The following is a 550639-nucleotide window of genomic DNA, read 5'->3' as shown; positions in this document are numbered from 1 at the left end:
TGTGTGTGTGGAGGGGGTGTGTGATATGGACAGACCTCCATTTTGGGAAGATTAATTTCATAGCTGAGTGGAGGATGGACTGGAGAATTTAGGCTCCAACTGATTGCTGGACATGGATTCCCAATGGCACTTTAAACTTAACATGTTCCAAAAGGAATTCATTATTTTCCACATTAAACCTGTCCATCCTCTCCATGTCTCTAATGCTATTGGTCACATTTTATTCTACCCATTGGTCAAACTTGAAGACTTGATGTCTTTGACTCTTTCCTCACCTTCATTCCATCTGCAAAGTCATAGAAATGGAAAAATGTAGGTAATGTTTAGGAGATAGAGATTAGATTAGTTTGGTTGGAGCACAGTGGCTATAAATAAAATGAGCTTGAAGAGGAGGGTGGTGTCAGATTGTTAGGCTTCGAAAACCTAGAAAAGAAGTCTGAAGTTAACTTGGTAAGAAAGATTTTAAGAAGAGGAAAGACAAGGCTGTTTTGAAGGACAAATCTGTTTCTAAAAAAGATCATTCTGGTAGTCACATGAAATAGGATTGTAGCGGCAAGAGACTGGAGGTAGGAAGACTCCTTAGAAATGGCAATGGGAGTAGAAAGAAGGGGACATATACAGAAGATGTTGCAGAGGTGGAATAGAGCAGAATGGTGTCAGCTTAGATTTGAGAGGTAAGGAAGGCTGAAACATAATGCCAAGGTTTCAATCATGAGAAACTGGGAAAGATGAATGAGGACTGAAAAAACCCCATTAAATTTGGCAGTTAGGAGGTATCACAGTGGATAGAGTGCTAGACTTGGAGTTAGGAAGATCTGATTTCAAATGCTGCCTTAGATAGTAATAGTAATAGCTAGTAAAAGATACCTAGGAATAGCTGTGTGACTCCAGGCAAATCACTTAACCTCTCTTAGCCTTAATTTCCTCATCTGTAAAATGAGGATAATAATAGTAATTACTTCCCAGGGTTTTTGTGAGGATAAAATGAGATTGCATGTATAAAGTGCTTTGTAAACCTTAAAATGCTATATAAGTGCGAACTATATCAGCAATAATAAAAATAGCTCATATTTATGTAGCAATGACTCTGGACTCACTCCCCAGATCAAGACTGGCTATATATTCCAGAACTTCAGAGATTTAGATTTATTGTGAGGGGCAGGGAGGGAATCTTTCTTTAATGATGTCACTTTAAGACCATATTCAGTTACTTTCCTTCTTTACTGTTAACCACCAATGTTTAGTATCCCAGTTCCATTTAATCAATTAACATTAATTAGATTTTTACAAAGAGAGAATTACTTTGCAGATATAGCAAGAATAGAAGGTACAAACATTTCTCCTCAATACCCAGTATAGGATCACACTCTCCCCAGTCCCACCTCAGTCCCTTGCAAGAGTGGACTCGGACTTGATGTATTTCCTACATAACATTCACTCCACCAAGTTCATTTTCATATGAGGCATGCCTGAGTCTGCATACCTTCTACTTCTGGGCTGGGTCAAGCACTTCGTTCTTTTTTTTTTTTTTTTTTGAGCACTTCATTCTTTATCATCCTTAGGCTTCCAGCAAATCCCAGTTGTGGACTCCAGCCACAGACTTCCAGTGGTTCACTCTCCCAACCTTTTGAAACTCACAAGGTCATAGCCATCCTCAATCTTCTTCACTTAAAACACAAAAGAATGAAAGATAGGGGTCTCTACTCACAGGCCAAGGATGAGGAGGGATCCTTCCTTACATCATTGCCTCTCTCACCTAAGTAATAGAGAAACCTGAAAGACAGAGCTAAGGAAAGTTTCAATTTTCCTAGTCAGTGCCTTTGAATTCATTCTAGTTCTGGCCATCTAGACAATCAAGAGTACAAAAATTCTTTTAATAAGGTAGTTAGCATTCTGAAAACAATTACAGAATGTCTCCACATGATCCAAATCAGAAAACAAAACACTTAACCCTTTCATACATGGGATTGCATCAATTCAGCATGCTGTATCTGAAAGCCCACCCACAGTTATATTTATATAGCATTTTGAGATAGAGACTTTCTGTAACAATGGCACTGAGCGGAGCAGTGAAATGATTATTCTTGTTCTTAGAAGTGTTATTGATGCCTTTTAGTTTGTATAATGTAGTTTCCCAGTACAACCCTCTCACGTAAAACTGTTCACTGAAAAGAAGGCAAAATAGTTAAATAAAAACAACTATCACAGTAGCCACATAGATAATAGGTGCAAAGTTCTTTACTTTTTCCCCACGTCTTTGCCAAAGGAAGGAAATTGTATTTCATCAGCTGTTCTTGGACAAAATTGGCTAATACATTTAATCAGAGTCAAGTTATCTTTAAGTGTGATTTTCATTTACATTATTTTAATAATTGTGTATTGTCTTCTTTCTATTTTCCATTCTTTGCTTTAATCCACATGAGATTTCCATTTTTTTAATGAATTTCTTATGTGTTTTAAACATTCCACTAACCATATAATGCAGTTTTAAAAGTCATTCCACAATTAATGAGCATCTTAATTGATTTCAGTTTTTGCTACATCAACAAAAATTTTTACTGTGAATATTTTGATATGTATGCTGTCTGTCTGTCTGTCCAGTAGTGGGATCACATTGTCAAGAAATATGAATATTTTAGTGACTTTTCTTCCACAGTCAAAATTGTTTGCCAAAAGGACCTGAAATGAAATAGAGGAATTCCGAGAATTTTTTGATTACAGATAACAGCTGAGTAGTAACTTTGAAATACAAACACAGGAATCAAGAAAAATATAGAATAGTAAACATATTGAAGCCATTAGAAAGGACCAAGTAAGGGTAATGTGTTTACTTACACCCCTACTACCTTTTTACTTTTACCATACTCCCCTACTTGTACAATGGTCTCCTTGTTCTTTTTCAAATCTCTCTGCTTTGAGGATTTTTTTTCTTTATAAGTCTTTAAAAATTATTTACTCTTTATTTCCCCCCAAATTACATGTAAAAACCATTTTAGACATTTGTTTTTAAAACTTTGAGTTCCTTCTTTCTCTTCCTCTCTGCCCAATCCCCTTGAGAAGGCAAGCAATTCAATATAGGTTTATATGTATAGTCATACAAAACATTTCCATATTAGTTTGGCAGTTTTCATCATAGGCCCTTCAGAGTTGTCTTGGATCACTGTATTGCTAAGAATAACTAGGTCATTCACAATTGATCATCTTACAATATTGTTGTTACTTCATACACAGTACATTTCACTTTGCATCAGCTCATGCAAGTCTTTCTTGGTTTTTCTGGAAGCATCCTGCTCATCATTTCTTACAGTACAATAGTATTCCATCCCAATCACATAACACAATTTGTTCAGGCATTCCCCAGTTGTGGGCATCCCCTCATTTTCCAATTCCCTGTCACCAGATAAGAGCTGCTATAAATATTTCCATACATATAAGCCTTTTTCCCTTTTGTTTTTTTTAAAATCTCTTTTTTGTATACAGACTTAGCAGTGTCACAGTTCTATAGCCCTTTGGGCAGAGTTCCAAAATGGTCTAAAAATTAGTTGAATCAGTTCACAACTCAACCAACAATGCATTAACATCTAATTTTTCTGATATCCCTTCATACATTTCTACTTTTCTGTCAGATTAAACAATCTAATAAGTATGAGATAGTACCTCAGAATTGTTTCTATTTTCATTCCTCCACTCATTTGTGATTTAGAGCACCTTCTCATGTGGATATAACTATCTTTGATCACTTCATTTGAAAACTGTTCATATTTCTTGATCACTTATCAATTGGGGAATAGCTTTTATTTTTATAAATTTGATTCAGTGCTATATATGTTTGAGAATTGAGGTCTGTATCAGAGAAACTTGCTTCAAAAAATTTTTTTCACAATTGATTGCTAAATGTATTTCCCTCCATCCTATTCCCCTCCCCATTTATTCTTTTCTCTCTCCTTTCAATCTGTCCTTCCTAAAAGTGTTTTGCTTCTGACTATCCCCCCATCTGCCCTCCCAACTATCACCCTCATTTCCCTTATCTCTTCCTCCTACTTCCTTGAGAGTAAGATAGATCTCTATACCCAATTGATTGTGCATGTTATTCCATCTTTGAGGCAATTCTGATGAGAGTAGGGTTCATTCACTCCCCCTCCCACCTCTCCCATCTTCTCCTCCACTGTAAAAGTTTTTCCTTGCCTCTTTTATGTGAAATAATTTACCCCATTCTCTCCCTTCCTTTCCCTTTCTCCCAATGCATTCATCTTTCTCACCTATTAATTTTATTTTTATGATATCATCCCTTCTTATTCAACTCACACCTGTGCCCTCTGTCTAAATATACTCCTAACTGCCCTAATAATGAGAACATTCTTATGAGCTACAAGTAACATCTTCCCATGTAGGAATGTAAACAATTTAAACTTATTAAGTCCCTTATGATTTTCCTTTCCTGCTTACCTTTTTATGCTTCACTTGAGTCTTGTATTTGAAAATCAAATTTTCTATTCAGCTCTGATCTTTTCATCAAGAATGCTTGAAAGTGCTCTATCTCATTGAATTCTATTTTCCTCTAAAGAATTATACTCAGTTTTTCTGGGCAGGTGATTCTTGGTTGTAATCTTAACTCCTTTGCCCTCTGGAATATCTTATTCCAAGCCCTTCAATCCTTTAATGGGGAAGCTGCTAAACCTTGTGTTGTTCTGACTGTGACTCCACAATACCTGAATTGTTTCTTTCTGGCTGCTTGCAATATTCTCTTCTTAATCTGGGAGTTCTGGAATTTGGTGATACTATTCCTGGAAACTTTCATTTTGGGGTCTCTTTCAGGAGGTGACTAGTAGATTCTTTCAATTTCTATTTTATTCTCTGGTTCTAGAACATCAGGGCAGTTTTCCTTGATACTTTCTTGAAAGATGATGTCTAGGCTCTTTTTGACCATGACTTTCAGATAGTTCAAAAATTTTAAAATTATCTCTCCTCAGTTTTTCAGGTTAGTTGTTTTTCCAATGAGATATTTCACATTGTCTTCTGTTTATTCATTCTTTTGTTTTCATTTTAATGTTTCTTGATTTCTTATAAAGTCATTAATTGCCTTTTGATCAATTCTCCTTTCTCTTATCTTCTTCCTCTCCTTTTCTCCTGTGGGGTAAGATATATTTTTATACCCAAATGAATTTGCATATTATTCTCTTTTTGAGTCAAATCTGATGAGAATAAGGTTCAAGGGCTCCCCCCACCTTTCCCTCCACTGTAAAAGCTCTTTGGGCCTCTTTTATACAAGATGATTTACCCCAATCTCCCTCTCCTTTTCCACTTCTTCCAGTGCATTCCTCTTTCTCACCACAAATTTTATTTTTTAGATATCATCCCATCATATTCAATTCCCACCCATGCTCTCTATCTACATATATTTCTAACTACTCTAATGATGAGAAAGTTCTTAGAAGTTACAAGTATCTTCCCATGAAGTAATGTAAACAGTTTAACCTAATTGAATCCCTTATGATTTCTCTTTCCTGTTTACCTTTTTATGTTTTTCTTGTGTCTTGTATTTGAAAGTCAGATTTTCTATTCAGCTCTGGTCTTTTCATCAGGAAAGGGAAAAGGACTTATTTCCACTAAAATATTTAAAGCAGCTCTTTTTGTGGTGGTAAAGAACTGGAAATCAAGGGGATGACCATTAATTGAGGAATGGCTGAGCAAATCATGGTCTATGATTGTGATGGAATACTTTTGTGCTATAAGAAATGACAAGCAATATAGTTTCAGAATAAAAATCTGAGAAGATTTATATGAACTCATTCAAAGTGAAGTGAGCAGAGCAAGGAGAGCATTGCACAATAACAGCAATAGATCAAGACTATGATCCAAGACAATTCCAAAGACTCACGATGAAAACTGTTATCCACCTTTAGAGAGAGAACTGATACAGATTGAAGCATACTTTTGAAATTTTCTTTATTTCTCTTGTTTTTTTTTTTTAGGGTGTGTTTCCTTTTGCAACAGGGCTAATATGAAAATATGCTTTACATGACATTATATGCTTAATCAATATCAAATTGTTTGTCTTCTTAAGTAGTGGAGGAACAGGAGGAAGAGAGAGAATTTGGAATTAAAAATTGTTTTAAATGAATGTTAATTTTTTTACATGCAATCAGTAAGTATTTCATGAAATACAAAATATGTTTTAAAAAAGAAATGTCAGCTATAGCAATAAGACAAGTAATAGGATGGATGAATATAGGCATGTGTTATTTGTTTTTTGTTTTCAAAGGGGACAAATGTTATCATGGGATGATGTCTTGACTTGTTCATGAATTGGATTATAATGAGGCAGAATAGCACAAAGTTGTCAGTTTCACTTTGTCTTCCAGAGTCATCAAAATCTAGTGGCAGGGCAAAAATCAAGATAACTGAGGATGGCCTGGGATGTAGTGAAGGGCCTTGGCTTCTTTGATGCCTGAACAAGCTCTAAGCTCTCCATAGCACCTGATTCAGACTCCTTCATGGTTGTTGGAACAAATTATTCTCATATGCCCAGGAGAGAGTCTTCACATGCTTGGGGTAGACCATGACTCAGTGATTGGTTTGAGGCCTGGTCAGTCACCTTCAACATGATTTAGCCTGTCTGTCAAGAAAGTTTTACCAGGGCGGCAGAGCCAAGATGGTGGAGTAACAGCAAAGATTGTCTAGAGCCCTCCCACCTAGCCCAGCCAAATACCTGTAAAAAATGGCTCTAAACAAATTCTGGAGCTTCAGAACCCACAGAATGGCACAGTGAAGCAAATCTCCAGCCCAAGACAGCCTGGAAGGTTGCAGGGAAGTGTCTATCATTCCACGCTTGGAGCAGAGTGCAGTTCAACATGGACTGTGCCTGCACAGACAGGACCTGAACAGGCCTTGGGGGGACTGAATCTCTCACATCTGTGGTGGTTTCCAGACTTCATGACCCCAAAATTTTGAGGATAAATTGGAAAGTCAGTGGGAAAAGCCTGCAGGACCAGTGCAGGAGAGTGGAGTGGTTTGGCCCCAGCCCCAGGGTGACTGAGGGGGGAAGGGGAGAAAAGGGAACCCATGTAGCCACAGCAGCAGCAGGGGCAGCTGCAGCCACTGTTTCTGGAGCTCTAGGTCCACAGATTGTGGGGGGATCGAGCAACTGACAGTACACCTCCATCCCCACTAGAAGTAGAGAACTACCTTGACAAAGAATTCAAAAGTCAAGTAAATGGCTGGGGAAATGAGCAAAAACTGGAAAAAGAATCAGACTATAGAATCTTACTTTGGTGCCAAGGAAGACCAAAGCATGCAAACAGATGAAAACAAAGTCAAAGTTCCTTCATCCAAAGCCTCCAAGAAAAATATGAATTGGTCTCAGTTCATGGAAGAGCTCAAAAAGGATTTTGAAAATCAAGTAAGAGAAGTAGAGGAAAAATTGGGAAGAGAAATGAGAGTGATACAAGAAAGTTTTATTAGTATGGCCACTGCACATGCTACAGCTTCTTGGAGCCACAAGTGAGAGTTGGGTGAAGCATGTGGACACCAAAGGTGGCTGAACATCCCTAAAAAAGGCTCAACAAGCTCTAACACCAGAAGTGCTAGTCCTCCTGAGTACCTCCCATACCCCCCATTCTCTTAAGGATATTATAAAGATGAAAAAAAGACATAAAAATCTTTAGATATTAATATCCTCTTCATCTCATTTTTTGGAGTTCTAAATAATAAAAAATGGTCATAGATTATCAATATAGTCCTAGATTCTTAAACCTTAAGCACACTATAATATAAAATGGAGAATGGGGTCAGCCTAGAAGAATGAAATAGAGCAACTGTAGGTTGCTTTTAATGATCTGAAATAGCATGTTGATGAGGGCGGTTTGCATATATTATAGCTTTAGAGATATTCAGAGATATTGTGGATAGAAAGCTGGACTTGGAATCTGGAAAATCTGAGTTTAAATGCAGCCTCAGACACTTCAGTGAGATCCTGGGGATAACCTAATCTACTTCACAGAGTTGTGAGGGCCAAATGAGTTTACATATGTAAAGTGATTTTCAAACACAAAAGTAATTTTTAAATGCTAGTTATCATCATCATCATCATCATCATCATCATCATCATCATCATCATCATCATTCTCCAGATCTTCCCATCACCAATGCCACTAGTAACAATTCCATTTATGCATTTGATTTCCTTTGCATCTGATGCTTTCTTGTATGTCCATCACTCAATCTGTAGCAACCCTGAGTTTCCTAATGAATGATCCCCATTGACTAACCTGAGCAGTCAATCAATGACATAGCCAGTTTGATGAATGGATTCTTTAAGTTGACTGGTTTAGTTAGTAACATAACATGATATACGTTGATTTGACCAATGGTTCTGGTGGCATTGTGAAAACACAGTAAGAGTTCTTACACTTCCCTTATGAGTTCAAAAACTCTGAGTAAGTTTCTGATTTGTTTTCTCTGGTATTGCCAAAGATGATGCTGGCCATCACTGATGGAATCCTAGTAAAGCTGCCCCCAACCCCAATATTCTAGCTTCCTTATAGGCCCCACTGACCAGCAACCCTACCTAGTCATTTCCCCCACCCTCACTCAGTATCTTAACTCCTTCATATATGCCTCACTAGAACAATGAACCCATATTTCTCACAAAAACAGTAGGTGCATCCATGTGATGGGACACCAGCCACTGCCTCTAGCTACCCACTGCCCCCAGACCCATTTCTCATATTTCCCACAGAAACATCAGGCTTGTCCATGTACACAACGACAACCACAACCATCTAGTCTCAGACGGAACCACAATACTCACCCAATCAGAAAGCAGTACCACCAGGATGCCCAAGCAGGATGGTGACCCCAAAACAATGGGATGGACTTCCTTTAAGTAGGCACTTGTGCAGTAATAGCAAAAGCTGTCCTTTAGGTGAGCTTATGATGTAGAGATACTTATTATAATATCATTATCATACATAATACCCTTCAATGGGATTTCCTGTGTGCATGGTGGGTAATCGCATGCATAGTTCCACTGTTCCTGGGACCACTCCCCTATTAATCCCTTAACAAACCCCTCCTGCCTTTTTATATTCACAATTTCTGTTATGTAAATACATCTTTCCCTTAAAAAATTTATCTTGCTTTCTGTGAAGTTGCTGGTTCCTCTTGAAACTTAGCCCACTTCATGAGAGGTGTCAATCTCAATAAATGTCTATACTCGGATTAGAGGCGGTCTGACTGAATTTTTTAAGATGGTTCTGCCACAACATATCATGAAATCACAACATCACCTTTCTGCTAGGTTGCTACCAGTACTCTGATGACAGCTGCGAAGGCCTCCACCTTGAGTCTGGCCATGACTGTTATATGTTAATCCACTTCAGTGTCCATGAAGACAGCGCTAATGAATAGAAAGATGATGTATGAAGCCTCATATCAGCAAGGGGCTGATGGGAAGGGTAGTTTTTTCCAACAGGAAGGGAGAATTAAAGAATCATGGAAGGCAGTTGCTGTGTGGGAAGAGGGAAAGCCCAGGAAGTTTTGGTTTCTGTGTTGAGAAGAGAGGTCCTGGGCAGGAAATGACCATGAACTGAATATAATCATTAGCAATTAGAGCCTTCTGTAGAAACTGGTATGATTTTATCAGTCGAAATGACATCAAGGAAGAGGTATTACTGCCTGCTTTGCTGCTGTGCCTTAACAGCCTTTCCACATAACTTGCAGCTAAAACCTCACATATTTTTCCTTTATTAGAATATGAAACACCTTGAGAACAAGGAGCTCCATTACTTTTCTATTTGTAGCCTCAGTGCTTAGTGCAGTGTTTTTTACATAGTAAGAACTTAATAAATGCTTGTTTTATTCATTCATTCATTTGTTAGATTTGCTGTTTTTTTGAACGTATCTTCTTGCAGCACTCATGGTGAAGTTATCCTGTTCCCATTTCCTTTCTATCTTTCTACACCTTGAGGTTTGTATTTTTTATTAAAAAAATGGTCTGTATTTTTATTATGAGGGTTGTCTCCAGATAAAGATTTTTGATGCATCCTTGGTGTTTGCTATAAAGGAGTGGAACACAGAAGGGAATGAAGGTAGAAAAGGAGACCGATTCACTTGTGCTTAACTTCAAGCCCATATGGGATCAGAGAGAAAGGTGTTACAAAGATGTAACACTTTAGCTTCTAGGAATATGCACATAAGCCTTGGAAAACAATAACAAGAACAATAAAAGAAAATAGAGATGATGGTACATTTAAAAATGGAAAAATATTAGGGATAGTAATGTCTCAGTTTAGGTCATTTCTTAAATTTCTGGTCTTATTCCGAATGAAATTCATGTAGCAAGAAGACACATGTATGTTTTCACTGCTAAGTCTTCTAGAAACAGGTCCTTGGAGGCTAGCTTTAACCTGAAGAAGGTAAAGAGATGACCCATCATTCAGAGGAAAGAATTACAGCAAAGTACACATTTGTGAGGAGGGATATAGGACTCCAGATGGTGTCTCCTTTCCAGGAGAGGAAGACAACCTTGCTTTTTCTAGGAAAAAAAAAGATTTACAAATGTAAACTAAGAGCATAGGAGTCTAAGAGTCTAAGAGTCCTGCCTGGAGACACCAAGTCTTCATTTTTCTTTACTTGAAGAATTGTTTACTTTCTGGAAGTATTCCAGCTTGTAACTCAGAGGAATGTGGCTAGTTGTATGTGAACAGGAAAATGGATGGTGGAGGCAGGAAGGGGGGGAGAGGAAGCAGCAGAGAAGATAGATAACCACAGGAAAGAACAGTCTCATGGAAGCTGAAGGTAGAAAGAACTTTGAGAAAGAAGATAGATGGTTGACTTTGCCAAATATAGCAACTATTCCAGGAAGAAGGGAAACTGAGAAAGATCATTGGATTGAGTCAAGAGTGTTTCATTCATGTGGAATACTGAGTGTGGAAAGTAAAATCTGAGGGGTTAGGGAGGGGATTTGCTTGATGATGTATGAGATTTATTTTTGAAGTGAATATTGCGCATTAAAATTTTTTTAAAAAAATTCTAGACATACTCTTAGGTTATACTAAGAGAGAACGTGAAACTGGATTTGAAAATCTTTGCTCTACATTGGTTTCCAAATGTAAACATTAATAACAAAGGAAGTAATACTATTTTGAAAACTTTTGCCTTTCAGGATCAATTGTATTTGAAATTACATTTTAATTTGAGTGAAGGAATCACTATGAAATTTTTTTTGTTTTTTCATGAAACAAGATTCTGGATTACTCTCTTAACCTACGTGTGTACTAATAGGTTAGGTACTCAAAGAGCAATTAATTAGAATTTCCTCTCAGGGTTCTATGAGGTACACTTGAGAAGGTAGTATTTTTCTGATGCTATTGGCTCATATCGTCATTTCAGTGTATGCTCTCCAAAATCAATCACCTTCAAAATCAAATCTCTTCAAAATTATCTAACCAGTCCTAGTTAGAATCTCTCCTACATTATTGATCAACCCAATGATTCATGACCTAATATCATTTAACCAATTAATCCAATAGTCAACATACTACAACCCAAGGAAAAAAATTCAACCTTCCATCTATTTTTGTATGACCTGCAAGCTATGAATGGTTTTTACATTTTAAAATGATTTAAACATTTTTATTTTAAAATGATATAAAACCATTCATAGCTTGTGGGCTACACAAAAGTGGACAGTAGACCAGATTTGTCCCATTGGTTACAGTTAACCTCTGAATTAACCCAGGATATTGAAACGGTATAGCAGGACCCAAAATACAAACCATTTCCCCAAACTGGGGTACTCTTTCCTTTATGTTTCTTCATTGTCTAGGGAGAATGGGCTCAAACTTTAAGCAGTTGCTGAAAAGCTATTTTTCCTCCCAAGTTTGCTTGCATATGTGGCATGACCCCTAGGTGAGTCAATTTTTTTGCTACAGGTCATGATGCCTTAGCTAACTTCCAGATGGGTCAAGCGGGTCACTGGAGCTTTACAAGGATTAACAGCCAGCAAAATCTGGTGAGGATTCCAGTTCATTTACCTCTGACAACTCACTTTCTCAACTTTTTGAAGTTCACAAAGTCATAGCCATCTCCAATATTTCTTCACCAAAGAGCAGAAAGGGATGTACACAGTAGAGACAAAAAAATGGCTGGGCTGTGTGCTCATGCCAAGTGAGAGCATTAGGAATTAAGGATTAGTTTTCTCTGCTGTTAGCTCATTGGGTTTTCATTTCATTAGAGTAGTTGGTGTCCTCTGCTGAGGAAATAGCTGAAATGACTTTTTGAAGTGCATAATTCCTACTTTGAGGAGATTTGAGAAGATCACATGAGGTTTGGAGAAAAATAACTAGTCCTGCATTTTGTTGGTCATGTGGAAATATCCTCCTAAATAGTCTCCCCATCTCATTGGTCTTCCCACACCAAGTTATTCTCCACTCAACTGCCAAAATGATTTTGCTAGTGTCTATAATATATAGATATATGTGTGTGTATATACACACACACACACACACACACACACACACACACACACATATATATATATATATATATATAATGGCTATTGGTGATTGAGGCCCTAGGATCACCTGGGATCGAGGTCCACTTCCCATCTCCCAGTGACCCGTATCAGTTTATTCTCCTGGGAGAGGAAGGAGGGAAGGAGAGAAGGAAAAAGGTTGAGCTGTCCCTGTGCCAATTTTGGGTTATGTGACTGACAATCAAGTCAAAGGTAAACAATGAAGGAAAAACATCTCTTCCAGTCTATCAGGAGAAGAGAGAGAAATATTCTACAAATGGAGATATCCTTCTGGGAGTTTTTTGTATGAACACCCAGAATTGGCTCAAAGACCAATCAAAAGGCCCTTCTTTGACATACATTAGGCATATAGAAGACAATTCTGGAATACCTGAGAATGCTCTGAAGTAGAGGGTTCATTTCATGCTATCATGAGCTTCCAAAAGCAGGCTCCCTCCCAGCTTCTGTGTGGAAATTTTATCTGGTAAAGTACACTCAAATGCTCCAAAGACCTGGACCCTCACTGACCATACTGCTGTTATATCTAGTTTAGGCCCATTAAATTTGTTTGTTCATCCTTCATTTTGAAGAAGAGGTAATGTCTTGACTTGTTCATGAATTGGATTAAAGTGAGGCAGACAAAATTGTCAGCCTCACTGTCTTTTCTAGAGTCATTGAAGTCTAATAACAAGCCAAAAGTCAGTACAACTGGTGATGGCCCAGGATATAGTGGATGACCTTGCTGTCTTTGATATCTGACAAAACTCTAAGCACTCTACAGCTCCTGATTCAGCTGCCTTCTTGGCTGTTGGAACAAATTTTTCTTATTTGCCCATTCCATGGTGGAAAGTCTTCACATGCTTCACCCTCCTAACTCACTGATAGATTTGAGGCTTGTCAATTGCCCTCAACAGGGTTTAGCCTGTCTGCTGAGATTCTTTTTTTTTTTTTTTACTAGGGTGTGATTGCTGAGCATACTATAACTTCTCGCAGTCAGAGGTGAGAGTTAGGTGACAGGTGGACACCAAAGTGGAGGAGCAGCCCTGAAAAGGGCTTGGCAAACTCTCATACCAGAAGTACTAATCCTCCCTTATTTCCTCATATATCCTACTAAATTTGTTTACAATATGTGCAGCACCTAGTATAGTTCTTAGCACATAGTAAGCAATTTATAAATCCTTATGGTATACATGTGGTGTACTCATGCATATATGCGTGCATGAATATATATATGTTTCAAGCCATTCAAGAGGAGTTAGAGAGTTAGAGGTAGTTAGAGGCAGTTGTAGAGGAAAACGCCTATACCCGTATCAGAGGGCATTAAGGCAGTGTGATTTTCTCTCCTTTTCCTCAATCATGCCAATCATAACTATTGAACCAAAAGCTGATACTCAATCTAGTAAGAAGCAGAGCCACACTCTCCAGGCAAATAAAGATAGAGAGAGAGATAATATTCAAGGAAGAAACTAGTTTCAAAGAGCATGACCCCTCATAGAAGAGGAGAACCATCTATGGTCTTGTTAAAAACAGACTCTTGGAGCTCAACTGAATAGCCTACCAAGCAGAGACAGTATCTAAGAGAAGCTACATGAGGATTCTATGGAGAGCAAAAGAATTTTTAGGCACTACAGCACCAGTAGTCATGAGAAAACTTAGAATTGTGTTTCTTTGCCACATATCAATCTTACATGTGTGCCTCAATTCTTACCTCTCACTCATGCTGTGTTTGCTTGAAGAAGCACAGGTTCCAGTGAGTTTCTTATTCCCTGGAGTCAGGAAAGGGTGCAGGCAACTTGAATTCCACCTGCCTCTCACTTCCTTCCCTTTTGCTTCCTCCTTTCCCCTCTTTTCTCTTTCCCTATCCATCCTCAAGGATCTGTGTGTGCATACATGGAGATGTGTGAAGGAAGGGAAAAAAGTTAGTCCAACTCATTGGATGCATTTGGAAAAAGTGAACAATGTATAATAACTGGGGAACTCTAGGAAGGGAATTTTGATGCTTTGCCATATTTATTTATCAGTGATATTACTTTATTGTTATGGGAAGGGAAAATACCAGCATAACTATGTAATACTAATAGGAGAAGATATTTCTGGGTGGTAATTCTCTCTGAGAACATTCTAGCTGCTACAGCCTTGGTCTTTGTGGAAATACATGTAATCTCAGAACACTCAGAGGAGAAGATACTTGTGGCAGGAGATGCTTCCTTGTTCTCTCTGTCTCTGTCTCTCTCTGAAAATGCATCTAGTCCTAGGACACTGAGAAGACAAGATACTTGTACCATGATCCACAGTATTTTATAACTTCCAGTTGCCTCCAGCTTGATTTCTGTAAATGCTAATCTTGTTTGAGAAAACAGCTCTCTCATCTTGGTCATGTTCTGTGAGAAATAAAGGTAAACTGAGGCATACAAAAAAGTACAGGGCCCAACTTTATGGGTTCTTACTAAATTGCATTGTTGATTACTAAATTACTGGTTGATTGTTATTTGGAAACATACTGGTAGGGGCTCAAGAGCTATTTAGCATTAGGAGTGCAAACCTACAACATTACCCCTTCATGTAGCAGCCACTGTCTAGGAACTAAATTTGTAAATACAAGTACAAGTTAGCGCAATATTCTAGAAGAATTTTCTGAGAAAATAAAGGCCATTTTCTATGAACTTCCTCTTCTTTCCCAATCTATATCTCAAAATTTGTATCTCTTCTCTCCTCTGCATTTCTTCTTTTCATTCTCAGTCTCAACATCTACATACATTCAAGTAAACAGAAATGGAAAAGATTATAGTCAGTTTTAAAAATACAGTCCAAAATACTAGAATTCCTAGAAATATCTAAAAAATAACAGTGACTTCTTCTCCTAGGTTACACTGAATATGATTTGTTTATATATTGTATATACCTATATAAGTACATTTTGTCTTCCCCATTAAGATGTATGCTCCTTGAAGACAGGAACTGTTTCTCTTGTCTTTGTATCTACAGCCTTTAGCAGAATGTGTTTTTGTGCACATAATAATCATTTCATGTTTGATTGATGGAGGGATGGCCTCAGTCCAGAAGAGCAAAGCGGTTCCTCTGAATACTCTCATTATATTGAATTGGTCTTCTCTCATTCCACGGATATTAGACTGGTCTCCTCAACTAGAATGTAAATTTTTGGAAGACAGAGTTTTCCTTGGTATGCATTTGATATACAATTCTGGACAAATAGCAACTTCTCTATAGTTGATTGATTGAAAAGGGAAGGAAAGTAGAAATTATAGTCCATGTCTGAGGGAGACATTCGATTGTGGCACCTCTTTTCTTCTTTCTCCTTAGATTATCAGTCATGTTTGACCTATAGTTCTGATTTGGCTTATGCATTATGAGCAAAAAATATGGAGCTGATGACTAAGGCATTCTCATGTTGGTAATTACAAAGTAATTCACACAATTCAGTTGAAAACTGTGTCTCATAGTTGGATATTTCCTTCCTCCTTCACAGAGAGCTGGGAGACTTTCCTGATTGGCAAGTGGCCTTGTGACACGAATTGCCTACCTATTACAACCCTGAATGGACTTGGGTTTATGCCCTACATCTATCTCTAACTTGGATAAACAAGGCACATCTCTTGGCTCCCTGAAGAGGGACTCCTGTTGAAATAAAAGTAAAAAATACTAGAACTAAGATCAACTCAATAGTATATAGATAATTCATAGGACATGGCTTGGATTCAGCCAATCCACATATACTTCCTATGCAAAGTCACTCCAGTTCATCCAGTGACTTTCAAAGACTTTTCACACCTAATTGAAAGTTTTTGATTGAGTGAAACTTGTTCTTACCAGGTTAAGGTATCAGGGCTTAGCACCTTATCAGTACTTTAAGTCAGATGGGGTAATTTATCTACTGACTTAATGTCTTTCACCATTATAAGTAGATGGCTCATGTCCCACTAGACTGTCAACTCTTTGAGTAATAGGCAGACTATCATTTTTTCTTCATTTCCATATGTCCAGAACATAGCACAGTTCCTTGCATATAATAACTATTTAGTAAATGTTGACTGAATTGAAGTACAGGCATGGATGGATAGATGACATTGAGCTATCATTTGTGTGATGTACCTTCAGGATGTTTCCTGTATATAGGTGCCTTGTGGTACCTTCTTATTCTCTGGAATTTTTCAAATATCATTAAGATGGTGTAACAGTGACCTTCTGTTTGATAAATTCAAAGAGCTCAGGTATTGTGATAAGAACATGTTATTCAACAAGATTTGTTGGAAAAACCAGAAAGCAGAGGGGGTAGAGCCTAGATTGCAGAGTAGTAGCATGTACTTTCTAGAGTTCTTCCCTCAAGACCAGCCAAATACCTGTAAAAAATGACTCTAAACAATTCTGGAGCTGCAGAACCCACAGAATGAGAGTGAAGCAAACCTCAGAGCCAAAGACAGCCTGAAAGGTCAATGGAAAGCATCTCTGCTCTGGAAACAGAAGAAAGTCTAGCATGGGCAGCACACATGATACCTGAGCAGGCCTGGGGGGACTCAGTCTGTGGCACCTGTGGAAGTTTCCAGACTTTACAGCTCCAAAAATGCCAACGACAAATTAGAAGGTCAGTGGAAAAGACCTGTAGGACCTGTGTGAGAGAGTACAGTAGTCCAGCCCCAACCTAGGGTAGACATTGGAAAAGGTGGAGGGGCCTGTGTCTGATGCAGCAGCAGAGGCAGCAGTAGATGCTATTTCTGGAGCACTAAACCCACAGATTGTAAGGGATCAAACAACTGACAGTACAACCCCCCCATACCCACTATAAGCAGAGAATTATCTTGACAAAGAGCTCAAAAGTCAAGTAAATGGCTGGGGAAATGAGAAAAAACTGGAAAAAAGAATCAGACTATAGAATCTTACTTTGGTGACAAGGAAGACCAAAATATACAAATAGAAGAAGACAATAAAGTCAAAGCTCCTGAATCCAAAGCCTCCAAGAAAAATATGAATTGGTCTTAGGTCATGGAAGAGTTCAGAAAGGATTTGGAAAATTAGGTAAGAGAAGTAGAGGAAAAATTGGGAAGAGAAATGAGAGTGACACAAGAAAATCATGAAAAATGAGTCAACTGCTTGGTAAAGGAGACCCCCCCAAAATGCTGAAGAAAATAACACTAAAAATAGACTAACACACATGGCAAAAGAGATCCAAAAAACCAGTGAGGAGAAGAATGCCTTAAAAAGCAGAATTGACCAGATGGAGAAGGAGGCTCAAAAGCTCACTTAAGAAAATAATTCCTTGAAGATTAGAATGGAGCAGATAGAAACTAATGATTTTTTGAAAAAACAAGAAATTATAAAACAAAACCAAAGGAACGAAAAAAATAGCAGACAATGTGAAATATCTCATTAGAAAACAATTGACTTGGAAAATAGATCCAGGAGAGACAATTTAAGATTTATAGGACTACCTGAAAACCATAATCAAGAAAAGAGCCTAGACATCATCTTTCAAGAAATTATCAAGGAAATCTGCCCTGATATTCTAGAACCAGAGAGTAAAATAAATATTGAAAGAATCTACTGATTGCCTCCTAAAAGAGATCTGAACAGAAAAACTCCTAGGAATATTGTAGCCAAATTCCAGAGCTCCCAGGTCAAGAAGAAAATATTGCAAACAGCCAGAAAGAAACAATTTAAGTACTGTGGAAATGCAATCAGGATAACACAAGATCTAGCAGCTTCTACATTAAGGGATCAAACAGCTTGGAATATGATATTCCAGAAGTCAAAGGAACTAAGATTAAAACCAAGAATCACCTACCGAGCAAAACTGAGTATAATGCTTCAGGAGAAAAAAAGGTCATTCAGTGAAATAGAGGACTTTCAAGCATTTTTGATGAAAAGACCAGAGTGAACAGAAAATTTTACTTTCAAACACAAGAATCAAGAGAAGCATGAAAAGGTAAACAGGAAAGAAAAATTATAAAGGACTTTCTAAAGTTGAACTGTTTACATTCCGACATGCAGAAATAATACTTATAACTCTTGAGACTTTTCTCAGTACTAGGGTAGTCGGAGTTTCTCTACATATACCCAGAGGATACAGGGTGAGTTGAATAAGAAGGGATGATACCTAAAAAATAAAATTAAGGGGTGAGAGAGAAATATATTGGGAAGAGAAAGGGAAAAGTAGAATGGGACAAATTATCTCTCACATAAAAGAGGCAAGAAAAAGCTTTTTCAATGGAAGGGAAGAGAGGGGAGGTGAGAAGGAAAAAGTGAGCCTTACTCTCATCATATTTGGCTTAAGGAGGGAATAACATGCACACTCAATTTGGTATGAAAATCTATCTTACTCTACAGGAAAGTAGGGGAGAAGGGGATAAGTGAGGGGTGGGGGGGATGATAGAAGGGAGGGCAAATGGGAGGAGGGTATAATTAGAAGCAAATACTTTTGAGATGAGATAGGGCCAAAAGAAAATAGAATAAATGGGGAGCAGGATAGGAGGGATGGAACTATAGTTAGTCTTTCACAACATGACTTTTATGGAAGTCTTTTGCATAACTACTCGTGTATAACCTATATTGAATTGCCTGCATGCTCAATGGGGATGAGTGGGGAGGAAGGGAGTGAAGCTGGAACTAAAAGTTTTAAAAATGAATGTTAAAAATTGTTTCTACATGCAACTGGAAAATAAGATACACAGCCAATGATGGAGTATAGAAATCTATCTTGCCCTCCAAGAAAATAGAGGAGATGGGGATAAGAGAGGGGTATGATAAAAGGGAGGTTCAGATTGGGGGAAGGGGCAATCAGAACGCACACTCTTTTGGGGTGGGCAGAGGGAAGAGATGGGGAGAAAATTTGGAATTCAAAATCTTGTGGAAATGAATGTTGAATAAAAATAAATAAATAAGAACCATTACCTAGTTGATAAATGGTCAAAGAATATGAATAGATACTTTACAGAAGAAGAAATCAAATAACCATATGAAAAATGCTTTAAATCACTAGTAATTAGAGGAATGTAAGTTAAAACAACTCAGGTTCTACCTTATGTTCTTCAGATTGACAAAGGTGACAAAAAAAATGAAAAATGCTAGAGGAACTGTGGAAAATAATTATATCAATGAACTATTGGAAGATCAATAAATTGATCCAGCCATTGTGGGAAGCAATTTGCCCCCAAAATTATTAAACTGGACCCAGAAATACCACTACTAGCTCTGTATTCCAAAGAGATCAAAGAAAGAGGAAAAAGACCCATGTGTACAAAAATATTTATAGTAGCTCCTTTTCAATAGCAAAAAATGGAAATTGAGGGGATACCCACTAACTGGGGAATAGCTGAACCACTTGTGGTATGTGAATGTGATGGAATACTATTTTGCTGCAAAAAATGATGAGGGGGATAAGTCTGAGAAGATGTCTATGAAATGATGAAAGTGAAGTGAACAAAACCAAGAGAACAATTTCTACAGTGACAGCAGTATTGTAAAGATAATCAGTTCTGAAAGACTTGGTTTCTCCAACCAACATAATGAAGAACCACAACGCCAGAAGACTCAGGATGAAATTTGCTATCCCCTGACAGTGGCAACGGAGTTGGAATGCAGAAGAAAACATTTTTTTTGGACATGATCAATGTGGGAATTTTTCTTTTGCTTGACTATGCATATTGGTAAATGAGTTTTGCTTTTCTTGCATTCTCAGTAGGGGAGGGAGGAGAGGAGAAAGAAAGAAGGCAAATCTTTGTAAAAATAAAAATTGAATTAAAAAAAGAAAATGTTAAAACATTTTTTTCAGTACCTTGGGATATAGTTTATACAGGTTTGGTTACATAAGTTCATTAAGGGCTCCTAGGTACTCTCTTAAAATCTCCTCCCTTGAGTTTAAACTATTTTTTTCTGTCTTTCCCAGTCCAAAGATATTCCTCTTTACAGAGAAAACTGTAGCAAAGTTAAGAGTTAAGTAGTTCTATCTCCTTTCGATGTTGTGTCTAACACTGGCCTCTTAAGCAGTGATTGTATACCTTCTTTGATCTTCCTGTTGCTACTTTCCATTACTTCCATCTCAGATACTGGAAACCTGTGACCTTGGCCAAGTTATTTCTCTCTCTCTCTCAATCTCTGTCTCTGTCTCTCTGTAAAATGAGGCATTGAATTACATAATCACTAAAGTCCCTTCAGCTTTAATTCTCTTGATCTCATAAATTGATTTCATTTTTTTCATTTGAGAACATTAAAATGGGTGATGGAAAGAAATTATAACTTTTCTAGAGGGTTTGAGGTAGAAGGAAGGGTTTTTAGTGGTAACCTTTTTGCTGAGGGCAAAAAGCTAGCGCCCCCAGGGCTTTGATTGGCTCAACAAATAGACCCAGGTATAGAAGCAAACACTGGGATAGACTCGAATTCCTGGTGCATAAAAAACCTCCCATAGGAGACTCCCTGCCTGAGGTGGGGGGATGTGCCATGGTGCCATTGGTACCCTAGAAGCAAATAAGTCTCCATATAAAAACCTTTAGGCTGAGACAGCTCAATTAATTCCAGACCCACTCACAGAAGGGCTGACCCCTAATGTTGTTGTGAAAATTCATCAGGGGCTGTAAGGCTTTGGAATCTCTTGAACACTTCTCATTTTCTCTTTTGCCTGTCTGAGGAAGTTGCTGAGAGCACAACTCTTGAAAAATTTTCTGTGCCTTTTAAGGAGGGGGAGGGGTTGCATAAGAAAACTGGAGCTGAAAAAACTTTGGAGATATACTAGATCTTTCCAGAAGGGTTCAGATTTAGATGGGATCAGGAGAAAGGCTCTAAGTAGAGACCAAAATGAGAAAGATTTGTGCAAAGAATTCGTGGCTGTATAAATAATAAAGACAGAGGGAGGCGTGGATGAAGTGTGCCTCAGAGTCTTCAGAGAATTGTGCTGGGCCTTGGGAAAATTTAGAGACTGATGCTCCCAGGAATGAGCAGTGTGGTGTCTGAGAGGACAGCAGAAGGGCTTTTGCCATATTCCTCTGCCTCACCAATGGATGCCTTCACATTCCAGGAAGCCAAGAAGCTCCATTCCCACATGAAGCTCTATTTACCTGTCTTTGCTCGCTGCTTTCTCTTACTGATACTACAGTTTTCAGTCAAACCGGTAAGAAAATTAAATTTTTTTTTTAAAAGACAAACAAACAAGAACTACAAAAGTTATGGCAAACCTGAGTTCTAATCCTATCTTTGCCACTTCTTTTATGAATTTGAATAAATAACTTTACTTCTCCGGCCTTAGTTTCCTCATCTTTTAAATGAAGGGTTTGGATTAGATGGATCTCTAAGGTCCCTTCCAATTTAAAATCTATCATTCTATGAAGAACCGATGTGCCCTGATTCCCTGGCAAAGAGATATTATACTCCATCACATTGCTTCACAAAATTAAAGAATGAATTTTGTTCTGGATCTCAGAATGAAAGAAATCATTTGAAATTATGCTTACTGCACTATAAATACTCCTATTTTTTTCTTGAAAAAAACCCACTGAAGTGGCATCTCCTTTCTCAAGCATTGTTCCCAGCATTAAAAACCTGGAAAGGCAGAAATCTTGAAGAAAGAGGGATCATAGATCTTAGAGCTGGAGGGGACCTTGGAGGCCATTTAATCCAAATCCCTCATTTTAAAGATGAGGAGACTGAGACTAGGAGCAGTTAAGTGATTTGCCTTAGGTCCCACAAATATGAGTCACGGAGATGGAATTTGACCCCAGGTGCTCTTACTCCATGAGCCCTTTCTTCTCTCATTCCACTAATTTGTGGTGTGACCTCATTTGGGCATCAATAATCTCATCTCTAACATAACGAAGCTGGATTAGATGATTTCTATGGACCCTTCTATCTCTACCATTCTGCAATCCACCTGCAATTTATGGTCTTGGAGAGTTGCCTGAGGCATGGAGAGGTTAAAGGGCTAGCCTGACTATAGTCACAGAGCTAGCAAAGTGTCAGAGGTGGGACTGGAACCCAGGTCTTTCTGACTCCAAGTACATTCTATTGTTTTCTAATATACTCAGGGTTGGAATCATATACAAAATGCTGCAATTTTTATTTGGGGCTTTAGCATATTAATTTGTCTTGAACAGTTTCTACTTTCCAGGGCTTCCTTTGAACACTAATTTGGGGCTGGGCATAGATAACACTATCTATAAATTGGCAACTATTACAGGGCACCTGAGACTTTGGCATTCTAGGTGACTTCCTCTCTCCCACTTCTGGAATGCTGGCTCCAGACTATCTCTCCCTGTTCCCTCCACTTCCCACGGCTGTAGGTGTCTCTCCTGGGGAAATGTGTCTACCAGGGTGGATTACACACTTTATGTCACCAGGGCTAGAGACCTTTTCCATGAAAGATGAACAGAATTATCATGGCATCAGCTAAAGATTAGTAGGGGATCTTAGAATTAGGGTCAAAAGTGGCATTTCCACCTCGCCTCAAACCATTAATAAATTCTTTGAGGCTAGGTACTGTGTCTCACAACTCTCCCAGTCTTCCTAGCACCAAGCACAGTGTGGTCCACACAGTAAGTTCTTACTAAATGTTTGTCAGTACTATGAAATAATCTATCCTATGCTCCTTCTTGGCCGGCTAGTCACAACTGAGGGAGCTCCATCTCAGAGTCAGGGTCTCAAGACATTTTCTACACTTATAATTTGAACTCTGGAGTGGATTTAGCTTCTCTCCACTTGGGCTGTGGTTCACACTTCTCCCTACCCTCCCATCACTATATAGTTCAGCCCTATATCTCCCTAAGTGCCCATCTTTTTCATACATCTTTTTCTACCAGGACTTCTGGAATCTGCTACTATGTATAACAATCCTCTGACATCTCTTCCATCTCTTGATATCCACTGAAACCTAGATGAAAACATCCCATGCCAAAGATGTTCGCTCCTTTTTTCCTACCCCTTAAGATACAGGGTCAAGATGAGTAGTTGGCATATTTCTTGCTCCTCAGTGCCACTTTTGGACCCTCTTCTGCCCCCATCACTCAGCAATCACATTTCTTGCCTTATGCTCAAGCCCTTGTAATTATCATCTATGTACTTTGAGGGCCTTCTCCCTCCTAGTTCTTCACCTTTCTTAGTTCTCAAGACCTCTGGCTCCAAACTACATCAAATGTCCATAGGAGTGGTCATATGGTACCATCTCTTCTCAGTTTACTCTAAGTGTAATAATTCCTAAATATAATTCTATCCCAGTTTTTACCGTAACTTAACCTCAGAAACATTATCATTCTATAAATTTGGAGATAATAAGTTTTGATCATGTCAGACACAGATAGAATCTTTATCTGTTGGATTATAATACTTGAAATGGGGAACAACAAGCCTCCATACTCCTGGTAGCTGTTATCTTCCCCTACTGAGCAGGTCATCTGCTGATGAAGATTAATTTTTAAAAATCATTTTAGGTGGGTTAATAACAATTAAAAACCCTAATCAAAAAAGTGCAAAAAGAGGAGCAAAATCTAATGAATTAACAAACGGCAAACAATGCAAAGTAAATGCTTGTGTTCTGATCCCAATTCTGCCACATTTGGACCTATTTTCCTTTCTTCTTTTTTCCATTTTATTTTTTCCCTTCTATTTATTCATAAAGAAAGAGTGGCATAATAAATAGAGTACTGGACTTAGAGTTATGGTTTAAATCCTTCCACTGACACTTATCAACTGTGTGACCTTGGGATACAACCCCCATGTGCTGATCTTCTCTATGACATCATAGAAGAGTTTCAACCTGTGTTTTTTGGTGGAGGGAGTTCCTACACTGGGAAGTCCATACACTCATTCAATCACAGATAATAATAGATAACATTTATACATACTTTTGAGTATATTAGGTGATGTAATGGATAGTGTTCCAGGCCTGCAGTCAGGAAGACTCATCTTCCTAAGACCAGATGTTATCATCTGGTCTTAGACGCTTACTAGCTGTCTGACCCTGGGGAAATCACCTTACCTTGTTTTCCTCAATTTCCTCATCTGTAAAATGATCTGGAGAAGAGAATGGCAAACTATTCCAGCATTTTGTCCAAGAAAATCCCAAATGGGGTCACAAAGAGTCCAACAACTGAAATGATTGCAGTTCCTGACTTCAGGTTCAATGCTCTATCCTCTATACTGTCTACCTGCCACTAACCTTGTCCCTTTTCCTCAGCATATAAATATAATGGCAACTGTAGGGAGTAGTTGTAGAGTAGAAGGATGAAAAACAAATCAACTACAATTTAATTTTGTATAATTATACAACACAACCTTGCTTTCAGGGTTCAAGACCATAAATTCCCAAGCTTCCCAGAGTCTTAGCATGAAGATGCTGGCCACACAATAGGATCCTCTGAGCTGATTAGACCTAGACTCCTAAAGGAAGAAAAGATCTCCTCTTCAAAGGGTTGTAACACTTGACTGGAATCCAGGACATCTCAATTCTGAACCTAGCAAGTCATTTTATCTCTCCAGACCTCAGTTGCTTCATATATAAAATGAGTTTTGACTAGATGATCTCTAAGCCCCTTTTCGGTTGACATTCTATGAGTCCAAGTTGGGGAAAGCCTGGCCTGGCTTTTCTCTTTCTTGGGATGCCATGTGGGAAACAACCCAATAGACTAACTTAGTTCAGCCAATGAGTGAGAAGGAAAGGAAACAGGTACATTTCAACTTCCAGTTCTATGGCTAAAAGAACACCAGAAAACCTTTGCATATATGATGCCAAGATCAGTAAATTCAATCAAGTTAGTGAGGGGAAGAGATAGGAAAAAAAAGGAAAGAATCACAACCATCATCTTGTTTGAATGAAAATTAACAATCAACAAACTTGTATTAAGTGCTTACTATGTACCAGGTACTAGGAATAATAATACAAAAAAATCATTATTCTTAAGAAGTAAATTATCCCTAAACATTTCTTATTAAGTGAATTTTCTAAAGACTTCCTGCCTTAAAAGTCCCCACACTTATTTATATTCCACACCAGGCAAGGATCTATAAGCAAAATTAATCATAGGAGTCTATGAAGACTTCCAGAATAAACATTCTAGGAAAAATAAAAACATTTTGTACCCAAGAGAATGCTCACTAACATGGTTGGAAAAACAGGGAATGAAGCCTAAAAGGAATGATATTAGATCCAGGTTATTTGTCTACCTCTCCCTCCACCCCCCCCCCAAAACCTGCTCAATGTAGTTTACTGTAACATCATGAAATCATAAAAAAGAACCTCCAATACCAGAATGACTACCTTGTGGTGAGTATTTTTCCAGTATGTAGTCAAACCACAGCCCTCCCTCACTTAAATCCAATTCCCTTGCAAGTCATGACATCACCTTCCTAATGTCGTTCTTTAAGAACGAAGGATAAACACCGCCAACAGCCACTAAATGTATTGCTTATGCAGGACTCCAGTCAAACATTCAAACAAAACTAGAGATTCGCTGAGTGCATACAAGAAAAGGCAAGCAGGTTTAAGTGACTTGCCCAGGATCACACAGCTGGTAAATTTCCGAGGTCATATTTGAGTTTAGGAAGCTAAATCTTCCTGACTCCAGGGCTGATACTCAGTTCACCGTTCCATCTAGCTACCCTAAAAATCAATGTGTCAGACCTAGGATCTGAACATAGGCCTTCGAAAGGAGAACAACACACTCTGCCAGGGAAGGAGCAATGTTGAATCTGGTGCCTTAGATCACAAATTCAGGCACAAACATTTTCTATCTGTCTGACGATGGTCAAATCATTTAACCTCTGCCTAATTCTGTTTCTGTATCTGTAAAATGCAGATAGTAAAGGGTTATTGTGAAGATACGGTGAGATATATTTTATAAAGCACTTTGCAAGCTTTTAAGTACAATGTCAATGTTAACTGTTATTGCTAGTGGAATGGTGTTGATTTATCAGACCTACCTAAGGACTGATTATAAGGCAAGTGTCATCAAAGACTGGTCTTCAGGAACTGATTAGCTATGTGACCTTGGACAAATCATTTCCCTCTTCTCATCTGTAGAATGACAGCATTGGACTGAATGCACCCTAAAATCCTTGTCAATTCTACCATTCTCTGAATGTAAGGGACCTGACTCATTACTGATCAGGGACCACTTAGACAGCTTATTAATTGGAGTTTTCAAGTTTTCTTTAGTTTGTATGAAAAACTGCAACTAAGCACTCACAGAATATTTGCTACTTTAAACACTTGCGCCATTGTTCTGCCATATTTTATGCTGAGATAGTATTTAGAGCTATGAAAGTCTTAAAAATAGAAACACCAATTATGTTTTTATAATTACTATCATTATTGTCATTGTTTAATATGTAATGAGTACTTTGTACCCTGGAAGGTGCTAGCTATGTGCTAGCCTGAGTAACAAGGAGATGGCAAGGAGTCTCTCTTGGATCGCTTCCTATATTTTATATCTGGATATATTTTATATTCTGGATAATAAATTTATAAGAGGCAGGTTAATCAAGGGAGTCTTGATCTATTTGCTGAGTCTCTCCAATCATTTTGAGAATATAGGGTATAAATCTTTGGAGGCATCTGAGGGAATGCTCTATTGTTCATGAAAAATAAGCCGATAGAACAACTTATTCTCTTTTGGGCTTCCTCCCAGTTTTCACTTCAGAAGGCAATTAAGGTAATTCAGTGCATGGAGCACTCTACTTGGAGTCAGGAAGACAAGATCAAATCCAGGCTCAGAGACTTCCTAGTTGTGTACCCCTGGGCTTAATCACTTCCTAACTCAGTTTCTTCATCTGTAAAATGGGAATAACAATTGCACCTACCTCCCAGGTTTGTTACAAAGATAAATTGAATATTTGTAAAGTGTTTTGTAAAGCTTAAAGCATTGTTGCTTACTGTTATTAGGAGACAACCCATCATTCAGCACAGTAGGCATGGTCCTGGGTAGTAATGGTGGTCGTGGTAGAGGGGGGAGGTAATTCCTGAACATAACATAGAGTTCAGAGGCTAGACTTTGTAGAGAGAAAAGGGGACTTCTTGATTGAAGGTTCTCCTCTGAGACAGAAGAGAATGGCTGACATAGTTCCTAAGGGAGGAGGGAGGGAGAGAGGGAGACAAAGAGAGAGAGAGTGAGAGAGAGAGAGAGAGAGAGAGAGAGAGAGAGAGAGAGAGAGAGAGAGAGAGAGAGAGAGACAGAGACAGAGACAGAGACAGAGACAGAGAGACAGACAGACAGAGAGAGAGAGAGAGAGAGAGAGAGAGAGAGAGAGAGAGAGAGAGAAGAGTTGGTGAATTTTTAGAAGAGTGCAGGTCTGATGGGAAGGAATTACTTGTTCAGAAGTTCCAAAGTGTGTCTACTTCTGTGGGAAATCCAAACCACAGGGTAATAAACATTACAAGTTCAGGAGCGACTGTGTAGCAACATCCTATGAGAAGGATAGGGATTTGACAGAATCTCAAAATGTTGCCTCATTGATAACTTCAAACTCAGTATTCTTCTAAGGGAAACTGATGGGCTATTTGAGTGCTTTAGATGTTTCTCTGTTTATAGGTTCCTATGAGTCCTTTATGCCTTCTTTATTTTTTGTGGGGTGAAATAAAAGCAGCATACCTATATATATTGAAGCCTTGAGAAGACTGTATAGGATCTGGGATATTGTTGCCCACAATGGAGGAAACTTGACTCAAGTGAAAACTGTATTTAAAGATTTTACTGGACTAACTCCAAGAAGGGACGGTGGATCAAAGAGAGACAATGGCCTTCATGGGGTCAGTCCACAGGAACAGACCTGATCAATGTGAGTTCAAGGTCTTGGTGCTCAAGGATTGAAGCAATAGGTTACAAATGGAAAGAAATACAAGAGTAAAAGTCAAGAGAACTCGGGAAAGGTCTGGATACCAACAGAGTGGCTGTAGGTGGGAAGGAGTGAGCACATGCTTGGTGCATGCAGTACTGCAAGAAGCAAGAACATTTTGGGGACAGCATGGCTAGGGACCCTAACTGTGGCTTGGGGGAGAGAAGTTCCTGAGGTTGAGCCACTGGAAAGAATTCAGAAAATAACGGTAAGGAGGACCTGTGACCTAGGACATTACCTATAACTTAGAATTTAAATTGATTACAATTATAATAATTACAATAATATACTATTAAAAATAAAATAAAAGTTAGTAAGCAAAGGAAAAAGAACATGACCATAGATAGCTACTTTGGTATAGAAGAAAATCTGGTTTCATATTCTGAGGATGATAGTGAGGCAAAAAAAAAACCACTTCTACCTCAAAGCGTAACATCAAATGGTCACAAGCCCAAAAAAGTGTTCTTGGAAAAACTTAAGACTTAGAACATCAGACATCAATTTAAAAATGGGAAAAAAAAAAAGCAATACAAGATAATTATGAAAGAAAGTTAACCAGTTGAAAAAGAGGTACAAAATCTTAAGGAAGAAAATAACTCCTTGAAAACTAGAATTGGGCAAGAGGAATCGAATGACATTATAAGATTCTAAGAAATAATAAAACTAGAAAAAATAGAAGAGAATATGAAACATATCATTAGAAAAACAACTGGTCCAGAAAACAGAACAAAGAATGACAGTATATGAATTGTCAGACTACCTGAAACTTATGATAAAAAAAAAGAATCTGGATACAATACTGCAAGAAATTATTAAGAAACATTGCCCTGACATTCTAGAACAAGAGAGTAAAGTAGAAATAGTAAAACAAAATCCATCCTTCACCACTTGAAAGAGGCCCCAGGAAGAAAAATTACAGACATGTTATAGCCAGGTTTCAAAACTCTCAGATTAAGGGGAAAATATTTCAAGCAACTTTAGGTCTTGGAATATTATATTTTGAAGAACAAAAAAGCTGGGGTTGCATCCAGAGTCTAGGAATTCAAATCTGGTCTCAGATATTGCATGTCTCAACTTCTCTCACTCATCTTGTCTGTGCCTCAGTTTCTTCATCTATAAAATAAGGATAAAAATCACACCTACCTCCCAGGGTTATAAGGATAAAGAGGGGTAACCTATGTAAAGTGATTCATAAGAATTAAATCACTATATAAATTCTGGATATTGTTATTAACCAAGTGAATGGACTTGGGCTACATCACATTTTTAATGTCTTTAGACTTTAGCTCTATAAATGTAAAATAGGTAAATAATTCCTTCCATATATAAGGGTTGTTTGGAGGATATTGTAGGGGATGTTAAAGCTCTCTAAAAGCATAAGTACATTGCAGTTACAAAGTGCTATTCAACAGTCTTCTGCAGCAACAACCCTCTACTAGTTAATAAAGGTTGGGTAAATTTTATATGGAAAACATGTCATGAGTTTCTTGAGGACAAAACATTTGTCTCATATTCTAGTCCACTAGAATCTAGTGGAAAGAAGTCAGGAGATTTGAATTTAAATCTTGGTTTTACCATTGTGTGACCTGGGACAAGTCACTTCACTCCTTGGGACCTCTGTTTTCTTATTGAAAAAAAAAAAAGATGACGGGATTGGACTTGATGACTTCTAAGATCCCTTCCAGTTCTAACATCCTGTGTTTCTAATTATTCTCAGAATAATATCTTGCACATGGTAGGTGATATAATTTTTTAAAGAATTCTTGGGAAAGTGTCTAAGACATTTATGGGAGAACCAAGTTCTTCAAAGTCCAATTCACATTTAATATCTGTAGGATTCCCCAGAGAAAGTCCAATTTATTTTCAATCAATCAACAACTTTTTATGATGCACCTGTTTTGATTAAGCACTTTTATTAAGCATACGTTTCAGACACTGTGCTGGGTTCTATAGACAATAATATGCAATTGAATCAACTGTTTTCAGTGAATTTGACTTCCATTGAGGGAGTATAAAGCTCATGAATAAGTAAATAACTACTGAATATTTACAAAATAAACACAGTGGTTTGGATGGGGGTAGAACTAATGACTGGATGAATCGGGAAAGGTTTCTTGAAGGAGATGGCACTTGAATGAAGTCTTGAAGGGACCTGGGGTTCCAAGATATAGGGATGACAAGGAAGAGAACTCCAGGCACAGGGAACAGCCTCCTGTCATGCAAAGATGTGAAAGTGGGAGATGGGTATGTCATGTGTGACCAAGAGCAAGTGAGCCAGTTTGTCTGGAGTTTTATCACCCTGAAAAATTTTATCACCCTAGATGGTGAAGATCTTTTGATAACAAATAGAGGCATTTGTACATTATTTTAAAGGAAAGGGGAGCCACTAAAGATTTTTAAACAAATGATCAACATGATCAGACTTGCACTTTGGGAATATACTTGACAGCTGAATGGAGGATGGTTTGGAAAGGGGAGTGATGAGATACAAGTAAGTCAACTAACATACTGTGAAATAGTGCAGGCAAGAAGATGAGAGACTCAACCAAAGTGAAAAGAGAGAAAGATGTAAGAGATATTGTGGAGAGAGAATCAATAAGACTTGGCAATTGATTAGATCTGCGGGTGAATGAGAATAAAGAATCATGGATTATTCCTAGATTGTGAACCTGGGAGACAGGAAGGGTGGTGACGTTCTTGATAGAAATGGGGGAGTGAGAAGGCAAGGCAAGTTTAGAGGGAAAGATAATGAGTTCTGTTTTGGACAAGCTGATTTTGAGATACCCATGGGACATTCAGGTGGAGATATCTAGCAGGCAGTATGACTCTTAGATGATAAAATAGTCATAACTAGTCTCTACCTTTTTTTTTTCAGTGACACAAATTATTTTTTGGGCTCCCTTTAGGTTACAGGATCTCTCCTAGAGGAGACAACTCAGAAGTGGTTTCAATACAAAGAAAAGTGTCTCTTCGAGCTACAAAAGCGACCCTCTGGTAAGCAAACTCATTCTTTAATTGTGCACTTTGCCTGACTGCCATGACAACTTGAGATCCCAACTACACTCCTTGTTAGGAAGTTTTAAAAGCCAAGAGGTTCCAGAACCCTTATACAGGTCTAAACTACCCTCATATCATTTTAACATATACCTCAATAATTTGATTGCATTCAAAGACCTACTCTGCTCAACTAATGACATATCCCAGATCTTTTGGCTATACCTGAATGATAAAAAAGAGAAAGAGAAAATCCAGAATTTTTCCTATGCTGAGAACTGACAACTTTTCTTATACCATCCTCCTCACAGTTCACCTTTGTTTTAAGAAGGGAAACAAGGACCAGAGGTTGACTGCATTCTTTTTTTGGCATCTCCTCATGGCCTGTGGGAGCTTAAGAAAGGCAGCAGCTTCCAGATTAAGTGAGATAATTTATACAAAGAGTTTGCAAGCACTATATAAATTTAAATTATTATTCTTATTATCAGTTCTCCCATTTTCACTGAAGTATTGATAGTAACACTTGTTTCTTTCTAAAAGAATTACGGAAACATTTTCTCTTTGTATCACCTTCTTTTCTGAATATATCCCTTGCTGCTCCACTACCCAGTGAGGCATTCCTTGTTTAGCATTGTCTACTGTGCTGTCTCAGAGATCTGGTTCTACCTCTATTGTCATCCTTGATCTTGCTTGGAGCTACTTCTCTCTGTCTCTGTCTCTGTCTCTCTGTCTCTCTGTCTCCCTCTGTCTCTCTCTGTCTCTGTCTGTCTGTCTGTCTGTCTGTCTCTCTCTCTGGGTTTATTTTCTCCCCTTTTAACTTTTCCGTTTTCTGACTTCAGGTTTGGGGGTTCTCCAGAGGGAAGGTGACTGGGATAACTCACTCCTCGCAGGGTTCTAGGGCCACTGCACTCAGGCTTCCTGTTGAGTAGTTCCATTGAAACTGTAGCCCATGAACCTCTGTAGGTATATTTCACATAAACATATTAGCCAGGATGACTCTGTTGACTGTTAATCAAGTCATTTACCAAACAAAATGCAAAGCAAAAATAAGTGATATAACATTCTAACCATAACACTGGGGTGCCATCAATGCATTCAGTGCCCATGGAAAACAGTGGGGCCAAATGAAAAGATTGGGGTAACGAGGAGAATGTGTAGGGAACACATATTTCTAGACCAACTCACAACTCAGGAACTTCAGAGAGCTCTAGCCTGACTTTCACATATATTTGAGGTTTTGGCTCTGCAGGGCAGAAAGTGACATCCTTACATTCATGCAACTCAGAAATATATTCTTAGTACCCTTTTACTCTGCCTGATTCACAAATGGATTCTCACCTTGAAAAATATCACTCCCATTTATAATGAGTAACGAAAATCTCATCTCCACTGAGTGAAATATAATTAGACAAAATACATTTGTCCAGTAATCATAAAATGGTATTGCAGTTGAACATTTCCCAGTTATTAATTCTAAAATTCTCTAGTTTTTCATACATAAATGAGCAACTAGAACAAAAACCCTGAGGCAGGTTAAGCGCATTGTAAGAATGATTAAAAAAAAGACAAAGGAAAAGAAGTAGTTTTGCAAAACTCAGTCCCCAAACACATCAACCTCAATCTGCACATAGCTCAACATTCCATACCCCTAGTATCTAGCTCTGGAATGCATTCAGGTGCATTTTCTTCACTCCTTTCTGAGGCCATCTTTAATCATTAAAACTTCATAGTATATAGCTTTTCTCTCTTTATTTACATGACTGTAATCATTGTGATTATTGTTTTCCTGGTCTTATTTACTTCTCTCTGAATTAGTTTGTAAGATCATAGAATCACAGAGTTGGAGCTGGAAAGGACCATTAGCTCATCAGATAGGACTTCCTAACTACTATAATTATTTTGGTTCAGTCGTGTCTAACTCTGTGTGATCCCATGGACTGTCCATGGGATTTTCTTGGCAAAGATACTGAAGTAGTTTGCATTTCCTTTTCCAATGTGTCCCCATTTTACAGATGAGGAACTGAGGCAAGTAAGGGTTAAGTGACTTGCCTGGGGTCACACAGCTAGTAAGTGTCTGAGGCTGCATTTGAACTCAGATTTTCCTGACTCCAGCTCTGGTGCTCTATTTACTGGGCCACCTTGATACCCTTATTATACAAGCAGGTAGACTGAGATCCAGAGAGATTAAGGGATTTGTCCGAGGTCACAAAGGAACCAAGTAATGGAGGCAAGATTTCAACTAAAACCATTGTTCTTTCTACTCTACCACACTACCTCATAGAAGTCTTCCCATGTTTATCTGAATTTTTGATAATTTGTAATTTCTTATGGAACAATAAAATTCCATTCCATTCCTGTATAACACAATTTATTTAGCTATTCCTCGAACAATGAGCATCTACTTTGTTTCTAATTTTTGCCACTGCAAAAAGTATCACTCTGAATATTTTCACCCTGGGTTCTTCAAGACCATGATGGGTGAGTTACAAGGTCACTGGAGAGACTTTGAATACAGGTCAGGTGGCATATACAGTCATCCAATGGCCAGGCTGTATGTAGAAAGGCTCATTATCAGCAGCTCAGACACCAGTAGCAACGTATGAAACCATATGCTAAGTAGCTCTGGGATTTTGATATGAATTGTGGAAGGCCTAGGCAGTATAGATTTTGTGATATATTCAAATAAGTACCACAACCACAACCTTCCAGAAGTGGAGTCATGTCGGGGGGGGGGAGGGATTAGGGAATGCCTTCTGCTCATGAACCATGAATCTTAAATACTGAAAAGAGCACAGGATCTGGAGTCAGAGGACCTAAGTTTGAATCTCATCTCTGTTACTTTCTGGAAATGTGACCAGAAATGAGAGGCAAATCACTTTCTTTCTCTGGGTCTCTATTTCCTCATATATAAAATGAGGGGTTAGACAACATGTTCTCTAAACCCCATCACCCACTAATGGACTTCTCAGTCTCAACATTTTAGGTAAAAAAATAAAAGGACCTCCTCCCACAAAGACCCCTGCTTTATGGGCCGGCTTACCTAAATCTGCTCTGTTGTAGCCAATATAGATTCACATGGGCATGAGCTGGTGATCCAAGGCCAGACTTCAGTGCCATTCATAAGGGGCTGATTCAGAACTGAGGACTAGAACCCTGGTCATGCATTCAATATTTCTTACTAGTAGATTGACTTTGAGAGCACGGAGTCAATAATACTGTGAGAAAGTGTTCGACCCAGAAGTTGTTTTGATCGTGGAGGCCAAGTGTCTACTATGCGGACATACAGTCTGTGGGAAAGAAGTACTCCCTCTGTTGGATTCCCTGGAGGTTTTTCATGGCACATACAGTGTAATAGAGCTAATGTTAACGTGACATAGTGGAGAGAGTACAGCATCTGGAAGCAGAGGGCCAAGGTTCAAATTCCAGCACTGCTGCTTACCACTTCTGTATGCTTGGACAAATCACTTTTCTAGCTGGTGTCAGGTTTTTCATCTGTAAAATGTGAGGTTGGATTAGATAATTCTTAGGACCTCTTATAGCGATAAAATCCTTTATGATCATAACTTTCATACCCTTTCTACCTTTTCATTCTTCTTACGTTTTTCTCCTTTCCACATACTCTGTGATCCAGTGACACTGTTCACTTTGAAGACACCAGTGCCCCAACTTTGAACATTTTCACTGCTGTCCCCCATGCGTGGAATAATCTCCCTCCTCATTTCTGCCTCATGGTCTTCTTTACTTCCTTCAAGCCTCAGCAAAAATCCCATCTTTGGCAAGAAGACTTTCCCAGTCTTCCTCAGTGCCTTTCCTCTAAGACAGTCCTCATTTTATCTTATATATGCCTTTTTTATACATAATTGTTTGATGTTGTCTCCCCAATTAAACTGTGAGTTCTTTGAGAGCAGGGACTGCTTTTTCTTTGCTTGCTTATTTTTTTATTTTGCCTTGTAATCTCAACACTTTGTACAGTTCCTGGAACTGAGACATGCTAGTTGAGTGGATGACTGATCTCAGGTCTAACTTCTCAGCATATGGCACTTTTATGAACTATGTAGCTCAATCTCCTTTGCTTGATTTTGGGGGACTTTATATTGCTATCACCTTACCCTTTCAGAATTACTTCAATATTATTCACAATTATGTTCTGTGAGCTCCTGCCAAATAAGACTACTCTTTTCCCTCTATGTATGTTTCATAACCCTATTAGATATTACATTGAAAACCTCCTCTCACTCTAGTTACTATGAACTATGTTATCAACATATCAGGCACTTAATCTGTTGAATTAAATTGAATCTAGCAGACTAGGAGAGACCTTGTGTTTTTATGCAGACCAAAGCCTCTGTCTACAGATGCAAAGAGAAGTAATAAAATGATGTCCCAATCCCCTTACTAGAAAAATATATGTATCATCATCCTTAATCCCTTAATCATTTTGTAAGTAAAGAACTTGCCAAATATCACTCAAGGACTTTATTCAGGATGTTTCACAGCATGACAATTTTTCAAGGAGGTTAAAAGTTGATTGTTTTCTGGTTAACTTACTAGGTATAGAAACATGCCCCAATTTATTTAGCCATATATACAGATCTATTTAAATGAGGGAATTGCTGGATTTCTACTTCATTGTTTATTATATCCACACTGGTTCATTATCTATACTTATCAGTTGTAACTGTAATTAGAGAGATAAAGCAATTGAGCAGGCATAAAAAGGAGGACAGGAAATCAGTAGTTCTTGCCAATGTGACAAATAAGGGGACCAATCTTTCTCCCACTCTGAGGTTGGTGGTGAGTAGTCATTAAAAGCAGAGAAAGCTGAGACTTTGGAGGGTGCTTTTTTATGAACTGGTCCACTAAACGACTGCTTGAAGATCTGGTTATCCTCTGAAGGAGGAAGAGAAAACCAGATAAGACCTCTTTGGAGAACAGTTCATCTGTTCAAATATGGTGTTCTGGGGGACTTTCCCTACATGTCTTTCTGCATGTCCTCAGGAAGTCTTGATGTCCTGCTTAGAGAGGGTGGTAAAAGATTGGAACACCAAAGGTTCTGTATCACAAGCTAGACCTTCCCTATTCTCTGGTATGTCTTGGGGCACTTTCTCACTCTAACAACCTTCCAAATAGTTGGAATATCTCTGCTTGTACATACCAGGCTGACTTGGCCAGGACAGGAAGGACTTTGCTGTCCAACTACTAGAATGAAAATTTCTCATCTTTTATAAATCTCAAAATACTATATAACATGTCATAATTGTTATCCTCTATCTTTTAATCTTCCTCAGTGACTACCCACCCAGAAAATGCTTGATAATGGTTCTTTAGGCTCAGCTAGGTGGGACAGTGGATAGAGCACTGGCCCTGGAGTTATGAGGACCTGAGTTCAAGTCTAGACTCAACACTTGACACTTACGATCTGTGTGACCCTGGGCAAATCACTGAATCCCGATTGCTTTGTGAAAAAAAAAAGAAAGAAAAATAAAGTTAGTTTAATGAGTTCATTTGAGTCTCTCCTTTTTTTTTTTTCTTTTTATAGGTGTGTATTGTAATGGGACATTTGACAGGTATGCATGCTGGCCTCATTCACCTCCAGGAAATGTCTCCATTCCCTGTCCTTCATACTTACCTTGGTGGAAAAAAGGTATCATGCTACGTTTTACTTATTTTCTAAAACCCATCGAAGGGACTGGTGCATCTGATGCGCTTATAATAAAATTAGAATGAGTTTCTAAAAATATTCTGGAAAGTTTTGAAGATAATTCAAGTTAAATTTAGGAAGAAAGTCAGACTATTGTGTTACCACATTGATTTAACTGTGGTATTTAGAAGAATGTTAGTGGTGGTTTTAGAGACAGCCTGTTTAAAGCGGGGTGCTCAAAAGGCTGTATGCCTACTTGTGTCAGAGAGTGAAATACCTTTTCTGAAGTCATTCTCAAGTGAATGCTAGTTAGAATCACTTCCTAAGAAACTACTGAAATCCCTCCAGATATGTAGAGATATTATAGAAACCCCAAGACACCCTTAACACAACTTTATTGAATCAAGAGAGTCTGATGGTTCCAGACCTTTCATAGTCCTAAACACCCATGGCCTCCCAGAAAGAAAAAAAAAGGAGAAAAATATAATCTCTGAAAAAGGCCAACCCTATCTATTCCAGTGTCAGTTTCTATATTAGTTATTCCCTTTGACTATACTTTCACGTACCTATCCAGTAATCCAAAATGCAAATGACATAGGATTGCTTTAAGAGAACTCATATAGAAAAAATCCAAACATAGAAACCAGATAAATTGTAGTGACAGAACTTTCTAGCTGAAAGGATCTTAGAGTTCAGTCTAATCTAATCACTTCATTTTCTAAATGAAGAAATGGAAGTCCTGCCTATTATATTTTTAAATGTAGTACTTGGGGACAATCCCTCAATCCCTAGCTTGGGTCCTCACAAAAAGACTACCCCAAATTAGAGGCATTCTGTGGATTCACATTTGTTTACATCCATAGTTCACTAATTCCCACCCATGTGTTTGCTTTTAATAGTCAGACAGAGAACTTGATTAGTCTAGAGAAAAGTAAAAATAATAACCAATAATAGCTAGCATTTATATAGCATTTAATATGCTCTGGGCACTGTGCCAAGTACTTTACAAATACTATTTCATTTGATTCTCACAACAACTCTGACAGATAAGTGTTATTACTATTATTCCTGTTTTATAGATGAAGACATAGAGGCAAACAGAGGGCAGGTGACTTGCTCAGGGTCACAGAGTTAGTAAGTGTCTAAGGTTAGATTTGAACTCAGATCTTGAATATTTAATGAAAAAAATTTAAGAAAAATAGTGATAAGTATCTGCTAAAAAAAATCTGGCATGTGCTATTTTGTTCACAAACATGCCTATTGGTATAAAGAGCAGAATACGTATAGGAAATACATATGGTGGGGCACATATATAGGGAACATATGTGGCAAGGTACATGTGTGGGGAGAAGATATGTAGAGAACAGGTGTGATCATGGTGTACAAATAGAGGGTCACACATGTAAGGAACATGCATGGAGAGTCTTATACTTAAGGACTATGTGTGGCTAGGGTGGACCTCTAGAGGGGCTGCTCATGCCTCCTACACTACAGAGTCATTGCTATATTCTGGTGGTGTCAATGTGTTGCTTCAGCTGGATCAGTTCCCCACTTGTCTTCACTAGGAGTGTTGTGTCTGCCGGATTCTGCTCTGCTGGACACCACTGGTTACATGGTTGCAAAGTTTCTCTATGCTTCCACCTTCTGGCTATAGCTGAAATCCTTGGTTATTGTGCTATTTCTTCCTCATGAGAGGAATTTTGAAATTTTTTCACTTCAGGTCTCTGAAACACCACCTATCCACTCTCCCCTCTTTTCTTTTAAATTACTTTAAGGAAAGGAATAGCCTTTGCCTTAGTAATAAGGTCAGCAAAATCATACTTAGGGGCAGATACATTTTCATGTTTTGTTTTGTTTTCTTTTTAAGAATGTGTTGTCTCTTCCTTCCCTGAGTCTTAACTAGAAAAGTTTTTACCACCAACAGGAGGGTCTTTTCTATAAGGAACCATGTTCCTTAGAACACATAACAAATTGATTGAATAATTGTGTATATGATGACTAAAAAGAGAGAGAAGTGAAAAATGAAAGGAGAAATTTTTCTAATCTATTCAACAAACATTTATTCAACACCTGTGGTGTACCAGACACTATACTAAGAAATAAAAAGTAAACAAATAATTCTTTCCTCAAAAGAATTCATTCTATAGGGGATAGGGGAGAGATACAAGTTGTACATAAATGAAAAAAAAAGTATGAAGTAAATCAAGAAAGGAGAGAACACCAACAACTTGTGGGGTCAAGTAAGCCTTCATGGAGGAGATGGTACCCAAGCTAGGCATTGAGGAAAGACAAAAATGTGGAAAGGAGGCTACGAGCAGGAAGATGACTTATACAAATGCATGAAAGATGGAGATAAGACACTTCTGAAACCAAGATTTCCAGTCCTATTTCATATTGGACTCTATCATAAGAACCAGGTTCTAGGCCAACCATGTTGAGAGTTACCTATACTCAGATCATGGCACCTTATTTCCTGCCTGCCTGTGTTCCTATGTCATTTGCCTCTTCTCTCAGTATCAGTTTCTCCATTTCTGAAGGAAGAAAGCAAATATTTATTAAATACCATCTGTATACCAGGCACAAGTGCTTTGCAAATATCTCATTTGATTTCACAACAATCTGGAAGGTAGATGCTGTTACAATCCTCATTTTACAGTTTGAGAAACTAAGGAAGAGAGCAAAGGACTTGCCCAGGTTCACATAGCAAGTATTTGGGTCCAAATTTGAATTTAGAGCTTCCTGATTCTAGGTCCCACGTTTTATCTACTGAGCCACCCAGATGCCCCTAAAATAGGGATAATAATATTTGTAATACTTTCCTTACAGTATTATGATGAGGTCAGATCTGAAAGCTCTGAATGAGAAAAGCCTAAACTTGCTACTCAGATTTTTGTTGTTGTTGTTCAGTTGTGTCCAACTCTTTGTGACCCCATTTTGGGTTTTCTCAGCAAAGATACTGGAGTACTTTGCCATTTCTTTCTTCAGCTCATTTTATAGATGGGGAAACTGAGGCAAAGAGTTAAGTGACTTGCCCAGGATTACAGGGCTAGTCTTCCTGAATTAAGGGTCTTACACTCTATCTATTGTGCTACCTTGCTTCTCATTATATGGTTACAAGTTATTATTAGTGTAGCCCCTTACCAGTAAGGGAGCTCATATGATATATAGCTTTTCTCAGAAGGAGGCACTGAAGAATCATGGGTGGTATAAGCCACAGAAGACATGGAAGCCACAGGAGATGGAGAAGGCCAAGAACTTTTGAGTTCCATGGACAAAATAAGGGATAAGTGGGGGATTTATGGTGGAAACATGCCAATGCTGACAGCTAGCTTATAAGGAAAAGGTACTGCTACCTCAAACTGAATAGATATTAGCCAATTAGAGCCTTGTGAAAACATTATCCTGCTTAAGGAATGACCTGTCTGGACAGAATTTGCTGCCTCACTGATGTTGGGTGAATTTACCCTCTCTCCTCTTTCTCGTCTGCCAGTAAACTGGCATTGCTCATCCTTAAATTTTTTAATTTTTTTGTCTATACTTCTATGATGAGTTTTCCCTCCAGATAAACTTTTTCATTGTATCCTGAGCAAGTGTTTGCTATAAATGAATAAACCATGTAGTGGGGAAAGACAAAAGACAATTTCTGGACAAATAACCCTAAACTTAAATGCAAAGCTATATTATATCTCTCTCCAAAAAGTGTGACTTCATTAGTCCAAATGTCTTTCTCACCCAGAAGGGCAAACACAGAAAAGCTTAGTGGGTCTTGGTTTTTGCTACTGAATTTAGAAGCTTTGGAAAATATCTGTGTAAGTGTATGCACACATATATGCATGCATAAATATGTATACATACATTATGTATAAACTGTGTATATATATTTATATAAACACGTGCCATTTAAAGATCAAAAGTAAACTGCAAATACTTTAATGAGTCACTGAAAGGGCAATGAGAACCATTCTTTCCTGAGATTTTCCACAACTCTGTTGGGCAATGGTGGTGGGGATTGAAAGCTTTGAAGCAAACATGAAGCAGTATGCATTGATTTTTTTTTTCTAAAACTGTTTACTTTCAGAAAGCTCAGGAAGAGTATACAGACGTTGCTTGCCTGGGGGAACTTGGCAGACTCTGGAGAACTCTACAGATATTTGGCGGTATGACACAGAATGTTCTGAGAAGTACAGCTTCAAACAACATGTGAGCTCTGTTGATCTTAGTGGTAACAGCTCCATCTCTTTACTGCTCTCCTGAATTATTAATAAAACTAGGTTATGTCTATCCCATAGGCTCTATGCATGCACATGAATGTAGGCTAGCCTTAGTGTTATAATGATCCATAAAAAAGAGTCCACATGAAAATTTGGAGAAGTATAGGGTTTCTGTCATCACAACCAATGTGCAATTCACTAAACATATTCTAACGCGGAAAGAAGAAATCAAAGTTTTCATAGAACAGTAAACTCTTTGTTATCTATCATTCATCTAGCAGAACTTTCGATTAATTTTACTGGGAATTACAGAAAAAGCAACATTGTGCTACTTTCCTTTTTGAAAAAGGTCTTTAATAGTAATGCCTTGACATCCTAATAGAAGAGAGTATAAAGTATAAGTAGTTGTGTGTGTGTGTGTGTGTGTGTGTGTGTGTGTGTGTGTGTGTGTGTGTGACTTAAAGTTCCTGGACATAATGTTCTAAACGTGTGTAAGCCTTGTTTCAAAAGCCTCTCTATAGAAGCTATAGAACTGTTACTACCTTTTTTTTAAGGAGGGAAACTAGGAGTTACAACTACCAATCTATGAAGTTCTTCTCCTTATGTAGTTAAGAGTATTCAAGTTTATTTTGGATCTGTGAGGAGTTTGTAGAGAAAACAGAGAGAAAAAAAGATGAAGAAAAACTTCTTACTAAATCTGTCGTAAATATTATTTTATGAAGAAACATTGCAAAATGATTTTTATGAGGAGAGTATTATGAGTTATTGCTTGCATAAAGCTGAAGAGATTTTTTTCCCTATCATGGAAGGAGAAAAGCTGGAGGAGATAAAGACAAAGATAAAAAAGATGGAATAATTGTCTTTCTTTACGAAAACTATTGTAGCCTTCCTCTGAATAGGATTAAGTGAATTCTAATGAATAGGATTTATTTGTTAGAATGAGTGAACTAGTATGGGATTGTATTCTCAGAGGTGAACTTATCTACTTTTAGGCATAGTTTGAAATTACTCAGGACTATGATTTTCTCCTTGATAAAATTCTCAATAATTCTCTGTGTTTTAGTATGGATTTTATTATATTATTCTTTATTATATTATATTATTTTATTATATATTGTCTATTTAGTAACTAATATATTTAATTATGTGAAACTAAGAAATTGAATATAAAAAGAAATATGAATAACTTTTCTTGAGAAAGTTAAATAATATTTGATAAACATGGATGGGGACACTGAGTCTAATTGATTCATTGAAAGATATGTTGAAATTATATTCATGAGGAAATATATGAAAATAATCCTGGATTTCCTTAGAGATCTGGATGGCAAAATTAAATATAGGAACAAGTTCCATAGCAGGCTGAAGAGTAACCTATAAATGAGTCTGGAAAAGCCTAGACCAAATGTGAATCTGCTACATGACAGTGGTAGAGCTGTTCCTCTACCGCATCTGACATGTAAAAAACAAATGAATTTGACTAGGTGATCTCTACAGTTTCCTTCTGGCTTTAATATTCTCCATGAGTTAGTAAAACAAGTTGGCAGACATTACACTTTTAAAGCCAGGAATTAAAAAATACTTAGCCTTCATCCTCTCCTCTCCCCCTTCCATGTTGCTTTCTGACTTTACATCAGAATTAAAGTAGTTTTTTTTAAAACAACAACAACCCCTCTGACATTTGCTAAGTAGAAGACTGAAATTTTTCAAAGAACAATCTATCAAAGACTATAGACTGTGGTTCTGAGTTTGTACCTGCAAATTCCTTGAAACTCTTGAAATATAATTATTTGAGTCCCAAAACTAAGATTCTTTTTAAAGCTTTCTTACTAGCTCCTCATCTATTTGGAGATGTAACTTTTTCTATAAATCCATTTTTCCCTTCCTTAAAAACTCGGCTAAAGAGAGCAAAGTAAAATAGCGAATGAATACGTTCACCTCTTTCTTTGCAACTGTTAGATGGTATCAGCCCTAAGCAGGGAATCTAGCTGTTCATTGTTCTGATTTGTTTTGCTATGAGTTATCTTTGGTTACAGAGTTTATTCCCCCTATCCCCCAAATTTCTACCTCTCTTTTACCATCTTTGGGTATGTTCCCTTCCATCTTTATTTTTGCATGCCCTTAAAAAAATTCGAGCTTTTATTTCAATGTTTTTCTTATTTAGTTATTCAAAATTTTCTTCTCAGAATTTCATTGCTTACCTTCTTCCTTTCATTCCATTTCTTTACCTATGGAATCATAGGTATCTTTTCCAAATATATTGAAGTCAGCTTCCCATAATTTGGAATTATGCTAAGAAATTGACTAAAATATCCATACCTTTTGCCCTAGAGATCCCACTGGTAAACATTTACCCCAAAGTCCATCAAATCGGGAATGATTGAACAAATTGTAGTACTTCACAGGAGCGTAATAGTAATAATGTAATTATTTACATGTAAAAAATAATGACTATAATGAACATATAAACACATGAAGAGACATAGGAACTGATGCAAAGTAAAATAAGCAGAACCTGGGGAGATACATACGAATATTATGAAGTTGTAATAGCCAAGCTTTGCCCCAAAGAAGAGATATAAGAATGTATCCCCCCCCCCCACCATTTAGCAGAAATGGGGAACTATGTGTGCAATACTTCATATAATATTAAAATTAGTTAGCATATTGGTTAGTTTTGTTGAATTCTTTGCCCCTTTTTTGTTCTTGTTCTTCTTCTTTTTTTTTTTTTTTTACAAATGTTGGCTTTTTGGAAGGGGAAAAGTAAGGAAGAGAGAAATATTGGAAAATGTGGGAATAAAATAAAGTAGGAATAAAAGATATCAATTACTTTTTAAAAGAATGAAATTAGCTTTCTGAAAGTCTAGATAAATGACTGATGATATGTATGGCTCTTTTTCTTTAATATTATATATTCCAAGGTTATGTGCTTATATTCTCCCAAAAGTCTTGTTATTTCCACTTCATCAATCAGACTATTCTTTGTTGGTCCCAGTTGTCTATAGTAAGAGTTCCCCTGACTGCTTCTTCCCAAAAGATGGAGATGAAATTATTATAAAGGCAAATCAAGAATTTATCATGTGCTCTTAGCAAATTCTGGATCATTGAAATGTCTTTACAGTATTAGTAGCTTTTCAATCAGATTTGATACTATGAAAACATAATTTCTATCACCTGTCTGCCTGAGCAGACTGAAGTGTACTGATATAATAATATCACTTTTTTCCCCTTTTCATTTTTATGTAAATACTCTCACCTATTCTCAGGTTCAATATAAAGCTATTTATTATTAATATATATGTATACTAACTATTACACTTTTATTGTTGGTTTTGAACAAAATTTATAATTTGATTTTCATACTTTAGTAGTGAATTAATTATATGGTAAAAATCAGTAGAAGTAGCTTGTAACAGATGTGAGTCTTAGGAAGTCTTAGGAAGCTATCACATCTAAAACTTTTCAAAGAAAATAACAAACCTGCTGCTATGTCTTGTTTGGTGTACCCTCAGCTACCACTGTCCTTGTTGGAAGGGAATCATCATTCACTATTGCAGATCTCTTCCTTTTAGGAGCCCTTTCATAAGTCTTCTACCCTTTAGTATACATGAATCTTCTTTAGTATTTGGGAAAACACTCCAGAGTGTCCAGAGTGAATGGAAACAGCTTGAGATCTAGTGCACATTTCCAATGATACATAAAGTCTTCTTTTACACTATTGTGTCATGTTCTTCCATCTATGGCTATTGTGTTTCCTCCTCCCAAGGAGTTTGACCATGGACAAGTATGACTGGAATCCCTTGGACTCTTCCTTTTTAAATCTAGACCTATGCCTTTGGGCAGGGGAGATTCGGGGAGGAAGATACACAGACTTCAAATGAGTCCAGAATTCCATTCATCACTTAACATTGATCTACATCGTCTTTATCTCCATATACAGGATGAGCACCACACATTGCTTTCAACTTTGCAGATAATGTATACCCTGGGATATTCCCTCTCACTCATTTCCCTCTTCTTGGCTCTCATAATTCTCCTGTGTCTAAGGTGAGTAAGATCTTTTTTTCTATAAGCTTTTTAGGAGTATAACTAAATTACATATGTTTCTCTCCTTTTATTATCTCATTATTTGGAGTTGTCTGGTTGACCAGAGAGAAAAATCTCTAGAAAGGAATGAGTCTATTGCAAAATTCACAGTAGACTTTGGGATTCAAGTCAACTAGTGTTTATTAAGTGCTAACTATATGCCAGGCACTGTGCTAAATGTTGGGGATGCAAATAGAAGCAAAAAGAAACACAGTCCCTTCATGGAAAGAGATTTCATACCAATTGGAGAAGACAACACATAAAAGGAAATGTAAAAGCAGCAAAGGTAGGGTATGTGTGTGGGGAGAGGGATGGAGAGATGGAGGTAGGCTTTGTGTGGAGGCGTGGGGGATGGAGAGTCAGTACCAACGTAGGGACATATTGAAGGAAGACATCTGGAGAGTCAGAAATAGAGTCTGGAGAACAAGGAAAGAACAAACATAGTTGACTTGGGCCCTTCTTTAAAATGGAGATTCTGGGATGAACTGACCAATTAGAGAAAAGAGCTGCAGAGGCAGAAGAATTTCCAGGTTAAAAGATCTTTTAGGGTGATAATGCTGCTGAGGCATGGTGAAGAAAGGAGTACAGAGAGGAATGAAAGAGTGGGGATTGGTCAAGGAATTCTTTGTTTAGATCATTCAGCACTCTTAATAATAAACAGCAAACCCAGAGAGTCAGGAATAACTCTCCAAATTACCTGGATGGGACCCTTGTTTAGTGTCAACTAGTAATGACATGAAGCATGGTCCAGTAGAAAGACCATCGGACTGAAAATCAAAGGGCATTTTCTAGAAGATAAGGTTTTCTTCCTTGCCTCACTCACTAGTTGTGTGACCTTGGGCAAATCATTTCCCTTTCTAGGTCTCCATTTTCTCCTCTATAAAATGAAGATGCTGGACTAGATGGTTTCTAAGGATCTTTCTAGCTTTAAATACTATGATCTTGTAATATAATATACCATCCAGCTTTTTGTATCTATAAAGTTAAATATGTTACACAATTATTGGAAGCAATGCATTCTAGAGTCAACTTGACTCGCACTGGACTTGGATCTCTCCAGAAAAGAGAGACTCTGTGGGCAACCTACCTCAGGGTGATTCTTTTGCCTTTTGTAACTCTAGATCAATTTCCATGCTGCCTTTCAATCCCTGATATTGACCAGGATCTAATTGGGCCTAAAATCTCATTGGGAGGAAGAGGAAAAAAGATGAAAAAACTACTTGATAACTTTATTATGTATTTAAAAGAAATACCAAGTTTTACATAATATTTTTATAGCTTCATGTGCTGTCATCTTTTTTTCTATTCTACTATGTTATGGAAATGTTTGTTTTATTTCTGAAGTTCAGAATAAAATAAATAAAAGAAAAAAGAAAGTCTTCCTGGGGGAACTTGCTCTGAATATTGCTTGGTCTGTACAGTCACCTCTTCTTTCTTCCTATCACAAACTTCCCAGGAGGTAACCAGAATGTCCAAGCCCTAATAATGGGATCTACAACTAACTATCACTGAAGTGATTCCCTCTACAATCTTTTGGTTCACACAGGTGTTTTACAACCACCTCAGGCCAGAACTGCAACCTTTAGGTTCTTCCGTAGGACACTAGAGCAGGTTCTTCTTCATAATAATAGAAATTTTTATGCCATGTAAGAGTTTGGAGTGTTCTGTCTACCACCAAACCATTGGTCCTACCAGTCTTCCTCAGTGGCTTACCAAAACATATAGATGCAAATCACGGGAAAATAGCCCTTCCTCAAGGTAAGGTTTTTAGCCAAACCTTTTTAAAACAAAATATTTTGCATATACTTATATATTTGTATGATGCATACATATATGTATATTATTATACACTATATATGCATATATATTATACATTTACACATCATTTCTCTAATAGAATATAAGTTCCTTGAGCTCAGGGACTCTTTCTTTGTATTTCTAGCTCTTAAAACAATGTACAACATATGGTAAGTGTTTAATATATCCTTGTTGATTGAATGCTTAGGAGATTCAATGTCATATGAGAATATATCTCTTGGAGTAATTGAGTTATTATTGTATCCTTGGGGACCATTTGTGTTTCTTTTCTCTCCATTAGAAGAGTTCACTGCACTCGTAACTATATCCACATGAATTTATTTGGTTCTTTCATGCTTCGAGCTCTGGCTATATTGGTGAAGGACGTCATAATACATAATTCCTACTCAAAAAGACCAGATGATGAAAATGGATGGATGTCCTACCTGTCAGAGGTAATTCACATCATTACCATCCTCAGAAACAGACATTTATTAATTACCTATTTTATGCAAGTCACTCAACTAGGCTCTATGAAGGATACAAAGTACCCCATCATCAAGAAATTTGCTGTCTAACATGTATGCAAAAAGATTTATGATGAAGTACTGAACATATAATATAGATGATTCCTCAGAGGAAGCAACAGCCATGGAAAGTTCTAGGGGCAGCTAGGTAATGCAGTGAATAGAACACATGTCCTGGCCTCAGGAGGCTCTGAGTTCAAATCTGGCCTCAGACACTTGACACTTACCCTGCGCAAGTCACGTAACCCCAATTGCCTTGCCTTCCCCCATCTTAAAAAAAAAAAAAAAGAAATTCATAGAGTAGAATGAACTTTCAGTATTATCATATGATTTTATGGATGTGGAAATTGAGTCTTTTAGAGTTTAAGTGACTTTGCCCCGAATTATCCAATCAGTAAACTGCAGAGTCAGTATCGAAATTGCAGATCTTCTGACTCCAAGTTGAATTGCTTTGTTCCTCCTCACCCTACCCACCCTCCCCCTGATTATGACATGACTACTAGACTAAAGAAGGTTGTAATTGTCTGGGAAGACCCCATGGAGGGTATGGAATTTGAGCAAGATCTTGAATAGTGAGTCAGATGTAGGTAGGCATAATACTATGTAGGAGGAGGGAAAAGGTTTTCTAGATAGAAGAAGGAGAGTCAGCCAGATCTTAGAGCATGGGATGTTCATGACATTTCTAAGTTATCATTTGACTAGGGTAATGTGAGATAAGGTTCAAGATGTAGGTTAGGGCCACATTACAAAGTGCTTGGTTGGTCAAGTTTCATAAAATAAAAGTCAATGATTATTTATGAAATAATGCTCTTCTGCTCCAAAGAATCAGCCCTTCTTCTCCCCCACCCCCATTGCTCATGGGACAAAGTCCTGACCATAAAAGCACTGATTTGAGAGAAGCTATTATTTTTCTATTATATTAATAAGCAACTATTAAATTAAGATTAAGATTTTTTTTTTTCCTTTCCGTTTCCTCATTCAGGGACTAGCCCCTGTAGGTCATTCAGTCAAGTCTCTGAAAGACAAAGCTGATAGATGAGATTGGCCTAATCTTTGGGTACATGTTTCAAGATCTTGGATAGGACCCCACCCAAATAGTGTGGTCTATAGTGTAAACTGGATCTAATCTAGGTGAATTTCAGCCCCAAAGTACCATCTATGCCTTTGCCCTCCTGCATTGGAGTCTAGGGTAACCCGACTCATGAAGGAGAAAACAATGATTGTGGTCTGGATAGAGATGTATTCCTTTGTCTAGATTGCTGGAGGCAGCTGAGTCTCATGATTAAGCCATGTTCTCAGCAGAAGGAGCTGAAGACTTTTACCCCACAATGTGTCTATACCCTCATTAATTGTTGAATAATCAGGGTTGATTTTTTACCTGTCAGGAGCATCTGCTTTTCCAAAGGTATTTAAGCATTCAATGATATTCATATTGGTTCTTTGGTTGTTGAGAGAGACTAATGATTATCACTTTATTGATTATTAGTTAATCTAATTAATAAATTGACTATTAATTACCTAGAAATTGTTTCTCAAGGTTTTTCATTCGTCACAGATTCTTTTGGACAAAGGATCAAGGTGGATAAATTTCGTCTCACACACACACACACACACACACACACACACACACTAATTTTTCTTATTTTTGTTTTTTTCTGACTAGGGCACCAGTCCAGAGAGGTTGAGTGCCTTGCCCAAGGTCACATCACTAGTAGGTAACAGATGTGGTGTTGAAACCTTGGTTGTTTATCTTCATGTCAGGTGACTGCGTTGCTGTAGCTTTCCCTGGCACTGAGATAAAAATCAGCATCTTTCTCCCTTCCTCTTTCAGTCTTCATCCACTTGTCAAGCTGCACAAGTTCTTCTTCACTACTTTGTTGGAGCCAATTACTCGTGGCTTTTAGTTGAAGGCATTTATCTTCACACACTGCTGGGACCTTTGGTACTGTCACAGAAACGCCTTTTGCCCAGATATATTTTGGTAGGCTGGGGTAAGTAAACCATGTGTTCAGATTTCTGCTACCGAGGCAGTGTCTATTTATTTAGGATACAGGGAGAGAAAATACCACAGACAAGAATGAAATTGGTTTAAAAAATCTGAATACCCAATATTAATTAAGTGATCATTAATGAAAGGTTCAGAAATTAACTTTTTCTTCTAAAAAGACATCAGGACTTTTTGTAAAATGACTCTAGTATTAGCCTGATCAAAAGGATGTTGGCTATTAAGCAAAGTCAATATCTCCCTGCATTTTCCCCTTATTTTGAAGGGGTAAGAGAGCATCAATCTCCCTCTACTTTGCTTAAATGATAAGTTGTAACATACTTGTTGTGTGACTAAGAACAATTTTTTCATGGTCTCCCAAAGAGTCAAAGAATATTAGGGCAAGAAAGTGGCCATAGAGGTTATCTAGCCCAACTTCACACTTTTATCCACATCATCCTCTATAGGAAGTTATCCAGCCTTTGCTGAAAGATATCCAGAGACAAGTGGCTTATTAGATCATGAGCCATCCTATGACATTGCTGGACAACTCTAATTGTCCAAAGGTGGGGGAGGGGAAGGATCTTGCAGGCCCTATGCGTTTCTCATGTTCTTAGCTAGTGTTGTTGGTCCTGGCTGGCTGAAATGGGAGGCAATAGATTTGATCTTAATTCTCCTAAAATACTACCTGTGTTTTCTCCCTAGCATTTCCTGTTTTGTATGTGGTTCCTTGGTGTATTACTCGAGTAAAGCTGGAGAACACAGGGTATGTATGTAGCTAATAAGTAAATTGCACAATTGAGTGCTGGTAATTGAATCACTTACCATCCTTCTTTATATGTCAAAAATTGCCTCACTGCTTGCTCCTCATCTACTTATGCTAGAGAGGCAAGTCTGCTGTATGTAAACCTAGGCCTCAGTCCTACCTGTACTCTAATACCATTTTTAAAATATATACTTAATATTTTATTTTTCCTTTAAAACAATTTTTAACATTCATTTTTTAAAACCTTGAGCTCATCTCAAAGGGCTTTGTTTAAAGTACATACCCTTTGACCTAGAAAAACTGCTTCTAGGTCTGTATCCCAAAGAGATCATAAAAAAGGGAAAAGGACCTACGTGTACAAAAATATACACAGCAGCTCTTTTTGTGGTGGCCAAGAATTGGAAGTTGAAGGGATGCCCATCAATTGGGAAATGGCTGAAAAAGTTGTGGGATATGAATACAATGGAATACTTTTGTTCTATAAGAAACGATGAGAAGGTAAACTTCAGAAAAACCTGGAAAGACTTACATGAACTGATGCTGAGTGAAATGAGCAGAAATCAGGAGAACTTTATACACAGTAACAGCAACGTTGTGCAGTGACAAACTTTGAAAGAATTAGTTCTTCTCATCAATACAGGGATCTAAGATGAGTCCAAAAGACTCATGCTGGAAAATGCTACCCATATCCAGAGAAAGAACTATGGAGTCTGAATGTAGATTGAAGCAAACTATTTTCTCTTTTTTTTTTCTTTCTTGTGATTTTTAATATGATTGTATATGTATAGCCTATAACAGATTGCACACCATCTTGGGGAAGGGGAAGTGGAGGGAGGAAGAGAAAATTTAGAAGTCAAAATCTTATAGAAGTGAATGTTGAAAACTAAAAACAAACAAATTTTTTTTAAAATTGAAAAAAATCAGTAAAAACAGTGACAACAAACAAACTTGAGTTGCAAATTCTCTCCCTACCCTCCTCCTCTCTGAATGAGAAGGCAAGCAATTAGATATAGGCTATAAATATGTTAAACATTTCCATATTAGTCATGTTGTGAAAGAAAACACATACCAACAAAACAAAAACAACCCAAGAAAAATAAAGAAAGCAAAAAAATCCAATATGCCTAGATCTGCGCTCTATCAGTATGGATAGCAGTTTTAATCATAAGTCTTTTGGAATTGTCTTGGATCATTGCATTACTAAGATTAAGCCATTCACAGCTGATCATCATATAATATTACTATTATTGTGTACAAACTTCTCCTGGTTCTGCTCATTTCATTTTGCATCAGTTCATGGGAATCTTTCTAGTCTTTTTCTGAGAGCATCCTGCTTGACATTGCTTGTCAAGAATTAAAGCATTCAATCACAATCATATACCACAATTTGTATAGCTATTCCTCAAATGATAAGCATCCCCTCAATTTCCAGTTCCTTGCTAATACAAAAAGAACTGCTATAAATATTTTTGTATATATAGGCCCTTTTCCTGTTTGTTTTTTATCTCTTTGGGATATAGACCTGGGTCAAAGTGCTAGCTCAAAGGGTATACATGGTTTTATAACCTTTTGGGCATGGTTCCAAATTGCACTTCACAATGGTTGAATTAATTCACAGCTCCACCAATAGTGTATTAGTGTCTCAATTTCCCCACATCTCCTCTAATATCTGTCATTTCCCTTTTCTGTCATATTAACCAATCTAAAAGTTGTGTAGTGGTATCTCAGAGTTGTTTTAATTTACATTCCTCTAATCAGTAGTGATTTAGAGCATTTTTTCATTTGACTATAAATAAGTTAGATTACTTTGTCTGAAGACTGTTCATATCCTTTGACCATTTATCAACTGGGGGATAACTCTTATTTTATAAATATGATTCAGTTCGCTATATATTTGAAAAATGAGGTCTTTATCAGAAAAAAATTATTGTAAATTTTATTTCACAGTTATGGTTACTAACTGTATTTCCCTTCATCCTATTTTCCCTCTTTTTAACCTGCTGTCTCTTTCCATTCACCCAGTCTCTCCTCAAAAATGTTTTGCTTCTTGCTACTGTCCGCTCTGCCATCAGCTCCCTCATCCCCATTTCTTATCCTCTGTCAATCCTACTTTCCTATAGGGTAATATAGATTTCTATACCAATCTGAGTGTATATGTTATTCCCTCTCTGTGACAGTTCTGATGAGAGTAAGGTTCAAGTGCTCCCATTCACCTCCCCCATTTTCCACTCTACTATAAAAGCTCTTTCATGCCTCTTTTATATGGGATAATTTATCCCATTCTAACTCCTTTCCCCTTCTCTCAGGTCATTCCTTTTTCTTGCCCCTTAATTTTATTTTTTAGGTATCATCATATTCAATTCACACTTGAGTCTTTTGTCTGTATACTCCTTCTACCTTCCCTAATAATGAGAAAGTTCTTAGGAGTTACAAGTATCATTTTCCCATGTCGGGAGGTAAACAGTTTAATCTTTTAAAATTTCTTATGATTTCTCTTTCCTGTTTGTCTTTTTAAAACGTTTCTTCTGAATCTTATATTTGCAAGTCAAATTTTCTATTCAGCTTTGGCCTTTTCATTAGGAATGCTTGAAAGTCTTCTATTTCATTGAAGAACCATATATACTTTGAAGGATTACATTCAGTTTTTCTGAGTAGGTGATTCTTGATTGTAATCCTAGTTCCTTTGCTCTCTGGAACACTATATTCCAAGGTCTCTGATACTTTAACGTAAAAGCTGCTAAATCTTATGTTATCCTGACTATGACTCCACGATATTTGAATTGTTTCTTTCTGACTCCTTGCAATATATTCCCCTTGACCTGGGAGCTATAGAATTTGGCTATACTATTCCTGAGTATTTTCCTTTGGGGAAGTTATATCTGTTATAACTCCTTTGGGAGTTACATCTATTAAAGTTGGTCATTGCACAATGTTACTGTTACTGTGTATAATATCTTCATGGTTCTGCTCATTCCACTTACCATCAGTTTACATAAGTCCAGGTTTTTCTGAAGTCCATCTGCTCATCATTTCTTATGAAACAATAGTATTCCATTCTATTCATATACCACAACTTGTTCAGTTATTTCCCAATTGATGGGCATTCCTTCATCTTCCAATTCTTGGCCACCATAAAAAGAGCTACTATAAATATTTTTATATATGTGGATCCTTTTCTCTTTTTAATGATTTCTTCAAGACACAGACATAGAAATGGTATTGCTGGGTCAAAGAGTATGCACAGTTTTATATACCTTTGAGCATAGTTCCAAATTGCTCTCTAGAATGGTTGGATCAGTTCACAACTCCGCCAACAATGCATTAGTGCTCCAATTTTCCCACATTTTCTCCAACATTTCTCATTTTCCTTTTTTGTCATGTTAGCCAATCTGATAGGTGTGATGTGGTACCTTAGAGTTGTTTTGATTTGCATCTCTCTAATCAGTCTTGATTTAGAGCATTTTTTCATATGACTATATATAACTTTAATTTCTTCAACTGAAAATTACATGTTCACGTCTTTTGACCATTTATCAATTGGGGAATGACTTGTATTCTTATAAATTTGACTCAGTCCTCTGTATATTTTAGGAATGAGGCTTTTATCAGAGATACTGATTGTTTCCCAGTTTTCTACTTCCCTTCCAATCTTGGTTTCATTGACTTTGCTTGTACAAAAATTTTAAGTTAATTTAATTAAAAATTATTCATTTTATATTTCATAATGTTCTCTATCTCTTGTTTGTTCATAAATTCTTCCATTCTTCATATATCTGACAGATAAACTATTCCTTGTTTTCCTAATTATGGTGTGCTCATTTTGACTTTATCTTTGTATATGGTGTAAGATGCTGGACTATGCCTAGTTTTTCCAATACTATTTTCCAGTTTTCCCAGTTTTTTGTCCTGATCCCAGGAGTCTTTGAGTTTATCAAACAGTAGATTACTATAGTCATTGACTACTGTGTCTTGTATACCTAATGTATTCCACTGATCCACTACTTTATTTCTTAGCCAGTACCAAGTAATTTTGATGATTGCTGCTTTGTAATACAATTTAAGATCTGGTACTGCTAGGCCACCTTCCCTAGCATTTGTTTTCATCATTTCCCTTGATATTTTGGACTTTTTGTTCTTCTAGGTCAATTTTATTATTATTTTTTCTAGCTCTACAAAGTAATTTTTTGGTAGTTTGGTATGGCACTGAATAAGTAAATTAATTTAGGCATATATGTCACTTTTGTTATATTAGCTTGGCCTACCCATGATCAACTAATATTTTCCCAGTTATTTAGATCTGACTTATTTTGTGTGAAAAGTGTTTTTTAATTGTGTTCATGTAGTTCCTGGGTTTGTTGGGGCAGGTAGATTCCTAAATATTTTATACTGTCTACAGCTACTTTAAATGGAATTTCTCTTTCTATCTTCTGCTTTGGGGCTTTGTTAGTAATATGTAGAAATGTTGATTTATATGGGGTTTATTTTATAACCTTCAACTCTCAATTCTAATTATTAAGGAATTCTTTTATTCACTGAACTTTTGTGACTCCTTTGCTCTATGGCCAATTCCACTTTTTAAGTTCTTTTCTTCAGTGAATTGTGTATCTTTTGCCATTTGGCCAATTCTGCTTTTAAGAGTTCTCTTCAGTGGTTTTTTGTACCTCTTTTGTCCTTTGATCTATTCTGCTTTATAAGATGTTATTTTCTTCAGTACTTTTTGTGCCTCCTTTGCCACACTGTTGACTCCTTTTTTTATGATTTTCTTGCATCAGCCTCATTTCTTTTCCCATTTTTTTTACTCTGTCTCTCATGTTTGATTTTTCAAATCTTCTTTGAGTTCTTTCGGGGATTCATTTTATGCCTGAGACCAATTCAGCTTTTTTTTTTTGAAGCTTTGGGTGCAGCAGTTTTTATTCTGTTGTCTTTTTCTGAGTTTGTGCTTTGTTCTTTTCTGTCATCATAATAACTTTCCATGCTTAGGTTCTCTTTTGTTATTTTTTTTTCACTTTTCCAGACTATTTCTTGATTTTTAACTCAGTGTTAAAATTGGGCTCTGCTCTTGGGGGTGAGGGGCACTGTCTGAAGCTTTAGGTCTTTTGTTCAGTTAGTTCTGGGAGTCTGTAAGCTTTTAGTTCTTCCAAGGTGATATGATCTAAGGAGAAGTGTATTGACTACAGTCCTCGCTTGTGCTCTCATGTGTGAGTGACTATAAGCACTCTTTTCTGCCATGTGACCAGGTTCTCCATTCCCACAAGCCACAAGCTCTGGTGTGTTAGTGCTCTCCTCATTCTGGGACTTCTGCCCAGATATATGTATGGGCAATGCAACAGACTCCTGCACCTGTTATCTCCTCCTGACCAGTTGTCTAATCCCCTTACAGTCTATGACTTAACAATTCCAGAAGCTGTTGCTGCCACAGCTGTTGCTTCCACAGCTGATTCAGTCACCCCCACTTAGTTGCACCATCTAAATGAGGGCATTTAAGTACCCTGATAACAGCAAGAAGAGTGAGGGAAGACAAGTGGTAGCTTCTATTTTGGTAGAACTTCCCCATTTCCTTCCAAAAATTGGCATAAACCAATGGTTTCTTGACCTTTTTGGTCTCAGGACCAAAGGAGTAGATAGAATGCTAGACCTGGACTCACAATGACCTGAGTTCAAATTCAGTCTCAGATACTTACTAGCTATGTGATTCTGGTCAAATCAATTGACTTCTGTTTGCCTTAGTTTTCTCAACTATAAAATAAGGATGATAACAGCACCTGTTTCTTGGGGGTTTTGTGAGGATCACATGAGATAATATTTGTAAAATGTTTAGCACAGTGCCCAGCACATGCAGACACTTAATAAATGCTTCTTTCCTTCTTTCCTTCCTTCCTATTGATATGTAACATATTAGAAATTAAAATATTGATAATATTATAAAAATAGTCTTGACCTTGCATATCCTCCAAAAAGATCTCAGGGACCCCAAGAGGTCCCTGGACTACACTTTGGGAACTGTTGGAACATACCATAAAAAGAACAACAGAAGTGCAAGGTTTTTTATTTTGTTTATTCCTCTTTTTATTTAGGAAAAAATAGGCTTAGCTTAGTTCTTTGCCAGGATGGAGATGTTAAATCATAACTTCCTTAACAATGGCTTTCAGTTTTGCTTTTTCTTCTTCATTCCCATGGTCACTGCTCTTGTCCCAGTCCTCATAACCGCACACCCACACTGCTACAAAAACTTAGAAATGGTCTTCTTATCTCCAGGTTCTTTATCTCCTAATCTACCATATTCCTTGCTGCAGATTCCTCATTGCCTACACTATATCATCTAAAATTCTCTGTCTGACTTTAAAGGTCCTTTAAAATCTGACCCTGCACTATTTACTTTAGACTTCATCTTCTGCCTCTTCTTTACTGTCTTATGAACATATACTGTTTACTGCCTCAGATCATAATTTTCCTTCACATAGAATGACTTCTCTTATTCAAAGCTTCATAGGTTCATAGATTTGAGTTCATAGACATGGGTTTTATACTTTGCAGATGAGAAAACTGATGTTCAGAGAGGTTAAACTACTTGCCTAAAGTCACACAGTTTACCAAAATGTCAAGGCAAAGTCAAAAGCTCTATCTGATATCCAGAGAAGTATCATAGCTTAGTGGATGGAGTGCTAGACTTGGGGTTAGGAATACCTGGATACTAATCCCACCTTTAACACTCATGATCTGAACTACCATGGGCAAGTCACTCCCCTTCTCAGCCAAAGTTTTTTCGTCTGTAATAATACCTGTTATGATTCTGTAAACTGCCCTGCTTTAGTCCTATTCATTTCTTCCTTCCTGCTACTACTTTTCCACCTCTTCCTCAGTGACTGAGATAAATTCAGTATCATCTTTGCCACTGGAATCAACACAAGCTTAATTACTCTATGGCTTCCCTCAGAACCCCTGTGCTTCTTAACTATAGGTTGAAGTTCCTTTCCCTTCTCCCTGTTACTATCCATGTCAGCCTCTATTCTACTCTTCCTTTCTATTTTATTCTTTGGGCCCCCTGCTCTAATTTTTGCAAGCTTCTCATTATTTTCACCTGTGCCTTCCCTCCAGAAATGAATTTGTAAGTATTTTGTATTTACTTACATGTGTATATTTTCCCCCAAATAAAAAGTAAATTGCTTAAGAGGAAGAACTGTTTCAAATTTGTCTTTGTATCCCTAGCACTCAGTATAGGGGGTGCTTGTTGCATTGAATCATTCTCTCTTTCTCCTATTGTAAGCTCCTTAGGAGCAGTAACTATGACTTTTAAAATTTTTCTATCCCCAGTACCTAGAACAGTGGCTGTGAATAGTAGGCAGTTAATAAATGCTTACAGAATTGAATTGAAATCACTTTACTGAGTTGAACACAGCATCATAATTCTCATCATTACAATCCTCATTACCTTAAAAGACCTCCATATCCCATCTTTATTCCCACTTTTACCACTTTGGTCAGTCTACGAGGGTACCTTACTTGATTCTAGAGTCAATTTCACCCCCACATAGTCAGTACTTTACACTGGACAGCTCCTAGACTACCATCCCTGTCCCATCTCCTCCACACATAGCTAATCTTTGCCTCTATTAGGAAAATGCAGGAGTCTTCCTCAAAATTAGACAGTGTCTTTCCCCAACATTTTATGTTTTGCTTTATACAGTTGACTGTGGGAAACAGTAGACCCTGCAATGAGATATCTAGGGGACATGGAATTTTTTTGTTTTGATATCTTAGTAATTTCTAAGCCTACCCTTTTGTGTGCTATTTCTTCATAGGTGCTGGGGGACAAACAAAAATATGAAAATCTGGTGGATCATCAGAGGACCAATATTACTTTCAATTACAGTAAGGACATATTCTCTTCTCTGTTCAGTAACTTTATTCTCTTAATAATCTTAATCATAAGAATGTTCAGTGCCTCTTGAGGGACTGAGCATGGAGAGAATCTGGTTGGAATCTGGTGGACATGATGAAATAAGGTAGGATGTGATTTCTATTATCCCTCAAGAAAAAATGACAAAGAAGGAAGAAATTATGGGAACAGGGTTAAACTCCTTTAAAGTCTGGAGAGGTAATTCAAAGTCACTTTCTTTTCAGTAATTTTTTTTTGTTTTAGCAAAACAAAATACTTTAGCAAGCAATTGACTTGTTTTTCATGATTTTCTTGCATCACTCTAATTTCTCTTCCCAATTTTTACTCTATTTCTCTTACTTAATTTTCAAAATACTTTTTGAGCTCTTTGGTGGCCTGAGACCAATTCATGTTTTTCTTGGAGGCTTTGGATGTAGGAGCTTTGACTTTGTTTTCTGCTGTTCATATACTTTGGTCTTTCTTGTCACCAAAGTAAGGTTCTTTAGTCTGAGTTTTTCTTCTGGTTTTTGCTCATTTTCCTAGCCATTTACTTGACTTTTGATCTCTTTTTCAAGGTAGTTCTCTGCTTCCAGTGAGGGTGGGAGGTCTACTGTCAGCCACTTGATCCCCCCACAATCTATGGGCTGCCTAGAGTTTTGGAAACAGTCACTGCTGCTGCTGCTGCTGCCCATACCCCTGCTGCTTCTGCCACAGGCTCCTCTGGCAGCCTCCTCCAGCCCCTCTGCAACCCTAGGGCTGGGGTCTGACCACTCTACTCTCTCACAGAGATCCCACAGGTTTTTTCCACTGATCTTCTATTATCTCCTTGGTGTTTTGGGGTTGTGAAGTCTGGACACTGCCACAGGTGCCCAAGATTCAGTCCCCCCAAGGCCTGGTCAGGTCCTATCTGTGCATGGGCCACACTGGACTATGCTGTGCTCCCAGTATGGCTCAAAATCACTTTCTGACAAATCCTTTGAACAAAGGAGAAAGTTAGTAAAGGGGTAGGAGTATTAGAAAGTCCAATATATAAAAGGTAGAGCCTACTTGTGTGTAGGAGAATTTTCTTTTCATTGCTGCTTGCTCTGAAGCAGGTCTACGTATAGACTTTAGGGATTCCATGAATTAGGAAAAAATAATATCTTTATTTTCACTAACTTTTGATTTCTTCCATAAAGCTGTGCATTTTGTTTTTTTGCATTTAAAAGCATCATTGTGAGAAGGGGTCCATGGGTTTCACCAGACTTCAAAAGGGTCTATGACACAAAAAAGGTCAAGAAACTCTGCTAAAGGTTGCATAGCATTTAAGTTTTAATTGTCTCACCTAAATTTTTTTTGAGAAATTCATTTTTATGAAAGTAACAGTACCATATTTCAATGGAAGCCAAAAAGTCAAGGAAACACTATTGAGGAACCTAGTTTATGGAAACATAGTTTTGAAATAGAAATTTTATAGAATGGTGGTGTTGATGTGTATTTGGAGGTAGTGTTGGAAAGTGGGGTAGCAGCGTGGCATGAAAATGGCCAGGAAATGACATCATGGTTCTGTGTCTGAGTGAATTCTCATAAATCAGAAGCCCAGGGTCCAATAAAATGGATCATAGGACTCTAAGAATCATTTAATTTTTAGATAGTCTATAAACAACAACTTAACTATTGGCACTCTAAATGTGATATCCTTGTCCAAAGACCAAGTTGAATTCTTTCTGGAGAAACTAAATAATACCAATGATGTCATTCTCACAACAAGTAAAATAAGAAGTAAGGAAGTTGAAAATAAATGGAACAATGTCTCATAAGATCTTTTTGGAGAAGCAACTAAAGGAATTAGTGTCTGGGTTTCTAGCCATTGAAAGAATTGAGGCTGGGGGATTGCTTGACCTAGTCTCAAAAAACAAAGAAAAAGAACTGGTGGAGCCATTGAGTCTAAAGCATCATTTTATGATACAATTTGTCATCTAGCATTGAGGTTGTCGTGCGAAAGAAACACAAAAACATCACCATGAAGATAACTCTAGCTCATGTTCCATTACCTGTGGCAGGGAATGAGGAAGTAAAGAAATTCTGTGAATGATATGATAAAGCTCTCCAAATTAAATTATATGAACATGTTCATTAGTAAGTAATTATTTCAATGCAAAGGTTGGCATTGGGAAGGATGATTATAAACTTATTGAGAAATATCTCAGGTCCAAGAAACAACAGATGCCCAAAGTCTCATGCTCATGCTTATGCATACATTCTTAGAGAAAAACATAGGACTTGAAGTCATGAGGAACACAGTGTTAAAGATAGGATTCGACTCCCAATTCTTGGCATTAGCTGGGTGACTTCCATTTAGCCTTGTAAAATGGGAGTAATAATACCTGTAATACTTGCCACACAGCATTGCGAGTATCAAATGAATTAGTATGTAGAAAGTGTTTTGCAGATCTTGAAGTACTCTATAAATGTCAGGTGTTACTTAAGAAGTAGACCCAAAGGTGTCAAGCACCAACATCACAAAAACAAAGTATATCTAGAAATAGATACACATTTCTTCTGAGGGAGGGGATCAAACCAGAGATCATACTGGTACAGGGAAATCTTTCTGGTGAGTAAACTGTCTACCAATGCAGATCTATATCTATACTAGCCCAGTCAAATTAAAGAGCTTTCCTTTAGAGTCTTAAAGGGTCTCCTGGGACACTGAGAGGTTAAATGATTTGCTCAGGGTCACACAAGAAGTACAGACAATTCTATATTTAAGTAAGCAAATTTGACTTTATCTAAAGAATTCTAAAAGAAATCCACATTCCAAAAAAACCCACTTTATTTTAACTTTGCAGCACAGTACTGTGTGCTCTCCATTCCTTTCCTTCAGCATCTTGGCTTCCCCCCATCCCTCCACCCCCTAAAACCCTAAAAAACTTCCTTCAAGTGAAAGCTGAAGAACTCTGAATGGAGAGACTACCATTGTAGCTGCTGGATTGGGGGCAGCTTGGCACTTCCAGTACCCAGAGACAAGACCTTTCCCCTGCCTCATCTTGGTTTCTATCCTTCCCCCTATTGTATTTCCTCCCAGTTCTGACAAGACCCTCATATATTCCTCTTTCTGGTCTTCCTTCTCTGCCTAGGTCTCCTACATATCCTTGAATCCTGTACCCCTTCTCTCCATAGGCACAAAGCTCCCTTCCTGCTTCCCCCCTTCCCAATGTCCTTGGGCAAATTTGCATTAAGTAAAAAGTGCTTTATGAAAAGATCTATGGAATGACTTATATAAAGCAAAACTCTCTTTGCATGTCAGAACTGGGACTCGAACACTTATCTTTGAGACTACCTTACTATCCATTATACCATATTGACCAGCACTTGGATGTAACTCTAAGAATAGAACAATACCTCCTTTTAGACTTCAGCAAATTTGTAGCATTCATGGGAAAATTACAAAGATGAGATATAAGGGCCCATCTCACTCAGGCTGTATTTTCACCTTTTCAGATGTGAGGAAAACATTCTGCACTTTATAAAAGATTTAAAACTTTGAGTAGGCTCATTTTCACCTTGTGAGGTTTTGAGGAGCTCATTTATGAAAAGGCTAGCAAAATATGAGCTGCCAACACCTGCACCTAAGCCACTTGTTTGCTAAGACTTATTGGAAAATTGGAAATTAAAACCAAGCCAAACCTGGGAAATTGACTGGAGAACCCTGAATACTAGAGCTATTGGGTTATTGTGCGTGAAATGGCCACTGCCAAAGTTGCTCAAATTGGGATATTCTTGGTGTGGACCTTCCATATTACAGTGCTTGTTACCTTTCAACACAGTATATATGTTGATGCCTAGTCACTATCTGGCTAGCTCCCTTCCCTTTGAAATGTCTATTCCTATTCACCACGTTAACTCTCCATTTACCCCAAACCAGCCTCTTAAAATGACACATTGTATTATTACATGACATTACATTAATACATGACATGTATTAATACACATGTATTAAATGCAACAATTTACTTAGCAATAGGACAAAAGAAATACTAATAATAGGTATTCATAAGCTAAATACAGAAATAAAAAATAAGCTACAATCTAAACAGACCTGGGTTATATCCTCCCACCAATGCTGTCAGCATCTGGGAGAGAGTGGGCACATACAAAAATCTAGCACAGAAGCATATGAATGAAAGAAAGCTATGTGCATGGGGTAACATAACTCTGTACTACAGGCCTAGATGTTATGGGTTAATTCATGAACACATGAATAAATGAAAGTACTGTTCCTCTTCTATTCTTTACTGCTCTCAATTTAGGCAAATCTCCTTTCTTCTCAAATGGAAAAAGCATGAACAATTCCTTCAATTCAGAAAGGTATTGGAAAATTGCTTAGTTGAATAGCAATTCTTTAAGCCATATAACTATGAAGTTCATCAAGTTGACTCTAGTCCAGACAGATGAGCTTAGAACTCTTTTCACTCACAAGGATTCTTTATTGTCCAATTAGATCTCAATATTTCTTTTTTACACAGCAATGCAGTTGTGAAATCTGCCTTTCTCTTTTCTACTTTTCCCTCTTAGACCAGAGGCATTTGGCAGAGACTTTACCTCACACTAGAGGTCATGCTGAAGGCAAATAGCTATAACTTAACCACTCTTCCAATGAACTCCAGACTCTTCGGTCAAACAGGAATTCCTTAGCTGATGTCTTCCTTCAACTGGCTGCTCTAATTCTCATCACAGAGCTATGACAAAGCTGATTTTCTATTTTCTGCTGACTTATTATTATTCTGCTGACTTATCCTCTGCCCGTTATTTTGACCACTCCAAACACACTCGACCATTTTACCTTTCCTTTCTTTATCGTTTTTTTGGACAGTTTTTTTTCAAATAGATTCCAATGGCTTAAATCTAAGCATCCTGGTACTGAGCAACTCATTTTTCACTTGTAAGGTTAAAAACGGACCAAATCCACAAATACTTATTTAATCATCCTACAGTTTTCAACCACTTGTAATTTTTCATTTTGTGATGTTTTTCATCAACAATTATATGCAAATTAACTCAAGGACCACAAGGCCCTGTCTCTTTTTCACTATTTCTTTCTATTTTACTCTTTTCACAAATTTCACAATTTTTTCATATTTACATTTTGTCTGTTTTCATAAATAATTTTTTCCTTTCCCCTTTAAACTATTACACTTTTCACGTACAAAAGAGATATCGCCCTACATCCTTTACAAGGTGATCAAAACCTCTATGTTGACACTGTACTTCATTTTACACTATAAACTGCTCATGTCCCAACTGAAAATTATGTTGTTGTTGTTGTTTTTTAAAACAGAATTTTAGAAACTAAACTACAGTTCTTTCCCCACTTACTTGAGGCGCAAAACTATTCACTTAGGAAAGAGGCAATACCTTATGCCATTTTACAGTTTCTTTATTCAAAAAAATGTTCTTTTACCTCTCAGTCCCAAACTACTCCATGTGAAAGACTCAAACCATAAAGAGCAGAGCCTTGCACCTGGCATGTCCCACCTGTAGAAATAAAGATTTTGTAAGTGTACTAAATGATGGCCAAACATGCTAAAGTTAGGGTACCCAATCATATGAGAGTTGAAAAAAAAGAAAGGCTAGGATGATCTTGTGCACTGCCCATCTTTAACCTTGGTGGTGGCCAGTCTCAGTGTTTAGATCCTTAGAGAGCACATCTAGAAAGGTTTCTGCCAGACCCAGGCTAAGGGTTTCTGTTCCTTCTGAAAAAAGTACAGGTGCAGGATGAATCCCTACTGCTTATTTCCTCTTAGGTTATCCTTATAAGAAATCCAAAACAATGTGAATGGTTGTACACACACATACACATACTTGTTAACTCATTTCATTCATGTCTAACTCTTCATGACCCTATTTGGGGTATTCTTGGCAAAGGTACTAGAGTAGTTTGCCATTTTCTCTACCAGTTCACTTTACAGGTGAGGGAAGTAAGGCAAACAGGGTTAAGTGACTTGTAAGTAAGTGTCTGAGGACAGATTTGAACTCAGAAGATGAGTCTTCCTGACTCCAGGCTCAGTGCTCTATCCACTGCACCCTTTAGCTGTCCCTGTATATGTATATGTATATGTACATGTATATGTACATGTACATGTATACATACACATACACACATATATACATATGTGTGTATGTGTGCATATGTATAAATGTGTGTACAGAGAGAGAAATAACAACACTTAGCATTTATATAGCACCTTAATATAAAAATATTATCTCATTTTATCCTCACAACAACCCTGGGAGATTGATTTTCTTGTCATTCCCATTTTACTGGAGAAGATAGAGGTTAAAGGTTACACAGTTGATAAATGTCTGAGGTCAAATTTAAACTCATGTCTTTTTGACTGATGATCAAACAATTTATCTACTGCCCCTCTAGGAGACAGATAGAAACAAAGAGACAGAGACAAAGAGAAATAGAGGCACAGAAAAAATGGGGAGAGAGCCTCAACACCACTTTCTTGGATGCCTCCTAAATGGTCTCTCAGCTTCAACAGACTCAGGAGTGGGAAGTTGTTTTGCCTTTCTTAAGAGAAGGCCTAAGAGGAAATGAGCTTATTATATTAAAGCAGTTATATCTCAGTTTAAGCATCTGTCTTAGAGCATGAGCTTGGAGTATCTTATCTATATTTCTGTGTGGCACTGTCTCTGGGCTGATCCCCCAGTTGGTATTCACACTGGTAGTTTGGATTCCCAGACAGTGGCTACTAACTTGGGTTCTATAAGCAATTCTGTAGATCTACACTAATAACATTATGGATCATTCCTGTCCCTCCACCCTTCACCCACTTACGAGTTCCTATTAACAGTGATTCCAGTAGACATAACTGGGACAAAGTAATGGCATTTGCTAAGATTGTATAATGGAGTTAGACACCATTAACATCTGCTGTAGATAATAATCTCACATTTAAAGTATAACGTTTAAGTTACTGGTGATAGGGTCTGGAATATATTAGTGGTAGAGAGTTTCAGGAAAATGATAGTTGTCTTCCTCAAATTTTCAGTTTCTTTAAATGGAGTCTTTCCTTGAAACAAAATGCAAAAGAAATGACCTCTCAGGGACTCTTCTAATATTTTAATTCAATAGCATTTAGAACAGGATTATGTGCTTTAGTTAGAAGCAGTGTGGTACAGTGGATAGAGAGATGCTTTTAGAGACAAGAAGACCTGGTTTAATTTCTTACCTCTGGCATATACTGGCTATGTGACCCTAGGGAGGTCAAGCTAACTTCTCACCAGGCAACTCTCTTTTAAAAAAAAAGTAGTTTTTTTAATAGTATATTCCCAATTATATGTAAAGACCATTTTAAACATTCGTATTTTAAAACTTTTGAATTAAAATTGTTCTCACTCACTCACTCATTTTCCCCCTCCCTGAGGTAATAAGCAATTTGATATAGGTTATGTAAGTGCAATCTTGTGAAATATATTTGTATATTAGTCATGTTGTGAAAGAAGAAACAGACCAACTCCCTCCAAAAAAAAAAAGAAGTGAAAAATAGTATGCTTCTATCTGCATTCAGAGTCCATCATTTTTTTCCTCTGAATATAGATAGCATTTTTCATCATGAAGCTGGGCTACTCTCTTAAATTGCAAAATAGCTGTCAATTTGCATTGATAGAGGATGTTCCTTACCTGGAACTTATTATACAGATGACATCACAGGTCTGGGAAAGAGGAGAGGAGGAGAGAGAGGGGAAGAGGGAAAGGAAGAGGGAGAGGAATAAAGGAAGGAAGGAAGGAAGGAAAGAAGGAAGGAAGGAAGGAAGGAAAAAGCCAAAGAAAACAGTATTTAAATGCTTATCACCTGATCAGCTGAGGTCTAAATCTGCCTTGGGTTTTCGATTTGACAGGTATTTCTTAAAAATCTATTATGTCCCAGACACAGTGTGAGACACTGGGGATAAAAGTATGAAAAGATACAGGCTCCATCCTTAAAAGAATTACAGACTAATTGAGAAGATACTACACATGTAATTGTGAAACATGGGAAAATTACAGTAAACACCATGGACAGATCCCCAGAGGAAATATCAAAAGAAATGGTAAAGAGAGAATTCTTCAAACCAGGAGGATCAGGGAGTCTTCATCAGAGAGAGGACTCCTGAAAAGGAGTAGATCTAGAAGAAAGAGAAATACTTTAAGGGAGAGATGTGTAGGTGACCTCCACAGTGTCCTGATTTAGAAGTCTGAGAGGAAGTGATTGAGCAGAATTGCTCCCAGGGATCTGTATACATTACTTACTCAATCATATCGGTTCCTTTTGTAGATCAATTTCTTCATCTTCCTGAAAATTCTCAGGTTGCTCATATCTAAACTAAAAGCTCATCAAATGTGCTTCAGTGATTATACATACAGGTAAGTGAACAAAGGGGACTGCTGGAATAAGTAAGCATCTATATTCCTAAATTGACAGGCATAGTATATTGAGTTTAAACCAACATAGAATCCAGTGTCATCTAGTACAGGATACTTTGGGGAAGGAATAATAATAATTAATATTTATATATCACTTTAAACTGCAAAACCCTCTACATATATTGTCTCATTTCATCCTTACAATAACCCAATTAGATAAGTTTTAAGGGCATTATCCTTATGAGAGTTATCAAAGTGGATAGAATACTTGGCTTGGAGTCAGGAAGAGCTGAATTCAAATCTAACCTCAGATAGCTGTGTGACCCAGGGCAAATCACTAAACTTCTATCTGCCTCAGTTTTCTCAACTGTAAATGAGAATGATAATAGTAACACCTACTTTACAGGGTTGTAAGGATCAAATGAGAGAGAAACAATATACATGGCTGCAATAATGTAAATTCAAAGAACACCAAAATGAAGGCAAATGCTATATAATTGTGCAGACCAATTGACCCTGGAAAAGAGTTAAGGAATCCGCTCCCTCCTTTTCTTGAAGAGATAGAAAATTATAGGTGTGGAATGTTGCCACACTGTCAGAAGAAGAAGCTATACCAGTTGCTTAACACTTCTCTTTGATACAAGGAAAGACCTGCTAAGTTGGGATGGAGTGTGACTGATGCAAGTATATCTGGAAATGACCGAAATATAAAAGCAAAAAAACAATTAATAAAACTTCTAAAAGCCAAGTAACAGAGGTGAAGTCAAGACAGTGGAGAAAAGGCAGTGACTCACTTGAGCTCTCCCAGAACCCCTTTGAACACCTTTAAACAATGCCATGAAACAATTACTGAAGCAGAAGCCCCCACAAAAGGAAAGGGTGAAATAATTTTCCAGCTAGAGACAACTTAGAAGGTTAGCAGGAAAAGTCTGTTGCACCTGGGTGAGAGTGGAGCACAGGCTGCATCAATGTAGACCAGGCCTCCGTAAGCCAGGAGCAGACCTTGGGAGCCACTGAATCAGCAAGAGCAGCAGCAATGTCTGCTTTCAGAACTCTCAGCCCACAGATAGTAAGCGGGGTTGTACAACTGATCAGAAGCAGGGTGTCTTTACTGGCACTGAGGCAGGACTCTGTTGCTTTCTCATATTGAGATCTGTGTCACAGTCTTGGGTGGCAATCCCAGGGTGACGAGGATCACTAGCACACCAGAGCTTAAAGCCACAGTGAGTTCTAGGACAGAAAAGAGTGCTTGTGGTCACAGACCAGAGCATAGGCCAGGAGAATAGTAAACATACTTCTTGAATCATACCACCTTGGAAAAACTGAACTGAAGAATTGAAAACTTAGAGGTCCCTAGAAGTATTTCTGAAAACAGTTGCACAAAAACCCTGAAGTTTGGAACAATGCATCCTCTGCCCTGGAAGTCCCACTTAAACAGAGAGTTAAAGGTCAAGAAATAGAGTGGAAAAATGAACAAATGACAGAAAAAAAATTCTGACCAAAGAAAGTTACTATGTGACAAGGAGGATCAAAACTCACACCCATAAGAAGATAATAGTCAAATCTCCAACATCCAAAGCATCTGAGAAAAATACAAATTTGTCTCAGTTCATGGAAGAGCTCAAAAAGAATTTTGAAAATCAAGTAAGAGAGGAAGAGGAAAAATTGGGAAGAGAAGTGAGAATAGTGCAAGAAAATCATGAAAAAAGTCAACAGCTTGGTAAGGGAGACACACACAAACACAAATACTGAAGAACATAGCACCTTAAAAAACACTATGCCAAATGGTAGAACAGTTTCAAAAAGTCAATGAGGAGAAGAATGCCTTGAAAAGTAGAACTGACCAAATGAAAAAGGAGCCACAAAAAGTCACTAAAGAAAAAATAATCCTTAAAAAGTAGAATTGGGAAGGGTGGAGCCAAGATAGCAGAGTAATAGCATGGATTTTCTAGCACTCTCCTCCCAAACCCAGCCAAACCTGTAGAAAATGACTCTAAACAAAATCTGGAGCTGGAGAACCCATAGAATTACAGAGTAAAGCAAATCTCCATCCCAGGGCAACCTGGAAGGTTGCCAGGAGGTGTCTATCTCACCACACTGGAAGCAGAGTACACTCCAGTGGGGCCATGCTAGCACAGACAGGACCTGAGTAGTGTTCAGGGGACTGAATCTTGGGCACTTTTGGCAGTTTCCAGACTTCACGACTCCAAGACACTGAGGATAAATTGTAAGGTCAGTGGAAAAAACCTGAGGGACCTGTGTTGAGATAGTAGAGTGGTCAGGTCCCAGCACCAGGGTAGTGGGGGGGGGGGGGGCGTGGAAGAGTTTGAGGAGAACCTGGCAGCAGCCATAACAGAGACAGAGGCTGTGGCTGATTCCGGAGTTTTAGGCTCACAGATTGGGGGGAGGTGGGGATTGAACTGCTGGCAATAGACCCCCCATCCCCACTGGAAGCAAAGAACTACCTTGCCAAAGAACTCAAAAGTCAAGTAAATAACTGGGAAAATGAGCAAAATCCAGAAAAAGAATCAGACTCCAGAATCTTATTTTGGTGATAAGGAAGACCAAAATATACAAATAGGAGACAACAAAGTCTCCTACATCCAAAGCCTCCAAGAAAAATGTTAATTGCTCTTAGGCCATGAAAGAGCCCAAAAAGGATTTTGAAAATCAGGTAAGAGAAGTGGAGCAAAAATTGGGAAGAGAAAATGAAAGTAATACAAGAAAATCATGAAAAATGAGTCAAATGCTTGCTAAAGGAGACCCAAAAAATGCTGAAGAAGATAATATTTTAAAAAATAGACTAACTGAAATGGCAAAGAAATCCAAAAAGCCAATGAGGTGAAGAATGTCCTAAAAACCAGAACTGGTCAGATAGAAAAGGAGGTGCAAAAGCTCACTGAAGAGAATAATTCCTTAAAGATTAGAATGGAGTAGATGGAAGCTAATGACTTTATGAAAGATCAAAAAAAAATTTTAAAAAAGACAAAGGAATGAAAAAATAGCAGACAGTGTGAAATATCTCATTGGAAAAACAACTAACCTGGAAAATAGTAAAGGAGAGACAATTTAAAAAATATTGGACTACCTGAAGACCATGATCAAGAAAAGAACCTAGACACCATCTTTCAAGAAATTGTGAAGGAAAACTGCCCTGATATTTTAGAACCAGAGGGTAAAATAGATATTGAAAGAATCCACCATTCACTTGCTGAAAGAGATCCCAAAAGGAAAACTCCTAGGAATATTGTAGCCAAATTCCAGAGTTCCCAGGTCAAGGAGAAAATATTGCAAGCAGCCAGAAAGAAATAATTTGAGTATTGTGGAAATACAATCAGGATAACACAAGATCTGGCAGTTTCTACATTAAGGGATCAAAGGGCTTGGAATATGATATTTCAGAAGTCAAAGGAGCTAGGGTTAAAACCAAGAATCACCTACCCAGAAAAACTGAGTATTTTTTCCTTCAGGGGAAAAAAATGGTCCTTCAATGACACAGGGGACTTTCAAGCATTCTTGATGAAAAGACCAGAGCTGAATAGAAAATTTGACTTTCAAACACAAGAATCAAGAGAAGCGTGAAAAGGTAAACAAGAAAGAGAAATCATAAGGGACTTACCAAAGCTGAACTGTGTACATTCCTGCATGGAAAGATCATATTTGTAACTCTTGAGATTTTTCTCAGTACTACGGTAGTTGGAGGGATTATATACATATAGACAGAGGGCACAGGATAAATTGATGAGAGAGGAATGTATCAGGAGAATGAGAAAGGGAGAAATAGAATGGCAAGAATTATCTCACATGAAAGAGGAAAGAAAAAGCTTTTTCAGTGGAGGGGAGGAGGGGTGAGGTGAGAGGGAAAGAATGAACCTCATTGCATTTGACTTAAGGAAGGAATAATATGCACATTCAATTTGGTATGAAAAATCTATCTTACACTACAGAAAAGTATGTGGGAAGGGGATAAGTGGGGGGTATGGAAGATGATACAAGGGAGGGCAAATAGGAGGAGGGAGTAATTAGAAATAAACACTTTTGAGGAGGGATAGGATCGAAAGAGAGAATAGAATAAATGGGGGTAGGATGGAGGGAAATTTAGTCTTTTACAACATGACTGTTATGGAAGTGTTTTGCATAACTATACATATATAACCTATATTGAATTGTTTTGCCTTCTCGGTGGGGAGGGGTTGGAAGGGAGGAAGGGAGAAAAGTTGGAACTCAAAGATTTAAAAATGAATGATAAAATTGTTTTTACCTGAAACTGGGGAATAAGATATACAGGTAATGGGGTAATAGAAATCTACCTTGCCCTACAAGAAAATAGAGGGGATGGGGATAAGAGAAGGAAGAGGTATGATAGAAGGGAGGGCAAACTGGGGAAGGGGTAATCAGAATATATGCTTTCTTGGAGTGGGAAGAGGGGAGAGATGGGGAGAAAATTTTTAACTCAAAATCTTGTGGAAGTGAATGTTGAAAACTAAAAATAAATAATTTTTTTATGATGGAAAAAAAGGAGAATTGGCCAAATGGAAAAGGAGGTACAAAAACTCACTGAAGAAAATAATTCCTTAAAAATTATAATTAAGCAAGTAGAGTCTAATGACTTTGTGAGAAATCAAGAAACAGTAAAATGAAACCAAAAGAATGAAAAAGTAGAAGACAACATGAAAAATCCCATTGGGAAAATAGCCGACCTGGAAAGTATATTGAGAAGAAAAATTTAAAAATTATTAAACTACATGAAAGCCATGATAAAAAAAAAAGCACCTGGAGATCATTTTTCAAGCTATCAAGGAAAGCTGCCTTGATATTCTAGAACCAAAGAGTAAAATAGAAATTGAAAGAATTCACCAATCACTTCCTGAAAGAAATCCCAAAATGTAAACTCCCAGGAATAGTATGAACAAATTCCAGAGCTCCTAGGTCAAGGAGGGAATATTGCAAGCAGCCAGAAAGAAACAATTCAAGCATTGTGGAGTCACAGTCAGGATAACACAAGATTTAACAGCTTCTACATTAAAGGATCAGACGGCTTGGATGATATTCTGGAGGGCAAAGGAATTAGGCTTACAACTAAGAATTACCTATCCAGCAAACCTGAGTATAATCTTTCAGGGGAAAAAATGGACATTCAATAGAGGACTTTCAAGCATTCTTGATGAAAAGACCAGAACTGAATAGAAAAGTTGACTTTCAAATACAAGACTCGAAAGAAGCATGAAAAGGTTTCTCCCAAAGAGGATCTGGAATCACGTGTCCTCTCTTGAAGCAGGAATCCAAAAGAAGACTGTCTCAATTCTCCCAGGCTCTCACATCCACTCTGCCATTGATGTAAGCATGAAGGGTCTTGTCTACTAGTAAAGAGGCTTAGGCAAATGATCCAGGCTTGAATCCAGAGTTCATATTGAAACTTTTCTAAGACAAAACAGCACTCTGCCTAGCTTCCTTCTATCATTTGGCACCTTTTCTAAATATTTTCTAAATATTTTCTAAATATCTATATGTGCCATAGAGAGTAAAGTTCTTTGTCTCCAAAGAGAACAGAGTAAACAGTAGGAAAAAAATACTTTATTTAAGCTAAGATCTTGTAATGTGCACCAACTGTTCTTTAGAGTGAGAAGAGATAAGAAACTGATTCAGACTGTGAAGTATTTAAAAATTCAGCACAACTGAAAGTCTTTAAGTAAATGTTAGATAATCTCATTAGATACATTGTAGAGGGCATGGATTCTTTATTGTTGATCTCTTCTGGCTTTAGACCTATGTTCATAAGATGACATCTGGGATCCCTTCAACTGTGAGATTTTATGATTCTGTACTTTTCTAAAATAAGCTATTCCTAGATATTCAGTAGGAGAACTAGTCCTGAGCCATTCCAATTATATGCATACACTTTATGGAAGGTAGGAAGATGCCAAGTTATGAAGTGCTTTAAATAGCAAATGGAAACTTTCCAATTGATCCTAGAGATAATAGAGAACCTTTGGATGTTTATTGAGTAGGGGGTGATATTGTCATATCTAAGCTTTACATAAATCACATTGGCAGCCAGATAGAGAATGTATTGAATTGGGAGAGACTTGATGAAGAGAGACTAATTAGAAAATCATTTCAATAATTCAAGAAAGACATTAAGAGGCCTAAATTAGTATGGTAGCTTTGTGAGTAGGGAGAAGAGGACTTATATGGGGGATGCTATGATTACGTCCTTCTATATTACCTGAGGCCAGGAAATATCTTTTTCCAAATTGTTCCCAAATGCATAGATGTGGATTGGGAGGAGCTATGGTTTTGTCAGATAATTCTGCTTATATGTGCTACCAAGGAGCAGTAGATACTAAATTAAAGGGAGTTTGAAAAGAAATGTCCCTCCAGTCTTTCAAAAGATGTTTCATATCTGTCACAGATATCATATTTTGAAATGTTTAATTATAAATTGAATTTTGAGATGTTTCACAGTTATAATTTGTGAAAAATATTTCTCACCATATGAACTTCTAAAATGTTTTCTTAGAGGAAATATTCACAACTTTCTTTTTCATTTCAAGTTACCTTTTGAATACTAAATTCACTTTACTTTGTGAAAGTTAAAAGAAAATCATATATCTTCATTGCAAAGCTTCCAAACACTCCTATGATTCCAGAAGCACCATTTGCTAAAAACAAAAACAAAACAAAACAAAAAAACGTGATATGAAATGGTTGGAAGATCAAATCTTACAATGTAAATTCAATGTATGTCTAATAAATGGTTCACCTATATTTTACCATATAAAGGGATAAAAAGCCAAGTAATAGATGAGGACTGCTTGGGGAAGTTCCTGAGCTGGGTAGCATGCTGACAATTAAGACTCAGGGCACAGTGCTGCTTTGAAGCTCTTGTAACCCCCTCCTACTTCTTCTTCCCACTAGGGGTAGTGGACAAAATTGGAGAAAGAAATATAGCTAAGAGAGGGTATAGTATAGCAGCAACTGGTTTGGACAGTTAGAATATGGAAATCGATCAGTATGCCTCCAATTTACTGGTCTGCCATTTCTGAATATTACTATACTTAGCAGTTACTCTGTTTACAATTTTTAGGTTGGCAAGATCAACACTGGTCCTTATTCCTTTGCTGGGTGTCCACGAGATAGTCTTCTCCTTTGTCACTGATGATCAAGTTACAGGTTCTTCAAAACACATAAGACTCTTCATTCAGTTAACAATGAGTTCCTTTCATGTAAGTAGGTTTATGAATTGAAACAGCTGAACTTTGAGAAAATAAAAGTGATCTTTATTTAAACAGAGGTATCTAGTTGGTATGGTAGGTAGAATGCTAGGCCTGCAGTCAAGAAGACCTGAGTTTAAATCCAACCTCAGTGACCCTGGACAGGTCACTTAACTTCTGTCTACCCCAGTTTCCTCACCTGTAAAATGAGGATAATAACAGCACCTACTTCCCAGGGTTGTCATGAGGATAAAATGAGCACCTAGCACAGTAAATACTATATAAATGCTTATTCCCAACCCCACCCCTTTTCTCCCCATCAAACTTAATCTGGAAAATCCAAAATTTCTTTGAATGAAAAGAACTATCTCCAATATCATAATCTGACAACTCTCCAAGCTATTTGCTGCTACCAAACTCTCTCTCTCTCTCTCTCTCTCTCTCTCTCTGTCTGTCTCTGTCTCTGTCTCTGTCTCTGTCTTTCTCTCCCTCTCCCTCTCCCTCTCCCTCTCCCTCTCCCTCTCCCTCTCCCTCTCCCTCCCTCCCTCCCTCCCTCCCTCCCTCCCTCTCTCTCTCTCTCTCTCTCTCTCTCTCTCTCTCTCTCTCTCTCTCTCTCTCTCTCTCTCTCTCTCTCTGTTGTACCCCCTTTCTAAGGTATTAGTTTCATCCTTCAATCCATTTCAGTTCACATTGGGTACAGACATATACATGTCCTAATGTCTTTGAAGTGAAAATACACCCCAGTCATATTCACAGAATGTCAGTCCTAGAAGGGTAATTAGAGGTCAGCTAATTCTTTTTTGTTGTTATTTTATAGATTGAGCAAAGTAAGACCTAGGGAGGGGCAGTGACTTCCCTAAGTTACAAAGCTAATTACTGACAAAGATAGCCCAAGTTTCCTGATCCCCCAGGATCCCCCACTCATTCTACTGTGCAACAATACCTCACTACATCTAGTGCTCTTGCCAGGCTTTCTTCTCTCAAAGAAATTTAGTGTAGCCTTGCTGATGTAAATCCTCGTCTCTCAATCTATTTTGTTATATGTCTATCTTGATAAAGGGTCCCGACATTCTCTGATTTGCGGGAGAAGTTCTGATCTCTTTGTGTGTATGCTGGAGAAGTTTCTGGGTGTCCATGTACAGTAGGATACTTCACCATTGAATGGAATATTTCAAACTTCTCTGCTACGCAGGGAACAGGGTCCCAAGTTATTTCTATAGATTACCTGTAGGAAGCACTGGAAGATAAGTCTGGAGAGATAGGGTTGTCCCAGATTAAGGCTTCATCAATTTGTTCATCATTCTTCTCTTCAGTTTTTAACCATTAAATCTCTTGATTCTGGCAATGATTAGATTTTAGATTATATCCATCCATTCCTACTTACCATTTGACATCAGAAACTCCACTGTCCATGAGTAAGCCTATTCAGTCCATTGTTATTTCTCTGTTCTGTAGAATCATATTAGAGTTTTTAATTATTTGTATGAGTTTGTGTGAGTCCTCATCATATTCTCCTTTTATAAAGTGCTTAGTTTTTACATGATATACACTGTATCAAATGAACATTACTCAAAACTCTGGGCTATTTATGACTTAAAACAGGAGACAGAACATGGGATAGGGATATCTGGGACTGACATCTGTAGTTTTTAGGTAAGGCAGAGTAAAAGCAATAGCTAGAAATAGGAAGTTAGATGGGATGGAGACAAGGCCTCAATTCAAGGATACTGTCAAGGTAAAACCCAAGAAGTACGAAACTAAGTAACTAGCTTCAATCAGTACAACTAGCTCTAGGTTCTAGACACCAGACTATGACCAGAGCCAGGAGACACTAAACTACCTAACCTGGTATCCAACAGGGTCAAAAATGGCCTAGCAGACAAGTTGAGAGAGATTAGTCATACGAATCAGTACATTGAACATTCAGGGATAGTGTTCCCTGAACAGCTATGTAAGGCCTGAAGCTCTGCTGGAGTTCAAGTAGTACTGACCTTTTGCTGAATTGAAAATTACTTTCAGCAAAAATAAATAATTCAATATTGATTGATTTTCATTATGAAAACACATGAAATATATTTAAATCATTTGAGTGATTTCTAAGGCTAATTCAAATTTTCTGTTAGCTTTCCATCAATCCCCATTAAAGGTACAGTTTGTGTTCATTCAAATAAAAACACGAAAACTGATGGTGTTCTTGCTTTAGGGATTTGCGGCCTCTTGGCTGCTGAGGACATGTCTAGTCATCTGAACCTGAGCTCTTTGTCAGTCAGAAGCATTTCCTAATATTAATGTTATACTTTCTTCTTTTCTTATACATACTCACAATTCATTCAAACCATTTGATTTGTCTTGTGTATTGTGTATTATCTCGTTCTCTTCACTCCTTGTTGTTGTGTTTGTCTCTCCTTCTGGGAGAGAACCAGTGACATCAGAAGGGTGATGTCTTGACTTGAGAATGAATTGGACTTAAAGGCAAAAGCGATCATTTATTCCTTTTTGTATTCAATTCAACAGACATTTTTTGAGTCCTTACTTCATGCAATATGGTAAGGGGAGTACAAGGGAGAATAAAATATATTATTTACCCTTGAAGAATTTATAATCTAATAAGACTTTTTCTTATTCATCTTTTTTTTGTACATAGCAGGTACACTACAAATGTCTGTCAAATTAAATTTGTTCATTTGAATTTTACATACCACAAATACGTCCATAGACACATACAGTGATGGGCTAACACACTCTGCTCCTTTCCTGGGTTATAACTTTTAATGGGAGAACAAATGTGGGGCTTGTAACCTATAAAGTTCACACACAAATTGTTAGGGCAGAAAAAAATCTTATAGGTATATAAAGACTAGCCTTTGGATCCCTGACTGACTTTGAACTCATCTCGGTTCCCCTCAGCCCTGCACAACAGATGCAGTTGTTGTTTAATCATTTAGCTGTGTAGGACTCTGTGACCCAGGATGGGGTTTTCTTGGCTGTACTGATTTGCCATTTCCTTCTCCAGTGGATTAGGCAAATAGAAGTTAAGTGACTTATGCAGGGTCATAAAGCACATGAGTGTCTGAGGTCAGATTTGAACTTAGATCTTCCTGATTCTAGACCCAGTTCTCTATCCACTAAACTACCTCGCTGTACAATAGATGCTAAAGGGCATATAAAATTTCCCTTTACTATTTTGGTGACTGTTCTATTTTTTTCCCTGTTTTTCACTATCTTTCCTAAAATGTGGAGCTCAGAACTGAAAAGAATACTCTCATTGTGGTCTGGCTAGTGTGGAATCTGGTGGGAATATCATTGCTCTTACTCTAGACACTGACACTGCAACCTGAGATGGCTCCATTTTTCTTCTTGGGCTGCTATATTGCACCATTAATTCCTACTGTGATACTGATGTACAAAAGCCCCTCTATATCTTTTTCTTTTGTGAAGTTATGTTTCCTGTTTGCTATCAGATGACAAGTAGGGAAGATTCTCTGATCAGCTGACCTCAGTTTCCCTATCACTTCTTTTCCTGATACTTTTATGGTTCTACATGATGCCTGGAACCAGACACCTGCTGTCTCACAGTACATAGAAGGTCCACGCCATCTAGTATTCTTTTAAATATGTTCTCTCATCTCTTTACTCTTACTCAGTGACTTGCTAAGTAACCTGGACTTTGGAAACTCTCCCTCCATATTCTGAACCTAGAAGTCTGGCCCCTGGAATTCTAAATAGCAGCTTTCCATCATGTTTTCCCTTACCTCAGGCCCCGCAGCACTTGTACAATCCTGGGTGACAAACTTAGCTTTTCTAGTCCTCAGTTTCCTCTCCAGGAAAATGAAAGGATGATCTAAATCATCTCTAACATTACTTTTATCTCCAAAATCCTTTGAGTCAGTGTATTGGGGCAATGGATTAATATAGATATTTCCTAACTTTATAGTGTTTCTTCATGCCCTTAAAGTAGTAAACAATGAACTCTGCATATGGTTACTGGTATTTAGAGAAAGCCTAGAGAAAGCAGCCGAGTGCTTCAGGACGCAAGGGTTAAGGCAAATCAGTTCCACTGCCAGGTGAATTAATATGTGTGGGCTTGTAACGGACAGATCCAAGGTCACTGTATCTTCCCCTGAACTCCATGCTTCCCCCTCCTGTTGACAAAGTTTCCTGACCGCAACATACTCTTAGGTCAGTATTCTTGGACACGACAGAAACTACGTCATTAAAGTTGATAGGAATGTCTAAATGTACAAATAAAGCTAAAATTATTAATGTTTGTGCCCAAAGTACAGAATGTGCCCCTAGCCCTGGCTGCTCCTTAAACACACCTATTCAATGAATGGATGTTAGCTTACCCTAAGTGAGTACCTGCATAGACCTTGGCTTAAAGGAACCAAGTGCATCCTGGGTCATCTCCAGTCATTCTGATGAATATCTGGTCATTGGATTCAGATGGCTTTGGAGGAGAAGTGAGGCTGGTGACCTTACACAGCCTTTCCTCACTCAAAACAAAGTCAAGTGCAAGTCATGTCATCATTTCTCTGATGGCATGGTCTTCTTCAGCAACATAGGACAAACACAAGTTCAGTTGAGAAGTAAAAATCAGGTGTTAGAATGGGGAGAATAGAACACAGTCATCTGAACAGCATCTTATTTTAACTAAAAACTAAATTGAGTTGTTTCTGTGTGTTAAAGGATTGCATGTCTTGTCAGCACCTTCTAAATTTCAGCACTTGGAGGAAAAGCCACACTCTCCTTGTTTTAGTTATGGTTCTGGGACCAGCTAATACAAGTTGGGCTATTTCAGATGCATGGACCAATATTTTTCAAAGTGTGCTCCATGGACCCCTAAATCTGAGACCTTTTTAGGAGTTCCTAAAGTCAAAACTATTTTCATTGTAATACCAAGGTGCTATTTGTCTATTAAAATACTCTTCCCTTTTCCATAGCTGTGTGAAACTGGATTTTCTTCACATGCATTAGCTAAAACAACATACTGCAACAGATTAAATGCAGAAACAGCCATCTTCTATTGAGCCAAACTTTAAAGAGATTTGCAAAAAAATCCAATTTTTTGTTTTGGAAAATATAGATATTTTCATAAAATATATTTATGCTACCATGAATAGGTTTGTTAGTACTATTTAAATGAGTTAATAAATATTTTAAACATTCATCCATTTTAATTTTCAACGTGGCAAATAAAGAAAGCACTTAAAAGCTCTTTGGAATCCTCAACAATTTTTCAGAGTGTAAAGAGATCTTGAATCTAAAAAGTTAGAGAATCACTAGAATATATAGAGTCTGGTTTTGCCCAGCTTAGGAGTGAGTCTTACTGAGATCTCTCAGTTCTAGATGCCCCTGTGTGGTCTACCAAGTCCACCATATTCCCATTCCAAGGCTCATCATCCTGGTTGATGATGAACCAGGAGCCTTTCTTTTCTCTTTGTCAGCTCCTTGGACTTCAATTTCCTCATTTGTCATTTGAGGAGATCTTAGGAACACAGCTCTAGAGCTGGAAGACATCCTAGAAAACACCTGGTGGAACCCTCTGATTTTGGAAATGGGAACACTGAGAAATTAAGTGGTGGCAGAGGAAGGAGTCATATCTAGGTCTTCTAGGTGTCCTTTCTATCATGCCACTAGGATGATTTTTTCTTTCTTTTTTTTTTCTTTTACTCTGAACTTAAGAAATAAAACATTTCCATAACATGATAGAATAGAAAAAAAGATGATTTACATGAAATTGCAGATCTATTATGTACAACTTACTATTCCTTTGAAATACATAATAGTTATCATGTAACTTTCCCTTTTTTTCTTTTCTCTTCCCCCTTTCCCCTATGCCCTAGAGATGGCTACCATTAGCCATCAGACACAAATATGTGTGTATATGTGTGTGTATATGTGTATATGTATGTTCTCTCTATATATGTACACTATATATTTATGTAATCTCTATATTCTCTAGCTCTGCTTTTAACCTTTGGTCCCTAAATTCCACTGAACTAAAATTATGTCTTAGAGGAAGAGACAACTTTTCTGTGCCTCTCCCTGGCTTAGGAAGTCTGAGTCCCTACCCAGCCTCTGCTGCCAAAGCAGATTAAGATCTAACTTGGCTCTCCCTCTTTTTTCCCCCACAGGGACTTCTTGTGGCCTTCCTCTACTGTTTTGCTAATGAAGAGGTAAGAATTTCTCCCAGCCTCCTAATCTACAAGGTACCATATTCCTTATTATTCACATTATTCCCGTATATGTAAGAGAAAGCCACAACTAGAGTTTTATCCACAGGTTAAGCTTTTCTTTAGTGGGGAAAGAGGACACTGGACATATCATGTGATGAACAAATGGTTGGAGTGGTAGACATTTTAGATGAGGGGAAAGCACTGGACTGGGATTTAGCATGCCTGGATGTCTATTGCTGACATGCTTTATGCTTTTGATCAAATTCACTCCATACCTGCCAGCACTTCAGTTTTCTTGAGTGTAGAAAGGATGTTGTTAGGAAAGACATCATTAGAAAGAATAAAATATCATGGGTGCTACTAGAAGAAAGGCGCTATTGAAAGATAAATTTCCTGTTCACTCCTGTTTCTTCCCCTTACAATCCACATTGGGGGAAACTGTGAAGAAAGTAACCATATATCCTCCCATTGTGTTTGAGGGCCAAAGAACCCCACATATTTCTGTGCTGCCCTTGCAAAAGTCACTGAAATTATGATACTCATGGAAAGGGACTACAACTGGGACTTGGATCAGAGTTACCAGAAAGAAAGAACTGGACTAAGCGAGAATTACAATTTCTTTTACAGTTATTACAATCTCTATCCCCAACCATGCTACTCTAAAGAATTATTTTTACTTATATTATTTAGAGTTAATGTTTGATAAATTACCGTTGTATTATTAGTAGGATCATAGATTTAGAACTGAAAAGCAATCATCCAGTATAACCCCCTTTATTTTACCAATGAAGATAATGAGCCTCAAAGAAGTTCAACGATTAGCCCAAGTCAGGTCACAGGGGAGGAGTCAAACCCTGGTCCAGTGACTCTTTCTTCAGAGCTCTTTCCACCATGCACATGGCTTTCTATATGTCTGAGTAATAACGTTGAGGACGAAGGTTGCAGGAATAAGAATAAACTTTCCTTTCTTTTCCTATTGGTCCTGGTTCATATGGAAATGGAAAAACTTATACCAATTCACTTTTTGATGGGGTTTTAACTGTCTTTGGGGAAAATGCATCCCTGTAAGTTAATGATAAAGAGTGTCATTTGGAAATAAGAGAAGACAAATTGGATGAAGAAATAACATTCTGCTATAAACTTGGAATATGAAAAAGAGACTTTTTTTAAAAGAGCAGATTCAAAAGCCCAATTCTCCCCATGTACCTATAGGATTCTACCATGCTCCTGGTAGATCCCTAAGCAAAGGTTAACAAACTTAGTTTCATGTCTTCAGAAAGTCACATTATTTCTTATTCACCTAATTAGTTTGCTTTCTGCTGGAATGGCATTCTTGTCATAGATTTCATGTTCACATTTCATAATTTGAATAGTGTAAAAATGCAAACAGAATTAAAGTGCTTGTGTCTTTACACTATTCAAATATTGGAATCTAGTAATAGATTAATAACATGCCCATGACTATCATATTCTTCCTATCTTATATTTCCAAAAAGGCTACATGCCCCTCAATTCTGGGCTTTTGGAGCTTACCTCCTGACCCTAAATAAATAATTTTCCTATGTTGAATTTCAATTTCCTCATTTGTAAAATGAGGGATAATGAATTAAATTATTTCTCTAATATTTTTGAGCTCTAAATCCTATGATTCTCTGATTCTATGGAGCCTATATTATGGCATCATGGCCCTCAATAAGACTGGTGTCAAACACCCAAATCAATCATTCAGTGAGCATTTATTAAGTACATATTATGTGCTAGGCACTGTGCCAAACACTGGAGTACATGAGATTGAGCTCTCTTGTTATTTCTATAAGCCTAGGTATATCTCAGATAGTCAGAGGTGTTTTGACAGGCCTCCCTTAAAACTAGCTATCCAATTTTTCCCTTTCTTCTTCCCTTTCCAACCGAGGAAACTCAAACAGGCAAGGACAGCATTTCTCAAAAAGCTAAAAACAAAGAACAAACCAATATAATAATGCAAAAACTCATCATCAAATTTCTCCAAAGGCATCCCCCTTTCTTCCAACCTTCCACCAAGTTCAGGTATTCTCTACAGAGGCAAATTCTGTTTTTCTTCATGCTTGATTCTAGCTGACAGACTGATGGTATGCCCTTTTCTTAGAAATGTTTTTTCAGGAGCAGCCAGGTGGTACAGTGAATAGAGCAGTGTTCCTGGAGTCAGGAGCATCTAAATTCAAACTCTCCCTCAGACATTTACCAGCTGTGTGACCCTGGTCAATCACTTAACTCCAATTGTCTCCCCATCCCTGGCCCCAATTATGTTTTTCAAATCTACTTTGCCAACCTCTGCCTCCTCTGGGAAGCCTTCTCTGATCCCCAAGCCAGAAAGGACCTTTCTGTTCTCTGAGCTGCCTTAGCACCTTTCTAAACATATTTTACCTGATACTATAATTATTTATTTTCAAGTCTTGTTGGCCTTGTAGTTGTAAGAGAGTCTTTGAATCTCTAGCTGGGTAGCGTGCCTTGCATATAACACATGCTTAATGAGTATTTTTTAATTGAAGTTTCCTTGATTATCTTTATAGATGCATTTCCCCAAATTGTAAGGAAGCTTTATATTCGAATTAATTATTCTTGATAAGTAGGTGCTAGAGAATCAGTATGGGATAGGATTCTGGGAGACTGGGGTTCAGGCCCTGCCTCTTCTGACACGTATTAGATGTATGGTTCTTTGCAAACCATTTAGCTTTTCACTGCTCGAGGGAGATTTCTAAGACTACAGGTTCAGGTAGAGTTGCTAATCTGCACCAGTTGGAAGAAGTTCCATACTAGGAATTTCCTGAACCCATGGAATCATAACTCCAGACCAAACTAAATGCTAAGGTTACTGTCTAAACTAGAAGAACCACTTCTGGGCTCACAGGGGCTGGAGTACTATTTTCACCTGTGGTTTGGACCAGATTCAGGCCTCAAATAAAATAGGACCAGGTTCCCTGTTCATATATTTTTGTTAAACTCAACTCTAGCACCCCATAGATGCTTTTGTAGCTTTGGTTATGACTCACATCCAAGGTTTTCCCAAAAGAGGAGAGCAAAAAAGTGCTCTTTTAATATGGATAAGGTATTTTATTCCTACACATAAAAGAACATAAAAAGAGAAAGACTCATAAATCAAATGTTAAAGACTAACAATTATACGTTTGACAAAAACAAACATAAAATAGGATTCAGTTATGTAACTTATTGAACTTAACTCTTAATGTCTTCTGGGAGACTGATACTCAAACCCAATGAGAACATAAAGCAGTTAGTAGGACTGCTAATTAGGTCTTTTCTATTTTACCTGCACTGTCCAAACAATTCCATGTATACATATACATGCACATACATATATACATACACACAGATGGATAGATAGATGATAAATAGATAGATAGATAGATAGATAGATAGATAGATAGATAGATAGATAGATAGATAGATAGATAGAGATGGATAGATAACCAGTCTGGTAGCCATGATCTTCAAGAGCTCTAGAACAGTTGCTGTGGAGGTCTTCTATGAGGCCATTCAGCTGTGATTCACTGTGACCTTCAGATATCACAAAGTCACTTCTAAGCCTAGATATGTCCATTTCAGGATTTTCATTCATCTACAGTCAGGAAATGTCAAATACAAAGATGGGAAAGATAGAGACCAGGTACAAGCTCAAGTAATTGAGTCATCTTTTCCTACTAGCTACCACATAGCTGAGGTTACCATAATTGCTGGGGTTGCACCAACTTGCTGGAAATTTCAGTTACATGATGTCATCTGGAGTGCTGAAGCAAGAGAGCCCAAGCTAGAAGGTGTCTCTTTTAAATGACCCAACACCTTTCCTTCCTGTTTTTGTCATGGAGTATAGGGACTTCAGGGGTTGGTGATATCATACTTTAGTTTGGTATGCAAATTTTTTATTATGCTAGGCCACCACATGCCCATGAATCTCATAGCTCTCATGGGGTTGACAGGAGAATAAGGAAGGACAATTCTGAGCCTGCTCCATGTGGTGGCACCTATAGGCAAATTTAACCTACCTATACTTTACACTTGGCATCCAAGGAACATTATTTATTAGGGAGTGAGGGATAGATACTAATGCCTATAGCAGATAGATAAATACTTGTGTGGAAGATACTCAAAGAGGACTTGAAGTACCCCCTTCCAACATACAAATCTTTATTGTATCAAAAATGTTAGAGTTGGAAAGATCCAATACTCCATCCTTCTATAGAGAAGAAATTGAATCTCAGTTTGGGAAAATGACTTGCCCACAGTCACAGAAGTCTTATTAAACTTTTACTGAAATTGGGGCCAAGTTAATTTAGAGCAAAATGGAACCCAAATAGTATGAACCTACAGATAGAACTAGGAAAGAATTTAGAGCCTTCCTTTGTTCAAACATCTCATTTTTTCAGAAGAAGAAACAGAAACCCAGAATTAGCATCAGAGTAGAGCCTAGAAAATAAGTTTTAAACTTCCAGTACTACACTTTCAGCTAGGTTGCTGAAATTTGGATTTTTGAGGTATGGCCAAGGATCACCTTGTGGCACCAGTCCTTCCAGAGCCCTGGACATCTCAAGACGTGGGACAAATATTGGATATTTCTGACTCTTTGAATCCCTTGCTTTCCTCAAAGCTAAGCTCAAGGGATCAACTCCTACAAAAGACATTTCCTTATCCCTTTGTTGCAAATGCCACCCTTCGGTACTTTGTATTTATTTATATGTGTACATGTTGTTTCCCCTCAAAAGAATGACAGTTCCTTGATGTCAGGGACTGTTACATTTTAGTTTCTATATCCCCTGCATCTAGTACATTTTAAGCACATAATAACTGATGATCTAGATGGATGGATCCATGCATTAGTGACTTTCCAGGGTTGTTGTAAAGGGGGATTCTTGTTTAGAAACAGGATCTACTTGATGGCTTCAGAGATCCCTTTTGATGCTAAGATTTTTGTAATCCTCCTTATTTTTCAGAATCAAGTCTGGTAATAGTGCTTCCCCTGATCATTTTCTCCACATTTTTGAAGGATGAAGTTATTATTGAGGCAAGACTTTAGTAGCTGCTCCTCTTTTTAGGAGAGAGAGAGAGAGAGAGAGAGAGAGAGAGAGAGAGAGAGAGAGAGAGAGAGAGAGAGAGAGAGAGAGAGAGAGATCCAGCAGATTTCTGTATAAGTCCTCCATTAATATTACATCATGCATCCATGCCAATCTTGTATTCCCCTTGCCCATTAGCTCATTATTTATTTTTCTTTTTGTTTGTATTATACTCCCATCAGTCAACCAATTATCGAGCTTACTATGTGCCAAATACTGTCCTAAGTGCTAGTGATACAAAGAAAAAACAAAAAAGCCAATGCCTGCCCTCAAGGAACTTATGTTCTAATGGGGTAGATGGAATGTATATCAATAGATATATACAGGATACATGTAGTATAGATATAAATTGATCTTAGAAGGGAAAGCACTAGCTGCTAATATATGGATTGGAAAAGGTCTGCTAAAGGTGAAATTTGAGCTAAATCTTGAAGGAAACTAGTGGATCCCAAGGCTCTGTCCTAGTCCCTTTTACTTTTTCTGTCTGTATTATCTCCCTTGGTGATCTCAACAGGATTCTGAGAAACAGCATGAGGAAGGAGAACTCCCCAGGCATGTGGAACACAATCAATGCAAAGACACAGTCAGAAGGTAGAACATTGTGAGCAAGTGGGTAAGGTCAATATGACTGGACTAGAGTATGTAAAGGGGAAGGACATGAAAGATCAAAAAGATAAGAAAGGTCCAGGTTGTAAACAACTTAAAATTCCAAACAAAATAGTTTATACTTTATGTTAGAGGTATATCTGATGGCTTAAGGAAGCTGTGGCTTTGTAGAACAGTGAGATGATGGTCAGACCTACGCTGTAGGAAAATCACTTTAGCAGTTGTGTGGAGTATGGATCAACATGAGGAGATTTTTGAGACAGAGACAACTGGGAGGTTATTGCAATAAACTAGGTGAAAGGTGATGGGGGCTTAGGTTTGTGTTTGTATGAGACGTGGAAATAGAAACAACGAGATTTGGCAACTGACTGAAAATGTGGGGAAAGTAGAGGTAAGAAATTGAGGATAACATTGATGTTATGAAACTAGGCAAATGGAAGGATATTAATGCCCTCAGGTGGTTCTGGTAAGGTTTTGTGTGTGTTTGTCTGTGTGTAGTTCTATTTTGTACATGTTTAGTTTGAGATGCATATAGAACATCCAATTTGAAATGGCCAATAGGTGGATGATAACGTGATCCTGAAGCTTAGGAAATCTATAGATCTAGGTTGTTATTGTTTAGTTGTTTTTCAATCATGTCTGACTCTTCATGACCCCGTTTGGGGTTTTCTTGGCAAGGATGCTGGAGTAGTTTTCCATTTCCTTCTCCAGTTCATTTTACAGATAAGAAAACTAAGGCAAAAAAGGTTAAGTGACTTGCTCAGGGTCACACAGCTAGTAGTCATCTGAGTTGAGATTTGAACTCAGGAAAATGAGCCTTTCTGACTCCAAGCCCAACACTATATCCACTGTACCACCCAGCTGTCCCACTCTATTTTCCCAGAAATGATAAGTGAATTCATGGAGAGAATGAGACACCAAGTGAGAGAATATTGAGAGAAGAGAAGAGAGAGACTGGAATGGAGCTTTAGGTTTATGCCAATACTTAATGGGCATGACAGCACAGAAGACTGAGAGGGAGCAATATTATGTCTCTATCTACCTCCACTGATCTTTATTTAAAAGCTTTCTGACATGTTTCATCCCTTTAGTTTCTGAATTTACACACACACATACACACACAAACACACACATATACACATATATGTATAATGCTTCCCCACCCACTTTTTACAACGCTATTCTTTTTGAATAGGGGTACTTCCAAAGTCATATTCCAGTCATGTGAACCAATCTACCAAGTCTCAGTTAACAGTTATTAAATCAAATTTGTCTATTTGTGTTAGCTACCCTAATTTACTGTGGTTGTTACTCAGACTTTGGTGTATTTATGTACATGTTGATACCATGAGTTTATTAATGCTTTCTTTTCTAAGATTTTCACTCTTATGAAGTTCTGGGCATTGGTATTACTATTGTCTTTCCTGCCCTACAAGCTACTCCCTGTATTATCTACGTTGATAGATATTCTTGACAGTTTAATGCTTCCCTCATCTTTCCTTCTCAAACATTTGCAAGAATCTAAGCAAATACATTTTAAATTTTAGACTGAAATTCTAAAACTTAAATCCACAAAAGAGAAAAAGAAGCATATTATAAGCTAACATATTGAAACTTAAATACAAAATAAGAAAAGAAAAAAAGTGTTGTCATGTGCACAGCAGAAGGTAAAAGAGGTTTCAAAATATATGATGATATATTGCCATTTCAAGAAAGCCTGCATAATCAAATCTGTGTTGTGTTGAGAGTTGTTCATCTTTTCTTTGCTTCTTTGTAAGTTTTCTTTTGTTCTTTGCTTTGAACTTTTTACTTTGTTCTTTCCCCGACCCCCTTAGCTCTGCCCCTCCCCCCCCCCCAGCTAGGCTATAATTTAACTTAGATATATTTATATATGGATGTGCGCACACACACACATACACATATAGACATATGCAAATTCTACTAACAAATTCTACTCCTGATCTTGGTTCTTATGTTTGTACATATCTCTTATTTCCTATCCTTCCTGACTCCTCTACTTTACTTCTACCTGTGTCTTTGCCCTTTTCTTTTTTAGCCTACCCCCCCCCCAAGGATCTCTCCCTTATCTTCCCACTTCCATAAATCTAAACACCCTTCTATGTCCCCCTTTGCCCCATTCCCTCACCCTTCCTCCTAGAGATTGCTTCCTTATCCTCTCCTCCCTCTCTATCCCCTTAGTGTTTTACTTCTTTCTGAATTTAGAAGATTTTTATATTCTTTTAAATATGTATGTATTGTTCCCTCTTGAACCCATTCCCAATGAAAGTGGGTTTCCATAACTAATAGTCCTTCTTCCCATGTAATTACTCTGTGTTAATTCTTCCTTTCAGATTTCATTTGTATAAGACAATTACTCTTTTTAACTGTTCCTTAATGGTTTTGCTTCTTAAAGTCATATCATATTCAGGTCTACCCCAATCTTTCTTACAAACTATCCAGTTACTAATAAGAATCTTACACACACGTTTTACATTTTTCATACATAAAAGGTAAACACAGTCTGTCCTCATTGAGTCCTTTGTAATTAGTCTTTGGTATGTACCTTATATTTCTCTTGGCTCTTGTATGTCAGATTTTCTATTAAATTCAGATTTGTTTGTTTTTTCTTTAAAAAAGTCTTGACAATTCATTAAATATCCATTTTTTTCGTTCAGGATTATGCTTTAGCTTTGCTGGGTATGATATCTTCAGCCAGAAGCCCAGTTCTTTTGCTCTTCTATATAAATAGTGATCCAAGACCAACAGTCTTTTAGTGTCTCTGCTGCTAGGTCTTGTGTGATTCTAATTGCGGTACTGTCATATGTAAATTGTTTTTTTTTTTCTTGTTGCTCATAATATTTTATCCTTGAGCTGGGGGTTTCAGAATTTGACTATAATATTCCTGTGAGTTTTCCTTATAGAATCTTTTTCAGGTGATGATCAGTGGATTTTTTCTATTTCTACTTTCCCCTCTTGTTCTAATGCTTCAGGACAATTTGCTTTTTCTTGTTATTATATCAAGACTCTTTTTTTTTATTGTAGCTTTCAAGTAGCCCAATTGTTCTTATGTTTTGTCTTCTTGATCCGTTCTCCAGATCCGTTGTTTTTCTTATGAGAGGTTTCACATTCTCATCTATTTTTTCATTCTTTATATTTTATTTTATTATTTCTCAGTCTCTCATAACTTCACTGACTTCTCCTTGCCCAATTTGGATTTTCAAGTTCTTTTCTTCCTTAAGGTTCTGGATCTCCTTTTCTAATTGATTGATTTTCTTTTCATAATCTTGTTTTTCTTGGATTGTTTCTTTTTTAAATTTTTTTCCTCAATCTCTCTCATTTGATTTTTAAATTCTTTTTAAAGTTCTATGAATTCTTTTTTTATTATTATTTTTTAATGTTTAACAATCACTGCCATACAACTGAGATTTTATCCCCCCCATACCTACCCCCCACTACCCCCCTCCCTCCCCACGACTGCATACAATTCTGTATAGGTTCTACATATACTTTCCTATTGAGTATATTTTCACTATAGTCATGCTATGTAGTCAGACTAAAATAAATGAAAGAAATCATATAACAAATCAAAACATGATACACAAACACATACACATACACAGACATGATCTGCTACATTTTGTGAATGACTTCCATATTTCTTTCTCTGAGTGTGGAAGGCATTTTGCCTTGAGAACCACCTTTGGGATTTTTTTTTTTATAAGAAGTTTTTGCGTTATTACAAAATTCCAAGTCTACCAGAAAAAACTCTCGCACACTGTGGTCGTTGCTGTGCACAAAGTTCTCCTGGTTCTGCTCCTTTCACTCAGCATCAGGTCATATAAGTCCTTCCAGGCCTCTCTGAAGTCTTCTTGTTCATCATTTCTTATGGCACAATAGTACTCCATTACATTCATATACCATAATTTATTCAGCCATTCCCCAATTGATGGACATCCCCTTGACTTTCAGTTTTTGGCAACTACATAGAGTGCTGCTATAAATATTTTTGTACATGTGGGACCCTTTCCCATTTTTATGATCTCTTGGGGATATAGTCCTAGTAGCGATATTGCTGGGTCAAAGGGTATGCACATTTTTGTAGCAAGTTCTATGAATTCTTTTGAGGCAGGTGACCATTTGACATTACTCTTTGGGGTTGGAGAGGTTTCTTTGCTTCAGTATCTTCTGAAGGTGAATCTCAGTCTTCTCTATTCCCATTGTAACTCTCTATGGTTGGATTCTTTCTGTGTGCATAAGGTATTGTTACTTCTGCAAAACATCATAATCTTTAGGAATTGTTATAAATTCCTTTTAGGAGTATAATTTTTCTCCATGTTAATGAACACAAAGGGATATTGGTGACTAAATCTGGTAAATCTCATGAGGTTTTCCATTATATTCTGGATATATGCCGTAGGAAATTGGCAGATCTTTCTATTGTTAATATCAGATTAACAAATATCTCCATCAGTAGCCCACACCAAAGAGTCATCAACTCCTACTACTACTCATTTCATCTTTCTCTCATCCTTGTTAGATAATCTTCCTTTTGATTATATCCATGAATTCACATTATTAGTTCTTGGTGGACAAGTAACTGCTTTCTCCTCAGAAATCTAGCTCGCCACTCCTCCATTCCCTGTCACCAGAACCAGACATGCATTATGTATTTCTAATTCTTCAGTGGTTCTTCTGCCCTTTCTTCTCTGCATCACATACTTCTACTTTCTGATTCCTACATTCTACCTACCTTCTTCAGCTTTCCAGTCTCTTGGCACAAGTTAGGATGGTCCTTGGCCTTTTCACATCCTTTTACTAAAAAAACCCAAAAAACAAAAAACCTTTGATACTTTTCTTAGGATATTTTTAAAAAGAACACTTAATTCTTCCTGATAACCTTGAAAGTGGGAAGGCATTCCTCAAATCATTCTCATTTTTACAGAGGAGGAAAGAGTCCCCAAAAGTGAATGTACTTGCTGAGGCCACATACCTAGGGACAGAGGAAAGATTTGAACACAGTTACTTAATCCCAAACCCTGTGCTTTATTATTCTACAGTTACTTCCCACTCTTTTATTTGCCAACACACACCCATTATGAAACCTTTCTGAAATCTTTCCAAGAAGCTCTTTCAGGAAACCTTCCCTAGGCATGTAAGTGACAAAGAAACGCTTCCTTCCTCCTATACAATTTCTACATTCTGAGTTAGTTTGTTTTTTCCAGTAGTAAGGTTTCACTCATGTTATTTTGTTTATTCCCTTTTGTACGTATTAGCACATATGAGATGACTACATGTGTAATCTGTGTGTGGGACAGAGCTCTTATCTATTGGAGACTAACTAGTTCAGATAGGAATCATATCCTAAAAAATGGCACTAACAATCTTCCAATCAACTGAGATGTGTGGCTCAAGAGTTAAGTACTTTTAACCTAGGAGAAGTTTAGAACTATGGAAGCTTACTAATATCTTTCATTTCTTTATTTATTCATCCATTCATGCTTTCACCAACAAATGTTTATTAAGCTCCCACTGTGTGTAGAATATAATGCATCATACAGTGTGTGTGTGTGTGTGTGTGTGTGTGTGTGTGTGTGTGTGTGCAGGGTGAAGGCTAAGCATTAAAGATAATTTCAGATCACTTAGATAACTATAATACACACTATTCCATATTAAGTAATTTGGAGTTACACAAGCAAGTGCTATGTGGAGACTGAGAGGAAAAAGGTCATTATTAACTAGGGGAATCTGGAAAAGTGTCATTAAAGGAGTGATATTTGAATTGGCTTTAATAGTTGAAAAGAAATTCAACTGCTAAAAAAGGAGAGGGAGGCTATTCCAGGCATAAGGAGCCTCATGAATGAAGGCATGGAGGTGAGAAAATGTAGGATCTTATCAGGAGTCAGAAAAAATCCAGTTTGGCAGGAACACAGCATTTTTCTATGACCATACCACTCTGTACATGCCCAATCTCATCTGATTTCAGAAGCTAAGCAGGGTTGTGACCAGTTAGTCTTTGGAGGAGAGGATGACCTGGGAATTACTAAGTACTATAATCAAGCATCTAGGTGGTGCAATAGATAGAATGGTGGGCCCAAAGCCAAGAAGACTCATCTTCCTGAGTTCAAATCTGGCCTCAGATACTTACTAGCTTTATGACTCTAGGCAAGTCACTTAACCCTGTTTGCTTCAGTTTCTTCATCTGTAAAGTGATCTGGAAAAGTAAATAGCAAATCACTCCACTATCTTTGCCAAAAAAACTCAAATGGGGTCATAAAGAGTCAGATATGACTGAAATGATACAACATTGGAAGCCCTCGAAAGAATTTTGAGCATAGTTACAGCATCAAAAATTTATGAAGTATCTCTCATTTGTCATTTTATTTCTTCTATGCAACAATTCTATAAGGTAGCCAAAGTCTAAATTATTATCCCTGTTTTATGGATTTTAACACTAAGGCTTAGAGAAAAGAAGTAAATGCCTTGACCAAGACACTTTAGTAAGGGGAGGGCCAGAACTCAAATCTCGGTACTGATTCCAGTTTTCAGCAGTATCATGCTGCCTACCTGACCAGTCTTGCTAGATAGGAGGCACACAGTGCCTACATAAAAACTGTGACCAATAGTTGTTAAATGGGAACAATAACTGAAACCATCACCATGCCTTTATCCCGTTTCTCTCCCCAACAGGTAAAAGCTGAACTGCGGAAGCACTGGATTCGTTTCCTGCTTGCCCATCACATCAGTTGTGTAAGCTGTATTTTAGAGAGAAACTTCAAGTACTTTGGGAAACATTCCAAGAGTAAGACGAGCCAGCACTTTGGGTGGAATCAGGGACCAGGAGAATACAGGCCTGACAGGCGTGGGCAGCTTCCACATTTGTCTGGAAGGGACCAAGGGACTTTCAACTCTCAGCCACACCGAGGTAAAGTGGCTCTTGTCAGGAGCAGCCTGTCTGAGAGCAGTGAGGGTGACTTCACCATCATTGACACCACAGAAGAAATTCTGGAGGAGAGTGAAATTTAGAGACCTTTGCAGAAGAGAGGTTTGAAGGAGATCTCTTCCTCATCCATTCTCCCTTCCCTCACTTTCCTAAGGTTTGAGACTGAACTTCTAAGACAGGAAAAAGGAAGATGGAAAAGAAGAAACTAGGGCTGCCAAATATAGTACAGTATTACTGTCCCTCATAATCATAATTAATGCTTTGTATTTATGCATTTATCTTCAAAAAGTCCCCATGTATTTTACAGACATAGTTTTGCTCATATCCACATAACCCCGGCATTTTCTATCCGTATAGGACTACATCCTGATTGCATACTCTTTAGACATGAACAGTGGAAAATGAGCCATGGCCTGGAATTCAAGGTTGATGTGTCAATAAGAAAAGAAAACTTTGAATATGAAAATATGAATATGTAATATGGATACAAAGAATTTTCTTGTTAATTGTACCCCCTTTGTTTATTCCTACAAGTAGCAACCTGGTTACTTAAAGAAGGAGAAGGAAAGACATGAGAAGAGAGAGAAGGGAAAGATGGGGTGGATGGGAAGGAGGATGAAGAGAGAGAGAGAGAGAGAGAGAGAGAGAGAGAGAGAATTTCCTGCCATTTTTTCTTCTTCAGTCTCCAGCTTATGATTCACAAACTCTGTCTGCACCTCCAACTCTCCAGATTTCACAACTGATCCTTTTAGATCCCAAATTCCACTTGGCTGCCAACTTTTCTAGGGAAGAAAACACATTCATCTTCCATGAGAAACTAACAAGAAATCAGTAAAAGAGAAGTCATGAACAGAGGCTCTTAACTTTTTTTGTTTCATGGACCCTTTTGGCAGTTTAATGAAGCCTATGGACTCCTGAGAATAACAGTTTTAAGCACATAAAATAAACCACATAGTATTAAAAGGGGGAACCAATTATATGGACATATTATCTATTTATCTATCAATCAATCTATCTATCTATATTTTAAAGTTCACAGACTTTAGGCTAGTGACGCATGATATATTCTAAAAGATCCAAATGTTCATTTTGTTTTGGCCCTTCCATTAAATTATCAAACAACATTGCTTTGGGTTTCTCACTTACAAAGTCTCTTCAAAAAATCAATATTGTGGACATGGAGTCAATAGGTCTGAGTTCAAATTCCACCTTGACTAGGCAGCCCAACCAGCAGACATATATGCCTTAGCTCATCCATTCCAGACATTTGGACAGTTGTGAATCCAGTTTGCTATTTTTTTCATAATTCAGAATATATGTTACAGGGATGTGAAGAGCAAAAAACATTTTTGCGAAATTATCTCCCCCTGCTCACAATTTTTGGCTTTTTCCCTGGATTAAAATCTTGGTTCCTCTCATTTCTTGGAATTGCATATCTGAATAGTAGGAGAAGATTCATTAGGATGTTTCATTAGGAAACATTAGGATGTTTCTCAAGTATGGCTACAAAATAATTAGGTTAAAGCTTGAACCACAACCTGTATATCTGTGTGAAGCTCACTTTTTAAAAGTCATAGTGAAATTATTCTAATGATAATTGCCATTGCTCAAAATATTACTAGAATTACTCTTTGGGAATTTTAGTCGGTTTTTGATTCCTTCTCCACTCCCATCTCTACCAAACATGGTCTTATTATTCTTTACTCATGCCTTGTATTGGACTAACACTGATTTACCCAACTTATCACTCACCCTGTTCAACAGACTTAGGCATCAAGTGATTTTTTGACAATTTTCAAAAATCACATCCACACTCAAAGGATAAAAATATGTCACTCCTGAAGAAATTAAAAGAAATGCATGTCAGGTTTTGAAAGTAGCTCCAAATGAGTAGTGGCAATCAGGTTGGGATACATACACTGTTTTAAGGTGACTACTTTGAAGGAGATGAAGGTTATTTGGATGTAGAAGTTCTGGTCTTGAGTCTACTGTTAATTGTGTGGCCTTGATTAAATAATTTCAGTGGACCTCAGTTTACTTTTCTAAAAGGAGGTAAAGAGGATGTTCTACAGAGCACTGGGACCCCTAAGGGGTTTTTAGAAGAAATAAACTGAAATGGCAGATAAACAGAATGCAAAAGCTGCTTTGTTACTATACATAATCTTCTGTAATGTGTTCATTCAGCTTAAGGAGAGAACCAGTGGAACTGAAAAATTACCTTCTTCTTGGTCTCAAATTAATCACTCAACATACCCCTAATTTGTGATATGCCAGTAATTGACTTGCACTTGATTTTATCTATTCTTTGTTAGGATATATTGACAATCAAGGAAGACGAGGGAAAAAAGGCCAATTGACTTTAGAATTTTGAGACTGTTGGTAACTATAGAGAGAATTGTTTGAACAGGGCAGAGACATTAGAAGCCTGATTAATTAAGAGTTAAGGAGTGAGAGGGTGGTGAGAAGTGGAGGCAAGGAGAACAGACAATTCTTCCTAGAAACTTGAGAGTGAAAGGGAGGAGAGATTACATTATGATAGCTTGAGGAGATGACAGACCAGTATGAAGACTTATAAAGATGGGAAAAACTTAGGAATTCTTATAGGCAGCAGGGGAGGTGTCAGAAAGTGAAAATATTCAAGTGGAAAAGGTGAAGGAGAATGATCAAAGAAGCAAGTTCCTGGTGAGAACTTGCAACATATCAAGAGAGGTAAAGATAGGTGAAAGTGTAAAGCAAGGATTCTTAACCATTTTTTTTGTTTCATGTAACCTTAGTAATCTGTCGAAACTTATGATTCCCTTCCCAGAATAATGTTTTTAAATGCATAAAACAAAATACAAAGAACTACAAAGGAAATCAAAGGTTTGTGAAACTGATCATGTATTTTGCCCATCAAAGTTCATAGACCCCATATCCATGGATTCCTGATGTGGAGTCCAAGTTAAGAACCATTGATACAAAGACATTTTGAAGGATAATGGTATGATAAATCTAAATTTAAGATGGATGGTCTTGATTTTCATAGGATCATAGATTTAGGACTAGAAGAGAGTTTAAAGACCACCTAATCTAATCTCTTTATTTTATTAATGAGGAAATTGAGGCAACAAAAGGTTAAATTCCTTGCCCAAAATTATACAAGTGATAGAGGGTCATAATGGAGTCTTTATTTTCTCAGTATCAGAAGTTGGAGTTGTATAGATGGATTTGAGAAAGAAGAGATGGTTTAGAACAGCTCTTGTGGGTATTATGAGAAAAAGTCAGTTGAGAAAGTATAAAAGGATTGCTGTGCAAAAAGAAAGGACTATTAATGATTAGATAGCATGACTTTTTAGTAGATATTAAGCATAGAAACAGTGATGAATTTTGATGGGAGTGATTCAAGACTTGGTAGGGTGGGAACAGTGGTAGGAGATAAAAACAAAAACACAGGAGTAGAGAACAATGAATAATTGAAATAAGAAAATAGGAAAGTGAGGCCAGAGCAAAAGTCCTGGATTTGCAGAACAGAGTAGGACTGGAGGTGAAAGTGAAGATGAATAAGTTTAGGAAGAATGGGGTAAAGTGAGAGATGGGAGGAGAGGAGATGGGGATTTTTTTAAAAAGTTAACATAGATGGTGGTGATATCCGAGATAGTTAGCCCTAGGATAGATTGAAGTTATCAATCCTTGGGTGTGAGGAGGCTGATGAACTGTGAGGTTAATGCTCAAGGGAACCTCATGATATATTTTGAATTCATTTTTTACATTTTATTTTTATCCTGAACTTAATAAATACAATATAAAACCATACATTTCCACATACATTATAGAACAAATGGAGGGGATTGCACATGCACATAAAGCTTACTTTTTAAATAAATAAATTCAGCCTGTAACTTTTAAGGCTGTACTACTTTTCTGTGATTCCTTCTTTTCCTTTTTCTGTTCTGCTCTCTTTTTGGAGAGAAAGAGGAACATTTCTCCATTTCACCTACCTCCTCCTCACTGAAAATTTTTTAAAAGATTAACCAAACTCTTGTAAAAAAATATATATAGTCAAGTCATTGAGACTCTGAAGATCATTAACCCAATTCTCATTTCCATTGGCAAAATCTCCACTTCAGCATTCTAATGATAACACCAAGGGGTTAATTTCCCTTTTCAGTGTCCCCAATCTCATCAACAATAATTATCTAACATCACTGATAACCGATTAACATCAACTTATTTTTTAGAAATAGGTTTTTTATTAATGTATTTTGTATCACTGTACTTTTCCACACTATAACTCCCCCTTCCTCCCAGAGAACTATCCCACATTACAGATAGTACTTTTTTAGTGAGAAAAAAAAAGGAAAAAGAAGAGAGCCTTTATTGTCAGTCTTATTCTGACAAGGAGACTCAGGGTTTTTAAGCTTTTGGGGGGGTTTCTTTGTTTAGTAGGTTGGATCAGCTACTCAATTTCTTATACCCTGACATAGCTATACTTATACTCCATAGGCCAACAAAGAGTTTGTTAGTTCTTGTGTGTTCCATATGCATGGAGAACATTTTATTTGTTAATAAACTTGGTTTTTAAACACAAGAAAAAAGTAAGAATTTTCTGCCGAGTTTCTTAAAAGTTAATTCCAAGGAGGAAGAAGATGATGAGGACCATATTTCTGAAAATTTTGATGCAAAACAAGATTTGTTAAAAAGAAAGTTAGTTTCATCTCCCTGAGCTTATAGTAATATGGAAGTGAGAAGTTCAGGAATACAAAGGAAGTGGTAGGGAAGGGATTTGGAATACATGAACATTTGTTCATCTCCCAAATCAGCATCCTGTTTACATAGGGATAACCAGAACCTGCATTGGGTCTAAGTGTGATGAATGAAAAGTCTGAGACATAATTTCTGGGTAATTAATAATCAATTTATTCATTATGACTAGCAAATAATGAAAAAATGAGGTCACTCATAAACCAAAGATGTATCTTGGGAGCCATTGAATATTTTAATACCCTTGGAGCAGTGGGTGTTCCCAACAGTCAGAAATCAACTCTAACTGGTTAGCAATTAATGAGAGAATGGCTATTATAACCAGAGGTGGACTTATTCTAATGAGAGGCTGGAGGACGAAGTGACTCATCTCCACACTCAGATCATTCTGCCTCCAGCAATCTGTACAAAAGGATCTATCCTCCACCTAGACCACTTACATGATAGTGGAAGAACAATGGGCTGGAATTCACCTATATAAGATGGGCTTTACCCTTCATTCAGAACTAAGCTTTCATATATGGTGGGATCCTGTCCAATATTAAGGAGAATATTAGTGCAATTTCATCATTAACCCTGTCCTTTAGAGGTTACTTTGATTTAGTCTTTAAATGAGGAAACCCAGTTATCCTGATCTATATCTTGCTACTGGTTCCAGATGACTCCAGAGGAGAGAGTAACTGTGACTTTACACAGACCTGCTTCACTTAAATCTAATTCACTTACAAGACATCCTCTTCCAGAATGAAAGGCAAACAACAAATGAAATAGGAAGGGAGAGAAAACTGGATCCCCCCAATACTAATTCCTTTTTAATAATCATTTCTCTCATAAGCCAGAAGAAGGTAGATAATGCCTCTCAAGTGAAGACAGAGGAGTCACAAAATTTGTTCATAAGATTTTGGGATCATATGTACCATTACCAAGTTGAAAAATAACAGTCAGAGTGCTTGGAAGAGATTCAAGTGCTGCACCCTGAATGCCTTCTAGACTCAGGATTTGACTTTCCCTTGATTTGTGCATATGTAGAAGTAGCAGCAATGGTGGTATTGCAAACAGAAACAAGTAGCACATAAAGTGAAGATATTATAAGACTACTCTTATATTTATATGAGAGTACAAGAGGAAAGCAATGTGGTGTCATGGAAGAGAACTATGAACCAGGAGTGCAGAGACTTGGATCCCTCAGGGGTATACAGGTAACCATATAACAAATGACTCTCTAGGGGAAAAAAATATATTCATAGCACTGCTTTAATCTGCACTATTAACATTTCCCCCATTATTTTCTTAATTCTACACCATCAACAACAACAGAAAAAGTTAAGCTATGATTAAAAGCATTTGCTGATCTCCAAGGTGTAAATGCTCACACTGAAACATTTAAGAACTGACTCCTATGAGTTAGTTTGAGTTGGTTCTAATACAACCCTGCTAGTAACTTTAGGAAAATCACTTCCCTTCTCTGGCTGAGCCTATATTTCTACTTATATAAAATAAGGAAGTTGGATGAGATGGTTTTGAAGATCCCTCCTAGCTATCATCCCCTGAATTCCATGAAACCTGTAATTATTTTCACATAGTTTGGCTTTATAGATAGAAGTCAAATTCAAGAATGTTGAGACTAGGGAAATGGGAATAATTTAGTACAATGAGAGTGAAAGGGAAGCTAGCTAGCATGGATGGTCTCAGGAATTGAAGTTGGGGGTGGGAAGGGTTCTGTCCAGAGGGTTTATATCACTTAATGGTATTGTAGTAGTGCATTGATGAAGAATGAGAGGATAGTGTTGTAGTGAATAAAGTTCTGAGTTAGAGTAAGGAAGATCTGGGTTCAAATTCTGCCTCAGATTCAGTTATGTGAGTGGACAAGTCACTTATTCTCTCAGGGTCTCAGCTTTCTCATTTGCCAATTGAGCAAGCTGGGCTCCATAACTGTAGTGCCAATGTGATATTCACAACACCTATGACTGCTATGAATATGCCCACACAGTTCTGAATCACAAAATACAACCGACTCTCCACATGAAACATTTATTCAGATAGCAAAAAGCCAAATCCCAACATCACAAAGACAAATCCATCATAGTAAAAAAGAAATCTATACACAATAACAATGCAGAGGGCAACACTGTCCCCAAGCCTTCTCTCTGTTTGGCTTCCCTCAAACCACCTCCCTTTAACAGACCACAAACCAGCTCCCTTAAACAAAATCATAGACGCACTCACTCACACTAGCCAGCTGCCTGCTTTTCTCTCCACCGCAATTCTGACTGCTCTGACCAATTTCCTCTCAGCTCTGCTCCAGCTTTGCCTCTTCCTGTTCTGCCTGTTCAGCAAGCTCTTTCCAGTACAAGTGACTTAGGCTTCCATCTGATTTAAGCAGGTCACATGGGCCTATTAATGGATGGGAAAGATCTTCAAATTAAGCAAAAAATTATATTAACAATAAGCAAAAATGCATTATCAATACAATAACCTCTAAGATTTTTTCTAGCTTTAACTCTGTGATCCTATGGTCCTAGAAAGAGGTTGCATTCCAGTGACCAACTTTGTTTTGAGAAATTTTGTAATTAAAGGTAGAAATAGCATAGAATGACCTAATAAAGGACTGGCACTCCTCAGTAAAGGGAATTTCTTCTTTCCCTTTCTTCTCCCATTGAGGCCTCTCTGTCTCTTTATATCGGGGTGGAAATGCGAGGATGGGGTATGAAGGAGGATTTCTGTCTCTCCTGGGTTACCCCAGGGGTGAGCTAGAGCCCAGGCAACACCTCTATCACTCTCAAGTGGCCAGGCGTGTGAACCTAGAATATGGATCTTCCTTCAGCCTAGGCTTACTCCTAATCTACCCATGAAAGAAAGGCTAGTACCTGAAATAGCATTCCTTAGCTGCCACTCTCACTGATCACTCAGTGACTAGATTAGAACTCACCAAAGCCTATGTCTAGGCTAATGTTGTCATTAAAGGATGCTTTATTCTGGGAGGACTGCTGCACACAGGTGTCATTGTGCAGTTCTGAAATGGTAGGCAGTATTAGCCCCCAGCATCCCTGCTACATCATATGTATCCCCAAAACCTGCTGTGTTATTAAATAGTCTTTAACACTCTTCATGGCTCACAGTGAAGTTTATACCATCTAGTTTTCAGTCTCCAGTGTTGCCTCTTTAGAATCCAAGTTAGTTCATAGTAGGCAACATAGTGGAGTGGAAAGAGGTCTGGGTTGGGAATTGAGGGATCTGAATTTTAGGGTCATATGATTTAAAAATGGAAAGAACCTTAGAAATCCAATCGCCTTCCTTTGGTAGGTGAGAAAGTTGAGTCTCAGAGAGGAAAGGTAACTGACTGAGATCACATAAGATAGTAGATAGGAAAGGTGGGATTCAAATCTAGGTCACCTGGCAAATATAGATCCTATTTTAGGTTCTAGTCCCACCTCTATTGTCAACTGGCTATATGCCTTTGGATAACTCACATCCTTCTCTAATTCTCAGGGTTTGTTTTTTTTTTTTTTATCTTTTTACAATGAGAGAATTGAACAAGATAATTCTTATACTTCTTCCAACCCTGTTTATGATCTATGGTTTGAATCATATACTTTAGGTAAAATTGTGTGACAAAGGAAATTATTTTTTCCCAGTCCTTCTTATCCTACCCCTTTGATGTTAAACTCCAGACCATCCATTGTATAGCCCATTCTCTCAGGGCTCTGTCCTGTCAGATTGGGTTAATTAGTTCATTAATCTCTACCAATAGTGTGGAGAGATTTGGAGACTGGTGACCTGGGGTAGGGTTCCTGCCCTGCTATTTGCTGACCGTGTAACCTTTGTTGGGGAGTCACTTCATTTCTGAGAATAAGTTTCCTTACCTATAAAATAAGAGTAAAAGTACTTGCATCACTTGCCGCCCAGGCTTGTTGTGAGGATAGTACTTCAGAAACTATGCACCTGTCTTGATGTAAAGGGCCATGTTGAAGTCAGATATTTTTATGGTTTTTTGTTTCGGTTCCTGACTGACTAGCATAGAATCACCTACAAACAGAAAACTCTTTGGAATGATGTTAGTGGTGATGACAGCTCATTGCAAACAAGAGACTCATCAGAATGCCTACAGTTAAAGAAGAGAATGGTGCACGAATGGCAAGGACCTCTCCTGAGTCAGACATAATGGAGTAAAGAGAATGCTGGGCTTGAAGATCTTGGTCCTAACCCTGAACCTTGCTTGTCATTAGATGAGAGTTAAAAGGTAGATCCCTTCACCAGAGAATCATTAAATTTCAGGGTCAGAAGCAACCTCAGCCTCTAGTCCACCCTGTGGTTGAATAAGACACCCCCTCTTTGCAAATGACTCCTCAAAGGAGTCATTTAGTTTCTCCTTGAAGCTCTCCAGTAGGAGTATCCCAGTGCTTTCCAGGTAGCCCAGTCCACTTTTGGAAAGTCGTAATTATTAGGATGGTCACCTAGGTGGCACAGTGGATAAGGCATTGAGCTTGGAATCAAACCTAGCCTCAGACACTTAGCTGTGTGACCTTGGGCAAGTCACTTAACCCTGTTTGCCTCAGTTTCTTCATCTAGAAAATGAGCTGGAGAAGGAAATGGAAAACCACTCCAGTATCCTTGCCAAGAAAACTCCGAATGGGGTCACAAAAGAGTTGGACATGACTGAAAAATGACTAAACAAAATAAATGATTAAAATGTTTTTTTTTTTTGAACCAAAATCTCCTCCAAGTACTGCTTTCTGGGGATGATTAGAACAAGTCTAATCCCTCTTCACCACAGTTCTTGAAATGTTCAAAGACCCGTAGGCAGCTGGTTGGTGCGGTGGTTGGAACAATGGACTGAAGAGTTAGGAAAATATATTCAAATAAGCCTCAAACACTTCCTAGCTCTGTGACCCTGGGCAAATCACCTAACCTCTATCTACTTCACTTTCCTCATCTGTAAAATGGGGGTGATAGTTGCCCCTAATTCCTAGGGTTTTGTGAGAATGAGATATTTGTTAAGTGCTTCATAGACCTTAAGGCACTATACAAATACTAGCAATAATGATAATTTACAATTACTATGATTATGTCACCACTAAGTCTCCTCTCCTTCAGTCTCCTGACTCCTTATATGGTATGAATGTCTGTTCCTTCACCATCCTGAATCTCTTCCACTGAGTGTTTTCCAGCTTATCAACATAATTTTAAAAATGTGTCCCCTCAATACTTTAGGCCTTATTCCCTCACCTGCAAAATAAAAATGACTAGATTTACAAGTATTTCTTAAATTAACTTTGAAAAATTCATTTTTTCATTTATTTATTTTTAGTTTTCAACATTCCCTTCCATAAGATTTTGACTTCTAAATTTTCTCCCCCTCCCTGCCTTCTCCCCTCCCCAAGACAGAATGCAATCTGATTATAAATATTTTCTAAATGAGCCCCCAGCAATGCATAGTCAAAAGAACACTGGATTTGGAGTTAAAAGACTTGGGTTGGCATTTTGGTTGTTACCTGCTATCTCGTACAAATATCTAGGCCTCAACTTTCTGATCTGTAAAGAAAAGGGGATTAGACTAGATAATCTTTAAAGTTTGTGTCAAGGTCTAAAGTCTTAATGAGCCAGACTCTTTCTCTAAGGAATGAAGTTGCAATGTACGAAGACTCTAATATGTATGTGGTGTGGGGTGGTAAGGAAGACCAGGCAATACCAGCCCTTGGCATTAGTGATAATGAAGTTGGAATAGCACAACTTCTTTTTATGAATCCCATTTGTCTCAGAAGCCCGTGTCCCAAACTCTGAAGCTCTTGGCCACTTTAAGTCTCATGGCAAGAAATATTTTCTATTTCCAAGTCACCGTCAGACTTTGCCCAGCTGGGTTCCCATCATCTCTCACATTTATTGGAACATGCTGACACTGTATACCCAAAGGAGATTATAGGAGGGTGACCTTCATACCTCTTTGAGCTCTATGTCCTAATACTGGGATTATCACTGACAAGCCTAAGGGCAGAGGCGGGGTTGGGGCAGGAAAGGCTGATACCACAGGAGAGGAGTTTGCTATTTACTAAAGATGCCTGATTCAGCAAGCAAGATGTGGTGCTGTTTGGTCCAGGTGAGGTACCTTCACCTCTGAAGCTGATGGTCCAAAAGGGAGGATGAAGATACAGGGAGACTTTCTCTGAATTTTTTTGAGGGGGATTGTGGAACAGCGGTAGCGATGGGCAGGGTCAGAGAGTGGGGAGCAGCTGGAGAATTGGCATCAGAGCTTTTTATCCTTTAGCTTCTCCTTCACTTTTTGTGGCTCATACTGGATCATTCGAAGGATTTCCTTATTAGCCAGTGTGCCTTCAATAAATTCTTTTTCTGTAAGTTTATCTGTGGGAAAAAGAAGCAACACAGTGAGTCTTGACTGCCTGGGGCCTTAACTCTGGATCTTCTCTTGAATGGATAATAATAGCTCACACTGATATGTGAGTTATAGTTAGGGGTATATGGTTACAGTGCATTTTATAGATATTATCTCATTTGATATTCAAAGAAAATTGATGAATAAGCAGGGCAGGTCCCTGATTTATAGAAGAGAAAACTGAGACTTAGAGAAATGAATTGAACAGGGCAGACAGTCCTGGGAATACATCTTCCGTGTTATCTGCCTACGGTTGTCATTCTCACTGACTTTTCAAACTCTTGACCTTTCCTGACTAACCCTACAGGACACGCTTACTGCTCCTGACTCTGGCTGATTTTTCATTTATTCATTCCATGTTTTTTGAACAACTTTTGTGTACAAAGACCTCTGCTATCAAACGATATGAAGGTGGTCTCTGTACTCTGAGATCTTAGAACCTAGTGTTGGAGCGGGGCAGCTAGGTCTCCTGACTGCAAGTCCTGTGTTTTTCTCACTATGTTGTACTTCCCCCCCTGATAAGGGGGAAAAAGAAATAAGTATTTATATTGAGCCTCTTATGTGCCAGGTACTGTGTCAAGCATTTTACAAAGATTATTTCACTTGATCCTCACAACAATTTTGTGAGGCAGGTAATTTTATTATCCCCATTTTAGTTGAAGAAACTAAGGCAAACAAAGGTTAAGTGATTTGCCCAAGGAGGCAGCTTACATGGTTCAGTGAATAGACAACTGGACTTGGAGTCAGGAAGACCTGAGTTCAAATCTGCACTCACACACTAGCTTTGTAACACTGGACAAGTCACTTAACCTCTGTTTGCCTAGGAGGCAACTCAGTGGATAGAACGCTGGGCCTGGAGTCAGGAAGATCTGAGCTTAAATCTGGCCTGAGACACTAACTGTATAACCCTGGGCAAGTCACTCTGTTTGCCATAATCCACTGGTGGAAGAAATGGCAAATCATTTGAGTATCTCTGCCAAGAAAACCCTATATGGAGTCACGAAGAGTTGGACACAACTGACTGAACACAACTTCCTGACTCTAGGCCCAACACTCTATCCACTGCACCATGTAGCTAGCCAATAACAACCGATAAAAGGTGTTATTGGACACAAGATATCAGACAATACTTGGAAAGAACAATCAGATTCAATTACTGGTTCCTCTCTCATCAACTAAGACTTGAGAAATAGGAAAACTCACTCAAAATATCAAACTTAGAAATGTCAAAAATGTCAACTTGGAAAAAAGTGTCCAATGGAGTGCCCAGTGGATCTATGCTTGGCCTTGTGCTGTCTGTTTTTTAAAATGAGACATCTAAAGTATAAGGTTTCAAGTTTTAAAGTTTAAAGGCATAGAAGGTATGTTTATCAAATTTACAGGTGACACAAAGTTAAGAAAAATAGCTAATCCAGCATTTAGCCATTTGGCAAAGTGTCTAAGAGAGAGGATCCTTAATAAATATTTTTCACTGACCGGATTGCAGAATTAATATACAAAAAAAAAAAAAGATCTTGACAGGTTGGAGCGTAGGAATGATTCAAAGAAAGAAGAAATTTAATAGGAGTAAATGTGGGTTCCAAAATTGTCTTTACAGGGACAAGATAGGCAGGGAGAGATATGTGATTAAGAGAGCACTTTGTGTGAAAAAAATATGAAGCTTTAGTGAACAGTAAGCTTGATATGAGCCAACTGTGTGGTGATGACCAAAATGTAAATCCAATCTTGGGCTGCAATAAGTTAGGCATTGCTTTTCATAATGAAATAAGAGGAATAAGGAGGTGATAATTCTGCTGTGATCAGAGCTCATCTGAAGGGTTGTGTTCAGTTCTGGGAACCACAGGAATACATTAGTAAGTTAAGGAATGTCCAGAGGAGGGCAAATGAGATGTTGAAAGGAGTCTGTGCCATTTGATGATCTGTTAAATGAACTAGAGATACTTTGTCTGCAGAAATATTTGAAAGGCTATTATGTGGAGAAAGTATTACATTTCTTTTGTTTGGCCCCAGATAACTGAACCAGGAAACCATGGGGGGAGTTGCAAAGAGTCCAATTTAGGCTCAATGTCAGGAAAAACTTCCTAACAATTAACACTATGCAAAAATGGAATGGACGACCCTTAGGAGGCAATGGATTCCTCCTAATGGAGGTTTTCAAGCAGGAACAGGATGACAATTGGCCCCATATGTTTTAACAGGGATTCATTTTTTTTTAAATGGATTGGACTTGGTTGCTGCTAAGATCTCCTCCAACTCTAAAATTATGTGATTTCAGGATTAGTTCATTTGATAAGGAGACCTTTTCACCCTTCTACACTATACAACAAGTCCTTATTTTTGAATATGTCTGCCATCATGCATTCATTTCCAGAGAAGAGCTTCTGCCAGTCTTTTTCAGGAAGTAGGGAAGTCAGTCCTATAGAGTTTCTGCCTTGTCATGTCAATCCTGCCCTGTGCTTTGACTTTACCAACAAGTTATCAGTGTCATATTAATTCTCTCCAAATATATTCTATTAACCAGGAGGATTTTCATCTGTCCGGTTGGGCTACAAGCATGCTGGGTGATTTTAGCCCAGGATTATGCTGGAGCCAAGTCATACTGGCTCAAGATTATCAAATCGGAAATCTGCAAATGCTACAAATCAGGGCTTGTGCTCGGCTAAAAACTAGTGCTTGCCCCAGCTATTAACTCATGACTTGATTTATTGTTTTGCTCATTATCTAGATTTAAGAAGGTGATGAAGAAAATGTTCATAATATTGATTAAACTTAAAAGTGTTCCATGTACACATTTTAAATGGAGAGCTGATTGTTAAGTATTTACAACCATATCACTAACAACCTCTCCTGGGTTAGGATGAGCTGGTTATGATTTTTGGAAAAGAAGATGGAATAAATAGATTCAAGTCCCAGTTATGCTGTTAAATAGCTATTTGACCTTGGGCAAATCACTTAAATTCTCTGGACTTCAGTTTTCTTAATTGTAAAATGAGGACCAGAGATTTAAAAATGAAACTTTCAGCAAATATCACGATGTGAAAGGTTCCAGTCAAGCCCTGCTCTACTAAGAAACATCTATTAACTGTGAAGAGGAATGCCAAGTGATTTAGAGCTGAATGGGAATTTAGAGGTCATCTAGCCCTACCTCCTCATCTTATAGTGAGTAAACTGAGACCCAGGGAAGTTAAAGGATTGGCCTAAAGAGTGAGGATTAAACCTAGGTCCTCTGAATCCACATTTTCCATTGAACCATGTAGCAGGAATCCATAATATAATTTCTAACACCCTAACTCTAATATCCTAATTATTTCTAAGTCTACAGGTGATAAAATTTCCATCTATCCAATAACATCTGTCTTTTGGGTCTATCACAGTGACTGAAGTTCCTACTATTGGAGTCTTTTCTTTGGGTCACAGCATGAACTCCAGAAGACCCTTTATACTGTATTTATTTTATCTGGGAGGAAAAATACATTAATCCATCTATCACATTGCAGATTGTATCCTTTTGCTACAGTGACTTCACAGTAGCTGGGATTTATTTTTCAGATTAGTCCTAACAAAAAGGAAAGATGAGTATATTTTGATAAGAGAAGGATGTCCTAAGTTGTTTGGAATCTGAGACACTGTTCAGGGCTGAAGTGCCATACTGGCAATCTTGGGGACCATGAATTAATCTGAATGCACTGAGCACATGGAGATGATGTCAAAATAAATAGAACAAAAGAGAAATGAAAAGGAGATATGGTAATTATGATAGACACTATGATGATGGAAGCAGCAGGAGTAAAGATAGTGGTGGTAATGATGCTTATAGCGTGGTGATGGTGGTTACAGAGATGGTAGTGGTGAGTTGTAGTAATGATTGTGAAGGATGATGATGGATTTAGTGGTGACAATGATGGTTGTGGTGGTAGTGGTAGCTGTGATGGTAGTGGTGGATTGCTGGGGTTGTAATGATGGTGGAGTAGCAATGGTGAAGTTGGTGGTAATGGTGGTGATACCGACAATGGTGATGTGCCTTTACAGTTTGTTAGAGGATCATGGTTAGGATGTCTCAATGTGTTTTACTTTTCTCCTTCAGAATGTAAGTTTAAAAAGTAGAGTAGGTTGGGAGAAGTAGGTTGACCAACTCTAATAGCTTCTCTAAATAGCATCTCAGCACAACAAAACCTCATTTATTTATACTCCACTTATCTGAAATTAATGACAATTAATCCTTGTGCTAGGCTGAAAACTAATCCTTGCCCCAGCTATGAAAAAAGTTAAAGATTAACAAAAGAAGCAAACAAATAGACAAATTGAAACTTCCTCAACAAATTTAAGAGAATGTCAGACCAATCCATACTCATTTCTATGTGAGTAAGCGATAAGTGATTATCTAATCCAAAAGGTAGACTTCAGACCTGACAACATTTTTGTTAGTTGATTTGAAAGTGATAAATCTGAATTACTTAAAAAGATTCTATTAATACATAGATATTAATTTAAACTGACTCTCCTTTCAGTCATCTCAAGTTACTGAGGTTATATGTTATGTTGAAAAATGTGCCCAAAATGTAAATGAAGAATCCAACCATGGAATATATGCCTCTATGGCCATAGCATTTTCAGATTACATTATTTCTATTCATAGTTCTAGAAATACCATGATGAGGATGTCTAAGTCTCCTTCCTTCCCACAGCATTGTATACAAGCCGCTTCCATAAGAACAGCCAGCTTTTTATCTCCTATGGAATCCTGTTGTGATTGCATAGAGATAACTATGGCTGAGAAAAATGAAAAGCTAGTAGAAAAACTATTTTCACCATCATCTTTCTTTCCAAAGAAGGACCAGATCTTGTCAGTTCTTTTTTCAGGGGTGTTTTCATCTTCTGGAAGATGTTTCAGGTCATCAGGATGGATCATTTTGAAAATGGCCTGTACAAAATGACACAGGGAAGCAGAACCAGGAGTTAGAGTCACACATTCAACAAGCTGGTATAAATTGGGCGAGACTAATCATTAGTCACAGCTTTTCTCATGAAGAACCAGAGCTGGCCTCACAGGGTTCATGGCAAAAAAAAAAATGGTTTCAAAAGTGATTTTATGGAAATTGAAGACCACCATGCTTCAAGCCCAATCTGGGTTCTAGTCCTGGCTCAGTCAATAACTTCCTCTGTGGTGTAAGACAAGTCACTTTAACTCTCTGGCCTCAGTTTCCCCCTCTGTAAAATAAGAGGATTGGCTTAGATAATTCCCAATGTCCCTCTTAGCTCGGATATGGTATGGCTTTCTAAGTGGTACCTTTGGCAGGGAGGCCCTCAAATTAAAAGAAAGCAAGACAACTTTTCAAATGGAGAACTAGATTAATTCCCTAGAAACTCTCAATACAATTTCACCCAATTAAGTGGAAATTTCATTAGGTTCCAGTCATAACACAAATAAGAAATAAGCGCATAGGCTGGATGTGGGCATTTAGGTGAACTGGAGGTTTTCTATCTGCTTCATTGCATCTGACTTTATGCTCAAGTTGTCCACAGTGTCATAGCACTTAGATCTGAAAAGTAGTCTAGATATTTTTTTGGTTGTGTTTGACTCTTTGTGACCCTGTATGAGGTCTTCTTGGGACAGATATTGGAATGGTTTGTCATTTCCTTCTCCAGTGGATTAAGGCAAACAGAGATTAAGTGACTTGCCCAGGGTCACAGAGCTAGTGAGGCTGAATTTGAACTCAAGTCTCCCTGATTCCAGGCCCAGCACCACATACACTGAGCCATCTAACTGCCTCCAGAGAGTTTTATGATCTCTCATTTTATAGAGGAAAACAATAAGATTCAGAGACGTTGAATAATTTGTCTAGGGTCACACACATATTAAGGAGTAGGGTAGGGATTTGAACTTAGGTCTTCTGGCTCTAAACCAAAAGTTCTTGCTATTGTACTACACTGCCACAGATGTCTGGGGACATCAATTCATACAGTGTGGGGATTAAGGTTGGGAGGAAGAGGAATATCTAGCTTGAACACAGTATTTCCCTATTCTTCACCTCTTAATCCTTTGACAAAGTGTAACACTGAGTACAGTGTGGTTGCAATGTGTAATCTCTCTGGGCATTATTCTCTTTCTCTATAAAATGTGAGGGTGAAGCTAATTGTCTTTTTCATTCAGTTGTCATTCATATTTTCTATGTTTCTATGAACTCCAGAAGAATTCCAGAATGTCTTTATCCAACCAGGTAAATTTGGACTGGAATGGTTTGCACCAGGGAAAATTTGGACCTGGAATGTGTTTTTCAGGGAAGCAATGTGTCACAATGAGTCATTTAAGGCTGCTTTAACTTTTAAACCTATTCCTGGGGCAGGCTAGAGGCCTGTATATGCCCCTCCTGGATACAATTATATGAAACCAAATGTGTCCCACTTCTCTTTTGGCCCTTGGTAGCTACTGGTTAACCTTCCTGGCTTGGAGAAAAGGATAGGATACCAGCACTATTCTAGTGCTTCCTTTGCTCCCCACCCTCCGTCCCAGCCTGCCAATGAATTTAGCAATACTAACTCTATGTCTAGAGAAATTGTGAAAGTGATAAATCCTCTCCTGAACTCAAAAAAGTGAAAGAATTTGACTTGTCTTCCCCTAGGTCCAATAAGTATCCTAGTATTTCCTGTGTGGGAAATAAAGAACAATCAGAATGGCTTTGATTGGACAACTGAGGAGAAAAGGGACAGAGCGAAATACAAAGGCACAAGTCTTGGTGCCTTTAATACCCAGGTCCTCTATATCCTTCTCTATTTGACTTGAAGAGGTAGGGATCCTGCAAAATGAAATGAGCAGAGATTCTCCAAGAGAAGAGATTTGAATTTTGGATAACTTCCCAGTTTTCCTCTGGTCCCAACTCCATCTTAAAATCATAGAACTATAGCATGATAGATAGTGGGAGCAGAGGGATCTTTATTTCCACAGCAGGAAACTGAGGCCCAGATTGGGGATGCAAGTTGCATTCCGAAAGTTACATAATGAGTTAGTGTCAGAGGTAAGACCAGAACAAAGGTATTCCAATATCTAGTTCTGGCCAACGCTCTTGCTAGTGTATTATTAGTAATTTCTATTATCCTATAACTTAAAATGTTACTCCACACTTTCTACCCACCATCGTAGCCCTTCCTTATCTCCTTCCACCTCCTTTCTTCCCTTGCCCTAGGGAGCACCCATATCCCCTCAAAGAAACTTCTAACCCTAATAAGACTAACCCCCCACAGGCATCTCTAGAGGATGCTGCTGCTATCTGGCTAAATAATCAACACAGACTACCTTTGGTCCCTTTCTCACAGTCAATATGAAAATGTGACCCTCTCTATGCTTCCTCAAGGATGATACAAATCCATCACAGCCATTGCAGCCTATAGTGATCCATTCATGAGAATGCTCAGGAAGAGCATTCTGTGTGCATGGTAAAAAGAATTTTGCAAATGAATATCCAATTGAAAAATGTATATAGACTTTGTCTACGGAAATATTTATGCTTATTGATGATTTTCTAGCTCATGCTTTAAAAAATGTAAAGAAATGTATAGAGAAGCGTGTGCAGTCTTAAAACAAAGAATTAGCACATATGTAACCTACATCAGATTGCTTGCCTTCTTGGAGAAGGGGGAGGAGGGAGAAGGAAAGAAAAATTTGGAACTCAAAATCTTATGAAAAATGAATGCTGAAAAACTGTCTTTATATGTAATTGGAAAAAATTAAACACTATTTACTTAAAAAAAATAATCAGTCCTTGCCCTCTCCCTCAAATCCACATTTCCCTTCATAATAAGAATAGGATTAGAATGCAAAAATCTTTGTAAAAGGCCAGTCACTAGGGGGAAAGAGAGGGGAGGGGAGATCCTAGGAGCAGAGGTTTAGACCTAAAAGGGACCTCAAAGGCCATCTAGTTCAGCCCTCTTATTTTATAGAAGAGGAAACTAAGGAAGAAAAGATTAAAAGACAAAGTGCAAAACTTCAAAGAAGCTAAAAAATGGGAAATACAAATGCTACAGAAGTCTACAAACACTATTGATATAAATGACTATCTTTGATGTCTACCTACGACATCAGAGCTGAAAGGAACTTCCGAAAGTCATCAGTTCAACTCTTCTCCAATCCTCACTTCCCTACAATTGACTGGAGCAAAGTCACACTGCTGGTTTTTAAGTAGGAGAGCTGAGACTAGAATCTGAGCTGCCTGTCTTAGTGTTTGCTGTTTTATACATTTCAGACATGGTATCTATGTAAATATCATTGTGTGTTATATAATTTGAGTTTGTAATATTTGCAATTTTGAAGAAAAAATATCCAAATGCTAGAAAATTCTTCTATTGCATCAGGAATATTTTCTCAAAAACCATAGGAAAAATACCTACAGTATGATTGTGTTTAATACATTAGAAAAGCCACTCTTTCTGTGTTCTGCATGCTATGTGAATAGAGGTCAATGAGAAAGTTTATCTCCTGGCATTACTTTTCCCTCGAAAATACTAAATATGAAAGTATATTTGGCAAAATTATCTATGGTAGCAAGGATTGGGAAGCTAGGTAGCACAGTGGATAGAGTGCCAGGCCTGAGGTAAGGAAGATTCATCTTCCTGAGTTCAAATCTGGCCTCAGACACTTAATTAGCTATGGAACCCTGGGCAAGCCTCACTTTTCTCATCTGTAAAACAAGCTGAAGAAGGAAATGACCAACCACTCCCATATGTTTGCCAAGAAAACCCCCAAAATGGGATCACTAAGATTGTTGGACATGACTGAAACAACTGAGCAACAGCAGCTTGGGGTGCTGGAAGAAGGCTTAATTTTCTCTTCTTTGATTTTACCCTTCATCCTCAGGAGTATTTCAAACCCTCTGGTATCCTAGATTAACATTCATGACTTCCTTTAATATATCTAATTCAAAATAGTTCTGAGGCCAAATTAGTTTGGGAAACAAGCATAAAGAATAACATTTAAATCAATTCATGATGATCATAGAGAAAAAGCATATATCTATGAAACAAACCCACCCAGACCTTGCCTAAGCTATCCCTGATCAAGGACATGGTTGCAATGAGAAAACACTGGCCTGGAAATCAGGAAATTCAGTTCTTAGTTCCTGCTCTGCAACTAACTGGCTCCAGCCAAGTCCCTTTTCCTCTCTAACCTTATTCCTCCTCTGTAAAAGGAGGGACTGGATGACCTCTAAGGTCCCTTCCAGCTCTGGCTCCATAAGGTAAAAGTTCTGTGATTCTAGGTCATTGACTCCACTGGGTCCCAGCCAACCAATGATGGGAGTGAGGATAAACTATACCATGACGATCTCAAGTACTTCATTTTTGCTGATGGTACCATTGCCATCTATGTCGTAGAGGGAAAACGCCCACTCCAGTTTCTGTTGGGTTTTGCCAGCTGTGGTCATGTGGAGCGCAATGATATATTCCTTAAAGTCCAACGTCCCATCGTTGTTTGCATCGAAGCTGCGGAACACATGCTGGGCATAGGCCTTCGGGTCTGCATCTGGGAAAAATTTGGAGTAGATGCTCTCAAACTCCTGTCTGGTTATCTTGCCACTGGGGCACTCCTTCAGGAAGGACTGGTACCAGGCACATAGTTCCTCCTCTTTGTATTTGGTATTTAGCTGCAGCTCCTCCAAGATATCTTTGGATAGGGAGCCACTTCTGCTGTTTCCCATGGGTGAGGGTGATTGGGTACCAGACAAGTAGTAAATGCTAAGTGGCAGCTAGCCTCCTCTCTCTGAACTGAGGCTGACTCGACACAAGGTTCAGGGTTTTCAAATTAAGACAAAGCCTGTGGTGGATTAGAAGGATTTGTGGTCATTACTAATCTTTTAGCCACTTCTCTACCCCATGTACTAATAGGAAGTACTGAACTCTTCTGGCTTAGAAATGATGTCCTCTGAGCCCTCTCCCTCCTATCATGATCTTAGGAGCTCAGAATATCAAGATTAATTCTTATTTTAAGAAAAGAAAAAGAGCTTTTAGCGAAGCTTTGCCAAATGAGTTTCCTTTGTTGGTCAATATCTAGAAAACATGCATCCCTTTTCCATTTACCATTTGATATTCTGGTGGCATCTCCATATTATCCTTGAGGGTCCATGAGGGCATGAAGTGTATCTCACCTAACCTTTATATTTCTTTCAAGGACTCTCATAGTCCCCTGCTCATATCATTTCATTTCACTTGCTTGTTCCTTTTCTAGACTCTTCAAGACCCAATATACACTTACCTCTGATTCTTTTATATCCATAAACTCCCTCTACAAATTCATCATTAATGGAGCAAATAAATTTCCCACACATGCTATGCTCCATGGCCATTCTTAAAATCAGGTATGATCAGAGCTGGAGGTCACTTGGTCCAATCCACTTCATTTTATTTTTAGGAAATTGAGGGCCAAAGAGGTGAAGAGACTTTTCCAAGATCACACTTAGAAAGGCAAAGTCAGAACTAGGACCCAGATTCTCCTGCCCCACAGTGGGCAGAAGTAGAGAGTTAATTTGGGGCTCTACAGTGGGTCTTCTGGCAGCACCTTCCACATACACATCCTTGCTGAATGCTGCTCAAAATTCTTCTTAAAAAGTTCTTCATCTTTGATGAAATATGTAATGCCTCTAAAAGAGGTTTTACAGTGAAATGAAAATATGTGATATTAGTCACTTTTTAGCCAGCAGAGGGATAGGGTCAGAGATGAGGCAAGAAAGGATATAGAATGAGAATTCAAAATACCTCTGGTGTGAGAAAAGAAGAAAATAGGGCAAAGTACAGGCTGGGGTCCCTCAAGGGTTACAATTTTGTCTAGATTGTTTTTTTGAGAGTGGATCTCTTTATGCTGTCCACGTTGGAAGTAGAGTGGTCACTCATGGCTGACTCCAGTGCTGATCCCCTCTAAAGCTTTAACCTGCTTCATTCCTGGCCAGTTCTTCCCCTTCCTTCCAGGCAACCTGATGGCTGCCTCACTTGTGGAGGCTCACCATGTTGGAATCAGCCTTAGTGATGAGACTCTATCAGCTAGCTTGAGCTATATTCCAGCTCAGAGCTCCGAAGGTTAAGTGATCCACCAGTTTTAACCTCCCTAGTTGCAGGTATTTTAATGGTTTGTCCTACTATGCCCAGTAACAGTCTTATTGATCAATCTTATCAGTCAATAAATCAATAAATTATCAAACATCTACTATGTGCTGGGATTGTAAAGACAAAAAATAAAACGGTAAATAATGGCTGCCCACAGAAGGATTCTATGGGAAGAAACAATATGTGCACATATAAATACAGCCATATGTTTAGATATACCCACTGGGGATGTGAGAATCTGACTTTATATGGAAGATTTTCATTTCATATCCCTGCTTTAGATAACCAGGCTTTCTTTGCTTTTATGAGGACTGATTTCCATTTTGACTGCCAGAAAAATTTAGCTCCACACTAAAAGTCACTGTGAAGTCACTTTTGAAACTATCTAGCTGGTGTCTGCTGTGTTAAGTTCCTCCAGAGTAGTGGTGATTTACCGTTTTATAGTCTTAGCAATTTCATGCATCAGGCCCCCTAAAATGAAAAAAGTGTTGAAGTGACTCACCTAAATCTTCCGCCCTGTTCTTGTTCTTCCACACATTGCATGATATTACCATTCTTGGTGAGTGATATCATTTGCACTGTTGTTTTTCTTTGGTGGTGGTGGTGGTAGTGTCTTCACTATTCTATTAAGACTTTTTTTAAAGATTCAATTACATAGACATTGATTATAAATGGATATTGAATGAGCTAATTTGGAGGCTCAGGAAAAATTGTTCCATTGAAGTGAGTGGTAATTACCTTTTCTTAAAAGTTTCCTCTCTAGTGTTTTTCAAGAGTTAATTAATTTTCTAAAGGGGTGGGGGAAGCTGTATATAAAAACCAGATATATACATGCAAAATACAAGGTGTTTTTTTGTGGGCGGTGAAAGCACTAGCATTTGGGGAGATGAGGAAAAGTCTTCTGCAATAAGTGAAGTTTAAGCTAAACTTTGAAGAAAACCAGGAATTCTAAAAAAAAAATCAGAGGTCAGTAGGGAGTGCATTAAAGTCAGGGGAGAAAGCCTGTGCAAAGTCAGGGACTGGAGAAATTGAGTGCCCTATGGAGAACAGCAAGAAGGCCATTAGGCTGAATCCAAGAGGGTGTGAGGCAGAGTAATGTGTAAGGATGGAAAGATAGGTTGTGAAAATCTTTAAGTGTCAAACAGAGGAATTTGAACTAAATCCTAGAAGTAATAGGGAACCACCAGTTTATCAAGCAGGGGAATGACACAGAGGATTAGACCCGTGCTTTCGAACATCATTTTGGTAGATATGTGGAGAATAGATTGTAGAGGAGACTGAAAATATCTTAACTTGTAAGAACAGGGAGCACAAAGTCTAACATCTTTTCCATTTTCTGTTAAAGGTAAAACTCAACACTTGTAGAAATTCTGTGACAATACAAAATCTATTCATCAGGGACTGAAGGAGGAGGGAGATGCCTGTTCATTGACAATTTGGCAGGCGTGTGTGAGTCACAGGGATAATGGACTATTTATTCGGAATTTTGCCTCTATGCTAATATGGGGAAGATTATTTTCCACGGGACTTGCAATCTTAATCATTATCTTACCAAAGTCCTGTGGACCTGGATCAAATAGTTAATTGCCCCCAGGTTTGTGTAACCACAGCCCAAAGCCACTATTTGCTTCCAGTTCCATTAAAGGCTCAGGCCCTTTGCAGCAGTGTCAGAAGCTGATTCACTGAGCTGAGTTGGGAGCTCTGTGCAGACAGATGGGGTAGATGATCCCAAGGCTTCAGCTAGTACCTTTATAGGCACCATATGACTTTGTATGTCTGAATCTTAGGGCCCAAGAAGCTCTTTGTGATTCTCTAAATCATTACAATGGAGAAAGGGAAGGCTCTGTTGGTGTGTGCTTGGCAGACCAATATAGGGTCTATTACCTTGACTTGTACATTTATCAAGACCCCAATAAAAACAATCAATTACTTTGTAGCCAAGTATCAAGGGGTAATAATGACCCCAAGCCATTCCCTAGGGAATTCCACTATCTCCAGGAGAGCAATCCTTGTAGAGATCCTACCAGACATCTGTCTCCACAGGTGCTGTAGCCTTACCTCTTCAGCAGCCACAGTTACTAAAGAGTCAAAAATGATTTTTTTTACTCCAAAATCTTTGGTATTATTAAATTATCCAACATCAGAAATAAATACGGTTTCATCAAAAGAGATAATACTAAAGAAAGTACATTGCCACCTGTTTGGTGGCTGCATCCTGAAGACCACTTGACCTTTCCATTAATCTTGCAGCTATACTTTCCCTATATATGTGTTGTGTCCTCTTATTAGCACAGAGTCTTGCACATAGTAGGTATTCAATTAATTTTGATTGTTGTTAATTTATCGAACTTCTTACTGGGATAAATCACCATCTGGTGGCAACTATACTCATAGGATTGGATCATTGGAAGGGACTTCAGAGGTCATCTAGTCTATCTAACCTTTAACTAAAAAATAATTCTGCCTCTTGAAAACTTCCAGTTGTCCCCAGGACCACAACTTTGCCCTGGGGAGAAGTAGGGAAAAGGGGCACAGGATTACAGAATTTAAAGCAAAACTTGGCCCAACCTTGATATTTTTTTCTTAGTATTTTTTAGTATTTTTCTTAGTATTTTTTTATATTTTCTTAGTATTTTTCTTAGTATTTTTTCCTTGGTATTTTATTTTTTCCCCAATCATATGTCAAAACAATTTTTAGCATTCATTTTTACAAGAGTTTGAGTTCCAAATTTTTCTCCTTGTCTCCATTCCTCTCTTCCTAAAATGGTAGGCAATTTGATATAGGTTATACATTTGCTATCATGTAAAACATTTTCATATTAGTCACAGCTGTAAAATATATATGCTTCAATCTGCATTCAGAGTCCATCAGTTCTTTATCTGGATGTGGATAGCATTTTCCTTCATGTATACTTTATAAGTACAAAAGATTGGATCATTGTGCTGCTGAGAAGAGCTGAGTCATATATACTTGTTGCCCACACAAGGATTTTGGGCAGCCTGCAAAAAATATAGAGGATGTAAGTATAGCTCAGGTCGTCCTCAGATCCCAAGGCTGTTCTCAGACAGAGCTAATAGGGTTCACTGGCCTTTTAAGAAGAAGCAATTAAGCCTAGAGTGTGGCTCACAGACCAGTCTGGTGCTGGAACAGCAGGGACAGGACTCAGAACAGGCTTCAGGGTGCCACTGGGAGTAGTTCCCAGATTGCTGAACCCAGAAACACCACAGACAGCTTCAAAGGTCAGTACAAGGGCTCTTTCACCCAGGAGAGAGGAGCAGGGTCTGGACCTCTGCCAGCAGGCACTGCAGTGGCAGCTGTCATTTTTGGCACCTTCCGCCTAGAGCCCCTGGGAAAATTGAGTCACTGATCTGATTTTCAGCCTTGAGCTACACTCCAGGGTGAGGAGGAGAACTGGTGGTGGAGCTGGAGGTGGTTGTGGTAAGGGAATTCCAATTGCAGATTCTGGGCAGAAAAGTTTTTGGTTGCTCCCATACCAGTGTGCAGGCCAGGAGAGGAATAAACTCCTCTCCCTTGACTGTGCCACCTTGGAGGAACTGGGAACTCACAGATACCCAGAATATATTCTCCTCTTGACAAAGGACTCAAAAGTCAAGTAACTAACTGGGAAAATGCCCAAAAAGGGAGAAAAAATAAGACTATAGAAAGTTACTTTCTTGCTGAACAGGTATTTTCTCCCATCCTTTCGGATGAGGTAGAGCAAAGCATAATATCAGAGGAAGTTTGAAGGCTTCTGCGTCCAAACCCTCCAAAATAAATACACAATGGTCTCAGGCCATGGAAGAGGTCAAAAAAGGATTTTGAAAATCAAGTAAGAGAGGTGGAGGAAAAACTGGAAAGAGAAATGAGAGTGATGCAAGAAAATCATGAAAAGCAGGTCAACAGTTTGCTAAAGGAGACCCAAAAAATGCTGAAGAAAATAACACCTTTAGAAATAGGCTAACTCAACTGGCAAAAGAGATCCAAAAAGCCAATGAGGAGAAGAATACTTTAAAAAGCAGAATTAGCCAAGTGGAAAAGGAGGTTCAAAACTCACTGAAGAAAATAGTTCTTTAAAAATTAAAATGCAGCAGATGGAAGCTAATGATTTTATGAGAAACCATGAAATTACAAAACAAAAACAAAAGAATGAAAAAAATAGAAAATAATGTGAAATAAGAAGTAATTAAGAGGCCTAATACCTTTGAGCAGGCATGATAAATATATGTATACATAAAAACATATATACATAAACACACACACATCCGTATTTATTTATTTTTTGGTGGGGCAATCAGGGTTGCTTGGAGTCACACAGCTTGTGTCAAGTATCTGAGGCCAAATTTGAATTCAGGTCCTCCTGTATGATTATCCTTCGTTGCCAAAGAAGACCATGCCATCAGAGAAATAATGACATGACTTGCACTTGACTTTGTTTTGAGTGAGGGAGGGCTGTGCAGGTCACCAGCCTCACTTCTCCTCCAGAGTTGTCTGAATCCAGTGTCCAGATATTCATCAGGATGAAAGGAGATGACTCAGGATGAGGCAATTGGAGTTGTGACTTGCCCACACACAGCTAGTGAGTGTCAAGTGTCTGAGGTAAGATTTGAACTCAGGTGCTCCTGACTCCTGCACTGGTGCTCTATCCACTGTGCCATCTAGTTGCCCCTAGGTCCTATTGACTCCAAGGCTGGTGCTCTGTCAACTGTGCCACACAATGTTGCTGATACTATGTACTGTATACAATGTTTTCCTCATTCTGCTTGTTTCATTTTGCATTAGCTGGTACAATCTTTCCAGGTTTTTCTGAAATCTGCCTGTTCATCATTTCTTATTGTACAATAGTATTCTACTACATTCATATACCACAGTTTGTTCAGCCATTCCCCAATTGATGGGAATCCCTTCAATTCCCAATTCAATATTTTGACACTATAAAAAGGGCTGCTATAAATATTTTGCTCCTGTAGGTTTTTTTCCCTTTTTTTATGATTTCTTTGGGATACAGACCTAGTGTTGGTATCATCAGATCAAAGAGAATGCATAGTTTGGTTGCCCTTTGGGCATAGTTCCAAATTGTTCTCCAGAATGGTTGTATCAGTTCACAACTCTACCGACAGTGCATGTGTCCCAATTTTCCCACATCCTCTCCAACATTTATCATTTTCCTTTTTTGTCATACTAGTCATTCTGGTAGGTGTGAGATGACACCTCAAAGTTGTTTTAATTTGCATTTCTCCAATCAAAAGTGATTTAGAGCACTTCTTCATATGCCTGTAGATAGCCTTGATTTTTTTCATCTGAAAACTGACTGTTCATACCCTTTGACCATTTATCAGTTGGGGAATGGCTTATATTCTTATAAACTTGATTCAGTTCTCTATATATTTGAGAAATGAGGCCTTTATCACTTGCTATTAAGATTGTTTCCTTTCTCAGCTTTCTAGTTTCATTCTAATCTTGGTTACATTGGTTTTGTTTGTGCAAAAGCTTTTTAATTTAATATAATCACAATGATCCATTTTACATTTTGTAAAGCTCTCTTTATCTTGTTTGGTCATGAACCTGTAATTCACTCAACTTCTCTTTTAAGATTCTGGATGCTATACCACTTGGTATATGTTTAGTATTGATATTACTTCATTGTCTACGGTGCCTTTTAGCAAGATGTACTTTCCTCCTTATCGCTTTTGGGTAAGTGTATTTTTGCTTTTGCTTTGTCTGAGACCAGGATTGCTATCCGTTTTTTTCAATACAGCTGATTGCATAATAGATTCTGCTCCAGCCCCTCACCTTTATTCTGTGTGTCTCTCTGTTTCAAGTATATTTCTTGTAAACAACATACTGTAGGATTCTGGTTTTTGATCCACTCTTCTATCTGCTTCTGTTTTATGGGGGAGTTCATCCCATTCACACTCACAGCTATAATTACTAACTGTATATTTCCTTCCATCCTATTTTTATTCCTGTTTTTCTTCTGCTTTCATTCTTTTCCTCCTTGATAGTGTTTTGATTATGTCTATGTCCTCTCCCATCTGCCCTCTCTTCTGCTAGTTCTCACACCACCCTTTATTTAACCTCCTCCCTTCTTACTTTCCTGTTGGGTAAGATGGATTTCTATATTCAACTGATTGTGTATATTATTCCCTCTTTGAGTCAATATTGATTAGAGTAAGGTTCATATGATACCCAATGCCCATCCCACCTATCCCTCCCTCTAGTGTAATAGTTTTTTTGTGCCTCCTCATGTAAAATAATTTACCCCATTCTACCTCTCTTCCTGTTGTACCCAGTGTTCTCCTCTTTCTCACCCCTTAATTTTATTTATGCCATTCCCTCAAATTCACCTTATACTTGTACCTTTTCTCTATGTATATTCCTTCCAGCTGTGCTATTAGTGGTGTAATTTTTAAGAATTACAAGTATATTCTTCCTATGTAGGGATGTAAACAGTTCAGGTCCATTGAATCTTTTATGTTTTTTTCCCTTTTTTACTTTTATAGGCTTCTCCTGGGTCATGATATTGAAGATCAAATGTTTTATTCAAAATCTGGTCTTCTCCTTATAAAAGACTGAAATCCTTCTGTTTCATTGAATGACTCTTGAAGTATGCTTAATTTTGCGGTGATTCTGGGTTGTATTCCTAGCTCCTTTGCTGCTCAAATATCATATTCCATGACCTCCAATACTTTAATGTTGCAGCTGCAAAGTCCTGTGTAATCTTGATGGCAGCTCCCCAATCTTATTTTAAGAATTCTATGATATTAGAACTCTAGAGACCAAATGAGCAAAAGAGATCAAAGTAGTATTCCACTGAGCGTAATGTTCTTTCCAGCAAGAACACAGTTGTCCTGAAACTCAACTAATTTCCCCTTGCTCTGATCAGGAGTTCAGAGAGGAGGTGACTGAGAAAACAAAAGACTTCATAGTATGGTGGGAAGAACACGGTATTTAAGCATTGGAAGAGCTCAATTAAAAGTCTGGTTCTGCTGTTTACTGGTGTATGATCTTGAACAAACCAGAAAAGCATTATGGTATGGTGGAAAGAAGGCTGAATTTGAAGTCAGAGGGTCTAAATTCAAATCCTAGTTTCTCCATTTACAGAATCTTCCAATTTCAGAGTTGGAAGGAATCTCAATACCCACCTAGTCTAAAGCATATAAATTATTTACCTGTATGACTTTGGGCATGTTATTTAAAACTCTCTGGACCTCAGGGACCTCCTCAAAATGAAGGGGTTGAACTAGATCATTTCTAAGGTTCCTTCTAATTCTAGTATTTGTTGATTCTTGGACTCTGTCTCGGACTGTGAGAATTTCTTTAATTTTTTTGAGATTCTCTCTTTTAGCCATCAGCCCCAGGGAAAGAAAAGTCTGAGTCTTTTCTCTAACCTTTGGGCTAGTATCCCAGAACGATTCAGGGAGGTTGCAGGGCTGGTCTCTCTTCCTGTTGTGGGCACTCCCATTTCCAGATTTCTGTCATTTTCTCCCTCATCCCAGACCTTTTCTTGTCTGACTGGTGGCAACAAGTCAAAAGATCTGTGCTAAATCAGTAGAAGGCACTCACCTTGGATTCTAGGCTAATGCTAAGGATGAAGAATGAAGCCAAGACATTGGAAGATGAAATCAAGGTCAAGGTAAAAGCAGAAGGAAAGATGTGGAGGGGTTGGGAAGGACCAGAGCATAGTCAGTAACCAGGGCTTCCTGACCATTCAGCCTCACCACAGGAAAGAGGGAAAGGACCAGAGTGAAGGCTTGTAGGACTGGAATCTGTAGTGATACGTGGCCCAGTCAGAATTTGTTGGGTTCTAATCTTCTGCTGTGATTGATATATGTTCAGAGGGAACTGAGCTATAGTAGGAGTACATATACAGACAGCTGTGTTGATGCTGCTGGGTCATGACCTAGAAGTTTATTTGAAAACCTGAATAAACATCTTCTATGCAAGGGAAAGTTTATGTTTCTTATGCAAACAAGTTGTTGAAAATGATGTATTATGAACGTGTTTGTTAAGTCTGTGCTTGGACCATAAACTCTCCTCAAAACCCCAAGATCATTTCAACTTCTGAGATAACTCTGCCCAGGAAATAACCACTTGAGTCGCCTTCTGGCCCCCATGCAGTAAAAATCCAGATCTCCCTGGTGTGGTCTAGCTGCAGCACACATCTGCCTTCAGCTCCGGTTATTAGTCAGACACCCCCTTAGATCTGAATGGCCTACTTTACCCCTTTCTTTCTCCATTTCTACCCAGGCGTGTACGTAGATCAGGAGACAAGGCAAAGAACCAAGTACTAAGGCTCCGCAGGCAAAGGACATGAGAAATCTGGAGACTGGCACAGGAGGCCTCTGGAAGAGCCTTCTCTGCCAGGCAGAGTCCCTTGTGTATTATTACTACTTATTATTGGATCAGTAGTTTCATTGACATAAAGAATTCCCTGTGAGGAACCCCCTCGACTAATGCAGATGGGTTGCTGCTGTGAAATTCATAGGTTTAAAAAATTGCCTGGGGCACTAAAGGGTTAAGTGACTTGCCCAGGGTCATACCACCAGTTTGCAGAATTCAAGTTCTGGCATTCCTGACCCTGAGACCTGCTCTTATTCATTGTACCACATTGCTTTGTTATAACTTGCACATAGTAGTAGGCACTTAACAAACTGAATGAATTGAAGAGGCTAGAAGAGTAGAATAGGAGATAAAGAGGGCAGGAGACTTAAAGGAGAGAGTTGAGGAAGGAAGCTAGTAGAAAAGAGTGGCCCACATGGGAGATGAGAGAGAACTGAAGTTCCTATGGAGGGGACTCAGACTACAAGAGATCAGGATTGGATGACCCCTTGTATTGGTGGAACCTGGCATTTAGCTCGGCTGCCCTTCAAATCCCTTGGTGAGATGTATTGGAGCGAAATGACTGCCAAGTTGGGGAGACAAGAGAAAGAGCCCTAGAAAAAAACAACCCCACAACTGGGATATGTGTCTCTGTACAGTTTATTTTACATGGAATGACTCTAAGCATCTGAAGTGTACACACCGACTTGCAGAAAAATATAAAGAGAGTTTAAGTTCATGAAAATGCTTTATAATAATACAGAACAATTATATATAACAAATTCAGAATTAAAACCCTTTAAACATTTAATTCTTCAGCCTTAATACACACTAATGGCATTATGGGAAGAAAAACGGGTTACAGGTTCCAAAGAGATCAGAGTTGCAACAGTATTACTTATAAATTATATTACATCAATTATATTTACCAATCTATGAAGCCAAAGAGGATGGAAAGATATAGAATGTGAAGTAAACACATTCATACCAGAATGAGTAATGCTGGCAGGAGACACAGCTTTTTAACTTTAAAAACGTATAAAGTATTTAGCAAAAGTTACAGAAAACAGACCAAACAAGCAAGTTTATTTTGTTAGAAAATTCCACTTTGATACTGGAAGGCAGTATGCTCATGTCTCCGAGATGACTGCCTCCCCATCCAGCATTGATCCTGAGGGAAGGTATAGAATCACTGGAAAAAAGGAAAGAGTTGCACCCAGGTAACACTGCCTCCTGCCAGCAGCTGTAAATGCTCACTTTACTCACTTCCCTTCCCTCATTTCAGTTCCTTGCTCCCCACTAGTGTCCGCAGCAGAATTTCCCCTCAGGATCCTAAAGGAGGGGAGTGATGGTGGTGATGATGAGTTGGAGGGAAAGAGAATTCTAAGGAAGGGCCCAAAGGTCACCAATCTGCACTCATTTAACAGACAAAACCACTAGCGTTAGATGAAGGATTCTTGGCATCAACAGATATCAGATACTGGGGGGGGGGGGGTCCTATTGTAAGATAAAACTAAATTAAACTATGTAAGGATGTAAGACTTCTGGACAAGGCTCAGATGGTTCCCTCCAAATGCTCCAGTGTGCTGGATTAGGTGAAACTACTTGCCCCAATATAATATAGCAAACTATCAGAAGAGATCAACCAAAATTCAAGATCCACAGACCTCTAGGGTAGGCCATCTTCCACCAAGGCATGCTTAAGTGTCTCACTCCTCAATCGTCAACCAATTTAGAAGCACTCATACATCCCTGAATTCCTCATTTCACAGTCTTAGTAATGACAGAAGGATCCCTTGAACTGAAAGTGTCTAGGGGAATAACTCAACACCCTTTATTACATGACAGGTAAGTAAGAGAAAGACTTTAGGCTACCCTGACTATCCCTCCAAGAAATAGCTTTTGAAAGAAACTCCTGAAAAGTCAGACTGTTTTAAGTTCCAAAACCTAAAGAAGAATGCTTTGGTTCCATTATCTGAATTATTTGTCCTTTAATACATATTCTACATACACACTACAGATGTGTATATAGAGGGAGGACACAGTGAACCTAGGAGAAATTAAACCAGAGGGCAACCTTGTGGAAAAGGCCCCCAAATTCCAATCCAAGACCCACTTGACTCCCCTGCCCTGTACACTGTTCTTCCTGATTCTGAGTATACCTAACATCCTGTGGGGAGGTTCCAGGCTATCTTCCAGAGATCACTTTTTATGAAGGCCTGAAAGTATGATACAGATGAACATGGAGTAGAGGACAGAATATCTGTAAGGGGATAGGTTTATGCCAATCATTTTGAGTACTGTACAGGCAATGATAGCTATTGAAAAATCCTGAAGCACAGAGAATTATCTATGTGAATTATGGATGGAGGGGTGTGTGGCTGAGTGCAAATGACTATAAGCCACCTGGTTTCTCCACCTCTTCAGAGATTTAGGTCTGGAGACCGTAACTTTTCCTGCACATCACAGAAGGCTTATAGGAGACACAGGGGGTAAAGACCTAAGCTAGGTCCATGGGGTGGGTCCTGCTAAAGTGTTTACTCTATCCTGATAGCACTAAGGGCTCATTATTCAAATCCTAAGAAGAAATGGATTTCCTTTCCTAAGACTTATCTGGAAACTTTATGAAGACTGTGTCAGGTCCAAGATAAGGTGATGGATCCCAGGCATGATCTGGTCAGGTGTAAAGTAATTTATACAAAACTGGAAATAGAGTAATAAGGAGAAAGTCTGATGGGGTTCAAATCTCTTTTATATAGCTGAGGACACTAGGGCTCACAGAGATGAAGTGACTTACTCAAAGTCACTCAGCTGTTTTAAAGGAGTGGTTGGATTGGAATCCAGGTCTTCTGATTTCAATCCAATGCTTTTCCTGCTAACCATGCTACCTTTGGTGTTCACTAAATGTCCTTCAGTGATAGCTATGTGATATAAATATAGAGACCCAAGCATTATAGCATAGGTAGAAACACATGAAGTACCTGAAATACATGAAAAAAACAACTGCTTTTGGGTAAATCAGTGTTTTAGGAATTTTTGATTTCCTTTTATTACTTGAGACTAAGAGGCATTCTTCCTACAAATTTTGGTTAACTAAAAGTCTATTCTAATATTAACCCATGTGATGTAAACCTTTCCTGTAGGATGAGATAATTTCCTTAGAGTTTTAAGTATTCCATAGATAAGTCTGAGGCAGAATCTCAACTGTCTCTTACTCCCAGCAACATATAAATCCTCCTCGTCCTCAATTAGCCTATTTGCGAATCCTCTAAATGTAGTTAATGTGTAACCTGATTCAATTTACCTCTTCTTTGATGAAGTTTGTTTTCTACCAGGATGTGTAAGTTTGTTCAATTTTTAATGAGATTGAAGGAATTATGGGATTAGGGATCTATCTTCACTTTAACTTCTATGGACTAAGAGGAACATAACGAGACTACAATATGTACAATAATTATTTCTCTGTCAATGTGAAATACTTGTGCCTGCTCAATAAGAAGCCTTGTCAGAATCCTCATGATTGTTCAGATTTTCTCTGAGGCCTGAACCTATGTTCAAGAATAATGACAAAATCTAGGGTTTTGCCTCTACAATTTCTGCACTGTGGTAAATAGATATTTTGCACCAATTACTCACCACAAGAGGAGATATTTCTCCCTTAACACTAGAGATGGAAGTTCAAGAATAAAATGTAGCTCATGGGTACTGCTGTATATGACAATGAAGCATATTTACATCCAGAATAGATAGACTAGAAATATCTGTAAAAATGAGCAGAAAATAGAGGACCAGAAGCCACTTTCCAATGCAAATCATCCCTTTAAGAAACTAAATAGGACATTTTCCTTCCTTGAGGCAGAAATATGGAAGAGGAATGACTGACAACAGGTGTAGTGATTTTAGCTCTCTTAAATGATGATTATAGCAAGTTAAAATAACTCTTAAAGCACTTAATTGTGCAAATTAATTAACTAGAATCCTATTTACATTATTAAAGACTATCCACTCGTTGGAGAAAAAACTCTCTCATTCCTTACTGCTCAAAGAGGCCAGGGGAAAATGCAAATATTTGAATTTCACAGCTTAGATTTCCAAGTTCCAGTAAACTCAGGCTCAGCCAATACTTTCACTTGCTGACACCACTAATTGGGCATTTGATCTTAATTTTAAAAAGCAATTATTTTTCAAAATATAAGTGTGAACAAAATAAATTCACAAATTTAGTAATTGTTCATTATTCAATCAATGTTTTATTTTTTAGCCCTAACAAGGCAGTGGTTACTTGTGACAAGGGCCCAATAGGTAAAACTAAGGGGATAAAGCATCAGTCAGTTATTAATAAAGTCTTGCATTCACCCTTCTCTCCCCATTTAATTACACTGTCAATTTATATTGGGATATTGAAATCCTGATTATGAGTAATTAGGAAAAGATAGTTATAGAGATATTTTTGTCATCAGTGGAGGTAGGGCTAGTCTGCTTCCAAAGGGGGAAAAATCAGTTGCTATGGCAACAGGACAATCCTCATTGAATGTCAGTAGCTTTGTTGGGGATTTATTGTCATTTTTTAAAAACATGAAATATATCAAATAGCTCCAGTGGTATGGATGGCAATCCATTCATACCTGTTCATCCTGTGACTCTTATACTCAATCAAACCAAAAAAAATTTAATAGTTAACAAACAATAAGATCTCTAATTCCAAGAAATCTATCTTGCCCATCCTGACTGAAGATATCCTTCTGTGAACCATAATTCACGGCTTTGAAGTAGACACTAATACTTCGATGATGAATTGGAGGCTTAGTGAATGAAGCTGTTTTTTGGGGGGAATGGCTGTTTTATTAGTCTGCAGAACGGTTGAGCTTAACTGCCAAGATCTAAATCCACATGATTTCGCTATCACAAGCTCTTGTGGCTTTCTTTTAGGAAGCAGAGCAGAGCCTGCTCTGTAACAGTACACAAATGACCTGCGAGTACCTTGCCAATAGGAAGTGGGAAGGAAGAAAAGGTTTACTAATTCCATACTGAGAGAAAGAAAAAATTTAGGTTCCCTAAAGGCTAGAATGAAAGAGACTGAAATAGATCTGGAATAACTGGGTTAATAACAGTATTACTCAAGTTCAGCACTTGAAAAATGTTAACATGTATTTACTCAGTCAAGGATGACTCTTCATCCACTCAGCCCCCTTCAACCCCACTCCTCCAGTCTACTCACCTCTTATTTTGTAAAAGAAGAAACCAAGAGAAAAAAAGGTTTCTACCAAGAAACTATAATCGTATGAGTAGTAGCTGCGTATCACTGGATAGTCTTGATGTAATCACCCATCCTCCCTCATTTATTAGAACGTCAGATCATTGCGACTTCGTTGATATTGCGAGCTTCCTAAAATTGACTTCTTCCCTAGGATCTTAATCAGAATAAAAAAGGTGATGGCCTTCTTGTTAAGTTTAGGGACTCAGTCATCTTTCAGAAAACCCCAAAAGAAAACCAACCAACCAAACAGCAACAAAGACAGAAGGAGGAGTGAGATACCCCATGTGTATGTGAGCTGTGCAGGAGGATTCATAGGACACTGAATGAAATGCTACGGCATCCAGAAACAAACTACCAGCAAAATCTTATATTCCTGCCCTTGTATGGGGTGGGTGGATACCATTTAAGTACTACTTACACATAAGCAGAGGAGAGAAAATATAGGCAATCCTTAGATTGCCCTACATCTGCTGCTAAATGTGATTCTTAATTTCTTTAGGCTTCTGAAGAGCATCATTATAGAGAAGAAGAATTGTACACTTACTGCCTGGGTAAGCCACTTAAACTCCCAGGGCCCCAGTTTTTTTATCTGTGAAATGAGGGGGCTGAACTACATAGCTTCCAAAGTTCTTCCAAGCTCCCGATCTTTAATCCTATAGCAGAATAGACTAGATATTACTAAATTTTCTTCCAGCTCAAAGAATCTATGAAATCCAACATATGAGCATTAAGATTTAATGGGTGCATTCCCACCCTTAAATCATAGCACTCATGCAGACATGATTTAAAGGGATTCTGGGGGGCTAATTTTCAGGGCTCCGGGCGTGGGAGAGATGTACAACAAAAAATGAGGGAGGCGGCTTCTAAGGTACTGAAAGTAGCAATGGTGAAAACATTCCAATCAATCCCTGACCTTTTGGATTTGGTTTTCTTGGGAACTAGATCGCAGAACTGAAAGTCAAAAATTAGTAACAACTGAAAAGAGAAAAAAACCAAGTTTGTATAGTGCCAATTAAAGTGTAAGGGATAAGAAGAAGCAGCTAAACAGAAGGAAAGTGTTAGAACAGTTGGAATTATCACCAGGTAATCATAATGGGAGAGTCATGTGCTTCCTCTGTTAAAGAATTTGGAAGGGTCTGGGCAAATTCCACAGGTGAGAAACAAAGAGAGATTTTCCCCATAGACAGAGATCTGGGCTGGAAAACCATAACGAGTACCTGGTAAGATGGCATAGGATGGCAAATGTGACCCAAGGGCATTGAATAGGGTAGGGAGCCAAATAAAGGATCTGTATTAGCACATCCTAAACCCAACATCCTGGACCTCAATGCCTAAAAATGCTCAATCACTTTGATGTAAGGAGATTCCCAATACTAGATTGAGAACAGGAAGCATAAATGATGGTGTGAGGGGGAAGGATGCAGGTAATCCACAGCCTGCCCCTTAGATCTGCTCCCAAATTACTGGAATGAGTAGAATGAGATACTGAAAGCTAAGGCCTTCCAAAAAACTTCATATGGTGAGACTGGGTAATCAAAAAAAAAACAAAACTAAACTAAATTGGCTTGGACTGTTGACTTGATTTTCCTGGAAACAGAAGTATGAGGACATAGGTCCAAAGAATCCGAAAGCACTGTCCGTGCAGAAAGAAAACAGAAACATTTGTGGCAAATGGGAAGGAAAAAGGGGAACACTCAAAACTGGGGCCAGTTTGCTTAATGAGGTAGTTCCACCATTATCACTCTAGGTTTTAAAAGAAGGGCAGGGTCTTTTTGGTGATAAAAGAAACAGGTGCTCTTCTCCAGGATTCCCTCTTAGGCCCCAGTGGATGATGCTATGCTGAAATGTTACAGAAGATGCCAATGGGAAGGGCTCCCAGTACCGGAAAGGTCACAAACAAAGGACTTGGATAAATATAGAAGGGATGCTCTAACTATAGGGGTACTTCCCTTCACCCCAGCCCACTTCATTTTGGTGTTCATTTTGGAAAAGAGGTTGACAACCTCCCTGAGTCATTAGACTCCATGAAGATGAGGAACCCTTACGCTTGCTGAGGAATGGGCCCTGGTGACCCCTCAAGAATCACAAGCATGTTATACAGATGGGTCTTTAAGTATGTCACATGAGTATAAACAGAGTACTGCTATGTTCCAGAAAGTGAGGTCTTCAGTTTGCTCTCAGAACAGCACAGGATGGGGAGTTGGGCGCTTTAGTGATGGCAATAAAGGCAGGAGTGTATGTGTCTGCTTCTGAGTCTGGGGTTGGGAACGGAGACACTCCAACTACCTGGCCAAACAGGACAATGGGTGGGATGGCAGCACAAATCCTTCCTGGCATGACAATGGGCCCCAAAGAAAGAGCCTCTTCTCTTGATGGGATCCCAAAACCCCAACAATAAACCCATTCAAGGAAGACTCATTCACTCTAGATTTCCATATCCACAGGTCGGATATCTCCAGTTTTGTGTTCTTTCACCCACAGCTCCCTATCTTTAGCAGGATCCACTTTCCTCAGGAGTTGATCCACAGGTTCTACTGTCTAAAGAAGACAAAGAAGAAAGGATAGTCAGGTGTCAGGTATGAGGAGAAGAGTCTAGGGATCTAGGGAGCCAGGTGTAGTAAAAAGAGCACTGGGCCTGGAGTAGGGAAAGCAGGGCTCAAATCTAAGTTCTAGTGTATTTTAGCTGTGTGACTGAACAAACCACTTCCCTTCTCTGAATCAGTTTCATCACTTATAAAATAGGAATTACACCTACATTTGTTGCTGTGAAGTCATTTTCAGTCATGCTGGACTCTTCATGACTCCACTTAGGGTTTTCTTGGCAAAGATACTGGAGCAGTGTGCCATTTCCTTCTCTACCTCATTTTACAGATGAGGAAATGGAGGCAAAAAGGGTAAAGTTACTCACCTAGGGTCACACAGCTAGCAAGTGTCTAAGGCCAGATTTGAACTCAGAAAGACTCATCTTCCAGACTCCAGGTCCAGCACTCATCCATTATGTCACTTGGTTGCCCCTCAATACCTACACTGCCTACCTCATAAGAGTATTTGGGGGAAAATGCTTTGTAAAACTTTAGGTGTTACAGACATGCAAATTATTATTAAAATTCACTGAACCAGCTCTACCTCAAAACTGTTGCTCCCTAATAAAATGTTCTAAACTTCAAAGGAAATACTATTTTAAGGAATGGAAAGAAACACTGGAAAAATAGTCAGAAGGACTTCTCTGCACCAGTCCTGACTATCTTAGTGACCTTCAGCAAGCCACTTTTCCTCCCTAGGTTTCAGTTTCTTCCCTGAAATGAGGGCATTGGATTAGGTTCCTTCCACCTCTAACTTTCTGTGATTATATGAATATATGAATGCAGATGCCAAGATTTTAGGAAATGATATCAAAAAAATAAGGTCATGTTTGTCTTCCCTTTAGGCAGTAAGCCATGTTATATACTTCACCACAGTTCCCTACTTCACTGCCTCCTGCAAAGCCATATGCTTTTGGTGTTATAGGGTGTAGTTGGGCCCACCAATGTTAAATGATTCCTTCACCCTAAAATGTCTCTGGATGAAAGTGGTTATTAATTTCTTCTTAGATACTGAACCAAAAACTAACAACTTCTGTCCATCAGCTGTAGCTATCCAGCTATTAGTACGTTGATCATCTAATCTGTCCATGTCCAAAGTCCACCAATATCCTAATCTTTTGGTGGTTCAATTTTTCCAGTCTTCCAATCCCACTGAAAACCATATAAATATTAAATAAATTTTGGGGGACTTGATTGTCCTTGCAGAGTTGGGTGAATTGTCTTTGCAGCCTAGCTATGGAATTAAAATTTTCTTCTGACCAGTTCCATTAGACTGTAAGCTCCTTGAGAGCAGGGATTTTTTTTTTTTGCCTTTTGTTATACCCCCTGGCACATATTAGGCATCTAAAAAATGGTAGGTAACTGACTTATTAGCACAGTACTGTATCGAGTCTGGAGTTTGAGTTTCTAAAGTGATATCCAACAGGCTTGATGCTGGTCAGAAAGAAGCTCTCAGTCCTTTCAGGTGACAGACCACACAAAAAAAATCACTTTTTTCTAGGCTTGTTTTCTCATCTCTAAAATGAATATGACAATATTTGTATTATATGTCTCACTGGGCTGTGAGAAAAATGCTTTCTATTTTGTAAACCATTATAGAAGTGGAAGTGATTTCCAAATTCCCTATTATATAAGCAGAGAATGACTTCTGACAAAATTGAGTTGATTCTGCTTTTCACTAGATCATGGTCTTCCTTTGGGCCCTCAGTGCACTGATCCTGCTCCCAATCCTTGCTGTTACATGCTCCTATTTGCTAGGTCATAGAAATCCAAAGGTTAGGAACTCACACTTTGGTTGAACATGTCTGTCTCATGCCGCAGCTGTGTATATTGGCAAAGATGTTGCCGAATCATCTCTACCCGTTCCACCTCCAGTCTTTCAAGTTCCTGCAGGGAAAGAAAATCTCTGGTGTCTCTCAGCATTTTTCTCTGTATCTTAAAGTCATTTCAATAGAGTCTGGTCTCAGTATTAGTCCCAGAACACTAAATATTAGGAATTATTTACCAAATTCTTGAACCTAACCAGATTCTCCTGAGCTCTTGGATTCAAGAATTTTTGATAGATTATCATCTTTTTGGCCTGTTCTGATGCTACATGGCTGAGAAGGAAATTAAGTCCCCAGTCTCCTAATCCATCAACCCTGTTCTAGCCTTACTTTTCTTTCTTCACAGTCTTAACCCTAGAGTTGATCATTTCATTATTCTTTACTTCCTTGTCCCTTTGGGTCACTCACACTTGCCAATCTGCAATTCTGGATTTCTTCTGTCACCTGCATTTTCCACTTGGACAACCAAGTTATTGATTGCCACTGGAGAAAGTCACAACACTACATGGCCTCGATCTACCACAAATTCATGTTATCTAATCTCATGGCAAAATTGCATTCCTCCTTGATTGACTGTCCAGGAGCTTACTGCACCAGTCGTACTGATTCTCTTTCTTCCCAATCTCTCAGTAGCTATTGCTGCTTTTTCCTCCTGCTACTAAGGAAACATGCTGAGGTCCCTTCCATCCTTAAAAATCCTTTACTTGACTATCACCTCAAGTTGTTGTATAAGTTCTCTTTCCTTTTACTGCCAAACTCATAGAAAAAATCTTCTACATTTGCTGTTTCTACATCCTCAACACGTTTCTTGAATTTTCACAATCTGGCTTTAGCCCTACCATTCCATTAAAACTGCTGTCTCCAAAATGATCTACCACTGGTCTCTTAACTCATCAGTAAACTGTCTTTTTTTAGTTTCATTCTTTTTGCCTTTTGATAGGGCTAACCACCCATCTTTCTGGATACTTTCCACTTCTTTGGCTTCCATCATACTGCTCTTTTCCTCTTCTGATCCTTCATAGGCTTATTAGTGTGGATGTTTCTTTCTGTCTCTCTCTCTCTGTCTATTTTTCTCTCTGTCTGTCTGTCTCTCTCCTTCCTGGGAGATTTCATAAACTTCCATAAGCAATTCTCATATCCTTCCCATTACTCTCCACTTATTATCACTACCTCACTTAGAGCTCTCATCATAATATTATTCTCTACTTAGTATAATAAGCGAATTGGTTTCCCTGCTTCCATTCTCTTCCATCCTCTCTAATCCACCTTCCACACTGCTATGAAAGTAATCTTCCTAAAGCACTGGGCTGATCATGCTAAAAAACCTTCATGACTCTCCAGTACAAACATAGAGCCTGGCATTTCAGATCCTGCACAATCTGGCTTTCGTAACATTCCCTTTCTATGTTCCAGTCAAAACTTTCCTATTGGATAGTCTCTTAACTTTATCTTCCCCTCCAAGTATTTACACAAACCTATACCTGGTCTCCTCTACCTTCCAGAATCCTTTTAAGGCAGAGAAGCATATGCTTAGGAACTGGAAGGTTATCTCAGTGGTCACCTCTCTAAGACCCTCATTTTTCAGATGAGGAAATTAGACTCAGAAAGGACTTGCCCAATGTAGTAAATGGAAGATTCGAACCCAAGTAAATGGAAGATTTGAACCCAAATCCTCTGACATTATAGTCTTCAAGGTTAACTAAAATGCCAATTCCTCCATGATGTCCTCCCTATTGCTTCAGTAACTTATGCTTTCTCCCTCTTCAATTTCCCTTGCACAATACTTAATTTGTGTACATCGCACATATTCCCAGAAAAACGTAAACAGGATAGGCTCTGTTTCATTTTTGTCTCTGCCCAGTATGATGCCTTACACACAAGAGGTAGTTAAACATATTTTTCAAAATGAACTTAATTGAAGCAGGACTCAAAAGCTACAGTTTGTATTAGAGAATGGTTGGATTGTGAGAGATCCCTGGGGAAGCCTGACTTGAGGGTAGCTCCTTGTTTTGGGAATGTAGGGGGGTTGTATGATCAGAATTCATGCTGCTCAGTGCACAACTAGGGCATTACCAAAGTGATTAACTGAAGGGGTGGGGAAAGGGAGGTGGGGGGGAACTAATTAGGAGATTAACTGGGGAAAACTAGGCCATTATCCCAGGTGGAGGCCTCTAATCTCCTCTGGCTGGCTGACACTTTGAGAGGAAAGGACAGCTGGGTTAATAATGGGCAATTTTTACAAGGTGTGACTATGAGAGCTCAGCACCATAAAACATGTCCTTTCAAAGTGATGACATTAAATCCACTCCACTGTGCCCACACTTGGAAAGTAGATAGCTAAGTGCTAGCCTCTGGCCAGAAAGAAATCAGTAAAACATGGGGATAATGGGTAGGGGGAACTGTACCCCCAGGATGGTCAAAACTGCTCTAAATAGTATGAGTCCTTTTTAGCAGGGAGGGGTTATGGTGTTTCATATTATACAGCTGTTAAGGTTGGAAATTCTCTGAGGGAACAACTGTTTCTATACTTGCTTTCTTGTTCCTAAAAGACCCCTTTCCATCCTTGGAGTTAAGGTCTACCAGATCCGTCCCTTTATCTCTACTGGGCACCACAAGAATATGGCACATAGATGTACTCTCCCTACTTGGGTCTAGGGGCAGTCACTTTCCCCATTAAATAAGTTCTGCATTATGCCAAGACCCAGAACTGCCATGAGGCAGCCTGGGTCTTACTCCTCTGAGTACAGAAGGGAAGTGTTGTGTAGTTTAGCCAGTCACTAAGGAAAAGAGGAAGTGGGGAAAGAATCCTTAAAAAGAAAAAAAATATTATAAGTTTTAAAGACATGTATAATCATGTTATCAGGTGGTTTTATTTAGCTATTTTAGAGGAATCTACTTCACTAGGAGAGAGGTTGTTTGGGTATTTGAGGAAAATCACCTATTGTGTCAGAACAAAAATCTCTCAATAAATAAAAAATAAGGACTTAGTGGAAAAAAACCAACACTGGGTTTAAAGTCAGAAGATCCAAGTTCTATTGCTGGCTCTGTTTCTCATAACTTGTGACCTTGGACAAGTCTCTGAGCCTCAATTTCTCATCTGAAAAAAGTAAGGCCCCCTTTCAGTTTTAAATCTTATGCTCATTTGGTACTAAAAGATTCACAGATTTGCAAAATTTATCTTAGGTTGATGGCTCAATTAGGTGATTCTATGGGAAAATGAAAAACGACCTTACATGTAGGTCTACTGCTTGGATTCTATGATAACAGATGAAGTTCTAGTTGGCAGGAGTCAGGCCTCCTGGCCCTCCTCCATCCCCCTTACTATTCTGCTAAGAACCCCCCTGACCTCAAATGGGATGGAGCCTGTAGCACAGGCAGTACATTCCACCCATCCCTTGAAGGCAGTTTGAAGGGTAGTCATAGATTCATACCAAGGTGGTTGTTACCATCTCTTCAAACCATTTAGACTGGGCCTGATTATAGAGATCCACACAGCGCATCAGATCATCTCCTGAAAATACAGAAGGAACTAAGTTATTTTCCCTCCATGGCCCTAAACACACTTATTTCCCCTACCTTCATGGCAATCTTTTCTCTTCTATCCATAGTCATATAGATGGGGGGGGGGGGGTGCGGCTCAGGGTGCTGACAGGGAACTGTTGAGGTCAGTGATAGATGTTGGTGCATAGCAATAAATATTAAGGATAAATTTACTATAACTTAACATAAATCCCTCATTAAATGAACTTCTTCAACAATCCCCAAGGCCTACCAATCTTGATCAGTTGTTCAATAATTAGTCCTTAGCCCATTTAGGTAAATTGCTCCTTGGCTCATTTGGGTAAAATACCATGTTAATGTGACTAAAGTGACAATCTCAGACTAGCTTTGCTGTGTTCCCTCATCACAGGCTATTCCACTTATCACAAAGGGGACTGGGTGGAAGAGTATGCCTAGACCAATTTCCATTACCAGGAAACTCAAGGAGTAGATTTCTTAAGGGTGGGTTACTTTAAATCCTATTTATAATACGGTAGAAAGAAAACTGAATCTAGAGATCTGGATTTGATCCTTGGCTCTGTTATTGATTACCTGTGTGACTATATATAAGTCATTCAATATATCTAAGCTTCACTTTCCTCATTTGCATATTGAGAATGTTCCCACTTCAAAATCCAGTGATCCTAAAAATATAATATTGTGATTCCTGAAGTTTCTAGGACATGTGTGGTACTATGGAATGGTGCCCTGAAGGACATAGAGCTAGACCCTATTGGAAAAAAGGGAGAATGAAATTTATTGAAGACTCAGATCTCCTCAGTTCTACTCATTTTGACAACTCATTAAAGCAAATATCATTAATTGGCAACTGGTGGCACATCACTGTAGCTGCCCAGGGCTAGTGAACAGAAATTTTAGAGAGGGCCTTGAGGATCAATTAGTCCAACTCTCTCATTTTGCAGATCATAGATTTAGACCTCTGAAAAACGTCTTGGAGATCATCTAGTTCAGAAAATTGGGCCAGAGTGGTTGTGACTTGCCCAAAGATAGAACAAAATAAGGGGCAAAATTGGGATTTGAACACAGATCTTGACTCAGTCCATAGGTGCTTGTTGGCTGCAGTGGTTTCTTTTGTCTCCATTATGGCAACTGCTTTAAACTCCCATAAAAAATGGTAGTCTATCTCTGCCAATGTCTGTTTCATTTCATTCATTTGTTTGATTTTATTTTGGGGGGTGGGAAGAACCATCAATAAGTCAAGCTGATGCTACTGGGTCAAACTGGCTGTTTTCTTTGCAATTTTATCCTTTCTACTAATTTGGCATTGGTTTTGATTTTTGTGCTAACACTAATGGTGTAACTGCACTTAGATAATTCTAAAACTACTTTCACAAGTGGTGATAGTTTCCTTTTATTTTCACATGGTCATTTTAATTTTAGGAAGGTGAGATCCAGAGAGAGTACTTGCACAAGGTTACACACATTAGGATGGTTAGAAAGTGTTAGGATGGAAATCAGGGTCCTCTGACAAGGAATTCACTGCTCTTCTCATCACATCACATTTCTTTATCTTGTAATTGGTGGCATTTTATCCATTTTATCCCAGTCTTTAATATTACTGAATTTGGGAGTCATAAAACAACAGTTCCATCACACTTTTTATAAACCAACCTTTCCAAAAAGTCAGTCTGGTCCTCCATCCTCATGTCTTTCGAAAGGACCGAAGGGATTCTGTACTTCTGGGAATTAGCTAACTTTCCTCACTGGGGGGCAGTAGAGACTTCATTTGAAGTACTAGAGAAAATCAGGTCGGGGTAAAGGCTGCTTTTCACAGATGCGTCTGGTCTCAGGAATTGTAATATAAAGCCAAACCAATACTTGCTTAATTCAAGGCATCTAACTTGAGCCTTAGGATACACATATTCACATTTCTTCAAATTTACACTATTTGAAGTGATAATTATGTAAAATATGGTAATTGATTCCACCCCAAAGGAAATACGCAGTGTGAATTCAAAGAGGTGACCACATTATTCACACTAATGTGAATCTAGCTGGAGTTAGGTCTGGGAGGTGGCCCCTTCAGTCTGGCTGCGAATATCTCCCGATGGGGAGGATAGTGGAGGGAGGAAATCTCCCTGGGTCCTATTCCCTAATCCAGATGGCAAATTTGCAAAAATCCAATCTTGTCAAGGAAATGAGGAGGTGTCTGTCCAAGATTCTCCTTTTCTTGGCTGCCTACATTCTTGCCGGCAGCTTTCCTCATCAGAGAACTCCCCAACTCCCTTTTACACTAGCAACACCAATCTGAAGTTTGATCTATAGAGACAACCTTATTCTGAAGCATCAGGTATCCTTAGAATAGTACTGCAGAACGGAGACAAGAGGGTGAGGTGTTCTGGGAGGTAAGTATTAAGTTTCCTTTGGTCTCTCCATTTTATCCCCTTCCTGCTCCTATTCTCTCATTCCAGTCCTCTCATTTCAGGGACTTAATCCATTTACCCATCAAAGCTGATCAGAATCTCCAAAACATGTAGAGAAGAGTAGGGAAAAATACAACTTTTTACCCAAATGAAGATATGATTCTTAACACATAGCAAGCCTTGGGAACTCACCAGCCTGTGTAGACTTCCGCCTGGCCTTCTTAATGTCCTCTTCAGTTTTGTTGCTAAGTTTGATTTCTAACTGCTGGGTTTTCATCTCCAGGTCTTTCTGCCTCTCTGTAAGGGCCTTCCGTGCCTTAGACCAAACAAAACAGAAAGGGAAAGCTGAAGGAAGACCTTAAAAGCTCACATAGTCCAGCCCTCTTTTCAGGCAGGTAAGTTGTATTCCCCATTTTACAGATGAAGCAACAGGGCAGCAGAGAAGTTAGGTGATATTCCCAAGATTACATAGCTACACAGAGCAACTAACAGAGAGACACCAGGTCCAGATGTCCAGTTTAAATTCTCTTTCCATTTCACCATTCTACGAAGTCTACTGGACACACCTAACATTCCCTTCTGCTTGGACCTGCATGCCAAGAATAATATAATAGAGTAGTAGGTGGTTGGCAGAATTAGGGATCATGTGTTCAGAAATAAATGTTACTCTAGATTCTAATTCCAAATCTGTCACTGACTTGCTTCTTGGCCTTTCCCATCTACTCCATAACTCAGTGTGATAATGATGGTAATAATAATAGCTGATATTTAGATAGTGCTTACTGTATGCCAGGCACTATGCTAAGCTCTATACAATTATCTCATTTGATCCTCACAACAACCCTGGGACTTAGGTGCTATTCTCAGCTCCATTTTACAGATGAGGAAACTGAGTCAAGTGACTTGCCCTGAGTCATATAAGGTGAGATTTAAACTGAGGTCTTTTTAACTCCAGGACTAGTGTTCTCCCCAGGGTGCCATCTAATTGCCCCTCAGAAAACAAATTATTCAGAAAAAAATTCCTTGTTTGCTGGGAAAATTGGAAAGCAGTCTGGCAGAAATTAGACTTTTACTTATATCTTATGCCCCATTCCACAATAAATTCAAAATAGATATATAACCTTAATATTAAAGATCACACCATTAAAAAATAGAAGATATGAAGATGGTATCTTCTCTCCTGGTGTTAGTGTTCTCACTTATAAAATGACGGGGCTGGACTAAGTGAGTGCTGATATCCCTTCTAGTTCTGATATTTTATGGTTGCATGATTCCTTCCATTGTATAACTCAGGAAGTCCATTCTAAGTGGGGGCACAAGTCTGGGATGCAACTGAAGCCTCTTCCAGGACCACCCTCCCTTTACTATTTTGCCTTTACTTGTTATGTTGGCTATTGCTGCTTGCCCAACTTTTCGCTCTGTTGCCAAGTTACCTTCTATCACCCCTAACATCATCAAATCTACCTTCTTCAATCACCACAACTTTCAGGGGAAAAAGGTGTGTTTATAGGAAAAATTATCTGAGTCTATCTTTCCCAACTATGTCCAAAAGAACAAGTCCATTTCCACTGCTAGGAAAACAATTTAAAGCATATGCCTTACTAATGGGAGAAGGACAAGGGAAGCAAGAGCTAGAAGGGATAGCATAATCCTATACTGGATTTTGGGTCAGAGGACCTGAGTTTAATTCTCTCACTGCAATTGCTTACAATCTGTAAGATCCTGGACAAGTCAATTTAACATGCCAAGTGTTCAATAAATATTGTTGAATGAGAATAGGAGATGCTTGGGAGAGAATTGATCTAGCCTACTACTATTGGTTATGGATTGGGGTATATCAAGAATCACCGCACTTCACCATCATTGTGGGACTCTGGGAGCCTTGTCTGCATGACTTCAACACAGGCAGTTATTCTTAGGTTTCTCTATCCACCATTTATAATGTTTGCCAGGCAGGTGATCCTCCCCCTGCTCTGGGACAGCCTACCTTCTCCACTGAAGCATATCGGCTAGCCAGCTGTTTCCGCAGATCAGCAATATGATGGTCACACTTCTTCATGTCTTTCTTGAAATTTTCACGGAAATTCATCAGGGGTTTTTCTACTTCACTGTGGAGCTGGTAGGAGGAAAACAGTGAGAAGGGGAGAGGTTCAGTGCTCCAGGGTAACAGCCATTAACACTGATTAGGAGAAACCATAAAGAGAAATTGTCCTAGGCTCTAGTTCCAGTGTGATGTAGTAAAAAGAGTACTGGACTTGAAGTCTGGAGACCTAAGTTTGAATCCTAGCATTCAACACTTACTGGCAATGACCTTAGAGACTAAAAGCAAGATTCTTACCTAGTCTGAGCCTCAGTTTGCTCATCTGTAAAATGGGGATAATATTTATAAACCTATATTACAAAGGTAGATGTCAGGAATGTACACTAGGCGTCTTACCCATTCATTCTCAAGGGTTTTAACTTGAATTGGAATGGGAAGAGAAAAAGCTGTTCAGGTAAGTATACCAAATTAGATACCATGGAGAGCAACTGTAATATAGGAAGAGTGCCCAGAAATTCATGAGAGAGAAAATCCAAGGAAGGAGACAAGAATAAAACCCATGACATCATATGCCAGTATGAATCATCCTCCACTCAACTGCCTGAAATTCTCCATGCTTTATTTTTTGCTCTCTTTCAAGAGATACATAAAAAACAGAAAACATGGTCTTGGAGCAGATCAAAGCTATAGGAAGAAGGTTCTAAGATTCACAGTCAGAGAACTGAGCCCAGTTAACATCATTTGGGCAAGCATTTAATTAAAAGCTTGAAATAAAAGCTCCCTGAAGCAGGGAGCACATCCAGCTTTGGAATCCTGAAGAAAAAAGGGAACTGGGGTCCCACTTTGGGGAAGAGAAGAGCTAAACTGGTGGTAGTAGGGGTTGTTAGGGTGAGTTAATGGAGGGAGTGGTGGGAGAGAAGACATGATATTTGTCTTTGATGATTTAAAGAGTTGTTAGGTTCTTCTTGGCCTCAGAGAGAGAACTAGGAACAATGGGTAGAAAATATGAGAGGTCAATTTTAGCTCTAGATAAGGAAATACTTTCTAATAATTGGAGTGGTCTGAGCATGGAATGCATTGCTTTAAGGAATAATGACTTCCTCTCCAAAGGACTTAAACCAGATTACAATTCATGGAGGATGTTGTAGAGGAAGGTTAGCTCAAGTATAAAGAACCAAGCCTGAATTGGAGAGTCAAACAGTTTCTAATTCTAAGGAAAGTCCAGTGTGAGTTTAAAAGTGTTTTCTACTTAGCCCTAAGAAGGAAAACCAGAATTATGATAAACAATGATTAATAGCAATTGAAGTTTGGGGCAAGAAAGTACTTCAACCATATCAAATTGTTTGTATGTCCTATGTTTTATTTTGACTATTAGCAACACAAAAGTAGTGAGAACTAACTAGTAATTTATACTTTCCTATTAATATAAATTATCTCTTAATAGAAAAAATTCATATACTGGATCATGAGCTAAACATTGTGAGGTGTTTGCATTTTCTTAAAACCTTTTTCTGTATGATATTTTGACTTTAGTTTAAAAAAGAAACGTAGTGACTAGGGCTAACTAATGATAGTTTTTCCTTTTAAAAAAAAGTTATATTTTTAGAGAGGGGCAACTAGGTGGTACAATAGGTAGAGTACCAGTGCAGGAGTCAGGAGGACCTGGGTTCAAATCTCACCTGAGACACTTGACACTCACTAGCTGTGTGACCTTGGGCAAGTCACTCAACCTCAACTGCCTCATCCTGGGTCATCTCCAGTCACCCTGATGAATATCTGATCATTGGATTCAGATGGCTCTGGAGGAGAAGTGAGGCTGGTGACCTGCACAGCCCTTCCTCACTCAAAACAAAGTCAAGTGCAAGTCATGTCATCATTTCGCTGATGGCATGGTCTTCTTTGGCAAAAGAAAGATGAACACACACACACACACACATATTTTTAGGGAAAAAAATATAACTGACTGGATCATGCACTCTTTCTATTTATCATAATTATCCACACTTTTGGTTGGCCTATTTTCAGGGTCCAATATTAAGAGGCACAATCCAGGAGGAATCAATCAACTTCTAGAGCAGAAGACTTTAACTTTTGCCTATGGACTCCTCTGAATAATTTTTTATAAATCTGTAATGGAAGGAAATGCTAGATTTCAGTTGTCAAATAGTGAAAATAAAGATGCTTTTTTTTCTTTCCAAGTTCAGGGACATCTTGAAATCTTTCCAAGGATCTTAGGTTAAGAACCCCTATTCTATAGGACCGTTTTTCATAAAGTCACAGTAACATAGCATATTAGAGCTGGCAGAGGAAATTTTGTCAGCATCTTCCATTTGCCCTTTACATTCTACATTTTTTTCATAACTTGCTGTATCTCCCCTTTTAGACTGAAACCTCCTTTCAGGTGATGGATTATGTCATTTTCTCTTTTACCTCTGACTCCCTGGCACAGGGTCTGGCATATAGTAAGTGCTTAATCCAGTTCAATTCATTAAATATTTGTGAAATTGACACCAGAAGAACGTAACTCTCCAATGCTGAACCCTTTTTATCTGACAGGTATGTGATACAGCAAAGAGTCTCCAGTCATAGAGTTTTACTTACTGGAACGAGTTTCCCATTTAAAATAAAAACCCTACAGGGAAGGTTGATATAGGACAGATTTAAAGATAGGAGACCTTAAAATCATCGAATCCAATGCCCTCATTTTAGAGATAAGGAGACTGAAGCCCAGGGAGGTGATTTGCTCAACATCACACAGGTGGTAAATTTCAGGGACACCATTTGAACTCAGGTTCTCTGGTAACATAGTTCTTTCCATTGTACCACAGCTGCTTCCCTTATAGGCTGAGACTATAAATCATTCACATATCACTGCTAATTATTTTCATCTCAGATATATTTCCCTCCTAACACCTACCTGAGCTTAGTCTGAAAGAGAGTCTAGGCCAGGGATGAGGAATTTGCAGCCTCCTGGTCACATGTGGCCTTCTAAGTCCTTGGGTGCAGCCTTTTGACTGAGTTCAAGTTTGATAGAACAAAGCTTTTCATTAAGGGGATTCATTCTGTGAAGCCAAAGGGCCACACTTGAGGACTTAGAGGGCCACTTGTGACCTCAAGGTAGCAGATTCCTCTCCCCTGGTCTAGGCACTTTAACCGAGGACTAAAAAGGAGAAGAATTTTGTAGCAGTGGGTAATATAGGCCACAGAAAGTTCCCTAAGTGGTGGAAGTGGATCAAGGGAGCATTGAACAGTCAGAAGGCAGCATGAGTGAACCAGGCATCTGAGGAATTGGGTCTAGAAATCCTAAATGACAGAATAAACTCCATGCGAGATATGCAGAAAGGTGCCACAGACAAACTTGATAGTATAATATGATAGTATCATACACTTCTCGTAGAATCTAAACCTGAAAGAGACCTTAGAAACAATTTAGTGGCTCAGAGGTAAGTATCAGAGCCTATACTCAAACCTAGGTCTCCTTGATTCTAAGTTCAGAGCTCTTTCTTACAGCTTCACCAGGTGAAAATTTTCTCTTGGGGAAAATGCCATCTGAGGTACAGCTAATGCCTGATCTATCCTGTGAAAAAGTGGGAACTACAAAACATCCCTTTAATTATCAAGGAGATGCTACACCTTAGTCCTTTTGGGATATACCTAGGGAAGGGAGAGGAACCCTTTGTTACCCCACTGAGATGTATGTATCTGACATGATGGGATGTGGAAAGGAAGGTCACCTTGGAAGAAAACTTGAGATGGACTTCAGCCTCATCAGCCAGACTTTTCTTTACCTGGGCCCAGGCTTCTCCTAGGGAACTGTAAAAACAAACAAAGAAACAAATAGCAGGGTTGGGCCTGGAAGAAAATTGCAATATTCTCATGTCCCCCATAGGGACAAGGCTAATCTCAGAGATGCAGAAATAGAAGGCTTGGAAAGCCATGACTCAGAAGCCACGTAAACTATAGTACAGGAAATATACATACACTAGAGGGCACAGAAAATGTCCAAAGTTTCACTGGGGCTGAAGGAGAAGAACAGGGAGGTGGTCAAATAGACAGACAAATAAGGAAGTACTTGGGAACTCAATCAGCACAGAGTGGACGCAATAAAGGAAAATGGTAGAACAAGGAAAGGACCTTGACCAGTTTTTATCCTCAGGTATTTTACAATCTTTTTGCTCTGGAGGGAACTAATTCAGGGTAATCCTAGAATGGGATGCTTTAGAGTCGATTTACAAGAAACCCCATTTCTTTATTTTATAGTTAAACTTGGTTGATTGCTTTTTGCTTTTGTTTTGGAAGGAGAGAATGCTGTTCCTTTCTTTTATTTTACATACTAGATTCACTTCTAAGTGACTTTTTGGCCATTTTAACAAATCAGACTTACCCTCAAAGACTGAATACCTGGAACCGCTAATGATTTAAAAGATCATGCTGCCAAAGCTGGTAATTGGGGAAAATCACCAAATAGGAATTCTAGAAACTACAGCATGGTTGGATTAAATGTTGGATTAAATGGATTAAATCACTCCTGAAGTGACTACTTTCAGCGGAACAATAACAACAATAAGCTTTTATACAGGGCAAAGTGCAAATATTATTTTATTCTATTCTCATGACAACCCTGGAAAGTAAGTACTATTATTATCCCCATTTTCAAGATCAGGAAACTGAGGCTGAGAGAGGTTAAGTAATTTGGACAGGGTCACACAGCCAGTAAGTGTCTAACGTTGGATTTGAACTTATCTTCCTAACTCAAGGTTCAATATCATCTAGCTGCCTAAATTAGATTCATTTGAAGGAGTTAAAAAAATTCTGTTTGTCATATTACTTTGAAGTTACATCTCAACAGTAGAAGGAGGAGGATCAGGTGAGTCTAATCCCTAGTTCTGAGCACTCAAGTACCACATAAAATATTTGACAAGGACATATGGTATAAATTATTCTAAAAGGGGACTGGCCGAGAACAGCCCTTATGGATGTGACATAACTGTTAAGTGCATTTCAGAGTATACGTAGCCATGACTTCATCTGGTCTACTAAGCACACGAAGAAGAAAGATGGACTTTTTACTGGCTGTTGAGTGGTAGCACACAAAAAGACTCCTTGAGGCAACTTAGTGCTTTTTCACTTCTCTGGTAGTAGGCAAGAAGGAAAAGCTGCCTAGGAACCCTCATCAGATAGGAGAAGGGCCACAGGCTCTCTTACCAACAGATGAGTTGTCCTTCAAAGAAGTCTTTTGTAGTATCTCCTACCTCCACTCAGCTCTTCACCACATGGTTCCATCTCTTTACCACATGGTTAAAGAGCAGGAAAAAAGTCATACCTACACATACTCTGAAACGCACATGGAGACTCCATCATCCATAAGGGGTAGGCTTGGCCAGTGCCCTGTTACACAGTTATGCTAAGCTTCTCCTGGATCCTTCATTATCTCTAAGAATTTGAATTCAGTCAAAGGGCCATACTTGAGAACTTAGCAGGCTATATGTGACCTCAAGGCTGCAGGTTCCCCACCCCTGGTCCAGGCACTTTAACAAAAGGACTAGAAAGGAGGAGAATTTTGTAGCAGAGGGTAATACAGACCACAGAAAGGTCCTAAAGTGATGGAGGTGGATCAAGGGAGCACTGAACAGCCAGAAGGCAGCATGAGGGAACCAGGCTCCTGAGGAGTTGGGTCTAGAAATCCTAAATGACAAAATAAACTCTGTTCCTGTTTGTCCCATCTGAGACATGCAGAAGGGTGCCGCAGGCAAACTTGATGGTATAATATGATAGTATCATACACTTTTCATAGACTCTAAACCTGAAAGAGACCTTAGAAACAATTTAGTGAGCTCAACGGTAAGTATCAGAGCCTATTCAAACCCAGGTTTGTTCATTTTCAATTTCAAAGAGGACCAATCGCATTTTAGGGTGATGTCCTGACTTGCACATGAACTGTATTTAAGTGAGGTGGAATTGCAAAAAGTCATCAGCCTCACTTTCTCTTCCAGAGTCACTGAAGTCCACTGGGAAGGCAAAATTCAGGACAACTGGAGATGGCCCAGGATACAGTAGATGAGCTTGGCATCAAAGATGTCAAGCTCTAGGTTCTCCACAGCACCACTGGCACAAATTGTTCTCATTTCCCCATTCTGCCTGAGGGGAAGTCTTCATGTGCTTGAGGTAGACATCCCCTTAACTCAGTGACAAGTTTGAGGCCTGTCAGTTACCCTAAACCTGGCTTAACTCATCTGCTGAGATGGTTTTTACCAGCACATATTATAGCTTCTTTGAGCCACAGGTGACAGGTGGACACCAAAGGCAGGTAAGCATCCCTGAAAAAGGCTCAGTAAGCCATCACACCAGAAGTGCTATTCCTCTCTGAACACCCCATACACCATTTACTAAATAGGATGTTTGTCTATTGTTAGAATATATGTCTAGTGGCCATAACTTGTATTTGAAAAACTAGCTTTTGGTAGTTACTCAATGGGAATGAATTATGTTGAAAAAGTTCCTTGATATTTTACTTACTACTTCTGTGTTTTCTATTTTGCGTCACCATTTATAAACAATGAATTTCATTGACATGAAATCCTTACTGCCTTGCTCCATGCTTCCTAAACCTCTTACCTTAAACCAAATCCATAAATCTATACTAAACATTAAGTTGGTTTAATTCATATCTGTCATAAGAACAGAGTTAGAGGAAATCTCAGAGGCCATCTATTCTAACCTATACCCAATTTAGAATCACCTTTACAAGATCCCCACCCAATGGTCATCCAGTCATTGTTCTGAAGGCTACTGGTGAAGGAGAAACACACGACATTCCCAGGAAGACCATTTTACTTTTGCATAGCTCTCCTTGTGAGGAAGTTGTTTTTTTCTCACATAATCAAATTTGCCTTGAAACTTTTATACATTGCTATTAGTTCTACTTCCTGTGGTCAAGTAGAATAAATCCAATCCCTCTTCTACAAGAGACAGCTTTTGTGTTCCCTTCTCTCTCTTCTTGAAACATCTCTAATTCTTTCAATGAGACTCAACTTTATAGGCCATTCATTTTCCAGGTTACTTTAATTTGTAAACTAACGAATGACTTACTAAGGCAGCCTCCAACCCAGAGCAGACTGCTATGAATATTTTAGTACACAAATATTAAATTATAAAATAGTAAAATAATAGTATTTTAGTTCCTTTACCTCTTTAATTTAGTTGTTTATTTATATCTTTTTTGGGCATATACCTCTAGTGACATCACTAGGTGAAACAATATAGTTAGTTTACTGACTTTTTAAGGTATAGTTCCAAATTGCTTTCCAGGATGGCTGGATTATATAATAGTTTTACTAACAACACATTAGTGTGTCTGTCCTTCTGTAGCTCCTCCTATAATTTTCATATTCCTTTCTTTAAAAAAAAATCATCTCGGTCAATTGATAAGTGGACCTCAAGCATTTTACTTTGCATTTTTCTTATTCTTAGTTATATGAAGTATTCCTGTGGTTGTTGATAGTTTAGATTTCTTCCTATAAAAACTCTCTGTCTCTATCCTTCAAACATTTATTTATTGAGTAATGACTTATTTGAATCAGTTCCCTATATAGCTTGGATATCAGAACTTAATCTGAGAAACTGCTACAAAGATTTTTCCTCTAGCTAACCACTGCCCTTCTAATTTTAACTGTGTTGATTTTATTTGAGCAAATTTTAAAATTTCCAAACTTATTCATTTTCTGTTCTGTGATCCTCTTTATCTTTTCTTTAGTCAAGAACTAATCCCTTATCCATAATTGTGAAAAGCATCTCCTTTCTTTTTCCTCTAACTTGTTTATGATTTGAATTTTTATGTCTAAGTCCTATATCCATTTGGAGCTCACTTTCATAAATGGTGTAAGGAGTTGGTCTAAACTCAGTTTCTCCAGGTTGCTTTCCAGTTTGTCAACAGTTTTGTTTTTTTTTTTTTCTGAATAGTGAGTCCCTTACCCCTGTAGCCGAAGTGTTGAGATTATCAAACATTACATTACTATGTTCTCCTGCTTCTGTACTTTGGGCTCCTAATTTACCCAACTGTTCAATTTTAAAATTTCTTAATCGTTATCAAATTGTTTTTTTATGACTGCTGCTTTGTAGCGTAGTAGTTTGACATCTGTTACTGCTAAGCCCTCCTCTTTCTTACTTTCTTTTATTATTTCCCTTTAGAATTTTGTTTTTGTTCCTTCATATGAATTGCTAATATTTTTTCTAGCTCCCTAAAAATCATCCTTTGGTATTTTGACTGACATGATGCTGAAAAAATAAATTAATACAAGTATTGGTACTTTTATGATGCTGACATATCCCAACCATGAGCAATTACAATCTACCCAATTATTGAAATCTGTCTGTTTCTATAAAGTGTTATGTCGTTGTATTCATATAGTTGTTGTGTGGACTGTCAAATATTTAGTGAATTATGTAGTAATTTTGGATGGAATTTCCCTATCTCTTCTTGGTGGGTTTTACTGGAAATATACAGAAAGGCAGATGATTGATGAAGGGTTATTTTATAACCTGCTACTTTACTGGCTATTGCTTCAATTAATTTTTAGTCAATTCTGTCAGATTCTTTAATTGACCATCATGTCATCGGAAAAACCTCCTCTTTGACTATGATTTTTTAAATACTAATTCTGATCTTAGCTCTGAGAAGTTTATTGCCTGACCATATACGGACATCTGAACCAGGAACAGCTTCTACATTAATAATAAGCATTTTCCTATAAGTTAAAATACAATTTATTTCATTCTTTATGAGGCTTTTGACCTACAAGTCTTTGGTCTATCTTGTATCTTCTTTCTAAATTATGTTTTCCTGTATAATTGATCCCAACCTTACTTTGGGGAACATCATTTAAAAAAATAACTTTGGTTATGTAAAAGTTTTTAAAGTTTTCTATATGAGAAAACCCAATACAGTTAGAATAAGAAGGAAAGGTATGGTCTGAGGGTAAAAAAAACCTTTGCAATAAACATCTCTGATCATAAATCTGATACCTATGATTTATAGGGTATTTAAGGAAGTCTGAGAGATTAAGAAATATTCCCCAATTGGTAAACAAAGGCTATGAACAATTTTCAAAAGAAGAAATACAAACTATTAACAATGATAACTAAATCACTTAATCTCTCTGCAACTGTTTCCTCATCCATTAGAGATCTTCAAAGAATCTTATCAGCATAGATCTTTGATATTATCATCTGAAGAAAAGAGATAATAACCATAGAAATGCAAATTAAACTAAATGTATGTAAACCAGATTGTCAAAAATTTTGGGAAAATTCAGAGTTGCTAAAGTTATTAGAAAATTCCACTGCTGGTAGAATTATGGTTTGATTCAAATGTTTTGGGAAACAATTTGGAACAATGCAAGAAAAATCACAAAATTATTTGTACCTTTTGACCCAACAATTCCATTATTGGGGAAGTTACTGACAGAAAGAACAGACCTATCTGTACAAAAATTATTAGTAGAAGAGTGCTGGACCTAGGGTTTGAATCCATAAACTTATTAGCTGTGTGATCCTGGCCAAGTCACCTCACCTCAGTCTCAGTTTCCTCATTTCAAAAATAATAATTATACCATTCATTTTCATGACTGTTGTGAGAAAGCATTTGTAGAGTGGTGAGCAAATCTTAAGCCCTATATAAGTACTAGGTATTATAATTATCATCATCCTCATCATCAGTCATCACCATCGTCAACATTGGCTATCTGCAACATTCCAAAAAAGAGGGGAGGAACATAACAGTTATCCCAAAAAGGCTTGGCCTGGCTGCCTTATGGGGCAGGGAGAGGGCTAACTTAGCTTAACTTAAAGAATCTGGAAGTTGTATTTTTCCCCATCTCAGAAAGAGATTAGAACTAGAGGGCAGAGTTTCTGCATGCCTCCTCCACCCTCCCCCAGCAGGATATTAAAATCTGCTGTGTGTGTGTGTGTGTGTGTGTGTGTGTGTGTGTGTGTGTGTGTGTGTGTGTGTGTGTATGTGGGGGGGAGGTGGGGGTGGTAATTACTAAATTTGATTAGGAATGATGCCACACAGACTCTTTAGTATAAGAAACTAGGGAATGCATGAGGAAAGAATATGCAGAATTTTTTCAATCACTAGAGAGCCATCCAAGCCCATACCAGTAGATTTGCTAGGGACAGCAAATATTAAATTGGGGGGAAGAGTATGAGATAGGAATTCCATAACAATATATCAAAAATTACAGAGCAGCTGGACTTCTTGAATGAACCAATCAGAAATATGAACAAGGCTTAGATATCTCAATCAAAAGCATTTTAACCAGGCATGAAAAAAAAATCCTTAATCAGTATAGAAGGATCAAAAACCACTGGATGAATATAAATGACACCAAACAGAGGGTATGCATTTTCACATTCGATGAGGAGATTTTGTCATACCCTTCCTACCAGGCTGGGATAAAATCAGCAAGATAGTTTGGAATTAGGAATGAAGGGTCTGGTAGCTTATCCCATAGCTACAGCACCCTAACTTCTGCAAAGAATGGAGAGAGATTGATGTATGCTTCTAAAAAATAAATTAGAATATGTATAACTGTCATACCTGCCAACAATGAAGGCCCTAGGATACCATGTAGGAAAAAACTGTGGGTAGAATGAATAATCATATTTCCATTATTTGCATGTCCTGTGAAATCTAATTTACATGGAGATATTAGGTTGCAAAAGCAGCTCAGGTTTCAGCAGTTAGCATCTCTCAAGACGCTACAGCCTTAGGCTTCAGAACGGCTTTTAAGAAAACAAATAGACAGAAGTCAAAATTTCAAATGTCTTCAAAACAACAATGCAACTACACAGCCAGAGTGAAAGCACAGGGAGAGAGAGAGAAAGAGAGAGAGCAGGAGTATGTGTATGTGTGTAGGTCATGGTGGTGCATGCCTATTTGTGGAACGGGATGCTCATGTTGGAAGCATATGTTGTGCTCATTGGCAGAACTGAGAGTACTTGGAAATAGCCCAGTAAGAAGAGGTAGGAGCTAAAAGGCATCTGGGGGATGGTGGCTATAGTATGTGGGTGTGGTTAGGCTAGTCCCATTCCTGGGTTGATTGAGTTGGAACTACGTTTGCCAGTGACCGCAGTGATTCCCCAAACTGTTCAGGCATGAATATCTTCCTGGGCAGTGCTTGCTGAATTGGCAGGTAGGGGCAGAGAAGGGGAGGAATGAGAGTTAATCTCATTTGAGTAACCAGAGGAAAAAAATCACGAACAGCAAGCCTTGAATACTACAATCTGAGCCAACAGGCCTGATGGAAAACCATTTAGAGGATACCGCTTGTTTAAATATTTGGCCTAAGTATTTGGTTCAACTGAAGACACATTTAATTGGAAATTCCTGTTTCCTGAAGGAATTAAACAGAGAGCAATAGAAGGCAGTATTTTCTAACAGTTAAAGCTATCCAGAAATTAAGAGTGCTCCATGAAACAGCGACCTCACTATCCTTGGAAGTATTCAAATAGAATGTTTTGGGGTTTTCTGAAATTGACTTTTAGTGATTTCTTTGGTATAAAAAAATCCACCGCCAATTCAGATGGGGAGCTGTCCTGCAACTTCGTCTTAGAGAGTTGCCTGGGGTACTGAGGCATTAAGAGACTTGCCTAGTGTCACACTTCAGGGTATAGTACTTGAACTCAGGTCTGGTTGACTTTGAGGCCCATTTTCTAGCTATGCATCTCCATCTGATAATTTCTTATCAAACTGAAAATAAGAACATGACAGGCAGCAAGGTGGCACAGCGGATAGAGCATTGGACCTGGAGTCAGGAGGACATATTCAAAAATGGCCTCAGATACAGCTGTGTGACGCTGGGTAAGTCATTAACCCCAATTCCTTCATCAATAGCAACAAAAAAAGAAAAGAAAAATGTGCAAATGCTTTGTTGTCTAGGTTGCTGCAAAAACAATTCCTGCACTGAGTAGGAAGATTGATTAGATGGTTTTTCAAGTTCCAAACCTAAGATTTTATGATCTTTCAGGCAAGGAGCTTATCAGGTTAAGCCTTTGTCCTATAACCACAAGTTTCAGAGCACCCCACTCTGGAACTGGCTATCATGTGGAAGAAGGACTGATAACATAATTAGGAGACATGGATAGAGGTTGCAGAAAGGCAAAAAAACTTCCTCATGCTTAGAGTTGCTCAAACGAGAAATGGGCCACCTTAGGGCCACCTTCTGCTTTCAAGCAGAAGCTAGAGGATAACCTATCAGGGATGATGTATGGTGGATTCTTGGTCAGGTAGTAGGTTGAATCAGAGGGATGCAGAGGTCCCTTAAATCTCGGAGATTCTTTAATTCTTCTATAACTGCCTTCATGTGCTGCTGCACAATCCAAAGGGGTTGAAGTTATTACTACAGCACATGAGATGTTTTTAGGGGGTTGGGGGCCACTGGATATTTCAGGAACAAAATCTGGTATGGTTTTGAGCAAAATACTATGTGATACTGAACAGGGGATATAGAGATACTCTCAAACATGTTTAGCAACCAGTTTTTGCTCACAGAGAGAAGTTTTTATAAGTACTTGGGCTAATGCCCAACTTTTCCAGATGGTAATGCTATGTTATGCTGCCAACCATGCTAACCAAGACGACTCTGCATAAGAAAGTGACTCTGCAGAAGGACCTCTGTCTAAACATCTTGGAGGTGTTGAATATGAAAACTGGAGTCCACAGAAGAACATGATTCATAAGACTCAAGTTAGAAGACCTAGATTTGAAATCTCTCTCTGATCTTTACTAGCAAGATGACTTTGGGCAAATCACTTCCATTCTCTGAGCCTCGGTTTCCTCCTATATAAAATGAGTAGGTGTATCTACATCAGGGGTTCTTAACCATTTGTATATTGTGGACCCCTTTGGTAGTCTGGAGAAGCCTATGGACTCCTCAAAATAATGTTTTTAAATGCATAAAATAAAATACACAAGATTGCAAAGGAAACAAATTATATTGAAATACAGTTATCAAAACATTGAAATAAAATAAAACATATTCACAGAGAACAGGTTAAGAACCCTTGATCTTAAGATCTCAAAGGTTTTTTCTCACTCTGGTGATCTTAATGACAAAGTCAGAGCCCAGAGCCTCCCTAGTTAGCCTGGCAAATAGAAAGTTTCCACAGGGGTCCTGACAAGTCTAATCTATAAAGGAAGCAGAAGCTTATGCTGACATATGGAGATTTCTTCAAGCATATCATATATGTACAAATATCAGGAAGGAAAATTGAAAACCTCCTTCTTAATCTCCCCACCACCATCACCCATCTCCCTCATCTCACCATCACCCACCCCTCCTACCCCCAAACTCACCCTTCTTCCTGAGCTGCCAAGGAATTCTGAGAGAGCTTGGCTAAATTCTTGGCATATTCTTCTTCAATCTTAATTCTGTAAAGACATAAAACCCAATGAATCATCTCTTCAGCATGGAAGTTTGCCCAATGATACTACAGACCAAAAGGATGTGTTGGCTACTGCTTTCCCCTTCCCTCCTGCCCTCATTCTTTACCACATATCTTTTTAACTCTTCTGGAAACTTGGTCTGGAATTTCAGTGAGAGTCTTGTCGCTTTCTCAAAGGTTCAAACAGCCCAGTTTTCACACTTCTTAAGCTTTGGCATTTTTATTTCTATGGAAATATAGTTATCCAGTAGTCTGCATTTGGTTCACTGCAATGTTCCATGAAAGGACAGTTCCTTTGGTGTTGTCTTCCTTCAACGTGGCTCTTTATATACTTAAGAGGTTTACTTGGTTTCTACCTCATTCGGCATAGTTGCATTATCCTGTCTACTGCCAAAAATGATCCCAAGTTGTGCTACGTCCCTGAATGTCAGAAATAGCTATTAATCTCTTCTCTAAAAATATAGATTTAAAACTGGATGGGATGGGATGTTAGAAAACAAACGGTCAACCTTCCTCATCTTAAACTGAGCCCCACAGAGATTAAGTAAATTACTAAAAGTCATACAAATAATAGATGGCAAAACCAGGATCCAAACCCAGGCCCTCTGACTCAAGGACCAGGATGTTTCCCTCTGTACTGCCCTGCTTCTCTATTACCAGTGCTCAGGCCCTGGCCCACTGCTTCCCTGGTCATACCCTTCAGGCTAAAGGGCATGAAATTAACATGGCTACACAGGTCCCTGGGGCAATGGTTACCTCTCTCTAATGAATTCTGACATTTCCTTCTGCATCTGTTTGCCTTTCAGTTGCTTCTGAAGAAGAATCTCAAACCCAGCCACAGTGCCATTGCCTTGGGGATCCTTCTTATCAGCCTGGAAAGGAAAAAAGATGGGGTATGAAGAGCTTTGAGGCTAAGGGAAACCCTGGAGGACCAGAATTTTGTTAGTCGTTAGCATGTGTTTCCGAGCTCTAACAAGGCAAAGATGGATGGGGGTGGGTTGTGCAGGATGGGATGTGAAGGTGAGAGCTCCAGAAAGAAATACCAAAGACATCATGATGACCTGGCAGATGGAACAGTTTGATCTACAGGGGCCTTATTTTCCTTACTTCATAACTTGCTCAGCTCATTTCCTAGGACATAGCAAGAAAATGTGCAATTTGGCTAACCTAACTCATTCCAAGTAGGACCTGTATGATGATCTTTTATTACATGAAAGGTAAGTACAAAGGAATAGGAATGCCTTTTTAAAAAAAATACAAACATAGAAGGACATATGTTCAACAGGTACTGTCCTTTGAAATTTAGAGCCTTCACTGACCAAGTGCATGCTGGCTTCCCTTCAGGCCTTGTCAAAGGGCTATCTCTAGTACCATAGTGCACACCTCGGTATCTTCTCCAGGTCAGACATAGTACCCCTACCTTCTTACCAGGCTTCCTGGGACCTCAGGACACATCATCAATTGCCACAAGGATGAACCTCAAAAGAGAGGTTTAATCACATGCCTCCCACAATGCACCTTTCTCTAACCACACATGCTCTCAATGACCTCTCTTCTCAATAGCTAATGCAAAGCTGATCAACTGGCAGCCAATATATAAACCCTGTTCCCCATCCCCAAATGGCCACTTCCTTACGACAATCCACCTTAAGGCTACTCCAGATCCTAATGCCCCATTCCAAATCTGCCCACTCTTTCCATTGTGCCCTCTGGAAAGCATACTCCGTGAGTCACATACTTCCTTTCATCATTCTCCTAATTAACTGGTCTCAAGAAACAGGAATAATCCACACTCTCCAGTGCCATACTCTCCTTCTACCATCTCTACTAAGCAACTGCTCTTTCTTTGAAGGTTATACCATCCCAATTAATTACTCAATTCAGATCTTGATGGCTGTGATCTATTGACACTTACCTTCCTTCTTCAGTGAATTCAATGCCTGATTCAGTCTTTCATCGTTACCCATCTCCTGCCCTCCTACTAGGGAATTACAAAATACATACCAATACTCTCACAAATTCCTTAACTCTCCAGTTCTTTAGTCTGAGTGCCTCAACCTACTCCACCCTACTTCACCTACACACAGATATCCTCGATCTTGCTGCCACCTACAAATGTTCCATACATACAAACATACAAAACATACAAATGTTTTATTTTCATGAATTCTGAAATTCCTTTGTCTAATCATGATCTTTTATTATTCCAAATCACCCTAGGCGTTATGATCCTTAGCACTGTTCTTCATCTTCATGATGTTCTCAATTCTAAGTCCTCTGTTGTTTCCCATTCTATTATCCCAGCATTGCCTTCACCCCCCTCTCTTCGCTATCCTGACCCCTTAGTGAACCAATTTAACTCTATGATCTTCTACTTTTGAATTCCTCATTCAATCTCAACCATGAATTACTCCTACCATATACCACTTTCAGTCCTCTATATAAGATACTGAGCAGCACTGGAGGAAATTACAAAACCATGTTCCTTGGTCCATTAAAAGTTTGTGTTGTCTAATCTCAAATGAGTCTTTACTGATATAGGACAGATACCTACTCCCTCCTAATAAATTCATTACCCTCTCCACAGTGCCTCTTCTAAACTTTTTCATCTCTCCTCCAGCCTCTCAATAGCACTTTTCTTCCCAACACTCTTAGCTGAACACGTTGCCTCATACTTAATTAGAAAAACAGAGGTCATTCTCTGAGAACTCCCCCCTTCTCCCTTCTTATATTCTCTTTCTTTGCTTTAACATTCCCTGATTTAGGCTTTAGGACTATAGATTTTTTAAAAATTGAGGGGTGCTTTCATTCTCAAAAGTTAAGAATAATTTGCTTAATATAGGTATTAGCTGTTCTTTAAAAGTTTGATAAAATTCAACAAATCTATCAAGATGAGGAATTTGTTTTGGGTATATTCTTTACAGCTAATTCTATTTCCTTTTCGTAATTAAGTAATTTAATATCTAACAAAATATCAAACAGAGATAGCAAGTTATCTCTACTTGATGTTTTGCTGGTTTGAGCATTTTATGTTTTTTTGATAGTAAATCCCTATTTCTTTGTGACCTCTTTTGTTGGCATTATAATTATGCATAGTAGGGCCTGATAATTATTTTTATTTTTTCTAGCTTTATTGTGATTTTACCTTTTTCATTTGTTGAATGAAAAAATTCTTTCTTTTCTTAATCAAGTTGGTTAAAATTTTGTTAAGTCTTTTTAGAGTAATTAGATTTTAGTTTGGTTTGTCATTTCTATAGTCTTTTTGCTTTCCATTTTATTCTTCCTATAAATTTGAAGATTTTCTCTTTTGTACTTACTGAGTTAATTAAAATGTATAATCAACTAATAATTTCTTTTTTTGATATATTTCCAAATATAAAAAAAATTAAGCATTTATTATATGTCAGGCTCTGTGTTTTTAATGTAATATACATTTTAGGGGTAATTTTTTCTCTTAGGACTGTATTAGCTTCATCCCAAAAAAGTCTGACAAGCTATCTCATCATTATCACTGTCTTTCACATAAGTATTTGTTTCTGTGATTTTTTTTGTCTGATTCATTTGTTATTTGGGATTTCATCATCAGGTCTCCATTTAGGTTGGGATCTTTTTTAGTGTTCTCTGAACTGATTACTATCATTATTTTGTTTTGGTTTTTAAAGAATGTAGTTAGTACTTTTGCCTTTTTCCATTTGTCTGCAGGGTCTGTGTAGCCTAATATGCTGTCAGTTTCTTTAAAAGGGCAATGTAGTGGTAAGGAATATTTGCATTCTTAAGGGGTCCCGTTCAGAAGGCAGCTAAATTCTCCAACTTTTTTTCCAATTTTCTATTCTTCCTTTTATTATCTTTGTCAGATTTGTCCAATTTTGAGAGAACATTAAAGTTTCCTACTATTATGTTATAATCTCTTTGTAATTCAGTGTTTTTCTCTCATGAATTTATATGCCATGACATTTGGGGCACATGAGTTTAATATTGATATTGGTTTATTGGCTATTTGGTTCCTTTAAACCTGACACAATTTCCTTGTTTATCTCTGCTTATATTGTAAAATTTAAAAACAAAACAGTCCTTGACCTCAAGGAGCATGTATCTTTTGGGGGAAAGAGGTAGAAAAAAATGTGTACATTAGGAAATTAATATAACACTCCTGCCCAGGCAGGTATGGGTGGTTCCCTGAAGGATATCGCTGGGATGCTGTATGATGTGTTGATATAACTGATGATTGACTGACATCCTGTGACACTGTGTATGATGTACATCAGTAGCCATAGCAGCAACATTTATATAACTTATAATATATGTAATTTATATATAATACATATTATATAATATATATATATGTATATATATATATATAAAAGTTTTGCTGAATACTTTGCAAATGACATATCCTTTTATCCTCACAATATTCTTAGGAGGTAGGTGTTATTATTACCCTTGACTTGCCCTGGGTTACAAATTAAGTGTTTAAATACCCTTCTAAAAGTCCTGCCCTCCCCCCCATCCTGTCCCCTAGGTCTCTTATTTCTTTATAAGTTTAGAAGACTTTTATACCCTTTGAAATATACATGTGTTTCCCTCTTTAACCCAAATATGATGAGAGTAAGCTTCCACCACTACTAGCCCTCCGCCCCAACCTGTTTCTCTATCAGTTCTCCCTTTCATGCTCCATTTGTATGAAATAATTGCTTCTTTTTACCTTCCAATTTTGTTTTTTGGAATCACTCCATCATACTTAACTCTGCCCCAACCTTTTTTTTTTTTTTTAAAACTACACTAGTAACAATGACAGTCTTCAGAAAACTGATAACATTTTCATATATAATAAATAGTTCTATCTAAATCCCTTATAATTAATCTTTAATGTTTTTCTTACATTTATTCTGGATCTTATCTATCAAATTCTCCACTGAGTTCTGGTCTTTTTGTCACAAATGCCTGAAAGTCTTTCAGTTTGTTTAATGTTCATTTTTCCCCTCTTCAGGATTATACTCAACTTTGCTGGGCAAGCTATTCTTGGGCACAACTCCAGCTCCTTTGCTCTTTGAAATGTAATGTTCTAAGACTTTTAGTATAGATGGTGCTAGGTCTTGTAAAATCCTGATCATATCTCTGCAGTATTTAAGTTAGTTTTTTCTTCCTGTTTGCAACATTTTCTCCTTTACCTGAGGATTTTGAAGCTTGGCTATGATATTCCTGTAAGTTTTCCCCCTGAGATCTCTTTCAGGTGGTGAACAACAGATTTTTTTTCTGTTTCTATTTTACCACCTTGTTCTACAACTTCAGGGCAATTTTCCTTAATAATTTCTTATAATATTGTATCAAGATCCTTTTTTAAAAAACATAACTTTCAGAAAGTCCAACAAATCTTAGACAGTCTCTCCTTGATTTGTTCTCCAGATCAATTGTTTTTTTAAATGAGATGTTTCATATTCTATTTTTTCTAGTTTTATTATTTCTTGATGTCTAATGATGTCATTCAATTCCTCTTGTCCAATTCTAGTTTTCAAGGAGTTGTTTTCTTCCTTAAAATTTTAGAACTCTTTTTCCAATTGGTTAACTTTCTTTTCATAATGTTCTTGAACTGCTTTTATTTTTTTTCTTAACTTTTATTCAAACTCTCTTATTTGATTTTTGAAGTCCTTTTAAGTTCTTCCAAGAACTCTTTTGGGCTTGTGAACATTTAAAGTTACTCTTTGGTGGTAGGAGGTTTTTTTTTTAACCTCACTATCTTCCTCTGAATCTGAACCCAACTCTTCTTTCATAGCTATATTTACATAGCTAAACATATACCTGTAATCAGGCCAACCTGCACCTCTGTTGTGCAGTTATACTCTTACCCTAAATAGGAAGTATAAACAAAAACATTTCTTTGATGAGGGCACTAGCATTAGGGAATGGGGAGTATCAAAACAAGACTCCTATAGAAGGAAACACTAGAGCTGAGCTCTGAAGAAAATTTGGGATTCAGTGAAATGGAAGTGAGAAGGCAGTCTTTTAGACTAGCTATCTACTCTCTATATGGTAGCTATCTATTTCCTTTGCTTACTCATTTTAAAAAATTTTTTTTATTTCATTTATAGCAGTTTATTGTCACAATCAGTTTTTAATCCTATGAATACTATGCTAAATCAACAAACAGCAGACTTTGGGGGCAGCTCTTCAGGGAAGCAGAGTAGGTCTCAAGAACTGTCACCTCAGGACATCAGGAATTTTCACCTCACAAACTTTCACCCTTCAAACTTTAATCTAATAAACAGTATGGGGATCAGATAGATGAATGGGGGAAGATTGTGTGAGATAATTGCTTCCTTTTACCTTTTCCTACCTAAGAACATTCCTTATCCTCCCCATCCCAACCCCCACTGTTTCCAGACACCAGGTCTAGCAGTGCTGATTAGACAAGATTCCAGGCTGTAGCTGTGGGTGAGGAGGAGTGAGCACATGCCTGGCGAGTGTGGTATACAGCAAGCAAGAGCCTTTTCAGGACAGCTAGGCTGGGGACCCTAACTGTGGCTTAGAGGAGGAGAGAAGTGCCTGAAGTTGAGCCCCTAAACAAAAAACAAGTGTCTTTGGGCTGATTTAAACTTGGGTCTTCCTAATTCCAGGTCCAATGCTCTACTCACAGTTCCACTTAGCTGTCTCAAATGGGAAAGTGAATCCTGATCTGGGAAGAAATTTCAGAGATAGGAGAGACAAGGTGTGAACTTGGGGTGGGAGATATGAGATCTCACCAGAGCTGCAGACATGCAAGAAAGCAGTCCTTTACTATGTCCCCTGATTCCCAGTGCCTGCCCCAGCAGGCCATTAAAAATAGTCTTCTTGGATGAGATTTTTCTCTCCTTGATTGGGCTAAGCATTCATCTTGCTCCTGAGTTGAAGAATGAATACACCCTTGTTGTACATTCTATCACTTACACTAAAGTGTAAAACTTCAAGACCAGATGGATTTATAAATAAATTCTATCAACATTTAAAGATCAACTAATTCCAACACTAAATAATTTGGAATAATAGGCAAAGAAGAGATCCTACCAAACTTCCTTTATGAAACAAATATGATACTGATACCTAAACCAGGAAGAGTAAAAACAGAGAAAGAAAGTTATAGATTAATTTTGTTAATGAATATGGATGCAAAAATCCTAAATAAAATACTAACTAAAAGATTACAATATATTACAAAGATTATAGATTATGACCAAGTTGGATTTATGCCAGGAATGCAGGGATTCTTTAACATAAGATAACTATGACACAATTAATTACATCAATAATAAAAGTTTTTAAAAATCATGTGATTATATCAATAGATGTAGAAAAACCTTTTGATAAAGTACAATACTCATTTCTATAAAAGACACTTGAAAGTAGAGGTATAAATGGATTTTTCCTTAAAATGATAAAAAGCATTTGTCTTAAAGCATCACTAAGCTTTATTTGTAAAGGGTCCCAGCACCCTCAGGTGTGAAACAGGGATACCTACTGTCACCAATAGTATTGAATATTGTATTGAAAATCCTAGCAGTAGCAATAAGAGAAGAAAAAGAAACAAAAGGAATTCAAAATAGGGAATGAGGTAATAAAACTCTTTTTTGCAGACAATATGATCATGTACTTAAAAAATCCCAAAGATGCAACTAAAAAGTTACTTGAAACAGCAATTTTCCATTTAGGTCCACAAATCAAGTGAATAAGCATTTTAATAAATGTCTACTATTTGTCACATACTGCGCTAAGCACAAATAAAGGTAAAAGATAGTTCCCGATCTCAAGGAACTCACAGTCTTCTTGGAGAGACCACATGAAAGCAACTATGTACAAAGAAATATATAGCATAAATTAGAGCTAATCAACAGAGAAAAGGCTCTAGCATTAAAAGAGATTGGGAAATGCTTCTTGCAGAAGGCAGGATTTTGGCTGAGACTAGGAGGTGAAGATGAGGGAGAAAGTTATAGGCATGGGGGACACCAAGAGAAAATGCCCAGAATAGGGAGACAGAGTATCTAACAGGACCAGCAAGGAGGCCAGAATCACTGGATTACAGAGTATGCAGAGGGGTACCAAGGGAAAAAAGACTGGAAAGGTAGAAAGTAGTCAGGTAAAGTTTTACTACTTGCTTTGATAAATGTTTGCTTGCTATCTGTGATTATCATTTGTGTAACAAGCATTTGGGGGAGGGGATATAAGCTATCTGAGTAAGCTACCTCTTATTCTTCCATCTTGGAGTGGGAGTACCTGCCACCCTGAACCAACAGGGTTATTGACTATTATCCTGAATCCCTAAAAGAGCATTATAACCCTAGACTACGTCTGATGTGTTATCAATAAATGTAATTCTAGTACAATGCTCCTTTTGGAGATAGGAAAGTAGAGGAGAGAGATTCCAACCTTGGCCCTCTTCCCGCTTTGCCCAAAGATGGAAATTACATTAGATATTATATAGCTAAACATATACCTGCAATCAGGCCAACCTGCACCTCTGTTGTGCAGTTATACTCTTACCCTAAATAGGAAGTATAAACAAAAACATTTCTTTGATGAGGGCACTAGCATTAGGGAATGGGGAGTATCAAAACAAGACTCCTATAGAAGGAAACACTAGAGCTGAGCTCTGAAGAAAATTGGGGATTCAGTGAAATGAAGTGAGAAGGCAGCACATTCTAGGCACAGGGCACCGCCTATGCAACAACACACGTGGGAGATAGAATGTCTTATACAGGGAATGGTCAGTCCCAGGTATACTTCATATTCTATCCCAGGCATATTCTTGCCATTGATTCCATAGTTGAACCCCTGGCATCACCAGATCACCAGAAATCAAGCCCTGGGAGACGTGATTTGGAACTTCCATTCTGGGACCTGCTGTCCTGACTGGTAAGTCTGTGAGAACAAACTTACATGACCTACTATTTTTAGCCTGTTCTTATCATTCTTCATGCTTGCTGACTTGATTTCCACTCCCCCACCTTCTACTATCTACCTCGTTCATGCAACTTTGTTTTCCCTCCCGACGAAGATTTCTTCCTCAAGCAATTGTAATGAAATCAATATTGCCACACCTACTAGAAAGGATATATACCAATCATCTTCCCCATGGCTTCTTCAACTCTAGCTCTGACAACAGTAATCAGTACTACTATTCCTATAAAGGATAAGTCAATCAATTACTCAATGACTCCAATGACCATTCCCTCTTACTTTCCACATTCAAAAAACTCTTCCCTGACTACTAGAGTATATTTGTATGGTCTTTCTAAATTAAAATAAAAGCTCTTTGAGGGCAAGAACTATTTTGCATGCTTATATTTATAAACAAAGATGCACTGTCAGTTAATAATTTTTCATTCATTCATTCCCTGGGAGATAGGCTTTGGACAGAGTGAAGTTTGGGTCACTTACCCAGAAGTAATCACAGTAGCTCCATTCAGTGGGCTTCAATAGCTGCTGTTCTGGCATCGTGTCAGGATGTGGGAAAGTCACACAGTTTATCTGAAAAGGAAAAAGAGGCAACAGCTTTGACAGATGGACAGGAAAGTGGAGAAGAGACACAAACAACACTAGAAAGACCTCGGAACACTCTTTACAAAGTCATGTTGACTTCACTCATAAGATTGGCAAAGATGACAAATGGCATACATTGACATAGTGTGGATATAGTCATGAATTTGTCCAACCATTCTGGAAAGTAATGGGAATTTTGCTTAACAAGTAGGTAAAATGTTTATAAATTTGACACAAAGATCATACTAGAAGGTGCCTATCCCACGGAGAATTAAAATAGAAAAATTCCATATTTGCCAAAATACTCAGTTATACTTCTTTGTGGTTGCGAAGAAATAGGAAACAATTGATGACTATTGATTGGAGAATAGTTTGATAAATTTTGGCATATGAATGTAATGAAATAATACTGTGCTATAGGACACAATGAATGTGATGTCTGTGGAGAAGGACGGGAAGAGGGGAAAGGAAGAAAGCATTTATACAGTGACTTCTACATGTTAGGCATTGTGCTACAGACTATACACATCTCATTTGATATAACAACTTCATTAGGAAAGTGCTATTATAATCCCCATTTTACAGTTGAGGAAACTGGGGTAGACAGAGGTTTAGTGATTTGCCCAGGGTCACACAGCTACTAAGTGTCTAAGGCCAAATTGGAATTTAGGTCTTCCTGACCCCAGGCACAGTACCACCTAGCTGCCTTAAAACAATATGATGATTCAGAATGAAGTAATCAAAATCAGGAAAACAAAATAAAAAAGTATGTGTATAGATAGATAATGTATGCATGTCTAAATATATGTGTATGTATATATATGTGTGTATATATACATATATACATATATATGTATATATACACACACACAGAATGGTAATGTAAAAGGAAAGAACATGAGATTGGATACTGTTTATAATAATCAAGCTTGGTTTTGGAAAAGAGTTGAGAAAATGTGCTTCTTTCTCTTTGTAGACTATGCATATGGAATATTTCATAAATTACCAGATGTGATTGAGAGGTTGTTTAAATTTTGCTTGACTGCTTTGTTTTCTGCTTTTACTTTTACTCCCTATTTGATGTGATGGCTAGATAAGAAGGGGTAGAGAGGAATATATATGGAAATGAAAGTGATAAAAAAAAAAAGACTTTTTTGAACTCAATAAATAGAGGATAAACTTGAATCTATCTTCAGGGAAGTAGTGGTGAAATCATAAGCCTCACAATTACCTTATAGTACAGATTTCAGTCAAGGCCCTTTGGCCTTCTTAACTTTCCCAAGATATTTCCTTACATTGACCATTCTCTCCTTTGGAGACAGACAGCCTTGACTTCTCCATCTGGGCTCAGTCAATTACCATGAAAATTACAAATGCCTTCCCTACTCCAGATTACAGCTGATGTTACTTGAAAATCAAAAGTTAAAATCAGTCAACAGTAAAGACAAGCTTTGGGGCCTCAGGGATACAAAGCAATATAGGTCTGAAATGAAGCAAAATTCAGGTTTCTAGATGAGAAAGGACAAAAGTCTAGGCATGGATGACAGGATGTGGGTACACATTAAAGCTGTTATTAACTCAGTCAATAAGTATTTATTAAGTATCTAACTGTGAGAAGCACTTCTACCAGTCTGTAGTCAAAGAAGTAACTTCCTTCTGCCATAACTCAGATCATTTTTGGAAAAAAACCAACAGGTCCATTCCAACTGGTAGTGATTATGTGACATGAAGAACGGGGATAGATATCCTCTTGATATATGGAAGCACCGGGGTTTTACTAAGGATTCTCCCCATCCTCACTGGGAGATGATAGGTGGGCAAACGTTGCACCATAATGTTCACTCCAAAGGAGAAGGGCCTGCAGAGCATTCCAAAGGTGCAGCTGCCTGGATCACTAGCAAAGCCACACTCAAATGTCCTATGTTATTTCTTTTTTCAGAACCCCTCATTAAGTTCTCCAATGTCCCACCTAACTTCTAAGTGAGTTCAAATTGTTCCAAAATGGTCTTCATCTTTCTTTTCTTCTTAGGAGGGATCCTTTCCTTTCTGAGATCTCTGAGAGCACTTTGTGTTTTTCCAAAATCCATATAAACCATCACTTGTGCATTTGTTTTACCATCCCTACTTCAATTCCTTAAGTATTGGAACCTTATCATATTTACACAATACCTTGCATATAATATGGCTAATCAACATTTAAAAAATTTGAATGAATTCTTTCTTAAGAAGTAGTCAGAGCTCTTGGAAGGAAAGAACACACATTTATTAAGCACCTATTATGTGTTAGGCATTTGGGGGGGGGGGGGGGTGAGATTGGGGTTAAGTGACTTGCTCACGGTCACATAGCAAGTAAGTATCTGAGGCTAGATTAGATGTCAGGTCTTCCTGACTCCAGGGCCAGTGTTCTATCCACTGCAGCATCTAGCTGCTCCTGGCATTGTTTTACATATATTATCTAATTTGATGTCACAACAACTCTGGAAGATATTATCCTCATTTTATATTTGAGGAAACTCAGGAACACAGAGATTAAGTCACTTACCAAGGCCTTGAAGAAAGCCAGAGATGCCAGGAGATAAAGATGAAGAGGGAGAGAATTCTAGGCTTAGGCAATAGCTAGTGAAAATGCCTGAAGTCAGAAGATGTTGTGTCTTACTCAAGAAAAATAACGAAGGCCAATGTCGCCAGATGATGGAGTAGATGGAAAAGGGAGTAGGGTGTAAGAATATTGGAAAAGTATATATTTGGGGACAGGCTGTAATGAGGCTTGAATGCCAAACAGAGGACTTTATGTTTGATACTGGCAGTGACTGAACAGTAATAGAAAGTTATTTACATATATCAAAGCTGTATATGGTACCTTTAAAAAAACAAACAAACCTGACTATGTATAGGGGCATAGAATCATCACTAAAAATGTATAAATGCAGAAATAATAAACATTATCAATTACTGATCAAAATGTAATAAAATTATATTAAATAAATGATCCTTAAGAGTAGGATTAAAAAACATTTGAAGATTAAATGACAATTCTAAAGAACTAGTGAGTCAAAGAACAAATTATACAAATGATAAAATATTTCAAAGAAAATGACAGTAAAAAGACAATAAACCAAAATTTATGGGATCTATTTAAAGCAATTTTTAGGGGAAAATGTATTATCTCTAGACACTTTCATCAACAAAAGAAAGCTAGAACAATGAACACGTCACGAGCTCTGACTTTTTGCATATGTAATCTTTAATAGCAGTGGTTATCAGAACTTTCCTTGAAAATTGTGGGATCCAGGGTAACAGAGATCATGGGACCCCTGAGAATGTAATTTGAAGAAGGGACCTGGGGTTGGAGATAGTAGGGCCTAACTAGGTGGGACATATGAAAAAGAGTTCATAGGTTAGGGTAATCACTGTTCCATTGCTCTTAGGGCCAACAGAAACCTCCACTATGGCCTGATGCCACCAGAGGTGAATATCAGTCAACTTTCCAAATATATAGTTCTCCAAATCTGTTGGGCTGGGAGTCAGAAAGGCTCACCTTCCTGAGTTCAAATATGTCTTTAGACACTTACTATCTGTGTGACCCTGGGCAAGTCACTTAATCTCGTTTGCATCAGTTTTCTCATTTATAAAATGAACCAGTGAAGGAAATGGCAAAAATTTCAGTTTCTTTGCCAAGAAAACCCCAAATGGGGTCATGAAGAGTTGGACAGGACTGAAAAACAACTGAACCACATCAATAAATGGATTTAAGATTTGCAAAGTGCTGTATACTCATTATCTCATCTGAGTCTCACAACAACCTTGTGAGGCAGGCGCTATTATTACCCTCACTGTACAGATAAGGAAACTGAGACTTGAAGAGGTGTAAAGGAATCACATTGCTAGCAAGTGTCAGAGGCTAGATTTAAATGGATTTTCCTGACTCCAAGTCCATGCTCATACTCACTATACCACTTAGTTGCCTAGAGAAAGCTAATTTTTTTTATTATTTTTTTAGAGAGAGCTAAATTTGAGAGATTTCTGGCTCCCAAAGACAGTTAATTTTCTCAGTGAACTAAGGAGAATTTGTCATTTTATAATGAGCAGAATTCTCTCATCACCCTGTGGCTATACCTGGGAACTATGCTTTCTAAAAGGACACACACCTCTGTCTTCTGTTCCTCTCTTCATCCTTTTCATTCTTTCTCCAATTATCTCTCCCCTAACCTCAATCTCAGAGAAAAGGAATAATGCTGCCATACCAACCTCACACTACAAAGTATTCTATTAAACTAGTTCAGCCTAGCTCTCGGTAGCAGGTAGGAAGAACAGAGATCTTTAACCATCAGACAAGACTCTATGGTCCCATCCAAGTCACCGTCACTCATCTGTGGGGTAGGAATTGAAAAGAAAACTAAGTCTGGGCTGGAACTTACTAGAGAACCCTCTTTTTTTCTTAAAGGTGGAGTTCCTGCCCAAGGGCAAATTTAGAACAATTCCATGCACAGTCTATAACATTTCAATGAATTTTGAAATGGAAAAGGACATTATATTTATTTTTCATTTAGAATATCTCATTCTTAAACAGGAATTCCCTAACATCCTAATAAATGGTCATTTAATTTCTACTTGAATACCTACAGTGATTAGAAACTAATTCCTGGGATGTTAGTGAATTCCTAATCTATTTTTTGGTAGCACCAATTATTGAGAAGTTCACTGTTATATGAATCTAAAATCTGCTTCCTACAATTTTAAACTACTGATCCTAGTCCTAACCTCTAGGGACAAGGACAAATCTAATTCTTCTTCCAATATGATGTTCCTTCAAATATATAAAGATGGCTATCATAGCTTCTAAATTTTCTCTTCTTTAGGCTTAATATCCTCAGTTTCTTTACCTAGTTAAAGTGTCAGTCAAAAAAATGGCTTTATTGACAGCTAATCAAATAGAAAGAACCAGGGCAAAAGGAGATTCTGAGAAATGTATTGGAACGTTCAGGTGTTCTGACGTCTTACCACGATATGTCTCATCTCTCAAAAAACTTCACTACTCAGAGACTTTGTGTGTTTGTGGGCCTGGTTATAAAAGTAAGCATTAGGAGAGTATTCTCAGAATTGACATATTCAGAGTTGAAACTATCATGATAAAGGACTTTCCCAAGGAATCCTTTATAAAGGGATACCCCCAAAGAAATTAAAATCTTGGCAGAAGAACAGTTAATTGAGAACAGAAACCCTAGCTTGAAGGAAAGGTAAGTCACTGGGTAACTAGGGTGCTTGAGTATCAGGGTTGGGAAGCATAGCCCTGGAAGAGTCAGACGGAAAAGTGTACCTATAGCCAACATATAGCTTTGGACCTTACGGGTGATCAATGAGGCTGAAACGGGGGCATTACATGTCACTACCTGATAAAGTACAAAGTTGGAGCTAACAATATTTCCCGGTTGTTTCTATAGAGAGACTTTCCCCACCATCTACTAAAATTCCTTTTCCGTATTATTCACGTTCGCTTGGGCACTGTCTCTCTTGCAGATGTCATTTTCATGGTAGAACTCCCTATCTCCTTAACAAATGAAGCTTACTATTCCTTGACAAAATCAATTATTTTAAGATCTAAAAGAGACCTTATTGCTTATCTACTATCAAAATTAATTCTGAACACAACATGAAGACTTCCTGTGATGAGGAACCCATTAATTCTTGAGATAACCCATTTACACCTGTACCTCAGACTCCCTTTTTCCCTTTAAGACACAGCTCAAACATCATCTTTTTTTGCATGAAGCCTTTCCTGATTACATCCAACTGCTGGTTTCTTCCCTTAAAAACTACCTTGTATTTAACTTTGTATGCACTGGTATTTATTCCTGCTTTGTTTATTCTCTTGTTGTCGAGTGGTTTTTTGGTCATGTTTGACTCTTTGTGACCCTATTTGGAGTTTTCTTGGCAGAGATACTACAGCAGTTTGCCATTTCCTTCTTTAAAGATGAAGAAATGGAGGCAAACGGCGTTGTGACTTGACCAGGATCACACAGCTAACAAGTGTCTGAGTCTTCCTGACTTTAGGCCTAGCACTCTGTCCATTGTTCTGTCTATGCTGCTTATACTGTATATGCACCTATCTCTCCCACTAGAATAAGCTCCTTGTGGGGGGGACTGTTTCATTCTTTGCACTTGTCTGTCTAACACCCTCGCACAGTGCCAGATACTGAAGCTGATATGTGATAGCACATTGGAGATACTGAATAAATGCTGACTGATATCCCATTCCACTTTTGAAAAGCTTTCATTTCTCTTTTTGTAACATACCCACCCACCCTCCCAGTCCACATGTTCAGGGCAAAATAATTCAAATCTGTCTTCTTCCACATGATAGCCCTTCAAATACTTAAAGAAAGCTACCATGTTCACATGGAATCTTCTCTTCTTACTGTCTTTCATATGACATGGACATTATAAGATCTTCTAAAATACGGATTCAAGGCTCTTCATCATCCTGGTTTTCCTCCTCTGTATGCACTCTAATTTATCAACGTGCAACATCTGCTGTGAAGCCTATAGCTGAGCTCAGTCTTTCAGATGTGGTCTAAGCAGATGAGGGTCATCATCTGGTACCTCATCACTACCTTACTCTTGGAAAATATGCCTCTTTTTAAATTGTGCTGGCTTTTTTTTGGTTGGTATAACCACATTGCTGATGCATAGTAAGCTTATGGTTCATAAAAAAAAAACCCTATTTTTCTCATGGTTTCTTCCATTCATTTTAATTCTTCTATGCAATATGACTAAAGTGAAAATGTGTTTAATAAGAATGTATGTGTAGAGCCCATATGAGATTGCATGCCATCTCGGGGAGGGAGAGGTTGGGAGGGGGAGAAAATTTAAAACTTATGAAAGTGATTATTAAAAACATAAAAAATAAATTAATTTAAAAACATAAAAAATAAAAACCCCAGTCCATTTTTTTAAAGATAAACACCATTCAGACAAATGCTTCCTCTCACTCATCACGTATTGCAAAATCGTTTTTTAAAATTTCAGGTGTGAGAGACTTCACATTTATCCTTATTATATGTGAGATTCAACCTGATGTTTTATGCTGATAAAATCTTTTTTGGAAGAATATCCGTTATCCAGACATAATTATATCTCCCTTGGACTCTTGGCCTTTCTTCATTCTTACCCCTGGAGTCTTGAGCTCTGGTAAGTGAGCTTTCACCTACGTCCTGCCAGAGGAGATACACTAAAAATGAAGAACGATACATTTTTTGGACACAGTCAGTGTGGGAATTTGTTTGACTCAACTATGCTCATTTGTAGCCAACTGATATGATTGAGAGAGTGCAGAACTTGAGTCAGGAAGACATACCAGCATTAAAATCCTGCCCCAGGTGCTTACTAGCTGTGTGACTCTGGGTGAGTCACTTAACCTCTCTAAGCCTCAGTTTCCTAATCTTTAAAAGAGGGATAATATATAAATATCAAATGAAATAAAATAAAGTGCTTTTCAAACCTTAAAATGCTATATAAATGGTATTTAAAAAAGCATCCTTTCTTTTTCACCGTTTTATGTCAGGGTGGGGAGTTGAGGATGAGGAGTGGGAGAAAATAAATACTTGTAAAAATTAGCAAATTATTTCTTTAAAGTGAGCTTTTATTGCTTTGAACAAGGACACTGCACTGCTCTGTGGCCAGTTCCAAGCTACTTGGGTGCTCCTCTGTCTCACATTGTGCCACCTTTGTCCAACACCCGTCACATCTTTGCAACAAGAGCTCCGTTACAGATGTTGTCATCCTCCATTCTAATGCTTGAGGAGCTCACTTTTATTTGCATTGCCATTTCTTACTAGAGTGCATGGCACAGTAGAAGGTCCTTAATAAATGCTCATTCATTCATTCATTCAATTCTGCTTCTAAAAGGACTGTTCTTTATTGTCATCAGAAAAGCTGAAAAATCCTTGCAGAACATTTCCCTGCCCCCAGCCTTGCATTCTGTAACAGATTTCAACACAGTACTGTGCTTCACAGAAAGCTCTCCCACTGCCATCTCCAGTGCTCAGAGGCAGCCAGGAGCCAAGGGAGTTCCCTTTGGTAGTATTTCCCTGAAGAGCAATGACTCTTAAACGAGAAAGGGTTTGCAGAATGGTCATGACCAACTGCAAATCACTGGCAGGTTGCATTACTGACCTAGTTTCAGAGCATGTGAATATAGATTTTTGAGATTGCTGAGGCTTACAATTATGGTTTGATCTGGATTCTGTTCCTGGCAAAAAAACCCATCCTCATTTGGGAAGACAAGATGGAAATAAAGTTATAGAATGGGTGCATGCTGAGAAAGGGAGCGTAGAGGATGCATCAAGGGCCCATAATAGGTAGTTGGGCTTACCAGCTCAAGTGTGCTCCATGGTCACTTGACTCAACTCACTCTGTCTCTTTTCGCTAAAAGGTACAATATTACCAAAGGCCATCATCTCTCCTCAAGAGAAAAATGATTAAAAACATACAGCCATGGTGTGGTAGAAATGGCAGCCCTAGTTCAAGTCTCAACTCTGTTTCTTACTATTCAAGTGAAGTTGAGTGTGTCATTCCCTGGTCCTCAGCTTCTTCATCTGCAAAATTAGGGGATTGGGTTAGATAAAAATTTAAAGTCCCCACTACCTATGAACATACTATAATTTGGCCATTGGAAGGAATGTATTATGTAGTCCCACTTCACCTGAGCTATTTTTTGCAGAGACCAAGAACTATTGAAGACATGAAGTCAGTCATCTGGCAGTGAATGCAATTGGGGACCCTGCACAGACCATCTATCTTTTTAGGGCCAGCTAAAACCAAAGCTTAAAAAGAAAAATCTTCATGGAAACTTTTACTGTCACATAAAAATCTCAAATGAAGAGAAGGTGGCCTTGATTTATAACAATGATGATAAAAAGACAGAAAAGTGGCTCTCATTTGTTATCATTCCTTTAATCATCTGGACACAGGCAGAATTAGTTTGTGCCAAATGTTGTTTGCTTGCGATCCGTGCCAGTCAACCTCATGGACCCATTCTACAAGCACAAAACTTAATGGTGATGCAAAAGGAATGACAGCAGAAATCAAGAGAATTCCTTGGCCACAGATCACCTTTCCTGTTACTCCCCAACTCCTGCTAGGTATAACATGGGCTTTACACAAAGATTCAAGATAGTACATAGTTTGAAACCTCTTTAGGCCTAAGCTAAGTGGCATATAGGGAACTATGAAGCATAAGGTGCATGCAAATTCCACTCTTGGTATTGGCGCCCTACATCTGGTACTCCGCACCACCATTACCCATATACAATGTATAGCTTTTGGTTGGTCAGACTTAGTTACTTGGGCTCTTAATCCTTCGTTCTTCAGGCATTAGGTGGCTAGGTAGCTGCTTGTTCATTTTCCAAAGACAATTGAACAAGGGCTATATATATCTGATGGACAACCAACAGTTGGACATTTAGGACATCCAGATTTGGGGCAGTTTTCCCTTTTTCCCCTTAGTGGGTCTACTACCTTCTGTCCTAGAGAGAGAAATGAAATGCAGTCAAGGACTGGTGATAGAAATTCTAGCGCAACTTTTATCTTGTGTAAAGACAGAAGTGGTGCTTTGTGGCAAAAGGAAGGAAATCAGAGTAACGGTAGGCCACAGAGACAAGAGAATTTCTTGGCTATGTTTCTGGTTTATTTTAGGGCTATTGTTCCTTCCCCCCTCCCTCCAAAAATGGCTGAAGTCTAATGTCATTCAAGGAAGCCATCCCCAGGCTCAAATACATTTGCTATTTCTTCATTGGCCTCAAAAACTGTCTTCGATTAGTGATTATTAAACACTGTTTTAGGCCCTGGAGATAGATACAAACACAAAAATTAAATAATACTTGACCTTAAGCCCTGAAATTCTTATACATACATATGTATGCATGTATACACATACAGACACTAAATACTACATTTACTGGGGAGACGGAGGTATTAACTGGAAGAACCAAGAACATCTTCGGATTCCAAAAGTTTGAAGTAAGGAAAAGAGTACTTCAGGCCTGATGAGGCATGGAGGTAGGACACAGGATATCATACATAGAGAACAGCAAACACGACAGTTTGGTTGGATCATAGAGTGCAAAAGGGGCCGGGGGAGGAGTAATGTATAATCAAGCTGGAAAGATAAATTGGAGACATTGTGAAGGACTCTCAATGCCAAACACAGGAGTGTTTATTTTATACTAGAGGCAAGTAATTGGAGCTCTGTGGGTAGGGGAGTGACACAGCCCATTGTTTTAAGAACATCAACCTGGGGCAGCTAGGTGACACCGTGAATAGAGCACCAGCCCTGAGTTCAAATGCGACCTCAGACACTAGATACTTACTAGCTGTGTGGCCTTGGGCAAGTCACTTAACCCCAATTGCTTTGCCTTCTCCCCTCCCCCCCCCCAAAAAAAGAGTATCATTCTGAGGAGTATAGGCTGGGATCAAATGATCTCTCTCAAAATTCCCCTCTAAACAACTTTAAAATAACTTAAAAGAGGGGGAAAAAACTTTTCTGCACAACTAATCAACACAGTGACCATGTCTAACATACATAAAGGGAAGAAGGGGGATATTCTCAACCCTTCTTGCCTACAGACCTCTTTCCCTTTGCAAATTGTTTGGCAGCCAGAGCTGGAGAGTAAAGGAACATTCCATGGCCTGGGGGCGATCACTCAGAGATAACAAAGGGAGGCAGTCAGTGCCCATCATAGACATTTTCTTTTCACTTTCTTTCTTTCCTTCCTTTCTCTTTTTTCTTTTTCCCTTTCTTCCCCTCTCTTTATTTTCCCAGTCCTTTTCTTCTTAATCTTTATTTCAGGGTAGGGAAAGCACTGGACTGGTAATCAAAAGATATGAGTTTGAGTCCTGTCTCTAACAATTACCATCTACGTGTCCGGTGGTAATTGATTTAACCTCTTCCAGGCTGCTGCTAACCTCAGTTCCACAATATTCTTCAAGGAAATGAGCAAACTAAGACTCACTGGGCCTGCTGATATGCACTTATTTTGAAATGGTCAACAAATGCCAATGGGAAGCAGAATGTAGAAGGAATTCCCTCCTATCAATGAAGGACGTCCTGTGGGATCATTCAGACACTCAGTTCTGTTTTAATGGGTTCTAAGAGATTGATGACAATGCCGTCTTATAGAAAGTTTCTATTTAACCCTCAGAGTCCATTTTTTCATTTCAGAAGAATTAAAAAGACCGCATATTTACAATCACCAAACTCACTCACAATTGGACAGTAACAGAATTCTTTTGCCCACTTTGAAAATTCATTTTCATCTTATCCCCACACTGTAGATAGGAATTAGGAGCTCCCAGAAAGTTGGAGTCCAGGTAAAGAAATTCATTTACTGATTGATTCAGACAGTCTTTAGGAGATCAATTCTTATCTGTTTTCTGTCATTGAGGAATATGCCCATAAAAGATAGTGTCAACTTTGCTGGACAGAAGTTACATAGCCCTACTGTCAGCTTTTCAGTATTTTGCTTCTGGCTCCCAGAAATTTTATTCTCAGGAGAAATTTTCCTGTTTTCCCTGAGGTTATCCTGCACAAAAGCAACTGTGCAGCTCCTGTAATTTAAACATCATTTCACTTAGGCACATGGCACATTCCACCCCCTTCCTTTAATCTTTTCATGCTTTTTGAACAAGTCCTTTTCTGATGCCTACCTTTGAAAATGGCTTCTTTTAAATTACAACCACAATTCAGGTATGGCAAAAACAAAAATGAAATGTTGAAAGGGAAAGATATAGGGGAAAAAAAACAAAACTTTGGCTAAATCTATGTCCTGAAACTTCCCTGTTCTGTGCTACTGCCTGTATCACCATAGAGACCACTCTGCTCACGCCATCGATACTGACCAAGGCAGTTAGTACTTACTGTGAGAGTGCTTTCCTTGCTCTGTTTCTTGCCTGGAGATGGAGACCCTGGGTTCTGGCAAGAAAGGAAAGAAGCATCATCAAAGCTGCTCTCCATATTTGGCATTTTTTGCATCCTGATTTTCAGAGGAGGAACGAATGCCTAAGCCTGGTGCCAAGAAAGCCCACTATATTCCGTTTAACTCCTAAGTCACCATGCCCAGGACAATGGAAAACAGCACCATACAGCTCCCATCTTAGCTCACTGAAGCAGAGATAAAGTGCTACTTATTAAGGCAATTCACTCAAACCAGGTCTCTACCTACTCTTATAATCAGATTGTGATTTGTGGAGTTAACCCTTCAGCTACCCTTAACTACTCTGCTATTGTCTCTGCTACATGATACCAACAGAACCCACTGAGGACTAAAACATCCTTTGTACTGTGAATTTAGTAAATGGCTTCTTATTCTGAAATATCAAGGTATGGGGATCTGGAAAAATACTATGAGTGATATAATTCAGAATTCAGATTTCTTTGCTATCTCTCTCTGAATTCAAGTGAATCACAAGGAATTTTCAGTTAAGCAGTTTTCAGTTCAGCTCATTACTTCTTCCTTAGTTTCTTCCTTTTCCCAGGAAGGAAGCCATAGTCCCAGTCACTTTAAGTCCACACATTTCCTAGATGATTCCCAAGGTCCTTGTATTTTAAAGCTTGGATAACAAAGAATGATCAGACCAAAGTATTATTTTCTGGTAGTACAGGCCATGAAGATAGAAAAAGTTGGAAACTCAGTTCTGGGACCTTTTTTATCCAATCAATGTGTGACTGAATATAATCAGGGTTCCCAGAGTAGGACTTTTAACAACAACTTCTCGCTTTGAACACTCCAACAGTAAGAAGGAGATCAAGCATTGGACAACATCACACATTTGTCTAATGACTTACATTTTCATGCTTTCCTTTTTCTTTTATTGGGTGGGTCAGAGGTGGCAAGGAGAGGATTATGGTATGTTACAGACAAACTATGGGATCAACAAATATTTGATAATGTAAATTGTACTATGTAAAAGTCATGACATACAAAATGCCATGAAAACAAGCAAATATATGTGTGTGTGTGTAAATATTATATATATACCTATATACATACATATAAAACTTTAATGTGTACAAAGTTCTTCTGTATATTATTTCATTTATCCTCATATAAACCCTGGGAGGTAGGCCCTATCATTGTCCCCATTTTACAAATGAGGAAACTGAGGCTGACAGAGGGGAAGGGACTTACCCAAGGTCATACCACTAACAAATTAGACCTTAGAACTTCCTAATTCTCAGTCTAACACTATACTGACTATGACATTTGATTCTGCAAAAGGCAACACTTCCTGCTTTTAAAGAATTTACATTCTATTTGTGGGATACATGTACATAAATAATTACATTTAAGGTAATTTGAAGATAGCTAACAACTAGGTTGAGACAGGCAAGACTGTCCGTATGAGGTGGCACCTGAGTTGAGCCTTGAAGGAAGCATACTTCAGGCATGTGGAACAGCCTACGAAGTAGAACAGAGACAGGAAATGGAACAGAGTTTGGGGAGCAGCTAGCAGGCCAATTTGACTGTAATGTGAAAAAATTGTGGAAAGGTAGATAGTCCATGGGAGATGTGATGAAGCCTTAAACTAGAAGAAGAGTGGCCTTATACAATGCAAAAAAGGGGACAGATTCAAAAAATATGTAAAGGATGAATAAGGCTTGGCAACTGACTGGATATTGTTGGGAAGGTGAAAGAAAGGGAAGAGTCTAGGTTGAGCCAAGACCCTGAAGTTATGAATTTGGTTATGAATTTCTCATCAGAAATTGCAAAATTTGAAAGAGGAACATGTATGGGGAAAAATAACTGAGCTCCATTTTAGGTATGTTGAGTTTGAGCTATTGATCGAACTTCCAAGTAGCATGTCTAGTGTGCCACTGGTGATGTAGGATTAACCTTCAAGAGAAAGGTTAGGGCTGGATACATAAACCATTGGATAGACAAATCATTTGCTTAGAGAAGCAAATGAGATAACTTAGAAAAAGAGTACATAGGAGGAAGAGAAAATGGCCTTGGGGTACACTCATGCTTGTAGGGTAAGAGATGAATGACGATGCAGGGAGGTGGAACATTCGAACAGGTAAGATAGAAGATCTTAGAAGATAAGCATCATAGAAATCTAGGGAGGAAAGAGTATCCAGGAGTAAAGGGGGTATTCAATAATACCACAGTTGCAGAGAAAGTAAGATAAGGCCAGAGAAAAGGTCATTGAGTTTTCCAGTTAACAGACAACAGCTTTATTTGAGTGATGGGAGTCAGAAGGTTGCAAGGGGTTGAGATAGTAATTGGACAGTTACTGCTGAACAAAGTTATTGTGAGGTTTAAATAATTCTGCAAAACATTCTGCAAAATTTCAGATATACACACATATGTATATATTTAAAGAAATGAGTAGGAGGTAAAAAAAAAAAATGAAGGCAACCAATGTTGATGACTCTTTCTAGGAGTTTAGCCATGAAAAGGATAGGAGATATAGGATATGAAAAATAATTTGGAATTGTAGGAATAATGTCACTATGCACAAGGAGTTCAGTGACATTAAGGTAGAATGGAAAAATACACAGTCACTTTTCTGGTGATATGAAAAACCTGGAAACCAAGTGAGTACCTACAGTTAAACAATGGCTAAACAAAATGTGACATAAATTCAACAGGATATTTCAGTGAAAAAGTATTGAATATAAGGAAGTCAGAGAAATGTGAGAATGCTTCTAGGGACCAATTTAGGATAAATTAAGAAGACCCAGGAGAACAATGTGCACAATTCCTACAACCAAATAAAAGAAATCAACATAGACAATTATCCCAACTTAGATCAATTCAATAATCAATGACAGTCTAAAATATCTGAAGACAGTTCATCATGTCTTCTCTTTCTAAGGCTAAACATCTTCAGTTTCTTAAAATATGTCACAATTGAGTTTCCAGACTTTTTGTGACCTTAATCATTGCACACTGAAAGACTTCTAGGTTGCTGATGTTTTTCTTAAAATCTGGAAGTGAATACTATACTCCAAGTAAAAATAAAAACTCACATTTAAATAGAGCTTTAAGGTGTGCAAAGCTCCTTCTTCAAAGGAAGTATTAACACAGATATTATCTCCATTTTAGAGATGAAGAAACTGTGACACAGAGAGGTATAACAGATTCACAAGTAAAAAATTTTGGACTTGGAACTGAAATCCTACTGCTCAGGCTCTGAATCCTTTCTGTTCCACCAGATTAATTTGACTAAAGCAGAATACAATGAAGTCATCACTTCCTGCAATCTAGACAGCAATGTTGGAGGATCTATGGGAGCAGAATATTGCAGGCACTGTTAGAGGGTTGATATAGTAGCTAATTATACTAAATTGCTCTTTTAAAAAAAAAATCAGTGTAAGGTACTGTCCTTTTCAAAAGGAGTAGGCTAGTGTTGAAAAGAGCATGAAAATACTTTGGCAAAAAAAATTATGGATATTATTAAGTGGTTAAGGGTGTAAGATAGTGTTTTTGATAAATGAACATTTTGATGCCTAAAAATAGTATGAAAAGAAATTTGGCTTAAAACGACTGCAAATCTGTACATGATAAAACCTAATTTTCAAATGGGATTTGAGCAATTTTGGATGGAAAATGAACTGTGATGCAAACATAATATCTCAAATCACCTTTTGACGAATGTAGTTATACCTCATTTGTATGTGAACAATTTTTATGGGGCAGAGAAATAATTTTTATTTATTAATTTAATTTTTAATTATTTATATTTATTTTATATTTAAATATATTTTATATTTAAATTATTAATTTAATTAATTTATTAATTAAAAATAGGAAAAATATGAGTATGAAGAAACAGCTTCAAAGACACAAAATGAGATGGAAGATCATGTGAAGAATTTAGAACCACAGGGCATTTGTGATCTCTCAGCTAAACTGTTTTAAGACTTAAGAGAATTAACCTAAAAAATTGAGAAATTATATAATTATTTGGAAATAGAGTTATAATTTTTAAAGGACTATTAATTGTTTAGGAGAAATTTGGTGAACTGCTACCTTTTAAGTGAAAGATGCAGCACTAAATGCCAGGAGCCTCTTCCTTAAGCTGTTGAAAAGTACTAGGTTCCCAAAGTGGGCCATACTGTCCCCGGGGGTGGTGGTGCTGGAATGATCCAGGGTGGGTGGGTAATAGTTCAATAGGGGGGCACTGAAGAAAAATAAGGGTTAACCTAACCTAACCCCAGGGGGGTGATGAGTAATTTTTTTTTTCAAAAAGGGGGCAGTTACCCAAATAAGTTTGGGAACCTCTGGGACTCTAGAGGCTGGTAAAGTGTAGAAATTTAATAATATTTCAGAAGTCTCATCAGGGGGGGTGAAAAAAATACTTTTTTCATCAGACTTGCTTGAAGACACAAACAAAAGGGTCAGTCAGGTAACGGGAATCTTGAGCTATCTAATTCCTGATTGGTTGGAAAGAGGTCACATTGAACCAGAGCTTCAGTTCCAGACAATCCTCTTCAGGAAGTCAGAAAGAGGTGATTAAAAGCACCTATTATTCTTCGTTGTTCCCCTCTGATTTGAGAAGAAAAATAAGAAAGGAGAAAGCAAGGTTTTACAGATTCTACGTAAAGAGAGAAGCTGAGTTTTAACTGGACAGTGCAGAATTTTGGTATGAAAAAGTTTGTTTGACTCAGAGAGTCAATTTGAGATATTTTATTGTAAGTTCTTTTTGCTACAATTTGGACAATATAGCATCCTGGTAAGTGAATACCTGCTGAGGTTGGTCAGTAGTGCCCTTAGAGGGCCAGCTATATGAGCTCTGTGCTACCGCTTAAAGAAAACTAGCGAAATTAACAGTGCAACACTTTCCCAACATCCTTTAAGGGTGATTCTAAGTTGAAAGAGATGGCAAATGCTATGATGAGCTAGGAACAAAAAAAAAAAAAAAAAAAAGAGAAGGGATTCTGCTTAGTGAGGATCAGAAGAGAAGCAGGTGACAGAGAGATGGTTTCATGTGGTGCTGACACTCCTGAATGGACCAATCACATGCAGGTCTATTTTGAACCGCCTTGAACATATATATGAATTATTCCCTGCCAGTTTGATATAAATGTGTTCCTGCTTTCCCTTACAGACACTGAATGAATTGGCTGAGAGAGTGTGACCCAGATCTGTGTAACATATCTTATTAGTCACAAATTTGCTTTAATATACAAGTCATCCTTGCTGCTATAGTATTGTTGTGTTCGTCCTTTGTTGCTGAAGAAGACCATGCCATCAGAAAAACGACGACACGACTTGCATTTGACTTTGTTTTGAGTGAGGGAGGGCTGGGCAAGATCACCAATCTCACTTTCTCCTCCTGAGCCATCTGGACCCAGTGACCAGATATTCATCAGGATGACTGGAGATGACCCAGGATGCACTGGAAGACCTTGGCCCCTTTGGGGCAAGGCCTATTCAGGTACTCACTTAGGGTGAGGTAATGTCCATTCAGTGAATAGGCCTGTTTAAGAAGTAGTCAGGGGATGGCTGCTTCAGCGAGGCAAAGAAAAATAACTAAATCAGGCTGGGAGGGAAACAGCAACAGTTACTATTGAAAATCACTCTTAAGTCAGGAGGGTTCAGAAAACAGCCCTTAAGTGGAGCTTGGGCAGGGGTCTAGTGTGGTACAATCTATAGACTTCAGAGTACAGTAGGTTTAAGGTTTTAGGAAAGGAAAGGAAAGGAAAGGAATATATACTATATATACACATTCTATACTACACTACATAATATATACTTTTCTACATACTATAGAAAAGAAATAATGATTATGTTTAAGATCTAAAAGTGTCATCATTATGAGTAGCTGGATTGAGTAAAAGGAAAAGACAACATTTGGGGCTCAAGAGCTAATGTGGCGAGTCTCAGGATGATATTTTCCCCACAATAAGTTTAACCCTTAGGAGTGAGAGAATGAATATAACTATGCGCTCCTGGTGGTCCTTCTCTGAGAAAGTAGAGCTGCTAGTGTAAGGCTAGATCAGAGTGAGCAAGCCAGTCCAGAGAGTGAGCAGACAGATATCCATACACCTATGTGAGAGATGGGAGGAATTAAAGTGTGGGTGACTACTACATTGTTTTAACGATTATATTAATTACAAAAGATGGACCGCTAAGCAGGGGAGGAATATATTTAGAAATAAAGGTTCAAAAATAAAAGATGCCAATAAATTAAAAAAAAAAACTATTCATATTTGTTTTCAATATGTTCTTCTGTAAGCAGGAATGTGACAAGGGTAGCATCCAATAGTGGGGGCAGCACAGTCTTACGTAGGGCTTCCTAAACTTTGGCAGTCCACACATTATTGCTTATGACCCTAACCTGCACTCTTCCCATCAGACTCCTGTACCCCCACATCTATCTCCTAATCCATTCAAGTCCATCTAAAATGCTTATGGAAAAATTAATTTTCCATCTGTCCTCCATTAAGCAAACTCAGTAATGCCTTGTACCACCTCCTCCCTCGCATTCCTTAGGCTGCATTTCCTGGTCTCAGGCCAATATTGTGGCAGTTCCATCCAGATCATACCCTACATGTTTCTATATATTCTACTTTCTCCCCTCAATCCTGTATGCTCTTAGCCTCTCACTTCTTACTTGATATCTTCTTTACCACACATTCTAAACCTTTGATTACATTTATTAACAAGCCTCCTCCCCTACCCATCTTGAGAGATTTTGAGAGGGGGGGCAGGGCAGGGTTAGCATTGGGAATATTGAATTGGGAGTCAGAAGATGTGGGTTTGAATCTGAGTCTGGCTACTTACTGCCTGCCTAGGTATTGGTAAGTCATATCATCCTCTGAAGCTTCATTTCTTCATCTACAAAATGAAAGGGTTGGACTAGTTAAATGCTAATGTGCCTTCCATGTTTAAATCTATGATCCTGTGATCTTTCTCCTCATCATTTCCTCTTGGGGTCCAGGAGGAGAATGGCTCCGCTATGAAATGGAAAAATGAAAGTCAATTATAAAATTGTAGTCATAAAAAGGGCTTGTGTGGAGAATTAGTCAGACTTTCTGTGGTGGGGGGATGTGGAGAAGAGGGGAGAGGCAACTGGCATTAAATGACTTGCTCAGGATCACATAGCTAGTAAGTGTCTGAGGCCGGATTTAAATTCAGGTTCTCCTGGTGACAGGATCAGTGCTCTATCCACTGTGCCACCTGAGGGCCATCTCAGGGCGTCCTGATCAATATCTTGCCACTGGATGCAGATGGCTCCAGAGGAGAGAATGAGGTTAGTGACTTTGTATAGCCTTGTGTCACTTAAATCCAATTCACTTGCAAATCATGACATCACCTTTCTGGTGTCATGGTCCTCTTTGAGAAAAAAGGACAAACAATAACCTGTGAGTAGTAGTAGCTGCCCCATTGGGTTCCCAACTGCACAGTTCCAATTGGGCAATGCATCCCTTTCCTTCCTTCTTTCCTCATGAGATATCCTCATTCATCTTGAGTTTCCACCCAAAGTTGGTTAACTTTGTCCTCTGAGCAGGACATCACCACTCTAAGATTTATTTAGCAAGTTCTTGAGGTGAGGCTGGCTTTCATTGATTGACCAACAAATGGTCCCTGCCCAAACACCATCTGATCATTCTTTGGCTCTGATGGCTCAGAGTGAATGTAAATAGGAACTGTTTCTGTTTTGGCCAGAAACCCTGAGGGTCTTCCTCTCCCACATTTTTTTTTTTGACTAGATAAAAGACCACTCTTTACCTCATTTCTTACCTAGCCTTAATCACTGAATGGGCCATGGTCTCCTACTACATGCAGGGCCATCTCCAGTCATCTTGACCTATATTTTGCAACTGGACCCAGATGGCTTTGAAGGAGAGAGTGAGGCTGATGACTTCAAACAGCCTGCCTCACTCAAATTCAATTCACTTGCACATCATGACATCACCTTCTTGGTGTAATGGTGCTCTTCAAGAAGGAAGGACAAACAATAGTCAACCTTTGCATAGGCAGCTGTTGTTCAGTCATTTCAGTCATGTCTGACTCCATGATCCCATTTGGGGTTTTCTTGCTGGAAAGGTTTGCCATTTCCTTCATTTTACAGATGAGGAAACTGAGGCAAACAGGGTTAAAGCACTAGCCCAGAACAAGTATCTGAGGCTGCATTTGAACTCAGGTCTTCCTAAATCCAGACTTCATACTCTATCCACTATGCTACCTGATCTCCTATTACTTCTTTTTGCTACAGAACACTTTTTTGGGGTATGTGGGTATGTGTGGAGGTAGGGAGGGGAGTTAGGATCTCCACAGGTTGAGGCTAAAATTCATATTTAAAGTGAAGGAGATTCCCCTCCTCCCAGCTTCTTGAATGTTCAGGTGCATTGTAGTGAGGATTTAGGTATCGGACTAGGTAGCCTTTGGGTCCTCTTCCAGCTTTGTGCTCCTGTGTCTTATGACAGCTCAATATCTATTACCCGACAAATATTGCTGAAGCTTCTCAGTAATTTTTCAGGTCACTGACAGTCTCAAAAGTTATCAGTGCCATTTATCCTTGTCAGCCTGACATTTCAGTAGAAGGGAAGGTTTGATGTCATCTGCAGATTTGCAGATTTTAGTACATGCTCCATTTTTCTGGTCATTTATAAAATTACACTATGATTAATCCCTACGATATTCCATGCTATATTTTGTCTAGAGGAAGTCTCAATAGCCATATAATATTCTACCATCACACCCCTAATTAATGCAATGAACACAATTAGCACCTGGACTCAGGAATCAAGGGGTGGGTTCAAATCTCTGTTCTGTGCTTACTAGCTGTGTGATCAGTTTCCACATGTGTTAAAATAGGCAGTAAAAATGTTGCTATACCCATCTCACAAGTCAAGTGAGATAATATATGCAGAGTGCTTTGTAAACCTTAAAAAGTAACAGAAATGTCAGTTAATATGATCATGCTTATTTTAACTGCTCCAGAACTAAAATGCATAACCACAGGACAGCTACTCTATAGTTACAATAATTTATGACATACTGACAGTTTCACCACAATGGCGGAGTGATGCTAAATTTAATTAGACCTTACTGGATACCTAGCTGACCTAGGCTTAAACAAAATACAGTTTTTCTTGTTTTTTACCCACTATCCAGCCACCTGTATTTGGGTAATTTGTTATGAAACATACCACTTGTCTGATATGTTAACTCCTGTAAGAGGTAAAAATAGATAATCAATGAGGTCCCTTCTTCTGACTTCTGGCTTTCCTGACTTTCTTCAAGTCCCAGATAAAATTCCATCTTTTACATAAACCTTTCCTGATGCCTCTTCATTCTAGTGACTTCTTTCTGTTGATTATCAATTTTATCCTGTATGTGGCATGATTATTTATTTATATGTCATATTAAATATTTGTTAAATATAATATACATGTATATTATATATAATATGTTATATTATATATTTACATGTCATCTGCCCCATTGAATTGGGAGCTCCTTGAGGTCGGGGACTATTTTTTGTCCTTTTTTTGGATATACCTAGTGCTTAGCATGGTGCCTGGTACACAGCAGGCACTTGCAAAATGTTTATTGATTGATTAATAAATACTTACTGACTGTCAAGCATCAAATTCTATGATTCTACAAAGTCCAGACCCATCGCTATGGTGATGCAGTACCAGGTCAAATCATATTCTCCTTCATTTTTGAAAATACTGCTATAAAGAAAAGCATCAGTACCAAACATAATCTTTTAGATCTCTCCTAACTTTAAATTTATGATCCTAATGAAACCAGTCAAGAAGAGGAATCATTCAACAGTGGAAACATGGATAAATTTGGAGTCAGAGGATGTGGGTTTAAAGTCCAATTCTGCTATTTATTATTTGTTTAATCCCAGGTAAGTCACTTAATTCCTCTGGACCTCAATTTACTTATTTAGAAAACAAAGGGGCTGGATTAGATGACTTCTAAATTATCTTACAACTCTACATTTAGGAACCTATAAGAATTGTCTGGAAGGGTAAAACAAATCACAAAAGGTTAGCCTGGGGGCATGTGACAAGCCATTACTTTTCTTGATAGTGATGGTAGGGATTTGGGGGATGATCTGCAACCAATGGAAGACAGAATGATCTCACTAAACCCCTACCTAATCAGTTGGGGCAACTATCTGAATCCACTAGACTCTACCCATATCATTCATAGCTCCTACCACCCAAATCCCAGACTTGAAGCCCACATCCCTTACCTGGAAATCACCAGTGGGTTTTCGGAGACTCATGTGGACAGCCTCTGACTGATGCACTGGGGTCCCTGATGAGTGGTAGCCGTTCACTGTGAGGGACAGAGACATTGGCCTCTAATTGCACAGAATAACAAGAGGGTACATCCTCCCCATATCCCAGTCCCTGGAGAAAGATGCCAGGATCTTTAGAAAATGGTCCGGACTATTGCCTAGGACCTCCACAGTGCTAAGCTCCACCTTCAATTCAAGAGAGAATAGATCCTGGAAGTGGTCCCTCCATCCTAGACCATCCTAGCACACCCAACTAGAGCTCTAAAAGTGGTTTGCTAGTTCCCACTTTAACCTGAGGGAGGGAAAATGGTAGGTGCTTGCTTAAGAATGAGAATAGAGAACACCAGAAGGCTTTGACACTTATGGCTCTACAGGTGACTTGCTCAATGACAGCCAAGAGCCATACTTCTTCAATATCTACTAAATGGTACCTGTAGGGTCAAGGATTCTCCTTGCCCCATCCCCCAACTGTTTCACTCTTTAGGAACAGCTATGCCTTTATGCTCTGAGTTTCCCAGGAAATCTGCTCCAAAACCTCAGTCTATTCCTAAATCTGGTTCTTTCAAACTATAGGCGATACCCTGATGACTTTTATATAACTGGGATTATAGAATCCCAGAGTTGGAAGGAATTCCAGAGGCCTCTTGCAATTAATACGTTCACTGACAAACAGCTATTTAGTCCCTGCTTGAGGACACGAATAAAGGGAAACTCATTACTTACTCCCCAAGCATCTCATCCTACATTTGGACAGTTCAGTTGTTAGGAAGTTTTTTCTCTAACATCAAGAAAACCTGTCTGTTTGCAATTTTTATCCAGTATTTCTTGTCCTGCCCCGTGGAGTCAAGTGGAACAAGTCTAATCTGTCTCACATATGACCACTTTCAAAATTATTTGGGTAGCTATTATGTACCTCCTGCTTTCTCTTCTCCAACTTAAACATCCATACCTCTTTGACCAATCTTCAGTCATGGCAAGGAGCTTTATGATCCAGGCCATGTTCTTTTCCCTGCTCTCCAGCTTATTAATGCCCTTACTAAAAATCTGGCACCAAAAATGAACATAATATTTTTGATGTGATCTGAAAACTATGACTATCACTTCTCTTGTCCTAGAAATTCTCAGTTAACCTCAGATCTTTGTCTAATTGTCTATGTCTCCTCTGTCATATATTTATGAAATGGAGTTTTTTTGAAACCAAATGTATAAGTCTTTGGTGTTGCTGTTCAGTTGTTTTCAGTTGTGTCCAATTCTTTGTGATCCCATTTGAGGTTTTCTTGGCAGAGATACTGGAGTGGTTTGCCACTTCCTCCTCCAGTTCATTTTACAGATGAAGAAACTGAGGCAGAGTTAAGTGACTTGCCCAAGGTCCCCCAGCTAGTAACTTTCTGAGGCCAGATTTGAACTCAGGAAGATGAGTATTCCTGATTCTAGGCCTGGTGTATCCACTGTGCTACCTAGCTGCCCTATGTATTTTATTAGAGATTCATAATTTCCTATATAATTCTATTTTTCTAGAATTTGTAGAAATGTTTGGGTTTTTTGGCTTTTGTTAAGTTCAGAATTTTAAAAGCAAAAAAAGCCCCTCATGTATTCTATTAAATATAATTTAACCCAGTGTTTTTGACAGTAGAGATTTTTTTTTTTTTGGATCATGCTGTACATTGTATTAGCTATTCCTTGCAGCTTTGTGTTATCTATGAACTTGATACGTGTGCTATCTATCCATTTATCCAAGTTGTTGATAAAGATGATAAACAGTAAATAAAAGATGGTGGTGACGTTAAATGTTTAATAAAATGACTCTTGAGGGACAAAATATACACATGAAAACTGAAAATCTGCATTATTAACATTTTCTCAATTCTAGACAATCAAGAAAACTACAAATCAAGCCCTCAGTTGTAATGCTTGCCAATTTCTGAGGAGCAAATGCTCACCCTGAAAATTTCACAATTGGTTCCAGCTTTGGCTGGCTGCAACACAACCCTGGTCATGGGCTGAGCACAGATTTTTGGACTTTCCATGAGAAATCGAGCCTTTGAGGTAGTGATGACTCTTCTTTTGATCCAACAATTCAGCCAATTCTGAATCTAGCCTCTTCCTTGTCAAGATATCCACAAAAATAGGCCTAGACAATTACTTTGCTAAAATCTTGACCACGTCAGTAGCATGCGCCACTTTAGCCCTCCATCTAATCATCTAGCAACCCTTTTAAAAAAGGAAAGGAGCATAGTCTGGTATGAACTATTAATTATTAAGCCATCCTACTCTTTGTGATCACTTTTTCCTTTCCTTTCCTTTTTTCCTTTTCTTTTCCTAGGTACGTACTTCTTGAATGATATCCTTTGAACCAGGTGTTCTTAAGCTATCTTATATTAGGACCTGTCTTAAACATTCTTGTGAAGCCTAGCCTCTTCTCCAAGGAATCTTCCTGACTATTTAGTATGAAATACATGAGATTACAAAGGAAACCAATTATATTGAAATACGGTTATTAAATTTTTTAAAAAGTCTATGGACTTCAGGTTAAAAACCTTCAATCCCTTTAATTCATCTAGGATTTTTCCAGAAATTATGTCTAGTTCATTGGCCTTTAGTTCCCTGCAATCAAGACAGCATTTGCTCTTCTTCCATTTGGCACCTTTCCAACTTCCAATGCTCTTTCAATGGTGACTGAAAATAGTCCAGCCATCAAATTATCCAGTTTCTTTCAGTACATAAAGTTATACCTCATTTGAGCATAGTGACCTAAACTCATTAAGGACAACTAGGTTCTCTTTTACTGGATTCCATTTTTATTATGTCCTTTCCAGTTCAAAGATCTGAGGAGACAGAGATAGATGTAACTTCCTACTCTAAAAGAGTTTACAATCTATTAGGGGACAGGAGTGTTTAAAATACTACTCAGGCAGTACTGTGGAGAATAAGTTGGAACGAGGTTAGAATGGAGGCAGAAATATGGGAGTACTTGAATAAGTATTGCTTGTCATTAACATAGAGAAGGGTTATATATGAGGTAATGAGTTGGAAAGTAAACTGTTAACTTATTTGTTTATTTAGTTACTAACTTTCCCTTAAGTACTTAGTATGCTGCAAATAGTGAAACTGCTGGACTCTGCCCAGGTTAGATAATATACTTAATTTGGATTTGTTCTGGGAGCTACCTTGGGAAAAACATTGGTAAACTAGAAAACACCCAGAAAGGATTATAAGATCATAGATTTAGAGCCAGAAGGCCATTTAGTCCAATTTCTCATTTTCCAGATGAGACCCAGAGGTCATATAATTTGTAAACAGAGCTGGTTCCTCTGACTCCAAACCCCTATCTTTTTCATTGTACAAGCACCCCCTGTACACAGGTTGCCAGGATGATTAAGATTATGTCATAACCAGATCGGTCAAAGGAACTGAGAATGCTTAGCCTACAGAAAAGCTGGCAGAAGGAAAGAAGGTATAATAGAGTTTTTTAATTATATGAAGAGCTGTCATACTGAAGAGGGTTTAAACTTCTCATTTGACCTCAAAGGGCAGAACCAGAAGCAATGAGAAGACATTGCGAAGAAGCATATTCAGGCTTGTTATCAGACAAATTTTCTAACAATTAGAGGGGTATCCAAAAGGGAAATGGGCTGCCTCTCAGGACATAAATAGAACCCTCAATTCAGGTCATCAAGCAAAGTTTGGATGGCCACTTTGCTGGGCATATTTTTGAAGGGATTCTTCTCCAGGTATTACATGGACCAGCTACCTCCAAGTCCTGTCTTTCAAGTCTGAGATTCTGCTGGATGCCAAGTTAACTGTCTTTAGCTCCAGGAGCTAAGCACCTCACTTCCTGAAAAGGAACATTTGATTCCTTAATCTGTTTTCTTATTACACCTCACTGTATGTCTAGTCTCTTGACATCACCCAGATAATTATTATTTTTCATAGCATCACAGGCCATCTGGTACAACTCTCTCATTTTAAAAAGAGGAAACTGTAGCTTAGGGAAGCTATGACTTGTCGAAGGGTTACAGAAGTGGTAAGCAGCAGATGTAGGATTTCAACACAAGTTCTCTGATTCTATCCTGGCTTTATTTAGTAGGTAGTTCCTTGTCTTTTTTTTGGGGGGGGGGGGAGGGAGAATCAGGGTTAAGTGATTTGCCCAGGGTCACACAGCTACTAAGTATATGAGGTCACATTTGACCTCAGATTCTCCTGACTCCAGGGCTAGTGCTCTATTCACTGTGCCACCTAGTTGCCCCTGGTAGTTACAATTGTGTGTGCCTAAGGCTTTGGCCTAATGAAACTTTGGCTTACAGGATGGGTACTCTTTCCAAGGTAACATGCTGTCCCCTATCCATGTAAGAAATGCTACAAAGGGAAAATTTCCTGGTTGACCTTTTGTCACAATGTAATAGCATTCATTGAGTTGGGACTTATTCCTATCTTGCTGTATCAAAATCTAATGGGCATATTCATGGAGATTAGCAGCAAAGATTTTTAGTGCACCATATTAAATCAATTTTCACTGACAAATATCCTACATGAGCATTCTCTGTCCCCTGATGGGGAAATCTGATCCTTCTTTCCAGAGCCATTGGAAAAGGGGGGGAAAATCAGGGCTCATGCAGTAGTTTAAAAAAGCAACTTAACTTAGATTTGGCAGAGGAAGGGTGGTCAGAGAGGAGTGCAAAAAGCTCAATGCATTTACTTCTAAAGATAGGTTGTACAAAGATTTGTTCAATAAATATAGCAATTTTTAAAAAGGCTCTTCCACATTGAGAGAAAAAAAGAAATCCTTACAGCCTCTCATCATCCTGTACATATCAAAGAGATTGCTTCTGTCTCCAGCACTCTCTCTCCTACACAAACACCAAAATCATTTGCTGGAAACTTAAATTTGTATAACTTACTAGCTTTGAAAAAGGGAAGAAAAGAGCAGAAATTTGAAGGAAAGACTTAAGCAATGGAAAATAATGATCAGTATTGGTGTGGCACTCTAAGTTAACAAGGTGTTTTATTCTTTGATCCTCATAACAACTTTGTCAGGTAGGCGCTGTTATTATTTTCCAATATCCCAAGTTAGAGTTGAAAAGGCCCTCAGAGATAATCAAGTCCAGTCCTTGCATTTTGCAGATGAGCAGAGGCACTCTTATCCAGAAGCACTCAACTTAAGTGTCTGAGGCAAGATTTGAACTCAGGTCTTCTTGACTCCAAGTCCATTACTTTAACCAGTATGCCATCTCACAGCCTCTAGGATGTGAGGATTTGTACTTTACAGTTGAGATGCTTTCCTGATAGGAACAGAATTCAAGTAGTTGATTTTAAAGATGAGGTAGAGGTTGTCCAGATAGTCTAAGTCAAGAGGAGAAATCCAGGGCAAAGAAAAGGGCAAAGACAGTGAATGCAAAGTCAGAAATAAGTCATCAAAAGTGAAGAGGGGCAGAAGGGAATTCAAAGAAATAAAAGAAAAGGGCCAGTATCTCCTAGCATCTATATCCCTTGATTTCCTTGTTCTAAGACGCAACTCAAGACCCTGTCATGGATGTTGTTAAAAAACTCTCCAGTCTTGAAATAGGTTGGATAAATTGGTCCCCCTTTTTCCCATGGACTTCCAGCTTCATATAACCCCATTTCCAAGTTCCTATTTTCCTAAAGCAGCCTTGTCTCCTATAACTGGTTAACACTCCTGGGACATGAGGAATACTTCTCACTGTATATCTCTACCCCATCATTTTAACCTTTCTCTAGGCCCTCTTACCTGCCTCTCCTTTCCCAAACTTTAGAAACCTTCTATCTCTGGAATCTTAGTTTTGCCATCATTCCATTCTTCCATCTAAAGTTCACCCAGTAGTAATTAATAGCTGCATTTAAGGGAAGTGGGAAAGAAGATAAAAGCCCTTCTCCATTCTGGAGTGGGGCAGCATTTCATTTTCCAATCTTCTTTAGTCCAAAATTATTCAGAATAATTTTACCGACCTTTTTCTTTTTTTTTTAAAAGTATAGGACTTTTTCTCATTCTCTACAGCATAACTTCTTATTCACTGGCCTCCTCTCCATTTCTACTGGGGCTCTTTAATTTCTCTTCTTAATTTCCTCCATTGTGCACTTAATTCTTTTCCTGAGCATCTAGGCCCATGCCAGGAATTGCTGCCACCCCCAATATCCCCCTCCCACACTAAACTAAACCATCAAAATCGTCTGAGAATGTAAACTTGGGAAATCTGCCTAGCTCTACTTTTCCCTTTTGCAGAGTAAAGTATTAAAGGGAGGACCCCAGGGCAGGATTCAATAAGGTGGCAGGATGTAGGGGAAAGGACACTGCTCTTGGAGTCTGAGGACTTGGGTTTGAAAGCAGGCTCTGATACTTAGTAGCTATACAGTGTTAGGTAAGACTGGACCTATACTTCAAAGAAAGGGGGAAAGGATCTAAATGTGCAAAAATGTTTACAGCAGCTCTTTTTCATGGAAGCCAAAAATGTGGAATGAAGGGGTTATTCTATTGAGGAAGGACTAAAACTGTGATTTATGAATGTAAAGTAAAATTTTTGTGCCATAAGAAATGATGAAATAAATGGACAATTTCAGAAAACTTGGCTGACATTTGTGAAGTAATGCACAAGGAAGCAGGTAGAACTAAGAACAATGTTTATAATAACAACATTTTAGAGAAAAGCAACTTTGAAAAACTCAAAAATTCTGATCAATACAATGACAAACCACATGTCCAAAGGAAAGAAGAGGAAAGTGCGTCCAAATTCTGCCCTAGATACTAGATACAAAAACACCTAACAATAACAAAAAAAAAGCCTGTGCAACCCTGGGCAGGGGATTATTCAACTGTAAAATGGGTACAACAATATACACCTCCCTCACAGGAAAGGATCAAGTTAGTTAATATGTGCCAAGTACTTTGCAAACCTTAAAGTGCTAAATAAATGCTATTATTATCATATAACAGAGATAATTCTACTTATACTGCCCACCTGACAAGTTGTGAGGAAAAGGCTTTGTAATTCTTAATGAACTAGGCAATAACAGTGTGTTACTCTTTCAGCCAGACACAAGTGAATTTGAGAATTTTTACAGAGGAGGAAGAAGTATCCTCATGAATTCCTGATTTGATAAAACTTGGCCATGACCAGAGGTTCCCCACCTTTGTACTATGACCCTGCATGTCCAGCACCATCTGAGCCTGATCTCATTCCTCTTTTCCCTCTCCTAGGTGTATACATCTATTGCAGTTTTAGATTTTTCTACAGCGTATGTCTACCTGGAAGTGGGCCTCAGTCAGTGCCAGGAGATGGAAGTGTTCTTAATATTCATCTGTCAATCAACAGTCAATAATACTTTATTTAACTAGGATTATGTTCTAGGAATTGGGTCTATGAAGCCCTCAAGGATCTCTCATCTACGTAGATAGGTACATTCCAAATGAATATTCATACAGCATATATGCAAAATCTATATACAGAATATGTACAGGGAGGGGGTGGAAAGGAATATGGGAAGCAGGAGAAGGGGTATCTGGTGGCTGTTAGATCAAACCGGGCATTACATCTATGCAGGAGATACTATGTGAAGAGTAAAGAGAAGGGTTTTGCTTCTGCTCCTCTGAGCTGAGTAACAAGCATTCCCTAACAAGGAAAGAGAATCAGTGCAGACAATAATTAGTCTGGTACTATACCTGGGGCTCTTCAGTAAATATAAAATATCTCCTGAAGCTAAAGATGACAGTATATTCTTCACCATCATGCACACACACAAACAACCATCCCATCTCTCCCTTACTCCCTGCCTTTTTCCCCCCTTACCTCATTACAAGAAGAACTGAGAATTGACATAGTACCTATTTATAACACATCTCTATGGTATAGACAAAAACACTCCTACCTGTCCAAGGAGAGTCTGGGCAAAACTGTCTTTAGAGTCTGAGAACAGCGGAGCTCCCTCTTTGTAGTCTCCTCTTGATGCCCAGGGCTTAGAGCTTTCTCCTATGGCCATGCCCTCAGAAATGTAGCCACTTTTTCATCTCCCACAACTCTGTCAGTTACCAATATTTTCCATGGTAACAAAAAAAACTACTTTATTGCAAGCATGAAAATTTATCATAGTACAAACTATATACAAGGAACAAAAAGTACGAAATTAAGCTTCACCCAGCTCAAAGAATAGTTTCACTTCAGAGATCTTTCTGTTCTGGATGCCTCTGTTCAGTTACCCAAGTCCAGCCTGTTCCTGGCTCAAATGTTTCTTCCTTGGCTATCTGAGAAGTTTGTACAGACAGTCCCTAGATTATGGGGTTTGTTCCCAAATCTGTAGGGGAGTTGTACGGGACACCAGAATAATTTCCACATGTAAATAATGTCATAAAAAAATTAAGTTATCAGGTTCTCCTAAAGAAGTTATTTTTACTCACAATATACCTGAAGTATATAGTACTAATACGCTATAGCACATAGTAAAGAATAGACTAGCTCAGATTTCTATAGTACTTTACACTTTATAATACAATTAGATATATAGTGCAAATATTATTATCTCTGTCTTGCCAATGAGGAAAGAGGCTAAATGACTTAGCAAGTCCAAGGAAAGATCATAACTAAACTTCAGAGTCTGATGTGAATGTAAGTACAATGATACCATGACACCATGTTGTCTACATTTTATATGTATATATATATATATGTATATATACACACACACACATACGTACATATATACATATATATGTATAGAATACAATACTTCCATTATACCTTAGTTTAAGTTGTAGCCAAGACATTTTTGAACTGTGATCATTTCTAAATTTGTGCCTTCATCCTTTAGCTGTAAAATGAGGATAATGTTACTGAATTGTGTATCTTACAGAGAGGTTATGAAGACAGCTCTTCAGGAGCTTAAAGGTACCAGATAAATTGTGAACTACCATCATGATTATTATACCTAACCAATTCTTATAGTATTGTTTCATCCTGAGTTTCAACCTAGATCCTGAAGAACATAAACATTTTGCCAGTTGGGAAGTGTAGTGGATAGAGTGCTGGGCCTGGGGTCAAAGCCAGAATTCAAATGCAGCCTCGGTCACTGTGCCAGCTATGACCCTGGGCAAATCATTTAACCTCTGTCTGCATCAGTTTGCTCAACTGAAAAATGAGAATTATTATGGCACCTACCTCAGTGGGTTGTTGTGACGATCAAATATTTGTGAAGTTCTTAGCACAGCGCCTAACACATAATAGGTACTTTACAAATGCGCCTTTCCTTCCCTTCCTTCCGTTTTTCTACAAACACTGAATCTACACATTAAGTCACCCAAATATATGACTTTACATTTGTGTATTTATGTATATCCATTTTTACTCCCAATGACCTAATCATTCATTTATTCCACAGTTTCTAGCCTCCTGGTCAGTTCTTTATGGTCTTAAGGGATACAGTGTGTAAGTTGGGAAGCAGCGAGGTGGAATAGAGGACAGAACGCTGGACCTGAAATGAATCTGACCTTAGACACCTACTAGCTGTGTGACTATGAACAAGTGACTTAATCTCTGTCTGTCTCAGGTTATGCATTTTTAAAATGGTGGAAATAATAGCACCTACCTCCTAGGGTTGTTATGAGGATAAAAATAAGATAATATTTGTAAAACACTGCTATATAAACTACATATAAACTTTTGCTACAATCATCAATACATGTTACTGTCCCTGATAGGATATAAACTCCTTAAAGAGAAAGGCGACTTCATTTTTACCTTTGTATTTATTCTTGGTGTCTAGTTAATAAACGCTTGAAGACTGACTGAATCTTAATATGTAACCTTTACAGAATTTCCTTGCACTGCAGCCTCCTTCTGGCACTCTTATTACCTCTGAACTTTGAAGAAGCTTTTTGTGTGTAATGTGATAATGCAGGAAAACTATGTAAAATATCAGAGTTGGACAAGCCCTTTGAGATCACCCAGTGCAACTCTCTTAAAGACAAAGAAAGTGAGTTCTAGAGGTAATAAAGTGAATTACCCAAGGTCACACAGCTAGGCTATGACAGGTGTGGAATTAGAACCTGGATCTTCCTCCTGTCAGTTAAGTACTTTTCTACTCCCTTATGACATGAGGGTGTAGTAAGTTGTGACACATCAGCTGGGATGAGGAGAAGAAGGGTTGGTGTGTTTTGAGAAACACATTTTTCCCTACCTGGATGTACGTATGTCTTTTGTAAATCAGCAATTCATAATTCAGACAACCTTCATTCTTTTCCTTGCTTAATCCTTTTTAATTTTACTCTCATCCAAGTAGAGTATTCTCACTGAACTTCTCTGGACAAAAGAAGAAAAAACTCCTGGACTAGCTTGAGCTATATATCTCTTTCAAATTCTTTTGGTTTCTGAAAGACAAGTCTTTCTTTAACCATTATTTACTATTAATTCATTCTTCTTTTTCCTTACTGCAAACACCAGGGGTCACTATGTTAGACATGTCTCATGAAAGAGATTTTAAAAGACTTCAAATACACGGAAATTTTGCACTTGGAAATGAAATACATGAATGACATATGACTATGCTCCCAGTTAGAGGAGGGGTTGGAATTTCAAGCCCTGTGATAAGAAAGGCCACTCTTTCCAGGGTAGCTTCCAGAGCTGTACCACACCCTCATGCCCAGACCAATTGCATGCAAGGAAATGCAAGGACAGGATAAACACAGGTATTTTTGAGAAATAAGGTATGACCATTCAGATAGATTATTTGTCAAATGAAAGGATGTGATTATGAATGGGTGCCTGTAAATCCCTCTGAGGTAACTCAGGGATCAGGATGGAAGGACAGCTGGATCCTTGTGTCTGTTTTTTCTTAGCATCCCTGCCACTTCAAATAATTAATATGATTTTAAAAAAACCCCAGCAAAAAGCAAAAAACAACACGCACAAAGTCATGTACATCCAAGCTGCCCCTTTTGTTTTCACATCTTGTGGTCTCCCATGCAGGATGTGGTCTGAAAAAGGGAATTGCATAAGTCTCTGGCACTGAGGGGGGCGATGCTGCTGCATGTGTGAGAAAATAGTCACACCTCTCTTTTGTCTTCTCATGTTCTCTCTTTTCTCCTTTCCCAGAGATCTTCCAAAAACACTTAGTTCATGGGGGGAAACCCAAACTCAAGTCCAAATCTCAAGTTAGTTTTTTCCCTTCTTTGGGTGGAAAAGAATACAATTTAAAGCGTCTTTGTGAACAGTCCAAACTTTACTGGAGGCTGTTAACAATAATAATCTTGTGTCTCTCACATGAATGCCTCTGTTCCTTAAGACTCAAAGCTCTATAACTCTCTCAGAGGCATCTTGTTTACCCAACAAGAATTAACTCCTACCACTGATAAACCTTGAGTCAACCCATGCAGTACTCTGAGTCAGGAGAACTAGATTCCTTAGTACTTATGTGATGCTAGGCTTATTATCTTAGACTCAGTTTTTCCATATGTAAAATGGACATAATACTTGTACAACCTACCTCACAGAATTGTGAGAAAAGCTCTCTGTAAACTTCAATGTAGCACAAAAATGGAAGCTAAAAATATCATTATTGTATAGTCAAAGGTAAAACTGGAATCTTAACCCAGATTTCCAGTTTTACCTTTCTCGTATACACACACACACACACACACACACACACACTTTTAATATTCTCACTTAATGTGTTTTCATTTGAGGTCCACAAAAATTGAGAGGTAGGTACTATTCTTCTTCTTCTTCTACAGTTGAGAAAACTGAGGCAGAGAGAGGGTAGGTGACTTGTCCAGGGTCACAAACCTAGTAAGTGTCTAAAACAGGATTCAAACTCAGGTCTTCTTGACTCCAGCTCCAACACTCTCTGTACTGTCCTACCTAGCTGCTTCCCTTTATACTGCTATTCTGTCTTAAACATAAAATTTACAAATCAATCTATCAGTATTACTTAAATTTATAATAACTCTTAATGGTGTTTCCTGGAATGGCAGCTCCAAAAGAAAACAATCATTTTAATGGTTTTTCTCAACTCAAACTACACTGTAAATAAGGGAAAATACGTAACATATTGTACCTTTTCACAAGGAACAGATTGTTACTGAGTAATGTCTGTTCAGATAGTCCACTTGAATGGGGCATGGGTCTGCTTAGAATTCCAAGAGAAAGAGTTACACTACAGTTACTCTCACAGAGACAATATTTCATTTTGAATGTGACAATGTGTACTTTGGTAACTGTTCTATGGTCATGAGACAAAGACAATTTATTTGATTATAGGAAGATGAGAATTTGGTTACTAATCATAAGCAACATTATTCTCAGAGAGCATGTAGACTATGAACCTTGACAGGATAAGGAGAGAGGGAGAGGGGGGACAAGACAGATTTCAGAAAAACTTAATTTCACATAATTTTACATAAAAATTATATTTTATAATATATAATAATTATATTTTTCATATAATATTTCAATACAACTTAATTTCATTGAATTTTTGAAGCCCGAAGTGATGGAAATTATAGTTATTGTTTAGGTCTAAGTCTAATTAAGAAATACAGTTTAGAAAAAGACAATCAGAGAAGTCCTTCAGCAGATCAATAGGTTTGGAAGAGGTATCATGGCTAATGAGGTGTTCACCAAGCCTAGCGTGGCTTAATTCAGCTTAGTAGTAAAAGTATTTGTTCCACACAGAAGCCACATTCATTAAGAAACTTTTGTGAACTGTTCCTGAGACATTTATTGTTCCAGGGCTGTAAGTTATCCCATGTCCATGGGTTTTCCTTCTTCATGTTGTCCTTGCCAGATTTCTGTGTCTACTCTCCCTCTACAGGTACTGAATGCACTGGTAGGAGAGTATGACCCAGATTTATACAGGAATTGTAATTTAATCATTACATTACAATTTGATTTAATGAGTATCTTTTATGTTGCTATTTCTTTTGTCTTACTGCTAAGGAAATGGTTAAATTTAAGATCTAAACATGACATCACTATAAGGAGAAATATATTCTCCCACAGCAAAGTTACCCCCCTAGGAGAGAGCTTCAGTATAACCTGTGGTGGTAGACTTTCTCTGGGAATCTCAACTGGTCAGTTTGAAGAAGATACAGTGAATAAGACAGCCCTCAGAATGAGTACCATTTATAATTTTTTTATATTTCAGATATTAACAAATGAGCATTTCCATAAACAGGAAAAAAGGACTATATATGAAACTATGAATCTCTATTATGTAGAAGTTACTTTTCTTTTAAACTACTTGATAAATTCAACATGTAACTTTCAAAACAGTCCTGGGATAATGAGGAATACTATCCCTATTCTCCCTCTCTTCTTCTTCCTCACCCAAAATTGAAAAAGAAAAAAAGATAAAAAACAAATTCTCGTAACAAAACTGCATAGTTGAAGCAAAAATAAATTTCTCCATTGGCCAGATCTAAAAATGCATGTCTCATTGTGTATCTTGACTCCATCACTTCTCAGTTCAAAGATGTGAAATATTCATCACCAGCAGCACTCTCAAATCATAGTTGGTCATTGTATTTAACAGTTGAGTTTTTCAAAGTGGTTTTTACATTGTTGTTGTTACCATATAAAATGTTTTCTTGGTTTTACTCAGTTCACTGTTAGTTATCAAGGTCTTCCCAGATTTTTTAGAAATCTCATTAGGGACCTTATTTAGAAACCATTCCCCATTTCTTATAGTGCAATAATATCTGATTACATTCATATACCATAATTGGTTCAGCCACTCCTCAACTGATGAAACCCTCTTATAGTCTTTTGCTACTATCAAAAGAGCAGTGTGACGTAGAAAATTGTTTTCAAAATGTTTTTGATAGCTTGGATTTATTCCTTTGAAAACTTCCTTTGATCAATTGTGAGTAGGCATACACAATCCTTGTGTGAAGTACTCCTATGTAGACAGAGTCACTTTACACACTGGTTGCAACTGAATTACCTACTGTGGTTTTTCTTTGATGACTGGACTGCTAACCGAAAAGATGAGAGCTCAGTTGGAGGAAGTAAGATGTGAGAGATTTTTTTTTAAGATTCAGTTTTTGAAATTTTACTAATTTTAAGAAGGAAGGAATACTGGTAGCAAAAGTTTTATAAGTCTGTAATAATTTATGTTATACCTGTCTGTAAAAGAAATGATACTACTGAACATCTAGGAAGTAGTATGGCAGAAATAATTCTAGAATGACAGTCAGGAATCTTTACTAGTAACAAGCCTGATAGCTTTGAGAAAGCCATATCCCCTTTCTGGGCATTAATTTCTTCATTGGTAAAATGCTGTAATTGGACAAAATGCTCTCTCCCAGGTCTCTTTCAGCTCTGAATTCTAATGATTCAATAAAAAAAAATCAGTCCTGTTCAAATTTAGCTTTGCCACACTCTCTAGCATGAAGCTGGAAGACAAAATTAAAACAGGATGCCCTTGTTTTCCTTCTGTTCCGTTGCTTCTGTGAAGCTTTCCCAAATGTGGTTTGGCCATGCAAGTCTGTGGCTTCCTTCTAATTTTCTCTTGACCTGCTTTTCCTCTGTCCTTTCCCAGAGCTCCATATGTCATCCTCTGAATATTTAATTTTACTTAAAAAACTTTTTGAAAGACTGTTCCCTACTTGATTATATTAAGGAGTTTGGAGTAAGGGAGATACTCAAAAAGAAGGCATTCAGGTAAGAAGAACCCACCCCAAATCACTCCATTTTCCTCCAAAAAGGTAATCTAATTCAACTCCAGCATTTTCTTTGTGACATGAATATGCTGTTAAGAAACTAAGGCAAGTACACTAATTTGTTAGGAGGGAGGGTTTTTGTTTAGTGATAAGAGTGAGTTTGTTAGAGGGTAGTGATAGAGAAGTATAACAGGGGGGGGGCCTCCACGCTTTAGAAAAAAACTGAAAATTTCAGGGCTAAAAGACAAAGGTATTGAAATATGGGGTAAAATGCCTTCAAACATAAAATAGACAATTCTTATTCAGGATTGACAGATCAGGGAGAAAATTCCTTGCCTTCCAGAGTTTGAAGACTTTATTCAAACATTTCTCCCTAGTCATTTTAATACTTAAGATTCCCAAAGGAATATGGGAGGTGAAACTGGTTAAATTGGAATTAATAACTTGAAGATGAGGAAGAGAGGCTTATCAAGGGAAGGTGCTTTTTTGCTAAGAAGCACTGTCTAATAGGAGAGGCAAAGTGATACAGTGGAGAGCTGATAGGGCACTGGACCTAAAATAATGAAGACCTGAGTTCAAATCTGGCCTTAGATACTCATTAGCTGTGTGATTCTGAGCAACCCCCTGAACTTCTGCCTGTCTCACATTTCAACAGTAAAAGTGGAATCACAATAGCACCTATCTCCTAAGATTATCTTGAGGATAAAATAATATTTTTAAAGTGTTTGGCAAACTTTGAAGCACTATACAAATGACAGCTACTCCCCTTAGAGATGATAACACTATCAAAGCTAAGGCTTCCTTCAAAGGTAAGAGGCTTCTGTAGGTTCTGAGCTAATAAGTTTTACACTAGCTGAACTCTATATCACTTCAATGAAAGAAAGGATGGCACTACCAACTAGATGTTCCAGTTGCTGAAGGTAGTAGAGACTAAAGTTTCCCATCAAAGAGTCAGCCAGGGAAGCCAGCATTTCAACCCACCAAGAAGAGGTGCAGCACCCTGAGAAGAGCTCAAGAGCAGCACAGTCACCGAGTGGTTTGCTTGACCTAGTCCACCCGCTCATCCAGTCAAGAAGCTGAACCCTAGAAGGAAACAATTTTTGGAAACAAATGGAGCTACATGTCCCTTGGAGAAATCCAGATATAATACTCAATGAAGACACAGCCTAGCTAAACAACTATTCTAATTGTTCATTCAGAATTCAGTTGATTCCTACACTTCTGCTGCATTACTATTTTACTTAAAGGTGAATGAACATCCAGTGTAGATCAAAGGGACTAGTTCACATTTACATAACACTTCAAGGTTTGCAAAGCATTTTATAAATATTATCTTATTTTATCCTTACTGCAACCCTGGGAGGTAGGTGCTATTATTATCCCCAATTCATAGATGAGGAAACTGAGGCAGACAATGCTAAGTGGCTTGTCCAGGGTCACAAAGCTAGTAAGCATCTGAGGCAGGATATGAAGTCAAATCTTCCCGACTCCAGGCTCAAGGTATTGACCTAGTTGCTGCTAGTTGGTAGGTGAATTGTGTGAATACTGTCACAGCTATTTGTTAACATGATGACAACATTAGAGAAGTCTGTTGTCTTCTTAAAGAATATATCCAGGATATGACAGAGAACTTCCCAAGACTTGTCAAATAGGATTACTACTAGCCAATTCTGGTTATCCACATGGGCACAAGTTCTTGTCAGAAATAATCCAAAAAGTACTGCTAAAGATTATGAAATTCTAGGCAAAAAATAAGTGTAAACCTTACGGTACTAGTGGTGTTTTCATAGCTGATGTTAATCAGAAGAGAAAGGTGATAGTATGAGAAACAAACCTTGGGTTCAGAATATGGTATCTGAGAAAAACATTTGGATTTCTGAATTATGGCTTAAAATATAGGAATGATGAACTCTTGCCTAAATGTTGGTTTTTATCACCAAAGGATCAATAAATACTAGCCTTGAGTCTTAAAAATTTATTTAAAAGAATTTCAAAACAAGGCAGAAAGAAACTTGCATTAATTATTTGCACACATATAAATATCTACATGTATATTTATATCTATCTACACCCCCCCACACACACTCACACATAAAACAACACTCTAGATAGCATAGAACATAGTAATAACATAGGAAAACATAGAGCAGAAGAGATGCCCAAGAGATACGAAGTCCTAGAAAGCAACTAGCAGTAAAACGTGACCTCAGATTCATAAATGCTTAACAGGCAAGACGAACTAGATATTCCAATACAAGAAGGAAAAGTGAAACATCATAGAATATGATTCAAGAGGGAATCCTTTATTCTAAAGGAAGATAATAGAAAAAAGGATACAGAGAATAGAACTGATTACACCAAGAAGATATACTCTTGCGAGGAAATCTATCAATGAGAGTGGGAGATCAGGATAGAGCACATTTGGAGGAAGATTAAGAGACAGAAATAAAAGTGATATTATCATCAAAGCACACTACAGACCACCTGGACAAAAACAGGAACTATGTGAAAAGAGAGACAAGCCTGTCATGAAAGCATGATATAGGAGATAAGGGGCTTTAGTTTCCAAATGTCTGCTGGAACTCTCTCTTGCAAAAGTAGAGCATCTAATGATATTTTTAGCTTGTCTAAATGAAAATTTTTATCCTTTAAAAGGTGGAGAAATTACTGAAGAGAACTTCTGTTTTGGAACCAATCTTCAACAACAAAGAATAACTGTATACTCAGGTAGAAATGACAGGAAACTTGGGAGAGAGTGGCCACTCCATTTCAGCATTTGTGACCAAAGAGAATAAAGCTGAGTGTTGTCTGAAATGCACTCTAGACATGGGGAGAGAAGGAAGGTAGGATAGATAGGATTCGAAGGACAAAATTCTATAGAATAATCCAGGTCAGGAGGAACAGGAAACTTTCAAAAATGAAATTGTGAAAACACAGAGAAAAATATAATAATGGTAGAAACGAGGGAATTGCTTAAAAAAGATCCACATGAATGCACAGGGATCTGGTGATCCAGATGAGATTTTTAAGGTATGTTTACAAAAAATGGAAGCTAAGGAAGTAAATATAAGATAAATATAATAGCCAGACACAATCTAGCTACTGTGATGAGCTTGGGTCATGAGGTTTTAATGAACTTCACCCTCCAGTATCGAAAAAACCGACAGATTTGTCTTTCCTGATCCCTCAGCTGCTAATACCGCTCCTTTGTACCCTGTGTTGAAAGTATTCTATATATACTAATAAATGTCATACTGTCTCTCTTATTAGAGTATAAGTTCCTCAAGAACAGGGACAATTTTACTCCTGACTTTGAATTCCCAGAACCTGGAACGTAAGTAGGTACTTATTAAATGACTGTTAATTGATTGAAAGAATTGGCAAACATGACTGCCACGCCACTGTCAGTGATGTGTGAAAGATCTTAGGAAACTGGAGAGGGTAAATATCTCAGCTTTCAAAAAAGAGAAGAGAAGAGAATCTGAAAATTAGAAGCTATTGAACTAGACTTCAATTCCTATAAAATTTTGGAACAGGTCACTACAAAGATGGTTGGTAAGCAAGTAGGAAGGAAAATGATGATCACAAAGAGCCAGATGCCAGATTAACGTTATTTCCTTTTGTGACAGAATTACAAATTAGTAGATGAGTGAAATGCTGTGGTTGTAGTTAACTTAGATTTTAGCAAAGTTTTTTTTATTGTATCTGATATTGTCATTGTGGAGAAGAAAGGGATACGGATTAGATAATACAATAAATTAGACAATACAATAAAATAATCATAACTGATTAGCTGCACTCAGAGAAGAGGTGATAATAGTTTAGTTACAATACAGTAAGAGAACTCCAGTGGCTTATCCTAAAGATCTGTATTAGACATTGTATTGTTCAACTTTTTTTTTTAAATCAGTGACCTGGATAAAAAGATAATATTCTCATCAAATTTGCTGATGACACAAAACAGAAGGGATAGTAAACCTAATGAAGTGTCAAGATCCAAAAGAATACTGACATGCTAAAGCATTGGGCTTAATCTACTAAGATTTAATTTAATAAGGATAACTATAAAATCTTGGACTTACATATGAAAATTCTATTTCCCAATTATAAGAGACAGAAGGCATGGTTAGATAGCAGTTGTTCTGAAAAAGACTTGGGGAGGGGGTGTCTTAGTGGACTGCAAAGCTCAGTAAGTCAGCAGGGTAACAGAGCATAAAAATGCTAATGAGATCTTGGGATTCATTAAGAGGGGTGTACCTTTTGGTGATAGTGAGGCGAGAGTCACACTATACTCTTGTCAGATTTCATTTAGAATATTTTCCTGAATACAATGGCTTAAGAAGGACATTGATAAGCTGGAGAGTGTCCAGGAAAACCAAGATGGTGAAAGGGCATGAGTCCAGATTACAGTAACGATCAGTTGTAGGAAATGAAGATTTTTAGCCAGGAGAAGAGAAGACTCAGGGAATCATGATAACTGTCTCAAGTTTTCAAAAGCTGGCATGGAGAAGAGATTATACATGTTATGTTTGGATTCAGAGAGCAGAACCAGGAGCACTGAGCAACAGTTGCAAAGAGGTCAATTCAGGCATAGCCTCAGGGGAAAAAAAAACCCAAAATTTTTCTAATAATTAGAGCTGTCCAAAAGCAGAATGGTAAATTCCTTCTAATTTGAGTCTCCAAGCAAAGATTAGAAAAACATTTGTCAGGTTTGGTGTAGTGGGGATTCCCTGATACATGGTCTGGACCAGATCACTACCGAGATCCCTTCCAGCTCTCAAATTGTGGTATTTGTCAATTCTAACTGAATAGGAGGGACAAGTAATATCCCCTCAACCCTTTTTTTTAAAGCAAGAGAACAGAATCCACAGACTCATGGAGTTTTTTTCAATTTCTAGCAAAATTCTAAAGTATATAATTTAAGGAATGGCTTGTCAGCATGTAGACAATGGAAATCACAAAGATCCCAAAGAACTTAGCATGACTTCATCAAGAACAGGTTTTGCCAAACTGACCTTATTTTTTTCAAGCATTCTTAAAATGCCAAGATCAAGTGAATGTTACAGAAACAGTTTAACTAGATTTGGCAAAAGGATTTGACAGAAGCTTATGCTATTTTAATAGAAAAGGAAAGATAGGATCAAGAAAATAGTGTAGTTAACTGGATTCAAAACTAAATGAAATGTTGGACCAAGAAGGTACTCATTAATGGATTGCAGTCAACTTTGCAGAGTTCTCTTGTGCCCCAGACAGCTATGCTTGGTGTTGTACTTGGCCCTGTTATCAGTGACTTAGATCAAATGTTTTGATTATTAAATTTATAGATGGCTCAAACTGAGGAAGAATAGCTAGTATTTTGGATGACAGAGTTAGTCAGTGGAAAAAGTACTAATTCTGGAAACGGATGACTTGAGTTCAAATTTTGGCTCTGTAAGTAACACATTACTTGTATAAACTTAGGCAGTTTGTGTAACACCTCTAGGTCTCAGTTTCCTTATCTGTGAAATGTGGAGACTGGAGTAGACAAGTCTAGGGAATCTTTCAAGATCTATTCTATTCTATGATCCTAAAATTTCAAACAGTCTTGATACTGGGTCAAATCTAGTAAAATTATGTTAGTGGGGAGAACTCAAAGGAATGTACGAAAACTGCCAAGAAGGAGATTGAGACATCACATCAAAACAATTCCTCAACAATTTAGGAGACAGTGGGTTTTCTTCTATTGGAGGGAGGACTTCAAGGAAAGCTTGGAGGAAACATGGCCTCAGAGCAAAGATAAGATTGGTTCAATTCTCATCTCCATCACATATTGGCCCTGGGCAGGTCTTTCAACTACCCCTACATAAATATAAGGCCAGAAGTTGTGGATTTGCATTGAGTAGAAGACATTTCGTCACCAAGATCACCTGCATATTTCCTCCAAATATGCAAATCACAGCCCACCCATGTCTGGACAACCTCTGTGTCTCTTGATTGTGCCTACCCAAAAGTTGGGGACTTTGTCTGATTTCCTCTAATAGCACAAAGATGTCAGTGGAATGCATGGATGATAATTTCATCCTTCATTGCATCACCATCTCACCTTCTTTTTTGATCATACATTGATCATATCAATATGATATCATATTGTGCTTGACACTATCATACGTGCTTAATAAATATTTACTGATCGACTGCCATTTCCCTTTACTTTTGCTTTTCTTTAAAATTCCTTATTTAGAATATACAGTTTCCTATAATGTGAAATTTTGAAAATGAAATAATATGAATGAAATATGAAAAACAGAAATAAAACTAAAGTTTTTACACTTGGGAACAAATCGTCAAAAAGTGCAAGAAGGTAAAGACAGTCAGACAGTGGTTCATCTAAAAAAGACATGTAGGTTTTAGTGAGCTGTAGACTGAATGTGTCAGTGGCATGATAAGGTAGACAAACATCCTTGTGATCGTAAGCTGTATCAAGAGACGGTGGAGTTTGGGAACAGGGAGCAGAATCGTCTTCCTTGTTCATGCTACATCTGCAGCAATGATTATTGTTTTGCTTTTCACATTTTACAAAAGAATATTAAAAGGCTGGATAGAGAGTATCCAAAAAGAGGGTAACCATGGCTGGGGAAGGGCCTTGAGATCGTTCCCTAAAAATAAAACTATATTTAGCCTGAAAAAGGAAAACTAAGGGTGGGGGGTGTAGGGGAAGGTGGAAGATTAAATAACACAGGATAGTATTCACTGCAGATCTGCTATTTAATCTTAACTGATCCCTCACTGCCACAAGAAAAACAAAACTTTTGCTGCTCCCTGATTTTCTATTTTATTTCCTACAGTGAATATTCTGATTGCTCAAACTCCTGAAACCACCCCTCCTCACTCAAAGTCAACTACAAGTCATGTCATCATCTTGATGTCATGGTCCTCTTCAAAAAGGAAGGACAAATATAACAATCACCCTTGTTGCAAAGCTCCTGACTTCTTGCATAACTGAGAAACTAGAGGGCATTTTTAATGAGCTTCTTCTTCTCTCCTACTGATGACCTCTGTACCACCTGATATCATTTCCCTTCCCTTCCACCTACTCCAGTTATTGGTGGCCATTCTTTTCATCAAATCCAAGCCATCTATCTGTGCCACTGATTCTATCTCATCCAGTAGATTTTCCCATGTTTTCCATATTTTCCCATATTTCTTTCTAATCTTTCATTTCTCCCTATCTACTGGCTTATTTCCTGCTACTGACAAGCTTTCTCAATTTTAATAAATCAAACAAAAACTCTTCCTTTTATCCCCATCCACTTAAACTATTGTCCTAAAAGTCTCCTTTTCACAGTAAAACTCATAGAAAAGCATATTTAGTGGCCTCTATTTTTTCTCCTCACTGCCTTCTCAACTCACTGAAACCTGGCTTCTACTTTTGTCACTCAAATAAAGCTTCTCCCTCCAAAGATACCAATGATCTCTTAATTGCCAAATTTATGGCCTTTCTCCATCAATGGAGGCAGTGTGGTATAGTGCCTATAGTGTCAGATATGGAATCAGGAAGGTTTGACTATAAATGCTGCCTTCATTAACTGTGTGACCCTAGCCCAAAAACCTAATCTCAGTTACAGTTTCCTTATTTGTAAAAGAAAACATTGCACTGGAGTCTGTGAACTTTCCATGTGGCCATTCCAGATGAAAATCTAAGATTCTAACTCCCATTTTTCTTAACATCTCTGCAGCACGATACTACTGACCACCATTTCCTCCCTGCATACTGACTCCTCTCTGGGCTTTCATGACACTTTTGTGTCTTGGTTTTACTCCTAACATTCTGCTCACTCCTTCATCTCCTATGCTTGACCATTATCCATAGCCTTTCCCTACCTATGGGTGTAACCCCAAAGCTATGCCCTTGGGCCCTCTTCTTTTCTATTTCTATCCCATATGACCTCATCAGCTCCCATGATTCTATACATTCACTTCAAATTTCTCTTGTGAGCTTCATTTCCAGTTTTCTTATACCTTATACTCCTCCCAATATCCTCTGTGATCCAGTGACACTGTCCGCTTTACTGTTCCTTACACAGTAAACTCCATCTCCCAACTCCAGGCTTTTCACTGACCGTCCCCCATCCTTCAAATGCTCTCGTTCCTCATCTCTGCCTCCCTGCCTCTCCGGCTTCCTTCGAGATAAAACTTTCTCCCAGGTAAAATCTGACCTTCTACAGAAAGCCTTTCCTGACTGCCTTAATTCTAATATCTTCCCTCTGTTGATTATTTCATATTTATCCTATATATAGGCTGTTTAAATATAGTTCTGTAGGACAGGCTGGAGTCAAAAGATAAGAGTACCGGCCATGAAATCAGGAGAACCTGAGTTCAAATTCAGCCTCAGATACTTACAAGTTATGTGACCCTGGGCAAGTCATTTAAGGGTTTGTCTCAGTTCCTCAACCATAAAATAAGCTGGAGAAGGAAAAGGCAAACCATTCAAGTATCTTTGCAAGAAAATTCAAATGGGGTCACAGAGAGTTGGATGCAAGTGAAACAACTTAACAGCAACAGTTATTTGCACATTGTCTTCCCCACCGTACTGTGAGCTTGTTGGGGTCAAGGAATGTGCTTTGCCTGTCTTTTTACCTAACTTAAATGTTGCTTCCCATATGAAGCTTTTCCTGATCATTTCAGTTGCAAGTGCCTCACTCTAAAATTATATACATGTAATATATATGTGCATATATATGAATATTTGACAAATATAAAATATAAAAAAAATATACACACTTATATACACACGTTTTCTCCCCAAGTGGTATGTAAGCTCCATGAGGAGCTATATGACTCTTCCATTTTTTACCTCTTATCCTTAGTACCTAGCATAGTGCCTGGCACATAGAAAATGATTGCTGATTGATTAAATGTACTTTGCTTGGCCCAAGAAAGCAGAATTAGAAAGAATGAACAGATATGGAAAAGAGGGAGATTTTGATGGGATGAAAAAAACATTTTCACAAAATCAGAGTTATCTAAGAGGAAAATGTATTAGTTCTGGATATAGTTCCTTCTTGTCAAAGATCTTCAAGAAAAGTTTGGATAAAAAGTTCAGGGGGTCTAGGCAGAATAGCTTCCTTTTTAGATATACATTGGATTCAAGAGTCTCTAAGAGTTCTGAAATCCTGTAATTGTGATATTCCATTACTCACAGTCATTGTAACAGAAGAACGCTATTGTTAAAGGGATGGACCATTGTGTCAGGGTGAGTTCTGCAGTCACCATTTCCCAGACTGCACTCATCCTCATATTCAATTCTGGGTTCAGTTCATTATTGATATGCACTGTCATTTTAGATGAGAACTGATGTACTAACTCTACATGTTGTCCATCCAACTCTATATTATAATATCATTCTTCATCTGCTTCATTTTTCCTGTGTGATAACAGGCCAAATTCTTTAGAGGAGCTCACTTAGGATCTCACTTAGGATGTTCTGCAGTGTTCCAAGGCTTGATAACATCAGTGCTTCATCTGCAAAAAGGAACATCTGGAGGACCTCACCATCTGCAGGGCAGCTCTGTTTTATTTGTTCTCGGTGATGGACATCCTCCATAACAGTGGCAAACACATTTGATGAGCTTGTGTCTCCCTGCTTTATTCTTTATTATTTCTTGTTGTTATATTTACCAAGATAGCTTTCATAATCTTAACATGTGCATGGTGGGGAGGGAAGGGAGAGGAGAGACAGGCTTTAAGGTTCTAGTATCAAATGTTTGTTAACCATACTAAGACCCAATAATCTCTGTTCCCTTCAGGCAATTGGATGGCTTTAATGATGCATTTTTCTCAAGACTATGGATTGTGAAAGTATCCTTATTCCATTTTTATAATGTTATTAAAGATTTAGTCTTTCAGATATCAATCCTTCAATCCCTCCAGCATTGTGTCACATTCAGTTGGGACCTCTTCTGTGTATACTTGTCTGGTCTAGAACTGTTCTTCCCTTCTTTCTTTTGTTTTTTTTTTTTTTTGAGAGTCATTTCTACTTTCTTATGCAACAATATAAGACTTCAAAAATGGTGGCCCTCCTGGTATTGAAGGAAAAAGCCATATCTTGTAAAATATTAACACTGCGATTTATATATTTCTTGATTTTCCAGTTTCATCTTTACGTGCTTTGGGGGAAATAAGGTTAATTTAGTCTCTTGCTAAGTTTTGTGTAAATCTTTTTTCATTCCACCACTTCACCCCTTAATGTATTCCTTTGATAATAGTGACAATGGTCTCCTTTCCATTCCTTGCCCAGGACACTCCATTGAAGAGTTTTCATAGGCTGTCCCCATGCCTAGAGTGCTTCTTCTCCTCATCTCTGCCTCCTAGATTCACTGGCTTCCTTTAAGTTTCAGCTAAAGCCCTACTTGCTGCAATAAACCTTTCCCAGTCTTCCTTAACTCCCAATTTATACTTTTTATAATCTTATGTAAACATAGTTGTTTGCATGGTATCTCCCCTGTGAGCTCCTGGAAAGCAGAGACTGTTTCATGCCTTTCTTTTTGTCTCTGGCATGTCCTTATAAATGCTTCACAAGGTTAGACTTTTGCAGGAAACAGTAGTACTCTATAGTATTGTTGTACTATAAGAAATTATATAAGGGATGAATATAGAGAAATATGGAAAAAGTCTACCTGAATTGATTCAGAATGAATCACAGCTAAGAAAATAACATACAAAAAAAAATGAAAATAAAAACTATACACATACACAAAAAAAATGAATGCAACAAAAATATAAAGATCAAAAGTAGGGCTAAAATGAAGAGAGAAAACACCCCCAATCCAACCTTTGGTGGAGGGGGAGGGTCCACAGTTGTTACATGCTGCACATGCTTTAGGATCTTTTCAATATGAAACGTTCAAACTGATCAGTTTCAGTTAGGCTTATTTTATTCATTTTTTCTTTCTTTAAAAAATAATTTGTTATATGAAATGACTATCTGGGAGAGACAGAGGAAGGGATACTGGGGAAAACTATGATGGTGTAAAAACCAGAAGAAATAAATTAAAAAGGCATCAATAAAATTGTTTAGTTAGTGTTCTTTTAAGAAAAGGTATTCATGAGATTTAGACATGAAGCTTATAGGTAGTATATAAGACTTTCGATTCTTTAATTTCTTGATCCTGGGTCAAATTTTCACAGTCCTTCCCAATGCATATTGTAAATGCTCCCTTCAAATCCATTTATTAAAGTTGATTCAATTTGAAATGACGTATAGATGTGAGGGTTTTTTTGTGGAATTATTCTACCTCTTTATTTTTTTGGATAGACAATGGCATATAAACTTTATCTTTACAATGATCTTTTTTTGCTTATTATCATCATAAATCATGACCAAATGTCTATCAGAATATTTCTTGCTTTGTTTTGATACATGATACCAATCCTACCAAGGCCTTTATTTATGGCTCCAAGGAGAACTTTTGCTTCAAGAAAATTTTGTCCTTTTTTTTAAACTAAGCTGTTAATTCCCTTTTCATATCTTTTTTACCCATTGCTCTTGTTTGGTTTTTAAAATCATTTTTAGCTCCTTTAAATCTTTCTTTAACTCTTCCTGGAATTCTTTTTGAATTTTTGGTCAATCTGAATTTTTCTCTGAAATCCTGCTTTTTTTTTAAGTCATCGTCTTCAATGTAATTCTTCATGTTTAGGTCCTCTTTTGCTCATTCTTCTAGCTTATTTCTTGAATTTGGAATTTATGTTAAGTGTTGGATACTACTCACCCTAGGGACATCTGGTCTTAGCTTTTGTTCTTCTAAGTCCTTTTAATGTTTTTACAGCCCAGTATCAGGGGATTCAAAGTTTTTAGTGCTTCCAAAGTGGTGTGACCTGGGGAGAGGCTGTTCACCGACCTCCTGGTCTGATCTCTGCAAGTTGGGTCTGTTGGGTATAGTTGAGTTACACTAGACTGCTGCTGGACTCGGTGTTCATGCACTGGAAGGCTTTGTATATTCAGAGCAATTGAACTCCCTTTTGGTCTTGGTGTCCTGCCCTGATTATATTCCATTGCAATCTTAGGTACTGGGCTAAAGATTAGAACTGAGTTACTTCTCTTCTCCTGAGTTCAGAGCCATACTGCTATGTTTCTGGAAATTTTTTTTTGTTCTCTGTACTCAACTAAGATCCCACTTACTTGTAATCACTCCTTACTGCCTTGAGTCTGTGACCTAGAAGTGGGTAATGGTCAACAGAGCTATCAGATAACACTAATTTTTTATCCCAGTGCTAGTTCAAGGATCCCCTAGGTTCTTTCTGTCCCAGTGCTCTGTCTCCCTTTCTATCCTTAGGCACCAGAAAGATTCAATCTCTGACATCACTGACACTGCACTGTGCTTCTGGTAAGCTCCAGTCCCAATGTGAGTGGACTTTTCTACCAGTCTTCTTAAACTGCTGTGGGCTATGAAAATGACTCACTGTGACTTTTTCCTGGCTTCCCTTTTAAAATTCAGTCTGGCATGTTTTCTAGGTTATTGTAGAGTAGTTATGCTGGAAAGCTAAGGCAAAAATGCTTCCTCTTACTTAGTCATCTTTCTTTCCTTGAGTTGTAACTTCCTAATATCTTCTAGTTTCTTTTTTAGTGAGAATATCAATATTGACATGACTTAGTGCCTCCATTTGTATTCAGTAATCATAATATCTGGAGGAAATAGCTTTGTTCTTTTCCTAGTTAGTGTCTGGCCAACATTGAAGAAGCCAGGAACGATGACATACCTCACAGTCCTCTCAATGACTTCCTCCAAATTGCCACAGCTGTTTTTTATCCCAGAGGAACTCAAGAATCAACATACCTAAGCACAACCCAACTTGTACACAGACAAATAATAAATTACAGAGATGGCATATTCTGTGTTTCTTAGACCACATATGATAGGTTCTGGATCAAATCTCATGTATACTTAAGTCAGAAAGTAGGCAGCACTCTCTGGGAAATCACAAATGACTTGTGTCTGCAACTCTTCTCTTGTCAGTCTTGCCCCTCTCTCTCAACCTCCAACATTTTTTTTCTCATTTATGAGCTCCTTTAGACAATTTGACATTTATCAGGCACTCTGGCACCAGATCTCTTAAGGCATTTCTCATTAGTCTGGCTTCACCAGAATCTTAAAACTATCAGAGTTGCCTTCTCCACTATATCAAAAATCCTCCAGGGCTTATTAGGACCATGAGACTATGCTCAGTTTTTACTCTCTCTATCTGTGGCTATTACTTATTAGACTAAGTCAGCCATATCTGAGAATTTTGGCAAGCCTCCATATCAGTTTCAGAGGCTGGAACTGACTATTTGGAGTTTTCTAATGTGGGACTTCATGAAGATGACGCCTAATTGTGTGACCTGCTTCCTGTTGCTACATGATGGCAACTGGACAGTACCTGTCGCAGGCTGAAAGTTCCTCTGAGGGCCAGGGCTTGATGGGGTCCGAGGAGAACCGTTGGGCCGCTCCCATGTAGTCTCTAGTCAAAGAGAACAGTATTGTGAGTTTCAAAGGACAGAACAAGAAATAGCAAATGCAAGAAGGATAAAGCCATAAGGGAGAGATCTTTGCAGGCTTACCAGGAAAGGGTCTTTTTTCCTTTGCCCAGAAAACTAAAGGGCACGATAGGATTCTCCTATTTCTCCCTCCCCCATGTTCACAGCCAAAGTCTCAAGGAAGAGAAAGCCCTGTCTATTTGCAGACCAGAAACCTAGAATTCATTTTCTGTAATGTGGCAGAGAGGGAGGCATGTACTATAGGTTTGGGATTTCCAAACTGAGCCCTCTTTAGAAATAAATTTAATAAATAAATGGGGGGGGGAAGGAAGGAAGGGAGGAAGGAAGAAAGAAAGAAAGAGAGAGAGAAAGAGAAAGAGAGAGAGAGAGAGAGAGAAAGAAGGGAGGGAAGGAGGAAGAAAAAGTAAAAAAATGTACAAAAGTAGCAGAAAGTTTCTTCCAAAGACAAGCTACTCTCTCTCATCCCTTAATCAAACACCAACTAAAATTTCGTTTGAAATGTTTTGCTGGTTCCTGTGAAAATGCTGACATTTATGGGCCTCCTGGGAGAAATGAGGCACTCAGAAAAAAAAAATCTTCAACACAGAGAAGCCACAGTGTGGCCCTTGAGATACTACCTCCCATCCTCTTTATCCAATATACATCAACTGCCATTAGGATGAAAAGATGTTCTGCATTCTGAGGTAGTTTTACTGCTGGGAATGTTTGATGCATCTCTACACCAGAAGTCACCAAAACTTTTGGGAAAAGAAATTACTTTTCCTATTTCCTAAGCTTAGCGATACCTTAGCCTGAGGCTTAGGAAAGCAAAATTATAAAAGTCCTAATAGATTGACGAAGGCAAGTCTCAGCTTTATTCCTGCTCCACTTCAAAATCTTGGCAAATAGAAGGATAATAAATTTAGAATGAAAAGATTCCTTATCCTCCCTCCTCATCTTACAGATGTAAGACCTACATGAGGAAAGTGACTTGTCCAGGGTTGTAACAGGTAGTAGTACGCAGAGCTAGCCTTTGAACCTATGTTCTGATTCCATATTCTCTTTTCCCACTACTGTTTTAGTTGGTGACCTCATCAGTGTCTGTGGATTCAATGATCAACTCTATGCTAATGACCTTCAACTCTACTACATCCAGCCCCAATTTCTCAGTTGACTTCCAGGTTTGAATCTCCTAATTCCAAATGGATGTCTCCTAGACATCTTCGACTCAACATGTCCAAAACTCATTATCTTTCTTCCCCAACTCTCCTCTTCATAACATCCTTATTATTAGGATACTGTCATTCCCCCCCAGTCTCTTAGCCTCAAAACCTAGGTGCCATCCTTGATTCCTCACTTTCACCCCCATAGCCAATCTGTTGCCAAGTCTGGTTGATTTTATCTTCATAATATCTCTCACAGTATGCCTGTTTCTCTCCTCTGACATTACCAACATGCTGGTGCAGGCCCTCATCACCTCATGCCTAGATTACTGCAATAGCCTGCTGGTTGGTCTCCCTGCCACAAGTCTCTCCCCACTCCAACCCATCTTCTACTCAGCTATCAAACGGATCTTCCTAAAGTGTAGATCTCCTCATGTCACCAGCCCTCTTCAATAAACTCTAGTTGTTTCCCATCACCCACAGGATCAAATATAAAAGCTTCTACTTGATATTCAAACACTTTTATAACTTGTCTTCATTTCCAGTCTTCTTACACCAACCTCTCCACTCCCCAACTCAGTATTCTTCAGTACAGTGACCCTGATCTCCCTTGCTTTTCTCATATAAGAAACTTGATTCCAAGTATTTTCACTGACTGTTTGCCGTGCCTGGAATGCTCTCTCTCATTTACACTTCCTGGCTTCTTTGGTTTCTTTCAAGCTGCAGATAAAAATCTTACCTTCCACATGGAAGCCTTTCCTGATCCCCTTTTAAAGCTAATGTCTTTCCTCTGTTGGTTATTTCAGATTTGTTTTATATATCAGTTAATAAATATTGTATGAAGCTTGTTTATACATGTTTGTATGCTGTCATTCCCATTTTAGACTGTTAGCTCTTTGAGAGTAGGAACTGTCTTTTACTTTTCCTTGTATTCCCAGAGTTTAGCACAATGTCTGGAACACAATAGCCACTTAAAGAGTGACAGAACATGCTTGAGATGGCAACATATTTGGAGATCTACTATGTTAAAAAGCTGTTTCTATTTAAGTACCACCCATCTCTGCTCAAACTTCAACTTAGGCTATAACAAGAAGTATAAAAAACTAGGTGCTACAGTGGATAGAGTATTGGATCTGAAGTCCTGAAGTACAGATCCTACCTCAGATACTTCCCAGCTATGTGATACTATCACACAAATAACTTAGTCTCTTTCAAGCTCAGTTTCCTCATTTGTTAAAATGGGGTTTCACCCTCAAGGGATTGTTGTTAGGATTAAATAACACAGTATTAAGAATTTTGCCAAAGTACTATAAATGTTTAATATCATTAAGATGGAAATCAAGACCTATGTATCTAGTAACTATTACCTCACTTCACAACTTCTAGCGCTGTGGGAAGACTCAAAGTACTCCCATTTTCTCTTCTAGTCACAGCTATACCACAGTTAAAAACAAAACAAAACAATTCTGTATCATAAATTGAGGGTCAGAATTTATCCTAGTAGGCCGATAAATCTCTCTGAGTACAGTTGTAACTCTGAAGTTAGGAAAGCAATCCACCTGAGTTATATCATTAGCAGCAAAAAGGCCAGTCAGCTATCTTCCAGTTGACCATACCACTTACACAATAGGAATCAAGGCCAATGTTATGGCAGAAATGTGTCTTGGCCTATTATCAGACTGAAAATAACCACTGAAAATACTAACTTCAGCAGTATTGAGGGCAGCATTTGAGTCCTTGGTCACCCTAGGTATCCATGAAGGTCTCAACTCATGAACTTTTCTATCCTGGAACCCTCCAGAAGAACAGGTTAAAATTAAAGCAAAAGGATTGAGGAAGACCTGCCAAATAGCAGCCCCTCCCATTCCTCTTCCCTCACCCCCACACCCAGTTTACATGGAAACACATTTTTCTGGAATGACAACTTCAACTCAATCTTTGGCTGCACCCACTGAAAGCAAAGGAGCCAAGCACACCCTAAAAAGGAAAGCTTGGCAGAGCCATGAGATCAGAGGGGACTATTACTCTGGCCATCACCACAGCAGACCAGAAACTCAATTTTTTCTTCTTGATGACTCAATAACCTTCCTAGGTTCCTTCCAGGAAGGGAGGGAAGAAACATGTGGGTTATATTCTTAGCAGCAAGAAATCCTTTAAGTGGCAATTTTATTTACAGGTTGAAGTTTAAGGACCCAGTTAAGGAGCCATCCAAAGTAGTTCATCTGGATTCCAAAGAAAGAGACAAATCAGTGAAACCTTACTCCAGAGCTGATATCCAGGAGAACTGCAGGACAAAAGAAGAGCGGTTTATCTTGAAATATTCATCTGAGAAAGAAGATAGTTTCCCTTTTTCTTTTAATTTGTCCTTTTCAATTCAGCTGCATACCCCCTTCAGCCTGCCCAATGTCTCTTTCAGTTGGTCTGTCTCTCTCCCTCTGTATTTCTCACACCTCTAGAGTATGTTTAGGCTGGTATTTCAGGTTCTTCTTGGCATGGTCCAGCCCTATCAGTAGTGCAGTCCCTGCTTTTCTTGATTCTGTTACAGAAGTTGCTGGCTTACCCAACAGGTCGTCCTACTCCTTTCTGGGCCAAACCCCTATGGATATAGTTGCTCTGTGTAATGTAAGGGTAGGCCAGGACCTGGGCAAATTGCAAGAATGCAAATATCTTCTCTCACATGTCTTGGGAGTAGTTGTAAAATATAGCTACTAGCTGATCTTCATATGTTATTGTTTCATTTTTTTACATTTTACATTTACAGTTTTCCAATTATTTTGTGTATACCATCAGGCAATAAATGCTTCAATGGCCCAGATAATGTCTTTTCTCAGAGAGAATATAGACAGTGGCTCAATGGATAGCGAGTTGGGCCTGGAGTCAGGAATATCTGAGTTCAAATCCATCCTCAGACACTTACTAGCTATGTGACCCTAGGCAAGTCACTTAACCTTTGTTTGCCTAGGAGGCAGCAAAGTGGCTCCATGAAGAGGGTGCTGTGTCTGGAGTCTGGTACACCTGAGTTCAAATCCTGTCTCAGATACTTACTAGAGGTGTGACCCCAGGCAAGTCACTTAGTCTCTCTTTGCCTTAATCCACTGGAAAAGAAAATCACAATCCACTCCAAGGATCTTTGATAAGAAAATCCCCTAGACAGCATTGGTGTGAACTACCACTATCACCACCACAAGAAATACTGACTTGGGAATCTGGAAAGTTGGTGCTAGTTCCTGCTCTACCCTAACCAGGTATATGATCTTACTTTTCTAGACTATTTCTTTGTCTGTCAACTAGGAATATGTAGCAGCAAATAATTGTTCTTTTGTAACCACTCAACACACATGTGCCATACAGTGGGGGAATGAGCCTACATTTTATGGTGAACTTTAAGGTTTTCAAAGAGTTTTGTGTGTACTCTCATTTGATACAATAACGTTGTGAGATACATGACATGTTTTGTTTGATTACACCTATAATTTCATTGATATGGACAATTCCTCAGAAAGTTAGGTGACATGTATCCCTAAAATTTACACACTGATATTAACTATCAGAAGAAAAAGCAGAAACTAGGATGTTGCCTAATAAGCTAGAACATAGGAACAACAGAGGGAGAATTGCTGTCCAACTTCACAAGGGCCTCTCAAAGTATGTTGTAGGTATATCAGTAAGTCTGTGTCATGGTATTGGTATACTTATACCCAATACTTGACATATTTGTCATAAAACTTTCTGGTTCTCCACTAGAAGAGGCAGTATATTGTGCTGCAAAGATTTCAGAAGTCTGCCTCAGAAAATCTTCATTTGACACTGTCCTGGACACCTACTAGCTGAGGGTGGCTTTGGGCAAGCCAATCTCTTTTAAGTCTCAATTTCCCAGACTATAAAGTAAACCTAATAATATTTGCCTTACCAAGGTGACAGTGGCAGCTGGTACCACCTAGATTGAAAGTTCTGGGTCTGAAGTCAGGAAGACTCATCTTTCCAAGTTCAAATCTGGCCTCAGACACTTGCTTGTTGAGTGACCCTGAGTGTCACTTAACATTGTTTGCCTCAGTTTCCTCATCTGTAAAATAAACTGGAGAAGGAAATGGCAAACCACTCAAGTACCTTTGCCAAGAAAACTCCAAATAGGGCTTTTCAACTGAACAACTCCAATAATACCAACCTGACAAGGTCTCTGTAAGGCTCAAAGGGGTTTATATGAGAAAATGTTCTTTGTAAACTACAAAGCATTCTACATAAATGCGAGCTATTATTCTCCACTAAAACCTAACTCAGGTGCCTTATCACAGTGAAGAGGTGCCTCTTGGTTATGCCTATCAAGTACAGATTCGGGAAGGTCCTATAGAGCTCAAGAGGCATTGAGTATGAGCCTCGACAGAGTTTATTCTCTGAGGACCAACTAACTGAAGGAAATCTAGAAAAGACTAGCTTAGGTAAATTTAGAGAGGACCAGCCTAGGGAAACTCAGAGAGACTTATCACTAGATGCTTTGCCACTGAGTAATGGAAGCAGAACTTGAACCCAGGTCTTCCTGACTCTAGGACCAGACCTCCAACCACAACTACAATGATTATTGCTGCTGCTGCTGCTACAATGACTACTAGGTGCACTTCAGTTTCAGGTTTCACGCCATCAAATTATGCTCTGCTAGGTTCTGCTGTCCCCTCTCAAATTTAGATCCTTCTTAGGTAACAAATCAATACTGAATAAATGAATAAAATGAAATATTAGTTGAATCTCTTCATCTTTATTATTTTTGCTGGACAGAGGACCATGGTGGGACCTAATCTGGAGCTGAAGGATTCCCTGAATACAAATATAATCAAAACACAATATTGTATCTTTGGGCAGTAGTGAAAATGAAAAGGCTATCCTTCCCTGGGAAGGCTTACTGGGTGGCCATGCTATTCTCAGCCCTCCTCATTTTTAAATGGGGTACTTTTACATATGAAGAAATAATTCCTGAGGTAAGGGTCTTGCCTAAAATAACACAAGTCGTAAGTAGTGGGATGAGACTTAAACTGTGTCCAATGACACCAAATCCAGTACTTTTGAATCCTAAAATACTGCCTACCCCAGGAAAACAAGAAATTATCTTTTCCTGAAATAACCGTCAATACCATAAAATGGCTAAATAATAATTATTATTCTAAGTAATATTTCTTTCTTTAACTTCAGCCAGTTTCTGAAAGCTGCTAGCCTTAAAGAAAATCACTACTAATTAATTCCATTTCGAAACAGCTTTAACAGCATAGAAATAAATGCCATTATCACAAAGCCTGATAAAATTTAATTAATTACTTTGAACTTGATAAAGCAAGCAGAAAAAATTAATTAGCATTTTCAGAAAATAAGTCAGGAAGAATATCTTATGACATCTCTAGCTCTGATGCAAATTAACTTGGTGGACTCTAAGTGATGTGAACTTGAACCTGAACCTTCCAGAATATCTACTTTCATTGCTTTCCTCCCTTTCTAAAGATGCAAAAAAGTAATGATAACTTATATAGTTTACCACATGATGTTTTAGATAGCTCCCATCTCTTCAGTTCGCTACCTTTGTGACTTAAGGAAAGCAACTCAAATCTGACAGGCTTCAATTTCTTTGCAAAATAGCGGAGAAAATGTGGAGCTGGACTAGATAACCTCTGATGGCTCTTCCTGTTCTAAATGTATGATCCTGTAATCTCATTTAATCTAAAAAAATCCTGTGAGATGGCAAAGAGAAGTATGTACAGATGAAAAAAACAATGAAGACTGACTTGCTAGCAGAAGAACCTGGACCCACAGATGCAGACACAGACATAATGATAGCAGTTTGTTAGTTGATTTTCTAGGACTCTCTAAGTATACCATCATATCATCTGCAAAGAGTGATGGATTTGTTTCCTATTGGCCTATTCTAATTCCTTCAATTTCTTTTTCTCTTCTTATTGTTAAAGCTAATTGCACACAGTAACAGAGAAAGATGGAAACTGTGGAGTCTTAATGCAGATTGAAGCATTCTATTTTCTCTCTTTTTTCTTTCTCCTGGTTTTCCCCTTTTGTTCTGCTTCTTCTTTCACAAGACAACTAATATGGAAATATATTTAATATGATTATACATGTATAGCCTATTATCAGACTGCTGACCATCTTGGGGAGGGAAGGAGAAAAAAATTTGGAATTCAAAATCTTATAAAAGTGAATATTGAAAGCTATCTTTACATATAATTGGAAAAAATAAAATATGATTAAGTGGGAAAAAAGATAACAATAGCAGCTCATATTTATTTATTACTTTTAATTATACAAAGCACTCTTCTGGAAAAAAAATGAGCTGTGCTATTATTAGTAAGGCAAGTAATATAACCATTTTATAGACGAAGAAACAAGAATCTTAGATAACTAAAGTGAAGTGCTCTGGGAAACTGCTAGGCTGTAGATAAACAGAATCCATGATTTAGTGATGCAGATTTCAAGAGGGGAAAATATGTGGGAAAACTTGTATTTCTTGAGTGTAAGTCCTGTCTCTGACATATACTGTTGTGACCATGGGCAAAATATAATGTCTCAGCATCAAAAGAAATTATCTTATAGATAAGAGAAAGAAACCTCCTCCCAACAATCTAAAGACTTTGAACAACTGACTTAACATCCCTGGGCCTCAGTTTCCACATCTGTCAAATGAAGGAGGTTGAATTAGATAGGCCTTGAAGTCTTGTCTAGCCCTAGACCTATGATACCATGATTAGAACAAATAAAAAAGATCATAAAAGAAGCCAGATAAAAGAAGCTACATGAAATCCAATGGTCCGTTACATAACTATTTATCTGATAAATGAAAATGTTATAAAATAACTTAGCTGTTGTTTTTCAGGAAATGGTTGTTTTTTCCAAACCCCCTTTTTTACTTTTTAGAATTATGGGTCATCACATTGGGTTAGTGGTTTAGAAAACTCACAAGAAGCACAAAATTACTATAAATGTGAGTGAGCATTGTTCTTATTCACAAAAATCACCATCATAATAGGATTCATTAAGCTACAGGCCACTTTAGTATTTCTAAGCTATGGGTGCTTCACTTAGTTAATAAGAGAAGGGCTTTGATCATTATTCTCTGTGTATAAAAAGACTGAAGGTATTTACCAGAGAGCTGGCCCGCTTTGGCATTTGCTTGGGATTACTTGTGTAAGCAGGGCTTTGCACGTCCAGGTAACCATGACCTAAAATGGAGACCTTCTGAGTTTCTTTACCATGTGGGCTGGAGAAGGCTTTTCTACGAGCTGCACAGGGGAAAATAGGGTGCCATATGGGATAGTTTCTATTTTTTTCTTCCACGGCATCCAGAGAACATGAAGGTCATATTCATTCATAGCATGAACACCATGAACTAACTGCATAGGGGAAATTTCCCACTCTGTCTTTTAACCTGTGGTCTTGAAAACTGGGTCTGGGGCTTTTGCTTTGGTTTGCTTTGTTTCTATTTCAGTTCTAGGTGCAGGTAGTGAAATATCTAAAGGAACAGAAATTGAGCCATGGCAATCTTGGAGGCTGCCAGGTATGCATTCAAACAACTTGAGCAAAGGAAGCCATGAGAAGCCAGGGTTCAAGAGATACGGGTCCAATGGAGGTTTTGGACAGGGAACTTGATTGGACTGTGCTGTTTAAGAACTGAGCTAAACTTGGAACTGAATCCCTTTCCTTTCCCAAAATATGAGTTGTTATGGGGGGAGCGGGGGAATAGGATAGGATAGATTGTGTTCCTAGGTATTAGAGGGTTGTTTGTACATTTACTCTTGCTATACCTTTAAATTATTATTTTTTTAGCTTTGTAAAAGTTAATCTGACTGTTCAGTGGTCAAATGGAGCTGGGGGGCAGTTCCATTTGGGATTACTTGTATAATCCCAATTACTTGTGTAATTTTATGAGAACACCATTGGTGGGGGCTGGATCTAATGGCAGAAAGATGAGACAATCCTCCCCCACTCCTACTACCTCTAGCAAATACCCTTAACGATAATGGAAAATCTTGAGGCTGGATGAAATGTAGTACATCTCACTTTCAGGCAATGGGGGCCAGAGTAGACACTGCTGACAAGCATTACACATCCACTATGTGGCAGGCATTATGCTAAGTACTGAGGATACAAAGAGAGGCAAAAGGCAATTCCTGCTCTCAAAGAACTCATATTCTTTGGAAGAAGACATGGGGGAAACAACATGTAAATAGCTATGTACATGTAAGAGCTATATACAACATTAGTGTGGAGATACCCATCACAGGAAAACACTAGCATTAAGGGAGATGAGGAAAGGTTTCCTGTAGAAGTTGGGACTTTAGTTGAGTCTTGAAGAACACCAGGAAAACCAGAAGACAGAGATGAGGAAAGAGAATTTTAGAATTCAAGGGGAATAGACGCTGAAAATGCCAAGAATTTTGAGATGACATGTCTTTGTGGGGAGAACCACAAGTAGGTGAGTTTCACTGGATAAGAGAGTAGTGGAGGGAATGTGATATGTCCCCTTTGAATGTGAAAAAGATGGTTTTATTATTATCCAAAAATAAGTGATTTCCACACATATTAGTATTGATCACCCTGTAGTTATTTATAATTTGTTATTACAAATGTATTTATCTATGTTTTCAGTTTTTCTCTTAAGTCCTGCCTAACTATTTAAAAGGTCAGTATTCAAAATGCTATCAACTTATAGCCAGGAAAGACAAAGTTAGATGAAAAGGCAGAAGACTAAAAACCTAATGGAAGAAAAAAAAATTTTATGGGCATAGCTGATCAAATTTATACTCATTTCACATGATAAAAACAGCAATATTATAGCATTATAAAAGCAGAGGTGAACAGGAGGGTGAGAGCTAAACAAACAGGGGCTTTAGCAAAACAACTGCTGGATTGGAGGTAATAGACAGAAGAGAAGGAGATAAAAAGCTAAGGGGATTTAGCAGGGAATTTATGAAGCTAATATGAGGGTACAGAAGCAGACAGGCATGCTAAGTTTGGTATTGACTATGGCGAATTGGAGGTGACAGCAGGACATCCAAGTGAAAACATCTAGCAGTCAGGAATGTTGTTTGCTCAAGGATGGAGAACAGGTGATAGGTCAGGGCTACAGATGAGAATTTGGAAGTCATAACAATCATATTAATAATCATATTTGATTACATTTATAAGTAATCATTTACTGAGAAGTAGTTTCACGCTTTCCTCTTTGATCTTCATAACAACTCTCTGATATAGGTAGGGTAGGCATTTTTATTATTCCCATTTTATAGAGGAGACAGAGAAATTTCAGGTGTTTTCTTGACATTTAACAGCTAAAAGATGCCAGACCTGAGAATCAACCATGGGCTACGTACCAAACATGGAGCAAACATACCAAAGATGGTATTTTTGTTACTATATTATTTGCAATGAAGTGATAATTGCATCCACAAAAACTGAGTGAGTTCTTTGAGGCAGAAGATGTTTAGAGGAACAGCTATAAAGGTAGAAAGAAAAGAAAGCAATCAATCAACAAGCATCTACTAAGCACCTATTACTACTATTACAATACAAATTACTGCATGAGGGGCTAGGGATGTGAAGACCAAAAAAAAAAAAAAAGTTCCTCCCTTTAAGAATAGTGGAAGGCAGTGTATACATATGTAAGCAGATATACATACTCCTATACATATACATATTCAAGAATGAATATGAGATCAATACAAGGGAATTTGGGGTGGGGGGTACATGGGAGATAGTGCTTGAGCTGAGCTTGGAAGGGAGCTAAGAAGTCTGTGAGGTGGAAGTGACTTGGGAGTTTATTCCATGCATGAGGGATAAGCTGTGCTAGGGCATGGGAAATTTAGATAAAATATCATATATGAGGAATAACAAGTGGCCCAGTCTAGCCAGGTTGCAAAGTATGGAAAGGATAGATTAGGGAAAGATTGTAAAGGGTTAGAAAAGCCAAACAGGAGTTTGTAGTTGACCATAAAAGCAATGGGGATTATAGGTGGGTTTATTTAATTGTCACAACAACTCTAGAAGGTAACTGCTATTATTAGCCCCATTTTACAGTTAGGGAAATGGGGACAAAAAGCAGTTAAGTAACTTGCCCAAGGTCATACAATTAGTAAGTGTCTGAGGCTACATTTGAACTCAGATCTTCCTGAGTCCTATCCACTGCATCACCTACCTACCTCTAGTCATGTGACTACCGGACACTGAATTTGAAATATCCATTAGGTAGTTGGAGACTCAATACTGGAACTCAGGAGAAAGACCAGAACTAAATATATACATTTCAAAGTCATCTGCATAGTGATGATAATTAATTATAGAGAAGCTGATTAGCTCATTAAGTTAAAATGTAGAAAACTGAAAAGAGAGACAAGGTTAGGAAGTACACTGATGGTTAAACGATGTGATATGGATGGTGAACCAGTAAAAGAGACCTAGAAGTGACGGTCAGTGTTAGACCAAGAAAGAACAGCCATGCACACATGCAAAATCAAAGGAAATGCAACCAAATTATAAAGATCAAGCATGACTAGAATGAAGAGATAGAAGGACACCTCCAACTCACCCCTTTGTGGAAGTGGCAAGTCTACAGGTGTTGCATAATGCACATATTTTCAATATAGTAATCAATTGTGCTGATTTTTCCCCTCTTCTTTGCCTCTCTTTTATTTTTTTACTTTAAAGAATACTATTTATTATATGGGATGGCTCTCTGGGATGGAGAAGGATATTGGAGGAAACTAAAATGATATAAATAAATAAGATATAAGTGAAAACTTATTTTTTAAAAAAGAAAAGGCCGCCAGATTTGACAATTAAGAAGACATCACTGGGAATTTTGAAAAGAGCAATGAAGGTGGAGGCCAGACTGCAAAGGGTTGAGAAGTAAGTAAAAGTAGAAGCTGAAACATAAAATGCAGACAGGTTTTTTCTTCTAAGAGCTTGTCTAAAAAAAGGGAGAAGAGATACAGGATGACAGCTTAAGATGATAATAGAATGCAGTGAATTTTTTTAAGGATGGGGAGACTTGGGATTGTTGGTAAGCAGCAGAGAAGGATGCGACAGGGAGGGACTGAAGACTGAAGGGATGATATGGGCAATCTGCTGGCGAATGGGAGGGGGGATAAGATTGAAGGTACATGTACAGGGTTGGCCATGGTGAAGACAATGATTACTTCTTCCTCAGAGAGTGAAGTAAAGGAGAGAAGGGGGGTTGTGTCAAAGGGGTTTGAAAAATAGAGGAAAAAAAGGGAGCCCAGAAAATATACTCTACTGTTGGACACTTTATTATTCTAGAAGTCAAGCGAGAAAAAAGTTTTAAGGATGGGACAATTGACAGTGTCTAACATAGCAGAGATACCAAAGTAAAACATATATGAGAAAAGGTCATTGGATTTGGCAACAAGGGGAACAGAATTAGAACAGAATTGAGTGGTGCAAAATAAAAGCCAGGCCAAAAATGGTTAAATAATAAATAGATAATGAGCAAAAAGAAAAAGTAGATTTATTCTGGAAGAGTGACCAATGATAGAAAAGAAACAGGATCACTCTATTTTCTTCCTTTAATCACAAAACACTTCTATATTCTCTTCTGTGTCATAAGCCAGCACATCAAGAGTGATAGAATGCCGGGACTAGAGAGGACCTCAAAAATTGAGTCCTAGTTTTATTCCCTTGATTTTGTAGATGGAAAAACTGAGGGCGATAGTAGTCAACAATACCAGTATTCCACTGAGCTTTCCCAGAGAGTGTTCTACTCACTTCAGCTCTCTTTAGAGTCAGGTTTGCAGAGTCATAACCTGTTGTTATGGTATTAGACAAAGATAACAATGCCCACACAGGACAAATGAAAAAATTTAAAGTTAATGCAGGCCTCTCTCCCATTGGTGCACAAACATATACACTAACCTCTCACCAGAAACATTTCAAGTGTTTTATAAATGACCAAGGTTTTGCTTCCCTATAGATGGCAGGGCTAAAATGCAGTAGACTAATAGGAAGGAACCTTACAAAGGATCTCAGATGAACAATACTGGGGGACTGGGCTTACCAAGGAGAAATGACCAGAGGTGGAAAGTTAAACAGCACAGCAGAGGGATCAAAATCCCACTCAGAGAGAGCAAAATTCCCAAGTGGGGCCTGACCTCAATTAAAATGTAATTGTGAAATGTCTAACAAAGCTTTTAAAAATACAATATAAAAAAGATAATGTTAATTTGGGGTTTTCTAAGTTAGTATGCTGTGCAGAGCCATTTGTGTTTAAGTTTGACACCATTGGTTAACAGTGTCTGTCACGTAGTAAGTACTGATTTGTTGTGATTAAGGGAGTGAAGTCCTATAAAAGCGTACATTCTCACATGAATACACATGTACATGCATGCCATGGAATGAAGACCATCAGTTCTTTAAATATCAGACCAAACAACATCAAAAAGTTGAATCAGTTTTTAAAATAACAGTGCTAGGACATGGGTATAATGAGCATCATAAAATCCCTTTGGGCAAAATGGAGAGGCATTCACTCAATAGTATTAGAATTAGAAGAGCGAGCTGCTTCAGTGATGTTACTCCCAAAGCAGCCAGACACAAGAAGCATTTACTGAGTGCCTCCTATAGGCCAGGCACTCTGTTAAGCACTAGAGATTTCCAAGACAAAAGTAAAACCATCATTATTTTCCAAGTAACTTACATTACACTTCGGGACACAACACAAAGGTAAATTAAAAAAAAAGATCTATTTGACCCACCTCAACTTGGAGCAAGTTCTCTAGGTAAGTAGTCTAGTAATCTAACTTTGCTCCTGACCTGTTCAGCATCTTTATCAATGGCTTTAATGTAAACATAGATGGCATGACTGTCAAATTAAAGATGATACAAAAGGTGGGAAGGATAAACAGGATTAGGATTCAGAAAGATCCCGACAGGCTAAAATCAGTCAATAAATAATCAATCAGCAAGCATTTCTTAGCTATCTACTATATGCCAGTCATTATAATAGGTTCTGGGGATACACATTTTTTAAAAAGGAAACAATATCTACACACAAGAGGCTTACATTGTATAGGAGATGAGTATGCAAATATGTATGTGTATGTGTGTGTGTGTGTGTGTGTGTGTGTGTGTGTGCGCTCGCCCTTCCTTGCCAAAGAAGACTATGCCATCAGAGAAATAATGACATGACTTGCACTTGACTTTGTTTTTGAGTGAGGAAGGGCTGTGCAGGTCACCAGCCTCACTTCTCCTCCAGAGCCATCTGAATCCAGAGACCAGATATTCATCAGGATGACTGGAGACGACCCAGGATGAGGCAATGGGGGTTAAGTGACTTGCCCAAGGTCACACAGCTAGTGAGTGTCAAGTGTCTGAGGGGAGATTTGAACTCAGGTCCTCCTGACTCCTGCACTGACGCTCTATCCACTGCACCACCTAGCTGCCCCATGCAAATATGCAAACACAGAATAAATATAACCAGAACAAAAAAATAAATAAATAAAATAGTTAAATACAATGTAAATTAAGAGGAAGGGTGCTGGCAGTTGGGGAAAATCAGGAAAGACTTTATGCAAAAGATGATACTTAAGCTGCATCTCAAGGAAAGAGAGGGATTCTAAGAGGTAGAGAAGAGAAAGATTTGAATTCCAGGCATGGGGTATGGCCAATGCACAAACTACAATGAATGGACTTAAAATTTAACAGGAAGAATCAGTGTGGCACAGTGGATAGAGACAGTTGTCCTGGAAGTCAGGGAAGATCTGCATTATAAAGTTCTAGCCCTGATAGAAACTAGCTGTATGACTCTGGTTTACTTAACATTACAGTTCCCTAGACCAGTATCCAAAAGGATATGTTGAAGAGCTATATTGGTAAGAGGAGTTTCCTTTCATAAACAAAATCAGAGGACTTTACAAAAATATGCATATGCCATTTTGCATTTGGGTTCATAATATACATTGCTCTATATTTGAGCTCAATAATCAACTCGTAAATACGTAAGTACAGGATACAGCAAGTGTGGGTCATATAATAGTTGCTATATCAAGGTCCCCATGAGCCAAAGCAGAAAAAAAAAACCCTTGGGTTACCCTATGTTACACTGAGAGAAGGTATGTTGTCTATGGCCAGGTACAATAGAGTCCCAGTACACTCTGCCATGGTCATAGCATTTTTGTGTTTAGTTCTAAGCACCACAACTTAGTACAGACAGAAAAGCTAGAGACAAGTTCAGAAGATCAGGACAATGAGGATTGGGGATGGTGTCCTATGAGGACCAGTTAAAAAACTGGGGATGGAAAATACTTGGAAAGGAAACAACTTGAATGTAGAACAAGGACTGGATTTGTTCTTGGGGCCACCAGGCAGAAGTGAAGACAAGGATGAAAGGTTCAAAGAGGCGGACTTGATAGAAGCAAAAACTTCCCAATTTCAGAACTGCCTAAGAGTGGAATAGGTTTGCTTAGGAGATACTGGATTCCTTCTAAATAAAAGTCTTTTAGCAGAGGCTGGGTGATCATTTGCCGGTGATATCAAGGGAATTCTTTTTTCAGGTATGGGAGGGACTATGCAGTTTTTGAGATTCCTTCCCACTCAAAGAGACAAAGTGAATTCTTTCAAAGTCACACAGCTAGCTCAAGACAGAACAAGAACTTCCTCATTCCTGTTTCCATATTCTTTCCATTTATCTTAGAATCCTTGAGTCTTCTGGCTTGAAAGATCCTCAGAGGTCTCATTTGCTTGAAAACCTATAGGGATGGGGGAATTATGATGAAGCCCAATCCATTTTCAGACAGCTCTAACAGTTAGGCATGAGGATTCAAAGACAAAAAGGAAACTTTCTCTGTCCTCAAGAATCATATATTATATTGGGTGAAATAACATGCACAGAAAAGTGAATACAAAATATATGCAAATCAATACAAAATAATTTGGGGGAAGCATTAACAATTGAGGGAACCAGGAAAGGCTTCCTCATTCTGTGATAATTAGGAACACTGAATGTTTATATGACGGGAAACAGCGCAGAACAGTGGAAAGAGTGCTGACTTAGAATCAGAGGAGCCAAATTAATAAAATTCTTTGTCTGCTAGCTACAACCAGTGTGACCTTTGGCAAGTTACTTGACTTTTCTGGGCCTTGGTTTCCTCAACTCAAGGGATTGACTACATGACTTCAAAGGTCCCTTCCACCTCTAAATCTATGATCCTACGACAGGGACGTAGGGTTTGTTTTCTTGCATGATAGATTATATAGCTGCATTCTTTAAAAGAAGAAAAAAACAAGGCTGGCCTTGGTGTGGAGTAGGTATTTCATATTCAATGTCACCTTTTTGAAAAGCTTAAGGTGCTCATTAATAGCTATTGCTCTGCACCCCTAATCTGTCCATGTAATGCAGTAGAAAGTGAAACTTTCCATTTATAAATAATACTTTTAAATTATTGCGAGTGTTGATTTTCACAAGGCTGTAGAAATGAAAGAGCCTAAGCTATTTTGGACTACGGAAATAAGTCCTAATTTCATCAGAGCACTATAACAAAAGAATAGCCCAGACTGATGAATTCCTAAAGACAGCCAGTGCACCCGTCAAGCAGATTCAGACACAAAGGCATCATGTTGCTCTTTAGGCACACGTCAAACATCTCTATCAAGTCATCATTTACTTCCAAGGCTGGGAAGAAATTCTGGGCAAGAAAGCTATTTTGGATCTCAAAGGACAATCAGGAAATGTGAAAATAGCAGCATTTGGGGGCATTTGGGATAGGGAGGGGAAAGAACTAGCCTTGTGTGATTGAAAGGGGAAAACAACACAGAATCAGAAGCATGTGGTTATTAAATATCTTCCAGCAAATAGTGTAGCACGAAGCAGGGGAAAGAGACTCATGTGACCTCCATTCTAGTCTTGGTTTTGCCAATAAGCTGTCTGATTTGGGGTAAATAACTTCACTTTTCAAGATCTGTTTTCTTGACTGTAAAAAACAGCCACTCAACTTGAATCTCTAGGGTACCTTCCAGCTTGACATCTTAGGATTCATTAATTCAAGTGTCTGATGTTCTTTGAGCCAGTATTGTCTATTTGAAGGAATGCTAATGATTTTCCTTCCCTTGGATCACAGGATTTTAAGTTAGAAAGGACCTTAGAGATCATACAGTCCTCCCCCTTCTTCTGTAGATAAGGAAACTGAGGTCCAAAGAAAAGACATTTTTTACTTGTTCAACGCCACCCAAGTATTAAGTATCAACAATTCCATTAAGTCCCTTCCATTTCAGCCCATATCTGTGGCGAAGTGAAGGTCTGGATATCTGTGGGACATCTGAATTGCTGCTGATAGAGGATTTGGTGTATGTTTGTACAATAATGAGAGAGAGACAGCTCCACAGTCTTGAAATGGCACCATGTTTATTTGGTGGAGGAGGCAGGTTATATGTTAATTTTTTACATTGCCTTCACTTCTGAATGTAATCTTTCTCCCTTACTAAGACCATTCCTTGTAACAAAAGTGAAAAAAAATTTAAAATGATCACATTTTGCTGGGATTGCTACGTATGGTATATTATTATAATAAATGGTTATGTTGAAGAATAACATGAGCTGCTCCTTTCCTGGGTGCCCTTACCATCAACAAGGAAAAGCAGGTGGGTCACTGTGCTCTTTCCCCCTACACTTTCTTTGCAACTTCTTTGCCCATCATAGCACCTCTTGGTGTTCATTTTCACCTGATTTCTGTCATATAAAAGTGTTAGAGGAGAAAAGACAATGTGATTGGACCTCCCACCTCCTCAAGACAGCTCTGCATATAGAGAACAGTAAGATCATCTTTATAAATAGTTTTCAAGCTTTTTCCTATATCTGTTTTTTATGCTAAGCTTTGCAGCTGTCTTCTTCAGCTGAAGATGAAAAGTTTCAATTTCTGGTCTATTTCTTTTTTGCTTTCATAGAATGAACTCCATTTATGTCATCTCTTCTATACCCTTATCTGTCAGGCACACTGCAATAGTCTTCATCTTGAATAGTTTGGTGGGCAGAGGTTCTGATAATAAGTTTTTCTGTAACCTTGCCTGAACTTTCAGAGGTCTATTCATTGAATGGGTGTATCTCACTCAAAGTGACAATGTGATAAGACCTTAGCCTAATATGGCCAGGGTTTCACATTGCATCCTGGGCCATCTCCAGTCATCCTGATGAACAGACCCAGATGGCTCTGGAGGAGAAAGTGAGGCTGGTGACCTTGCATAGTCCTCCCTCCCTCAAATCAATGTCAATTACAAGTCATGTCATCATCTTGATGGCATGGCCCTCTTTGAGAACAAAGGACAAACACAAACAGGCTATCCCCAATTCACAGAATGCACTCCCTTCTAATCTCTGCTTCATAGAAGCCCTAGTTTCCATGAAAGCTCATCTTAAACACTATAATCAATATGAGGTGTTTCTTGATCCCCCCTCACTGATATTGTTCCCCTGAATTATTTTTTACATATTCAGTATTTATGCGTATGCATCAATTTGTTGGTAGAATGTAAGTCTTTGAGGGCAGAGACCATTTAAATTTTGTCTTTGTTCAGTGCCAAATACAATGCCCAGCACATAGTAGTCTTAACAAATACCTGCTGAGCAATTGATTAAATCACCCCCAGTCACCACTAACAGACTTGTTACAGCAAGTAAGAAATATTTAAAAGGCCAAGCCAATTCACTTTATATGCAGAGATCCTACTATTATCTTGCATTCAAAGTCAATGTCAGCAGTAGGTCTGTGTCACAACTTGCTATTTCCTGCCCATTTGCATAGTGGCATGTAGGAAGAAAACAGTTCCTACTTCTAAGTCAATTTTCTCCAAGATGTACAAACTAAAATGAATTATCTATTGTATGGTGCTCACAGACAAACACCCTGACCGAGTCTAATCACTTTATGAGGAAGGGGGTCAATAAAGTGGGTTATTTGCATACTTCCCTTAATGTTTAAGACTGTTCACAGTGCTTCCCAGATTCTATTTCCAACTAAAATATGAAGAGGTGGAGACACACACACACACACACACAGAAGGTCGTGGAGCTATAAGCATGGCACTATACTAATGCACAGTTGTGGGAGTGGAGAGAAAAGTAACAAAGGGGTTCAATCTCGATCTCCAGTAATCCTATATGGGACCGTAGGAAAGAAACATCCTCTCATGGCCATCAGGCAACTCTTTAAAACTGTAGAATGTGAGTTATAGATGTGAATTCGGAAGAGGGAAAATCCCTCTTCAGTAATGCAACCATAGGTCAAGACCCCAAAAAGTCTTATTATTCATATATTTATAATAATAATTTATCTTTACTAATAAATATTAAGAGGAGCTAGGTGGCACAGTAGAGAGATTGCTGCACCTGGAGTCAGGAAGACATCTTCCTGAGTTCAAATTTGGCCTCAGACACTTACTAGTTGAGTGATCCTGGGCAAGTCACTTAACCCTGTTTACTTGAGTTTCCTCATCTGTAAAATGACCTGGAGAAGGAAATGGCAAATCACTTCAGCATCTTTGCCAAGAAAATCTCAAATGAGGTCACAAAGAGTCAGACATACTGAACAACAAAAATATTGTTACTGATATTCAAAGGGCGCAGTTCAGTTCCAAAAGTCTATACACTACAGTTCTGGAAAACTTAGGCTTTCTTGTTTTTTTAAATTTTAGAAACATATTCTGCATTCTCCATTGCCAATAAAGTGGACATTTGAGGGGAAAAACATTTTCCTTAAAACAATCTAATGAGATATTACAAGGATTATTATCTTCATTTTACACATGAGGGCTGCTTGAGGAAGTCACTTTTTAAACTTCAGAATCCAATGAGATTCTATAAACTTAACCATAATTAGAATATATTAGGCATATTATTCTGGGGGAAATACCATTTCTGAGGTTTAGTATGTTGTTATAGTAGCAACAGCAAAGCATTTATTGGCCTCATGTTGTAGCTATGCTATGGTAGTTGCTGTAGACACAAAGAATTAAAAGTATAAGGTCACTATAGGAACTTAAAATCTTAATTATGGAATCAGAACAAATGCATTAAGAAAAATCACCATGCTAAACGGCCACTAACACTTTGTACATGTCATGGGAGATTGGCCAGAGAGGGCTGAATCTTGGGAACACGGTGAACATGGTGAGAATGCATCTGGAACTATCTGGTGATATGCAAGCAATGTTTTCATGGTCACAGAGCTACTAGGTCACAGAGCTACTCCAAGGCCACTGCACTTTCCACTATGTTGCATGTTTGATTTACAAATGGTTCTCACAGGTCATCCAATCTAACCTCTCACTTCATATAGGATTTTCCTCTATACTTACATTTTATCATCTAGCCTCTGAACAAATTTAGTAACAGGGGAACTTGTCTCAAAAGGCAAAACATAAATACAGTTTGTATATGAACAACTCTAATTGTTAGGAAATTCTTCTTTATGTAATCTGTGATCCAGAATTCCAAACTCAGGGCTTATGTGAACCAGGTTCAATCTTCAAGTCATCAGTAAACATTATTTGTAATGAGGATAAGCAAAAACCTTCCAAAAATATCAGGAGTGAAACAAGGAGGCCCATTATCACCAATATTATTCAATATTGTATTAGAAATGTCAACAGTAGCAATAAGAGAAGGAAAAGAAATTGAAGGAACCTGAATGGACACTGAGGTAAGAAAACCATCTTTTCTTTTAAAGACAGTATGATGACATGCTTGGAAAATCTTAGAGATTCCATTAAAAAGCTGGTTGAAACTATTAATAATGTTAGTAAAGTAGCAGAATATAAAATCAACCTATCATCAGCATTTTTAATATGTCACCAACAAAATCCTACAAAAAGAGATAGTAAGAAATAGTCCATTTAAAATAACTGTAGACATCATAAATTCCTTGGAATATATCTGCCAAGACAAACCCTGGAACTATATGAACATAATTACATAGCACTTCTTATACAAATAAAGTCAGATCTAAATAATTGGAGAAATATTCATAGTTCATGGGTGGGCAGAGCCAATATCATAAAATGACGATTCTACCTAACCTAATCTACTTATTCAATGCTATCCAAATTGAATTACCAAAAAATTATTTTATTGAGGTAGTAACAAAATTCATCAGGAAAAACAAAAGAATATCAAAGGAATTAAGAGTGAAATTAGCAGAAACAACAGAAGTTGTATACAGTAAGAACAATACTGTTTGAGGAATAACTGTGAAGGAATAAGTTATTCTGAGTATAATAAATATGCAAATCAACCACAAAGGACCTTGAAGGAAGATTCTATCCACCTCCAGAGAAAGAGCTGATTAAACTGAAGTATGTATAGTATGATTTTACATACATATATACATACATATTTGTGTTAAATAGTGGCCTCTCTCATGTGGACTGGGAAGGCAGAGAGGGAAACAGTTTGAAACTTAAAACTTAATAAAAAATAATTTTGAAAAAAGACTTTGAACTGTATGAAGACACAGTTTCAGAGCAGTTAACTGTTTTACTTAAGCTCATACAGTTTGATCTAAGTGGCAGAGCTATATGATTCAATACCAGGTGTTCATACTCTAAATCCAAATGGGATACTCTGAAACTGTAGTTCTACCATATACCAAACTCTGAGTCAGAACACCTGAGTTTGTGATCCAGTTCTATCACTTACTAGTTTTGTGACTTTATTAAATTTACCTTAACTTGTCCTAATTTACTTGTCTAATTTTCTTAACTATAAAAGAAGGATAATGATACCTGTAATGCATCCACGCAGTTGTTGGGAGGATTAAATAGGATGACATATGTGAAAACACTTTGAAATTATGTTACATAAATGTGAACTACTGTTATTATGATGCATTATGGGGAACTCAAATCAGTCAGATCACTGACTTACTATATGTGTGACCTTGGACAGATTACTCAACTTCATGTGGCCTGTTTTCTACTTAGAAAAACAAGGATGTTTGACCAAATGGCTTCTAATGCCTATTCCAACAATAAATCTATGATCTCACAATTCTATGATTTTAAGTAGTTACATAACATACTTATTTTGTTAATAACATAACCATCTCTAGATAAGTAATTGACAACAATATTCTTTAGAACTTTTCATTCCTTTAACAACTGTTAAAATTGTGATAGTAAAACACACACACACACACACACACAAGCCTATGATAGTCAAAATACTTTTCTTACTCCTAACAACTTCATTTGAGGGATAGTACAATATGGTAGAAATTGTATTGGAACAGAATTACAGACACTTGGGCTCTAATTGTACATCCAATGTAAGTACAGGTAGCTGAATTCAGCTCTTTAAGTTTGGGGCAGCTAAGTGGGACAATGGATAGAGTGCCAGGCCTAGAATCAGGAAGACTGATCTTTCTGAGTTCAAATCTGGCCTCCACCACTTACTAGCTTGTCCCTGTGCAAGTCACTTTACCATTGCCTCAGTTTCCTCATCTGTAAAATGAGCTACAGAAGGACCACTTCACTATCTTTGCCGAGAAAACCCCAAATGAAATCAGGAAGAACTGGATACGACTGAAAAACAATTCAACACTCTTAAGTCCCAGTTGCCTTCTCTGAAAAATAAGGCTGGATGAAATGATCTCCCAAGTCTCTTTCCAACATTCTAGGTTCAAGATCATCTTACATGCCTCCTTTGAAACATATGCCATTATTGTCAGTACCTACTGAAAAAAAAAAATAGCCTCTGAGAATACACAGAGAAGATCACGACAAGGGTCCACCGCCTCCTTCAGATAAAAAACATTACAACTGAGAAAATATTGATGTGCCAAGAGAAAAATACAACTAAGCCAGATACACATAAGCAAATGCCTTGTGTACATTTAGTCCAACACTCCAATTACCATAACTCTTTTTTTTAGGATACTAAAATAAGAAATGGGTATGAGCATGAAATGGAAAGCCTATTAAAGTAAAAGAATGTGCTGAATAAAAACATTTGTGAAGCTCTCACATTTGTTGAACACAGATGGACCAGAAGAAAATAGATTAATACCTAAGGTGTGGAAGTCTCTCAGACTAGCTTTTATTAACTCAGAATTGCTAGCGCTATACTTCTTTGTGGGAGTTTGGGGTGTATCCAATTATTTAGTAACAAATAAAAGCTCCTGAAAAGCTGTTAAAAGGGTTTTACTGGAAAAAATTACCCCGAAACTCACATTAATTCCTTGTGTAATAAAATAGGCTAAATGAGAATCACCTAGTTTAAAGAAAAATTAAAACAAGAAATCAAGTAAAAACACCAATTGTCAGCATATGGGCCCAAAAGATAAAATGCTTCTGTAGGGCTACATTTGTAAAAAAAAAAAAAAAAATTATAATAATTCACCCACATGGCCTCTTGCCATGAGAGCTTAGTATGGTCTTATTTTACTGTGCTTTTCTTCTTTTAGGTGAAAGTGCTCTATGCTTTTATTTCCATGAACTGCCATGATTTTTCTGATTATTTTAATGTTTCTAAGATGTAATATGTTCAATCAATCATGCCATAAATTTTGAAAGCTTAGTTCCCTCATCTGCTTAAATCTCAGCTCTACTATCTAGTACTACTGTGTGACCTCAGCAAAAGTACTTGCCCTAAACCCTCTCGTCTTCCAAACTGTCTAATGACACTATGACCATGCTGGACTTCTCATCCTCACTCCTCACATCCAATCACTTGCCAGATGTTGCCATTTCTACCTCCACATCTCTTGCATTCAATGTATCTCTCTACTCACACAACTGCCACAACAGTTCAGGCTCTCATTACTTTTTTTCAACAGCCTCCTAACTGGTTTTTCTACTTTCAAGTGTCTCTCCACTTATGAATTTTACCATGTAACTCCCCTACTTAATTGACCCCAATGGTCTCTGGGATTGAATATAACTTTGAAATGCTTAGCTTTGAAAGCCTTTTGTATCCCTGTCTCAACCTATTTTTCAAGACTCAGTAGCTACTGTTGACTTCATTTTTGTAACATCACTCAAATACACCCTTTTTTCTCTACTTGCAAAATAGCCTGATGGTTAGTCTGCTGCCATGAGTCTTTCTTCACTCCAGTCCAGGGGCAAAAGTAACTTTGTAAAGTTCATATCTGACCGTGTCATCTCCTATGCAGTAACTCAAGTGGCTCCAGATCACCTCCAAGATAAAACATACAATTCTCTATTTAGAATTCAAAGTGCCTCATATCCTATGCCTCTCCCCATACACATTCTGCCATCTTTCCTATCTTCTGACACTTTACTCTGATCCAGTAACACCAGTCTCTTGGTTGTTACATAAACAAGACATAACATCTCTCGCTTCCAGGAATTTTCTGTCTGTGCCCTATGTCGATGTCCTTATCTCCACCTCCTGGCTTCCTTCAAATCCAAAATAAAATTTCATTTTCTACAGGAAGTGTTTCCCAATCCTTCTTAATTCCAATTACTTCTCTCTATTAATTCTTTATCCTGTATATACGTATTTGTATCTATTTATTTGCTTGTCTATTCCCATTAGAATGTGAACTCTTCAAAAGCAGGGAAGATCTTTTTGACTCTTGTATCCACAGTACCTAGGCGATGAGATTCTGGAATAACATAACATTCAACACCCCAAGAAACTGGCACTAGTACCAGCCCAGACATTCTCTTCAGAAGTGTGCAGAGCCTAACCTAACATTAAGTCCACAGTCAAAAAGTAGGCAGGAAGGATAAGCAAATTTTAAAAAGAATTCCACCACAACAAACTATTATGGTGACAGGGACATTCAAAACACAAACCCCCAAAGAACTAGCCCCAAAGTATCTATAAGCAAATCCTTAAAGAAAACAGCTTGGGTACAAATTCAGTTGGAATATCTGAAAGAGATGAAGCAAGAGTTTAAAAAGTTTTAGTAAATGAAATGAGAATGCTAGAGAGAGAAAAAGTAGGAAAAAAAAGAGAGCTACAAAGACAAAAAATTGGAAGGGAATTAACAGCTTAGCAGAAAAAGTACAAAATCCTGCTTGTCATAATGTAACAGTATGAAGGAATGTTCAAGTAGCCTTAGAGGATGGTGAAGGTATTTGGATTCTTTCCCAAATGAAAATAAACTATTTCTGACTAGTCAGCCACAGGAATAGAGAAAAAAGCAAGATGGTTAGCTCCATGCCATTCTTCTTGGACCTGGGCTATCTAGTCTAAAACACTGATGACAAGACAAGTAGCATTTACTTAAGTGGAAAAGAAAGGAGAGGATATTCCAAGAAGGAGAGAAAATATAGTAATCCTTTAAGCCTCAGAGGTCTGTCATAACTTGTTATGTGCTTATTTTTAAGAAACTTTTTATTTGTATAGCCCATAGGTCCCCTATTCCCCCCTCCTTTTTTTATTAGAAAACCCAGAACTCCTTTTTACAGAGTGAAATCTTCAAGCCTCCTAAAAGCTAGGCTTTAGAAGAGGTCAAGAAAAATAACAGATATTAAAGAGAGGGACAGAGAGCACCACCAGCTATCATCTCATATTGGAACAAACTACAGGGCTGCCTTGCCCTTGGGGTCTCAAATATTTCCGTAGATAATAAATGGTACGAATATTGCAGCCTAGTATCAGTTGGGATATGAGTATAGGAGGAAATTGGGTGTTAGGGGTGCAAGAGGCATATCGATATAGGCTTGCGCATCGGAAAAAGCTTCACAAAGGCAGAGGTCTGAATGCTGACCCTACAGGCAGTAGGATTTGGAAAGGGGCAAAAGTTTAAATGAGCTTCTTTGGCAGGTACATTCATAACCTTTGCACAAAAAACAAACACAAACAAGAAACAACTTTCTGTCCCTTTATATCAGTCCTTCTATTCCTTTCATCCTATTGCTTCCTTTTGTTAAATTTATTTGTCTTTCTCCCAGTTGAGGTTATAACCTATCATACCTACAGTGCTATAACCTAGCACTGCATAGTCTTCAAATTGGAGCCCACATCAGTCTCCTATTATAATCCTTACTCTAAAAGTGTTCTCAGAATCACAAGTGTGGCTTGGATAGAAATCTACCACTTAGCATGCATTTCAGGGGTAACCAGTCTATTTAGTGGAAACTTAAGAGGTTAGAGAATTAAAGATGTGGGAACTCTTGGAAGTAGGGATATGATGTTCTCTGGAGCTGTACTCACCATTGGTGGTTGTGTTGACATAGTATCGGCGGCCCTGAGGAGACAAGTAGCTTTGCCAGCCAGGTGGCAATAAGGAAGTCTGACTTTCTTCTGTAGGCTGGGGGGGAACCATTCCAGGCTTCTGTTAGGGTATGGGGAGGCAGGGGAAAAGAGAGAAAGAGAAAGAGGTTACCACACAATTTTTTTTTTCAGTTGTCATAATCTGTAGGGTTCAGAAAGAATGACAGTCATTTGGGTCATAGTTCCTAAATCGTGTTGGGAAGTTTTAACATTTTCAGGCACATGCATGGATGGTATGGCATGATGTTGACACCTGTGTCATTGTCACTTTTTGGTCTGACATAAAAACTAAGACAAAATAGTCATTCAATATGCATTAACATAGTAGCAGTAGAGGCAGGTAGTTGGATTGTTGTTTTGTGTTTGTCCTCTCTTGAAGAGGACCATGACATTAAGAGGATGACATGACTTACAGTTGACTTTGATTCGAGTGAGGGAGGGCTGTGCAAGGTCACCAATCTCACTTTCTTCTCCAGAGCCATCTGGGTCCAGGGGCCTGATATTCATCAGGACAACTGGAGGTGGCCCAGGATGCAATGTGAGACCCTGGCCCTTTCAGGCTGAAGTCTTATAACAATCTTACTTTGAGTGAGATACACCCATTCAATGAATAGGCTTGAGCGGAGTATATTTAGTGAAAACCCCCTCAAGGAGTAGAATAGGTATATTTAGTGAAGACCCTTCAGAGGCCCCTTGTGTCAGCCCGTTTGTCTCACCTAGCCCTGAGAAACCGAACAATAGGGATTTTTTTTTTCTTAGAGATTTTATTTTTCTTAAAATTCTTTTTGTGCTAGATAGTCCTTGGCAAAGACTGCTTTTTGCTTATTCCCAGATTGCCTTTATTCACTCCCTTATCTCCTTTCCTAGACAATTACTCTATGTTACATGACAGTCCTTGAACAGGAGTTGCTCACTCCCATATCCCCCCCCCCCCACCTTTTTCTAAAAATTACTCTTGCACATTTATTCTTTGTTGCTAGGGTAGATTTTCTATGGATAGATTGTACCCTCAAGGTGCAGCCAACGGGCTAAGAGGAAGGGGGTTAGGTTGGGGGTATTGTGGTCAGGGTCTATAAAAACTGCTGTGCAGGGCACACCAAATGCCCAAGTTCCACTTAATGGCTGGCTTAGAGTGGTTATCAATAGTAACAGTTTCTCTTTCCCTCCCAGCTTTATTTAGTTATTTTTTTTCTTTTGCTCATTAAAAGGGCCATTCCCTGACTACTACTTAATGAGGCCTACTTACTTAATGGGCATTACCTCCCTCTAAGTGAATACCTGAAAAGGTTGAGGTCTCCCACTGCATCCTGGGCCATCTCCAGTCATCTTGATAAATATCTGGTCACTGGATCCAGATGGCTCAGGAGTAGAAAGTGAGGCTGATGACCCTGCACAGCCCTCCCTCACTCACAACAAAGTCCAGTGCAAGTCATGTCATCATTTCTCTGATGTCATGGTCTTCTTCAAAAATGAAGGACGAACAACAACTCTCCCAACCATTTATTTCATCTCTGTTCTTCTTACATACCATTATCAAGTTCCATACTCTTCTTCCTCTTTTCTACATGAGTATATTCCTTTCACTTGCTCCTCTCTCTCTTAAAATCATCAGGACAATACCATTCTTTCCCTAAGCTCTTAATTTTTCTTATTTTAATTTTAATCCCTCGATACCTGTTGAACCCATAAAGGTTCCAAAGGGACACTTGTATCTTTCTCTGCTTATTAGAAGGTAGCACTACATGCACAACACAACCCTTTCTCATTGTTCAAACAGATTTAGTTTTTTAGGTTTCCTTTGACACATCTTCTCCATCTCCCCAACCCCCACACTCATAGAAAAAAGATCTGGCCTTTTCACTGAAATGTGTGAAAGTCTATTTCATTAAAGCCCAGTTTTCCCACTTAAGACTACACTCAACTTTGCAATGTAAATTATTGTTGGTTCTAAATCCACATTTTTGACTGTTGGGACACTGTATTCCAAGTTCTCTCATTGGTCATAGAAGCCATCACAGGTCTTATTGATATTAACTGTAGTTCCTTTGTATTTGAACTCCTTTCTCAATGCTTGTTGATTTTTAATTCATTTTATTTTGACACAGAAGGTCTGGATTTTGGCTCTTACAATCCCGGGATTTTTTCCTTTGTGGTTTCTATTTTATCAATTCTTTGATTGTTCTAATATTTTTGCTTTCTCAAGGGGTAATTTTCTGTTTGGTCTATCCTAATTTTCAAGGAGTCTGTTTACTTTGGTAAGAATTTTCTGTTATAAATAATTTACTTTTCTTTCAATTCTTTCCTCCAATGATTGTATTTCATTTTTTATATCTTGCTCAATTTCTCCTAGGTATTCCTATATTCCTTGTGGAAAATCCATTTTTTTCTTTGATTTTCTGTAGTTGTTAAGATATTACTTTCCCTTTATGAATTAGATTGGGGGAAGGGGGCATCTCTGGATCTATGATGATCCTTTATAATAATGGTGTTTATTCAACTCTCCAGCCTTTGTTTCTAAATTGTGGTTTTCTGTTCTGGCCAAGCTGCCCCCTTGATGTGCTTTCAGTTAGCCTTATCTGTCCTCAGCTTAGATCCCCTGAATTCCTGTGATGGCTTCCATTTCCCAGGCTTAGCTCCCCCTCATCTCCATTCCTACTTCACTGGTTACTCCTCCATAGTCCACACCTATGGGACTTGATTGTGCATAACAACTGAAAAGTAAGCCATGAGGACCTGCCAGAAAATTGAGATGCATACTGTATTATAAGCAGCCACCAGTATGAGGAACCTCTCCAAGGATCTGCAGCCCTGATGGTAAGAGACTCGCAGAGGGCTAGACTGATCCCATTGCCCCTCTAACTTTCTGGCAAAGCTGCTTATTCCCTCTCTAATCCAGTCAAAGTAGCCACACATGCAAGCAAACTTGTTCTTTACTTTAAAATTGGAATTTCAATAACAACCATAAAAACTCTGTTAACCAGCAGAATTTCTAACTCGTGTCATTTTATTTAGTACTATTTTGCCTAGATAAAGGGAAAGGAGAGAGGTTTTCTTTCTTTAGAGATTAAATATTTGGTCTATGGGCCTGAGTCATTGGGGAAAAGTAAAAGGCCTAGGAATGAAATACAGGAAAGAATTTTAAAAAACTCAGATACAAATACAAACAAACAAATAAGTGAATGAATAGCAAAATAAATAAATAGGCCTATATACACAGAGATAGATGGTAACTATAGACCTAACATGAGCTCCAGAAGCTTTCCCTTTTCCTGCAGAATGATATTGGGTTTGAAAGGATGTCATGTCTCTGTGGAGGGAGAGGGATATAAGCTGCTTGGAAGGGGCAAACCATCCCTCCGGCAGCCACACAGAAAGGAGGAGCAAGTTGCTGAAGTCTGAGCATGCCCAGATGGGTGCTGTAACTCAGGAATGACTGACAGCCCAGTCTGTCAAGCTCACCCATGCCACCTGGTGGCTTATTTACAATAATGTAAATACAGCAATACTAAACAATATCCAAACTCAGATTAATTAAAATGACCAGTCTAGAAGACAAATAATAGGAGGAGAAATACCTCAGAAGAGAGGCCGAGGTACTAGGGTTAGAGAATGCTGCATACTCCATCAAAAACTTTCATAAGTGAAACTTGGATTGAGTGCTGGGCCTGGAATTAGGGAGATGTGAGTTCAAATCCAGCCTTAGATACTTAGCAGCTATATGATTCTGGTCAAATCATTTAACCTCTGTTTGCTTTAGCTTCCTGAACTGTCCAAAGGTGATAACAACAGCACCTACACCCAGGGTGTTGTGAGGATCAAATAAAATAATATTTGTATAATACATTTGTATAATATTTGAATAATATTTGTAAAGGGCTTAGCATAGTGCCTGGCACAGAAAAGGCACTATATAAATGCTAGGGATGATGATGATGATGATGATGATGATGATGATGATGAAGAAGAAGATGAAGATGATGATGATGATGAAGATGATGATGATGATGAAGATGATGAAGATGATGATGATGAAGATGATGATGAAGATGATGATGATGATGTCACTTGGGTTTACTTAACTACTTCAACTCCATATAAGGGAAAGTTCAGAGAGGTCAGAATATGATTTAGGTTTAAAAAAAAATAGAGGCTTCACTAAATGAAGACAATCTACCCAAGAGTATGTTGATGTTCTGATAGTTCACCATAAAAAAAAAAGACAAAAACAAGGCAAAGGCCATGGCTGTAAAAGGGAGGAATCCCTTTCTATCCCATGCCCACAGGCAACAGCAGTCAAGGCAAGCATGGAACTGGCAAGAAACCACAACCTCTTGTAAAATTCTTTATACAGCTGACATGATCAGCTCTCTCTTCCAACCAGGTGCAACCACAACTCCTTGGAGAATCCTTCAGAACTATAACAATATGTGGGAGAGTGCCAACGGTGAGCTCTCAATGGCTGGCAAAGAGTTTTTAAGGGGAAGAATTCATGCTTACAGATCACTCAGTAAGATTAAAAAATAAAATAAACATAATAAAGCAGAGTCTCCACTGCCTGAGACCTTCGGAGCAGCAGACTGCAGAGGGTCCCTATCTTTTTAAGCAGAAGGATCACAGTTTATAGAACTCTCAGGCAGACTGAAAAAAAACAGACAAAGTTTGTTTTGCCTGTAATCTTGAAAGCAGCAGAGTCTGGACTAGGTGGTGGTCAGAGAGCAAAGGCTTTTCCTTTGACCTTAAAACAAATAGCATTTCCTTTTTCCCACTTAACAACATTGTGTCTACCCACAGACCAACTACCATTTTACCCTAAGTGGTGGTTGCCCTGACTTTCTGGCAATATTAATGGAAATAAAAGGATGAGGAGCCTCTAAAACCTGCTAATGGGTGCAAACCACAACTGCTTGGTAGAGGGTCTCATTATGGTGAGAGAACACCTGGTCTCCATATTCCCCTCTAAGCATACATGAATTACCAGGTGATAAGGATAATATCTTCCAATCACAAAGCAAAGTGTTTAACCTGTTGGAATTGTTTAACAAATGCTTGATTAAACTTGATAAAAATCTGGTATATAAATATTATAGGCTTCTTTGCTCCCCTCTGATTTGCTTTCTTTCAAAAGATATTCTTCAAAAGAAAGCCTAAAGAATATCTATCTAAATCAAAAAGCTGAGGTCTGGAATCCACTACATTAAAAAAGAGAAAATAAATCTCTTTTCCTCCTAGTCCCTCCCTTGCCCAACTGCAGGAAATCCTCATCCACACAGGGATAGAACAGGTCAAATGAAATCATAGGGGTTTTTGGTCTTTCTCCTTATTGTATCCATTATGGATAGGAAGACAAGTACTTTTACATCCTCTTTTTTTCTACAGAGATTTAGCTAGTCAACTAATCCTGGAATACTCAGTTTTTGGTTCCCACGTGCTTAGCAAAGCACTTTGCAAATATTTTCTCATTTCTTCCTCACAACGACCCTGGGAGGTGGGTGCTATTATTATCTCTATGTTATAAAATGGATAGCTAGAATTTATAGAGTGCTTTAAGGTTTACAAAGAAGATCATCTCACTGTATCTACACAACAACCCTGCGAGTTGGTGCTATCATTAGCCCCATTTTACAGATGAGGATTAGTCACTATGCACTTGCTCACCTGTGTGAGCAAGTCTTGTTCATACCCTCTGCCTGGATAGAATTATTCCCAATCTTATTTCTACCTGATGTATCCTTCAAGATCCAGCTTAAATGGGCATGTCTTCTAAACAATCTGATATTCCAATAGGAAATGATATTTCCTTCAGCACTCAAACAGCACTTTGCACACTCTTCTGCAAATTTTGTTTTCTCTTTCTTTTTTCACCTTTCTATTCTCTTAAGAACAGGCACTGGTCCCTCTCCTTCCTTTAGTCTCTGTGGTGCCTCCTCTACTCCTCATGTGACCCTTCACCACAGAGTGCCCATGATGATAAATATCTGTTGAACTTATATTCCCATGTTTGTACTGGGTCTCTGAATATCATGCTTTTTAATATCCTCCTTATGTTAGAGCTGTGGCTTGCCGTCCTCAAATTTATGTCTATTCAAGTTGAACTTTTAAATGTGGTATAGTTTGGTAGGGAGGCAAACCTCAGAGTCAAGAAGATGAATTCAGATCTCAACCCTGGAATACTGCCTGTGTAACCCTGGACAAGTCACTTAACCCTCCACTGACCTAGGCAGCACTCCAGGACTAATCGACTGCATGCATAACAGGTGACTGGTAGAGGGCAGCTTCCTTTTTGTGAGTTCACAGCACTAATGAAATGAAAAATCCTGTCTAAAAATAAAATTAAAATCAGTTTCATATTGTTCATAATAACCTAATCGGAAGATGGTGGAAAGAAAAGGATTTGTTGGGTTAGACTAGGAAAGGAGAATATCACACTCTCCAACATATTGGCAAAAAACCAACCTGTTACAACATGGAGAAAAAACTAGCAAGTTGCCTGAGATTGATTTCTCTTTCTTTGTTCCTGACTATTGAAGCTTTGGGAGTTAAATCATTTTCCAGTCATATTAAAGATAGTGGCTGAAATCTATGGGATATGTTTACTATGAATAGGAAATTAAAGCAAAGAACACAAGTTGTGGAAAAGAATACGAGAATGATTTTGTAAATTAAATAAAACCATAGACTTAGAGTAAAATAGTCTTTTTGGCAAGAGTATATTTGGCATTTGAACAATGTGGCCAGCCCATCAGAGTTGCGCTCTCTGAAGCATAGTTTGAATACTTGGCAGTTCAGCTTGAGCAAGGACTTCACTGTCTGGGACCTTATCCTGCCAGGTGATCCTCAGAATCTTCCTAAGACAGTTCAAATGGAAATGATTCAGTTTTCTGGCATGGCACTGGTAGACTGACCATGTTTCACAGGCATACAACAATGAGGTCAGCACAACAGCTACGTAGACCTTCAATTTGGTAGTCAGTCTAACACCTCTTCTCTCCCAAACTTTTCTTCGGAGCCTCCCAAATACTGAGCTAGCTCTGGCAATGCATGCATCAACCTCATTGTCAATGTGTACATCCCTGGAAAGTACACTACCAAGGTAAGTGAACTTATCCACAGCATTCAAAACTTCTCCATTTGTTGTAACTGATGGTTCCATATATGGATGGTGTAGTGATGGCTGATGGAGCACCTGTGTTTTCTTGGTGTTAATTATCAGGCCAAAATTAGCACAGGCAGCAGAGACTTGACCCATACTTTGTTGCATCTCAGCTTCAGAGGCTACATTGAGTGCACAATCATCTGTAAATAGAAAATTATGCACCAGCACTCCCTCCACTTTGAAAAGACCATATTAATAACAATTAAAGTCACGTGATTATATCAATAGATGTAGAAAAGGCTATTGACAAAATACAATACCAATCTCCATTAAAAACAGCAACAGCGATGTTAAAAAAAGACTAAAAGGACCTTTCCTTAATATGGTAAATAATATCTATAACCAAGAGCTGTAAGACATAAACTAGAAGCCTTTCCAATAAGATAAAGGATAAAGCAAGGATATCCACTATCACCACTACTATATTATTTATATATATCACCATATTTGATATAGTATATATATATATATGTAACATATTTGGACTACACATACATACACACACACTTCTATTTGATCTAGTGCTAGAAATTCTAGCTGTAGCAATAAGACAAGAAAAATAAATTAAAGGCCTGAGTATCAGAAAAGAGGAAACAACATATCTCTGAAGATAATATGATACACTTACAAGAGGCTAGGGAAAAAATCAACTAAATTTTTACTGAAGTAACATCAGAAAATGTCCAGAATATTAAATAAATCATCAGCATTCCTGTATATTCAAACAAAAACCAACAGGAAGACATAAAGACTTTTCATTCAAAATAACTAGATAGTGTTCTATTATATATATGGAAATGCCTTATTTGGTGCTTAAGCTCAGAATTTTAAAATTTCCTTAAAAAAATGTATGGTAGACTTAAAAAAAAAAGTATACCTAGAATTAAGATGATTCAGGAGTCAATTATAAATATATTCTTAAAGTGTATTTGGACTTTGCACAAAATGACTGCCAATAAATATATACATACACATGTATGTAATGTATGACACTCACATACATGTGTATAATCTACATATAGTGACATATATGCATGTATACATATATTGTGTTAATATAAACATTTATGTATTTATATGATTGATAGATTATTTCTTGGTAAAAATCTACCAGAACAATATCACAGAAATGAAAACTGGGACCTTTTCTACATTAAGTTTTTAGAAGAATATAAAAATCTGCATTTTTACTTCCTGGAGGTACTTCTGAATGATGGTGAGAAAAGATAAAGATCCCAAGTTTGAAGTTAAAGGATCTGGGTTCATCTGCTAACGCTGCTACTTGATGCCTTGGTCAAAGCACTTCCTCTTTACGGGCCTTTCATTTCCTCATCTATAAAATGAGTGGATAGTTCTAGGTTACTGCTGAAGGAACCTTTTCAAGTCTGAATCTGATAATCTTCAATACTACTTAGTGACCTCTACGATTGCAAACCAATTTTTTGGTAGGTTTTGTAGCTGATAGTTACATAAATAAAGCTTGACAACAAAAACAAAGACAAATAAAAAACTAAAAAGACTCTAGGCACTGCATGCAACCACCCTCAATGACCAGCCTGCCTGAAAACTCCTTCTGACTCTTGATAAGAAATGATCTTCTAGATAACAAGGTTAGAAATTGATGTATGACCGCCAAAATGCTATCAGTGAATCTTGCATCAAGCTGTACTATATCATCATCAAAAATGCTTTCATGAGCATAGGATTACTACAAAAGAATTACAAAGGCAACAAAGCCCTGCTGTTAAGGTCCCTCCCCCATGCTTCATATGCTTACCAGTTACTCAGGACATAGAAAACTCAAAAGAGCAGTAAGGACACACTCATTAAATATAAGGTAAGAGCCTCTTAGAGGGGAGCATCTAATTGGTATAAAAATGGTAAAAATGAGGATAGTGGGGCTCAATATCTGGAAAAGACTAGGTAGGAGGTAGAATATTAAGACTTATTTGACTGATGATAGAGCAGAGTATGCCTTATGAGAAACTGCCATCCCCTAAGACGTAAGCTGAAAGGACCCTGTACTAAAACACCCCTCTTTCAAAAGATGCTTGACATTCTACGATTAGATACTCGTTTCCTTGAGACCCAAAAGTGCTGAGATTTTTTTTTGTTCCCAGGAAATCATATATTAAAATGTACAAAGACCTAGAGAATTCTCATTTTGATCTTAACTAATTGAACACCAAGGAAAAGATCAAGATAGTAACTGGAAGGACAAAGAAGATAAAGGAGGAAGATGAAGACAAATCTGTCCTATTTCATAATTTTGTCCTGATGCACATTTCAGATCCAAAATGCTTCTTGGGAGAATACTAGGGGGCAATAGTAAGCTAAACATAAAACACACAGGGGCTCTGTCCCTCAATCCCCTACTCCCTCCTTCCACATACATTTCTTTTCATGTGATTTTAAAGGATGGGAAAAAGGAAGTCCCTCGGGGTTTCTCTTCCCCCTACAGATCACAAACTCTTCCCCTGGCTCTGATAATCTATCTCCCCATTCCAAACAATGCAGCAACTTCAGTAGAATCCTGTCTTTATGGAAAAGGGTTTGGTATCAGAAGACCTGGATTAGATTGCACTTCAGCTGCTTACAACACAGTCTCACCTTGAGGCAGTCCTTTCACTGGGAAGATCACTTTTTCCTCTGTAAAATGAGAAGTTTGACTAGATGACCAGTCTCTTATGGTCTCTTCCAAGTCTAGCATTCTCTGATCTCAACTCAATTTCAAATCTAGCATTCTTCAATTTGAACTTGAAATTAAAATCAAATATTTGTTAATTAATTTATAATTAATTGCCTACAGAGCACAAAGTACTGTGTTACACCTAAGAGAATAAAATGATTTGATAAGAAGAGCACGTTGCTCTCATACAGTCTATAGTCTAAGATGCTGAGAGGGGATTTGACACATATATAACTTTAAAAAAAACCCTTAAAAATACCAAAGGACATAAGAAAAGAGCAAACAAAAAGCTATGCAAGATACACAGGGCATTTCTGGCTCTTATTACTTCTCAAACGGCAATGCTAACTATTATCTAAGAAACGCTCCCTAATTTCTTCTTGAGTGAATTTGGGCAAGTCACTCCTTGGGATTAACTTTGCAACATGAGATTTCAATTAGACATGAGGATTTTTTTAAGGTTCTTTATAGTTCTGACATTCTATGATTCTATACATCTTTAATAAATCAAAATACTGAACTTCTTGAGACTTCATTTCAGGAGGCTCAAATAGACCTTGTGACTTCACTAATGAGATATTTTTAGGGGGAAAAGCACTAGATCTGGAAGTTATAAAATCTGGATTCAAATTCAGGCTCTCTCACTTATCTTGGAGAGGTTTTACTTAACAATCCTAGGCCTAAATTTCCACGTGTGAAGTAAGACGCTTGGAACAAATACCACTGAGGTATCATCTAGTTCTAAATCTAGGATTCCATGAGCCACTAAATCAGAAAAGCTATATGGACATTGAGAGATAACTTCTTACAATTTAAACTTGGTCACTACTCAGTAATTAAGACTCCCTCCAAACTCCTATTTGTTTCTTCTTAAGGGAAAGGTCTCTATTCCCTTCCCAGGGTATTTTTATTGTTATTCTTTACTGCTTTTCCCTGAACTTTCTCAATACTTTCTTATGGAGATAGTAACTTCAAAATGGGCCCTTTAAATTTTAAGTCTCTCTGTGTAGCGCTCTCTCTCTCTCCTTTCCTCTCCAAACAGCAATTTGTATTTGATCATAAAGATAATAAGAGAGTCACTGGGGTTTGATGACATGAGAGATACAGGAGTATTTATAAAAGAAGACTCAGAGGAATGTGATTATTGTTTTTACGTACTGTATGCGAAGCTCTATAACATGGAAAGGGAATTAGTAGTGTTCTGTTTGGCTCCAGGGGCTAGTAATGGGCATGAACTATGGAGGCTCTTGGTTGTAGATAGATATTATTTACCATATTAAGGAAAAGTCCATTTATTGCTCTGCTTTTTTAGTGCTGTTGGGTGCTATATTTTGTCAATAGCCTTTTCAGCAGCTATTAATATAATCCTGTGACTTTTATTATTCTTGTTATTAATATGGTCTCTTATGTTTACTATTTTCCTAATATTGAACCATCCCTACATTTCTTTTAGAAATCCAACTGGATCATAGTGTATAATCTTTTTTGTAGTATCCTCTTTGCTAATATTTTTGTATTGATATTCATTAAGTATGTTAAACAATAGGTCCATGGTTTTTTAACTTGAACTTTGAACTCTTTTGAACTTCCTTATGATCTGTCCAGTTCCCAAAGTTGACAGCTTTTAGTGTCATGCTCACCTCATCCAATCCTTTGCCAAATCTTGCAATTTTTTTCTCTTCAACATTTCTGGAATACATCCCCTTCTCTCAAGTCAGGAAGACATGAGGTTGAGGTCATTTATTAAGTACGTACCACATGTTAGGGATTGTGCTAAGTTCTGGGGATAAAAACAGAATAAAAAAAGAAAATCTAATTCCTACTCTCAAGGACCTTCCATTCTAATGGAAGAAAATAATACATAAAGGGAAGCTGAAAAGTGGGGGCATGGAGTAGCATTTTGGAAGGATGGGAACATGGTAGTGCTACCAAGATTATCTGAAACTGTCTCTTTTGTCATTTCCTCAGACATTATAATATTACATCTACAAACTATATTTTAATTGTCCAATTTAAAAAATTTGTTTAAAAATAATTTTAAAAATATTTTAAATTGTCTAAGAAACCAACTAAGACATGCCCTTAAGCTCTATTTCTTCTCTCAGTTTGTTTTGCTTCTGAGTATTTTCCTTTGCGTATTAACCTTTTTCTTATTCTGACCCTCCCTTGTTTTCCTGTTGTGTTTTATGAGAGATCTTAGAATACAATATGCTCAAAAGCAAAAGAGATAGGCTTAACCTGATGCTGAGTTCAATGCTACATAAAAAAAACCCCTAAAACCTGCATGTTCAACCTGTTTCATGTAAGAGTAAGATTCATCTGACATTAACTCCTTTCCACTCCTTCCTCCATGTCTGTATTCTCTCCTTATCACCCCAATGATGAGAAATAGAAAGTTTCTTCCTCCTTTCTGCATTAGTATATTCTTTTTATGCTTCTGTTTTCTACTTTCAAAAGCTTGGGGGCAGGGAGGAGGGAAAAGGGCCAGTTTACCCCTATCATTTCTGTTTTCCTTATTTAACTCTAAATACCCTTTGAAAACATTTAGGTTTTGAAAGGATACTTATTTCTTCTTTCACTATTAGAATGCTAGCATTATATTATGATTCAGCTCCTTCTAATTGCCCAAATAAATGTCCTTCTAGGTTTCTTTGTGTTTCTATTTCAAAGTTCCCATCAGTTTTAGTCTTTTGTTTAGAAATGCTGACAAATCTGCTGTTACATTAAAGGTCCAAATCCCACCTTTCTCCCTTCCCCTGCCCCCTGAGATTTGCAGGTCAACTTATTTTTGGTTTTGAGCATTTTTTCTTCTTTATGGCATATGTCATTCCAATATCTCCTCTCCTTGATAAGAAAAGCTGCCAGGTCTTGTGTGATTCTGAATGTAATTCTCTGGTACTTGAACTACATCATTCTGGATGCTTGCAAGGAGCTTTGGAGTTTTACTGACATCTGTGGGATTTTTCCTTATGTGGGTCCTTCTAGGATGTGACAGGGAGATCCCTTCTAATCTTGGTTTGCCCTGGATATTTTTTTCCAGGTTTTAAAACCTTCAGATAATTAAAATTGCTTGAATATTAATTAATTACATTTTACAGCTTGCTAAGACTTGATATAGCTTTGCATTTTATGCTGTTAACTAGATTTGCTGTAATCCCACCCAGGTTCTTCTTTCACCCAGTCAGTTAGATGGGAAAGTACCAGCAAGATGCAGTGTCAGTAACTCTTGATACTTTTGGTGTTGAAAGAGGCTTTGTAGTCATTTAATCTTTTCCCCAACATCTTTGTATCTTACAGCTTAAAAAGGAAAAATAAAGCAGACGATTCTTGTGAGATCACATTGAAAGGGAAGATTTCATTGCATTCTAAACTTGTTTCTCTGATTCAATTGTTTCTTTCAAAAGCAGTGGTTTCTTCTCTTGTATTTTTCTATCTTTTTAAATTTAGATTTATCAGATATCTGAATCTCAGTCATATCTGGTTAGTCAGACATCGTTCCAGATGAAGTAGCGATGGGTGAAAGCACACAGTCTGGTCACTAAAGTAACTGTTCTAGAACATATTTCTCTTCTGTTTCCTATGTATAGATATAGATATGTAGATATAGCTATAGATACATAAATATGTATATATAACTGTTCTAGAATATATTTCTCTTCCATTTCCAATATATATATAGAGGCAGTTTTCATTTTCTTGAAATAGGGTGTCCAGGCCATTGTTTTAAAAAATCATTAGGTTTCAGGGAGTCCACCAATTCTTTAAAAAGCTCTCCTTGACTTGTTTTCTAGGTGATTTGGGTTTTTTTTACATTTGTTATCAGTCACTTTCTACAATTTTTTCAATCTTTTGATTTTGTTCTAATATTTATCATATATTTAGCATTCTTATTAAATTTTGAGTTCCAAATTCTCCCTCCCTCCTATCCCACCCCCACCTACTAAGAAAGCAAGAAAAATTTTACCTATTATACATGTGAAATTATACAAAACATGTTTCTATATTAGCCACATGGAGGGGGGGGAAGCAAGATATTTAGACTTCAGTTTGTAATCAGAGTTCATTAGTTCTCTCTCTGGAGGTAGACAGCATTTTTTTTGTCATAAATCCTTTAAAATTGTCTCAAATTATTGTATTGATGAGAGTAGCCAAGTCTTTCATAGTTGATCATCACTACAATATTGTTGTTACTGTACACAATGATTCCCAATTCTCACTTCACATAGTTCTTATCATGTTTTTTTCTGAAACCATCCTATTTTATTAAATATCAAGTCCTCTATTTCATTAAATATTCACATTTGCTCCTGAAGGATTATACTTAGTTTTGTTGGGTAGATGATTCCTGGTTGTAATACTAGCTCCTTTGCCTTCCAGGATATCATATTCTAAGTCCTCTACTCCATTAATGTGGAATCAGCTCTATGTGATGCTGCCTATGACTCCACAAAAGTTGAATTGTTTCTTTCTGGCTGCTTGCAATACTTTTTTCCTTGACCTGGAAGCTCTGTAATTTGGCTATAATATTCCTGAGAGTTTTCATTTTGGGATGTCTTTCAGGAGGTGATCAGTGGATTCTTTCAATTTCTATTTTATCCTCTGGATCTAAGATATCAGTAAAGTTTTTCTTAACTATTTCTTGAAATACGATGTCTTGGCTCATTTTTTGATCATGGCTTTCAGGTAGTCCAACAGTGCTTAAATTATTCCTTCTGAATCTGTTTGCCAGGTTAGTTGTTTTGCTAATGAGTTATTTCACAATTTCTTCTACTTTTTTTTCCATTCTTTTGACTTTGTTTTATTGGGTTTTTTTGAATCATTAGCTTCTACTTGCCCAATTCTAATTTTTAAGGAATTATTTTCTCCACTGAACTTTTATACCTCTTTTTCCATTTGGCCAATACTACTTTTTAAAGTTCTTTTCTTCAGCGAATTTTTGTGCCTCCTTTTGCATTTGGTGTATTCTGCTTTTAAAGGAGTTCTTTTTAATTTTTTTTTAGTATTTTTGGGCCTCTTACCATTAAGTCAATTCTATTTTTTAGGGTGTTATTCTTCTTCAGTATATATTTTTTGTGTGCCTCTTTTCCCAAGCTGTAATTCTCTTTTCATAATTTTCTTGAATCACTCTCATTTCTTTTCCCCAAGTTTTCCTTTTTCTTTAACTTCCAGGAATTCTTGTTTGGTTTGGATCCAATTAGAATTTTTCCTTTGAAGCTTTACTTCTAGCTGTTTTCACTTTGTTGTCTTCTCCTGAATTGATGTCCTGGTCTTCCCTGCCACTGTAGTAGCTTTTTATGATTAAGTTCTTTTTTTGTAGTTTGTTCATTTTTCTGGTCTATTTCTTGACTTTGAACTTTATGATAATGTTAGACTCTTCTCACCTGGAGGTGGGGAGACACCACTTCAAGCATTAGGCTTTTTGATGTTGCTGTTTTCATAGCTGGTTTTTGGGATCTGCAAGTTTTTGGTGCTTCCAAGGTGGGGTGATCCAGGGAAAGGTATGGTCACTGCTTTCCTGATCTATACTCTGGTCTTTATCCAGGAAGGGAGCCTGTTCCCCTGCAGCCACAAGCACTAGTGCTCCTTTCTGCCTTGGAAGTGGAACCAGAGTCCCTGTCCCCCTGTGACTGAGCAGAAGCAATTGTGTACACTAAAACTGCTACCCAGAACTGCATATGAGCAATAGAGGTGCTAGGGCCCAGTCCCCTCTAATCTTTTTGCTGACCCCTTCACCATCACTGTACTGAGGATTCCAGAAGCTGCTTCTGCTGCCACTGTTTCAGCCAAGGACCACTGCTGTTGTTGCTTTTGTGCTCTAGGCAGGTCCCCACCCCAGTGTCACAGACCTCTCTTGCTGACCCCTTAAGTTGTCTTAGGCTGGAAAAATGTCACACTCTGACCTTTTGTTGGCTCTGTCCTTACAAAATTTGATTTGAGGAGTGATTTTAAAGTCTGAAGGGGAATGCTGGAAGAGTTCAGCTAGGTCACTCCCTGTACCCTGACACCTTAGCTCTGTTCCCTATTCTAATACTTCTTGCCATCTCAAAATTATTGATTTTTGTTTGTCTGGTACAGTTTTTAAGGAGTCTATCTTGGGTAAGATTTACCACTTTCTCTTGAAAGTAACCTATTTCCTTTCTAATTCTTCCTCTAGACTTTTTCTTTTTTTTTAATCTCTCACTTCATGTATTCTAAGAATTTATGTAGTTGTGATAAATCCATTTTTTCTCTTTGAGTCTCTGCTTACTGTTATGGAGTCATGTTTTCCTTTTGAGGAATTTCTAGATGAAGTAATTTTCACACTGTTTGATCTCTACAGCTTGTTTTATGAATTTGGGATTTGTGCCAGGGCCTAGTGTTACTCCCTGCTTCTCCGCTTGCTCTTGCCCTGGGTTGCCAGGGTTCCTGCTCTGACCTCCACCTTACAGAGCTGGGCCTCCCTGGATCTTTGAGTTTCACAGCACTGGATCTACAGAACATTCTCTGGCATCTCAGGACAGGGTGTTAAGGATCACAGAGATCCTGAGCTGCTCTGGTCTTATACTCCTTAGAGCTTATAAGGTTCCCATCTCAGACTTTCTAACACTTCTAAGGCTTTTCCAGGAAAGCCATTTTCCATTTTTACTGCCTCTGAACCGTAGGCTACATGTGGTCTGTACTGGTTATGCTGGATTCTGGCTGACATTGTGAACAGCTCTAAAGTGAAAGAAGTCACTTACTATAAGTTTCTCATGAGATTCTTTTATTATCTGGTCTGAGTTTTACTGGAGTAAGTGTGTGAGAATTGGGTGGTCTGCCTCCTGTTCAGGCAGCCATATTGCTCAAGAGTCACAATATCCAAAATTGGTCTCTCTGACTCATTTCATTCCACTTTAATTCATCCTCCATTCAGCATCCTGAATTAGAGAATTAGTTCTTCCCATAACATTCTTTTTGTCACTCTATAAACTGCAGTAGTTTCCTTTTACTTTCATCTTCAACTATAAAGCACTTTGTTGGATTTTTAAAGCTGACCCCTTTCTAACTTTCTGATCTTCTATCTCCCCTCTTATTGTTTGTTCTTGAAAAGGACCAATGACATCATGAGGGTGATGTCTTGACTTGCTCATGAATTGACCTTAAGTGAGGCATAGCTGTGCACAGTTATCAGCCTCCCTCTGTCCTCCAAAGTCACTAGAGTACAGTGGCAAGACAAAGGTCAAGAGAACTGGTGATGGCCTAGGATGCAGTGACTTTTCTAAATTAAAGTCTTTTCCAGGTCTCAGTTTGTCTGAGGACACACCCATTCAATGACTAATGGCTAGGTTAAAAAAAGATGACCCAATTTACTATTCCAAAGATTGCCCTTTCTGATCAGAACAAAAAAAACTGCTATTTACAATCACACTAAGCCATGAAAAGCTAAACAATGAGACATAGAAGCTAGGACTGGGCCTATTGGTGGCCATTCAATGAAAACAAGAATGATTTGGATTAAAACACAATGGGTTTTTTTAAATGGGTTTTTACACAACCCACAACACAACACAAACCCACAAATAGGTTTTTCAGAGCTATATTTCAAGAGCTCAAAAAATAAAAACTACACAGGAGTAAATTAGTAAAGTAAATTGTCCCAACTTTTTGAAAAAAAAAAAAGTAAGGAGGAGGAGGAGGAGAAGAAAAAAAATAAGAGCAGCATTTCCCAACTTCTGTTCAAATGATCAATTTAGGCCTCCAGAGGGGAGCTACTACTACTCTCCGATAACGTGGTAAAAACAGTTAATATTTCTTCTTTTCCTATGACTCCCCTCTACATAGTCAACAGTAGGCCAATATGGCCTTCACATGACAGTCCATCTATGTGCCTTCACACTGGCCTGAATGCTTTCATTTCTAATTTCTAACACTTTGAATTCCTGGTTTCCTTGAAGACTTAACTCAAAGAGTCAACTTGTCTGGAACGTACTTCCCACAGTCCCTATAGCTGTTAATGCCATCCCCTCTAAGGTTATATTCACTCTAGCTTGTATTTATCTTATATGTTCAGATTTATATGTTCATCTCCTATGAAGAGTTCACATATATTTGTCTTATATGTTTCAGCTATATATGTTGAAACATAAGCTCCTTTAGGACAGGGACTGTTTTTGCATTTTCTTCATATTGCCAGAAATTGTATAGTTCCTGTTGGCACAGAGTAATAATAAGTGCTCTTGGATCATCAACTCTCTTTTGGATATCTAGTTGTATAGTCATTAAAACTCAATATGTTCAAACCACAATCTTTCTTCCAAAACCCTACTCTCTTCCAAACTTCTCTATTATTGTCAAAGGCATCACCATCTTCCCTGGCTCTCAATCTTGCTGTTTTTCTTGATTCTCCTCTCATACTCACTTCACCTATACAATCTGTTGCCAATTCTTGATATTTCCCCCTTTCTACTCATACAGGTTCCATCTTGGTGCAGATCCTCATCACCTCTCACCTGGACTATTACAGCAGGCTTTTAGTTCTCCCAGAATAATTCTCCCCCCAAATTCTCCCAGAATATAGCTGAGACCGGTAAGACAAATATGTGAACTATTTATAGGAGATAAAAACATAAATCAGAACATATAGGATAAATACAAACTAGACTGAATATAACCTTAGAAGGGATGGCGCTAATAGCTAGAGAGTTTGGTCTCTGTACTTCAAGTCTCTTCCCAAATTCTCCCAAAATTCCCAATCAGTCTTCCACTCAGTTGCCAAAGTAATTTTCCAAAAGTGCTGATTTTATTATGTCACTTTCCTTACTAGATAAACTCCAGCAGCTTCCTGTAACTTTGAGGAACAAATACAAAATATCCTATTATGCATTTAAAAGCCCTTCACAACCTGGCCTCTTTGACCTTTCGAGTTCTCTTGAACTTTACTACCCTTCTTGTTCTTTATGATCCAGTGGCATTATCCTTGCTTCTCTTCTTATAAGATATCCTATCTCTGCACCTCATGCACTTTCACTGACTGCCCTCCATTGCTGGGACTGCAGTAACTCTTCACCTCTACCTCTTTGCCTCCCTTCAAGTACCACCAGTTAAAATCTCACCTTTTTCATGAGACCTTTTCTAGTCTCTCCATAACTGCTCCCTCCCACCCTGCTCCACACCAGTGCCATCACTTTGAAATTATGTACAGATGTTTACATGTTGTCCCCTCCATTATAAAGTGAGCTCCTTGAGAACAGGGATGGTGTTTTTGCCCTTTTTTTGTATGTTTAGTGCTTAATACAATGCCTGACATATAACCTTTGCTTTCATTGATGTAGAAAATTTTCTGTGAGAAAATCCTCAATACTAATGAAGATCTGCAACTGTCCTTCAAGCAAGAGTCTTAGAGAGTAGCTCTAAAGTCTCCAGTGGTGTCAACTATCATCTCTATGTTGGTGACTCTCTGATTTATTTACCCAGCCCTGATCACGCCCCTTACCTCCAGACTCACATCTCCAATTACCTAATAAACATCCTGAACTAGTTACCTCATACTTTTTAAACTTAGCTTTTTAAATATATACATTTGAAAATTACCATGTCTGATACTGAATTTATTGTCTTCTCTTGCCCCACAATGTTTCCTCATTCCAACAGTACCGGCATCTTCCCAGTCACCTAAACTTCAAGGTATCCTAGGGTTTCTTAGTTCTCCCATGTCTGAACCTTTGTCAGAGCCACCGCCCTCTCTCACCTCACACCTGAAATATTGCAATAGTCTGCTCATGATTGTCCTCCTGGCCTCAAATCTCTCTCCAGTCCAGTTCATCCTCCACTTAACCATCAGTGACTAACTTTGCTTCTTTCCTTTGTTTCTTCTATGCCCTTCCAAAATTCCATCTTCCATGAGAAGCCTTTCCTGATAACACTTAATGCTAGTGACATTTCATTATTGATTATCTCCAATTTATCCTGTAAAATCATGTTAGAACATAGCTGTTTTCATGTTGTCTCCCCCATTAGACTATTAACTCTTGAGAACAGGGACTGCCTTTGATTTTTCAGCCTTATTACAGTGCCTCTAAGGAAACACATTAACTAGACTGGGTCACACAAGTTATTTTGAAAATCAACAGGATATAGTAGTAGATAGGGCACCAGACTTGGAATCTGTTTTATGGATCTGTTCATAATCTTTTCACAAGCATCTGAAGTAAAGATAAGTTCTCACATCAAGGTCAGAAAATTAATGATAATTTATACAATATGTCCTAAAGGGAGATTCCCCTCATCCCCCCAATCTTTTTAACTTGGGAATTTCAATTGCTGATACCCTGAGTCCACCAGCTCCTGATTCTTCTTCAATCTCTTCCATAAGTCAAAAAGGCATGAAACTAAGTTTTACAAAATGTTCTACAGATAAAAAGGATGGCACCAAGAAGTTAAATTCAGACACTCTTTCTCATAAAAGTTTTGGTTTTTTTTTAAATACAATGCTCTTATTGGTTTAGAAACTACTTCTTGGGACCTGGAGTCATGAAACCAAATTAGCCCTAATGCAAAATATAACTCCATATTTCACATAATTCCATCTTAGTGAAAATAACAGCTTCAAAAAAAGTGAAAAATAAGAGCAATAGTTGGGAAAACACCCACCTCTCCCTTTTTTAACGAAAGTCATTTGTCCTTCGTTGCCGAAGAAGACCATGCCATCAGAGAAATGATGATATGACTTGCACTTGACTTTGTTTTGAGTGAGGGAGGGCTGTGCAGGTCATTAGGCTCACTTCTCCTCCGGAGCCATCTGAATCCAGTGACCTGATATTTCTCAGAATGACTGGAGATGGCCCTGGGAGACCTTGGGGCATTTAGGCCAAAGTCTTTGCAGGTACTCACTTAGGGTGAGGCAACACCCATTCATTGAATAGGCCTGCGGAAGAAGTAGCCAGGGCATGGCCCCTTTAATGAGGTCAAGAAAACAAAAGACATAAGGCTGGGTGTGAAACAGCAAGCTTATGGATATGGAATATTGAATACAGACTCAGACTTGGCTAGGGTGTTGACCGGTATTGATGAACTGCTTTTCTTGTTTGTCAGTGCTCTTACCCATTGCTCACCTATACTCTAATCTAGCCATACTGGCCTATTTGTTCTTGTGCACCCGCACACACGTGCATACACACACGTGTCCACCTCCTGTATTCATTCTTAAGCACTCAAAGCCCCTATCCCTAGATTGCTTTCCCTTTCTTTATTCTCCTTCTTTCCCCCCTCTCTCTTTCAATGACTCAGTAGGTAGGAAGGGAAAATGATCCATCAGAAATAAAAGTGATGAAAAGATATTAACTATATAAGGTTAAAATAATAAAAATTAAAAGTGACAATAAAGGTGGTTTTAGTACTGCTTGTGAGCCTCTTATCTCTTTTACAATTTGCGATTATTTTAATTCACATTAGACATGACTCCTCCAATATAATGTGAGCTCCAGCGTTTTTGCCTTTATATAAACTGGCACATAGTAGGACCTTCAATGAGTGATTGTTGATTGTTTGATGGGGAGAACAATGACTGGCCCCATAAGAATAGGAGAAATCTCAAATGTCCTGGCTAGCCCTCTTGGGCTTTCAGGAAGAAAACAAACACTTCAGTGATTCTAGGGAACAGTTAAAATCTCTCACTAGGGTCCCATTATCCATGGTCAGTCTTTCCAAGTAGATTACTCACAACAAAGGCATTATGACTGGGCCTATTTAGTTGTGATGCTAAAGTGAATTTAAGATTTTGTTTCAGACTTTAATTGACTAAAATGAAACCCTAGTTGTTACAAACACCATGATATAAATGTTCTTTATATAACAGAGGCACTTCTCAAAGCACTGGAATTTAGACTGTCTAACATCAATCAGATTGGACACTGGAGCTTACAAACTACCTCTTCTGCTCATATGGCATGTAATCTGTTCTACTTGTACTTTTCAAGGCTAGAGGAGATCAGCATTGGACTGAGTCCGCAAAAATTAAGTCAGTGGGGGGAAAGAATCTTTATGGAGCTCATTCAGACCTTCTCCTCCCTGTCTTTTAATATGAAAAATTGCTAGTGGGCAATCACAGAACTGATGTTGCTCAGACCTCCATCTGAACGGCATTCTTAGTTTTTTCTTTCTGGCCAGTCTCTTTTTTTTTTTAAACACACACAGTTGTTGGGGAATTTCTCAACCTGTGCTCCTTGACAGTCTAAGGAGAATCTGATCCACCAGCAGGTCTGTAAGACCAGAGGTTAAATTAAGTCAGTAGCCAAACTGAAGGGAAAAGATATTTATTTAACCCAATGAAGGAGCTTGCAGGCTGGCAGCCCCTTCAGCTTTCTAAGACAGAGGTGCCAAACTCCTAATCTATAAACCACATGTGGGAGTACCAGGAAAATCTCTGAGTATACCCCTGAACAAGATTAAAATGGAATTGGGAGGTGTTTAACAAAATAAATAAACATACAATTGTTCTTCAGTTGTATCTGATTCTTTGTGCTCTGTGGACCATAGCACGTCAATACTGTCCCTGAGGTTTCTTTCCAAAAATACTGGAGTAGTTGGCTATTTCCTTCTCCAGGGGATTAAGGCAAACAGAGATTAAGTGACTTGCTCAGGGTCATACAACTAGTTTCTAAGGGCATATTTAAACGCAGGTCTTCCTGATGATAGGTCCAGCACCCTTATCCACTGAGCCATCCAGCTGCTTCTTAAAAAATACAATATGACAAGCCAGTATATGGCCTGCAGGAATTAATTTCTATTTGAATTTGACACCACTGTTCCAGGGTGGCAATTCAGCTTTTAGAGATTTTTTGGATCTTCTTAAAGCATACAGACAATCAGCAGCATTCTGCAGTATTTTAATAGACCAATGGAATATATTCTGTCCCCATTAAAAAGTCGGTCTGGAAAGTCCCTAGCTGCTATTTGGGTACAACAACTGTACAGATTTAGCCTAAACAGGATGGAGATAGTTGAGTCAGGCTTTGTTATTCAGTTCGCTGTAGATTGGAGGAATCTAAAATAATCCAGTCTAACTCTACATTCCGTTAACTTTTTTCTTCTAATCTCCCTCTACAAAATACATTAATTGTCCTTTGTATATGAATATTATTGATTTCATACAAGTAGGTAGGTTGATGCTTGTCAAAGTGATAACATCACTATGTTAAGAGTCAAGTTACAGTGTGTCTAATTGTGACTGATCAGACCAATACAGGTTAGGAAAGCTCCACCAACAGGTCAGGTACAAATCGTCCATGTGAAATTTGGGGTGGATTCTTCAAATGTGCACATCTTATATTTCTTTTCAGCTACTTCAATTCTGCTTTGTTCTTTGATGACGGCATGCCATGCTGGGTCCTGTGCCAGTGTCTCCCATGTCATGCAATCAATTCCAAAGTTCATCAGAGAGACTTTGAGAGTGTCCTTGTATCCCTTCTTCTGATCACCATGTGAACACTTGCCTTGTGTGAGTTCTCCATAAAATAGCTTAAGCGAGCATAGGTTTGGCATTTGAATAGCATGACCAGGCCATCGGAGTTGCACTCTTTGCAGTAGAGTTTGAATGCTTGGCAATTTAATTGAGAAAGGACCTTAGGCTGCCAGGTAATCTTTAGAATCTTCATAAGACAATTCAAATAGAAACAATTCAGGTTCCTGGCATGAGGCTAATATACTATCACAAACATACAACAATGAGGTCAGCACAAATGCTCAGTGCTTGATGGAACCACATGATCCTGGAGCAATGGGCTGAGCACTTCCATGGTGTTCTCTCAACAGACCATTGTCAATCAATGGTGAAGCCAATAACCATTTATTTCAGGTTGAAGTCAATCTCTCTTTAGACAAAATAACGAGGAATAACAGATAGACACACCATGAGCAGATAATGGCTCAGTCAGAAAGAGCATTTTAACTATAGTTGAAGCTGCCTAACAATGCCAAGACCTCAAGAGACAGAAAGGTACCAGTCACTAGTGGTGTTCAATCAAAGGCTTGATCATGGATTCAGTGAAAAGTGTTCCTTGATTTGGATGAGGGTAGAAATCTGCATGTTTCAAGGGAGAGTCTAACCCTGTGGGCTGGAACAAGTGTTTAAACTAGAACAGGCAATTGGGGTAAGAAATTTATCTTTACCTGGTAAAGTAATGAGACTAAGGACTGGTATGTGGTTGAGGAGCTGGGTAGTCTCTGATAAAAACATGTCTTTTCTGGAGACACACCATTATACCCACACACATGTTAATGGACACACTCCCCAACTACAATTTGACCTTCACTCCTTAGATTTTGTCTTCATGTCAGGCTCCCTCAAAGGCCTGAGACCCACAGAAAAAACTAATTTTGTGCTTTAATCTAGTAGAAATAGCTCACAATTCTAGAGTATTTGGGGGGGAAATAGAAAACATTCCTTTTAGCCACTTTAAAAAACATGCCCACTTTAAAAATTACAAATGAAAAACAGAAGGATACAATAAATATTTTTTGAAATGATTCAGTTCCACAGTTAAAAATTAAAAGATTACTGTTATTCTAGAACATTAGCCCCCCGCCCTCCCCAACATTTTAACATATATGATTTGTGTTCAAGATTCTATACAAGTTAGTTCAAATTCTCTTAGGACTAGAGAGATATCGGAGGACATGGGGAAACTGTCAATTTAGACATCTCTCTAAGCTAGAGATACTTTAACTCTTTTACTCAGTAGTTTTCGGTCATACCCGACTCTTCATGACCCCATTTAGGGTATGACCCCATTTAGGGTTTTCTTGGCAAAGGTGCTGGAGTGGTTTGCCATTTCCTTCTCCAGCTCATTTTACAGATGAGAACACTGAGGCAAATAAATGACATGCCCAGGTTCACACAGCTAGTAAGTGTCTGAGGCCAGATTTGAACTCAGGAAGATGAATATTCCTCAATCCAAGCCCAGCACTGTATATACTGTACCACCTAACTGTCTGATACTTAGAGCTGGCATAACTTAAAATTAACTGAAATAGTTTTTACCCGACTTGTACCTAAATTTCACAGTAGAATATTAATGTTTTTCTTCAAATGGAGAAGCCTACCTTTTTTGTCCCTATGCCTCTTTAATTCTAGCTCTTATTTTTCCCCTCCCCACTCCCCAACAACAGCCCACTTCCACTATTTCAGAGATGTTCTGGCAATGTTTAACAATGGCTCTCTAGAAAAAAAATGCATGACATACTTTTTGGTTTAATTGGAATCATTAACAATTTCTCCATCAAAGTCGTAAGTCTAGGCAATCAACAGAACAGGAACTCAAGCCCTGATTTACTGTTTGTTGATTTCTCAGGCATACAAGCTCACACAGAAAATTTAACAATCACCTCTTGTGAGTCGGCTCCCTGCCAAGATCTCCCCTTGCTAAGCCCTTGTGTATCACTTCCCAGACCCAGTATCTCCTAAACCTCCTCCAAGAGGCAATAAAACATTGGAATGCAATGGAACACAATGGAAGTCCCATTACCTTCCAACTCCCCACTCCCACTGCAGTTTGCCTATTCCTAACATATCTATGGCAGACTGTCTTGCTCCTCTGCCTGAGAACGCTTCTTTTAGGAAGACTTGCTTGAACCTGCTATCAAGACACCTGCATTGTAAAAGAGCTTTGGAATCCAAGTTAGTTTCAAATATTAGCTTTGCTTACCTGTGTGGCCTTGGGTAAATAACAACTAGATAGCATTTAGAAGGGTTTTAAGGTTTACATCTCATTTGATATAAGGAAATAACTGCTCTGGGCCTCGGTTCCTTCTAAGTAAGTAAAGGGAGGGATAGTGTTGGCCGGGGCATTATTAGACCGTCTCTAAGATCCTTTGCAGTTCTAAATCTTCCTTCAGGGCTTTGCTGTAAGAAAAGTACATTCCTTATAACAACACTTCATATAAATGTCATTACGCAGGAACACAGAAATAGAGATCTTTTAGAAAATTTATCTGGGTGAGGCAAAGGGTTTCAAACTCCCCAATGCAGGAACAATAGGTGCCACTCACATACCCTGCAGCCTCACATATAAAAATTTCTGGACGTTGTCAGTTTAAGGAGCTGGTAGCTAGCTGGTGGGCCCGTTGCCATAACAACAACTACTAATGATCCAAGCTCAGTGACTGGCAATGCTTGAAGGTTCTGGGGAAAAGGGCTCTCTAGCAGATTTTCACTTTCTCATTCCTATTAGAGACTTGTTAGGATTTCCAAACCCCATTGCTTTCCATGAGACCCTAAAGTATCCAGAGCCCCAGCCTAATGAGATTTGATTCTGAGATACGTCCTTTCCATCCGGAGGGGAATGTCATAATGCTTCTCTGGGGAACATTTGTCTTTGGAGAGGTCATGTCACCTGGAGCTGCCCAACAGCAGCTCCCCTTGGAAGTCATGGTACTTACCAAGCGAGAGAGAGACAGGTATCAAAGTTTCAGAGATGGAGAAATGGTTCAGAACATCTGTTACAGTGAGATCCCATAGGCTAAAAGCTGCTAGAGAATCCTTTTATCCAGAGCCTTTGAGTGAGAGCTGGGTAGATTACCTGGGGATGGCTGGGCCAGCTTCTAGCTGGGATAGACACAGGAGTAATTTTTAACCCCCAGATTATTCATTCTGGTATTCAACAAACATTTACTAAGTGTTTGCCAAGCATCAAACTCTCTCCACCCTTCAAATTGCCCTATTATTGTCAAGGGTACTAATATCCTCCCAGTCCCTCAGGTTCATAACTTAGGTGTCATCTTTGACTCCTCAGTATCTCCCAGTCTCCATATGCCATTTCTTGACAAAGTCTGTCAATTTTAGCTTTGCAGTCTTTCCAATACACTCCTATCCCCTTCTCTAACACTGCCACCACTCTGGTGCAGGCTCTCATTACCTCACACTTGGACTATTACAACGCCCTATTGGTGTCTTTGCCTGCCTCAGATCTTTCCCCACTTCAATCCATCCTCCATTCAACCACCAAAGTGATTTTCCTCAAGTGCAGGTCCAACCATGTCACCCCCTCAATAAACTGCAGTGGCTCCCCATGCCTCTAGGATCAAAACCAAATCCTTTATTTGGTATCCAAAGCCCTTCCTAACCTAGCCCCCTCCTACCTTTCCAGTCTTCTTACATCTTATTCCCTGTGAAATATTTTGATCCAGCGACCCTGGCCAGCTCCTTCCCCCTTAGATTATGAGCTCCTTGATGGTTATTGTTTGCCTCTTTCTGAAACACAGTGCTGACACATAGCTGATACTTAATGTTCATTGACTCACTGATTAATAGAGGCTTAGTGACTGACTGACATGTTAAAGCACCCACAAAACATTTCCCATCTATACTCATTTCTGTCTTTACACAATCATACCCTATAGTCTCTGGGATAAAATAAAAAAAAAATTCCTTCTTGAGAGCCATTGAAAATCTTTTACATTTTGGCTCTGCCTTATCTTTTTGAGTTTATAGCACATTATTCCTCTTCACAAAGTCTACATTCCAGCCATACCAGCTGTTATTCACATGACATTCCATCTCACATCTCTGTGGCTTCACATAAGCTATCCTCAGTGTCTGGGATGTTCTCTTGGCCTCTTGGAATCCCTAGCTCCCTTCAAGGCACAGTTTAGGTACCACTTTCTAGATCAGGCATCAGTTCTTTCTTCTGTAACAGGTGAGTTAGAGGGGATGGGTTACACTGTGATAAGAAATGATTTTTTTAAAAGATAGTTTTGCAGAAACTTGGCAAGAAGTGTATAATTTTATGAAGAATGAAATGAACAGAAAGAACCAGAACATATGTGGCAATTAAATATATAATTACATTATATAACAACAAACATTGTAAATAATAACAACTTTGAAAGATTTTAAGAATTCTGTTCAATGCAATAACAAACTACAGTTTCAGAGGACTGCTGATGAAAGCATGCTGCCCAACTGTTGACAGAAACGTGAGCTCAAAATGCAGTTGAAGCCACACATGGGTAACGTCCAGAAATTTCTTTTGCTTGGCTATGTATATTCGTTACAAGGGTTCTGTTTTTGTTTCGTTTCAGCGAGGGTGGAGATGAGGTGAGGAGAATCAAGGGTAGAATTATTTTTTGAAATGATAAGGAAATAAGAAGGCCAGAACAGAAGGCATCACAGATAAACAGGAAAGCTTTGAAAGTTACAAGCAAGCTCTACATAACAGAGATGTGGAGTTTCATGTATAATATTCTTTCCTGTATTGTACATTAAAACGCTTATTTTATTTGGTGTTTAATTTTAGAATAAAAAGAAAATGAGATAAAAAAAGAAAACTCATAAGGCTAAAATCCCTTCTGAACATAATTTAAACTTTGAGGAACTCTTTAAATATTTAAGATTTTGTGGTACTTCAGGGTCAACATTCTGAAACGTATTTGTAATTAAAATCAAAAATTTCTAATGGAGAGGCTACTACTAAAAAAAATTATCCCCCTTTTATTGTATGTATACGAGAGACAACACTGCACTGTAGATGGAGAGAGGTTCAGGAAGGGATCGGTTCAAGTCCAATGTCAGACGTATGTTAGATGCGTGAGCACAGGCAAATAAATCACTTAACCTCTCAGTGTCTTAGGTAACTCTCTCTGACTCTGAAGTTGGGAAGTGTGTTAAAATTGTATTTTATTCTGTCTCCCTGACCACCCCTCCCCTACCTTCTAGTCAATGTAGTTAAAACTAAGTAGCCAGTGTAAAGTAACAATAGCAGGAAGGAAGACTGAAAAGGGAACAGATGTCAGAAATCAGACAGGTCAAAGGAGCATAATTTGCAAACTATATCATATTTTTAACAAAATTTACATATTGAGAATGTGCTAGATTAGGGGAAGACATTTATTTCAACTTTGCTGTCATGGCCTTTTGGTCCTATGATATGTAAATCTCAGATAAGTTCCAGACATCCACAGAATAACAAATATCACATGGATATGTTTATGAATTAATCCTAAGGTGGCAGAGATGAGAATTCATCTGTCCCCTGCAGAAACCCTATATAAATGAGCAGTCAAATTCCTGTCTCTTCCTCTTGCGGTCCCTCCCCCACCCCCATTTCATCTCCATCTGGTTCCATGCTGCCAAAAGCTCCCAACCTGCATCCATGAGTACCTCTGTGACTTTTCTCTACCCCATTCTCTTCCTTACACGAGCTATCTTCACCATTTGTCCCCATACCTTCTGTGCCTTAATAAAGTGGAATTGCATCTTCACTTCCCACTGCCATCTCTCCTGGTGAGTATCCAAAGAACCAGGTGTGTGCCTGCCCCATTTCAAAATTTCATAAATTAATTAGCAATTCAAGAAACAGGTGCAAATCTATATTGGTAGAGGGAGTTTCTTCACCTGGGAATTCCCTACAAATGAAACCATAGGTCCAGTCCAAAAAAGAAAGTCTATATGAAACCCTAATAGTTTCTAGATGGGGGAAGTATTTTAAGTTCACCTGCTCTTAGAAATACACTCAAGAGCACTATGCTCCGTGACAATTCTTGAGCTGCACACATTTCTATACTCTTGGCTAATATTCAGCTAACAACAAAATGTCTGCACAAAAAAATAGACTTTAGTGGCTTCCTAAGGATTTCTGTTGGATTAGGACTCCTTCTCTAACAGAAGTACTTGAACACCAGAGAAGAGAAATAAGGTGGAGGGTGGTGATCTATTTATTTACCATAAAGTTGAAAAGTAAGATTTCTGAGAAGTCACTTAAGTCATTAATTTCTGTTCATTTCTAAGAGTTCTTCTCTTGAATGCTATGTTGCCCTTGACTCAAGGGAGAGACTCTTAAGTAGTTTCCCCTGTAATGTACAAAATGTTTGAGATACAGTTTCTGGGTAATTAATCCTATTAATCATGTTAGCAGGTAATGAATGCCAAAGACCCCTCATGGAAGGCACTCAACACTTATTTGCCCTTGGAACAGTGGGTGTTCCTGAGGAAAGCAATCAACTTTTACTGGTTAACAATTAATGAAAAGAATGAATATCATAATGAGAGGTGGTCCCATTCTAATGGTGGTCTGAGGGACAAGACTTTGATCACTCTTAGATCATATCCACCCCCACCTTCACCCCCACCCCCTCCTGCAATCTAGACAAAGTATCTACCTCTACTCAGACCAGGCAGTGGAAGACAACAGGCTGGAATTCACCCTAGATTAAATTCTTTGTAAGGTTCTCTAGTTGGGTGGAGTAACATCATCCATACTGCCCTTCAAGAGGACTAATCTCCTAAAACCTAATCTCCAAATGAGGAAGGGAAAAAAAAAGTCCTGAATCTCCCTAATATTAATGTTGATTATTTAATAATTTCTCTCAACCCAACAATAAATTCTACGTTATGTTAGCTTCCTAACCCAAGATATAGGAAGTTTCAGCCTCAGCTCGAAAAGTAAAGACCAGGCAGTCCTGCTGATTTAGATGTTCAGTAAATCACTTGCTGATTTAGATGTTACTCCCGATAAAGGCAGACAAAAATTATGCATCTTTTAGTTCTCCCTCTAAACTGTGTGAGCAAGGCTTGAATGAGATGACTTTTGGAATTCAGATTAATTTATCACTCTCTCACAGAGTCTCCAAGTCATGAACAGAACTTCTTGATGGATTAGATAAGAAGAGAATTAATTACCATGGGGATAGTTTGTATACAGTAATGGAGCATTGGACTAGTCAGGAAACCCAAGTCTCTAGTCTGGTCTCTATGACTAATGAGCTGTATGACTTCAAGCATACATTCTTTGGGCAAGTACTACCTCATCTCTTAATGTAATGGATGGGACCAGAATATCCCTAAGGTCCGTTTTAACTTTAAGATTCTACAACTGGATGAAGGACTTCCTGAGAGAATAGAAAAAAAGGGCTTAGGATTTCCCAGTGGAGTCTGCAAAGCTGCCTTTCAAAAAATTGATTAAACACGCTGTGTGAAGCTCTCCTCTGTCATAGACCTCTCCTCCACCCCATACATGAGCTCAGGAAGGGCACTTTGAGGCATTTCAATCTGCATAAATACACCTAACGAAACACACCAAACACTGAAAAGTTTATATCTACAAAGTAAGCACACAGCCGCAGCAAGAGATATGCAAAGGGAAGACAGAACCCCTAAAACTTGCATTGCGAAGCCCACTCTGTTTTCAAATTCTATTTTAAAATATTGAAAGTATTTTTTTTTCAAAGTTCAGTGTAAAAACCCTTACTTGGGTGAAACTGCAAGTCTCAACACTAATAGGTATTCATTAGCATCATAACGAAAATTAATTCTGACCCAAGCAAGGATCTTCAAATGTTGGTAACAAAGCTAGCAAAAGCTGTTAGGTCAAGAAGAATCATTTTAGGGAAAAAATAGCTTCCTTCCCCTTTCCAGGTTGAAGAAAGCTAAGGCAGTGTTGTCCTCCCAAGAGAAAGCCAAGGGAAGGAGCTCATTAGTAAAGTTTCTAGGCTCATTAGGAGGCACAGATAACACCTTGGGAAGATCTAAGCCTGCCACTAGGCATTTAACCTTCTGGAGCTTGCTGGAGTAGGGCAGAAGGAGCAAAAAGCAAGCCAAGACCACCTAACTTCCAGCTGGAGCCCTGAAGACCAGATTGCCAACAGAGGCTACTGAAATGAATTCTAGTTAATTTAATAAAATAGAAAGTAAAATTCAGTAAGTATTACTGATGTTCGCAACGGGACTTGTGATTTCATTGCTAGAGAGAACTTCCCATGTGGAAACTTCCTCCTATAATGCACTTCACATTTTTTTTTAGAGTTTTTGACCTACAGCATTTTAGGATTTAAGCGATTTGTTCACGATTTCACTGTATATGTGTGTTCGTTCATCCTTCTTCGTTGCTGAAGAAGACCATGCCATCAAAGAAATAACGACATAACTGTCACTTGATTTTGTCTGGAGTAAGGGAGGGCTGTGCAGGTCACCAGCCTCACTTCTCCTCCACAGTCATCTGAAGCCCGTGACCTGATATTCCTCAGGATGACTGGAGATGATCCAGGATGAGGCAATTGGAGTTAAGTGACTTGCCCAAGGTCACACAGCTAGTGATCAGGATTTTATAGTCATAAGTCAAAGGCAGAATTTGAACCCAGATCTTCAGTGAAGCCATTTGTTCATTACACCACCTGCTTCTCACTGACTGGACATTTAATAAAAATTTGGGCAGCCACGTGGCACAGTGGATAGAGCTAGGTCTAGAGAGTCAGGAAGACTCATCTTCCTGAGTTCGAGCCTGATTTAAGACACTAGCTGCGTGACTCTGGGCAAGCCACTTAATCCTGTTTGCCTCAATTTCCTCACCCATACAATGAGCTGGAGAAGGAAATGGTAAATCACTCCACTATCTTTGCCAAGAAAACCCCAAATGTGATCACAAAGAGTCAGACACAACTGAAAAACTACTCAACAAAAAGAAAAAGTTTAAAATTGTTTGCAGTAATGTGTGTGATGACTAGTTAAAGACTATTCCAATGGAAATGTTGGCAAGAAGTGTTTCATCAATGTAATTTGTTTATTTTTAAATAAAATTATATTTTCAGTGGGGGGAAAAAAAAAAGCAAATTCAATGCAAAAAGATATGTTTCTGTCAATTTAAGACCCTGAGCTCTTAAAGAGTTCCCTATTTAGTACCTGAATGAGTGAATATAGTGAAAATAATAAAAACAACCATAAAATCTAACATCACATTGTACTTTAAAGTTTACAAAAATTATTTACAGTACATTATCTCATTTATCAAAACAACCACCCTGTGAGGTAAGTACTATTATTATCCCCATTTTACAAATGAAGAAGGTGAGAGGTCAAGTGACTTGCTACTCAGTACAGTGTTTACAGCAGGATTTCAACTCCGGTCTTCCTGAGGTCAAAGCCAAGTCTAAGATTCTATCCACTTATACCATTGCTGCCTCAACACAGCAAAAGTCTATGCTATCTTTAGAGTGGTAAGCTCCTGTTTTAAGAGTCCCTCTATGAATACAAATTGACTTAGTAGATCATTTCTAAATTGTTTTCTAAGGCACATGGAGGTTGCTACTTGCTTAGCATCACATAGTAAGTGTGAGATTTGCAACCCACTCTTCTGATTCCAAGCCCCAGCACTTTCCCCACGAATTCCTGCTGCTTCTTAGGCACCTGGACTCATAACAACTACCATTCTTCTTCTCACACTTTAAGTTTCGTAAAACTTTCCTCACCTTTCCCCTCCTCACAGCTTTGTTATTATCTCCATTTCACAGATTGAGAAACTGAAGTTAAGAGGGATTAAACTATGCCTATCATCTCACAGATATTAGGCATCTAGGTCAAGACAGAAACCCAAATCTCTCTACTCAAAATCCAATGCTCTATCCACTGTACTCGCACTCTCTATGGTAATTAAAAATAAAAGAAACAGACTTCCTCCCTCCACTCTTCCTTTTCTAACCCAACAGCATTTACAGAGGATTGGAAGATTCAGCTTACCATTCATAAAGCTCCAGTGGCTTCCATTCACATCTCAGGTTAAAGTCAAACTAATGACAGTTTCTTCACAAACACTTTAACCAGTTTGCGCTACTATCATTATATCACACTCTCATCATCTTGAACTCTCCATTCCAGGTGTGCAAACTTAATCGCGTTCCCCAACATCTGACTTTCTTCTGCTTAATCCCAATGCAAGAGCCTAATCTCTGTAGTCTTCACACTAGACATTTCCCAAACCTAGAATGCCCTCCTCTTATTCTCTCTGTTAATCCCTTCTACTCACTCAAACTCTCCTCCCTGAGCTTTGACTAACCACATCCAGGTCCAAACACTCTAGCCCTCTTCAGGATAGAATGCATATAGCATTGCCCAGCTGTAATGAGTTTTAGGGTGTGTGCTCTATAAACTCGTGGAGCTTGTATTTCCTGTACTTACACACCTTAGCACTTAATCTGTGGTGCTTTCTGCTCCTTGAATAGGACACTCCAAGTCCCTTTTCCCTCCCCTGGTGCCAGCTTTGGATGGATTGTCCCCCATGCCAGGAATGCTCTGCTCCCTCAATTCTACTTCTTTCCCTGTCTCCTTTTAAGATTCAGTTCCAAACCTTCCGGTGGAGTGAAGGGAGTGGTTCTTGTTTCTACTATTACCTTCCCTTCGGAGGTTACTTTCCATGTACTCTGCTTTACATACTTTATATGTATGTACCTGATGATTTACATGTATCTCTCCAGTGTTCACATGTTCACATGCTAATGTGAACACCTTGAGGACAGAGCCTTTTTTGTCTTTATTCATATTCTCAGAGCTTGGCACAGTGCCTGGTACATAATTAGTCTTACTTATTAACTGACTGTTAGAACTCTTTAAATACTAATCAATTCTGCCTCCAGAGAAGCATCTCATGTGAAGACTGTAGCTAAAATTGGCAACTTTCTTGGCCATAGAAAATATTCACTTCAGTGATGCTGCAAAGGCAGCGGGGTCAGAGGGGGGCCTCTTTCCAAGGCAGGGGAAAGCACTCTGTTGAAGAAACGCAAACTGTAAAACAACAATAACCTTTGAGCTTCTCTCATACTCTTAGAGTCTCTCTCATACAACAGCAACAATTATGATCAACATTACTATTATCTCTACCAAAAACTCTGAATGAATCACTTTTCTGTACATGGTACTATGCTGGGCATCCTAAATAACCTGTTAGACTGTTTCTAACTTCTGGAAATGCTTCTTGAGATTTCCTCATCTGTAAAGTTGGAATACATGCTATTATGTCATTGAGTTGCACCAGACAAAATCTTTGTTTCTCCACTTCTCAAATTACACACCTCCTGTTTAACTCCTTTGCCCTCTTCCATCTTTCTCTTACTCCTGTTCTCCCATCTCTACTATCAGTACCACTGAGGCCCTATTAACTTAAAACAAGAGGCTTAATCCTCAAACATAAGGCATTCAACAACAACAGCCCTGGTTTGAGAGAATTGGGTTTTTTCCTTTTTTAAATAGCATCCTTCCATTATTCAGGTACTTTTGACAACATTAACAATAAAGACAAAACAACAACATAATTTTGGTAAAGCAAGCTCTCTCTTACCATAAGAGGACAGTGAAAGGTGGTTGCTGACCCAGAGAAAAAAAGCACCTTGATTTGCTTGGGAGTTCTCAGGCATCTGACTTCAGCCCATGCAGAGACTGACTACTTGGCCACTTGCTTCCTTCCCCACAGCACAATCTGAGGGAAATGAAGCAAGAGACTTCCTCGGGGTCAGGGCTCTGTGAACCACAGAGGATGTCTCTGTGGCTTTTCTAACCGTGTCTCTTTCACAGAGAATTAAATGCACTGCACAGTTCCTTCAAAATCTATTCCAGCTCTTGTTAGGAAATCAAACGACTCATTCTGGACTTTCCAGATGCGAAGCTTCTGGAGGCATATTTTTTTTTCCCTTTGCTCAGCTTAAAAAGTTGGGTTAGGTCATTGAACACAATGATCAGGCCTGTGCCACTGACCACTTGGGCCTCCCGCCCCCGGGCCCTGGGACAAAGGCTGCTTTGTCCACTGTGCTTTGGGAAGAGAATCCTTGGCCCTTCCCCAGCCCCGTCTGTCCCAAAGTGGAATGCTTGCTTTTAATTTCTAATCAGCCCTTTGTCAGCCCCAGCAGCCAAAACTGCAAGCCAGAAAGAGCAAAGCATGATATGTTTCCAGGATAATTACTATCTTGGGTCAGCTTGGAACTGGCTGGAAAACAGGTGCTGCCTGGACTGGGCATCAAGGCCACCTGCCCTTACTCTCTCCCCAATACCACCAAATCTTTTCTTGTGAGGGGGAATGCCAGTGGGCACCGAGGGCACAACAGGCAAATCTTGAATGACAGTATGCCTTATGACTGCAATCTTTTCCAAAACATACAAGCTATTCCTTACTAAAAGATCACACTCATCTACCAATCTGTGGGACTAAGATTAAGCCTGTTAGCTCAGGTTTCAAATTCAAACCTCAAATTCTCACTTTCTGCGTGACCCTGTGCATGTCACTGTCTCACTGGCCTCTATGCCATTTTGTGAACAAAACTCTCCATTATTCAGCTCCTGGCATTCTCTCTAGCCATCCCTCATGCCTGGAATGCTCTCCCTACTCATATTTGCCGCCTGGCTTTCCTGGCTTCATTTAAGTCCCAACGAAAATCTCATCTTCTACAGCAAACCTTTCCCAACCCCTTGTAAATGCCTCCCCTCTCTTAATTATTTCCTATTTCTCCTGTATGTAGCTTGTTCATACATGTTCAACTCTGAAACATGCCCTCTGACTGGAGAGGGTGGAGGCTGGACATTGGAGAGCTCCTCCATAATCTTCTACCATTTAAGGAAGGCACTTGACATTTACTTCGTCATCTCCCACCCTGATGACCTAAAGAATCATTTCATGATCTATAGAAATTCATCACTTTGCAAGGTGAAATCAACTCTAAAATTCACAACTTTTCATTTCCCATCCTGCTATAGGACTTCATCATGCCCCCATCATTTCCCCCCTATCCCTTTTTTTCAGTTTTTTATTTTTTAAAATATGTTGTCTTCCCTGTTAGATTGTAACCTTCTCAGGAGCAGAAACAGTCTTTGTATACCAAAATGCCCGGTGTATCCCATATTAGCACAGTACCTAACATATAATAGTTTCTTTAGAAAATGTTCATTGACTTAGTGATTAAATCTAGACTCCTATGGTCCATGAAAAGTCTTTCTCCCTCACCTCTTTAACGGACTGCTATATCCACTGCTATTTCTTGGGCTTCCATTACAGGACTGACCTTGGCACTATTTTGAAATAGTCTTGGTTCCTCAGCTATAGGCACCGTCATGCTGAATCCCCATGGCTCAGGATCCACACCACAATTCCTCACGTAGACCTTCTCATCTTAGGCAGTACTACATACTCTGATCCCATACTCTGGCCCTCATAATCTTTAATTCTGCCCATCACAAATTCTTCTCCTCTTTCCCAGGATGTAAAATCTCTTTGAAACTGACAATTAATTCAATAAGCTGACTGGTGACAATGTATCACCCTCTTAGATAAAAGATGAATGTTTTACCTAAATTCTCTGAAGATTCATTGCCAAATGGGTGATAGCAGAAATTTCAGGCACCACAGCCAACCAGGGACTAAGCAGGCCAAGAACTTTTTTATGTAGCCTCCTCCATCAACAGGTGTCACTGGATTAAAGAGCTTTAAAAACAAATGTGGAGATGACAGTATTGCAGCTGCTGCCACCATTCTTAAACAGGTCATCATTTTCCTTGTCTTTAAAATGAGGAGATTGGACTAGTTCCCTAAGATCCATTTGAGCTGCAGTATTTTACATAAAAATCTGAAATCATCTTTTAAAGAATAACTAAAGCAAATGAGACTAACATTTTATATAGCTCTTTTAAGGTTTACATATATAGTACTGTCTTATATGATCCTCCTACCACCTCTAGGATGCAGGTGCTATGTTTCTCCCATTTTACAGAAGGGAAAACTGAGGCAGATGGAAATTAAATGTGCCCACAGTCACACTGCTAGTAAGTGTCTGAGTCCCAATTTGAACTCAAGTCTTCCTGATTCCAGGTCCAGGGCAGGTCCACCTTGATTTAATGAATTTAGTATCCCTGAACTAAGGTTTGCAAAAATAGATAGGGGACAGGGTTCACGAAGTTTTTAAAAAACAGATGTCAGTGTTTCTCTAGCACTGTTCACTTAAAGGATCTTGACCAGTATAACATAAGTAATCTGGTTTCCTTGGTAGATAAATACAGGACTGTGCTGGAACCAGCCCCAACAGTTCATAGTGACACTTGCAGTGTGACCATTCATACCTTGGGAATCAGTAAACACCATATCAAGGCTTGAGTTAATGTTTGCTGATTATCTAGATTTAAGAAGAGGACAGAGAAAATGTGTATGCAGATTAAATGTAAAGCTATATATGAATTCTCCCCCTTTCCCCCGAGAGAGCTGATTGTAGAACATTCACCAGCATACCCTTGGAGACACACACACACACACACACACACAATTCACATATTCCTGAACCACCAGAATTCAGCATTGAAAGGTATAAAGAAGAGGAGCCAAGACAATCTCATATCTCATATACAGCTCCTAAAGCTTTGTGGCTCTATGACATGATTTCAATCTCACGCGGTGACCTCTGATTTTGTGTGTATGCTTTCTATACTCTCACTGAACAACACTTTTGATCCTAATTTGGTTTTCCAAGTAAATATTTCAACTGAGAAGACAATATGTTGACAAGATAATCTGTTTAGAAGTTATATTTCTCAGCAACAATGAATAAACAGAAATTATGCTTTATCAGTCTTTTCTACATTTGGTCAGGTTGAGTTAGTCCCTCAGAGCCTAATGACCACCATCTAAATGAGTTCTTGATCCTGAGAGACTGGATGTGACTTCACCAAGGTCCGAGACCCTACTAACTTCTCTCTGTCTCTGTCCCCTCTACCCTCATTAAACATAAAATTTCATATCTAAACTATCAGAACTTGAACATTCAGTCTTGGATGTCAAATTTTAATGAAGTTAAACTGTCCAAGGGGATTTCTTTTTTAATAATGTTTTATTTTTTCAAATTACATGTAAAGACAATTTTCAATACCTTCCTTCTCTCTCTCTCTCCCCCCCTCCCTAAGATGGCAATCAATCTGATATAGGTTGTACATGTGCAATCATGTAAAACCTAGAGGAACATCTTCAAGGGATTATCTTTTTTTTTCTTATTATTAACAATGTGATGATCTAGACAGAGAGCAGGCCTCTGAGTTAAGAAGACTTGAATTCAAATCCTGCTTCTAACACAGACTGGTTGTCACCTAAAACAAGCCACTTAATTTCTTAGAGCCCTAGGCTCTCTAAAACTATATGCTACAAAGCAAGTATTGTTGACCTGCATTTATGGTAATAAAAATAACAATAATAAAATTTATGATAGCATGACACATCTCATTTTATCTTGAAAACAACCATGAGAGGTAAGTGCTATTTTACAACTGAGGAAAGTAAGAGAATGGTGGTTTCCCCAGGGTCACACAACTGAGAAGTGTCGTAGGCTAGATCTGAACTCAGGTCTTATTAATTCCAAGTCCAGTATCTCATCCACTCACACATTTACCTCCCTGTTGGTAGAGTTTCCTCACTGGGAGTTCTCTATACCAATAAAATCAGTGGTCTGTTCCTTCCACCACCTTCTTTCATACTCCCCCCAAAGAAAAGCGGAGGCAGATTCCCTTAGTTAATGAGATTCAGGACTAAAACTAAAACACAAACAAAGTCTGTCTGGAAGGGGAAGCTAGGTGGCAGAGTGGATAGAGTGTTGGGCCTGGAGTCAGGAAGACCGGTATTCAAAGCTGACCTCAGACACTACTAGGCGTGAGACCTTGGGAAAGTTACTTAACTTCTGTCTTCCTCAGTTTCCCTCTGTTAAATGGGGATAAAAATAGAAGCTACCTACTTCCCAGGATTGTTGTAAGGATCAGATGTGATATTTATACCATACTTAGCATAGTTCCTGGCACACAGCAAGCTTGATGCAAATGCTAGCCATCATAAATCTTTATTATTCCTAGTTACATAGAGAACAGATAAAATTAAACTGTCAGAGCCTTCGGTCTACTCAAATCAAAAGACAGAAACTTTTTTAGGTCTTTCAGAATCTTTAAGAGAAATGCTATAACTTGAGTTAAATAAAATTCATACTTCTTTATCCTGGGAAATCTGTATTGGCTGGTATTTTCTTTCTTTGAAGTTCTCCAATTTAATTCCTAATTGCCACAAAATATCTATTTTAATAGGTTCACTTCTCTGATCTCTTGACATTTACCTTCCTTTGAAGGAAAGGGAGGGAGGAGGCAGACAGGAGGGCTCTGGAGAAGTGAGGCTGGTGACCTGCAGAGCCCTCTCTCCCTCAAAACAAAGTCAAGTGCAAGTCATGTCATCATTTCTCTGATGGCATGGTCTTCTTCAGCAATGAAAGACAAACACAATCCTGTGAGTACACGCAGCTTGCTGAATGGGGACCTAGCTAGCTGGGTAAGTCAGCTCCTCCTCTCCTGTCTGCCCCACCCCCCCTTCCTTCTCCTCTGCAAAGGAGGGTAAATTTGGATGGCCAAAAGATGCCCAGTTGACTTGGGTTTTGCCGGCACCGCTCCCCTCCCCTCCCCTCCTCTCATCACCTCCCTTCTCCTCAACCTAGGATGCTAATGGGCCCCTGCCTAAAGGCTCTTCTGGACCCCCCCTAGCTTTAGAGTGAGTATCAATAGTAATTGTTGCTGTTTCCCTCCCAGTCAGAGGTCTTTCTTTTTCTTGACCTCATTAAAGGGGCCATGCCCTGGCTACTTCTTAAACAGGCCTATTCAATGAATGGGTGTTACCTCACCCTAAGCGAGTACCTGCAAAGACCTAGGCCTAAAGGGGCCAAGGTCTTCCAGTGCATCCTGGGTCATCTCCAGTCATCCTGATGAATATCTGGTCACTGGGTCCAGATGGCTCAGGAGGAGAAAGTGAGGCTGGTGACCTGCACAGCCCTCCCTCACTCAAAACAAAGTCAAGTGCAAGTCTTGTCATTATTTCTCTGATGGCATGGTCTTCTTCGCAATGAAGGACAAATACAATTTGTTCTACTAATCTATCTCTTTCAAAAGACTTAACATAATCATTGGTTATAAATAACACTAAATGGGTTTCTACCTTGCTTATTTATCTATAAATAGGCAAATTTCAAGATGATCTGAACTTATATGTAGAACACAACAGCAAACCTGTAATCAACTTCCATTAGTCTAACATAAAATTCTGCCAGCCTGAATTTTCCAGTTTTATGAAGTTAAATCTGGCCAACAAGAACTACATGACCACCGTAGCTACTATTCCTTAATTCAGGTCCATTGAATGTGTCTAGTAAAGCACCCAAAGAAACTTCATTATTAATTATCTGTTGTTTTCTATAGACTGAGTATATGTGTCCTGCAACTATTATTTGTAAGGAAAACTTTCCATATGATAGTTTTGTTTCATTATTATGACTGACTGTGGTTGCTGCAGTTTATTTGGTGGAGGGGGGAAGGTCAAGGTGTTTGTTGGGAGAGTGTGTATGCCAAAAAATGACTGATATGTCCAGTAATAAAAGGGAAGGAAAAGCATCACTATACAGTAATTTCTCAATTTTTCAAAATGTTTCCAAATCACAACTTACCAGCTTATTTCATTGGAGAGTTTCCTGGGTTTTAGTAGCCAAGGGAGCATTATTGCTTAGGTGTGTGGTCTGAGAGTATTTTCTCCTTGCCTAGTCTAAGAATGTGGTCCACAGGTCAGTTTAATTAATGCTGAGCACTACTCTCTCCTCAAACATGTTCATATAGCACCTAAAGGATTACAAAGCACTTTTCATGTAAGACCATATACTAGATCCCATAAGGGATAGACTAAGGTGTAATTCATAGTCCTTACCATAGAGGAACTTAGAAAAAAGCTGAAGAGAACACAAACATAATGATCAATGTGGTGAGAAGTAGTGGCATAATGGATAGAGAAATGGCCTTAACGTCAGAAACCCTCACATGCATATCCTGGCTATGTAATCCTGGCCAAGTCATGTAATCTCTCAACATCTCAGGCAATCTTTGATGACTATAACTACTGGAGGAATTACAGATCAATGTGGGTATATGAAGACTCTTCACCAAAGAGGGTCCAATACTGGTGACTTGGGGCAAGGAATAAAACTATATGAAATGAGGGAGGAAGGGAAGGAAGGAAAACTCTATTAAGCATTTACTATGTGCTAGGCACTCACTGCTATGCACTTAGCAAATATTAATTACCTTACTTTATCCTCAAAAACTGAGGGAAATAGGTGTTATTATTTACCCTATTTTATAGTTGAGGAAACTGGAAATAGTCAGAGGAAACAGTCAGAAATGAAGTGACTTGCCCAGAGTCACGTACCTGATAAATATCTGAGTCAGGACTTGAACTCAGGTATTCCTGATGAGAAACCTAGCATTCTAGCCATAGTATTCCTAGTTAGAGACAGCTAATCCTAGAACCTCTATCTATCTAGCTACTGTTAAAGAGAGTATCCTCATTGGGAGTTCACTATACCAACAAAGAAAACCAAATGACCAATGCTAATAATAATATTTTCCAGAATTCAGAAAAGGAAAAGATTCTTGGGTAGAGATGGCATCAGAACATTCTTGGAGAAGATAGGATTTTAAGATAATTGTAAAAAATGAGGAATTTCTATAAATGGAAATAACAAGGAAATGAAGTAGGGGAAAAAACAAACAAAAAAAGTGAATATAGTATGCTTTAATCTGCATTCAGAGTCCATAGTTCTTTCTCTGAATATTGATAGTATTTTCTATCATGAGTCTTTTGGAATTGTCTTAGATCACTGTTACTGAGAAGAGTTAAGTCTATCAAAGCTGGTCATAACACCATATTGTTGTTACTGTGTATAATGTTCTCCTGGTTCTGCACATTTCACCCAGCCTCAGTTCATCTTTCTAGGTTTTCTGAAATCCACCTGCTCATCAATTTTTATAGAACAATAGTATTCCATTACATTCATATACCACTATTTGTTCAGCCATTAACCAACTGACAGGCATCCCTTCAATTTCCAATTCTTTGCCACCGCAAAAAGATCTGCTATAAATATTTTTGTACATGTGGGTTCTTCTCCACTTTTTATGACCTCTTTGGGATACAGACATAGAAGTGGCATTTCTGGATCAAAGAACATGCACAGTTTTATACCCCGTTTGGGCATAGTTATTGTGTTTTGTCCTTTGTTTTTGAAGAAGACCATGACATCAGAGAAATGATGACATGACTTGCACTTGACTTTGTTTTGAATGAGGAGGGCTGTGCATGGGTACCAGCTTCACTTTCTTCTCCTGAGCCATCCAGATCCAGTGACCAGATATTCATCATAGTTCCAAACTGCTTTCCAGAATGGTTGGATCAGTTCACAACTCCATCAACAATGCATTAATGTTTTAATTTTCCCACATCTTCTCCAACATTTATCAATTTCCTTTTTTGCATTATTAGTCAATATGACCAGTGTGACACAGTACCTCAAGTTGTTTTAATTTGCATTTCTCTAATCAATAGTGATTTAAAGCCTTTGTATATGACTATTAGAAAGTATCTGGTAGATACTAGTCCAGGAAGAAGGTTACAAAGTCCTCAACTGCTGTGGTAGCAAATGGAAGGGAAAGGAAGATATTGAATGGAAGAGGAGAATGATGTGGACGAATGAAGTTTAAAAATTAAACCTCCAAAGTTTCCAATCTTCAAGGCTGACAGGGGGAATGTTACTACTATTAACCAAAAATGGGAAATCTGGCAGGGAAGTAATTTTATTTTGGTTAAATACAGTGAACTGCAGTAGAAAAGTGTATATAACCAGTCAATAGATGCCATTGGAGGTGACAGGATTGGAACTCTGAGAGAGAAACTGAGGCTGTCCATCTGCATAGAGATGGACAAGGTAAGATTTGTCAGGGAGACAGAGAAGAACAAAGATCCAAGGACTGAACATTGAGGATGGATACACCTATGCAGAAGATGTAAAAAGGGAGAAGAGTCCCCAAAAGAGGTCAGAAACATAGAAGAAAGCCAGTTAGGGGGAACAGAATATCAGAGCAACCAAATAAGTGGTTGTTGAGTAGAAATGGGCATTAAAAACCGTAGAGAAGTCCATGACAATAAGGATTAAGAAACTGCCAGTGCTTTAATAAAGAGGATTTTAGAGGAAGCTGGTTCCATGGAGGTAGGGTAGAAACCAAATTTCAGATACTTAAGGGCTTCATGGGTGGTGAGGAAATGGGAGTCAGAGAATGTCAATTATTCATTTGAATTGAGAAATTTGATGAAAGGAGAAAAATAGGACTATAGCCAGAGAAGGAAGGATTAAGTTGTGTTTTCTATCCACCCCAACACTAAGGCTTCTTGGTTTTATAATTATCTGGTATACATGATCTCTCACTTGTGTAATGTAAACAGTTCCCATATACATAATCCACTAGTATTCATGGTTCCATATATTTTGTGGTACCTCCCCAGTATGCATAATCCTACATGGCATATGGTTTTCATCATATTCCCTACTCCAGTATCTGTACTCCTACTGTAAATAGTCCACAGCCTAAATTTATTTTTCAGCATGCATGTTTCCTAAAGCCTATGGAGATCTCTAGTCTACTGGTTCTCCTAGGATGCTGAGCTCCTTGGGGTTCCCCTGGGCACTTGGTAACCAGTGACTGCAGCCTGAATTTTGGTCTCTGGACTATCCAAGAGGAGACTAAAATGAAGTTACGAGAAAATGTGCTAACAGAAGGGGAAGCACTGCCAAAGAAATGTAAGGCCTTGTGATTTAAGGTGATGATTACCATACTGATGATCACAACCTACATTTCTGTGACATTCAAGTTTTGCAAAGAACTTTCCTTACAACCCTATGAGAAGGAGAAGGAATGTTAAGTATTATTATACTCAATACACAAATAAAGAAACTGAGTTTCAGAAAAAATAAGTTACTTACCTATGGGGTCACACAGCTAGAAATACCAGAGCAGAGACTCAAACCTATACCTTCTAATTCCAAATCAAATGGGAGGAGGATTCACGAGGTGAGCAACAGAATTCCAGATCTCCTTCTCAAAAGTTTGTGCAGAAAGCCTTTTATAAGCCCTCAAGTGCTTTATATAGGTGAGAGTATCATTATTCTCCCAGAACACTGAGGGCTGGGGCTGCCTGACACCATTTTGCTTCCCTGGGAGACTGCTCTATTTTAGAGTGACTCTTGACCCCTAGAGTTTGGTAACCCACATCAAGTCCAGGTTTGCTAAACAGTGCACCACTTCCCATTTGCAAACTTCAGGAAGACCTCACCAAATAGAGGGGGAAAAGGGAGGAAACATCTGTGCATTGAGCAGTGAAGTCATAAAATTCACTTTATTTTCCTTCCTCAATTGACAAATACTTATCCAGTCTATTCCTTCCCTACCCCCTAGCCCAATACAACAAGCAAAACAAACAGAAAAAAAAAATCACACAAAACATTTAAATAAAAGTGCCTGGGATCTGCTAAGTTGGAACAAGTTTTTAAAAAATCAGTCTCCGCCTTGTCCTTCCCCTAAAAGTAACAAGGACAGATAATACAGAAGTAGAATCATATAGTGGAGAGAGAGCTAAACTTGGGGAAATAACCATCACTGGACTTGAGTTTGAATCTCAGCTCTGCTTTGAAACCTTGGGCAAATCATTAACGTGCTTAGAATCTGTGTGACTTTGGGCAAGTAAATTGATTTCTTCTGGCTGCAGTTAACTAATCTTTAAAATGAGGTTATATGAATAGATGATCTATCTCTAAGGTCCTTTCCACCTCCAAATCTATGATCCTACAAACACAAGACAGATTTAGAGGCAAGAGGAGGGAAGTGAGGAGGGAGGGGGAATAATGGAATGAGACGACAGAGGAAGACAAAAAGATACTTATGAATACACATAAAGCTCTTTTACCTTTACTCCTGCTCTAAATCTGAGATCATTGTTGTCCCTCTTTAGGGCATTCTTATCCTCACAAGTCCCTTTTGCCATCAGTTGATAGCCATCGGGGACATCTCTGACCTATCCTGCAGCTAGATCAGAATGAGTCCTAGCAGAACCATACTGTTTATTTTCCACCAAGGAACACCACTGAGACACATTCATCATAAGCTGAAATAATTTCCTTCTCACTTCTACCCAACAAGAGACCAGCAGACCACTAAAGGAAGCAAGCCATTCATTTGCAGTCACTGCTCCAGGCTCACCAGTGTTGCCTTGCTGGGGTTTTCCCAACAATATATTACACACAGCCAGAGTTCCTTTCCCTAGAATTACATTTCATAGAGTAGGGTGAGGGGAAGGAGAGAGACTGAATGAAATTCAGACTGGCAAGACTCTGATTTGTAGGATCATCAAATAAAGCCCTGGGATCTCTCTCTGTAGGTCTTTTCTTCCTCCCAGAAGCCCAGGTTTCAGTGTTGTACTTACACACCCACATTCTTTCAGAGCCACAGTCATAGCATAGAACACAAAGACTGGAAAACAAATAGGATGTTTCTCTGTGATCATCAATCTTTCAGCAGGAGCCCAATAAGTCTTCATTTACAACCTTCCTCCTTCCTGAGATTGGGTTGGGCTTGGATGGGGGGAGGGAGAGGAGAGGGAAAAGAAGAGGAAGAGGATGAGCCTGTATAGCTAATTTTCCTGTCCCCTCTCCATTAGAAACCATACCAGCATAAGATGGTCTGCAGAGACCTCAGATGAGACAAAAAAAAAAACCCAAAACCATGGTCTCCCACAGCTTCTGGTTGAAATGAAGTTGTGGAAAGAAAGGTACGGAAGCAGAATGGATTCCCCCTAACCTATACTGTCACTGCCTTCCCTATAATGGGTAATCCCTTAACCTAAAGCATCATGGGTTTGTGTGACTGAGTACTGAAAGTGACCTCCTCCTGTTTCAGAAATATGAAGCAATTTGCCCAAGATTATACAACAATAATTATTAGCATTTACGTAACACTTTAAAATTTGCAAAGTGCTTTACAAATATTATCAAGTTTGATCTTCACAGTAGTTCTAGGAGGTGGGTCACACAGTTAAAGTGTCCAAGGCTAGATCGGAATTCAGATCTTCCTGACTCCAGGCCCAACATTCTACCCATTGTGCCATTGAGCTGAAAAACACAAATTCAAACCTAGATTTTGAATCCCATTCCTGTCGTCCTACCATTGTGATTTTCAGTCTTTAAAGGGTTTCACTTTTAAAATTCAATTCCTATTTTGACACTTTAATGGAAATTAGGTGACAGATTGGAATAAGAAGAAGTCTGAATAATAGATAAGGACATAGCAGAAGTAGAGGAAGAAAAGAAAAGAAGAAGGGCAAAATATTAAACCTCTGCTTTCACACCTCTCTCCAAACCACGTTTCAGATTACCTTTGGTAATAGTTAATGATTTCTGATCTAAAATACACAAGTGTGGTCTCTCCAAACAGCAAATATTTATCCATCTGGGCCTCAGTTTTTAAAATATACAACTATGACCCCATCCAAACAGCAGACATGCCTATCTCCAGGGCTCCATTTTCATATCTGTATAATGGGCAAGTTAGAACAGAGGCCCTCTATGGTTCCTTTCATTTCTAATGATTTATCACTTTATGAATTATAAATTCTGGTCTGAGCTAGTGGGTAGATTGAACTATTTGAACTCCCCCCAAAATCTAGCTCTCTATACTGCGTGTGTGTTCATCCTTCGTTGCCGAAGAAGACCATGCCATCAGAGAAATAATGATATGACTTGCACTTGACTTTGTTTTGAGTGAGGGAGGGCTGTGCAGGTCACCAGCCTCACTTCTCCTCCAGAGCCATCTGAATCCAATGACCCAATATTCATCAGGATCACTGGAGATGACCCAGGATGAGGCAATTGGGGTTAAGTGACTTGCCCAAGGTCACACAGCTAGTGAATGTCAAATGTCTGAGGTGAGATTTGAACTCAGGTCCTCCTGATTCCTGCACTGGTGCTCTATCCACTGCACCACCTAGCTGCCCCCAACTCTATATACTGCCATTAAGAGGAACCCATAAAACTCTGCCTTCTCTGGCTGCCAGTCTTTGTCCACCAAACTAAGCGGAGACCATAAAGGAAGGACAGAGAGCAGGATCAAGGTTACCAAGTGAATGTTCTTACTGCTGGATCCTTACTGCTGCTGCCCAGGACTCTCATCCCATCTTCCCAAGAGTGAGAGTCTCTGAACTTTTATGTGACTTTTGATCCCAATCTGGGTCCTTGATGCCTCTTTGATTCTTGTTTATCTAGTTTTCTTTTACTCTCCCATCCTTCCTGTATGAGCTCAGCTCCCACACCCTTAAATCTGTTCTCCTTACTAGGATATATGTTACCTGCTGACTCTTTCCTGTCTACATTTCCCCCCTGGACCTTTAAATCCATCCCATCTTCTCCACCTATACTAGTCACACAGGTTTTGCAATATGCTACCTCAACTGTACTTACCTCTGTATCTATCAAATGTATTAACTGATCTCCTGGCTATGCTCACTGAATTTGCAGTCAGAGGACCTGAATTAAAATTCCTGCTCTGCCGTTCACTATCTAAGTGACCTTGGGCAAATCGCTTTATTTTCCGGGCCACATTTTGCTTAGTCTTTAAATAAGGAGATTGAAAATCCTATGATCATATAGCTCCTTTCAACTCTCTTAGCCTACCTAATTTTACTGTTTCCCCAAATTTCGCAAGAAAGCAGGCATGTGTTTGGATTGAGAGGGGTATGGTTCCAGCTTTTACTTGGGAAAGTCATGTCATCTCTAGACCTCAGTTTTCAAATCTGTGAAATGCCATCTTCTTTACATCCTCTATAAGATCTCTTCTCTAACTGTTGTCAACATATCATAATGCCCTTTCTCTAGTTTCGTGTTACTGGCTCTATGCTAAACAACCCCCAAAGTATTCTACATGTTCTTTCACATAGATGGAGGAGATGGCAGAAAGAAATTAATAAACATTTCTTCCTTTACAAAACTGCCAAAGTGATTTTCGTAAAGCACAGGAATGACCATACCTCCCCCTCCATAAACTGCAGGGCTTCTTATTACCTCGAGCTTCAAATAGCAACTCTTTTGTTTGGTATTTCAAGTCTTTCACAAACTGGCTCCAACCAATCTTCTTCCATTCATTACTCCTCATCTTGCATTCTATGGTGCAAACTAGCCTTCTTGCTGTGACAATCCATCTCCAGTCTCCATGCCTTTATATGGTCCATCCCCAGTGGCTGAAATGTGTTTGCTCTTCGTCTCTCCATCTGCAAATCTAGTTTCCTTCAAATCTCAGCTCAAATGTCTCCTTCTACACGATGACTTTCCTGATGCTGCTAGTTGCTAACTATATTGAAAATCATTGTTAAATTTTCAGTGTGAGCATTTAATTCTCAGAAATCAGCCATTGTTACAAATCAGGGCTTGATTCATCGTTTTGTTGATTATCCTAGATTTAATAGTTAATAGTGCAGATTAAACTTAAAAGTTACTTAAAAGTACTGTGCATACAATTCTTTTTCCAGAGAGCCCATAGTTAAACATTTACTATCCCATCCCTGCATTGCTCTATAAACATTGCTTGAGTTTGGCAGGAGTACAGTAGAGTCTGGGGTGGGAAGTTATCACCAGATTGGAGACCTCATGACTGAAGGCTAACAACAATAATAAAAAATATAATGAAAATAGCCTTTAAGGTTTGCAAGATGCTTTGCATATATCACCTGATTTGAGCTTTGCATTACTGTTTATGCACATAGTTTTATATTGGAGGGGAGAGGTGTGTATTTGCTAGAGAATTACTATACATCCTCCCAACGTAAGCCATAAGATTCTGTGCCTTAATATCTTAATCAAGTGAGAATATTTTGACAGTGAACAAGCCTTAGACACTAAATTAAATTCAATCAATCACCCAAAGTACAAAAAAGTCCTTGGTCAATTAATTTGTCTTTGAAAGTCATTTGATGAATGGCACCGTAGAAGAAAACTGTTCAGATTGGCTCCGGGATTTATTTGGTCATGCCCTGTGGAGCTTATATAAAATTAGCAAGCTAACTGGAATGGCAAATTTGAGCATCTACTAGGTTAGTGGAGAACCTTCCAACAAATCACCTGAGAAGGAACAGGGGAGGAGAGCTCTTCAGCCCTAAAGATCTTATGATCTTCAGAAGGTGAGAGGATTTGGATTTCTCCTGCAAGGAGTTTAAGTTCAACCATAAATTAACAGCAATAAAATAACTGGAAGGTTACCTGAAACTAAGAATGACAGACCTGCATCCGCCACAGGTCAGATTCTTCACAATGAAATTAGGAATGACAGATTGATGGGCACTGGGCCCAATTGTCCCTTTCCACATCCCCTTGGGTGCCAAGGTGGGCTGAGAGCATTTGCCCATATTTCCCCCATCCAAATTATGCTACTTTACTGGGGGAATAGCTATGTTGCAGTAAATTGGTAAGGCTTGGAGGGGAAGATGGCATTTGGGGAGGTCTTTTAAAATAGATTAAGGAAGGAAGCTAGAAAAGGAAGGGCATTCCTGAAAAGGGAAGGTAATACAGGACAGGCCCAGAGGCAAAAGGATAATTGCAGAAAAGAGGATCTCTAAAGCAAGAAATCTATCAGGAAGAAAAAGAGTGGTTAACTAATAAAGAATGTGTCTGAAGAAAGGGTAAAAGGGATTTTGATCCATTATTCACAATGAGGTGAAATCATTTCCTAAAATAGGAGTTTTTAACTTTTTTTGTGTGTCAAGGACCTCTTTGGAAGTCTCAGTATAATATTGTTAATTAATTGAAGGAAATGCTCAATTTGAGTGAGAAGCTAGGGAAAATAAAGATGTAATTTTTCTCTTTTTCACAGACTCCTTGAAATTTATCCATGCACTCCATGTTAAGAACCCAAATGTTAATTAAAAAGAGAAATGGGATAGGAGTCCATAAATAAGAACTCAAGTACCAGGGATATAAGGTAAAACAATTTAAAAGGTCCCTGACCTTCTTAGGGAGACAGTACGTAAAAAATACGCATAAAACACAGACACTCAGACACAGACACAGACACACACACACAAACACTGGATGGGTAAATTATAGATAATCAAATAAGGAAAAGTTGTACCATTAAGGGGTAACCAGGAAGGGGTTCGTACAGATGGTGGGATTTTAAGCAGGGATGTAAAGGAATCCAGGGAAGCCAGGAACGAAGTGCAGATGAAAAGGTAAGAATAATAAAAAAAATGAGGGACAGCTGATAAAAATAACTAAAGCAGGGAGATAGTATGTTGTCTGAGAACAGCAAGGAGGTCGGTGTCACTGGATATATGTGGGGGTGAGGAACATGTAAGAAAATGGGAAAGGTAGAAGGAGGCTGGGTTATAAAGGGCTTTGAACAGCCAACAGAGGATTTAACACTTATGGTATAGTGGTTACAGGAAACCACTGGAGTTTACTGAGTAAGGGGGTGACCTGGACTTTAAGAAGATTAATTGGATGATTATATGGAGGACGGACTGAAACAGGGAAAGACAAGGCAGAGAGACCAATCAAAAAAGCATATATGTAAAAAAAAAAAAAGCATATATGTGTGTGTATGTGTATATACATGCATACATATATGTGTATATGTATAATAATATGTATAATTTTAGTATATTTTTTTCAGCTTCTCAGTGAGTTTGATCATGTCTCCTAAAGACAGTCCATCAAGGAACATGCTCAAACAGGGGCAATGGCTCTATTCAAGGGGCTTGACTGGCTGTAGTTCTCTAGGATAAAGTCTGGTGAGGGGAAGATGTAAATCTGGGCTTGTTTTTCCCTTTGGTCTGTCTGTCTGTGTTCATCCATTTTCTAAGAAGACCATGACATCAGAGAAATGGTGACATGACCTGCACTTGACTTTGTTTTGAGTGAGAGAGGACTGTGCAAGGTCACCAGCCTTACTTTCCCCTCCTGAGTCATCTGGATGAAGACTTATGGGATCTCTATCCTCTTGGGGGTTGACACCTCCTGGGTGTCCCTCAAATCTTGGAATTTCCTTGTGGAGGTCATTTTTCTTGGTTTGCTCATAGGAAGAAAGTAGTGTTTATGTTTGGGTTAAACTCTGAAACTGAATTCTGTAGGCCAATCCTAAATATTCTTCATTAGCCTTGGTTCATCCTTCAAGGGACTTTGGGACTCTACTATGGGCTTCCTCTTGTCAATGGGCTTCTGGTCCTCTCCTTATTGTAGTCTTCACCTGGAGTCCTTTCCCCATTAGTGTTGGGTTCAGGAACTACTCTGGTTTTGTGGGCAACTATCCTCTTTAGGGTTTATCCCTTGAGCATCTCTCAAATCAAGGTACTTCTTCAAGGTATTCAACTTTCTTTGGTTTGCTCATCTATAGGTCTATAAGTTACAGAGGAGGTTGGGGCTGTGTTTGGATCAACTCCACAACTAAATGGCATGGGAAGGAGGAATCTCCCGGTCCTTAGTATAGAGCCCCCTGCTTCAAGTCCTCCCTTCAAGAAACTCTGGGGCTATTCCAGTCTTAAACTCTGCTGGAGACTCCATATTATCATAATTTTCTAGGAGCTCTTCCTTCTTTAGGATCTGCCTGAGGTCCAACCCACACTACTCTTCTGGGGTTGCCCCACAGTCCACTTTCCACATATAATAGCTTCCTTATCTCAGGGCCTCTGCAGGATTCTGTGGCTACCTGGACCAGGTAGAAAAGTCTATAGGTGATTTCTTTTTAGACTGGTGATTTATAAGCCCACTGTGGTGTTTACATGAGATCTGAACTCCTCTGTAGCCCAGTACGCTGTCATTTTCCCACCAAAAAATTTGAAAGTATACAAGAGGGAAGACTTCTCAATTTGTAGATGTCACGGAGCAAGAATGTTTAACTTTCTTTGTAAAATGGACTACTTTGGCGATCTAATAACGCCTCTTCAGAAAATTTTCTTTAATGTATAAAGTGAAATATGTCTCATTTACAAGAAACCAATTTTATTGAAATATAATTATCAAACTATTTTTAAAAAAAAACAAGTTCATAGATCCCAGATTAAAGGCCTCTGCCATAGAGGCAGTGTCACATAAATAACCCCACAGTATCTCTACCTGCCTAGACCTTTGCCTGTTTTTGTATTGATTGCTGGCCTTAATCTTTATGATTCCAATTGGCCCAGGTATTATTACTCCCCACAAACAGGTTCAAGGAGGTTGAAATAAGTAATCTAGCACTGGAAAGGAACTGGTGCCCATCTTGTCCTGCCTTTAATTTACAGTTGAAGAACCTGAGGCACAAAGAGTGGAAATGATTTGTCCAAGATCACAACAGTAAAACAGTGGCAGCACCAGTACCAGACCCCAATCTCCTGACTCCAAATCCAATGCTCTTTCCATTGATCAGAAGAAAGGAGAACAGACCAGCAACCTATCATCAAGCAGGGATCTCTACTTCTAGACTAATGGAATCATAGAATTCAGAGTTAAGCATCCTTAGGAGTCATTTAATCTAACTCTCTGTCCAGTGAATTATTCCTTTCTACACCTGCCCCAAATTGAATAAAGTCAGAAACTTATCACCAAGGAATTGGCTGCAATATTGCTCATTAGCAAACAACAACTAATTAATAGACAACACAATTCAGTGGCCTACCATTCCTTTCCCTGAAATTCTTCTTTCTTAGCTTTTTAGATATCTCTCTAAATCTTTGTCCTCTGATCTCTCTGATGATTCCTTTACTGGCTAGTTTTATTTTTCTGTTGTTGTCGTTTAGTCATTTTCAGTCATGTCTGATTCTTCAAGACCTCATTTGGAGTTTTCTTGGCAAAGATACTGGAGTGTTTTGCCATTTCCTTCTCCAGCTCATTTTACAGATTAGGAATGGAGGCAAACAAGGTAAAGAGACTTGCCCACAATCATACAGCTAGTAAAGAACCTGAGGCTTTATTTGAACTCAGGTCTTCCTGACTTCAGGCCTGGCAGTCTACCTGTCCACCTAGCTGCCTCACCTTAAATGTGTGTGTGTGACTCAAGGTTTAATCCTCAGTTCTTTCTTCTTTCTTCTCTCTCTGCATTTTCTCCCAAGAGATTTCTTATACCCTAGAGGTTTCAACAGATCCCTCCTTGACTTCATACAAATTTCCCGCCCCCCAAATGATTTCTTCTCTCACCTATTTACCTATTACATCCTTTAAAGTTCATTTCACATTCCATTTCCTCATAAAGATTTTTTTACACAAAGCTCAAAGTGATCTATCTCTCTCTCCTACAAATCCCAAATAATTTAAGAAGCTTGTTCCAGTGTTTCAGCACTTATGTATTGTCTGGTATTGGCAGCTATCTTTTCATATGCAGTACTCTAAATCTACTCTAATCTTGTCTCCTTAACAGCACAGGGTCAGTGTTTTATGAATCACTGTATCACCTAGAATGGACAGCTAGGTAGTGTCAAAATATGGGGAGACATCCTATTTTCCAGAGCTAAGGCCTAGCAAGCAGGCTGTGCCCTGAGCTTGACATAACAACAATCTTTTGCACCCACCCTCTGAATGATCTCAGCCACATAAAAACCTCAGGATTGGCACTTATGATTTCCCTATTTCCCAGGGCATCCTGACCTAAGAGCTGGAACTGCAGCTGAAATACTGCAGCAGATAGTGATCAATCACATTTCCTGACACTGAACAATTCCTGTGTTTATAATGGCTAAGTGAACTGAACCAGAGGCTACAATGACTCTGGTCACTAACCACCACACTAACTCTGGTTCTGTACCCTGCTGAATGATCACAACGCTCAATGACCCTTAAGACTTGAGACAATCACAAGGTACAATGATTCTAATAATTTGGAGACTATTCCCACAGGACCCAGGAACACCTGTATTATCCCCAAAATGCCTGAGCATGAGGACTTGCTGTGGGAACTCTTTATTCAAGACCTAATTATGACTGTGTTGGGTCCTGCCTCTTTGTTGTTTTGATGCTTAAAAACCCTACCCTCCTGCCACAAGTGAGGAAGCACTCCTTCTCTGGAATGTGGACTTCCACTTTTGCAAGCATTTTTGTGACTCTGAAATTAAACTGCTATTTGACTTTTGATTCACCTCACTCTAGCCTTCTTTGTTTGACGCCAGTCACCCACAGGTTAGTGACCAGTCCAGTCCAGACTACATTTAAAATTCTTTTGTCAGTGTTGCAGTGGTTAAAGGAACTGAGTTAAAATCCAGCTGTGTGACCCTAGGCAAGTCTCTTAACCTTGTTTGCCTTAGTTTCCTCATCTGTAAATGAGGTGGAGAAGGAAATGACAAACCACTCCAGTATGTCTACCAAGAAAATCCCAAATGGGGTCACAAAGATTCAGACCCAATTAAGAGACTAAATAACAACAGGCCAGATTAAGACTGAAAAATGACTCGACAATAACTGAGGAGTACAGGTCCATCAGATAACATCTGCCTGCTGGCTTAGAAACCTTGGGAGCCTCACCCTTGTTCAGAGCTTTATATGATCTTGTTTGCTTGAGTTTCTAATTGAGCCTCCCTGCCCTGTTGTTGGGTGAGTTTGTAATTCTAGTAGGAGTGACTTTGCAATGGCAGGAATCTTTTGGAGAAAATTTCAGGTTTCCTTTGAAATAGGGACTCAGAAGAAATCCTCTAGAATATTTAGCACATATTGTACATGGGGTAGGTACACAACAAGTGTTTGAAGTAACCATGGAGAAACGAAAAGAGCAATTTGAATCCCAACTCTGTGCGCCTATGGATGGTTAAGTCTCTTGACTTCCCTCCCTGACCTTCAGTTTCCTCCTATACAAAATGGAGAGAATAACCATTATAAATCAACATTACAGAAGATCTGTGTTCAAGTCCTAACTCTGCCACTTGTTACCTGCAGCCATGGGCAAGTCATTTCTTGGAGAGCCAGGTCTCAATTTCATTATTTGTAAAATTGAGAGGGATGCATTAGATGGTCTCTATGGTTCCTTGTGGCTCCAGATCAATCATCCTATAATGTCCTGCAGAGCATCCCCTTCATCTGTTTAAAAACAAGTGCACTGTGACTACTAATTCTAAATATAGTTATACAGTGATAAATGCAATCCATTGTCATTATCTGCTGAATGGAGAATGTTGCAGGAAGAGACCCTAAATTTCAGAATGAGCTGATTTCCAGAATGCCAAAAAAGACAACCCTTCATAGTGCTCTTTATTGCACATTCATGTCACAGTCTGTCCTCCTCCCTAATTCCACCCCCACACACATACACAACAAAGAGAAGGTTACACATGGACACACAGCTCTGTCCTCATCGTGGAAATGTACACACCCATATGATGCCATTCTGCAGAATCCTGCCTTACACCTTAAAGAGATTTCTTTCTGGTTTCTTGATACCTCTGCAGTAAAGAGAATCATGAAAGAAAGAAAAGGCAATCAATAGACCAGAGAAAAGAAAAGACTCAACATCGAGTGCAGGCGATGTCAAGTCACAGGCAACAAACACTGCCTGGCAGAGGTTTAACTCAGGATTCTTGCTCCCAGGCAAGTTCAGCAACCCATGAGGAAAGCAGTAGAGCAGCTATGGAAATGGAAGCTAGGAAGCAGAGAGGTCACTAGGGTTCAGTAAGGCCCTGAGATCCCATCTCATTCAGGGTGCAGTGGCCTTCATATTCAATGCAATCTTTGTGTAAAAAAGATCTCACTGCTCCCTGATTAGATGAAATTGCTGCAAAAGAGTGGCTGGTCCCCTGGAAAGTCTGGCCCATTCCTTCCATGGCACAACTGAGGATCCTAACTGCTCCTCCTAACCAGAGGGAGGTGAAGATGGTGGTGTCAGTGAGGATGTTGGTCATCCCTCTCAACTCCAGCTAGGAGCTTCAGTATGATAGAATCAGTTAAGCTGTGACATGGTAGAGCCTATGGACTCTTTCTCAGATAATGTTTTTAAATGCATTAAATAAAATGCAGAGAATTACAAAGAAAACCAATTTTATTAAAATACAATGATCAAACCCTGAATGAGCCCTGCCAGTATCTGTACCTGCCTAGACACTACAGATTCAGGGGACCATAACAATTCAAAAGGGTAGAACCATGAATCAAGAGGAAGGAAGTATACCTCACACCTTTCAGAGCCCTTGTGGCAAAGCCTCAGTCACACACTCCTAGTTAGGGCTCTGCTGCCAGGCAACAGAAAGGCAATGCAACAAAACTGACTTTCCAGTTAATACACAGGTGCGAAACTCAGACACTTCTGTTTATTCCTAATTCAAGACTTCAATATGATCTCTTCTCCCCTCTGTCCCTAAATAAATCAAATCAACAAACATTTATTAACTCCCTACTTTGTGGAGGCTACAAAGAAAGGCAAAAAAATCTCCCTAAAAACCCTTCCTGCTCTTCTTGAGAAATCAAAGTCCAATAGGGGCAACAGCAAGGAACTAATAGTCAGAAGAGAGACTCAGGCCTTTAAGAAATGTGTGTGTGTGTGTGTGTGTGTGTGTGTGTGTGTGCACGCGTGTGTAGAGGGGATTAGTGAATTATATGGAAAGAATAGAAAAATACAATATCATCCAGACTCTTCTCTATGCTTACCAGGCATCTACAATGACTAACAGCTCCCTTAAAAAGGAAGGTAGCACATCCAAGGACAAAAACAAACAGCCACAAGCAGAAAGATCACCTGTCTCAAATACCTTGGCAGACATACATACTATTGCCTGAACTCAAGATGAACCACCCCAGCGATGGTCCAGGCAGGTTGTGACTCACCTCAACCCCACGGTCCCTTGTCATTGAAAGCTGACATACTGGCCATTTTCCTCCAGTTTTCACATACACTTGTTTCTTCAGGCAGCACAGCTAATTCACTGTGCAAAGCAGCATTTATATATAGAAAGTTGCAGCCACGCAGGTTAGCATTAAAATAGAGACTTGGTGTTGCTATAGCAACCAAACAAATGATATTCAAAATGAAACAGAGAAGTATTCCACAAAGAGGAAAGCATTTCTAACTCTTTCCAACACAGCTGAGCCCACTGCCCATATGGAGTAGGTACTGTTGTCCCTGAGTGGACCCTTGTCTTGCTCAACTGGCTGGTTTTAGTTTCTTTCTCTGCTGCCTCCAGAAAGACTAAATAAACTGGCCCACTGCGATGCTGAAGCCCACTTCTCACCCGAAGGCTAGGCTTCTTGTAGGATCAAGAAACAAGATTTTTTCCTTAGACACGGTCAACATTGAACATTCAGTAGGTATTTATTATGAATATAGTACTGTGGAAGGGACTGAGGATACAAAAGGAAAAAAAAGAAAAAAAGAATCAAAGTCCTTGCTTTCAAGGAATTTATATTCTGCTGGAAGATGGAATTCATACACAGATAGTCATCTGGAGGTGGGGTTGGGAAGAGCACTAAAGGAAGTGAAGGGATTATAAGAGACAAAGGTGAAAAAAACTGATGTTGTTTGGGGAACAACCTGTGTGAATGTGCTGTAACTATTATTGTGTCATAAGAAATGATGAATATGAAGAATTCGGAGAAACATGAAAAGATAAATGAACTGATACAGAGCAAAGTAAGTAAAAAAGAAAAACAATATACACACTGGCTACAAATAATCATAATGACCAAGCTCCCTTTTCTACAGAATATGGAATATTGAATAGAATAGAATATAATGTTAGAATTCGTTTGTTTTAGTGAATGGCATTTCCAAGCCACCCCTGCCTTTTCTTATTCTTTTTATTTTATTTTATTCTATACTGGAGAGGTGAAAGAGATGCATTTAGAAATGAAGGTGAAGTAAAATGAATGGAGATAGGAGAGAGAGTTCTGAGTTTGGGAAACAGTCATAAGGGACCTATGATCATAACATAGATTGTATGAATGGGAAAGGAAGTAATATGAAAAAAATCTAGAAAATTAAGTTAGAGTCAGCTTAAATTCTAGGTTGAATAATTTGTATTTTATCCTAGAGGCAATAGAGAGGAGCTGAAAATTTGAGAGAGCAAGGGAGTATAAATGCTTCTGCTTTAGGAAAATAATTCTGACAGTTCTATAAAAGAGGCATTTGAGCCTGGAGACATGAATTAGGATGCTAATGCAGTACTTTAGATGATAAGGGTCTGAACAAGAGTGATGGTCATATGAGTGGATTGAGGGGGTGTGGATATGAGAGATGTTATAGATATTGCTTCAACAAAATGTGATGGGTGATGGGATACGGGGTAGGGGGTGCGAAAGGGAAGAGTCAAGCATGAATCTTGAAAACGAGTGAAACTGGATTAAATACTGGACTTGGGGTCTTGAACTGTGTTCAGATCCTGCCAGAGGCATTAATTAGCTTTGTGACCCCTGGCAAGCAATTTAACCTCTCTATAATTTAGTTTATTTATCAGTAAAATTAAGGGTTTGGACTACAACCTTTAAGGCTTGACCTTCAAGCTCATAGTTCTGTAACTTCATAGTTCTAAATGAGGTCATGAACCTGAGTAGATGGAAAAATAGTGATACCTTCAACAGAGACAGAGAAGATGGAGAAGCATATTTAGGGGAAGGTTTAGTAATTAATTTTCCTTTGGCCATTTTAGATTGAAATTTAAATAGGACATTCAGATGGAGATGACTAATAGGAAACTGGTGATACTGTATTTGGAACTCAGGAGAAAGATTTGAGCTAGAGATTTGAATAAGTACATGGTGTGTAAGTCATTTGCAAAGGGATGATCATTGAATCATGGTAGGTGGGAGATCACCAGGGAGAAGAGAGAAGAGAATGGGGCCCAGGAGGACACTGACATGTAATAGAAGAGAGCTGGATGACAGTCCAGCAAACGCCATTTTAAAAGAGATGCATGGTTGCAGATGTCAAGAACATCAGGGTTTTAAAATCTCAACGTTCAAATAAAATAAGGATTGAGAAAAGCCTTTTGAATTTAGTAATTAGGAGACTGCTGGTAATCCTAGAAGAATGTTTTCATCTGAGTGGTGGTATGCTTCCAAAGAAAATAATCATAGAGCAGGGGGGAGACAATAGTTTATAGTGATAGAATGATTACCAGGTGTCATCAGAGACTATTATTTTATATCTCCCCTCTCTTTTGTGGCTATACTTCTTGAGAAAGCCATCTACAACCAATGCCTCCACTTCCTTTCTTTTTACTCTCTTAATTCTCTACAATCTGGCTTCTGACCTCATCATCCACCTGAAACTGCTTTCTCCAAACTTACCAATGATTTCTTAATTATCGAATCTATTAGGCTTTTCTCAGTCCTCATCTTTCTTGATCTCTCTGCAGCCTTTGACACTGATCACCCTTTTCTCCTTGACACTCTCTTCTCTCTAGATTTTTATGACACTTTATCCTGCCTTTCTTTCTACCTGTCTCACTCCTCAGTCTCTTTTGATGGCTCTTCATCTACAAAATGCCCACTAACTGTAGGTGTTCTCATTCCCTCCTTCTATTTTGGGTTCTTTTTTTCCTACCTCTATGCTAATTTCACAAGTTGATCCATCATCATCTCCCATGGATTCAACTTATCATCTCTCAGATCTACTTATCCAACTCTTATCTCTCTCCTGACCTCCTACTCCCTATTGGTCATCTCAAAATGAATGTACCATAGATACTTTGAACTCATTTGGAGGGATGGATAGTTTTTGTATTTTGCTTTTCTCTGTATCCCTAGCACTTAGCACAGTGTCTGGCACATAGTAGTTGCCTAATAAATATGTGCTGACTTGGAGAGCTACCATTGCTCATCATATCGAGCTCAGAGTCTGAAGATCTGGGTTCAAACCTTAGTTGTGCTACTTTTTATGTGTTTTTACCTTGGGTGAATTCAATTCAATATTAAGTCAATTCAACAAACATTTATTAAGTGCTAATATATGGAAATCACATCCACTCTCAGCTTATATAAAATGGAAAGGGTTGATGCTATTATGACTGATTATATTGATCTGTCTTTCTCATAATATAATTTTTTTCATACATAGTTATAATATCATAGATTTGAAACTGGAAAAGACCTTGGAGCCAATTTACTGTAACTGCCCCATTTCACAGATGAGGAAACGGGCCTTCAGCTTCTTGACAAAGAGTAGTGGGATAACTGGACACACACACACACACACACACACACACACACACACACACACACACACACACACACACACACACACACACACACACAGTTCTCTACAGCAGTCTGAGTTATTAAGGAACTAGCCCCAGGTAAATGACCTGAGACAGAGACATTTTAGCTACTTCTCGTGGGCTTCTCAGACCTGACAAATCCTCTCTGCTATTTTCATCTGGAAATATCTTAGCAGCATGACCACAGGAAGCTGTGCTCATTTAGTATCCCTACACTGATAAAAATAAACAATTTCCCATCACCGTAAAGTACTGTGTGGGCAGCTTGGTCTACTCACAGGTTGTGTTCATCCTTCGTTTTCTAAGATGACTGTGACATCAGAGAAATGATGACATGACTTGCACTTGACTTTGTTTTGAGTGATGGAGGGCTGTGCAAGGTCACCAGCCTCACTTTCTCCTCCGGAATCATCTGGATCCAGTGACCAGATAGTCATCAGGAATACTCAGTCTCAAACTACATTTTTTGCCATATAGCAAAACCCAGCACAAAACACCAAAGTTACACAAGCAGCAGTGTCAGGATTCCAACCTAAGTTTATTCATTCCTTCATATTCCCTCTTCTAACATTCCTTTCTTTTTCCTAACTCCCCTGAACACTCCTCAAGCCTAAATGCTCCTCTGTAACTTCCACTAATTTCTCTTAATGAAAATCACTTGATCTCATGGTTGAATGGGAACTCACCAGTCCAACCCCAAGAATAGGAATCCAGATGCAAATAATCATCCAGCCTTTGTCTCAAGACTGCTAGTGAAAAAGAACCTACTACCTTTTAAGGCAGTCCATTCCTTTTACAAATCTCTAACTGCTATGAAGGTCCTCCTTATATCAAGGCTAAATCTGCTTCTTTGAAACTTCTACCCATTATTCCTAGTCCAGCCCTCTGAGCTAAACAGAATAAGACTATGTCCCTCTTCAATATGACAACTCTTCAAAAATTAGACTACAGCTATTTTTGCCCCCTCCTCTTTTCCAGCTCAAATATCCTCAGTTACTTTAACCAAACTTCATTCATTATTCCTTGCAGCTTATCTTTCCTCAAATAAGACACCCAAATTTAAACACAATACCATTTTACATGTGATCCAAGGAGGGCAACGTGAAGGACAATTATTTACTGTAGGGCACTGATTCTTGATGTAGTCAATGATTTCATTAGTGTTTTTCCCCTTTCTTCTGTAATATCATCCTATGAGTCAGGTCTTTTTCATGTGAACTTCTGCCCAGGAATATTTCTCCCGTCCTATACTTGTGTATTGACTTTCTGACTAGTGTTGTACATTTATGCCTGTTAAATTGTGTAATTCAAGACCCTATAGACGGTCCTCACAGCCAGCCTTATTTCATGTTAGTATTTATTAAATGACTTAAGGCATTGTGCTAAGCACTAGGTATGCCAAAAGTAAAAAGAATGCCCACCCTAAAGGAACTTACAGTCTAATGAGGGAAGACAACACACAAAAGGGGGGGGACGGAAAGGGGAAGGATGTCTCCCATTGAGGACATGATGAAGAAGTCCAGGATTCAGCCATATGGGAAATAAAGAGTTGATTGACCTGAAGTACCTTTTTAAAGGAGCTCCTGGGAAGAACCCAATGTCCTCCAATCAGAGAGTGGGACCTCAGAGGCAGAAGGTTCTGAGAAGGGGTGAATTCCAGGATTGAAAGGATGGTGAGGTTCTTGAGAAATCCACCAGTGTGCAGATAGTGGGAAACGTCCCTTTATGTATTTTAAATTCCAGTCAAACAGTACATTGCTGCCCTCTACACATGACACATACTTTGTCTGCTTTGCTAGCTCTGCCTAGAGATGAGCTTGCTTGCCCATCTCCCACTTTTGCCTGTTGATCTCTACTCTTCCTGTGACGGCCGACTAAAAAACAAATAAACCCTCCTCCAAGAAAAGCCAGCGTCCTGAGTCCTCCCAGTGGGTCAATGAACTTTTTCTTCTTGGATCTCATTTAGCACTTAAACTGAGCATTTGGTGCTTGTAGCTATTTGTGCCTTTGTCCTACCTCTTTGCTAGACTAGGGCAGTGACATTTTCATCTCTAAAATTTCAGTTCAATAAGCATTTATTAAGTACCTTTATGTGCTAGGCACTGTGCTAGGTACCAGAGGAACAAAAGTAAAATTGGAAACAGTCCTTACCCTCAAAAAATTAAATATTTCCACACAGCAGGTTGATTTCTCTTTGCTGAATTGAATTACCAAGTATGATATCAGTCATGAAACACTATGGAATTATGGAAATAAAGTGACTGAAGTGACAATAACCTTTGACTCATATATTTCACTGCTGGATTTATACTCCAAGGAAGTCATTACTGAGAAGAAAGTTCCCATATACATTAAAATATTTATAACATCACTTTTTGCAGTAGGAAAGAACTGGAAATAAAGTAAGCTGCCCATCAGTTGGGAAACAGAATAGTATTGTATAGTAAAAAACAAGGAATAAAAAACAGAAGCATGGAAAGGCTTACATGATTTAACACAAAGTGAAGTGAGCAAAACCTAGAAATACTGATTAGACCAATGTAAATGAAAAAAAAAGCAACTACCACAAAGATCAAGTGAATTTGACAGAATTACAAAGCAAGAGCATGACCCCGAAGAGAAGGTTTCATAAGACATCTCCATCCTTTCCTTTGCAGAACTGGGAGGTCCATGGATGTGGGACACTGCATGTTTTCAGACTTTAACAGTCTGAATTTTTAAGATTGGTTTTGTTAAAATTTCCTCTTCTTTCTCTTTTTTCTAAAAAATGTTATATTATTTATCATATGGAATAATACTGGAGGGGAGAGTGAATAGTGGGAAAAATCCTGATGATGAAAAAAGTTATCAATAAAAACTTATTTAAAAATTAAAATATGGGGTTACAGTTTCCAATTAAACTTGAACTGTATAGAACTTCCACTTAACCCATAGAAGGCACAACTTCCTTCTTATTCAAAAATAACTACAAAGATGCTTTTACATGACATCTGAATCCCAAAGAGTTTCCCCAAAGGCACACAGGCACATGGAGATGATGGATTAGAAGTTAGTGATTAGAACCATAAATAAACAGATTTACTATTTGAGAGCTAAGTCCCTAAGGAAAGTCAGAAAGCTTTGCTTTAACCAAAGACTTTTGGAAAGGATCAAATATTCACCATTCCCCTAACACAGACAGGGCTCCTCTGCTTTGACAACAAGCACTCATCTCCAGACAGACCTCCCAGAAAGAATTTTTAAAGGCTGGTGTTACATGCCATCCATCATTATAGCAATCTCTTTATGCTTTGTTTGGCTTTTCAGCATCATTATATTGTTTTACAATTCAATTGATGAAACTGCAGTTTATTTTCTAGTATATACAAATGTATACAGGCGCCAAAAGGATTACTGATTCACAAATAGAAAAGTACTACTTCTAGGGCAGAGTATTAGAGGAAGCAAAAGTAACCTTCCTTTTTAACTGCCCCTTCTCCCTTTTCAATTCAATTGGTTGGCTTCTCTCAGACTACCAATTTACCCTACACTATAACTGAGAGTACCTCGTTGTGGCCTGAGATAGATTGGACTTTTCTAGGTTTGCTTTTGAGATTATCTTGCTACCTACAAATGGCAAAATTAACCAGTATTCTCTTCTGGCTATTAAAATCTTCATCGAGCTGCTAGAAATCATGAGAATACCCTATTGATGTACTTTCCTCATTTTTGTATAGTGTTAAATTTTTTGTTGTTGTTATATACAGGACATTATTCACACATTGTCCCAAGATTATATTTGTGTTGGTAAATGCATAGAAATGGGAGTGAAATATACATACGTAAACACACATTACTGTTGTCCGTCCTTTGTTTTCAAAAAGGACCAATGATATTACAGGTGATATCTTGACCCATGTGTGAATCTGATTTAAGGCACAGTTGTACAAAGCAGTCAATCTCACTCTTCTCTTCCTGGGGTCATGGAAGTCCAATGGCAAGGCAAAAGTCAGGACAACTGGGATGCAATGTCTGACCAAGCTTGAAGCACTCCACAGCACCTGCTTCAGCTACCTTCATCGAGTTTGCAACAAATTGTTTTCATCCACCCATTCTGCCCGGAGAAGTCTTACTATGCTTGGGATAGAAATCCCTTTAATTCACCAATGGGTTTGTAAATCACTGATTTCTCTCAACCTGGATTAGCTCATCTGCAAAGACAGTTTACCTGGATGTGGCTGCTATATCTTCATGAACCTACAGGTGAGAATTTAGTGCTAGGTGGACACCAAAGGTGGATGAGCAGCACTGAAAAGGGCTCAGGAAGCCCTCACACCAGAGGAGCCCATCCTCCTTGAATATACAGACACATATAAAATTATGTGTATGTGCATAAATATTAATTGCCAATACTGTACTTTGTAGAAATGCACTCGTTAAGACTCTTAATCTCTGAGATGCTTGTAGCTCCTTTTCACACATAGGTTGACTGTTGTTGACCATAACTGTTCCATCTCTGCCTGAAGCTGTGGTATCTCAGGCCGTTCTAATGTAATCTATGTGTAAATTGGGCCCCAGCTCCTGACCTAAGATGACAGAGTGACTTTACCTTGGGGAATTCTCTTGATAACTGCTATAATTTAACCAAGATTTCTCTAAGAATATCAGAATTAGGTGTCTTTCTTAGGATCCTCTCCTTTCTAGCAAGTATCAGACTAACAGGCCACTGGACAGAGCAAAGGTTTAATTTAACCTCACCAAAACTACGTAGATAGTTGAACAAAACCCTTAAAGAATCAGAAAAGTTCCCCTCCATCTTTAGAGGGGTCAATAAATAATCTTTCCTGTGGACCTACATGGTTCATAGTAGCAGAGAAGACAGTTCCACATGGCTGTCCAGTGAAGATGGTACCTTACTGCACTGGTCCTTCTTACCCTTAGGGGCTACAAAAATGATGTGACCTATTGGCTTCTCCTTGGATCTGAGAAAAGCTTGACCTCTCTCTTCTCTCCCACATTCTTTTGTGGAGGTTCTGAATTCATTTTCTCTATTCCTCATCTTTCCTTTCATGTCTTCATCTGGCACCAGTCTCCTAGAAACACATGGAACTCTTCAGAGGCTGCACAAACATTCAAGATGTGCAGTCCTAAATCTCCATGTCTTTTTTTGGCATGCATCTCTTATGTAGTTCTCTGTAGTGGGTACCCAACTTTGAGTCTTTGGGCTGCATTTCCCTTGTCTATAAAAGGAGGACCTCGAACCACATTATCTTTAAATCCTACAAAGACCACCCCCTTTCCAAAAAAAAAGCCACATCTAATGGCAAACTCATTTATGTCTCCTATCATCAATGTTGTATCAACTCAGTGATCCAAATTGCTCCTTTCTTGGTTCATACCTTTCTCAGGGAATTTTTACCTTGTTCAAGAGACAGTAGAAGGAACAAAAGTTTACCCCATAATTATCTGAGGCTGCCAAACTCCTTTCTATTGCCCTGGTTGGTACTCAAATATAACAAGCTGTGTAGGCTTCTGCACCTCAGTCTTCTAGGCAGAAAAAATGGACAGAGTAGATTGAGTCACTGAAAGATTATTCACAAAAAAATCACGTTTCTCCAGATATGTTCATTAATAAACATTTCATTCAGCAGAGGAAAACTCTGTCTTAAAGGTGGACAAAGTATCTCCAATGCATATATCAAAATCATAGATTTCTTGAAAGATATAATGGAATATCTGTTAAAAGGCCTTTTGATTATTGGTTCACCAGAGGAACAAATTCAGTTCCACACTGTCTTCCTGGCTTGAATGCTCATCCCCTTTATCACCAATTATAACCTGCCAAATCTCGGCTCTAGATCACTCCCACCATTCCCTGACATCATTCTCTTCTCCTACACACACACTGCTGAATAAGGTGGAGAAAATCACGCAACCTTTCTGACTGGGTCCACTAAAAATTTATGTCACACAACCTCAACTGTGTCCTTACTGTTGCTAGGTAATTCTGTACTTATCTTAACTCACTTCCCATTCTCCACAGAAGCTCTTCCAAACCTTTGCATCCTTCAAATTTAAATGGCTCCCCCTCTACCCCAACCTCTCACCTAATAACCTTGCCTCATATTTTACAGAAAAAAAATTGATGTCATTAGCTGTATGCTCCTTCTGTCTCCTCTTCTTCATCTATAACTCAGATGCCTTTTGCCAGTATCTCCTCCTTCACTCCTGTCTCACATGATGAGACTAAGCCCTCTATCTTTTCAAGTAATCCCACTCCATCCTGTCTTCTCCAACAGATTGCCCTTTCTACTGTCTTATTTTCAATCTTTCTCTAACTACTGGCTGATTCCCCACTACTCACAATATGTCTATGTCTCCCCCATTCTGAAAAAAACTCTTTCTGCTATCATCCTATATCTTCTGGTCTTTGTGGCTAAACCCCTTAGAAAGGCCATCTTCAATAGCTGCCTTCACTTTCCCTCCTCTCACTCTCTTCTTAACCCCTTACAATCTGACTTATAACTTCATCATTCTACTGAAGCCACTCTGCAAAGTTACCAGTAATCTCTTAGGGGCCAAATTCATTAGCCATTCCTCAGTTCTCATTCATTATGACCTCTCTGCAGCCTTTGACACGTGATCACCCTGTCCCTTTGATATTCTTCTCTCTCTAGGTTTTTGGGGCACCACTTTATCCTGGTTCGCATCCTACTGATCTGACTGTTTATTCCCAGTCTCCTTTGCTGAATTCTCATCCAGATCACAGGTATACTATAGGTATTCTTCATGGTTCTGTCCTAGGTCCTCTTCTCTTTTGCCTCTACACTACTTAACTTGGTGATCTCAACAGCTCCCATGGATTTAAATGCCATCTCTATACTGATTGATTCTCAAATCTACCTATCTTGCCCCACTCTCTCTGTTGACCTCCATTCTCAGCATTTCCAACTGCCTCTCACTTATCTTGAACTAGAAAGTCCAGCAGATATCTTAAATTCAACATATCCAAAACAAAGATATCCCCCTAAATCCTCCACTTGACAATACCATCCTCTCAGATCCTCAGTCTCACAAACCAGGAGTCATCCTAGTCTCCTCACTATCGCTCAGTTCCAATATCCAGTCTCTGGCCAAAGTCTGTTGATTTCACCTTTGCAACACCTTTCAAATATGTACCTTTCTTTCCTCTGACACTGCTACCATTCTGGTACAGGCCCTTATTACATTATATTAGGACCACTGCAATTTGCTTGTTGGTGGATCTGCTTGCCTCAAGTCTCTCCCCACTCTAATCCATCTTTCATTCAGTCACAAAAGTGATTTTCCTAAAGGGCAGGTACAAGCACATCATCCTACTATTCAATAAACACCAATGGCTCCCTATCATCTCTGGGATCAAATATAAAATCTCCAGGCATTCAAACCCTTCATAACCTCCTTCCTACCTTATCTTAGTCTTACCTTACCTCTTCTGACATCTTATTCTCCACTCGTCCAACCCAATACTCTTTGACTCTGGCCTCCTGGTCATTCTACCACAAGAGACATCTCAGCTCTGAGCATTTTCCTGGCTGCCCCACATCAGGAATGCTGTCCCTCCTGAACTCCTGACTACTTACTTCCCTGGCAACTTTTAAATCTCAACTAAAATCCTATCTTTTACAGGTAGCCTTTCCTAACTCCTCTTAATTTTGGTGTTTTCTATTATTTCCTATTTATCCTGTATGTAACTTGTTTGTATATATTGGTTTGCATATTTTCTCCCCTATTAGGCTAAGAGTTTCTTGAGGGCATGGACTGTCTTTTATCTCCTTTTGATATCATAATGCCTAGCACATGGTAGACACTTAATAAATGTTTACAGATTGATATTAACATCAAGCTAGATCTATAACAATCAGATATATGCTTGATAGAGATGACATTAATGATGTTGAGTGCACAGTACCAACTGCATTAATCAATCAACAAGCATTTATTGTATTTCAACTACATGTTAGACATTGTGCTATGTCCTGGCAATACAGAGACAAAAAATGAAAACTTAAGGAATTTAAATTCCTTCAGAGGAGAGAATATACACAAAAAGTTAAGACACAAAGTAAATACAGAGATATTATGAGAAAAAGGGTGGTAGCAGTTAGGGGGTTTACTAAAGACTTCATGAAGCAGATAAGTGCTAGACTTGGAATTAGGAAGACCTGTGTTCAAATCCTGCCTCAGATACATGTTTAGTTGTACGACATGGGGTAAGTCACTTAAACTTTCTCAGCCTCAGTTTCCTTATCTGATCTTATAGGGTTGAAAGGATCAAATGAGACCACATACATAAAGCACTTTACACACTTTAAAATATTATACAAAAGATACTATTATTTCCATCTTAAAAATGAAAATTCTTCTGTTTTTGACAGAAAGTAAGTTGTTGGGAGGTCAATGTTAGAAATCACTGCATGGGGAAAAGTCAAAAGCATGTAGATGGAAAATGGAGTGTCCTGTATGAGGAACAGTAAAAATGATTGCTTGAGAGAAGGGAAGTAATGTGTAATATAACTGGAAAGGGAAATTGGGGCCAAGTTGTAAAGGGCTTTAAATATCAAACAGGAATTCCTAGAAGTGATAGGGAGCCAATAGATTTTATGAAGTAGGAGAATAACCTATGCTTTAGGAAAATCACTTTGGCAGTATGGTACAAATATGTCAAACATCTGGGTGAATGAAAGACTCTGTAGTCTAACCAGATTGAATGTAATTAGGAAATGTTTAGCAAAATAAAAATACAATAGAACACGTTAATATGTGTTTTTCTCAGCTAGAATTTTCCCACATTTCTGTTTAAGATTGACACTGCTGGCATAGAGGATAGCTGGAGAGAGGGAAAACTTAAGGTAGGAAAACAATTAGGTTACTACCAATAGTTCAGAAAAGAGGTGGGAAGGGTCTGAAGAATGGTGGTAGATTTGCTGGGAAGACAGGGACAAATGTGGCATCTGATTGGATATGCAGGCTGAGTAAGCATGGAGTTAATGATGATTCTCAAATTGCAAACAAGAGCTATATGTATAAATCTGTGCATCTATAGTATATACATAAAGATAAATCCATGGTAGCAATCAATAAAGTCACCAGGTGAGAAAGTTCAGAAAACGTAAGAAGATGCCCAGTCTTGGGGTAAATTTATAGTTTTGGGGTAGAAGGTAGATGATGATTTAGCAAAGAACACTGAAAAAAAGACTGGTCAGAAAGAGAAGAGAACGACAGGAGGGCAAAATCTCTAGTTACACCTAACCACCCTAATCCAGGGTCTCCTCACCTCTCACCTGAAATACTACAGTAGCCTGTAATTGATCTCTTTACATTCAGTCTCTATCCTCTCCAATCTATATTCTGCAGAACACATACTGATATTCTTAAAAGTCCAGACTTGGTACAAAAGACTTCAATGGTTTTCTATTACTTCTAAGATAAATTAAAAACTCTGTCTGGCATTTAAAGTTCTTTATGATCTGCTGTAACCCATATTTCTAGACTTGTTACACATTCTTCTTCATGTGTTCAACATTCCACCCAAACTGCTCTACTTGTTCTTACCCAAACATGACATTCCATTTCCCATTTTTCTCCCCTATTCCTTCTGATTGTACAATCCCTCACTTCCTCCAGGGTGGCTCAGGTCAGGTGCAACTTCTTAAAAGAGACCTTCCTTTATTCTTCCATAAGTGTTCCCCTTCACCAGCCCTCAAATTACTTTGTGGTTATCTGTATTTTGTATTTACTTATAGGTGTACTTGTCAATTCTGACTATAAGTCCCTTGAGAGCTCTTTTTGGTTAGGCTGTATTTTGACCTTTCTTTGTTGCCTCAACACTTAGCACAGTAGTTGGCATATAAACAGTGCTTAATAAATGTTTGTTGATTGGCAGACTTAAGCAACACCACACTTTAGTTCTCATTTTTTCTACTCATTCTAATGTTTCCAGTGACTTCAAAGAGACAGACACAATATTCCTTATTTGAGAAAATTTATATCAGAAGAACTAGGACTACCTGCAATAAGACTACTATGTGTGGATCACTTATTTTGAGAAAAAATAGGTTTAGCCCATCACCCAAGCTTCCTGACTAAAAATAATTGACAGCTGGGTACTCTCGATAATGAAACACATCCCTCCACTGGAAAAAAAATGAACAGCACTCTTTTTCTTGGGGAGTAGGGAGGGGTTGATAAAGCAGAGGAAAATATTTCCCCATACAACCACATTTCCTTTACTTCTGCAATACTATGTGATTCACCCTCTGACGTGGGCTATTGCTTCAAAAGGTCCTGTCACATTTCTGTGATCACTCTCACTTCTCTTTTATATTGCCCAGATTCAGATAGTATTTGCTGCTCTGGAATACACATTAGTTATATAAACAATGAAAGCCCAAAGGCATTTTTAACACAAGATTTTCAAATGCAAAGCAGCAGAAATATCAGAAGAATTCCTAAATCACTCCCTTTTGAGATCTCACTAAAGAGTTCCATAGTCTCTTGGGATAATAGGCTATATGGCAGGTATGGGCTTAGTCTTCAATATTTGGATTTCTGTAATAGAAACCAGAGCAAAAGAAATACTACTGTAAGGAAACATCCTAGATAGGTAGATGAAGAATGCCTGAAAAAAATGCATATTGATACAGTGGAATATTATTGCTCAATAAGAAAAGGCAAACATGAAGAATTTGGAGAAGCATGAGAAGATTTCTATGATCTGATGCAAATTGAAACAAATTAGGACCCCAAAAAGGATAATGAGCAACTACACTATTTTTAAGGCAAAAATCATTAAAAGGAAGACACACTATAAACAGCTGAAAAACTAATAATTGTCTTGGAAAAAAATAAGGAAACATGTCTTTTTCCTTTGAATTTAAAGGTGATTCATTTCTATCATGATCAGGGGTATGCTACTAAATGTTTAACAAACATATGTTTAAAAAAAAGTAGGTATTCATACTTTTAAGTTCGATCTGCTTTATTAACATTATTTCTATGACTTTCTTAATGTTGAACAATCAACAAAACAATAAATCCAGCCCTGGTTTTTTAGCATTTGCTAATTTTCTGAAGTGCAAATACCCATACTGAAAATTTAACAATTCTCTCAATGGTTTGAGCTAACTCCAGGACACCCTTCACATGGCTCTTTATAAAGACTGGTAATGACTGATGGAGGGTGAAGGAGATAAAGATTTATTGGATGATTAACTTTCTATGTGGTCAGAAATACTGCATTGTGAACCAAGTCCACTTCTTTTACACCTTTTCTTCTGGACTTTCTGACTAGAGCACAATGAGGAGTAGAAGGGGAGATGTATTTTCCTATGGGATTAAACTGTCTGTACATACTCAGGGTGCATAAAATTTCTGAACTTTCAATTCCTGCCTGCCTTCTTCTGCCTTTCTGATTCCAAAAGTCAAAGGCTAGACATTCTAAAAATGGAGGTTGACACCTTGGGGATTATCTTATGACCGTTCCTAAAGACAGTACACCTGGAGGACCAAAGGTATGCCATGAAGGGCTGGGACATTGTCAAGCCTCCATGATACTGTTGTAGTATCTGTAATATCACCAACAGTACAAGTCTAAGGTAACCATTGAGTAGGTAGTTTTTCTTCAGTAAAAGGTATTTCTTCAAGAGTCTAATGAGAGTTATGGACTCAGCATGGGATACAGAGTTGGCTCTGGAGCTTGGAAGACCTAGGTATAAGTCCATCTCTGAAATAGCCTGTGTGACCATGAGCAAGATATGAACCATATCTAAACTTTTAAAGTTTTCCCTGGAATTTTACTGAGGTGGAAACACAATCAAAGAAAGAAATCAAAGAAAGAAAATGATCCCTCTGGGGTTTAAGCTCCACCCAGAATCAAACTCAATTGTTTTGGGCTCAGAGACCCTTCAGAATCCCCCCCAGAGCCTGGTATGATATTACTCAAGGTTCAGCTCAGATGTTACCTCCTCTGTTACCTTCCCTGACCTCCCAATTATTATACTCTCTTCTCTTCAGATATCCCAAGAACATTTTGTCTGATCTTTCCTTTACCCTCTTCACTCCCTAGCTGTATTTTACTTTTCTCTCTCCACATTATATCCCTCTTAGTAGAAATGCAAGTCCTTGACCGTAGGTCATTATTTTCTTTGTTATCTGATATTCTCACCAGTATCTTTTATATGAAGGAGGCTTAATACATATTCATTGTATTGAATTTATAACTATGGTTAGGAAAAGAATTTTTAAATAATTAAGAGACAGAGGAGACCCTAAAAAGTAAAACTCATCATTCTGATTACACAAAATTAAACAAATTCAATGAAGCTGGGATAAGAAGGGAAACCATTGATTAGGGGGAAAAAATCTTTGACTCAAATATCTCCCATAAGGAACTTGAAAGAGATTCATATAAATGTATAAAGATAAGAGTCTTTATCCATAAGTGATCAAATGATATGATCAACAAATTGTCAAAGAAAAACTTTTAGGTGACTTCTAGGTCATGCAACTTATGAAACTGAAAACTAGACTTTTTTTTCCTGATTTTTACCCATCCCCAAAATAAGAATTATCATTAAAAGGTAAAGGAATTGCAGCTATTTCTAAAGGCTAAGATATAAAAACCCTTACAAGTTAATAACTTACGAGTTAATAGCACAGACTGCTAACTGATACCACGTTCACTCACCAATACCTCCTGCACTAGCACGCATACTGGGACAGCACAATAGGATCCTCTAAGATCCACTCAGCTTTTGCTAAGATTCCTTTGCTGTTGCAGTCTCACTCTCATGAACACTCCCAAGAACTTCTTCTCACACTGTCATTCTGTGGCAACAAGCAACAGAACTCATCTCTGCCCACCTGACCTCTGTATGGAGAAGGTAGAGAAAAGCAACCACTTCACTGAAGCTCTGCTATGCCAGAGAACTAAAAAATGGATGGAATTAGAGCAGGGTGCCAGTTTATATCTAGTTATACAAATCCTGAAGGAAAGGGGACTGGTACCCAGCTGGGGCCAGTTCCATAGTCAAAGAAATTATTTGGGGCAGGGACTGAGGTTGGTGAAAAGTGAATTCCCAAGTGCTGGTTCTGAACTGCCTGATATAGCTTTGAAATCCAGCATTTGCAAGATCTCACATCAAAAGTGAAGGAGTTAAAAAAAGTGAGCAATGGGGGAATGGGAGGAAAAGGACTAAAATTACCACAGATCTCAGAAGGTAAAAAGTTCATTTAAAAACCTTGAGCAACATGAGGTAAATCAATAGGAAAGATATTGACAAGAGAAAGGAAGACATTCTACAGGTCCAAACATGTCTGAATAAATATTGCAAGAAAAAGAAAATAAACCAACACCTGATGAGCCAGCCAGAAGACTCTGTGGGTTGCCAAAAGAGCATGAAACCACAGTGGGATGCTCTCTTATGGTTCGAGAGAGAAATAAAAATCATGAAAGCTGAATTTGTGGTCTGCAAAGTAGAAATAATTGGCAGATTAGAAAAATTTGAATCCAAAGTGGAGAACAGGTCCAAAGACTCAAAAAAGACAACACCTAATTGGCAATATAAATACATGGAAGCGAAGGAAAATCTAGAAAAAGCAGAAAGTAATAACATTAGTTATTACTAATTATTGCTAGTTATTCTTGGAACAAAAGAGGTAGGAAGTAATAACATTTAGTCAGTCAACAATATTAATTAAATGCCTCCCAAGTGCTAGTCACTATGCTAATTCAAGGGATATAAATACAAAAAAGAAAGACAGTCCTTGCCTTCAAAGAGTTTACAATCTATTAAGGGAACACAACACAACACACACACACACACACACATGCACACAAACACCGAAGCTGAAAAGGGAGGTGAAGGTACCCATGGCTAGGGTATGACAGAGAAGTCCAAAAGAACACATCTAGATGAGAAATGAAGACATAGCATTGGTACTTTCCTTAAAAAGAGGTTTTGAGAAGAGCTCTTCAATCCACCCTCCAATCAGAGGGGCAGAGGACCCTGATGTGGTCTGATTAACAAGGGTGATAAAATCACCCAGAATGATGAGGCTCATGGAGGCATCATGGAGAAACCCAAAGGAGTAGAGTTAAAAGAACATATAACTTCTATTCATCTTGAAGACAGGATGCACAGAGACAATTTAAAGTTCACTGATCACCCAGAAATAGATGATGAAATTTTTAAAATGCATTTTAATGCAACAAATAATACAAGAAAATTTCCCAAAACTTCTGAACACAGAAAATAAAATACTAATGTGATCTTGAAAAGCAAAGAAATTCAAGATGATACCTAAGGTAACACATAAGCACGTAAACTTGATTATGGTGTGTCAATTAATGTCAATTAATCATTAATGAAAAATGGTGGACATTCAATAAGAGAAGCATTGGAAGCATTCCTATCAAAAACAAACCTCGCAAGTAAATTATTTACTTTGCTAACAACTCAGACAACATAAAGGTAAAAAATGGGAATAAAAAACCCCAGAAAAAAATATGAAAAGGAAAAATAATTAGTAAGAGAAAGAGAGCTAAACTTAAAAACATCAGCAACCAACTAACAAGAAAATGATCAATAAGAGATTTCTTCCTTAAAATACAGAAGAAAAAGGTGCAAATAGAACTTAAATCGAATAATGGTGGAGAATCAGGCCTCAAACACCACTGACTAAAATGTAGAATGGGAAGGTGATTAAAAGGAGGAAGGGAATACAGAGAAATGTGTGATGTATCCTAATCAAGTTAATAGTAAACAACACAATTACAAGCAGTGAAAAAATAATTTTGGTAGTGTCTTAGGAAAGAAGACCTATGGGAGAATGAGCAAAGATGGCAAAGAGAGGAACTGAAAAAACAGAGGGGGAAAAGACAATCTCAACTCATTGGAGGGAGGAAATCCTATTGAAGAACCCTCCCATGTGAGGGAGACAAATATTCTGTAATTGGAGATAAAGACCTTATAATGGTTATAACCTGCAGGGATCTGGTGCTCAGAGAAACCTCTACCTCTGAGAGAATATGGAATCTCCATGGACAACAATCTACCTGAGGTTAAGGGGAACAGGAAGTCCTGGTGGCACCCAGAATCCAGATGGTGGGAGGGATCTCCCAGAAAGGAGATCTCATTGAAAATGCAAAATGACCACAGCAAAGGGAAGAAGTAGTAATGAATTGTGTAATCAATTACACATGAAAATTTCTACCATGAGGCAATAATTCTACCCATTCTATTCCCTACGGGAACTGATATTTCAAAGACAAAGATAAAACAGGAAAAAAAAAGGTAGGGAATATAGAGTAAGATCTACAAGATAATAACACAAAAACTATTAAGACAAGGAAACTCAAAATCAGTACCTTAAAAACTTAGTTTCCATGAGAAACAGAAAACAGAGACCAAAGATGGAATAACAAAGTAGAAGGACCCTGAATCAAAGAGTAAAAGTTTAGACTAGACAGAAATGGAAAAAAATTAAAAATGAGATAAGTAATCTTTTTTAGAAAAACGCAAAGAATTGAAAAATTAAAAGGGAATTTTGCTTAACTAAGAGGGAAAAAAATGTGTAAGAATTGGATAGCTAGGTAAAAGAAGATAAAGAATTAGTCTGTTAGGCAAATCTCCATAACTAGGACAAGGGGTGACAAATGGAAAGTGGGAGGTATCAGGGTGAAAGAAAGAGCCTGTGGAAACAGAAAAATAAATCACTGTCTTTACAAAGGAAGAAGATAAAAAAATCCTAATTCATAAAAAAAACCCTCACAACATTATTGATACATGGAATTAAATACAAACCTAACTAATAATTTTAAAAATGAATCGAAATTAAGCTAAAGATTTAATTTAATCAAAAGACTAAATTTTAAAAAATCAAAGAGAGTAACAAATTGGAAAACAACAGGCTACAAGTTGTTGCTTACAAGAAACATATTTTAAAAATATAGGTATGCACATAATAAATATGAGGAGCTGAAACAAAATTTACTACACACCATGTGAATCCAAAAAGAGCGGTAATTGCAATCATTCTATCAAACAAAGCACATACACTCACAACACAAAAAGAAAAAAATGAGGAAACTAAATATGAGTGACCACAGACAAAAAAACACTATCAATATTAAACTTATATGTTCCAAAGGTTTTAACATCTGAATTCATAAAGGAAAAGTTAAACGAATTACTAGAAGACAAAGACAATTATAGCAGGAAACCTTAATGTCCCTCTCTCAGTATTAGACACATATAAAAGGGGAAATATAGAATTGAACAAATTGCTGGGTAGGATGAGTCAACACAATAAAAAGTAGGAATGAAGGAAGGCGTAGCAGTACCAGATCACAAATTATACTTCATAACTTTTCCCCTTCCATTTTTCTTGACTTCTTGTATGTTACTGCCCACCATATACTCCTCAATCTAGTCACAATAGTCCTTGCTATTGCACAAACAAGACACTCCATCTCTCTCTTCATTCCTAGCATTTTCTTAGCTGTCCCTCATGCCTGGAATGTTCTCCCTCCTCACGTCTTCCTCCTGGCTTCCCTGGCTTCTTTTAAATCCCAACTAAAATTCCATCTTTCATGTGAAGCCTCTTCCAATGCACCTTAATTCTAGGACCTTACTTGTTTTTATTATTTTCTATTTATCTTGTATATAATTTGTATATACATATTGGTTTGCTTGTTGTCTCCTCCATTTGATTATGAACTTCTTGAGAGCAGGACTGCCTTTTGCCTGCTTTTATAAAGCCAGCAACTGACACCATGCTTGGCACAGAATGGGTGCTTAATAAATGTTTACTGATTGACAAAGCAGTAATTATCAAGATAATTTAGCTCTTTTTAAAAATAGGTTAAAAAATAGGACAGACTTTGAGGAGTCAGGATCACAGAGTAAGCACTAAAGTCACTCTCACACTCCCTTACTGACCTCTAAAAACCTAGAAAATATTGCCCCATGAAAAATCCTGGAACAGTTGAACAGCAGAAACAAGGGGTACAACAGTTTTTTATCCTGGGAGATGTGGAGGATTAATGGGAAAGATCCCTCCTGCTGTGATAGAAAGGGAGCAGTGTGTGTTCATCCTTCATTGTTGAAGAAGACCATGCCATCAGAGAAATAACAACATAACTGGCACTTGTCTTTATTTTGAGTGAGAGAGGGCTTTGCAGGTCACCAGCCTCACTTCTCCTCCAGAGCCATCTGAATCCAGTGACCTGATATTCCTCAGGACAACTGGAGATGACCCAGGATGAGGCAATTGGGATTAAATGACGTGCCCAAGGTCACACAGCTAGTGAGTGTCAAGTGTCTGAGGTAAGATCTGAACTCAGGTCCTTCTGACTCCTGCACTGGTGCTATATCCACTGCACCACCTACCTGCCCTGAAAGGGAGCAGTACAAGATAGGATGCATCCCAGCAAGCTAGTGGCAAGCCCCACCTCAGCAAACCAGCAGGAGATCCTAAATCCCAGAGTGGTTGAGCAGACAAGTACCAACACCAGGATGCCCCAAGTGGTTTGGCAAAGGCAGGGGAACCAGGAGACTCCAACCTAGAAAACTAAAACATGCGCCAGTTGGCAAGTTTCCTTCTACAGCCAAACTTTCCAGTGCTTCAGAGCAACCAGGGTGAGCAGGCATCCTCTAGGGGCCAGGTTCCACTCCCACTTCCAAGAGCTTCAGTGTTGCTGATCCCAGTCCCCTAGAGCCTCCAACTGCCAGCATGTGAGCTCCCAGAATATAAAGCTAGTCACCAGGTCCCAGGCCCCCAGCACAAGAAGCTTGGGTAAGTGCCTCCTGAGCTCCAGTAGGAGAGCTCAACTTTAAAAACCAGGAAATAGGCAAACATCATAAGCAAAAAGCAGAAACGGACAACAACCATAGATTCTTTCTATGGGGACGGTGAAGATCAAAACACAAATTCATAAATATACTCATATCTGAATATGAACTTATCTCAAGTCCCAAAAGTCTTCTTGGAAGAGCTCAAGAAGGATTTTAAAAGTCAAATAAGAGAGGTAGAATAAAAATTTGGAAAGAGATGAGAGGTATGCAAGAGAGAGTCCATAGCTTAGAAAAAGAAGGACAAAAATTGAATGTAGAATATAATTCTTGAAAAAATGCAATTAGCTGATTGGAAAAAAGTACACTGAAGAAAACAACTCCTTAAAAGGTACAACTGGCCAAATGGAAAATGAGGCACAAAAATTCACTGAAGAGAAGATCTCCTTAAAAAGTAAAATGGGGATGATGGAGAAAGAGATACAAAAGCTAATTGAAGAAAACAATTTGTTAAAAATTTGAACTGGGCAAGTGGAAGAATTACTCTATGAGACATCAAGAATTAATCAAACAAAATCAAAATAATGGAAAAAATAGAAAAAAGAAAACATAAAATACTTGATTGGAAAAACAACTGACCTGGAAAATGGATCCAGGAGAAAGAATTTAAGAATTATTGTTCTATGTGAACACCATGATGAAAAAAAGAACCTGGTCAATATCTTTCAAGAAATTATCAAGGAAAACTGGCCGAGATGCAAAAACCAGAGGGCAAAATCGTCATTGAAAGAATCCACTGATATCCTCCTGAAAGAGGTCCCAAAATGGAAACACCAAGGAATATCGTAGCTAAATTCCTGAATTGTCAGGTCAAGGAGAAAATACTGTAAGGGGTCAGAAAGAAACAATTTAAATATCATGGAACCAGAGTCAGGATCATGCAGGACCTTGCATTAAAAGATCAGAGAACTTAGAATATGATATTTGGTAAGGCAAAGAAGCTTGGATTACAGCCAAGGATCAACACGCCAGCAAAACTATACATAATCTTTAAGGGGAGGACATGACATTCAATGAAACAGGGAACTTTCAAACCTTCCTGATGAAAAGACCACAGCTCAACAGAAAATTTGATCTGCAAATAAAAGACTCAAGAGAGGTAAATAGGAAAGAGAAAAGAATCCAACATGTTATTCGATAAGGGTAAACTGTTTACATCCCCACCTAGGAAGATGATATTTGTAATTATTGATAACTGTATCTTTATTATGATATTTAAAAGGAGTATACACAGATGGAGGGCATAAGTATAAGTTGACTTTGATGTGATGATAAAACATCTAATTAAGTGGTTAAAAGGGATTGTACTGAGAGAAGAGGAAAGGAGGAGGCAGAAAAGGGTAATTACATCACATGAAGAGTTGCAAAGATCTATTAAAGTAGTGGGAAAGATGGGAGGGAAATGAGCATTCTTAGAACCTTAGTCTCATCAGAGTTGGCTCAAAGAGGGAATAACATGCTCAGTTAGGTATAGAAATCTAAATTACCCTATAGGAAGTAGGAGGGGAAAGAGGAAATAAAAGGGAGGGGGCTGATAGAAGGGAGGGCAAATTAAAGGAGACAGTGGTCAAAAACAAAACTCTGGAGAGGTGGGAAAGGGAGAAAGGAAAGAGAGAAGCATAGACAGGGTGGGAAATAGGGTGGAGAGAAAGACACAGAGTAATCATAACTGGGAATGTGAATGGGATGAACTGTCCCATAAAACAGAAGCAGAGAGAGTGAAATAAACAACAATATGTCATTTACAAGTCATACATTTGAAGCAGAGAGACACATACCAAGCAAAGGTAAAAGGCTGGAATATAATATATTATGCTTCAGCAATAAAAGCAGGGATAGCAATTTAGATTTCAGACAGAGCAAAAGGAAAAATAGATCTAATTAAAAGAGATAAGGAAGAAAACTACATTATGATAAAAGGTACCAGCGACAATGAAGTAATCACACCTAAACATATAGGAGCCAAGTAATATAGCATCCAGATTCTTAGAGGATAAATTATGGGAATTATAGGAAAAATAGGTAACAAAACTATACTAATGGGGGACTTCAACCTCTCCTTCTCAGAACTAGGTAAATCTAACCACCAAAGAAACAAGAAAGAAGTTAAGTTTGCTAAAATTTGTAATTTTTTTTACTTGATTCTCAATATATCATCATATCATCTGCAATGAGTAATGACTTTGTTTCTTCTTTGCCTATTCTAATTCCTTCAATTTCTTTTTCTTCTCTAATTGGCAAAGCTATCATTCCTAGTACAATATAAAATAACAGTGGTGATAATGGACATCCTTGCTTTACCTCCCCCATCTTACTGCAAATGCTCTAGCTTATCCCCATTGCATATAATGCTTGCTGATACTTTTAGATAGATGCTACCTATCGTTTTAAGGAAGACTCCATGTATTCCTATGCTCTCTAGTGTTTTTTTTAATAGGAATGGGTTTTGTATTTTCTCTAAAGATTTTTCTTTATCTATTGAGATAATCGTATAATTTCGGTTATTTAAAATGTTTGCATCTATATTCATTAAGAAAATCGGTCTATAATTTTCTTTCTCTGTTTTGGCTCTTCCTGGTTTACATATCAGCACCATATTTGTATCATAAAAAAAATTTAATAGGACTCCTTCCTTGCCTATTTCCCCAAAGAGTTTATATAGTATTGGAACTAATTGTTCTTGGAATGAGTGATAAAATTCACTCGCAAATCCATCTTGCCCTGGAGATTTTTTCTTAGTAAGCTCAATGATGGCTTATTCAATATATTTTTCTGATATGGGGTTATATAAGTATTTTATTTCCTCTTCTGTTAATCTGGACAATTTATATTCTTGTAAATATTCATCTATTTCACTAAGACTGGCAAATTTACGGCCAAATTTTATGAGCAAAATAGTTCCTAATTATTGTTTTCATTCCATTTAAAGTTACTGTAGACAAAATAAAATATTTGGGAGTATACCTGCCAAGACAAACCCAGGAACTATATGAACACAATTACAAAATACTTTTCACACAAATAAAGTCAGATCTAAATAACTAGAAAAATATCAATTACTTGAGGGTAGATTGAGCTAATATAACAAAAATGACAATTTTCTCTAAATTAATTTACTTATTCAGTGCCATACCACTCAAATTACCAAAAAAATATTTTATAGAGCTTGAAAAAATAATAACAAAATTTTTCTGGAAGAACAAAAGTCCAGAAAATCAAGGGAATTAATGAAAAGAAATGCAAGGGAGGGTAGTCTAGCTGTACTAGATCTTTGATTGTATTATAAAGCAGCAATCATCAAAACTACTTGGTACTGGCTAATAAATAGAGTGGTGGATCAGTGGAATAGGTTAGCTATGCAAGACACAATAGCCAATGACTACAGTAATCTACTATTTGATAAATCCAAAGATTCCAGCTTCTAGGATAAAAAAAAATCACTATTTTAACAAAAACTGTTGGGAAAACTAGAAAATAGAATGGCAGAAATTAGGCATAGACCAACACCTTATACCCTATACCAAGATAAAGTCAAAATGGGTATGTGATTTAGATATAAAGATTCATAGTAAAAGCAAACTAGGAGAGCAAGGAATAATTTACCTGTCAGATCTAAGGAGAAGGGAAGAATTTATAATCAAACAAGAGACAGAGAACATTATGAAATGTGAAATAGATGATTTTGGTTACATTAAATTGAAGAGTTTTTGCACAAACAAAGCCAATGCAACCAAGATTTGAAGGGAAGCAGAAAGCCTTTACAGTCAGTGCCTCTGATAAAGGTCTCATTTTTAAAAATATATAGAGAATTGAATTAAATTTATAAGAATACAACTCCTTCCCCACTTGATAAATGGCAAAAGGATATGAACAGGCAGTTTCCAGAAGAAGAAATTAATGCTATATACAGTCATATGAAAAAATGCTCTAAATCACTATTGATTCGAGAAATGAAAATCAAAACAACTTTGAAGTATCACCTCACACCTATCAGATTGGATAACATGACAAAACAGGAAAATGATAAATGTTAGAGATGTGGGAAACTTGGAATAGTAATGCATTGTTGGTGAAGTTGTGAACTGATCCAACCATTCTGGACCTAAGCCCAAAGGGCTATAAAATTGCATAGCCTTTGACCCAGCAATAGCACTTCTAGGGCTATATCCCAAAGAGATCATAAAAAAACTGGAAAAAGACTCACATATACAAAAATATTTATAGCAGCTCATTTTGTGGTAACCAAGAATTAGAAACTGAGGGGAAGTCCATCAATTGGGGAATGGCTAAACAAGTTGCGGTACATGAATGTAATGAAATACTATTATTCCATAAGAAATGATGAACAGATGGATTTCAGAAAAACCTGGAAAGACTTACATGAACTGATGCTGAGTGAGGGGAGCAGAACCAGGAGAATAATGTACACAGTAACAGTAATATTGTGTGAAGACTAACTTTGATAGACTTGGTTCTTTTCAGCAATGCAAGGATCCAAGACATCTCCAAGACTAATGATGGAAAAGGCCATCCACATCCAGAAAAACAGTTGTGGAGTCTGAATGCAGATTGAAACATACTATTGGCTCACTCTCTCCCTCTCTCCCTCTCTGTCTCTCTCTTTCTCTCTCTCTCTCTCTCTCTCTCTCTCTCTCTCTCTCTCTCTCTCTCTCTTTCTCCCTCTCTTTCTCTCTGTGTATACACACACACACACACACACACACACACACACACACATATTTATTTCTTCTTTCTTATGGTTCCTCCCATTGGTTCTAAGTCTTCTTCACAATATGACCAATATGAAAATATGTTTAACATGAATATATATGTAGAACCTGTATCAGACTGCATGGGATCTGGGGAGGGGGAAGGAGGGAAAGGAATCTTATGGAAGTGGATGTTGGAAACTAAAAATATATTAATTTTTTAAAAAAAATAGATGGACAGTGGACAGATTTGATACATAACATACAGAAACAAGCAAATCTTGTAGTTAAGATGCAATAAACATAAGTACCCCAGCTATTGGGATAAGGACTCACTATTACATAAAAGGTGCTAGGAAAATTGGACAGCAATAGGGAAGTAATTAGATCAACACGTCACACCTTATATCAAGGCATAACATCTAAATGGATGCATTAACTATATGCAAAAGCTTATATCATAAACAAAGCACACATATATGGGGAAAAATTACCTAACAGATTTACAGATAGAAGAAAAGTTCATGGCTAAATAAGGGAGTGAGGGAGGATCATAGAAAATAAAATGGATAATTTTGATTACATAAGATAAAATGGGTTTGCACAAATAAAACCAAAAAAACTAAAATTAAAATTGAAACAACTGGAGGGGAAAGTTTGTAAAGTAACTTTCTGATAAAAATCTTCCAAGATAATAAAGAACTGATTCAAATTTATAAGAATAAGATTCATTCTCCAACTGATAAACAGTCTAAGAATATGAATGGATCATTCTCAAGGGAAGAAACTCAGACTATCTATAGCCTATGAAAAACTGCTCCAAATCATTGCTAATTAGAGAAATGCAAATTATAGCAATTCAGATACTCCATGTCACATCCATCAGAGTGACAAAGATGACAAAAACAAAAGAGAGAAATGTTGGAAGAGCTGTAGGAAAATAGGAACATTGATGCATTGTTGATGGACCTGTGAATAAGTACAATGATTAGGTACAACTATTCTGAAAAGCAGTACATTTATCCCACATGCCTAGGTCTATACCCAAGAGATCAAAGAATTAGGGAAAAGTCCTATACGTATGAAAATACTTAGAGCATCTCTATTTCGTTGTGATAAAAATTATAAAGTAAGGGGATGACCATCCATTGGGGAATGGCTAAACAAATTGTGGCATACAAATGTAATTGAACTCAATTGTCCTGTAAAAAAATAAGGAAATAGATCACTTCAAAGAGATATGGAAAAATTAGCACAAATTAATAGTGAATGAAGTGAACAGAATTATGGGAACACTTCATACTATATAATAAAAGATTTATTAGTTATATGTATATTTAAAATTCTATTTATCATATATTTATTATAAAAATTTAACAATTTATACTATATTATGAAATTTTGTAGGCTTGTGTAAACCAATGGAACATTTAAAACAAGAAGAACCTAGAGAACAAACAAAACTATAAAATCAAACTTTGAAAATTTCAGTAACTCCAATTAATGCAATAAGTATCTACAATTACAGAGAACAGATGATGAAGCATACTATCCACCTCCTGACAGGGAGACCCTGGATCCAGGGTACAAGTGTTGTCATTCAGACATTTTTCAGTTGTGTTTTACTCTTTGTGACTCTATTTGGGGTTTGCCAGCTCATTTACAGATGAGGAAACTGAGGCAAACAGGATTAAGTGACTTGGTTGGGGTCACACAGCTAGTAAGTGTCTGAGGCCAAATTTGGAAACACAAAATGAGTCTTCCTGACTCTAAGCCTGGCACTCTATCCACTGCACCACCTAGTTTCCCTTGGGGTGTGTATATATATATATATATATATATATATATATATATATACACTTTTTTTTTTTAACATAGCCAATAAGGGAATTTTTTTTCTTTTCTCAATAGATTGGCTCTCAGGGGCTTTCTGATTCAGCCTCATCTTACAGAGGTGCAGGAAAGTTAAATGATTTGCTCTCAGTCCATAGGTACTAAGACATGATTCAAACCAGGCTCCTTTGATTGCAAAGCCAGTGCTCTTAACTGCTGTTCCTGAATCATTGCCAATTAAGTGAGAATATTTGCAGATGTTGATCTAGTCATGATTAAAAGACCTTCTATGGCTCCCTACAGCTTCCCAAATAAGGTTCAGACTTCTTAGACTCAATACTATGAGGCCAACTTATCTTTCCAGTCTTATTGTCCTCTCCATGCAGTCCACATACTGTGTACTACAGATAAAGTGAGCTACTTATTCCTCCCATATGTGGCTTTCATATGCTTTTCTGTATGGCCCTTTGCTCCTATCATCTCCTACCCCTGGAAAGCTCTGCTCCTCCCATCATCACTGTTTATTTTACTTATCCTTTAAGGCTCAACTCAATTGTCATTTCCTCCATTAAACTCTCCTTGATCCAGGTACTGGAGTAGATGTTGCATAAGGCTCTTTATAGTTCTAAATCCTTTGAACAGCAATAATTGTCTCATTTAAAACTTGAATTTATACATTCATTCATTCAATAGACATTTATTAAATACCCACTATACTTTACCTTGGGGCAGCTAGGTGGTACAATGGATAGAATACCAGGTCTGGAGTCAGTAAGACTTATCTTACTGTGTTTAAATTTGGCCTCAAACACTTACCAGCTGTGTGACTCTGGGCAAGTCACTTACGCCTGTTTGTCTCAGTTTCCTAATCTGTAAAATGAGTTGGAGAAGGAAAGGGCAAATTATTCCAGTGTCTTTGCCAAGAAAACTCGAAATGGAGTCATGAAGAATCAGACATGACTGAAACAATTGAACAACAATGTATCTTACCTTCTTCCTCCTCTTGTGTAATATTTTGCATTATAGTTATTTGTATGTATGTCCTGTTTCTCTACTATACTATGAGTTCCATTAGGACTATGTAGTATAGTTTCCTTAGCATCTAGGAAAGGGATCTGCTTACAGTATTTACGTAAAAAACTGTAAAACTGGACTGAATTGAAGGGACTCTGTCCTTCCAAGATTAAGGACAGATAGATAACAAGATCAAAGGATCACAGATTGAGAGTTGGAAGTAATATGAGAGACCATCTAGTCCAATTCTATCACTGTTCAGATCAGGAAACTGAGGCCCAGAGAGGATAAGTGATTTGCCCAAGGTAACATGAGTTCTAAACTTCAGAAGTAGCACAGACATTTATCATAACAGCTCCTCTTAAGTTCTCTTCACAATGTCCTGAAGGCAGCTGACATACACGCAACTTACAGTAGCATCCCTCAGAGTGCACAATTACCATCTGCTTTTGATGGCAATTTTTTTCCCAGTGGCAGTCCTTCCTTCCACAGCAGGAAAAAAGACAACTTGTTGCTCTGAGCCTGGAGATCACTTGCTCCAGGTCAAAGGCCAGGCCAGCCTAGGACTTTGGGAAGATTTCTTTGGAAGACCCAGTCTGAAGCTAGCCTAATGTTGGTTTATCTAAACTCGAGGAGAAGATGTGAGACCTTAGTAGTTATCTTATCCAATTCCCTTCACAGAGAAGGAACAGTCTCTCTATAAACAAGGTTTCTTTTTGTCGTGAACCCTTTTGCCAGTCTGGTGAAGCCTATGGATTCCTCAGAATGTTTCTCAATAAATAAAATATGTAGAATTTTAAAAGAAATTACATTGAAAGTTATTAAAATTTTTTTAACTTCACAAATTTTAGATTAAGACATTGGTTTACAATTTCCTTGATCAGTCATAATCTACCCTCCACCTGAACAGTGGGCAGCTCCTTATACTGAGTAAAAATCTGCCTTTCTGTCACTTCCACCTCTTGGTACTAGCTAAATAGCTTTAAAGTAAGCAATGCCTTGGTGGGATTTTGAATGTGCCACCCATAAGTGTCTGACCTCTAGCCTGCAAGATTAGTAAATACAGCCCTGAATCTAGATGATACAGCAGTCTGTGTCAGGGTTCAAGTACTGACACACTTAGGATGAATATGCCTGCCCTTAAACCTGATCTAAGCTGCATCAGAAAAGTTGAGTAACCACATATCATTATCCCTCAGGCTAATATCTGTCTTCAACCTATCATAGTCCAACAGCCTTTGCTATTTCCACCAATAATCCTATTCTCTCTTACATAGCCCATTACCTGATCCCTGCCTGGGCTATTTCACTAATCTTACACCACTCCCTCCCTATTTTAGCACTGCTAACATTCTTCGGGGGGCCCTCACAACCCTTAAACATATTGGCAATTCTGCTGACCTTGATGTAGACTATTAGGGCTGGAAGAAATTATAGGTACCATCTGATCTTTGAAAAAACAAAAACTGAAACATAATATACCAGGTAGGAAACAAAGTGAGGTCAGGAAATAAGGGAGAGAATCCAAATGAAATAAATGAAAGTGTGAACAGAAAGGGAACGTGATAGAAAGTTTGATAGGTACAAGGATAATAGTTCTACTCTGAAACCTTATGCACATGTAAATCTTACTTCTTGATCTGGTCCTGCCCAGCAACCTGAGGAGGTTGTCCAAATTTGTAAGACAGCCTTAAACAGTGGTGTGCTGGTGAATATTTAATTACCAGCTCTCCAATTTAAAAATGTATGCACAATGTACTTTTGAGTTTAATATTCATGATTAACATTTCCTTCATCATATGTTGATGAAGGAAATGTTAATCCTGAAGGTCCATCACCTCCCTGATCCAGGAGTTGAGAAGAGGGGAAAGAGTTATAGGATATGTGAATGAGTATGCTTATGTGTGTGAGAGCAAGAGTGTTATATACGTGTATGAGTGGATTCATGTGAATGAAAGAGTGTGAGTGCGGGAGAGAAGAAAGAGCACACCAAGCATTCTCTCTCATCACTTGTTGCTGTTGCCCTGAATTAGATGTCAGAGAAAATCAAATTCTAATAATAAATAACAATAGCTGACATTTACATAACACCTTTTGGTTAAAAAGCACTCTTATATGCAATCAGGCAGCATGCAGGAAAAAAATAATGTCTGTCCTTGAGGAACTTGTTAGCCTCGTGATGTGTTTGAACAAAATAAGATTAAGAACCTATCTTTTAAACATTATGCTGCTTTCCATTTTATCTTTGTGTCTCTTGTACCAGTCACGGTATCTGGCATGGAATAAGAGCTGTAAAAATGTTTGTTTCTAATATAGCAGCTTGTTTTACTTTCTGTGTCACTAATAGAAAGTTGTATCTATATGGAGCTAAAATCTGTCACTGTAATTTCCATTGCTCCTAATTTAGCCCTTTGGCACCCATGAAGTAAAGTAAAATAACTCTTTGATGTGAAAGGATTTCAAATACCCTAAGATGCCTATAATGTCTGCGCTGGGTTGTTTTCTTATCCATTTTTGGGGGGTGTGGTAAACCTTTGATTTCACAAATTAAAGCAATCGCAATGCAGAAAATCCCTTTATCAATACAGAGCAGTAGCTACAGTTATTCCTTTGACATCACAGGATTTAGGGGTGCCAGGCCCCCACAATCTGGAAACCACGCATAAAAAATTTTGGCCCTTCCTTCATACCAGAGAAGGTCTGAATTTATTTTTTTCTTTTATGGGGAGTTTACAGTATCTTATTTTAAAATGCGGGTTAAGTATTTGGTCATAGACTCTATGTTGTCTGCTGACTTTCCTACGTTATCTGCAGCTTCAACAAAATTCCCCCAAAATTCCCATTTAATTTCTCTAGCCAACCCACAATGGGGGAAGTAGAAATGTGGAAGGGATGACTATATGTTGCAACAGTCTGTCCTGGAGAGTTGCCTAGGGTGGTGAGACATTAAGTGACATACTCAGGGTCACACACACAGGCATCAGTATGCATCAGAAGCAAGATTTGAACGTTGATTTTCCTAACACTGAAGTCAACTCTCTAGATACTACATCTCAATGCCACAGGTCTTTTTTCCTCAAGCTAAATATCTCCAATATCTTCAGTTAATCTTCATATGCTTTGAATTCTCTCAACTCAACTCCATGACACCATGCCATTAGAAATTAACAGACAAAACTTTCAGGAGTATATGCCTGAAGCTGGCTCTAATTGTCTAGTGTCTGTCTGGAAATTGTACCTGAAAAGAGCCACTTGCTCCAATATCCTAGGGAAGCTTTGTTTGACTTGGTTTGAAATATCCCTTCTGTGTGAAATATGCACAGAAGGTAGTCATCCAATATATGTCTAATTCAATTAAATTAGAAGAATAGATTCAAGTAATCCATTAGTGTTTGAAACAGTCGAAATATGTCCTTGCAAGGAAAACTTTAATTTGTTGTTCCCAGAATCAACCCATTTAAAACCTTGTTACTTGTCCACTAATTGTTTCTGTTCTACTACAAGACTAAAAACAGCTAAATAAACTGCAGAATGAAACATTATACTTTTAGGTTCCATTCTAAGTCCTTACAGTGGGGCCAGTCTATAACGATAACCTCCAAAGCCAAGGTGGATGTGGAAGATTAGATACTTAGTGTTTTTATTGCAGAAAATGGTGTGTTAGTAGCCTTTTTCCTTAATTTGACATTTTTTTTTCCACTTGCTATTTCTATAAAGATTTGGGACCTAAAAAATAGAACAGAATAGATGTCATGAAGTCATCCTGCTCTGTGCCCATTTCATAATTCAAAGTGTATAAAGTGTCTGGCGGTTCTCTAAGGAAAGGCATCATAATAGATACATAAAAGGCTATGCTTTCTCCTCTGTGGGGGATAGAGTGACAGCTTAGGCCCCAGCTGGTGCTAGATGGAAAAAAGACAGGAAATGGAATTTTTATTGCATGGATAAAAGTGTGTAGGAGAAGAAAGACGTGTCAGGTGAAACAAGCAGATGTGTTTCAAGAATGCTACTCTACCAAAAAAAAAAGTTTAAGAAAGTAAAAATAGAAATTAGAAATATCTATTACCATTAAGGTGTTCTGTTTCATTTCGTTTTATTTTCCTAAATCAAGCCCCATTCTGATGGCCCTCTGTGGTGCTTCTTCCATCCAGAGACAGACATACTCTATCAACTTGGTTTCCCAGTGGACTAGTGAATGTAACATTCAGGTGGCTCCCAGTTCATCCATTCAACAAATAGTTCACAGAACCATAGAATTTCAGAATTGAAAGGAAACTCACAAGCCATTGATTCCCACCCAAACATGAATAAGAATTTTCTCGACAATATGATCAACAAAAGGTCATGTAGCCTTTTCCAGAAAACCTCCAGCGAGAGGGATCTCATGACTTCTCACAGCAGCCAATTCTACTTTTGGATAGCTCTAATTGTTAGGAAGTATTTTCTGGTTTTGCTTTTACTTATATCAAGCTTTTTTAACAGTTAACTGGCCAATCAGCAAACAGAGACAATTGTGAATGCTCCCAAGACTGGGACCTCATTGGATAGTACCTTCCCTCAATTTCTAACAAGCCTTACAAGCTAAAAAAAAAAAAACATTTTCTTTGCAACCTATATTGTTCCCAGTTCTATCCCTGGCACCAAGAAAAACAAATCTAATCCCTCTTCCACATGTTATTCCTTCAAATATTTGAAAACAGCTATCATATCTATCACCACCCCTCTTCTCCAGGCTAAACACCCCTGATTCCTTCAAGTAATCATTAAATGACACAAATTCAAAGGCTCTTCATCATCCCAGTTGCCCTCCTTTCGATGCTCTCCAGTTAGCAATATCCTTCCTAAAAGTTGGCAACCATAACTAAACACAATTTATATGTGCAATGGGATAAGTGTGCAAGATCCCTAATACTTACACAGCTAAATACTTTACATATAGTATCTCATCTGATTTGCAGAACAATGCTGAGAGGTTGTTACTGGGTACCATTATCTTCATTTTACAGATGAGGAAACTGAAGCCAAGAAAGATTAAGTGATTTATCCAGGGTCACACAGCTAATAAAGTGTCTGAAGCAGGACTTGAACTCAGGTCCTTCTGACTTCAATCTCATCACTCTGTCTACTAAACTACCTAGCTGCCACAATGGGGAGCCAGGACTTTTGAGCATATAGATATTCTCTGCCTGTTTCCAATCTAATCACATGGGAACTTGGGGAAGCTGGTTTCTGGTCATGATCATTCAGGGGCTAGTGGAAGGGAGGGTTTAGAATAAAACAATAGACACTAACAACTTCAGAAACAGGAAAGGCTCTGAAAAAGGTAACATTTAACCTGAGTTTAAAAAGGACCATAGCACCAGCCCTGGAGTCAGAAGGACCAGAGTTCAAATTCAAGCTCAGATACTTACTAGCAATGTGACCCTGGGCAAGTTACTTAACCTCTATTGCCCCAAAAACAAAAAAATAAAAATAAAAAGATGAGGATTCTAAAAGGCAGAGGTGAAGAGGGAAAGCATTTGCATAAGTGCAAACTTCACATATGAAGAACAAATAAGCCAGTTTGGCTCAAGTGCATAATATGTAAGGAGAAGTAATATATAATATGTAATTATTCTGGAAAAACAGATTATAAAGGGTGTCAAATGCTAATTAGGAAAGGTATTTCACCTTAGAGATAACAGGAATTCACAAAAGTTTCTTGAGCAAAGGAATGTCTTATTCAGAACTATAATTAGGAAAATCAGTTAAGCTGAGGAGCAGGAGGACTGGAATTAGAGGATGGGATTAGGAGATCAATTAGAAGGATATTGCAATAGGAAAGGCAAGAAAGATCTGATAAGGGCCTGAACTGGGCAGTTGTAGTGTGAGTTAGACTCTGCAGGACAGGGACAAGACTTCATAACTTACCCTGCCCACAGCAGGGCAGGGAGAAAGTTAGTGAAAGTGTCATAATTAGATTGAATTTGGGTGATTGGAAGAATGAGGATATCCTTAAGAGGGGAGTTAGAAGGTGTGAGTTAATGGGGAAAGATGAGATTTGTTTTTATCATGCTGAGTTGGAGGTATCTATCGGACCCTGGCGTTGTGAGACACAAATGAGATAATGCACTTTGCAAATCATAAAGTGCAATATAAATACCGGGGGTTGTACTGATGCTGGTACCATCATCATCATCATCATCATCATCATCATCATCATCATCATCATCATCATCGTCATAATCATCATCATCATGTCACCAGGCTTCTAATCTGGTGAAGACTTCATTCTCTAAAACTTCTAATGCACTTCTACCAGGCTCAAGAAATGTTTATAGAGTAACACAAGGGTGTGCTAGTATATGCTTAACAAACTGGTGCTCCAGAAGAAAAATATATGTATGTACACACTTTCAAGTTTTATCTGCATTAATAACACTTTCTTTAAAACAATCAACAAAACAATAATAAATCAAGCCCTAATTTGAAGAGACTGTTGATGTCTGAGGTGTAAACAATACATTGAAAATTTAATAATCAACGGAAGACAGCTAAATTTGGCTCCAGCACATTCCTGCTTTGGAATATCTAGGTAGAAATGTTCAGCCAGGTATTGAAGATGTGGTACTGGAGGCAAGGAGAGAAATGATGACTAGAAATGACTAGCTTCGGGAATCACTACTATAGAGAAGATAGTTGAAGAGGTAAGTGAATTCCTCTACTCTTATACCTTATTATTCACTGACACTGACTTCTAGTGCCTTCCCTCTATTGATTATTTCTTATTTATTCTGTATATAGCTTGTTTATAATGTCCATACTGTCTCGCTAGCTTCTTTATCCCGTCAAGGACCATTCTCCCAGTCACCCAGCCTTACAACCTAGGTTTCATCTTCAATTCCTCACTCTCTTAGCTACAACCCTTTCTCCCTTTCCACCTTCTTAACATCTCTTATATATTCCTGCTTCTCTCCTTTGACATTGCCATCACTCTGGTGTAGACCCTCACCACCTCACCCCTATTGCAAGATCCTGCTGGTTGGTTACCCTGCCTCAACTCTTTCCTCACTCCAGTCCATCCTCCAGGCAACTATCTAAGTGATTTTCCTAAAGTGACTATGATAACTATGACACCCACACTGCCACTGCCACCAAGCCCATTCCCTCAAGTGGCTCTCGGTCACCTCCAGGATCTAATACAAAATTCTCTACAAAGAGTGATAGCTTTAATTCTTCTTTGCATATTCTAATTCCTTCCATTTCTTTTTTTCTCTTATTGCTAAAGCTAACATTTCTAGTACAATACTGAATAACAGTGGTGATAATGAACATCTTTGTTTTACCCCTGATCTTACTGGAAATGCTTCTAGCTTATCCCCATTACATTTAAGACTTAGTGATGGTTTTAGATGGATGCTGCCTATCATTTTAGGAAGACTCCATTTATTCCTACCCTCTCTAGTGTGCTTTAATAGGAATGGGTATTGTATTTTGTCAAAAGATTTTTCTGCATTATTGAGATAATCATATGTCTTCTGTTAGTTTTATTGATGATGTGGTCAATTATGCTGATGGTTTTCCTAACACAGAACCAGCCCTGCATTCCTGGTATAAATCCTCCTGGTCATAGTATATTAACCTTGGGATAAGTTGCTATAATCTCTTTGCTAATATTTCATTTAAAAATTTCAAATAAAAATTTAAAACTAAATTTCATTTAAAAATTTTCATTTATATTCATTAGGGAAATTGGTCTATAATTTTCTTGTTTTGACTCTTTCTAGTTTACGTATCAGCACCATATTTGTATCATAAAGAGAATTTGGTAGAACTCCATTTTTAATAGATTATATTTATATTTATAGTTTATATGGAAATTAATTATTCTTTAAATATTTTATAGAATTCACTTGTAAATCCATCTGGTCCTGGCGAATTTTTCTTAAGGAGTCCATTGATCAACTTCTTTCTCTCAAATGGGGTTATTTAACTATTTTATTTCCTCTTCCGTTACTCTAGGCAATTTATATTTTTATAAATATTCATCCATTTCACTAAGACTGTCAAATTCATGGGCATAAAGTTGGGCAAAACAGCTCCTAATGATTGTTTTAATTTCCTCTTCATTGGTGATGAATTCACCCTTTTCATTTTTGCTACTGGCAATTTGGTTTTCTTCTTTTTTTTAAATCAAATTAACTAAAGGTTTATCTACTTTATTGGTTTTCCATAAAACCAGCTCCTAGTTTTATTTATTAGCTTAATAGTTTTCTTAATTTCAATTTTATAGATCTATCCTTTGGTATTCAGAATTTCTAATTTGGTATTAATTGGGATTTTTAATTTGTCCTTTTATTAGCTTTTTTAGTTGCATGTCCAATTTATAGATCTCCTCTTTCTCTATTTTATTCATGAAAACACTTAAAGATAAAAAACTTCTCCAAAAAGACTGTTTTTTCTATATTCCATAAGTTTTGGTATGTTGTCTCGTTATTGTCATTCTTTTGGATGAAGTTATTGATTGTTTTTATGATTTGTTATTTAATCCACTCATTCTTTAGGATTAGATTATTTAGTTTCCAACAAATTTTTAGTCTATCTTTCCATGGCTGTTTGTTACATGTAAATTGTATTGCTTCATTATCTGAAAAGGATGCATTTAATATTTCTGCCTTTCTGCATTGGATTGTGACATTTTTATGCCGTGTTACATGGTCAATTTTTGTGTGTCATGTACCATTGAGAAAAAGGTATATTCGTTTCTAACCCCACTCAATTTTCTGCAGAGGAGAACTATATCTAACTTTTCTAAGATTCTATTCATCTATTTAACTTCTTTCTTGTATATTTTGTGGTAAGATTTATCTAGTTCTGAGATGGGAAGGTTGAAGTCTCCCACTAATATAGTTTTGTTGTCTATTTATTCCTATAACTCCCATAACTTATCCTGTAAGAATTTAGATGCTATATCACTTGGTGCCTATATGTTTAGGAGTGATATTACTTCACCGTCTATGGTACCTTTTTAGCAGAATGCAGGTTCCTTCCTTATCTCTTTTAATTAGATCTATTTTTCTGTTTTGTCTGAGATCCAGATTGCTAACTCTGCTTTTTTTTTTTTTTTTTACTTCAGCTGAGGTATATTTTACTCCAGCCTTTTACCTTTACTCTGTATGTGTCCCTCTGTTTCACACAACATATTATAGGATTATGATTTTTAATCCACTCTGCCATCCACTTCCATTTTATGGGAGGGTTCATCCCATTCACATTCACAGTTATGATTACTATCTGTGTCTTTCTCTCTCCATCCTATTTCCCCCGTTTATGCTTTTCTCTGTCTTTTCTCCCTTTCCCTCCTCACTAGGGTTTTGCTTTTGACCACCACCTCAATCTGTCTTCCTTTCAATCAGCCGTCTCCCTTTTCTTCCCTTTTTCCCTTACTACTTCTTCCCTGCCTTGTACCGACCCCTTCCTTTTCCTTCCCCTTTCCCCTCCTACTTCCTATAGGATAAGTTAGATTTCTATACCTAACTGATTATGTTATTCCCTCTTTGAGCCAAATCTCATGAGAATAAGGTTTAAACAATGCTCATCTCCCTTCTTTCCATCTGCTGGAATAAGTCCTTGTGCCTCTTCATGTCACGTAATTTACTCTTTTCTGTCTCCTCCTTTCCTCTTCTCCCAAGACAAGCTCTTTTTACCACTTAATTTGATTTTTATCATTACATCAAAGTCAACTTAGACCCATGCCTTCTGTTTATGTACACCCCTTCTAAATCCAAGGATCTAAGACAATTCTAAAAGACTTATGATGGAAAATGCTTTCTACATTCAGAGAAAGAACTATATTTGGTCGTTTTTGTTGTTTTCTCATTTCTTCTTTCCATGACTCCTCCCATTGGTCCTAATTGTTCTTTTAAGATGACTAATGTGAAAATACATTGAATATGAATGTATATGGAGAGCCTATATCAGAATGCTTGCCATCTTGGGGAGAGGGGAGGAGAGAGAAGGGGAGAAAATTTAAAACTCAGAAGCTTATGGAAGTAAATGTTGAAAACTAAAAATTAATTAATTAATTTTTAAAAAAATGAAATTCTCGCTTGCCATTCAAAGCCATTCCTAACTTGTGCTCATAAAATTCATTCACCATTTCCCCCCCAAACAATCCAGTTACTAAGCATCTGCTATATTCAGGCTTTTGTGCTAAGCACCAACAGTGATCCAAGAGTGCTTATAATCTAGTAGGAGTAATAGTATATACTCAGGTATTTGTAATAAACATTAGTATAAGCAATATGCCATGATGTTATTGTTGCTCAGTTATATCTGATTCTCCAGGACCCCATTTGGAGTTTTCTTGGCAAAGTGATTTGCTATTTCCTTCTCCAGTTGATTTTACAAATAAAGGACTGAGGTAAATAGGGTTAAGTGACCTGCCCAGTGTTACCCAGCTAGTAAGTTCCTGAGGCCAGATTTGAACTCAGAAAAGATGCTTCTTCCTGATTCTAGGCTTGGTACTCTATCCACTAAGCCATCTAGCTGCCATTACTTCTCTAGCTCATTCCATGATAGGAAATCTCTATCTTCTTCACTCCCAATTACAGGGGCATTGATGAGCCCAAGATTCTGTACCTGTCTTTACTCAATACACTTACCACCCTAATTCAGGTCTTTTTTACACACACACACACACACACACACACACACACACACATTGAAATCCCTGCTTCCAATTTCTCTCTTTTCTCTCCAATTTACTCTCTCTAGAGCTGCCAAAATAATATTCCTAAAGCACAAGTCTGACCAGGTCACTTGACAGTTCAAAAAAACTGCTTTCATCTTTTCTCTTTCTCATGCCAATTAGCCTATGTGGAGAGAGCTGCCTTTGGAGATAGTGTATATCCTCCCAATGGACCATGCGGGCACATTGTAAAGGTCATTCTTGTTCAGGTAAGGATCACACTAGATGATGTCTGAGATATCTTTCCATTTTGAGATTCTGCAATTCTTTGGAACATTCAAGTTGTGTTACCCTCTGTGAATGACATTCTACAGCTGTTACTCTTTGTTCATAAGCCCCAGAAAAATCCAGGGAACCTTGATATCTGGACTGTGGTTTTTATTTTTCTGAGTTTAGAAAAACAGAAAGAGAAGTTTGATTTCACTGTCTACAACAGCAGGCTCCCTCGTGTGTGTGTGTGTGTGTGTGTGTGTGTTTCTCCCTCAAGTTAGAACTGCATTCTTAAATTGAACAACATTCACATTAAGAATACCTACCATTTCTACTTACTGCATATTCACTATGTGCCCAGCACTGTGCTAAGTGCTTTGTGATAATCATCTTATTTGATTCTCACAAGAACCCTGGAAGATAGGTGCTATCATTATCCCCACTTTACAGGCAAACAGCAGTTGTCCAGGGGCACAAAGCTTGTAAGTATCTGAGGTCAAACTGAAATTCAGGTCTTCCTTACTTCAGGCCACCCAGCACTCTCACCACCTAGCAGGGCAAGTATTTGGAGTCAAGTATATTTATTTAGTGTGGGCAAAGTTTCATCTGCCTGATGACATGTGTCAGTCTGGATGATTGCTTGAACTACAATGTTTATCAAAACAAAACAAATTATGTGTAGGTCAAAGTCTAAAAACTTGAATAACTAAGGAAAATTAGAAACAAATGGAGAGAAAGTGTTTGCAAACTGCTTTCTGTCCTAAATAGGGAAACACATCCTTGAATCAAAAATGACTCAGTAAAATGTTCCAAGGCTGACTTTTGAATGTAGAAGACAGAATGTTACCTCCAGCTTGCAAGAGGGTAGAGGTGATCAAGCTTGGATACTAGCATATGAGTCAATGAGGTAATGGATTTAACAATGCTTGAAGGCCTTGGTTCACTCTCCTCTCTTCCTGGACAAAGGAGAGCAGATTCTTCTCTGTCTTGCCCCTATTCAAGAAGACCAAGCAATGGAGAGAACAGTGTGATTTCTCACCTTCTCTGGGGCAATGACAGGTAATGGACTTCCCCGATGGCAGGAAGGAATTGACCAACAGCATTTTCCTTTCATTTTTCTAAAAGCTGGGGTGTTATCATGGCCTTGTGTCAAGGTAGCTAAAGCATCTCTGAGATCATCTGAGTCATCCCCTCACTTATCAAATGAGAAAACCAAGCCCCTGAGAGACTAGGCAACTCACCCAAGGTATCATCTGTAGTAAATAGAAAGGAAAAGGTTCTAAACTATGTCTCTGACTCTAAATACAATGCTCTTTTCACCATATAACACAAATATTAGTATTATTGCCTCTTCTGGCCATTAGAAAGATGTGGGACAGAGTCCCTTCACTTGACATTTCCCAGGATGAGAAATCACAAATAAAGTAGCTATCTCAAAAATCTGAACTTCCAAAGATTTTTGAGCCTGATTTCAAATACAGACACCCTCCAAATGTATCTCTATTTTCACCAGTTAAGGAAAAAGAATGAGGTCATCCTAAAAAAAACAAATAAATTTCCCAAATGCTAGGACAACAGTAAACTCCAAGGCAATGCTATCACTAGCAAGAAAACCAAGGGCAAGGATAAGGAACCCCTCCTCTCTATAAAAATGGTATGTTAAAGGAGTTTTCTGACAGGGGGTAGAGAGGAGAGAATGATGAGATAAAATGAGAAAGGCACTGACTTCTTGCTGATTACTGAGCTGGGAGAGTGGTCCTTACCTCCTGCTTATTAGTAGGGAGGGTGTACTTCACTATTAGTGATGTCACTGCCTAGTCAGATTCTTCCCCAAGTAGTGAGGAAGGAGACATAACAAAAACAACCTTTCCATACACCTATGAAAACGAGTCCAGGTCACATAAATTGCTAATCTCTAGCTTATTAAACCACATACAATCATCAGATTCCAATCTGGAAAGAACCTAAAGGATGATCTAATCATAAGTATTTGGATAGAAGGGGGAAACTGAGGCCCAGTGAAGAGAAACTATTTTTCCAAAGTCACACAGAGAATTAAGGTATTTCTGGGAGTAGAACCCAGGTATCCTGATTCTCATTCCAGTCTTCTTTCCACAACAACGTTATTTCTAATTACATGAAAACGTTTATTTAGGTCTAAAACTTTGAGGGAAGAAAACAACTACTTACTAAGGAAGTTTATAATATCTTACAAATTCTTTCTCCCTTAAAGAAAGTGTTTAGAAGCCTGGGGAAGGTGGTATACAGGGGGGAAATGATATAGGAACACCAATGAACATCTACTGGTGTAGATGTAGCTAACTAAACTGAATGCCAACCAAAAGTGGATCAGAGTTGTCATTTAAGAAAATTTTCTTAAATCCTTCCCAGTCAATAATCACTCATTACCTTCATGTATCTTTTCTCCTCTCTGCCCTCTCTAACTCACATACCTTAGTAGTAGCAGCAGCAGTAGGAGGAATAGTAGTGGTATTGGTGGCAGTATTGACAACATTGGTGGCAATGGTGGTAGTAGTAGTAGTTGTAGTAGTAGTAAATAGCTGCTGCTGTTATTGTGATAGTATTAGCCATTATTGTGATAGTCATCATAGTGGGAGGAGGAGGAGAGGAGGAAGTAAAGAAAGAGGAGAAGGACAAGGACTTGAGGATGACATTGAAGTTTTGAATGTCATGTGATATCTATGGTTAATAGGCATGACATGGGTAAAACACCAATAATTACAGCTGAATGATGAGGTCAGAAAGTCAGATTGCTAAGGGTTTAGAGAGGAAAAGAAGTAGAAGCCATCCAATGTAGATGATGTCTCAAAGGAGTTTAGCCACAAAAGGTAAGAGGAGAGAGGGAGAGAGAGGGGGAGGAGAGAGAGGGAGAGAGGGAGAACAGGAGAGAGAGAGAGAGAGAGAGAGAGAGAGAGAGAGAGAGAGAGAGAGAGAGAGAGAATCTTCTCCTGCCCTTTTTGTGCAGTAGGCTGGCCCAGACCCATCAGAGGCTGGCCTTTTCCCCTTCTTTCTTCATGAAAATTAGTATAAAGGTGATAAGGACCACAATATAAAAGGGGGTTAAACTATAGATAAACATGAGAATTAAAAGTTTAAAGACTAGAAACTTATTTCTTTGCTATTTTTAATAGTTGAAATACATTATATTAACATATATGAAATTTACCTTTTCCATGAAACATCAAGAATGAGAAAATGAGAGAAAATAAACAAAATTCATTATTTATAACAAAACTGTAAATGGTCTGAATTCTTTCACTAAAAGGAAAAAGGTTAAAATAGATCAAGAAATAAAACACATCAATATTTTCCTTAAACATATTTAAAATTAAGAGGCTGGTTTAAAATGTTATATTACTGTACATTTAGTTAAAAGTAGTCATTGCAGTAATGGCTTCTGATAAAGCTTATATTCAAATTAGAGAAAACTGAAGGAGATAAATAAAGGCATTACGTAATGATGAAATGAAGATTCTCAATTTTTATGTATCAAACCACTCCATTCTATCCTATCTTCTCCAGCAGATTGTCCCCTCTATCATCCCAACTCTCTCACTACTGTCTACAAACACTCTTTCATCCTCAAAAAAATCCTCACTTGACCCCCCTATCTCTACTAGGTATTATCCTATGTTTCTCATCCTTTCTGTGGCTAAACTCCTTAAGAAACCCATTGGAAACTGGATGCTCCAAGTATTTTTCTCTCAATCTCTTCTTAATACTCCACAGTCTAAATTCTGGTGTCATCATTCAACCAAAACTTCTCTTTTCAAAGTTAGTAAAGATCTCTTCATGTGCCAAATCTAGTGGTGATCCTCATCCTTCTTGACCTCTCTGCAAACTTTGACACTGTTGATCATTCACTTCTTGATACTCTCCTCTCTCTCTAGGTTCTCTTACTTCTCTTGGGATTCTCCTATATGCCTGACCACTCCTTCAGTCTCCTCTGCTGGCTCTGTATTCAGTTCACACCCAATAACTGTGGGTGTTCCTCAAAGCTCTATCTTGGGCATTCTCTTCTCACTGAGTGATCTCATTAGCTCTATAAATTATTATCTCTATGCAGATGATTCTCAGATGTATTTGTCCAGCTTTAAATTCTCTCCTGACCCTAGTTCACATCTCCAACTGCCTAATGAACATTGCAGACTAGCTATCTCACTCCATATGTTCAAAACTGAACTCATCATTTCCCCATCCCCCGCCCCCAAATTCTCCTTTGTTCCTATTTTCCCTCCGACTGTCAAGAGCACCACCATCCTCCCAGTAATGCAGGCCTGAAATCTTGATGTTATCTTTGACTGTTCCCTTTCAACCCACCATATCTAATCTACTGCCATGTCCTGTCATTTCCGCTGTTGCAGAATCTCTCACATAAGATTATTCTCTGCTCTGACATGGAAACTACCCTGTGTCTAGGGCTCTTATCACCTCATGCCTGGACTACAATTGCCTTCTAATACCATGTCACTCTACTATTCGATAAATTCCAGTGGATTCCTATCACCTGCAGGATACTCTGGCTTTTAAAGCCATTTATATATAACCTGACCCCTTCCTACTTTTTTCTTTACTCCTCCCTCCAAATACACTGAGATCCAGAGACAATGACCTTGTTACTACTCCTTTGACAAGACACTCCAGCTTCCAACTCTGGGCATTTTCAGTGGCAGCCCCTCATACCTGACATCTACTCCCTCATTATCTCCATCTCTGGACTCTACCTTTTCATTCATTGATTGTCACCCTTACCGAGAACTCTCTACCCCCTCATCTCTGCTTCCTAGGTTTCCTAGCTTCTTTTAAGTCTGAGTGAAAGGCCTATCTTCTGCAAGAAGTCTTTCCCAGTCCTCCTAAATCTTAGTGTCTTACCTGTGAAACGTGTGTGCACGCACACACACACACAAATATATACACACAAGCATATGTGTACATATGTGGATATATCTTTTTTGTACACAGTTATTTGTCTCCTCTATAGGAATGTGAGCTACTTAACAGCAGGGACTATTTTTTGCCTTTCTTTGTGTTACCAGAGTTTAGCAAAGTTCCCAGTACATAGTATGTGCTTAATAAATACTTTTTGACTTGACATGACCAAACAATTCAACAGCTAAATTCACAAAATTTAAAGTTAAACCAGAATGCAAGTAGAAAAGGAGAAAAATAAGAGGACAATAATATACCATTTTCAGAATATGACAAACCAAAAGAAGTTTAAACAATAACGAAATACAGTATCTGAATTACTTATTTAACAAATTGCAATTAATAGCTATATGTCAAGAACCAAATAAATGGGAGTCATGATGAATGTACATTCTTTTAAAATAGACAAGGAACATTCACAATATTGGTCACAGTATTTGACAGAAGCCCTACATAAATTTTAAAAAGTAAAAATGATTGAATACTGTATTTTCAAAAACTATATAACAAAAGTAGAACTAAAACAATAACAAGAACAATTTTTAAAACTCCATGTAAAAATTGAACAATACTAAAATTGAGTCTTGCTGCATGACCCTAGACAAGTCACTTGATCCTGACTGCCTAAAAAAATAATAGAGTTAGAAAAGAAATATGAAAAATACCAAAATATTTTAAAAGAATGGCAGTCATGTATGAAATACAGCCAAATCCATACTTATGAAAATTTTTATATTTCTGAGTCTCTACAATAATAAAAGTGAAAATTAATGACTTAAGCTTGAAGCCAAGTAATAATCCGAAATAAAGTTTGATAAATGAGTTTTTAAACATTAAACACAGAAGTAAATAGGATAGAAATGAAATGCTTGAACTGATATAAATGTAATCAATTCCTTTGGGCATTGCCTCAATCAAACTGAAGCCCGGCAAAGACCTTAACTTAAAAAGGCCATGGTCTCTGCTTCACTTAAAAAGGCCACTGCACCGGGGGCCATCTCCAATCATTCTGATCTATATCTTCCCACTGGAATCAGATGGCTCCAGAGAAGAAAGTGAGGCTGGTGACCTTATACAGCCCTCCATCACTTAAATTCAATTCACTTCCAAGTCATGGCACCACCTTCTTGATGCCATGGTCCACTTTGAGAATGAAGGACAAATGATGTAACCCTAGTCCGGAAATTCACTGGTGTGATACTCTTTCCTCACTGATGATGGAAATTAATGCCCTAAACTTGTATGAAGGGTGGGGTAAATTCAATAAAAGTGGGAGGAAGGTGAACTTCAGGCTCTTCAGTTTCTTTGGGTTGTGTAGTTGTTTCAGATGTCTCTGGCTTCCAGCTTTGAGAGAGAAGATAGATAAAACCTACTTCACTTCAGATAAACTAAGACTCTATAAAGAAGCTGATGGAGGAGGAGCTAGCAATCTCTACCACGTTCCTATCTTTAGCTTGTTACACTAGAGTCTTCAGGGAATTTCCCCATTAAATGAGATCTGGAACGCTCCTTGGTTGAATTACTTTGTTCCTCCCTTCATATTATCTAGCACACAGTCTCCCATATATACTTCCTCTGATTTCTTTTGTTCTATTGGCTTGGATAAATGTGTTTCTTTGCTACTTGCTATGTGTGTTCACGATGGAATTGGTATTTAGTGGAAGGGAATAAAAACTTGAATTTAAAGCTTGGGTTCTCCTTTCCCCATTAATGAACTGATGTCAGAATTTTACCTTGAAGCTAAAAACTATATCCACTAGACTAAAAATACTTAAGGAAGCAAGCAGAAAGATATAATTCTAATCCAATACCCCCTCTCTTTGAAGAGAATAGAGTGGTACACTCCACCTCCTGCCACCTCTCCTGGCAGGAATTAAAGTCACTCCTGTGGAAAGATGGAAGGTGTAGAGGCTAGAGACATCTATTTTGCCTCCCTGTGAGCCACCCAAGGATACCCCAATTATGCCCCTATGATACATGTGGAAGACTGCCTTCATCACACATAAAACTAAACTATGCATTTAAAAAAAACACAGTGGTAAACCAAATTTAATCATAAAGGAAAAAAATAAATTGGTGAAAATTTTAAAATGATAAAAACAAATCAGAATAAATAAATTTTAAAACAATTATAGGGTGTAACATATAGCAGTATTCCAAAAACCTGGAAAATTTAAAAGAAATAAATGATCTATAAGATGTTTCCAAAACTGACATTACAGACATAAGTAATTGAAACAGACCAAACTTGAGAGAAGAAATAAAATAAAATTTTAAAAATTGGCAAAAAACCCCAAAAACAACCCATGTGCTCAAGATGGATTGACAGCTAAATTCTTTTAAAGCTACCAAAAAGAGTTTCTCTTCACAAAGACAAATCATACAATCTCTAAATACATATATATCCATATATATGTGTGTGTATATATACATATATACATATATACACACATACATCTATGTATATGTGTATGTATGTATGTATATGCACATATCTGGTTGACCTGTTCAACTATACACTATCATCTCTCCCCTGAATGTTGTGCTCCTACTTTGCCAAATCCCAATCCTAGCTTACTTCCACTATTAAAATTCTCAGTTCCCAGCTTCATGCAGCTGAATATTGTTGCAGAAAATCAACAACTATATTAACTGATTTGGCACAGTGAATTTGTTATTTAATTTAACTGGGTCCTCAGGATTGCATGGCAGTCCTTTTATTCTTCTCTAATTGATGATCTATTCCCTATCACTCTCTCCTAAAAAGGTTTTCCAAATTTTTTCTTCTCCTCTAGATTTCTAATATCACTTCCTCCCACTTTCCTCTCAGAATAGAGCCTGGGTCTCCCACTTTACGAAGAAAGGGTCATCCATGCAATCTCTAAAGATTACATGCATCTAACTCTTCAAGAAGAAAGTAAATTCGTTGAGGACAGCAAATGAATTTTAAAATTTGGATAATGCCACAGAGCTTATGAAAAACTGAACAGAATTCAGATGTTAGAATGAGCCCATAACCACCCTTCTTGATACATTTTTGGTCAACTGGTCAAATTAATAAAGACACAGGTAAAGACATATACTTTTCCAGCCAACACCTATAGACTAAAGTTCTATCCAACAACACCCTCAGTACCTATCTCTTCCCATTCACCTCCTTAATAGAAAGGCATCCACAATTATAAAATTTTAGGATAGCAAGACTGTTTGGATGAATTTTATAGTAATAGAAGTCCAGAAATCATTTTAGGATGTGTTCCCTCCTTTTTCCATCAGTGACTGGTTAATACAAACCTAGAACTGAACACAATAATCCATATGTCATTTGACCAGGGAAGAATAGAGGGCCTATCTATCATCTTTATACTTCTAGAAGCAAGGTGTCTCAATATCTCAATACATACATTTAGTTCTTTTAAATGAAACATCATGATTCTTCCATATTGCCTACAAACATGTCCAGGTCTCCCCCACTCTTAAAAACAAAAATCTTCACTCGACCTGCGCTTAGCGCAATAACAGTAGCACATAGTAGGCACTTCATGAATACTTGTTAACTGACTGAATGATCCTTCCCATCAAGTTACTGTCCTACAGCTTGTCTTCCTTTTATAGCTATATTCAAAAAAAGTCACCTAGACAGGTTTTCCCACGTCTCAATCCTTTACCATTTGGCTTCAAGTCTTTACTACTAGAATCAAATTGTTTTCTCCAATGTTACCAAAGATGTCAAACGCAAGAGCCAGTGCCTTTTCTCAGTACTCATTATACTTGATTCCCCTGAAGTTTTTAACACTGACATTATAATATCCCTCCCAGAGACAGTGTGGTGAAGTACTTAAAGCCAGAAAAACTTGGGCTCAAATCTTTCCTCAGCTATAAACTGTCAATTTATGTAATGTGAATATATAAGTGACTAATAAGTCACTTAATCTCTCAATGCCCTAGACATCTTTCTGAGACCATAAATTGAAGAAAATGTGTCAGCCTGTATTGAAATTTCCTTATCTAGGAGTTCTCTACATCAGTGAAATCATCTCTACACAAATGACCCTAAAACCTCTTTGTCAAGTCCTAATCTCTCCCACATTGTCACTTGGATATCCAATCAGCGTCTTAAACTCAGCATTTCCAAGAGAGAATTAATGAACTCACCCACTAAAAATCAATCTTTCTCCAATTTCTGTATCTCTGTTCTTCTAGATACCCAGGTTTACAACCTCAGAAGAATGCTTGACTCTACCTTCCTCCTCACTCTCAATATCCAGTAAGTTCCCAAGCCATGTTGATACTATGTCCACAATATCCCTTAATCTGTCTCCTTTTCTCTGCTTATGTGGTCACTATCCTAGTGCAAGCTCATAATCCCTCACATGGATTATTACAATAGCTTCATTATTGGTTTTCTTCCTATTAGCATCTTCCTTCTCTAATCCATCTTCCATCTTTCTGCCAAATTATAATTCTTAAGACATGGGTCCAAGTCATTATCCTGCTCAAAATTATTCTCCATTGCCTTTAGGATAAAATGCCACACTTCAGTCTTGCATCTAAAGCCCTTCACTGTCTAACTCACACCTACCTTACTGCCCCCTTCATTTAACCTTCCTGGTCCTCATTTCCTCAATTACAGAAGAAGGGGATCAGAATCCTTGAGAAGATCCTTTCCAGCCAAATCTATGACCAAGAGCTGGAAGAATCTTTAGACACCATCTATCCCAATACATCTATTTTGTAGACGAGGAAACTGAAGCCCAGATAAGGGAAGTGATTTGTCCATGGCAAGGTCAATAAGAATTTAAGTGATCCTGAGAAAAAAAGGAAAATGAGAGAAGCTGTATTGTTTTATAAGTAGAGAACTGGCCTCCAAGTCAGGAAGATCTAGATTCCATCTCTGGACTCAAGCTAGGCAAGTCACTCACCCTCTCCATTCTCTCAGGAGCTAATACTCTTAAGTCATACTGGGAAAGGGAGTTCCCTCATCTGAAAATTCCCTACACCAGTGAAAACATAAATCCTATCTCTATGCCCTATCCTATCTCCATTCTTATGCTATATTCCAGACAAACTGACCTCTTTTCTGTTTCTAAAACTTGACATTCCATGACCTGAAACCCTCTCTCACTCTCCATACCAGTCCCTCCAAGAAGCCCTAGCTTCTTTCAAGGATCAGCTCAGACTCCATTTCCTAGGGAGGTCACCTTCATCCATTCTACCCCTCACTGCTAGTGTGCTCTCATTTCTTAAATTAGCTTCTCCTCACTTTTCTATGTATATGTTGCACCTCTCCAACAACAAGATTCATAAAACACTCAGCTTCATTTTCCCAGCAACCAACATAAACTTTTAGGTTTCAAGACCCCTTTTACAACAGCTTCAGAGAAGAGTGACTACTGTAAGAAATTTAGAACCATTTTAAGTAAAGAACAACAGACAGTACGGTTTCATTTGGCCCAGGAATCCTCATAGGACGGACATGTGTGTGTTCATCCTTTGTTGCCGAAGAAGACTATACCATCAGAGAAACAGTGACATGACTTGCACTTGACTTTGTTTTGAGTGAGGGAGGGCTGTGCAGGTCATCAGCCTCACTTCTCCTCCAGAGCCATCTGAATCCAGTGACCAGATATTCATCAGGATGACTGGAGATAACCCAGAATGAGGCAATTGGGGTTAAGTGACTTGCCCAAGGTCATATAGCTAGTGAGTGTCAAGTGTCTGAGGTGAGATTTGAACTCAGGTGCTCCTGTCTCCTGCTCTGGTGCTCTATCCACTGCAGCACCTAGCTGCCCCCCATAGGATGGAAAAGGAAACGAAATTAACAAAGATCACTATGACCTTGGGGCAGCTAGGTGACCCAGTGGATAGAGTATCAGGCCTAGAGTTGGGAAGACTTGAGTTCAAATTCAGCCTCAGATCCTTACTAGCTATGTAACTCTAGGCAGATCACTTAACCTTGTTTACCTCAGTTTCCTCCTCTGTGAAATGAGCTTCAGAAGGAAAGGGCAAACCACTCCAAGGGTTTGATTCTTTGCCAAGAAAACCTCATGAAAAGTTAGACACAACTAAAACAATTTAACAACAACAACACTAGGACCTAAATTTAATTTGACAGAACTTCTTTGAGTCTACATATGTAAGGTAAGAATCAGAGAGGATAAACTGGACAATGATGGTTATATAAAATTCGAAAGTTTCTGAATAAAGAAATCTAATGCAATTAAAATTAGAATGGGATCAGGTAACTGGGGGAAAAATCTTTGCAACAAATGTCTCTGATAAAGGTCTCATATTCAAGATAAAAGAGACTGAATAAGAATTCTTATTTATAAGAATTTTTTAAGAAGAAACACCCCTAGTACATAAATGGTCAAAAGATATGAACAGCCAATTTTCAAAGGAAAAAATATAAACTATCAACAATCATTTGAAAAATGCCCTAAATCACTAATAGTGAAATGAAAACTAGAACAACCCTGAGGTTCTACCTCACACACATCAGACTATCAAAGATGACAAAAGAGGAAAATGACAAAGGTTGGAAGAGTTGTGGAAAAAGAGGTACACTAGTGAGGTGCTGATGGAGGTGTAAACTGGTCTAGCCATTCTGGAAAGCAATTTGAAACTACGCACACCATGTAACACAGCTATATCTAAACCTTAGACCTAAACCTCCAAGAAATCAAAGAAAGAGGAAAAGGATCTATATGGACAAAAGTATTTGCAGTAGTTCTTTTCATGCTAACCAAAACTAGAGAACGAAGAATTTTTCACCTGTTGTTTGAAATTCACCTATTAGGGAATAACTTAACAAGTGTTGATATATGAAAGTAACAAAATATTATTGTGCCATGAGGAGCATCAAAATGGAGTTTCAGGGGAAACTAGGAAGGCATCTGTGAAGTAATACAGAATAAAATGAACAAAATTAGGAGAAAACAATTATACAGTGACCACCACATAGTAGCAGTAAGCATCTTTGAAACACTAGCCGATCAGTGTAATGATAAACCATAGGTCGAGAAAAACCAGGTGGCACAGTAGATACAGCGCCGGACCTGGAGTCAGGAAGAATCATCCTCCTAGGTTCAAACGTGGCCACTTACCAGCTGAGTGCCCCTGGGTAAATCACTTAACCCTTTCTGCCTCAGTTCCTCATCTGTAAAATGATCTGGAGAAAAAGGGCAAACCAATCCAGTATCTTTGCCACCAAAATCCCAAATGGAGTCACAGAGAATCGAACAAACAATGAACTAATTTGTTTTGTTGGACTGTGCATATTTGTTACAAGGGCTTTCTTTTTTCTTTTCTTTTTGGTTCCCTGTCGGGGAGTACAGTGGTAGAGAAATACTGGATGCATATAAAAATAAATTACTAGATAGATAGTGGAGGAATATATTGGGAAATAAAAGTGATTTTAAAACTATTAATAAAAAACAAAAATTCAGGAGCTTTATATACAAATTTAGTGCTATTTTCAATACGTCTGAAAAAAATGTGGGATCCAGGAAATCTCAACGTGCCCCTCTCTTCATCCTATTGCAACGTTTTTCATAGCATCACGATGTGTTAGAGATCATCGAATACAATAAAACCAAGGCCCAGAGAAGGAAAGTCACAATATCCCGCAGTCAGTGACAAACTTGACACCTATCAGTGCTCTGTTCACAATATGATACTTCCTTGTGTCTAAGTAAAATCAGGCAGGGAAGAAAGCTCACATTTATATGACGCTTCATAGTTACAAAGCCTCAGCTCCACTTTAGCAATACCTGGCATAGCTCTTTCCCCGCTATCCTGTTGCCTCTCTCAATCATTTCCTGAGTTACTATCTAGACCCAACCCTACAGGCTAGCAGGTATCCATTTTTCTTCCCTATTTCTGGAAGCAAATAACTTGTCTACATTGTCTGAATTTCCCTGGCAATGATCTAATTCTGCTATCAGTGTTTTTCATTGCTAAACTCTCACTCCCAGCCATCAAGGTATTTCCTGCTGGAACCAAGCTGGGTGAATGGGTTGGAGGGAGACCACTGAGGCAACAGAGATGAAAGCAAAAAGTTTGTTGGATCCAGTATTTTTTTTTTCTGTCTGACTAGTTCCTCCCCCCAGAATAGAGAAGGTTAGATTTCTGGTCCATTTAAAAGTTTATTCTTCCTTGGGTAAGAGAAACAAACAGTGCAGGCAACGTAAGTGATACGAACACTGATCTACTGTCTACTACAAAATTTCTCCAAACTCAGTCCTGTCCTTAGGTCAGGGGCTAGCTATTTTATTCAGCCTTCATTTATTACAGCACAGGGACAGAGGACTAAAAGAAATCAGGACATGAAGACTAATTCCTTCTAGGTTAAGCTATTGTTACCATAGTTGCATTGGAGCTTAAGGAGGAGGATGGGACTTTAATTATGTTTGCTGCAGACAGAGAGATATTGGAGGTACTTCTCCTGAGCCAGGGACTGGAAGACAGAGATATTAGCAAATGAATATTAGCAGACCCTGGAAAAGATTTGCTAGCTGGTAGAAGAAAATGATGATATTTGCTCTGATTCCACTTGTAACATCATTCCCTCCAAACCTCACCAATGCTTTTTTAAAACTCCCAGAATTAGTTTTTTTCCTACCAGTGAAGATTGGTACCTTGTTTGCAACTTAAGAGTCTTACAGAGTTGTCTCAGACACTGAAATCTTAAGTGACTTATCCAAGTTCAGACTACCAGCTTTTGACAATCAGGACTTGAATCCAGGTCTTCTTGACTTTGAGGCCAGCTCTTTTATCCATTACACACACTGCTTCTCTCGCCCATCCTCTTACAGGTACACTTAACTTCTCATGTGACATTGGGCAAGTCCCTTTCCTTCTCTGGCCCTCAGTTTTCTCATCTGTAAAATAAGGGGGTTGGGCTACATGATCTCTAAGTGCTAAATCTGAATCTCAGAGATTAAATAGTCCTTTGTTTTACAGGTGATGAGGTAAGCAACTTGCCCAAGACCACATAGCTATTAATTGAGAGAAAGCATGGTGAAGTAGATGGGCACTGGACTTGGAATCTGGAAGAGCTGGGTTCCAATTCCTCCAAAGCTATTTTTATTAGCCATGTCACCTTAAGAAAGTCTTTTAACCTATCTATGCCTCAGTTTCCTCACCTCTAAAATGAGGAGGATTGGACTTGGATGGCCTCTAAGGTCTCTGACAACACCAGAATTTATGATCCTGTTATCTACCTCAAGTGACAGAGGTAGGATTAAACTCAGGTCCTCTGATTCCAAATCCAGCACACTTCCCATTATCCAACTGCTACTTTCTTGACTTCCCTTCTGCCTTCCCTTCCCACTTTCTTACCTCCTTTCTTCCGAAAAGACCCTTTTGACTCTAAGGAGAATTTATCTGGATAAAGAACTGAGAAGGGGTGAGTATATCTACTTGACAGGGAAGTAATTAGTTGGGAAGGTGGCTCTATGTTCCTTTCTTGACCTCATTTATCTGGGTCTGAATTAGAACATATGTCTATAGTCTCCTATCTGGACACAAATCAGTCATGCTTTTGCTAGAGTTTTAGGCTTCTGGTTTCCCATACCAGAAGCTGAGGATCCTTGATCCCCTTTGGAGGCATTGTGTAAGGTCCAGCCACGAGGGGATGGCTGGAGCTGACAGCCAGCATGAGGAGCCCTCTCCGTTGCACACTGAGGGCTCTTTTTTCTCCTCTGCCCGTGCGTGTAGCTCTCATTCACTATAAGGAGAGTCACACATTCCCCCTTGAGACAAGAATAGAGCCCCAACTGTGCCCCGGGACAGAGCTGAGCTTCTTCAGCTGGAGACTGAGGCTGGGGCAGGCCTCCCAGATGGCATTAGCACAAGCTATTACTGGTTCCCTGCCCCCAGGCTGGCTCTTGTGTATTGTGCTCTTTGGGACACTGAGCTCTGTGTACATTTTCTGAACCCTGCTACAAACTAGTCAGGCCTAAGAGCCTCTGAGTCCCTGTTGAGCTTATCCTCATTTCACTAAACCCAGGGTTACTTTCATCACCCTCTTTTTACCATGGCCTCTCAGCCTAGATCCAAAGTATGACTTTCTCCTGCTGCCCAAAGCGCCGAACATGGTCAAATTTGTTGGGGAAGTGGAAAGGCAATGATCTGTCAAGGTAAAGAGGATTCTCGCAGAATGGCCACAGCCCCAGGAACCAATCTAGAGATTATGGGTGGTAGAGGTGATGATGGTGACCATGGCGTCTATCAATAACTCCCTTAGCAGCATCTCTTTCTCCCTGTGACCACCGTCACACAGAGTCATACAATTTTAGAGTTAGAAGAGATGTCCAAGCTGGAAACGATCTTACAGTTCATTTGGCCCAACCCCTCTCCAATTACAGATGATGAAACTAAGGTCCATAAAGGCAAATGACTTGCCTGTCACACAAATAGTAAATGGCAGAGCTAACATTCAAACAGAGATCTTCTGACTCTCATGAGAGTTTTCTTCATTCTACTAAGACCATCTCTAGAATTAGAAAACAAGATTGAATACTATTATTGTATGTTTATATAAGGGGTAGACTTCTTGAGACTCAGACTCATAAAATGCTAGAGTCATTGAATTTTGTTTTCCTTTTTTTAATTAATAAAAACAAACTCTAAGCTTGAGGGAAGAGTTGTAAAGAAGGGCTTTAAAAGACAGAAATCTTCAGTCTCTTAAAACTCTGACAAATAAGAATTATGAACAAGAAGTAAAATAGTCATGTGTCTTCACAATCTTAGAAACCAAGAACCCTAACTAGACACAGAAAAGGCTAATTTTCCTAATCCTCAAAGTGCTTACTAAATGCTTTCTCCTCCAACCTTGTCCAGTTAATAAGCATTTATTAAGTACCTAGTAGGTTCCAAGCTGGGGATACAAAGAAGGACAAAAAAGAATCCCTTAACGTGGGAGACAGCATGCAAACAACTACTTACAAACCAAATATACACAAAATAAATCAGAGATAAATCAGCTGAGGGAAGGTGCTAGCTAGCATGAATGGGGGGTCTGGAAAAACTTCTTGTAGAAAGTGGAGTTGCAGCTAGAATTTCAAGGAAGCTGGGGAGGCTGGGAAGTAGAAATGAGGATAGAGCATTACAGGCATGAGGGACAACCAATGAAAATGTCCAAAGTCAGGAGACGGAGGGTCTTGTTAGAGCAACAGCAAGGAGGTCAACTGAGTCCACTGGGGGTAAAGTATAAAAATATTGGAAAAGGATTAAATAACAGAGGGTTTTATATTTGTTCCTGGAGATGAAAGAAAGCCACTGGAATTTACTGAACAGAGAGATATCATGGAAGACAACACTACATTACTATGATAGGTGAGACCCTTGAGGTAGAATGACCAGCCATCAGGCAACTGGCCAGGGTACCAAGTGATAAAAGTCTGCACCATCATGGTGGCAATGTAAGGAAAGAAAAAGGCATATATGAAACATTACAAAAGTAGAACTGACAGGACTTGGCAACAAGTTGGACTAGAGTAATAAGAGCATGGGGAGCTGAGGAAGATATTTAGGTTGTAAAGCTGTATGGATGGAAGGATGGTAGTACCCTTGAATAGGGAAATTCAGAAGTGCGGAGGGTTTGGAGAACAATGGTACCCATTGGCTTGTGCTCTGAGATCACCTAGAAAATCCCTTGATGCAGCTTCTAGCTTCTGCCAATACTCTGCCCTTGTCATAACTCATCATTCCATGGCAACAAGCAACAGAATTCAATTATGCCCCACCCCTACCCCAACTCCTCCATGTCAGTAATATAAGGCATAAGAAACTGAAAGTGTGTTCTATCTGGGTTGGCAGTAACACTGCACTGCATTCTTGCTATGCCAGAGAACTAAAGAAACAAGGGAACTGTGGTAGAGAACCAGCCTATGTGGAGGGCTGCTCAAAGTCTGAAGGAAAGGAGAGTGGTATCCAGATGGGGTCAATGATGTCCCCTTAATGCCAATGGGACCAGGCCCTAAGACCTGTGAAAAGATCTGGCCCAGAGTAAATACACTATGGTAGGAAAAGGAGCTGGAAAATGAGAAATAGGGGAATATAAAGGAAAAAGTCTGAAATTACTTAAAGATGGTAGATGGAAGAAAATTCAGGTACCTTGAGCATAGACATAGGCAGATAAAGGGAAGATATAAATAACCAAGTGGAAGATGACCTTCTAGACAACTACATAATCAAAAGAACTCTGAATAAATATTGCAAGACAAAAGAAAAAAGGAGGCAGGGCCAAGTTGATAGAGTAGAGGCAGCAATCCAATCAAACCCTCCCAACATTCCCCTCTAACAACTTTAAAATAACTCCCCAAATTGAATTCTAGAATGGTAGAGTCAACCAAGTCAGGTTGAGACATTGTTCCAGCCTTCTACAACTTCAGGAGTTGGTGGGAGTGATCTATGACACCGGGCCGAAGGCTGGCCCAGAGAGCACATGGTTGCAGTGACAGTACCAGTGGTGGCCTTAGAGGTGTAGCAACAGTTTTAGACTAAGAGGGTGTCAGACAAATGGTCAGAAAGAGATTACAGGGAACTTTGAGTTGACAGTGAGAGAAAGACTAGGAGTTGTTTGGCAATTCTATTGTCCATAGGCAGTTCTGGCTCTCAGTTCTAGAACATTAATCCAGTGCTGGGAGTCTCTTTCCAAAGGAAGAAAAAGAAAACAACTGACTGAGAATACAAATATTATACAATGAAGTGGATATGAAAGAAGACTGTATTAAAGAAATAATGTTAAAGGGATGTGTGATATCTAGACAAGAAAAAAATCAAGCTTTGATCTTAAAGATAGAATGAACAGATATGTCTCCCATAAGAACATGGCAAATCAAAAAACCTGAACACCTGAATGCAAGAAAAAGTACAAGAAAACTACCCAGATGTTCTGAACCAAAAAAATAAAGTGCCAATCAAAAAAAAAATCCACAAAATGACTCCAAGATAACAAAACAAAACAAACAAATCCTATGCTGTGAACTAGAAGGTAAATTCTAAGAAACTGAACAAGTCTAATGCCGAATAAATTCAGCAAATGACCATGAGAAAGACCCTCAAATATAAAAGAAAGGAAATTTGAATATCATAAGACTATTCTACATCCCCAGAAATCACAGAAAGAAATGGAATGGATAAATGTGTTCCAAAGAGAAAAGAAACTCAAAATGCAACTTCAAGTGACATACCCTGAAAACCTGAGTTTAATTAAGAATCAATGAAAAAAAGATGCATTTGAAGCATTCTAAAACAAAATAAAAGAGAAATGAGCAAATTATTTGCTTTACAACCACCCCTGACAAGAAAAACACAGGAAAGTTCAACAAATACAGCTAAAAAGAAAGAAAGAGAGAAAGAAGGAAAACTCTAGATTCAGCAGTGAGAGGGACAGCATTCCACTGAACAATGAATCCTGCTGTGGGAGAAGAGAGGAGAGACGAAGACCTTACAATGAGTGTAACCTGTGGGAATTTTGTGCCTCCTAGGATAGCATCCTGCCTCAGGAAAAGGGGAACTGGATGTGTTAGATGAGACTAGCCTCCAGAAGAATGCAAGAGCATGAACTTAGAGAAATGGTTTCCAGGGAACTATGGGGAAAATGCTCATTGGGAAGTCAGAGGATAGTAATGAACTGCCAAGCAGGGACACAGGGAAATTTCTACCATGTCATAACAATTTATCTTGTTTATATGATTCAAGAGTGATACATCTAAGAGACATGACAGAAGAAAAGGAGGAGGGGGAAACCTACAAGGCAATTACATGAAAACCATTTAGAAGACAGAATTCATCATAATCACATTAGAAGTTATAATTTCACGAAGAATTAAGATTTAAAAAAAGGAATAGATACAAGAACTGTGAATTAAAGAATAAAGTTTAGAACAGACAGGCAGGGATAAAAATTAAGAGAATGAGGTAATGGCACCCTTCTTAGAAAAAGATACAGTAAATGAAAACAAAAGAAGTTGAAGTCTCTCTCTATAGGGTCATATCTATGGATAATATTGTCTTTTTTGTGTGTTTATCAGTTACTTTTTTTTTCCCAAATGACATTCTAAGAGGGGTGTGTGTGTTTGTGTGTGCATGTATATTATGACCAAAAACCATTATCCAAAAGATAAGTGGTAAAAGGATATGAACAATTCTGGAAAAAATACCATTATGAACAACTATAAGAATGTTCCAAATCACTAATAAGAGAAATTCAAATCATGATGAAAACACTGATCCTCTCTGATCACTGTTTTCCTAGTCTAAATGTTCATTAGCCATCCTTTTAATAATGTACTCTAAAATTTCCTCTTAGCTACTTCTATTATACCCTTTCTAGCTTAAAGATCATACTCCTTGATAAGAACAGAAGCAAAAGAAAGGTTGAGGAAGGAGGAATTGAGTAGCTAATTCAGGTTTCTCTTCATCAAGTATCATGACAACAGCTAATCCAAAGAAACTTCCCTTCCCATGTTCCTCTTCTTGCTCCAAACATACTCAAAATAGCATTTCAGAAAGTCCTTCTTTGCACTTTTCAAAAGCCTCAGCACATTTTGGGCATTAACTTTTCTTTCAATATTCTTACTATTCATCTTTATGTACTCCAAATTCTTTGATTCTTAAAGGTCACTTCACTCACTGGAAACCACAGGTGTAGTTACATCATTTCCTTTAAATATCTTCCCCCTTTTTCTTCTCATTTGGGAAAATTTATCATTTTATTGTCAGTATTTTGTTTCGGGAAATCTATTGTTCCTCTTGAGCAGTATCTCCTTTTATAATTCCTATCTATAGGGCCATGTCTATCATGTTTTGGGATAGTGGATGATCTTGGATTTAGAGACTGTGGACAAATTACTTAAACTTTCCTAGTCATAGTTACTTTATAAAAGGGGGGAGGAGCGCGTATTAGATGATCTCTTCTAACTTTACAAATAATCAGACTCATTGTTTTTTAATAGCATGAGTCTCCTAGCAATGGTGTGTGTGTGTGTGTGTGTTTGTGTGTGTACGCGTGTGTATGTGTGTGTGTGTGTGTGTGTGTGTGTCTTAGAGAAAGGGAGAGAGAAGAGAAGAGAATGTGTCTATATCACTTCTATTCTAATTTTCAAGGCTGTAAAAGATATTTGGTTTGCACCAACTATTTCCATGGTGGGGAGTGGGGAAGGAGAATGGCACAGGAAACCACTTTTAACTGTTGTCCTTAAGGGGCAGCAGGGCAGAATGGGAAAAGCATTAGATTTAGAGTCAGAACACCTGAGTTTGAATCTCATCTCTGCTATTTGCCACCTTTCTCACTTTGGGCAAGTCACTTAGCTTCTAAGGACCTCAGTTTCCTCATATGTCATATTAAGAACTCAGATCAATCATATTTTCAGAGAAGCCATCATGAAGCAAGTTTCCTCACAAAAATGCAATAGAATCAAGGTACAGAAAGAAGTACATTTTTTGACATGGTCAACATGGGAATTTGTTTTACTTTCTTTTTTCAATAGGGCGAAAATGCAAGGGAGAGAAAAAATATTAATTAAAAAAAGTTTAATGAAGGACTGACAAAATATCTTCTAAGCTTTTTCTAGTTCTAAATCTATAATCTTAAAACTTCCCTACAACTAGGTGCTGCTTCTGTATCTTTACTTTAGGGATGGGTCTGTAGCTGTTTTAGTATAAGGACAACAAGCTTAGAACTTTCCAAGTCTCTCTATTTTTGCTGTTTTCCTTCTTTTTAAAGGTTCCCATAGTTTAATAGGATGTTACAGTTTAGGTACACTACTGCTTCAGACGAGGAAAGCTGGGAGTGCCTATAGTTTCAAACTGCTGTTTTTATTTAGGTAGTCTAAAAACTCTATGACTTTCTAGCTCATCTATATATACATATAAATATATATTATATTAATTTTCTATTGAAACTTTAAATGAAAGAACCTTGCCTGACAATTGCTGATAGCTATCACCCAGAATGTGTCCTTTTTATCAATTTTAACCCCTCAAAAATAGAGTTTTCTTTGGTTTGCGAAATACCTGGGTTGAACTCTGGAGTTATGCCAAGATTTCAGACACATTTAATTTCAACATAGGAAAGAATTTTTGAACTATTAAAATTGTCTGCAAATGAAATATATTGCTTTGCAAAACAACTAATTACCTGTAATGAAAGATCTTCCAACAGGCTTTGTTCACTAAATCCCATTCAATCAATTCCAACAGATCTATTAAATATCTATCATGTCCTAAACACTGGAAATAAAAGACATAAAAGTTGACATAGACCCTGCTCTTAAGGAAGTTCTAATGTCACACACACACACACACACACACACACACACACACACACAGAGTGAGATATGTGTGAGAGCAGTTATTTTGTATCCAATAACCTCAATTAATTTAACTAACTAGATGCCAAGCTTTAGACTTTGATACCTATCAGGGGAGAATGCCTCTCTGACTGAGTTAAAGAGTTAATCAAATGTGTAAACTAGGTGTGAATATTACATGCACCTCTATTAAATCAATCACTCAAAAGTGTAAATTAGATTTTAAGTGTGAAGTTCTTAGAGTCATGTAAAGAAATAAAATAATAAATGTATTGGGATTGGTTGAAAGAATTAGAGGAGAGAGTCTTAATCTTGTTTGTACCCTGGACCCTTTCGGCAGTCTGGTGAAGCCTATGGATCCCTTCTCAGACTGCTTTAAAATGTATAAAATAAACTACATAGAATTACAAAGAAAACCAAATATATTTAAATACAGTTATCACAAGATTTTTTAAAATAAGTTTACAGATCCTAGACTGAGAAGTCTTGAATTAGACAAACCTCTGATGATTCCAGTGGGGCATTCGGACAACTACTTTTAGAGTCAAGTTTTGGGAGTATTTTGAGAAGGCAGATCCCTTCTATAAGTACCAGAGGGTAGTGGTCCCAAAGGAAGTAGGACACTTACCATCCCAGTAACCACTTCTTTGGAGAGAACAGACAAGCAATGAATAATGCAGGAAACCTAAGAATGTGACCTCTTCAGGTTGGAGACTAGCTTCAGGACTCTACAAGAGCACAGAAGAGTGTTGTGCATACCTCAGTGGTACTTGAGGAACATTTCACAGAGAGAAAACAAATTCCAGCCAGCCAGGAAATATGAGATCCCATTTGCTATACAGATTCTTTAAGCTTGAGCCTACTTTCCCCTAGATTCTGAATAAACTTATAGGAGAGTGTGACCTAGACTCTTGGGGTAGATGTTTTGTGGAGTAAATATGCCTTTTTAAAAAATTATTTAACTCTGACTGGCTATCTGGTATTTGTAAACCCATTGGAAAAAAAACTGAAAATGCACTGCTCTCTCTCCCTCTTTCTAAGGTTATCCCTAGAACCTTGAGCAAAGTTAGACTCTCACTGACAGTGTACAGTGGTATATAGAATGATGACTTTTGGGGACATTTTTGAAAGGCTTCATTTATCAACTGGGAAGCTAGACTAGGTGATCTTAGTCCTTTCTACCTCTAGGATGCTATAATCTCTGAGGCTTGTGGTATATGATTAAGAGTGGGGAGAACCCCAAGGTTCTCCTGAGATAACCGGGGTTCTGAGGAAGCTAATTGTAATTAAGCTCATAGAGCAAGGGTCAGCAAACTGTGGCCAATGGACTGTTTTTGTATAGTGAACAAACTAAGAACAGTTTTTACTTTTTAAAATGCAATAGACATTCTATGAACAAATGTAAAAAGCTCACAGGCTACATACAGGTGGGACTGGATTTCCCCCAGGGGCTTACTTTGCTGACCTTGATGTAGAGGATACATAGGATTTAGACCTGGAAGGTACCTTGGAAATCATCTGCTGATGAATGAAATGCAACCCCTTGTTTAGTATTCAAGACCCTCCAAAATCTGGCTCCAAATTCTTCCCTAGATTTATTTCATGTAACCTTCCTTGCATCACATTCTATTAAAATGGACCTATTACCTATTCCCTGATCTGCCTTCTTGAATTTATGTTATTGATATAATCTATTTCTCACTCCCAGACTAGAACAAGCTCTTTCAACATCTCCACTTGTGGAAGTTCTTATCTGCCTTCAAGGTATAACTCTGGTGCAGCCTCTTCCACAGAGATTTCCACATTCTCTCACCAGCTAAAAGCCATTCCTTCCCCTCTGAGTCCAGACATGTTTGATTCTTTCTACACATGCATCACATTCTTACTTCCACTATCAATATCCATGTACATTGACTTATCCCCCTAGAACTATAGATTCCTCAAGGGAAAACTGCATCTTATTCTATTATCTTGTCTAGTTCATAGCAGGTAGTCCATAAATGTGTGGTGAATCAAATTGAATTGGGAACAAGTGAGTATATTTCAATGAATTCATGTAAAAAAGACATTTTCCCTATTCCCTTCTGCTTCCTGCTTCCTGCCTCCTTAGGAGGATCTTCCAAAATCTTTAAGCTAAATAAATAATAAGTAATCTCCTTCTGGAGAGGTATTGCCCATTCCAGCCAAGAGAAACAGAAAAAAGCCACTGATTTTTTTCTACCTAGTTTAATGATTCTTTCTGTTAGGACTTTTGCTTTTCTAAAAAGAGCTGTAGCAGAAAAGTCTCTGGGCTTTGAGCTAGAAAAAAATAACAGAGTGCACTCCTTCTATTAAGAAAACATAGGTCCTCAACTGAGAAATCTACCAAGGTAAGAACAATGTTGTTCTTATCCATTGTATTTAACATGAATTTTGTTGTTATTTGAAGTTGTCCCTATGTATGTGGTTGTATTCAGCATTCATACTGTTCCTTTGGTTCTTCTTCATTTTACATCACTTTATATGAGCCTTCCCACATTTCTCTGAATTCTTTTTATTCATCATTTTTCATGGGCAATATTTTTTATTACATTAATAAACCATAGTTTATTCAGCTTTTTTCCCAATTATTGGGTATGTATTTGGGTAATACACCAAGCTTTCTGAAGACTTATCCTACTGACTTAAACTGTGACTTACCTGATGCTGCCTCTCTTCCATAGCACTTTTCAAATGAATTTATATTCTAAATCATTGTTAACATTAGCTGCCATGTCTTGCCAAGACAGTCAATCATTTCCTTGCTAAGGTGTCTTCTGGTGTCTTTCAGTCTTTTTCATTGTGTCAGTTACATTGGTTCAATATCTGAAGGAAATTATGATGATTACAAGTCAATATCTTTTCCTTTATCTGTTTCCCATATTTCAGCTTCAGTAGTTTATCTGAATAGGTCAGATTAAAAGAACTCTGTCTCATCTCCTAGTACTGATTTTTGCCTTTGTTCTAATTGGCTTGTTGTCTAAGTTAGATTGCCAATTCAGAAATTACTCCCACATTGTTTACTAGTTGTTTCTTATCTGTTCAGAAATACTCATGTTTCATTTTGCTATTGTTTTTCAGTATTTACCATGTATAGTTCTGGAAATGCCCATCAATTGGAGAATGCCTGAACAAGTTGTGCTATCTACCTCTAGAGAAAGTTCTGAACTCTGAATATACTTTTTTCATTTTGTGTTTCTTTTTTCTTTTTTTCAATATGACTAAACATGATCCTTCATGTATAATTGATATCATATTGCTTGCCTTCTCAATGGGTGAAGGAGGGATAGGGAGAGAGAATTTATAATTCAAATATTTTTAAAAAGGAATGCCAAAAATAAACAAATAATTAGTTGAGTGACTTTTATTAGTATGTCTAGAACCTTCTGTATCATCTGGAATAAAACATTTATGATAATCAACATTGAAGTTTCTGAGTGGTCCTGCAAACCTTTGGCCCCCTTTAGCTTCTTAACCCAGAATCATATTTTCCAACTTATTTTTCTAAATACTTGCCTGTGCCCATCTTCCCACTGAAGTCACTGAGTATCGACGTATAACCTAAACACTGACACTCAACTTTGTTTGGAAGAACATATTAAGTTTTTCATAAAGTTTGTCTACTTTTTCAAACTCTGCAATAGATGTTGGCATATAAGCTGTAATTACTCTCTTGGAGGCTTTTTTTTTTTTAATGTATCTTGAGAATTTAAAAAAAAAAGAAAATATACTCAACTATATGAAATTATTTTCCTTACTGCCTTTGGGTGCATGACAAAATCAGTCTCACCAAGTACTATTTTATTTGCCTCTCCAAGCAGAACCTATAAGCATTTTTCCATTTAGCCACAAATTCTTTGTCTTCTGGCTTCATTTATAGCAAGAATGTCAATACAGGTGTGGTCAAGTCTTTCTAGTAGCATGCTAACTCCCTTGGTTATTGGATAAGGTTCTTACATTTGGGGAAACAACAGAAAATTAAGGTGTATATGTGGTTTAATAACTGTAACAGCAATTATATTTCTATAGAGCTTCAAGTTTGCATGATACCTCTGTATGTACATTTGAAAGAGAATTTTATGAAGCCCTCCCACTGTGAACGGAATTCCTCTCCCCCTACCCCACCTCCCTGGCAGATTTGTGGAAGGATGAGTTGAATAGATGAACAGGCATGAATAAAAAACAATTTGAATTATCAGAGGAATCAATCAATCAATAAGATCACGTATCCATTGACATATTAGATGTTAAGCTTATCAAGGGCTTTTGTCACAATAACCCTTTGAAGTCAACGTTGTAAATATTATTCATCCCCATTTTACAGATGAGGATACTGAAGTTCTGAGAGATTGAGTTGGGACAGTCTTACACATCTTTTTTATCAGTCACAGAATCTAGACTTTGTATTAAATACAGACTGAATAATGGAACTGAAGTGTGGAATTATAATTAGCGAGGAAGCAATAATAGTCAGTATAAAAAAAATACACTCCACCCCACTCTCTCCATGCACAGAACAGTTGAGGCAGGGGTCATGGTACTTTTATCCTGGAGGGGGCAGGGAGTACATAATAGTCAGAGAGGAAGGAAAGGATGAAAGGTTATTAGTGATGGGGATGGGGAGCTGGCCCAGAGACAAATGGGCTTGTTGACATTAATTGGGTCTTTCCTGTTTGTTGGAGCCCAGAAGGAGCTCAGGGAGGGAGAATGGGGAAGGGGAGACAGGGCAGGGTAAATGAGCATGCACGAAGTACTCTGTTTTTCCCTCTTTGTTCTGTCAGGGCTCCAGACGACTTACTGGACACACAGCTGCTGAATGTGAGGGCTGACCTATTAGCTGTTAAGGGTGATTTCTTCCTGTTTTCTTCACTTGGTAACATGACTTTTGAAACATTTCCAGAAAGGGAGGGAAAAAGAGTGATATTTTAGGTTCTCCCTCCTTCAGACTGCTGATAAAGTATGGTTGCTTATGAACCTACAGCTGTTTCTGCAGTATCTGCCCTCCTCAGCACTCCCCCCCACCTCCCCAAAACCCCAGCTCCCCTGAATCTTGGTCCCTCCCATTACTTGTCACCCTCCCCCTGTTCCACTGGCTCAGTGTGGTGACTCACACAGATTCTTGTGCAACAACTAGGATCACACTCTGGAGAAGAACTGTTTTCCTCTCTGCCATAAGCCTCTTCCTGATTTATGTCTTTTCATTTTGGCTAATGGTTTCCACATTTTTGCTTGGAGATTAGTGTTGGGCTTTACTGCTGCAGCCAAGGAACCCCAAGCCATCAGTTTAGATTGGTTTGCTTTGCACAATTCCTGTCTACAGAAGGGGACAGGCAGATGGGCCCTTTGGTACGTCCCTTCAAACCTGAGCACTGGGCAGAGCCAGGTTCCTCCTCACCTCTCTGCTTCCAAGGAATCCAAGTGCAATTTGTCCACCCCCATTCCCCTAAGGGGAGTTCATATGTATGTTTCCTATGAAACAGAGCTAGGATTAGTATAAGAAATAATTGCCCACACTTCCCATTCGAGAAATGATCTATAAGAAGTGAACAGCAAAAATGGGAGGGTGAGGAATATGCCCTAAAATAATTATAAGAAATAATTGCCCAGAATCTGTGGCTTCCTATTTGAGAAAGAGTCTCTGGGAAATAAACAGCAATGACTGTACAGTGAGGAATATGCTATGTGGGGTTTGTTGTAATGCAACAACAAAAAATTGTAACATAGAAGCTAAAAATATTAATACAATCTTAGGCTACATTAATAGATATGTAACATACAGACCAAGAAAGGTGAAAGTCCTACTATATCCTGCCTGGGTCAGACCAAGCTGAAGTATTTGTGCTCAGTTCTGCAGATTTAGGGAGAACCATTGATAAGCCAGAGGGCATTCAAAAAAGGGTGATCAGGATGGTAAAGGTTCTGAAGCTCATGCAATGCTTTGAAACCACCAGGGATATTTTTGTCTGAAGAAAAGGCTAGAAAACAGTACTTTTAAGTACTTAAATGAGTGTCACATGGAAGGGGATTTAGCTCCAAATGGAATAATTAGGAGGAACAAGGTAGGGAATGGGGTGGGATGGGGAGGAGAGAGGAGGGGAAGGGAGAGGTGGGGAGGGGAGGAGGGAGAGGTGGGGAGGGGAGGAGTGGACTCAAAGCAGGACTGCAAAAAGGCAAATTTAGATTTGAGTAAAGAAAAAATTCCTAACAATTACTCAAGGGTAGAGTGGCCATCCCTCTCATTGGAGCCTTATAAACAAAGGCTGGAGAGATGACCACTTCTTCAGAGTCATAGAGGGAATTCTTGTTTAAGGATGGGCAGCCCTAGATGACTGAGAGCTCCCTTCTAACCCCAAGACTCTATGATTCTGTGAATGTTTTTTTAGAGAACAATAATATTACCTTTGTTGCTATGGTGTTTTGTGGGGGTGGTTAATTGGACACAGACCTTATACATTCTGGTGTCTTGTGTCCATAGTGATTATCAGGCCTGAAAACCATGCAAGTTGTCTTAATTTTCTCTCAAATTATTCAAAATATTTGGCCTTGAATTATTCATCTTTTAATATATATGGATAAATAATACAAGGCAAAATCTTTCAAATCATTTGAGAGAAGAATATCTTAAGAACTGATTGGTTTATTAACATAGCTGTAGATATACAGCCATGTAGCATAGATTATGGGCTTACTTTCCCAACTTAGATTTGCCTAGCAAGTTAGATCCACATGGAGTAGCTACTACTTCCCTCAGGTTTCTAGAGGTCAGGAATCAAGTGCTCTCCACTGATTTATACAATTGATACCAATTAACCAGCCAGAATTAATTAGCTTTCATTGAAAGCTATTTACACTGAAAGATATTTACTAAGGTGGTATAGTAAAAAAGTTAACACAAAACATTCCACCTCAAAATCTGAGATACATGCTCCCACACATACAGCATCCACAGGCAAAATGGGAACATGCTTAGAGAGGATATGTGGCAAAGCCCGAACTCACAGCTCCTAGTTGGATGGAATTCCTTTTCCCCATTTGTGGAATCCTTATGAAGTTGCCCTGAAGTGTGTATACTGCTCCCTGCTGGGCCCTGGGGTATACGAGCCCTTGGAGAGTCCTGAAGCTTGTCTCCCTGAGTGTCTAGTTAGGCCTCTCTCCGATATAGTGACATTCACCCTGCCTGAACCCCTGGAAAAAACAGCACGACACTGGGTCAAAAACTGACTAGGACATGGTTATTTAGGAAGGGAAGTTCCTAATCACTTCCCAGGTTGGATTAGAGCCCAGGTTTCCTTTAGCTATTTGGGAAATCCTATTCAGAGGCTCCAAATTATAAGTGGAAGCACCAGAGAAAGTGAACAGCTGACCCAGATGAGCTGGCACCCCTACAGTAAGTGCTTCTCACTTCAGTCCCTACTACACTTATTAGTGCTTTTTTTAACTTTTTCCCTGTAAATGGATTTTTCAGTTTGTTGCTTCCAGGGAGTTTGTCTCAAAACAGAAGGCTTAAAATCTTGGGTAAAAATGACATCTTCTCTGTCTGTTACATTCTCTTCCCAATCCCAGCACTTTTTCTAACAATGGGATCAATAAATGGGCTAACTGCTTCAAATGCTGTCCCCAAGATTCCTAGGAGACTCAGTACCAGTGGAACAGGACCCCTTCTCCTTCCCGTTACAGTATGTATATTAACACCAGCTCACATTGGTATAGCATCTTAATGTTTGCAAAGCATTTTCCTCACAACAATCCTATGAAGTAGGTAAGGCTAATATTAATACCACCCTCGTCATTTTTCTAAAAGGAAGCTTTCTTTTTCTGTTATGGGTATCATCAATCTTCTAGTCACCCAGGTTCACAATTTTTGAATCATTCTTGACTTCCGTCTCTCTCACCTCTCATATCTTATGAGTTACAATATCTCTCCCAATGTTTCTCCACTTATAAAACCTTAATGAGGTTTTATATTTAATATATTTATATTCAAACCTCTCACTTAGACTATTAAAAAGCTAACTTTTATACCACACATTAAAGTTTGCAAAGTTCTTTATAAGTATTAACTAATTTTGTCCTCACAATAACCCTGTGTGATATAGGTACCATTTATTATACTCATTTTACAGATGAAGAAACTGAGAGTGCCTGTATGAGGCTGAATTTGAACTCAGGTCTTCCTGATCATCCACTCTATGTATTTACTGCACCATCTAGCTGCCTAGTTGGCATCTCTGCTTCCAGTCTCTCACCTTTGTAATCCAGTCTTCACACGCAGCTACTAAACTGATATTCCTAAAACACAGATCTGACCATGTCATTCCTCTACTCAAAAATCTTCAGTGGCTTCATATTATCTCGAGGATAAACTAAAAACATACTCAGTTTGCCATTCATTTAAAGCTCTCTACAATATGGTTCCTATTACTGTCATATATAAGTTTTCCATTATAGCTTAACTGGCATCCTGTCTGTTCTCCAGGTCAAGTGCCACCTGTTACATGGTGGCATTACCTAAGCCATTTCCCTTTCTCTCCCCCTCCCCATTGTTCCTTTCTCTCTCTCTCTCTCTCTCTCTCTCTCTCTCTCTCTCTCTCTCTCACACACACACACACACACACACACACACACACACACACACACACACACACACACACACACATTTTGTCCCTCCAATTCTGAAAGACTAGTACTAAACAAATTTTGTTGAATTGAATTAGTCAATGTGTGAGCCAGGCCTGTCTTCAAGTGAAAAACATAACAGAATTTAGAGCTGGCAGGGACCTTAGAGATCACCTACTCAACAACTCTTTCAATTTCCAGAAGAGGAAACTGTGGACTGGAGATATCAAATGACATATAAGGTAAGCTACTAAAAATCAGTGCTGGGATTTTAAATCACTCAAGTCTCCTTTTCTAGTTTTCCTTCCATTGCTCCAATCCTCTTTGCTAAAACCTCACACATTCTTCTTCATTGTTTTAAAAAGATCATGAAAGATTTCATTTTCAACATTTTAGTCTTCTGTAGGATATGGTATTATACCAGACATAGCTCATTATCCTGTCTTCTCCATCTCTCTTGGTCATTTTTGTAACTTTACTATTTTTCCTTCTGCCTTTATCTTCTTTAATTCTCATCCCCTTTCCTCTCTCCTGAGATGAAGGTCTGCAAATGACAGAGAAGCAGGTTAAACACGACCTAGATTTCCCCAAGTCAAAAAAAGGAGAAAAAGAAAAAGACAGCCTGCAACTTGCCAATAGGCTCTGTTTTGACAGTTCGTATATCAATCAAATATTTGGAACTTGGAATGTAGTTTCCCATAAAAACAACGTTATTAAATAGTGACTAAATTTCCAGGACAGGTCACAAAAGCCTATTTACCCCATAAAATATAATGAGAATTAAAAATCACATTTAAGCTCAATGGTCACCTCCTCTGTTAAACTTTCCCTCCTTTCCACAATTCTCAGTAACTTTCTACCTTCTCAAATTACTTTGAAAGGTAGAGTTTGGTTTTTTTTGTTGTTTTTTTTTTTTGTTTATCTGGCAAAGTGCTATAGCTCTGATGAATATTTCACTGAGAATACTATTAATGTAATTATATAAACCAGCACGTATGTTTCAAAAAATGATTCCAGAATGAAACTCTATAAACAAATCTAAACTCACAGACATTGTTTCTCTTTATAATCACATGAATTTTATTTTATGCATTTGAAAAACATTCTGAGAAGGGAGCCTTCATTTTCACCAAATTGTCAAAAGGGTTCATGACTCCAGAAAAAGTTACAAACCTCTGATCTGGACCAATTCCCCCATTTTAAAGATAAAAAAACTAATTAGAGAGGCAAAGGGATTGGTCCAAGATGATATTCACAGGGAAGAGTCAGGATTTGAAACCAAATCTTTTGGTTCCAAACTTAATGGTCTTTCCATTAAAGCATGCTTCCTGTACCTATCTGGATGGTAGTGGCAGACAAAAGCTTAAAGAAATAGGTACTCCTGGGAACTAATGATAACTATATATTTGCATGAGATACCTTTCTATATCAGTATAAGAGAAGGCACATCTTTATACTACCTAAGATAAAGTTCCTTAGCTTAAAAGTTAAGGCTCTAGGTTTTCTGAACTGAAGGAAAAAGCAGTGACTCCTACCTTGGATAAATTAGGGATTCCACATATACATATTCTGCCACTTATAAGCTGTAATTCCTTATAAAAATTACTTCCTTTCCTTGGATCTGAATATCCCCTTTTGTAAAAAGAGGGAACTGGACAAAGTAAGTCTCCAAGTTCCCTTCTGGTTCTGATACTTTTTGATTCATAACTTTTAACTCTCTGACTGCCCATTCACATGTGACAATTCACAAATTAATGCTTGAAATAGTTTTCCAGAAGATGGAATACAGGTAGAAACCCAGCTGAACTTCCCTCACATTCCCCTCCAAACTCCTCAAAACAAATTTTGGCGTGGCAGAGCCAACAAAAGGTTAAAAGTAAGACATTTTTTCAGCCTACAGGAGGTCAGCAAGAGAGGTCTGTGACATGAGGGTAGGAGTCCCAGCAGGCAATGATGAAAGTAGTAGCAGGCTTTGGGAGTTCTCAGCCCAGAAAAGGTAAGAGGACAGACAATTGATCAGAAAGAAATTACTAGTGACCCTTCACTTGAACTCCTTGGTGCTGCTAGTGTTGATTGACAACTCTATTGCCCATAGGCAGTTCTGGGTTGTAGTTCTAAAGTGGAGAGGAGCACTTGTGGTTGGCCATAAGGGAGCAGGGGCCCCAGAAACAGTTCCAAGGCAAAGAGGAGTGCTAGCTCTTGAAAGCACTCAGGAAATCAGAGAACTATTTGCCAGGGTCAAGAGGAGCACTAGCACTTGTGGATGCAGTGGAGCATTGCCCTTCTTAGTAATGGCCAGAGCACAGAACAGGACCATACCTCTTTCGTTACATCACATTGGAAGCACCAGAAGCTTGCAAACTTTCCAAAATAGCTCTGAAAATAGCAGTACAAAAAAAAGTCTGAAACTTGGGATGGTATCTTCCAATCCCTAGGAGAGCTCAACTTTACCATAAAGTTCAAAAGCAAGAAATAGACTGGAAAAAATTAACAAAAAACAACAAAAAAACTTGACCAGAAAATGATACAATGGTGGCAGAGAAGACCAAGATGTAAACTCAGAACAAAGCAACAGTGTGAAAACAATTGGGGAAAAAACCTCAAAGAAAAATGCTAATTGAACCCAAGCCCAACAAGAATTCCTGGAAGAACTTTCTTGAGGGCCAGTGATCCATAAGGACCAATTACCTGGTTATAAGCCTATGCATATTTTGCCAGGCTGGTCTTCATTTCACTGATAACCCACACTCTGAAAGTATTAGCTTGATCTGTTGTATGAGATTTGTATTCTTCTCACATAGACTTCAAGAACCCAGGGTCACCTCCACAAATATATGAGGAAGCCAAGATGATGAGAAGTCTTTAATGAAGGATTTACATGTTGCACAAAGCATATAATCACTCAATAGCTTTCCTTTGTGTAGTGGAGTTATGAAACATATGGAAATATGAAACATATAAGTATAAGGTGTTAACATTATTAGGAGTGGTACCTGTGCACCAGAGGACAATACCTAGTCCTATGGAACCAAAAAAAAAAAAGTCACCTTGGTCATTAGTAGCATCCTAGTTGCATAATGTGAAGTATGTCAGCATTTAAGTTATCCCTTAGACATGTTCCTAAAAAGCTACGCATAAATGATCAGAGTTTTTAATTTGAAAATGCATTCAAAGTTTTGGTCTTAATAAACAATAAACATAGAATTCAAGAATTCAAATATTAAAAAAAAAAGAATTCCTGGAAAAGTTAAAGAAAGACATAAGCATGGTACAGGGAAAACTGGCAAAAGAAAATTATGATAAGAGACTTAACAGCTTGGGAAAAGAGGTACCAAAAAATACTGAAGAAAATAACACCTCAAAAAACAAAATTGGTCCAACAGTCAAAGAGGCACAAAAAGAGGCACTAAAGAAAGGAACTCTTTCCTTTTCCTGTGCTGTCCACATCCAGGAACCTCTTTCCTGGCCAAATGGAAAAAAAGAGATACAAAGGCTCAGTGAAGAAAATAATTCCTTAAAAATTAGAGTTGGGCAAATAAAAGCTATGTCTCCATGAGACAGACAGAATCAAAGTCAAAAGAATGAAAGTCAAATTCAAAAGAATGAAAAAAATAGGAGAAAATGTGAAATATTTCATCAGATAAATAACTGACCTGGAAAATAGATTCAGGAGAAATAATTTAAAAATAAGGCAGATGGAAAAGAATAGTAGATAACAGTGCTAGGCCTGGAATCAGGAAGGCTCATCTTCCTGGGATCAAATCTTGTATCAGATACTAACTAGCTGTGTGACTGTAGGCTAATTAACCCAGTTTGCCTCAGTTTTCTCATCTGTAAAATTACCTGGAAAAGGAAATGACAAACCATTCCAGTATCTTTGCTAAGAAAACCCCAAGTGGGGTCATGAAGAATCAAAATTGACTGAGATGAATGAACAAAAATTTAAGATTTATTGGACTACCTGAAAGCCATGATCAAAAAGTGAGCCTAGATATATTTCAAGAAGGAAAATTGCCCCAATATCTTAGAACTAGAGGGTAAAACAAATTAAAAGAATCTATCAATTACCTTCTGAGATTCCCAAATGAAAACTCCCAGGAATATTATACCTAAATTCCACAGCTCCAAGGTCAAGGAGAAAATATACCAAGTAGCCAGAGAGAAACCATTCCTATATCATGAAGCCACAGTCAGGATAACACAAGATTTAGCAGTTTCCACATTATTAAAGTAGTAGAGAGGATGTGGAATATTCCAGAAGTCAAAGGAGCTAGGATTATAACCAAGTATAACCTACCCAGCAAAACTGAGTATAATCCTTCAAGGCAGAAAATGGATATTGAATGAAATAGAGGACTTTCAAGAGTTCCTGATGAAAAGACCAGAGTTGAAGAGAAAGTATGACATTCAAACACAAGACTCAAGAGAAGTATAAAAAGGTAAACACAGAAGAGTAATTATAAGAGCTAAGTAGTGCAGTGCTAAACCTGGAGTCAGGACCTCAGAGACTTAATAACTGGATAACCCTGAGCCAGTCACTTAACCCTCTTTTCCTCAGTTTCCTCATTTGTAAAATGAGCCAGAGAAGGAAATGGCAAACCACTTCAATTTGCCAAGAAAACCCCAAATGGAGTAACAAAGAGTTGGACAAGGTCCTGTATCCCAAAGAGATCATAAAAAAAGGGAAAAGGACCCACATATAAAAAAAATATTTTGTATCAGCTCTTTATGTGGTAGCAAAGAATTGGAAATTGCGGGGATGCCCATCAACTGGGGAATGGCTGAACAAGTTGTGGTATGTGAATGTAATGGAATACTATTGTTCCATAAGAAACAGTGAGCAGGCCGACTTCAGAAAAACCTGGAAAGAGTTACATGAACTGATGCTGAGTGAAGTGAGCAGAACCAGGAGAACTTTATACATGGTAACAGCAATACTGTGTGATGATCAACTTTGTTAGATTTAGCTCTTCTCAGAAATGCAATGATCTATTGCAAAAGACTCCTGATGGAAAATGCTGTCCACATCCAGAGAAAGAACTGTGGAGTCCAAATGCATATTGAAACATACTATTTTCTCTTTTATGTTTTGTTTTTTCTTCTTGTGATTTTTCCTATTTTTTCTGATTCTTCTTTTATAACATACCAATTGTGAAAATATGTTTAATATGATCATACATGTATAGCCTATTTCAGAATTTCAGATTCTTCCTCCTCTCCCTCAGGGGAGAGAGAGGGGATAATTTAAAAGCTCAAAATCTTGTCAAAGTGAATGTTGAAAACTAAAAATTAATTTATTTTTCTAAAAAAAGTTGGACACAACCTAAATGACTGAACAACAACAAGAACAAGAGATTCAACAAGGTTAAACTGTTTATATTCCTATATGTAAAGATGATACATGTAACTCCTAAGGACTTTAATTAGGGCAGTTAGAAGGAATCTACATAAACAGAGGCTATGAATATGAGTGGATTATGTTGGAATGATCTCAAAAAAGAAGTGAAAAGATGAGGAAGGGGGATGCCCTAGAAGAAGGGAGAAGGAAGATGGTAGAATGGGGAAAAATTTCTCACATAAAAGAAGCAAAGGAGGAGATTTTACAGTGGAGGGGGAAATAGGAGATGTGGGGGGAATGTTTGAACCTCACTGTCATCAGAACTGGTTCAAAGATGTTAGACTACACCAGTACACACACACACACACACACACACACACACGCACACACGTGCGCACGCATACATACACACACACATATGCACGCATACACACATAAATTCATTTGGGTAGAGAAATCTATCTTACTCAACAGGGAAACAGGAAGAGAGGAGAAAAGGATAACAGATATTGTAGGGGGGAATGATAAAAGGGAGGGCAAATTAAGGTCAGAAGCAAAACAGGTTTTTGAGGGAGGATGAGAGAGAAATGGAATGAAGGGAAATATACAGTACTAATAAATGTGAATATAAATGGGATGAGCTCCCCATAAAATGGAAGTAGAATGGATTAGAAACTAGATTCCAATAATATGTTGTTTACAAAAGACACACTTGAAACAGAAAGACACATACAGAGTTAAAATAAGGGTCTAGAGCAAAATCTGTTATACTTTAGCTGTTATAAAGCAGATGAAGCAAAAGCAAAAATAAACACTTAAAAAAGAAAATTAGGGAAACTACATTTTGTTAAAAAGTACCTTAGCCAATGAAATTATATGTGTGTGTGTGTGTGTGTTTATTTATTTATAATTATAGTAAGTTGCTCTGATAAAGGAGCCATTTCTCAAATATATAGGGAACTAGGTCAAATTTATAAAAATAAGAGCCATTTCCCACTTGCTCAAAGGATCAAAGGATATGAACAGGTATTTTTCACAAGAGGAAATCAAAGTTAGCTATAGTCATATGAGAAAATGTTCTGAGTCACTACAGACCCACTACTAGGTCTGTATCCCAAAGATATTAAAAAAAAAAGGAAAAGAACCTAGACGTACAAAAATATTTATAGCACTTCTTTTTGTGGTGGCAAAGAATTAGAAATCAAGGGAATAGCTGAACAAATTGTGCAGTATGATTGTGATGGAGTACTATTGTGCTATCACTAATGAAGCAGAGAGACATTCCAAAACTGAAATTTGGTCAAAGGATATGAAACAACTCTGAGACACCATCAGACACCTATCAGGTTGGCTAATATAACAAGAAAGGAAAATGACAAATGTCATAGGAGATGTGGAAAAATTGGTACACTGATGCACTGTTGGTGGAATTGTGAATTGATCCAGCTGTTCTGGAGAGTAGTTTGGAACTATGCTCAAAAGTCTTTAAAACTATATAACCTTTGGTCCAGAAATACTACTAGTAGGTGTATGTCTCCAAAGAAGAGGGAAAAGGATCTATTTGTACAAAAATATTTATGACAGCTCTTTTTATGGTGGCAAAGAATTGGAAACTGAAGGGGTGGCCATCAATTGGGAACTGGTTAAATAAGTTGTGGAATATGATTATGATGGGATATTATTGTGCTGTAAGAGATGATGAGCAGGATACTTTCAGAAAAACCTGGTTAGCCTTACATGAACTCATGCAAAGTGAACATTGTATACAGTAACAGATGATGATTATCTGTGAAAGACTTAGCTACTCTGATCAAGACAATTCCAAAGGACCATGATGAAAAATGCTACCTATCTCCAGAAGAGAGAGCTGATGAACTCCAAATTCACATTAAAGTATATTTTTAAACTTTATTTTTTTTGTTTATGTGTGTGTATTTTGGCAACATGGCCAATACGGAAACATGTTTTGCATGACTTCATGTGTATAATCTATATAAAATTATTTGTCTTCTTAAGGGGGGAGGGAAAGAATTTGGAACTCAATTTTAAAAAAAAATAAGTGTTAAAGGTTTTACTAAGAAAGTGGGAAACTTAACAAATGAAATAGTTTTATTAAAAGAAAGTTTTCTACTCTTCCCATTTAAGAAAATGAAAGAAAAAGCTTGGCAGTGGTAGTGCATGTCTTTAAATCTCTACTACTAGAGGGGTTGAGGCTGGGGGGGTCACCGGAGCTTGAGAGTTCTGAGTTGTTGTGGGTTAAGCAGGTTGAGTATCCTCATTAAGTCCTGAATATATATGCTAAGTCCTAGAGGGAGGGAGTGTCCTGTATATACTGCCATATGTGGTCATTGTGTCATGCCTAACTATTTCTCTTTGTCATAAGGAGATTCTTTTTTAAAACATTTTCTTAAGAAAGAAAGAATAGACTTCTGAGAATTCACATGGCCTGGCCTCCTAAAAGTGGTATCTTATGGGCTATGGCCATCTATAACCCCTGCCTCAGTGGGCAGTCTGCCTCCAGACTGAGTTGCCCCTTCAAAAGTTGAGAGAGTCAGGGAGATGAAACTTTATATGTTCAGGTAGGAGGACTGGAGAGGGAAGTATATTGAAGAAAGCGCTCGGTCCCTTCTGCATTACTAAAATATCTCTGGCAATGAAATTTCCTGTCCAGACCCTAGTTTTTGACTTAAAGGAACAAAAGGACACATGGCCCACTAGTGCATCATTAAAAGAAATTCAGGTAATAAATTGGAGGTTAAAATCTATTGATATCCAACAAAGCTTCATTTTAACAAAATGATTCCCTCTCCTCTGTATTAAGCCTTTAGAATTTCTATTAACAAGCAGGGGAACAGATACATTTGAGTTTCATCTCTCTCTTAACTCTTCCTGTTTGCCTATGTTAAGTAGTACCTGTGGCAATGAGCTGTGAAATCTGAAGGCACAGCAGGAGGGAAAAGGATAAGGAGCCCAGATCCTGAAAAATCTTATTCAGAGAAGGAATCACATGTTGTTCATTTTAGGCCCGAAATCATAAGGTTCAGAGTTTTCCTGTAGCTAAGGGGTGTGTGGGAGCAGTGATGAAGATGGTGCTTCTCACTGGGAGCCCAACAATGTTATTTTTAGGGGAACAAAGCAATAAGTTTGGTAGACAAAGGATGAATGGCACCTCACTTTCTTTACCACTAGCACCAGAAACCACTCTCTTTTTCTCAAATGCAAAACCGTAAGTTAGAAAATGTCTATCTATTTAGCCATAGAATCTCAAAGTGTGAAAGAACTTCAGCAGCAATCTCATCAAATCCATGATCTGTTTGACAATATACCTGTCAAGTGATGGTCTCATCTTTGTAGTACATTTTCACTTTTGAATAGCTTTTAAGACATCTTTCCTTACATCTATCCAAAATCTGCCTCTCTCCAATTTCCATCAGTTGCTTCCAGTTCTGCTCTCTGGAATCAGGTGGAACAAATCTCATCCCTGTTCCATCTGAAAGTTTCAAATACCTGAAGATAGCTAGCATGGACCATATCACCTCATCTCCTCTTATTCTTGTTTAAATCTCCTCAGTTTGGCTGAAACATAAGAGTGAAAGAAAATAACGACCAATAAGTCTGAAAAGGTAGGATGGGGCCAGTCAGGTACCATATCATGTTATAACTTCCATTGAAAGCTATCCTATCAGCCCTTGGATTGTGATTATGATTCGGTACCAGAAGATCAGTGTTGGGGGAATGGCTATTAACAGTATCACTATGTGGATAACTAGGCAAGTCACCCTCTTTCTTGTAAAATGATATTAGGCCTCTGAATCAGGGAAGGTGAAAGAGAAAGAACTACCTTCAAATCTTACCTCTGCCGCATACTGACTTTTTGACCCTGAGCAAAGTCACTTCATTTGTCAGCTCTCTAAAAATATGTTTCATAAATATTTGCCAGTCTGCATTAGTAGAGGATTTTTCCTCCTCAACTTCTCTACACCAATGAAATCAAGATGCAAAACAAAAATGAGAATAATATTTGTACTTATTTCGTCAATGATAAAGTAGTGTATAAATGAGATGTTATCAACTGCATGGAATAAGTGTGGACAGAGGTGCATGCACAAGTATAATCTCTTTCCCGAGTTTGACTTTTAAGCCCTTAAAAGTCACCAGACATCGTTCTCTTTTAGTTACTTTACCCTAACTTCGTATCATTTTAATTAAGAGATGCCACCTTTTTCTGTGATCGCTATTCCCACAATATTTAAGGATGTTGGGGATGTTTGACTTACTTGTTGAGAAAGGAATAAAATCACCATTTACTAAGCGATCTACCCTGTGTCAAGCACTGAGCTAAATACTTTTACAAATATTACCCCATTAAATCCTCACAACTCTGAGTTAAGTGCTCTAATTATTCTCATGTTACAGTTGAGGAAACTGAGGCTGACAGAGGTTATATGACTTAATGATAAAATTTTAGAGTATTAGAGCTTTAGGAAATGATTTAGTCTGAGCTTTCATGTTATAGTAGATGAAGCAGGCAAAAAGAGGTTGTGTCTTGCCTAAGAAGACATAGTTAGGCAATGACATGGCTGGGTCTTAAAAGCAGGTTTCCTTGATTCTTAACTCCTTGTAACTACATCAGTGATGTAAAGAAGGTGATTGTTTTTTTTAAAAGGTTTTTTCCTTCTTTCCAGTACAAACACAGGTGAGCCAAACCAACCTAACACATTATTACCAGATATCAGTCAGCCCCATCAGCCAAAATGCTTTTTAAAGAAACATTTCTGAGTCATTAATGCACAAGCTGACAGACAACTCATATCATGACTACATTCTTTTCTGGTTTCTAATGAAATGTCTATCCACTTAGTATATCACAAGCCTCTTGGGCAGTTGCTACAGGCATCAGAAGGAAAGGCTTACTTTGCTGTTTACTAGAGAAGCTTCATGAAGCCTAGGAATTTGAAGTTCAGTTGAGGCCTAGGGAAGTCAGCTTGATGGAGGAGGGAAACCCTGAAAAGCCTGCTAGGCTGGTACTGCATTCCTCCTCACAAGGTATTCCCTGGGCTAATGCAATTTAGTAAACAACATAGTACCAAGGATAGCAATGGAACTAGGTGATGTCCTCACATACTTGTATTTTTTCAATAGGCTGTGCAGTCTTCCTTTATGAAACTTGATGGTCATTAAAAATTTAGGGAGTAACTACCACAGGGTGAAGGAAGATGTCATTCAACTCAATAAGCGTTTATCAAATGGCTACTACTACTAAGACAAAAGCAGTGCTGGCTAAAAAACAGGCAGGGAAAGTGAATGGGTGAGGCCACCAGGGAGGAATGACTGCTATGAATCAAGTTTTTTCTATTCCCCCCTCTCTCTCCATACTCACCATCCACTCTTTCCCTTGAATAATTTAATTCTTGCCCTTCTAATATTCTAAACTAGTATTTCTGAACCTGGAATAGAATCTGTATTTTCCTACCCTCTTCCTAACCCCCTTCAAGTTCAGATTACAAAGAGATGAAAATAAATCACAAAGTACAGCCCATAAGAAAGGGGACAAAGCAATTGTTCCTATTTCTCTTTGGTGGTTGGGGGTACAGAGTTTTGGCCAGACCTAAACTAATCTTACCTCTTTCCCTAATTTTTATCCCTAAAGGCATTGGACTAAACATTATAAAACTGGCATGGTTTTCTTTCTTACACTTACTGAAAGCTGATTCAGGTTCCTCACTTCTAAAATGGACATAAACATTTTTAACTGCCTACCCCACAAGATTTCTGTGAAGAAAGCAATTTATAGTTAGCAATAGCAATAGATAATAACTGGAATATATATAATCCTTTAAAACTGGAAGCATATTTTATATACATTCTCAATTGATTCTTATAACAACTGAGTGAAGTATGTATTATAGGTATTATTTTCTTTATTTTGCACCAAGAAACTGAGGCTCATAGCTTACAAAGCTATTAATAGTCAGAAGTAGAATTTGGTTGACCAGTTTGGCAATTTTACAAAATTGTCTTTATAAGATGGGAGATGGTTGCAGTCTGTACCAAAAAAAAGCGAAGGGGATTTTATTGGATTTCGATCTCTATGAGACAGTAATGTGATATGGTGGCCAAACCTAGCTAACATGATCTTAAACTGCGTTTAGAGAGGCGGTGATGGTTTCTGTAAATTCTGCCCTGGTCAGACTACATCTGCAGCATTATTTTCCGTTAGGGACACAATTCAGAAAGAGCACTGATTAGAATTTCCAAAAGAAAACCATCAGGATGGTGACAGGTCTTGAGTTCATGTCATCTGAAGACTGGTTGAAAGAAGTGGGGTTTTTAAACCTGAAAAGGAAAACTTCAAGAATCTGAAGGGCTATTACAGAGAAAGAGGGGAGAAACTTCTTTTATTTGATCCCAGAAGGTGGAGCTAGGTGATATAAAAAGGCAGCATCCTAACAATTAAGAGTTATCCTGATACTTGGTAATTTTGTTGTATATTTGAAAGGAATGGCAAGTTGTACATGGCAGGTTTACATTTTGATGTGTAATCATCTTCTTTATTATGCTATACTATGAATATACTTGTTTTATTCCATAAATTTAAAAAGAGTTATCCCTTCAAAGTAGAAGAGGCTATCTTGAAAGGTAATGAGCTCCCTAGATGACTACTTATCAGATATGTAATAGTGGAGATTTCTTTCAGGATATGAGTATAGTAGATGGATTTGAGGTCCCTACTAAATCTAAAATCCTGCGATGATTCTACCTTTAGATCAGAGACCAAGTATAGAATTTGTGTTCTCTGTCATACTTGTTCTGTATAAGGATGGGGGTTGCATGAGTAAATCCATTAAACCACCCCACCCCGCTAAAATTGTCAAAATGCTAAACTAAACTCCTATCTTAACCAGATTAAAATTCTTCTTTACAGACCTGAGTCTAACTCCAAACAAGGCTTTGCTCATCTGGAGTGATAATGTAAAGAAAGCTTTAGATTGGCTGAGGAAATTTGGTCATACCATGTGAGTCTTCTACAAAATATAGAGCCAATTTGGACAGGAGATACTAGGTGCCTAGAGAGGAGAATGTCCTACCTAAAAACTTTGGCCTTGGTTTCCTTCTCAAGTCTCCTCTCTCGCCTCCCTTGGCTGGAAGGAGACCACAAGAATTTCTCAGGACCAGAGGATTTGGGGACCTTTCTTCTTCCCCATCACCCTACCAATATTCCCAGAATAGCTGATGGCAATTTCAGTATCAAGATCAGGAACCAAGGACAGACCAAATGAAATGAGGAAAACAGATTCAAGACTCTACAAAGAGTCAAGCCAAAAAGCTACGCAATACGTAAGGAGATCATCTTAAGAAATCTAACAAAAGGATTTCCAAGATCTATGAATTATCCCACCCCTTGTCACATGTCCTCTAAGCTTGTGCCCATTTTTCTTGGACTCTGTATGTACTAGTAGGAATGTCTGAGGAGGGATACTGGTCCCAGCTCTACCACTGTAGTAAAATCCTTAGTTTCTAACGGTTACATAAGTCCCTTTGGCTAACTGATATCAAGTAATAATTAACATGAGAAGCACACCTATGGGAGATCATGAGCTACATTGCTAGAGAAAAATCATCTCCCCACCCCCTCATAAATACCGCTGGACTGGGGGGATAAGTAGCACTCATTCTCCTCATACCCAACCATTCAGTGCAAGTAGGATTTGGGAGATAGGTACAGAACATATACTACGTACAGAAACTTTTTGTAAAAATCTACATAAACAATTTCTTCTTTACCTTACAAAAAGAAATCCATCATTTCCAACCGAAAGGCCAGTCCTTGTCAGGATCTGCCATGGAGACAGCATAATGATCAGATTGGTGGGTTCAGGAACTGGCGCGTCAGTCTTTTCAAATGTCTAAGATGAGCAGAGAAGTTGCAGAATATATTTATCTGTCTGAATATACCTGTCTGAGAACTTGGCAGAAAGCAAGACACCGAACTGAGATTTTAGAATCTGATTATGAAATCCTGAAAAACAATGTTGTTTGGATGACAACCAACAGACCATGGGAGCCTCTGCATTGCCAGTTACATGTGTACCCAAAAGGAGTTTCTATCACCTTCTAGTGCCTTCCCTTTATTATTTCCTATTTACCTTGAATTTAGCTTGCTTTGTAAAAATTTGCATGTTGTCACACTCTTTAGACTGTAAACTCTTTGAAGGCAGGCTGTATTTTGCCTCTTTTTTTAACCCTAACTTTCAGCACAGTATCAAGCCATAGCAAATACTCAATAAATGGTTATTGGTTGATTGATATTACTGCCACTGGTTTATAAGCTTAAGATTTCATGGCTACCTACATTTATCAGAAGAACTGACTAGCATATAAGTAGCCGTCCCAAGAGTAGAGAGCTAAGATTGGTGGGGATTTTTTACATACTTACTGTAACGCATAAAAACCATTCTTAGTTTTAGCCAGAGGGCTAACCCTGAGGCAGCAGTTGACCAGCCCCACTCTAGGACCATATCTATAAATCAGCTTCCAGGTTTTGTAAATCAGCCAACACTCTTAGCCAATTCCTGTCCCCCACCCAAATGGCCATACACAAATCCTAAGAAAATATGCCACCATGCAAATTCCTTCACTTACTTTAAGAGATTTATTAAGTAACTACCATATGCAAAGAACATTCTAAGTAGCATTAAACAAGAATTATTCATGGAGTGATCTGAATTGCTGTGTGAGATAAAAGGCAGATACCCAAGGGGCACAATGGTACCCTCCAGATAGGAAAAGAATAAGAGGAAAGCTTCCATCATGAAGGATAGGTATTTTACAAAAGATTCATGGACTCCACTGTTAAGTAAGCTACCTGTAATTCTTTATTCCCAGTGAGACTTTGCACTTAATTCTCCACAGCTGCATCTCACCCAGTGAAATTCTGGCCTACCTCCCTCTAAACTCTGTTTAAAGCTAATCACTTGACTAGTAACCCCAAGAAGCACTGACCGCTGCCCCTTCAGCCCACAGGTACATAGCATGTAATGTGGAGGCATTTTTAAAACCTGAAATTCAGTTCAAATGAAAACGTTAAAGACATAAATATTCTCTATGCTATGGTCCTTTCCAGACTTCCTTTCCACACTTTTCCCTTTAGGGAAGTATGTCAAGTCCCAGGAAAATGTTCTAATGGTGGCAACCTTACTTTTTGTTTTAATTGGTAGGCAAGATCAAGGTTCTCGTGGCATGGGCAGGCCATGGTCAGGAAGATTATTTCTATATGTATGAAGTATGTTTTAATAAGAGAGGAGACAGGACCAGAAATCAAGGTATCTGACTATTAATCCAAGATTCTTTCAATTATTTTCACACAAATACCTCTACTTGCATCTACATTACCTTTAGTGACCCACGAGGTCACTCTATGAGACTCCAAGCCACACAATTTACATGTATGTATGTATGTATGTATGCATGTGTGTATATCTGCAGGGATTTTTTTGCCTGCCTCAACTCTCTTCCCACTTCAAGCCAACTTCCATGCAGCCACTAAACTGATTTTCCTAAAATGCAGATGTAATCATGTCACTTCCCTCTTCAGTTGATATAAATTGGGGAGGGAAGTGACCCACCACATTACTTGTGAAAAGTATGTAGGCTCTTTTAAATAAGACTTTTACTCCATCTACACACCTTTACCTTTTCCCAACTATGATTTTTACTACCTGGGTAAATGGGCAAATCCTAGGCCTCATTTTCTTGAATTATAAAATGAATAGGATGGACTAGTTGACTATACTCATACGCATATACACACATGCAATCTTTCATAATTTATTTGTGATAGAAAGAACAATGCGAAGAATACTGGATTAGGAGTCAGAAAGCCTGCTTTTGCCACTGAGTGACAAGCTATTTTCCCTCACTGGACTTGCTTCCTCCTCTGTAAGAACTGAAAGGTTTGGAGCTAGCTGATTCCTCCAAGAGCCCTTTTAATTAAGAGTCTATGAACTATGTGAAGTAAGTAATGCAAGGAGCTTCATTACAATGCTTTGTGAAAATAGCTGCCAATTAGAAGATGAATTCCTTTTTTCCCATCCTAGAGCAGAGGGTTTCAGGACTCCTTTATACTCTTAAAAACTGAAGACCCCTTTATGCTACTCAAATTATACCTATCAACAAATACCATATTGAAAATTAAAACAATTTTTTAAAATACTTATTAACTCATTTAGAATAATAACAAACTTATAACATGTTAATATAAATAACATTTTTATGGGGAAATAAGTATATTTTCTAGAACAAACAAGTGAGAATAGTATTATTTTACATACTACTGAAAATCTCTTTAATGTATGCCTTAAAAGAAGAAAATTGGATCTGCTTCTGAATCCAAACTGGGTTGTCTGAGTTGAAGTATAAAAAAAAAATGTGGTCTCATACAAATATGTAGTTAGAAAAGGAAAGAATATTCTATTATTGTTAAAAAGTTTGGGTCTTGAGTCCCTGAAAGGGTTTTGGGGAGACCCTGGATTACACAGCACACACTTAATTATGATTCCCTGTGGAGGCCTATCTGCCCTTCTAATTAGAAGGTAACAATGCACCCTGGAAGTCCTATCATTTCTTTAGTGAAAGGCCTTTATGTTCCATACCTGAAGCTTCGTTCTGGAGGCTAAGAAGAAAGGAAGGAGATGTTTACAAGAAGTTTAAGGTGAGAGAAGTATGGGCAACTGTACTGTTATTCCCAAAACCATGAATGTGGGCTGCAAAATCAAATCCTTTGTCTTTCCTTCAAACTACAGTATTATTGTGTTGTTTTTCAGTCTTTTCTGACACGTCCAATTCTTGGTGACCCCATTTGGGGTTTTCTTGGCAAAGATACTAGAATAGTTTGACATGTCCTTCTCCAGCTCTTACTACAGATGAGGAAGCTGAGTCAGAAAGTTGAGTGACTTCCAGGTTCACGAAGCTATTAAGTGTCTGTGGCTAGATTTGAATTCAGAAAGATGAGTATTTCTGACTCCTGGTCCTGCAACTCTATCTACTCAGTATTATTATAGCTTTAACTTATTCAGCACTTTAAAGTTTGCCTACATTATCTCATGTAATCCTCACAGCAACTCTGTGAGTTAGATACTCATTTTATGGATAGGAAAACTGAGGCCTGAGAGGTTAAGTGACTTATCCTCAATTACAGGGCCAGAGAGAACTTCTCTGAGGCAAGATTTGAACCTGAATCTTTCTGCTTCCAAGTTTATCACTCATTTACTATACCAGTGTTTCCTCAAAATATGATCCAAGGACCCTTGAAGGTCCTTGAAATGCTTTCAGGGGATACATAATGACAAAACTATTTTCCCAATAATACTAAGACACAAATCTATAAATTTAAAACTCTATTTATGGATATCTACATCTCTAGCTCTCTATCACCTTTCTATTTCTGTATTTCTATCTATCTGTCTAAAGCCCAAAGTTCTTTTGGACGGAGGAGGGGTTCAATAATTTGTAAGTGAAAAAGGATCCATGGGGCAGCTAAGTGGTAGAGTGGACAGAGCCAATGGTTTTGGAGTCAGAAGGACCTGAGTTCAAATCTGGCCTCAGATACTAACTAGCTGTGTGACCAGAGGCAAGTCACTTAACCTCACTTACCTCTCAAAAATAAAAGTGTAAAGGAGTCCTGATAACAAGAAATTTGAGAATAGCTTCTTTACACCTTGCTGTATATTCCTCTGAGTTGCCATAGCTTAAAAAAATTTCCCCATCTGCTGTCAAATGTCTATAGTGATCTTCTGGACACTTAGCTAGGCAGAGTTCTTCAGATAAGAGACAAATAGAGGAACTGCACTTGAAGCTTTTTCAGTTTGATAGGATCTGCCACGCCCTGAACTTCATTATCATAGCACTGTCATGACACAAAGGAGAATTTCAGTGAAGGACTTTTCCCCCATAGGGGAAAATAGGCAATTTATTATCTGATAATGTAATATTAAGAAGGGAAGGACAATCATTATTATTATGTAGGCAATTTACTATCTGATAATGTAATATTAAGAAACAAGGGAAGGACAATCAGTATTATCATATAGGCAATTTATTATCTAGTAAGGTAATATTAAGAAGTAAGAGCAGTAGTACAAACTAACCAGTATTTTATTGAGCCTACCTTTTTCTCTGTTGCAGGAAATACAGAAACAACAGAATGCCTTACCCTAAAAGAGCTTTCAAGCTACACAAAAAGACAAAAATAATAATACCTGTGAAATAATACAAGATTGAATATAATTAGTTCCTAGATTTCTTATTATGGAGTATTTTAAAAGCCCAGTGAAAGTGAAAATTGGCAAAACCTAAGAGAAGTAAGGACAGGCTTCATGAAGGAGATGGCCTTGAAGAATAGACAAGGGGAGACAGGATGGAGATGTGTATTGTTAATGTATTTTTAATGGAATTAGTGTATTTTTAATGGAATGGGAAGATCTTTCCCATTCATTAATGGGCCTATGTGACCTGCTTAAATCACATGGAAGCCTAAGTCACATGAGGTGGAAGGACCTTGCTGAATGGGTGCAACAGGAAGGGGTAGAGCAGCAAGGGCAGAACAGGAACAGGCAGAGCTAAAGCAGAGCTGAGAGGAAGCTGATCAGAGTAGTAAGAGCTTGGAAGGACAGAGAGTGCAGGCAACTAGGACTGTGAGTGTTTGTGAGAAGGCCTGATAATGTGTATAGATTTCTTGGTTACTATGATGGATTTCTTTGTTACTATGAAGGATTTGGCTTTCTGGTGTCTAGATAAATGTTTTGGTCTGTCTTCCGTGTGGAGAGTCTGTGCTGGCATATTCCTAGCCACTGTAGATGCTGTGAATATTGCACTGGCTCTACAATATGACATCACAAAATTCATTATGATACTTGATCAAGTAGCCTTCAAATAGGCAACTGATCTTCAATCTGAAAGAGCATGATCTCAGGTAAGCTAACCTACATTTCTAGTTCAAGTTGTCATTTCTAACAAATTTAGGCAAGGTGAAATTCTCACACAAACCAGTATGAAAACATATGGATAGTGAGGTCCACAGACTTCCTTTTTGGTAGGTTTGTTTAAGCAATGAAAAAACTGTGTCAATCAGAACCTGAAACCCTGAGATAACCACAGAAATCTTAGCAGCTACAGCTGGACCTTGATCATTACCTCTTTTTCTCCCTCCTATCAAGGCCCCCTTTAGCCTGTGGTCTTAAATTTGCTCTAAGCAAAACCCTTAGGATGGAGAAGAAGTTTCCCACTCCCAACTCTACAGGTCACTGAAAATTGCTCCTCTCCTCAAAAATCCACCCACATACTCCATCCTTGTCTAAGAACTTCTGTGTTTCATCATCAGCTACATGCCTGCACTTTCTTCTCTAAGAAGTGCTAAGATTCCTGAGACAATGATCATTCCTAGGATAATCATTGATTGCGTACCTTCTATAGAAAAAGTTCCATGGAGATACAGAGATGAGTAAGATGGGTTCTGCTCCTATGGAGCTTACAATCTAACTAGGAAGAGAGGACGCACTCCATATTTTGAAAAATAACTAAAAAATTGGATACAGTAGACATAATTCATATAATGGTAGGTAAGCCAAGTGCCGTTATATCCAGTTCTTTTCATGCTTCTTGGGAACACAAAAAAATTCTTTCCTGAGGCAACCTTTTCCTGCTCTGTAGGTCTAACAGGTACATTATTTTGTTCCTATTGCCTATAATTAGGTTATCTGGAAAACTATCACATGGAAAGTATAAGTTGTTGGGGGTCATCCTCCTAATTCTCCCCCCTCCCCAATGCCGTGATACCTTTTCCTATTCTAACAGGTCTAACAGGTACCTTATTATGCTCTTATTTCCTGATAATTAGGGTATCTGGAAATCTCCCAGGTGGAAAGTATAAGTTTGGGGGGGTCATCCCCCTTGCCCCTCCCTACCCCCAATGCTGTGACCATCTAGACTTGTAGGGAGTATGATCTCTGGGTATTTCCTCCAACTTCAGAATCATCAAACTACTTATGGCCTATTGCCCCAGTAAATCTTTTGTCTCCTTGAAAAGTGGCTCTCTTTCAGTGGCTCATCTCAACCTAGCCACATATGATTCCTGTATCAAACAAGTCCCATTCACAGACCTAAAAACTTCCCCTGTCCTCAAAAAATCAGAATCTTTTCCTCTTCTGGTTTGGAAGGAAACCAGGTGTTAAAACGGAACATCTTGACCAAATTTCCTCTTCGCAGTCTTTCCCTAGGATTACTCATCTAAGCACACCAGCCCTTGCTGCCAGACTTGGTGAGAGCCAGACTTTTTAATAACTTAGTCCAACACTGAACTCCAACTATGAACACAGAATACAATTCCAAGTTGAGCTGTCACCCTGGGCTGGATCTGTGCCCCTCACGGAGTGTGTGACAAGGGCTTCTCTAAAGCAGACCACTTGGTAAAATGGTTAAAGCATAAAGCTAGCATGAAATCACCTTAATTTCATATTTCTTCAAGGTTTATAGAGAAGCACAGAATCTGTACTGAAACAGTAACCATCTGGGCACCTTGAAAGGCCACCTGCATCTTTTATGGAACTTCTCATTTTGTGATAATACTAAAAGGAAAATGTCTTGAAGAGGAACTGCGTCCAAATACATGAGTATTTGCTTCCCATTTTCCTAAATACACACATGTGGTTTTAATATCTAATGCAAAAGTCTTAACAGTGTCTGAAAGTCATTTTAGTAATGTGTACCAAAGAACCAGTATGAAAATACTGCCAGGGAATATAAAAGAAACATCCTGCCTTCAAGGTCCTTATATTCTAGATGCAGACCCATAATGCTGTATACTTAACACATGAAAATGTCTGAAGAATGCTTGTATACTGCTTCTTATTAAATTTTATTAAATTAAGTAAATTTAATTTATCCTCTATGTTGCATTTGTTATGGGGGTAGATAGACTAAAGTTTAGGATATATTCAAAACATTCTCAGAAGGGGCTATGGGCTTTGCCAAAAGCATTCCAGCTAATTTGCTAGAAGCGGTGTGTGGGGAGAGTGTAAAGGCAGGGTTTCATTCCCATCCTAATTAATGTAATCTTTTTGCCTATTAGATTGAAATCAATCAAAAGCCTAGTTCACTAAGTGTAAATAAGTCCTTCATCAATTTGAGCTCCTAGTGCTTTTTGACCACTGGATACAGATAATAGCATGCAAGAAATATGATTGGCTTGACGAATCCCATATACTTCTAGTCCATGTAAAAAATTATAGTAAAAAAACCTGGGAAGACTTAATGATTCACTGATCTTAAAGATCAATGATCCAAGACCACTCCAAAGGACTTATGATGAAAAATGCTACCTCCAGAGAGAGAATTAATGGAGTCTGAGTGCAGATAAAAGCATAATTTTTTCACATTTATTTTTTCTTATTTTTTTCACAACATTGATAATACGGAAATACTTTGCATGAGTTCACATGTATAACTGATATATTTCTTGCCATCTCAATGAGTGGGGCAGGGGCAGGAGGGAGGGAGAGAATTTGGAATGCAATTTAAAATACATATACACACACATACAGAGAGGCAGGGAGAGACAGAGAGTCAGAGAGAGAGAGTACAGCCATGGGTTCAGGCATGCAGCTAACCTGTTTCATTCATAATGGAAGAGTTCCAGTTCAAAGAATTCTAGAATTAGTCAATCTGCTGAGAGGGAATTGCTCATGGACAGGGGTTGATGGGGAAGTGTCTTTGTCTGTCTGTCTGTCTGTCTGTCTGTCTCTTTCTCTCTCTCCTCCCCTCTCCTCCCCTGCCCCCATTGACCATGTCATCTAAGAGAATGTCACAGTAAAAGAAAGTGCATGCAGCTGGAATTAGATATGTCAGTAGGACTCGCTAGGAAACACCAGAAACAACAGGTACCAATAATCCATTCAAAGAATGCAGCTTCAGGGAACATAACCCCTTGTGGTGGGAAGAAATGCCAAATAACTTTGCAAAGGCACAGACCTTTAGTGCCCTGAAAATAGATATGGAACACTTTATATGGACTCTCCTACAGGACAAAAAGACTTCTATAAATAGGAGGTATTAATTGACATATGTATTCTCTACATGTATATTCCACTTCCTTTGTAATTTATGCTTATGTCCATTCTTCCCACAGCACGTATTTAGAGTGAGATTTTTTTTTTAACTACTGTTCTTACTATACCCATTAGTTTAAAAAAGGCAATCTACACTAATGCATTGTTGGAGTTGTGAATTGATTCAAACATTCTGGAGAGCAATTTGTAACTGCGCGCAAAGGACTATCAAAATGTGCATACCCTTTGACCCAGCAATACCACTTCCAGGTATGTATCCCAAAGAGATCATACAAATGGGAAAAGGACCCACATGTACAAAAATATTTATAGCAGCCCTCTTTGTGGAAGCCAAGAATTAGAAATTGAGGGGATGCCCATCCATTGGGGAATGGCTGAACAAGTTGTGATATATGAATACAATGGAATATTATTGTTGCATAAGAAATGGTGAGCAGGCAGACTTCAGAAGAACCTGGAATGACCTGCATGACCTGATGCTGAGTGAAATGAGCAGAAGCAGCAAAACATTGTTCACAGTAACAGCAACTCTGTGCGATGGCCAACTTTGATGGACTTAGCTCTTCTCAGTAACACAGTGATCTAAGACAACTCCAAAAGACTCATGATGGAAAATGCTATCCACATCCAGAGAAAGAACTGTGGAGTCTGAATGCAGATCAAAGGATACTATTTTCTTTCTCTCTTTTTTTTGTTTTCTTTCTCATGAATCCCTTTGATACTAATTCTTCTTTACAACATGACTAATGTGGAAATGTTTAGTATGAATATACATGTTTAGTTATTTTTCTTTGCCTCATTAAAGGGGCCATCCCCTGACTACTTCTTAAACAGGCCTATTCACTGAATGGGTGTTACTTCATCCTAAGTGAGTGCCTGAGTAGGCCTTGGCCTAAAGGGGCCAAGGTCTCCCATTGCATGCTGGACCATCTCCAGTCATGCTGATGAATATCTGGTCACTGGATCCACATGGCTCTGGAGGAGGAAGTGAGGCTGGTGACCTTACACAGCCCTCCCTCACTCAAAACAAAATCAAATACAAATCATGTCATCATTTCTCTGATGGCATGGTCTTCTTCAGTAATGAAGGATGAACACAACAACATGTATAGCCTCTATCAGATTGCACACCATTTTGGGGAGGAGAGAAGAAATGGAGGGGGAAAATTTTAAAATTTAAAATCTTATAAAAGTGAATGTTGCAAACTAAAAAAAAATATTTTTTTTTAAAAAGAAGGCAATTCTGTGTAATTTTAATAGGAAGCACACTGGGAGGGGCTCATGAGCAACAATATTAGAAATTCAGCCCCTCAGGGCTACCACTGGAACTCGAGACTAGTAGTATTTCAGTTGCTCTTTGGGAACATAACCTGTGAATACAAATTCGAGTTAGACAAGTACAGGGGATGTTCAACACATGTTTTTCTGTTGCTGTGCTTAAAACACTGCAAAATTCAATTTACTCAATGGGGAAATACTTCCCAGAGATTCCCTACCCATCTCTGACCACCCAAAATAAGCATGGGCTGATCACTGGGAGTCACACCACTGACCAGCTGACCTAATAGAGATAGTCCATAATTATAGCATGAACCATGTCAATAAAAGCACAGGGTGGCTCTTTATTAAAGGAATAGGGATAACCAGGATGCATTGCTTCTTCCTTATGAGGAGGACTGATAAACTTCTATCTACAGCAAGGAGCTAGTGAGCTCTAGGATGATGAACAAATGCTTGAAAGGATTAATTGGGTATTGCCATGGACTCCAGGCCTTCTAGAAGAATGTAGCTTCAAGTGAGACTGTTGTTCTAGGGGTCATTGGCTTGTGTGATGACAGGCCTTGGATCCTAACCAATCCAAAGCTGATACCCCCTCCAGAGAGTCAGAATAGCGCACAAAAGCCTCAACTAAAGACTGTTTGAGAAACCACTGAGTCATACCAGAGGTCATTACAAATGCTACATAAGTACCCTCTTTGTTATTTAGATATCTTTTCATCACCACAAAGATCTGTAACTAAGGCAAAACAACTAGGGCTTTGTTTCAGGAAATATGGAGTAGCTGACATTGGGGGACAGAATCCCTCCCTCAAATGACCTGTGACCCACCATGCTGACCCAAAGTAATATAGGTAGTAAGTGGTAAACCCACTGAATCCAGGTCTTATGATTTGAAATCCAACATACTTTCTAAATACATCACACTGACTGAACTTAATGAAATTTGTATAATTGTATGGGCCATGGATAAAATGTCAGCTGATAAAGTATTTTAAATTATCTTCTGGTTTTGTTTTTTTTAACACATTTCAGTTCAATTTAGTAATTTGGGTAAAGGTTAGAGAAACTCCAAAACACACGTGCAAGTGAGATCTATAATTTTCAGGACCACAGCAAAATCATAGGAGGGGCTCCAGAAACACAGAATTCTCCAACAACACCTCATAGGATGACGATTTGAATAAGCAATTTATATTAAAATTTGTATTAAAAGTCTCAAGAGTAAGGATTCTACACACCTGATTTCCTATCTTCATTAATTATTTTTTCAAAGCACCTTCATTTTTGCATTAAAAATGAGACAATTCAAGTGAGAAAATACACCTCTCTTCTTTCAGAGGTGTAGGATTAGGGGTATATAATACTGGATATAATATCAGAGATATTAGTGTGTTTGGTTTTGCTGAATTATGGTTCTCTTTATTTTTTATTCTTTGTCACAAGGCCTTCTTTGGTAGAGAAGGGAAGGCATATATTCAGAAATTAAAGGGATATAAAGACAAAATATATAAATAAAAATGAATTTTTTAAAAAGGGCTATCAAATAAATCTTGAGGCCTGGAGATGATCATTAAAAGATTTCAAAAAGGTTTCAACTTCTTACAGGAGTAGTACCTAAACTAAGCTAACCTCGCTGCTCAACTGGTCCTTTAGATAATGTTGTAAAAGGGAACACATAACTAGAAATTAGGACACTTGGATTCTGGCTCTTCGTCTTACTATGTGCTTTGAAGCAAATAACTGCACCTCTCTACAATTTCCTGATCTAAAATGAAGGGATTGGATTAGAGCTGAATTTCTTAAACTATGGAGACCTGAAAAATTTGGCAAGAGTAAAAGGTTTCTGAATGTGCATTGATCAAAAATTATTTTCAAATAAAACTCGTAATGAATCCGACATGTTTCTGGCAGTTTACTCATGCTGTGTCTCGAAACTTCACTGCAGCCTTGGTTCTGAACACAAAGCATGCACGCTTTGCACTACACATGCCCATGCAACCCGAAGAAAAGCTGCTGAAACTAGAAAAGGGGCCATCAGAGGAAAAAGCTTAAGAAATCCTCAATTAGAGGATACTTAAGGTTCCTTCTAGTTCTGACATCCTATCATTCTATGATTCTAAAATGTATCAGTGAGGAAGATGTTTACCCATATTAGTTTGCTAAAAGTTAGGAGGACACTGAGGCAAAATAGCTAGGTATGGGCCCTGCCCAGTGAACTCAACACAAAGTACTTCTTACCTTAGGCTTTCATAGGTCAAACACGGTAAAACTAGTGAAGTGGCTAACTCCTTCCAAATTTAGAAAGAAAGATGGCGCTTGTCCCATAAGCCCAGATTTATTGCCAAATACAACTAATGAAGTAGGTGGTATTATTTTGTCCCCACTGTGTTGTGGTTGTTTGTCCTTGGTTCTTGAAAAGGACCTAGACATGAATAAGGTAATATCATGACATGCAAGTGAATTGGATTTAAGTAAGACAGAGCTGTGCAAACTCACCAGCCTCACTTTCTACCCCAGAGCCATCTGGGTCTGGTGGCCAGATATACATCAAGATAACAGGAGATGACTCAGGATGTGGTGGGGAACTTGGCCTTTTCAAGGTAAGGTTTGTAACAGGTTTTGCTTTGACTGAGGCAATGTGATTAAATGATTAAGGTTAGGTAAGAAATGAGGCAGAGAATGGCCTCTTTATCTAATCAAAAAGAAAAAAAAAATCTGATATGGAGGGGAGAACCCTCAGGGTTTCTGGCCAAAATAGAAACAGTTGCTATTTACATTTGTTCTGAGCCAATCAGGGTCTAAACACTGGGTTTGGTAAAGAGAACAAAAACTGAGAGAAGATAAGGACAGAGCAGATAAAGTTTACTAGGAAACTTAGACCTGGGTCTCTTGAAGGGAATGTGAACCCCCACTGGGGAAATATCACCCCAAGAATTGCAGCAAATATAAGCAGGTAATGGATCACTGAGGAATTAGAGGGTCAACCTAGAAGCTGCAGGAACCCACATCAACAGCAGTAAAGAAACAGTAGCAGATTTCCTGGACCATACAGAATTCTGATAAAATTAGAAGCAAAAGGCAAGGAGCATCAAGGGAGAGAGCCACAACTTGCCCCTTACTGGTACTGTGTATTAGGTGCACTGTGTGGTTCCAGGGATAGGGATCAACTCTAGCAATCCTGAATGCTTCCTCCAATATGGAAGCATCAACACCAGGGCAGTACTAAAGTTCAGAGTATTGCACAGACCTCTGAGAGAAGTAGATGGCACCAGATGAATATTTTAACTCTAGAAACATTTAGTGCTTTCTTCTTATGGGAATATTTCTATAAATTTAGAAGACCCCATAGATCCTTGGGAAGTAGAACCTATCCCAAAGAATATTAACTGGTAATAGGCTTGAGTGAAAATGTTTGCATTCCTATGTTAGATTAAGTAAAATTTGTCCTATATTCAATATGCCTTTAGTTTGAGAGTTTACATGGCAGATGAAGGCTCTTTACCCACTTTTTTTTGTGGAAACCTATACATGTCCTAAAATTCAAATGTTCCTAGGTGAATTCAGTGTAAGAACTTAGAGAGGAGAGAGAGATGGGAGAAATACCCTAATTTTTCATCAAAGACTACATAAAGCCAAAATTTCAGTTTGAGGCCACCAATTATAATTATTAGCCAAGTGCTATGACAATAAATTCCAGATTAATTACTGACCAAACTATAGGGCTCAGAGCAGGTAAAGATAGGTGAAAATTCAAATTCTGATCTCAGAAATGCTTGCAAAACAAATACTGATCAAATCTGAATGGTGAGAAGTAAATAAAACAGATCATCATCACAGGACAGCTATGGACAATTTTGGGAGGTGATATGGTGATGTCATCATTCAGGTTAATAGTAAAGCAAGAAATCAATCTGGTAATTGTGCCCGGGGGACAATGGCCACCCAAGTTTCACTCTCTTTGATACCTACATGAACCCCAGCAATAGGACAAATCTCTAAAAAAAAAAAAAAAAACAAGGGCCAGGTCCAGTCTCCTGACTCAGGAAATCATGATAATTTATTTTCAGATTAAGAGTACTTTAAAGATTCATGATGCTATCCACATCCAGAAAACAAACCAACTATGGAGTCTGAATGCAGGTAGAAGCATATTATTTGCTTTTTTTTGTTAGTGTTGTGGTTTCTTCTTTGTCATGGTTTCTCCCATTGGTTCTAATTCTTCTTTACAGCATGACTAATGTGAAAATATGTTTACTATGAATGTATATGTATAGCCTATATCAGACTGCATGCTGTCTTGGGGAGGAGAGAGAAGAGAGAGGGAGAGAAAATTTAGAACTCAAAATCTTATGAAAGTGAATGTTGAAAACTAAAAATTATTTTTTTTAAACAGAATACTTTGAGTTATCAGAATGTGTGTGTGTGAGAGAGAGAGAGAAAGGAAGGAAGGAAGGAAGGAAGGAAGGAAGGAAGGAAGGAAGAAAGGAAGAAAAAGAGAGAAAGAGAGGTATGGGGGATGAGGTGGGTTGGCTATGCAAGTATCCATTCACAATTCCTCATTCACCCCTCTTGTCACCAACAACACCCAATGCTATCTGTATCATAGAGATAGAGCCGAAGTGAATCTCAGTGGCCAACTAGCCAAACCTCTAATTTTACAGATGAGGGAACTATAACCAAGCTAAGTGATGACTAAAGCCATACAGGTAATAAATAAAGGAAGTGAAATCTGAACTGAAATCATCTGTCTTTAGAACCAGAATTTCCCACTAAGCCAAGTTATTTCCCACCTGCAAGGAACCAAACCACCAATCAAAGCCAGAACCCCATACAAATGAGCACCACACTCTAAACAACAATACTATGGAAACTGCTCTGGAAACTGTAGAGGAAACTCAGAGAGGAAGAACTCTGGTATGTTAGGAGCTCTAAAGGCAGTAGCAAAAGTTTAGATTCTGGACCCCTAAGCAAAATTTCTCAGTGTCCAGAAATAAAATTCTTTCCAAAGCCTCCAGACTACACCTACCCTTCCAGGGGTTTATTTCTTAGCCCTCTTCCAACTCTTTCTACCACCCAACACATAGGCACCAAAATAATCTCTTCATAATTACCTAACTTAATGAAATAACCTCTCCTGGAGTCCCTTCTGATTACAGAATGGAACAATTAAAAGTAAATAGTTAGTCTTGAAGTAGTGAGCAACTCATTATGTTGGGGTACCCAATAAACTGGAGATTGCTTCTGGAAGAAAACTGGCCAGCTGAGGGTAGGTGGCAAGGATTGTCCTAAACAGACAGCAATCCTATTCTAAGAATCACAGAACCAATAAATATCATCAGTGGAAGGAATGTGAGACCAACAACTCCAGGGAATTTTGATCTTTTTTTGTCTTTTGTATGTCTTATGTTTTACTCTTTGGTAATTCTCAAAATAATGTTTTTAAGTGTATAAAATAAAACATTATATTCTGAAGGAAACCAATTACACTGAAATACAGTTACCAAATAAAAAAAATTTAAAAATCATGTACCCTGGGTCAGGAATCTCTGATAGACCAATTCCCTTTTTCTTTAGATGAGGACAACATAAGCAACAGATGGGAAAATGGCCAGGGTGAAACAACATGGTCCAGTGTAGGTAGCTAGATATAGTGAGATTTCACCTATTAGGACAGCCTAGCCCTAAACCCAGTGTAGGAATTCCAAAGCTCTGGCTGTCTGGTGGGAAGGTGAAGGAGCAGCAATGGCACATCAGAAAATGGCCAGAGGGAAAAGGTATGGACAGGTCTGAAGCTGGCTAGATAGGATCACTGGAGGTGGAAAGGTGAAACCATCTATTCCATTCTAGTGCCTTCATTTTACAAATAGGGAAACTGAGGCCCAATAAGAATAATCTTTAATAATCTCATTGAGATAAAAAATAATTTCATTTTGTCTTTGTATCAGATACTTAAATGCTTGCTGATTGGTTGGGGGTGGAGTGGGAGGGTGGGTAAATGGTGAGTTTATATAATTCAGAATGAATAGTTATGCCAATATTCTTATTTTTTATGAATGAATGAATGAAAAAAGCATTTCTAAAAATTTACTATATGCCAAACACTGTGCTAAGTACTAAACAGAGACAATCACAGTTCTCAAGGAAATCACATTCTAATTGTATGAGATAAGACATATATGAAGGGGTTCAGCTGTATGGCTGATGAAAAGGCTTGTAGTTCTTATTGTGCAATGGCAATTCAGATGGCAAGGCCCATGGGGCCTTGGGGTACAGGCAGAGCAGAAGTCCAGAGAGCACAGCAGCAGAGGTTATGCAATGCTTGTTGTTGCAGAAGGTATAGCACCAGATCAAATGGTGCTCCACTCTCTGGCTGGGAGGATTTTAATTGGTTATATCTTGCTCATCCAATCCATGTAAGCAGCTATGTTGGCCCCACAGCCAGGCTAGAGGGGTCTGGGTCTATGGTTATTGGAAAGTGGGGAATAGGCGTGAAGGTTAAAGGAGAGTGAGACCTCTGGGCTTACTCCTGAAGTGGTGGTGATGGGGAAGGTCAGAGTAGAGATAGGAAGGGGAAAGAGAAAGGGCGAATTTGCAGAAATGTTAGAGAAAGGGAGTTCCCAGTGGATTTGGACAAGGGGCAAAAGGATTCCTGGAATTAGTTTGTTCTGTGCCCTCTGGCCACTGGGCATTTCTCCAGTAATTTATTTTTTTATAACTATGTCTTCTTTCCCTAAGTAGATTGCAGCCTCCTTGAGAAGAGACATCTGTGCTTTATACATCTTTGTAATACCCAAAAGATGTGCCTAGCACTATGCCTTATCATAGTAGGGGTTCAACTCATCCTTTTAATCAGTTGTTTGACTGCTCTTCTGAAAAAAAGTCATTCAAGCTAGGTTAACTCTATCAAGGTTATCTACTAGAGTAGGCCTGCACAATAAATGACTCACGGACCTTAAATTTACTCTAAAATACAAAGTGTAGCTTTTAAAAATTACTTTTAAAGGTGATTTTGTGAAAATCCAGAATGTACAAATCTAAAGCAATCTATAAATATTATTAAGCACCTACTATTTTATAAGAAACTGGGCAAGAAAACAGGATATAATTACAAATAATCAAATAATCCCTACTCACAACGAGTTTATGTTCTAATGAAGGGTAGAGGGAATCAACAATTACATGTAAAAATATTTGTAGTTTAAACATAAAGTTAATAAGTAAAATGTATATAAAATAGTTAGAATTCAATGTCATTTGAGAGGGAGGGCAATAGTAGTAGGCCTGATGGGGAAAGACTTCACAAAGAAGACAGTGCTTAATCCATATCTTACAAGAAGAGAAATACTCTGTGAGGCAGAGAGGAAGGAGAGAGTAGATGCCAGGCATGGGGAATGAATGGCCAGTGCAAATTAAGAAGGCCTATTTGGCTAGATCACAGAACGTGGGAAATGAAATTATGTTCAATGAGGCTCGAAAAAATAATTGGGATAGGTAGTGTAGGGCTTTCAAAGTTAAACAGAAGAGTTTGCAATTTATCCTAGAGGCAGAAGGAAGCCACTAGAGCTGACTGAATAAGGGAGTGACATGGTCAGAGATCTGTGCTTGAGGAAAATCACATTGCGCCAGACTGACAGAAGTAACGAGAGATGAAGTAGGGACACCAATTAGAAGAAGTCTTTTGAACTAATCTGGGTAAGAGACGATGAGGATCTGAACTATGTTGGTAGCTATGTGAGTAGAGAAAAGGGAAGAGGTCATAAAGATAGAAATGATAACTGTATATATGGGGTGAGGGAGAGTGAAGAAAGAGCATAATGCTGAGATCATGAACCTGAGATATTGGAAGGACAGTAGTGCATTTGCAAAAACTAAGCAAGCAGACGATTTAGAGGGAAAGAGAGAAAGTTCAGTTACGATTATGCTAAATCTGAGATGTCTCTGTGACATCCAGTTTGAGATTTTCAAAAGGAAACTGGTGATTTGGAACTGAAGCTTGTCAGAAAGGCTGGGGTTGGAGCTGGATATAGAGATCAGAGAGTCATCTGCCGAAAAATGATAATTGAACTCATATTAGCTGATGAGGTTACCAAAAGAGAAAGAACAGAGGGAGATGGGAGCACCCACAGTTAGGAAAGATGGATGATGAGCTTGCAAAGGAGGCTGAGAATGAGTAGTCAAATAGATAGGAAGTAAACCAGAGTCTCATTATTACCAAAACTGAGAGGAAAGAGATCCACAATGTCAAATGGAGCAGATAGTGAGAGATTAGGACTAAGCAAAGACTGGTGGATTTGGCAATTTGGATGTTGTACATACACTGGACTCACATTCTTTGTTTCCTTTGAACTGTTTCAATTCTGCTTTGCTCACAGAGAACAGCCCCTTCTCTATTGAGCTAGTGTCTCCCATGTCACACAATCAATTCCAGAGGTTTTAAGAGAGACCTTGAAAGTATCCTTGCATCACTTCTTCTGACCACCATGTGAGCACCTGCCCTGTGTGAGTTCTCCATAAAAGAGTCTTTTTGGCAAGTGTACATTTTGCATTTGAACATCATGGCCAGCCCATCTGAGTTGCACTCTCTGAAGCAGAGTTTGAATGCTTGGCAGTTTAGTTTGAAAAAAGACGTCTGTGTCTGGTATCTTATCCTGCCAGGTGATCTCCAGAATCTTCCTAAGACAATTGCAGGATGCACAAATTTAGAGAATCCTCCTTAAATGTTCACATATTGACACAGACTATTTGTGCCTGACTGTATTGTTAATGTATTTTTTTTTTTTTTGCATAATGGGAAGAACTTTCCCATCCATTAATAGGCTCATGTGACCTACTTGAGTTACAAGGAAGTCTGAGTCACATGAGTATGTTGTGGGAGGAGTTTGCCAAATGGGTGGAACAGGAAGGGTGGATCAGAGCTGAGAGAAAGTTGGACACAGTAGTTAGAGCTGAGGGAGAAAGAGGAAGCAGGCAGTGAGCTGTGAGTGTTCATTTGTGGAAAGGCCCTAGCAAGAGAAAGGTTTGGGGATGGTGGTGCCCCCTGTATTGTTATCGTGTATGGATTTCTTTGTTGCTATGATGGATTTGACTTTCTGGTGTTAGGATGCAACTGTCTGATATTTAAATAAATGTTTTGGTTCTGTCTTCCACATGAAGAGTTTGTTATATTTTGCGATTCAGTATTACACCAGTATATCCATAGCTACTGTAGGCATTGTGAATATCGCATTGGCATTACACTGACCTGTGGTAGAACATTCTGAGCTTGTATTAGTCTGACCAGTCACAGTCAAACACAATGGAATTTGACTCTAGCATAGTGAGGCCATTCTGGTCCTGTTCCAGAATAAAGAACAACCATATACTGGACTCACTCTCCTAACACCAACTAACATTGGCAGGTGTTATCTCCTAAAAGGGGTTACCCTTCTCTCCCCTAAGGGCTCTAGGGGCCCTGAGGAATTGGAGAATTAGTTTCTAGTACTGTAGCTCATGAGACCAGCATGCTCTCCACCTTGATTATCTATGGAGATCATTTATCAGTCAGACAATTAGTTTTTAGAGAGAAATATAAACTAAAGTGGTTTGGTAACAAGAGTTGTCATAAAAAATCTCCCCAAATGACATGCTATCCCACAAGTATATAGATACTGTTGTTTATGTTGTTGTTCAGTCACATCCAACTCTACATGACTTCATGGGGTTTTCTTGGAAAAGATACTGGAATGGTTTGCCATGTCCTTCTCGAGCATATCCCCAATTCATAGATGAGGAACTGAGGCAAATATGGATTAAGTGACTTGCCCAGGGTCATGCAGTTAGTAAGCATATGAGACTGGATTTGAATTCAAAATTTCCTGACTCCAGGCCCAGTACTCTGTCCATTGTACCACTCTATATAGATACAGAGTTCATGAAAAATGCGCTCAAACATAGAAATATCAAATGACAAAGGAATAACTCAGTTCCTAGAAGTATGTTTATTGGAGTCCTTCATATGTTCCTCTTAAGTTATGGTAATAACTTTCCACTATGCTCCTTATAGAATCCAAAAGGTGCCCCTTCTCAGCATTTATCTAGCTTGTCCTTAGCTCCTGAAGCAAATTTTGCCTCCACTCACTACTGTTCCTGAGATACATGTAGAAAGCAAATAAAAAGTCCAAATCCTCCCACCATTCAAAGTCCACAAATTCATCCTATGGTCAAGGGGATGGGGTGAGGAGATAAAGTCTCTTTCCCTCCCAAATAGTTCTCTCTCAAGACCTTGCCTGGAACAGATCTCTCCTCTAAGTTTCTGGGCACTTAAAGTACCGAGCTCTTGAATTACTTTTCTTTAAAAAAAAAAAAAAAAGATTTATTTTCTCCCCCTCCCAGCTACACACACACACACACACACACACACACACACACACACACACACACACACACACACACACACACACCTCAAAACGAAGAAAAAGAAAAAGAAAAACAGATATGCATAATCATGGTTTTCTACATTATAGCTAATACACTGGGCATGATAAGGCATACATTAGCTTAATGCCTTTAATTGACTGATTCGGCAGATATATTCTCACCAGATAAAGGTACCAAGGGTAGAGAAATTTATTTGTTACTCTAAGTGGGAGTATAGTGATTAATAGACTGAATGACCACACACATACACCTTTACAAAGAGATAAATGGCAACTTTAGAAAGAACACTTTGAATTGAATGAAAAGATTAGAAGACAGAATGAGTAAGAGGAGAGAAAATGGAAGCATTTGAGAAAATTTAAAAAAAATCATAGATATAGGGTGACAAAATAGTCTAATGAAAGTTACTAAGTAGGACTCTTGAGAGGCAATATATTCATTCTAATAATTCATTCATTCAAGTGTTTAATGAATTAAATGTCTATGTACCATGTACCTACTGGGATATAAAGACCAAAAAATAAAATATTTCCTGCCCTCAAGAAATTTCATTCTATTTGGAGAAAACAAAAAGTATCCAGAAAAATACATATATAATTATTCCTTCCATATCACCAGGGTTAGGGACTTTTGCCCCCTCAAACTGGAAAACCTGCGTAAAATTTTTTGACCCTCTCTTCATACCAGCTTTGTGGATTTCCTTCTCTTTTTTCTTGATATCATACAATATTGTGCATGTGTTTTATTCATTTCTGAGTTTCTAAACTTTTTTCTGTGTTGTCTGCTGGCCTTCATGTGCTGTTTGTGACTTCTGCCAAAAATTCCCATTTAATTTCTTATGCTGACCTGCAATATTTTGAAACCATGATGAGGAAGGGAGAATATACATACAAAGTTACGGTGGGGAGGGAGTAGGGCATCAGCAGCTGGGGAGATCACCATAAGCTTCCTGTGAGAGGTGTCACTTGAGCTAAACCTAGAGATTCTACTGGGGCAGAAGTGAGAAGAGAGAGGCATAGAGGCAGGCATAGGGGATATCCTGCAGAAAGGAAGAGAGACAGATGGAGTGACTAGTCTGACTACATGTCTCCCCTGCTTAAGGAATAGCAAGGAGGCCAATTTGATTGGAATGTAGAGTGTGTGAAAGACAATAATGTACTTTAAGCCTAAATAGGTTGTCTAAAGCCAAGTTGTGACAGACTTTAAATGCCAAGCAGAGAAATGTGTATTTAACTCCAGGGTTGAGAAGGAACCACTAAAGTGTTCTAAGGAGGAAAGTGACATGGTCAGACCTGTGCTTTAGGAAGTCTGGTTTAATATCAATGGGCATGATGGATTAGGCAGAGAGTGGAGGCTGGGAGACCAATTAGGAAGCTGCTACAATACTCCAGTGAGAGGCAAGATGGGCCTGGACTAAGTTGGTATCTTTACAGGAGGAAAGGTGGAGACAATTGCTGCAGAGGTGGAATTGATATCACTTGGCAACTGATTAACTATGAGGGATAAAGGGAAAATGGAGAGTTGAAGGTGACTCAGAGGGTCCTCTAGGGTGGCATCTTGGGTGATGAGAAGTGGCGATATTCTTCACTGAAAGAAGGAAGTAAAAAAGACAGCAGAGTTTTGGTAGGAAAGATGAATTCTATTTGGATATGTTGGATTTGAGATGCTTATGAGATATCTGCTAGAGATTTTTGACAAGCAGTTTGAGACACAGAACTACATGTCAAGAGGCTAGAATAAATATATAGACCTAGGAGCTATCTGCGTGAGGATGATAACTGATGGTAGCTGTTTGGAACTGATCTCACCAAGAGACAGAAGACATAGGAGATGGGCCACAGTGGATAATTACTTAGTAAATGAATCCAATGAGTGACTAATCAGGTAAGAACCAGAGGAAAGGAAGGTCACCAATGGAGAAGAAAATGTTTTGGAAAAGGGAGTGGTTAACAATGTCAGATGTTCTCGAGAAGAATGAGAACTGAGAAAAGGAAATCAGATTTGGCAATTAAGAAAGCATTGTGGTAACCTTGGAGAAAACAGTTTCAGCTGGGTGATGGGAAGCCAGATTACAAAGGGTTCCAAAATGAGTAGGAGCTGAGAAAGTGGAGGCAATGAGTGTAGGTTTTTTTTTTCTAGGAGTTTGAAAGAGAGGAGAGAGAGAGAGTTTAAAAGTCAAGTAGGGATTTTTTTAAAGATAGGGTAGATTTGGACATGACAGAAGGAAGTCAGTGGATAAAGATTGATTAACAATTAGAGAAAAAAGATTACATGATTAAAGAGTCAAACTCCTGGAAGATGAGAGTATCAAAAAAAATGAGAGCTTGAAATGAACCTGGGAGATCATCCAATACAAAATGATTTTATAGGTGATATAAATAAGACTTAAATGACTTGCTCAAGACTGTACTTAGAAAGTGACAATGCCAAGATCTGAATGGGTAAGTGTCAAGGGTACGGTCAAGGGTAAGTGAACAAGCATTGACAAGGTAAAGTCATTCTCCTCCTCTGAGACTGAAACAAAGGAGGAAAGATTTGGAGATGATGTTGAGAAGACAGACCCTCAGTTTGTTCAGTGAAATATTGAGCAAGATATTTTGCTAAGAGGGAGAATGGAAGTTTGAGGAGAAAGTTTTGAACAAATGCTATGCAGTAAAAGTACTGCAGTGAAGCAGTGAAGGCCTATTAAGATGAAAAAGTTGAACCTTACATTCAAAATTCTGAAGGAAGAAAAGTTAAGGCCAGAGCAAGATGCTCTGGGAAACTGTTAGGTTGAACACCTGACAGTTTCAGTAGTATAGGCATGAGAGAAATGAAAAGGAGATCAGAGTTTATGGTCAGATAGAGGAGTTTCAGTTATGGATCGTAGAGACAGAACAACTGTGAATGATAATGGGATCAAGGGTATGACTGTCTTTGTGTATTGCCAAAGTTGGGTTGAGGGTATAGATCCCGGGAGTTGAAAGTGATGACCTAGAAAATGGCTATTTAAGGAAATAACATGCAAAATAAAGCCTTTGAGTATAAGGGCAAGAGTTGGGGTAAAGACTGTGAGCCAGATATTGAAGTAACAAACCAGAACCTTCAGGGCATAGTCAACAAGATCTGGATAGTATCATATATCTGGATATAATAAACCTCAAAGTGAGGAAGTTAGATGATAGTGAGATGATGCAGTAGACAATGCAATAAATAGAGTGCTGGACCTGGATTCAGGAAGATCAAAGTTCAAATCTAGCCTCAGACAAAAGGCTTCTTGACTCTGGCCAAGCCACTTAATTTCTGTCTACCTTGGAGTTGTTGTAAGGATAAAATTTCTACAAAGCACTTTGTAAACCTTAAAGCATGATATAACTACAACTGCTGATGTGGCTGTTGAGATGCAGGATGCATACCTATTCCTCTTCCTGGCTCAGGGTGCCATGAGGGCATGAGTATATTAAATGCTGGAAAAGATGTCTAAGGATACAGTGTGTTCTGGACAGGGTGAGAATGGGAGAGGTACCCAGGTCTCCATTACTTCAAGGAGATGGAAGAGGTCTATTATAAATGACAGTTTGTCGGGGCAGCTATATGGCACATGGATAGAGCAGTGGCCCTGGAGGCAGGAGGACCTGAGTTCAAATCTGGCCTCAGGCATTTACTAGCTGTGGGACCATAGGCAAGTCACTTAACCCTGATTGCCTCAAATGAATGGCAGTTTGTTAATAGACCTTTCATAGGAAACAATGAAAGGGGGGAAATGGAGGGGAATATGGACAAGAGAGAGGTAGAGATGATATAGATAGGTAGAAGGGAATAGGGAATGGTACCAGAAGAAGTAAACTTCTCCCTAGGCAGCTTGTGACTTTGAATCATAGGAATTCAGAGTGGTAGCCCACTCTTCCCAACAGAAATGGTAATGATGTTTGATCATCACTCCCTAAGGTGAATGGTGCTGTCTAAGGAAGAAGTCTAAGACTAGGGTGAGCCTGAGTCTGCAGGCCTAGCTGGTTAGTGAGAGTTGAAGCCACAGTAGGTTTACTCACAACCCAGTTATCAGCCAAGGCAGTTCTGCCACCAGTGGGACTCTTCAAGGATCCTTTTTTAATCTAAATGAAATAATTAATCTCACGAGTTTGTATTTTGTTTTTGACCATTTTTGACTTTTAACTGTTTTTGATCAAAAACCATTTATTACCAGATTAGTCACTCACCTTATTACAAAATCGCAAAATTTATCTGACTTGGATGCAAATGACTTTTGGCTATACATATACATATACATGAATCTGTTCTCAAAGGACAGAAGGTCACTTTTCTGGGGCTCAGGTTCTTCAGTCAGATGAGGGACTTTGAGCTCTCCACTTCTAAATATTCAGTCCTGTGATAGATATGCCTCTCCCACCAAAAAAATGTGCTACAGGTTCTTAGACAGGATCCCAGGATTTAGAGATGGAAGAGACGTCAGTGATGGAAATAAAAGGCCCAGAGAGAAGTGATTTGTCCAAGGTCACGTTCTTTCTATCACACCTCCATACCTTTATATATTCTTTTAGTAGATCAAGGATGGATAATTTAATCTTGTGATTGTCTTTACTGACACATATCTCAGCATTACTACTATCCTTTACTAGATAATCTCTGAGAGCTGATATGATTGAAAGAATTTATCACCCATTTACCAACTTTCTGGTGATGAAGCCCCCTTCGAATGTAGCTGTTCGAGTGTTCAGAAAATAGACATACAGTGAGAAGTATGCTGGTTAAAGTTCTCCAAAAGAAACAGTACTTGCAAAAAAATAGTACTTGCAATACACTTTTAAATTTAATCTCCATCACTGTAAATCTAGACAACAAAACAAGCCTTGATTGGTAGCATTTACTGATTTCTGAGGTGTAAATGCTCAAGCTGAAAATTTAACAATTTCCTCAAGAAAGCTTCAATACATCCCTGCTACAGTCCTTTATCATGGTCCAAATTAAAGCTTTTCTTGTATGTCTTATGCTGGCTGTTCTTGGTTTGTTTCATATTACTTCCCCTTGGTGCCAAAATGGCTCATTGTACAGTTGTAGCTGTCACAGAATAGGTACCCATTGATTTGACTTGATGGTCTGAACCAAAGCAAAGTTTAGGGACTCTGAAACTGAAGAAGCCCTAAGAAACCAACCTCTGATGTCACAACAGTAACCTCACCAAAAGGTCCTGCTAATTCATCCAAGGATATGGATAGCGTTAGATATGCAGGATCAGTTTTTAGACAGAATATATTCCTGAATACCACTTCAATACTATTGACGCAAGGCAAAATCCTGACACTGCATGTAGATTCATCTATTCAGAAACTGCCAAATAAGCAAATAAAGGAGGGAAGATATGAAATTGGTCTTTATTAGTCAGTGATTGCCAAGTGAACAGTATAGACCACCTTATGAGAATCTTTTAAGGGTTCTCAAAATATTTTATTCAACACATGAAATGCCAAATTCAGCTAAACTTGCATGACACTCTCTTGCTGAAAACCAGTAGTTCAACTTGCTAGGTAGAATTATTTTATAGGCTGTGAAAAGGGGTTTTCTGAAATTTTTTGCTGGGAAAGCAAAAATGTTTAGCTCTACCACTGCTAGGAATTAGGAAGGAAGCATCTGGGTTTTCCTGATGCAGTGGAAGTGTTCTAGAGTTGGAGTCAGATGATCTGGGATGGACTTTGTGATCTGACACTAATTAGGTCACCCCTGAGTTTCACTTAGACAAGCAAAGACTTAACAGTATCAACATCTATAAAATGGAGATCATTTTCTTCCCTGTCTACCTCGCAAAATCATTATACGGATGAGAGAAAACAACATCTGAGACCACTGTGAAAAGTGATAAATAAATGTAAGTTAATTTTAATTATTAAAAGTGACAGAAAAATACTAAATAATTCCTAGCTAAATACAGAGAAGGGTGTCTAATGAGTTTGGATTCAGTGAAACAGGTTACAAGAAAAACAGCTTGGGGCTCTCTGACAGAGAACTAGGCAAAAAAAAAAAAATCGTGTTCATTGCATGTAGTAACAATCTCATTTATTCTGCAAAAGTCAGGGATACCTCACACTTGTTGCTAAGCTAAGGGCTTTTCTGTAAAGAGTACAGAGAATAAGCATGAAATTGATGATTGCTACTTTAATGTCCACTGGAGTAGGCAGCTGGGAAATTGACACAAATGATAGGCCAGTTTGGCCTGTAGGAATCAGTTAAGATGGCAGGCTAACCTTGTTCCAGAAAAGTGGGGTTTTCCACAGGCATCAGAAACCTAAACCAAAGTGATTTGTCTGAGTACACAAGATGGAAGAAAACTGTGTATATATTTCAATGACAATCATCTACACAGTTATAAACATTACAAAGAGAACCTTTTTTGAACATAGGTTTGGACAGAGGTGGACATCCATATTTTCTATAAGAGATATACAATATATCACACTGTACACAAGAAACATAATTTGACCCAGAGTTCAACTAAATGTGCAATATAATGAAATGCTTCATCCATTCACCCATAAATTATTTGAACAAAGCACTATAGAAACAAATTATAGGAATAAAGCAAATACTAAAACAGTTCAGAGAACATTCTGCGGGTTAAATAATACTTTGTAATGATTCAGCCCAGATTTGCCTCGAGAAAGCTGCATAGGTAGTCTTACTATATAACACCAATATGGATTGCTTTTGTATGAAAATTTGGGGAATATAGTACAGTGAAGAAGGAACATTTGTTTCTGGGCCAGTTAGTGTCCCCAAATTGGACCACCTGTGTGTAAACAAATAAGGTATTAAAAAATCAATTCCAAACAAGCCAGCAACTTCCCTAGTGTAGACTGCTGCTACCAATGGGCTCTGTCATTCTCAGATTAGCAATATCCTTCAGAAATAAAACTCCACGAGTCTGAACTAATGGTACACTATAGTGACAGTGAACAAATTCACTAGTTTCACACCTTCTTAAAACAAAGTTCAGGTCAGAATGAAGTAAAGAAAGCCTTGTCAGAAGCTACCTTGATCAGGTCAGTCTTCTGCTAACCAAATTTCAACATGAATATTTCCCTGAAAGGTATAGGATCCATGGGCCTCTAAGAAGGTTTTTCAGAAACAGGGAGATTTGGCACTGATTTTCATAAGATAAGAGAGATACATTATCACTTTGTGCCATAGTCAGGGAGGGGAAACTATGAGGATGAGGAACCCCTCAAATTCCAAAATTTCTTTATAAGTTACATGCTTTCCATATTACAATAAAAGAAACAATATTATGTGTCACTGATGTCATTTGAACCATAAGGAAATCATTCATTCATTCACCAAATATCAAACACTGGTATAAGTATACTGTAGGAGATACAGTAACATAAATATGACATATGCATGTCAAAATACAATTGCCTTCAAAATATAGTGTAAACATGTTTCTAAAAAGGGACCCTGCTAACAGATTATGCAACCCCTTGCCCCCAAACAGCAGTAGAACTACCAAACTTCATTAGTCACTTGTTCAAAATAAATTCTCATTATTAATGTGGAACTGTACTGAATGAGTACACATATTCTAGTTTTCTCAATGTTTCTGTACGACATTTGGCATGCTGCTAATGGGAATTCTGTAATATTAGCATCCCAGACAGAAAGAGGCCTCGGAGGTATATTTGGACATATATCCTTATTTTACAAAAGAATTGACAAAGGTTCAGAAAGGTTAACCAAGTCCTCCATGGTCACACAAATGTCTTTGCTAAGAACATGGCTCAAATCCCGGTCCTTTGAAGTTTGTATCTCATTGATTCATTAATTGGTAGTGGTGCGAATGATCCCTGAATTTAGTCAACTACTGGACAGTAGTTAATGATGACGGTAACTGACTTTTGTATAGTTCTTTAATTTTTCAAAACATCTTACATATATTATTTCCTTTCATCATGTACCCCATTTTGCAAATCTTAAAAAATTTCATGTTCACAGCATTCCCAGGATGTGTTTTTCAAATCAGAATGATCTGATGAAAGTCATCAAACTGTGCTGAAGGACAAGAGCATGGAATTTGGATTCAGAAAACATAAATTCGATTCCTAGTTCTGCTAGTTACCACTTGTGTAGCCTTCTGCAAGTCAATTTATCTCTCTGAGCCTCAGTTTCCTTCTCTGTAAGATGAATGTTGGATTGGGCATTTTCTAAAGCCCCTTCCTTTTCTAAATCCTACATCCTGAAGGGGGAGGGGAGTGTGGGTGACAGAATTCTGATCTAACTTCCGAAATAATTTTATCTCATTCCCTTCCTACATCCGTGGCCATAAACCAGTGAGTAATTAGGGCGAAATAGAAGAGTTGGATTCTTAAGTACCACTAAACAACAAACAGGGGAACTCTACTCAGCTGGAGTTAACAGTGGCTTATTAATGTTAAAAGTAACTTGGTGTCCACTTACCACCCCACGAGCAAGTCACTTCCGCGCTCTGGGTCTAGGCTGGTTCTTTCTTTGGGAGGAAGGACAGAATGGGTTGGAACGAAGTGTCTGGGGACTAGGATTCCACTGCTTGTGATGATTATTCCTTAGATAATGCCTGCTGGATGAGCTCCAGATGGGAAGCTATAACTACTGAAGCTTGTGACTCTCCAGCACCAAACAAGCCTGTAACTCACAACCTAGCCCTCCAACACCCACTCTGAGGCACTGGGAATTTGGAGGCCCATTACTTGTTCTCTGGCAGGCTGTGCACTCCTCTCCACTATGAGGTTTGGTCTTTCCCACATCTCCCAGAAAGTCCTACCGCAAATCTCCAAAAGTCTGTTCCTTGGAAGAGTTCTGACTGGAGAAAACCCAAACCGGACTCAAGGAAGCTGTCCGGGTCCCGAACTCGGAATTTTAAGTTTTCACTTCACTCAGTAGGTTAGCCCAAAAAAGCAGGAAGGAAGGAGAGAACTTAAGAGGAGAGAAAAGAGGAAGAAGGGCACTGTGTGTGTAGAAGAGAAGCAAAGTGGGAGTGAGGACAAGGCTCTAACGCTGCACACCATTCCCAAGACGCAGAAAAGCGCTGCAGGGGGTTTGGAGAGGAGCGGGCTGCATTCCGTTCCCTCACCCCACTTAGCTCCAGTTTCCCACCCCCTACTCCTGTCCCCTAATGCAAATCTCTAAGTTGGTCAGGCAGGAACTGACCAAGGAAGGCACTGTGCCCAAACACACCCCCAGCAGTACCTCTTCTGGCTACTGGCACATCCTTACACTGGCACTCACAGTAGTGGCGTGGTTGGTGCTGTGCCATCCTCGAAACTGGCCTCGGATTTGGGTGGAAATAGGGAGATTGGTTCTCTGTCCCGCTAGATAGGGCCCTTTCACCCCACCCTCGCCCAGCCCCGCATCCTTACCTCTAGCAACTGCACATAGCTTGCGGGAAACCAGCCACGGAGTCCGTCCTCCTTCTGTCCTTCCCACCAGCCGCCGTCCGGGACTTGCAGCACCGTGAGCACCTCTCCGGCGTCGAAGCGTAGCCCCTGGCGGTGCCGCTCCCCACTGAAGGGGTACAAAGTCTGGCAACGAGAGCCGGACATGGCCCTGCTGCCTGGGGCTCACAGTGCAGCCTGCATTGCTCCCCAGCCCCGGGCAGTGAGCGGCAGGGCACTGCAGCCGAAGCCCTAGGCGAGGAGCTTCCTTTGGAGCCCTAGCAGGTACGGGCTCTGACAACGCCTGGGTCCCAGGCTCCACAGGTTCCCTCTGCCTCACGGTCCCGATGGCAGATGCTGTCCTTCTCGGGCTCGGTGCTTAGCTGGGCGTTGGGTCTGATTTCTAAGACCGGGAAGGGAAGGGAGGGAAGAAAAGGAGGTGGAGAAGAGAAGAGGACTCCGGCGTGGAGCTGGAGCTGGAGCTGGGTGGCCGCACTCGGTGACGCCCCCGGGCTGGGCTGCCTCTGAGCTCACAGCTTCGAGCTCCCGGCTTCGCTCGGGAGGGGGCGGGGCCGAACAGTAGGAGCCAGAGCTGATTCGGGGCTAGGGCTCCTAGAAGAACTTCCCAGGGACCTGGAACCCGGGCTGGAGCGCACAGCGGACGTAGCCGGGGCTTCCCTACCACGCGGAAATACGCAGCTCTCCCGAGAGGTGTGTCCCAAAACTGCTCTGGAGAGCAGGGGCTGCTCTTGAGGCCCTGCGGAGGATCATCAGGCTGAGGAGGGACCTGGAGAGAAGGGACCTGGAGAGAAGGGACTAAGCACACCCAGATAGCGGGCAGGGCACACAGATTGGGCGGTGGAGGGGAGGGGAGCGAAACTGCGGAGTGTTGGCTAAGCCGTAATGACAGGGAAGCATTGTCCCTTTTGGAGGAATCAGTTGGCTCCAGTTGGAAGTCCTCTCCCTTCCAGTCAATTTTTTAAGGGTCTCATACTAGTTTCCAAAATCTCATTAATGCAAAATCCTCGCATACAGGAGGTGAATTGAACACTTAGATGGAGGCGATGGGCACACCCACTATACACTACAGGGGCTGAGCATACCCTCAAGGAAACTATCTGTTGTAATGGGGAGTGGAGGGGGAATGCTGGATTTGGAATCAGAGGACCTGGAGTAAGATCACATCTCTGCCACTTGTGTGATCCTGTGAAAGCCACTTAACTTCTCCAGATTCAGTTTCCTTATCTGTACAGTGAGAAGGTTGGACTAAATCACCTCTGGATTCGACTAAATCACCTCTAAGGTCTAGCGCTAAATATCACTGATTCCAAGACTTAGTATAATACAAAGAAGCAGATCATAAATTTAAAGCCTGAAACAGTCAGGTAGGTTAAGAGATTTGCCCAAGGTGGCGTTGGTAGGTAAGTGGCAGAGACAAGATTTCATCCTAGATCCTTTGACACCAGAGTCATTGTTTGTTCCCCTGTGGGAGTGTCAGGGAGAGTAAAACTGAAGAACTAAAGATGCACGAGGAAGTCATAGAGCATTGGATTAAAAATGAGGAGACAGATTCTAGTCCTTTATCTAATTCTATCTAGTCCTTTTAGCATTGAATCCTTCTGGAGCTCTGGTTCCCCTTCTTTGAAAAAAGGGGGTTTGAATGTAAATGGAAAAAAAACAATAAAAAGAAACTAAATGTTAAGTGATTGTAATGAACACGTTTGACTGGAGAGAAGAGGGGGGGAAATCTCCCTCTTCAGAAATGAAAGGTGGGGTGAGCTATAGATTTAGAACATTGTGTAAACTGTCAAATTCCATAGTTGTGTTGAGTAAGTTTTGCTGAAGTACTTTTTTCTTTTTTATTCTTCTGATTTTAAGAGTGTTCCCCCTCCTTTTATATTCACTAAACTGAAAACTTTAAGAGGCAAAACCCCAAGTAATGGAAATGTGAAGGTCAGGCAAATGAGTAAAGCACTCTCTGAGGCTTGAATATAACTCAACTGCATATGAAGACTCTGGGGAATTCAAAGTGGAGAGACTTCTACTAATCTTAGGCTAGGAGTTGTTGAGCAAATTAGTACTCTAGCTGAATGATTGTTACCTCAGATTGAAACCTGAAAAAGACTTTAGCTTTAAAAAGGCGAGGTCTTCCACTGCATCCGGGGCCATCACCAGTCATCTTGACCTATGTCTTACCACGGGGCTTCAATGGCTCTGGAGGAGGGAGTGAGGCTGATGACTCTGTGCAGCTCTGCGTCATTTAAATCCAATTCACTTGCTAGTCAGAACGTCAGCCTGCTAATGTCATTGGTCCTCTTCCAGAAGGAATAACATACACCAATAATTCTAGCTAAAAAGAGTACTGTAACACTACAGCTAAAGACAGTACTATACAATCCAGTCAAGTCTGTGACTTAAGACAGTGACAGCTGAAATGATTAAACCCGGGGATCCAGCAAATCAGTCCATCCAGCTAAATCCTGAGAAAGATACAGTGTCTCAGCTCAGGTTGACTGTACAGCAACTAGCAACATCCAAGCCCAGAGAGGAGCTAGCTCAGCAGCTCAGTAACTTCCTCAACCCACTTAACAGTGCATTGACATGTCCAGCCAAGGCACCATACCTTATAAAAAGCAAGCCCACTTTCATGCCCTTCAAGGAAATCAGGGATTTGCAGTTCCAGAATTTTAAGTTGTCTTGATCACATAATGTTCCCTACATATATTGCTCACTACCTTCCTCCTTTAAATTGGTGCCCATTCTTCCCCACACACACTCTGCATGTATTTATGGGAGACAATGCCCCCAGGTTTGGGGGGAAATTGCTTTATAACCGCTATTCTTGCAAAGCCACTTGAATAAATATCTTCATTAAAGGGCTGAATATAGTGACTGATTGTTTTAGATTTTTTATAGACAATCATGGTTAAGTGACTTGTCCAGGCTCACACAGCTAGTAAGTGTCTGAGGCAAGATTTCAACTCAGGTCCAAAGACTCCAGGTCTGGTGCTCTATCTACTGCACCACCTAGCTGACCCCTGGCTGATTTGTAGTGAAAGCACACTGCTACAGATAAGGAGGATAGGGTTACCTCTAGAACTTTAGGAGTAGTAATATTCATCTGTTTGGGTACCCAACCTAGTTGGTGAAGTGAGCTTACAGTCACAAGGGTTGGCTCCCTGAGTTGGTGGTTGGGGAGCAAATTATTCTGAAGTAACAGTTATGTAAAAACAAATGACAATAAAAATTTAAAACAGAGATGAATTGAATGAGATGGTCTCTAAGGTCCCTTGCAGCTGCTAAATGCTGTGATTCTATAAAATAGAAGAAAGGAAAGGCAAAAAAAAAAAAAGTGGACCCTTCATGAAAACTGCAGAGTAAGTCACTTGGGGAGGGTGATTTAAGTAGAAGCAAACTTGGGGTACCATTCTGAAAGGTCCAAGGACTAGGAGCCTGAATAAAGTCTGGCTTAACTCAAGGGCAGAAGGAGGGAAAATCAAGAAGCTGGGCTCTAAAAGGACATAATCTTGTTTTCTCTATTTCTTTATTTCAGCTTTTATTTAACTGGAGAGAAAATGAATTTCAGGAGTCAAATAACTAGCTGTATGATTTTAAGTAAGTCGTTTTAACTTTTTTAGTCTCAGTTTCTTTTCTTAAAAAATGAGGAGGGGGTAATAATATTTACACAATCTACCTCATAGGGTTGCTATGAGGATCAAACAAGAACACGTCATAGAATTTAGATTTAGAGCTATACAAGTGCTTTGTAATAGGATATAAATGTGAGTTCTTCTGTAAGATATTAGCAACTTCATCTTACAAACAGAGGTCCTACACTCATGCTTGCTAGTCAGAGATCAGAAGCAAGCATTTAATTGGAAAGGAAAACAGAAGACATTGAAAAGAGGCATAGTAACAGAAATATAACTTTGAAAGAAATAAATGGGCTCAGTTCTTTCCTTTAAGCCTAAATGCTAACAATATATACGTTTTTTATACCTTCCCAAAATTTCTACTCCATTCAAAGAAAGATTTAAGATGTTACTTCAGATTTGAGATGTTACTTCAGTTGAAGAATATGACATTTTTCCATATGATGGTCACACACATGCACACACACACACGCACACATGTTACACTTGGAAGAAAGAAGTAGTTAGGTATATTCACCAGTGTGTCAACAGTTAGGGATACTTTTATTGTTGAGTTGTGTCTGATTCTCAGTGACCCCATTTGGGGATTTTCTTGGCAAAGGTACTAAAACATTTTACCATTTCCTTCTCCAGCTCATTTTACAGATGAGGAAACTGAGGGTCATACTGTTAGGAAGTGTCTGGGGTCAAATTTCAGCTCAGGTCTTCCCGGAATTCTATCCACTGTGCCACCCAGCTATAGTTATTTTCTAAGGTTTTTCGAACTCTGTACACTAAAAGTATGTGAAATATTCTGAAGTGGGACAGGGAGAAGCGAAGGCCAAAAGTATTGAATGTTTTGTGGTACAACTTCTGCATACCCATCTTTTTCATTGAAAACAAACTTCAAATCAAAGTCAACAAAAGCAAGATTAACAAAAGTATTTATTTCAACTGACAGTGAATGCAGTATTGATTAATAGGGTATCTAGTTGAGTCTTGACCTGGTCTTGATATGCCATTTTCTCTGTCAATTACCATTGGCTCACAGATAAGTTATGTCATTAAGCTTCTTATTAGATTAGAATGTGAAGTGTTTAAACTTGAAGTTGAATATATTTGGGTGGTAGTTCAAAGTACTTGTAATATGTTACATTTCTCAATGCCATTTATTTTGATAAATATAATTTAATAAACTTCTTTCTCCCAAAGTTGCAACTTTTACAAAATTTGAAATCAATTAAGAATAGTTACAGGTAATCATTTGAAATTTCTATAATAAAATTCAAGTTGAATTAGCTTTCATTTTTATCTCTAACATTTTTAAGGCAAAATAATATGCTTTTTTTAAACAGGTAAATACATAAGTGGAGTAGCTGAACCCAGTTATTCTACTAAAGATCATACAGGCAATTTAAGTAGTGGAAATGCAGGAAAATACATTAAAAAATTCAAATTCACAATATACTATTATTTTAAAAATTAAAATGTATTGATTTGTTTTGCTTTTATATCACCTATATTTCCAATTTTCCCAATTTTCTCTCCCTCCCAGAAATCAATCTTTTGTAACAAAGAATTTAAAAGAGGAGAAAAAAACTTAAGCAAAAATAACCAACATATCAAAAAAGTCTGCCTATATAAGCTGTGATCAATACCTATTTTAACTCACCTCAGCAAAATGGTAGAGGTGAAGACCCAACTTAGCCATTCTAATTTCTCAGGTTTCATTTTTGATTGTTTTGTCCATGGGCTCATAACTTCATTGGCTTAGAATTGAAAGAGCTCAGTTCTGTCCTTTAAGCCAGTCCTGTCATTTTACAAATTAGGAAACTGAGGCCTAGAGTTTAGGTGTCTTACCCAAGGTCACATAGACAGCAGGTGGAATAGTCGGGATTTAAGCCTATGTCTCCTGACTAAAGAGCCCTTACCCTTTCCACTGGACCACCTTTTCTACATACATTTTCATAGTCATTGTATGAGTTATTTTCCTTTTTCTGTTTACTTTACTTTGCTTTAGTTCAACTGTTTTCATATGCTTCTTTGTATTCATCATATTCATTTCTAACAGCATAGTAATATTCTATTATATTCATGGATTGGAGCTTTTTTGTCCACTTCCTAATCAAAGAACATGACTTTATTTCCAGTTCTTTATTCCTACCTTTAAAAAAAAGTGCTGCAATAAGTATTTTGTTGTAATATGTGACATTGTTGTTTTTAATTGACCTCCTTGGAGCATATGCCCAGCAGAAAAATCTGTAAATCAGAGGTTAGGGATATTTTAATCATTTTTTGTGAAATTATAAATTGCTTTAAGGAGAAAAACCTATGGATATTGATGTGTTCTAAATAATACTTGCTGAATTATATAATATTTCCATTTGTGCATAATATGATAGAAAGAATTGTACATGTCTGAAAATCTTTATGATCAAATAATTGAGAAGCTAAAAATTGTCCTATTTTCCATTGCAAGTAGACAAAGCAACAGCTGTAAAGATACTTATTTTATTACATGTGTATTATTTACATATTTTATTACATATGTATAGCTATGTTGTTGACACTGATGATGATTTCTTACTTTGTAATCATCTTTTATAAGCAATCTTATTAGTGGCAATATTGCAATTAGTAGTAATTTTCGATATAATTAATGGTTTTTTAATTAAAATTATATATAATAAAATATTATTAGATTATTCATTTTAAAAAATTATGTGATTATAGGATCATAAATGTAGAATTTCAACCCCTAAAATAATATATTTTTCCCAAATTTATTAATTTATTTGCTTTCAGTTTTCAACAATTACTTCCATAAGTTCAACATTTTCTCCCCCTCCCTCTCTAAAACAGCGTGTAATCTTATATGGGTGGTACACATGCATTCCTATTAAACACATTTTCACATTAGTCATGTTGCATAGAAGAATTAAAATGAATGGGAGAAACCTTGAGAAAAACAAAACATAACAAAGGAGAAAATAGTCTGCCTCATTCTGTGTTCCAACTCCATAGTTTTCTCTGGATATGGATGACATTTTGCATCTTGAGTCTGAAATGTTTTAGATCCTTGCATTGATGTGAAGGGCTAAGTCTGTCAAAAACAGTCCTCTCACACTGTGGCTGTTATCATGTATAACGTTCTCATGGCTCTGCTAACTCCACACAGCATCAGTTCATATGAGTCTTTCCAGGTTTTTCTGAAGTCCACCTGTTCGTCATTTCTTATAGCACAATAGTATTCCATTACATTCATGTACCACAGCCATTCCCCAATTGATAGATCAATTTCCAGTTCTTGGCCACCACAAAAAGTACTGCTATAAATATTTTTGTACATGTGGGTCCTTTTCCCATTTTTATGATCTCTTTGTGATACAGCTCTACAGGTGATATTGCTGGGTCAAAGGGTATGCATATAAAATTGTATATTTTTATATTATTGTAAAACACACTGTCTGTCTCATACCAAAGCACTTAGAAATGCTGAGTTAAAGGAGCTAAAGTAAGAAATTGACATTTTTATAGTGGTAATAATAAACAGGAAACAACTGTCATAACAAGAAGTTCTTCATAAAACATAAATTTGGTGAATATTTTAAAACTAAATACTATTAAGTTAATGCAAGAAAGTAAAGACTTGTTTATTAAACACTTGACTGTTCTGTAGAAGCAATTCTCTTTTTATTGTAAAAACTTAGAGATTTCTAAATATAAATGAATAAGAAGTTCTATGTGCTGTGGAAAATTGATACACTCAATTTTTGAGAAATTCACATTTTGACAAATTTGTGTTTAAAAACAAATCTAATCACCACATAAATATTACTTTTATAAATTATAAATATGAAAATTGAAAAGGATTTACCAATAAATGTCTTTTACATTACATTATTATGTGTTTAAACTTTGTGTCATTATAAAATTGTTATAAATTCTTAATTGTATTGTAATAAAATATGAACTAAGAAAATTATTAGCATAGATTTTTTTAATGAAAAATGGGAAGGCACAAATACTTTTTTTCAATATACTAGAATTTTTGTAATTATAGAATTTGGAAACTAATGCCTTAGGCAGAATTAAGCCAATTACCTAAGAAAACACTCAAAAACACAAATGAAGCTGTGATCTTATTGATAGATGCTCTGGGCCAGGATGACTCATGCTAGTCTGATAATTCAGATTCAGAATAGGACAAAATGAATAACTTATAGCCCTCTAACAGCTAACAAATGGCAGGTTACTTAGCTATACCGGGAGAAGGATATTGATGGATACAGCACTGATTAAGTTGGGTAGGTCTTTCCTGTCCCCATATTTGCCATATCTGCAGGCAACTAGGTGGTACAGTGAGTAGAATGCCAGGTCTAGAGTCAGGAAGAATCATCTTCTTGAGTTCATATCTGGCCTCAGACGTTTCCTAGTTGTGTAACTCTGGACAAGTCACTTAACCCTGTTTTCTTCAGTTTCCACACCTGTAAAATGAGCTGGAGAAGGAAATGGTCTATCTTTGCAAAGAGAACCCCAAATGAGGTCATGAAGAGTCAGACACGAATGAACAACAAACAGGTCAGAAGTCCGTATTTGTCTTGAGAGAGGAGCCTTCGATTTCTCATGTTGTAATTTTGTACTTAGGCAACTAGGAATCTACATCAGTGGTGTCAGGCCTTATTTCCTTGGACCAATTAAATCTGCGGAAAGGTTTCAGTACTTTGTAAAGAAAAATGGGTTTTTTGGTGCTTCATTCTTTTTTTAAAAATCTTTTAAAAAATTTTAGACTTAAATACTAAAACTTAAATAGATAATAAGAAAAGAAAAAGAAATTATAAGCTTAAATATAAAATAAGAAAAGAAAAAAAAAGTCATGTCCACAACAGAATGTGAGAGGATTCAATATGTATAGCAATAAATTTATATTTCAAGAAAGCCTATGTAATAAGTACTATGCATAGTGTGGAGAGCTGTTCATCTTTGCTTCCTTGTAGATTTTCTTTTGTTCTCTGCTGTACATTTTTTACTTTGTTCTTTTTCCACCTTCTTCCCCTCTGGAGCACCAGTACAATATTCATAGTGCCTATGGTGGCCATGAATATCCTGGTGCAATTCTGAATTGTTAAATACCACAGACTCTCCACATGGAAAACAGAACCAAAACATTTATTCAGACACTGGAAAGCCAAATCCATCATAGTAACAAAAATCTATACACAATTACAATGCAGACAACAACACCAGCCCCAAACCCTCCCCCTGCTAGGTCTCCCACAAACCAGCTACCTTACGCAAATCACAAACAGGCTTCCCTTAAACAAAATGCCTTTCTCACTCACAGCCAGCTTCAGGCTTGCCTGCACCCTTCAGTTCTGACTGCTCTCTCACTAATTTTCTCCTAGCTCTGCTCTAGCTCTGCTTCTTCCTGTTCTACCCATTCAACAAGCTCCTCTCACCACAAACTCTATGTGACTCAGACCTCCATGTGAATTAGGCAGGTCACACAGGCCTATTAATGAATGGAAAAAGTCTCCCTACTTAAATTGTCATTACACCCACCTGGCCCCCTGCTACAATTAAGTGTGAGTATATTTATAGATAAGTAAATATATATACATACATGCATACATATATACACATACGTACATACTTACACTTACCCTAACAGATTCTACTCCTAATCTTTGTTTTTATATTAGTGCATATCTCTAATTTCCTATTCCTTCGGACCCCTCTACTTTACTTCTACCCACTATCTTGCCTTCCTTAATCTATCCACTCTCCAACAATCCCTCCCTTATCCTCCCATTCCCATAAATCTAGACACCCATTTTATATATCCCTTTAACCCATTCCCTTACCCTTCCCTCTAAAGATCCTTCCCTTATTCTCCCAAGGATCCCTCCCTTGTCCTCCCATTCACATTAATCTACATATATATCCCCCTTCTATATCCTCCTTTAACCTATTCCCTCACACTCCCCTCTAAAGATCCCTCCCTATCCCCTTAGCATTTTATTTAGAAGACTACTACACTCTTCTAGATGTATATGTATTGTTCCCTCTTGAACCCATTCCCAATGAAAGTAGGTTTACAGAACTACTAGTCTTCCTCCACCATCTAATTTCTCTATATCAGTTCTTCCTCTTGCACCTCATTTATATAAAATTGTTACTCTTTTTAGCTGTTCCTGAATAGTTTTACTTTTTGAAGTCATATTATGCTCAAGTCTATCCCAATTTTTCTTATGACCTACCCAATTACTAATAACAATCGTAGACATATATTTTACATTTTATGTACATAAAAAGTAACAGTCTGTCCTTATTGAATCTCTTGTAATTGGTCTTTGGTATGTATCTTATATTTCTCTTGGCTCTTGTATGTCAAATCTTCTAAGTTCAGGTTGTTTTTTGTTAACAAAATCCTGAAATTGATTAATTTATTAAATGTCCATTTTTTTTCCATTCAGAATTATGCTTAACTTTAGTGGGTATGATATTTTCCACCAGAAGTCCAGTTCTTTTGCTCTTTGATATATGTTGTTCCAAGATCTGTGGTCTTTTAAGGTTGCTATTGCTAGGTTTTATGTGATTCTAATTGTAGCACTGTCATATGCAAATTGTTCTCTTTTTCTTGTTGCTTATAATATTTTTTCCTTGAGCTGGGAGTTTCAGAATTTGACTATAATATTCCTGTGGATTTTCCTCATAAGATCTCTTTCAGGTGGTGATTAGTGAACTTTTTCTATTTCTACTTTCTCCTCTTGTTCTATTGCTTCAGGACAATTTTCTTTTATTATTTCTCGTATTATTGTATCAAGATTATTTTTTTGATCATAGCTTTCAGGTAGTCCAATTATTCCTACATTTTCTCTTCTTGATTTATTCTCCAGATCAGTTGTTTTTCTTATGAGATGTTTCACATTCTCTTCTATTTTTTCATTCTTTATATTTCATTTTCTTATTTCTTGATCTCTCATAACTTCACTGACTTCCCCTTGACCAGTTCTGATTTTCAAAGAATCATTTTCTTCCTTAAGATTCTGGATCTCCTTTTCTAATTGGTTGATTTTCTTTTCATAATCTTATTACTCTTAAATTGTTATTATTTTTCTTTAGTTTTTCCTCAGTCTCTCCCATTTGATTTTTAAAGTCTTTTTAAAGTTATTCTATGAATTCTTTTTGGGCAGGTAACTATTTGACATTACTTTTTGGGGTAGAAGAGGGTTTCTTTGCTTCAATAGCTTTCTCTGCAGATAAACCCCAGTCTTCTCTGTTCCCAGAGTAATTCTCAGTGGATGTATTCTTTCTCCTTCTTTTACTCTGCATTTTTAAAAAAGATAATTTTGTTTTTGTAATCACCTCTAGTCCTGTGGTATGGGAAGTGGTGCCTCTAGCCTCAGATTCTTATTTGTTTCTCCCCTCTGACCTTACACACAAACCAAGACCTCCAGCCTCCTATAAGTGCCCACATCCAGTGGTGTCCCACCACACTGCTTCTGTACTGCTGGTGGTTCCTTCTCACCCCACTTGTCTCTGCAGCACAGCTGAGTCTGGTGTTACTTGTCAATCATCCCAGGTTCAGTTACCCAACTCCCTTCACTGTCCCAGGGGAAAAAGTTCCTGTAGGTGGAGCTGTGGCAGCCTCTGAACTCAGTTAACCCTGTGGCTTGCTTCTTGTTGTTTAAGCAGTCCCTAGCCTGAAGAAGTTTTCTCTTCACAGGGATGAATGCTCTTCCTAGGATTTTTCTTCAGATTTTTCTCCTATTGTCCCCAGAGCACTCCTGTTTTGCCCCTACTAATTTATTTTTATCTGCTCTATGTTTGCCCTGAGGCACTATTTTATCTCTTTTGTGGAGGAAAATCTTGAGAGCTTGAAATTTTCTGACTTATTCTGCCATCTTCCCAGAATCCTCCCCAACTTGTACTTCATTCTTGAAGAAGACCATGACATCAGGAAGGTGACATCATGATTTACAAGTGAATTGGATTTTAGGGAGTGCTGTGCAAAGTCACCAGTCTCACTCTTTTTTAGGCCATCTGGATCCAGTGGCAAGATATAGATTAGGAAGACTGGAGATGGCCCTGATGCAGTAGGAGATGTTGGCTTTTTAAAGATAAGGTCTTTCCAAGTTCTCAGTTTAACTGAGGCAATGCCCATTCGGTGAGCCAAGGAATGTCTTCTTTTATCTAATTAAAAAAAAAATCAACTTTGGAGGGAAGGACCCTCAGACTTTCTGACCAAAACAGAAACAATTATTTTTACATTTACTCTGAGCCATAGAGACCCAAACAATGACCATTAAGTGGGCCTTGGTCTGAAGACCTATTGTTGGCCAATCAAGAAGAAGAAAGGAAGGAAGGAAAGAAGGAAGGAAAGAAGGAAGGAAGGAAGGAAGAAAGGAAGGAAGGAAGTATGTTGCCCACCTGAAACTGGCTAGTTGAGTCCCCAGTGGGGTAGCTCAGACTACTCACAGGTTGTTGTGTGTCCTTCATTATTGAAGAGGACCATGACAAAGAAAAATGATGCCTTGACTTGCTAGTGAATTGGGTTTAAGTGAGAGAGGGCTGTGCAAAGTCACCAGCCTCACTTTATTCTCCAGAGCAGTGGTGAGATATAGATCAGGATGACTGGAGATGGCACCCAAGGAAAAACTAACCTGATGTAGATGAGGTAGATATTGTTTTTATTACATGTAGCTATTGTTTCTTATTGAAGATAGTAATCTGTCAATTCTGACCCATGTTGTAAAACTCCCAACCATATTCTTCATAAAATCACTGCCAGGGTGCCACAAAATACCCCACAGACCATTTGCTACTTTCTGTTAACATCATGAATATACCAATGGAGGATAAGGAATTTCCATGGTTTAACTTTCATTTCTTATGTGAACTCTATTTTTTAGCTCATACATTTCCTTGATGACATCCTTTATATGGCTTCACCTTCATATTTTCTTCTTGTCTGTCATGTATCTCTCCTTTGATCTGTGTATGATTCTCAATTTCAACTCTTGAGATTAACATTCCATAACTCCAAATCATGCAGCAACACTAAAAGAATATTGCTGTTGAAAATATATGCTATTATATCAGTGAGGAGCATGGGGTCATTTAAAGAATTTCACAATTTCCCCAAATGACTGCAGTCCATTCTCCTCCACCTGACTCATAGTCCATTTGTTTTATCTGTCTGATGTCTATCTGTCTATCTCTTTATCTGTCTATAAGCTACCTACCTACCTGCCTAGTTATCTAGCTATTTATCTAGATATAGATATATAAAAGTAGATAGAGATATCTATAGATATATATAGGTGTATATTTACATTTATATCTGATATCTATTGATATATCAATAGATATATCTGTTTATATTGATATCTATCTCTACATGCACATACCTATATATATATATACATATATACACATATATATACATATATGTACATATATGTATATATATGTGTTTATGTTTGTGTGTGTGCCTACATACACACATATGTACTAATGCACAGACTCTATTGGTTGTCCATTGAACTGAATATCATGGGCTGAATAACAGACAACCTTCATTTGGTTTGTTTTTCTTATATGAATGGAAAGATCAAACTCTTTCAAGTAGTTATAGGGGATAGCTAGGTGGCACAGTGTTTAGAGCACAGGCCCTGGAGTCAGGAGGACTTGAGTTTAAATACAGCCTCAAACACTTACAAGTGACCCTGGGCAAGTCACCTAATCTTCGTTGCCTTAAAAAAAAAAGTAGTTATGGGTCTCATTTAGGAGGTTCCGAAGTGTTACAAGGATTGATGCAATGAGCACAAATCATTTGGAAACAGGACCTCACTCCCAAATGGGAATCAATCTTGGATTTGGACTCTATTGAATCTCCTCCATTATAGTAGTGAGCACCTTTTCCAAGAATATATTTACTTTATTTCCTTATATTTTGCAAATATCTTGAAGAGAATCACTGCTTTCCTATGTTGACCTTTATCTTCTCTGTGGTGATCAATTTTTGTTTGAGTTCAATAAAGGTTTTTTCCCAATGAATTCTTTCCATATAGGTTATGTATTAGCTTTAACTTGGTTATCTCTCTCCTCCATTTCCTCAGATCCAGTAATTCTTACTGCAAAATAGTATTCCATTACATTTATATGCCACAGTTTCTTTTTGTTTATTTGTGTATGTATGTTTTGTTCCATCAACTTCTTGGTAGTATTTGCCCATTAGTGGGAACCCCAAAGGTATGGACAATTTAGCGATCCTAACAATTGAAAATTATTATCTAGGCCACTTCATGACTGTATCTATTATTTACCAATGTAACTGTCTTCCCACAGTACCTCCATACTGCACTGTTTTCATTTTTTAAAATTTACATTTGCAAGTTGTAAGACAGAAAAAAAAATCAGCATTGTTTCAATCTGCATTTCATTTACTATTTATTAGTACTTTGGAATGTTTTCAGAATGTCATTTGTAGTTTGCAATTCTGCACTTGAAAAATGTTAACATTCATTTGACTACCTACTGGGGAATAGTTCTTTGTCATATACTTATTTTGCTTATATTTAATGAAAATATGTTTCCACCCTATAGTTTCTTTTCTAATTCTATATTCATTGATATCATTTGTGCAAAAGTTTTATTTTGTAGAGTCAGAAATGCCCATTTTATATTTTATGGTCTCCTTTTTTTTACTAAATAATTTTCTTAACCATAGTTAGGAAATTCTCATCCAACTTCTTTTATGGTAAGATCTTTTTTTATTTAGCTCATATATCCATTTTGAGATGATAGTGGTATGTGATTGTAGTAGTGTCAACATCTGTTTACATAGGCTAGGCTGATTTTCCTGTTAGAGGTAAAGAAGATAGTCCTCAGAATGTGGTTGGTCCAAGACACGAGGGCTTGAACCACTGCCATGCCTTCCTTGCCATGTGAGGCATAAAAGGCTAAATTTTGAGGTTTTGGTGTATTGGAGGTTTAGCAGAATTTCTTTTTCCCAGCATTGCCACCCTGGAGAATGGAGAGGTAGAGGGGAACCACATTCATTTGAACATTTGCCCGTTAATCCAAAACCTGCATCACTCAACTGGTCTGACTAAGATTCCATCCAGAGCAATGATATAAAATTTTGGTCTAAAATTAGTTTCTGCTAAACTACTTTTGAGTTTTCCCTGAAGGTATTATCAAAGATATAATAACTTATGTTCTTGGACTTGATACATATTGGGTTACTTTATTATTATTATTTCTGTTTCTTAATTACCAAGCTCTGTCTCCTCATCTACTTTTCCATTTCCTCTTCTTAATAATATATTTAAGGTCTGCTAATTTCATGATTCCTTGATTTGTTCTTTTCTTCATTATTTCCCTAGAGATTCTAGATCTCTTGCTCTTCTAAAATAAGTTTTAAATTACTTGGTTTAGTTCCCTTTGGTATCTCTTTGCTAATTTGTCAATCAATCAATCAATAGCATCTGTTAAGCATTTAGTATGTGTTAGGGCTGTGCTAAGCCCTGTGTGTAGAAAGACAAAAGCCATTCACTTCCTCAGGGAGATAGCATTCTAATTGTGAGCTGACATGTACACATAATAATCTAATAATTAATTAGATTAATTAATAATTAATTAATCTAATAAGGTAATCCAAGAAACAAAGGCATTATCAGCTTGAGATCAGGAAAAACCTACTGAAAAAGATGAGATTTGAGCTATCTTGAAGAAAGCCTGGGGTAGGTAGAGGTAGAGGTGAGGGCATAGAATATTCTAGACTGAGAGACAGCCAAGGCCTTTGTCTTGGAGATGGGAGATGGAGTGCAATATTTTAAGAACATCAAATAATCCAGTTTATTTATATCATAGGGTAAATGGAGAGCAGTAGGATATAAGAAGCCTGAAAAATGTAGCAAAGAATCATGTTTTGAAGAACTTCAAATATCAGAGGATTAGTTGATCCTATAGGTAATAAGGAGCTACTGGAGCTCAGTAGAGGAAGTAAGGAAGAGGGGATCATACAGTTATAACCAAGCTTTAGAAAAATCACTTTGACAGCTGAGTGAAAGATGAATTGATTTGAGTGAGGAGAAATTTGGGGCAGGAGGCCAATGAGCAAGTTATTGCAATATTCTAGTAGGGAAGTGATGAGGCAAACTAATGTGGTGGCTATGTTGTGAGTGGAGAGGAGTGACCATATGTAAACGATGCTATAAAGATAGAATAACACAATGTGACAAAAGATTAGATACGTGGGATGAGTGCAAATGAGGAATCAAGAAGGAAACCGAACTTGAGAGCTTTAGTGTCTAGGAGGAGGATGATATCCTTGTCACAATGTGTGTGTCCGCTCTTCATTGCTGAAGAAGACCATGTCATCAGCGAAATGATGACATGACTTGCACTTGACTTTGTTTTGAGTGAGGGAGGGCTGTGCAGGTCACCAGCCTCACTTCTCCTCCAGAGCCATCTGAATCCAGTGACCAGATATTCATCAGGATGACAGGAGATGACCCAGGATGAGGCAATTGGGGTTAAGTGACTTGTCCAAGGTCACACAGCTAGTGAGTGTCAAGTGTCTGAGGTGAGATTTGAACTCAGGTGCTCCTGACTCCTGCACTGATGCTCCATCCACTGTATCACCTAGCTGCCCCACTTGACACTCACTAGACGTTGATAGAGGTGTTGACTTTTGCAAGAAGGGTTACCTCTTCATTTGAGGTTAGAATGAAGAAGAAAAGAATGGGGGGGAGGAGAGGAGGATACCTGAATGAAGAGGTGAGGAGTGAATTACCTCAATTTTTTTTTCATTTGTGAAGTATGAGGAAAAGGTCAGAGCTGAGAGGGTGTCATAGGAAACCTAAGAGGAGTCCAGAAGTCTTGCAATATCTTCAGTGGAGAGTAGGACAGCAAATCAACTAGGGAAGATTGGAATGTTTATCTTACTGTAGTGAAGGTCCAGTGAGATCAGATGACAATTTAGTGGGCACACTAATAGTTTGATAATTTTCTTCAGTTCCATTCAGCAATATGTGAATAGAAGCAAAGGAGTCAGGCATTGGGAGCAATGAAGGGTTGAGGTTTAGCAAGGTATGATTGGTGATAGGACAAGGGAACCATACTTTTATGGCATAAATATTGCTTGCTCTTTAAGTGAATAAGAGAATTCACTTTTAAATCTAATTTGTTTTCATCCCCTTTGGCAGTTTATGGCTTGCCCAATTTCTTTTTCTGAAATTGGCTTGTTTAAATTTCTATTTCTTGTTTGCTAGCTTGGATATATTTTTGGTTTTTGTTTCAGTAGACACTTTTCACTTCCCTTCAAATAATCAATTTCGTTAGCATGTAGATAATTTTTATTTTCTTTCTATTTGTTATGAATTCATGTCATTCATTATTTACTTTGATAATTTGATTTTCCTCTCTTGATCAGGCTAGCTAGTGATATATCAATTTTGTATTTTAGGGAAAATTCAGTGTTATCAGTATTTTTTATTAAGATTTTCTATTTCTCCACTAATTTTTGAGATTTTTTTCATTTTGTTAATGTTTTCAGAAATATGCATTTGCTAATTTGCTTTCAGAAATACAAATTTTCTTTGGGGTATAGATTTATCTTTTTTTTAATTTTTTATTTTCAGTATTCTACAATCACTACCATATAACTTAGATTTTTTTTCCCTCCCCATCTTTTCCCCCTACCTCCTCCCTCCCTCCCTGAGATGGCATAGAATTTTATATAGGTTCTACACATACATTCCTATTAAATACATTCTCACCATAGTCATAGAAGAATTAAAATGAATGGGAGAAATCATATAACAAACCAAAACATAATGCAAAATAAAATGATCTGCTACATTCTGCAACTGAATTCCATAGTTCTTTCTCTGGATGTGGAAGGCATTTTGCCTTAAAAGACCACTGGGAATTTTTTAAGTCCTTGCATTGCAGTGAAGTTCTAAATCTACCAGAAAAAATCCTCACACACTGTGGTTGTTGCTGTGTACAAAGTTCTTCTGGTTCTGCTCCTTTCACTCAGCATCAGTTCATATAAGTCTTTCCAGGCCTCTCTGAAGTCTTCCTGTTCATCATTTCTTATAGCATAATAGTATTCCATTACATTCATGTACTATAATTTATTCAGGCATTTCCCAATTGATGGGCATCCCTTTGATTTCCAGTTTTTGGACACCACAAAAAGTGATGCTATAAATATTTTTGTACATATGGGACCCTTTCCCATTATTATAATCTCTTCGGAATACAGTCCTAGAAGTGGTGTGGCTGGGTCAAAGGGTATGCACATTTTTGTAGCCTCTTGGGCATAGTTCCAAATTGTTCTCCAGAATGGTTGGATCAGCTCACAGCTCCACCAACAATGAATTAGGGTTCCAACTCTCCCACATCTTCTCTAACATTTATCATCTTCCTGTTTTGTCATGTTAGCCAATCTGATAGGTGTGATGTGGTATCTCAGAGTTGTTTTGATTTGCATCTCTCTAATCAATAGTGATTTAGAGCATTTTTTCATATGACTATAGATATCTTTAATTTCTTCCTCTGAAAACTGCCTGTTCATATCCTTTGACCATTTATCAACTGGGGAATGACTTGTATTCTTGTACATTTGACTCAGTTCTCTACATATTTTAGAAATGAGATCTTTATCACAGATACTAGTTGCAAAAATTCTTTCCCAGTTTTCTGCTTCCCTCTTAATCTTAGTTGCATTGGGCTTGGTTGTGCAAAACCTTTTCAGTTTAATGTAATCAAAACTATCCATTTTGTACTTAATAATGCTGTCTCTTGTTTAATCAAAAATTCTTCCTTTCTCCATAAATCTGATAAATACACTATTCCCTGCTCCACTAATTTGTTTATAGTATCAATCTTTATACTAGATCATATATCCATTTGGACTTTATTCTTGTGTATAGTGTCAGGCATTGGTCTATGCCTAGTTTCTGCCACACTGTGATCCATTTTTCCCAATTTCTGTCAAACAGTAAGTTCTTATCCCAGAAGCTCGGGTTCTTGGGTTTATGAAACAGTAGATTACGACATTCATTGCCTACTGTGTCTTAAGTACCTAGCTTATTCCACTTGTCTACCCTTCTGTTTCTTAACTAGTACCAAGTGATTTTGATAATTGCTGCTTTATAATACAATTGGAGATCTGGTAGAGCTAGGCCATCTTCCCTAGCATTTCTTTTCATTAGTTCCCTTGATATTCTGGACCTTTTTATTGATTTATTTATGCTCCATATGTTGTAGTATGTTGTTTCATTGTTTCAATTATTTTGAACATAATTATTTTCCAAAAATGTATAGTCTTTGACCCAGAACAAAGTGTCATATCTTAATCTCTCTTAAGTCTGTTGCTTTTGCTCATATTTCCTCCATTCATTAATATTTTCTTACATTGTAGTTTGTAAATGATGTATGTATTTTACCTACCTTTTATTTTACATGTCTTTATAATTACTTTCATGCACTACTATAATAAATTTTTATGAAATACCAGAGGGAGCTGAGATTATTGGTATTCTTTAATATTGCCATTTAGAAATCATCATAGTTCAGTCAAATCTAGTTTTTTAAACCAACAACTCACTCTGCTTTGTACTTTCTTACTGTTTTTATTTCTGCAGGATTTATGCAGGTCTGAGAAAAGAATATTAATGTCTCCTACAGTTATTTTGGTATCATTGACTTCTTTTGAGAATTTGCCCAGCTTTTCTTTTAAGAATTTGTCTATAAGCTTTTCAGCATATAAACTTTTAATAGTTATTTTTCGTGTATATGATACCTTTATGCATAATGTAGTTGCACTGTTGTTTTCTCTTGACTTTATCAATTATTTTTTAGTGTTGTTGCCTTTTCTGAAATCATGATTGCTACCTCTTGTTTCTAGAGTTTGAAGTATAATATATATGTGTACATAAAATACATGGATACACATATACATGTCTATGTTTTAAGTGATTTTTTTTAATATGGCAAATTATTGGATTTTGTTTTCTTATCCATTGCTCAATTCTTTTTTCTTGGCAAATTTAATTCATTCCTATTTGTGATTATAATTATTAGCCATATAGAGCTCATATAAGCTCTAAGGAATTATTATCCCAACTTTCATTTCTCCCTCTTGGTATTCTATCTCTGAGAGTTGGAAATGATTTTCCAGTGCCATTAATTTGAGACCCTTTTGATGTTCTCCTGCCCTGCAATTATTCATTGATAATCATTGAGTTAGACAGCCTTGAGTAGCTTTTAGAAGTATTATATCCTAAGGTGGTATAATAAGAAAAGCTGGTAAAAACATCATTCTACATGTGTGACAGTCTTCCACAAGTACATACAGATTCTAAAGGAGAGTGGTTCAACATATAACACAGGGGTTTAATACCTACTGGTTGCCAAAAAAGTTCTTTTTTCCATCATTACTGGGGTGCTCAAGAAGTTTTCCATGTTGAAACCATGTCTGGTACTATCAGATCCTGATTTCTATTGCAGATCCAGAGATGTGTAACTGATGAGAAGATATGAAGTCCAGCCTATTTTGGATCTTTTGAAGCTGGAAAATCCTATTCTGGGAAAAGGAGTCTAGTTCAGGCTGAAGGAGAGTTTCCTCCTTCCCTCCCTCATGGCTATTTCTCAGGAATATGTTGAAAAGACCTGCTTCTTCCAGTTTTGAGAATAACTGCCCATTCCAGCTAACCTGATACTGTTACAAGACCCAGAGGCAAAATAACAAAATCCTATCAAATGGATCCAATGTCTTGTCATTTCAGTTCATCAAATGACTTGCAAGGTTTTTTTCATATTCAGTTTAAAGTCTTATTGCTTGCTTGAGGACTATTCTTACCTAGAAGGTTGTAAGGTTGAAATGGGATAGGATGGTTTGAACTCCACATATATACACAAAGACAGAGACTCAGAACTACACACATATGCTCACGTTTTTTAAACCTCTTCTAAATCAAGACTTAAGCTCTGTAGTTTGTTTTGTTTACCCTAACCTCAACCCAGTCTTCCCAATTCTCTGTCTCTTGCCCTCCAGTCATCCTATCCAAACTCAAGTCCCTTGAGTTTACTTTTATTGTTTTTCTCTCTCACCTCTCTCACTCTTCCCTTTCCCAGGTTAAATAAAAATGTAATAACTTTTATTCTGTGTCCATTTCTTAATCTCATTTATTCTTCTATTTCAGTGATATTCATTTATCATGCTCATTTTCAAAACATTTTGATTTCATTTAACCCTCTTTCTTATTACATGTCTCCATAGTATTCCCTACAATCTATTCTCAGGAACGTCTCTTCTCAATGGAGGAAATAAGGTCTAGTAAGAAGTATTTTTTTTGTCATTTGCTAATTTCTAATTTGTTGCTAATTTGGTCCCATTTTTCCAGTAGTGCTCTTTCTTTTACTCTCATTTTTTTATCCCTTTTTATATTATTCCTCCCCCCTTTTTAATCTATGACCACTATTGAACCTTCTCCTAGCCACATCTTACTAGGGACCTCACTTCTTCCTCTTCTCAATGGAAGATACTACCAAGATATACAATCCCACTTTGTAGAAACTGATATCATGAAGTGTTCAACTCCCTCAGAAGAGTTGGTTGCAGGATTGTTTTTTCATTTCCATATGCTTTTGTGTCATGACTTATGATGCTTTGAGTTTCTAGTTCTGAAGTTTATCTACAATGTTTCTTATGGAGTTAAACTAAATGTCCCTTTCCACTGGTGATCTGTAGGTTCTCTCAAACTTTATCTTGTTTTCTTCTTCAAATACTTCTCTACATATTTTCTGCATGAGTCTTTATGTATGTTTATGTTCTATTCAAGATATTTTTTTCTGGAAAACCTGTAATAATTTTTCTCTTCAAATCCTATCTTCAAGTCCAATATTCTTATACATCTTCTACTATACCTGATAACTCTCATATGTTCTAATCTCAGTTTCTTGCATTGCTTTTCCTTTTGTTTTTTTGCATTCCACTTCACTGATTTCTTTTTCAGAAAACTTAACCATTGTGGAGTATCTCCATCTTTTGTTTCAAATTCATTTATCTCTGGTTAGACTTGCCTTCCCAGTCAAATTTTATCCTCGTTAATCATTACAGTTTTTAGAATGTTGTCATTGTTGAAAAGTCCTTTTTTTTATTGCCAATTCTTTCTTTTCTTAAGGTCCAATTAACTCTTGAGACTTTCCCCCAGTTCTTTGATGGCTTTTCTTCCCCTGCTCCTAGAGTTAGATTAAGTCTCTTTCCCTCAGAAGGTGAGAATGACTAGTTGGAATACTGCAGAAAGGAGGTTGATTAACATTAAAATAGTACGTTTTCTCCAACCTTTCCCAGTCTCCTTCTTCTAGACTCTACTCTCTACTACTGCCACCAAGAGCTGTTCCTGATGGGGTTCAGGGAAAGTACTTCAGGAAATGCTAAAAGGGGTACTCTGAAAAACTCTTTACATTTGGTCTTTTTTACTTTCTTTTACTCATGTGAACTTCATATTTTATATTGTACTATATTAAACAGTTGTAACCATCACTACATATCTCATTTCATCCATCTTTGCCTACTTACTCCTCTATATTCAACTTCTTTCCTTCTTTTCAAGCCTCAGATCAAGTCTGATTTTGATTAATCAGATCTGACCCTTCAACTTATCCTGTTATGGGGTTTCTGCGGAGTTCTTGCCAAAGGGCCTAGAAGTCAGGTGCCTTTGGGGGATGGGTAATCATAGGGCTGCCTGGGCTAGCATCTGGAGATTTTGGTATTGGGGAAGTTGAGGGGTAGGAATTTTTCTAGTGATAGAGAGACAACATCTCCCCTAGATACTGCCAAAGGATTTGTTCCTCTTGTCATTGCCAAAAATTGCTCAGCCTTGAGGATTTCAGAGACACCTTGTGTCAGCTGGGAAATGAGAGGGAGTAGAAAGCACTGTTAGTCACTACAAATTAAATAAATTGAAAGCCCTCAGGAATTCACTGGTACTATACTAAAATTTCTAAAAGTAATAATTCATGGTTTTCTTTTGAACTGGTGTTTTCAGTTTTTATAAACATGAAACCACCGAACAGAAAAGACCACCTCCATTTAGTCAACAGTCTAGTTTCCCAATGGGAGAAAATAATGAAAATTGACAGCTTTTGAATACTAAGAGAATCTATCATGTAACAGAATGACAAACGTATAAATTGAAATTGTATTTTGAAATTATTTGGTGATAAGTAAGAAGATGATTGAGCCAGTGCTGAAACAGGACTCTGAAGTATTTTGAAATATGGGCTTCTGTAGGATTTTAAGGAAAGACATGGCAAAATTATGTTCTAGGAATTTCAAATTGGCATCAATGTACAGGATGGGTTAGGGTGGAGAAGGCATATCATAGGGATAAAAGTGTATCTTTTAGGTGTCTGTAGCAATAATGTATGTAGGTGAAACCTAATTAGTACCAAACCTAGACCAGTTGCAATGGAAATGAAAGGAGGGAGTAGATTAAAGAAATATTTTGGAAGTAGAATCAATAAGACTCAGGGGCAAACTGGTGTGAAAAAGAAGTCAAAGATGACATCAAGGTTTAATGTTTAAGTGGCTGTCAGCATGATGTTATAAGTAAAAGAAATAGTGAAGTCAGGAAAAGATAATGAATCTATTTTTGTACAATATTGGACAAGAACCATTCAACTTACATTTTAACCTAAGTCTTGACACTTATTGGTTATGTTACATTGGGCAATTCATTTAATTTGTATACATGTTGTTCTTTGTATCTGAACAATGAGGGCTGTTAGATAATCTATGAAGTGCTTTCCAGATGGATAATTTGTGATTCTAAAGTGTCAGCTTTCAAGTACATTCCTAGCAACAAACTATACCAAGTACCAGCTATGACTACATCTATAAGACCTATCACCAGTAGTCTGGCTGCTTGATAAGGTATGCTTTGGCCATAATAACCTGTGTAAAAAATAAAGCAATAAAATGCTCCCCAGGCTTCTGAAATCTCCTTCCAGTTTTATAGTGATAGTATGATTATTCTACAGAATGGCAGTAAAGGGAGCAAAGGGTGCTAAGAATCACATATTCTGACTATAAATACTAATCATATATATTAAACATATATATGTATAATACTACATGTATACAATTAATATGTATGCATATATTACATATTAAATAGGTTATTTATATATCAAATCCTTTCAAGTATCTAACAACTGGATGTATTGCTAGAGTAAATGAATCAATTTAATTACATTCCCACTATAAGTAAAACCAGACAGAAAAAGAATTTTCAGCTAAATAGAAGGAGGGCTCACAGGTTCTTTTTTTTGGAGAAATAAAGAATTTGGAAGAATTTGTTTTTATCTTGCATGAAGTAAACAATTTCTTGGGACACTTGATCAACTTGAATTACAGTTCTCATGATTAGCCTTTACAAAAAGACCATCATTAAAATAATTATAGCCTTTGTGTCAGCTTATATGGCAGAGAGTAGAGAGGAAGGAAAAAAAATCTAGAGACTAAATAATACTCTCCAAATTAAATCAATATATACTTTAAAGTTTAGTAACTTTGATACAGGGATAGATTGTGAGAATACTAAAATTTGTTGGAAACAATTTAGGAATAAGAAATGAGGGGGTCTAAAGGTTTGTAAATGATCGGTAAGATCATGCATCATAAACATCTTCTTCAGAATAATTGGTTAGCACAGGACATGGTGAATACCAATAAATGTCACAAAAAATGAAATTGATTCTGTATTCAGGCTGGAAAGAGCAGGCAATCAATTTAGGAGGAATTTCTAGATAGCTGCCCATGTTAGTTCAAAGAACAAAATCAATATCAAATTAGAAGAGAGAATGAAAATGAGGAGAAAATATCATACACAATTGAGATAATTCTAACCTGGCCTTTAAAATGCTTTTGTCATGAATAAATAGTAATGGACATCAACACAGACTGTCACCAGTTCCTAAGAAATTTTAACCAAAACAAATCAATTACCACAATGAGAAAACCAAAAGAATCTAGAAACCACATCAACCAAAATATTCTTAATCTCTGCCAAGCAGAGAGATATTTCTGCCAAGAAGAACATTGGTTTAGAATATAAACTCATTTTTTAAGTCTTTCAGAGGAGGATGGTGGAAGTGCATGAGCCATGTCAACCAATAATACAGTGAGATTCAACGTAAGGAAAAACACATTTAGAAAAAACTTTGTGAAGGACTCAACAAAACAAAATCATCCTAAGATTATTTAAGGATATAACTGGAAAGAGGACAATGAGCAAATAAAAAATGAAAATCTGTAAGCATTTCTATAACAAATTCTTTTCTCCATCAAAAAAAGATGGAACCACAACACTTGAAATATAATATCATGGTCTCTGTAGTGTGGCATGGGAAATTAGAAATTGTACTTTAGAAAAAGGAAATATGGGAAGAGTAGCTGAATCAGACTAAATATATACAGTTTTGTTCTGGAGATAATACAGTTTTGAGGTTACCAAAATGCCAATTGTTTGGGAGGAAAATCATAGACATTTTTATTTTCAAAGTCATCTCAGAAAATAGTAATATCTCCCAACATATTCAGAACTAGCTAGATAACTGGACTCAAAGGTCCGCCATTAATGGATGGAAGAAATTCTTCAGTGTACTACTACAGGATTCCATGCTTGACCCTGTACTATTTAACATTTTCATCACTGACTGGGAAAGATATCTAGATGACATCCTTATGAAATTTGAAGGTAACAGGAAGTTGAGAAGGATAGCTAAAAAACTGGATGAGTTTGGGTAAAATAAAGTTCCTGACAAGCCGGGACAGTGGATCAATGCTAACAAGGTAAAATTATTAGGAATAAATGTGAAGTTTTATACTTAGGCTTGAGAAATTGACTTTACAGGTACAAAATACGGGAACTGGGGAGGTACATTAGACAGCAATATATCTGGAAAATATCTAAGACTTTTAGTGGATTGTAAGCCAAAGATGAGCCAACTTTGAGATATTGCAGCCAAAACAAACAAAGAAACAAAATCTGAACTCAAATCTGGACTATATTTAATAAAGGGAAAGCTTTAAAGAATAAGGAAGTGATAGTCTCATGCCTTTGGCCAGACATGGCCTGTATTATTGTGTCCAGCTCTGGGCACAATATTCTTAAGAAGGGACATTAATAAACTTGTAAAATGTCTAGAGGGCAATCAGGGTGGTTAAGGTCCTGGAGTTCATGCCATGTTGGTATCAGTTGAAGGAAATAGAAATGTTTAGCTTATAACATTTTTTTTAGAAGAAATATGATAAATGTCTTCATGTATTTGATGAGTTTTCATGTGGACAAGGGATCAAATTTCTTCTTTGGCCCCAAAAGGAAGATCTAGGAGTAGTGGGGAGAAAAGGCAAATTTATTCTAATGTCAGGAAAGACTCCCTGAAGATTAGAGCTTTCCCAAAGCAAAATGGGTTGTCTCTAGAGGTAGTAGCTTCCCTTCATTAGAGGTCTTTAGGCGGAAGCTGGATGCCCACTGGTCAGGCATGTATATCATAATGGGAATTACCTTTCAGATGGTGTATTGGATGAAGGTCTGAAATATCATGATTCTGATTATGTGTAAAAACAGCATTTTCTTTTTTTTTCAAATCTTTAACTTCATGATTTTATTTATTTATTTTTAATTAAATTATTTTGTTTTCAATATTTGACAATCACTTCCATATATCTTAGATTTTTCCCCCTCCCTCTCCCTCATTCCCCTTCTCTTCCCACTTCCCCCCCTCCCCTCAAGATGGCATACAATCTTATATAGGTTCTATGCATACTTTCCTGATAAATACATGTTGCATAGAAGAATTAAAATGAATGGGAGAAACCATAAAACAAAACAAAACTAAATATAATACAAAAGAAAATGGTCTGTTTTTGTCGGCAATCCAATTCCATAGTTCTTTCTCTAGATGTGGAAGGCATTTTGCCTCAAGAATCCATTGGAAATTTTTAAGTCCATGCATTCCAATGAAGTACTAAGTCTACCTCACACACTGTGGGTTTTGCTGTGTACAAAGTTGTACTGGTTCTGTTCCTTTTCTTCCAGGCTTCTCTGAAGTCTTCCTACTCATCGTTTCTTATAGCACAATAGTATTCCATTACATTCATATACCACAAGTTGTTCAGCCATTCCCCAACTGAAGGGCATCCCCTTGATTTCCAGTTTTTGACCACCACAAAGAGAGATGCTATAAACATTTTTGTACATGTGGGACTCTTTCCCATTTTATGATCTCTTTGGGTTAGAGTCCCAGAAGTGATATTACTGGGATAAAGGGTATGCACGTTTTTGTAGCCCTTTGGGCATAGTTCCAAATTGCTCTCCAGAATAAAACCAGCATTTTCTAAATGGCAACAAGTACTGGAGAGAGCTCCATTCCCACCCTGTAACCCTAGTGCTCCCACATTTGGCAACTTGGAGTGCAGATCTAGCTTAGCCTATGATGGGGGAATTGAATACAGTAAAGAGTAGGTCTTATTTTTTCTATAAATTGAGAAGTTTTGACCCATTTTTAAGGTCCCTTTCAACTTCATTTTTAATTTTTAAAAAATTCTGAACTTAACAAACACTAAATAAAATGAACATTTCCTTATTCAATATAGAGCAGATAATGAGGATTATTCTGTGAAACTCCATTGCATGCACTGTTTTTCCTTTTAAGTATATAATAAATTCAGTATATAACTTTCAAAGCTGTCTTGCTTGTCCTATTTTCTGTTCACTTGCATTTAAAAAATGTTTTAGTGACCCTCTTTTCTTCTCCTTCCTCCTTTATTTTGACAATATTTCTCCTATAAGTCCTACCCCTCCCTTAACAAAAAAAGACCAAACCCTTGATACAAATATGCATAGTTGATTAAAAAAATCTACCCAATGGCCATCTCTGAAATTGTTTGTTTATTTTTGTACCTTAAGACCATCACTTCTCTGTTAGTAGGTGAATAGTAGACTTTATCATCAATACTCTGGAATTGTGGCTAGTCATTTCAGTGATCAAATTTCTCAATTCTTTCAAAGTTGTTTTTCTTTATAATGTTATTGCTATTGAAAAAAAAAATTTCTCTTGGTTCTGTTCACTTTAGTCTATGTCAATTCATACAACTCTTCCCAGATTTCCCTCCTCCATTTTGTGGTTTAAAGTGAAGGAGACTGAAGTCTACACCCTTGTTAATCTCAAAAAGTCAGGAGAGTAAGCCACCAAGACAACCAGAAAAGGAGTTTGTGCCAGGTTTGGAGCTAGCAAGGGCCAGCTTCCAGGGACAAGTATTGAGCATTCATCAGGACTCAGATGAGAGGCAGTTGAAATGAGAACTCATCTGGCAGTGATGCTGCAATTGGAAGTGAAGTTGGTGGGACCAATGCTATATAGAAACTTTTAAATTTGAGCCCACTGTACCCAGAGACTGAAGTCGCATAGGGAAGAGTGTACCTTAGATATTCAGGGAAAATATTTCTATCTCTGATCTCTGAAGTAAAAATTTGTAAAGCTAATTGATGTTAAGTGCCTAATGGAACTAACTGAAAGTTCATTGGGAGGAACACACAAAAATGAAGAGTTGAGCTGATAAGATTAGAGAAGAGACACTCCAGCTCAATAGTATCTGAGAGGGGAGATATAATTATCCTTGATCTGGGAGAGTAAAAACATAACCAGTGGCTACACTTGCAAAATATGTTATTGGATTCTTTTTTCAAATCCATTATTCTGTCTTTTTCTATTTTATAAGTTAGTTCATACCATTCATTTTCATAGTTCTTTACAAAATGCTGATTGTGTATTTTCTTCTAGTCTTTTCCCTAATACTTTTTCATCTCCTTTCTTGCTGCTTTTCCCCTTTACAAAGAAAAAGGTAGAGAGAGATAAAGTGTGCTTAGATAAGGTGTGCATTCCACCTTGAATCTACTGCCCTGCTTGGTTTCAACTCCACAGAACAAGATGCCCCTCCCAGGAAAAGCTCATCACTTCTAAACCTATCACCATTCTACTGACTCAAACTTTGATTGACTGTACCTTCTTCCTCGACCTTCTCTCACCTCTGTTTGGAGGGCTGGAGGGTGGAGTACCAAACTCCTCTCAAAGCTTTCTTTTCTAGAGGGCAGAAACTGGACTCTCAGATCATTCCACATTGAATCTGCCTACCTGCTTGATTTCAAATCTAACTCCATGGAACAAGTTTCCCCCTCTCCCCCAATCAGGCACCTGCTGGTGTCCTGTAGTTCCCCCCCCCACACACACTTTCATACTTTCTTTTGTGTGTTGTCTACTCCTTTAGATTGTAAACTTATTGAGAGCAAGGAATGTCTTTTTATTAATTTTATCCTCACTGCTTCACACGGTGCCTGGAAAATTGCAGGATTAATAAATGTTGATTGGATTGGATTAGATTGGATTGCTTTCACTCCACTGCTCCTCCTCTCTTTTTCACTTTACCTAATCCCTGATCAGAACATTTTGCTCTTTCTTCCCTCCTTTCATTCTTTCTTTTCCTGTTTTCATGATCCATTCTTAAAAGTTAGAGAATGCTTTGGTTATAATTATTTCTCTTGTTCTACTTTCCCTCTTCAATCCTCCCTCCCTTGTCCTGTTCCTGCATATTTCCCCGTTGTTAAATGCTTTTCTACACCAAATTCATGTAACAACATATATATAGCAACAATGTAATATATAGTAATGTAATATAATAACAACAGATGTTGTTAGTATATATGTTCAACATTCTTTTGTCCAGTTTAGATGAAAGTGAGGTTCATGTGAATGTCTTTCTTGTATAACATGATTATGTGACATAGTGCCTTTCTTCTCTTTCTTTCATGACATATTCTTTTCCTTTTCTCCTTTCTCCATTTAAAATCACCCCTGTACCATATTTATCTCATTTAACTCCACCTTTGAAGACATTGAGGTGCTGAGTGAGTACATTTCTTCTCCACTTTTAGAATCTAAACAATTTCTCATTGTATAGTCCCTTCAGTTTTCTTGGCTCTTGTGTTTGCATTTCAACCATTCTATTAAGCTTTGGTCTTTTCATCAGGAATGCCTGGAAGCCCACTATTTCATTAAATTTCATTGGTAGTATTTGAATTCTTTCTTCTATCAGTATTTTTTTTTTCTTTAACCTGAAAGCTCTGAATTTTGACTTTGGAATTTCTGGGAATTCTCATTTTGTGCTTTCTTTTATGTGACAGGTACATCGTCTCTTTGCTGTCTGGTTCTAGCATGTCTTTGTTGCAGTTTCATGCTGTGTTGTGGTGAAACTGTGTCTAAGAATTCAGAGTCAGACCACCTCGAATCCCAGTATAGGCATTTATTGAGATTGATGCCTCTCATGAAGTGGGCTAAGTTCCAAGAAGGACCAGCAACTTCTGAGAAAGCAAGATAGATTTTTATAGGGTAAAGATGCAATTACATAACAGAAATTATGAATATTAAAAAGACAGGAGGGGTTTGTTAAGAGATTAGGTAATAGGGGAGGAGTCCCAGGCACAGTAAAATTGTTCATGTATTTACTCACAGTGCATACAGAAAACCCCTTTTGGGGGGTATGTATGATAATGATATTATAGTAAGCATCTCTACATCATAAGTTCATCTAAAAGACAACTTTTGCTATTGCTGCACAGGTGCCTATTTAGGGAAAATCTTTTCTATTGTTTTGGTGTCCATATCCTGCTTGGGCATCCTGGTGGTGCTGCTTTCTGATTGGCTGAATATTGTGGTCCTGTCTGAGACTAGATAGCTGTGGTTGTGGTTGAATGCATGGACACATCTGTTTTTTCTGTGAGAAATATGAGGAATGGGTCTATAGGCAGGGGCTAGCTAGAGGCAGTGGCTGTGATCCCATCACATGGACATGCCTGCTGTTCTGTGAGAAATATGAGTTCATGGACACATCTGTTGTTCTAGTGAGCAGTGAGGCATATATGAAGAAATTAGGATATGTGGGGGGGGGGGGGGCGGTGAGTGGCTAGGTACAGGCCTGCTGTTATAAGTGGGACTTATAAGGAAGTTAGAATATTGGGGCTAAGGGTAGCTTTTTTAGGATTCCATCACTTTGGAAGTTTTTATTTATGATTTCTTAAAATATGATATCTAATCTTCATGGGGGAGAATTGTGGTTTTAAGGTATTCCATTGATTCTTCCTTGTAATCCCCTATGGCTCACTGTATAACTCCTTTCTCTTGTTGTGGATTCCTGGGAGCTGGACCTCAAAACTATTTCAGCCTCCTCCCACCGTAGGTGATTAACATTTCACCAACCTCAGCTCTTGCCTGAGGTGGTTTCTGGAGGGAAAGAACTAATCCCAGCTGAATTCTGGACTCTCCCTCAGTTTTAGCCAAAAGACAAAAATGATGGCATCATACCTCAGTTCCCTCCATTCCTCAGTTCTCTAGCTGAACTCTCTTGTAGTTGAGTACTGCTACTCTGCTGTTCCAGACAGAGCACACTTCTACTTAAAAAAAAATTATCTATTTTATTCAGAAATTAGGAAATATGATAAGCATGTTTGTAGAACAGTAGAATAGCAAAAAATAGATTGTACATGAAACTGCAGATCTATTATGTGCAACTAGCTATTCCTTTTAAATACATAATAAAGTTATCATGTAAGTTTTTTTCCCTTTCTCCTCCCCCTGGTTTTAGAGATGGTTACCATTATATACAAATATGTCTCTCTCTCTCTCTCTCTTTATATATATATATATGTATATATATATGTATATATGACATGTTTCCGATGACTCTGGAGGAGAAGTGAAGTTGGTGACCTCCACAGTGCTCCCTCATTCAAAACAAGGTCAAGTGCAAGTCATGTCATCATTTCTCTGATGGCATGGTCTTCTTCAGCAGCATAAGACTAACATAATACACACACATACACATATATACATATATATATTTATGTAAAACCATTCTATACATACTTCTACTTATCAGCTCTTTCTTTGTATGTGTAATGTCTTCTTTCATGTGTTCTTTGTAGTTAATTTGGGTATTTGTATTCAAAACTGTTCTTAAAACAATATTGTTGTTACTGTATACAATGTTCTCTTGGTTCTTCTCATTTCACTCTTCATTATTTTGTGAAAATTTATCCGTGTTTTTCTAAGATCATTGAGCTTATCATTTCTTATATCACATTAGAATTCCATCACAATCATATACTATGACTTGTTCAGGTATTCCTCAATTGACAGGCACCCCACAGTTTCCTGTTCTTTGTTATCACAAAGAGAGCTGCCATAAATATTTTGGAACATATAGGTTCTGGGAAAGAGATATTGTTTGGGTATTGCTTTGGGTTTGGCAATTTAATAAGTCTTTGGGCATAATTCCAAATTGCTCTCCAAAATGATTGGATAAATTCAAAATTCCACCAATAGTGAGTTAGTGTCCCAATTTTTTCACATCCCCTTCAGCATTTGTTGCTTTCCCCTTCAATCATTTTATCCAATTTGGTAGGTGTAAAATGATACCTCAAGGTTGCTTTAATTTGCATTTCTCTATTCAATAATGATTTAGTGCATTTTTCCATATAGCTGTATTAAAATTGTTCACCTACAATAAGAGACTGAGGCAAAACTCTGAGCCAATGGCGCTTTATTAAAGGCTCCATGGTTCTCCTCTAATGAAGTAGTCCTCAGATTTTCCTTATGGTCTGAGATGTCCCTTTCTTCCAGGGCCTCATATTTGTAAAGTTTGATACCAAAATATGCAAACGAGGCGTGATGAAATATGGAATCTCATTGGTTGATAGACCTTGCTCTTGAGGGCCCGAAATGACATAGAGGTTGGGTGAAGAGTGGGGCATCTCCACTGACAAACTGGTCATAAGATGGTCATAAGATGATGGTTACCTGCTCATATTGGGCAAGAGAGAAAGGTTCAGAGGTACAAAAATAAATTGGAGGACTTTCCACATAACTGAGTCACCTCTGCCACACTGCACTTCATCACCATGGAAAGGAAAAACAAGATTAAGCAAGTGAATTTACATGCTTCAGCTCACAGCTCTGGGGCCTAAGAGACAGAACTTATAATCACTACCTCTATGGAATCATGTTGAATTGATTAATAGTGATTGGAATAGAGTAGGGGTCCAAATGAATTATTTCTCACATTACTTTGATGTCTGTATCAGAAAACTGCCTGTTCATGTCCTTTGACCATTTTTCAATTCAATTAGTATTCTTATAGATTTAACAAAGTTCTTTGGATAGTTAAGATATGAGACCTTCATCTGAGAAACTGTGAATCTTTCCCCCAATTTTTTGCTTTCCTTCTGATCTTGGTTATATTTGTCCTATTTATACAAAATCTTTTAAACTTAATGTAATCAAAATTATCCATTTTGCATCTCACACTGCTATCTCTTATTTATTCATAAGTTGGTCTCCTATCTGTATCTGATAAGTAATATGTTCCATGTTCTTCAAATGCTCTTATAGTATCTCTCTTTATAGCTAGGTCATGTATCCATTTTGATCTTATCTTGGTAAATGGTGTAAGATATTTGTCTATGTCTAATTTCTGCCACACTGCTTTTCAGTTTTTCCAACAATTTTTACCAAATAATAAATTCTTACTTTCAAAACTTAAATCTTTACGTTTGTGAAATACAAGATTACAACATTTATTTGCTGTTGTAATTTGAATGTGTATTCTGTTCCACTGATCTACTTTTTTATTTCTTAGCCAGCACCAGGTAGTTTTGATGATTATTATCATATAATATAGTTTAAGATCTGGTACTGCTAAACCCCCATCTTTACATTTTTTCTTTAATTTTCTTGACTTCCTGTATTTTCAAATCAATTTTGTTATTGTTTTTTCTAATTTAGCAAAATAATTTATTTGGCAGTTTAATTGAGGTGGTATTGAATATATAAATTATTTTTGGTAAAATTTCCATTAAAAAAATTATATTGCCCTGCCTACCCATGGACAATTATTTCTCCAATTATTTAAATCTGATTTTATTTGCATAAAAGGCTTTTTAAAAATAATTTTGTTCATATTCTTCCTAAATTTGTTTTGGCAGGTATACTCCCAAGTATTTTATACTGTCTAGAGTTATTTTAAATGGAGTATCTCTTGCTATCTCTTCTTGCAGAGTTGTTGTTGTTTTGTTTTGTTTTTTTTTTTGATGATATATAGGAATGCTGGTGATTTATGTGAATTTATTTTATATCTTGCTCCTTTGCAAAATTATTGTTTCAACTAACTTTTTAGTTGAGTCTTTGGGATTTTTGAAGTGTATCATCATACCATCAACAAAAAGTGTGAGTTTTATTTCCTCATTCCGTATTCTGATTCCTGCTATTTCTTTCTCTTGTCTTTTTGCTATTGTTAGAAATTTTCAATACAATATTGAATAATATTGGTGACAGTGGGCATCTTTGTTTCACGCTTGATTTTACTGGGAAAGTATCTAACTTATTATTACAAATAATACATGTTGATGGTTTTAGGTAAATGTTTTTTTTAATTCAAGAAAAAAAATCTATTTATACCCATACTTTCAAGTGTTTTTAATAGAAATGTTATACTTTAGCAAAAGTCTTTTCTGTGTCTATTGATATATTCATGTTTTTTTAACTTTTATTATTGATATGATCTTGTTAATTCTTTTTCTTATGTTAAATAATCCCTATATTCCTATTTTAAATCCCACTTGTTCATAATATAAAATCTTTATAATGTATTGTTATAATCTTTAGCTAATATTTTATTTAGGAGTTTTGCATCCATATTCATTAATGAAATTGGTCTCTTTCTCTGTTTTCATACTTCCTGGTTTAGAAATCAGTGTTATATTTGTTTCATAAAAGGAGTTTGTTAAGATCCCTTCTTTGTCTATTATTCCAAATAATTTATTAAAATTGGAATTAGTTGATCTTTAAATGTTTGATAGAATTCACTTATAAATCTTTCTGGTCCTGGTGCTTTCTTCTTTGGAAACTCATGGTCTGTTTAATTTCTTTTTCTAAAATAGGCCTATTTAGATGTTATTTTTCCTTTTCTAAGAATGTAGGCAATTTATATTTTATATATATATTTATATATATATATATATATTTATATATATATTTGTATATATAAATATTCTTAAATTTCACTTAAATTGTTAAATTTATTGGCATATAATTAAGCAAAACAACTCCTTATAATTGCTTTTAATTTCATCATCATTAGTGGTATAGTCATCCTTTTCATTTTAATACAGGTTGGTTGATAGGTTGTTGTCCTTCAATTTGGTTTTCTTCTCTCTCTTTTTCTCTCATCAAATTAACCAATTATTTATCTATTTTATTGTGTTTTTTTATATAGCCAACTCCTAGTTTTATTTATTAATTCAATGTTTTTTTAATACTCAGTTTTACTAATTTTATCTTTAATTTTTAGGATTTCTAATTTAGTGTTTAACTGGGAATTTTTAGTTTGTTCTTTTTCTGGTTTTCTGAAAAAGTTGCATATTCAATTCATTGGTTTGCTTTTTCTCTATAGTGATGTAAGCATTTAGAGATATAAAATTTCCTTGGATTGCTGCTTTTGCTGTATGCCATAGGTTTTAATATATTGTCTCAGTGTTTTTATTCTCTTTAATAAAATTATTGATTGTTTCTATGATTTGTTTTTTAACCCACTCATCTTTAAGATTAGATTGTTTAATCTCCAATTAGTTTTTAATTATGTTTTTGGGGTCCCATATTAGATATATTTTTATTGCATTGTAATATGAAAAAGGATTCTTTTAATACTTCTGCTTTTAACTATAAATATTTTTTATGTCCTAACATATGGACAATCTTTGTAAACCTACCATGATCTCCTTTAGAAAAAGGCATATTCCTTTCTCTTCCCTTTCAGTTCTCTCCAGACATTTATCCTATCTAGCTTATCTAAAATTCTATTCCCTTCCTTGACTTCTTTTTTCTTTTTTTGTTAGATTTATCTGGTTCTGAGAGAGGAAAATTAAAGTCCTCCACCTTTATAGTACTACTGTCTATCTCCACCTGTAATTCATTTACCTTTTCTTTTAAAAATTTAGATGCTATTATATTTGGTGCATATAGGTTCTGTATTTCATTGCTTATGGTATCTTTGATCAAAATTTAGTTTATCTCTTTTAATTAAATCTATTTTAGCCTTAACTTTGTCTGAGGTCATGATTGCTACCTTTTTTGCATTAGCTGAAACGTAATAATTTCTATTCTTTCCATTTTAACTCCATGTGTTTCTCTTTCTTTAATGTGTTTCTTGAAAATATATTGTTGGATTCAGATTTTTAATCTATTCTGCTATCCATTTCCATTTTATTGGTGAGTTCATCCCACTTACATTCAAAGTTATAATTACTCTTTGCGAATTTCCCTTCATCTTATTTTTACTATTTCCCTTCTCAGCCTCTTCTATCTATTCCTTATCCTATTCAACCCTCTAAGAATTCCTCCCTTATCCTCTCTCCTATTCTCCTAAATCTTGTTCTACACACCCTTCTAAAAGTTCCTCCTTTATCTTTTCCTCCCAGTCTCCTAAATCTTAATCTACATACCCATTTAAAAATCTCTCCTTTATCCTGTCCCCTAGTTCTCTGCCTACCCAATTTTGTTTTCTAGAAGCACCCCATCACACATAACTCGGCCCTAACTTTTCTTTCAAATTATCCTAGCAGTGATGACAGTCTTAAGAATACGGATATAAAAAGTAAACAGTGCTCTCTCCCCAGGCATCCTCATGCAAGTGACTTGTCTTTAAACCCCGCTCGGCAATCTCAGAAGCACCGTGGATATGCCCTGGAAAGACAGGGTTACCTGGAAATCCAATTACTTCCTCAAGATCATACAACTTTTGGATGGTCATCTAAAATGCTTCATTGTGGGAGCAGACAATGTGGGCTCCAAGCAGATACAGCAGATCCAGGATGTCCCTCCGTGGGAAGGTCGTTGTATTGATGGGGAGGAAAAGAAAAACACCATGATGAGCAAAGCCATTCGTGATCATCTGGAGAACAACCCTGCCCTGGAGAAACTGCTGCCTTATATTCGGGGAAATGTGGACTTTGTATTCACCAAAGGAGATCTGACTGGGATTAAGGATATCCTTCTGATCAATAAGGTGCCAGCTGCTGCCCATGCTGGTACCATCGCCCCGTGTGATGTCACTGTGCCAGCCCAGAAACCCGGTCTGGGTCCCGAGAAGACTTCTTTCTTCCAGGCTCTGGGTATTATCATTAAGATTTCCAGGGGTACCATTGAAATCTTGAGTGATGTGCAGCTGATTAAGACCAAAGAAAAAGTGGGTGCCAGCGAGGTCACCTTGTTGAACATGCTGAACATTTCCCGATTCTCCTTTGGGCTGATCATTCAGCAGGTGTGTGACAATGGCAGCTTCCACTACCCTGAAGTGCTGAACATCACGAAGGAGACTTGGCACCTTCGGTTCTTAGAGAGTGTCGGTAAAATTGTCGGCGTCTGTCTGCAGGTTGGCTACCCAACTGTTGCATCAGTACCCCACTTGATCTTCCATGGGTCTTGGTTGTCGTTGTTGTTGAAAAGGTGAAGGCATCCCTGGCCGACCCTTTAGCATCTGCAGTGGTCACCCCTGTGGCCTTCCCTGTGACCGCTGCTGCTGACGTTCCAGCCGAGGTGGAAGCCAAGGAGGAATCGGAGGATTTTGATGAAGATATGGAATTTGGTCTATATGGTTATTCTACAGGAAACAACTGTTTCAGCCAGTTTATTTGTGAAACAAAGAAATAAAAGTGTTCATTTATCTAAAAAAAAAGTAAACAATGTCCTTTCTAGTCTTTAAATATTTTCCTTAGATATCTTCTGGAGAGTTTATATCAAATTTTCTGTCAAGTTCTGGTCTTCTTGTCACAAATACCTGAAAATCTTTCAGCTTGTTAAATGTCCATTTTCCCCCATTCAGGATTATACTCAACTTTGCTGGGTAAGTTATTCTTGGTTGCAATGCCAGTTTTTCTGCTCTTTGAAATATAATGTCTCAAGGTATTTTAGTGTAGAAGCTGCTAGGTCTCATGAAATCCTAATTGTATCTCCACAGTATTTAATTTATTTTTTCTTGTTGAATACTTTCTCCTTATCCTGGGAGTTTTGAAACTTGGCTATGACATTCTTGTAAATTTTTCCCCTGGGAATGGGTGGTGAATGGGTAGATACTTTCTTATTTCACTTTACCCCCTTGTTCTAGAACTTCAGGGCAATTTTCCTTAATAGTTTCTTGTAGTATTGTATCATGATTATTTTTCTGATGGTAGCCTTATTTTGTCTCTCCTCAATCTGTTCTCTAGATCATTCATTTTTCTAATGAGATATCTCAGATTCTCTCTCTCTTTTTTTTAGTTTTATTATTTCTTGGTGTCTTCATTAACTTTCTTTTCATATTTTTTGGAATTACTTTTTTTCCCCTAATATTTCCTCAGTCTCTCTTGTTTTATGTTTGCAGTCCTGTTAAAGTTCTTCTGAGAAATCTTGTAACTATTTGATGTTACTCTTTGCGGTAGGAATAGGTGTTGTTTTTTTTTTTTAACCTCACTATCTTCCTCTGAATATGAACTCACATCTTCTTTTACAACAAAATAGCTATCTATGGTTAGGTTCTTTTTCCTTTGCCTGGTCATTTTTATTTTTGTTTTGTTTTATTTTTAGCAGCTTATTATTGTGATCATGTTTTACACCTGAGTTGTGGATAATGGTGCCCCAGACCTCAGGTTCTCCTTCCTGTTATTTTCCAAATTTTGTTTGGGACCACAAACTCAGGCACTCCTCTACTCCCCAGGAGGGCCCCCAGCCTAGCTGTCCTGAAGCATTGTGTGCTTCTCTGGCCTGGCATCTGGAAACAGTGGAGGTCCTTCAGTTTCCACTATTCAACCTTCTGATGGCCACATTTGTTAGATGAAAATTTGTGAAGTGAAAATTCCTGAGCCCTTGAGATGAAAGTTGGTGAAGTGAAAGTTCTTGAGACCTAGTCTGATTCAATGGAGCTGCCCCCAGGGCCTGCCAGTTTGTTGATTCAGGTGAATTTACACAGGCCACACTTTAGCCCCCTAAAGGTCCTGTTTTTCCTGAGTTTCTCTTAAGTTGTCTAAAGAAGACAGCCGCTTTATCCCATTTGTGTTTGCTGCTATATGTTCACTCTGAGGAGGTGGTCTTATATTCTTGGACTCAAAGATCACTGCAGATGACAACTGTAGCCATGAAATAAAAGACACTTACTGATTCAGCTATTCTGGAGAGCAATCTGGAATTATGCCCAAAGGGCTATAAAACTGTGCATATCCTTTAATCCAGTAATACTACCACTAGGTCTGTATCTCAAAGTGATCATAAAAATGGGAAAAGGACCCACATATACAAAAATATTTATAGCAGCTCCTTTTGTGGTGGTAAAGAAATGGAAATTGAGGGGATGCTCATCAATTGGGGAATAGCTAAACAAGTTGTGGTACATGAATGTAATGAAATACTATTGTTTTGTAAGAAATGATAAGCACATGCACTTCAGAAAAACGTGGAAAGACTTACATGAACTGATGCTGAGTGAAGTGAGCAGAACCAGCAGAACACAATAATAGCAACATGAGGCTATGACGAACTTTGATAGATTTAGCTCTTCTCAGCAATACAACGATCTAAGATAATTCCAAAAGACTCATGATGGAAAATGCTATCCACATCCAGAGAAAGAGCTGTGGAGTCTGAGTGCAGATCAAAGCATACTATTTTCTTCTTGTTTGTTTTTTCTTTTTTCTGGTTTTCCCTGTTGTTCTGATTCTTATTTCACAACATGATTAATATAGAGTTATGTTTAATATGATTGTACATGTAAAGCCTATCTCAGATTGCTTGCCATCTTGGGGAGGGGTAAGGAAGGGAAGGAGGGAGAGAGAAAAAAGTTTGGAACTCAAAATCCTATAAAAGTGAATGTTGAAAACTATCTTTACATGTAATTGGAAAAAATAAAATGCTATTAAGTGAGGGAAAGAAACAAAACAAAACAAAAACCAATGTAGTTAGTTTCAACTGACAAGAAAAAGATCTCCCAGATAATGATTTTCCCGGACAGAAATGTTCTTTAATAAATAACTGTTTTCATTAAATATTATGTGGAGCTGAAAAAGAAATTAAAAGACACTTGCTCCTTGGAAAGAATGCTATGACAAATCTGGAGAGCATACTAAAAGCAGAGACATCACCTTGTTGACACAGTTCTGTATAGACAAAACAATGCTTTTTCTAGTAACAATGCATGACTGTAGGAACTGGACCATGAGGAAAGCTGAGCTCCACAGAATCAATGCTTTCAAGTTGTGGAGCTGGAGAAGACTACTGTAAGCTTAAGCAAAGCGGATTTTTAGTATTTTTTTGGAGTTTGGTTTTTCAGGATCCGTAGCCATAACAATCTCTTGTTCCCAGGTATTAACTATGGTTCAAAACATCTCCACCCATGTAGATTGTAAGGGCCAGGTGTCACCTGTTTAAATTGTAAAGGTCAAGACCCTGGAGGGATAAATATAAAGCAGGTGGGCACTGGTCAGTGAGTGGGTAACTTTTAGGGTTGAAATGCACAAGCTAGGATGCTGTGTGTGCCTTGATCAGCACCATCAAGGTTTGGGGGGAATCTGTGCTTGCCTCAACTGGCCTCCATTTAGGCTTGAGGGGATTTAGCGGTGTGTCCAAGTTGTGCCTGTCTCGATTGGCCCCATTGAGACATAGGGGGAGTTGTTCCTCCCCTACCCCCTAGACACCCATCACCCCCCCCCCCCCCCGCTGGCCCTGCAAGAAGGGTGAATAGTGTGCTCAGCAGCCCTTGTGAGATGGTTAGATAGAAAAAAGTCTGCATTGTTTAATTGTTAACCCCTTTGAAGCTGTCTTTCCTTTATAAAAGCAGATCAAAGAACCTGTACCAGCAGGCCATCCTGAGTGTGCTAGGGTGCTTGCTACTACAGCTACTGAGAGTCTTGTGGACAGTAAGGAGATCAAATCAATCAATACTTAAAGAAATTAATTCAGACTATTCATAGTAGGTCGGATACTGAAGCTAAAGCTTAAACACTTTTTCCACATAATGAGAAGCCAGGACTCTTTGGAAAAGACCCTGACACGGAAAAAAAAAAGGGGGGATGTCAGAGGATGAGATGGATAGATAGTGTCATGGAAACAATGAACACAAACTTCCACAGAGTTCAAGAGATAGATATGTATAGAAGGACCTGATATGCTATGATCCATGGGTTTACAAAGAGTTGGACATGACTGAATGACTGACTACCACCAACAACATGGTAGATATAAGTAGAATGCAAGATATGATCAATAAGTAGAATGCAGGATGTGATCAAATGTACCCAAGAAGTGACTCAGATAGTATTGAGAAAGGAATTTCTAATACTTATCTTAATTGATATATGTGTAATGAATATACTAATAATTTAGTCTTCTCAAGAGCTGCCTCTCTGGCTTGGGAGTCAGAGCTCACAATACAACTTTCACCGATTAATCAAAACTCTGACAATGCTCACAATCACTGGACCTTAAGTGAAGTGAATCAAAGATTGTAGAACCTGTTCCCGTCACAGAACTCTGGTTCTGTACTTTAGGGGAGGTGGTCACAACTCCAAAGACTTGATTCCAGAATTGTTGCATTGTGGGATTTATGGGTTTCTCATAGAAACCCACTAAATAGTTGTTTGTAATCCACCTTCCCCCTCTCCTTCCTCAGTTGTGATTTAAGTATATAACCTGTACTTTTTCTTCAGCTAAGAGAACATTCCTCATTCTGAATTTGATTAATTAAACTACTTGATTACTGGAACTCCAGTCTCTATGCCTGCTTTGTGCAGTTCTGAGCATTCTCAGGTTAGAGACTGGCTCAGTAAAAGTCCTATTAACAGTATCATATAGGAAATGTGTGTTGGAAAAGGAAATGGGTTAGTCATGTCATGACACTGAGGAATAATAGACAACCTCACCACTGCATTAGTACTCAAATAATTTAAAACAGACTTAGAGGATGGCTTCCAGCATGTTGGATATACTCTCTGTGAAGAATTTATGGAAAGACACAGACAAGAATTGCATAGAATGAGAGGAGATGGGGTTCATGGTCTGCTCCACTGGAAGAAGTACTGACATTTATGAGAGCAGGACTCATCAAAGTACTGGAGGATGATTCTATTTACAATCTGCAAGAACTAGCAGCCTCAAAAGCTCATATTCCTTCCAAAAATAACTTGATGGACTGGGTTCTTTCTTCTTCACCTGGCTACACTACTTTAGGACATCTCTGACTTCTCCACCATGCCCCACAAAGTTCATTATTGGGAAAATCTCATTACACTTCAAGATTCTATTAGCCTTGGTAGTCCATCTCATCACTATCCTCTACCTTTCTAATTAAAGGGTGGAGCCATGAACTCCAGTGGTTGGTTGTTATCCTTCCTTGTTGAGGAGGACCATAATGACATCACTATGCTAGAGTCAAGCTTCAGTGTGTCCAACTGTGTCTGATCAGACCAATACAAGCTCCAACACTCTACCACAGGTTGGGTAGAAATAGACTGTGTGAACATCTGGGATGGATACTTTAAATTTATTTTTTAAATTGTGTCCTTTGAGCTTTTCCAATTCAGCTTTGCTGATAGAGCACAGCATCTTCTCTGAGGTGGGCATGCCATGCTGAGCAGTCCTATGCCAATGTCTCCCATGTCACACAATTAATTCCGAAGTTCTTGAGATAGACCTTGAAAGAGTCCTTATATCACTTCTTCTGATCACCATGTGAACACTTTCCCCGAGGGAGTTCCCCATTAAACAGTCTTTTTGGTAAGTATACATTTTACGTTCGAACAATGCAGCCAGCCCATCTCAGTTACACTCTCTGAAGAACAATTTGAATGCTTGGCAGTTTAGTTCAAGTAAAGACCTCAGTGTCTGGTATCTTATCCTGCCAGGTGATCTTCAGAATCTTCCTAAGACAATTCAAATGGAAGCAATTCAGTTTCCTGACATGGCGCTGGTAGGTCGTCCAGGTTTCATGGGCATAGAACAATGAGATCGGTACAATGGTCTGTAGACTTTGGAGCCTCCCAAACACTGAGCCAGCTCTGGCAATGTATGCATCATCCTCATTATCAGTGTGTACATTCCTGGAAAGTACACTACCAAGGTAAGTGAACTTCTCCACAGCATTCAGAACTTCTCCATTTGCTGTAACCAATGGTTCCGCATATGAATGCTGTGGTGGTGGCTGATGGAGCAAAACAAAGGATGGATCATGAACTCCAAACCCTCCATTAAAAGAGGGATCTCAACTCAGAATATCTTCTAATTTTTTACCTGGCTGGACCACTCTGAGACATCTCTAAATTCTCCGCCATGCCCCTGCATTGTGTAGTTTCCTCAGCCCTCTCTCTACCCCTGATTTTCTGTTTCCTTTTTTGTATGGTCTTCCCCCATTAGACTGCAAATTTCTTGAGGGTTGGAACTGTCTTTTTTTCTTTCATATTTGTATCCCCAATGCTTAGTACAGTGCCTAGCACATAGTAGGCATTTAATAAATGCTTATTTTCTGAATATTGTTTACTGACTGATCCAAAGAGACAGGAGAGGAAACGTTGGAGTCCTTCTGTTCTTATATTATATCCTTTCACTTATAGTCATGCTAGAATGATATGATAAAAGCATATGATATATCACTATAATGGATTAGCCTCCTAACTGGTATCCAAGCCTCACATCTCTCACAACTCCATTCCTATATACTGCTACCAAATTAATTTTCCTCAAGTGTATATCTGATCATATGACTCCCTTACTCAATCAGCTCCAATTCCATTACTTCTAGAATGAAATATAATTTTCTCTGTTTAGTTTTTAAAGCCCTATCCAACCCTGCCTCAGCCTGTCTTTCCAGGCTTGTTGGATATTACCCCACCTCTTATATCTGCAATCCAGGCAAATTGGACTTTTATCTATTCTTCATTCATGATACTTCTCTCTTCATGTTTTTTTACTGGTTATTTCTGTTACCTGGAAGGCACATACTCCTTACTTCCACCTCATTAAATCCTCTTTCTTTAAAATGAAGCCCAGATACAATTGTTTTGGATGAAGCTTTTCCTAATTCCTCCCTCCCTACAAATTCTACTACCTTTCCTCTCAAAATATCTTGTCATGAAGTACTTTAAATTAGTGTTTATTCACTATATATATGTACACATGCATATACATACATACATACATACATACATACATACATACATACACTCATCTTCTTAATTAGAGTGTAAGCTCGTTGTGAGTAGGGATTGTTTTATTCTTTGTACTTATAACCCAGACAAACCAACAGCAAAGTTCTCCAAACTGGCAAAGTAGATACGTGTAGACAGAAAAAAAAAAACAATGAATTGGGAGTCAGAAGACTGGATTCCATTTCTATCTATAATGCTTCTGACTTGTTTCCTCTTCAAGTGAATTAACCTTTCTGGGCTTCAGCTTACTCATCTGTATAGTTGAGAGAATTGAATTGGATGATCTCTAAGGTATCTTCTAGCTCTAAATATTATTAATTTGTATCATGAAAATCTATGCTCTAAAACTCATAGACCTTATCCATATGAAAGTCCCTCATATTCTCATTTTGAACATATTTAGATATAGTTTAAACAGAATTCTATGTAGCTTATTTATTAGTTTTTGAAGCTCATGGAACATTAGATAGGACAGTCAAGGACTGCTAGAAGCCTGATACATTAACTATCATAAGAAATAGCAAATTACCTCTGTCCTAACAACTGCTTAAAATTATTGCCCTTGCTGAGTTCCTAAAATTTATACTGTAGAGGCTGGTCCTTGCCTGTCTTCTTGGATCTTGTTGTTGTTCAGTCTTTTCAGTTGTGTCCACTCTCTGTGACCCCATTTTGGGGTTTTCTTGGCAAAGATACTAGCATGGTTTGCCATTTCCTTCTCCAGTTCATTTTACAATTGAGGAAACTGAGGCAAACAGGATTAAGTGAAGGTAAACAGGATTAAGTGACTTGCTCACCTGCACATAGCTAGGAAGTATCTGAGGTCACATTTGAATTCAAGATCAGTCTTCCTGATTTCAAGCCCATTGCTCTATCCACTGCTCCACCTAGCTGCCTCTTTTGGATCTACTCATTATTATATCTTCCATTCTCTGTCTTAAGTGATTTAGTTGGATTTCAAACCTTGGCTGCCTCAATTTTCATTTTTCTGTCAGGGCTTTCCGGTTTATATTGAGCGTAGCACTAGTTCTTTCTAGATAACCCTGACCTATTGCCATCTCCTCTTCCCTGAATGGAATACACTATGCACCATATATATTATAAACCTTTTTGTGCTTATTGGATGTAAGCCCCCAGGACAGGCAGGAGAGCGTGTTGCTATGACAATTCTACTAGAGTGTACCCAAGTGCTTCTTGATCAACTAGGAATGAAAATCATCACAGAACAGGCTATTTTTAGCTTTCATAGATTTTCCTAGGTTGCTATATTTATTCTCATGAAATAAATTGCGAGATTTCTCCTGTTCATGTCCTAGGAAATTTAAGAAGCAAAATGAATAGGAAGAAGTAGTAGCTTAACCATCAACCTTCTGATGTGAAATACAATAGAATTTAAGAGCTGAGAGAGACTTCAGAAGATGGAGCCTAACCTGTACCTGATCAAGATTTTTTTTTTTTTTTACAATACCCTCAGCAAGTGACTGTTTCCACCTCAAGTGAGGGAGAACTCATTACTTCTTAAGGCATTCTGTTCCACTTTTCAATGGCTGTAATTGTTAAAAAATTTTCCCTTAAATCAAGCCTAAAATTTGGTACATTATTCTAGCTTATCAGCATCCTTTTTGATCCAGATGCTATCATGTAATCCATTAGCTCCCTTTCCTAGATTCAAATCACATGCTTATATGACAATTGTGAATTATCTTGAATGCACGGATTTTCCTCCCTCATTTGCTTCCCTGACAGGGTCCTGTATCTACTTATTCTTCATAGTTATTAGATGCATTGGTGGGGGAATATATTCTCATTGATTTCTGGTATGATCCAAGTAAATATGTTTAGTGTGATATGTTTTATTACATATGAATTGACTTTATTATTCTAGTACATAGAATATTATTGTCCTTTATTTTCACTGTTTCTTAACTAAATGGCTATGTTGAAGATATGTGTCATTATTGTAAATGGCTTGTTTTATAAATGTCATGCACTGAGAGGATGCATTACATTATTAGTGGCTGGTTTTTGATAGAAAATATGCACAATGGCAGTTCAAGAGCTAAAAGGTGAGTAGGGGAAGTCTATTTCTCCACAAAAGATTTGCTCTAGGACCCTGAGAGAGTTTCAGCATAACCATGTTTCATTTACTCATTTTTTGGAGGGAAGGCAATGGTGTTAGGTGACTTGCCCAGGGTCACATAGCTACTAAGCATCTGAAGCTCCATTTGAACTCAAGTCTTCCCCGACTCGGGGGTGGTGTGCTGCCTAGCTGCTTCTGAGCATAAATGTGTTTTGAGGGTGTCAATCAGTCTGTTGACTAGCATTTGTTAATGTCAGTTATATGCCAATCACTGTGCTAAGGTAAAAAGAAAGGCAAAAAACAAACAGGGCCTCCTCTCAGTCTAATTGGAGAGAGAACATGTAAATATCTATATGCAAGAAAGATACAAGGTAAATTGAAGTAGTTTCAGAGGAAAGACACTAAGATTTAAGGAGGACTAGGAATGGCCATTTGCAGAAAGTAGAACTTTTGCTGAGAACTGAAGTAAGTTAGGGAAACCAAGAGGTAAAGATGAAGGGGGTGAGTCCTCAAACCTTGGGAAACAGACAGTGAAAATGCCCGGAGTCTGCAGGTGGAATGTTGTGTTTGAGGGAGGCCAGTGTCAATAAATCACAAAGTGGAAGGGAGTAAGGTGTAAGAAGACTGGAAAGGCAAGCAGGTTTAAAATCCTGTAAGGCAAGAGTTTTAAAAATCAAACAGAAGACTTTATATTTGATCCTGTATGTAATAGGGAGCCAATAGGGAGTTTGATATGGTCAGACCTCCATTGTAGGAAGATCAATTTGACATCTGAATGGAGCGTGGATTGGAGTGAGGAGAAACTTGAGGCAAGAAAAGGTTATTGCTGTAGTCCAGGCATGAAGTGATAAAGGCCTCTAAGAGGGTAGTTGCAATATCGGGCAAGAGAAGGGGTTTGGGGGAAGTGGAGGGGAGGCAGGAGAGATGCTGCAAAGGTAAAACCAATAGAACTTGATGATTGATTGGATGTTGGGAATGGCCTTTGGATTACAAGACTTGATGACTTGGGAGGACATGTCTCTGGGAACCTAAAACTGCTAATGTAAGAACAGGTTGGAAGGAATGAGTTAATATCTCATGTAGGAGAGAGGTAATAGTGTGTGATATGCCTTGGTGGCTATCCCACATTACATTCTGTCACTAAAATGTGATACTAGTTACATTTCTGGGCTTGTGTGTGGTTTTATAACATTCATTCAGTTGCATTGGTAGAGCATGTGAATCTTCATCAAATATTTTGATGAAATCTAAACATAGTATTCCCATAGCATTTCCTTGTTCCACCACCCTAGATATTCTATTAATAAAGCAAAAGGGATCTGGTGATAGCACCTGATCTTGATGAAGCGTTGATGACTTTTGACATTATTGCTTCCTCTTGTATTTGCATAACATTCCCTTAATAATTCCCTAATAAGTGAATTTTTCCAGAAATGGAAATCAAACATAGCGCTGCTAGCCCCTCTCCCTTTGTCCTTGACTTTCTTGTGGTACAAAATTAGTAGTAGCATCGTTGGGTCAAAGGGTATACTCTAAAGTTTGCAGAATTGCCTTTGTTCCCTTTTTTCCTTAAATATATAAAATTTTAAATTTAACAATTGCCAACAAGCAGAAACATTACAAGATGAAAGGGAAGAGCATTGCATAAGAAATTAGGAGCTTGCTGCATATTTTTAATCTGGTGTAGTGGATAGAGCTCCTGGCCTGGAGTCAGGAAGACTCATCTTCTGAATTCAAATCCAGCCTTAGACACTTACTAGCTCTATGACCCTGGGTAAGTCACTTAACCCTGCTTGCCTTGGTTTCCTCATCTGTAAAATGAGCTGGAGAAGGAAATGGCAAACCATTCCAATACCTTTGTCAAGTAGACCCCAAATGGGGTCACAAAGAGTCAGACAGGACTGAGCAGCATATTTTTTAGGCAACATATATATTAAATTGAACAAAGTGGTAACAAAATCATTCAATTTGTGCCCCTCCTCACACTTATTTTTTCTTTCCCCTACTATAAAAGTTTTCATTGAAATTCTTTTCTTCTATGTCTATCACTACCTTTCCCACCTTTCTCTCCTCTTCCTCAATAGAAGTATCCCCGGGGGGCAGCTAGGTGATGCAGTGGATAGAGCACCAGTGCAGGAGTCAGGAGGACCTGAGTTCAAATCTCACCTCAGAAACTTGGCACTCACTAGCAGTGTGACCTTGGGCAAGACACTTAACCCCAATTGCCTCATCCTGTATCATCTCCAGTCATCCTGATGAACATCTGGTCACTGGATTCAGATGGCTGTAGAGGAGAATTGAGGCTGGTGATCTGCACAGCCCTCCCTTACTCAAAACAAAGTCAAGTGCAAGTCATGTCATCATTTCTTTGATGGCATGGTCTTCTTTGGCAATGAGGGATGAACGCCCCCCTCTCCCTGCCCATACACTTTAACCTTAATAAAGCAAAATATGCCAATATATTAACCATATCAGGAGAACTACACATGGCCAATTCTAGACCTCTCCATCACCCCTCCGTCAAGAAGTGGAAGTTATGTTTCATTGTCATTTTGAAGTCATGATTATTCATTGCTTTGTTCAAAATTCTGAGGTCTTTCAAAGTTATTTCTTCTCACATTACTGTGGCCATTATAAAAACAACATTCTCCTATTTGTATCTGTTCATTTTATTCTGCATCGGTTCATATAAATCTTTTCATATCTCCCTTTATCATTTCTTAAGGAGCAATAAAATTTTATTCACAAACCACAATTTATTTAGCTAGTTTCAAAAAGATGGACACTTTTTAGCTTACAGTTCTTCACTATAATAAAAAGCACTGCTAATTCCTTTCCTCTTGTCCTTGACTTCCTTGTAGTACAACACCAACGGTAGGAATTGCTAGGTCAAAGGATATGTAAATTTTAATGGCTTTTGGGTTGTAGTTCTAGATTGTTTTCAATAAGGTTGAAACACGTACAGCTCCATCAGCATTGTGTTCCTGTCCTCCCCAAACCCTCTCATAATTTTTATTTTCCTCTTTTGTCATCTTCACCAATCTGATGGGTGTGAGGTAGAATCTCAGCTCTTTTAATTTTCTTTTATTATTAGTGATTTGGGGCATTTTTCTCACAGTCCTATAACTTACATTTCTCCCTTTGAGAATTGCCTTTTCATACCCTTTGACCATTTTTCTATTGATGAATGGCTCCTATTCTTGTATATTTAGGTCAGCTCTTTGTATAGCTTTTTTTGTTAGAAAATTTGCTCTAAAGATTTTTCTCCAGTATTTTCCAATTGCTACATAATTGAAATTGTCCACTTTATGTTTTATGGTTGTTTCTGCTTCTTGTTTCAGCAAGAATTCTCTCCTTAGCTATTGTTGTAAAGAGGTCTTATTCCTTTGTCCTCTAATTTTTAAAAATATGATCTTTTATGATTAGGTTACAAATCAGTTTGGAACTTATTGTGATAACAAGGAATAAGATGGTCTCCACTTAATTTCTGTCAGGCTTTCTAATATTTTTATCTCTCTCTCTCATAAATGAGTTTTAACTGCAGTAGTTGGTGTCTTTGAGTTTATTGAATACTATGTCACTGTATTCAATAATTTATTCTATTGAACACCTTTTCTGTTTTTTAACTGATATAAAAATTGTTTTGATGAATGCTGTCTTACAAAGAATAAGTTGAAATATAGTTCTGCTCTAACCACTGCATTCTTTTAAAAATTCTTTCCTTTGAGATTCCTGAATTTTTGTTTCTCTATATGAATTGTGCTATCATTTTGTCTAGACTCTGTACAGCTGCCCTTGGTCGTTTCATTGATATGGTGTCCTTTAGAAAGTAATCGTTTTTTGGAGTGACCAAGCTCGATCATGAACAATTAATACCTCCTCAATTACTTAACTCTTTATTTTTATACAAAGTATTTTGGGCTTACATTCCTATCAATCCTGGGTGTCTCTTGGTAGGTGGACTCCTAGATATTTTATATACTTGGCAATAATTTTGAATGTGATTTCTTTTTCTTTTTTCCCATTGGGTTTTGTTGGTAATATACAGAAATGCTCATGATTTTTGTGGGTTTATTTTATATCCTGCTACTATGCTGAAGTTACAATTTTTATTGAAATAAATTCTCTAAATAAACCGCTATATTATGTCATATAATAGTAATAATAAGCCTATTGTGTTCTAGGAACTTTATGAATATTGCCCTATTTGATCTTTACAACAACTCTCAGAGATGAGTTCTATTATTATTCCCATTTTACGTCTGAGGAAACTGAAACAAAGAGAAGTTAAGTGACTTGCCTAAAATCATACAATTAGAGATTGTCTGAGCCCAGTTTAGAAATCAGGTCTTCCTGACTCCAAGTCCAATAATCTATCCACTGCACCATCTAACAGTATCCTATAGTAACTCCTCATTTTTTTCCTTTTTTTTGTTCCGTAGCTAGCATTTATAAAACTATATTAAATATATTAGGGACTAGACCCTCAATACTTGCTCAGTCTTACAGGAAAACTTCTATATTTTCTCCATTACAGATAATACTGGTTCTTGTTTTTCAATGTCATTTACTATATTGAGGAAAGCTCTCTTTATTTCAATGTTTTTCTAGCATTTGTAGCATAAACAAGTGTTTGTTAAAAGCTTTTTCTGTATCTAAGCATATAAAAATGTGATTTTTATTGTTTTTGGTATTGACATGGTCTATCAACATGGCCAACTAGGTGACACAGTGGATAGAGTGTTCCATTTAGAGTCAGGAAAGACCCAAGTTCAAATCTGGCCACAGATACTTCCTATCTGTGTGACCATGGGTGAGTCACTAAGCTTGTTTGTCTCAGTTTCCTCATCTGTAAAATGAGCTGGAGAAGGAAATGGCAAATCACTTCAATACCTTTGCCAAGAAAACCCCAAATAACATCACATATATATACATATATGTGCATACACATATATTTAAGCTGATGATCATAGTAAATAATTTTTTGAATGTTACTATAGCCTCTTTACTAATATTTTATTCAATATTTTTGTATCAATATTTATCAGAGATTCTGTTCTATTCTTTTCTTACTCAGTTTTATCTTTCCCCATTTTAGATATCAACACCATATTTGTTTCATAAATGGAATTTGATAGGATTACTTTTTCTCTATTTTTGCAAACTATTTGTATAGTATTGGAGTTAGTCTGAATTTTTAATATATTCTCTGACAGCATGGTCTTCTTCGGCAATGAAGGACGAATGCAATAATTCACTTAAATTCATCTGATTCTTTCTTTGGGACTTTTTAATATTCTGTTTAATTTCTTTTTTTCTTCTGAGAATGAGTTAATGAGATTATCTTTTACTTACTGTACTGATCTGGGTATTTTATTTTGTAAATATCTATTTTAAAGTTGTCAGTTTTGTTGATATGTAATTATACAAAATAATTTCTACTATCTCAATTTTTCTTCATATCCATTTTTGATAATTATGATTTTGTTTTCATACTTAAAAAAATCAAGTTAGCTAAAGGTTTGTCCACTTTATTAGTCTTTTACAAAAAAACAACCTCCTAGCTTTATTTATTCAATGATTTTTTTCATTATTGTTTGCCTCTGTAATTTTCAGAATTTCTATTTTTATTTTTTATTTGATGTTTTTGAGTAAAATCCAAGTCTTGTTTCTCTTTGTACTCCTGAAGTGAGAGGATGGTTTACTGGTGCTAAAATGGTCTTGCCTTTGTTATAATCTGGGAGTCCCTGCCCTGTAGTCTCAGAGTGGGAGGCTATCTGGCCAGGCCAGGCCCCAACTTTTTCCATATAATTGGTTCTGAACTGAAGTCCTAGTCTGGGACTAGGAACTGGCTTCAGCTTTAATAACAGATCATTTCTATAGTCTACCCCTCCTCTGGTCTCTTCTTTCTTGTCACACTGGCCTTGCTCATTTCCTTATCAAAGTGCCTGTACCTAGAAGACTGCTGGTTTCCATCTACTCTTCTAGTTTGTGCCCAGACCTCTAGTCTTATTGGTCATCCCATTGCTTTATATAGTCACTTAGGCAGGAGATCTGTGACTTCAGCTTTTGGTGCCAGATCTCAGCCCTTGAAGTAGATGGTACTGAATTCAGTTCAGTATACAACAGCATTCCTAGACCCTAAGTTGTATTGTCCTTAACTGATTTCCTTGTGCCACCAAATATTAGAAGGCCTTGACTCCTGGCACAGTCTTTGCTTTAGCATTTTTCTCTTTATTCTGTCCTTTATGAAATGGAAGGTTCAGTGATGTTTTGCTTTGATGCTGTTGTTTCTGAATTATTAATAAGAATTCTTCACAGGAGCTAGGTTTAGTCAAATGTTCTACATAGCCATCATGCCTGGAAGTATCTCTTTATATAAAAACTGGAACATCATTTGCCCTTCTCCAGAACTGTGATGTTTTTCTAATAGTCCAAGATCATTAAAAGATCACCAACAGGAGGTCAGCAATTTAATCTACCAGTTCTTTCAGTACTCTATAGCCTGGTGACTTGAGTTTTCTGAAGGTAGTTAAATACTATCTGATCATCTCTTCACTCACTTTGGGTTGATATTCGCTGCTAATTAATTTTTTTTCTATTCTTTCCAGTGTAAGATCATTTTCTTTGAAACAGAAAACAAAGAAAATAATAGTTTAACTTTCCACTCCTTATCCTCTGCAACACATATTGGCACATAAACTATAATTATTTGAATGGTCATCTTATTATAAATGCTTATCATGAGCAGTACAAATGAGTTGACCAAATGTCCCATAAAATTATATTTATTATTGTCTTTGAATGACAACTCCACCAACCGCTTTATTTGCCTCTCCAACAAGAACATATGAACCATCCTTCCGTTTAGCAACTACTTTTTCTCTGTTCTGGTTTCATTTAGAAAGAGAATGTCAAGGCTGAGATGATTCAGTTTCTTCAGCAGCATATTCACTTATTTTGCACTGGAAGGTTCATTTAGGGTACCAATAGGTAAATTCATGATTATAATCTGCCTGAAAGCTGTGTGAGTCTTAATACCCTCTTTTCACCATTTTCAGTGTGGCCCTGAGAAATTGGTAGTTGCTATAATTTTAGGCACCTACATTTTAGAATTAACCCTTTTTCATTTTCCCAGATAAGAGTGGCCTTCCTGCCTTTTTGACCACACTGACTTCTGCTGCACTGGCCTGGCATTCACAGTTCTCATGGCTTCTTTTATTTTTGGAGTTAACTTCATGGCAATGTCCCTAGGGTTCATCACTACTGAGAAAAATTGAGATCTGTGAAACAGACAAGTCAAGCAGACAAAAATGGGGTAGCCATGTCCATAGTCTAGAAACCAGAGGTGAAAAGGAGAGAAAGGGTGAGAGCGGGAAAGTAGTGTGATGAATAAAACTTATTAATATAGCACAGGAGGAGGTGAGTAATCAGTAAGAGTGAGAGAAGTGTAGAAAAAAGACTCCAACTTCCTTTATAACCTAAGGGCCAGAATAAAGAAAATCAGTTCTAAAGGCTACCGTGGAATGCAGAATAATGATACTAGCTAAAGGGGAGAAAATGCCCAATTATAGTGAGCACTTGTAATCTTTCTGCAGCAGTTTTTTAAATCTTCATCTTCATCCTCAGAGGAAAATAGGCCTCATTCAACTATGGGAACCTGAAAAAACAGAGAATAAATAGGAAGACCTGGAGGAGGGGCACAGCACTGAGACTTCTGAAAGGAAAATCTTGTTGGTATGCATATTTTCAGAAAGGACAACCTAGAAAAAACAATACAGTCATTGAATAAGAGAGGCAAAAGTAGTCTGAGAATTAGGAATGAAGAAGCATTTGAAGAAAAGATTCATCTTAGCAAATAAATATTTGGCAACAAATCTTTTGAGGAAGATGAATGTTCCCTCATAACACCACATTGTGATAGGCAGCATTAAGAAGTATTGATAACATAATCTTGACAGTGGTCCTGCCTTAAATGGTGGTCCATATGAGGGCCAAGGGGGTGGGAAATCAACCCTAAGAAAATTCAAGGTCCAGACTTGTTCATCAAGTTGTAGTGAATACGGTAAATATAAAACCCAGGTTATTCTGGATCCAGACTAGAATAAGCTACTGATAACTCATTTTTGCACAATCTAAAAAAGGAAGCCCCAAGAATTATTAAACTTTGGGTTTTGCCTCAAGTCTCTCCCTACTCCAATCCATCTTCCATTCAGTCACTAAAGTGATTTTCCTAAAATGTAGGTCTAGTCAAGTGGACCTTCCTAGTCTGGGGACTAAAGTCCAGTGACTTTTTATTGCCTCCAAGAGCAATTACAAAATGCTCTATTTGGCATTCGAAGCCCTTTATAACCTAGTTTCCTCCTGCCTTTTGAGTTTTCTTATACCTTATTTCCCAACACTTGTTCTTTGAATTAGTGTCATGGGTCTTCTGGTTGTTCCAGGCATGCTCTCTGGCTGCCCCCCATGCCTGGAAGGCTCTCACTCCTCTGTTCTGACTGCTGACCTCCCTGGCTTCCTTTAAGTCCCCACTAAAATCCTACCTTATAAAATAAATCTTCCCCAACTCCTTTTACTTCTAGTGCCTTCCCTCTGATAGTTATTTCCCATTTATCCTTATATAGCTTGTTTGGTATATATTTATTTGCATGTAATCTTTCCCATTAGATGGTAAACTCCTTGAGAACGAGGACTATATTTTTCCTCCTTTTGTATTCCTGGTACTTAGCATAGTGCCTGGCACATATTAGGTGCTTAATAAATGTTTGATGATGTCAGCTCTTCTTAATGTCACATTGGTGTAGTGTTTTTAACAGAGAATAGTTTTCCATGCAAACACTTGTAATCCAACATGATGACTACACCTGGGTATATATATATATATATATATATATATATATATATACACACACACACACACACACACACACACACATGCACACACACATACATATACATACATGTACACCTATATATGTACATCTATACATGTACATGAATAAGCCTTTAAAATGAGACTGAACTAAAGACTTTGTGACAATAAATAAAGGCAGTATAGATGTTATGGTACTTTTAAAAGGCTTATTCAATAATTCTTCAATAAATAATGCTCAATAAATCAATAGATTTTTGGGGTGCTCTCTTTTTCTTCTTAGTCAACTTGTTTTCTTAATGTTTGCAGTTTTTCTTTTAAACATAAGCTTTGATTGATTCATATAAAGTATATTAACATATAGTTGGCTGACATTTGTAGGGATTACTGGTGTTTTTCATCTTTTGGTAGTAAATATCTCAGACTTTTGATTAAGACAGATGAGATCAAGTTTCTTTTTTCAGAGGAAGCTGAGAAGGTTCTTTGCTAGTAATTCATGCACCACTGTGAAGGAACTGAACCACTAATTATGGATCTTAGCCTGCCCTGCAGCTTTCTAGTTTTGCAGAGATGCTAAAGTTTCAGTCATTCCTTTGATGTAACTCTTCTGTCACTCATTATGTAACTAAGCTTTGAGATAGACATACAGTCAGGCAGAATACTTCTAAATAGTTAGCTAGAGATTTAAAAAGGAGTCTAGCTAGACAAAGCATTTGTAATGGGGAACTAGAGCATCCACAGAATGCTTTTAATGGTGTCTCCCCTGGTGGAGACACTGAGAGAAACTACTTCCTGCTTTCAAGAGATTCATGATGATGTAGAATGAAAGTATCTTGGAGAGACTGGAGCAGGAATAGGCATTTTATAACTGATTTTGGTCAGCTGACCATATAGTAAAGAGGAGGCTTTTTGATTAGCTGTGGGGTCATTCAAAAAAAGACCTATTGGCTTCACCTCTGTCTTTACCTCAGTGCTCTTAGTGGGGCTTGCTGATTGTTAATGGGAGTTGAGTCTACAATTTTGTATTTTCAAGGTCCAGAGGGATACTTGTCATCTTGTTTTTGAATGGGAAGACAGCACAGTACTGATGCCCAGGAGCATGAAGGGACTTGAACTTCCCTTGTCATCCCAGCATTCCAGAATCTGGGTTTCAGAGCCAGTGTAGCACTGATGTCCTGAAGAATATGGCAACAATCTTTGGGTGTTATCTTTGGGACCCTAGCCTAGTGGTACTTGAGATGTGAGTTTGCCATCTCTATCATGCTCTATCTGGACATGAATTTTATGAGAGCAGTTATATAGGAAATGAGCCAAGTTTTCAACTTATTTCCCCAGATCAAGATAATGTAGGGGAGAGTAGGTCTCTGAGGGGTGGGAACAGGAAGAAGGAGTGAGAGAGGGAAAGAGAGAGAGAGAGGGAGGGAGGGAGGGAGACTTTAGCAAGTACTTGGAATAGAAACTAAGAGTGAGGATGTTGAGAGACTTTAGCTCTCTCCAAGTTCATCTCAACATATTCTAGTCCCTGAGGCGTGTGGCTGGAATGGATTGAAGCTGAGATTTTTTGAAAAGTTGATGAAATATTTAACTCCCTTTCCCTCTCCTCTGTCTAGAAATGGAAAGCATTGATATAAAATTGTGATAAGTCACAACTTCTTTGTGACTTGCATTTTTTTTTTTATAATTTGTTAACAGAGGGGAACTAGATAAGGAGTCAATGAATGACTTATGGTATATAAAGACAGATACCTTCTCTGATGTGGAGGTAAAAGAAATTCTCTCCACCCATCCCCTGCCCCAATCCCAATAGAGTATGCACTACTGAGCTAAAATTAAGAGAGGATTTTGTGATTTTGATTAAATTAATAACTTTTACAAGCCTTCCTATCCTGGAAAAATTTCTGCCCTGAGACCCTACTCTCTTGATAGGTAACTCTTTCCATTAAATGGATCACCATTTCATGAGGGGCTCCAATCAAGCTCACTTTATTCCCATCTTAACTCATTCTTGAGATATTTTCACCTCCTTTCCACTCTTCTGGAAGTTCTTCTTTCAATTCTGCCTATAATAGGGTCATGCTCAGTAGAGTGAGGGTAGCAATCAGAAAATAGGTCCTCTGAGTGAGATGAAACATTTGTGATTTTAAAAGAGCAGATATTCATATTCCAAGGGTGAGGAACAGTAAAGGGAATTTTTATTTTTATCTTTCACCTTAAAAGTTCAACCCCTACCAGAGAGCACCAAATTATTACAATAATATTAACTCTGAGCAGATTTTCTGTTTCTTGTTTGATCCAATTTGCACTTTCATTGTCTTGCTCTTTCATTCGTTGTGTTTCTCACTGAGAAATTTTCCACATTTTCCTTTTTTTTGGGAGGGGGGGAGAAATCCTTCTGTCTTTTTGATTTATTTCCTTCTCAAGTCTCTGTAGTAATGTTTTTTATTAATGCTGAATTTTTCACTTTTTTTGCTGTTTTGATTCATTATTATAGCCTTAGCCTTGATGTTTTGCTTTCATTATGTAACAATATTAATACAAATAAATTTGGTCTGGACCTATGATTGTCTGTGCATTTGGCTCTCCTAGTGTGGAAACTCTCTTCATCCAGGCAAATTGGTAACTTGTCTGAAACTTACAGCCTTAGAAAAGTGCCTGGAGCATTAAGAGGTTAGGTGACTTTCTGTGGTCATGCAGATACTATATGTCAGAGGAAGAATTTATCTTTCTATCTTCCTGACTTCTAGACTATCTTGCTATCCATTGTGCCACTCTGATTCTCAAATAGTATTCTCATTTTATAGATGTAGAAATTGAGGCTGAGGATATTCATCTCCACTGTGTGTGTGTGTGTGTGTGTGTGTCTGTGTGTGTGTGTATATGTGAGCATGTGCATGCATGTACATAAAAAGCTGAATAATTTAAATGATCTAATATCTTATTTGAGAGACTCTTCATTGTGCTAAGATTTGCTACAATCAGCATACCAACTATAACCAGGAAAAACTCAGAAAGAATAAGAAAAAAGTAATTGGTAAGATAAAGCAAGGCAAGACAAAGTAAGTATATTGGTGCATTGGACAAATCAGATATAAAATTTTCACTTTTAAAAATTAATAGCTGACTGTAAAAAGTTTTAACCAGGTGCTTAGAAGTGAGGTGTAAAAACCTACAAATAAATTCAAGGAGCAAGGATGAAAATATCAACCATCATGGATTATAGGGGGAATTGTGCAATGATTTGCATGGGGTATGGTATTGAATGATTGATTTGTATTTCTGCCACAGTTGAATAACTGTTAACTATGTTTCAAGTGTAGGTTTAATTCCCTCAAGGACAAGAAGGTGAAGAGATTGAATGGACACATTTCCATGCTTAAGGTTGTTAGGGAAGATGAAAAGTTTATAAGGAGAAGCAAGGCTTTCATGGGGGAAAAGTTTCTGAAGTGGAGGATAGGAGATTTCACTCTTCTTAGGATACTATGGAATGGAAGTGTTACCCAGGTGAAAAAAAGGAAAGGGGCACCTATACAATAAGAGCTTTAAAATGGTTTTTAGGCTCTTTCGAAAGAGGAGAGAGCTAGATGCCCTGAGGAATAAGAAGCTGTTTGTCTTTCCAAGAAAGGTGAGGATGATAATAATAGTGATGATGATAATAAGAAAGGCTAGTATTTACATATCAAAACAAACTTTAAAATCCTTCTTGAGCTCTTCCAAGAAGGCTCTTTGTGCTTCAGACCAGTTCATTTTCCCTTCTGAAGTTTCAGATGACAGAACAGTCTCAATGCTGACCTCTTTGGCATTTGTCTTTTGGTCCTTGTCCACACAGAAAGATTCTACGGTCTTTTCTTTTCTGCTTTGAATCTTACTCATGATAATCACCCTTTTCCTAGCTTAGATCTCTGCATCTGGGGCACAGGGGGCTCTGTCCCACAGTTCTTGTGCCTAAAATTTGAGGTTTTGTGTGTTGGAGCCTCTGGTTCTTTCAGCTAGGAGCTACAATGCTGCAGCTTACCTGGCTGGTGTTGGAAAGCAGAGGCCAGGTGAGGTCTTTTTGGGTTTCCCTGGAGTTACCCTAGAACTAGCTCATTAAGTGTGGGGGAGGGGTGGTCTGGCCACAGGAGGTCTCCTCTGCTGAGCTACAGTATAGGCAACCTCAGTGGTTGGTGATCCCTTCCGCGCTAGTGTCTTCCCAGTTCCCCTGTGGTGCTGAGGCATGCCTGGGGTCCTGGTGTTGATGATTCCAGGCTTTACCCTCCTGGGGGCTCAAGATCTTCTTATTTGATGAAGTGGGGCTGTCTGGGACAGCTCTGGTCCTGCACTGGTCCCCTTCAGCCACAGCAAGAGGGACTCTCCTTAGCTATTTTCTTAGCCTCATGGGCTAAGAGACTGTTTATTCCTTCTGCTGCTCTCACTCTTACAGGGCTTCTCCCAGGAAGATATTCTCTTGGCTCTTCCAGGTCACCAAGGGGAGGGAGATAGCAGTTACCAATCACTCTGCCATCTTGGTTCTCAGAACTGGAAATCCCTGCAATGTCTTTAGAACATCAGACTTGGTCATCCTGAAGTCTGAGGTCAATGTATCAGAGAGGGAAGCACCAACATCTGAGTTTTCAAAGCCAGTGACCTCCTTAGCAGCTTCCCAGAGTCTTATCTGGCCAAACAAACACTTCCAGTCAGTATGTCCCCTCAAAGCAAACTTTAAAGTTTTACAAAGCAAATAACCTTATTGATTCTAATAGATCCAACCTAAAAAGTTTTGCCAGTGATTATGATGTCTCAGGCAAGAAACTAAATCCCATAAGGGCATTGCACTTTACTCACTTTTGCCTACTGATAAGGTGTGATAGGATCAATATTTCCTGTCATATAGGCTTTGGCTAAAAGAAGACAAGGTTGCCCACTAGGACCTGATTGGACTAATTTATTGACTCTGGCTTTCTGGCTTTCCTGATGCAAATTTCTTCCTCCTCACTCCTACTTCCTTCCACTCCCACCCCCCCAGAAGCCAACGTGGGGTAGGTTTAGGACAAAATTGTCCATGGGACTTGATTGGCCCTGGTTTCACCTGGCAGCTTCCTGATCATGGAAGGGCTAGAATCCAAGAAATACTTAGTGTATTTCTAAAGTCTTTGCAAGCTACCTTACCTTACTCTGCCAACTAGACATAATTCTAAAAGGACATGAAGGGGCAGTATCTGGAGAAACTAAATGCCACTGTACTCTTCTACATCCTTGCTGTATTGGAGCAAAGTAAACTTTAATTTAAATGTTTGAAGATTTGTTAGTGCTTAATTATGTCACAGCACTGAACCAAGGGCATGTTTGAGTTAGAGCTTTACCCCTGACATAATGGATATAGAAGAGAAAAATTAATTTGGGATGTGAATAACTAGCTAAGATGATGTTATCTGGGAATGAGATTTGGATTTATTGATCATAGCTTAAAGTATAGGTATCTTGATACAGATTTAGGAAGGTTCCAGTGTAAGGAAACATGGAACTCACAAAACAGTATAGGAAGGCGGCTTTGTTGAGGGAATGTAATTTACTGTATGAAAGGCAATGAAGGAAAATGGTGGCAACTCATCAGATTTACAGGAAACTGGGTAGAATGGTCCCTCCTGGGAATGGGTTCCCCAAACCAATAACCAGTTTTTGGGTTTTTTTTTTTTGAGTCCTTATCTGGATTAATCCTTATCTGGATTAGACAGAGGGAGGGAGAAATCTGAACCTGGAAACTGGTGCTGATTCGTGATAGTGGGAGAGGGAAGATTCCTGGGGAATTGGAAGCTAGCTGAAATTTGTACTTCCCTCTAGCAGAGTATGGGTTTTTACTGTTGGTTTTACTCTGACAGAGTGACTCAGTGTTTTGAGATTTCTGGGGCTTCTTTATTTAGGAGGTTGGGAAGACTACTAGGAACATTACAATAAGGTTGAATGATTCCTAATCAGAGCTTAAATATACCCAAGAAAGGCAAATAAGAAAGCATTTGTCAGATGTCTTACAAACCTAATCAAACATGCTTTAATCTAAAAAAGGATAGATATGTATATCTCTCATATTAGCTGCTATAAAGTAGCCTTAAAGAAGGAAGAATAACAGTTGAGATACCCATAAAGGCAAAGGGGAGAAAAATCCAAGAAAGGATACACATGTTCAAAGTTTAGGCAACAAAGAATAACTGAAAGTCACTGGAGAAAAGGGCATATTTGACCTCATAAATATCCCTGAGACAATGGGATGAAATCCATGAATAGAATATGGATCTGGTTGAGTATACTATATTCAAAATAAAGATGATAGGTAAAAGAGTGGTGTAAAGTTGTACATTAAGAAGATATACAAATGTGAAGAAATTCAAGATTCAGAGATTAGGACAATGACAGAATTTTGGGTGAAGGTCAAAGGAGGGAGAGCTAAAAGTTATTTTGATCATTGAAATATACTACCGATCACCTGAATAAAAGAAGAAATATATAATGAGTTAAGGAAACAGATCCCAAGTCCATCATAGAAGGATAATATAAAATTAATGGGGAACTTCAGTTAATCATTTCTTTGCTGTTCCTCTGTCAAAATCAGTACAGTTACTAACTTCTTGAGTTGTCTTAGTGATAAGTTTATCTTTCAAAAAGTAGAGAGAAATTGTATTCTGTATTTTATTCTCACTGCAGGGAAGAAACTGGTTTCTGAGGTGGAAATAATGGTAATTTTAGGGGAAGACACGAATCCATCTCAGAATTTGGGATAAAGGAGAAGAAATCTGGGCACAGTCTGACTTACAACCTTGATTTTGGAAAAGTTGATATCAAAGATTTCAGAACAAAGATATACAGGATCCTATGGAGTAAAATGTTTCAAGGGAAGTCAGTCCAGGAGGTATGGAAAGGCTCAAGAATGGAATTCTAGACACAAAAGAAATAATCAGAAGAGGAAAAATATGGCTCTCAGGGAGAGGAAAAGTGAGGTATAGTGGGAGAAATTTTAATGATATAAAAAAAAGATATCAATAAAATTTTATTTTTTAAAAAGAAGAGAAATAGTTAATTAAGAAAAATTTTGTATGGGATATCTCTTTTTTGTATGTAACATTTACAGATTTCTTTAAAAATGTATTTAATTTTAGCATTAAAAAAATTCTCTTTCTCTCTCCCACCTTTCCCCCACTCACTGAGAGGACAATATGATATCAATTATACATGTGAAATCATGCTCAACATATTTCCTTATTAGCCATATGGTCAAAAAAAGAGCAAGAAAAATAAAGTGAGAAAATTATACTTCAACATGTACTCAGAATTTGTCAATTCTCTCTCTGGAGATAGATAACATTTTTTCATCATGAGTCCTTTGGAATTGTCTTGGACCATTGTATTGATCACAATAGCTAAGTCTTTCATAGTTGATTATCATTACAATATTGCTATTACTTTGTATAATGATCTCCTGGTTCTGCTCATTTTATGGAATATCTTTGACAAGGGTTTGGCATCCAAGATATATTGATAACAGAAATATATAAGATGAAGTACCATTCCCTAATTGTCATCAAAAGAAGAAAAGAATTCTCAAAAGAATAATTACAAACTATTAGCTACTATATTAAAGTGTGCTTCAGATCACTAATAACAAGAGAAATTCAACTTTCCCTAAGGTAGGGGTTGTAGCAATCTGGCAAATGCAATATAACATAGGAATAATCAATGTTTAAAGGACTGTGCAAAGACAGACACAATAGTTCATTGTTGGTGGACTTGTGAAGTGGATAGAAGTTTGGAATATAGTTAATAAAGTGGCTAAATGTTTATACCAGGGGTGGGGAACCTGCAGCCTTGAGGCCACATGTGGCCCTTTGACTGAATCCAAATTTCACAGAGCAATTCCCCTTAATTTATTCTGCAAAACTTGGACTTAGTTAAAAGGCCACACCCCTGTTTGTAATTGTTAATTCTTTAAGGCTACTATATAGCATCAAATTCATCTGTCATAATTTCTGTGTCTAGTACTCTGAATCCAGAATATTTTTGCTCCAGAGTCCCTATGCCAGGCTATGTCTAACAGTAGATCTGGATCAAAGGGTATAGAACAGGGGTGGGTAACCTGAGGCCTTGACTGCAAATTAGGTGTAGGACAGTTATTTATTACCTATACATATAAGAAATGCTAAAACACAAAAGAGGTATGCATTGGTAAAACACAACTTAAAGTTGTGGCATATGACTATTATGGAATACTATTGCTCCATAAAAAATGATGAACAGGTAGACTGGAAAGACTTGCATGAACTGAGACGGAGTGAAGTGAGAAGAACCAGGTAAACACTGTGCACAGTAACAGCAACATCGTGAGATGACCAACTTTGATAGACTTAGCTCTTTTCAGCAACACGATGATCTAAGACAATTCCAAAAGACTCATGATGGAAAAACTATGAAAGAACTATGGAGTCTGAATGCAAATGGAAGCATACTTTTTGTTTGTTTGTTGTTTTTTCCCCTTTGGTTCTAATTCTTCTTTACAACATGACTGATGTGGAAATATGTTTAATATGCTTATACATGTATGGCAGATATCAGATTGCATGCCATCTTGGGGAGGGGGAAGAGGAAAGAGAGGGAGAAAATTTAAAACTCAAAATCTTATAAAATAAACTGGATATCAAGGGGATACCCATCAACTGGGGAATGACTGAACAACGTGTGGTATATGAATGTAATGGAATACTATTGTGCTATAATAAATCATGAACAGGAGGACTTTGGAAAAACCTGGAAGGACTTATGTGAACTGATGCTCAGTGAAGTGAGCAGAACCAGGAGAACATTGTACATAGTAACAGCCACAGTGTGTGAGGACTGATTTTGATAGACTTAGCCTTTCTCAGCACTGAAAGGACCTAAAACTTTTCATCGCCATCCAAAGAAAGAACTGTAGAGTTGGATTGCAGAGTGAAACAAATTCTTTTATCTTTTGTTTTGTTTCCTTTCTCATGGTTTCTCCCATTCATTATAATTCTTCTATGCAACATGACTAATGTGAAAATGTGTTTAATAGGAATATATGTGTAGAGCCCATATCAGATTGCATGTCGTCTTGGAGAGAGAAGGAGGAGGGAGGGGGAGAAAATTTAAAACTTATGGAAGTGAATGTTGAAAACTGAAAATAAATTAAATTTTTTAAAAAAATCTTATAAAAGTGAAGGTTAAAAACAGAAAAAAATATTAAAAAAAGAACAACTTAAAGAAACAATAGTAATAAAGTCTAATTATTAGTAATTAATACCTTGTATTTCCTCAGGGAGGAGGTTGAGACATAAAGAAATATTTTCTGAACTCTTTTTCAGGGTCAGACTTGGTCATTATCATAATTACATAGCATTTAGCTTTGTTTCTAAATCCATTGTAGAAAAATAAATTAAAAATGTAAAGGGAAGTATAATCCTGTTTCTAGATATTTTGAAAGGGAATGAATCTTGCATGGAATGGGAAAAGTCTAAATAACAAAATTCTATTACAATACCACACTGTGTCTCTTCCTCTTATGATTACAAGTAATTTATTACTAATTGCTTAAGAACATACAGTGGTTATGAACCTTCGTGATGGGTGACATTTTGAAAAAAGAATCAACATCTTCAGCTCCAGAAAGCACTAGGGGAAATTTGGAGGTGTTAGCAAGTGGGAGGACTCCTTTTATATTACTAGGAGACCAGTGACTTCCTACTGAGAGGTATGGAGGCGGCTTTGTAGACTTGACATAGCATATTGGGAAGTGCGTTGTCTTCCCTGGGTGTATCCAAGACGTGATAGAGACTCTGCCAAGGCTCATCAAAGCCACCAGCTTCTACCCACTTCTGCTGATTCACATGGGAGCAAATGTACAAATAGGAGAAATTTGGATTGCATATGCCGGAGCACTTAAAACTCTGGTTAGGAAACTAAAGGAGCTTGGGGTGCAGGTGGTGTTCTCATCTCTACTTTTCATAGGCTTTGACCTTGGAATAGAAAGAGGAAGAAGAAGAGAGGAAGTGAACAGCTGGCAACATGTATGGTGTTGATAAAAAAGATCTGGTTCCCTTGAACACAACCTACATTTCTGGGTTCCTGGCAAGTGATAGATTGCACCTCACAGAAGCTGGAAAGAATGTATTTGGCAGTAGTTTAGCCAATCTGATAGAACTGAATTTTGCAGTAGAAGATGGAGGAAAAAACAGATACAAATGTGTGTGTGTGTGTGTGTGTGTGTGTGTGTGTGTATGATACACACACATTTTAAGAGGAAATATAGCATGTGCATCATAGAAAGATAATAATGAAAGTAGTGCTTAGTAATTTTCAGGTGAAAATCACAAGGAAACTGATTGAAAATAATACTTATGGCTCCTTACGTTACAAACCAGTGAATGTGAGAAGGGAAACAAAGTAAAAGCTTAAAATATTAATTGTGAATTCTAATCAACATTAATAAACATGAACATTTTTATATTCAAAGAACTGAAGAGGAAAATTGCATATGTAAGTGTGAATCTTCATTATTTACAACTTGGTCTTTTTTAAAAAGTCTAACCGTAAAGTATTGTTGCTGGGTCACCACTAGTGTTCTGTTGTGTGTCAAGGCATGCATTTTAGACGAGGTTTAGTTCCCATCCCTTCTAGGATGGCCCCTGTAGTTCAGCTCAGGCTCACTACAAAAGGATGTTAAATTTACTATAGTAGTCCCAGTACTGTCCTATTTATCTGTGTTCTCTTCTCAACTCCTGCATTCCTTTCTGTATTTGAAAAATATTTCATTGTTACTTTTTTATTTCTTTTACTCTTTTCTGGGGCATCATGATCACCCCCACCCTCTTTCCCATAATTCTACCCGTCTAAGAGAAAATAAAAGCTTTCTCTTGCACAGTGGTATGTAAATTAACTGGGACAAATAAAACAAATACATTTACATACAATAAACCATGCAACTTTTGACATATTTAAAATACTTTTAATATGCTATATTTTCCTCCATTCACTTATTTTATATGAATGTGCATCGAATTTACAAGACTTCAATACACAGTCTTGCATTCTTCATTATCAAACCACCTTTTAATCACAGGATATTAAATGTAGTTTAATAAAGCTATATTTAATCATTTAGTTTAATAGTCCATTTTCGCCAAATTAGAGTCTATAGGTTTTCAACGGGGTTTACATGAGACAAGTTGCTAGGCCTTTGAAGTATGTTCAGATCCACATAGTGGCCATGTCTGAAAATCTGTGTCTCAATCTATAACTCTAGAACATTACCTCTTTCAAAAAGAGATAGGAATATCATTCATCATCTGTCTGAAGACATTGTTGGGCATTGAACTATTATTTTCCTCATTATATAACTTATTCTCTTGCTCCTGCCCACTTTACTCTCTACATTAACTTATACAAGCCTTCCCATATTTCTTTGAATTATTTTGTCAGTTTGGAATCCTGTCATCATTTCTCATGTCACAGTAATATTCTATACATCTATATACTGGACTTATGGTCTTTCCCCCAAACCCTCTTTCTCTCCTACCATCCCTAGTACTATAGAGGGCATCACCATCCTCCTCCTCCCTGGGGCATGCAATGTAGTTGTCATTCCTCACTATGTCTTACTTCCACCCCCCTACTCCAATATCCAATCTATTGTCAAGACCTGTAGATTTTATCTTTGTAACATCGCCCTACTATGTACTCTTCTCTTCTCTGACACTGCCACCACCTTGACTCAGGTCCCCATCATCTCACATCCAGATTACTGAAACAGTCTGATAGTGGGTCTGCCTGCCTTAACTCTCTCCCCACTCCAATCCATCTTCCATTCATCCACAAAGTTATTTTCCTACAGTTCAGAACTGATGATGTCAGCCCCTACTCAATAAATTCCAGTGACTCCCTATTGCCTCCAAGATAAAATAAAAAATCTTCTGCTTGGTATTAATAATCTGGTGTTCTCCTACCTTTCCAGTCTTCTTACAGCTTACGCCCCAACAGTACTCTTTGATCCAGTGACAATGTCTTCCTGACAGTTTCACGAACAAGACATATCATTACTCAGCTCCAGGCATTTTCTCTGGTTGTCCTCCATGCCTGGAATAATTTTTCTCCTCATCACTACCTACTGGCTTCCTTTCAGTCTCAACTAAAACCCTATCTGTCTTCTACAGGAAGGCTTTTTCTCTCCCTCTTAATTCTAGTGCTTTTCCATTGGTAATTATTTCCTACTTATCCTGTATATAACATTTTTGTATATTTTTTTCTTATTATCTCCCCTATTAGATTGTGAGCTCCTTGAGGGCAAGGACTATGTTTTATCTCTTTTTGTAACCCCAGAATTTAGCACAGTAAGAGCCACATAATAGGCATGTAATAAGTGTTTATTGATCGATTGATTTGTTGTTATATTCCCTAATTGATGGGTATCTATTTTGTTTCCCTTTTTTTCTTGCTACAATGAAAAGTACTACTATAAATGTCTTTGTACATATGAGTTCCTATGAGTTATTTGGATTATATGACTAGTAGTGATACCCAATAAGGTAAACGGTATGTATGTACCTTTTGTTGACTTTTTGGTTTCCAGAATAATTGAACCAATCCCCAACATCTGCAAGAGTGCATTTGTGTGACTGTCCTTCCACAGCTCTTATAATGACCTTCCTTTTCCTTTATTTTTATCTTTGCCAATTTGATGGATAAGAGGTGGAATGTGTTTTGATTTACATTTCTCTTATTAGCAGTGATTTGGGACATTTTTCATATGGTTGTTGAGAACAGCTTACTCATATTCATTAATCATTTCTCTATTGGGGAACCAAATGGAGGATGTGGAAGACATTTTCTGAATCCATATTATAAACCTGGCACAGACAAAAGATACAGCAATAATGGTAAGCTTCACCTTTGTAGGAATCCATTGGAAGTCGAAGTCTCATCCTTCTGAAAGCAGTTCATCAGAAAGATTCATAATTTGCTTAAGTAAAAATGCCCCTCACAGTATAGAGAAAGCAACAAAGTAAAAATACTATGTTAATCAATAAGGAAAATTTGTTGACGATGTGGAAAGGGGGAACCTTGAGAGAAAGTGCCTCTATCACTTGGAGTTTGCAACAGGCAAAGAAGTGAATGTTGGAAATAATTTAAAATGTTCCATAAATTGTAGAACAACAGATTTGGAGAAACTAAAAGGGAATGTAGCTCATAGGAGAGGAGAAATGTTTTAAAAATTCAAGTTATACAATTATTAATTCCTAGGAGAAAGAAAAGGAGGACAAATCTAAAGAAACCCATGGTGGCTGCACATAAAGCACTTTCATGAGCTCAGATTTAAAAGGATATATAGAAAGATGGAAGGGAAGGCAAGTACCCAAGGTGAGTACAGAATAGTTCAAACATGTAAAGATAGTGATGGAAACTCTAGTGTGAGATGGGGGTCACAAAACATTCTAAAGACCAAAAAAAGGAACTTTTCAAGCTATAGTCAAAGCAAGAAAAAGAGCACAGAGAACATGGTATTATGATAACAGGTGACAAAATAGATGTAAAACTACTCAATTCCTACTGTGTGGTTTTTCTCTTCAAGAAGAATGATTTTCTAACTGGAAAAGGTACAAAAAAGTTTAGAGTATTGCAGCCCAAGAAATGTAAGGAGAATTACTAGAGAGAATGTTGTTTTTACAATTTTAAATAAATGTCTCTAGGTTCAAATGGACATTGTGATACCTACTTTTAAGAAGGATATTGATAAACTAGAGCGTAATCAGAAGAACATAACACAGATGGTAAAGTGTCTTATACAGGGAAATTATTTTATGAGTAAATTGTTGAAGGAACAGAAATAATTAATAGAGTAGAAAGAACATTAGATTTGGGGTCAGTGGACTTGAATTCAAATCCTGACTGTAACCACTGCCTATATAACTGTGTCATTTAACCTCTCGGAGACTCAGTCTTCATGTGTAAAATGAAGATGTACTAGATGATCTTCAAGGTCACATATAAATTTAAATCTATGATCCTAAGAAAATGAAATTTGAGAAAGTTAGAGGGGATACCCAGGACTGAAATCCCTCTTGTATGTTTTTTTAATGTGTTCATTCATTGATTAGCTAGTTCTTTGACAAGATATGAAGGCTTGGTCACCTCCTCACTTTAAAGATGACTGATATATGGTCAGTTCATATACATTGACTACGCCCTTGGCTTTGACTTTTAAAAGAGAAAGCAGACACAGAGAGAAGCTGGTCAGAAATACATGGACTCCCATTCCCTGCAGGGAAGCTTCTAGGAAGAGAAAAGCCCAAAACATACTTATCAAGGAGCAACCAGGAAATCAGCTAGGGCATGGCAGCAGAGCACTACTGCTAGAGACAACCCAAAATCAAAATTGGTCTGATGTGTAAATTCAAAACTATGCTTTTGGGCCTCAGGTTACAATAGTTACTTTCAAAAGACACAGAAAAAGAAGCATCATTTTTTCTGTTGTGTTTTTTTCTCCTTCAGATTGAAGAATCAGGAGCAACAACAGGTATAAGTGTTCTTATTTTATGTTTTACGCTATTATGACTTAACAAAAAACAAATAAATTGAATATTTCCAAATACAAAATAGAAAAAGAGAACTAGAGATAAAATTAAGAGTTTTTATTATATATAACTTGCTTTTTCCTTTTAAATATATAAAAGAATTCAACAAGTAACTTTCAAAATTGTTCTGCTTGTTTGTATTTTGTTTTGACCTTCCATTCTCTTCTCATTTCTCTCCTACCTTTTCTCACATTGGGAAAAAAAGAAAGAAAAACCAAACTCTTGTAACAAATATACATCATCAAGCAAAACAAATACATCTCTTGTCCCTTGAGTCTATCACCTCTTTGTCAGAAAGCAGGTAGCATTATACCTCATCATTAGTCCTTTGGAATCATGGAATTTCTTTGTTCATCATATTGATCATAATTTTTAAGTCTTTCAAAGGGTATTACTATGTTATTAGTATATCCGTTATTCTCTTGGTTGTACTCACTCCAAAGTTCACACAGTTCTTCCCAGGTTTCTCTGAAATTGTCCTTTACATCATTTATTGTGGTAAAATAATATCCCATAATTTGACTATTCCCTAATTCATCAGTACCCCTTTCGTTTCCAGTTCTTAGCAAAAGAAAAAAGAACTGCTACAAATATGTCTGTACATAGGTTCTCTTTCCTGTTTCTTTGTAATCTTTGGGGTATAAACCTAGTCATGGTATGACTAGGTCAAAAAGGAGAATTTAATGACTTTTGGGGCATGGTTCTACATTGTTTCCCAGAATGGCTGGAGCAGTTCACAATTCTACCAACAATGTGCTAATGTGCCTCTTTCCTAAAGCACCTTGCAAAATGACCATTTTTGTCATATTTTTTTAATTTGATGAAGTAGAGCCTCAGAGCTGCTTTAATTTGCATTTGTCTAATTATCACTGCTTTGGAACTTTTTAATATAGTTATTGATAGCGTAGGTTTCTTCCTGGGGAAGCTGCTCATTCATATTCTTTAACCATTTATTTGGTTAAATGGTATAATAAATAGATTGCTGGCCCTGGAGTCAAGATTCATTTTCATGTGAGCAGTACCAGGAGAACATTGTACACAGTAACAGCCATAGTGTGTGATGACTGACTTTGATAGACTTAGCCCTTCTCAGCAATGCAAGGACCTAAAAAAATTTCAAAGTACTCATGATAGAAAATGCCATCCAGAGAAAGAAATATGGAGTCTGAATAAGCAGACTATTTTCTTTTTTGTTGTTGTTTTTTCTTTCTCATGGTTCCTTCTATTCATTCTAATTCTTCTATATAACATGACTAATATAAAAATATGTTTAATAGGAATGTATATGTAGAACCGCTATCAGATTGCATGCCATCTTGGGGAAGGAAGAGAGAGTGGAAGGAGGGGGAGAAAATTTAAAACTTATGGAAGTGAATGTTGAAAACTAAAAATAAATAAATTAACTTAAAAAAAGATTCATCTTCATGAGTTTAAATCTGACCTCAGACACTTATTAGCCATGTGCTACTGGGCAAGTCACTTCACCCTGTTTGCCTCAGTTTCCTCATCTATAAAATGAGCTGGAGAAGAAATGGTAAACCATTTCAGTATCTTTGTCAAAAAAAGTCAAAAAGAGTTGGCCACAACTGAAATGATGGAAATTATTCAGGAATGGCCTTTGTTCTTATATATTTGCTTCAATTTCCTTATGTATCCTGAATATGAGACTTTTATTAGGAATATTTGCTGCAAAGATATCCCTTCCCATCTTATGTGTTGTTTTATTTTTGTGTGTGTGGAAAAATCCCCTTACTTTCATGGGTAAGATATGTGTGTGTGGGGGAGGGGTTAAATGTGACTCACAGGTGGTTTACATAGATATGATCTAAGATCTGGTCTACCTTTGCAGAGTATAGGAGATGGAATTTTGGAATTCATGAACATAGTACTGGAACACTTATGGGTGATGTCCAGATCTAGGACTTGACCATCTGTAGCTAAGGTAGAGTAGAAAAGTTGATCATAGGAACTGAGTAGAATAAAGAACTAGAAAGTTAGGGAAATTGATGGAGCACCAACGTGTATGAGTTTGGAAAAAGTCTGTGAACTTTAATCTGAACTCAATGAGAAAAGAAAAAGAAGTCCTGGGGGTCAACAGATAACTGCCACCAACATCTAGACTGGGTGAAATATTTCAATAGTGTGAATCTCAAAGGAGGAGGCTAGATAATGGTAGTAGAAGGAAAATCTGGAAGTGACAATGTAAAGTAAGAAATATTTCAACTCCCTGATCATGACAAGAGGATATCAATGGAGGTAAAACCAATGTTGGACAGGATGGTTAGAGATGCACTATCATCAGGAGACAGCCAGGTCTCCATGAGTGTCAGGAGATAGGAGTGAAAAAGCAAATGGTTTAAGATGAAAGCAAATTTGAAAATTATGGTGCAAACATTTCAGAGACAGTGAAAAGGTAGACAGATGTGGAGTGGGATACTGTGTGTATGGAGGTGGTGGCAAGATTGAGATGGATGGAACTGAGAAAGCAGGCAATTGTTTGTACATTGGTAGTGGCTGGGGAATGGTAGGAGAAGGGTTCAGAATCATTGAGATAGGAAGGATATAAGGAGGTTTGAGTATTGTAATCACTGAGGAATGAGTCCAGACAGAATATCATTAGTTGCAGAGAGGTCTATTGAGGGAGGCAGGCACAAGGTCCTCCTTTGTGATTCAACCTCGTGGCAGGTTATATTGTATAAGGCCTGCAGCAGGCAAGAGAAGATCTGATATATTGCCTGTGGAATTCTAATCAGGAGGCAGAAGGTAACAGTATATGGTTGAAGAGTTGAAGAAGTCTAGAAGGTGATGGCCTCTAGAGTACTGGAAAAGGCACTCAGACTAAGATGTTAGCCTGGACACTGATGGCTAGAATTTGAGCTGGTGCAGAACTTTAGTATTGGAAGGGGATTTAGAGGTTATCTAGCCCAATATTCCTTGTATATAAAATAGCATAGGTAAAAATCTCACGTGTATATGATCTTAGTGGGATAGTCTACATGACTTCTCTATTCCAACTATAGAAGGAAGAGCACTGGGCTGGGACTCAGGTGAGCTGGGATCAAGCTCACCTTGTTGTGTGATCTTGAGTAAGTCACCTCATCTCCTTTGGTTTGTTTCCCCAATGACCTTTAAATATCAATCTATAAATCTAGCTCTTCTGAGCTCTATTATTTGGTAGCTCAAGTTATAAAGTAATAAAAGTGACAAAGTTAAGAATCTTACATTACTGTTAATATTTATTATTTGTAACATTTTCCATTCATATTCATTGTAGATATGCCCCTAAGCAATAGGGCGATGGGTAATTGGAGATCCTTACTCTTCCATTTTCTGTGTAGGTTGGAAAGAAAGAAAAAAGTTCAATGAAGCTGTACAGAAAAACAAAATCAGTCCCTCCCTCCAGGGGAATCATTGAAAATGTTAAACACTCAAAGCAAAGTGTTAAGAAAAGGGCTTCTTTGTCTATTGTTCATTGTACACTCATCAGATCTCTAGCTCTCTTGCAATGCAGGGGCTATTTGGATCATAGTAATGTTTAGAGAGAGAAGGAAGGAGGCTGATAGATCCTTCCTTACTCTGACTCTCTCTTGTTTTGAGTGAAGGCAGGTCTATCAGTCATCCATTTTCCTTTGCCTTTTCCTTAGGCAGACCAAAGTAAGAAGCCCTTAGCAACCTGAGTAAGTACTTTTTCAACAGATCTTTCTCCAAGTTTAGAGACTTAGCTTTAATGAGCATTATAACTTAAATGTTTTATAGAATAGTAAAAAATGTATGAAAACATTCTGGAAATACCCCTCACTGAAATTTATAAAACCTGTGACTAGGTGGCAAGAGAGACCAAGAGATTTATGGTTGCAGATTCCATCCTTTGGCTTTGGGTTGGGTTTCTTGGAATCCCTTTAACCTTTGTGCCTCCAAGCTCTGTAGGCCCTACCCAGGAAGAAACTGCACCTGTGGTTTCTCTAAAATGCTAGGACTACAAACGGCAGTTCCTGTTATGCACCATGGTCTATGTACTAACCTGGCTCCCTGTGTCTTGACTCTTGGCTCTCAGCTTATTGACCTGTGACTCAGCAATATCAGCTCGCTCCTCAGCTTCCTCCAGTTCATGTTGAACTCTCCTGCACCTTGTTAACTGAGTGTTGGCCTGTTCCTCCTAAAAGAGAATGAGGCAGAGGATGGCAACTGTTCTACACCACTGTTATTTAGACTCCTGTTCCTTTCCATCTTTTGGGAATCAGTTGCTAGCCCAGTGCCTGGAACATATTAAGATGCTTAATAAATGTTTGTTGATTGAATGATTGATGTACATTGAACTATCTTTGCTGGGACAGAGAGAGAATGGCAGAGGTATCCAAAGTAAAGGAATTGGCTATTCCACAGGTAATGTTAAGAATAGCTAGTATTTACAGGGTACTAATTTAAGGTTAGCAATGCACTTTATACACACACACACACACACACACACACACACACACATTATTCCATCTTATCCTCCCAATAACACTGGGGAGGCATGTGCTAATATTATCACCCCTTTTTACAAATAAGGAGTGCAAAATGCTGTGTTATGGCAGAGGCGAGAAATTCTGAAATGGATACAGAAAATGGAAGTGAAGCAGTTATTACTGTTTGGTCATGTTTGATTTCATCCATAACAGGGCAGAGTAGGATAAAGAAGGCTGCATAGGGGAGTTAGACTAAGGAAGGGCTGATGGGGTAGAATGAGGAAGAGTGAGATAGGGTGAGGTAAAATAGAATATATAACAGCTTACATTTATATTTTTATATCACTTTAAGATTAATTGGGAGACTTTCTTAATGAAAATATGAGAAAGGAACAGTCAGTCTTTTAAGAATGAGATTCTTTGGGGGCAGGGACAGTTTCTGGCTTTTCTTTCTATCCCTGTGCTTAGTAAACTGCCCATCACATAGCAAAGACTTAATAAGTGGCTGTTGATTGATTGATTAATCTAGGAGCCCATATAATTCTTTCAACCACATTGAAACCTTGAAACAAAACCCTACTGTTAAATATTCACATTCTCCCAGGAACCAAATATGATTGATTCATGGAATACCACAATCTCCAAAGCAAAAAAGAGAACAAAGAGATGGGTGGTGGACAAAAATAGTTTGTAGCACATTATCAACAATGGCTGGTATATAATACATTGTTGTTGTTTGTACTTTGTTCTCAAAGAGGACTATGGCATTGAGAAGGTGTCCTGACTTGCAAGTAAATTGGATTTAAATGAGACAGGGCTGTGAAAAGTCACTAGCCTCACTCTCTCCTCCTGAGCAACATGAGTCCAGTGGCAAGATATAGATCAGGATGGACTGGAGGTGGCTCCTGATACTGTTGGAGACCATGGCCTTTTTAAGATATGTCTCAATTTATCTGAGGCAATGTACAATTAGTGATTAAGCCTAGGTAAGAAATGAGGCAAAAAATGGACTCTTTTTTAAAAAAATCAATCTAGGATTCTCTGGAAAACTATGGAATACATTCTGATCTCAGCACCTATATATGAATAATGTGAAGTGGGACAAAGACAATGTGATGTTCAGTAACAAAATAAAATGGTCAGAAGGCTCTAGAATTTTAAAAAATGGATTCTAGTTTTGATGTGATTGGGAACATTCAAGAGATATATAACTAGAAAAAGACAGGCTAGTTATGTTATTAGACAGAAGAGGAATAAATAGCCTGAGTGGATGCATGGAATATGAAGACAGCTATGGAAAGGTCTACAACATGTTGGGTGGAGCTCTATGGAGGTCTTATGAGAGGGCATGGACAAGAGAAGCACAGGCTGAGAAAGTATGAATGGATTGTAAATTGCACTATTAGTGGAGGGAATTCACATTGATGGTATATTGAAGTCCTAAGGTATTTAAGGTTTATGAACGGCTTTTTTCGTATAATTCCTGTGATGGATGTGGTTCAAATATTAATACTACCATTTTATAGATGCAGAAACAGACTCAAAGGTAATGAACAACTCTTCTCAGATCACAAATGACATAAATATCAGGGCCAGGACTCAAATCTCTCTTTTTCTGACTCAAATAGTATCCTTTCCATTAGATAATACTGCTGTCTAGAGAGCATGCTCACAAAATGTCAAGTGTCTGAAAGGGATTCTAGCAATTATTTCAATCCCTCAAACCCAATCCCTTCATTTTGTGGAAGAGAAAACTTGGTCTCTGAGGAGCTATGTGATCCGAAGCAAAGTTCCTGAATGGTGGGTTTCTTCTAGGAAACAGAAGCATGCTTTACAAGCAAAATTGACTACTAGGAGAAAATATATAGGATGACTCCATGGGAAGCTCCTATACTCACAGCCTCTTCTGCTTGTCTCTTATAAGACTTCACTTTGGCCTGCAGCTTGTCTACCAGGTCCTGAAGCCTGAGGACATTCTTACGATCTTCCTCAGCCTGCAAAGACAGAATGAGAATTACAGTCCCTATGTACTGCACTACTTTTCTGAGAAAAATTTGAGTAGCAGAGACTTTATTGTGATTTCTCTGACACTTACCTGGTAAGTAATTTCTTTGACTTTCCGTTCATATTTGTGGGCCCCTTTAATGGCTTCAGCTCCCCTCTTCTGCTCAGCATCAAGCTCATTTTCCAGCTCATGAATCTATAATCCAATGTTATGAAGAGATCACAAGAGAGAATTCAAAGTCTCTGTAAGGACCTTCCTTCTTTCCTTCTGTTATGCAGGATCATCTATCCTGTGTGTACCGAAGCACAGGGGTCCCCATACTCTCAAATCAGCAACTATTTTGGTTTTCTGCAAAGCCTAATGATTGCTTGTAGGTAGAGGAAGGTAATGAGATTGAACATCACTATTAGGAGTAGGATGTGAGCCACGCTCCTATTTCCATAAGACCCAGAAACTGACATGGTGGAAGGAGTTCCTGAGAGTCATGCAGACTCAAAGTCCCATTTAGGTATAACTTCCACCCATCCTCTCCACTGCTATATCTCTCTGGTCCCTCAGCTATAAGTGATCCCCCCCCTCAATTGTTTATAGTGTTTTATCTGTACCATCCATTTATATTTACCTTACTCTATATCTGGAGGTTATACACCTTTCCCTTTCCATGCAGTAATGCCAGAGGAAGTATATAGCCCCCATTTTGTCCCTTTACCTGGATATTTTGGGATTACCACTAGTAAATTAAATAACCCCACCCATAAATCCAGGGGCAATTGGGGGCAAACTGAGAGAGATCTAGGGAGAAAGTAGGGTATTATTCCAAAGCCTTTAGATGCACATAGAATACTAATACAGGTGGAAGGTATACTAAGTAGGTTCTGAGGTAGAAAAGATACACATTTTGATAGTCATCATGTCTTGTGGAATTGGGGAGAGAATTCTGCCTATCAACTGCAAGGAGAAATTGCTTTGGAAGTCTGGAAGACTTCTAGGTCCAATTCTAGGGGATGAAGCATAACAGAAATCTCTAGATATAGATGTGTTTCTGAGCCAGGAAATCTAGAAATAGAGAGCTGGTCCTCTAGAAAAGGGGATGACCACCATCTGCTGGGAGCTAAGAAGAAACGCATATGGCATGGATTGTAGACAAAATAATATGGGGTAACATAACCTTATTAGGGAGCAGAACCTGGAGACATCTGTGAGAACTCTGGCAGGTGTGAGTACAATGGACAAGAGAGGAGAAATTCTGGGTTAAGTCATTTAATCTCTTTGAGACTCAGTTTATTCATTTATAAAATGGGGATAATAATGGCACTTACCTCACAGAAATGTTGTAAGAATCAAACAAGACAACATGTAAAATGCTTTGCAAATTTTAGAGTATTATATAAATATTAGCTATTTTTCCTGCTAAATTCCATCTTATTGGATTTAGCCCAATGCTTTTAGCTTGTCAAGATCTTTTCAGATCTGCAAATTTGATAAATATGTTAGTCTTTATGTGTCACTACAGCTATGTCTTTATCTAGGTCACTGAAAATATACGTTGGCATAGGGCCATGTCCAGATCTACAACTACCTTACTAGAGACTTCCTTTCAGGGTGACTGAACTATTAAAGATTACTCTAGGTATGGTCATTTGACCAGTTCTGAATCTACTTAACTATAATCATTTAGCATAAATGAAAAGCTCATAATAGCTAACATTTCTATAGCATTTTACAGATAATTCCATTTGATCCTCAATCCTGTGAGGTAGATAGTTATTATCATCATTATATAGTTAAGGACACCGAGACAATTAGAGGTGAAGTGACTTGCCCAGATTCATACTGCTAGTAAGGTTGGATGTGAACTCAGATGTTCAGTGCTCAGTTCAGTCAGGCATGATCCATAACAACCTAAGAAGTTGTAAAAATGAGGTAAACTCTATAGAATTCCTCTGATTTATTTAACTACTAACCCTGGGAAAAAAGAAAATGAGGTTCATTTGGCATAACCCATGGAGTTATGCTGGTTCTTTTTCTCTAGGCTTACAAACTGCTAATAATACCAACTTCTCTTGTTTGACTGTATCATAGTTCCAAAGTTTATAGCAACAACTTCACCTTCTACCTTACAGGCAAGTTTCTTTTCCTAGTTCTGTGTTGACTCATGGTGATTTTAATCAGTTTTGAATTTTTACTCTACTGGGGCCCATATATGTACTCAATCCATATATGAGTCAGTATGTTGGGGTTGGGAACCACCCTACTCTTTCTAGTTGTCTCTCTGTCCTTTTAAATTCTCCTATACAGCTGGATAGGGTTATTCAAATTACTTAGAGCTATTTCCCAAAAATTTAGGGTAGGAAGATGGAGGAAGTGACACATTCCCTCTGGTGCTACTGCTTTTAGGAGAGGGATAGATTTATAGAGTGTTTCCCTTGTATCATTATCATAGCTTCCTCCCCTCCCTAGGTAGCATCCTGGATAGTAGGGTCTATGTTGTATTGATATTTGTGTCTCCACTGCACGTGACATGGCTTTACATCAGTAAATGCTAAATAAATATTTTTGGGGTCATATTGTTTTAAATTGAAATAGAGTATGGGAACAACTCATTTTGAAAGTGACCAGATAAGCCTCCACAGAAACACTTTATTCACTGACTTACAAGCACTATTGGTGGATTGTTTGACTAGTAACCAGGAAGGGTGTGTTTTAATATTTCTTTACGAAGACAACTACAACAACCCGGGGGGAAGGGGATGGGGAAGGAGGGTTCAGGAAGGAAGGATGAGTGTTTCATTTAATTTTTGCTCCTCCCTTCTGTCTATTCCCTCTCCCCTTTCCACCCTAGCTCCCAAAGTCCTTAGGGGGCATATTTTACATGCTCTTCCCTCTCCATCATCACCCTCTCTTACACCATTTGCTTTAAAAATGAAAGAAACAAAATTAAACAGTTCAACCGGATTTGAGGACCTAGAAAAGGGTGAGGGAAAGTCAAAGAAGAATCAGCCATGATGCTGAAGAGAGCAACTGGTGAAGAAAGAACAGAAACCAGCATAACATATAGTATATAGGAGATTTGAAATGTTTTCTATTCTAACTTGGAAGAGCAAACTCAAACCATCAGTACTTCTTGAAGAATAAGAGGTTAGACTTGCTGTGGGAGCAATTTAAGTTAGACTTAAGAAAGACTGGGAAAAGAATGAAACGTTGGAGTAGGTGAACAAAAAAAGACATATTTAAACAAAATAGGAAAATGGTTTTCAACGAGTACCCTTGACCAATTCGGTAGCAGCAGTTTACATGTATACAGGCAGAAGTGCCCTGATCAATATCATTTTGCAATAACATCATTAGTCTGTTATAATCAAATCATCAACCTTTATCAAGTCTCTCAAAAAGATGACTTGGTGGATCACTCATTTACAATACAGCATTGTTTATATGGAATTAACTGACATTATAATGTTGTCTTACCTAGCTGTGTTACTTCGAGATTTAAATAATGATATTTGGAGAATATGATTGTATGACAATATAGACTCTTCAATTGGCTAAGCACTTTTTTCCTCCTCACTGTCATAGAAAGTAAATAATCCAAGTATTGTTTTCCCAACTTGATATTGTGGCTCAGTGTTTAAACAATCGTTGTAATTACTTCATTTGACCAAGGTCATACAGCTAGGAAAGAGTAAGGACAGGGTCTTTTGAGTCTATATTTGGTATTACTTCTGCTACATGGAATAGTTCCTCTCCAAAATGGAAATCACATAAAAAAGTGTTGCTTTTCCCAAATATTTTCCATAAACAGATCTGAACCTACATAAAACTCCTTATAAAATGAATATTTTAAAAGTCATAGACACAAAAATGATTATTTCAATATTTATGTCCTGGCAAAAACACCATAAAATATTGTGTGTGTATGTGTTTGTGTATGTATGTATTGACAAGCAGACATGGTCACAAGCCCACTTCCAGACCACTGTGTGACTTTCCTCTGTTTGTTCTCGCCACCAATCTTTGGGTGGGGTGTGGTGTTGTGTGGCACAGTCTGTAGGTAGGTAGACTACAATTCTACCTAGACTTAGAATTCTAAGATAAGTCATGACACCCTGGTTATTCTCACACCACTGTACCCTATTCTCCAGTTTCTGGATCTGCTTTTTCCCTCCTTTCAGAGCCAGCTGCTCAGCCTCATCCAGGCGGTGCTGCAAGTCCTTCACCGTCTGCTCCAGGTTCTTCTTCATCCGTTCCAGGTGGGCGCTGGTGTCCTGTTCCTTCTTCAGCTCCTCAGCCATCATGGCTGCCTGGTTAGGTCCACAGGAAATAGTAATAAGTAACCTAACCCATCATTACCTAACCCATCCAGGAGGTTTCTTTGATTTCTTACAGGAAACTTTTCAAGCCTAGAGGCCCCACCCTTTCCCCTAAACCCTTCACCTAACCTCTGTGAAAGTGCAACAAGGCACTCACATCTGTGATAGCCTTTTTGGCCTTCTCCTCTGCATTCCGAGCCTCCTCTATAGAGTTTTCCACTTCCTTCTGGCACTCAGCTACGTCAGCCTCCAGCTTCTTCTTTGTATTTATGAGGCTGGCATTCTGGTAAGAAAATGAGACAATAGGGATTCAATGTCATAAACTTAAAGCTAGAAGACACTTCAGAAGTTACCTAATCCAATATCCTCATTTTACAGATGAATAAATTGAGGCCAAAAATGTCAAATGACTTGTATGAGGTCATGCAGGTAGTATTTTATGTCCGGGTTTGGAACAAAGGTCATCAGATTCTAATTCTAGTTCTCCTTCCTCTGTTTCATGGTTATATTTATGTGATTTTTAAAAATATATCTCTGGAATATTTTGAAATACTTAATATTTATAGTCCACATGTTTCCAAAAGGACTTGAGGTGGCTTATATTTCAAAGCTAATTCAAAGCACATAAGACCCTTAGAGATAAACCAGAATATAGACCTTCTGAACCAAGTTGAAGGAGTGGATGTTTTCAGTTGCCAAAGTTGAAAAGATTATAATATTTGTTAATAAGCCTGGCTCTTGTGTTTCCTGGCAGTTACAACAAAAGGGGACATGTGTATTTCATAGTTTTTGTTTTCTGATAAGGGAAAGAAAACAGATTAATCTGCAGAGACCTAGTTATTCCTGGGATTAAATTCAAGCATGAGATGAAGCATGCTTGTCCCTTCCTGCATTTCTGCATTTTTGGAGAGGCAAGAGAACCATTCTTGGAGTAGACCTCAGAGTACCTGAGTATTTAGCAGTTGCACCCTTTCACTTGCATCCAGCAGCTCCTGTTCACACAGCCTACGTGTCCTATCAGTTTGCTCCAAAGCCACTTTCATCTCATCAAGCTCCTCCACCAAGAGACTGTTCCTGCGTTCCACAAGCGCCAGCTGCTCCTTCAAGTTACTATTGTCCCTCAGAGCATCGTCCAGTTGCAACTGAGAATCCTTTAGGAGGAAGCAAGTGTGAGACTGGGATTGACAGAACAAGGCTGCAGACAGAGGGTCTGAAGGCTGCCTCCCTTACCTTGAGCTGACCCTGAAAAGTACGCAGGTGTTTCTGGGTTTCAGCCACCTGGCGGTTAGCCCGGCCCAACTGAATCTCCATTTCATTGAGGTCTCCTTCCATTTTTTTCTTAAGCCTCAGGGCATCATTTCTGCTCCTGATCTCAGCATCCAACATGCTCTGCATGGACTCTGCTATTCTCTGGCTGTTTCTTTTTAGCTGCTCAATTTCCTCATCCTTTTCAGTGACCTTTCGGTCAATTTCAGATTTTACCTGGTTTAACTCTAGCTGGATACGCAAGACTTTGCTTTCTTCATGTTCCAATGAGCCCTGTGTGGAAAAAAGATATTCATTTGTCTCACTTTTTCCATAGAAAGTGTTCCTGGACAAAGAGAATACAGATGGAGGCTAAGCAATTAGGCTGATAACTCTCCCTTGAGTATAAATGAATTTACCTGCACAGTCTTATGTCTAGTGAAGATGAGTCAAGTACCTGAGACTAATTAATTAAAGAAAAGCATCAGAGTGGTGGGAAAATATAAGTTCCAATAGAATGTCTGCTCACTGAGAACAAAGAACTAATTTGTTTTGTCTTTGTATCTTCAGCTCTTAGTACAGTGTCTTGCACATAGTAGGCACTCATTAAATGGTTGTAGAATTCAATTGAATTCAAATTATCCAAAGTCTTAAATAAAACCAAAGATGTAATTCAGTTACAAAGTCATCAAAATAGCCTGATGGAAACATAAGACAAAGATAAAAGGAAAATTCAAATCTAAAAGCTTAGTGCTTGTTGGGTGATTTTTTTTTATGTCTAGGAGGTAAGATAGGATTTACTTTAATAACTAGTATGAATTAGAATCCATATTTAATATAGCATTTAAATGGTCTTCTTTCTATAAAAAGGCTACTGCCCTGTTGAATCCCTTTGACATGCTTCTTCTGCACCTCAGAACCCCAAATATTCATTTGCTAAAAGTATGGCTAGTGCTTTTAGCAAGGCCAATCACAAGTGTTCACAACCAGAATAGTGTGGGAAAGTATTCTGCTAATAAAGAGACTCTAGCCAACCAAATTCAATTCAACAAATGCATGCTACGCGCTAGTCCCTGCATTAGGTACTAGGGATAAAAAACAAAAATGAACCAGTCACTGCCTTCCAGGAGTTTACATTCTACGGGAGAAGGGGCTATGACATGTACAAAGTAAAATCCCTGGGGAAGAGGGAGGAAGAGGGCACTAGCAACTGAAGGTAGGAGGTAACCCTTACACTAAGTTTTGAAGGGATTTAGAGATTCTGAGAGATGAAGGTAAGGAGATGGTACAGTCCAGGCAGGGGAAGACCCTATGCAAAGGCATATTGCTGTCATTGTCATTTTTCAGTTTTGTCTGATTCTTTGTGACCCTGTTTGGGGTTTTCTTGGCAGAGATACTAGAGTGGTTTGCCATTTCCTTCTCCAGCTCTTTTTTACAGAGGAGGAACTAAGGCAAACAAGGTTAAGTGACTTGCCAAGGGTCACTTAGCTAGTTAATGCCTGAGGCCAGGTTTGAACTCAGGAAGATGAGTCTTCCTGTCTCCAGATACAGCAATCTATTCACTGCACCACTTAGCAGCCCATGAAAAGGCATGGAGAGCAGCAATGGAATATCCCAACCAAAGATGAGTGAGACATATGGGGCAATGTGAAGTTTAAGTTACTTAAGGTAGTTTGGAATGGATTCCTTTCGTCCTGAGAGAACTGGATTGAGAAAATAACAAAAGAGAGGGTTTTTCTAAAATGGTCAAATATCATTTACTGACTAAAGGAAATGGAATAGGTGAGATAAGGTACAGGCCCAGAACTGACCATTTGCTCCAATAATGACCTGGGTCTATTTTCCCTGAGGACCTATAGAAAGGGGAGAGACTACAGAGATCCCCTAGTATAACCATTTCAGTTGCATGTTTCTCCAGAAGCACAGCCGGTAGTATTTTAGATACTTGCCTCAACCTCTTCTAAAGAAGCCTGGAGATCTGACTTTTCTTGTTCAGCTTGCTTCTTGGTCTTCTCCATTTCCTTCAAATTCTTGCTTTTTTCTGCAATCAGCTCATTTAAATCAGAAATCTCCTCTGTAATAACAAAATTTGCTGTTTAGATAATTTCACAGTGGTCCTAAGTCCTCACATAGGCATTTCACCTTTCTTGCCCATTGACCAACAGGTTCATGAAAAGGAGAGAACTAAGGAGAATTCTATTTCAGAAATTGTGTAGAGGTAGTGTAGTAGATATGGAGTCCAGGGTTTGGGATTGAATCTTAGCTATGATACATGCTATCTATCTAACCTTAGGTAAAACCTCAGTTTCCTTACCTGTAAAATAAGCAGGTTATTCTTACTATATGGCCTCTACTGACATTTCCATCTCTACATCTATGATTTTATGGTCAGTAAGCTGTAGATCATCTTTCCTGACTTCACCTCTACAGAGATGGGTATGTGAAGAAGAGTTCTCATTTATCTCAATAACTGCATGAGGTTTTAAAAATAACTCAGAGGCAACCAAAGAAGAGAATTGGTTAGAGGACCTCATGGGACAACAGTCACAGGAATTACTGAAAGATCTTCCTACTGACAAATAAAAGTGCATTTAAAAATCCAATGCAGTCTCCTAAATAGTAGTTAAGGAAAGGGTGAATCTGGATTTCCAAATTGCTAGCAATAATGCATGGCCTTGGGCCTTGGAATAAAGGCAGAGTTGTTGTGAGATTATTGATGTGATAATATCTGAGAATGTATTTTGAAAGTTGCATGCTTCTGTTATTATTTAACCAATTTATGGGCCTACCTAGGAGACAGAATGGAAGCTGAGTGGGAAAATAGGGGTCTGAGGGGCAAATAGGGAAGCTAGTAAGTTCCAAGGATCTGAAGGTGGGCATACCGACCTTGTAAGTTCTTGTTTTCTCTTTTCATGGTCTCTAACTGGTCTAGTACTTCCTCATAGGCATTTTTCATTTTGAAAAGTTCAGTGCTCAAGGATCGAGATTCTTTCTGAGCTGATTCCAGCTCTGCTTGGTTCTCCTCAAGTTTTTGCTTCCACTCTGCAAGAACCTAGAGATCGCAAGGGTTTGTAATGGGAGTAGCAGTGACAGGTCTTCTTCAGGTTAAAAAATATATACGTATATGTTTATACACATATATTGTTCATTGTTCATCCTTCATTTTCAAAGAGGATCAATAATATCACAGGGTGATGTCTTGGCTCATGCAGGAATTGGATGTAAGAGCTATAAATATCTATATGTTTTTGTATACACACAAATACATACATATATCTGTATATACATACATACAAATATACATACATACATATATGTATACATATGTATACACACTACTGAAGGAACTGAGTTTATCTCATCCTTAGAAGTTAAAGAATAAGGGGTTAAAATGTCATATATTGTCACAAATGGGTTAAATGGATATTATGAAATCTATCTTATAAAATATTGCCACTTCCTGTTTCCCCCCATCCCCTAATACTACATATATATATACTATACCAACCAAAACAAATAATCAATAGTGGGGTATAACAACTTACAAAAAAACCAGGAGTGTGTGACCGTAGACCAAGATTAGCTTGTAACATAATCGTAATAGCTAGAATTTAATAACCATAATTATAATACCTAACATTTACATAGAGCTTACTTTGTGCCAGGCACTGTGCTAAGTGCTTTACAAATATTAATTCATCTGATCCTCACAACAACAATGTAGGTGCTATTATCATGTTCATTTTGCAGAGGAGAAAACTGAGGCAGAGGTTAAGTAACTTGCCCAGGGTCATATAGCTGTAAGTAACAGAGGCTGAATTTGAACTCAGGTCTTCCTGACCCCAAGTCTAGTGCCTGTAACACCTAGCTGCATTTATATAACCCTTGAAGATCTGCAAAGCACTTTACATATAATCTCATTTGATCCTCACCGACAAACCTGTCAAATAAGTGTTATTCCCATTTTACAGCTGAGGAAGTGGGTTGGGAAAGATTATGTGAATTAAGTTCCCAAGCTCACACAACTAGCAAATGTTTGAGATGGGATTTGAACTCATGTATTCTTGACTACAAGCCCAGGACACTACCCACTGGACCACCTTGGTGCCTCAGACTCTCTTAACAATTGTTTGTGTTCATATAAAACCTTACAGTTTCTGAGATACTTTTCTCAGAAAAATTCTGAGACAGGAAGTTCAGGGAGCACCTCCCATTTTGCATTTGAGGAAGCTGGGGCTCAGAAAGGCTCAGCAACTTGTCCACAGCCTAATAATGGCTATTCCATGGCACAGCTGAGACTTGAATTTCTGTCCTAGAATGTTAAGTTCTGTGTCTTTTGTACTCTGTTGCTTTGCCTCTGCCATCACAATCTAGGAGAGCCTGCCATTATGCTTCCCCACATGTTGTGTTACACCAGAGAAGTGCCCTGGAAGCCAGAATGACATACAGTCTTAAATTCAACAAACATTTATTAAGCATCTCTCATGTTATGCAGCATGCTCCTTCCATCAGGCCTAGTATCCTTTCTTAGAATATTCAATGTAGTGTCAGGGAGACCCATGTTCTGATCTTATCTGTATGATCATGGGCAAGTCACTGAAGTTTTTGAGTCTCAGTTTCCACATCAATACAATGGGATAATATTACCCATATTACTTACTTCATGGGGTTGTTGTGAGGTTCAAGGGAGATAAAATATGCAAATCACTTTGCAAAATTTAACATAGTACATAAAAGTCAGTGAAAAAGAAGATCATACTCCAGCAAGTTCCCTATTATGGTGCCTCCCAAACTTCTGGGTTCCACATGGGTCATACTTCTAATTCTTTTCTTTTTTTTGGGGGGGGGGGAAGGCAAGGGATTAAGTGACTTGCCCAAGGTCACACAGCTAGTAAGTGTCAAGTGTCTGAGACCACATTTGAACTCAGGTCCTGTGCTCTATTCATCACACCACCCAGCTGCCCCTTCTAATTCTTTTCTTAACACGAACACACTGATCCAATTTATTGCTCTCTGACTCGTAGACCTAATCTTTACATTGACTCAATTTCTCAGACTTTCTCAGAGCCCATACACACTTTTACCTCTGTACATTTAGCACCCTCATGCACTCAAGGGCTGATTTTAGACATGTCTACTCCATTATTTATTTAATACCCCATCATTATAGATTGGGAGGGACAAATGAAAATTATGGACTATTATGAGATTCTTTTGCCTTCTAAGTTGGATGACTCTAGGGTATAACAAATGAGTCACACTTATAGTGTGCTTTTCCATTAGAGAACACTTTTCCTACAACAGCCTTATGAAAACAGTAGACTAGGGATTCTTGCCATGTATTTATATTTCTACAAATCTGAGCAAGGACCTTATCGAAGTTCCTCTGTTTCTTGTCCAGAGCAGCACAGGCGGTGTTAGATCTCTCCAAATCAAGCATAAGGTCATCCACTTCCCCCTGAAGCCTCTGCTTAGTTTTCTCCAAAGATGAACATTTGGAGTTCACAGTCTCAATATTTTCTTCAGCTTCTTGGAGCCGCTGGGCTAGTTTTTTCCTAAAAGGATCAAACGTAATTTCTCAAAAAGGAATTATTTCCAAATGCATAGGGAAACTACCAAATATAATGGAGAGTTGGGGAAGGGAGAAGTCTAAGTTCTTCCAACTGAAGGACACTGGAAGTGTCCCTCAATGTGCCAAAATTGAGTCTTTCTGGAACATAGTTGCATGAGAGGTAGTAAACTCTATATAGGTAAATATTGGGACCAATGGGATAATCAGTGAGTACCATAAAAGAAAGTGGAAAAGGGGTCTTTGAAGAGAGAGATCAATTTAGCTATTTAGTGACTTTTGTATGCACATTCAGTTCCGGCTCAGTAGCCCATCAAAAGGCTTTTTTTTCACTACTCAGTAGACAAATAAAACATAATCACATGAAATTTATACATGCTTTGATCTGGAGGACCCCCTCATTACACATCAGCACAAACTCCTAGAAGCAGGCTCCCTAAGCCCTTCACGTAGGTTGGCAACAGGCAGTCTACTGCACATGCTTCCAGGATTGGGACCCTCATTGGCCAGTCTCCTGCTACATGAGGAAAGATAAATAGCTCACAAGGATGAGATAAGACTGATTTAAGATATTTGGTGATGTAAGAGAATATAAGAACCATCTGGGGGAGCCCAAAAAGACTTGGGGGAGGCAAGTTAGAAGTAGATCTGGCTCAAATGAGTCACAGAAGGGAGGCGGGTGGAATGATGGGATTATTTGAGGAAGGGCTGGGAGTTGCCATGGGGTTGCAGGATACTATATAAGTATTTAGGAATAGACTTGGAAAATAAGATGCATAATAATTTTCAAGAATGGAGATTTACTATGAGTGTTGGCCTGCCTATTCACCAATTTTCCACCCCGCAAATTTCAGAGTCCATACTTAGCCTCTTCCAGTTCCTCTGTACGTTGTATAGCATCAGTCTCATATTTGTTTCTCCACTGGGCCACTTCATTGTTGGCTCTGGACATGACCCTCTGGAGTTCAGCTTTGGCTTCCTGTTCTTCTTCATATTGTTCTCTTAACAAGTCAAAGTTGTGACGGCAAGCCTGTAGTGCATGGGCAAGAGCATTCTTGGCCTGGAATGATAACAGTATAGAAGGGGTAAGAATCAGCTTCTACGGTAGGATATTTTGATTTAAACTGGAGTACCAGGTCTCTTAATTCTACTTTAAAAAAATTTATATAGCATTTTTTTCTAATTACATGTAAATACAAATTTTAACATTCATTTAAAAAATTTTGAATTTCAAATTTTCTCTCTCCCCAGGACAGTAAGCAATCTGATATAGGTTATTTATGTGCAATTTGGTAAAAACGTATTTCCGTATTAGTCATGTTGTGAAAGAAGAAACAGATCAGAAAAATAAGGAAAAAATAAGGAAAGTAAAAATAGTATGCTTTGATTTGAATTCAGACACCATGAGTTCTTTCTCTGGATGTGAATAGCATTTTTCCTCATGAGACCTTTGGAATTGTCTTGAATCATTGTATTTCTGGGAATAGCTAAGTCATTCATAGTTGATCATCATTCTATGTTGCTTTTACTGTGTACGGTGTTCTCCTTGTACTGCTCACTTCATTTTGCATTAATTCATGTAAGGCTTCCCAGGTTTTCAGAAATCCACTGGTTATCATTTCTTATAGCACAACAGTATTCTTTTACATTCATATATCACAACTTGTTTAACCATTCCCCAAGTGACAGACATTCCTTCAATTTCCAATTCTTTGCCAACACAAAAAGAGCTGCTATAAATATTTTTGTACAAGTAGGTCTTTTCCCCCTCTCCCTCCCCCTTTAAAAATTCCCTTTGGGATACAGATCTAGTAGTAGTATTGCTGGATCAAAGGGTATGCACAGTTTGATTGTCCTTTGGATGTAGTTCCAAATTGCTCTCCAGGATGGTTGAATCAGTTCACAATTCCACCAATAGTGCATTAGTGTCCCAATTTTCCCACGTCTTCTCCAGTATTTATAATTTTCCTTTTCTGTCATATTAGCCAATCTGATAGGTGTGATGTGGTACCTCAGAGTTGTTTTAATTTGCATTTCTCTAATCAATAGTGATTTAGAGCATTTTTTCACGACTATAGATAACTTTTCTTCATCTAAAAAAGTGCCTGTTCATATCCTTTCACCATTAATCAATTGGAGAATGACTTGTATTGTTATAAATTTGACTCACTTCTCTCTATATATATGAGAAATGAGGTCTTTGTCAGAGACCTTTGCTGTAAAAATTGTTTCCTCATTTTCTGCTTTTCTTCTAATCTTGGTTGCATTGGTTTTGTTTGTGCAAAAAACTTTTTAAATTTGATATAATCAAAATGATTCATTTTATATTTCATAATGCTATCTTTTTTGTTCATAAATTCTTTCCTTCTCCATATGGCTGAAAGATAAACTATTTCTTGCTCTTTTGATTTGCTTTTGGTATTAACCTTTATGTATAAATCATGTACCCATTTTGATCTTATCTTGGTATATGTTCTAAGATATTGGTCAATAATTAGTTTCTGCTATACTGTTTTCCAGTTTTCCCAGAAGTTCTTGTCAAATAGTGACTTCATGTCCCAGAAGCTGGGGTCTTTGGATTTATCAAAATTAGATTACCATGGTTTTTTACTACTGAGTCTTGTATACCTAATCTATTCCACTAGTCTACCATCCTATTTCTTTGCAAGTACCACATAACTTTGATGGTTACCACTTTATAATATTGTTTGAGATCTGGTAAGGATAGTCCACCTTCCTTAGCATTTTTTCCCATTAATTCCCTTGACATTTTTGACCTTTTGTTCTTCCAGATGAATTTTGTACTTTTTTTCTAGCTCTATAAATTTTCAGTAGCTTTTTAGTATGGCACTGACTAATTAAATTAATTTGGGTAGAACTGTCATTTTTATTATATTGGCTGAACCTATCCATGAGCAATTGTTATTTTTTCAGTTGTTTGATTTCATATGATTTGTGTGAATAGTGTTTTGTCATTGTGTTTTTATAGTTCCTGGGTTTGTCTTGGCAGGTAGACTCACAAGTATTTTATATTGTCTACAGTTATTTAAAATGGAATTTCACTTTCTATCTCTTCCTGCTGGGCTTTTTTGATCATATATAGGAATGCTGGTGATTTATGTAAGTTTATTATATATCCTGCAATTTTACTCAAGTTGTTAATTATTTCAACCACTTTTTTTTAGTTGATTCTCTAGGATTCTCTGAGTATACCATCTGCAAAGAATGATAGTTTTCTTTCTTCATTGCTATTCTAATTCCTTCAATTTTCTTCTCTTATTACTAAAGCTAACATTTTTTACTAAAATATTGAATAATAGTGGTGATAATAAGCACTCTTGCTTCACCCCTGACCTTACCAAGAAGGCTTCTAGCTTTTCCCCATTACAGATAATGCTTGCTGATGGTTTTAGATAGATACTCTTTATCATGTTAAAAAAAGTTCCATTTATTCCTATGCTGTTTAGGGTTTTTAATAGGAATGGGTGCTGTATTTTCTCAAAAACATTTTCTTCATCTATTGATATGATCATATGATTTCTACTGGTTTTGTTGCAATATGATCAATTATGCTGATGGTTTTCCTGACATTGAACCAAGCCTACATTCCCGGCATAAATCCTACCTGGTCATAACATATGATCCTGGTGATATATTGCTGTAATCTCCTGGATAATATTTTATTTAAAATTTTTTGCATCAATATCCATTAAGAAAATTGGTCTGTATTTTCTTTCTTTGTTTTTAACTCTTTCGGGTTTAGGTATCAGAACCATATTTGTGTCGTAAAAGAAATTTGGTAGACTCCTTCTTTGCCTATTTTTCTAAATAGTTTATATAGCACTGGTAATTCTACTTTCTAACTCTCCATGAGGTGAGAAAGTGCTATGTAACCAATCAATTAAAGGTCATGTTCCCCTCATTCTCACTGAGACTGAATGGAAAATCCCATTGCCAGAGAGAATTATAGACTAGATTGACTGGGGTGGGGTGGGGGGTTCCTCTAGTGTGACTATTTTTATGTCCTTTCATATATACAATTCAATACTTCAAGGACCCATAACTTCATTGGTATGAACATTCCCTCTATTGATGCAGATCATACTCTATCTATAATATACTGTGATTGAAAAAAATATCACTGTGAAGTTGGTTTGGTGATGAAATTCTTGAATGTTAGCTAAGCGAGTCCTCAAAAAATAGACATATAGTTCATCTCTGGACCCACTCATGAAGAAAGGTTTTCCAGAGCTGATACCTCACTGACACTGCCTTTGAGAACCTAGGATCACTTCTACACCAAGATGTTCTTTAAAAATTATTCCCAGAAAGGAAGAAAATTTTTTCTCAATCACCTACACATCCTCTCTTAGAAGTTATTTTTTTCTGTCTTCTAAAGTAACCTCTGTTTTTGTATCTTAAAGCAGAGCTGCACATCAACCTTTATTAAGTACTTACCCCATGCCCTATACTAAGTTTACTGGAGAAAGGGAAAAATCAATCTTTGTCTTCAAGCAAGTAGCAGGAGAGGATTCTAAGTCAGAAGGGCAATATGAATAAACATAGGGACAAGTAACAATGTATAGGTCTGACAATAATTTGGATCTGGCTACAGCGGATAGGTTTGATAGGTATGCATTGTGATTAGGGGAAGAAAGATCCTAGGGGATGGAGGGCCTTGAATGCTACTCCCTGTGAAGAGCTTTCTGACCTAGGGAAACTTGAAGAATATCTCAGACATCAGTTTCACATTAGTACTAGAAAAAAAAGTTGGCTCTGACCTTGATTTCTTCTTCCAGTTGTCTCTTCAGTTCTTCCAGTTGGTAGGTTATTACCTGTTTGCCTTTGGTCAGCTGTGAAACCAGAGACTCCTTCTCTTCCAGTTGATGGTTGAGCTCACCTGGAACACAGATATGGGCAGACCTTCTCTGTCAGCAAACATCACTTCTCCCCACTGGTCCTTGTTTTGTCATTAATCTGTATCCCATTCTTACCATTTTGGGTCTGCATCTGTGCTTTTTGCATATTCAGATCATGGATCAACTGTGTGTGTTGGTCATCCTTTGCACTAATTTCACTGAACTGGTCTTCTAGGGTCCGGTACATTTTTTCTATGTTGCTCTTTAAAAAATAATTGCAAGTAGGGTTAAAAACAATTGAAGTCCTATGTGGTGGAACCTCTCCCCTTCCCCCAACAAATCAATATTCCAATTCCATCATTCATCAACACATTAACTCATATGTTTATTAAGAGGCAGTATTGCAGAGAAGAAGGAAACCTGATCTCAGAGTCAGGAAGATTTGGATCCCAATTCTGCTTCACACACATACTTATTGTATAACCCAGAAAAATCACTTCATCTCCCAGTGCTCCAACAAGAATAACTGAATCAAATTGCATTGGTAGAGGAAAATCTCCTTACAGGATATTCTCTGTACCAGTAAAATCATAGATTAAAAAATATTTTTAACACGCTGACAGCTACTATATCATTTAAAAGAATCCTGTCTTTAAGGAGCTTATTTTCTCTTGTTGAGGAAGAAAAGATAGCCTCACATAAAATAGTTTAAAAAAACAAGACAGCCCTTTTCTACCGAGGGTCTGTATCCTCGGGAAACAAACGTATGGTCATGTCTGAATTACTTTCCCCCACACCTTTCAAGGCAGAGTTCCACATGGTTTTTAAAATTAAAAAAAAGAACATGAAACGCTTTTTCAGAAATATTTTGTTATTGTTTAATTGATTAGTCCTGTCTGAACTTTTCATGACCCCATTTGAGGTTTTCTTGGCAAAGACCACAGAATGGTTGCCATTTCTTTCTCCAGCTCATTTTGCAGATGATACGGTGTCCCAAAAGTCTTGGTATAGTTTTAGGCTTTAAGAGCTTAAAGCTACATTAAGACTTTGAGGATACCCTATAAGATTAACTCATATTTCCATAGCATTTTTTGATTTTCAAAGTCAGTAGTTTAATGTATTATTATCAGCATTTTACAGATGGGAGGGCTGAGACTTACCAGAGATGAAGTGATTTTTCCTCTAATTATCTAGCTAGAGGCAGAGTTTAGATCTGAGCCTATCTTCTGACGTCAAGTTCAGTAGTCTTTCAATTGCACCTTACTAAATATGTACTAGTTTTATTTACTTTTTTGACCTAATCCTGTGACTTCACTAATATAGGAGACTTCCTGCAAGGAAACCTCTTTTATGACTGAAGATTGTCAGTAGAAATTTATAGCTGAAATTTATGCCAGAGAGCTGCTCAGGGTATTGAGAGATGAAATGACATGTTCAGGACTGCTTAGCAGCTAGGTGGTATTGGTGGGACTTGAGCCTAGGTTTTTCTAAGCTGGGTTAAAGAGGCCTGCTCTCAATCAAATGTGCCATGTTTCTTTTCAGTTCTATATTCTTTCCATTTAAAGGTATGAGAAGAGAAAAATAAGGAAGAGAGAGAAAAGAAGGAAAAAGAATGAAAGAAAAGAGATAGCAAAGAGATTTGCAAAAGAGACAGACGCACAAAAAACAACAGATTTCCTTTTAAAAAGTACTTAGGTGGTACAATAGATAGAGCAATAGACAGAGTCAGAAGGACCTGAGTTCGAATCCGGTCTCAGACACTTACTAGCTATGTGATACTGGGCAAGTCACCTAGTTCTGATTGCCTCTCAAAAAATAAAAAAGTACTTACACTACCATTTAAAGTATGGAAACACAAATACTTGTGAACTGCTCGTTTCTTAAAAAAAATTCACATCTTTTGTTTTTTATCACATTTTCATTTCTCAATAAATTCTCTCTTTCTCCCCTTAGAGAACTATTGCTTATTACAAAGAATAGGAAAAAATACAGCTCCATAAAAGCACACCAACCAATAATAATACTTGGTTCTTCACCTCTGCAAAAAAAGGGAGTTACATCTTCATATCTCTTCTTTGGGGCAAGGTTCAAAACTAGTTTCTTTTCCTTCTTTGAAGAACGAAAGACGTTGCCTTTTTGTATTGTAAAGTATGATATGTTTTATTGTATACATCAGAAAAGTGTTTATTTATATTCATGAAGTAAAATTCCCATCCTGACACTTGTACTTGTTAGAATAGTAACTCACACTTACGTAAAAGAACCACAGGGCTTACAAAGAAACTTTTTTACAACAACACTGTGATGTAGGTAGGTAATATAAGTATTATCATCATTCCCATTTTACAGATGAGAAAATTAAATTATAGAGAATTTAAATGATTGACCAACGATAATTTAACTAGTAAGTCAGGATCTGAACTCATATCTTATAAGACCAGGGATCTTTTCGTCATACCACACTATTCCACTCATGGAAAGTACACTGGACTTGAAATCAGAAGATACACGGGTTCAGATTCTGACCCGGACACTTTCTAGTTGGGTGACTTTGGGCAAGTCACTTAATCTTGAAGATTATTTCCTCATCAATATAGTGGGAATAATAACTAAGACTTGTAATGACTACCCCAAAAGGCTGCTGTGATCAGGAAAAAATGCACAATCTCAAAGCACCATTCAAAACACTATTTGTATGGCAGATAAATTATTTTACCACCATCATTGTATATAGTATTTTTTATTTGTACTTGTCACGCAGGTTGAATGATAGCAACCTCAGATGAATGTAATGCTTGTCTATAAGTAGCAAGGAGCTGCAGAGGCCTATTAGAAGCCAAAAGCAGATATGTGAAAGTAAGTTATATGCCTATCCAGGAGACAATTAGGACCCAGGAAGTCCATCAGATACACAAAGAATTCAGAGATTGGTGGGGAATAGTTGTTTGAGACCAAGAAAGCTGCTAAGAGACAGGGAGTTCATAGAAGCCAGATATGTACATAAAGCAGTGAGTCTGGAAAGGACTATATACATATCTATATACATATAGATATGTATAACACATGAGTTAATAATGAGACCCTGAAACTAAGGCCAAACCTACCTCAGATGGGAAGCTCTTTATAGTTTTTCTACTATACTAGGACTTGGACCAATGACTGACCTCCCAGCACTGGGAAAGGTAGGCTACTGCAGTGAATTTTAATTCACTTAGAAGATTGTCACAGTTCTGGGTGACTCAGTGTACTGCTGACAAAAGCAGGGCAGTTGGAAAGGTGGGATGATGGTGAGTGGGTATGACAGCGAGATGACCTTCATTTAGGACTTGAGGTATGTCAGTGAGCATCTTAGTAGTAATGTCTACTAACAGCTGAGGCAGCTGATGGACTTGGAGTCAAGAAGACCCATGTTCGAATCCTGCCTGGATCCTGACATTGACCGTGTAAACTTGGGCAAGTCTGCCTCAGTTTCTTCATCTATACAATTAAAATACCTGCCTCTCAGGGCTGTTGTGAGGAACAAATAAGAACATTAAAGTGTTTTAACCGTAAAATGTTTTCTCTCTCTCTCTCTCTCTCTCTCTCTCTCTCTCTCTCTCTCTCTCTCTCTCTCTCTCTCTCTCACACACACACACACACACACACACACACACACACACAGAGTAAAGTGTTTTACAAGCCTGAATAAGAGCTATATACATTCTAGGCACTGCCTATCACCAGAAAGAGTTATAGAATTGTAGAATTTTCTAAAACCTATGAATCTACCTTAGATTTGGAGACACTTTCTACATTGCTGGCAAGGTCGTCAACCTCCATCTTCAGTTCACTCTTCTCCTTCTCCAGTTTCTGCTTGACCCTCTGCAGGTTGTCGATTTGCTCCTGGAGCTCCGCCATGCTATCCGCGTGCTTTTTGCGGAGGGCGGCCACAGTGGCCTCATGCTGCAGGGTGGCCTCTTCGAAGTCTCGGCGCAGCTTCTGGAATTCGGTCTCTCTCTTCTTGTTCAGCTCCACCTGAGCCGATGTCGCGCCTCCAGCTTGTTCCAGGCGTTCGCTGATCTCCTCGAGTTCCCTGGAGAGATCGGAGCGCTGCCTCTCAATCCTTCCTCGAAGTGTATGCTCGGCTTCAATTTCCTCCTCCACTTCTTCTATACGAGCCTAAAATGTTCAATTCCACTCAATTCAACAAACATTTATAACATTTTACAGTGTTTCATGGGATTATAGCTGTAGAAATAAAAGGGATCCTGGAGACTAGTAATCCACTTTCTTATTTTATAGGTGAAGAAACTGAAGTTTAAAGAGAATAAGTGACTCGCCCAAGGTCATGATAGTAATAAATGTCAGAGGCAGAATATGAATGCAGATCTCTCCGTTTCTCTGACTACAAAGTCTATATTCTTTCCAATGTACTGGGCCTCTTTCCTCAATTGCTGAGCACCTACTATGTGCAAGACCCTGTGTTGCACATGAGCTACAAAACGAAATGAGCTTACTTTCTAGTAGGGAAATAAAATGTGCAAAAATAAATGACACATATATACAAAATAAAGCAAAGCAATTTCAAGAGAGAATGAGTACTGACTGAGGAGGATCAATAAAGGTCTTGTTTAGGAAATAGCATCTGAGCTATTTTTCGGAGGAACCTAGACAGTCTAAGGGATGAAGATGGGGAGAGGGTGCAGTCCAATAGAGGACCACTTTTACAAAGACACAGAACCTGTGTAAAGACACAACATCAGGAGGGCAGATGTTGCTTATAGACAGCACCCAGTGGACCAGTTGGACTGGAAAGAATGAGCAAGGGATACAGGAGAGTCATTGTAAGAATGGCATTCAATGACAGAGGACTTTGTATTTTATTTCGGAGGGAGCAGTAAATAAAGGGCAGAGTCTGGAGTCAGGAAGACTCATCGTCCTGAGTTCAAATCAGACTTCAGATACTCACTAGCTATGTGACTCTGGGCAAGTCACTTAACCTTGTTTGCCTCAGTTTTCTCATGTGTAAAATGAGCTGGAGGAGGAAATGGCTAACCACTCCAGTCTCTTTACCAAGGAAACCCCAAATGGGGTCATAAGGAGTTGTACATGACTGAAATGAATGAAAAGCTACTATTTTAAAGTAAGGGAATGACATGATCTGATTGGTATTTTCAGATTATTAATATGAGAGCTATGTGGAGAATAGATTGGAGAGAGAAAAATATTAATACTACTACAGCTATGACCAGCTAGCATTTATATATCACTTTAAGATTTAAAAAACTCTTTATGTTATCTCATTTGATCCTCACAACAACCCTATCAGAAAGTGTTCCTATAATCCCTATTTACATTGAGGGAACTAGGGCTGATAACAGGTATGTGACTTGTGCAAGGTCATATAACTTGTAAGTGTCTGAGGCAGGATTTGAATTCAGATCTTCCTGACTCGAAAAATAGTATCTTTCTTAATATGTTCCCTGAAAGAAGTGAGATTAAGGACCTATCTATCTGACTTTGCCGCTGAAAACTTCCATATGTGCTGTTTTCCCCTTAGAATGTGAACTCATTGAATTCAACTGTCTTTTTTTCTACTTGTATCTCCAGTGCTGAGTACAATGCTTTGCATATAGTGTTTAATATATGTTTCATTCATTCATTAATTTCTTCACATTGACATTTCCTATTTACCTCTACCCATTAGAATTCTTAGCCTCCTTCAAAATTCAGCATAATTAATGTCTCCTACACAAGGTCTTTCATAATTCCCCTCGCTTCTAGTGCCTCCCCCAGAAACTATCTTGGATTTATTTGGGATATATTTTAGTCAATTTACAAGCTGTATCCTTGAAAGAATATGGGACTCATTCTTTCTTTCTTCCTTCCTTCCTTCTTTCTTTTTTTTCTTCTTCACTTTCTTCCTTCCTTCCTTCCTTCCTTCCTTCCTTCCTTCCTTCCTTCCTTCCTTCCTTCCTTCCTTCCTTCCTTCCTTCCTTCCTTTCTTTCTGCCAAGTGTCTACTTACTGACACAAACTGGATGCTTGGTGGAAATATCCAGCAGGCTATTGTTAAGACAGAACTGGAGAGTTCCTAAGTTTGCTTTGGAATAGACTGACATTTTGACTTACTGAGATAAGGGGAGGTACTAATGGTAGGGGGGAAGAAGAGAAGGAAGGCAAGAAACACAGAGTAGGGGAGAGGATAATTTCTCTATCTCTAATGTGAAGGAAGATGGATACTGGGATAAAGAAAGGATAAATATGGGGAGGAAAGGGAATTTGGAAAGGCTTTTTTTTGTAAGAATAGTTTAAAATTTTTTTTTTACCTGTAACTCCTTAATCTTCTTCTGCAATTGCAAACTCTGTACCTGCTCATCCTCAACTCTGCTTTGTAACTGACTGATTTCAAATTCTTTCCTAGCAAAAATTCAAAAGCATATCAGATGCCAGGATTTGAAAATTGAATTTGGCTTTCAGATTTAATTTCAAAGATACAAAATAAAAAGGTCAACTTTATACTTCTTCATTTTTTCCTCATTTTGTTGTTTGTCATTTTCTAAGTCCATGACAGATTCCTGGGATAGCTTCACATCCCCCTCAAGCTTCCTCTTCATTCGTTCTAGTTCTGTTCGGAGTTTCTTTTCCTGGTCCAAAGAACCCTCTAGCTAGAAAGAGAAAGAGATTAAGTTCAATATGAGCCAGGGGACATAAACTAGTCTGTTTCATAGGATTATAGGATAATAGGATTTATAGTCAGAAGAGACTTTAGAAATCATCTTGTTCAGCCCACTCATTTTTGCAGATAAGAAAACCTAGACAATTTTATTGGCTTGCACAAAGTCAGAGAACTATTCTGTAGCACAGCCAGGAGTCAAATTAAGATCCTTTGAACTTGAAATTCAGTGTTTTCCACTAGAAAATAACATAATGTCCTTTAGAAGCTAGTTATTGGAAGTCAGATTTTGTGTAAATACTCTAGGACCCCTTGTATGTCATAGTGTGTGTTGGCTGCAGCCCTTCTTGGTTAGGCAGGGAATGAATCTGCCCTGATCTTCTACTCTCCCAATGCATTTCCTCCTTCAACCCTGTGAAATGGAGGGGCTGGATCAGATGATTTCTGAAGATCCCTTTCATCTTGAGATCTTGTTAAATCTGTGACTTCTTCCAGTTCTAAATCTTAAGATACTCTGATTCCTTCTGGCCTGTATCCAGAGCATGCATGCTCCTTGTAGGTTGTTTTTTCTTTGTTCTCTAAGAGGACCATGACATTGGGTAGGCAATGTCATGACTTGCAGTGGATTGGATTTGCAGGGATGTGCAAAGTCACCAGCCTCAATCTCTCCTCTGGAGCTATTTAGGTCCAGTGGCAAGATATAAATCAGGACAACTAGAGATGTCAGTTCTTCCCCTCCTTTACCCCTCCCTTATCCCACCTCTGTAGGTTAGCCAGTTAAGAAATGAATGCTACTTTGTGGCATCCCTATAGCTATGTACAGGGTGGGTTGGATCTCACACATACCTCATTATGGGATTGGGGAAGACCAAAGTGTTAAAATAGCTAGGTTGCTTAGTAGATAGAGTACTAGACTTGATGTCAAGAAGACCTGAGTTCAAATTCAGCCTCAGCTGTGTGACCCTGGGCAAGTCACTTAACCTAGTTTGCCTCATTTCCCTCATCTGTAAAATGACCTAGAGAAAGAAATGGCAAACCACTCCAGTATCTTTGCCAAAAAATACCGCCCAAAACAAAAACAAAACTCACAGTATTTGTGTGATGTGGTCCACAGGTCATGAAGAGTTAGACTCGACTGAACAATAACAAAGTGTTAATGTACATACTCTCAACTCTAGGGGATATGATCTGTGAATTTAACCATAGGGGTTCCCTCTCTAATTGGTATTTAACTAGTTTGGTCTCAAACAGCCGTCTATGTACAATCATAACATTTGGTGAATTTGGGCATCCCTTACCAGTACAGTACAAATGAATAAATGAATGAATGAATGAATGAATGAATGAATGAATGAATGAATGAAATTCAAGTGTTATTCCACCACAGCACTGGAAAAAAAGTAATTTTCATTGCCACAAAAAGGAAAAATAAAGATTGGATTGCAATTTTTTCATTTGAAAGTTGAATCTTTAGCATTTACAAATGTGGGATGATGGTACTGTACTTTCCATTCAGCATCATATGCCCACTGAATATTCAGCTGCAATACTAAATATTCTTACATCATCTACTTGCTGTTCAAGTTTAACTTTCATTTTGATCAGACTGTTGACTTTATCTTCTTCAGCCTGTAAATCATCTAGAGTTTGCTGATGTGCATCCTGGAGAGATTTCTTTTCTTTGTTCAGCTTGGAAATATTTGCTTCTAGAGCTGTCATCTCTTCAGAAAGATTCTTTACCTAGAAGAAATTCAACACACTTTAAATAAAGGAACAATGAAAATTGATGCTTGCACTGAACCCTTTGAACCCTGTTACCTCTCTGTAGCCCCTCACTATTCTTCTGGATTTGTATTTCATCTTTTTTTTTAAATACTCTTCTGCCAGTATGGTGCTTGAACTTTCCACCAAGAGATTTACTATTTTTGAGCAAAGGCTTTGTATCTTCAGAAACCCATATTTAGATATTAACTATTCCTTAAAAAGTGGGTGTTAATATCCACTAACATTAACAGATTTATAAGAAGGCATATCCCTGAGGGAAAAGAACATGGGAAATGTACAGTTTAAGTGGGGGTGAATAAAGAGTGAAGGAGAAAAGAGCAAAATCTAAGGAGCATGGGGTATTTCCTAGGGTAGATGTGATGATGGGGTCCTTGCTACTGATGAGAGTACTTGGCATGGGAATGCAGAGGGAGGAAAGAAAGGAAGGTCAGCAGTAGAGTAAAAGGGGATAAAAGGCTGGAAAGGAGATATAGAAGACACTGAAGAGAAACTTTACTTTCTTTAGCTTAACATTGCTTTTGGGCATGACCACTTCAATATTTTATATTCCACTCAATCATGTAGCACGAATAGGAAATTACTAGTGACATACCATTATGATATAGTAATTCATTGTAAAACAAAATACTTCCTTAAAGGTTTAGAATCATAGAATATTATAGATGGAAGCAAACTTAGGCATTTTTGGTTAATTACCTCACCCTTCACTCCTTATTTTACAAGGCAGAAATTGGATGTAAATGGAATTTTGTCAAATAGATTTATATTTTAATGTATTAGAGGAGTGTACTTTATAAGAGAATTCTATAATGAACTGTTATTTATAGTTAACGATCAACACTTCAATTTACCATTGGTGTAAAAGTTTGGGAGTCAGAAGACCTGGGTTCAAGTCATAGATTTAATACTTACTAGAAAGCTTCAGTTTCTCCATTGTAAAAAGGGTATAGCAATCCCTCTGTCCATTTCCAATCTGTACTTGAACTGGTAGATTAAACTTCTAGGGGTAATCCTGAGGGGTTGGGTTTCTGTTTCCCTCCTAAGTTTCCCCCCTAAGTTTCCCCCCTACCAAAGTGTGCTCACCATCAATAATTTGTTGTTGTTGCGCCATTTTGGTCTTGTCAATCTCTCTGTGACCCCATTTGGGGCTTTCTTGCCTAAAGATACTGGAATGGTTTGTCATTTCCTTCTTCAGCTCATTTTACAGATGAGGAAACTGAGTTAAGTGACTTGCCTAGGGTCACACAGCTAGTATGTATCTGATGCTGCACTTGAATTCATGAAGATGAGTCTTGCTGATTTCAAGTCCAATGCTCTATCCATTCTACTACTTAGCTGCCCATTATTAATTATCCAGTCACAATCCATTAATTTTTAGAAAAGGCATTTACTGAGGAGGTATAACAAGAAAAGTGGCTATAAAACATTCCCCCCAAATTGGGGGCACATTCTCCCCTTAGGTTCAAACTTAAAGGCAAAAAGGTGGAGGGGCACACATGTACAGAACAACTGGTGGGGTATGTTGGCATCATCTTAAATTGCCTGGAGAGAGTCAGTTTTCATTATGAGCATTTTTACCTTGGAAATCAGTAAATACTATTCAAGAGGGCTTGGATTGTTTTGCTGATTAAGAAAGTGATAGAGAGGGACAGCTAGGTGCCACAGAGGATAGAGCAGTGGCCCTGGAGTCAGGAGGACCTCAGTTCAAATATGACCTCAGACACTTAGTAGCTGTGGGACCCTGGTTGGCAAGTCACTTAACCCAGATTGACTCCAAAAAATTAAAAAAAGGAAGGGATGGAGAAAATGTATGTTAATAAAGTAGATCAAACTTAAAAGTGTATTGTACATACATTTAGGGGAGGGACGGAAGGATTAAACATTACCAGCACAGTACCGACTGAGGGATACCTCATAGCTCCTGGCTTTGGAAGTCCTTTTCTCCCTTTGAAGAACCCTCACCAAATCCTTCTGAGGTGTCACTCCCAAGTATTCATGCCATGGTTGAATCCAAGCTGGCACTTCTTGAAGACAGTTACATTTCCTGAAATTGTCTTCCCTTTAGCAACTGGCACTTTTTGCCCATTTTTCCTGTTTCCCTCCATTCCCAGTGCAGATAGCGCCATTGGCCACTCCTGCTTCAAGTGGCTGCTGTCCTTTCCAACAGACTTCTCTGGGCTGTCCTTTCCAACAGACTTCTCTGGCTCTGGCCCCAACTACAACTGCTCCATTAAATGCTGTCACCACTTCTGATCTGCTAAAGTAAAGAAATACAGCAAGGGAGGCAAAGGCAGCCAGAGTGAGGGCTTCCCATGCTTTCCTAGTTGTCTCTCAGCCCTTGTCACGGGGTAGGATTGACACAACCCTAAGGCCATGTGCACCCTTTCTAGCATTTCCATAACTTTGGTGTGGGGAAGGGGACTCTTTTCTCCCTTAGTTAGTTCAGAGGGTGTCCTACCTCATCCATGACATTGCTTTGGTACTTCCCATTTGATGGGTCCTATTAGAGGTATTTCTCCAAGATTCTCTCAGGATCCTTATTTCACAGGGATCCACTAGGGAAAAAATTAACATTGCTCCATTGCTTTAGGCTGTGATTGGAGAGTCTAGTGTGTTCCCTTTATGAATCAGACTAATTCTTTTGAGATAACTTTTCCTTGTTTGGATACTTACATGTTGATATATGTATTAGTGTGCATGAGCATCTGAATGTTTAAGTATGCTTCTATTTTATTATTTTCATATTATGCCTACTTGGTTTATGCTGTTATTTTGTCGGTTTTATAGCTACAATAGTTTAACTTTGCTCAGTTTGCTACTAGCTATGTATATGTAGCTTTTCTAATTCATTATCTTGTGGGCTTATTCTCATGGTTGCTTTATAGTTGTTTGTTGTTATGCGTATTTGCTTTTGTTTTCTGGACATGTCCTATGAGATGTATTTGTACTGTATTCTACATGTAATTTAGACCTATATCACTGATATAGCCTAACAGGTGATGTTTTGCATAATACTATGTCTACTGCATGCAATAGACACAGCACAATGGATAGGTATTTATTTCTATATGCATACATATATACATATACATACCCACATATATAATACATACATACATAGGTACGTATTTGTGTGTGCATGGGACTTGAAGGTGATTGCCTGGGCTAATTATCCTGGCTCTATTATGTACTAATAGATATTTCAAGCTATGCTGTATTATCCCAGATTCCAGGGTACTGAAGTTGATTTAAAGGGGTCTGTAGGGACCCAGAGGAATTTTCATCCAGAACTCCTTGGGGTACTACACAGAGGAGAAAGGAAGGAAAAGGATAGTTATACAAGTAGACCTTGAAAAAAAAGTGGGGATTCTTCCTGCAGTGGAGAGCTGGATGCTCTAAGGAGGAAGACACTCCTTTTATTCTCAAGAGTATTTTATAGAGATACAGAAGTTGTCAGGTGAAAGATCCTCCAAAAAGGGCTGAGGAAGAAAAGGAGAGTAATAAGTTGTTGATGAGACAGTCATTAGTTGATCTGATGGCAGCAATTATCTTTCTGGGATTAGTAGCTAAGACATAACAGAAAGTCTCCCAAGGTTTATCAAAATGGTTACCAGCCTAGTGCCTTTTGATGACTAATGTGAATTCCATCTACTCCCTCTTCTCTCTCATCAGTGACTCAGGAGGCAGATAGACTGTAGCCTAAGATCACAGGAATTCCAATTGTTGTATGTGCCCTCGCTCCAACCTGGTTCAGGTGAGCCATATGATGTAGAAACCAATAAAGCTAAAGCAATGGGATAATATAATTGAGCTACATTAGGAGGGCAGAGTTTTCATGAACAAGGATGTGATCATCCCACTGTCCTTTGTCCTTATCTGGAGAATTGTGTTCAAGAAGGACTTACATGATAAGGTGAAGGAGACCAGGAGGGTGAAGGCTTTGAGTTTATGACATGTGATCATCTGTTGAAGGAACTGCATGTTTAGCCTGGAGGAAAGCCAACTCAGGGGAGACAGGTAGCTGTCTTCCAATTTTTGAAAACCTACTTTTTAGAAAAAGAGTTAGATTTGTTCTTTTTTTTTTTGACTCCAGAGGGCAGAAGCAGGAGCAGTGAGTGGAAGATGTAAAGAATCCAATTTAAGTTTGATGTCAGGAAAAACTTAACAATCAGCTGTCCAAAAAGAGGAATGACTAGCCTCAAGAGGTAGTGGTTACCCCTACGTGATAGTGTTCAAGCAGAGGTTTATTAGGGATGATATAATATGACAGTTCCTTTCATGTATGGGTTAGAGATATCTTCTAACTTTTCGATTCTATGGTCTGTATCACGTTGATTGTTTAGAGTTTCTTTTGTGCATGGCAGAAGATGAAAAATCAATGCCTGGAACTACCAGGGACCGTAGAAAACTTTGGAATTAAGGATACAGACAAAATCTGAAAAAAAGTTTCACTCAATTTGCCAATGAAATAGAATTTTTAACTAAGGAAGGTGTAATGGGATGTCTGAGCAGGCTCAGTGGCCAGTTCTTAGAGCATATTTAGATATTCTCTGCTTGCTTCTAACTGAAGTTTGTGAAGGCTTGGGTGAGTCTATGTCTTGGTCACAGTCATCACTGTGAATTCCTTGATTATTTGATGATCTGGAAAAGCTGATGATTATGTAATTCTAGAGCTAGTCAAAGCAGTGACCAACTGCTGAGGCCTCACTTAGGCTTTCAAGACACCAACAGTCAGCAGTAGCAGAAGTAAAGGTCTATTCCTACCTCCAGGGTAGGATGATATTGGGAAGGATGCCTTCTTACCTACCTCCATGATCATGCCCACATGGCAACTAAGGCTAGGAGACTTTACTAAGTAAATCTGCACTTGCCTTTATGTCTCCTGCTGAATTCAGCCCCTAAGGCATCTATAAGAATGATTTCAGTTGTAGCTGTTGCAGAGATGTGGTCCAGAGCATCAAGGACAACATCCACTAGAGGAACAGTAGCCAGATTGCAGTGGTAGATTATAAGGATCCATGGCAGAATCTGGAATAGGAGTACAAAGACACCAACGGAAAATAGACAACACCGTGTGATAGTCATTCAAGTATAAATAGCTTCAGGGAATGTGATGCCTCCAGAAGTGCTGGCTATAGACTCAAACAGAGGGCTGGACACATGAAGTCCAGGTAGACTTCTGCCTAGTGGGGGGCTGCGCTTGAGGGGTGAACTCCACAAAGAGAGAAAAGGATTTCCGGTGCCAAGAATTGTGAGGTACCAATGAGCCCCCAGGGGACTTCGCATGGTTGTGCCAGGGAAGAGTTTGTCCCCAGTTTAGGGGAATGTTTTACTCTCATTGTTCTCATCAATTAAATCCCTTTTCTGAAACCTAATAGAGTTTGGTCCTGCTAATTGTTAATAAGGAGCACAAAAGTGTGAGTAGGGCTTTTGGGGCAAGGGAGCTATAGTACTCCCTTATAGAACACCCAGAGTCAGAGTTACCCTAGAAGTCCGAGCAAGAGTAGCTGCCTCCCTTTTGGGGACCCAACTTATCAGACCAAGTGCAGGATGGGAGTGAGAGGAGTAAGCCCAGAGGTAGCTTTATAAAGGGATATAATTTTGTTTACATCTTTCACTGGATTACAAAACACTTTTGTAAGACTGATCAAGTTATGTAAATGTGTGCTGTTACCTACATATATCGATTGATCATATTTTAGAAACTATGTAGTTTACCTCCCCATAAAACAGATAAGAAAACTGAGGCCTAGAGAGTTAAACAGACTTGAACCTAGGTGCTATGGACTCCAAATCCTGTATTCTTTCTGCATTATGCCACAATACTTCTTCTGAGTTTACTTAAAGTGAAAATGTAACTGTATTTTCAGCATTTAATTTGGATTTACAATGAATAATTCTTAATTTTTTTGGTTCTACAATTAACTATCCTCATCTACTTTTCTCTTTTCCCATTATATTGCCCATTAGATTGCCCAGCAGGCCACTGAGTGAACACTGGTCCTGGGGTCAGGAAAGCCTGAGTTTATTTATTAGATGTGTGAGCCTGGGAAAGTCACTTAACCTCTGTCTGCCTCGGTTTCCTCATCAGTAAAAAGAGGATAATAATAGTACTACCTCCCAGGGTTATTGTGAGGACAAAATGAAATATTTATAAAGCACTTAGCACAGTGCTGACACATAGTAGGTGCTTGATAAGTGCTTTTTTTCCTGCCTTCATTTCTTGGACTTTTTAGTTTGTTATATAATTAAATGAACAATCACTTTTTTAAAGAAAATACCAAGTTACAGTTACTGATAGTGGTGTGTTGGATGTTCTTCTTCTCAAGTATAATTTTAGTGTTGTTACCATATCACTATTTCTTGTTTCAGTGCCAGAAGTAGAGGGTGATGGAATTGCATCCCAGAGCAAAAGATGAGTAACACAACGGGCCTTTGGGGACTCCAGTTGCCCTTTCTACCCCTTTGCCTGCATCTCTACGGCTGAAACAAGTGTACTTCCTATTTCAACTCCTTCCCTGCCATATGGCTACCAGGAAGTGTCTCACGAGGAGCGATTTTTCCTAGCATGATGCTTCCACCTTGTTCTCTGTTGCGTGCTTCTCTTTTTCTACTTTAGTCAGGGTCAGTTCTAGGTCATCAATGTCTTTCTTGAGTGATGAGCATTCATCTTCCAATTTCCTTTTCTTGGCAACTAATTCAGAATTGGTGTCTTCTTCCTCCTCCAGTCTCTCACTTAGCTCTTTAATTTTAGCTTCCAGTTGAATTTTGCTCTTAATTAGCCCCTCGCATCGTTCTTCCGCATTCATCAGATTTTCAGTTTCCTGGAAGAAAATTTCCACGATCATTTCAAATCCAATGCCACAGAAGGCATGGATTACCTTTTTCTCCAAAAGCTTAAGATATGATAGCTAGGATAAGGTAGGGCATGATATAGGCATGATATAAAAGAGAACAGCACTTAAGTGTAGTCGAAGGGGCAATTCTAGGTGCCTTCTTTCATTCAGTAGAATGTAAGCCGCTTGATGGTAGGAATTATTTCATTTTTTGTTTTTGTATCCCCCTGATACAACCTAGCACAACACCTGGCACATAGTGATAAATTATTAAATTAAAAAATAAATGCTAAAATCATTCAATTAACAATCATTTGTTGAATGCTTATAACATGCAAGATACTATGCTGAATGCTGTAGAGAAGATGCACAGAGTGATAGAACATGGTCCCAGATCTCTGGTAGCTCACAGCTCACAAGGGAAGTAAGGCATGCACACAAATAACTTATTTATACAAGTTAGACTGTGAAAAACAAAAAAAGTGAGATGACATTTACAACAGACGAGGGAGAAATCAGTCCTGGCAATAGGGAGCAGGTAGCTTGCTTGTGTGTCTGGGGCAACTGAAATAAGCCAGGCAGACTTAAGGAATTCAGGAAAATTGTCTTAAGGAACATTGCTAATTATTGCTAATGCTTTATCAGAAAAGTTATCTCATTTCCTCTAAACATTTTAGAAGGGCTGTTGCATTATTAAGTGATTTTATTACATTCAGGAGACTGTTTTTCCCCTCTCGGAACATATCTTCATAATGGCTAGCCATGGGAAAATGGATTTAAGGGAAAAGAAATTAACTTTTATAGCAAGGGAGAGTTATAATTGGATTTTCTGCATGAGGCTCCAAGGCACCATTATACCACATAGCCACTGGGTGGCACCATGGTATCTTTGATAGAAATAATTGCATCTCAATACAGAACCTAGCATGTGGTGAGTCTATTTTTAAAGGAGGAGGCAGGGGGATAAAATTCACCTTCAGCTGTAATTAAACCTCTCTATTACAGCAGCGTTTGGACCTCAGGTGTTCCCTGTCCCATTTATCTCACTTCCTACAAACATGACAGATAACCCTGCAGGATGACTGTTGCTAGTGCTGGCAATACTTCTCTTCCCTTTCCTCTTTCCTCTCTTCCATCAGAAGCTACTTACAGACTGGACCTGAAGCTGAAGATCATTCTTTTCCTGCAGCAAGGAGACCATTTTCTCCTCTAGCTCTTTCCTTTTAGCTTCAGATTTGGCCAAGTCTTCTTTGGCTTTCTGAAAATCTTCCTTCATAGTGGCTATCTCCTTCTCAGCTTCCGCACTCTTGAGAAGGGGCTTGATTTTGAAGAAGAGATTCATCCAGGGCCAATGCTTAACATTCATGAATGCTCGAATGTTGTACTGGATGCAGAAGATGGAATCTCTGTAAATTAATTAGGACAGAGCTTATTGGAACTGAGTGATGTTTGTTGCATCCATTTTCCCCGGGACAACATTGCCCTCTCAACCACATTGTACCTTTGTAGGATATGTAGGAAGGGCTGTAGTATCCTTCAATCTTGGAATTATATCTTGTTTCATCTTTATATCCTTAAATATTATAAAATTCCTTGCATGGAATAAGTATTTACTAGATGTTTGTTGAACTGGAGTGAGCTTATAGCCAATGTTATAGACCCACAGAGCTACTCTGACCAGATTTTAAAAGGAAGGAGAGAAGTAGAAAGGAAAAGAGAAAGACAGAGAGAGAGAGAGAGAGAGAGAGAGAGAGAGAGAGAGAGAGAGCAAGAGAGAGAGAGCAAGAGCGAGAGAGAGAGAGAGAAAGAGAGAGAGAGAATGAGAGAGAGAGAGAGAGAGAGAGAGAGAGAGAGAGAGAGAGAGAGAGAGAGAGAGAGAGAGAGATATCCCTTGCTAATATTAACAATGGCTACCTGGGCTATAAAGCAATTAATGCCTTGAGGCACACATTTCTAACACCCAAAACAAATGGTGGCAAATCCTTTACTGAGAAGAAATATTTTGAGGTGAGAAGCATGCAGTCATCATCAGAGAGGAGAAAAGGACCCCTTACCTCCTTGCTGCCATCTTCTTTAATTCCACTCGCATTAAGTAACCCCTGCACACAGCTTGGGTATGGGTAATGAGACTCACTAACTTCTCATCTCTCATCTCTTCCAACAACCCCAGGAGACCAGCTTTGAAAAACACCTGTAAGTTCAAGGGTAAGAAATTAAAGCCATTTTTCATCATGTCTCCAATCACAGGGTTCGATTCTTTCTTTTGAGCTGGGAGCTAACAGTGTACTCTCAAGTATGTACCGACTTAATTCCCCTCTCTGCTATCTTTCTCAATTCTTTGGTGCATTTTGATTAGAGAATTCCATTACTTTGCTTATCTACAACACTCCTTTCAACAACCCCTGTCTTCTTTTCTTTCCCTCATTCAGTAGGAATTCATTCTCATTGGTTTCCTAAGGCCTAGCTCTGGCTCAGGCTGAATTGCTTTCTAGGGACCTCTTTTGATTCTTCAAGGGGATAGCAGCTCACTGCCCTGGTCCCCAGCATCTTCCAAAGTGTCACTACTCACACAGCTCACTTCTCTTTGATTCCTTGTTTTTTCTTCTATTACTATTCTTTTTTCTGGCACTCATACCTAAAAATGACTGTGCCTTTCCCATATGGTTTAACTATATCTTTGAATATAATTTCTGGTTTCTTCCTTTGCCAATGTCTCTTACACAGGATAATATATGTAGAGCCAGAAGAGACCTCACAGGCCTCCTGGTTTCAACTCTTCCTTTGACAGATGAGTAAACAGAAGCCCAGAAAGGTTAAGGTTACCTATGGTTACAAAGGTAATAAACATTAGAGACAGTGTTTGCCCCTAGGCCTTCTGAGTAGAGTAAATATTCTTTTTTTCTTTCTGCCTCATACTATGTGTGGCTAAAGATCTAGACTTCACAGAAGGCACAATCTGTCTTTTCCAATGGTGGCACCCAGGAAGATTCACACAAGTATATTTGAATCAATAAACATAGTGTTCTGAAGTGTCGTTTCATAATTTTTTTCAGTAGTGCTTGAGTGTTTCAGACCTTGGTGTGACCAAATCTGTATTGTTCATGATCCACATCAATGGAAGAAAGAAGTTTTTCAGAAGCATTCTTGCTGTCAATAAACTGCCCTTCAGGGATAGCACTGGCATTGAGTATCCTATACCTGCAAGGAAAGAAGCCACAGGTCAGTCCTGGAAGGGAGGAGAGCAAGCCATACTCAGATTCCCTGTGACTACAATAGGCCTGAGATAGTTCTGCTGGCCCAATGTTTGTGGAAATGCAACTTTTTGTTCACGTCTCAGGGTTAGTTTTTCATGAGAAGCCAGAGAAACTTACAAATGTGTGCTCATGGATGGATAAGAGGGGACAAAAAAATTGATCTTTGCAAAACGTCTATTTGTCCTGGTAAATTGTAGACAATTGGACATTCTCTGGACCATAGGGTCATCTGTGTTAGGAAGTGTGGTGAGTTGCATCAATTCATAAGGTTTTCATCAAAGCCACTTCTATTGGCTACATGGGAAAACTGCCATATGGGGAGTGGGGACTCAGTGGCCCCATCCTAGGCACTGAGAAAATGGGAAATCAAGGTACCCAAGTGATAGTCAGTCCTGGCTCTGCTACTAAGTATTTTAAGTGGCCTTGAGTGAGTCTCTGAGTTTCCCTGGGTCTCATTTTCTTCAACCAAATCGAGATAATAGTGAAAATGCTTGGAAAATGTTAAAAGTTCTATAAAAGCACAAGGTTTATTATTATTTCCACCATGACTATTGTTATTGATACTAATTATTATTAAACAATAGGTATTAACTGGTTAATTAAATACTTGCCAATTTTCTCTAGTTCTCAGTCTTCCCCTAGTAGTTTATGTTCTTAGGCTAATTAAATACCAGGCTTTTGAAGTCTATTGCTGTCATCCAGTCTCTTCCATTGACCTACTTTTCTCCTTTCTAACCCATACAAAAATGATTTTTATGATTGCTTTACAATATAGCTCGGGATCTAGAAATGCACTTCTCCTCATTATTCTTATTGTTTTGTTGAGATTCTAGACTTTTGTTGCTCCCAATTAAATTTGCTATTATTTTGCCTACTATAATGTAACCTCTTGGTCATTTGATTGGCATGCCACTAAATCTCTAAGTTAATTTGGGTAGTATCGTCATCTCTATTCTGTTGAAATAGCTCAGTTGTGAGAATCAATAGCCCAACTGTGAGAATCAATAGCCCTCTCTCCAATTACTTAAGCCTTGCTTTATTTCTGTAAAATGTTTTACAATCTTATTTATATAAGTATAGATTATTTTGATAGATTGAATTTCAGATATTTTATATAGTTATTTTGAATGAATTTTCCATTTATATTCTTGCTTCTGGGTTTTCATTTTCTATGTAAAAATGAAAGATATGGTTTGTATCCCTAACATTCCAGGAACCATAAATACTTTAAATTAATTTATTTGCTGACTTTCTGGAGTTTTATAAGTAAAACATCATTCCAATCTTGCAAATAAGGCTAATTTGACCTCCTCTTTCTGTCAGTAATAATATATGTAATTTCTTTCCCTTTTCTTATTCTTCTAGTTCTAGCACATTTTAAAACAATAGCAGATAATAGTGGGGAGAAGAGGTCAGCTTTGTATTATATTTATTAGAAAACTGCCTGATATTTGTTCATTATAAATAATACTAGCTTTTGACTTTAGACATATACTTTAATCATAGAAAGGGTCCTTTTATACCTCTACTATTTAAGTACTTTTTTCATAAATAAGTACAGTGCTTTGTTAAAGACTTTTTTCATCTATTGATATAATCAAGTTCATTTTCTTGCCCTTCATATGATTTATAGGATAATTATCTCTCTAATGTTGTATGTTCCCTATGCCCATGCAATAATAACAGCTCGTATTTATATAATTCTTTAGGTTTACAAATTGCTTTCTTCACAAAGATGAAGTGAGGTAGTCAGGAAGAGCCATGCACAGGTGAGCATTACCTCAACTCGATAGATGCTTATATCTTCTGAGCTGTGTCTCATGGAACCTGGGCAGCATCAGAATGTAATGTTTTGGGCTGAGAGATATTTGAGATCAGAGCTATGTCAGAATGTACTGTGCTCTGGGAACTGCCTACATAGCCTGATCCTGAGCCATTAGATTCGGGTGTATCGATTTATGCATAACAAAAATCAGTTAAAGTAAACAGGAGCAACCTTTGAATCTTTGTTCAGCTCCATGCCTAAGAAGAATTTCTATACATTGTCAAAGAGAAAGTCTGAGTTTAGAAAAGTTATAAGATCAAGAAAAAAGGCTGAATACCGTTGTTTAAAGTCCCCATAAAGGATCCTGCTGGGGAATCCTTTCCTGCAAATTCGGATGCCTTCTAACACCCCGTTACAGCGCAGCTGATGCATGACCAAGTAATGGTCCATCTCACCTGAGAAAACAGGAATAATTAAGGGACTAGCTTTGTGAAGGGCCTGGAAGAAAGATGTGCCAGGAGGCAATTCTTTAGGTTTGCTCAACATTTATTGGAGGAAGCAGAAAGGTAACAGATGAGCATGGAAATAGGGAAAGCAGAGGCTGCAGAGGAAATCCCAGAGCAAGTGATATTTTCTCTCTTCCTTTATGTAGGTTGGGAAAATAGGATGTGTTTACCTCTCAGGCTGAGACACTCAAATTTAGATTGCAAAATTCTGCTGGTCTACTTCTTTTGACAGATGTCTTAATGCTATCTGAGTAACAAGATTAGAGTTTTCTCATTTTTACCAATATGAAACTTATTTCATAATAAATTTGAGTGGGGTTGGGGATTGGATCAGATGAATTCTTAAATTTTAAGTTTTGTCCATGTAGGCAATAATTGAAAGTTATAATTATGAATTCAGTCTCCAAAAGGAGTTGAAGTGGGGGTAGAGGAGGCTTAGGTAGAACCATAACATAAGTTTTCTTAGTGCTAGGAAAAGGAGCTTTTCCTCCTCCTCCTCATTATTATGATTTTTATCATCATCATCAATCAGCATCATCCTAAATGATTCTACTTTTGCAGTGAGAAAACCAAGAGAGGTGAAATGACCATGAAAATTCACATAGCCAGAGGTCAGAGATGAGGTTTTATTACTTTTTCTCTTATGTCCATGTATCCTTCCAGTAGGGATCTCCATTGATAAAATGATAGTGATACAAATAATAGTAAGGTCTCTTATCTAGCTCACTGAATTACCATCAATTAAGCACCAAAGACAGGCAAACATACTGTCCTAGGATCTGGGAAGATTTAAAAAAAATTGGTTCTTGCCTTCCACAATTCTTATAGTCTGGTGGGGAGTGGGGTGTGAGAGGGAGGGAATCCAGTACATACACAAATATGCAACATACTACAATACAGAATCAGAAAACTACAATATCACAGAAAGTTAGAGCTGGAAGGGAACATGGAGTTCATCTACTCTAATACTTTTAATAAAGAATGGAAGCATGCGGTAGGCAGCAAATAATTTAATTCATTTCATTGATTACTTAATCAATCATTCAACATACATTCGTTGGACACCTAATGTGAATACAGTACTTTAATAGGTCTTGAAGGATTTGTAAATATAACGGGCATGCTGCAATACGCAAAGAGGAAAAACAAGCTTCCTTGTTTTGAGTCTTCATTGTCTTGTTGATGTAGCGGTTGTCTTGAAAAGGATAAATTGACTCATATGCATGAAGAGAATCTTGCATATCTACTCAACTTCCACTGTATACCAGTGGCTAGTGCCAGCTAAAGATGAGGAAAGAAATGTGGTTCTAGGAAAGGAAATTGGAGCCATGAAGAAAGTAAGAGGCTAGGATTTTGGAACTTTGACAAGGAAAGATGGAAGTGTAGATGTATATGTACAACTTCCCTTGGAAAGAATGATCTTTAGGCCACTCCATTTGCCCCCAAGGGGAATAGTTATCCATAGAAGGAATTATATTTACTGAGGATCACCTAGAAAGGAGGAATTCATCAGAAGGAAAGGTCATTTGATGCCCTCCACATAAGGAAGGCTAGTTTTTTGGATGAATTCTGCTTTTTCTGTTGGGTTCAATGCAATTTATCTTTTGTTCAATGTCTTGTAAGCCTGAGTGCTTTGAGGGGACCTGAGTCCTTTTTTGGGGGAGAATAAGATAAACCAAATAATGACATTGCTAGAGTAATGGGTACTAGAGCACCTGTGTCCTTGGGTGGGGGCACAGGTTAGAAAGAATCTGTGAAAACTTCTCTTTCTTCCAAGATTGTACCCAGACTGGTCATGTTAGGGCCCGGGACTCAGCTCAGTTAATGAGAGACACAGACGGGGGGGGGGGAGAGAGAGAGAGACAGACAGACAGACAGACAGACAGAGACAGAGAGACAGACAGAGACAGACAGAGAGACAGACAGAGAGACAGAGACAGAGAGACAGAGACAGAGAGAGACAAGAGAGAGAGACAGAGAGAGACAGAGAGAGAAATAGAGAGAGAAACAGAGACAGAGAGAGATGGACAGAGAGAGGGACAGATAGAAAGTCAGAGAGAGACAGAGAGAGAGAGAGACAGAGAGGGAGACAAGGGAGAGAGAGAGAGAAAGACAAAGAGAGAGACACAGAGACAGAGAGAGACAGAGAGAGAGACAAAGAGACAGAGAGAGACAAAGAGACAGAGAGAGGGACAAAGAGAGACAGAGAGAGAGAGAGAGAGAGAGAGAGAGAGAGAGAGAGAGAGAGAGAGAGGCAGACAGAGATACAGACAGATATAAATAAAGAGAAACACAGATGATAGAGAAAGGGTGAGAGATACATATAGTCAAAGACAAACACACAGAAAGACAAAGAGACACAGAGGGCCAGGGTAGATCCATGAAACAACTAGAGAATAACCACAATGCCAATTAGAAACAAATGTAGGTAAAGTGACCAGAAAAGCCAGGAGGCCTGGCTTCTAGCACTCATTGCCCCAGTGAAAAGCTTGGTCAAGTCACTTCCCTTCCTGTGTAATGTGGGGGAAAGGGGATGGGAGGATTGGTTGGATGGATAATCTTTAAAGATTTCCTCAGCTCTAAACATTCTAGAATTATCTCTTCTACTCTAATCAGCACAGCTGTATGGATCAATTCTGAGGGAACACAGAGCAAGAAATGTCTTATAGCTCTAATAATTTATGATTCTATGAGCAATACAAGTGATTAGAGGAAGAGAGTGGAGGGGAATATATAGTGCTTTAAAGTTTGAAAAATGTTTTACAGATGTTTCATTTTATCCTCACAACAATCCTGGGATACTGATGTTATAATTATTCTTATTTTAACAGATGAGGAAACTGAGGCAAACAAAAGTTAAGTGACTTGCCCAGCATCACACTGTTCATAGGTGTCTGAGACAGGATTTAAACTCAGGCCCTCCTGACCTCAGGTTGCATGCTTTGTCAATCTGTCTCACAGAAGAATGATCCCTCTACTTTCTACTGGAACACTTCATGTTTTTTCCATTTTAGTCATCTTTGGAACATGTCACTTGAAAACAGATATATTTTTTAGATCTGACACATTATTTATGCTGGTTGCAGGCCTTTGCTGTTGCCAAACATTTAATAACCTTTTAAAAGTCAATACCAAATGGCTATCTCTCTGATAGATTGCCTACTCACCGGGAGTCTTTGTCTCATTGGGAATTAGACAGCGCACAAAGTGAGGGTGAGTGCTCCTTAGATTGGTCATCAGCTTGTTTAAATTCTCCTGTAACACAAACCAAAATAAGGAATTTTATCTTTGCAAGATGTTTTTTCCCCTACTTTGTGTCAATGAGCATCAAAACACATGACCAAGTGAGGAGGGGTAGGAAAGGATTTATGTGGCAGGAAGAGAGAAATCAAAGGGAAGGGGCAATCACATACCCTGAACATAGCAGATACAGTTTGAAAGGAAGATCCCTTCTTTTTCCCACCCTTCTTACTGCCACCAGAGTCACCTTGGAAGAAACAAAGAGATTGGGTCATAAAATACTTTTTTTAAAAAAAGATTAAGATCATAAATTTAAATCTAAAAGGGACTTTTGAGGCTATTTAGTCCACCCCTTCAGTCCCCCAATTTTACATGAGTCCAAGGGAGATTAAGTGACTTGCCCAGGGTCACATAGTTTATAAGTGCCACAAGGAGTATTTGAACCAGGTCTTCCTATTGTCTTTGTATACATTGGTAACCTCTCAGTTTTAGAATGTATTCCCTCCTTAGTGTCCCTAGCTTCCATATACCTATAAGGTACAACCTCCCAGCTGAAGGTTTTCTTGCACCTTCTCCACCACTGCTCCCCAATTGCTAGTGCTCTCTCCTTCCCCAAATCATCTTGACCTTATTTCTCTATGCCTATATATTCCCCTAGTAGAATATAATCACCCAGACTTTAAGGACTATTTTGTTTTTGTCTAAATATTCCTAGTATCTAGCACAATGCCATGCTCAATTAAAATATTAGAAATATTTACAGATAGATACCAATAAGTCAAATAAAAAATGAAAAAAATGATTTTCAAAAGGCCCAATGATAAAGTACATAAACATGAAAGTCTCAGTTCTACAATTATTTTGTTCTTTATACTCATAAGAATCCTATCTACTTTATCACAAATTCTGAATTAGAAAATGAATTGAAGTTTCTGATTGCAGCCACCAAAATATACTCAGATTCCAATTTGTACTCTTTCTCTGAATCTCCTTTCTTTGCTATCTCTTCCAGATTGTATATCCACTCATTTCATCCCCAGCTGTAAAATTTACTTACTACTTCAAAATATTACTTGTCTATGTGAATGTAAAGAATTCAGATTTCTCACACAAAAATGCAACTTGCCTCTTTATTGCTTCTGGAAAACTCTCTTTCTAGAAAGACTTGGATTGAAACATACAGTCAGAGGGACCCCTTGAGCCTGCTCTACTTTTTCTATAGGATCTCTTTGACCAGGCTGTTGTGTATTGAAGATTCAACTTGGCAACACAAAGACCTGAGTTCAAATACCACTTGAGATACTTATAAGCTATGTAACACTGGGTAAGTCATTTAATCTTAACACGTTTGACAAATAGCTAGTAGTCTAGTTTGGCTTGAAAAAATGTAAGGAAGTATCAAAATCACAGAATTTCTGAGAAATCTTCACTGTGGCACATCTAATAAGTGGTCATACAATCTCTGCTGGAAAGCTTCCAGTGACAGCAGCCATTCCATTTTTGACAAGTTTAATTGCTGTTGGTTCTGCCCTCAGGCCTAATTCCTTTTCCACATGACAGTCTTTCAAATAACTAAAAAATAACTGTCATGTCCCCCATGAAGAAGTCTTCTCTTCTCCAGGCTAACTCTAAGTGTTACAAGTTCCTTCAACTGATCCTCACATGACATGGACTCAAAACCATTGAGTCAACCTGGTTGCTCTTTTCTGAATACTTTTTGGCTTATCAATGCCCTTCCTAAATGGTGGTGCCAAGAACCAAAAATGTTAACAGAAATAGGGTTCAGTCATAGCAATGTACCATCTTCTCCTTATTCCTGAAAGTTATTTTCCCTTAATGTAGGTGAAGATTGCATTAGCCAAAAAAACTGGATGCCATGTCACACTGTTGACTTCAGTAAAACCCTTAGTTCTTTTTTAAATGAACTTCACTAAAACCCTGCTTCCTACATCTGTAAATATAAAATTTATTTTTTATACAAGTGGAAGAATTTACATTTATTCTTTTTAAAGTTATTAAACATTCAATTATAGTCAATATGTTTTGGCCTCTCAAGACTTTTTTGTATCATTATGCTGTCATCCAATGTTTTAGCTATCCCTTCCAGCTTTGTATCATCTGTAAATCTGATGAGCTTCCCATCTGTCATTCATAAAAATGATAAACAGCACAGGGTGAAAAACATCCCTGAGGTTATCCATTGGAGACTCTTTGCCAAATTCACATTGATCTATGAGTGACCATTATGTAGACATTCAGAGTTCTACATACACCGAACACTGTAATCATTATCATCTGGCCTATGCCTCTCTGTCTTTTCCACAAGAGTTATATAACATACTTTGTTAAATTCCTTATAAAATTAGTCTGGAAAGGTAAGTAGGAGCCAGACTTTGAAGGGTTTTACATGTCTTAAGTCCTACATCGATGCTTCATTGAGGTGTGATGTTGACTTTAGCTTCTCAAAGACTTTGCCAGTCAAGGACAAGACCTGATAATTCATATGATGCTGTTTAGGTCTTCAGATACAAAGTCAGCAATACATAGTTATCCAAAAATAAGCCTTGATTAATTTTTTTCATTGTATTTATTTTCAGTGTTCCACAATCACTACCATATAACTTAAGCCTTGATTAACTAAGAATGGTTCATCACTAGAAGTTTATCCATCAGGTGAGAAATGATTTTTGGCCACAGAAGAATATTAAGGCATGGAAAGGATGCCATTTTTATCAGCAGAAGGAGAACCAATAATAACACGATTATAGCTCTTTTGACATATGAGGCATAATAATACAGGTACCCAAAAGTAACAAAATTGCATTCCTTTAAAAGTATTTTACAATAGAAAATTTCGCTTTTCAAAGTCATCAAATTTCATTCCCCATCTTTATTTGGAATCAGTGAGCTTTTCCTTAGTTTTTGTGATATCCATTCATTTATTCACTCAATAAGCATTGTTTAATTAGTTAGTTAATTAAAGGTGACTGTACGTAAAGTGCCACACCAGTTAAAGGCAGAATTGCACAAAAGCTCTTGTTACTTAACAAATCCTAAACTCTGTGGCAAACATCATCTCTGAAGCCTCTGTTGGGTTCCAGTCTGGTAAGGAAGAGGGAGAAGCAAAGAAATAGGAGACACCCATGATAAGAAGACAAATTGAACTCTAACTAATAGGCTGCCTTTGACCTCTCATTGCTCGTGGGCATCTTTGGACTGCTGGAGATTGCTACATGTAAAGGCAGCTGAGATTTGACTTCAGAGCTTCCCTGAGGGAAAGGGATCATACCTGATTCTGCCCCAGAATAGCTGGAGAAAAGGAAAGAAAGCAGTTTTAGTGAGGATTTCTGGTACAGCCCAACCACGGTCTCATTCAGGGGGTCCTTGTTCTTGTCTAGCCAGCCTGCAATGTTGTAGTCCACAGTGCCAGCATAGTGCACGAGGGAGAAGTGAGCCTCAGCCTTCCCTTTGGCAGGCTTGGGTTTCTGGAAGTTGTTGGATTTGCCAAGGTGCTGGTCATACAACTTGTTCTTGAAAGATGTGTCTGTTGCTTTGGGGAACATACACTCTTCTTCTAGGATGGAGAAAATGCCCATTGGCTGAAAGGAAGGCAACAGACACTCGATCTCTCTTTTTCTTCCTTAGAAAGGTATATGCATCAGGCACACCATAGTTGGAAGAAGTAAGACAAGAGCTGCTAAATCCCAATTCCAGCAGGAATCTAGAATAAAACTAACCAGTGCCTATGAAGGAGGTCTACAGTAGGACCAAGAAACTGAAGACCTGAGACAAAGAAATTATTATTACTCAGTTCTGTCTAAGCAATAACACCTCCTGTTTCTAGAGTGCTTAGTTTACAAAATAATAACCCCGGGAAGTAAGCTCTGCAAATATTATTTTCCCTGTCTAACAGTTTAAAAGAGGAGGAAATTGCAGGAGGTAAAACACATTACCTAAGGTCACACAAGAAATCAGCATCAGAGTCAGAACTCAAGCCCTTCTTTGCTGAGTTCAATGCTCTTTCATGATACCCCAAGGGCAGCACTATGGCTCCTTAACCACAGACACTTCCTGTTTTTAGAAAGTCATTTAGGTGGTTTTAGAGTAGAAAGGCAATCCCCTCCTGTCTCCTTTCCCTTCCCATCTCCACCTGTTCCTGTCCACATTGAACCAATAAGAAGAGTTACTTTCTAAAGATATAGTGTTTTTGAGCCAAATACTGAAGACCATTTCGGGATTTAGAAAATGTGATTTCAAATATCCCCCTTCCCAAACTGTAGCCTCAGCCTGGTTCTGTAATTTTCCCCCTCCCACAGCCATGTCCAGTAGGAAAGTCTCCTTCTTCACCTTCATTCACTCTTAGCTTTGTGTCACATCACTTCATCATCATAGGAGTACTCTTATGGGTTTGGGACAATTTAGCTGAAAAGGAAATGCCATAGCCTCCCCTTGCCAGCATTGAGATATTTCATATGGGAATGTCTGGCTGTCTAAAATATACTCTGAGAAACAGTTTAATTTTCTTTGAACTCATAGCCATGAACTTGATAATATCTAATATATTAAGGACATATGGGACATGGAATATAGTTATGGCAACAAAGTGATTGTCTAGCTAAGGGAGATTGGTGACTATGTAGGAACAACGAACTCATCCTTTATTTCTTACAGTAGGAGGAGTTTTTCTAACCTTCTCAATGAGCTCGATGCAGGCAGCCAGGTCCATCCCAAAGTCAATGAATTCCCACTCGATGCCTTCCTTCTTGTACTCCTCTTGCTCCAGCACGAACATGTGGTGGTTGAAGAACTGTTGCAGTTTCTCATTGGTGAAGTTGATGCATAGCTGCTCCAGGCTGTTGAACTGAATGAATCAAACACTTTGAATGAGGCTGGAGAAAGGAATGCTGCAGTAAATCAAGTTAGAATGGAGACTGATATATATGCATACATACATGAATACATATATATGTATATGTATGTATCCCTCTATATATATCAGTCTCTCTGTATATATGTATGCATATATATATATATATATATATATATATATATATATATATATATATATATACACACACATACATATATAAAGTTTGGTTACTCACATCAAAGATCTCAAAGCCAGCAATGTCCAGGACTCCAATGAAATACTGTCTGGGCTGCTTGGTGTCCAGCTGCTGGTTGATGCGAGTGACCATCCACAGGAACATCTTCTCATAGACAGCTTTAGCCAGGGCACCCACAGCATTGAGCACCTTTAGGAAAGACCATCCAGGGCTCCAAATAAACATTTTTATAGCCATGATCAAATTCCTAGAGTAGAACTGATTCAAAGCAGTAAAAGTTACCTGCTGAACATTTTGTCCTTTAGTCACAAATTCATTTCCAACCTTCACCCTTGGACAGCACAAACCTTTAAGCATTTCAGCAGAATTCAGACCCATAAGGTATCCAGCTTTATCAGCCACTATGATGACAGGAGAAATAGGGTTAGTCCCAATTGACTGTCTCTTAGTGTTCAACTAAGCCCTGGACTTTTCTCTGACTTTTTAGTATATTATCATATATCACATACACAAACACATGATATGTAATTGTAACTCATCCCTATAGCACCTTAGGGTACCAAATGCTTTCTGAATAACACTGACATACATAGCACAAATAGAAGAGTTAGTGACTTATCTATGACAACACAGCTGTGAGGAATAGAGCCAAGACTCTAAAAATTACTGCTTCTTGAGCAAGAACTTGAAGCTCTGCATGGCAAAAGAACATTTTTTATCACTGTTGCCAATCAAAGGCAAGGGCTTCAGAAAGAAAGACAGATCTGGAAATTGAAGAGCTAGTTAAGAAGATAGCTTCTGAGAATGGGATTTGCCTTTCTGGACTATGGTCTAACATAGGAATAGGGAACCTGCAGCCTCGAGGCCACATAAGGTCTTCTTGGTCCTTGAGCATGGCCTTTTGACTGAGTTCAAGTTTTAAAGAACAAATCCTTTTATTAAGAGGATTAGTTCTGTGAAGTTTGAATTCAGTCAAAAGGCCACACTGGTCTCACATATGATAATATTAAAAAACTGAACCAGATTTATAATTTATTAGGTATAGGGAACTCTCAGGGGAGAAATTCCTTTTATCAATGCATATTTTGCAATTTAATCCCAGAGAGTTGCCTAGGTCACTAAAGGGTTAAGTGACTTGCCCAGAATTACACTGACAATATCCTCAGAGGAGAGGTATGAACTCGTCTTTCTGATACTGAGGCTAGCACTCTAGTCATTACATCATATTGTCTCTCACAGAAATAATTTATGAATATAAAATAATAATAAAATAACATGGATAACTATTTTCTTCCTTCTTTATTTGTTTCTTTCCTTCCATCTCTCCTCCCTCCCTTCCTGTCTCCCTCTTTTCTTCCTCCCTCCCTCCCTCCTTCCCTTCTTTCTTTCCTTCCTTCTTTCCTTGCTTCCTTCCTTCCTTCTTCCTGCCCTTGTTCCCTCCCTTCCTTCCATGAAAATTAGAATGGAAGTAGAAGGTAAGGACAGGAGCCACGTCTCTCGTTCAACTTAGGGCTCAAAGTCAGGATTTAGCTACTGTTAACTAGTGATCACTTCCCTCCTGCAACTAGGTGATTAAGAAACCATGGAATACTAGATATCCACTATAGTCCATCTTTATTTTACAGAGGAGGAAACTGAAGCGGAGAGAAATTATCCATGACTTATCCATGGTCACAGAATTAGTTAAGAAACTCTTTTTCAATTTTAGATGTCACCTATAATAACTCCATCCCATTCTATTCTGTTCAAATTATGTGAGTCAGTCATTCAGTTGATAAACATTTAGTAACTGTCTACTATGAGCCAGGCTGTGTCTTCACTGTAAGAAAAGCTTATATTTAAAAAATCCTAGCTTAAAAATGTAAAATAGAAAGAATTTTTCTTTGCTTTCATAAGTCCTAGAGTGATAAAGATTTTTGGATTTCTTATTCATAAATACATACGTATCTACATATATACTAATATATGTGTGAATGTGTATGCACATATGTAATAAAGGATTTCTTTAAATAGTGAGATCCCCTTTATGCATAATTATGATTTAATTTGATCAAAATTCTATGTCTACATAGGTTTCAAGAACATAGCAGAAACTTAAAGCAAGGCATGCTTCACCTAGTCTTATCAATTTATGAACTCATTTCTAGAGGGAGGGCCATTCGATCTCAAGATCTGGTCCAATGACTTTACCTTCAGTTCCATCGGGCTCTGCCTGCTCTTCTCGTTGCTTCTGCTTGAACTTCATGTTCCCATAATGCATCACAGCCCCTGTCAGCTTGTAGATTCCAATTTTCTCTTCTGAGCTAAAGCCCAGGATGTCTATGGCATTCTGAGGGTAAGAAGAATCATATTCCTAGTGGGTCACAGAGGTTCAAAAACATCTCTTCTCTGGGCAAAGACTTTGACTTTGCTTGTGGCTTAGGGGGTAGGGAACATGTATGTATGTTTGCACAACTATGTACTAGAGTGGGATGAAGTGGGAACAGGACTATGCTGGTGTTTAACAATCTGCTCAATGAAAAATGTCCATGTGATAGATTGTTAAGCTTAATCTGCCTATGAACATCTTATTCATCCCTTGCTTACATCTAGACAACCACCAAAACAGTAAGCCAAGCTCTCATCTCTACTTTGCCTGTTTTTCTGACGAGTAAATACTCATAATGGAAATTTAAGAAGAGATTCTAGAGTTGACTTCATTACACCCTGGGTTAGGGATTTAAACATTTGTTCTTTTAAGATGTCTTGAAAAGATCAGGGGAAACACTTTTGAATTTTTCTAATATAAAGCATTTGGGATCTTTGCTCTCCAATTGTGCCCATTCATTGTTTATGAATTTGTTTTCTGGCTGCTGTGAATACTGAGAAGCACTGAGGGGCTCTGATCTCACGGGCTGTAAAGAGGAAGATAATTCAAGAATAATCTGGCTTAAAAAGAGGTAGTGATTCCTAACCTTTTTGGAATCTGGGCATCATAGAAGCATAGAATGTGAAGAGACTTTAAAGATCATCCCAGTCATTTCAACTTTATTGAATCAGAAGCCCCTTTAGCATCTTGGTGAAGTCCATGGGCCCCTTTTTAAATGCATAAATCAAAATACATAGGAAAAATACAAAGGAAACCAATTATATTGAAAGGCAGTTACCAAAATATTTTTTTTTAAACCAAGTTGATCAACTTTATGTGAAGAACTGCTGAAGTAGAATTCAGTCCTCTCAATTAGCAAATTAATAAATTGAGACCTAGAATGATTAAGAGACTTAAGCACATAGGTAGCAAGGGACCAAACTGAGATTTGAATCTGGGTCTTCTAATTCTCAAGTTTTCTTGCCACTGAGCCACAGCTACTTCGCATCCTCACATAGGTATTAGATGTCAGATCTAGGATTTGAATTTGTCTACAGACCTCAAACCTGGTGCTGTTTCCACTAGGTGAACACCAATCTCTCCATTTTACAGAAGAAGTAAATGAGTATGCTATGCCTGTTGTTTGGTTTTGCAACCATCTCTATCTCCTCAACAACACTGCCTTCTTAATAACAAATATATATTTAAAAATTAGAATTAATTTGCTTTCCTAAGTTTTCAACTTTCTTTAAGATAGAGATTCCATAGTGTGTCATAAGAGGGAGAATGGACACGAGGCTACAGGGTAATGCTCCTATGTCTAGGCTGGAATTTTTTCTAGGTTTGCCCAGATTGGAAGACAAAGCCTAGCTATATGCATGTATAGCTTTCATGGGAGGGAGCAGATCATTGATAAAATTTTCATGTGCTGAAGAACCAGGGGACTGATTTCTTTGGAATAGGAGACTGTGTGCCTAAAAAGGAGGCAGCGAGGAAATCTGGAGATCTGGGGAAATGAGAAAAAATGGTAATGTAAATAAGGAGGTGAGTGCAGATTGTGAGTAAGGATTAGAGACTTCACTATAAGGCACTGTGAGTTAAGGGATCTGAATTCTAATTTCAACTCTGCCACTCATCTTGATTTTGTGACGTGAGATGAGTAACAGCGTCTCAGGATGTTGTCTCTTCATCTGTCAAATGAGGTTGAAAGTAATACTTGTTATTTCTACTACTGTCAAATATGAAAACAAATGACATAGTTAAATGTGGTTATAATAACTTGTCTGAGCTCTCTGATATTTTTCAAAGTTAACTGTGGTTTTAATAGTATTTGTGAGCTCCTTGTTATTTTCAAAGTTAACAACAGTTGCTTAACTTCTGTGACTTTTTGGTGATTTGTTTTCAGACTTGACAGTTTGGTGTCAGAAGTGGGATTTTGCTGCAGCAGAGTTCATCCAGAGGGTGAGCACGAAGGACTGTTGTTATGCCAATCTCAGAGTATAGCTTGCTTGCTGAGCCTTAGCTCTGCAAAATGGGGTACCTCCTAATAGTAAAAACAGAAGAGTATAAAAGGGGGATCCACTTTTTATGGAAGCTGTTAAAATCAAATGATATAATGGCTATGAAAGTAATTTTAAAAATAGAAAGCACTTAAAAGCACAAACACAAGGAATTTTACTGTTTACTTGAAAGTCACAGAGAAGAACTGAAGTCCATTTTATAGAGGTTTACTGTGTTTCCTATGTTGGGGTGTTTTCTAAATGGAATCACACTAGCCTGGGAGCCCTGAGATCTGATTTCCAGATCTTACTTTTACTTTCTCATTGTGTGACTACAAGCCAATCTAATATTTATTTAGCATTTACTATGTAAAGGAAGTAGTCAAGTTACCTCCCTGCTCTAGATTGCAGTTTCTTCATTTGTAACAAATTAGGGGTTTTTAATTGCTCTCAAAGATCCCTACAAACTCTAAGTCTGATATGAATTTTCTAAAACTAGAAAACCCCTGCTTCCTTCTAATTCTGAAAATTCTTCCTTTTAATTCTTAAAAACATAAAATACTTACATCTGTAGCCAACAACTCTTCACCGTCATCAATGCTTGCCACTGTGAGCTCTCCCTGACTCACAAAGGGAAAGTCATAGGGGTTGGTTGAAATAAGAAGCAGGTCTGTGAAGCAGAATAGTTCCCCTTAGAATCATGCATAGCAACAATGGGAAAAGAAAAAAAACTGAAAAAGAACTGAATACTGTAATCTTCATGTTTAAGCCTGGAAAAGAAATGGAAAAATGTATTTCTCTCCCTCATTTACAAAGATATAGAGAATATTGCATATAATATCAGTCTTGGTTGACATGTTGGCTAGTTCTGTTGAAATGCTTTTTCTTCTGTCTTTAAAAAATTTTTTTTTTTGTTATGATGGATGGCTCACTGGAAAAGTGAAGGGGATAGATTCAGAAATGAAGGTGATGTAAGGTGATTTGTATTTAATGGTAGCCATCTCTAGCATGGGGAGAGGAGAGGAAAAAAGAAATTTACATGATAAATTTGTTGTATAAGCAAGTTGTATATGGTAGACTTGGAGTTCATGTGTAATCATCTTTTCATTGTATTGTGTTATGAAAATGCTTGTTTTGTTCTGTGAATTTAAAATGAAATAAAAAAAGGAAGGAAGGTGATACAAAAAAGAAAATATATCAATAACATTGATTTTAAAAAAGAATCATTTATAGGAAACTCTAATAGTATTTTATTTATCCAACAAGGATTTATGGACCTAGAAGCAAAGAATGAGCATTCCTGGGTACTTACCAATGAGCTCTGGTTTCTTATTGGACATGATTTGGTAAAAAATGTGATAGCTTCTCTCACTGGACAGTTGAAATGTCACTCTGGATTTTTCCAAGAGATCTAGAACAGTAAAAGAAAAAGCTGATGTCAGAATGCTGTGAGAATCCAATGTAGTGAAAGTAACATGTGAGGGATGCACCTAGACTCACAGGTTTCGATGTCGGCAGAGGCCAGTTTTCCTGTGGCTCCAAAATGAATCCTAATGAATTTCCCCTGTTTAGCAAAAAAGACACTAGGTGATTATGATAGTTAGACAGTAGAGATTGCACAAAGGCTAAAGAAGCTATGTATCGGAAATTCTGGCTTGGGATACTGGGAACCTTGGATTTACTCATTGAGTTAAAATATTTATCTGAGGGTTGTTTTCCACTGGACCTGAAGGCTTTCTTTGATTATGAAATGGGCCAAGTGCACATGAGCTGAAAAATGTTGAGCTGAGATGTTTTTCTCTTCTTGGCATCTACACTGAATAAACATCTCTCAGTACCACAGATGGAGCTCCAGGCTAGAATATAGGTGTATTTGCAAAACATACAGGAATCAAGTAGTAATAAGAAAGTTATCTTACAAAGCGTGAAGAATTGTCATTTCTCACAGTCTTGGCATTTCCAAAGGCCTCCAGAAGGGGATTTGCCTGGATGATCTGATCCTCCAAGTTTCCCTAATAATAACAATGGGAAGAGAAAACAACAATAGTAACTGTAATTTTATTTGTGATACAGTAACAAGCTCTTAGTAATTTAAGAAGGTGGATAAGTAAACTTCTGGAGAAGTTAAATTTGGGGTCCATTTTCGTGTCTATTTCAGGCAGAAGTCTAAAGTAATTAACTTGACTTGAGTTGCTTGTTACTCTAACGATCTCTCTGTTTTCCGTCCTTGTGTTGATCAATGCCCATAGCCTGAGATGCTTTAGCTACCTTGTAGACTCAAAGAACAATTTGGCCCCTAGATAGGAGAATCCTAAAGATGCAGGCAACTAAGTTGTATAGGGGATAGAGGGTTTGGAGTCAAGGAGACAAGTTTAGATCCAACTTCAGACACATACAAGCTGTGTGACCCTGGGCAAGTCACTTACCTCTGTGTGCCTCAGTTTCCTCATCCACAAAATGGTGATGGGGTTGTAGAGAGGTTGACATGTAAAGAGCTTTGCACAGTGCCCAGCATACCGTATGTACTGTTAAAACATTTCCCTTTCTTGGTTTAGTGTTGCTACCAATACCAATCTAGACATATATCCCAATTTCTATAGATTTTTTAGAGCTGGAGAAGACCTTGGAAGCCTAGTCCAATTTCTTCATGTCATAGATGAAGAAACGAAGATCCAGAGAATTAGAATGATTTAAGGTTAAGGTCTTATAGCTACTTCATTATAGAACCAGGATTTGAACCCAGGGCTTCTGCAAGTCCAAAACTCTCTCTATTACATTGTACTGCTCATCTTTGTAAAGTTTTCTTTTCTTTTCCTAACTTTTTTTTTTACCATCCAGACATCAAAAAATTATAATTTTTAAATTTGGGAGGGATCTTAGAGATCATGCTTTCTGCCAAAGTTTTGATTTCTTTATCACCCATCACCTGTATGTTCAGTCCCTCAGGACCTGTAACCAATTCAGCCCTTGGATAAGGGAAATACATTGATCCTTACGTATGTAGTTCAAAATTTCAGCTTTATAGTATTTGCTAAAATTCTATCCCAATTCTAGACTCTAGACTATTGCTTTGTTCCTTGGGACCAACTCTCTACTTTGTAACCTGTTCTAGCAATTAAGTCTTTCTTATCTTTTGTATTGGATTCCATGCCTTGGTTTCCTGTTCTTCAATCCAATTTGTCCAATCTTCTCATGGACTGGAACCCTGCTATAGAACACCTATTCTTGTGACCTAAGGTCATCCCTACTCCCTATGGCCATAACTCCTTTATACCAATCAAGAGGTCCATTTGACTTCTGGTTATTAAATGCTGCCAGGCTCTACCAGGGCTAGCCCAGAGACATTTGCTTGTCACTTACTCCCTAATCCAAAAAGTCTGTACTTCCTCCAATTGTCTCCTGAGGAAATGTGGTACTGTGGAAAGAGAGTTAGACTTACAAAACAGTAGTGTTTAATCCTGGCTCTAGTCTTGTGATCCTGGACAAGACTTCATTGTGGGAATAGGCACACATATCCTACATATTTCTAAAGAAAGTATTTTATAAACTTTCAAATGCTGTATGGAAATATGAAATATTTCCTGGATTTCATACCCTATCTTTGTCAGTGTGACCTGTACTGGGAGAGCTAATTAAGGCCCCAAATGTAACTATTTCATTGGCTCTGAATTATCAGAAGTTCTAATTGTTTACTTCTTTTCGGGAAACTCCCTTTAAAATTCGTATAAACATTTACTTTATATAAACATTCCATTAACATGTTATATACATGCATCTAACTATAAAACATATGGAATATAAGTTCCTTGAGGGTAGTAATAGTTTCATATTTGTCTTTGCATTTCCAAGGTCTACCACACATTTGGCACAATAGGTGTGTAATCAATCAATCAATCAGTCAATGCCCCAACCAAGTAAACACTCAGTATGTTCCAGGCACTGTGCTACGTGCTAGGGATACAAAAAGAAGTTTTTCAGTATCCTACAGGCCCAGGCTTTATGCCAAGAAGATCAATGGGGGTAGGGAGAAGTCTGAAAGAGTTCAAAGTGAGGATATAAAAGCAGTGAGAGGAAATAGCAACATGTCTCCCCATTGATTAAAACACCACAAAACTGAAAGAAGAGATTGAAAAATTAGGAACAGAAAGAAGCAAAAAAGAACTGAGATGTATATTTAGACCATGGTATCTCTATTCACAGACATGGTGCCATAATATCAACTCCCTGATTCAAAAGGCTTGGAAGCAGGGACCTGCTCTGGTTCATGTTAAAGTCAAAGCCAGAGACACAGGTAGGTCTCTCTCACAATAAGTCCAGGGCTTATTGTCCAGTCCTCTAGCTCATGTGTATGCATTATGCTGTTTCCATAAAGGGGTGCAACAGACTGCCACAGTGGGAGTTCTTGATCACTCTGCTAACCTTATAGATATATGCAGTGAATGCATTTCCAGTCTCTCTGTTCTTGCCCGTGCATTGATTTTAAAATTTCCTGATGAATGATGTATTGAACAAAAGCTCTGAGTGGATGTTAAAACTGTTTACTGCACCTATATAGATAGCACATTTTCAAGTCTAGAGATATTGATTTAGGAGAGTTGTCACATCGTCAGGATATACACAGGATATACATATAATCTTAGCTATTTTTCATATTTGCTAACATAGGTCTCATCTAAATTCCCCATGAGTTTTACCTATCATAATGGATAATAATAATGTAACAATAAATAATGGACATTTATGTGATGAAGTGGTCTCCTGGACTCTGAGAAATAGGTAAATATAAGATAAGAAAGGAAGGAAAAGTTTCACAGACCCCAGTTAAGGCCATGAAGTCGGATGCCTGTTCTGTCATGGAGCAAACCAGCTGCATCTCACCTCTTTCTTTTTATTCCACCTCCTCATTTACCCTTTCAACCAGTTATAATGTGCAAAGATCCTAAAACATGTATATGGGAGTGGAAGCAATAGGTTTTATCTCCCCACTAATTACTGCCCTAGTGTCTCTTGGAATTGATGAAGATACCTTAGGGGCAGCATGGTATACAGTGCATAAAGCACTAGCCCTGGAGTCAGGAGGACCTGAATTCAAATCTGCCCTCAGACAGTTACTAGCTGTGGGACGCTGAGCAAGTCACTTAACCCCAATTGCCTCCCCCCACCAAAAAGAGTTGAAGATCTTCCCTGATAATTAATAGGTCTCATGTGGAGCCTATTAAGGGGAGTTTAATTAGGTGAGGCTTTGTTTGTTCATGATTCAGGGATGCACTCAAAGGACACAGCTGGGTGTAATTAAAGTGAAGGATGGTTGACGAGCTAAAATGTCAGCCTGAGGTCTTCATACTTTGCAGGTGGTCTCCTGTCCAGCTCAGTACCACTCTACTCTTCCCTGGTGGTGGTTTCTCTAGCAACGTTCTTGCTTCATTCCCAAAGTCTCTGCCCACTGAACCTTTCCTGGAGTTTCTTTATCCCCTCCATGGACTTGTTGTTTCTGACTTTCCACTCTCCCTAAACAACTGAATCACCCCCAGAATAAAAAATGCTAGCCATTTCTTGCCCTTAATTTTCTCATATGAAAAGAAGTTAGATGAAATTATGTCTATTTGTGTTCTTCTAGCTCTAAATCTTATGATTTTGAGACCTTGGATGAAGCACTTGTTTTCCTGATCTATAAAATGATGGGGTTCGGCTTAGATCAGTGGTTTTAGAATCTGAGGAATCCTGGTGCACTGAATTGACAGTTAACAGCAAAGAAGTTTCCCCAGGCAGGTAGGCCTGTAGACTCATTACCCAGGCCTTGAGATGCTTTTGCTTCCCCTTCTCCTTCCTCTATTTCTTCTTTCTTTCCTAAGGATTAGCAGGGATAGACTTTGTATATCTGTAGATAGAATTGCCTTTGGAAAATTCTTTGAGAAAATTATCTTATTTCACCATTCCATAGTTCTTTGTTTGATGTGGTCTGATAATCAATCCCCTGCAATAACAATGTGGATTCACCTGCATCTTTCCAGGCTGCTGCTCCTTCTTCTTCTCCCCGGTCACTGCAATTGTTGCAAAGTATTGGATAACCCTCTTGGTATTCACTGTCTTCCCAGCGCCAGATTCTCCACTGTTGATTTGAAAATAAATTAGTTAGGCACAGAGCCAGAATGGTGCCCCTTGTCTCAAAGCAGTCATTAAAAAAATAAAAATTACTCACGTGATGAGGATGGATTGGTTGTCCCTATCTAAAAGATAAACAGAACAAAGATTGTGAAGGTTGGGAAACAGATAAGTGTATTAGAGAGTACTGACATCGAGCAGAGACATGTGAAGTTATTATAGGTCTCTCTGAATAACATGACAAGAGAAAAACTTGAACACTATAATATTAGAAATAATAGAAGAAAATGATGGAAAACTTCTGAATAAAGAATGCAAAACACCAATTAAAAAGAGTATAGATCGCCTCCAGAAAAATAACAAAAACTACAAGCAACCCTATGGTTCAAACTCCAAGAAACATAGTGGTTAAATTGGACAGTTTCAGAAACAATCACTTTTGCCTCAGGGAATTACTGGTTCTGTGACCTTGGCCTTTCTCAGCATCAGTTTCCTTACCTTTGAAATGGAGATAATGGTACCACTCACTTCACTAGGTTTTTGTGGGGAATCAAGTTAGATAACATGTGGAGTGTTTTGCAACTGTTGAAGTGTTAATAAATTATTTTTAAAAGTAGTAGTAGTATAGTAAAAATAATAATGCTAGTTTTCTTTCTTTTACATCCCTTTAACCAAGCAATTAGAAGAAAGGCCTTTAAACATAAAGAAAGAAATTTGAATAACACAATACTATTCTTCTACCCCAGAAACTGAAGAAATGGAATACCATATTCCCTAAAGCACAGGCAAAATGCAGCCCCATAAAGACATACCTTGCAAACCTGACCCTAATTATCATGAAAAAGATGGACATTCATTATAAGAGAGGCATTTGTGGTATTACTGCCTTACAGAAAAAAAAGGCATGAGAAGAGTATTCCTTGCAACAGAAACATAAGAAAAATAAGTAAATGTAAATCAAAATAACTACCCAGGGGGCAAATAATGGAATAAAATACGCTATTGATAGAAATTATTTTTTCAAAAGATAAAGAATGATTTTGGGGGTTAAAATGGGATCAATAAATTTTTTTAGGTATATAAGATAAAAGTAAGATTTAAAGAAAAAGGAGAAGGGAGGATGGCAAAATAGGCTTGAAATACTGTGGACTAAATCTCATAATAATCAGTGCATCTTGTGGAAGAAACTTGTCAAATGATAGGGTACATAAATAGGGAGAGGAGAGTACAGAAGGGAAAATAATTAAGTAAATAGGTAGCTAGGTGGTGCAGTGGATAGCAGGCTGGATCTTAGACTTAGGAAGACTCAAGTTCAAATATGGGCTTAGATACTTACTAGCTGTGTAACCCTGGCCAAGTCACTTAGGCTTGTTTGCCTCAGTCTCCTCATTTATAAAATGCACCATAGAAGGAAATGGCAAACCACTCCAGAACCTTTGCCAAGAAAATCTCAAATGGGAACGTGAAAAGTCGGATGTGTCTAATCAACTAAACAACAACAAAAACCAAGTCAAAGGAAACATAACTCCTATCACCTCTTGTCAGGAAAAGGGGTTACAGGAGAATGGGAGAGGTGCCATAAGGGATGGATTGAAATGGGAAGGATAAAAGAGAAAGAAGGTCCCTTAGATGAGCATTCTTGTGGGATAAGGGGTATATGTCTGTAAAATAGATGTACCCTTATAGTGGGTCTAATATCTGTTGAGCTGGTGTACAGTAGAACTACTTTCTCTAATTCTTCTAAATAAGGACCAAGCATTTATTAGGCATGTACTATGTGCCAGACATCATGCTAAATCTTTTGCAAATATCACTTATTTGATCCTAACAGTAATCCTGTCAGGTAGGTGCTATTATTATACCCATTGTACATTTTAGAAAATTGAGGAAGGGATGAATTGATTTGCCTTGAGTCACACAGCTATTAAGTGTCTGAGATTGAATTTGAACTCAGATCTTCCTGACTCCAAACCCAGTGCTCTATCTATTCATTTTACTACCTAACTGCCTCAGAGGGCAGCTAGGTGGTGCAGTAGATAGAGCACCAGTACAGGAATCAGGAGGACCTGAGTTCAAATCTCACCTCAGACACTTGACACTCACTACCTGTGTGACCTTGGGCAAGTCACTTAATCCCAATTGCCTCATCCTGGGCTATCTCCAGTCATCCTGATGAATATCTGGTCAGATGGCTCTGGAGGAGAAGTGAGGCTGGTGACCTGCACAAACCCTCCCTCACTCCAAACAAAGTCAAGTGCAAGTCATGCCATTATTTCTTGGATGGCATGGTCTTCTTCAGCAACGATGGATGAGCACACACACACATCTAACTGCCTCAGACAGTGTTGTTCCTCCAAGGATAACAGAATGGAAAAAGAGATGATTAATGAACTAAATATGAATTTTTAAATATTAGAAATCACAATAAATAGATCCAAAATGAACACAAAAGCAGAGACATTGGAAATTAGAGAATTAATTATATTGGAAATGAAAAAAACCTAAAGAACTAATAGGTAAACTTAAAAGCTGGTTCTTTAAAAATACTAACAGTATTAACAGTAACAACCTCATTAAAAAAGAGAGAAAATAATCTATTCAACAAAATGATAAATGGACAAGTGAAATCACAACAAAACTAAATGAAATAAAAATAATTTGAACCTACTATGCATAGTTACATACCACCAAAACTGATAATGCAAAAGAAATAGATAATTATCTTCAATAATATAAGTTGTCCAAACAGAACACTGGACAGATATCCTGTATTGTCCAATATAAGTAAAAGAAAAAGAACCAACTGAAAGAATTTACCAAAAGGGATAAAAAAACTACAAACAAACAAAAGAGCCACCAGTTCCTGATGCAGTTAGAGGAGAATTCTATCAAACTTTCAAAGAAAAAAGGAATACCTAATTATACAAATTATCCTCAACTACTGAGAAAGAAAACATTAAATAGTATGTAGGAGGCAAATACAATCCTAAAACCCAAAGCAGGTAAGGATAAAGCAAATACAATTATCTCAGCAATTTATGTCCCCCAAATTATTAATTATTACTAAGTTGGATTTATACCAAGGATGCAAGAATGGTTCAATATTAGAAAAATAATCAATATAATTAATCACATTAAAAACAGAAACATCCAAAATCACATGATTACACATCATATGAAGAACAAGCCAAAGTGCAACACTCATTTGCACTAAATAATTTTAAAAAGTAGGAATGAAAGAGCAATAGAACTTCCAGACTTCAACCTGTTTTATAAAGCAGCAACCATTTGGTATTGGTTTAAAAAAATAGAAAAGTAGGTCAATAGAACAGACTAGAAAAGGAGTTAGAATTAATTGAACTCAATAACCCAGCTCTCAATAAACACAGAACATAAATTACCTAGGAAACTCTCTTCAATGAGAAGTTTTGGGAAAAATAGAAAATGGTCTGGCAGAAATTAGGTTTAGACCAGTATCTTACACTATATCCCATCAGAAATTCAAAATGCATACATGATTTGAATATTAAAGATCATACCATAAAAAATTAGAAGAGAACAAAAGATAGAGATAATTACAAAAGATAAATTATCTAGTTTTGATTACATGCAATAATTTGTACAAGCTCAATTACACCATCTAGAATAATAAAGCAAGTAGTCTAATAATAATCTTTGTATCAAATATCTCTAATCAAGATTGGATATCCAAGGTATGCAGACAACTAATAGTAATATGCAGGACCAAAACCAGAAAAGTGGTTTAATGATTCGAGCAAACAGTTCTCAAAAGTAGAATTATAGAAGAAAATGCAGGTAATACAAAAAGACTTAAAAAATATGAAGTAAGAAATTTAGTAACTCCTTGGTACATAGCTCTGGTGCTCTGTACATAGAGGGTGCCTAATTAATGCTTGATGAATTAAATTCAGATAATGACAACAGCACATCAAAGATCACATAAGGAAAACTTCAGGAACAAGAAAATTTTTGTCAATTTGGGTGTGACTGAAACTAACCATCTCTAGAGTGTTGCTTTCCTATAGGTTCATGTAAGAAATTCCCATCTAGAGTCACTAACAGTTCCTGTCCTCTTCCCAACTGTTTGGAAACTTTCATCTTAGCAGATATCAACCTTCCTCTATTAGAGTAAGAGTACATGTTGTTGTGCTTTATAATTAGCTGTTTCTTGACTCTTCAAGACCCCGTTTGGGGTTTTCTTGGTAAAAACACTGGAGCGGTTTGCCATTTCCTTCTCCAACTCGTTTTATGGTTGAGGAAACTGAGAGTAGGGTTAAGTGATTTGCCCAAGATCGCACAGCTACAAAGCGTCTGAGGCCAGATTTGAGCTCAATAAGAAGAGTCTATCTACTGAGTCAACTGGCTGTCTTCTTGGCATACAGTAGGCAGTTAATAAATGGTTAGGGACTGATTTTTTTTAATGTGGTCATTACCTAACACTAAAAGTTTCCAATGAGAACAATATGAAAAATATGCTATGTCCACCTGCGTAACTGTGAGATTTACGAGCGTCACTGACAAACATTACCTAGCTTCCATCTCTATAGAGCTACAGGTCATTAAACAAACCTTTATGGAAATGAAATGAGATAATATTTGTAAATATTTCTAAAGTGCTTACCATGGTGCTATGTACATGCTTACTCCTTTCCTCTCCCCCTTCACCCCAATCTACTTTCAGACTATTCCTATTTCTGTGATTAAAGGTATATTCCTTTGACTTAGTATTTCCGTATCTGTGATACCCTTGAAGTAGAGGACTTCAAATTACCCTGTAATCTGTCCCAGCAGCAGTGTCTTGTAGACGCTTGGGGCTTAATTTTCACTAATATTCACTCCAGAATAATATCAGTCAGTAAGAGATTTGTTTTATGACAAGTAAACTATTAGACTCTCTCCTATTTGCCCTAGAGGTGTAAGAAATCAGACCAGCTGAAACGTCACAGTGATGGATTTATTTTCTTTTATAAATCAGCTCTAAAATATTATCTATTCTACATACAGAAACTCTAACTTTATTCTGTTTTGTCTTTACTTTCTCTTCTAAATAATATATTATAACCATTTTTACACTGTAAATCTTAGAACAGTTTGGACTCCAAAGAGTGAAAGTTGGATAATTCCAAGGCTCTTACTGACCCTCTGAGACCAGAGGGTCAGCATATGTGGAGTGCACTTTGGAGTCAGAGAACCTGAGAGACCTTGGACAAATCATTTCACAAATTGGGGCTTCATTTTTTTTCTCTGCAAAATGAAGCATTTGGATTAGAAAATCTTTTTCAGTCTCTTCCATCTCTAAATCTCTGGTCCTATGGTCTAGAAAAGTAGATTGATTCAGCCAAACCTTGATTTACATGATACCTAAAGTCCAGATTTGTTTAACTTTAAGTAGAATTGACTGGCCCGATGAGGATGATCTATACAGATATCATATGAGCCTATATGAGAAGGCTGAACCCAAAAGGCACCTCTGACTAGTCAAAGTATACCAGCCTTCTCTGGGATGCTGGTGAGGGTGGCACTTTTCATTCTCAACTGCCAAGTGAGCATAAATCCAGGTGGCAGGCAGGATTCTCCTGAAGTTGATCCATTTTGCTGGGCTCCCTTAAGGTATACTGGCAAGCCTATTATTCCAAGTGAGTTCCACTGGAAGGTAGAAATCTTAAATATTTGGACTATTCTTTGAGTATTTTGCTTTCTAGAAGAGGACTGTCCTACAGAATGTTAATTTGTATAGTTACCAAAATACCTGTTGTCCACCTGACCCTCTATACTCTTACTCACTAGCCCCCCCCACCCCGCCCACTGCCAACATATATACAAATACTCTCTATACTCTCCACAGTGGAGTGGCTGGGTTTGTCGTTGTGGCATCCCCGTTCTAGGAATCTACATAAACACATTGCCAGTGGAATATTAAAGTAACAGAGGCACATTTGCAGCCACTAGAAATCATGGAAGGCAGAGCAGGAGGAAGTGTGGTACAGAAGAAAGGATGTTTTATTTGGAGGCCCATCTTGGCTCTGCCACTGTGTGACTTTGGCCAAGTCGTTTAACTTCTCTGGGCTTCAGTTCCTAATTTGTAAAATGAGATTGGAATAGATGAATGGCCTCTAAGGTCCCCTATAGCTCTAAATCTACGTATTGGTCTATAATAGCATTGAAAAGGAACTTAGCTGTCATCTAAGTCTCTCTCTCTCTCCCTCTCTCTCTCCAGTATTCTGCAATATGGAGGTGTTTAATAAATGGCTGTTGAGTGAATGAAGAAAATGTTTAAGTGCCTACCATCTTTCAGGCACTAGGCTTGATACTGGGAATGCAAATAAAAAGGTGACCCTCAGGGAGATTGCAGTGAGATGACAAGTACACATTAAGACATACACAAAATACATACAAAGTAAATACAAGTTATTTTGGGGTGTAGAGAAGTTCTAGCAGCTGGAGGGATCAGGAAAGGCCATATAGGAAGATGGGGCACATATTCCATGTTTTGGAACTAGAGTTACATTTGACACAGCACTACAAAATGAAATTCTAGTGGATCTTTGTAGAATCATGCTAATCATCATATCATTTAGATAAGTAAATAATGGACAGATCCAAATTGGAGATTTAACAAATATTTATTCAGTAATAGTGCTGTAGGCACCGGGGAAAAGCAAAAACAACTAAGATCCATTCCCTGATCTCAAGTTGAATGTAGTGAGTGGAGATGACATATTTCATAGTTAACTATTATAAATTAGGACATAATGCCTAAAAGTTCTATAAGACATAACTTCTATATATGAAAAATATACACCTTGCAGTGTAGAGCAGGGAGGGCCTTATGAAGAAGGCACAATTTGAGTTGGATGACTAGGATGATTTCTGAAGAACATGGAGGATGTCAGCTGATGGAGATGAAGGGAAAAGCCATTTCCAAGATCACAGCATCATAGATTAAGATCTGGAATGAATCTCAGAAGCCATCTAGACCAACTCTCTCATTTTGCAGAAGAAAAAACGGAGATCCAGGGAGGTTGTAATGTGTCCCAAGTTACATAGGTAGTTCCAGAGGTGAGAATTTAACCCAGCCCCTCTGACTAAAGCAGAATCTTAATCTTCTTTTGTAAGTCATGGATTGCTTTGACAGTCTAGTGAAGCTTTTGAACTCCTTTGCCAAGAAATACTTTTAAATAATTGAAGGAAATGAAAATTTTCAATCAGAAGTTAGTGAAAATAAAAACAAAAATTTTTATACTCAGCTAAGTTCATGGATCCCCTGAAATCTATATCTCAAGGGGTCCACAAACCCCAGAGAACTCCTGGACTACTACTGTGTTGATACATACATAAAATTTTGTTCTCTCAATGCCTGTTGGTACCATGGTGAAATTTTATTGATTTGACGAACAAGACAAAGGGAAATTTCTTTCAGAAACAGTTGTTAGAAAAATATCATTATTGTTTTTGATGGAATGTTCACTTACCAGTTAGCATGAACTGATAGGCATTGTCAGAGATGGAGAAGATGTGGGGAGGGGCCTCCTGCCGCTTTTTGCCCCTGTAGGCAGCCACCACCTCTGGGTTATAAACTGGCAGCCACTTGTAGGGATTGACAGTGACACAGAAGAGCCCTGAGTAGGTCTGTAGGAAATAAAACCCAGCAGGACAGTCCTTACTCTGTACTCCAGGATTAAAGTTTTATTCTGTAGGCAGGGGGCATTAAGAGTTTCCTTACATAGATCATCCAGGCTGAATAGCGCTCTTTGAGGTTGTACAGGACGGCAGGCTCATTTAGGTGAGTCATCATGGCCATGTCCTCAATCTTGTCAAATTTGGGAGGGTTCATGGGAAAGACTTGATCACTGTTCAAAGTGACAGTCTGAGAAATGAAAAAGGGGGAAACAGCGATGATTGAGGATTGGGGACAATTCAAAATTGCTCATGGAAGTGATTACTGTACCATATAGATAAAGTCCCATTGCTATAAATGACTACAAAAAACCCCCAAAATACTGTGTAATAGCACCATAATGAAACTAATTGTCTGAGGTTGATAAAGTTACAACAAATCTCCATAATGAATAATCTTTCTCATCAACTCATCAAGTTTTTCCTTTCTTCCTCCCTGTCTACTTTCCCTCTCCCCTCTTTTCCTTTCCTCCTTCCTTCCTTTTTCTTCCTTCCTTCCTTTCTTTTTCTTTCTTTCTTTCCCTCTTTCTCTCTCTTTCTTTCTCTCTGTCTTTCTTTCTTTGATTATATGCAAGGTAGAAAGAAATTAGCGCTTTAAAAGAGCTTTGCTCTTGCTATCAACCAGCATTTACTGTTCAATTCTCAACTTCCAAAGCACCCATTATTACCATCACATCCCCTAACAGATAAACAAATAAATCACGAGCTTTTTGAAGCATCTAACAAAATAACATAACAGAACTCACAAAGATTCAAAAATCTGAAAGAGGAAATGGGTCACAGTGCGATTCTCTGCAGTATCTCTCATCTGCTAATTTGCTAAAGAGCAGCTAAACAAGCTCATTTTTGTCTCTAGCTCTTGTGGTCTAATAAGACTTCTCCCCAGGAGAAAAATGTTAATACTCCTTAAAGTGCATTATAGTTATGTATTCATGATCAATACTTACTCTGTCATCTAGGGTCTTGACAATGACTTTATCATTTTCTCTGCTCTCGATCATACCTTTCACATACATTTCTTTCTCATCTTCTACAAAACATGCTTTCTTAGAATCAAAAGGCCGATTCTGGGCCTCAATTCTTTCCTTCTCTGGTTTTCGGAGATAGGGAGCAGCTTCTCCAAAGATGGCCATTTCCATATCAGAACTCATGGCTGCAGAGAGAGACTGGGAAGTTAAAGGGAATTTTTTTTGTGAGCCATTTCTGAATCAAGAACATCTATCTTCTTTCATATTCTTTGTGTTTACATAGGTGGACCAGTCAGAAGTATGAATGTGTCACTAACTTTGTGAGAAACTACAGAACTGAAAGAGTGAAGACCTAAGTAGCTCAATGTTTTCTGCTGAGAAAAGGTTAAAGAACTATTTGAAGTGGGAA

General features: G+C 38.0%; 4 protein-coding genes and 1 pseudogene across 14 annotated transcripts; 2 read left to right on the top strand and 3 right to left on the bottom strand.

Moving 5' to 3' along the window:
• The first annotated feature begins 30509 nt into the window (after positions 1 to 30509).
• On the top strand, positions 30510 to 97135 carry GLP2R (glucagon like peptide 2 receptor). Its single transcript, XM_072638125.1, has 13 exons — positions 30510 to 30605; positions 31243 to 31330; positions 36870 to 36974; positions 41050 to 41171; positions 45123 to 45229; positions 47367 to 47520; positions 49424 to 49583; positions 50282 to 50342; positions 58142 to 58211; positions 66522 to 66610; positions 73698 to 73836; positions 79959 to 80000; positions 92399 to 97135. The coding sequence occupies exons 1-13, from the start codon at positions 30510 to 30512 to the stop codon at positions 92732 to 92734; spliced, it is 1569 nt and encodes a 522-aa protein (XP_072494226.1). The 3' UTR covers positions 92735 to 97135.
• A 5528-nt stretch (positions 97136 to 102663) lies between these two features.
• RCVRN (recoverin) lies at positions 102664 to 113465 on the bottom strand. Its single transcript, XM_072645098.1, has 3 exons — positions 113085 to 113465; positions 108589 to 108700; positions 102664 to 103748 (listed from the first exon to the last, which is right to left on the bottom strand). Exons 1-3 carry the CDS (start codon positions 113463 to 113465, stop codon positions 103633 to 103635), a joined length of 609 nt encoding a protein of 202 aa, XP_072501199.1. The 3' UTR covers positions 102664 to 103632.
• A 15885-nt stretch (positions 113466 to 129350) lies between these two features.
• On the bottom strand, positions 129351 to 411709 carry GAS7 (growth arrest specific 7). Of its 11 annotated transcripts, none has more exons than XM_072645087.1 (14): positions 410011 to 411709; positions 240519 to 240639; positions 214091 to 214171; positions 185989 to 186074; positions 175679 to 175732; positions 163663 to 163752; positions 155014 to 155129; positions 154169 to 154243; positions 144549 to 144627; positions 140761 to 140889; positions 138966 to 139089; positions 136281 to 136360; positions 132812 to 132910; positions 129351 to 130979 (listed from the first exon to the last, which is right to left on the bottom strand). In XM_072645087.1, exons 1-14 carry the CDS (start codon positions 410191 to 410193, stop codon positions 130866 to 130868), a joined length of 1431 nt encoding a protein of 476 aa, XP_072501188.1. In that variant the 5' UTR covers positions 410194 to 411709; the 3' UTR covers positions 129351 to 130865. The 11 variants fall into 11 exon arrangements, with proteins under 11 accessions (XP_072501188.1, XP_072501197.1, XP_072501193.1 ...); XM_072645096.1 differs by lacking the exon at positions 410011 to 411709 and adding an exon at positions 409073 to 409094; XM_072645092.1 differs by lacking the exon at positions 410011 to 411709 and adding an exon at positions 361520 to 361613.
• Positions 411710 to 446120: 34411 nt separating this feature from the next.
• LOC140523019 (large ribosomal subunit protein uL10 pseudogene) lies at positions 446121 to 447503 on the top strand (annotated as a pseudogene).
• Positions 447504 to 482791: 35288 nt separating this feature from the next.
• Positions 482792 to 550413, bottom strand: LOC140527851 (myosin-13). Its single transcript, XM_072645086.1, has 39 exons — positions 550210 to 550413; positions 549309 to 549452; positions 549058 to 549214; positions 541662 to 541689; positions 541460 to 541571; positions 537382 to 537474; positions 536963 to 537026; positions 536775 to 536873; positions 536029 to 536132; positions 533306 to 533444; positions 531398 to 531516; positions 531155 to 531304; positions 530740 to 530910; positions 529339 to 529648; positions 526223 to 526296; positions 525977 to 526064; positions 522641 to 522758; positions 520359 to 520482; positions 519339 to 519475; positions 518435 to 518690; positions 517030 to 517272; positions 510227 to 510403; positions 508510 to 508655; positions 508317 to 508407; positions 505778 to 506167; positions 502145 to 502271; positions 501932 to 502050; positions 498014 to 498210; positions 496953 to 497136; positions 494468 to 494633; positions 493531 to 493655; positions 491567 to 491875; positions 491284 to 491487; positions 490494 to 490619; positions 490157 to 490327; positions 486117 to 486221; positions 485920 to 486015; positions 483595 to 483729; positions 482792 to 482903 (listed from the first exon to the last, which is right to left on the bottom strand). Exons 1-39 carry the CDS (start codon positions 550411 to 550413, stop codon positions 482889 to 482891), a joined length of 5817 nt encoding a protein of 1938 aa, XP_072501187.1. The 3' UTR covers positions 482792 to 482888.
• Positions 550414 to 550639: the final 226 nt, after the last annotated feature.

This window comes from Notamacropus eugenii, chromosome 2, assembly GCF_028372415.1.
Source record: "Notamacropus eugenii isolate mMacEug1 chromosome 2, mMacEug1.pri_v2, whole genome shotgun sequence".
NCBI classification, from domain to species: Eukaryota; Metazoa; Chordata; class Mammalia; order Diprotodontia; family Macropodidae; genus Notamacropus; species Notamacropus eugenii.
The sequence above is the reverse complement of the archived record's forward strand: the minus strand, read 5'-3'. Positions and strand labels throughout refer to the sequence as shown.

Excerpts from the sequence above, each read along its gene's own strand:
- GLP2R (XM_072638125.1), top strand. The coding sequence starts at position 30,510 with ATGACAAGGAAGAGAACTCCAGGCACAGGGAACAGCCTCCTGTCATGC. Across the intron at positions 31,331-36,869 it reads GCTACAAAAGCGACCCTCTG|GTGTGTATTGTAATGGGACA; the intron begins GTAAGCAAACTC and ends TTCTTTTTATAG. Across the intron at positions 58,212-66,521 it reads CAATATTACTTTCAATTACA|ATCAATTTCTTCATCTTCCT; the intron begins GTAAGGACATAT and ends TTCCTTTTGTAG.
- RCVRN (XM_072645098.1), bottom strand. The coding sequence starts at position 113,465 with ATGGGAAACAGCAGAAGTGGCTCCCTATCCAAAGATATCTTGGAGGAG. Across the intron at positions 108,701-113,084 it reads AAGTACTTGAGATCGTCATG|GCCATTTTCAAAATGATCCA; the intron begins GTATAGTTTATC and ends CATTTTGTACAG. Across the intron at positions 103,749-108,588 it reads CTTTGGAAAGAAAGATGATG|ATAAACTTACAGAAAAAGAA; the intron begins GTGAAAATAGTT and ends TTTTTCCCACAG.
- GAS7 (XM_072645087.1), bottom strand. The coding sequence starts at position 410,193 with ATGTCCGGCTCTCGTTGCCAGACTTTGTACCCCTTCAGTGGGGAGCGG. Across the intron at positions 240,640-410,010 it reads GCTATGTGCAGTTGCTAGAG|AAGCCTGGAATGGTTCCCCC; the intron begins GTAAGGATGCGG and ends ATACCCTAACAG. Across the intron at positions 144,628-154,168 it reads TTGGCAGCTCAGGAAGAAGG|TTCCCTAGGAGAAGCCTGGG; the intron begins GTGAGTTTGGGG and ends TTGTTTTTACAG.
- LOC140527851 (XM_072645086.1), bottom strand. The coding sequence starts at position 550,413 with ATGAGTTCTGATATGGAAATGGCCATCTTTGGAGAAGCTGCTCCCTAT. Across the intron at positions 508,656-510,226 it reads TTGAACAGCAAGTAGATGAT|CTAGAGGGTTCTTTGGACCA; the intron begins GTAAGAATATTT and ends TTCTCTTTCTAG. Across the intron at positions 486,016-486,116 it reads TCAAAGAAATTACTTACCAG|GCTGAGGAAGATCGTAAGAA; the intron begins GTAAGTGTCAGA and ends CTGTCTTTGCAG.